The sequence below is a fragment of the Zootoca vivipara genome, chromosome 12 (genome assembly GCF_963506605.1).
Source record: "Zootoca vivipara chromosome 12, rZooViv1.1, whole genome shotgun sequence".
In the NCBI taxonomy this organism is placed as follows: domain Eukaryota; kingdom Metazoa; phylum Chordata; class Lepidosauria; order Squamata; family Lacertidae; genus Zootoca; species Zootoca vivipara.
In genome coordinates, this window is record NC_083287.1 from 5,975,794 (window position 1) to 6,474,922 (window position 499,129).

The 499,129-nt window shown below is 44.4% G+C and overlaps 5 protein-coding genes and 1 pseudogene across 10 annotated transcripts; 2 read left to right on the top strand and 4 right to left on the bottom strand.

Annotated features, from left to right (window-relative positions):
• Positions 1-1,466: 1,466 nt before the first annotated feature.
• On the bottom strand, positions 1,467-32,841 carry NME8 (NME/NM23 family member 8). The gene is made up of 15 exons (XM_060281050.1): positions 32,809-32,841; positions 32,663-32,720; positions 30,240-30,346; positions 28,913-28,984; positions 26,754-26,870; positions 18,869-18,935; positions 16,162-16,238; positions 15,341-15,433; positions 13,147-13,255; positions 10,921-11,079; positions 10,397-10,541; positions 9,479-9,586; positions 8,504-8,655; positions 4,616-4,760; positions 1,467-1,716 (listed from the first exon to the last, which is right to left on the bottom strand). The coding sequence occupies exons 1-15, from the start codon at positions 32,839-32,841 to the stop codon at positions 1,467-1,469; spliced, it is 1,692 nt and encodes a 563-aa protein (XP_060137033.1).
• A 7,978-nt stretch (positions 32,842-40,819) lies between these two features.
• GPR141 (G protein-coupled receptor 141) lies at positions 40,820-48,957 on the bottom strand. 2 transcript variants are annotated; one of them, XM_035129731.2, is made up of 3 exons: positions 48,856-48,957; positions 47,811-47,964; positions 40,820-42,321 (listed from the first exon to the last, which is right to left on the bottom strand). In XM_035129731.2, exon 3 carries the CDS (start codon positions 42,292-42,294, stop codon positions 41,377-41,379), a length of 918 nt encoding a protein of 305 aa, XP_034985622.1. In that variant the 5' UTR covers positions 42,295-42,321; positions 47,811-47,964; positions 48,856-48,957; the 3' UTR covers positions 40,820-41,376. The 2 variants fall into 2 exon arrangements, with proteins under 2 accessions (XP_034985622.1, XP_034985621.1); XM_035129730.2 differs by lacking the exon at positions 47,811-47,964 and having other exon boundaries at positions 48,856-48,953.
• Positions 48,958-67,190: 18,233 nt separating this feature from the next.
• On the top strand, positions 67,191-74,309 carry LOC118092160 (uncharacterized). The gene is made up of 5 exons (XM_035129946.1): positions 67,191-67,265; positions 69,361-69,420; positions 71,136-71,200; positions 71,519-72,036; positions 72,211-74,309. The coding sequence occupies exons 1-5, from the start codon at positions 67,191-67,193 to the stop codon at positions 74,307-74,309; spliced, it is 2,817 nt and encodes a 938-aa protein (XP_034985837.1).
• A 46,631-nt stretch (positions 74,310-120,940) lies between these two features.
• On the bottom strand, positions 120,941-123,194 carry LOC132592843 (uncharacterized protein K02A2.6-like). The gene has a single exon (XM_060280572.1). It carries the CDS (start codon positions 122,807-122,809, stop codon positions 121,304-121,306), a length of 1,506 nt encoding a protein of 501 aa, XP_060136555.1. The 5' UTR covers positions 122,810-123,194; the 3' UTR covers positions 120,941-121,303.
• A 39,438-nt stretch (positions 123,195-162,632) lies between these two features.
• Positions 162,633-480,703, top strand: ELMO1 (engulfment and cell motility 1). Of its 5 annotated transcripts, none has more exons than XM_035129257.2 (22): positions 162,633-163,238; positions 226,296-226,449; positions 253,203-253,243; positions 255,870-255,942; positions 270,566-270,616; positions 281,076-281,245; positions 288,087-288,122; positions 296,831-296,930; positions 299,166-299,317; positions 300,685-300,763; positions 301,573-301,623; positions 303,449-303,571; positions 305,193-305,324; positions 321,062-321,166; positions 336,881-336,989; positions 379,486-379,622; positions 457,543-457,706; positions 460,347-460,459; positions 463,093-463,200; positions 468,600-468,679; positions 473,670-473,747; positions 479,481-480,703. In XM_035129257.2, exons 2-22 carry the CDS (start codon positions 226,372-226,374, stop codon positions 479,679-479,681), a joined length of 2,181 nt encoding a protein of 726 aa, XP_034985148.1. In that variant the 5' UTR covers positions 162,633-163,238; positions 226,296-226,371; the 3' UTR covers positions 479,682-480,703. The 5 variants fall into 5 exon arrangements, with proteins under 5 accessions (XP_034985148.1, XP_034985151.1, XP_034985149.1 ...); XM_035129260.2 differs by lacking the exon at positions 162,633-163,238 and adding an exon at positions 164,272-170,234; XM_035129258.2 differs by lacking the exon at positions 162,633-163,238 and adding an exon at positions 194,358-196,933.
• LOC118091817 (small ribosomal subunit protein eS24-like) lies at positions 464,536-465,039 on the bottom strand (annotated as a pseudogene).
• Positions 480,704-499,129: the final 18,426 nt, after the last annotated feature.

The following is a 499,129-nucleotide window of genomic DNA, read 5'->3' on the forward strand; positions in this document are numbered from 1 at the left end:
CCCATTCCGCCTTCCTGCAAAAAACAAAGGGAACTATGTTGGCCCATAAATGTGCGCCTGAGCCTGAAAATGGGCACCAATGAACAGGACAGCAGCAGCATAACGGCATCATGCCATGGATGGAGAATCCTATATAATAAAGTGCAAGTGTCTCTGCGTCCAGTATTCCCTGTGTCCCTGGGTTTGCGCTACTGCGCAGGTGCCCCACGGACACAGGGATTGGACGCACGCACACACGCACGCTCTCCCCACCCCCACCCCTCTGCCTACAGTTTACCTGCGGCCGCCAAATGCCACTCCCGGCTGCTACCCCCGGCGACCAGCAGCCAGCAGGCGTCGCGCACACGCGCGCACACTCTCCCCACCCCACCCCAGCCGCTCTGCTTTGACCTTTCGGTCTCCGAGGGCTTCCCCTCTGTTCCCGCCCGGCTAGCGCCCGTTTACTAAACGGGCTGAATGACACTAGTCCCTATATGTTATTGAGCAATGAGGAGTTGTCCAAGGACTGGCTTCTTGGTAGCAAACTTGTGTCTGTTATAAGCAACTAGTTCTGTGCCCTTGAGAGACAGAGTTTTTTTTTAAAGAATCAGATACCACTTTTGCTTAATTTTATATTACTGGACTAAGTTGTGGGGTAGAAAGCGCCAGACGTATTTCCCACCAACGCAGCCATATACAAACTGTCAGAAGTAATAGCTTCCTGAAAAATGTAATCATCAATAGGTCTAAAAGCTGTTAGTGGCATATTATGCAATTACTTTGCAATATTAACCACAGAAAGAACTACAAGCACAATGTTCAGTCACATGTTTGTATTATACAAACGATGTTTGATGGTGGTGAAATTCTTGTAGTTAACCCTTCCCATCCAAAGTGTCTGTATAGAATATCCCTCTGCTGGGATGTAATGTAGCCCCCGTCAGAGAATGCCATTTCCTCCTTGAAGCCAAAGCAAGATTTTCACTGCTATCAGTGTGGAACAGTTGCACATTGCAATATTGACCAGTAAAAAGGTAAAGGGACCCCTGACCATTAGGTCCAGTCGTGACCGACTCTGGGGTTGTGGTGCTCATCTCGCGTTATTGGCCGAGGGAGCCGGCGTACAGCTTCCAGGTCATGTGGCCAGCATGACAAAGCTGCTTCTGGCAAACCAGAGCAGCACATGGAAACGCCGTTTACCTTCCCACTGTAACGGTATCTATTTATCTACTTGCACTTTGACGTGCTTTCGAACTGCTAGGTTGGCAGGAGCTGGGACCGAACAACAGGAGCTCACCCCGTCGCAGGGATTCGAACCGCCTACCTTCTGATCAGCAAGCCCTAGGCTCAGTGGTTTAACCCACAGCACCACCTGGGTCCCAGTAACATAATGACCAGTTACATAATGCTAATCAGAAAAAGACAAGTCTAACTCATTTATTAGTTATGGCATATATTGCAAATAATAAATCACATTGAGAATTCTACTAAACATAGACATATTTGTGTTTTAGGTCCTCTAGATCAATATCTCCAAAGACAAAATTAATGCTCTGCTCAGCATGTTCTTCATTAGACGATCCATGAACAGCGTTGCGCAAAATATCTTTTGCAAATTTAGCCCGTAATGATTTGGGTTTGATTTCTTTTGCTTGTTCTGGATCCGTCGGTCCCATTAATTGCCGCCATTCTTCCACAGCGTTTTCTTTGGTTAGAATCATTACCATTGACGGGCCTCTGGAAAAAACCAAGGCATTCAAAGATTTATGTTACACTAACAATCTGAATTTGTAGCTGCTGGTGTTGACATAACTAGCAGGACCTTCTGCACAAGATGAGCAAGGCAAGTTCATATGAGAATGCTGCCTATGATAATATAACAGAGGTACTGTATATGTTTATCCTAAAGCAGCAGATTCCAAGGTATCCAAATTATGCATGGGATATAGGTGGGGCAGTTTTCACTCATTTTTTGCAATTATGTACCAGCAATCTACCCATTTTCCATTTGTCTAAAAGTTTTACATGAGATACCGGTACAGTGGTACCTTGGTTTACAACCATAATCCGTTCCAGAGGTCCGGTTGTATACCAAAACAGATTGTAACCCAAGGTGCGCTTTCGCCAATGGGGCTTCCCCCCCAAAAAAATGGGTTGGAATCCAAAAAAAGGGACACACACTTCCAGGTTTGACGTGGTTGTAATCCAAAGCGTTTGTAAACCAAGGTACCGCTGTAATTACACTACTCCGGATGCTGGAGGTAGAGGAACAACCTTCTCTGCTCTAACAAAAATAAAACCAAGGCCATTTTGCAACATGGTTGCACCACAGAACATCACGGTGTTGCACAGCGCACATTCTGAGCACTCTTTTTCTACGTGCAGCAGCTGAAATGCTACGGATGCAAAACTTTTTTTAAAACAGGGAGTTTCAATTTCACCAAATTACTATTTGCATGTGAGAAAAATTGTTTTGCAAACTGGATAAAGTTTCATCAGCCACATTATGTACTTCTGCCACTTTAGTTTTAATACTGCAAGGAACTTTCTTTTTAATCCTGCAAGGAACTGATAGTTCAGGCTTCTTATTGAATTTTTAACAGGTTGTTGTTTTTTTATCCTAAGACAAGGGTGGGGAACCTTTGGCCCTCCCTTGTTGCTGAACTATAACTCCCAAAGGTTCCCCACAGCTGCTCTAGGATGCATTTCCAAATATTTTTGTTGAGTCTTTTTGCCAGTTCAGGCTCAGATGAAATCAGACTGTGTACAGCATCCTGTAAATATCTTTGAATAACCTAGGTTTTTCCCCGGACCATAGAAATTTCACCAAATCTTTTCTCCAATTATTAAAACATTTGTCCCCACCTAATATCGATACCCCTGAAATAAAAACATCATTTTTGGTAATATATTAATCTTTATGGGTGAAATTTTCCTCAGTAATGAAAATTTAATTTTTCCCACATCTCGAAGTCCTTTTTAATTTCTTTCCATAATTTACCATAATTACCTTTAACTAAATCCATGTTAAAGGTAAAGGTAAAGGGACCCCTGACCATTAGGGGTCCGACTCTGGGGTTGTGGCGCTCATCTCACGTTATTGGCCGAGGGAGCCGGCGTACAGCTTCCAGGTCATGTGGCCAGCATGACAAAGCCGCTTCTGGCGAACCAGAGCAGCACACGGAAACGCCATTTACCTTCCCGCTGTAGCGGTTCCTATTTATCTACTTGCATTTTGACGTGCTTTCGAACTGCTAGGTTGGCAGGAGCTGGGACCGAGCAACGGGAGCTCACCCCATTGCGGGGATTCAAACCGCTGACCTTATAATCAGCAAGCCCTGGGCTCTATGGTTTAACCCACAGCGCCACCTGCGTCCCATATTATTTGTTGTTAAATTAATTCCAATATATTCTCTTTTCTTTTTGATTTCCAATCCTGTAATTTGTTGCAGCCTAATCTTATTCTCCTCATCCAAATTTTTAACTAATATATTTGTTTTCTTATAATTTAATTTGAATCCTGCCATCTTAATGCACTGGGTATGCCTTCAAGCGGATTTTCTGTTGTTATCATTACATCATCTGCAAATGCTCTAATCTTATAATTTTTCTCTCCTAGCACTATTCCTTTTATTGAATTATCCTGTCTGATTTTCTTTAATAGTACCTCTAGCACTATTATAAACAGCAATGGGGATAGCGAACAACCTCGTCTTGTTCTTTTATTTATACTGATTTTTTCGCCAATCTTTCCATTAATAATTAAATTTGCTTTCTGATTTTTATAAATTGCACTGATACCTCTAGAGAACCTTTCACCTACTTTCATCTTACTCAATAATTTTTCCATAAAATCCCATGAAACATTATCGAATGCTTTCTCTATTGATACCAATGCTGCTTGTTTATATTTGTAAATATTCCAAAATATCCACTATGTTTCTTATGTTATCTTTTATTTGACTCCCCTCTATAAATCCAGCCTGATTTTTATGTACTATATTTTTTATAACTTTTTTCAATCTATAAACCAATATTCCAGCAAAAATGCTATAAATTCCATTCCAAGTTTAGGATTAACCAATACTCTCTTATGTTTAACATTGACATGTGTTTCCTGTAAGCAAACTACGTCCCATTTCTGACTTTCCAAAATGCATCCTATCTTCTGTATTTTCTTTTTAACATCTACATGCAGCCGCTGGGAGAGATCATCAGGGGGTTTGGGCTGGGTGTTCATCAGTATGCGGATGATACCCAGCTCTACCTCTCTTTCAAATCAGAACCAGTCATTTTCTTTTGGCCAGGAAGACTTAGCAGCAAGCTCCCTCCTTTATATTCCTTATGTTGCTTTGTTTGCCACATCCATTGTCACCACCTTAGCAAACCCAGCGATGAAGTTCCAGAACACCATTTTGGAACTGCTGAGGTCTCACCCTCCATCCCTGAGCGAAGGAAGATGTCGTAATATGGGGTTGCTCTTTGATCTTTAGTCCGAAGTGGTCCAGGAAGAGTCTCCTCCCTAGGTGCAAAAAATACCTGACAGTACCAGAAGCTTTCTGCCTGCTTGCTGACTTCCAAGTTAGGCCTGCTATACTTCCTATGGATTTAATTAAAGCAAAAAACAGGCACTTACTCAGACATATAATTTATAAGCTGATCATAAAAGGGTTTTCCTTCTTGGTTTTTATAAAACTGTGCTGCCAACTCGGGGGATATGTTTGTTTCTTTCATTTCAGATATGATGAATCCAGCCTCTTTTACTTCTTGTATAATTTCATCTAAAAGGGGGGAAAGTTTGTTTAGAACTGAGAACTTCAAAAGTTCTTAAACTTTTAAAGACTAGTAAATTATATTCTTACCTTTGTTTATTATTTTAACGGCATAAGCTTGGAAACCAACTTTTTTCTCCCCCTTTTTATTCATTAAAATTTATTTTTAAAACTTGTATACTGCCCTTCATCTGCAGATCTCAGGGCAGTTCACCCCCCCCCAAAAAAAAAAAAACACCACCAAGATAAAAACACAAAATGCAAAATAAAAACAAGAAGAAAAAAACACAAACCAATAAACTCCTCTCCCCGCAAACCCCTGCCACAAACACATTTAAAAGGGTATAGAATATTTATCAGCCAAAGGCCTGGTTGAAAAGGAAGGTTTTTGCTGGGCGCTGAAAGGTGTAAAATGAAGGTGCCAGGTGAACTTTCCTGGGGAGAGCATTCCACAAGTGGGGAGCCACTGCAGAAAAAGCCTGTTCTTGGTGTTGCCACCTTCCAGACCTCTCCAGGAGGAGGCGTACAAAGAAGGGCCTTAGTTAGATTATGATGAGAGGGTCAGTTCATGTGGAGAGAGGTACTGCGGTCCTAAGCCATTTAAGGCTTTATAGTCAAAACCAGCACTTTGAATTGGGCCCAGAAGCTAATCGGCAGCCACTGCAGTCGGACCAGGATGGGTGTGATATGCCCAAACCGTTTTGCCCCATTGAGCAACCTGGCCCCCAAATTTTGCACTCACTGAAGTTTCCGGACCGTATTCAGAGGCAGCCCTACACAAAATGTGTTGCTGTAATCCATCCTAGAGCTTTTAAAACTTGTATACTGCCTTTCATCTGCAGATCTCAGGGCAGTTCACAAAAAAAAGATAAAAACACAAAATACAAAATAAAAACAAGAAGAAAAAACCACAAACCAATAAACTCCTCTCCCCGCAAACCCCTGCCACAAACACAGAGCATTGACAATGGAAGTTAGGCTATCCTTGTCCAGATACTTCTTCTTAGGCGATCACTCGTAGCCGAGTAAGATTGTCTTCCATAAATACGGTTTTAAAAGTCAGTCCATAAGTGATTATGGAGGCCAATTCTGGAACCACATGTCCTTCCACAGTGGGGACATAGGTTTCTGGGTGGGAGTTGATCACGGTGAGGGTTTGCCAAGGTGCCTTCCTCTTAGCACGTTTCTCCCTTGCGTCCTGAGTTCGAGTGTCTTCAAAGCCCATGACACCTTTGGTAAAGGCTGCTCTTCAGCTGGAGCGCTCACAGGCCAGTGTTTCCCAGTTTATACTACATATTTTTTATATTTTCCTTGAGAGAGACTTCAAACCTCTGTTGTTGACCACCAGCATTATGCTTACCATTTTTAAGTTCGGAATAGAGTAGTTGCTTTGGAAGACGATAACCAGGCATCCGTACAACATGACCAGACCAACGAAGTTGATGTTGAAGAATCATTGCTTCGATACTGGTGATTTTTGCTTCTTTCAGTACACTAGCATTAGTTCACCTGTCTTCCCAAGTGATGTGTAATATTTTTCAAAGATAACCGTTGATGGAATCTTTCAAGGAGTTGGAGATGGCGTTTATAAGTGGTCCATGTCTCACAAGCATATAGTAAGGTTGGTAGTACAATAGCTTTGTAAACAAGCAAATAGTTTTGGTTTCCCTGCGAATGTCCCGGTTCTCAAAGACTCTGCACTTCAATTGGGAGAAAGCTGCACTCGCAGAGCTCAGGCGATGCTGGATTTCAGCATCTGGGACACCAGCCGAAGCTGATGGAAGGCACTCTGTGCCACAGAAGTCACCTGAGCCTCAAGTGACAGCAAAGGATCCAGGAGGGCCCCCAAGCTACATGCCTCCTCCTTCATAGGGTGTGTAGCCCCATCCAGCTGCAGGGTGGTGTTGTTCACCTGCCTTCCCAATGCTACACATCACGATTTGTTCCTGAGAGGGAGCGGTGAAGGCATGGCAGGGTTGGCTCTGCTACTACACCTACAATACACCAAGCTTCCCACTGCCTGGCCAAGCCAAGGAAAGGAATTCCCAGGGCATTTGCTTGTGCGGTGCATTTAACCCCCATGACTGCAGCTCAATGGCAATCCCAACCCACAAGAGGGAGGTGTGAGCAAACTGGAAGTGTGGAGAGAGATTTGCCTATTGTGTTATTGAGCTAAATCTGATCATATAGTCTGCATTGTATAATTCTGAATATGGCTTAGCCACCCACCCCCCATTGTTTTCTTTGCCTCTCTGTGTGTGTCAAAGTGGAACAGCAAAAAGGAACAGGATGCCCAGCTTGCTATCAAGGACGAATAGCTGGCCTTGTTTGGAGGACAGAATGAGAGGCAGAGAGGGGCTTATTATCAGCGATGATGCACTTCCAGCCTGACGCTGAAAGTTGCTAGCTTGATGCGTAAACTGAAGGCTTACTGAAGGCTGAAGGCTTTGTTGAGTCAGCATGTGTTTATGCACAGGACTGGACACGGATCTTCCTTATATGTACTTGTGACCCCCTTTGTGTTTATGAGAAGGACCGGACAGAGTGCGTGCGCACTCTTACAGAGGAGGGGGAAGGAGCCCAAAGAAGTGTATAAGAATCTTTGCAAATATGTGTTTCTTTACTCTTGTCGTGGAGCTGACCACCAAGAGTCCCTTAAATTTAAGGATTAAATTCTTTCTCTGAATTCAACCCCCGGTGTCATTATTGGCCATCTCTGTCCTGCCTGGGCGCAACTTAAGGACCCTTAGTAGCTGATAAGGCTACAGAAGGTTTGCAAAATACCAAAAAAACAGATATGAGGGAAGCACAGGGGGAGATCCCAAAACTGTCCAAGAAGGTCTGCACACACTCAATGGGCAAGAAATGGGAATGCAGAGGAAGTGAGAACGGAATGGCATACTGTGTCCTGGAAAGGGGCATGGTGGCTGTAACTCGGAGCAGGAGCACTCGATGCTGCAACATTTGGCTGCAGGTTCCACTTGCCCTATGTAACCATTAAAGCAAAAGCCATGCGCACAGTCAATAAACAAATTAGCATTGCAGGCTGCAAATTGCCATTCCTGCTAGGCTAAAACTGAGCAATAAGCAACTTGCCCTCATTAGGATAGCAAATAAACACCGCCTGGCTGTTTTTCATGCCCAACAGCAATCAGTATTCCGTTGCTGTAAAGCAGCAGTTGCAAATTTTGAAGATTGCTATTTTTGTAATCTCCCAGGCCAAATTTGGCCCATCAGCAATTCAGTGCAGGCCTAGAATGCCACAATTTCCCCTCTTCTGCCATATTGCCTTACCACAGTGGGTTTTGAAAGGCAACTACCATAAATTCAGGCAGGATAATCACACAGACTTTCTAAATACTTGGAAATGGGTGGACGGGGGGGGGGGAAGCATTTTGTATGCTGTCCATCTGCCCCTTGGGACTGTCTCTTTCTTCTTAAGCCTGGACACATGACATCCTCACATGCTTACCAAGCACATGAGGGGCAGAGGAGTGGGATCACACTCAGTGGCCCTGCGCACAGATGTTGCCCACTTGCTGGCCACTTCCTCCGGGGTGAGAGAGCTTTTTGCACATAACGCACTCTCTCTCACCAACACTGTACACATGATCACCTTGTTTGGCACGACTGGGAGAGACATCAGCATCATGCGGGGGGGGGGGGAGGGTTGAAGGTACCATCCTGCTTCTTCCTGAAATGCCTAACGAATGTCTAAGAGCGGGTGGGTGTACTATCCTCCGGCTGTTTACCTTTGTGCTCCTCAAAAGCAGTGGGTTTAATGACAGCAAAAGTATTTTGCACAGGGAAGAAGAATTCCAGTTCCTTTGCAGCTTGTTCAGAAGTTGTGCTTCCATGCAGTTGATTAATGGGTGCATTGTCGATTGCAAATTCGGCGCGTAAACTAGAGACCACAAAATCAGGAAATTAGATCTAGGACACAGAAGCTTTATGTTTCCAAGTTTAAAAGGGTAAAGGAACTCTGGCAGTTAAGTCCAGTCGCAAACGACTCTGAGGTTGCAGCACTCATCTTGCTCTATAGGCCGAGGGAGCCGGCGTTTGTCTGCAAACAGTTTTTCAGGGTCATGTGGCCAGCATGACAAAGCTGCTTCTGGCAAAACCAGAGCAGCGCACGGAAACACCATTTACCTTCCCGCCGGAGCGGTACCTATTTATCTACATGCACTTTGACGTGCTTTCGAAACTGCTAGATTGGTAGGAGCTGGGACTGAGCAACGGGAGCTCACCCTGTTGCGGGGATTCGAACCACTGACCTTCCGATTGGCAAGCCCTAGGCTCAGTGGTTTAGACCACGGTGCCACCCACGTCCCATTTCCAAGTTATCCCCCTACAAAAGGATGTAGTTGGGGTTCAGCCTGGGGAAACAGTCCCCCCTCCCCCATGTTACTGAGAGGTTAGGGCACAGGGAATCTGCATTATTCAGAGATGCAATTTTTTCACCTTTGTCTAACCAGGGCATTGACAAAACAATGCAATCGTTTTTATAACACACTAACCACTAAAATATGGGTTCAATGGCACAAGAAAAAATGTAGCAGAAGAAAATATGCAACACTGTCCAGAGGATGGCAATGTTGTCAAACAAGTTACAACATGGCTTTAATTTTATTTATGCTCTAGGCTCCTAGCACAGCCGTCTTCATTTATCAGAATGCAATGTATTAGTAAGGTACTGTTATGTGTTGTTGTTTTTTTAAAAAAAATACCTTGTTGGACATTGTTCCTTTGCTTCCTCTACTATCTTTGGGCCCAGTAAACTTCTCCATTTCTGTATTGCATTTTCTCGTACCAAAGCGAGTGCAAGAGTTGGTCCACTGTCCGGTGCAAATACAGTAGAAGGTTTTTAAAAAGATCTGTTATAAACTCATGATTAGCTCTCTCTTTTTTTGCATTTATAAAACTATTAACAAATTCCATGTGAATCACTCATACCAAAGTGATTCTAAGTGCTCTGCTATTAAATGAAATACGTAGCTAAGTCAGGGTTGCCAATAAAGCAAGAAATTTATTAAACAAACTAGACAGAAAAAAGGGGCAAATACTTGGTTAAATGCAGCCTCCCCACTAGTTTGAGAAATATGTTATGCACAATATTCCTAGCATTTTAAATAAATTTATTCGTAAAAAAGTGGATACACAGGAGCCTAGGTTATTATTATTTTTTCTGTTGGTCTGTTTCACTTATGGGATCCGTGCACATAACTTTATCTTAATATAGGACCAAATAGATAGCATTCCCTGCTTGTCTGGAAGTAATCTCAACTTTGCCCGGCATTCTCCCCAAAATTGATCATAATCTGATTGTCTATTTTACCAGAAAACCTGGAACTCTAGTGCTGGCGCCAGTCCCATCACTGGGAAGGGCTAAATTAAATGACAGATTCCCCATGGAGTTGAACAGTAGACAATAATATGATTCACTGTTCAGTTTGGGATCCCATGGGGGCAGCTTAAATCAGAGCCTGTGTATGCAATACATTCTGTACCTTCGACTTTGTCTTGTTCACTTTATACATCCCTGATTAGTATTTGATTCTCACCCTTCCAACCAAGTTTCAGAGTTGTGGTGTGTAAAATGAATTTATTTCCCTGCATTTAAAGGTCTTCCTTCTCAAGTGGCGCACCTGGTCATTTGTTCCAGGAGAGCTGGGAAATAATCTTGACCTTCATGCTCTTTGTAAAACTCACGAGCTTGCTCTTCTGTTAGGACGATTTCTCTTTGCATTGCTATCTGAAAGCCATCCTCCTCAATCCTTTTCAGAATAGAATCTGCATGCAAAAGATGATTAACAGTTGACACATGTAGGCACCCCACCCCACGGTTACTCTGTGGATACAGCAAGACTGGGGAGGCGGCTGTTGCCAAAAAGTGTGGATGTTCTCACCCACCCAGCCAGGCTACTGCCATCACATCCATTGGAAATGGCTGCCTCTCGAGTTTTTTGTTAGGCCACGCCCCTCATGGCAGGCATGTTGTGCAATGCAGCTTTTAACATCAAAACCCATTGTGTTGGGTATTGTATGATACTGCGCTGCACATAGCAGTCCCTGGTACAGAGTCAATGCAAGAACGGCTTCTGCGGCCACATTTCTGGACCCAGCAACATGTCAAGAATACGGAGAGAATTGCGTATTGATGTTCACTAACCTCTCCTTTCCCTCAAGAGAGAAGGTCTAATCAAGGCCACTGTTTTTTCAAGAGCTGGGCCTTTTTTCGGCTTGGAAAAATCAGGAAAAAAGAAGGCCAGTTCCCGGCTTGCTTCTTCCACTCTGTCATGAACGTCACATAAATCTGATATAGCTTGGCCTTCCAAGAACCCTTTCAAGCTAATAAAGGGTAAAATAATATAAATGTAACCACTGTTAAACATTTTACGAAGTACAAAATGAGCACTTAATGCATCACAATAGCTGTGAGGTGAAATTTATAGACTTGGCTGTGAAACACTAATCTTGCTGCAATAGACAGACATAATTAAAAGATGCCTGCTTCTTGGGAGAAAAGCAACGACAAACCTAGACAGCAACTTAAAAAGCAGAGACATCACCTTGCCGACAAAGGTCCGTATAGCTAAAGCTATGGTTTTCCCAGTAGTGATGCATGGAAGTGAGAGCTGGACCATAACAAAGGCTGCTCGCCAAAGAATTGATGCTTTTGAATTATGGTGCTGGAGGAGACTCTTGAGAGTCCCATGGGCTGCAAGAAGATCAAACCTATCCATTCTGAAGGAAATCAGCCCCGAGTGCTCACTGGAAGGACAGATCCTGAAGCTGAGGCTCCAATACTTTGGCCACCTCATGAGAAGAGAAGACTCCCTGGAAAAGACCCTGATGTTGGGAAAGATGGAGGGCACAAGGAGAAGGGGACGAGATGGTTGGACAGTGTTCTCGAAACTACCAACATGAGTTTGACCAAACTGCGGGAGGTAGTGGAAGACAGAATTGCCTGGCATGCTGTGGTCCATGGGGTCATAAAGAGTCAGACACGACAAAACGACTAAACAACAAAAATTCAAAACATAATTTCAGAGGCAAGAGAGAGAGAGGCTCGTGTGTACAAGGGCAGGCTTTGGTAAACTTTTGTAATATGGCGCCCTGGGTGAGGCCAAAATTTGGTGCCCCCAAATGGATCTTCCCAACTTTGGATCTTCTCAGTTTTGCATCCCCACAGCTCGGTGCCCTGTGCTTTGTAACTGCCCAGACTGCCTCACATAATTGATCACAAGGTGCAGTCCACATACCCCATTTGAATGGCAATGCTCATGAACTTTGGGGGGCGACGAAGGGACCCCCTAGGAGTTGGTGCCTGTGCCACTGCTCCTACTGGTGTACATCAGTGCATATTAAAAAGGGTTAAACCAGAACTCAAAAAGAAAACGTGAGTAACTATAAGGAAAAGGAAATCTGGGACAGAAACCTGCGGTTCTGCACACGCCCATTCAAAAATTAATTCTAGCTGGTCTTCAAGTTAAGCCAAAAGGTTGTCTGAATTGAAGGCAAGTCAGAGCGAACCCCTTCCCACCCTGAAGAATAAAATAACAATGGCTTTCCAGAGGGGCAGTCATGCAATTATTTTGCAGCAGCAGCAGCAGCAGATGGCACATAAGCTTTCATGGACTATAGTCTTCTTCCATCAGATGCATGAAGTCCTATCCTGAGTTAGAGGTGTATGGGAGGAGATTGCAAATTGTGAGGTCGGAAGAAAATTAGATGCAGAGTTAATTTCCAAAAGGCCGTGTCATGCTTATGATAATATTTTATTCTCTCGTTCATTATGCTGTTTTAAACGTGCATTTTATATTCGACTTCGCTTATCATTCTTTTTAAATGTTTAAGATTTTTTGTTAACTTTGTGTTAAATATATATTCTATAGCTGACCTCCTTTGTTGTTTTATTTTGAAATCTTTAAGATAATATTTTAGTTTTCTGTTAATTGTGTTGCTTTGACTGTACCATATACAGTACTCTATATTTGACTTTCTTCAGAAATGTTTGATTCTGGATTGTTTTACTATTGTTTTAATATGCTGTTAAAATATAAAGTGATACAGAAATAAATTAATAATAAATAAATAAATAAATTATTGAGTGAAGTAGATCCGATATTGCCTAGCATGAAGACACACTTGAAATACCATGGCGGATTTGAAAAATCCTGCACATGGTATCCAATCCGCAAGCTATATTACTGTCAATCACGTATTGGGTGGGAGGAATCATATCCACCTGCACACCCGTATACTCACACACTCCATGTTGGAATCTACCTGGCTGGCGCTTCACTTTGAGGTTTCCTATACCCTTCCTCTTCCTCCTCTTCCTCTTCCTCCTCCTCTTCTTCTTCTTCCTCCTCCTCCTCTCCCTCTCCAAGACCCAATTCTTGTAAATAAGGCATAACCTCGTGTGTTTGCTTTCCTTCAGAAACGATCAGTACATGGCATGGTCCAGACAGCATAAACGAAACAAACTCTTCAAAGTCAAGCTGGGGTGGGGGGGGAAGTATTTTTGTCATTAAGTGCCAGGAAAGAAGACTCACCGTGAATTGATTTAGCACTACATTTCTCCCTGTTATTACTGAGATCCTAAAATATTTCAAATATAGAAGTTTATGTTCTATCCAGTAGCAGTGCCAGGGTGGGCTGCTGCATCTCACCTGACCATACCTGCCAAGTTGCTGTCAGAGAAATAAGGGACCGGGTGGAAATAGCAGGCCAGAAGTCGCACTGCAGCCATTTTGGAACTGGGCAAAGCAGCATCAAAAGTTGCTTCTGAGCATGCTCTGCCCAGTTCCAAAATGGCCACCATGCCAGAATAAACCGGGGAAAAACAAAAAAATCCATTTTTTCAGCTAGGAACATCTGGAAAATGGGGATTTCCCGGGGGAAACAGGAGACTTGGCAGCTATGCACCTGACCTCTGGTTGGCTGCATCGAGGCTGCTCACTGGAAGGCAGAGGGCGGGGACCAGGCAGCGTTGAGAATGATACACACAAATGCACTGGCAGAGCCAATCCAGTATTCCTGCTAGTGCATTTGTTGTTGTTGGTGTTGTTGTTGTTGTTTAAAAAATATTATTGATTTTTCAACAAAAATAACAAAACAAACAACAAACAACAAATGCAAACAAAGAAAAATATACAATAAAAGCAATATCAAAGCCATAAAATGGGATTCTCCAAATCCCGTGACTTCCCTCCCCCCACTTCTATGGTTCCTTAAATTTCTTTTTCAACTGCATATCATTTCTACTCCAAATTACTCTTTTTACCTCAAATTTCCTACACTAGTTCTAAAATTACAAGCGTTCTTAAAATCCTGCCAATGTATTAACCTGTTTACGATACTTTTCGAAGTACATGATAGATAAACACGTCCCATTCTTTTTTAAATTTCTTATCATCTTTATTTCTGAGCTTTCCAGTTAGTTTTGCCATTTCAGCATAGTCTATTAACTTGGTTTGCCAGTCTGCTTTCGTTGGGACAGCTTCCTCTTTCCACCTTTGAGCTAACAGTATCCGGGCGGCCATCGTAGCATACATAAACAATTTTCTCTGTTCTTTTGGAATCTCCGCTCCTAAAATACCCAATAAAAAGGCTTCTGGTTTTTTAACAAAGGTTACTGTTATGTACTGAGCTGAATCCTAGAACAATAGGATCCAGAATGCAGCAGTCTGATTGGTCTGCAGGAGCCACCCAATCCAGCTCCAGGTGGAAGTGAATCAGCGACATGATTGGCCTGCAGGAGCAGCCAATCAGGCTTCTGGAGGAAGTGAATCCACAACCTGATTGGCCTACAGGAGCAGCCCAGAATTAGCCAATCACGCGGGGCCCATTGTGTAAATCAGGGGTCAGCAAATTTTTTCAGCAGGGGGCCGGTCAACTGTCCCTCAGACCTTGTAGGGGGCCAGACTATATTTTGGAAAAAAATAATGAACAAATTCCTATGCCCCACAAAAAACCCAGAGATGCATTTAAATAAAAGGGCACATTCTACTCATGTAAAAACATGCTGATTCCCGGACCGTCCGTGGGACGGATTGAGAAGGCGATTGGGCCGCATCTGGCCCCCGGGGCTTAGTTTGGGAATCCCTGGTGTAAATAATGTATATATAGCAGACATTTTGGGGAAAGTCTCATTCACTGTTTTACAAGCTGCATTAAAGAGCATGAAATCACTACAGGACTCTCGAGTATATTTCAGTTACTCTAATTCCCCCCCCCCATTTCATTATAAATCATTTCTCAAAAGACTGCTGCTAGTGCATTTGCACCATGCGGACCTTGGTCCTGCCTTGCTCCTCTGCCTCCCACTAAGCAGGAGTGATGTGACTAACTGGAAGCTAACTCTGGTGGGAATTCCATTGCTGTTGACCGGTATGGAGACCTGAAATGGGGGGAAAGAGGGATGATGCAGAGGCACAGCAAGGCCAGCATTGTTTTTCTGTGAGTTAAAATAGTAACTAGGTTATTTCCCCACAGCTATGCTAACATGCAATTCACGTACAGTAATCAGTCATTTTGATTAGCTACATCAATGACTATTTCCCACATTTATCTGTTCTTCTTACCTCTTCTGATTTGTCTAGATAAAAATCCCTAACTTGCTCATCTGTTAATGTCCTCAGGGCTTCTGCAAGAATGTTAAAGCCTGCTTCTGTAATCTTCAGTTACCGGAGCACATTTTAGAAGAAAAAGGTTGGGTTATTAGGCTGTGTTTAAGCAGTGCAAACAATCAAAGAACTTTTAACTCATCGGTTATCTGATCTGAACAAAGGAACAAATGAAAATTAAATAAATTCATGTATCACCATGATCTTAATGTAAAAACTTTAAACAAACAGGGAGGTGCAACATACAATTTAATAAAACAATGTGACAGACCAATCAGTCTTAGGATGGAAAGCCATCTTTGATACCCCTTTTTCATTCTCTGTTACAGCAGACAAAATTGCCTGATCATCTAAGCATTGTTAGAAGATTAGGGCTGAGCTATTGGTTAAATGTACAGATAGGATTGTGCTGAAAATCTTGTATCCAGTAATTTGATTTTGCACAAAAGTATTTAACTGATCCTGAAATATTATATATAAAGCAGTGACTTCTTGCAAGTATGATGTTCTAAATTCACGCAAGCAAGGCTTGTGAATCTCTTCACCATGAAATTAATATGTTGTGGAAAACACAGGGCATACTGCCTTTAAGTTTTGAGCCTGTTAAAAAAAGTTCTCAGTTGCTACAGCCACTGTTGCTTAGTAACCTAGAGGAGGGGAAATAAGCATCTAATGCAAAAGCTGCATCTAATGCGCATCTGGCTTAGCAAATTCCTGCCATCCTAGTTTTCAAATGAATCAGTATTGCTTCATATTTTTCAGCAAAAAGTTTTCTTTACCGTTTGTTTAATTTCTTCAACTTTTCCTGCTTCAACCGCATCAGGTTTTATGATCACAACAGTGTATTTTTCCTCCTCTAAAAGAGAAGCGGGAGTGTATATAACATTCAGCATATAGGAACAAGACTACGTACTAAGCAACTTCCTAGGTCAAGTGCTTGTGATGCTTTAACAAGTGCTAACATGCATGCCTCCCCTGTGTGAGATCCATTTACAATGGCACCTCGGTTTTCGAACGTAATAATGGTTTTTGGTTCAACTTCCAAAAAGTTTGAAAACTGAGGCACAAAGGGAGGTTTGCCAATTCAATTGAGAAAATTGTGAAAAACAGATACACGCAGCGGAAGCCGTTCGACTTCCAAGGCGTGTTTGAAAACGGAAGCATTTACTTCAGGGTTTTCGGTGTTTGAAAACTGAAATGTTTGGCAACGGAGACATCCGAAAATAGAGGTGCCACTGTATTTACATGCAAATCCTTAGGCATCTGACCACATCTGACCATCAAAAACAGCACTACACCACAATTTTATATCTGTGTCTTCAGGAAGGAGATTCCAAATGACATTATCATACAGGTACCCTGTTTCCCAGAAAATAAGACATACCTATAAAATAAGCCATAGCAGGAATTCTAAGCATTTGCGCAATATAAGCCATACCCCGAAAATAAGACATAGTGATAGGCACAGTTCTGGAGGGCGCCAAGGAAGCGGCGAGGCTGGACATGTAATGAAAATAAGCCATAGTGTGTCTTTTTGAGGAAAAATTATTTTCGGGGAAACACGGTAGATAAGTATGAGAAATGTGATCAGGACAAACAAAACTATATTTAAAAGACACTGGTAGTATAGCTGACTGAAAATCAGTTACAGTAAGTCCACCTTATCCAATTTGTATTTTTCTAGCTACAAAAAACCTCCCTGTTTGTCTAGTTAGTAGAACAGAAGACTAAAAATTGATCCCAATAAAACCCATGCCGATTTTTACCCCCAGTAGCATAAAACATTTGCCTCTTTTGTCTGCCCAAGATGAGTAAAAGATGAGTAAAAGGAAAATGACAAATGGGTGTTTTCAGATATCAGAAAAATTGGTCTGAAATGTTGGCAGATTGGCATCTTTTTGTACTGTGGGCATCAGAAAAAAAAACACTAGAATGGGAAACTCTTCCTTGAATTTGCTTTTAAGTGGCTGCAGGTGCAGACATTTCCCTTTCAAAAGTCTTGCTGCCTCATTGTCATCCTTCGAAGACAGAGGTCCTCTGGCTAGGTCGGGGCGACATGGGGTTGGGGGGCCAACTCCCACCTTTTGCAGGGGCTCAATTGGTACCAGCGCCTTCTGTCAAGAGTTTGGGTGTAACCTTTGAAGCCTCCCTTTCCATGGAGGCGCAGGTTGCATCCACAGCAAAGGTGGCATTTTTCCATCTCCGCCGCATCAAGCAGTTGGTCCCTTACCTCTCTCGCCCCGACCTGGCCACAGTGATCCATGCGACGATCACCTCCAGGCTTGACTATTGTAACTCGCTCTACGCAGGGTTGCCCTTAAAGCTGACCCAGAAACTCCAGCGGGTGCAGAATGCCGTGGCGAGGCTCCTTACAGGGTCCCGGCCGCGGGATCACATTCATCCAGTGCTTTACCAGCTGCACTGGCTCCCGGTGGAGTACAGGATCAGGTTTAAGGTGCTGGTTTTGACCTTTAAAGCCCTATGCGACTTGGGACCCTCCTACCTACAGGACCGCCTCTCCTGGTATGCCCCGCGGAGGACCTTAAGGTCCACAAATAATAATATTCTGGAGATCCCGAGTCATAAGATGGCTAGATTGGCCTCTACTAGAGCCAGGGCCTTTTCAGTACTGGCCCCAACCTGGTGGAACGCTCTTTCCCAGGAGACCAGGGCCCTGCGGGATTTGTCATCTTTCCGCAGGGCCTGCAAGACAGAGCTGTTCCGCCTGGCCTTTGGGTTAGACTCAGCCTGACCCCTGTGTTTTTCTCCCTCATGGCTTGGATTTATGGCCTACTTGAAATGAGGCTGCACTTTAAATTTTAATACTGTATTTTAATCTGTATTTTAATTAATTGTTTTTATGTTTTATTGTGGTTCTGTTGGTGTCAGCCGCCCTGAGCCCGGTTTTTGACTGGGGAGGGCGGGGTATAAATTAAATTTATTATTATTATTATTATTATTATTATTATTATTATTATTATTATTCAGATACCAATTCCTGCCTTCATGTCTTGCCCACTTCACAGGGCAGCCTGAAGCAGGTCACTCTACCCTGTTGTATGGCAGGCGTGCCATGGCCATAATGTGGTGCTGGCCTTGGAGTCCGCAGCGGACAGTGTGGCCGGGCAGTGGCACTCCCAACCCTCTGGCTGGTTGCGTTGCTGCTTATAAGGAGGAAGACGGGGAGGGGGTGGCAGTGAAGAGGATGGCACACTAGCCACCTGAGTGTTTGCACTGCACCAACCTCACCGCTGCCTTTCCCCTCCACCTCTAACGCCTGGTAAGCGGCAAGTCACAGTTCTATGGACTTTGAGGCAGGGTGGTGGGAAAGAGCATGCTTAACTCCTCCCCATTGGAGCTGTGCGGGCATCTGTCTCCTGTTAAGACATTCCTACCAATAAACGTTGTGTTCATTAACCATAACAACAATCACACCACTGATTTGCTACCTATCTAAAAATCGAAAAATCTATCAGGAAAACTTGCCGATAGCTTCTTCTTCTACAAGTTCTTCATCGGATTCTTTCTCCTCCACAAACAGAAGTTCTGGCAACTAAAAATGTTGTCACTGTTACATTATGGTCAGACCAGCTTTTCGAAATAATATTTGGTAAGGGTGCAATCGTGAGACAGTTATTTCGAAAGTTTCCAAACGGTATAGAAATGAAACATCACCAATATAGATTCTCCATAGGCAGATGGATGGATGGATGGATGGATGGATGGATGGATGGATGGAAAGAAAGCATCAATGGATAGATACGGTACCATCAGTTGCAAGATAAGGCAGCTTTGATTGGATAAATGTCAGTGGTGGGGAGAAGAGCACTGCTTCAGGATTGCAGTTCGGAGGGAAGGGGATAATCTTGCCTGCTGTTGTGTTTCCTCAATATGCCACCCCATCCCCAATACTAGATCTATGAAGGAAAAAAGGTGGGCATTGGAACTGTCTTCCTGTGACGAACCTCGCTTCTCTATTACCAACAGTGTGCTGAAGGAAAATAAACAAATTCCTTCAGTAGCACCTTAAAGACCAACTAAGTTTATATTTTGGTATGAGCTTTCGTGTGCATGCACACTTCTTCAGATACCATGCACACGAAAGCTCATACCAAAATATAAACTTAGTTAGTCTTTAAGGTGCTACTGAAGGAATTTTTTTATTTTGCTTCGACTCAGACCAACACGGATACCTACCTGTAACTAGTGTGCTGAAGGAATTCAGTTATTGTTCAAGCAACCCACTATTCCTTCTTTCTCCCAAATAAACTCCCTGTTTATATATGGGTTTGCTAGTACATAGAGTACAATTCCAGCTTTCCAAATAACGTGGCTCTGTATCCTTAAAAACTCCAGGCAAATTTTGCAGGAACAATCTTGTGCCCTCAGTAAGGTTTCCCTCTCAACTCAGGTTCACCTCAGCACTTTAGCCACTGCAAGGCACTCTTTCCCTTCACTTGCCTCCTCTGTGTGTGACTTTGAGATACTGTAGCGGGGGCCCAAAGGGCCCCAATTAAGGTGATAATGGACTCCTAACTCCTCTTGTCTCTGAGTTTTATTGGTCCATGTTATGTACTGAGCTGAATCCTAGAACAATAGGATTCAGAATCAGCGGGAGCTACCCAATCCAACTCCAGGTGGAAGTGAATCCGCAACCTGATTGGCCTGCTGGAGCAGCCAATCAGGCGGCTGGCAGAAGTGAATCTGCTACCTGATTGGCCTGTAGGAGCAGCCAATCAGGCTGCAGGCAGAAGTCAATCCACAATATAATTGGCCCACAGGTGTAGCCCTGAAGTAGCCAATCACGCAAGGCCCATTGTGTAAATAATGTATATAAGCAGATGGTTTTGGGAAAAGAGCCATTCGTCTTCTCTTCTCCTCCTTGATGACTATGAGCTGAATAAAGAGCATGAAATTCACTCTTGACTCCGAGTATATTTCACTGGCGACGAAGGTGGGATCCTGCTGAGCTGACCGCCACCACGCACTGCACCGCAGCACCGCCACCTGCTGCACCGCTGCATCGCACCGTGCATCCAGGCTTCAGCTCCAGGACCCAAGGAACCCAGAATGGCAACCGACAGCAGCTTCTCGCCATTCAAACCAGCATCAGGAGACTGGGAAGGGTACGCCGCCCGTTTCAACTTCCTCCTGCAAGCGAAAGAAGTCACCAACGATGCCATGAAGAGGGCGACATTCTTCAGCGTCTGTGGAGAGGAGACGTTTGAAATCGCCCGGGCTCTCCTTGCACCTAGAGATGTCGCTACCGTCTCTTACAAAACAATAATGGAACGGCTGAAGGAGCACTTCTCACCACAGCCCTCGGTGGTAGCTTGCCGAAATGCCTTCTACGCAAAGCGGCAAGCCCCGGGGGAAACCATAACTGGGTTTGTGACCTCCCTTCGCCAAGCCGCCCGGTTATGCAACTTCTCAGAATTGGAGAACATGCTTCGTGACCGCCTCGTCGGTGGCCTGAGGGACGAGATGTTGCAACGACGCCTCTACGCCAAAAAAGACCTCACGTTCCAGATTGCTCTGGAGGAAGCCCTGGCAACCGAAGCCGCCGAGAGGTCAACGCAAGAGGCACGACCGGCCCCGCCATCCCAACCGAGGGTCTACCACGAAGACCTCACCGACGAATCCGAATCTGACAGGGAGGAAGTACACCGAGTACAGCGGCGCACTCAAGCAGCACACACACCACAGCAGCCTCGACGAGAAGGAGGGAACTGTGCAAGCTGCGGGGAGAACCACGAGAGGAGGACCTGTCGTTTCCGCAACGCAGAGTGCAGGCAGTGCAGAAAATTGGGACACATCGCCCGGGTGTGTCGGGCTCGACTCACCCGTCGACAAGCATCAGATGACCGACCCAGGAGCCCCAGGTCACACGGCACCATGCACCAAGGCAACTCGACGGAGATCACGGACTACCAGGTATTCCAGTTGCCCCATCCCAGCACAGAGAAAATTTATATAGAGGTACAGATAGAGGGAGCCCCATGCCGCATGGAGCTGGACACGGGTTCAACTCTATCCATAATCTCGGCCCGAACATTAAGGGAACTGTGCCCTAATGGGGGTCCCAAACTAAGGCCGGCCCCATTCACCCTCCGGGACTTCCAGAAACGTAAGGTCCCTACTATGGGGGTGGGGACCTTCAGGGTGCAATATCGAGGGCGAAAGCAACAATTGGACTTGCTGGTAGTTAAGGGCCCCTACGTTAGCTTACTGGGACTGGCATGGTTTGGACCTCTGGGGCTAGCCGTTACCGGGGTGAACCGCACTAGCTTACAAGTGGACGTGGACGCCATATGCAAAGAGTTTCCAGGGGTTTTCGATGGGGCATTGGGACGATATACAGGACCCCCCATTGCCCTACAGCTAGACCCCGCTGTACGACCCATCAGGCACAAGGCCCGCCGGGTCCCGTTCGCCCTGAAACCCCGCATAGACGAGGAATTGGACCGGCTCGTGGAGCAAGGAGTGCTGGAGCCGGTGCCCAACGCCCCCTGGGAAACTCCAATTGTCACACCCGTCAAGCCTAACGGTTCGGTCCGCATCTGTGCAGACTACAAATGCACCATAAACAAGGCTCTCACGGCCCATGCATACCCAGTGCCAGTGGTCAGCCATGTCCTCGCCACCCTGGCTGGGTCAAAAATCTTTGGCAAACTGGACTTGGCCCAAGCGTATCAACAGTTGCCTGTGGACGAAGCCACAGCAGAGGCTCAGACGATTGTGACGCACAGAGGGGCATTCAGAGTAAAGCGGCTGCAATTTGGCGTTAGCGTGGCACCAGGCATATTCCAGAATCTAATGGACTCTCTCCTTAAAGGGATTCCTGGCGTCACCCCCTTCTTCGATGATGTACTGATCGCCGGGCCCACACCAGAGGAATTTGAGGACCGCCTCCGCTCCGTCCTGCACCGTTTCCAGACGGCGGGCCTCAAGGTGAAGCGGGAAAAGTGTTTACTGGGAGTGCCGCAGGTGGACTTTCTGGGATTTAAGGTGGACGCAGAAGGGGTCCATCCAACCGGTGACAAGGTACGGGCCATTTGTGAGGCCCCAGCGCCCAAGAGCAAGCCCGAACTTCAGTCATTCTTGGGACTATTGAACTTTTACCATGCCTTCCTTCCCCATAAGGCAGCGGTAGCGGAGCCCCTACACAGACTCCTAGATAAAAGGGCCCCTTGGGTGTGGGGCCAGCGACAAAGGGCCGCATTCCAGGCAGTCAAGGACTTGCTCGTCTCGAACTCGGTCTTAGCACACTTCGACGAGAGGCTGCCAGTGGTGCTGGCATGCGACGCCTCTCCCTATGGCATCGGCGCTGTCCTGGGACACCAACTCCCGGATGGAAGAGAGGTGCCGGTGGCATACTTCTCCCAGACGCTTGCTGCAGCCGAACGAAACTACTCACAGATTGACAAGGAGGGTCTGGCAATCGTGAAGGGCGTAAAAAAATTCCATGATTTCTTGTACGGGCGGCCCTTTACCATAGTGACTGACCACAAGCCGTTGCTTGGCCTGTTTGCCCCTGAGAAGCAGACCCCCCAAGTGTTGTCTCCACGTGTCCTCAGGTGGTCAATTTTCCTTGCCGGCTACCAGTATGCACTAATCCACCGCCCTGGGAAGGCGATGGGCCACGCAGACGCCCTCAGCAGGCTACCACTACCAGAAACAGGCCCCGACCCAGCGCCTGCGCAAGAGGTTATGACCCTGGAGCTGCTTCCCGACCGACCTATTCAGGCACAAGAAGTTGCGCACCATTCCACAAAAGATAGGGTCATCTCCCGGGTCCTGGACTGGGTGTGGCGAGGATGGCCCAGCAGCAGCCCCGGGCCAGAATTCGCTGGCTACACAAACCGCAAACATGAACTGTCGGCCCACAAGGGGTGCCTGTTATGGGGAAGCAGGGTTGTTGTTCCCCAGCCCCTCCGCAAAAGGGTCCTCACAGCCCTACACGAGACACACCCAGGGGTAGTGAGGATGAAGGCCCTTGCCAGGAGTTATGTGTGGTGGCCGGGGATTGACAGAGAGATAGAGGCCTGGGTCCAACACTGCCAGACCTGCCAAGAATCCCGCCCGGATCCCCCAAGGGCCCCAGTCCAGCCCTGGGAGTCCGCCCGACATCCATGGTCACGCTTGCACGTGGACTTCGCTGGCCCCTTCCAGGGAAAAACATTCTTCATAGTGGTGGATTCCTACACCAAATGGCTGGAGGTCGCACTGGTACCATCCACTTCTACGGCGGCAGCCATCCGGGTACTACGTAAGCTGTTTGCGACCCACGGGCTCCCTGACACCCTCGTCTCGGACAATGGAACCGCATTCACGTCAGAGGAGTTCCAGACCTTCACAGCGCAGAACGCCATCCGCCACATCCGCTCAGCACCATTCCACCCTGCCACCAATGGCCAAGCGGAGCGCATGGTGCGGACCACCAAGGACAGCCTCCGCCGCATGACACAAGGGGACTGGGAATACCGCCTTGCCGCATTTCTTCTAGCACAGCACAGCACCCCAAGCACAACGACGGGCCGGAGCCCAGCTGAATTACTAATGGGCCGGCGCCTTGCAACTAGACTGGACCGACTTCACCCCGACAGAGCTCAGGATGAGGTAGTGGTGGGGAAAGGCAGGAACCCCCAGACATTTGTGGCCCAGGACCCAGTGTATGCAAAGAATTTTGGGGCAGGCCCAGCATGGGTACCCGCCACAGTCACCAAGGTGACCGGTCCCGTGTCGTACGAGGTACTAACGGAAGGGGGGCAATGTTGGCGCCGCCACTGCGACCAGCTACGGCGACGATTCCCAGGAGGAACCCAGGAGGAGAGCGGGACAGAGGGGTCCCAAGGGGACAGCAGGGCAGTGAGGCTTGTAGAGCGAGAGGGGTGGGCAGGGGAAGCAGAAGCAGTAGGCACAGAGGGGCGCCCCGAGGCTGGAAGGACACCGGAACCAGAGCTACAACCTAGTGGTTCAGTGGCGCCAGACCAGACAGCCCCGGCACAGCCAGCAGCCTCGGAACACGAGCCAGAACCAGAACCCCTGACCAAGGAACACCCCAGGCCACAACGCACACGGAGGCGGCCAGCAGACCTTGGGGACTACGAATGCAACTTCCCGGGCAGGACTGGAACTTAGAGGGGAGGGGTGTTATGTACTGAGCTGAATCCTAGAACAATAGGATTCAGAATCAGCGGGAGCTACCCAATCCAACTCCAGGTGGAAGTGAATCCGCAACCTGATTGGCCTGTAGGAGCAGCCAATCAGGCTGCAGGCAGAAGTCAATCCACAATATAATTGGCCCACAGGTGTAGCCCTGAAGTAGCCAATCACGCAAGGCCCATTGTGTAAATAATGTATATAAGCAGATGGTTTTGGGAAAAGAGCCATTCGTCTTCTCTTCTCCTCCTTGATGACTATGAGCTGAATAAAGAGCATGAAATTCACTCTTGACTCCGAGTATATTTCAGTCCAACTCAGAAGATAAGCCATTTTTGGCTTACAACAATACAAACTATCCACTCCTCAGGCTTAGTTTTATCTCCCCTCTTCAGTCACCACCCTTTTGAGTTTAGATACGTTGCTGGAATAAGGAGCAACATCCAATTTGACACAACATAGATGAAAGGTTTATTTAACTGGAGAACATGTATATTTCTTTATGGTTGCATTTGTTTAAACTCTTAGTTCATAGTATTCGATTATTCCATAAAACTAGTACATTCGATTAATCCTAGTAACCAGCCAAACCTTCCACTTTCCCACTATATTTCTCTCACTCCCTCGTCCCTCTTCTTCCCTCTCAACTGTCATTAACTGCCATTCCCTCCTTTTAGGAGGTCCATAACCCCGCCCCCAAACTCATGTGCTGTCACTCAAGGTAGGAGATGTATTAACCCTTTTTTCATACAGGTGGAAACCAAAATATTTCCTACTAGGAAATAAGTTCGTCACACTTCCCCCCAATCCCTAGGCCTATTAGTAGTTTTAGGGCGTGTCTTCTGGATGGGCTGAAAAGGCTACTCTCCCACGCTCCCTATGCCCCAGCTGCGATCCTGACAGAATTCAGGGCCTCCCACTGCAGCTGTTAACTTGCCTGCTTTTCTACTTACAACTTTCCAGGGTGTGGCCCTCCCTGCCTTCCGGTTCCTTAGTCTCAGGGTCCCCCTTGTAGAACTCAGGAGAGGGAAGATGATGACAAAACTAGACTAAATGGGCTCTGCCTGTCATTGGCTCTGGTGCCACCTGCTTCCCCGCCGCCAGTCCCAAGGGGTACCAGCCACCCCTGCCTATAACCACTCACAGGCAGTGAGCCCCACTGAATTCGGTGAGGTGTGATTTGGAGTAGAATTGTTTATGACTGCACCGCTCAGCATGAATAGGGACTTCTGTGCTTAAACTGGCAACTTGGTATGCATGTTTCTGAGATTACGTTCCATTGAACATGGTAGGACTCTGTTGCAAAGAGTGGCCGTCGTAGAGCTGCAAGGGCACCCTCTTGACACGGGCATTGCCTGGGTGGGAGGTCCAGGCTGTGCGACGTACCAGTGGGAGTGCTGGACTGGCCTTGCCAGTGCATCTGTGCAACCCCAAATTTGCTGCAACCCTGCCCCACAACAAGACCCATTCAAGTAAGCAGCAGCAACGGAACATTCATACGTGTTCAATGGTGATACGTTTCCTAGAATTGTTCTGATTAACTTCAGCCTCCACCTGATATTGTCGTGTGCGAATGCCATAGATCTTAACCCAGGGTCCCCAAACTACAGTCCGCGGGCCAAATGCGGCCCAATTGGCCTCCCAATCCAGCCCGCAACGACCCCCACCACGCGCTGCTGCCGCCCTCTTATGGTGCACAGCGCGGCAGCACACTTCCAGGTCGGAAAAAAATCGCCAAAAATCGTTTGTGCGCATGCGTGTGGGCCTCTCCCGACCCAGAAGAGGTCATTTCCGGTGCACTTCCGGGTCGGGGGGAGGCCCATACGCATGTGCACAAACGATTTTCGGCGATTTTTCCGACCTGGAAGCGCGCCACCGCGCCAGTAAGTGTGTGTGCGCATGCACACGGGCACGCACTCCCCTGCCCTCTGGCCCGCTGTGCGCGCACTCCCCTGCCCTCCGGCCCAAAGCCGGGTAAGTCTGGGGACCCCTGTCATAACCCATTGTAGATCATCACCCACCTAGTTTACCCCTCACAATAGTTACACTTCCCAATTAGCCTTAAAAAAACTACAATGCCCAGAATTCTTTGAGGGTGGGGGGAATGTCGTAAAAATCGTATCAGCAATCAAGCAGAACACAGAACATTAGAAAGAGAAGGCAAATGTACTTAATAAAATATGCCAGTGATGAGTCAAGACAGAGTTACCTCTGGTCTTTGTTCTTCTCCTGCTACGATTCTTCTCTCTCGTTCTACCATCTCTATGACTTTTCTACACAGAAGAGGTCCATTCGCGCCTCTCACAATATCTACCATCTTGCCATCCTGCAAATAATTTTAGCCCAAATTAAACAGTGTGCAGCAACATCTCATAGTTGTGTGTGTGTGTGTGTGTGTGTGTGTGTGTGTGTGTGTGTGTGTAATATTTTCCAAACATCACATATCATTCTTTCACATCTTATACAATGTTTTGTTTTGGACTTCCATCAACCCCGCCTGATTTTCAATCTTCCTCTCTTAATCATACATTTTATTAATTTCACTATTACTTTTAACAGTCCATCACTAATTATCCTTTTCATATATTCTCCTTGTAATATTTCCATATAGTCCTCCTTACAAAACTTCTTGCAGTCCTACTAGCGTGATCTGTTGTTTACAATTGTTTTTCAAATATTTCAACATCTTTTTCATTTCATTATATATCATTTCCCAAAAGCTTTTTACTTTCTTACATTCCCACCACATATGGTAAAAAGATCCTTCTTTTTCCTTACATTTCCAACATTTATTACTTGTTTTATACATTTTAGCTAATTTCACTGGTGTAATATACCATCTGTACATCATTTTCATCATATTTTCTTTCAAGGCATTGCATGCTGTAAATTTTATTCCTACTTTCCACAATTTTCCCCAATCTTTCAACTCTATATTATACCCAAAATCCTTGGCCCAATGTATCATAACTGATTTTACCGCTTCATCTTTCAAATGCCATTCCAACAGCAATTTATACATTTTAGACAATATTTTATAATTATTATTCACTATTTCAATTTCATATTTTGATTTATTGTGATCAAATCCTTTTTCCTTTAGGTTCTCTTTAAACATTTCATTGATTTGGCGATAGTGCAACCAATCATTTACATATTCTTTTACCTCTTCAGTTTTGTTTTGTATGTTTTAATTGGTTTCCAACAACAAATATTCTCCAGGTGCAAACCTTTAGTTTTATGTGCTTTAAGCCTATGGCTGCAATCCTATCAGTGGTATCCAAGGCTAGTCACACGCAAACCTAAGTAACGTAAGTCCAATTATTTCAGTGGGTCTGTTCTGAGTATGACTAACTCTGGTTATCAACCTATACTTAGCTTTGCTTTAAAATTATTTTTTATATCCCACCTTTTGGGGAATAGCCACCCAAGTCTGCTCAAAATATCGCAAAAATACCATAAACACAATGATCTAAAATAATTAAAATTAACAAAAAACAGCAGCGTTGATCATTCTTTCAAATGCCTGTTATATTCACTTGACTGTGAGTGAGTCTCACTGAACTCATTTCTGAGGAGACCTGCACAAGATGGCACTGTAAGACCACAGTCCTATGTTCACCTACTTTGGAGTAAGTCCCAATGACTTCAGTGTGACTTACTTCTGAGTAAAAATGCATAGGGTTGCACTGAAGGTTAGTTAAGCTCCAGTTGAGCCTATTGGAATCAATGTACTGTAAAAAGTTACCATGACTTGCCCCAATGATTTCCATGAGAACTAGCATTGCATGAATCTACCTATACATTATAATTGTTTATTCCATTTGCATAAACAAACTGGAAGGGGGTCAGTGGGGGTCAGTGGTGTGGGAACACTGGGAGTCTTAGCTGTGGAAGGTGATGGAAGAAAATTGAGAAGTCCCTCATGATCACAACATTGCGACACTAATTCCCAGCTCTGCATCACCACACAGTTCCTAAAGACAGTTAAGTCCAGTCGCGAACGACTCTGGGATTGCGGCACGCATCTTGCTTTACTGGCCGAGGGAGCCGAGGTTTGTCCACAGACAGTTTTTCTGGGTCATGTGGCCAGCATGACTAAGCCGCTTCTGGTGAAACTAGAGCAGCGCACGGAAACGCTGTTTACCTTCCCGCCGGAGTGGTACCTATTTATCTACTTGCACTTTGATGTGCTTTCGAACTGCTAGGTTGGCAGGAGCTGGGACTGAGCAATGCGTGCTCACCCCGTTGCGGGGATTCAAACCGCCGACCTCCCAATCGGCAAGCCCTAGGCTCAGTGGTTTAGACCACAGCACCACCCACATCCCCCTGAGAAACAAAAACTAAAATCATTCACCGTATACTTACCACACAGAAGATAAAAGCGGGTTCACATTTATCTTTAAAGGGGAGCAGACTCGGAATGCTGTTAGCCTCTGCCTTAAATGAATACAGATAAGACACATAACCTACATTATTATTACTTTTCAAAACACCTGCAAGCCAAGGTATACTACCGGTATAGCAATTCCCATATAGATTCTCTGTAGAGTACTACTGACTGGCTCACGGAGAGTTTTGATTTGCAGTCTGCTGATGGCTTCCTGCCTTGTTACCAGATTAGATCCCATTCACAATAAATCTTTGCATGACTTCACCATTATTGCGACCATAGATGGTGCTACTGAAAAATGCAAATGTAAGGAAATAAATAGCATTCTTCTAGCCAAAGGTAAGCACTCTGAAATCCCATTAGTTTTAAAGGGAAAGCAAGAGGTAATGTGTACACATTACCAGGTTAAAAGTCAACTAGGTTGTTCTTTTCCCCCAATTCAGATCAAAGTGGGTTTCAGGTAAACACACCAGAACCTAGTATTTAATAAGAAATGGCATGATAGATGTGGATTGTGGTGTACACCACTCCCCAAACCAGCAGTTGGGAGCAGTATTTCAACATTTTGGAAAATCCAGAATCTTTAACATTGGTCTTTCGGGATGTAGAACACTCTCTGAAATTTAGTGAAGGTCTGTTAAACAATATTTTGTGTTCTAAAATTTGAGAGCAGAATACCCTCTCCTTCTGAAAGTTACATATTCCCAAGGCTTGATTTTTATTTCTCGCAATACTATTTGTAGATGAACTACAGCTGCACCAATGCTTGTATTTCTAGCTTAAAGGTGGCTAGGGTTCATATATTATAATTCTGTTACTCCTCCCCTCTTTCGTAACTAAGCAGTAACTTTTCATATGTGATGCGGTTGCCATCTTTCAAACAGTGAAAATCTGGGCAGAAAAGTAGTTGTTGAGCTTTTTTCTGGCAAATTTGCAACAACAAAAAAAGAAGACGTTTGGGGGCTATTTTTAAGGTTAATTGCCAAAAATGACCCTGCCAACATAGGTTGCCATATGTCTGAATTGTCCTGGACACTTTTTGCCCGGACACTGCTACCAAGTGCAGTATTCTGGATATGTCCAGGAAATTCCGAACGTATGTCAATCCTGATATGTGACAACAGGATTTCTCCAGCAGCTGAAATCAGTCTACCTAGCAATAAAATAACGCCAGTGCATTTGGAATGTATTCTTCAGTGTTTTGCTGAAACTGCAACAAACAAGGAAGTTAATCACAGAGCACAAAAAATAGACTTCTCCCAAAATGTTTGGCATTGGAAGGCTTCATATTTGGATCCTTACCACCGCAAAGTGCAGAAGATCATCTTCACCATATTCATTTTTTAGTTTTCTGAATAAGCTCAAGACAGCTTTGCAAGGTCCGCACCAAGCCTGATATACGTCTACTACTGGAAAACACACAACAAAGTGCCTAAATAAAATGGGTAACTTCAAATGGGTGATATCGTTTTTTCTGATTTGGGGGCTAGGACATGTCCCTCTATTGAAACCATGTTTTAACCAGGTTTTATGGGAAAGATCACAAATTAATAATAGGCATGATGTATCAGTAGTAGTGAGCAATCGTATTCCAGGAATTAACACGTTTTAAATTTCACTACATCTGTTACTACTATAAATTTATTTATACACCACTTGTATACCAAAATGGCTTCTAAGTTTACAAGCATAAAATCAATTATAAAATCCATACGTAATTAAAATACACAATGGAACAGTCTTATCAAAGCATTAAAACTCCTTTGATTAAAATATACACAAGCAAGTTAAAAGGCATAACAATTTAAACAGTTAAAAATAATTAAAAATAAGACCAGAAGGCCAAGTCTAGGCGTGTCCTCAAGAGCTGGCAGAATGCCAATACTTGTATTCAGCAGTATAGCCTGCCATATGTGGTAGAAGCAGGCCCAGCATAGGTGGACGCAGTGGCTGCCAGGTTGCCGCAGAGACCATATTATACCGGTCCTGAAAGACCTACATTGGCTCCCAGTGCGTTTCTGAGCACAATTCAAAGTGTTGGTGCTGACCTTTAGAGCCCTAAATGGCCTTGGTCCAGTATACCTGAAGGAGCGTCTCCTCCCCCATCGTTCTGCCTGGACACTGAGGTCCAGCGCCGAAGGCCTTCTGGCGGTTCCCTCGTTGCGAGAAGCCAAGTTGCAGGGTACCAGGCAGAGGGCCTTCTTGGTAGTGGCACCTGCCCTGTGGAACGCCCTCCCACCAGATGTCAAAGAGGAAAAACTACTACCAGATTTTTAGGAGACATCTGAAGGCAGCCCTGTTCAGGGAAGTTTTTAGTGTTCTGTTGGGAGCCGCCCAGAATGGCTGGGGAAACCCAGCCAGATGGGCGGGGTATGAAGAAGAAGAAGAAGAAGAAGAAGAAGAAGAAGAAGAAGAAGAAGAAGAAGAAGAAGAAGAAGAAGAAGAAGAAGAAGAAGAAGAAGAAGAAGAAGAAGAAGGGGGAGGAGGAGGAGGAGAAGGAGAAGGAGAAGGAGAAGGAGAAGGAGAAGGAGAAGGAGAAGGAGAAGGAGAAGAAGAAGAAGAAGAAGAAGAAGAAGAAGAAGAAGAAGAAGAAGAAGAAGAGAGGAGGAGGAGGAGGAGGAGGAGGAGGAGGAGGAGGAGGAGGAGGAGAAGAAGAAGAAGAAGAAGAAGAAGAAGAAGAAGAAGAAGAAGAAGAAGAAGAAGAAGAAGAAGAAGAAGAAGAAGAAGAAGAAGAAGAAGAAGGGGGAGGAGGAGGAGGAGGAGAAGGAGAAGAAGAAGAGGAGGAGGAGGAGGAAGAAGAAGAAGAAGGGGGAGGAGGAGGAGAAGGAGGAGAAGGAGAAGGAGAAGGAGAAGAAGAAGAAGAAGAAGAAGAAGAAGAAGAAGAAGAAGAAGAAGAAGAAGAAGATTTAACATATTTAATGAAAATCAGAAAACTCAAAAAAATGGATGCCTTTGCAGTCTGACAGTACAGATTTCAGGTGCCACTAGGGTTCAAATCACAAGCTCTGCAGCCTGCAAATCAGACCTTGGCTTTCTGTGCTACTAAGCCTGGTAGTCAGACTAGATGTGACAGTAAGTGTAACTTCTTGGCATTTAATGTGCCCATTTTAAAAAATTGCACCTAGAACCATTGGGAATATTTGTGGGATAAGCAGCCACTCTTAAGTTCCTACACCAGTGGTGGTGAACCTATGGCACTATGCCTGCCAGAGGGGGCACTCAGTCAGAGTCCTCTGATGGCACGAGCACCATAGCCCCAGTGGGGCCGTTGCTGGGGGTTGGCAAAGGGACAGCGTCAGGTTTGGATTTTTATTTTTTATTCTGGCGGGGAGCAGCAGCTCAGCTAGCCATCGATTAACAGAAAGGACTGTCTCTTACCCTTGAGGACAAACAGCACGCTCGGGCTTTGCACCTTTTTTTTCTTTTAATTTTTAAAAATGCTTTATTTTGGAAATTCCACAGTAATAAAACAAATAGTTACAATAATAAACATCGCTATTACATTTCATTAATTACATTCCATTTATAATTGACCTGCCTAACGACAAATAGTCACAATTACAGCAAATAAAGGCTTGACCTATCTTGCTTTGCAGGTCATGCATCTATCTCATATATTGGTTTCGCCTTTTAAGTTGCATTACTGAAATAAATGCACTTTTCGACGAGATTCTAATTTTCCGAGTTTCACCTGTATATAAGAGGAAAGGGGGGGGGAATTGTACCTATTAGACCTTTCTTCAGCAACATTTCTTCCCATTGTTCTTGAGTAAGTATTACTGTCTAAAGTAAAGCAAACGTAGAGTTTCGTTAGCTTTAAAGTGCTAGGTGTTCCAGCAAGAGTTGAACAGGGAAAAGACAAAATGTATACCTGTAGCTGAACTTCCTTCTTCTTGCTTGCCATCTTATTCCCTATAATTGTGTAAACGTAACAAACAGCCAATTGAGAAAGATATTGGATTATAACTAAATCCCACTCAGAGTAGCCCCACTGAACTTAATGATCCTCAGTTATTCATGTCCATTGATTCGAAGGATATTCTCTGGGTATGCCTAATGTTGTATGCAACCCGTTAACACACACACACAAAAATTTCAATATAAATTGCTGTTCATTATAATGTAGCTGAATTTTTTTTTAACAGCTCTATGGAGCAGCAAACCCAGACAATGTGATCATTTGGCCATTAATGATCAATTCCCCCAGTTTCCTCGGTTAGTGAAAATACAGCATTTCATTCCTTAGCTGTGTTCATATTTTAGGGCGTTTTCATTATTGTCCATAGAGTATGCCCCCACCCAGCTCTTGAAAAATAAAATTTTCAGATTTTTGCATTGACAAAAGTATTCCCCTATGGTAAGTTTTTCTCAGAGCAGACCCATTGAAATTAATGAACATGACTAAGAATCATTAATATACTCAGAGTAAAAATTGGTTGAGTACCACCCTGAGTGTTCATAACAGCTCCAATATCTGTCTCCAACCCTTGACTTTCATTAAAACATTGAGGGGGAAAGCAAAAAAGAACAAAGAATCTTGTAGCACCTTAAAGAAATTTATTGTGGCAAAAGATTTCATGGACTGCAGTCCTCTTCATTAGATATGTTATGTGAAGCAGTAAGCTACCTGACATTCTCTGTTTATCCTACTGCCTGTAACAGATTATTCACCATTAGTTCAACCTCCACAGAGTTAGCAACTACTCTAAACTTCCTAAACATTAGGTGGGCACCAAAGTTCTCCATATATTTATTTGAAAACATCTATTCTGCTGGGATCGATCTTTTCTATACCAGTAGAGTGGGTTAGATAGCATGAAAATAACTCTAGGAATTCCCACAATGAAATTTGGGGTCAACTGTATAACAAGGATTTGCTAGCATATTTCCACAAATTACTGATTTAAAAAATCTGAAGACACCTCACATATACCTCGTCATTTTTAAAGACCTGATTCAAACCAGCAATATAAATTAATCCCATTATTAAGCTCACATTATTTTCTCAGGGAAATGTTGTTGTTGATAGAACATTGTGTGACTTTCCACTTCTGCAACTGGCTTGCAGAACACAATGCACTCAGTGCCCACGGAACAACATTACTAATTCTGATACACACAGACAGACAAAAGCCAACACGTATTCATCCTAGACACAATAATATGAGTATATAACACACATCTTTATCAATGCCCATCATTTACAGTTTATTCATTCCAGTTCTGGAGGGTTGAGAAAATTTTGTTGGGCCTCAGTGAAGTGTTTTTGAGTGTCAAGCAGGTCAGATCTGGATAATAGCAAGGGCTAAAGCTCATCTGAGCTTCTTTGCCATGTTTATTTTAGAGATTAAGTGTCCCACTTCTTCGCCTCAACTCCCCAGGATTAATTTTAGGATTAAACGTCCCTGTTGTCCTATGCACCTCTGAAGCATCTTCTTGGGAATAGGTGGCTAATGGTTGGAACAAACTATCTCCTAACCTTGCCCTGCGACTGTGTCTCTCTTTGTCCTTCAGGTGGAGTAGGCCCAACACCACAGCAAGGTCATCCAGGCCGCACAAAATAACAATAAATGAAATTGCAACTATACACACACACACACACACACACACACACACACACACTGTCCGCTGTGTTAACATAAATCTCACTTCCATACACACAGACACCATGAGCATGCCATGTCTTAATACACACTGTGTTAACTGGTCCAGGGAAACCACTTCCATGGAGCGATATGAACCTTCAGGAAGGATGGGAGATGCAGGGGCAGGCGGTTATGGCTGTTGCTATGGTCACCAAAGAACATCCAGGTAGACGCCAACGGTCAGGAATGAGTCGGGGAGGAACCTGCACTCAGCCTTGGCTCAGTTGGCTGGTGGACATGCACCTCGGATGGACCTGGTACCTGAGAGGTGACTACGAAGGCTCTCGCCAAACCAAGGAGCCGTGAGAGAGCTGCTGGGCTGGCCAAAGACCTTTTAGCACCTGAGGCAAACCACAGAATGCCCCCCACCCCACAGGGAAGGTGGGCAGAGTGAAGATCTACTTCAGGAACAAGGGAGGGAATCAAATCAACCTTACCCAACAGTTGAACTGTAGCAGGGGCCCAAAGGGCCCCAATTAAGGTGATAATGCAAATCCCTATAAATCCTGGAATATGCTTATAATAGTGAATTATGGGAGCTTGTTACTTTAAGAAACTGATGATTTAGCAAGATGCCGTTCTTTTACCAGAACAGAAGGTCAGCTAACACGCAAATCACAAAGATGTAATTCATAAGCTAGAACACAAATTGTTACATGGTGCACGTAACACAGGTTCCCAACACGCATATTATCTCACAATGTAACATATTATTGAGAATCAAAGGCCTTGTTAGCAATCCTTGGCCTAGTTAGCAATGCTTATTGCGCATGGGTATTAGATTAGGTAATGACATACGTATTCAATATGAAATGAGATAATGATGAATATTAAAATATTAAATGATGTAATGCTTTATGTGATTGGTTAAATCAAAATCCTTTGTCTGAAATGTTATAAATTCCCGCCCGACCTTTGGGCGGGGTTGCAGTTTTGCGAAAAGATTAGATAAACACAATGGACTCCTAACTCCTCTTGTCTCTGAGTTTTATTGGCTAACTCAGAAGATAAGCCATTTTTTGGCTTACAACAGAACTGGGAATCAACGGATGTCCGTTTTCTTGTTTCTTGGTCTTGGCCAATCTCAAGGTTATTTCCCCATTGCTTCCTTCCAAGGCTATCTAAATTGCTTACCACACATTTCAAATGTTTGCCACTCCCAGTCAATCTTTTTCTCGGCCTTTTTTATGGAATGAACTTGATTATGGGGACGTTATGCCTATAAAAATGCACCCAGCATAACAGAAACGGGGGAAATGTTGTTGCCTTGGTGACTATATGGTGACCTTAAGAAAGAACACAACTGCTGTTTGAATAATAGCCTGGAGAGTAATCTAAATCAAATGATTTGCTGAGCTAAACTTAATGGCTTTTCTGTTAGGAGAAACTACACAAATGTGTGATTCAAGGATATAAAAGAGTGGCTTTTCTTCTGAACGATCACATTTAGCTATATTCCCTTGGCATTATGGAATTAGTGGAGACAATTTCTGCATCACAGAGAAGATAGTTCAGGCCTTTTCCTCCAGCAATAAATCTGTCTACAGAATAATGGTTTAACTTTTCATGGGAAGACCTTTAAAAGCCTCCTCCTAAGGTAGCGTTATGAGTTTGTGGGGGAGGAAGCAGGCAGCATGAGAGAGACCTTCTAACCACCCCTGGATCCAGCAAGTGATAAAATAAAAGCCAGGATAGCTTCCTGTTTTGAGATGATAGCCTGGGTGATGGGCCATTAAATGAAACAAAGGAAAGGGGCTCCGTGCGAGATGTCGAATGGTTGATGCCCCTCCCTCAATTCATAGATAGTTAGAAGGACAAAGCAGTGCAGGCCTTTTCCTCTGTTTGGGCTTCTTGAACACGCTTCTTGTGGCTTTCTGACTTGCCTCTTCCTTGCCCTCACTTATGTGGGGTGTCACCATCCTGTAACCTGTAAGTGCACGCAGGATAGCAGTCTACACGCCCATTTCCTCAAAAGTAAAGAGTCGCCAACCTCAGTGGGGCTTACTTCATTGCAAGTGGCTGGTTGGGCTTGTGGGCTGTTATGGTGACCTCACTGACGTGGGAGCAAGCCCCCTCTGAATCCATTGGCCCTTTACCTCAGAGTAAATGTGCATGGCTTGGAGCCCATGAGGTCTGGCATTTAGCCCTCCCGTTCCTCTTCTCCAGGAGGGGCCCGTCCCATTTCACTGCCTGAGACGAAACAGGAAGGAGCTGCCCCGCCATTGTTCCTCCACCGAACCCTCACTTACTGGAGTTGCGCAGCGGCAGCAGCTTCTGGCAAGATCTCACGAGACCTTGTGGAGCTCTCATGAGATCTTGCCAGAAGTTGCCACCAGGGCCTTTCTGGCAGTAGTGGAAAGGGTAGGTGGGTTATCCACAGAGGTCTTGCCCTTGCAGGATTCCACCGTTTGAGGTGGTTGGCCCAGTCCGTCCGCCTCATGGGCTGGACGGCCCTGCTCCTTTCTGCAGGACCAGGGCAGGTTCGATTCCAACCACTGAGAGTGGGGAAAGTGTTGTGTGCACTCTAGGTGTGTTTCCTGGCGGGGTTGAAGAGTGGAAAAGATAGAGGTGGGAAGGAGCTCAAGAGTGTTGAGTGGTGGGAGGGCCGTCCCTAACCTGGGCACTGGGGGCAAATCAGTCATCAGGGCAAAATGTCTCAGATGGAAGTAAAGCTGTCACAAGTTCTCTCTTATTTACAAGAAGTAGCTGGGTTTTTAGAGAAGTAGAAAGCTAGTTTTGTAACCCAGGAGTGTCAAAGGAAGGAGAATTCTGACAGGACTTGTTGCTGTTTCATGTAGGGGAGGTGGAGATTAATAGGACTTTAGCCTATATTTCAACTTAAGTATGAGAAATTGGCTCATATTGGGGCAGGAGAGTCCTTGAGATCGTGGGCTATGCCAGGGAGCAGAAATTTGTGATCTTTCCCATGTTGTTGGACACCAGTGCCCATCACCCCTGAGCATTGGCCATACTGGCTGGAGTTGATGGGAGATGGCGTCAAACAACATCTTGAAGTCCCCATGTTGTTTTGTTTCTGGGTAATAGAGAAAGTCTGATGGGAGCCTTCAGCCCATACCTACCAAGTTGCTGTCAGAGAAATAAGGGACCGGACCGGAAGTAGAAGACCGGAAGTAGCGCTGCCTCCATTTTGGAACTCGGCGGAGCATGCTCAGAAGCGACTTTTGATGCTGCTTTGCCCAGTTCCAAAATGGCTGCCGTGCCAGAAGTCGCACTGCAGCCATTTTGGAAGTGGGCAGAGCTGCATCAAAAGTCGCTTCTGAGCATGCTCCGCCCAGTTCCAAAATGGCCACCACGCCAGAATAAACCGGGGGGGGGGGAAATATCCGTTTTTTCAGCTGAGAACAGCTAGGAAAAACGGGGGTTTCCCAGGGAATACGGGAGACTTGGCAGCTATGCTTCAGCCTCAAAGGCTGAATTGAACCTCCAGCTACCATTTACTTACCTCTGTGGCAGGATAAACGTATCACATTCTCTTTGGATTGACAAGTGTTGCTTCTTGTCCCGATTCATTTCTTCTGACCCGCAGATCTGCCTGAGTTGATGTCACCGTGCCTCAGAATGAACAACAACGATGGTACAGACCCAGCCAAATCCGTTGAAAAATGAAAATGTTCATTCTTCTACTTGTCCTTGTGGCAACAGTGCAAGCCAGGAAGAATATGAGTGGAGAACCACAAGATGGTGTCCGACCAGGTGACAGCATGGTAGCCCTCCCGTGAAGCAGAGTGGGTGACCTGTCCCAAATGCCTTGCCATAGATACCCTCAAGCTAGCCTGCTTCCTTGGGTATGGCGGATGACGTAACTGAAATAGGATTCAACAGCCAGTCCAGTCAACCCAACTCCTGATGGGGGGGGGGAGTCACCATCTTGTCTCAGGAAGCAAAATGTCTTAGGCCGACTCTCCCCATGTCCCCTGAATTATAAACCATATTTCTTCTACACTCAGGGAAATCTTTGGAGACTCTTAATGCAAACGGAGGGAATGCCACTGTGTAGGAGCCAGAAATTCAAAGAGTATCACTTGTGAAAGTGGTCTTAAAAGTTACAGGATGAAATGCTTATCAACCGAGCACAGCTCTCCCTGTCAGGACCAGGCCAAGTCAGGGCCATGGACAGCAGGACCCATGGCTGTTCCTCACCCACCGGGGATCAGCTTGCCAAATGAAGTGGCAGCATTTTTAGGTGAGTTCCTTCCACTTATTTTTTTCCATTCTGATCCAATCTTGATGTTATGTTTTTTGGAATGTACACAGTGGTGATCTTCTGCCTGATCATGTGAACAAACTAATAAGCTGAAAAGATCCAGACTACCAGAGGCCCCAAAAGCACTGTGTTCAATGAGCTAATTATTGTTTTCTAATTTGATTTATTACCCGCCCCTCACCCTAAGGGTTACAGCCATTTAGAATATAACATTAAAAGCAGCTGAAAACCAATTACAATCACAAAAGGAGGATGGGTCTGACTTTTACAAAATTAAACAACAGGAACACAAGGAGGATGTAAATGCAGCTAACTTTAATTAAAAGTTTAATTACTCTTGGTCCCTTCCAACTTACAATTCTATGATCTGATGAAATAGGCATGATTCGGGAAACATTTGACATTGCCCCCCCCCCCCAAATAATATCAAAGATTATGAGTCCACACAGAAGAGTGAAGACTATACCTTTCGGTGCTCAAGCCCCCCAAAATTCAACCTCTCTAATTTTTGGTGAAACATTTGAGAACACAAGAGTCCGCTGGATCAGACCAGTGGCCTATCTAGCATCCTTCTCTCATAGTGGCCAACCAGATACTTTTGCTGGTAGGGGACATGAGCTGCAAACTGCAGGGCACCAGGCAGGCAAAAAAATACCGCTCTGTTGACTAGGGGAGGACAGGTGGCTAGGTGCTTGTCTAGTTAAAGGACAGGCAATGTGTTGCCCTCCAGATGTTGCTGAACTCCAACTCCCATTAGCCCCAGTGAACATGGTCAATGGCCAGACATGATAGGAGTTATAGTCTAGAAACATCTGGAGAACCATAGGCCCCCCTCCCTAGTTCACCACCCTGGTACCCTCTACCACAAGAGCATGCTGGGTGTGAGTTTTGGTCCAAAACTTCGGGAAGATGCCAGGTTCAGTGAGGCTGACTTAGAAACTTCAACTTGTTGGACAGTTCCAGGTGTTGATTTTGCACAGTGCTAATTCCGTTTTTGCTTACAGAAGACCCGACAACAGAGCAGCCACAATCCTGGGTAGCTCACTAAGCTAAGCCCCGGCCCCTGCCCATAAGTTCTTGGCATCGCCAGAGGTGTTTTTGATCAACAGGAATATAGGCAGATTAAACACCAGAGACTTAAAATGTTTTCATGTTGTTATTTTTCCGTCACTGATACATTTTTTATTTGCAATGAGGTTTTGTTCGTCTTAAATATAGGAATGGCTCTAAAATCTCTTGCTGTAATGCAGTTGCCACAACTGTTGTGCAAGATCCATTTAATGTAGTTAGATGCACATTTAGAGTTCTCCACAGTTTCTCCTTCATAGACTTCACAGCTTTGAAGGTAGCTTGTGCAACTAATCTTTCCTTCCACCTTCTGCCCCACCCCCCAAAAATGCCTCCAGAGTGTTGGGAAGGGGTCTTGAATAGCGTTGGAGGAGAAATTTGATTCAATGTGTATTTTTAAAAATCACTTTTTCCAAAACAATATGCAAACTGAAACACAGACCCCCTTTGAAATTCATACTTATCAGAATTTTGTGGTGCAGTTCTGCAACCAATCTTTACAAAAATGCATATATTAGGGGGAGGTTTGCATAGAGATGTAGATATTAGTGAAAACAGCATTTTTAAAAGCACCACATTTGGGGAAATTACTCGCAACAATGTGTACATTAATCAAAACCTCACCTAAATATATGTTTGGGGAAAATCTACAGTAAAATGCTTGTGAAATTTCATGAGAATCTAAAAAGACCAAACACAAGTCATTTCAAAATGTGAAGAACTGAATTAAGGATGGGTAAAATGAGAAAGGGACCCAGGTGGCGCTGTGGTTAAACCACTGAGCCTAGGGCTTGCTGATCAGAAGGTTGGCGGTTCGAATCCCTGTGACGGGGTGAGCTCCCGTTGCTCGGTCCCAGCTCCTGCCAACCTAGCAGTTCGAAAGCACGTCAAAATGCAAGTAGATAAATAGGAACTGCTACAGCGGGAAGGTAAACGGCGTTTCCATGTGCTGCTCTGGTTTGCCAGAAGCAGCTTTGTCATGCTGGCCACATGACCTGGAAGCTATACGCCGGCTCCCTCGGCCAATAACGCGAGATGAGCGCGCAACCCCAGAGTCGGTCACGACTGGACCTAATGGTCAGGGGTCCCTTTACCTTTTAAAATGAGAAACAGAGAGAACCAAAATGGACAGATCCTTCCTTTCCCAGTCCTGAGCAGAATGGACTCTCACACAAAACTGCAGTGGACCGAGAGAAGGAAACCTTGCATCAATACAGCTTGACACCATGCAGGTCCCCATTACTCAATTCTGCATGAGTGTGACACTGTTAAGGGATTCTGTGACTCTCTGGAGAGACTTCGCAGGGATACAGGGAGCATTAGGGAGCCAGGCTGGTGGTTGGCAGGCTAGACTGGGTTTACAATCTGCCTTCTGCTTACATAGCCGTTAGATGCAACCCAGGATGTATAAATTTTTATCCTGAGAATCTTTAAGTCATATATCTCTCACCTACCCAGCTGACCTTGTCGCCAAGACTTTCTTACATAAGAATGCAAAGTTTCAGCAGCATGAAAGTCCACTGATTTTTTGCCTTAGGGTTTTACATCCAGTTACCACGAACAAAAACAAATCGAGGCAGCTGATGGCAGTTACGCTCAAGCAGATTTCATTGACAGAATTCAGTCGCTTGTCATCTGCATGCTGAATGAAATAAATCCGGAAAAAGTGACTAGGGAGGAAGCAAAACATTAAGATCCCTATGAAGAACAAGCTTTTCAGCTGCGCCTGAAACTCTTGATGTAACCAAAGGGACCCTGAAAGGGTTTTCACCACCTTTCGAATCATGAACACTTGTAAGCCCAAGACGGTGCAAATTATTGCAACCATTACGGCAATTATAATGTAGTTGACTGCTTTCACTGGGTCACTGTGGAACTCCTGGTGAAATTCAAAACACGTTACATTTGCATAAACCCCCGTTTTCCCATACCAGCACAACATTACTGGCACCACAATAACAATGGCCAGAATCCACACAGCTATGCTGGTTGCCACAGCATGCAAATTCCTATAGAATTCCACTTTGTCTTTCCACTGAAAGAAGATGAGGCACCTGATGACCAAGAAAATCATATAGAACAGGAAAGTGAGGTACATGTGGAAGTGTATCATTCCGCTCACAACTTTGCAAAAGGGTGTGCCAAAGATCCATTCTTGGGTGGCGTAGTAATACAGGCGAAACGGCACAGTCACAAGGAAGAGGCTGTGGATTACCACTAAGTTTATGATTGCTGTTGTAGTCACGGATAATGCATTCATTTTCAGTAGCAAAAAGGACATTTTGATGACTCCACACACACCTCCGATAAACACCGTCGTGTATATTGTGATCAAGGCGATGTGAGCGGAATCTATTGAGTTGAAGCTCAGTTGAGGCTCTGGCGTTGAGCTTGGAAGGAACTCTTTCCGTCGATCCATGCTTCTAGAATCTTCTATTATCACAGCCTGTTTGGGAGTGGGGAAACAGAAGGAGAGAAAGAAACCAATTTCATTAAAGTTTCCAAGGCACATGTTGGAACTAGAATCTTTTGGACAAAGTACTAGAGATAACACTTTATGCTACCTGAGGTATGGTTGAACATGAAAGCAACCAGAACACAAACTGTGATCTTTTGACACTCACATGAAAAAAAGAATAATCCCTTTCTTCTGTTTAAATGCAGGCTTACTTGAGATAAGTCATGAAGAAATTTATCTCTATGCATGCTTCCTCATGGAAAGAACATCCCTCTGTGAGATGAAATTTTTGCATGACACTGATTCAATAAAATAAAGAGACCTCATCATGGGCATCAATGAATACATGAAGTTTTCAAAATGGGCAATTATTATTTTATGAATAGAGCTCACCCCATTACACACTCTGCTTAAGCTAGAATTTTGAAAGTTTTACCCTAAACACAGGGACGCGGGTGGCGCTGTGGGTTAAACCACAGAGCCTAGGGCTTGCCAATCAGAAGGTTGGCGGTTCGAATCCCCGTGACGGGGTGAGCTCCCATTGCTCGGTCCCTGCTCCTGCCAACCTAGCAGTTCGAAAGCACGTCAAAGTACAAGTAGATAAATAGGTACCGCTACAGCGGGAAGGTAAACGGCATTTCCGTGTGCTGCTCTGGTTCGCCAGAAGCGGCTTGTCATGCTGGCCACATGACCTGGAAGCTGTACGCCGGCCAATAATGCGAGATGAGCACCGCAACCCCAGAGTTGGCCAACCTTCTGATCAGCAAGCCCTATGCTCTGTGGTTTAACCCACATAAACCATTTATCCTAAAGACACCACAGCCTCTGCTGTGCCTCATTTCCAAAAGGAAATACAGACCCTGCGTGAGCGCCTAGAACCCATGGAATCTCGCACCTCTTGGAGATTGGGGTCGTGTACAACAATATCGTTCCAGACTAGGGTGCTCCCCCACCTTTGTTAAATAATAATCAGAACACCACAGGGCAGAAGCTGCCCACACCAGATGCCAGTGCAGATCAATGCTCTTTGGCAGTGCATCAGCAACTACCTAAGCAGCAAGAGATGTGATTTTTGTATTTAGCATCTCTGAATAGCACTGAAATAGTTACAGGTGCGTAGAAGGTGCTCAATTGTACTTATAGTTGGTTTATTAATAGCTTTGGGACTACCCCCCTTAATGGGGGTAGAAGAGTTAAGTGGTGCTTTAAAGCCTGCCAATGTATTTATCGAGAATAAAGCCTACTTTTTCAGACGCAAGCAGTGAAATCTCAGCTGGCAGGATATACATTAACTGTGCCTGCATTCAGGCGTTCCTCTTTAATCATGAGCTCCCAACAATTCTTTAAAATGAAAGCACAGATTTACAGGACTTTAATTGAATCAGAGAGGCCAGATCTTGCCCAACAATTCCTTGATAGTTACTAAGGTGAAAGTGATTGAAATGAACAGTGTGCTTCCCCCCCCCCTACAAAGGAAGTTAACAAGACTCTTGGCAGTGTGAGCACACATGCATTTTGGAGGCCTGTCACCATCCTGCCCTTTCGTATAAACTGGCATTCTAAATTGACACGGAGCCTTGACCGCAGAGACCCAGGGCAGACTGGATCATCTGTGCTTAATGCCAGCTCACATGATCTGGGGTTTTTTTTTTTGATAATTTCAGAAGGGAGGTTTATTTTTAACAGCTGCACATTTCTAACTAGTTGTCACGAGCCTAATATTATCTCTTCTGATTTTTGCTGGCTCATATCTATCAAATATTATTAGATTCTCACCAGACAATGCTTTTCATCAAGCATCTGGTTACAGCAGTTGGTGTTATCATGCTCTTATATATATAAGATTCTGATCTGATCATAATGACACAATCATTCAGGAAAGTGTGAATGGCAGGTATAAAAATTTGCTGTTGCTAAGGATACCATTAGAACACTTGCGGGGAACTAAGCAAGTCTGACTTTGCTTGCTCTTCCTTGACTATAAACCGTGTGTGTGTGTGTGTGTGTGTGTGTGTGTGTGTGTGTGAGAGAGAGAGAGAGAGAGAGAGAGAGAGAGAGAGAGAGAGAGAGAGAGAGAGAGAGAGGTGGGGTTCGCTGTGTACACATGACTAGTTTAATTCAATGCAGTTTATGGCTCTTTATCTCAATTTGGATGAAAGCTGGGGGGGGGACGCATCAAAACAATATTTTATAAGAAACAAAAGGATAGATATTAAAATATAGATATGAATTGTGGCTAATGCCTTGTGTGCACTGCTTCTCAAATCAATGGTGGGAACACACTGAATGCGGAGTCAAAGGGAGCATCTGAACAGCCAGAGAGAGTGTAGGACTATCCTTCCATTGGGTTGAATCCAGTCTTAGTTTGTTGAAATAAGTTCAAATTTAAATAAATGGGACTTTACTCATGACTAATGTTCTACATTAATTCCCACAGACCCTCCAAGTGTCCCTATTTTCCAGGGACGTGCCTAATTTAGAGAAGGCATCCTGATTTCTGATTTGATCTCGGAATGTCCCACTTTTCCGTAGGATGTCCCTTTTTTTCATTGGGGAAATGTTGGAGGGCATGGAGTTATCCGACCCCTGAGCCATCTGAAGGCAATCCTGTATAGGGAAGCTTTTTTAAAATGTTTAATGTTTTATTATGTTTTTTTATATGTTGGAAACCACCCAGTGTGGGGTACAAATAGTAAAATTATCATTATGGAATGAGATGTCCCCAGTGCTTTTTTCTGGTGGTGGTGGGGAACGCAGGGATATGCATACCCCTAAACATTTTGTGAATCTAAGTTTGGCCTCATTGAGGGGCAGTATTTCAATATGAGTATGGAAATGAGAGTACCCCTAAACATTTTTTAAGAAAAAAAAGCACTAGGCACAACACTGGTAAGCCATGATGTAATCTGCATCTTAATATTACTGTTTCAATTATACTTCATAAAAGGTAAAGGTACCCCTGACCATTAGGTCCAGTCATGGATGACTCTGGGGTTGCGGCGTTCATCTCACTCTATAGGCCGAGGGAGCCAGTGTTTGTCCGCAGACAGTTTCTGGGTCATGTTGCCAGCATGACTAAGCCGCTTCTGGTGAACCAGAGCAGCGCATGGAAACGCCGTTTACCTTCCCGCTGGAGTGGTACCTATTTATCTATTTGCACTTTGACGTGCTTTTGAACTGCTAGGTTGGCAGGAGCTGAGACTGAACAACGGGAGCTTGTTCCTGTTTCAATTATACTTCATAGTCAAATGCAAAATGTTCTCATTTTTTATTCTGTTGTATACTGGACACTCTTATTCTTTTGAACTGAAAGTGAAATACCATACAGAAATGGTTGAAAAATTCTTAGTGCAATCTTACACTGCTGAACTGGATTCAGTTTCAAGATACTAATTTAGCAAAGACTAGAGAAGTGACTAGAGACTAGCGACTAGCAAAGACTAGAGAAGAACGGGACCCAGGTGGCGCTGTGGGTTAAACCACTGAGCCTAGGGTTTGCTGATCAGAAGGTCGGCGGTTTGAATCCCTGTGACGGGGTGAGCTCCCGTTGCTTGGTCCCAGCTCCTGCCAACCTAGCAGTTCGAAAGCACGTCAAAATGCAAGTAGATAAATAGGAACCGCTACAGCGGGAAGGTAAACGGTGTTTCCATGTGCTGCTCTGGTTTGCCAGAAGCGGCTTTGTCATGCTGGCCACATGACCTGGAAGCTGTACGCTGGCTCCCTTGGCCAATAATGCGAGATGAGCGCGTAACCCCAGAGTCGGTCACGACTGGACCTATTGGTCAGGGGTCCCTTTACCTTTACCTTTAGAGAAGTCTTTATTTTCATCAGAGAAATGTTGGGTATGTTCCCATGGTATCTTAGACTGGACTCAACCCTGAAGAAGGAGTTTTGTTCTGAAAAACATGGAGACAACAATTATCTTCCTTAGAAAAGCACCAGAGCTTGCCTCCTCCTTGTCTGACTCATGGTGGTGCTTCTTCTCCTCTCCCTGCGCACAGACCCTCCCACTAGGCCACAAGGCGCTCTCGGTGGGACATGCACCTTCTCGCCTTACGGACTGTGCTCCTCAACTGGCATGCCCCAACACTGTGGCAGTTCTGCCGCTTGCCTGCATCATTTGCCAAGTGTTTTTTTTTGTACTTCTGCTGCTCTTAGGGCTCCCCTGGACAATGCTAATACATCTCTCTTGTTCTCGGTGGTGCTGTTTTAGCCACAATCCTGCTAGCGCTCACCACCTGAGTTCGCTAATAGGAGGAGGATTGTAAAACGTAAGGGGGTGGAAGGATTGCAGAACAGCAATTGCATTCTTTCTTTTTTATGGGCAAAAGTATTTAATTCTGGGGGGGGGGGAGGGCACAGCACTGAACAAGCACATCCAAGATCACTCCACTGACTTCTGAATCTTGAGACAATAGGATGTTTATGGCTAGGCTCGAGTATTTCCTGCATTCTGAAGCTGATTTTGTCAACAAGGGTGTGTATGGATGGGGAAAAAATCTGTATCTCTCTCAGTTCCCCTTTTTAGTAAAGCATTCTCAGCCCAGAATTCTCAGTGCATGCTATCTGCTGAACAGGAAGGGAGGTTTAAGTCCCGTTACCCTAGATAAAAGTCTGTGTTTGTGGGTTGGGTGAAGTCAAGGAAAATACCATTTATCTGTTAGATTACCCTACATAATCAATACAGCAGGTATGTAATATCCTTCACACAACCACCTGCCTGTTATTACAAGGATGGCAAAACTGGAAGCAAAAAAAAAAAGTTTATAAAAGTTAATGGGATGCCATGCATACTGTTTTATATCAAATATTCTTCTTAAACTGTGGTGCCCAGAATTGGACACAGTATGGTCTGGCTAAGGCAGAATAGAGTGGTACTATTACTTCCCTTGATCTGGACACTATACTTCTGTTGATGCAGCCTAGAAGAGCATTAGCTTTTTTTTTTTACTCATGTTGGTCCACCAAGACCGATAGATCCTTTTCACATGTGCTGCTAGTAAGCCAGGTGTCCCCATCCTATATTTGTGCATCTGGTTCTTCCTGCCTAAGTGCAGAACCTCTCATTTGTCCCTATTGAAATTCATTTTGTTGGCTTGCGCCCAGTTCTCCAATCTGTTGAGGCCATTTTGAATACTGATTCTGTCTTCTCCAGCATTAGCTACTCAAAGAGTACTCAATAATGAGTACTCTTTGGGTTCGGTCAACCACCTACAAATCCACCTAACCATTACCTCATTCAACCCACATTTTACCAGCTTCCTTGCGAGAATATCATGGGGGACTTTGGCAAAAGCCTTGCTGAAATCAAGATATACTATGTCCACAGCATTTCCCTGATCCACAAGTTTGTAATTCTATAAAAAGAAAGAAGAAATCAGATTGGTCTGACATGACTTATTTTTGAGAAACCCATGCTGGGTCTTAGTAATCACAATATCCTTTTCTAAATGCTCACAGACTGACTGTTGAATTACCTGTTCTAGGAACTTCCCTGGTATCAATGTCAAGCTCACTGGTTGGTTTTCTTTTTTCCCCTTTTGAAGATGGGGAAGACAACATTTGCTTGCCTCCAGTCCGTAGGGACCTCAGCTGTTCTCCAACAAATCTCAAAGATAATAGACAAAGGCTCTGAAATTACATCCACAAGCTCCTTTAGTACCCTTGGGTGCAGCTCATCAGGCCCTGGAGATCTGAATACATTTAAAATAGCTAGGTGTTCCCTTACTACCTCTTTTCCTATCTTGGGCTGCAGCTCCCTCCTTGCATCATTTATTCTGTTATCACCAGGTTGGGCATCGCTTTCCTTTTGGGTGAAGACAGAGGCAAAATAGGTGTTGAGAAGACCTGCCTTTTCAATGTCACCCAATAGCATTTCTCTCTGTTCCCCACGCAGAGGTCCTACCACTTGCTTGTTTTTCCTCTTACTTTGGACATAGTCGAAGAAACCTTTATTATTATTTCTAACCTCTCTTGCAAGCCTGAGCTCATTCTGAGCTTTAGCCAGCCTGACTTTCCCCCTGCAACTGTTGGCTACTTGTGTATTTTCCTCCTCTGTGATTTCCCCTTTCTTCCATTTCTTATACATGCCTTTCTTAACTCTCAGCTCATCTGCAACCTCCTTATGCAGCCACACCGGTTTCCTTAGATGCCTCCCGCTTTTCTTTCTTGTTGTATTGTCTGCATTTGGGCCTTCAATATTTCTCCTTTTAGAAACTCCCATCTTGGACTCCCTTCACATTGAGTATTTCTGACCATAGGAACGTACCCAGTAGCTCCTTCAGCTTTTTGAAATTGGCCTTCTTAAAGTCCAGAGTGCAGGTCCTGCTACACTCAGTTTTCCCTTGCCTCTGTATTCTGAAACCAAGGAGAACATGATCACTTCCTCCTAAGTTTCTGAGCACTTCTTGCACATTTTATGCTGAAACAAACATACTACCCCCCCCCGGCCCCCGGTTGTTGTTTTTATATCTGAGAAAGCAAGCTACACTGTCCTTGTTTAATATATTTGCAAGTGCTTACCTGGTTCTCATAATTCTGAAAAAATCCGGCTTTGTTAAGGAAAGTGAAAAATTATCCGGCAAATGAAAGCTCAAGTGCTGTGACCAAGTGCTCTTGTTGCTGCTGTATCTAAACTGTTAGAAGAACCACAAAACCACAAAGCGCTTACGCCCACAGTGTGGGTCTGATCTTACAGTCTGTTGATAAAAATGTCCACTTGAATGTTTCATATTTGCAAAAACACTCCAAGACACCACCAAAACCCAGGTGACCTGGACAAACACTGTGCATTCAGAGTGCCTATAGTCTTATAAGACTAGCAAGCAGGGATGTTCAGCAAATATTATATTATTATGCATTACTTTTATTTATTTTGTATTTATACCCCACCTTTTCTTCAAAGGAGAAAAAGGTGCACGTTTCTCCCCCTCCTCATGTAATCATAGCTGCCAAGTCTCCCGTATTCCCCGGGAAACCCCCGTTTTTTCCAGCTGTCCCCAGCCGAAAAAAAGGGATTTTTTTGTTTTTCCCCGGTTTATTCTGGCGCGGCGGCCATTTTGGAACTGGGCGGAGCATGCTCAGAAGCGACTTTTGATGCTGCTCTGCCCAGTTCCAAAATGGCTGCAGCGCGACTTCTGGTGCGGTGGCCATATTGGAACTGGGCACAGCAGCATCCAAAGTCACTTCTGAGCATGCTCCGCCCAGTTCCAAAATGGCGGCAGCGCTACTTCCGGTATGCTACTTCCGGTCCGGTCCCTTATTTTTCAGAGAGGAACTTGGCACGTATGTGTAATCCCTGCAACAACCCTGTGAGGTAGGATAGGCTAAGAGACAACCCAGTGAGCTTCCTGGCTGAGTGGGGTTTTGCACCCTGCTTGCTCAGGCCCTCGTCTCACACTAACCCAGTCATACCCACTGGCTGAATAATATTACAATATTGCATCAAGGGCTTGTCTGCACCAGAGCAAAATCTGGACCCTCATCCCAATATTGTCCAGGACCTTCCCCCTTTAAATGCATTTTTTTAAAAATTAAAAAAGTTCCTGACTGTTTCACTTTCCAAAGATTAAAAAAAACACCTCACATTTAAAGGGGAGAAAGATGCAGGCCAGCACTGAGATGGGGAGGACATTCTATTGACACCCATTCATTGGTGGGGACACAAGCCAGGGCAAATCCACATTTTGCTCCAGCATGGACAAGCCCATAGACTGCTTCTCTACATTTCAGCTCTCTGTTGGTGTTCCCAAGAAATACATCCTTCCATACATGTTGGTGATGTCACCATTCCACAGCCTCTCCATGGAAGTTATTTGCAGGCCTGGCAGAAGACTCAAGGGACCATCCTTTATCACGCACAAAAAGGGTCGGGTACCCCACCCATTTTTCACTTCAAGTAGCACCCCTTTTATCAGAAGTCCCACCCTTCCATATAAATTTTATATCAAGATAGATAGATAGATAGATAGATAGATAGATAGATAGATAGATAGATAGAGTGGTACCTCTACTTATGAATTTAATGCGTTCCGAACACACATTTGTAAGTCGAAAAAATTTGTAAGTCGAATCCCATAGGAATGCATTGGGAGAAAAAAATTGTAAGTCGAAGCAACCCTATCTAAAAATTCGTAAGTAGAAAAAATCCTATCTAAACCGCATCCAAGATGGTGGACTGAGCTCCATTTGTAAGTAGAAAAATTCGTAAGTAGAGTTATTTGTAAGTAGAGGTACCACTGTAGATAGATAGATAGATAGATAGATAGATAGATAGATAGATAGATAGATAGATAGATAGATAGTGTTAGTTACAGGTAGGTAGCCGTGTTGGTCTGCCGTCGAGAGAAAATAAAAATAATATAGAAAAATTGCTTCCAGTAGCACCTTAGAGGCCAACTAAGTTTGTCATTGGTATGAGCTTTCATGTGCATGCACACTTCTTCAGATACCAAGAAGAAGTATATGAAGTATCTGAAGAAGTGTGCATGCACACGGAAGCTCATACCAACGACAATAGAATTTTTCTATTTTATTTTTATAGATAGATAGAGTTTGTTTAAGGGTATTGTGTCACATATGTATGTGACTGTCTCATTGCTCTCAGTCTGAGGGTGTAGGTTTCTAGCCTATGGTGTGGGCACAAATCCTAAACATTGTTCCTCTTTATATCTCACCCCTTGGGTGTATGGAGGGCTCTGCTGCAGGTGTAGCCTAGTGTTTGAAACTATCCACTGCGCCTGGGCATTTTGAAGCTCTCCGCCAGTAGAAATAATATTGTGGATGGCCCACCACCCACACCCAAAGGCACGAAGGACACCTTGACCAATAGGAGCAAACATGGAGGGGTCTTCCCCACCCACCCACCAACTCAATGAGCTTATTGGAAGATAGGCATGCTGCCTCTGAGCCAGGGCACATGAGAGCATCCATGGTCACTTGTCTTAAGCTGCTGACTATGGTATCCTGTACTGACTCTAAGCCTATGCAGGTTTTGGATACTGTTCCTCCAGATGGTGCCCTAGTTCCTGCAGCATCAGAAGAGGAGTGCACTGCTGAAGACCTACAAGAAATCTATTTAGGTGTATGTGCCGTATTTCTTCTGACAAATTCAGGTTCTTCTACCCAATGATGTTAGACCCCTTGCTGCAAATTGGATTGCTCCTGGTATGTTCAATAAATCTTGGGGTTCATCCGTGCAGAAACCCCAAATGACTTTTGTTCCAATTCAGCAGTAAAGAACAGATTTTCCCATGGAAAACAGCAGGACAAAAAAAAACTTCTCAGACCTGTGCCAAGAAATCATGGGGCAAACAGAAGTGTAAATGAGCCCTACACTAACCCTGAGAGAATCTGTGCACTCTCTGAGTACAGGCCTCCAAACAGCCCAGTTTCTAGTTCTGTAGATAGTGTTGCAGAAACAGGTTCCTCAGTGAGGAAGGAGAAGTATTTCATGAGCCAGTGACCCTGATATCTGAGGAAGAGCCTGTCGGTGAAGAAATGTCCCCAGAGATGTCCCAAGGACAGTATCGCAATCGATGTCCACAGAGTGATGACCTAAGGGGGACGTTTGGGGCAGAAGGAAGCTGACTCTGCGGCTTCAGATTACTGTCTTGCCTGCCTATGTTTGATGCCATCCAAACAGAAGACAACAGTATTTAATTCCCAATAAAATCTCAAATTATAATGTTATTTCTTTATTAGTGTTATGGCTTCCTTACCGAAAAAGATATAACCAGGGGCGGGGCCCTGCTTAGTTAGCAAAACTAACTAAAAACCAACGGTGAAATCTACACGGGTCGGTTATAAAAATGTGACACCTGAGATGAACCACAAAATGGTGTTTACCTCCCCACCAGAGAAGACAGGGTGAGTGGAGATCTAGATCAGGAACGATGGCAGGGGAATAAAAATCTGCACCAGGATCTGCCGCTCATGTGGATGCTGCCGCCTGAGGCAGCCGCCTCAACTTGCCTAATGGGTGGGCCATCTCAGATGCTTATTGTTAATATTTTCTACATCCCTGAAGGTTCCTTGCATAAGCAGAAGCTTTCCTCCCATCTGTGGGTGGCCTCATTTCTCTGCTTTGTGGGTTAGCACCAAGCTGTTGCAGAAAATGGCAATTATTAGTGCAGACACCTAATGTTGCCAGCCTCAAGACTACGGGTTTTTTGGGGGGTGGCTTTTGTTTTTGTTTTACTTGTCCCACAAGTGCCTGGCCTAGGTGGGTTGATGTGGGTTGAGGTCAGTCGACCAGAAGGAAGGTGAAAATGCAGACTATTCCACACTATTCCCATTTGCTTTCTCTCTTTCCACCTCCCCTCAGGTGAAGGCCAGCTGTTCAGTATGAAATTATGGCGCCTAGCAGGATTTAGCCCTGAGCAAATAACCAATGTCCTCAAATTTTTCAGTTGTGATAAAAGAGATAATCAATGCCTGACAGAAAAGGGGTATTTTTAATACTGCTCAGAGCCTGGCAAGCGGTTGTCATGGTTTCTGAGCCTAGCACACAGAAAAGATCTTTTAAAATAATTCAAATAATGACCCTGAACTACACAATGGAGTAGAAGAGTTTTTAGTTAAAATGTACGGTACACAAAACATCGGGGGTAGTGGGCCTTGCGAACAATATTCTAGAGGCAGATTATATCACAAACATTTCTCCACCCCAGTGCTAAGAGAGAATGGAGAAGAAGAATAGTCGAAGCCACCAGGTTCTCGGCTGTGTGCCATTCCGTAAGTTGCCATTGCAGCCCTTATCATTATAGCGCACCTGAGTTAAAAGAGAAAGTGATAAAGAATGAGGGTACCAGTGACCTTAAGTCCATATCTGTCTTGTGTGTGTGTGTGTGTGAGTGATAAGGAAGCAAAATACTGTAATAGACAACCGCAACCCAACCCACAATGCTAGAGAGCCTCCTGTCTTCGGTTCACATGAATTGCAAACGACAGCTGCATACACTCAGCATTTTATTCAAGAATCAGTGGAGACAGAGTACTGGTTTTCTTTCCCCACATAACCAACAAACAATCTAATCTTTTGCAAATTTTGTTGCCCTGAAAAGCACTATTTGAGAGGGGGGGAAACCCCAGTTTCTCTCCAAAAAATAAATGCTCATTAAAGATTGATTCTGCATTACCCATTTGAAAACAGATCAAAACAGTTGTAGGTGGTCCCAGCAATAGGGGGAAGGTATATCCACCCTTGGCCAAGGACATTGTGGGTAAGCGTATATCAAAATCGCAACCACCACTTCCTTCTTCATTCGCCTGGGGAATGTGCAGGGAAGAAAAAATGTGGATGATCTAATCAAGAGGAGGCTTTTCAAATGTGTATCGATTAGCCACCCCCACCCTTGTGGGTGGCAGGATCTAGAATCAATCTAGATTGAAAGCAGCATCTTGAGGATGAGCACAAATGATTCCAGGTCGATAGAAACTGCATTTTTGTGCGGGTTATTGTGTACATAACCAAAGTCCCTCCTGCACATACAAACCACCATAAAGGTAGCTAGTAAAGGGAAAGGGACCCCTGACATTAAGTCCAGTCGCAAACGACTCTGGGGTTACGGCGCTCATCTCGCTTTACTGGCCGAGGGAGCCGGCGTTTGTCCGCAGACAGTTTTTCTGAGTCATGTGGCCAGCAGGACTAAGCCGCTTCTGGCGAAACCAGAGCAGCGCCCAGAAACGCCGTTTACCTTCCCGCCAGAGCAGTACCTATTTATCTACTTGCACTTTGACATGCTTTTGAACTGCTAGGTAGGCAGGAGGTAGGACCGAGCAACAGGAGCTCACCCCGTCGCGGGGATTCGAACCGCCGACCTTCTGATCAGCAAGCCCAAGAGGCTCAGTGGTATAAACCACAGTGCCACCCGCGTCCCAAAGGTAGAGCTAGTAGGTAGCTAGTATCAGATTTTTTAAAATAAATGGTTCTAGATATCTTAATTCACAAAGATGAGTACATTCTGGCACTGCACAAACATCCAGGGCTCTTTAGTTTAACAAAATAACCTTCCCAAGTAGGGAAAAGAGCTTCCCCAAATGTAAAAGACAAATCTTTCAAAATAAAAGAGCTATTAGGTTTGGGGAAGGCCGTCAACTTCTGCCAGGTCAAGGTAAAGGAGAAGGTTTGTGGTCACATCTGAAGGGAAGGTTAGGAACCTTCTGCTATTCCACTGAAGTCATGGGAATAACAGGTCCTAGTGGTTTAAATGCTCAGTGTTGAAATGCTGGGGGGGGGGTGAAATCTCACTTGATGTTTGCTAATATTATTTACACAGTTGTGATCTCACGCTACCTCACAAACAAGGCAAGTGCCAGGGCTGGTTAGAGAGCAGCTTGTTGGGGTTGCTAACAGTTTGACTCTACACCTGGGAGCTGGCAGCTCAGTGAGGGCCTTGTTCTTCCTCCGCATCCCAGAGTATATTTCGCTTCCGGAAATTATTCTGGGTTAGTGTACCTTTTAGAATATGCCTAGATGAGATAAAGCAGCTCTTTGTAGTATTCAGCTTTTGGCAAAAAGTAAAGGCAATTTTGAATGCCCAGGGTCAGCAAATCATCCTGTCCTTTGAAACACCCATATTCTCTTATTTATACATCATTTCATAGAATGGTACAGTTGGAAGGGACCATGAGGGTCATCTAGTCCAGCCCTGTACGATGCAGGAATATTTTGACCAACATGGAACTTGAACCCACAACCCTGAGATTAAGAGACTCATGCTCTACCAACTGAGTATCCCTGATTCATCTTTTCACTTTTCTTGTTAACAACAGCAGTAATATTGTTAAGATGGATATGCTGTTGGTGTGTGGTTTGCAGTTTGCTGAAACTAGTGTTTAGCAGGCAGGGCAGGCCCAAGACATTTTGGCATCTGAGGCGAAGCCCAAAATGGCACCTCCCTGCCAGGGCCAAGAGGCCAGCAGCATGGTAGGGGTCTGGCTGAGGAGAAGGCAGCTCAAACCTCCAAGGAGGCGATGCTTTCCTTGAAGGCCAGATCTGCTGCCCCTGTGGATCCTGCCACCCGAGGTGGTGCCCTATCTTGCCTCATGGGTGGGCCGGCCCTGTTAGCAGGGATCTAAAACAGTAAACTGAGGACTCCTGTCCTGCCTGATATTTCATAAGTAGGGGATTCCAAAGCATTTATTTGTCAAATGTCACTTTGTCGAACACTTAACCGTGTTTAATAATAGCTACAGTGGTACCTCTACTTACGAATAACTCTACTTACGAATGTTTCTACTTACGAATGGAGCTCTGTCCGCCATCTTGGATGCGGTTTAGATAGGATTTTTTCTACTTACGAATTTTTAGATAGGGTTGCTTCGACTTACGAATTTTTTCTCCCAATGCATTCCTATGGGATTCGACTTACAATTTTTTTTGACTTACAAATGTGCGTTCAGAACGCATTAAATTCGTAAGTAGAGGTACCACTGTATTAATGATAAATTAACACAGGCTATTAAGGTAAGGCGGGGAATATGCAGACGAAATGATTTTGAGGAGTTATGGAAGGTCTTTGTAGAATTTGTACTGTTAAAACAGAAAAGGGTCAAACCATCTCAAGAGGTGTGGAAATTTTGGGAGGTTGGATAGTTACAATGGATTGGTCTCAGGGGTGGGGTGCACGGTTTTATTCTTATTTCTTTATTATTATTACTTTGTCAAAAAATATTTAAAAATACCCACTTAACAGTATAGTGGTCTAAACACGGGCGATTTAATGCAGGTCAATGATTCCATTTAATGCAGGTCAGTGTTGAGTATCACTACACGGAGGGGGGGGGCAGCTGCTCCCCCCAATCAATAAAATCAATAAAAATTCATAGAAAACTGAGGTTCTGACCCCCCAACAAAAATCCTGGCTATGTATGCCCATGTCACCACGTCATTCCTTAACACTATTAATGTTAGGGGTGGGTTCTAGCATTATGAAGAGTCTCTTGTAAGCAGAGGCAGGATTGACCATTAAGATGCAGTGGTGAACTTGGTTCAGATCCCATCAAGAGACGCTGAACATTGAGTTTTGGTTTAAGAACCCCCCCCCCATCTGTCCAAAAAGAAATGATAGTAGCTTATCAAACTGGATTAATAAAAATGGATTAGATATACACAGGAAACCTATACCATTTGTGCTGTGTAAATTTTGATTGTAAATTATAATAACACGTGGCGATGTATTTTGAAGCTTTTTTTATTTAAAAAATCACATCTGTCGGGATTGATCTTGTTCTGGTCCTGGTATAGAAAGATGATGTTTGCAGATCTGCTTCTGGCCACAGAAAGGCTCAAAAGCGAGAAGAGATTCCTTAGCAACATGATTATCAAACTCGTTGGGGAGAACCAACAGCTCTTGAAAGAAAACAAGCATTTTAGACAAGAGATGAGGAGGTAAGAGATATTTTAGGTGTTTTTTTTCCATCTGTTTAGCTCCCTCTACAGGAGATGCATTATGAGCCCTGTTGCCTTCTCTGGGATTAGCAAAAGCTGGCAGCTCCTGTCCTCCCTTTCCACCCCCATCTTGAAGCCTCTGAATCAGGCCAGGTGCTGCTCTCTGAAAACCCCCACCTTCAAGACTCCGGCCATACAATTAATGGAGGAAGCAAAAGTGAGCCACACTGTATTTAGTATTTTCTCCACTTAGAGCATAGGAAGTTCTTCTGTGACGGGATCCTTGGGCTGCAAATAGCTACTAAAACTGACAAATATCTAGACAACGGGAGCTCACGGCCAAACAACATGTGTGACATAGAAAATCTGTTATTGGATGCCAGTACCTTTTCCCTTGATTAATAGTTATTGCCTAGTGGAGGTAATTTAGGAAGGGAATGACCCTTACTGCCTGTCCTGTGCTGTCTTAAAATAAAATAACCCCTGAAGCTGCTATTAGCTCTGAAGATGGGAATGCAAATTCAGGTGGGAATTGAAGTTTGGGAAGTAGCACAGGCAAAGGATTGAACCCCCTTTTGCCAGGGTCACAGGCCCAGTGCAAATTCCACCTCTCAGAAACTTTAAGTGATAAAGAAAAAAACCCAGTGATCTCACTATACAAATCCATATTTAAATTATTATTAAGGATTTTTGTGTTACAAATATTTGGAAGGGTAATTGCTGACATTTCCAGGAGAACTGTATTTAATTTGTTCTATATGCTTTTATTTTGTTGTTGTGTACCACCAGGAACCCAGGTGGCGCTGTGGGTTAAACCACTGAGCCTAGGGCTTGCTGATCAGAAGGTCGGCAGTTTGAATCCCTGTGACGGGGTGAGCTCCCCTTGCTTGGTCCCAGCTCCTGCCAACCTAGCAGTTCGAAAGCACGTCAAAATGCAAGTAGATAAACAGGAACCGCTACAGCGGGAAGGTAAACGGCGTTTCCATGTGCTGCTCTGGTTTGCCAGAAGTGGCTTTGTCATGCTGGCCACATGACCTGGAAGCTATACGCCGGCTCCCTCGGCCAATAATGCGAGATGAGCGCGCAACCCCAGAGTCGGTCACGACTGGATCTAATGGTCAGGGGTCCCCTTTACCTTTACCACCACAATATTCTCTAAATGCTTTTGCAGTTCATAGGTAAAGGGACCCCTGACCATTAGGTCCAGTTGTGACCGACTCTTGGGTTGCAGCGCTCATCTCACGTTATTGGCCGAGGAAGCTGGCGTACAGCTTCCGGGTCATGTGGCCAGCATGACTAAGCCGCTTCTGGTGAACTACAACAGCACACGGAAACGCCGTTTGCCTTCCCGCTGTAGTGGTACTGATTTATCTACTTGCACTTTGACGTGCTTTCGAATGGCTAGGTTGGCAGGAGCTGGGACTGAGCAACGGGAGCTCACCCCATCATGGGGATTCGAACCGCCAACCTTCTGATCGGCAAGCCCTAGGCTCTGTGGTTTAGCCCGCAGCGCCACCCGCGTCCCTTTGCAGTTCATAGAGATATCCAATTACCAGTGTACTTCTGATAAGTACAATGGCGCTTTTATAAAACCCTTTCAGCGCTCCTTTCTCCCAGCCTGCAGTGTTCTAGCCTATTATTATGTCTTGCAGCCTGCAGTATCCACAGCGTTACATAAAAAGAACCTGGGAGGAGATAGAGGTGGAAGACGGAATCAAGATCAAGAAGCCAAAGGCTATAAAGCATCAGCAGGAAGAGGTTAGAGAGAGAAATCTGATTGTTTGAAGACTAGGCAGAATGCCGTTGTCCCCTATTCAGTCATTCCCCACTCCTACATGATTCCCCTCTCCTGAGGGGGAAAGTGAAGTGCTATGCTCCTGCTGTCCCGCCCTGACCCACCCACCCCCATGTTGGCAGCTGAATGGCAGCTATGGGAACAATGCTGTACTTGAGTAGGCATCTCGTGTAATTTGGATGAGAGCTTACTCAAGGAGATCCCCTACAGATGTCCAGCACACAAAATGTGTGGTGCTATAGCATGCCCTCCAACATTCCTCAGATGAAAAGAGGGACATTTCTCACTCCCTGCAACTGACCCTCTCCTTGATCCCTCCCCCATTTTTGACCCCCACTCACAGAGCATTTCCACCAGCACTACACTAATGGAACAAAGCATACACACCCTCCACTGTCCTGAGAAATTCTATTCTATTCTATTCTTACGAATTACAAACACACACCAATAAATAAATTTTAGAAAGGGGCAAGATTAGACTTGGATACACAAAGCATTTATTCCCCCCAAATCAAGACTCGCTGTACAGTGGTGCCTCGCTAGACGAATTTAATTCGTTCCACAGGTCTTTTCTTATAACGAAAAATTCGTCTAGCGAATCCCATAGGAATGCATTGAAATTTTATTTATTTATTTTTTTGCCCATAGGAACACATTAATTGAATTTCAATGCATTCCTATGGGAAACCGCTATTCGCTAGACGAATTTTTCATAAAACGAATTCGTCTAGCGAGGCAACCTCCGCTCGAAAAATCCTTTCGTTAAGCGGAAATTTCGTTAAGCAGGGCATTCGTTAAGCGAGGCACCACTGTATTCCATTGTGCTCCCCTTTTCTTTCCACCCAGGGCAGTCCTGCCCTCTGCCTGCCCTTCAGAGCCGGCGTGTTACATGGGGCTGGGTCTTGGCAAAAGCAGCTTCTCTTCCTCCTCACCTGCCCTCCAGCAGCTGCTACAAGCTGCCCAAGGGAGGAGGCCGGCAGCAGAGGCCATGGAGAGGCGGCGAGGTGCTCCCTCACAGCTGCCACCGCTGCCACCACCATTCAGGACAAGCGCCAGCTCATCTACCTCTCCAAACTTGGTGGTGGCACTAGAGGGGGAAATAGGGACATTCCGGGATCATATAAGAAACTGGGGTGGCTTTCATAATTCCGAGACTGATGTACATTTTATGAAGCCATCAGAACAGTAATATTTCCTGCACAACACTTAGCAAACAATTTAAAACAAATAACATCTACAAGAGGCATTTCTGCACAGGTGTAAAGCAGCAGAGTCAGCTATGCACATATCAGTGGGGCAAATCTCCTCCACATTGTTGTATATAATAATATTAATATAATAATAATAATTTATTATTTATACCCCACCCATCCGGCCGGGTCCCCCCAGCCACTCTGGGCGGCTTCCAACAGAAACATTAAAATACACTAATTTCTTAAACATTAAAAGCCTCCCTAAACAGGGCTGCCTTCAGATGTCTTCTAAAAATCTGGTAGCTGTTTTTCTCTTTGACATCTGATGGGAGGGCATTCTATAGGGCGGGCGCCACTACCGAGAAGGCCCTCTGCCTGGTTCCCTGCAACTTGGCTTCTCGCAATGAGGGAACCGCAAGAAGGCCCTCGGTGCTGGACCTCAGTGTCCGGGCAGAACGATGGGGGTGGAGACGCTCCTTTAGGTATACTGGACCGAGGCTGTTTAGGGCTTTAAAGGTCAGCACCAACACTTTGAACTGTGCTCGGAAATGTACTGGGAGCCAATGTAGATCTTTCAAGACTGGTGTTATGTTGTCTCGGCGGCCGCTCCCAGTCACCAGTCTAGCTGCCGCATTCTGGATTAGTTGTAGTTTCCGGGTCACCTTCAAAGGTAGCCCCACGTAGAGTGCATTGCAGTAGTCCAAGCAGGAGATAACTAGAGCATGCACCATTCTGGCGAGACAGTATGGCGGGCAGGTAGGGTCTCAGCCTGCGTACCAGGTGGAGCTGATAGACACAGCTGATTCTGGACACAGAATTGACCTGTGCCTCCATGGACAGGTGTGAGTCCAGAATGACTCCCAGGCTGCGCACCTGGTCCTTCAGGGGCACAGTTACCCCATTCAGGACCAGGGAGTCCTCCACACCTGCCCGCCTCCTGTCCCCCACAAACAGTACTTCTGTCTTGTCAGGATTCAACCTCAATATGTTAGCTGCCATCCATCCTCCAACCACCTCCAGGAACTCACAACAACCCTGCTACAACAACCCTGCAATCCTGGAGGTTGGAGCAAGGTTGCTACCGGGCACAAAATATGTCCAGTCCATTCTTCTGCTTCCTGCCATACTGGAATAGTGGGAATGAATGGGGCAGATATGGGGTCCGAGAATTATCTGAAGGTGCTTGATGCAGTTCCATCTGTGAAGCTAAGTAGATGTCATCTGAATCACTCTGAGCTCCTTTAAAGCATAGCTGCCAAGTCTCCCGTATTCCCCGGGAAATCCCCATTTTTCCAGCTGTTCCTAGCTGAAAAAAATGGATTTTTTTGTTCCCCCCCCCCCGGTTTATTCTGCCGCGGCGGCCATTTTGGAACTGGGCGGAGCATGCTCAGAAGCGACTTTTGATGCTGCTCTGCCCAGTTCCAAAATGGCTGCAGTGTGACTTCTGGCGCGACGGCCATTTTGGAACTGGGCAAAGCAGCATCAAAAGTCACTTCTGAGCATGCTCCACCCAGTTCCAAAATGGCAGCAGCGCTACTTCCGGTCTACTACTTCCGCCCGGTCCCTTATTTCTCCGACACCAACTTGGCAGGTATGCTTTAAAGAAGGATGGGGAAGCCATGTTTTCTACCAGGAAAGTGGTAGCATTGCCTGGTGTGACCTTGAACATATACTGAACAGAGAAAGAAGAACCATTTCTTTGACAGAAGTGTACACATTCTGCTTCAGTATATTGTTTAAAAATATAGATGTATAATTATTTTTGCTTTAAGTGGTCTAGATGGTGTGACTGCCAGCTTGCCAGGCATCAAGAACACCAAAGGAAAAGTATGGCTCACCATAGAATGGCCAGCTGTGATTCTTCTCTCGTCTCCGATTCTTCTATCCGGCGTCACCATCTTTTAAGCAATGTGGAAGCTTGGCAACCCTTGGAACATGACGTTGCGAAGGTATACCAGTTTTCACCATCTGAATTCTTTTAGCAGGGCACCAACTTTGGGGAAGTTCTCCTGCACAACACTTGCACACTTTCTCGTCCTTGCTTGGTTTGGTTAGCGTTATGTGCGAAGGAGTCCATAGTAAAGTCCTCTGCCCTGTTAAAATACTATATAAATGAATAGTAATGTTTTATTAATTGGGGGGGCACAAAGGCTGCAATGCTAAACCCATGTATAAATTCCCTTTGAACTCAATTGTAACTGCTGGCAGGATTCTGCACCAAGTTTGCTGTTCAGACCAACATTTTCTTTCCAAAAATCAAATCTATAAAGAGCAGCAAAATGCCATCCAAGCTAGTATACAGATATTATTTGTTTGGCAATCTCAAGAGTCCTTTGTTGAAAGAGTTATATTGTTGAAAGAACCCAGTACCACCCATATCTAATTTTATTTAATGAAGCATTGTGAGGCTATACCCTTCAAACTTTGAGCAAAGCAATTCTATATTCATCGAGGTGCCACAGTCATTTAGCACCTCAGCAACTCAACGCTCCATTACACAGTTTGGGATGCAATTTTACATTTCCAACGTAGTCAATGAAATAAAATCACCTAAGGGACCAGTGTCTCCACTTCCCATAGCGGCGGGAAATTATAGGGCAATTTCCTCATGAGGAGAGCGAGTGAGCTCTGGAATCTTAGGGCATTTTTGCAATACCCATTTATGTGCAGATAGACAATTTGAGGATGGTGGCAAGTGGGCAGGTTGGCAATACAGTGGTACCTCGGTTTAAGTACACAATTGGTCCCGGAAGTCTGTACTTAACCTGAAGCATAGAATCATAGAATCATAGAGTTGGAAGAGACCACAAGGGCCATCCAGTCCAACCCCCTGCCACGCAGGAAACACCATCAAAGCATTCTTGACAGATGGCTGTCAAGCCTCTGCTTAAAGACCTCCAAAGAAGGAGACTCCACCACACTTCTTGGCAGCAAATTCCACTGTCGAAGAGCTCTTACTGTCAGGAAGTTCTTCCTAATGTTTAGGTGGAAGCTTCTTTCTTGTAGTTTGAATCCATTGCTCCGTGTTTGCATACTTAATCTGTACTTAATCTGTACTTAATCTGAAGCATACTTAACCTGAAGCGAACTTTCCAATTGAAAGTAATGGAAAGTGGATTAATTCGTTCCAGACGGGTCCACGGAGTACTAAAACTGAAAGTACTCAAACCGAAGCATACTTAAACCGAGGTATGACTGTACTAGTCTTTAGAGCAGTGTCAGTCTCATCCAGACACCAGCGTGTCCTTGTAGACCCTTCTCACTTCAACCCCCCAAAGCTGCTTCTACAGTCCGGCTTCTTTTACCTCCTCTGCCCAAAACACAAATCTCAGGTCTCACTTCAGACAGGTAAGGTGTGACGTAAGTCTGCTTACCTTTAATGGTCAGGGAGTGCTGTAGCCTGGTCATGGCCATGTCCGTGATCTGGCAGCCGGCCGGGGAGGATTGCAGCCTGCCTGTGCACTGGCCAAATGCTTAGGTGGGGGGATTCCCCAGGGGGCAGGCCCAACCAGCCAAAAGGTGCAGCTTGGCTCCCCTCCAGGGGGAATAATTGGGGCCTGCCCAGCCCTTCTCCCCAGCCTCCTTCTTGGACCTCCCATCCTCCCTCCCTTTTTGATATGTTTTGCTTTCCTACTTTGGTCTTTGTCCATTTCATAGCAATCACCACAACTTTGTGAGGTTGGGCGTTGAGTAAGCCTTAGTCTTGGCTGGAGGGAAGGTTGTAGCGACAACTGCCTGCCCCTCTTTGGTTAAGGGCAGTGCCATTTATCTAGAAAAAGTGGTGCTGGAACCTCACAAAAAGAGGTGCTGGAACTTGTTCTCTTATAATGGCAATAGTGCCCACTTGAGAGGCACTGGGACTGAGTTCCAATGAGTTCTGGCTGAAAAAAAAGCCCTGGTTAAGTGTATCCTCTTGAAGGGATCCATGAGGACTTGCTTCTGTCCAGACGCCCAAGTGAGGGCTAAGGTCATAGTCAGTGCTTTTTTTCCTTTAAAAAAATGTTTAGGGGTACTCCCATTTTCCTACTCATATTGAAATACTGCCCCTCAATGAGGCCAAACTTAAATTCACAAAATGTTTAGGTTGTATGTGTACCCCTGCATCCCCCCAGAAAAAAGCACTGGTCATAGCTCTCTTCTAACAGGGACCCTTCAGGAGGTACCCCTATTTGATGTAGGTCTTAGCCCCACCCCCTTTCAAGATGTGGTTTATGTTTAGATGCACTTCCAGCAGACAGGCTGGAATGGAATAAATGGCTTTACCCAATGCCTATACCAAACTATTCACACCTGAAATCAATAAAGTTGTGGCCTGTTTGAACCCTAACTGTATGTTGCTGTCTTAGGGAGCAACAGGGCCATGCAGCCTTAGCACACAAATTCTGGTCTCTTAGAGCAGGCTTCCTCAACCTCGGGATACCTGCCAAGTTGCTGTCCGAGAAATAAGGGACCGGGCCGGAAATAGCAGACCGGAAGTAGCGCTGCCGCCATTTTGGAACTGGGCGGAGCATGCTCAGAAGTGACTTTTGATGCTGCTTTGCCCAGTTCCAAAATGGCCACCGTGCCAGAAGTCGCACTGCAGCCATTATGGAACTGGGCAGAGCAGCATCAAAAGTCGCTTCTGAGCATGCTCTGCCCAGTTCCAAAATGGCTGCCGCGCCAGAATAAACCGGGGGGAAACATGTGTTTTTTCAGCTAGGAACAGCTGGGAGAACGGGGATTTCCCGGGGAAAACGGGAGACTTGGCAGCTATGAACCTCGGCCCTCCAGATGTTTTGAGACTGCAATTCTCATCATCCCTGACCACTGGTCTTGCTAGCTAGGGATCATGGGAGTTGTAGGTCAAAAACATATGGAGGGTTGAGGTTGAGGAAGCCTGGCTTAGAGTAACCCTCAGTATACTGCTAGTCAGCCAGAGAACTAGGAATACAAATTTGATGTAGCACTGTCTTCACTCTATTGCTCTATTGCTTCACAGCCAGGGTATCATATTGAATCCTGTCTTCTGTAGGCTGTGTAATATAGTTTGAGAGAGAGAGAGAGAGAGAGAGAGAGAGAGAGAGAGAGAGAGAGAGAGAGAGAGAGAGAGAGAGAAGCTGGGGAATTTTAACTCTGTAAGTGTTAAACTACAGTGCCCAGAATTCTTTGAGAAAAATAATGTGTTTCGAACGTGCTTTAAAGGGCCAGTGTGCACACAACTAGTTTAAATCTGCTCAGTATATTTTGATAATGATCATATTGTTGCAGGCATGCTCTTGTGATGGAAGCAGTCGGCTTGGCTTGTGTTTCCCTGTCTTGAGGAAAGGGGGCATATAATTTTGCAGCAGCATTTACCCTTAACAAAATGGAAGAGCATTATCAGTTTTCTTGACATTTAGAAACAAACATCCCCCCTATTAATATCCTATTCTGGGTGACAGTAAACAGTGATTTTGTGGTCACTGGTGCCATCATGAATAATTAGATGTTACTTCAATCCGCCCTTCCTCCCGCCAAACCACTTTGATCATTTCCATTACAAAAATGTGCTAATGCAACGTTCCTTTCTCGCTCACCGCAAGGCATTGCCGCTCTGCTTCTGTTGCCGCATTTGTCGGCATTCAGTATTTATAAACCATCTCACTTATCGTCCACCCTCCAAGTTCATGTGGCTGCCAGGCTGTTGGCTGACCTCATGGTTCAACCTAGAAATGGATAGAAGCTTTAGAACTGATTGTCTGAAAACATATTAATTTTGAGGGCATCCACTGCATGTCTGAAATCAATCTGTTTTAAAAATCAGATCAGTTTACAAATGGGTCGGGCTTCCTGTTGTCAGCTGTGGGGAAGGAGGGGAAGGTCTTATCCAGGCCAGGAGGGGTGGAGATTTCAGGACCGCTCCTGAGCATGTGCAGTCAGTGGAAGCCAGTCCATTAGAGTGCACAGGGAACTGCCACCTGCCTGCCTTCTTACTTACAAGCAGCCATGGGGTGGCTCTCCCTACTGTTGGTCTTCCTGCCTTTCCCCCTACCAGTCCCAATGGGCACTAACCAGCACTGCGTACAGGCTGGACCTACTCCATCAGCTCGGTGCCCGAAGCATCCAATAAGCAAGCCTTGCACAAATGGAAAAGGCCAACCAAACCCTTCTCCCAACCACCCGTCTCCAGTCACTAGGCAGCTTGAGCCAGAGAAAAGTAAAGTCCATCGTTTGCCCAAATATTGCAATAACGCGTCCCAGGAATAACTTCCAGAGGGAAAGCTGACAGTGGGCTTCTCCACCTCTATTTCCCTCCGGGGAAAACCATTCTTTAGCACTCTATCAGAGCAAATGGCAATTTGGTTTTTCTGTGAATTGCTGTGGCCCCTTAAAGATGAACAAATTTATTATGGCATCAGCTTTCATGGGCCCACTTCATCTGGACTATGATCTAAAGCACAAAAGCTCCTGCCATAGTGTCAGAGTTGTTACGGCTACTCCCAAGTAACGACTTTCCACATGCTTGTCTTTCAAAAGTCTTTATTAGTGCACCTTATTTACAGTGTGATGAGCGGATGGTTTCATGTCTCCTTATTCCGAATCAGAACCCGGCACTGCCCCTTTTCGCGACTTTGACCAGCATAAAAGCCTCGGGACAGTGAATCTCCTCCCCTTTCTCCTCCTTCTCAATAACACCTCCCCGATGTTGGGGGGAAGGGTCTACTGTCTGCCTTCTGCCTGTCCACCCTTCCCGCCTCTCTCTCTTCCTGCCTGTGGAGCAGGGGCTCTCCAATGCTGCCAGAGCCCTGGCACTCCTTCGCCGTCTCCTGACTCACCCCTTCAGACCCCGTGCTTTCATGACTGCTTGGAGACGGGCTGCTTCTGATGAGAGGGGGGGGGGGTTCTCTGTAATCTCTCCCCCTTACATCCAGTAAACAAGTTAGTCTTTAAGATGCCACCAGTACTTCACTGCTTTAAGCAGACACGAGGCTTTCATCCCCTCTGGATGTCCATAAATGCATCTAGCTCTTTAACCACCTGTAGGAAGCAAGTAGAATTTTCCCATTCCATAGTACCTTCAGTGAGTTGGGTGGGGTGTCACACATCCATTTTAAATGTCGTTTGTGCTGCTTAATTGTTTTATTGTGTTGAAGATTGGTATTTTATCTTTGTTTCGTTATCATTTTTCATTGTGTTTTGCTGCTGCTGTAAAATTTGGCCTCTGGGCTGATCAGTGGGGGAAACACACAAATAATAGGTGTAGGGAGATCCCGTACATTGTTTGTCATTACCCTAAGGAAGGTTTCCGCGTATACATCACTTGATTATTCAAGACATGATGACTTTTAGCTGACTCCATTGAAAAGTGTTGCATTTGTGGCTAACAGGAAAGCTCTGCTTGCGAAGGCACTTTTAGTGGTTGCTGCAACCGTTAAGTATGGAATATAGCTTCCCCCAAAGGGTGCAAGACTTATAAAATCTGTTCTCTCTCTCTCTCTCTCTCCTCCGTCAATGATAAATGTTGTCCTTTTATAAGAAGACACTGCAATGTTGGGAAAAGAAGATGGAAGAAAAAAAAGGAGATCTTTTCAAGGTACTGGAAAATATATATACAGTAGCTACGGTATAATGGAATACCCCCCCCCCCCGGAGAATAAGAAAGCAGGTTTAATTTGCAGTTAAGCTGATGGCAGAATGACTTTATTTGTCTCTAAAGAGATTCAAAAGTGTTAAAATCCCTGCTATGCTAGCGGTATCTCACCACCATATGATCCTGTAACAGCATTTTGAAATCTGTTTAGATAAAACCAGAATATAAACATAGTCACTCTGATCTGGAGACCTATGTGGATTCAGCTCTTACTCTCGTGTCAATGAAGTGAACAGGGAAGACAGTAGAGCACACATAACCTGACACAGATGTTTTTATAGTGAATCTCTTCAATGTGTGAGTAGTTCAAAAATATGGCAACCGGCTCAGCAGCAGGATCCTATAGGATTGGCCACATTTTGCTGGTGCTTAAGAAGCTTCATTGACTCCTTGACCCCTAGTTTATTTCTGAAGGCAGTTCTGTGTGCTGGTTTTAAGCTGGATTGATCTGGGGCTGCCTGCTTTTCCACAGCCTGTCCAGGAATGGAGAACCTTTGGACTGTTGGGTTTTGGTTTGGTTAAAAGTAAAGAAAAATAGAAGAATAATTCTCTGGACATCTGGATCCAGGTTTGGGGCAAGTACTCTTTGGTGAGAGAACCCCGGCAGCAATTTTAAATAATAAGATATGCAGCAAAGCAAAGTGTGGGAAAATATCCCCCTTTCTAAGCTGCTTCTAAAATTCCCCACTTCCCTTAGCATAGAATGAGACCACACATATGGCTAGTTAAAAATGGTTTACTTACAAACCCTTCCAAGGTCTGAATCATGTGCTTTTCCATACAGCGGCAAGAAAAGGCAGGTGGTATAACTTAGGTTTCAATATGGTAAAGGTTTGTGAATTATTTGTACATAAACACAAATATGGTTCCCTTAAGCAATGCAGTCTAAGCTTGGAGTGTTCAGCTTAGACCTTCTTGGTGGTAGGGTTCACATGGTGGAAGTGAGAGGACAAAGAGTTTGGTAACCCTTCCTCCCAAGGTGAGGAGTGACCTAGCTAAGCCTGGCAGGACAGCTTACTCTATGGTCTTAACCCCTTTCATGCATTAATTAGACGTAAGCATGTTGGTTACAGGAGGCTGATTCATTCCACATGGGCTTCTTGATGTTGTTCTACTATAGCTCCCAGCATCCCTGACTATTGCCAAGGCTGTCTAGGAGTCCAACAGAACCTGCAGAGGGCCACAGATTCCTCTTCCCTGGCCTGCAGAGACTGTGCTACGGCTGCCCCCGCCCTCAGATGGGTGGTTGCCAAGAACACAGCTTTCTCCATTGCAAACTCCCAGGGACCTGCTTTGTTGGTGTTTCAATTAAAGACCTTTCTGTTCTACCAGGCTTTGGACAAGCTGTGAGTTTTTGCAATTGAACTATGTTCAGCAGGATTACTCCATGTTAAACATGCATAGGACGGCAGGGTAAAGGGTGTTTTCGTCATCTTCTGTTGTTTTCATTCAAGTCTCGTTGTTTTCTTGCTTTATATTATTGATTAGATAGATAGATAGATAGATAGATAGATAGATAGATAGATAATTCAAGTCCAAGCTGCCTTTGTATAAAAGGGGCAGAAAGGCAGTGTAATACACACACACACACACACACACACACACACACACACACACACACACACTGTATATATAACACATATGTACATACAGTGGTGCCTCGCAAGACGAATTTAATTGGTTCCGCAAGTCAATTCATTTTGTGAAAAATTCATCTTGCGAATCGCGGTTTCCCATAGAAATGCATTGAAATTCCTTTTTTCCCCCATTGGAGCGCATTAATTAAATTTCAATGCATTCCTATGGGAAACCGCGATTCGCAAGACGACTTTTTTGCAAAATGAATTCGTCATGCGAGTCACCATCAGATCGCAAGACGCATTCGTCTTGCGAGGTACCACTGTACAGATGAAAAATAATCACACATTAATTATATAAGAAGTATTTTGATAACAAAAAATGAAACCATTACATTTGTGTAATGGAAATTATGGGTTTCACTCTTTCTTTAAAATGTTGCATTTCATTTGCGCTACAGGAACAAGTACTTATGGTTGAAACAAGAGCAGCTCTGATTGAACAAGGAAAACATATTGAGGTACATCAAGTATATTTGTATTCAGTAATATAGTTCTTTCCTCTTGAAGTCAGCATGACTATTTCTGATTAAATAGTGTTGAGAATGACTGTGACATAACCTCATTAGCAAATCAAAAGGGAGTTCAGCCATGACATTTTAAAATGGAAATACTACTTATGTAAAATGTCCAGGCCTAAATATATATGCCTGGTGGAGAGGAGATCAGATGGGAGTTTTTATGAGATGTGTGGTTTTTAATGGTTTTTAAAATAAAAGCCAAGGATCATTCTTTACTCCCATAAACATGCTCTGCAAATGTGAGAAACCATTTTGACCTGTGTACCCATAAACACACCACACACACACACATATGCTGGCAGAGCATTTTAACCCGGATCCTAATCCAGTTTGCGGAATCTCCTTCCCCGGTACCTCTTAAATAGCCTACTAGATTGGAAACAGTTAAACAGGGATAGAGATAAAGCCCTTTTGAAGACCCTCCATGTGTCCCTATTTTCCAGGGACGTCGCTGATTTAGAGAAGGTGTCCTGGTTTCTGATTTGATCCTGGAATGTCCCACTTTCCCTTAGGACGTCCCTATTTTCATTGGAGAAATGTTGGAGGGTATGGAGTTATCCGACCCCCAAGGCGCCTGATGGCAATCCTGTATAGGGAAGTTTTTTAAAGCATTAATTGTGTTTTTATATATGTTGGAAACTGCCCAGAGTGGCTGGGGCAACCCAGTAAAGTTGTGTGGGATATATATAGTAAAATTATCATTAAGGAATGGGATGTCCCTATTTTCATCGGAGAAATGTTGGAGGGTATGCTCAGCTTCCTAAACACACTATTTCTGGATGCCGGTGCCCAGTTCTTCAGCCCTTGCAGCAGTTTCATGGCCTAAACCAGAGCTCTTCTGGACAACTCTTTCCTTCTTCTACCTCCCGCCTCATATGAAGCGGGCAGTGGGACCATTTAGTGGCGTGCAGATAACTTTTTAGGGCCAGAAGCACCAGCTTGTGAGGGCGATTGCGGGGTGGGGGTGATGTCACACGTGTGACGTCTTGACGTGCTGATGTTGCCATCACCCCTCTCTCCCTAAGCTGGGCAGAAACTTCCCAGGCTTTGGGAGGAGGCACCAGGAATTAGCCCAGTCCCCGAAGTACACACACCGCTGGGGAGAGCGTATTTTTGATCTAACCATCACAGCAGAGACTGCATCCTTCAGACCCCGGGGCACAGTGATGCTGCCATTACCACAGCTCAGGATCTAAGGGTCCTATCCAGACAGGATCCAAAGTACCGATTATTTCCATAGTGGTCTGTTGGGTGGGAAGTGTGTGTGTGTGTGTGTGTGTGCGCGCGCGCGCTGTCAACCAACAAACGCACACATTCAGTGGATCAGTGATTATTTTGCATGAGGGCTGTGGACTATTACTAATCTGGGGTACACAATGAAGAAAAGAGCCAGCCATCTCCATTAACATTTTTGAAGTTGCTGAGGAGACTCCTCCTTCACTGTTTGCACCACAGAGAAATGGTCTTGTGAAAGTGCTCCCTGCATTGTTAGACCACAAGTTTTCCCCTTCTGAAAGATATTTCTTTTCACAATAACAAGATCTGCAGAATCCCAAAATGTGTGTGCGAGAGAGACAGAGACAAAGTGAGTGTGATTGAGAGATAAGTGTGTTTTGTTATTCACCTGTAAACATATGTGTGTTTTGATTGTTAAGAGTCTTCAGATGAAAATAAATTGCCTGCAGGAGGAACTCAAGGACTCTGAGCTACAAGCTACATTGTAAGTGTTTGCAGCCAATCAAAATATTTGGGTTGAGAGATGCTTTGGAACAACATAGGTGGGTTTTGTCATAGTTTCATTTTCTGAAATTCTGTAAAAATATTCCAAAACTGGAGAGAATTTTTTTTTAGCTCCTGTGATAAGATATAGACATGTTGCTCCTAGCAGTAAATTTTCAAATATAATGTGCAACCCATTTCACTTAATTAAATTTGCTTTTGGATTGAGAAGCCACTGATTTAGTGCTGGAAGGAAGTTAATGTTAATTTAGATTATTTTGTTCAAGCAGTCTCTAATAAATTTCTTATTTTTTTATAGACCGGCAGAGGCACTGAGTAAAGACCATTATGCACCATGTTTGTATGAAGTAGGCATGGAACATTTAGAATCACAAATGAGTGGAGCAGGAAAAAGAAGCTGCGTTTATGTATGGCAAACAAGCACACAAGCTAAAAAACCTGACGATGAAGAAAAGCGAGAGGCTGAAAAGCAAGAGGCTGAAAAGCAAGAGGCTGAAAAGATGACACAGAAAAGCGAGAGCCTGCCTCCTGCAGTTCCTCAATTGTCTAGATATAACCTAAACAAGAAATGGCTTGAAGAATCTATAGAGGGAATCCAAGGGAAAGGAGATCCCAAGGTATCCAAGAAGAAAGTACTAAGGTGGCTTCAGGCATCCATGGAAAACCTTACAGAGGAAGTTTCAGAAGCACCCAAACCAGCTATTGAAGAATGGCTTAAAGAATCCCGTAAATACATTGAGCAGAAATGTCCTGAAGAAGCCAGACAGGATGTGAAAGAATGGCTTGACATATCCATAAGTAATCTCCAAGAGGAAGGTCCTGAAACGTCCCACCTAGGTGTTCAGGAATGGCATGAAGAATCCATTAAGCGCCTCCAGGGCCTTCAAGAGTCTGAAGCAAAGCCTCAGTTGCTCGGGGATAACATTGAAGAGCAAGGTCCTGAAGCATCTAGAAAGGATGTGAGCAAATGGAGTAACCTCCAAGAGGGAGGGCCTGAAACAGACCACCTAAGTGTGCCAGAGTGGGCTGAAGCATCCAGGAAAGGCATCCAGGAAATCCAAGAGCAAAGTCACAAAGCAACAAAACCAAATGCTCAGCAGCAGATGCTTGTAGTGCCAGAACTGCTTCAAGCACCCATGGAAAAACCTCCAGAAGCACCCAGACAGGAAGGTCCTGAAACGACCCAGCTAGTTGTTCCGGGACGGCCTCAAGCATTGAAAGGCCTGCAAAATGAAGACGCATTGAAAGGTCTGCAAAATGAAGAAGCAAAAGAGAAAATGAAGCAAAAGGTCAAAGAATCCATGAGAGGTGTCCTACAGGACGGCAATAAAGCATCTAGAGAAAAAATGCAAAAATGGCTTGCAGCATCCATTAAGGACTTCATGGAAAGGGGTCCTGAAGATGCCAGTGAGGGTCTGGAGGAATGGCTTGAGTCATCCATGAAAAAAATTGACGAGCTATATCCTGAAGAATCAAATCACGATATGAAGGAGTGGTTTAAAGCATCCATAAGAAACCTCCAAGATCTAGGGCCTGCAGCGTCCCATCTAGGTATACAAGAATGGCTTGAAGCATCCATGAGAAACATCCAAGAAATTCCTGAAGCACCCGTGAAGGATATCCAGAAGAAAAGTCCTGAAGCAAACACGGAAAGCATACAGGAGAAAGGTCCTGAGGCATCCGGTAAGAAGGTGCCTAAACCATTCACAGAAAACCATCAGAAGTCCATGCTGAATGTGGGGAAGTGGCTTCAGTCAAACTTGATAAGCCGCATACAAGAAAGTTCTGAAACATCCATAGAGAACGTGCAGGACTGGATTGAAGAATCCTTAAGAAACGTTGAAGATGAGTTGCCTGAAGCATCCAGGCAGGATGTGAAAGAGTGGCTTGAAGAAACCAGAAAGGGGCTCCAAGAGGGAAGTCCTGAAGCACCCAAGCAGAACCTCAACGAATTCCTAAAAGCATCCATTCTGAACCTCGAAGAGGACATTCCTCCACCAACTGCCAAAAGTGTGCATCAGTGGCTTGATGAATCGATAGCAAATGTCCAAAGGGGAGCCTCCAGACTAGGTGTTCAAAAGTGGCTTGAACAATCCCTGAAAACCATGGAAGAGGAAGGGCCTGATATGCCCAGACAGAACCTACAGCAATGGTTTGAAAAGTCCATAGAAAACCTGGGTGAAACATGTCCTGAAGCAATAAGACGTGATGTGAAAGGATGGCTTGAGGAATCCATGGTGAACGTTCAAGAGCAAGGTCCCGAAGCACCTAAGTTGAATGCGTACAATTGGCTTGCAGAATCTGTGCAGAATTTTAAAGAGGGAACTTCTGAAGAAAGTATAGTAAATGTGGAGGGGTGGGCGGAATCAGCGATACAGAGTCTCAAAGAGGAAGCCTCCAATCTGAATGCTCAAGAATGGCTTGCAGAGTCCCTAGCATACCTCAAAGAAGACCCAGAAGCATCACGGCAAAATATCAAGCAATGGCTCGACGAATCCAAAACACACCTCAATGAGGTATGTGCTGAAGAAGCTAGAGTGGATGTGGAAAAATGGCTTAGAGAAGTCACAGAGAGCTTCCAGGAGGAAGGACCCGAAGCATTCAGAGGGAACCTGCAGGGATTCATAAGATCGTCGATGTCAAACCTCAAACAGGAAAGTATTGCAGCAGCTAGAGCGAGCAACAGGGATTGGGCTGGCATAACCAGATATACTCCAAACACCAAGGATTCTGTTCCAAAAATAAAACGCAACGTATCCAGAATGAAAAGGTATTCTATGCCAATTAAGTTAAGCAAATCAGTGCTAGGTCAAATAGTTGAGGAAAGCGAAGGAAGCAAATCGACCGTCGAAGAGGACAGAACAAGTTGGAAGGGAGCAAGAAACTTGGATAGAGAAACACCCCAGGAGGGAGAAACTATCCGGGAGGGAGAAACAATCCGGGAGGGAGAAACAAGCTTTGAGGAAGAAGAAACGAGCTTTGAGGAAGAAGAAACGAGCTTTGAGGATGAATATCCAGAAGTGCCTGAAGGAATTATTTCGCGAGGAAAACAGGTATATGAAAAAAGTCAAATCAAACACAGAGATTAGTGAATTCTGCAACTATTCTGTAGAATGGAAGGCAAGAGGCCGGGAGGGGGGGCACTGCTGAAATTTGAGTCCAGTTTCCCAGTCTGGTCCTCCCGGATTGGCTGCTACTGGTGCATCAGAGGAGGAGGCAGCAGCAGGGAAGCAGCCTGGGTTTGGAGGCCCTCTTGCTGAGTGAAGCCCTGGACTACAGCTCTCCAGGGATTCAGATTGGTATTAGGAGGCCGTAGATCAGGCATCCCCAAACTTCGGCCCTCCAGATGTTTTGGACTACAATTCCCATCATTCCTGACCACTGGTCCTGTTAGCTAGGGATCATGGGAGTTGTAGGCCAAAACATCTGGAGGGCCGCAGTTTGGGGATGCCTGCCATAGATCATGGGTAGGCAAACTAAGGCCCAGGGGGCGGATGCAGCCCAATCGCCTTCTAAATCTGGCCTGCATAAGTAGAATGCGCCCTTTTATTTAAAATGCATCTCTGGCCCCCTGCTGAAAATGTTTGCTGGCCCCTGCCCTAGATGCTGGAGATTGATTCTGGGACCATTAACATGCAAAACATGGTTGACCACTAAGCTACAGTTGTTCCTTTCGAACCGAGCTCCCCCCCCCCATGTTTCACTTCTAAAACCTGCATCATAGGAGCCAATGACTCCTGTAATTTGGGAGCCCTGAACTTAACCTCAAGGATTCCAATAAATTATGGATCTTTTTGATTTTGCACCCCCTTGGCTTGGTGCCCTCTGTGGGGGAACATTGCCCTAAATCCAGCACTGGGAACTCTTTTTTCCCATGTGCACCTTCCCAAATACTGAGATGACCCCCGCGGTGCGCTCCAACTCTACAATTCTATGATTCTATAGATTTATTTATACACCTTTTCCTCTGATGGGACTCAATGTGGCTCACAGATAACAATAAGAACCACTAAAAGCATGGGGGGGGGGGTCCTAAAAAAAACATTAAACAAAGTATTTTATGAAAAGTTAACAGGATGAAAGCCTGAGAGATTAAAGCCCAAAAGGAGGGTTTGCAACAAGCAAAATGAGAAGTTTGTTGTTGTTGTTTAGTCGTTTAGTCGTGTCCGACTCTTCGTGACCCCATGGACCATAGCACGCCAGGCACTCCTGTCTTCCACTGCCTTCCGCAGTTTGGTCAGACTCATGTTTGTAGCTTCGAGAACACTGTCCAACCATCTCAACCTCTGTCATCCCCTTCTCCTAGTGCCCTCCATCTTTCCCAACATCAGGGTCTTTTCCAGGGATTCTTCTCTTCTCATGAGGTGGCCAAAGTATTGGAGCCTCAGCTTCAGGATCTGTCCTTCCAGTGAGCACTCAGGGCTGATTTCCTTCAGAATGGATAGGTTTGATCTTCTTGAGAAGTTACAGAGGATGAAATCAGAGTTTCAGCTATAATGGAAGAAATTGGGGAGATTAGGAAGGGGAAAGGGCCAAACTTCAGTGGACATCTTTTGTATGCAAAAGGCCTCAAGTTAAGTTTCTAGCACTTGCAAGTACAGTAGGACTGAAATCCTGAAGAGCTTTTGCCAGTCAGTGGAGACTGATCTAACTGACTTGATGTACAGCGGCTTTATTCGTTCCTCTCTTGGTCTAAATGTGTCCTCCTTAATTTTTTTAGTCTAAATAGCGGCTGCTGTGGGAGCCCAATGCTCTTGAGGAGGGGCAGAGCAACTCCCTGCTGAAAACGGGAGCTTCCTTTCTACAGTGTATAGCAGCAGGGAAGCATTCCCTTGGGGACGTAGCAGGGGAGGAAAGGATCAGTCCCTCCCTGTACACAGTCCCTTCCATAGCTGCCAAGTCTCCCGTTTTCCCCGGGAAATCCCCGTTTTTCCAGCTGTTCCTAGCTGAAAAAACGGGTTTTTTTGGTTTTTCCCCGGTTTATTCTGGCGTGGTGGCCATTTTGGAACTGGGCGGAGCATGCTCAGAAGCGACTTTTGATGCTGCTCTGCCCAGTTCCAAAATGGCTGCAGTGTGACTTCTGGCGTGGTGGCCATTTTGGAACTGGGCAAAGCAGCATCAAAAGTCACTTCTGAGCATGCTCTGCCCAGTTCCAAAATGGCGGCAGCGCTACTTCCGGTCTGCTATTTCCGGCCCGGTCCCTTATTTCTCTGACAGCAACTTGGCAGGTATGGTCCCTCCCTGCACCTGGTCACAACAACTCCACAGTGGCTACTTAGAGTAAAAAGGAGAAAGAGGCACAACACAACCAAGAGTGGTGTGTTTACCTTTGGGCTCTTAGGGTGAAAGCAGGCGGGATCTAAGTAAGGGACACAGAATCTGCTTGGGGTTTGTAGAAGCTGCATCTATAACAATGCCAAATGAGTTTGGAATTTTACTTGCAAATTGTCCCGCGAGACCCTAGGCCTGCTTTTGGAACTCAACCACCCATGAATCAGTGCTACATCTTCACAGTTTGTGCATGTGGATACAGGAAGCCTATCTGCGTTTCTGTAAAATAAATGCCATTTTATTAAAAGAAAGGAAAAGAAAACCCCAAGGTTGTGTGTTTTGGGAAGAGGTTGCGTGGTGATATCAAAGAATTAACCACTGTTAAATTAATCTATTATTATTTATTTATTTATTTATTTATTTATACCCCGCCCATCTGGCCGGGTTCCCCCAGCCACTCTGGGCGGCTTCCAACAAAACATTAAAATACAGAAATCAAACATTAAAAGCTTCCCTAAACAGGGCTGCCTTGAGATGCCTTCTAAAGGTCTGGTAATTGTTGTTCTCTTTGACCTCTAGTGGGAGGGCATTCCACAGGGTGGGTGCCACTACCGAGAAGGCCCTCTGCCTGGTTCCCTGTAGCTTGGCTTCTCGTAGCGAGGGAACCGCCAGAAGACCCTCGGCGCTGGACCTCAGTGTCCGGGCAGAACGATGGGGGTGGAGACGCTCCTTCAGGTATACTGGACCGAGGCCATTTAGGGCTTTAAAGGTCAACACCAACACTTTGAATTGTGCTCGGAAACGTACTGGGAGCCAATGTAGGTCTTTCTTGCTGAAATCCGATAATTTATTGCAATAGCTGCTAAATGCCACTCCACAGCCTTTTGGGGTATTAACACCCTCCTCTTTTCTTACCCTTTCTCATTTACTTGTAGTTTTTAATGACCATACTATGCAACATCATCTGCTGGTACAGGTACGTTAAGTCTTTCTGAGATATCCATATTGTAGCTAGCATTGATTTCAGGTCAGGTTATGTTATGTAGGAGCTCCCTAATGTTTCACCACAAAGTGTACAATGTCAAAAGGAGCTCATACTGGTTGAAAGTAAAATCAAATCAAGGCATGAATTAAAAGATTAAAGAAAGATTAAGATTTGGGGTGGTGGTGGTGTGGGAGAACCTCGCCACACTGCCTTACTGTATGATCTTGGAGAACCTCAGTAAAGTTCTGCTCAGGGGTGTTTGTGTTTCTAGAAATAATGCTAACTTTCTGTGCGCTTTTTTAAAAAAAACTGGTGAAGCTTCTTTTTGAAAATAGGGAAGAAATGAGGAAAGGGAACACTTTGGGACCATCCTAGATGTCCTTTTTATTGTGCATTCATTATGATTATTTGTGCTTAAGGAGGTATGGAGATGGGATTACAGTGGTACCTCTACTTACGAATGTTTCTACTTACGAATGGAGCGCCGTCCGCCATCTTGGATGCGGTTTAGATAGGATTTTTTCTACTTACGAATTTTTAGATAGGGTTGCTTCTACTTACGAATTTTTTCTCCCAATGCATTCCTATGGGATTCGACTTACAATTTTTTTCGACTTACGAATGTGTGTTCGGAACGCATTAAATTCGTAAGTAGAGGTACCACTGTATATCAGTGTTTCCCACCCATTGGGGGGGGCCGCCGGAATAATCCGGGGGGCAGTAGTAGCCTCAGGTGCAATTGGGGGGCATTGAATAAAAATAAGGGGGTGGTGGAAGCATAAAGAAAGAAGAGAATAAGCTTTTGAAAAACCATTTGTACATGTTTCATCTGTTGTGTCATGGCGCTTATCAATGTAACATACGAGTTAAAATGGTAACGCTTTCTTTATTTTTCAAACAAAATGCAAGTTATAACTGATCAGAGATCAAGTCCACTTATGCAAATTTGTCACTGAATCTTTCTGTTTGTTCGCTTAAAGAAGGTAGATTTCCAGCTGAGTAATTCCCCCTCCCCCAGAAAAGGGGCCCCTTATTGATTCACTTGTGCTCCAAAAAGCATCGCAACTGTACGCTAAGACTTTACCCTTAAATTGAGAACCATATAAGCCAGGGCTGGCCCACCCATTAGACTTGCTGAGATAGTCACCTCAGGCGGCAGGCGGCGGACAGCTGCAAGGCGTGGCAGATACAGAGAGGGAAATCCTCATGTGCCTTTACCACTCCTCCTTTATCTATGGACTAGCTGGCCCTGCCACGCGTTGCTGTGGCTAATCCCTGTGAGTGCCCTCACACTGTCCCGACTCATGACGTATCACGCCCCCTCTCCCCCCCCAGCTCCTCCCTGTGACTGATCTCACCATGTCCTGACCTATCCCGTCCCCTCCCCCCCACCCACCCAGGTGAGTCAGTACCTCCATTCGGCCTAGTCTGTAAAGGCTTTGGCCTAATATGTAAACGGGATCTGAGGTGCTGTTGAGAGGGAAGGTTTTATAGGTGCAGTACCAGTGTAGAGGGCATTGGTTTGCAACCTGGTTCTTTTCCCAGCATGCATTTTCGTCTGAGTGGTGTGTTTTGAAACACAGGGTTTTACCTGGCAGAGGTGTGACATCTGTCTGAGCAAACTTTCCTATAGCCTTCGGACATGCACATGGGATGTCAAAATTTCATCTCAATCGGTCAGGCGGTTTTGGTGAAACGTGGAAACACACCCACATGTCCAGTTTACATTTATATATATATATAGATTATTGTTTGTTTAAGGCATAGAGGTTAGTGATGGCGGCGAAGCAAAGCAGTGAAGAGTCTGACGGGGCAGCAGGAGCCGGAGAGTTTGTGTTGCCACACAGGCGCCGCCCCCAGTACCAGCTGGGGCAGGAACACCACTGTGTGAAGGGTTTACTTCTTTGCCTTTTCTTCTCCCAAAGATGTCCTGCAAGGCAGCAGAGGTTAGGATCAGAGTTTTCCTTCTCTGAGGCGGACTACCTTCCCAGGTTGACAAGCCCCACCTCCCCCTCACTTCCCTCTACAGCATGTGGAGAAACCACCGTTTTGACTGCTGGACCCACTGCAGTATTGGTCTCATACACTCAACCCACTCAAGAGCCTGTCTTCACATGCAAGGGAAGTCCCTAACTCACTGAGGGTTTGAGATCCATTGGCGACCCTCCCCTGGTTTAGCCAGCCAGTCAAAGCCATTTTTCTAGGGTGTGGCTGCTGTTGCATGTCGATATCTTCTAGGAGCCACAGGTGAGAGCTGAGTTCAGGGTGGAGACCAAAGCTGGACAAATTACACCCCAAAGGAGCATGATTTGCCCCCGACCAGATGTACTACCCCTCCCCTAACATCCCATACGTATTAATTTATAATAGTATTATTTCAACAATGTGGTTTGCCTGACGCAAAATATTAGCCAAGCTTCCTGGAGGGAATTTAGTCTACATCCCTGACCAAATGGGTATGTACAACTATGCATTCCTCATACTAAAACGCAACATTGTCTGTAAAAGTCCTAAAGAAACATTTTGTAGATGAGCTAAAGAAAAGGCAATGTATTTCCTAACTGGTTGTATTTTTCCTTCTTTCTTTCTTTCTTTCTTTCTTTCTTTCTTTCTTTCTTTCTTTCTTTCTTTCTTTCTTTCTAGAGAACACCCAGGAATATTGTCCAAGATCATCCCTGGCACCATCATAGCATTTATTATCTTTCTCTATATGCACTTCAAATATTACTGTGTAATGACCAACATTAAACCTGTCTAAGTACCAGCATAGTAAGGCTCCAGGCTGCATTATGAGAATGCAGGTAGCTTGTTGTTATTATATTTTAATCTGCAAATGCAATAGTGGAAAATAAACAATATCCCTAAACAGTTTCTCATATGTGGCAGTTAGGTGGTGATGTTGTTTTACCAATGACCTGCCCAGATTTTGCCAGAATTCAAGACCATTGCCTCAGTCAGCAGCTGGATAGAATCTCCAAGCAGACCTCTGCTGAAGATGCTTCCAGAAGTTGGTGGCTTCAGTATCAGCAAATGGGCAACCAAGCAGTGTACCAGGAGATACCGGATGAAGCAGATTCCTCCTGTTATGGGTTTTCTAAATTACTTATGCTGTTTTGGTTTGAGGATGGCTCTTCCATTTGGACTATTGGTGATATTGCTTTGTATATGACTACAGTGGCGCTGTGGGTTAAACCACAGAAGTCTAGGGCTTGCTGATCAGAAGGCCGACGGTTCGAATCCCTGCATTGGGGTGAGCTCCTGTTGCTCGGTCCCAGCTCCTGCCCACCTAGCAGTTCGAAAGCACATCAAAGTGCAAGTAGATAAATAGGGACCAGCGGGAAGGCAAATGGCGTTTCCGTGCGCTGCTCTGGTTCGCCAGAAGCAGCTTTGTCATGCTGGCCACATGACCCGGAAGCTGTCTGCGGACAAACGCTGGCTCCCTCGGCCTATAGAGCGAGATGAGCGCCGCAACCCCAGAGTCGGACACGACTGGACCTGATGGTCGGGGGCCCCTTTACCTTTACCCTTTATGACTACAGTGGTACCTCTACTCACGAATGTTTCTACTTACGAACGGAGCTCCGTCCGCATCTTGGATGCAGTTTAGATAGGATTTTTTCTACTTACGAATTTTTAGATAGGATTTTTAGATAGGATTTTTAGATAGGATTAGATAGGATTATGAATTTTTTTCTCCCAATGCATTCCTATGGGATTCGACTTACAATTTTTTTCGACTTACGAATGTGCGTTCGGAACGCATTAAATTCGTAAGTAACGGTACCACTGTATTTATTTATTTTGTAAAAAAAATTACTGCTTGATTGTAAGAAACCTCAAAGCAGTTTGCAAAAAGGTAAAACAATAAAATCAAGGAAAATATACAACCGTACTTTCAAACATGCAAAGGTTAAAATGCTAAAAGAGATTAAAATTTCCTTAACTTTTAAATATCTGGGTAGGCTTGTCTAAGCAAGAATGTTTTTAGCAGGCACCGAAGAGTACAGTGAAGGTGCTTCCTTGATCTTAAGAGGCGGGGAGTTCCAAAGTGCACGTTCTGCCACACTAAGCAGCCGAGTTCTTACAAATACCATATGTAATAAGTATTGTGTGGCAACTGTAGTAGGGCCAATTCTGCCGATCGCAGCAGTCGAGTGGGCACAAGTGGGCGGTCTTTTAAGTAAACTGGTCCCAGTTTGTTAAGGGCTTTCTATGCCAATAGTGACGCAGGTGGCGCTGTGGGTTAAACCACAGAGCCTAGGGCTTGCTGATCAGAAGGTCGGCGGTTCGAATCCCTGTGACAGGGTGAGCTCCCGTTGCTTGGTCCCAGCTCCTGCCAACCTAGCAGTTCGAAAGCACGTCAAAATGCAAGTAGATAAATAGGAAGGTAAACGGTGTTTCCATGTGCTGCTCTGGTTTGCCAGAAGCGGCTTTGTCATGCTGGCCACATGACCTGGAAGCTATACGCCGGCTCCCTCAGCCAATAATGCGAGATGAGCACGCAACCCCAGAGTCGGTCATGACCATAGCTGCCAAGTTGTCCCTTTTTTAAGGGATTTTCCCTTATGCTGAATAGGCTTCCTCGCGAGAAAAGGGAAAACTTGGCAGCTATGGTCATGACTGGACCTAATGGTCAGAGGTCCCTTTACCTTTACCTTTTTACAGCGGGAAGGTAAACAGCATTTCCGTGTGCTGCTCTGGTTTGCCAGAAGTGGCTTTGTCATGCTGGCCACATGACCTGGAAGCTGTACGCCGGCTCCCTCAGCCAGTAACGCGAGATGAGCGCTGCAACCCCAGAGTCGGTTACGACTGGACCTAATGGTCAGGGGTCCCTTTACCTTTTATGCCAATAGTGACACCTTGAACTTTGCTCGGTAAAAAATAGGCACAGGAGTGCTATGTTGGCAAGGCCTCACTCCTGTCAGCAATTGTGCTGCAGCATTCTGCCCCAACTGCAGCTTCTGGACCAGGCGTGAGGGAAGCCCCACACAGAGCGCTTTGCAGCAATTCAGTCCTGAGGTAACCGGTCATGAACTGCTGTGGTCAGGCTCTTCTGGTCCAGGAATGGCTGTAGCTGTCGAACCAGCCAGTTTGCAAAAGCCACTCAGCCTCCAGTGACAGAGCTGGATGCAGAAGCAGCCCTAAACAGCAAACCTCCTCCTTCAGGGGGAGTGGTACTCTGTCCAGGTTTGGCAGGTGAGCAATTTCTTGGCCTCTGTCTTGCCAGAACCCGAGCTCAGGTTTTTCTCCATCATCCACTGTGTTCCAGCAGTGGCCCAGTGGCCTGCACAGCATCCCTAGGAAGAGAGCAGTGGATATTGAAATGGACCGTACCAGGAAACCACAGAGCCATGTGCAAGGTTAGGAGCGCTCCTAGCCAACTATCTGTGGCTGAAGTGTGTTTGCTGATCTGAGCATTAGCTGACAAGTTGAATCAGATCAAGGAGCACTGCCCAGAAATCTCCAGAGGTGTTTGTTGGCTGCCTCAAAAGCTGCAAAGAGTTTTGTGGCACTTTAAGGTGCCACAAAACCCTTTGTTGTTTTGTCCAGAAATCACACGTAGTTTTCTATTTATTCTTTTTGCTAGATACACACTACTTTTTCGTGATCTTACCAAGTTCCAAACTGACTCTGGTAGCTATATATATATATATATATATATATATTACAAGTGAGTGGGCACAATCCAGTGGGAATGTATCCTGTGAACTGCAAGCGCTAACCTATGAAACAGGATCTCTCTGGTTTGAATCTTACCTGTTGACACAAACTCAGCTGGTGCGCTCAAGCAAGCTATGCTCACTTCAAACCTACATGGGGGTAATAATGCTGTCTTACCTTACAAAGTTGTTGCTGCACGGGTGTTAAGTGAATATGTGTGTAAAGTGGTTTGAACACTAGATAAGTATTGTTATTGTTGTTGTCTTTTTCATTACTATTATTAAATGCTTTATTTTCCATACTTGCATCCATACATCAAAAACATCTTCCTTATTTTACATAAATAAATTATTTCAAAAACAATCCGACAATAGAACATAGGTCTTCCTACTATACATTTGATACAGGAAATAAGCAGCTATCCTAGTTTTAAAAGACATCTGAAGGCAGCCCTGTTTAGGGAAGTTTTTAATATTTATTGCTGTATTGTTTTAATATTTGATTGGAAGCCGCCCAGAGTGGCTGGGGAGACAAATAATAAATTATTATTATTACATAAACTTGACTTCCCATCCTTTCCCAATTTGTTTTTCACTCTAATAAACCTATTGCTTCAACTTAACCATATATTGCTAATAAAATATTTACATTCATATTTATATTTTCCTATTTTAATTTAGATTATTCACAGAGATTACTCAGAGGCTACTACCATATTCAAGTTGCAACTAAAGGTTCCCAGTTTGAAATGAACTCCTACTTTGACTTATCTTTAATCCTTTCCGAGAGACTGTCTAATTCTGCATATTCTACCAGTTTTAATAACCATTCTGATTTCGTGGGAACTTTGTCACTCTTCCAATGCTGTGCTATGAGTACCCTTGTGGCAGTGGTAGCGTACAAAAAAAAATTTTTATTCCTAACAATATCTGGACCTGTAATACCCAATAAAAATGATTCTGTTTCCCCCCAAAAAAGTTACATTTAACATTGTTTTAAGCTCTCTCCATCTATCATTCTAAAAGGTTTTAATCTTCTTACATACCCACCACATATGAAAAAGAGTTCCATCTGATTCTCCACATTTCCAGCATATATTGGGAACACTTTTATACATTTTGGAGAGTTTAAGGTAAAGTTAAAGGGACCCTTGACCGCTAAGTCGAGTCGCAGACGACTCTGGGGTTGCGGCGCTCATCTCGCTTTACTGGCCGGTCATGTGGCCAGCATGACAAAGCCACTTCTGGCGAACCAGAGCAGCGCACAGATACACCGTTTACCTTCCTGCTGTAGCGGTCCCTATTTATCTACTTGCACTTTGATGTGCTTTCGAACTGCTAGGTTGGCAGGAGCAGGGACCGAGAAACGGGAGCTCACCCCGTTGCAGGGTTTGGAGAGTTTATTGGGAGTTAAAAACCATCGTCATAGCATATTTTGGAGGTTCTCCTTTAATGTAACCCATGCTGTGAATTTCCAGTTAACTTTCCATAGGTGTTCCCATTGACTCATCTCTATATTATGGCCAATGTCTTTTTTCATTTCAGCTACGTTTTTAAAAAAATCCCACTGTTTATATTACTGGGTTTGCTCCATGCAAGGCAAGCTGTGCTTCCTACAAACTCAACTACTGTATGTATTTCCTGGTATTAAAGGTGAAAGTTAAAGTTGTTGTGTGTGTTTAACAAATTCTTTAAGAGGCAAGTCAAAAGAGAAATTTATGAAAAACTGGGGAAGATACAAATTATATGTGCAAACGTATAGTAAAGGTACGTTGTCTGTGCAAGCATTTGCATAATCGTGGAGAAGAAACCAATTATGTTAGAATTTTTGTCGTAACCGAGATGCATTAAGAGAAAATAATGTATTAGACACTGAATAAAGAGAATCTTATTGTGTTGTCTACATTTGTGTTAAAATATAGGTTATATATCAGGAGTTGACAGGAAGTCCAATGGGGAGGGAGGGGAAGTAGGGAAAGGGAAAGGGGGGGATGGTGGTATTTTCTTTTATTTCTTTTCTTTTGTTTTATTATCCTGTGTCTCATCGTAAAATGTGAATTACTGCTGTAGTGGAACATTGTGGAAAATATGTAAATTTTGTTGTGTTTTGTTACGTTTTGAATTAAATAAAAAAAAATTCTTTTTAAAAAAGTTGTTGTGTGTGTTTTTCAATAACCCTGCAGACCTGTTGTCATAAGAACATCTATGTATGTGCAAAAATAAATAAATAACTAGAATTCCTCCTCTTTAAAAGCTTTCTTCAGGTTAAGATGCCATTCCCTAGCAACCACCAGGAGAGTGAGATGAGGCTCGTTCTCACTTTGACTGCAGAAGCCAGGTTAAAATCCACAAAAGGAAAATGAAGAAGCTTGTGTTGCATCGGGATAATGTAGTTCCATCCACAAAGGCCTCTCATTTGCCCCCTTCATAGCAATGTTCCTCAGCAGCCCCTTTCTCTTGCAGCTGCACCCGACTACCAGATTTGTGGCCAAACTATGCTTCATTCAACTCCTGGGGTCAGGCTATATATCATACCGCTACAGAGGTCATTTTCTATTAAGAAATATTCAGTTGGCATCATCTTGTTTAGTTAGTTGGGTGGGTGGGTGTTGGTTGTTGTTTTATTTACAGTTGCAATCAAAATTATTCATCTCCCATTGCAAATCAGGCTTCTTATCAAAATTTACAGACTTTCAACTGTTTGCAATGAGCAAATCAAACAAAAGCAATTGAAATAGCTCAACACACAAGATGCTTCAAGTGGTCCCCCCAAATTCAGTTGAAGCTGCAACTTATGCTGGCTTCTGTATATGGAGAAAGTTATCTCAATGGTTCGAGTACTTCAGCTACGCAAAGAATCTCAGCACTAGCATCCAGGGCATATAACTGCAATTTATATTTCTACCAATTTTAATTCCTTCAATTTGTGTGTCTGATCTTCCCATATTTGCATGTGGTTAATTAAAGGTTAATAAAGGAGAGAACAAACGTGCATAATTCCTGCTTTTTTAAATCCAGAGTATCAGATAACATGCCATTAATTATAAACCATGATTTAGGGTGCTTGATCCATTTCATATATAAAGGAAGAAAATCAAATGGCTGCAGACCAAGAAATGTGGTATTTAAAATCTGTGCAATCAAATATCTTATCAACATCTAGTGCTAATTCACTTCTTGGTTCATGCGGCTGCAAGCAAATTGATGAAGCATCAGCTAAGATCCAGATTGGTCAGATCCATACTGCCATGGAGCCGAGCAACCCGCCCTGCTCTCTCCAACCGATTCCAAAATAATCTGTTTTAAATGGTCTGCCAGTATTGTAGGCAGGGTTTTGGATCTCAGTAAGAAACAGGACTATAACATACAGACAGCTGGGGCTTTATCATGTTTAAACCAGAATTCATGCATTGAATTAGCAGCATTCCTTCTTTCAGTGCTTCGTTATGTGTTCTTAACTGCCCAGGTACAAAGTGGTTGGAGTTTTTACCATTCAACTGGACATACCTGCCTGGTCCTTGTTCTTTGCCTAATTGCATGTTGTGAATTGCAATGTCATTTCCTCTTCCCTTATTTACTCTGAAAATATTGAACATAGGTGGGAGGGGAAATATGACCCATATATGTGGGGTGAATAACACAAGAATCGGCTGGGTGCCTAGATTCGAAATACGGGACTAAACTCACTTTCTAGGAGGAGAGCCCCCCCAGTAGCAGAGTTTTAAAACTCACAAAAGTCAAGCAGCAGCAACCTGGGAATATAGGTTGTTAGACGCTTTTATTCTGTTATGTCTGCTTGCAAATGACACACCTCTCTTTCTACCTTTCTTGCAATGAACAAACAACACACTGTGAAGTAAGGTTAAAATATTTTACTTACTGTACAAAACATCCCAACGATCAGATGGACCAGTAGCAAGAAGTACACTCGCAGAAAACTCTTGGGTAGAAAATACAGAAAGATAACTTCAAGCACATGCTCTAAGCTTGCAGCTTGCTTAGACAAGTCTTCCTTAATGTGGAGGGGGAGAGAGAGAGCAGAAAGAGAAGGCTTTACTTCCTCTTTTATAGGAGAAGGTGGGACGTGACCTGGCTGGGTCTAGGAATCCAGCTCTATTGTCTTAACCCCTTCATGCACTAACTAGCACTCATGTACAGTACAGTTATTTTTGACAGCAATCTCCCACAAAACATTTATTGTCATTCAATATAAGCAGAGAACATTTCTGCAAAGATTAATTCTGTTATCGTCAACTTGTCCCTTGTTCTTATATACACACATCACTATCTTCACAGTTCTGAAAGAATACTCCTTTTGTAGTATTACTCTGTGGTACCTATATTTGAAGGGGAAACCCCTTTTAGGTTACTTTTTGGGAAACTAAAATTATAAAGAATCAAGTTGTGGCACCTTAGAGACTAACAAATTTATTACATCTTATTAAGCTTTCATGGACTGGAGTCAGATTCATTATATTACAACAGTAGGATTGGGTTTTTTTTTCATGTTCTCTTGATCTAATCTATGAGGCTGTTGTGCAGAGTTCCAGCCTACTGCTGTTTTGGACTGTTAGAGGATCTCAAGTGGATCATTGCATTAAAAATCAATATACCTTTGGAAAGTATTCATTCCCTGGAGGACTATGGAAAACATTAAATGAAAATTAGTCCGATTATTTCAAGGCCACAGTTATAACAGCTTACTAGTACCACTTCTTTTGCAATGTATTTTTTTAACTTCCCCTGGAGGAATACAAACAGCTTACTAATCAGCCCATATGTAAAATCATGAGCTGCCTTGATGCAGAATTAAGGAGATGGGAAAATCTGTTCTTGAACATCTAAAGTGATTATAGAGAGTCGACATATGATAAAAGTCTGAGAATTTCCACGTAATCCGAATTACCCAGAGAGACATAAGACTGAAGGAGTTAATGCAAGTGATTTACATTTCAAAGGGTCCCAAGATTAAATACTAAGGCGACTGTCCAGCAGAATCTTTGTTATTGGAGTTGTAGAGATCAGACAGAGTAACAGTTTAAGCACCTTTAATCAAGTGTTGGTCATTGTTAAGCCAGGGTGATAGCTCCTGAATGAACCCTAAAAACAGATTTTTGAAAACAGTCTGCATTGGAACAAGCCTGAAAAGGTCAGGGATGCCAAGGAGCCAGGGAATTTGACCATTTCAACAAAGCAACATTTCACAATAACTGCAGCAAGCATTTTTTAAGCTCTCTGTTTTGGGATAATATAATCTGTCTACCTACACAAAGCACACTTTGAAGGCTAAATAATACCATCTGGCCTTTGCCCATCCAATCTCTTTAAGCATATGATCAGTGACAGCAGATCGCAAGTGTCCTCTGTCTCCAACTCCCTAACCGCATTGCCTTGCCCCCCCCCTTAATGCTGAATGAATGCACATCACCACTTATGTCTTCCCAAATGCTTTCGATTTAGATTCTAAGCCATTCTGAATTTCATTTGGCCAGAAAGACAGAAATGCTGATCCTGCTCTGTTGGGATAATACATTGCCACGTGCAGTGAAATAAATTGGTCCAAAAGAATAATCTTCGGGTCACTATGTTTTGAGCTTCCCTCGATCCTTTTCAATGTGCAACATCCATCGTCCAAATCAGCTTTAAAACAGCCAGAAAAGACACAGCGATTTGCTAAAAGCTAGTGTTGGAAAGAGGGCAAGAAGGACAGCAGTGAATCACAAATGAATTCACTGTGAATTCTCTTGGTGACCTGAGTCAGGCAAGCCCCACATCTCAGTCTCAGGCATAGCTGTCAAGTTTTCTTGCGAGGAAGCCTATTCAGCATGAGGGAATTTCCCTTAAAAAAAAAAAGGGAGAACTTAACAACTATGGTCTCAGGCCTCTTTCACCCCATTGGTAATAAGGGGAGAAAAACATTGGCCAACCTGAAAATATTATCTTATCGAGGGCGGTATTGTTTATGGAGTTCCCTCACCCCCAAAGGTATGGTATATATAACGTCCCATGTGCTCCATACAGTTAAAGCAATATCATGCTACTTTAAAGAGCCACAGCTCTCATCGAAGCCTCCTGGGAATTGTAGTTTGTTTGGGGTGTTGAGAGTTGTCAGCAGATACTTATTCCCTCACAGAGCTACCATTTCCAGAGGTCCCTGCTAAGAGCAATAGATTGTTATACCATTAGGAGAATTGTAGCTCCGTAAGCAGAATAGAGGTATCCTAACTACGCTCAGCAGTCAACACTCTTAGCAAACTACACTTCCCAGGATCCTTTTGGAGAAGTGATGACTGTTTAAAGTGGCTTGACACTGTTTCAAATGAGAAATGCTGTGTGTGGACCAGTTTGTAAGGCAGAAGGACGTTACCTTGCTGCACTCAGTCATAAACTTTCCCCTCCCCCAACACTTATTTGCAACACCTGGGTGTGTTTCGAACCATTTCTCAGAGTTGTTGAGCTGGTCCTCCTTCATCCTTATTCTGGCTTGAGCTCCCTCGGCAGAATCTGGTGTCAAACATCTGTTCTGCAGAGGTTCTCATGCACACTTGAATGCAGCAAGCCAGGGTCTATGGACTGGGAACGTAATCTAAAGCTGGCCCTAAGGAAAGTAATTGCACATACAGGGAGTCACCATTTAAACAAAGCAGTCACTTTTCTAGTTCCCCCCAAATCATATTGGAATGACGGGGCAGGGCAGATACAATTGCCCTTCACAGATCCACTGTAAATTAGTAAGGGCAGCAGTGTAGCTAGCTGCTCGGGTGCCCAGTGCATCGCACGCATCCTGTGTGGGATGGAAAACTGCTGTCAAGTACAACATTCCAACAGTGGACATGTTAGGGGATGTTTTGTACCACTCAGAAGACTTCCTGCTTCCTCCTGAGTTGGGACAGACTTCCACTACATGTGACTTGAAGAGGGCGTTTTCTGTTGTACAGTACTAGCATGGAGGAGCACACGGCCTCCATGTTCTGACTTCTGATCAGTGTGTCTTCTCCATTTTGTATGTTGCTGTGTGTTTGGATAAGTGGATGCTTAGCCACAGTCACTTGGGACTAACTTCTTTATGGAATAGTTCTAGCTGTTATGTAACCTAAGCCTGCTGTGACGAAAGTCCTCTACTTTCCGTCTTTATTGTACAACCTACTTCTCAGATTGTGCAAGGCTTTAATGGGGATGTCCTGAGGTAAAGTTCACCTCCCACTATCCCAGTTATTCTCCTTATAAACCCCCTCACAATGCTTGGAGTTTAAAGGTAAAATGAAAGTGCTCTTCCAGCCCAAAACGTGGCACGGTTTCTTTTAAGCTCTGAGAGGAAATATGAGACTATTCTTAATGTACACAACAGTAAGGGGTTCTCCTCACTCGAGCTTTCCCCCACTTGAAGCTTTCCTCCCACCTGAGGAAACTTTGTGCCACCCTCGAACCAGTCTCCCTCTTCCTCCTCCTCTCGGTGCACTCAAGGGACAACAAACTATCCTTTCTGCCTTAGAAAAGGGGTTTTGTCCTTCGAATGAGTATCCCCACCAGATAAGCAATAGATACCTCTGCTGGAAAGATCACACAGACGATGGTACTTTAATTTAACATTTAATGTCTCATGAACTTAACGGTTGCATTCAAGGTTCATGTGTACAAGCATGTGGTTTAAGTGGAACTGTTCTTGTTAAACATATAACTTCAAACCTCACCAATTCCTCACCCAACACTACTCTATAAACCTATTCCACCCTCACCCAAGCTCACACTCCCCTGCTTCATCTCCCTCTCTCTCCCCAACTGTCAACTGTCACTAACTGCCGTTTTCTCCTCCTAGAATGTTCGTAACCCCGCCCCCACAAGCATGTGATGTAACTCAGGGTAGGAGATGCATTAACCCTTATACATCCAGGCTGTGACCAAATATATCATCCTAGGGTTACTTCGTTACACCTGCCTTCAGGGATAGGTCTGTGAACCTGAATGAATCTGTAAGTAAACTAATTTTATATTAACGTTAATCAGATTCTTGTGTTTATTCTTTTTAAGAGGGATTAGAAGGGATTTTACCAGGAAGGAATCTTTAATAGTAAGACTCAGGTGAGTCAGCAACAAGCTGATTGCTACATAATTTTTAAAAAGGGGATGTTTGGAACTCTGCTAGAATATGGAACTTGCTAGTGCAAGTTAGGAAGGGTATCATTAAATAATATATCCTCTCCTACCTCCCTAATCATCCCCACATCCTTGCAGCCGGGGGCAGGGCGGGGGGCACTGCGTGGAGCCTCTCTGCAGCCTCCCCCTCAGCTGTAGGTAGGGTTGCCAGACTCAATAGAGGACAGGACTTCTGTGCCTTTAATTGCCCTGCTCTCTTTTGAGTCTGGAAACCTTAAAGAGAAACCAGCAGATCCTTTCTTTAATTTCCAAGCAAAGGGTCTGCTGGTTTCTCTTTAAGGTTTCCAGACTCAAAAGAGAGCAGGGCAATTAAAGGCACAGAAGTCCTGTCCTCTATTGAGTCTGGCAACCCTAGCTGTAGGGCAGCTGAGGGAGAGGCGGTGGGCAGACGTAAGCCCCACGCTGTAGTTTCAGTCAGTGCAGAGCCTGCAGGCGCTCAAGCCACCACATCACTCCCAGGAGAGATGCATGGCTTGGGCGCACTGCAGGCTCTGCAGCAAGTGGCAGCCCCCGCGGTGTGGCGCCCAGTGCCAGCCGCATTTCGTTGAGTTTGTTGACTGAACTAAAAAGTTTCGTGAGCCCAATTGTATTATTATTAACTCATATTTTTGTCATTTTGTCACTCCCCCTCAGTGATGACACCCAGGGGGGTCCGCACCCACCGCACCCCCTTCCTCCGCCATTGGGTAAGAGCCAACTGCTGTGTTCATTCAGCTCACTATTTTTGGCCTGTGGTGGAAGGAAAGCTACCTGCTTTGGGATCCTAGTTGATTCAGGAACTCTCAGTTAAGAGGCACTGCTCTAAGCTAAAAGCATCCCCCTCCCCCCGGCTGCCATTTTACGGGCTTCATCTCCCTTGTCTTCAGAAAACACATGCCTTCGTGTTTCAGCTGGGTGCAGTGTGAAATTAAAGGTGTGCACATTCTCCATCCTGCCAGCAAGATAGTTCATTATGACTCGCCTCCAATCCCTCTTTCCAAAAAGCCCCTTTAATACGCTCCGTGCCCAATTACTGGGATACTGTAATCAGCTTGATTGGTTGTCATCTCGCCAAGAGAGCGTGTTTCATTTAGCCTTGTTAAAATTCAGCCCTTTTGCCAATTTCATTTGCCACTTCCTTCCTCAACAATGCCACAGCTCCTACGCAGGTTTTCTTGCAAGTTGGGATATGTTTGGAGTAGACTATTAAATGGAGAGGAGTGGGGGGGCTGTGAGTAAGAAAAACAAAATCAGCAAACAAGATAGCTAACCAAATCTTACAGCAAAATTATAGGCTGCATTCAGAAAATACTTTATTCTGTTTCCCTAATGTTTCCTTACCCAATAATTTCTATGTTTTATGTGATCTTTCACGCAATGCATTCCACCGAATGGAATCTAGTGGAAATTTAGCAATCCCCACCACTAACTCTGAGGTGGCAAGAGCCATGTTGACTTGCATCTCAAATATGCATAGCTGCCAAGTTTTCCCTTTTCTCGTGAGGAAGCCTATTCAGCATAAGGGAAAATCCCTTAAAATAAGGGATAACTTGGCAGCTATGAATATGAGAAAGGGAGATGGGTTGAGAACACTATGACAATTATGGGTTCTTATTTATAGAGAACTGTGTGCACAGCAGGCAGTAATATCATAGGTGTTATTAAAACTTAATATCTACCGGAATGCAGTATTGTATGACCTTCTGAGAAATTGAACGAGGGGAAATATCCTATGTAAATAACAATTAAACTAAGTAAGACAAGGAGCTCTTTGGAGTAAGATCCAAAAATGGGAGTTAGGAAATGGGAGTTTAGTAGCTTCAATACATCAGTCTTATGTTTTCTTGCACCTATTCATGAAACTTTATTTTATTTATTATTTCACTTACTGAATTTATTATAAATATAGTAGATATATTTACTATAGAATGCCTTTCCTCCCAAAGGAGCCCAGGGTGGGAAATAAAGTGTAGACCTCATTACAGTTCTGCACAGCCACTTGTTGTTTTGTTGGCTTGAAAGAAAATAACAACACGTGGGACGTGATATCCTTGTGTTGGCATTTGTTGGCATCAGAATGGGCAAGTATTAAAGTCATGGATTGGGTGTGGAGGCCAGAACTTTGGGAATGTTCCCCCCCCCCATCATCTCTTGAGACAGATGGTCGCCAACAAAAAACATTTGTTGTCGTTTAGTTGTGTCCAACTCTTCGTGACCCCATAGACCAGAGCACGCCAGGCACTCCTGTCTTGCACTGCCTCCCACAGTTTGGTCAGACTCATGTTGGTGGCTTCGGGAACACTGTCCAACCATCTCCTCCTCTGTTGTCCCCTTCTCCTTGTGCCCTCAATCTTTCCCAGTATCAGGGTCTTTTCCAGGGAGTCTTCTCTTCTCATCAGGTGGCCAAAGTATTGGAGCCTCAGCTTCAGAATCTGTCCTTCCAGGGAGCACTCAGGGCTGATTTCCTTCAGAATGGATAGGTTTGATCTTCTTGCAGTCCATGGGACTCTCAAGAGTCTCCTCCAGCACCATAATTCAAAAGCATCAATTCTTTGGCAATCACAGCCTTCTTTATGGTCCAGCTCTCACTTCCATACATCACTACTGGGAAAACCATAGCTTTAACTATATGGAGTGGACCTTTGTCGGCAAGGTGAAGTCTCTGCTTTTTAAGATGCTGTCTAGGTTTGTCATTGCTTTTCTCCCAAGAAGCAGGTACTAAATCCAATAATTGCAGAATTTGCGCCCTAGAAGGTTATCTCATTTGTGGTGCTTCTGCACTTGATTTCTGTCCTGTATGGAAATATGTGAAGTATTTATTTCAATCTGATTGACAGCAGCTGATGGACATCCATCTTTTGAGCCTTCGCCTACTTCCCATAATCCCAAAAGACGCTTCCCCTGTAGCTATCCTGAGCTGGCAGCTTGCCTACTGCAGTTCTGACTCTGTGGTTGTGTCTGAGCTTTGTCTCCTATATTGTGCAGCAGAGGCTGCTGTTCAACCTGTGTGCTGTGCACTGACATCTGGCGATCACACTTCAAGTGTGAAGAGGGAAAACCCATGCCAGTAATCACACAGTGGGGCAAGTGATAAATGCAGAATGGGAAACCACAACTGGTCTCAAGTCCCCTGACGCATGCCTTCTGTATGTCTATAGGGGGATGCTTCCCTTTCATATTTTACAGCGATGTTGCAAAATGCAGTATTGTTCATGGTGACAAATGCTTCTGCTAAGTAAAGGGTGACTCAGCTCTTGGATATTCTTGCACTCCCCCCCCCCAGTCAAAATATTAATAATTATGAATAGTGTAAACAATCTGGTTATTTTTAATGCAATATAAATAAATGTTGTAGAGGAAATTAGATCTTATATGTGTGTTGTATTTTTTATTTCTATGATGTTCTGTACTGTTAAATGTAATTATTAAGATGCATATTGGACCTTTTTTAAAAAAGAGAGAGAAAGAAATCAAAATGATAGCACCTCAGAGACACAAAGAGAGACATGCCCATTCTGGTTATAGTTTATTATTTAAATATCGTCATACCTCGGTTTAAGTACGCTTCGGTATGAGTACTTTCAGTTGAAGTACTCCGCGGACCCGTGTGGAACATATTGATCCACTTTCCATTACTTTCAATGGGAAAGTTCGCTTCAGGTTAAGTACAGACTTCCGGAACCAATTGTGTACTTAAACCAAGGTACCACTGTATATACAGAAAGAGGGAGATGGAGGCGAGAAAATTATAACCCCAGCTCGTCTAGAATTTGCCACTGAAAGCAGAGCAGCTATATGGCCAGCAATAGCCCAGCCTTGCCTTTCCTCATGACCTGCTATCCTCTGGGCAAGAATAACAACCAAGAACTACACTTAGGTCTAAATGTTTGGCTTCACCTCCTGCAAGTTAGTCATAGACCTGGTTCAAGGACTGTTTACACTGGGGGGGGAGTATCCCATGTGACATTGGTTGGAGACAGTAATGCTTTGTATGTTGTAATCTTATGTCATTTCTGGTACGATAAAAGATTGTAAAATATGTGCTTCTGGAGGGTTAGCTGTTGCAAGAAAAACAAAGACCCTTATAACACCCAAAAGACTCATGAAGTGGCAAGCTACACTTGTGAGGCAGAAGAGGATGCTTAGTGTGGCCGGAAGATTCAAGGACAATCAAAGAAACATTTAAATGTTTAACCACTTAGACATTTCAGTATAGTATAGTATAGTATAGTATAGGATAGTATAGTATAGTATAGTATAGTATAGTATAGTATAGTATAGTATAGTATAGTTGTTGTTGTTTAGTCGTTTAGTCGTGTCCAACTCTTCGTGACCCCATGGACCAGAGCACGCCAGGCACTCCTGTCTTCCACTGCCTCCCGCAGTTTGGTCAAACTCATGTCCGTAGCTTCGGGAACACTGTCCAACCATCTCGTCCTCTGATGCCCCCTTCTCCTAGTGCCCTCCATCAGGGTCTTTTCCAGGGAGTCTTCTCTTCTCATGAGGTGGCCAAAGTATTGGAGCCTCAGCTTCAGGATCTGTCCTTCCAGTGAGCACTCAGGGCTGATTTCCTTCAGAATGGATAGGTTTGATCTTCTTGCAGTCCATGGGACTCTCAAGAGTCTCCTCCAGCACCATAATTCAAAAGCATCAATTCTTCAGCGATCAGTCTTCTTTATGGTCCAGCTCTCACTTCCATACATCACTACTGGGAAAACCATAGCTTTAACTATACGGACCTTTGTCGGCAAGGTGATGTCTCTGTTTTTTAGTATAGTATAAAAAGGTAAAGGGGCCCTTGACCATCAGGTCCAGTCGTGTCTGACTCTGGGGTTGCGGCGCTCATCTCGCTCTCTAGGCCAAGGGAGCCGGCGTTTGTCTGCAGACAGCTTCCGGGTCATGTGGCCAGCATGACAAAGCTGCTTCTGGCGAACCAGAGCAGCACACGGAAACGCCGTTTACCTTCCCGCTGGAGCGGTCCCTATTTATCTACTTGCACTTTGATGTGCTTTCGAACTGCTAGGTGGGCAGGAGCTGGGACCGAACAACAGGAGCTCACCCTGTTGCAGGGATTCAAACCGCCGACCTTCTGATCAGCAAGCCCTAGACACTGTGGTTTAACCCACAGCGCCATAGTATAGGGTTTTTTTAAGGTATACAACCAGAAACTGTATCCATGCCTCTCTTCGAGAGCCTTGCCTATTCTTCTACAGTTCTCCATGACATGTTATTGAGAATAGGGATTTTCGATTCTGACAAATACAACAGATCAGAAAAGAGAAAGGCATCTTTGAGCTGATGAGGAAATGAGAGTTAGTTTGTCTTAAATTAGACCTAATATATATGGGACTGGCCAGCAAAAGCAAGCTCACACCGCTCATTGGGTTTGTCTAGATACTTAAGATACATATGTTATAGGGGTGACCTATATCACATGTGGTGGACATGTGAGAAAATAAAAAGATTTTGGGGACTAATTTACGAGGAAATAAAAAAAATGCTAGGAATAGCATTCCAAAAAAGACCAGAGATGCTATTACTAAGCATAATAGGGAAAGACATACCTAATTCATCAAAGGAACTATTTCTATACGCAACTGCAGCGGCCAGGATTCTGGTCGCCAAAAGTTGGAAAGAAACAGACCTCCCCACAATTTGGGACTGGCAGTGTAAACTACAGGAGTTGGCGGAGATGGCTATTTTGACTAACAATATACGAGGCAAATCAAAACAAAACCTAGCTGCAAAGTGGGATAAATATAGGATATATGTGGAAAAATATTGTAAAGGATTATCACCTGTATTAATATTGGATTGAAATCTAAAAAGGGCGGGAAGAAAAACAAATTTCAGATACCGGTAGTAAATTATTGGTGCACTAAGAAATAAGAACGAATTGGATACTTGATATAGATAAGTGTACTGTGTTGCGTACGTTCAAAGTTAAGACGATTAAATGCACAGGGGAAAGGCAGGAAGTTCAAGGAATATAACAAAATTAAATATAAGAGGTAGTTATCAGGCCCACCTTCCCATCCCACTCCTTACTTAACAAGGACATCGAGAAAGAAGAGAATATAAACTTTAATGATAAATAAGGACAAAATGATTTGACTAAAAGATAATTTTATTAAAGTGAATGACATTCAAACAGTAAAGATTACGGAATAACAGATACGACAGGGAAATATGGATGAATTAGGTGAGGGAGGGAATGGTGGACGGGTGGGGAGGGGGGAGGGAAAACGAGGGTTGGGAGTAATGAATATTTTTTATTGAATTGTAATTGATATTTTGTATTTTGAATGTGAGTATCTCCATTTTCCTTTCTTTCTTTTTTTTCTCCTTGTTAATTTCTTTTTTTTTTCATCATTTTTTTTCCCTTCAAAAAAAAAAAAAAGATACATATGTTAGAGGCTCATTGATAATTATATTTTGGGAGTGTTTCATGTGCTTATGTAGCTGCATTGTTTTATATTTCCTGGATGTCCCATAAACGTATTAGGAAGTAGTTGTGTTCTATATTATAAATCAAGCACTGCTAGGATTTGTGTTGCATGAGGAATTTTTTATTCTGAAAGTGTGGCCCAGAGGGTGGAGGGGAAAGTTTGAGAACCACTGGACTAACACAATTACTATGGCATAGGCAGGTGTAGAGAAAAACAGTAAACTGTGGGGTTAGGTAACAACAAAATACAAAAAAGTACAGTCCCTGACAATTCAATTAAGAGTCTATTTGCAGCAGCAGTAATTGGTGATAACATTGAGGATAACAATGAGAGTCTGTGCTGGAAATGAAAATAGATGTCAGAAGCAGACATGACACTTTATACTGTTGTGAACTATTATGTTTCTCGTCAGAGGAAAAGCACTCTGACAGTGTCCTCCTGACCTTTCATATGTTATTTTTAACCTATATTTTTAGTTCTTCGGAGAGATGGCAAATCATGTTGCTCTCATCTTAGGAGAGCCACTCCTCCTGGATCAACATGGTTCAAGAGTGATTGGAAATACAATCTTTGGATTTTGTAGGTTCACTCAAGCAGACAAGGCCAGCAGTGCGGAAAGAAGAAGTGGGCTTTCTGAACACTCCAAATATAAACAAGGAAATACATGCAGAAACAAGGCTTTCATGAGGGAAAATGTCCTTGGGTGAAAGCAGTGGACCAGATGTTCACTACTGGGGAAAAAAGTCTTCCAAACTATAATTGACCATTTGCTGTCAGAGACGAATTTCATGGACTCTTGCATTTTACAAGCAACTAAAAATCTCCACTTTGATTATTGTACTAGACCTGGACATGAGAGCCTCATAAAAAGCTTCAGAATGACGCCAAAGCAAATAGACAAACTTCAGAGGTATCTGGACCACTTGGGAAGCCATAGTGCGCTGGGTGCAAAGTGAAATGGGCTGGGCCCTAGGCTTCAGAACCTCCTCAAAAATTCAAAATGGTGCTTTTACTTTTGGCCATTTTGAGCCTCCATAAAAAGGGAAAACACCAGCAGAGAGGAGCGATGAGGCAGAGGAGGGGAGTGTAATTTGGTGACGGATAGCTGTAGTTTCCAACACCAAACCAGGGCACTCCTTGGTACCTCCAATCACAGTGATTTTGAGGAAGGACATAAAAGGAACATTTCAGAAGCTGTTTTAAATGTATCTACTGCTGATTCAGTCTCTTAGGAGCAGCGAAAAGAGCGTAGAACTGGATATTGGTTATATGCGTAGTACTTTGCTGTCTTCTCTTTCTTCCTCCTTTATTCCATTGCATCCTTTCTTAAAATCCATTCCATTTCCTTCTCTCCCAGTTTTGTTTTTTTAATTTAATTAGAGACCAACTAAGTTTGTCATAGGTATGAGCTTTCGTGTGCATGCACACTTCTTCAGATACACTGAAACAGAAGTCACCAGACCCTTATGTATAGTCAGAGGGTGTGGGGGGGGGTTGATGGGAATGGGTGATGGGCTGATAGGAGTGGTAAACCTGTTGATGATTGTTAACGACTGTTAATGACTGCAATTGGTCCTGCAGGAAAAAGCAAGGGTTGAGGTGCTAAAGAAAGCTTGATCATGTATAATGAGATAAGAATCCTATGTCTCTGTTCACACCACGTCTCTCCATGGTTTTAAGCTTGGTAATGAGTTGCAATTCAGCAACTTCTCTTTCTAGTCTGTTTCTGAAATTTTTCTGTAATAAAACAGCTACTTTGAGATCTTGTATAGAATGTCCTGGGAGATTGAAGTGTTCTCCTACTGGTTTCTCTGTCTTGTGATTCCTGATGTCAGATTTATGTCCATTTATCCTTTGGCGTAGGGTTTGGCCTGTTTGTCCAATATAGAGAGCTGAAGGGCACTGTTGGCATTTGATGGCACACACAATGTTAGAAGATGAGCAATTAAATAGTCCTGAGATGGTATGTTGGATGTTGTTGGGGCCAGGGATGGTGTTGTCCGGGTGTATGTGGCAGCAAAGTTGGCATCTGGGTTTATTGCAGGCTCTGGTACCAGTGTCCATGTTAAGTCTGGTGGTGGTATTATTGTGGGTGAGGAATTGTTTAAGATTGGGTGGCTGTCTGTAGGCAATGAAAGGTCTTCCTCCCAGAGCTTGAGAAAGAGAACTGTCATTGTCTAGGAGAGGTTGTAGATCTCTGATGATGCGCTGTACTGTTTTAGCTTGGGAGCTGTATGTGATTACTAGTGATGTTCTGTTATTTTCTCTTTGGGGTCTGTCTTGCAGCAAGTTGTCTCTGGGTATCAGTCTGGCTCTGTTGATCTGTTGTTTAACTTCATCGGGTGGATATTTTAGTTCTAAAAAGGTTTGCTGTAGATCTCTTAGGTGAGAGTCTCTGACTGTAGAGTTGGAACAGATGCGGCTGTAACGTAGGGCCTGGCTGTATACAATGGATTGTTTGGTATGTTTGGGATGGTAGCTAGAAGCATGTAGATATGTTTGCCGGTCAGTTGGTTTTCGGTTTAGGGTGGTGCCTATACGACCTTCCTGTATTTTTATAGTAGTGTCCAAAAAGTGTACTTCTTGCATAGATTGGTTCATTGTTAGGTTGATGGTGGGGTGAAATTCACTGAAACTTCTAAACTACAAGCCCCACTTGCCGAGGAACAAGGTCCCTGATTGTTCTCACACAGTCTCGCCCTTACCTGCCCCACACCTGGGGGAAACAGCCTCTTGGAATAAAGTAGGACCTCTCCTGCCAGCCTTAATCAGCCTGTGGGCTGGAGGTTCCTTACCACTGCCCTACAATATTCCCCAGAGTGTGGCGTCCGTAAGTGAGTCTTTAAGATGGAGTGGATAACCTGTGACCCTCAAGGTGTTGCCAGGCTGTGGCTGATTGGTCCTGGAATCCAACATCACCTGCAGAGCCGCAGGTTGGTCACCCCTGCTGTATGCTCTGGCTTGTGTAAAGTCTTTCTGACCTTTGGCTCCTATTCTTCTGATTTTAGAGGGGCTCTATTGCTGAGTGCCTCCCTCTTCTTCAGCCTCATCTTCCTTTGTGTTCTTCAAAGGCTTTCCATTAAAGAGACTTCAAGCAGAGTTACAAGTAAAAGCACAGGATCCCGGGTTCCCACTAGATTCAATGACATCAAGAGAGGCTGCACCTTTTCCAAATGCCTAAGTCATGTCTAAATTTCATCTTAAATGTTGCCGGCGCAGAACCGAAAGCAAGTCCACATACACAACATGAGTGCATTTCCAGCTAAGAAAACAAGAAAGGGGTAATAATGTTGGCTTTGAAATTCTAATTCCAGCCTTTGTGCTCGTGTCATAGGCAGGCATTCAGCTGCCTTCACAAGGAGAGCTTCCACCCTCTTTTCCCTTTGTTGAAGGGCTGCGGTGCTGTTTTTCTATGAGCTGGAAAACTTAAATCTGGAGAGAGAATGTACCTATTAACAGCAGGGAGATCTTTCAAAGCAAAAGTGGCAGAGTAGTGAGGAAAGATACTGGCTAACTTATCTCTGCCCCCCACCCACCCTGCCTCGGTCTTCATCTCTGTGAGCTGCCCATCTGCTTTCTGCAGTACTTTTATGTAGTTACCAGGCCCGGCTCGCCCATTGACTCTAGTGGCGCAATGCACCACGGCGCCTGGGCGATCAGGGGGCGCTGAGGGGTGCCCCAGCAAGTGGGGGAGCTTCGCGGCGGCCTCCCTTTTCCCTTCACCAGCCGCGCCGCGAGAGCAGGGAGGGAAGCGAGCGGAACAGGGGCACTAGGACCCTGTTCCGCTCTGCAGCGCCAGGGTCATCCCTCACCCCGGCGCTGCGTTTCATTGGTAGAGGTGACGCCACATGGCAGCACCTCTACCAATGAAACGCAGCGCCCTGTTGGCGGGAAGGAACCCGGCGTGGCCCGGCCTGCCCAGGCACCCCGCTCCGCAGGGAGAAGGGAGGAAGGCCGCGCGGAGCAGCGGTGCCCCCTCCCCCACTCAATCCGGCAGCATTGGACAGGCGCGGCCCTGCTGTGAGGTGTGGGGGCCGCCATGAGGCTCCTGCCGCTCGGCACGCCAGGTAAGTGTTTTCCTTTTTTTTAAAGAGTGGGGGGGCGCCCGAGGGATCCCTGCACCAGGGCGCCCGGTGACCTTAAGACGGCCCTGGTAGTTACAGCAGAACACTTAGAGTCAAACTAAACAACAACAACGTGTCTTGCCTAGGTAATGGACTGGATGAGAGCCAACAAACTGAAACTCAATCCAGATAAGACTGAGGCACTATTAGTGGGTGGTTCCCTAGACCAGATGGGTGGGAGATCACCTGCTCTTGATGGGTTTACACTTCCTGGGCTTCCGGTTCAGCGCCAGCGCCGTCCGGCGGGGTTTGCCTCAAGCTCCGAGGCAACCCGTCTTCGCGAGGGGGGGGCGAGCAGCGAGAGCGACACTGCGCCCCAAAAGAGCCCTGGGTAGAGCGTCCCAGGGACGAATTTGCCCAGCAGAGCCCCAATTCGGACTCCCCAACTCTCCGGTAAGCTCTAATAAGAGCCCCGGAGCGAGAAGGGTTGTAGTCGCGGGGGCCATTTTGGAGCGTCATTGTTACCCTCGCAAAGAGAAGCTCCGTGCCGGAGGCGGAGAGCGCTGAATACTTCCAAAGAAGGATTGAGAACTGAAGAGACCGTGAGTAAAAAGACTTAAATGTTTAATTGGACTGAAAGAATTGGAACGGGGTTGAGGTTTAAAGAACGGAAGCCAACCTCTCCCTAATGATTGAAGAAGGAAGCAGTTAAAGGATATACCCGATGCTAAGATAATTCTGGATTTGCTATGTTATGTATCTACAAGAACTGTATTGACCCCCTTTGGTGGCAGGGCTAAGGGGAGACTGTGTTATTTATTAAAATCCCTGCGATTTGGATAAGAGAGGAGAATCTCTTCCTACCGCTGGAATCAGCAGCCCTGACAGTTTCAGCAAGATCTGTGAATGGAGGGAGAGTTGAAGTGATGTTGACACACTGAATTGAAAGAACTACCCACGAAAATCCCCTTTGGATAAACAAATTGGAAATAAGCAACTGATTTTTTTTTGTACTCAATTTGTGGATACATTGTAACCAGTTCGGGGAAAATGGCGATGGAAGGAAGAAATGTAACCACGGAAGGGGGAGCACAAACTACGTTTGGATTTTTGATTTCCCATAGGGGACAAAGAAGATGGGAGGAGATTAACTTCATTGAATGGAACATTCAAATAAGAAAAGGGCAACAGGGAGGGAATGGAAAATCTGGGCATGTAAAATATTGCAGAAAGGGAGTGGGGTAAATGGAAGGATTTATGTTTAAAGGTTGGTTAAAATGGTGTTTGAAACTGGTTATGGACTCTGGAATTTGCTGAATCGAGAAGGGATGTGCTGTGAACAGGGGGGGAAGAGTTCAAATTAGAAAGAAAGATATAAAATGGAATAAGAAAATAAGATATAGAATCTATAAAATTATGAAAGTTCTTGCAGAAAAATTTAGGCAAGGGAGGGAAAGTAGATTAGTGAAGTGAAGTGGTTTTTTTTTTAGATTAGAAAGGAGATTATTAGTATAGCTGGTAAAAAAAAGTGAATTGGAAGGGATAGCTGGGTGCTCTAGCCCTCTCCTGTGGTCGTCTCCGTTCTGGGGTCCCTTGGTGGCAGGGGGGGACTGCCGGAGTGGGGGGGACAGGGGGAGGGGGGATCCAGCTGGAAAAGAACCATCCCCTGCTTGTCTTTCGTGCCCTGAAGGCTCTCAGTGGCAGGGAGAGTTCTGGGGTGCGGGGGGAAGGGGGGAATGGAAGGAGATATATAAATATAAAAGTTTATAGACAAGCTGAGTAAATGGCTAATTAGATAAGTATAAATTAAATGAGATTAAAATGGTTTGTAAAAAATGAGAACTGTAAAGGTGGATTTGGCAAATGAAAATCAAAAAAGGGGGAGGTTTGGGGAAGCCCAAGGGACAATGTTTAGGAAAATAGACAAGGTTTAAATTTTTGATGTTATTTGTTTTGTTTTTGTTTTTATTTTTTGGTGTGTGTTTTTTTTGATACATAAAGTTGGATCAATAGGTGGGTGGATACCTGCCTGACTCTCTCCTTGGTATCCTGGAGTTTCTCAGTGGCAGGGGGAGACTCTGGGGGGAGGAGGGAGGGGGGAGAAACCCAACTATAAAAGGAACCGTCTTCGGCTGCTCACTTCTCAGGGGATTCTCTTGTGGGAGGAGAGGGCTCTTGGGGGGAGGGCAGGAGGAGAAGGAAAAAATGATATGTATGTGTATGTTTTTTTTGTATTATGTAAAATCAATAAAATATATTATAAAAATGATGGGTTTACACTTCCTCTGAAGGAGCAGGTGTGTAGCTTGGGGGTCCTCCTGGATCCTTTGCTGTCACTCGAGGCTCAGGTGGCTTCAGTGGCCCGGAGTGCCTTCCATCAGCTTCGGCTGGTAGCCCAGCTATGCCCCTATCTGGACAGGGATAGCCTAACTACTGTTATCTATGGTCTGGAAACTTCAAGGTTAGATTACTGCAATGCATTATTTGTAGGGCTGCCTCTGAAGACGGTTTGGAAACTTCAGCTGGTGCAGAATTCAGCGGCCAGGTTGCTCACTGGAGCAAGACACGTTGAGCATATTACACTATTCCTACCAATTAGTTTCCATGCCCAATTCAAAGTGCTGGTTTTGACCTATAAAGCCTTAAATGGCTCAGACCACAGTACCTCAAGGACCGCCTCTTTCCATATGAACCTACCTGGACCCTGAGATCATATTCTGAGGCCCTCCTTTGTGTGCCTCCTCCTTGAGAGGTCTGGAGGGAGGCAACACAAGCAGTGGCTCCCCGTCTGTGGAATGCTTTTGATTATGTATTTTGTGGTTTATATTTTGATTTTATTCTGTGAACTGCCCTGAGACCTCTAAGTATAGGGCAGTATATAAATTTAAATAATAATAATAATAATAACCAAACATTTTTTTTATTTATACTCCACCTACCTAGCTGAGAAACACAGTCATAACACATAGCCTTAAATGGAAATTCTGGACTTTGAAGTCATTTTATTTTATTGTTTATTGTTCTGTACTGTATTGTGCTTATTAGTATTTTAATTCATGTGGAGTGCCTTAATTGAGTTGATACAGCAACTGAGAAATTTCATTGTTCTTGCAAGGGAACAAGGACAGTAAAGATTTATTCTGTTCTATTCTGTTCTGTTCTGTTCTATCATAGCCATATCTCTAGTTTATCCCAATGTTCTGGGTGTCCACCAGGCCATTCCAGCAAAAATGCATCTATACCATTCATGGTCCTTCGGCTAACACTAATGCAGAACTAATGTACATCACCTGAGTCTATACATATCATGTTTTTAAACTTGGCAGCTCAAAGGGTTAGCATGAAGTAAATATTTCTCTCTCTCTCTCTCTTTCTCTCTATAAGCATTCATCCCCTACAATGTTAAGGTGCTACAGAGGTCTATCTCTTTCCAGAATTAGGATCTGAAACTGCTTGACCAATGGGCATTAACAAGGTGTTATTCAAAAACTCTTCTTGTACCCTTTCGCTTAGCGTAAACTTACCCAGAATGCAGCTGAGCCTCCTCAGAACACAGAATACATTTCTCCCTCCCCTCCCCATTGTTCCAAAGCAGACAGTTGTGTGGTCCAACAAGTCTCTATGACATCACAGACTGTGACAGTGGAGTAGCTAAGGCCAATGGCAGCAAAAAGGTGTGACATAGCTTGACTTGCTTGCAAGACCAATGTAATTTCAGATAGATGACAGCAAGACTGAAATGAATTTAAACAGAGGGCTCTCATTGCAAAAATAAACAAGGTAAGCAAACTGAAGCAGAGTGGGAGAAAGATTCAGTGACAGTTGCGGCAGATCCGTAGTGGTACTTTAATTTTCAAACGTTATACTTCATGTGTCCCTTGAGTATATAAAAGTCACTACATTTGGGGGAGGGGGGCCTGGTTTTGCTCCAGAATTGATCAGAGCTTTAGTCATTGAGGGAATCATTATAGGATTGAGTTTTACAGTGGAGCCCCTGGGAGTCTTCTGAATTATATCAGTATGGCCATGAAAGATTCCCTCCCATGAGGATTCTAAGGCTCGCCATAACCTTATAAGATAAGGAGCTCTGCTGAAACAGGCGAAGTCCCTATCAGATCCAGCATCTCATTTCAACCCACCACCATCCAGGTCCCTCAGCCCAGACAATTCTGCCAGTGAGATAGGTGGATGCTAATGTGATCCCAGGCGGGGATGTCTAAAAGCTAGAAGAGAACTAACATTTTAGTCTCACCAAGACTCAATCAGGTGGTGGCAGAGAAGGCTGATTTTTTTAAAAAAAAACACACCATCTGCCAATCTTGTTGCTAAGGAGGTTAGATGAAATGAAGCAGGACACATGACCAACTTAAAATAATCCACCAGATGTTATTGGCCCAGAGATGGAAAGAAGATAAAAGTCCCAACCAGAGAAGAATGGCAGTTTAAGTTAATGGATTATGCCAAAATGGCAAAAATGACCGGAAGAATCAGAAATCGGGAAGACCAAAATATTAATAAAGAATGGGGGGGGGGGAATCATAATTTATCTTAAAAACAATTGTAAACTGTTAAAATTGTTAGTAGGATTGGAATCACTTGTAGTTTTGTGGTGAATTTTGGATATAATGATGTAAAAGATTTGGATTATTATAAAAGATGCAGGAGGAAATGATTAACAATAGGACCCACAAAGGGGAGGAGGGAAGTCCAGGAGATTCTATGGAATTTTGCCTTTATGTTATATGTTGGTTTCTTGTAATTCACGGCCAGCTGTTCTCTCTGGCAGTTTCCTGAAAACGCTCTCATCAGTCTTTTTAGGCCTACTTTTGTTTGGGATAGAAGAACCGTATCATCTGCATAGAATAGTATTGAGATGGGTTTTGTGGCCAATTTAGGGGCATGATATTCTGGAGATGTTAGACACTGGACAATATCATTGTCCAGTGACTCCTTTTGTGGTTGGTACAGATCCTGTAAGTTGTCCATTTGTAGAGCAGCACACTTTCAACACAGTATCTTTATATAAGCATTTGATCAAGTACAGTAGTCTTTTGTCTATACTTGAGGAGTTCAGCTTATCCCAGAGTCTTCCTCACGAAACTTGAGTCAAATGCAGCTTTCAAATTGATGAAAGCTGCGTAAAGCACACCATGTGGTTTCTTAGCATACTTGTTAATGAGATGTGCTAGAACAAAGCAATGATCTAGGGTGAATCTGCCTTGCCTAAATCTTGCTTGCTCTTCAGCGAGAATAGCCTCATCATCTATCCAGTTGGCTAGTTTGTTACAGAGGTGCTTTGCATATACCTGTAGTTTACTTGTTGTTTAGTCGTTTAGTCGTGTCTGACTCTTCGTGACCCCATGGACCAGAGCATGCCAGGCACTCCTGTCTTCCACTGCATACCTGCCAAGTTGCTGTCAGAAAAATAAGGGACCGGGCCGGAAATAGCAGACCGGAAGTAGCGCTGCCGCCATTTTGGAACTGGGCGGAGCATGCTCAGAAGTGACTTTTGATGCTGCTTTGCCCAGTTCCAAAATGGCCACCGTGCCAGAAGTCGCACTGCCGCCATTTTGGAACTGGGCAGAGCAGCATCAAAAGTCACTTCTGAGCATGCTCCGCCCAGTTCCAAAATGGCCGTCGCGCCAGAATAAACCGGGGAAAAACAAAAAAATCTGTTTTTTCAGCTAGGAACAGCTGGGAAAACAGGGATTTCCCAGGGAAAATGGGAGACTTGGCAGCTATGTTCCACTGCCTCCCGCAGTTTGGTCAAACTCATGTTTACTAGTTATAGGTAACAAACCGATTGGTCTGTAGCTAGCCGGATCAGATGTGAGGTCCTTTTTGAATATAGGGATGACTACCGCTGTGGCCCAAGTGTCAGGGAGTAGACCAGATGAATCAATAAGTGAGAATATTTCTTCAAGCAGGGGTGTCCACCAATTTCAGGAGTTCCAGAGGCAAGTGATTGCTGCCTGGTGCTTTGTTGTGTTTTAGCTGCATAATGAGGTTTTTGACCTCAGTTGTAGTTACTGGAGGCCAGACTGGTAAATTTTCTGGGGATACTGTTAAGTTTTTTCAAGAAACTATAGGGCCCATAGATGGCGCGTGGACAACCAGCTAACTGAACAGGTCAGTTTTCAAATATCTTGGCCTTATTTCCCAGTCTGCGGGGTCATGGGGAGCACACCAGAAATGTGCAAAAGAAAAAGCGTCTGTGAGAAGTCCCTTACGTGGACTTGCAATCAGACAAGGAGACACCGAAGTAAGGCTTACCACTTCCTCTTTATTGTAACGCGTTTGCAAAGGCGGGCTCCACGACCTGAGTGGCGAAGAGCCAAGAGCAATGTACAGACATAAGCTTTATATCCATCCCTACTGCTGCCGCCCCTCCTTTAGAGGCTTGGCTTACAATCTACCTGAGTAAGACACATTTCTATACATTAACCAATCTACGCTCGCTATTTTAAAGTTTAACCTTATTAGGAAGCAGGAGCTATACTTCCTTATCTCTACCCTAACTTAGCTGACATAGCACCCTCTATTTTAACTTAGCTGACAGGCATCCTGTCCTAGTATCCTGTCCTATTCTAACTTAGCTGACAGGCATCCTGTCCTAGCATCCTGTCCTATTCTACTGAGTTCGAGACACATCCTGTTTTATCACTCACTCTCACAATCCCTCCTCTTTTTGTATCTCGTCTCGAACTCACACAGTAGTTCGTGGCCTAGTCCACTTTCCTCATCTCCCTCTAGACCTCCTTCTGGTGCACCTGTTGGGAGGGGCTTATAAGCCTGCATTAACATCATTATGCGAGGGGGAACTGTCCTATCCATCATTCTTTCCATCATTGACTGTAAGCATTGTAGCAAGCAGGGCATACAAAAGCAGAAAAGGATTAAAGGGTTGCACTTCCCCGTCGAACAATCGGTGGATGCTGCTCCTCTAGTCAAATTTATCCCCTCAGGTCCCTTATAGGTGGGCTGTGTGTGGACTCCCTCCGTATACCAATAATGATAGGAGCCACCACCACCACCCCCACATTGCTGCCCTGGATGTGCTTGAACAGATATTTCCGTTCCTGCAGATAGGACTGTTCCCGTCCATGATTCCCACACCAAACTCCAGCTCTCCCGTTAGGTCCCTGGCCCTTATCTATGGCAGCACAGGCATCAAAGCAAACCACAACCTTGCCCTCTCCCCTCATTGTGTTATGCGCTATATATCCTTGTCGATTCTGGGCTATTTTGAACATGTTACTCCTCTCACTGGCTTTATTGGCGGTCCCGCCCTTGTATCCATATATATATATATATATACTGGAAGTTATGGGTCCCACAGCCAGGGGCTCATAACACTCTGTCTTATTCCCTTTTACTTTACACCTATGCATCTATAATACTGTGTCTTATTGTGCACACAAGGGTCCAACTGTTGAATACAGTCTGGGGCTACATTATAATACCTCAAGGTCTGTGTGACCTTACTGCCTGTTCGGGTTGCTTGAATGCATTCAGTGCACTGGGGTTCTGATTGAGCGGGGATGGTCGGAAGGAGCAGACAGAACAAAGCCAACATGCCTGGTGGTATTAGGACGCCCCTTCTCCTTCCACATATTCGATCCCTTTCATGCCAACAAAAATAAGTTATCATCCATGTCAACAATCCCATACATACCACCCCCATCCACCAATACCAATGATTCCAGGGTTCTTCCCACATCCTATTCCCTCTTACTCAGAAAGAATGGGGCCCTTTCGGGGGACAGATACTCCAATGCCTGCCGCACTGTTGGACTCTCTGCCAGCTCACACTGGACCTTTCCTCCTAATGCTATCTTACAATGTTGAAGGATGATGTCTTCTATGAAAACAATGTTACACTTTTCTGTACAATGCACACACAACACACACCCCTCACAATGTGCACAGCAACAGCATTCGAAAAAGCACACACAAGTACAGAACAAACACATTTGCTTTACAGTCTCAGTGTGTCCTGCTGGATCCTGGTTCCTGATTTTGTAAGAGTCACTCTTAGCGGGTTATCTGGACTGGCCGTTGCCGTCCAACTCTCCGGCGGGGCTTTCTTCACCCGGTGGTAGTGGGTCCATCCATGCTCTCTGGTCCGTACTGCTGACTCAGTGGTGAGTAGGACTTGGTATGGGCCCTCCCAACTCGGGGTGAGTTTCTCCGACCGCCACGCTTTTATCAGGACCAGGTCTCCAGGTTGGAAGCTGTGCTGTTGCTCCAAGAGTGGGGGTCTCTGTGCTAGTACGCCTTGCCTGTGAAAGGATAGCAGAGACTGGGACAGTGACTGCAAATATTTCCGGGTGAACTGATCCCTAAATTCAATCTGAGGGTTTCCTAGGGGAGCTAGATAGGGGTGGCCCATCATCATTTCAAATGGGGACAGTCCAGTGTCCTTCCGGGGAGCCACCCTCATTCTTAATAAGGCCAGGGGGAGATTCTTTGTCCAGGGCAACCCATTCTCTAGATACAGCTTGGTCAAGTGTTTCTTGATTTCTCCATTTGCCCGTTCCACTTTCCCACTACTCTCAGGATGCCAGGGGGTGTGAAAGTTCCACGTGATTCCCACCGCCCTCATCACCTCTTGCATTGCCAATTGGGTGAAATGGGTCCCCCTATCTGAGTCTATTGCTTCCGTTATCCCATAGCGAGGAAGAATGTGCTCCAGAATGGCTTTTCCAACCACTTGAGCCGTGGCCCTGCGGCTGGGAAAGGCCTCAACCCATCCTGTGAGATGATCCTTAAACACCAACAAATACTTTTGCCCTCCTCTTTCTGGCAACTCAGTAAAATCTACTTGTATCCTTTGGAATGGCCACACCGCTAACAGCCGCCCGCCCCTTTTTAGCTGCTGCACCACACTGCTGACCCATGTCAAGTCTATGGTCCTAAAACTTCATTTTGCTCCTTTCTCTTTCTCTTCAAGCTGACATAGCCTCTGTGCATGTACAGAGTTCATATTTCAGCAAATCTATTGTACCATTTAAAATGCTCTTGGCTAAATCATTATTTGAATAAAGGAAAGGAAAGGTGAGGAATAGATTTTAAAAATAGGGTTAGATTTCAAACAAAAAAAACAAAAACCTAGCAAAAAATTTCCAAAGCCAGTTTAAATCCATTTTCCTAGTTTGGAGTCCTAATATAATTTGCTACACTATTTCTTGTTTCTTGCACCAAACAGACATATACACCAGGCAAAGGAAATTGGGATTTATTTTGCCTCCTTTTTCTACAAGTTTTGGGGTACAGATTTCTATTCCAAAATTACACAAATGTGGATTATTATTATTTGTGTGCTCTATTTCTGGTCATTAACAGAAAATCATTCACTCCCTTATGTACAAGTGAAATGACCAGAATTCATATATTTAATAATTACAGCCATGGGCAGACTAAATTCTCTGCCTCCCTTATGCCAAAGCCTAATTATGAATTCGTGTGTGCCTAAACTTTGCAGCTCACAAAAATTGCTGACAACATGGTGAAAACTCTTTGGATACTCATCTCAATGCATGATATACCAACTCCACTTCTTTCTAAACACCATTTCTTAAATTCCATTCCAAACTCTGAAAACCAATGCTTGACCAGATTCAGCCCATTATACTACACCACCAGAATTTAAACTCACTTTTCCTTGCTTGCAGACACATTCTCTCTTTCTCCTTCTACCTACCTAGCACCTTCACTGCACATCCAACATACAATCCACCATTTAACTCCCCTACTCAGCAAGAGATTTGTAGGCTTGCAGACACGTTGCCTTCCACCTAGCCATAAACTAACAGAATTGGAAGGGACCTAAGGTCATCCAATCTGACCCTCTAAAACAATGGTTCCCAATCAGGGGTCCGGGGACCCCTGGGGGTCCACGGAGTACACCCAGGTGGTACACGGCCCCATCCCTTGGCTCCCCCCAACTAATTTTTTGTCATTTTTGCATGGTAATAGTACAAATTTTATGGTCTGTTATATCGCTGTGTGGTTTTTCAATAGATTGGCCAGAATCAGTTTTGAAATCTATCGCATCAAAAAAAAACAATTTTTTTTTTCTTTTGACCTGCCAATACATAGCAATGTTTCACTCCTCAGGCTGAGGGAAAACAGGGCAGCCAATTGCGAAACCCTGCCTTCCCCTCACACTGACAGATCATCCTCACTTCAAGGCACCATGGCACTACCTTCCCTTCTCACTGAGGCAAAGCAGCCTTTCTTAATCAGCAAGAAAGCAGCAGCAGCCACAGTGGGCATGCATCTTCACTGGCTGCCACCGCCCGCTGCCCTGCTGATGGTGGCTTGAAGTACCGGTACCCCCTCATCCCCTTCCACTCAAACCATGCGGTGGAAGTGACTCTGCTTTCCTCCCCCCCTCATCCGACCTCTGTGGCTGCTCCTTCCCTCAACCCCACTAGGCCTGGCTGATACATTGCCCAGGACCAGCATGAGGGACAGACTGCAACTACGGCTTCACTCAGCGGTGTATCATGGGTGAAACTGCTGCCTCCCGAGTCCCTCTGCACGCAAGCCGGTGTGGGATTGCGGCTGCTCAGCTGGGGAAATGCAAGCTCTGTCCCAGTTCTCCATTGAGAGGCATGCAGTTGCATTCCCCTCAAGTGGGAAGTTTAACCCCCACCTTGCCTCCAGCATGAGCCAGAGGGGGGGGTGAGGTCTCTGTTAGACTTCCCCCCACCCTCTACCACCGCCTGGTCCATATTTGGGGGGAGCACACATCATGGTTTATCAGGATATCATGATGCTAAGCTGCTGATATACCATGATGTTGAAAACCAGCTATCACCCAGCCCTAGTCTGTTTTTTTTTTTTTAGTATCCCTAAAATCCATTGCTTATTAGGAGCTACCCCACATTTTGTTCAAAAACTTGCTTTGCAGAGGTAACTACCATAGAGTTATCAAAAATTTCAAAAGTAGGGGGTCCTCAGTAATTAGCTAATTGGGAACCACTGCTCTAAAATACAGGGTTCACAGCAAGATTTGTGCTACCAGAGAGACACATACATTTAAATACAGACATAAAACTGGGAAAGGAATCCCAGGCTATGCCCTATCATGCAAGCACACAAGTGTACTAGAAAAAAAAGAAGGGGAAGATAAAAATACCAATATTTATATAGAAGCCTTTAACAACCCTTAAGATAAACAGTTCAAGACAGAAGTTACTTCCTTAAACTAAAAAGTCTAAGGAATGCTTATAACACATAAGATACCCAAGTTGGGTGAATTTTCTAGAGAAGAATCATCCTCATTTGCATGGTACGCCTAACGCAAAGGATAGGAGTAACTAAGGGTTAAATAAGCACATACAGAAACTGAGAAGGGGTGAGTACTTTTCACACCAAATGGAGTTCCTAGCAATACTTTCCCCCCTCCCTTTCAGCTTTCCCATGAAAGGAAGCTTACTTGGGAGTAAGTTTACTTATTAGTAAATCCTGGCTGCTCTCACAGAAACTGTAGGAGCCCTTCTGCCCAACTGAACCAAAGCTAAAACTGAACTCAGGTAGACAATTGCTGGCTATGGAGCCTCTACCTTTAATAATATTTTCCTAGAAGGCACGCCGTATTAAAAACATTAGGCTAAATTCACAGCACATTTCAAAGTAGAATAGAACATGACAGTAAATTAGCTCTCTCATAAACTCAATTCCAACTAAACATTCCCCATAAGCTCCAAATCTATTTCCTCTTTAATTGCAAGGGGGGCAATCCCCCTCTCAGAACACAATTTAACACGTACAGGAATTCTTTCCTTTCCTTTCTACCACTTAGAGGAAAACTCTATTTTGGAGCCCTTCTTTTGACAAAACATTTGCACACCTCATTCTTACATTTCCATGTTTAAGATTGATCAGGTCCAACATGGCTTCTTTAAACTAAAATTTTTTAGAGCAAGCTTGCAATTATAACTATTTATGAATATTTATGGATATGCCAAATTTAAACAAATCCCTTGAACATTTTCAGTCTTGAGTACAGCTCTTATTTACTTCAAGAAAAACAGAGATCTCTAACATACAGACTCTCAGGCTGGATTTTTCTCTAATTATTTATGGGTTTCTGTCTGGCCTTTTGACAGAGACACAAAGAATAGACTCACATATACTTAACAAACACACATAACAGACAACATGTAACATATAACCATATATATATATTTTCTTCATTTTAAGTATTCACTGCACTCACACACTCGCACCTGGGTTTCGTGGCCTGGGTGGTCGCCCACGCGCAGGAAACGCACTACTGCCCAGTCCGGTCTCTGCCAAGGCAGAGACCCACACTCAGTTTTGGGTTTCCTCTACGGTCCCCCACTCTTTCACACTCCATGCATATAGGCGCCTCACACAAACAGCCTCCCAACCTAACCTGGTTCCCTTTTACCTTCCCATTTTTATTTTATTTTATTTTATTATTTTATTTTATTTTTACCTTACGCGTTTTACCTTTACCCTATGGAAGGATGGTTCGGTCACATCTTACCTCTACTGCGTGCCTACTAGACCACTTCCACGAGGCTGATCAGGCCTCTTGCCCCTACCTCTGCTGCGGGGTCCCTTACTCACCCGTCCTGCGGGGTTGAGACAGTCTCTTTCCTTCAGCCGGCTCCATTCCTTGTCACTCCGCTCATCCGCGAAAACAGGCCAACACCTTATTTCCTTAACTACAAAAACACATGTACTCCAAATGCAATACACCCTTCTCCCTTATCTTTCCCTTCTCAGGAAATCACACAATACTCACCCCTTTCAGTCCAGTGCCTCCTTCTCGGTGACTGGTGAACTGGCAGGCGTCCCTGCAGGGCAAAGCAGTCCCTGACTGCAACGGTCCCTGACCGCTTCCTTTCTCTTATTTCCCTTAGACACACTTAAATCGGTTCTCCGTCGTTCAGCCCTCGGGATCTGTCACCACGGGGTCCGGACAGTGGGTCTCTCCGAAAAGAACGGAGTGCCGGCCGACCCTCTTCCGAGATTCCCCGCCGCGCAGACCGTCGAGGGCCCCACGTTGGGCGCCAAAATTGTGAGAAGTCCCTTACGTGGACTTGCAATCAGACAAGGAGACACCGAAGTAAGGCTTACCACTTCCTCTTTATTGTAACGCGTTTGCAAAGGCGGGCTCCACGACCTGAGTGGCGAAGAGCCAAGAGCAATGTACAGGCATAAGCTTTATATCCATCCCTACTGCTGCCGCCCCTCCTTTAGAGGCTTGGCTTACAATCTACCTGAGTAAGACACATTTCTATACATTAACCAATCTACGCTCGCTATTTTAAAGTTTAACCTTATTAGGAAGCAGGAGCTATACTTCCTTATCTCTACCCTAACTTAGCTGACATAGCACCCTCTATTTTAACTTAGCTGACAGGCATCCTGTCCTAGTATCCTGTCCTATTCTAACTTAGCTGACAGGCATCCTGTCCTAGCATCCTGTCCTATTCTACTGAGTTCGAGACACATCCTGTTTTATCATTCACTCTCACACGTCCCAAAGCGCTTTTTCTACACAAAAGGTGGTAAACATATACCATCAGCCCTGGAAGTGTACCAAGCTAAACCACTAGCAAAGTTATTATATGGGGCTCAGATTTGGACAGGCACTCACTTTGGATCTACGGAAGCTGTCCAATCAAAGTTTTCTTAAGGCAAATTTTCTCTGTAGCACCCTGTGCCCCAAACGCATCATTGTGCCTTGAGGTTAATCTTCTCTTGGTAGAATTATGGATCTGGCGTAGGACATTGAACTATTGGCTTGGCCTAAACTCAAATCCCCCTGGTCTAATATCCCTAGTGCTGCAAGATTGTCACAAGAGCACCTGGGCTAAAATTGTCTATCAAAAACTTCACTCTTGTGACAGGTAGGTAGCCGTGTTGGTCTGAGTCGAAGCAAAAATTAAAAAAAATCCTTCAGTAGCACCTTAAAGACCAACTAAGTTTTTATTTTGGTATGAGCTTTCGTGTGCATGCACACTTCTTCAGATACACTTGAAACAGAAGCGTCAGACCCTTATGTATATACAGAGGGTGGGGTGGGTGGGGGGGAATGTGTGATGGGCTGATGGGAGTGGTAAACCTGTAGATGGCTGTTAACGACTGCTGATGGCTGCAATTGGTTTATCACCACAACAGCTACTCACTTTGGGTTTTAGTAAAGCAAACAGTCTAATTTGTCAGCGTCTAAAATAAATGATATCGAGCGTCAGAACAACTTGGCCACAATAAGGAAATTCTTCCCATGGTATGACAATTTTCCACCTAGCCATTTCGACTCTCTGGCACCCGATCTGCATAACCTAACAATTCTAAAATATAGACGCGCTTTTACTATCGCAAGATTGAATGTATTGCCCTGGGCTGTACTTGAGGGACGATTCCAACAGATTCCACACGAAAGACGCTTATCTCCCTGTGGAGATGGCAGTAACGAATCGGCACATTCCCTTCTCAGTTGCACTCTTTATAAAGACTTGAGGAATGAGGTTATCGCCCCTCTTTTATTGTCCATTCCGGGTCGCCCATCCACTGCCACAATGTCCCTTCTCTTCGCAGATCAAGATGAGCAGATGACAGCAAAGGTTGCAAGGTTTTTAGCTGGGGCAATTAGAATAAGATCCACTATTTGACTACTGACTCAAAACCCTAAAATGCATTTTATATAATTGACTTTTTATTTCTATTCTTTGTATATCGTATAGTTGTTTTATTGCTATGGCCGATGGCTGACGCAAATAAAGATTCAATCATTCATGTTGTAGGTTGGATATGTGATTGTAAAAATGTAATTTGAAAAACCAAATAAATAATTTAAAAAATAAAATAATAAAATATCCACCAGCAGTAAAGAAGAATTGACAACAAAGTGAGTTTATACTGGAAATACTTTGCTATAAAGCAGGCTTCCTCACCCTCAGCCCTCCAGCTGTTTTTGGCCTACAACTCCCATGATCCCTAGCTAGCAGGACCAGTGGTCAGGGATGATGGGAATTGTAGTCTCAAAACATCTGGAGGGCCAAGGTTGAGGAAACCTGCTATAAAGATTAAGGTTATAACCAGGTACCTTATAACGTTAAGACCCTTAATAATAATGCTTAAAGCCAAATATTCTGAAAACCCATAAGGCGCTGCACTGGTGATAATTTGCTGGCATCCTCTCAATGCTTCTGGCAATATATTTGGGGGAAATGTATTGCCTACAAGGGGGTAGTTGTGCAGGGTTTGATGAGCCATGCTGATGAGTAAATTGACCATTTATGAACATTTATGCAAAGAGATAAACCAAATATAAGTCTCCCTGCTTGAACAACAGTGATCCTTTTTATCTTATCTCATTTTGGAATGCTACTGGACCTAGGGAGAGTGTCTGATGAGAAGAATGATCAAAAGTGCAGTAGTTTTGTTAATGAGGTGTTATTCTCATGGAATAAAACTATTTTGGCAGTAGTTTGGCAGCAGTAAAATGTTAATTTAAAAACAATAAAAGAAAGGAGCGGCCCCTCTCACCCCAAAGGAGGTCCAGACATCTGGTACATCAAATATCAGCTAGCAGAATGATGAACACCCAGCTTACCAACGACAAGCTAGCAATTCCCCTATTGTGTCTCTCACCTTTCCATTTTATTAAAAGGAAATCTGCAAAGCTCTAAAATGAAGCAACCACGTGAACCAATGGAATGTAAACAACAAGAAAAATTAACTGCCTTAGTTCATAGTGTGGACATGGGTGGCACTGTAGTCTAAACCACTGAGCCTAGGGCTTGCCGATCAGAAGGTCGGCGGCTCGAATCCCCGTGACGGAGTGAGCTCATGTTTCTCTGTCCCAGCTCCTGCCAACCTAGCAGTTCAAAAGCACATCAAAGTGCAAGTAGATAAATAGGTACCGCTCCGGCGGGAAGGTAAAAGGCGTTTCCGTGCACTGCTCTGGTTCGCCAGAAGCGGCCTTGTCATGCTGGCCGCATGACCCGGAAGCTGTCTGTGGACAAACGCTGGCTCCCTTGGCCTATAGAGCAAGATGAGCGCCGCAACCCCAGAGTTGTCAGGGGTGCCTCTACCTTTACTTTAGTTCCTAGTAATCCATACAGGCCAGAAACATGTCGGATCTAGACATCAAAAAAAAACAGCAGGAAGGAAAGGAGGAAGGCAAATATTCTAGGCAGGAAATTCTGCAATGTTGGTAGTACCACAGTTTTAAAAGGGCATATCCTGCTTGGCCAGCCACTGTATTTCAGAAAGAGTGAGCAAGGCCTGTGAGGATTACTTTAATTTGCAAGTAGGCTCATATGATAGTGGGTGGTCCTTCAACATACCCTTCAACATTTCTCCAATGAAAATAGGGATGTCCTATTCCATGATAGTAATTGTACTATTTATACCCCGCCCATCTGACTGGGTTGCCCCAGACACTCTGGACAGCTTCCAACATATATAAAAACAGGGTGGGGAGAAACTTCCCTATACAAGGCTGCCTTCAAGTGGCTTCAGAGGCAGAGCAAGGGGGGTGCGCTGTGCTCCGGGTGCCATCCTGATGGGGGTGCCATCCCCCCCATGATTTCCAAGCCTACAGTGAGCTGGGGAAAGGGGGGAGCTGCAAAGCGGCATGCAAGGCAAGCCTACCCGCTGGATGCTGGCTGCGCGCGGCTTTGCAGCTCCAGCTCTTTCAGAGCTACAGCTGCGAGCAGAGGATCCCACCACCATCCATACGCATGTGCTGCCAGGTGGTTTGCCCCATCCCCCGACACCAGGTGCCGGTTAGCCTTCCTTCGCCCCTGGGTGGCTTGGGAGTCACATATCTCCATACCCTCCACCATTTCTCCAATGAAAATAGGGACATCCTAAGGAAAAGACTATGAAGGACCATAAAGAAGGCTAAACAAAATAAAAAAAATCCTTCCAGCAGCACCTTAAAGACCAACTGATGCTGGTCTTTAAGGTGCTGCTGGAAGGAATTTTGTTTATTTTGTTTCGACTACGTCAGACCAACACTGCTACCTACCTGTAACATAAAGAAGGCTGATTGCCAAAGAATTGATGCTTTTGAATGATAGTGCTGGAGGATACTCTTGAGAGTCCCATGGACTGCAAGAAGATCAAACCTATCCATTCTGAAGGAAATCAGCCCTGAGTGCTCACTGGAAGGACAGATTGTGAAGCTGAGGCTCCAATACTTTGGCCACCTCATGAGAAGAGAAGACTCCCTGGAAAAGACCCTGATGTTGGGAAAGATTGAGGGCACTAGGAGAACGGGACGACTGAGGATGAGATGGCTGGACAGTGTTCTCGAAGCTACCAACGTGAGTCTGACCAAACGGCGGGAGGCAGTGGAAGACAGGAGTGCTCTGGTCCATGGGGTCACGAAGAGTTGGAAATGACTAAACGACTAAACAACAACAAAGGGAAAGCAGGAGATTCTAGGATCAAATCAGAAAGCGGGGTGGCTTCTGTAAATCTGGGACTGTCCCTGGAAAATAGGAGCATTTGCAGGGTCTGCTTTAACAGTATGAGCAACCATGACCATAGAGCCTTGCTTGGACTTGGAAGCCAAGCAAGAGCCAGGGTAGTTCTTGTAAAATTGGTGCAATATGTTCCTGCAGCCAAATCTGGTCAGCTGCTTGGTGGGATGTATTCTGTACCAACTGAAACCCCGAAATGCTTTTCATGTTATAGGAATCCAGTCTGGATGTGATGAAGGCATAAATTACTGTGGTATGCACATCAACAATGCAATGTAGGCATGGTTTTAGAATAGTTCAATGCAGAGGAGATTGTAGCATCTTATGACTCCAACTTCCATTGGTTCTTTAGTTAGCAAGTTATGCAATGGAACTGTAAACACTACTTTGTAATGCAGAGTGGTCTTCTTCAGCTTTAAATTGCTGTGTCACATCTAAAATACCAACTGCGACATGAATCCAATCAAGCAAAACTGGGACAGAGCAAAGATGAAAAACAAATGCAACACATATGGCTTTATTTTCCCAATGAATCATGTTCAATTTAAGCCATAATGATTTGTCTAAAAGCCCATTTAACTTCAATTTAGTTTTCTGCAGCTGAACAGATGGGGGAAATCCACCGAGCTGCACTGTTCCACATAAATAATACAGTCAATTGTATTTTTAGATGCGCAGATGCCCACCCCATCCTTCTCCAAAAGGAAGTTTTCCTTTTTTTAAACGAACACTGCAATCTTGAAGATGCTTCCTTGGGAACAAGCCTCTCTGAACTGAACGAGAATTCTTAGTAAAAATGCATAGGATTGGGCTGCATAGAACTTAATTGTCTGCTTGTGATGTCAATTATTTGGAAAGAAGTCCCATTGATTTCAGTGGAACTTATTTCCAAGTAAGAGTGGATGGGATGTGGAGACACTTGCCTGACTTCACAGCATGTGAATCGCTACCACTTAATAAGAGGGGAAGGGGTGAGGCAGCAGGGAGGGGTGGTGGGGGGCAAACATACCATTGGTTTTAAATAGGCTTTCTTGCTGGTCCATTTGCATCATGCCACCCACACAGCCACCTCACCTTCTGGTAGGTAGCAGCAACTCACTTGCCGGGAGGTTAGGTAAACACCTACACCACACTGCGCCAATCGCTGCCATTTCTAAGTCTGCTTGTGAATGCAGCCGGGCAGCCCGATTTCAATGAAACTTACTTTCAAATAAGCATGCATTGCACCAAAGTGTAAAGTTACAATTATGTGAACATGTCAGATCATTGATTTCAATATAGGCTCATTTAACTCTACATAGGATAGGGCTGCAAACTAGCATCCAATATCAATAAAAAAATAAAAAGTTGTCCAGTAGCACCTTAGAGACCGACTACCATAAGTTTGTTCTGGGTATAAGCTTCCGTGTGCATTCCTGTCGTCAACAGGTTTACCATACCCATTGAATCAACCACCCATCTCCTACTACCCTCCTGAGAAAAACTCCACCCCACCCTCCCACTATATATAAGGGTCTGGTGACTTCTTTTTCAGTGTACAGTGGTACCTCGGGTTACAGACGCTTCAGGTTACAGATGCTTCAGGTTACAGACTCCGCTAAGAACCTTGCTTCAGGATGAGAACAGAAATCGCACGGCGGCGGCGGGAGCCCTGAAATATACTCGGAGTCGAGAGTGAATTTCATGCTCTTTATTCAGCTCATAGTCATCAAGGAGGAGAAGAGAAGACGAATGGCTCTTTTCCCAAAACCATCTGCTTATATACATTATTTACACAATGGGCCTTGCGTGATTGGCTACTTCAGGGCTACACCTGTGGGCCAATTATATTGTGGATTGACTTCTGCCTGCAGCCTGATTGGCTGCTCCTACAGGCCAATCAGGTAGCAGATTCACTTCTGCCAGCCGCCTGATTGGCTGCTCCAGCAGGCCAATCAGGTTGCGGATTCACTTCCACCTGGAGTTGGATTGGGTAGCTCCCGCTGATTCTGAATCCTATTGTTCTAGGATTCAGCTCAGTACATAACACCCCTCCCCTCTAAGTTCCAGTCCTGCCCGGGAAGTTGCATTCGTAGTCCCCAAGGTCTGCTGGCCGCCTCCGTGTGCGTTGTGGCCTGGGGTGTTCCTTGGTCAGGGGTTCTGGTTCTGGCTCGTGTTCCGAGGCTGCTGGCTGTGCCGGGGCTGTCTGGTCTGGCGCCACTGAACCACTAGGTTGTAGCTCTGGTTCCGGTGTCCTTCCAGCCTCGGGGCGCCCCTCTGTGCCTACTGCTTCTGCTTCCCCTGCCCACCCCTCTCGCTCTACAGGCCTCACTGCCCTGCTGTCCCCTTGGGACCCCTCTGTCCCGCTCTCCTCCCGGGTTCCTCCTGGGAATCGTCGCCGTAGCTGGTCGCAGTGGCGGCGCCAACATTGCCCCCCTTCCGTTAGTACCTCGTACGACACGGGACCGGTCACCTTGGTGACTGTGGCGGGTACCCATGCTGGGCCTGCCCCAAAATTCTTTGCATACACTGGGTCCTGGGCCACAAATGTCCGGGGGTTCCTGCCTTTCCCCACCACTACCTCATCCTGAGCTCTGTCGGGGTGAAGTCGGTCCAGTCTAGTTGCAAGGCGCCGGCCCATTAGTAATTCAGCTGGGCTCCGGCCCGTCGTTGTGCTTGGGGTGCTGTGCTGTGCTAGAAGAAATGCGGCAAGGCGGTATTCCCAGTCCCCTTGTGTCATGCGGCGGAGGCTGTCCTTGGTGGTCCGCACCATGCGCTCCGCTTGGCCATTGGTGGCAGGGTGGAATGGTGCTGAGCGGATGTGGCGGATGGCGTTCTGCGCTGTGAAGGTCTGGAACTCCTCTGACGTGAATGCGGTTCCATTGTCCGAGACGAGGGTGTCAGGGAGCCCGTGGGTCGCAAACAGCTTACGTAGTACCCGGATGGCTGCCGCCGTAGAAGTGGATGGTACCAGTGCGACCTCCAGCCATTTGGTGTAGGAATCCACCACTATGAAGAATGTTTTTCCCTGGAAGGGGCCAGCGAAGTCCACGTGCAAGCGTGACCATGGATGTCGGGCGGACTCCCAGGGCTGGACTGGGGCCCTTGGGGGATCCGGGCGGGATTCTTGGCAGGTCTGGCAGTGTTGGACCCAGGCCTCTATCTCTCTGTCAATCCCCGGCCACCACACATAACTCCTGGCAAGGGCCTTCATCCTCACTACCCCTGGGTGTGTCTCGTGTAGGGCTGTGAGGACCCTTTTGCGGAGGGGCTGGGGAACAACAACCCTGCTTCCCCATAACAGGCACCCCTTGTGGGCCGACAGTTCATGTTTGCGGTTTGTGTAGCCAGCGAATTCTGGCCCGGGGCTGCTGCTGGGCCATCCTCGCCACACCCAGTCCAGGACCCGGGAGATGACCCTATCTTTTGTGGAATGGTGCGCAACTTCTTGTGCCTGAATGGGTCGGTCGGGAAGCAGCTCCAGGGTCATAACCTCTTGTGCAGGCGCTGGGTCGGGGCCTGTTTCTGGTAGTGGTAGCCTGCTGAGGGCGTCTGCGTGGCCCATCGCCTTCCCAGGGCGGTGGATTAGTGCATACTGGTAGCCGGCAAGGAAAATTGACCACCTGAGGACACGTGGAGACAACACTTGGGGGGTCTGCTTCTCAGGGGCAAACAGGCCAAGCAACGGCTTGTGGTCAGTCACTATGGTAAAGGGCCGCCCGTACAAGAAATCATGGAATTTTTTTACGCCCTTCACGATTGCCAGACCCTCCTTGTCAATCTGTGAGTAGTTTCGTTCGGCTGCAGCAAGCGTCTGGGAGAAGTATGCCACCGGCACCTCTCTTCCATCCGGGAGTTGGTGTCCCAGGACAGCGCCGATGCCATAGGGAGAGGCGTCGCATGCCAGCACCACTGGCAGCCTCTCGTCGAAGTGTGCTAAGACCGAGTTCGAGACGAGCAAGTCCTTGACTGCTTGGAATGCGGCCCTTTGTCGCTGGCCCCACACCCAAGGGGCCCTTTTATCTAGGAGTCTGTGTAGGGGCTCCGCTACCGCTGCCTTATGGGGAAGGAAGGCATGGTAAAAGTTCAATAGTCCCAAGAATGACTGAAGTTCGGGCTTGCTCTTGGGCGCTGGGGCCTCACAAATGGCCCGTACCTTGTCACCGGTTGGATGGACCCCTTCTGCGTCCACCTTAAATCCCAGAAAGTCCACCTGCGGCACTCCCAGTAAACACTTTTCCCGCTTCACCTTGAGGCCCGCCGTCTGGAAACGGTGCAGGACGGAGCGGAGGCGGTCCTCAAATTCCTCTGGTGTGGGCCCGGCGATCAGTACATCATCGAAGAAGGGGGTGACGCCAGGAATCCCTTTAAGGAGAGAGTCCATTAGATTCTGGAATATGCCTGGTGCCACGCTAACGCCAAATTGCAGCCGATTTACTCTGAATGCCCCTCTGTGCGTCACAATCGTCTGAGCCTCTGCTGTGGCTTTGTCCACAGGCAACTGTTGATACGCTTGGGCCAAGTCCAGTTTGCCAAAGATTTTTGACCCAGCCAGGGTGGCGAGGACATGGCTGACCACTGGCACTGGGTATGCATGGGCCGTGAGAGCCTTGTTTATGGTGCATTTGTAGTCTGCACAGATGCGGACCGAACCGTTAGGCTTGACGGGTGTGACAATTGGAGTTTCCCAGGGGGCGTTGGGCACCGGCTCCAGCACTCCTTGCTCCACGAGCCGGTCCAATTCCTCGTCTATGCGGGGTTTCAGGGCGAACGGGACCCGGCGGGCCTTGTGCCTGATGGGTCGTACAGCGGGGTCTAGCTGTAGGGCAATGGGGGGTCCTGTATATCGTCCCAATGCCCCATCGAAAACCCCTGGAAACTCTTTGCATATGGCGTCCACGTCCACTTGTAAGCTAGTGCGGTTCACCCCGGTAACGGCTAGCCCCAGAGGTCCAAACCATGCCAGTCCCAGTAAGCTAACGTAGGGGCCCTTAACTACCAGCAAGTCCAATTGTTGCTTTCGCCCTCGATATTGCACCCTGAAGGTCCCCACCCCCATAGTAGGGACCTTACGTTTCTGGAAGTCCCGGAGGGTGAATGGGGCCGGCCTTAGTTTGGGACCCCCATTAGGGCACAGTTCCCTTAATGTTCGGGCCGAGATTATGGATAGAGTTGAACCCGTGTCCAGCTCCATGCGGCATGGGGCTCCCTCTATCTGTACCTCTATATAAATTTTCTCTGTGCTGGGATGGGGCAACTGGAATACCTGGTAGTCCGTGATCTCCGTTGAGTTGCCTTGGTGCATGGTGCCGTGTGACCTGGGGCTCCTGGGTCGGTCATCTGATGCTTGTCGACGGGTGAGTCGAGCCCGACACACCCGGGCGATGTGTCCCAATTTTCTGCACTGCCTGCACTCTGCGTTGCGGAAACGACAGGTCCTCCTCTCGTGGTTCTCCCCGCAGCTTGCACAGTTCCCTCCTTCTCGTCGAGGCTGCTGTGGTGTGTGTGCTGCTTGAGTGCGCCGCTGTACTCGGTGTACTTCCTCCGTCAGATTCGGATTCGTCGGTGAGGTCTTCGTGGTAGACCCTCGGTTGGGATGGCGGGGCCGGTCGTGCCTCTTGCGTTGACCTCTCGGCGGCTTCGGTTGCCAGGGCTTCCTCCAGAGCAATCTGGAACGTGAGGTCTTTTTTGGCGTAGAGGCGTCGTTGCAACATCTCGTCCCTCAGGCCACCGACGAGGCGGTCACGAAGCATGTTCTCCAATTCTGAGAAGTTGCATAACCGGGCGGCTTGGCGGAGGGAGGTCACAAACCCAGTTATGGTTTCCCCCGGGGCTTGCCGCTTTGCGTAGAAGGCATTTCGGCAAGCTACCACCGAGGGCTGTGGTGAGAAGTGCTCCTTCAGCCGTTCCATTATTGTTTTGTAAGAGACGGTAGCGACATCTCTAGGTGCAAGGAGAGCCCGGGCGATTTCAAACGTCTCCTCTCCACAGACGCTGAAGAATGTCGCCCTCTTCATGGCATCGTTGGTGACTTCTTTCGCTTGCAGGAGGAAGTTGAAACGGGCGGCGTACCCTTCCCAGTCTCCTGATGCTGGTTTGAATGGCGAGAAGCTGCTGTCGGTTGCCATTCTGGGTTCCTTGGGTCCTGGAGCTGAAGCCTGGATGCACGGTGCGATGCAGCGGTGCAGCAGGTGGCGGTGCTGCGGTGCAGTGCGTGGTGGCGGTCAGCTCAGAAGAATCCCACCTTCGTCGCCAGTGAAATATACTCGGAGTCGAGAGTGAATTTCATGCTCTTTATTCAGCTCATAGTCATCAAGGAGGAGAAGAGAAGACGAATGGCTCTTTTCCCAAAACCATCTGCTTATATACATTATTTACACAATGGGCCTTGCGTGATTGGCTACTTCAGGGCTACACCTGTGGGCCAATTATATTGTGGATTGACTTCTGCCTGCAGCCTGATTGGCTGCTCCTACAGGCCAATCAGGTAGCAGATTCACTTCTGCCAGCCGCCTGATTGGCTGCTCCAGCAGGCCAATCAGGTTGCGGATTCACTTCCACCTGGAGTTGGATTGGGTAGCTCCCGCTGATTCTGAATCCTATTGTTCTAGGATTCAGCTCAGTACATAACAAGCCCCCATTAGCTAAAGTGGTACCTCAGGTTAAGAACAGTTTCAGGTTAAGAATGGACCTCCAGAATGAATTAAGTTCTTAACCCGAGGTACCACTGTATCTGAAGAAGTTGTGCATGCACGCGAAAGCTTATACCCAGAACAAACTTAGTTGGTCTCTAACGTGCTACTGGACAACTTCTTTGTTATATAGAAGAGGGTAAAAGGTTGTTTTCTGCTGCTGCAGAGAAGCGGACACGGAGCAATGGATTCAAGCTACAAGAAAGAAGATTTCACCTAAACATTAGGAAGAACTTCCTGACAGTAAGAGCTGTTCAGCAGTGGAATTTGCTGCCAAGGAGTGTGGTGGAGTCTCCTTCTTTGGAGGTCTTTAAGCAGAGGCTTGACAGCCATCTGTCAGGAATGCTTTGATGGTGTTTCCTGCATGGCAGGGGGTTAGACTGGATGGCCCTTGTGGTCTCTTCCAACTCTACGATTCTATGATTCTTTTATTTATTTCGACTGCGTCAGACCAACACGGCTACCTAGCATCCAATATATGTTTCATTTGGAAATGGTCCCTGAAGAGTCCCTTGCTTCCCACGAAGCAAGACACAATAATAACAGCAAGAGCCTTTATTGAACTAACAGAACTGAGCAACTGGGGCAAAGCAACTGCTTATAAAGATTTCTGAAGGCCTGGGCCACTCCCACTCTCAATGTGATTGGCTATCTAAATGTCCAAGCTGCGAATCATAACTCAGAGTTTATGGGCCAATGGCAGTAGCCCAAATCCTGATACCACATACTGAATCAGAACACGGGCTCAGAATCATTAGTCCAGACTTAAGCTCAGGCAAACACAGACCGCTGAATACATAACAGTCCCGTTGAACTCTACATGTCTTGCTTATGAGTAAACATGAATGAGATAGTGTTGCAAGGCACAGAATTTCTGTTCTTCTCTAAATATCATTTTTGAACAGATCTACAGTGAAGACAATAACAGCATTATCATGTTTCTTCCAGGGCTTTGCATAGATTTCTGAAGAGAACACCAAGACTCACAAAGGCATAACATATATTTCCACAGCTGTGCTGGAAAAATTGCAAATACTAGGCCTTAAACAAGAGTAGGAAAACTTTAGCTTTTAAAAGCTGTTTAAGTTCCTTATGAAGATGCAACAAAATATTTCTGCGTCTGAAAAACAATCTGGAATTGTGTGTATATGTTTATAGCTGAGGACTGCGGAAGAACTGTATTACAATATGATAATTTGGAATTAGTTCATGGGCAACATGTTTTGATATTCCTCTTACTCACTGTTTTGGCCCCAGACCACAATGATGCTGAGAAGTGTGTGTCATTTCTTATGTAGCCAAAATGGTACCACCCACACAAAAGAGGGAGGTGTCAACAATGTTGGAAGAACCCCAAGGTCTGAAGAAGTACAAAACATCTTTAGGAGGGAACCCAAGCCAGGGTGGGTTGACACCCAAAACAAGTCAGTGAAGATTAGGGATGCGGGTCAAATTCAATTCAATTTGCACTTAAAGCCAAAATGATCAAATTTGCACTTTCTGAAAAAATATGGGACCTGAAACACAGACATCCACCCGAATTTTGTGATGCAGTTGTCCAACCAAACAATGCATATATTGGAAAAATGCAAAAGTTGAGGGAAATGTGCAAAAAATAAATCTGAGAGAGAAAATAACATTCAAAATTGCATATTAGGAAAAGAAAATGCTTGCGAAAGTGTTTACATTAGCTAAAACCAAATACACAAAATGAGCTTGTTGGGGCGGGGGGGGGGGTCAATCTAAAATGCTGAAGAATTTTCATAAGGATAACATGTCTGAAAGATAGTCTTAGGGATGCCATATTTTGAAGAGCAAAAAAAAGGACGCTATGATGCTACCGTATGACGGCCATTCAAAGCACATAAATGCGACTTGTCTCAAATTTTAACCTTGAAAATGAGGACATGTCCTGGGAAAAGAGGACACATGGCAACCGTTCTTCATTAAATGTAAATGCACCAAGGAACAAAATGAGTTCTAGTCTAATAATAATAATAATAATAATAATAATAATAATAATAATAATTTATTATTTATACCCCGCCCATCTGGCTGGGTTTCCCCAGCCACTCTGGGCGGCTTCCAACCGAATATTAAAACAGTACAGCATTAAACATTAAGAACTTCCCTAAACAGGGCCGCCTTCAGTTGTCTTCTAAAAGTAAAATAGTTACTTATTGCCTTGACATCTGCTGGGAGGGCGTTCCACAGGACGGGTGCCACTACCGAGAAGGCCCTCTGTCTGGTTCCCTGTAACCTCACTTCTCGCAATGAGGGAACCGCCAGAAGGCCCTCGGTGCAGGATCTTGGTGTCTGGGCTGAATGGTGGGGGTGGAGATGCTCCTTCAGGTATACTGGACCGAGGCCGTTTAGGGCTTTAAAGGTCAGTACCAACACTTTGAATTGTGCTCGGAAACGTACTGGGAGCCAGTGTAGATCTCTCAGGACCAGTGTAATGTGGTCCCGGCGGCCACTCCCAGTCACTAGTCTAGCTGCCGCATTCTGGATTAATTGCAGTTTCCGGGTCACCTTCAAAGGTAGCCCTTTAGCCATTTGGACGTGTAAAAAACAGAATTTCTAAGGATCTGAAGGTGCTTATCATATGTAGAACATCTGTACCATTTCTGACTTCAAAGGCTATATCAAATATGTTCCAAATCTGACTTTGCCTCTGAAGACGTGAGGTTAAATTGGTGGCAATAAAAATCTATGAGACGTTTGCTTAACCCCGACATCTGTGAACCAGGCCTTGCCATGCAGGCAAAAGTCCTGTGAATCAACAGGGTGAAGTCCAGTTGCTAACTGCTTTAAACGTTTTCACTCATTGTCTCAGTTACTTTTTATAATCTTTTGGTAAATATGAAATTAGATCCTTAGAAGGTCAGACCTTTTGCAGAAGGGCAGAGTATAAATTATTTCAATAACTAATGTGTAAAGAGGAAAACTTTTTTTTTCAAATACATGTATCAGTGGCATTTAACACCTTGCGGGTGTAATTTAGAAAACTAAGATAAGATGCTGGAGATGCAAAGCAGGTAAAGTTGTATACCTTTTCTAGTTATGTGTCAGAATAAAACATTTCTGGAGCAATGTTTTGCAAAACACAGAAGAAATCATAGGACACGGATGATCAAGAAATCCCAAAACTTTTTTGGGGGGGCATGTAATCCATACAGAAGTAGAAAAAGTGGACATACATTTATGTAGTCAGATGCCTTCTAATATGCACAAGGCTATGCCTTGGTCTCCAATGGAAAAACTATTTCCTATTTCAGTATGTTTAAGGGAAATACGGGGGAACGGCCGTGTTATTTGAATTAAGTTAACAAATGCCAGCTGGAATAAACCCTCAAAAACTCAATTTTATGGAAAGATGAACATGGTTTCTAAGTTTCTGGAATGAAAAAAAAAAATCAAAGCCAACACAATACTTTATAAGCAGGGCTTTTTGTGATCATAGTTACTGATATGACGTACCAGCACCTCTTTTTTAGCTGCCCATGGCAGCCATTTTGTGGTGGAACCCAGAGCTCATATAAGTAATGAGTATTGTATAAGTAATGGCACCTCGTTTTTTAACAACTATATCACCGTTTATAACTATTTTCTGTGGCTGTAAAGCATGAAAAACTATCTTAAACTACTTTCTAACCGTGGTTGGGTTGGGGAGGGGATATACAAGACATAGCCATAAAATAAGCCGTAGCGGGATTTTTAAGTATTCAAGGAATATAAGCCGTACCCCGAAAATAGTAATAGGCGCAGCAGCAAGAGAAGGAGGGAAAAAATAAGACATCTCCTGAAAATAAGCCATAGTGGGGGGGGGGGTTGAGGAAAAATAAATATAAGACGGTGTCTTATTTTCGGAGAAACACGGTATAATGTGTGATACCTTTTCTTTTCTTCCTATATATTTATTTATTAAAAACTCTATTTTGCTGGCAGGCAATAATGTATTTATTACTGCACTGGTTGCAAAATTTGAGGGAGTGTGAGATGTAGAGTGCTTAACTTAGGCAAGAGTGATTTTTTTAATACATTTTTTTGTATGTTAGCTTTGCTGTTGCTGTTGTTCAGTTTTAAATCAAGTATTTTTATCCTACGCATTGTGACCCATTGTGACGGCTCATAGCTTTTAGCACTAAAGATTTGTTCATATTTATGAAAATAAATAAATAAGACGTAGATTTGCATAGGGTCCGAACATTTTTGGCCAAACATTTGCCTCTGGCTTTTGAGAGGTCTCTTGTGACTGTGCACAGTTGTGGCTGGTTCTGTGTAAATCTCCGTGTGGCGGTAGAAAGGCATTTGTTAACCTGGAAAACAATTTTTGAACATTTGGCTGGAACTGTTTTATAGAGTGAAGCAACACTTTGAGACTCCGGCTGGCCCAGTGAACGGCAAAGCAAATTCCATCGTCCATAAGTCACCCTAGGTTCCCATCACAAATTACCTCAGCTTTGAAGGAGGCAAGCTTGCCAACAGCATCTCTCAATGAACTCGCTCAGGCGGCTGGCACAGCAACCGGGATCTGCCGCATTCTTCACCAAAATGGAAAAGCTATGAAAACAAGCTGGGAGAGAGAGAATAATTCAGAAGCAGCAGCAAAGGAAGGAAGGAAAATAGACGCTAGCAAGTCATAGGAAGAGCTGAGAGGCAGTAGCAGAATGACTGAACTATAGTGCTAGTCAACTAATTAAATAATTAAAATGAGTAATTAGCTGCCCTGTAAATAATTAACAGGTGTAATGGTAACCACACTTGCGTTGCATCCAAGTTTTGATATTTTTAAGTATGTGAAATAATTATTATTATTATTATAATTTATAATTTATACCCCGCCCATGTGGTTGGGTTTTCCCAGCCACTCTGGGCAGCTTCCAACAAAATATTAAAATACAATAGTCCTTCAGAGAAAAACGGACTCCTGTGCGGCTCGGATAATCCTTTTAAACCACGATTTATGTTTTAGGATGTAATTAGGTGATATCATCATTGATGTCTTTTATTAATTTATGAGCAGAGGGTGATGTTTATGTTGCAAATTTATTGTATTGTATGTTGTTGGTCTTTTGTTTTTTTGTTTGTTTGTAAGTTTTTGGCTGTTTTAAATTTGGAGCAAAATAAAAAAATTCCTTCAGTAGCACCTTAAAGACCAACTAAGTTTTTATTTTGGTATGAACTTTCGTGTGCATGCACACTTCGTCAGATACATACAATTTTTTTATTTTGCTTCGACTCAGACCAACACGGCTACCTACCTGTAACTTAAATTTGGAGGTTTAAGTACATATATGTTGGTATGGGAATTGTTGTATGATGGGCCAATGGCCGTAATAAATATCAATCAATCAATAGTCCTTCAGATATTAAAAAGCTTCCCTAAGCAAGGCTAACTTTAATACACCAGACACCAATTGTGAGATGAAAAGGTCGTGCTTTATTTTTCATTCCCTCATATACTCACAAACCATTTAAAAATGACGAGGGAAAGACCTGCTAACCAGCATTGTGTCTTAATAATGTGTTTTTATGCTGTACCACACTCTGGGGTCATTTAAATGAAGAAAATAACCTTTAACAAAACCTATTAATGGTACAATGTTATTGTCCAAAAACACTGCCTTTGTAATTCCCAGAGATATATATTTATGAAAACTAGGGATTGGGATTCTTGAGTGCTATTCTCAACTGAGGGACTTAATTCGTGGATTCTGCTTATGCCATCTCTGCATTGCTAAAATAGGGTTGCCATATTTCAAAAAGTGAAAATCCAGACACAAAATCTCCTTAAAAATGGAAGCTATTGAGCTATTTTTTAGAAATTCGGCAAAAAATCAACCCTTGCCATACACCTGGGTTTTCAATTATTTTCAGAAATTCCACCCGGACGTTTTTCCCAGATATGTATGTCCAGGAAATTCGGGATGTATGGCAGCCCTATAAGGATTCTGGTTGGTTCTTTGATCCCAGATACCGTCCGTGTGAGTATATTATCTCAAATGATAAATCCTCCAGAATAGGGGAGGCCATAGTTCGGTGGAAGAGCATCTGCTTTGCATGCAGAAGGTCCCAGGTTCAATCCTTGGTGTTTCCAGGTAAGGCTTGGAATACTCCATTAAATCCTGGAGTACACAACACTGACCAAGATCAACCAGTTTTCCTGGGGAGAAGTGGCAAGACAAAACAAAACAAAAACCTCTCAGACCTGGGACTAGAAATCACAGGGTGAACAAAAGTGTGGCTGGGTCCTTCGTATAAGGTGGCTTCCTATGCTCCCGAAGGAAAGTTTGCGCCACGCTGCCTACAACCCTGCAAGACTGTATTGACGTCCAGTGTTAACTACTTTTCCTTCAAGTACTATGGCAATCCCTGGAGCACTTTGGGAACATGTGCAAAACCTGCAAGAGAAAAATTGTTGGAGAAGTTAAAGGCACCCCAGTCTCTGAGCAGTGCAAGATTCCAGGGGCTCCAGGCATTTACCCAGGGTCTGTGTTTCCTTTTGGAAATGAGGTGAGGTGGAGACTGTGGTATTTTTATGATACAGTGGAACCTCGGTTTATGAACACCTCGGTTTACGAATTTTCGGTTTATGAATGCCGCGGACCCATCTGGAACGGATTAATCCACTTTCCATTACTTTCAATGGGAAAGTTCGCTTCAGTTTATGAACGCTTCAGTTTATGAACAGATTTCCGGATCCAATTGTGTTCATAAACCGAGGTACCACTGTATTTGGATTATTTACACGTACTGTATGCAACCTGACGTGGGTGGTGCTGTGGTCTAAACCACAGAGCCTAGAGCTTGCTGATCGGAAGCTGGCGGTTCAAATCCCCGTGACGGGGTGAGCTCCCATTGTTCAGTCCCAGCTCCTGCCCACCTAGCAGTTCGAAAGCAGTGGAAGTCTCAAATGTTTTACAATGTTATTCTGTAATGTATTTTTTCTTCCTTATTCCTTACTTCTATCTCCAGCCTTACCTTTCCCTTTCTTCTTTCTCTTCTTTTCTTTTTTTCCCATTCCCATTATGGGCTAACCTTTCTTCTTCTTCTTCTTCTTCTTCTTCTTCTTCTTCTTCTTCTTCTTCTTCTTCTTCTTCTTCTCTTTTTTTATGAAAATTGATGTATTGTAACTCTACGAATAATTTTCTATTGCATATCTTGTTGGTATGTACTTTTAGTTGAATATGAGGGCACAAGGAGAAGGGGACGACAGAGGACGAGATGGTTGGACAGTGTTCTCGAAGCTACAAACATGAGTTTGACCAAACTGCGGAAGGCAGTGGAAGACAGGAGTGCCTGGCGTGCTATGGTCCATGGGGTCATGAAGAGTCGGACACGACTAAACGACTAAACAACAACAACAGTATGTATTTAGTTGAATATGTATGTATTTTTAGTTGAATTACTTTTAAATATTAAAAAAAGAAGAAGTAGATAAATAGGTACCGCTCCAGCGGGAAGGTAAACGGCGTTTCTGTGTGATGCTCTGGTTTCGCCAGAAGTGGCTTAGTCATGCTGGCCACATGACCCGGAAGCTGTCTGCAGACAAACGGCGGCTCCCTCGGCCATTAAAGCGAGATGAGCGCCGCAACCCCAGTCATCCGTGACTGGACCTACGGTAATGGTCAGGGGTACCTTTACCTTTTAAACTGAGCATGCGATTGAGGGGTTCACAACATTAACACCCCAAAATGGTCTTGTTTCTTCCATAGTCGCAGAGTTGGAGTCAAACAGAGATTAAAAAAAAATCCCTGTGACTCTCTCTCAGCTTGCTGCTTTACTTGTAGTCTACATCACAGCCCCCAAACTCTGGCTTTTGTCCTTCTCAATATCTGCAAGATGAGGGAGGGCCCTACCCATTTGCCATCTTGCACAGAGCCGCCTTTCCTTTGTTCTCTTAATAGCCTGAGAACCAGGCGATTACCTCATCGGGAAGCTCACCAGGATTATATTTTAACACTTGCTGAATCTAGGCATTAGAGGGGTCTGGTTCTGGTACCCACAAACGCATCACAATACGTTAATTCCACAGATTTGTGGCTCATGCAAAACCTGCGTCGGCTAGAAGCAACATTCAAAAATAAAAATGGCTCACTTTCTGCCCTATGTTAAACATGCACGCAAATAGCACAGAAGAGAGGTGTGCTTACAGGGCTCTGTATGAAAATTAGTTCAACTGGAGAGGGGAAATGAAATGGAACTCCATTATATTTAAAGAAGTGTATATTTGTGAGTTGTCTTTGTCACCTTGCCTACAAAGGTCCGTATAGTTAAAGCTATGGTTTTCCCAGTAGTGATGTATGGAAGTGAGAGCTGGATCATAAAGAAGGCTGATCGCCGAAGAATTGATGCTTTTGAATTATGGTGCTGGAGGAGACTCTTGAGAGTCCCATGGACTGCAAGAAGATCAAACCTATCCATTCTGAAGGAAATCAGCCCTGAGTGCTCACTGGAAGGACAGATCCTGAAGCTGAGGCTCCAATACTTTGGCCACCTCATGAGAAGAGAAGATTCCCTGGAAAAGACCCTGATGTTGGGAAAGATTGAGGGCACTAGGAGAAGGGGATGACAGAGGACAAGATGGTTGGACAGTGTTCTTGAAGCTATGAACATGAGTTTGACCAAACTGCGGGAGGCAGTGGAAGACAGGAGTGCGTGGCGTGCTATGGTCCATGGGGTCACGAAGAGTCGGACACGACTAAACGACTAAACAACAACAACAACAACAACAAGAAATATTTGTGAGTAAAGGTCAAGCAAGAGGCTGCCCTGCTTTGCCTAACTGTGTGTATTATATGCTGCTGGGTGTTTAAAGATCACTTGCTGGGTCAAGGCTGGGGGCAGAATCGCCAGAGCATGTGCTGCCAGATGAGGTTGCCAGATTCAGACTCAGACCTCTGAGACGTATCCAGGAAGAGCTTTTGCCTTTGGAGGAATGTTTCCCTCCTTTAAGGGTCCAGGAACCTCCTCTGGATCTGGTTCTGGTGCTGGCTGCCCTCCTTTCAGCAGCTGGGGGGAAAGGCCTCCAGCTTCTGCGGCCGCTCAGTATTCCAGCTGTTTGTTACGCTTGTGTGGGATGGAACTGGAATCTCCTTTTCTGACCAATGCTTGCTCTTTGGTGCTGCTGGGATGGGGGAATTTGCCTTCTCAAATCCGCCATTCTAATCGCATACCAGGGGTCACCGAGTTAAACTGTAGGAAATAAAGAATCGGCTTCTGGCTCAGCCGCCTTCTGTTTCCCTCACAGGGCACTTTAGCTGTATTGACTGACTATCAGTATTCATAATCTGTCCGGAAACAAGTGTATCGGGAATTGTGTGCGTGTGGCTCTGACTCAGATAATTCATATGGTCACTGTCCTTGCCCACATCCAGGGCTGGCGCGTCCATTGAGGTGAACTAGGCAGCTGCCTAGGGCGCCAAAATGGAGGGGGTGCTGGCCAGCCTGCCCGCCGCCGGTGCTGTGGGCGAGGCCGCCCCAGGCTCGCACTCTGGAGAGGCGCAGTGGAGGCAGCCCCAGGCTCACGCTCCTCGCTCAAAGCTCCAGAGGCGCGCAGGGAGTGCGAGCCTGGGGCTGCCTCCTCCGTGCCTCTCAGCAGCTTCAGGCCGCTCTCTGGAGGCGCGCGGGGAGCGCGAGCCTGGGGCCACCAGGAGGCGACCCCAGGCCAGCGCTCCCTGCACGCCTCCAGAGAGCGGCCTGAAGCCACTGAGTTCCGCGCCCCTTCCGTGCCCCTGATGGCCAGGCGCCCGGGCCTACGGAAGCAGGGGAAGGCCGCGCCAGAAACAGGGAAGGCAACCAAGGAACTCTCTTTTTATTTTTTATTTCATTTTTATTTTTTCTACTTTCTACTTTTTTTCTATTTCTATTTTTTATTTTTCTATTTTTATTTATTTTATTTTTATCCCACTTTTATTTTTTCTAAAAAAGGTCAACAACTCTGGGAAATGGTGTGTGTGTGTTTGTGTGTGTGTGTGTGTGTGTGTGTGTGTGTGTGTGTGTGTGTGCTAGAAGGTGATCTCGCCTAGGGCGCAAAAAACCCTAGGACCGGCCCTGCCACATCTGCTTCTCCTTCCAGCTTTTCCCCTCAGTACCTTTACCTTCTGGTGCATCTGAAACGCCTTGTTTTAAAGAGACAGGATGCTTTTTTTTTTCTCCAGCAGAAAAGCCTGCTTCCCAACCTCTGCATTATTTACCTGTATTTATTTTGGTCCCCACACTTGTTTTCCCTGGGTTTTTCATCGCTAGGAGGTGATCTACTCAGAGAGTTTTATAAGATACCAAATGCTTTGTATACCATGTGGTACAAAGCCAGCACCCAGATTACATTATTACATGTACTTCAATTAACCTACACCGCTCCAGAGATCTATATCTGCAACGCCCTTTACTTCAGAGAAGCAAAAGATATATTTAAAGACCTGCTGCCAGATTGATTTCCTATATAAACGAGAAGGGAGCACGGACTCTGCACACCTGCTCTTTTTGCAAAGCAGTTAAAAGTCCAGTTTAGATGATACTTGAAAGTCACCTGGTCAAGCCCTTGGCAGTTTAAAATGAGGTGTGAGCACAGCAAGAAGGCAGTTTGGAAAGGGTGTGTTGCGTTTGCTTTTTGGTATAAGCTTGACTGCTGTACCCATCTCTGCTATTTCTCCTTGTAAAAACTGGTTCATTTAAAAAAACATCAAAAGCCCCTCAGTGTCTCTCCATCTCTGCTTTATTCAGACCTCTGCTGTTGTTTAAAACCAACGTTCTCCCCTCAATGTTTCCCCGCTGTCCGCTTTACTCAAACTTCTGCTGCTGTCTAGAACAGCCACTTCCCCCCTTTCAGAGTCTCTCCCTTCTCACTGTACTCAAATGCCTCCCTCTTTCATTCCTCAGCAGCCTCATGTAAAAGAGATAAAGGATGCAGAGCCTCAAATAGCCCGTGGTACTTTCACACAATGTATTTCGTTACTAGTTCCATGTGTTCTCTTCAATGTGAAGTTCCATATTCAACATAATAATTTGGAAGCGATAGCTCATTAACAAGCAAACCTCATATATGTACAATGCCCATCAACTAAACTCATCCTTCTCTTCTCCCCCCTTTTAATATTTTATTCATGATTTTCAGTTTTATACATTTCAATAATTTTACAATAATTTTAACATTTCAAAACCTGACTTCCTCCCCCCTCTTTCCGTGGTTCCTTAAATTTATTTTTAATATTTTCTGCATATAATAATAATACTAATAATAATAATAATTTATTTATACCCCGCCCATCTGGCTGGGTTTCCCCAGCCACTCTGGGCGGCTTCCAACAGAAAAATGAAATAAAATAATCAATTAAACATTAAAAGCCTCCCTAAACAGGGCTGCCTTCGGGTGTCTTCTAAAAATCTGGTAGCTGTTTTTCTCTTTGACATCTGATGGGAGGGCGTTCCACAGGGTGGGCGCCACCACCGAGAAGGCCCTCTGCCTGGTTCCCTGCAACTTGGCTTCTCGCAACGAGGGAACTGCCAGAAGGCCCTCGGTACTGGACCTCAGTGTCCGGGCAGAATGATGGAGGTGGAGACGCTTCTTCAGGTATACTGGACCGAGGCCATTTAGGGCTTTAAAAGTCAGCACCAACACTTTGACCTGTGCTCGGAAACGTACTGGGAGCCAATGTAATATCCAAATTAACTTAATTTGCTCATTTATTCATCTACTGTATTTTAAATATATACTCTTATAAAACTGCAGGTTATAATAACAATCCAGGCAATGTTCTTATCTGTTTACAGTTTGTTTGCACATATTCCATAAACCATTTACATTTTATAAAGTTTGTTATCTTGATTTCTTCTTTTTCCGGCAAGTTTTGCCATTTCTGCATATTCCACATGTTTTTGTATCCATTCTTCTTTTGCTGAGACTTCTTCTTTCAATTTTGGGGCAAGTAATATTCTTGCTGCTGTAGTCGCATACATGGATAAAGCTCTATACCAGGTATCCCCAACCTTCCGCCCTCCGGATGTTTTGGACTACAATTCCCATCATCCCTGACCACTGGTCCTGTTAGCTAGGAATCATGCGAGTTGTAGGCCAAAATATCTGGAGGGCTGCAGGCTGCAGATGCCTGTTCTATACAATCTGGGTAGTTCTATAATTCCCAAAAGGAAAGCTTCTGGTTTGGTTGTTTTTACAAACATTATTTTAAACACTTTTTCCAATTCATTATATATCATTTCCCAGTAAGCTTTAACCCAGGCATCCCCAAACTGCGGTCCTCCAGATGTTTTGGCCTACAACTTCCATGATCCCTAGCTAACAGGACCAGCGGTCAAGGATGATGGGGATTGTAGTCCAAAACATCTGGAGGGCGGAAGTTTGGGGGCGCCTGCTTTAACCTCTAACTGAACATAATAAGTGTCAGGTTTGCTCTTATGAGTCTATTCGTCTTAAAGATACAGTAACATACATAAGAATGGGGAGGATGTACACCAGGCATCCCCAAACTTCGGCAAATGAGCATCATGGTCACAAATCCAATACATTCAGGATTGGCACTGTTCATCAGGAGTCCAGTTGCAGCAGACTTAACTTAAACTTACAATCTATATATATATAAATGTAAACCGACCATGTTTGCGTGTCTCCACTTTTCACCGAAACCACTTGACCGATTGCGTTGAAATTTTGACACATCACATGCAAATACGTGAAGGATCTTATACAGTTTGCTTAGACAGATGTCACACCTGAGGCAGGTAAAAGCCAATTTTAAGGAACTCAACACAGCGCCATCTACTGGCCAACGACTATAATACATGACTCAGACCCTTTTTCAAGGGTGGGGGCCAAGGTATAGAGATACAGGGGGGAGGGGCCAACACTTTTTTAAAAGGGAAATTTCCTTATGTTGAATAGGCTTCCTCGTGAGAAAAGGGAAAACTTGACAGCTATGCTCCCCTGGGACAACAAAGGGAGGGGTATCCTACCGTCCTCCACTGGGGTATGGGCCACAGCAATGCGTGGCCGGGTCCCGCTAGTAACTTATAAGACTCAAACTTAACACTAAGCATACTATATACAGAACATCACACAGTTGGAAATAGACATAGAAAAGAGTGAAACCCAGGCTCCTCCTGCCTTACTCAGCATGACCTTGACAGAAAATGATAACAGAACCAGTTTAAACCAGCTGTACTCAACTTCTCTGAAGTACTAACCCAAACATCATGAACCTTCTGATGAGGAGACCAAAGATGCAATGATTAAATGGGCCATGGATGTGGGCCACAATATTGAAATAGACCTATGGTTAAAACTCTGGAACCAAAATCTGAAATTCACTGCTTGTACGATACTTAAGGATAACATCATGTAGATGATGTATCGTTGGTACTTGACCCCAGTCAAGCTGGCAAAAATCTATAAAATAAAAGACAAAAGGTGTTGGAAGTGTAAGGAGGAAATGGGCGATTTCTATCATATATGGTGGCAATGTAAAAAAGTGAGACCGTACTGGGAATCAATATATAACGAGATCAAAAAAATGTTACAATATACATTCCATAAAAAGCCAGAACTGTTTCTATTATGTTTAATAGGGAATGAAGTCAAAAAAGAAGATGTAAAAATATTTATGTATGCCACCACTGCGGCTAGAATCCTACTTGCACAAAGGTGGAAAACACCAGAAATACCATCAGTAGAGGAGTGGAGAGGAAAGATGACTGAATATATAGAACTAGCCAGGCTGTCTGGAAGGATAAGAGAACAAAAAGATCAAAAGACCTTTAAGGAGTGGAGCAAATTTTGGGAATATCTTAAAAGGCATTGTAATATGGGAAAATCACTTACAGGAACGACATAATATCTACAACTGTTAAAATATGCCCTGATTAGAAGACAGGATTATATACGATGATATAATGTGTAAAAAAGGTAAAAAAGCGGATATTTAAGATTTTGACCAAATAAAACCAAAACGATGTAAAGGGGAAGTCAAGTTCGGACTTATGGGGAATGTGTAACTAGTTGGTGTACTTATGGGATTGGTTTGTAATTTTGTGTTTGTATTGAGTTGACCTATATTGATGTAAGAAAAAAAAACAATAAAAATCAATTTAAAAACAAACAAACATCATGAACCTTCTGTTTCTTTCACACAGAGAAGCTTTGAGAACCCTCTTGAATTAATTAGAATGGGAAAGATCTCTACACGTCAGATCAACACTTTCTGTACCAAGAAATGCAAACTGACATTCACACGATCCATAGACTTTGGAGGAGATTCTGTTACCACAGGGTTCCCTTTTGTGGAAAGCTTGCGTTGAGCTTCTTGGCTGCTGTTGTATTGCAGGTGGTATTAATGTGTTACTCTTCACAAACCCCTAAAAGGAGTTAGGCTTTTCTGTGGATGGGCTACTTTTGGTGCATAAGCGGTGTGAGATGGAGCACTTAATTCTGGGAGAGGTCTCGTTGGCAAACTTTAGAAATGCCTCATCAAACTGGGAACGATATTCCCCTAAAGAAATTAAAAAGAAGGATCTCTTTGCAATCATTATCTTCATGGATTTTCAGCAGGTAGGGTAGTGAAAACAGGCCTATTCAGTATGTAAGATCCATCAGCAGAGAGCAGTAGAGAGCTAGAAAATATTCGGGAGCCAACTTTATGGACTCTTAGGCCTGATGCCCAAACCTTAGCTCCTTGGAAAGTGATTTGAGAGAACGCATTACGCTCACTATGGAAATAGACCTACAAAAAAAAAAAGAGCATACCTTTGAGTTTATTAGCCCTTTCTCTTCTTTCTGTCCTATGGCACATTAAGTATTTAAGCAGAGCCAAAACAGCTCATTTCCCCATTGCTGTTGTTTGTCCAGAAAAAAACATTACGGAATTTGCATAATTAACCTGTGCATGCATTATAACACGTTTAAAGCACATGGAACTGCAGTTGTTAAGGGTGATGGGAACTGTAGTACTGTGAGGCAGTTCCTTGGGGGGAAATCACATGCTTTAATGTTTTTTAAATGTATAGTGTGTATACAGTCTTGCCTATGAGTACCTCATAGCTCCAAAGAACTCCACAATGCTAAAAACGTCCAGGAGTGCCACTAGTGACACTGAAAGTAGATGGCTAATAGGTCAGAAAAACCCCTGTCTTCACCTGCAGAGAAGGCCCTAACTCATTGAGGGTTTGAGACCCAATGGCTACCCTCTCCTGGCTTAGCCTGCCAGTCAAAGGCATTCCTGGGGTGTGGCTGCTGTCCCGTGCTGACAGCTCAGATTCCTATGTATATTCTCTTTTATGTATGTAAGCTCAAAAACATACCTCACTGAGTTCAGTAGGGCTTACTGTGATACTGACAAGCTGGAACGTGTCCAGAGGAGGGCAACCAAAATGGTCAAAGGCCTGGAACGGCTTAGGGAGCTGGGTACGTCTAGCCTGGAGAAGAGAAGGTTAAGGGGTGATATGATAGCCATGTTCAAATATATAAAAGGATGTCATATAGAGGAGGGTGAAAAGTTGTTTTCTGCTGCTCCAGAGAAGCGGAAACGGAGCAATGGATTCAAACTACTAGAAAGAAGATTCCACCTAAACATTAGGAATAACTTCCTGACAGTAAGAGCTGTTCAGCAGTGGAATTTGCTACCAAGGAGTGTGGTGGAGTCTCCTTCTTTGGAGGTCTTTAAGCAGAGGCTTGACAGCCATCTGTCAGGAATGCTTTGATGGTGTTTCCTGCTTGGCAGGGGGTTGGACTGGATGGCCCTTGTGGTCTCTTCCAACTCTACGATTCTATGATTCTATGTGTGCACAGGATTGCATCCTTACAGTCCGGCCCTATACAGTATATGCTTACTCAGAAGGAACTGCTGTCTGTTTCATTAGGGCTCTACTTCTAGCAAGTGCACATCAGAACATATTTCGTGTTCAGAAGGACAGGTACAGATTTTGTTTGACGCGGTATTTATTGATACCCTCTGGATCCAGCGTGACATTTTTTTAAGCCTGAATATTTATTGTTCAATTGCTCCCTGGAATGAGAGCAGCGAGTTCTTTAATACACTTCCCATTTGGTCTTCATTTCACTCCAGCTTCACAAATATGTGGTATCATTCTTTATTTTAAAAACTTGCTACACAAGACGTGTTTATACCCTTTCAATGCAGAAGAAGTGGGAGAATGATATTACTGAAACTGTCTTTTAAGATGGGTGGGAAACCTCATGCCTAGCAGCTCAATGCATATCTCCAGGCCTCCCTGTTTGGTCCTTAGGCTCCTCACTAGACCTGCCCAACACCTTCTCCTTGTTGTTGTTGGCATCTGTCTGCCTTGAGAGACGATGGAGTGGGCCTCCGGAGATGAAGTCAAACTGCCGCAGTGACCTCTCCAAGGCGCAAGCCTCAACAGTGTGTGTGGAGGTCCTGGACGGCCCAGACAACAAGACTCTCCTCTTGGGCTCGCTGGTCCAAAGAAAAGCAGAGCAAGACTTCTGACACCAGCTTGGCTGCAGGAATTGCTGAAGAAGGCATACCAGGCGCTATCCAACTGCCTTAGGGACTCCATTCCGGATTTGGATAGGGTTTACTTCTTAGCCTTTTCTCTTCCCAAAGAATTCTGGCAATGCAAGGTAAATATATTTATTTATACCCCCTTTTTGCCCTGACAAGGACTCAAGGGAGCTTACAGACAAGTTTTTGTCTGCCTCGGGTGTCTTTTTGAACAACAATAGTGCCTCTTGCTTTTCCGGATGGAAATGTATGTAGGTACAAATCTCTGACCTTTACATTGCTGGGATATAATTTGCCATAGAAAGGCAAGAGTCTTCCCTGTTGCTCTGTGTTGTCTCTAGCCCTGCCCATCCCAGCAGGTGTTTGATGGCAGCTGAAGTCTAACAACATCTGGAGAGCCAGATGTTTCCCATCCCTGATGTCTGGGTAGGACTTGGAGCAAACCAGCCACAGGTGAGAACTTGTAAGTGGGACTGTAGGAGAGCTTGCTCATGTTTTCATGCTGGTTAGTTGTTCATTCTTCACTGTTGTTTGGCAATGGTGAAGGGTGACGTTAAGGGCATCTTAATTTTAATTAAACACTCCAGAGTGCCTGTGTTTTCAGATGAAAACCGGCACACAGCTTGTTTCCAGAACCTGATGTACAGAGATATTATCTGGTTCAGGCAAGGTTGTATTGAGAAGGTAAAGGTAAAGGGACCCCTGACCATTAGGTCCAGCCGTGACCGACTCTGGGGTTGCAGCGCTCATCTCACGTTATTGGCTGAGGGAGCCGGCGTATAGCTTCCGGGTCATGTGGCCAGCATGACAAAGCCGCTTCTGGCGAACCAGAGCAGCACACGGAAATGCCGTTTACCTTCCCGCTGTAGCGGTACCTATTTATTTTATTCGCACTTTGATGTGCTTTCGAACTGCTAGGTTGGCAGGAGCTAGGACTGAGCAATGGGAGCTTACCCCGTCGCAGGGATTCGAACCACCAACCTTCTGATCGGCAAGCCTTAGGCTCTGTGGTTTAACCACAGCGCCATCTGTATTGAGAAACAACCCTACAAATTTGGATTGGCTATATCAAGACCATGAAGCAAAATACTGCCTTTATTTATCTGGAATTATTAAGGCACAACCGGGAAGAGGGGAGTGGGGGGAAGCGTAGGACTCATTTCTGAAAAGTTTAATTCCAGGTCTCACTTCAATAACCAATCCTGATACCTCTCCCTTGGTTCTGTTTGATTTTGGAGATAAGCTATTTTTATTAGCACAAAATGCAGAACCAGTCAGATACAATTTGGACTGTGCCCTTTCACATCCTCCAATCATGAGGTCATGGGGTGGCACAAAGTTATTTCAGTACCTGTTTCCACAGCATCACTTTCCCCTTGAACAAAGTTTAATCGAAAGCAGACAAAGGTCACAGACAGAGCATGGCAGACTGCTAAGGAAGCAAAAGGTGAGACCGAGAGCATGGTGTTCAGACAGCTGCGGCCTGTATATGGGCGGTGGTTTGCCTCGCACCCAGAGGTCAAGCCTTGGCTTATCTGCGGGCGGTGGTGTGCCTCGCGCCCGTGGCCGATTCCTACAGTACCTACTTATCTACTTGCACTTTGACGTGCTTTCAAACTGCTAGGTAGGCAGGAGCTGGGACCGAGCAACAAGAGCTCACCCCGTTGTGCGGATTCGAACAGCCAACCTTCTGACTGGCAAGCCCAAGAGGCTCAGTGGTTCAGACCACAGTGACACCCGCATCCCCAAAGAATTCCCTGACCAGGAATTGAACCCAGGGCACAGTGTTGAAAGCGTCGAATCCTAACCATTAGACCACCAGGGAATATGCACCAGACCCCATCTCCAAGCCTTGAATCTACCTCCCAGGGATGATGCACAGGTGAAATGGGGGAACTAGTTACTATTGAACGACTTGGCCAAAGGGCAGGTTGCAAATGTGACAAAGAGGTAGACTGACTAATATGCAGTAGACGAGAGAGGGTTGGATGTGCATCAAGTGTGAAAATCTAAAAAAACAAAAACAAACAACCACCTTGGTTGGGTATGCTTAGTTCCGTCTCCTGGGATCAGCTCACACAAACCACTTTGCCTACATTGGAGCCACCCCAAGCTTTTTTTTTTCTTAGGCATGTGAAAAATTGCTAGGATGAGATGATGAGACAGCACCTTTCCTGCAGGCTGTGATCACAAGGAAATGCAGCTGGGTATATATAGTCACAATTGCTTTGATCAAAAGGGACATTATCCATGCAAGTGCACACCTGGGGGGAACGTTAGGCCTGCCCTTGTGTGGCAAACGTAGACCCACCGTACATCCTGTTTGAATCAGGCTTTAGCCTGCGCTGCTCTTTGACCACCCTCTTTAACATCAGGATTTAGCACCTCAGCATTCCTATTAGCACATCGGATGCTTTTGATCTTTACAATAAGGCTTTCCACTGTTCTGTTCCTTTTGTTACTTGTCTGCAGCAGCCTGTGTTGCCACTGAACTGTCTAAGGGGAAGAAGGTAGCTCCCTGGTAGAGCATCTCCTCACAAGTCCTCCGGTTCAGTTCCTGGCACCTCCTAAGTAGGGGTGAGAATGTCCCCATCTGAAACTGCCCCTCACTGTCCACAGTGGTGTGCCTGATAATAGGCTGACTTTGTGTTAGGCAGCTGCCTGTATTATTTTATCATCACTGTCTATATACAGTGCAGAACCAAGACATTTGGGCACCTGAGACAGACCCCAAAATGGCGTCCTGCTTCCCACCAGGGAAGAAAGGATGAGGGAACAGCTACATCAGGAACAAGGGAGGAAGCAAGATCAACATTGGGATCTGCTGCCCCAGTAGATCCTGCTACCTAAGGCAGTCACCTCATCTTGCCTCATTGTTGGGCTGGCCCTGTCTATATACAGTGGTGCCTCGCTAGACAAATTTAACTCGTTCCAGGACTCAATTCGTCCTACGAAAAATTCACCTAGCGAGTCCCGGTTTCCTATAGGAATGCATTGAAACTTAATCAATGCATTCCTATGGGCTCCGGGGGACTGGCGGCGGCATGGGATGGGGCTTTGGAGAAGGTCTCCGAAGCCCCGTCCGATGCTGGCTGTGTGCGAGGCGGCGCCGCCACCTCGCCTGCCTTCCCCAGCATGAGACATGGCTTCGGAGACCTCCGAAGCTGCGTCCCATGCTGGCTGTGTGCGGCGGGGGGGGGACAAGCGCTTCTCCCCCACCGTCGTCTCGCCTGCTTTCCCCCCACCCTGCCTGTCACACAGCGGGGATCGGACAGGCGGCGGGGGGAAAAGCGGAGGAAGGAATGGATCCGTTCCTCTGCTACTCCCCCCTTCTTCCCGCGCTAGTGTTCCGCTGATCTCTGCCGGTTGCCCCTCACTGCTCGCGGCAACCGGCAGAGACCAGCGGAACACAAAGGGGAACCAGCTGCAGCGCGGAAAGAAGGCAAAGGAAGATCAGCTGAGAGGCGCTGACAGCTGCCAGTGCCTCCCAGCTGATCTTCCTTTGCCTTCTTCTCGCGCTGCAGCTGGTTCCCCTTTCGCTAGAGAAATGCCTTTTGCAAATAGGTTTTGTGATCGGAGGTTTTTATGGCCACGCTTCGCAAGACGAAGCGGCGGCCATAGAAAACCTCGTCGTCTTGCGAGGCAACCTCCAATCGCAAAACCTATTCGTATAGCGAAAAATTCATCTGACAGGGCATTCGTCTAGCGAGGCACCGCTGTAGTATCGTAGAAGTGTAGAATTGGAAGGGACCCTGAGGGTCATCTAGGTTTACATAAAAGCCTCAGGACCGCAATACCTCAAGGGCTGCCTATCCCCATATAAACTGACCTGGACTCTGCAATCATCACCCAAGGTCCTTCTTTGTGTGGCCCCTCCTTAAGTGGTTCAGAGGGTGGCAACATGAGAACGGGCCTTTTCTGAGTTGGTTCTCTACTTCTGCGATGCTCTCCCCAGGAATGCTTGCCTGGCACCTTTGTTACATATATTTAGGTGTCAGGCAAAAATATTTCTCTTCTCCCAGGCCTTTGGCTAATTAAACAATCTATGCCTTTTAAAACTGTGTTGGGTGGGGAGGGTACTGTTTCTTTGTTATTGTGGTATGTATTTTTGTGTTTTTATATTGTAAACCACGTTGTGATCCTCAGATGAGAGTCAGTATAGAAATTGGACAAATAAAATTAATTCTACTGGAATTAAGTATCACACTCAAGTAGACATGTACGGTACAGGATTGCAGCCTTTATGGATGATGTTTCACGTTTCACTTGCAAAGGATTAGGCCATGAAGATCTACAGAGACTGCTATGAAAAGCAAGGGTTGCAAACCTTGGAAGGGAAAAAAAACCACCTGCCCCTTTCTGTGCTTTAACAGCATATTGATCTTCAGACATTTGCTGGTGATAATTCTTACTTCACCTGTGGTTTTTCCCTAGATTATGCTACTGTGAAAGTTAACTCCACTTTCAGGCCCTCGGATTCCTTCCCCTCCCACACCCACAAGGCAAGAGATTAGAAGCCAGTTATTTTGGTGCACTCGCCCTGCTATTTCTGCTCCTGCTGAACTTCAGGAAGGCAATCGTGACATCATATTAAAACAGCTGCATAATGCATTTAAACCTCAGGCATGATGTTTGCTTGAAACATACATTCAAAGGAAGGGAGATTTATTTACCAAGTCAGAATCTCACTTAGGCGCAGCTTTCTCTGAGTGCACACGGAGTAATTTTTGACAATCCACTAAAGGAGTTTAAAATATGACTCCTCAAAGAGGGGTCAAAGAGGCTTCTTGGGGTCATCGGTCACCGAGGGTTAATTCGCATGTTCACTTTATGAACCAAAGTTCACTTTCCTTTTACACCACACATCCGGAGGCACATGCCGAGGGATGCGTTAACAGTTATTTATGGAAATGTGCCCGGAGACCATGTGATCCAAAAGCAGCTGTGAATCTTCCCTTGTATTGTGAAAATTAACATTTTATGTAACTTCACCGGTGTCAGTTGCTCCGTATGGCACTTAGCAATGACGCAGCACACTGGATCTCGTCCTGTTTTTCTAGTGTGCCGTGTGGCTCACACATGTTTATTTGGCAATATATTCCATTGAGTTCAGCAGGACTTCGCCCCAAATAGGCATGGATAGCGCCACAGCCAGGCAGCACAATCCTATGCATGTGAATTAAATTGTGCTTGTGTTCAATGGCACCAGGGTCTCGGGTTTAGGATTGCAGTCTTAATATGGCCACTATGTGAGGTGTGTCTCTCTCCCCCCCAATTTGCTCATATATAGTATTGAAACACAGCATTGTCTTTTGGCCAATATTTGCAAGCTCACACAGCGCAGAAGCCTCACTTATCATTCTGCTCAACAGCCAATTGTTGTAACAGATTTATTATTGTCTGAGGTTTGTAGGGAGAGTGTCTGACAACAAAGGTTGAGCAGGGACAGAGTGCTTCGTTCCACCGAGGCATAAATACACAGAAAACAAGGAGCATAAAGGTACATAGCCTGCCACACTGTTTTCGGATCAGAATATTCACATTCCACGCCCTTAACCAAGCATTCATGAAATTTCTCCTGGGTATGTGCTGTTGTGGTGCAACACAGTGTTAGTAGAAATAAGAATTGCCACTATTATTGGATGGAGTCTTGGGCTGCCATGTTAAAAGCTGGGTAAAGTCACATATTTTTCACAGGCAGTGTGTGTGTGTGTGTGTGTGTGTGTGTGTGTGTGTGTATGAACAGTTTGACCCTGAGATATTATTACTGAAGCCCTCAATCACCCCCTTATGGACTGAATCACACAGCCCCAAATTAGCTTATTCCTCCATGCAGTTCACTACACGAGAATGGGATTCAGCAGCGAAACAAACTGTTGGTTTTTTTTACATGCACAAACCAGCTCTAATATTCCTGGAAAGGCCGGGATGGAATATGAAGACTGGTTCTCATGAACAAGACCATGGCGGTTTGGTGGTTTACATCAGAGAATGTGAACTATTTTTGACTGGAAAGTTTTGAGGCAGTGAAAGGTTGTGGAAGGTTTCCTTGTGGCATTGGCTCTGTGGTGGTCGATTAACCCACATGCATCCACAGTTCATGCTGCAGTCCTCAAATGGTGGACATTGCTGGGCAAAGCTGTTCTGAAGTGCTATTCTGTACACTGTCTAACTATTCACTGAAGAACCACCTGCCCATATTTAGTAGCATGCCCATATTACCTGGCAGCAAACCTGGGCTTGGCAACAAGTGTATACTCAACAAGGAACCACAGTTCACCCAGCCTCCCAGATGAGCACACTCATCTAGCTCATATAGCTGCCAAGTCTCCCGTATTCCCCGGGAAATCCCCGTTTTTCCAGCTGTTCCTAGTTGAAAAAACGGATTTCTTTGTTTTTCCCCAGTTTATTCTGGCGCGGCAGCCATTTTGGAACTGGGCGGAGCATGCTCAGAAGCGACTTTTGATGCTGCTCTGCCCAGTTCCAAAATGGCTGCAGTGCGACTTCTGGCGCGGCGGCCATTTTGGAACTGGGCAAAGCAGCATCAAAAGTCACTTCTGAGCATGCTCCGCCCAGTTCCAAAATGGCGGCAGCGCTACCTCCGGTCTGCTACTTCCGCCCGGTCCCTTATTTCTCCGACAGCAACTTGGCAGGTATGCTCACGGGTCACATTCACACTTCACAGCAGCCATGAGGACCTTCCAGCCTGCAGGCCAGATTAAGCCTGAGAGGAGTCCTAATTTGGCCTGTGATATCATTTTTCTTCCACACTTGATACCATATGATGTCAGGTGTGGGGCAAGCAAAATGACCACCAGCAGCCTTGAAAGTGCACTCCCATCTATAAATACCTAAAATAACAAACTATCTTTAAAAGGGAGGTAACATTTCCTACATCACACTGGACACTGAGCAAGCACACAGGTATACCTGTCCTTTGGCTGCCTTTTCCTACTCTTTATCCTATCCCAGGCATAGGCAAACTCGGCCCTCCAGATGTTTTGGGACTACAGTTCCCATCATCCTGGACCACTGTTCCTGTTAGCTAGGAATGCAGGGAGCTGTAGTCCCAAAACATCTGGAGGGCCAAGTTTGCCTATGCCTGTCCTGGCCTATAATGCTAGTTCTGCCTTTTAAAAGTTCTTTCCTTCTCCTTCTAGTCATGAGAGGGATCCTTCTCTCTAAGGCTGCTCCCAGGGGGGTGTTTATTGTGGGATCAGGGCATGCAAATACTGTGCAGCAACCACACCATAAACATTGAAATTCCAGTCCATATTCAGATTTACCCTTTTTGTGGGAAATCATTACAGTAAGTGTGTGTGTGGGTTTTTTGGGGAGGGTTTTTTTTGCAGGGTCTGAATGACCCATTTGTAGTATTATGGCCCTGGTCTGGAAGTTCCTTAAGAGCCCAGGAGTGTTGTGGATTGCCAGTTTGCGATATCCAAACAGCCTGTTTGTGATTGTAAGCCCCTGTCTGGAAGCACCATCAATAGTCTATGAATATACGGTAGTGTTTGCATTATTACATGCAGCCCGTACGTGGATGTACAGCTTTAAGAGAAACATTTCAAAAGGAATCCGTCCTAAATTATGACCACTTTGCAAAAAATACACAAAAATGCTCTTGAGCGGTGTTTGGTAAAGAAGGGAAATTGGCAGTCATTTTGTGGATACGGCTGTGTGGGCACCATTAGAATACTGGCATTCTGAAAATGCATTTATAATAAACAGCTGCAAAAGCGAGATCGTCTCAGCCACAGATTGTACTTTGGGTTACATAGCGATCTCTATCATTCTTTTCATGCTGAGGAACAGCCAGAGAGAAAGCTGAAGCTGTTTATTTAGTCAAAAGATTCTGGTTTGGAAGAAGGATGTTGAGTTTTGTAATCACCTGCAAATGTTTTCCTTATATTTATTTGCATTTTCTGGTATGGCCTTTCCACATCATTTTATGTCTTAGTGTTGCCGTGAGCATGCTCCAATTTAAATAGAAATAGATGCAGTTTAAAAAATGGATTACCATACTTCAAGGATGCATCCAATTATTTGCAAAGTCATTGGCATCAGATACATCAGGAATCAGTGTTTGTTTTTACCCAGTGCTTTTTTTTCTAGAAATTGTGTCCTCCCTTAAAGAGGGCACGCGTTGCAGTGAGACCTGGCAACCAAACCCTTGTGTTGTGGGTGGGAAGGATTGGACAGCCACCCAACACCCTATTGGTAGGTCCCTTGATGCTGGGTTCAATCTGACCAATGGGCGCTAGCCAAAGTGGATCAAGGGACCTAGCAATGCCAATGCACGTGACCCTGAGCTTTCTTTCTTGGTCAGTGCATTGGAACACCCGCCCACCTCTCCCTATAGTTAGGGCTGCACGCTTGACCTTGCTATGCTGCCGTGTGTTGTCTGTTGTTCGGACAGTGGCACGGCAGGAATTTTCCCCACTTGGCTGATTGGCTGGTGCCATTTGGGTTTTGCGTAGCAAATCACCACAATTTGTAAGGTTGCGGATAGGCTCTAGTACAGGTGATAGGGATGGGGGAATGCTCTCGCCATCCCTATGTGAAGGGTATTCTGTTAAAGGAATCCAGGGACTCAATAACAACAACAACAACAACAACAACAACAACAACAACAACAACAACAATTTATTATTTATACCCCGCCCATCTGGCCGGGTTCCCCCAGCCACTCTGGGCGGCTTCCAACAAAATATTTAAATACAGAAATCCATCAAACATTAAAAGCTTCCCTAAACAGGGCTGCCTTCAGATGCCTTCTAAAGGTCTTGTAGTTGTTGTTCTCTTTGACCTCTGGTGGGAGGGCATTCCACAGGGTGGGTGCCACTACCGAGAAGGCCCTCTGCCTGGTTCCCTGTAACTTGGCTTCTCATAGCGAGGGAACCGCCAGAAGGCCCTCGGCGCTGGACCTCAGTGTCCGGGCAGAACGATGGGGGAGGAGACGCTCCTTCAGGTATACTGGACCGAGGCCGTTTAGGGCTTTAAAGGTCAGCACCAACACTTTGAATTGTGCTCGGAAACGTACTGGGAGCCAATGTAGGTCTTTCGGGACCGGTGTTATGGTTTGGTCAACCTGTGAGGGGTTGTGCCCGTGCCTGAGTCCAGGGGGACATCTGGGTGGCGGACATAGCATGTCCCCGGCTTTCCGCCTATCCGGGTGCTCACCCTTGGCTGACCTATGCTGGAACCCTGGGTCAGCGCTACCTGCAATGGTGCAGGGAGCTAGTCGAACCAGAGCCTATGCAACCACTCACTTGCTGTAATCAATAAAGTTGTGGCCTGAATTATGCCCAAAACCAAACCAAAATTATGAGTCTTGGGTGAATTCATTTAGGGAGGGGGAGGTTTAAAGGTCTGAACACGCAAGAAAAGCACTGGTTAAAAATGTGGCACTTGATGTAACAACTTCATGGTGAGCACAGGCACATTTGTTTTCTAGAAGAAAAGCTTAAATGTTTCTTTGATCATCCTTGAATCTTCTTGCCAAAAAACCCTAATTGTGAAACGTTTAAAATTTGACTGTCTAGCTTCTGCTGGCCCCTTCCATCTCTGGAGGGACAAAGGCAACAAACAGCAGCCATATTTTCTGTACCATTCACTCCATGTTAATTACAACACAGCTGGCATCTTTCAGGTTCAAAGGCAATCTGTAGAATGCGGTGCTTCAAGCCACTTAGCAGGAATGACTAGAAACAGTTTCTTCCTACCATCTGCAAAAATCTCGTGTTTATTCACGCACAGTTGGGGTTCCATCTTTTTTTCAGATTTTGTTAAATGCATCAGACATATCTGTTTCTTTTTTTAAAAGCTATCGCAAATTTCTGCTTTCTCAGTTTGCAACTTTCTCTGACAGCTCCAAAATGGCTTGTTTTGAATTCATTTCACTCTGCACTGAACTATCCTCCTTAGAGCAGGCAGGTCAAACCTGCGGCCCTCCAGATGTTTTGGCCTACAACTCCCATGATCCCTAGCTAGCAGGACCAGTGGTTGGGGAAGATGGGAATTGTAGTCCAAAACATCTGGAGGGCCGCAGGTTTGACATGCCTGCCTTAGAGGCTCATAGAGCTGGGAAGTAAACACGCAAATCTTTCTCCTAGGGTTAGACGCCCTGTTTTCTGGCCCCTCTTGGGGCAAACCCTGTTGGGTGAGTTTGTATGACTATAAATCTTGGACTACATAGACATGCACCTGCATGATTGTGGTCTGATCCTGCAACTACAGGCAACTTTAAAATGGCTAAACTATCAGAGTCATTGTACATGGACACTACGGAATTTATGTTAATTGCCTGGTGACTGGCGGACATTTTCAGCGCTACGTATTTCATCTGTTTACGACACTTGTTGTTGTTTAGTCGTGTCCGACTCTTCGTGACCCCATGGACCAGAGCACGCCAGGCACTCCTGTCTTCCACTGCCTCCCGCAGTTTGGTCAAACTCATATTCGTAGCTTCGAGAACACTGTCCAACCATCTCGTCCTCTGCCGTCCCCTTCTCCTAGTGCCCTCAATCTTTCCCAACATCAGGGTCTTTTCCAGGGAGTATTCTCTTCTTATGAGGTGGCCAAAGTATTGGAGCCTCAGCTTCACAATCTGTCCTTCCAGTGAGCACCCAGGGCTGATTTCCTGAAGAATGGATAGGTTTGATCTTCTTGCAGTCCATGGGACTCTCAAGAGTCTCCTCCAGCACCATAATTCAAAAGCATCAATTCTTTGGCGATCAGCCTTCTTTATGGTCCAGCTCTCACTTCCATACATCACTACTGGGAAAACCATAGCTTTAACTATACGGACCTTTGTTGGCAAGGTGATGTCTCTGCTTTTTAAGATGCTGTCTAGGTTTGTCATTGCTTTTCTTCCAAGAAGCAGGCGTCTTTTAATTTCATGACTGCTGTCACCATCTGCAGTGATCAAGGAGCCCAAGAAAGTAAAATCTCTCACTACGACACTTATATCCAACATTTCTTCTTCCATGCAATTCAAGGTGGAATACATCGTTCTCTCCCTCCCATCACCACTTTAACCTCATGACAACCCTCTAAGGTGGGTCAGGCTGAGAGGATGACTAGCCCAGGGTCACCGCACAGGCTTCCTTCCTGAGTTGCGATTTGAACCTTTACCTCCCCAGTCCTTCTCCACCAATTTAACACTGTATTGCATACCTATAGGATATTCCTGAATCTCATGCAAGGTGGCATTGCAAAATACCTCCATGATGATAGGTTTTGGAGATGCTTTATCTGCCCCAGAGAACAAATTATCTTTATTTCCTCCATCATTCGCAATTCAACAAAATAAAATAAAAATGTTAACATGCCGAATGGACTAAATATTGTGCATGTTCCTCTGCCAACGTGCCTGGATTGTCTCTGAAGTCCAAGTGGCAGACAGACTGATTGGCTGAAATCCCATCTGTGAGGGAAGACACTTGTTGCCATAGCCAAATGGCACCATGCGGTGTTCAACACAATGGAACACGATGCTCACATTGAGGACACAGGGCGAGAATATATATTTCATCAGCCATTGGATGAATAAGTCATTGGGATTCTTCAGAATGAGTGGACCATTTCAGAAAAGCTGCCCGGAGGTGTTTCCAAAACAAAGGCTTCCTTGAACTAATTCTATGGAAAACCAGCCCTCCCATAATAGTGATGGGGCAGGTATCTGGTTATTTCATACCTGCCAAGTCTCCCGCTGAAAAATGCGGGATCAGCAGCGGCGCAGCAGCGGAAGTTGTGTAGAAGCAACTTCTGGGGCCGCTCTTCCCATGTGTGGGCACGGGAAATAGGGCAGAGCGGCATTGGAAGTCGCTTCTACGCATGCCTGGCGGCCATCTTGGTGCTAGCCACATGGCGACGGCCATCTTGGTGACAGCCGCCATGCGGCCACCACTAAGATGGCCGCCGGGCATGCGTAGAAGCAACTTCCGGTGCCGCTCTGCCCAATTTCCCATGCCCACACATGGGAAGAGCGGCACCCAAAATGGAGGCTCCCTGGCAGGTAGGAAATCCGTGCAATTTCTGGGATTTTTCTCCATTCGGGAGAACAGCGGGAAACAGATTAAAATCGGGGGGTTTCCCGCGAAAAGCGGGATACTTGGCAGCTAAGGCCAAGTATTAATGGCCACCTCTTGATTTCGCACAAGACTTGCCCACTTCGGGCCCTCTGTTCAGCAGAAGAAAACGTGCTTTGACAAAGTGGACTAACCAGCTGCTACAGCGAAATACTTTTGGGGCGATTGCATAACATCAGTTAGCACATGGCATTTCAGATTACAGACTGAAAATACTAGGGTAGGGCATGTTAGAGCGGGTGACGTTCACGCGGATTAAAGTCACGGTCTTGCTTCATGTCTACTTAAAATTAGGAGCCTTCATGCTGGGTCAGTGTCGGTCAAGATAGCCAACACGATCCCTTGCCCACCAGTTGTTTTGCACTACAGCTCCTATCAGCCCTGGCCTAGATGGCCAATGCTGAGGGATGATGGGAATCATAAAAAGGTAAAGGACCTCTGACGGTTAAGTCCAGTTGTGCAAGACTCTGGGGTTGCGGTGCTCATCTCGCTTTACAGGCTGAGGGAGCCGGCGTTTGTCCGCTGGGTCATGTGACCAGCATGACTAAGCCGCTTCTGGCGAAACCAGAGCTGCGCACGGAAACGTCGTTTACCTTCTCGCTGTAGTGGTACCTATTTATCTACTTGTACTTTTGGGTGTGCTTTCAAACTGCTAGGTTGGCAGGAGCTGGGACCAAGCAACGGCCATTTTGTCATCTGCCACGGAATGGTTTGATGAGAGCTCTTCCTCATAAACACATAATAATACATGTTCATTAGGACATTGTTTTGATTAAAGCTCTGAGGGGAATAATCACTTCATCTTTGAGACAATTTATTTTTCTTCAGAAAACTAGACTAGGAGTATTATCTGGTTTTTAACTAGAAACTAGTGTTACCTTTCAGTAGGAAACACAAATCTTTCATGAATTCCCATTGGGGAAAACTCTGTTTAATTTGGTCTCATCATTTCCTCTGAAATACCTGTTCTTCAAGTCAGACAACAGTGCATACTCTTTTAGGCTAACAGAGCCATTATTGTGGAATCAGATTTTCAAAAGGATATGCCCCCCCCTTTTTTATTTAAAACAACCAGGTGCCAAGGCAGGCAGCCCCCAGACCCAAGGCTTTTAAAGTGTCCCAAAGAGGGAATTTTGGCAAGCCCAGCTTTTCTCACCTCTGTGTCATGAGCCACACTGCCAAAATCCTCAGTTTTGACCCAATTCACAAAACTGATTTTATGCTCAGGAATTCCTTGAAACACGAGAGCGCAGTGTTGGACATATAAATCATTGGCCATTACACGATGCTTTTACTAAAGCCTCTGGCAGCTTCCGCAGACATATTCTAAACCTATCAGTTATTGGCTATTCACGTTGCCATGACGTATGCTAAACTAGGCAGGCAACGGCAAAGCATGTATATTTAAAGGTCCAAACAAAAGATGCGTTCCATCAGGCAAGGAGAGTAGATGCGGGGCAGATAATGATGACCATTTATTTACAGGAGGGGCCTGCCTGCCCATCATCTCTGTGCTGCAAACTACTGTTTGACATAGCTGCCAAGTTATCCCTTTTTTAAGGGATTTTCCCTTATGCTGAATAGGCTTCCTCAAGAGAAAAGGGAAAACTTGGCAGCTATGCTGTTTGATAACCACATTTTCACAGCCTTAGGCAGACCATAAAAACAGGGTAGTTTTTTGAAGCCTCGATGGGATGCCACACATAGCTAGTGAGCTATTTTGGGGTGGCTGGTGGTCCAGAGTTGCACAAGTCGACTACAGTAGATGCACTGAGACATCAACTTGAAGAGACATTTACACCTGTTAAAAGAGGGGATCCAGATGCTAGCTGACATTTTCGTTGCCATTTATAACTGGCATTGCTCCTTTGCCTTTAAGAGACAAAATGTAAGCGGGTGAATCTTCTCCTGGAGTGTTGACACCAAGTGGTGATGGCAGGGACGATTCACCTGCTTACTTTCGGGTTGTCTAGCTGTGGTTAGAAATGCCAGAGTGCCAGGAAGTCAGTTTGGACCACAACCTGCAGAAAAAAAACGCAACTCAGCTGGGCAACAAGCACCCTTGGAAAGGGTGAGGGGACGATAGGGTGCTGCTCAGATTAAACCTTGGCTTATGATCTGTGGCCACATTGTCTACGCTTCTAAATTCTCTTTGAAAGATGTGTGGGCGACTCAATTTTGGCACAGAGCTTGCCCTCCAGCCAGCTCCCCAGCCTTGAACACTTCTTTGGCGAGGGCGGTATTTTCCAGCCACGAACATAATCTTCCCCTACGAAATATGCAAAATACAACATGACCGGAAGACAAAATGTTGCACGGGGGGACACGCCATCTTATATGCTACGGCAGAAGGAAGGGAAGGACCAGTACTGGTATAAATAGAGCAACATCTGGGGCCTCATTGAAGTGGTAAACATCCTTTGTCTCACTTCAAACCACAAGAGGCTCTCATAGTGGAGTGTTCATACCTAAAAGGTGGGGTGGGGTGGGGGGTAATAACATAGAAAGCAATTTTCAATCAAACCCACTTTCCTGGATTTGCTCCATTTAATTCGAGAGGACTTACTTCTGAGTAGACATTAAAAGAGTTGCACTGAAAGTGTAAAGGACCAAGGCTTCCTAGCTGTGTTCCAAGAAAGAATGGGGAGGCTTGGAGCAGGGAGGGAAATGGTGCCAGTTTTGGAGCCGCTTGGCAGGAAGGAGCCTTGCGCATCTGCAAGGGCAGGCGGTTGCATTTGGGAATTGAGTACATATCTGTGCTGCAAGCAAACAACCTGACTCTGACTCCAAGAGACTGCAGCTCTGCCACATGGAGCTAAGAGCAATTTATTTATTTATTAGGAATATTTATAACTTGACTTTCCAATTCAAAACTCAAGGCAGCTAGCATTCATAAGAAATGCAAAGCTAGAATCGTAAGTTAACCAATGAGGGACGCATAAAATTATTATTATTAATGATGATAATAATAATAATAATAATAATAATAATTTCATTTATAAATCACTTCCCATGATGCATCCCAAAGTGATCATCAACCCTCCCGACACTCCCCCCACAGTACACCCCCCCCCCGAGTTTCCTCTTCCCAACCATGCAACTACAAAGCTCTTCCAAGCCCATTTCTGAAGCCACTTCCCTCTGCTCCAGCCCTGCTCTGCATCCCTCTTATTCAGGCCTTCCTGTTCCATTATGCAACCCATTCCCACTTCCTCTCCATTACTTTTTCCAACTCTTCCTTGCACACAGATCACCCCTCTCCATGCCTTCCTCTCTCTCATATTCTGCAGCCCCCTTTGCACAAAAACCCTATGCTGATATATGCTACCATATCTTTGAGATGAATAGAATCACCAAGAGCAAGCCTGTCAGCTGGCTTATTCAATTAGAGAACATCCTCTTCTGTTTAAATCTGCCATTCTCCTCCATCTCCCCAGCCTTCTTTATTCAAATCCCTGCTGTTGTTTAAAAGTGCCATTTTTTCTCAGTCTCCCTCCCATCTCACTCACTGCCTTCTCTTTTGTTCCCCTACCCAACCCCAATTGAATGCAAATCTGGGATTGTGATGAGGCACTATAAATCCTGCGATGAAGGCTGCATGACGACAGCCTTATATTTCTATGCCTATAGGAAGACAGGTCTGTATAAAAAACTCAAACAACTCCATATATAAAAACAAGACAAAACAACAGAACATATATAAAATGCGTTCAGATCCAATGCAGATACCAATTAGGAGAAAGATCTCCATTTAGAAAGCAAAATTAACCAAGAGGATGCAGGTCAGAAATCTGTCCAGATAAATTTTCAGGAGATGGCATATGGATCCGCTGAGGCAAGGTGGGTGTCACAAATGGAAAAGTCCTTTCACATGTTTGTGCCAATCACACCTTAGCTGAGACGTGTAAGAGGTCCTCTCCCCATAAGGCCCTTAGTAGCTGGGCAGGAACATATGGCAGCAAATGGTCCTTTAACTATTGTCTCTCCACTCCACTCCCCCCATTTTTTAAATAGTTCTTCGTTGGTTTTTTCCTTAATACAGAAAATAGGCTATCACTCCCAATTTCAGTGCCTCAAACGTAGAAAAGAAAAAGTAAATCGTTCTATAAATACAGAAATCTTATAGCAAAGTTGGATAGCCCCTAACATAAAGGATAACAGTTGTTGGTTGTAACAGAATCTCCGTTAATTTGACAGCGACACGCATCCTTCCAAATATATGAGTCTTATTGTAGCTATATATTCCAGAATGCTGCAGAAGGGATTGTTCATTTGTAAGGGATATTTGTCTACATTAGAAACACTCCACAGTCAGCTGAAAATGTATATTTCTTTTTTCTTTTTTTTACCTCTAGCAGTATGGAGACGTTGAGTCAATTTTTGAGTGCAATTTCCCATACCTTATTAAACCATTTCTGGAAGTTTATGCTGCAAAGAGTTTTCTAAAACCTGGTTATCAAAGTGGAGCTGCTGTCAACAGAAAACCGATGAGAGTCTTTCATTGCAGGTCTCTCTCCCCCCCCCCCCCTAATGAAAAGATTCAATCCACTGGTGTTTCTGTTGCTTGTGCCCACACTAGTTTAGAGATCTCATTAAATATATAGTCCCAGAAAGTCAGAAACTTTAATACATTCATTCCCACACACGTATGTAGAATAGAGACAGAGCTACCCCATATCCCCTCTAATGGAAAGATGTGTGTGTGTGTGTGATATTCTGACTGGAGTAAAATACAATTTCTGTATGAACCGACTGCACAGCCTAACATTTAGTTTCCAGGCCCAACTCAAAGCGCTGGTTTTGACCTATAAAGCCCCAAAAGGCTTTGGATCACAATATCTCAAGGACTGCTTTCCCCCCCATCTGTGATGATCTTCTAAGGCCCTTCTTTGTGTGCCTCTTCCACGAGACGTCGGAGGCTGGCAACATGAGAATGGGACTTTTCCGTGGTGACTCCCCTCTTGTGCAATGCTCTCCCCAGGGAGGCTCGCCTAGTGCCAGCATTAGGTATCTTTAGCCGCCAGGTGAAAACATTTATCTTTCTATGGCCTTTTAAATGTGTTTATGGTAAGGGGTTTGGGCGATGGGGAATTATTGGTCTGTTTTTGTTTTATTATGTATTTTGTGTTCTCATTTTGTATTTTTATTTTGTGAACCGCCTTGTGACCCTTGGATGAAGGGTGGTATACAAATAATAATAATAATTGTCAGGGTTTTTGCGACTACTCTTGAGTAACGACCCTCCACATGTCTTTCAGGAACTGTTATTGGTGCACATTATTTACAGTGAATTGAGCTGCTGGTTTCATGTCTCATCGGTCTGATTCAGAATCCGGCACTGCCCCTTTTCGCGACCTTGACCAACATAAGAGTCGCGGGACAGCGGACCTCCCCCCCTTTCTCCTCCTCCTTAATTCCGGTGTCGGGGTGGGGGGGTGGGGAAAGGTCTCCGGTCCATCTGAGTTCCATCCTCTCTTTCCCCCTCCCTCTCTTCCTGCATGAGGAGCAGTGGCTCTTGGATGTTGCCAGAGCTCCGGCACTCCCTCTCCGTCTCCTGACTTTCCCCTTCCGACCCTTCGCTTTCATTACTGCTGGGAGATGGGCTGCTCCTGATGAGGGGGGGGGACTGTTGCCTATAAGCCCCCCCCTTACAATGATAATAGGATGGAAATTTTGGTATTTTTTTTGGTGAAAATCTTTCAGTCTTTCAGATAAAATTCTGGATGACCCTCAAGAGGAATCAATGGGAATACAGTATACTAGGCACCAGCATTTATTTTCTGAATTTCCAGATTTTTAATCAGTTGGATAGTGTTTTGGTTTTACAGGCTACTTCTCTGTTGTTGTTGTTGTTGTTGTTGTTGTTGTTGTTGTTGTTGTTGTTGTTGTTGTTGTTGTTGTTGTTTTAAATACACTGATACAATAAAAGTCTTCTTATTTGTACCCAGTGTTTCATTAATGTAAGAAAATAGGTGCCTGAGTTGATAGGCCTCTTCCTATAATTTTCACTGTGGGATTTTGGTCCTTTTAACTATTCTGATCCCAAACTGTTTTAGGGCTTTAAATGTGGCAACTTGTACTTTGACTAGTGCCTGAAAACAGATTGGCTCTGTCACATGCTCGACAAAACCGTCCCAGTCAGTCGCTTATCTGCACTAGCAGTGATCAAGACTGAAACGATGTCTTTAAACTAATAATTCATGACCCATAATAATTTAAGAGGGCCCCTGCTGGGTCCATTTAGTCCGGCATCATTTCCCCATCACTGGCCAACCAGATGCTGCCGCGGGACAGGCAGGCAAGGCCTCCGCAGTTGGTCTGCAGTGGCACATTGCCTCTCAACAGGGATGGTCTATTTAGCCATCAGACCTTAATAGCAGCCGATAGATGGATGCACCCTCCCTTTTAAAGACATCAGCCAGCACAGCACTTTTGTGGCAGTGAATGTTATAAATTAATGAGTGAATGAGTGAATAAGTACTTTGGTTTGGGTCTCCTGCTTCTATTGCCAACCCATTTTGCTGGGTGACCCCCTGTGGGCTGGCATCACTGGGCCCCTGCCAAGGTCTACACCCAAACAGGGGGTTGAGCACTGGGCCCTCAGACCCCCCCCTTGTTGCTGTCGCCCTCTCTGACCATGCTGGCAGGGGACAAGCGTGAGAAGGAGCATTCTCCTCCATCTGTGTCTTGTGCATTAAGGCCAGAGGGAGAGGAAACACAAATGGGAACAGGTCTTTTTTTTACTAGTAAGTCACTGTCTTTCAGACCCTGTCAGGTGGCCTCCAGGATGTATGGGACAGGATAATGTAGAATCTCTGTGCAAACAAATCCGGATGAATGTTCACCGTTGTGTAACCTCCCCGGAAACAAATGAGAACAAACACACAATAGAGCGGGCATCGTAAAACCGCCGTGCAACCTTTGTGCATGTGAGCCAGGATTAATGCTCAAAACACAGATCCCACGGACTTAAAAAAGGACCAAAGAGTAGGCAAATGTTCAACACAATTTTAAAATCACTTAACTCCAGAACCTGACTACTTTATAGCCTATTCACTAACAGCACAGTATTTCTGGTCTACTTGTGAGTACCCTGGTCTCAGTGTCCTCATTGCAGGACTCAGCAGGGAGGAAGGGGCCAAAACTAGGATTATCTGGTTCTGGCTCCGATTGTTGGCCTCCCTGCCTTCTGCTCTATCAACCCCAGTGGGCACCAGTAGCCAGGTCTTGGTGAAGTCTAGGTCTGTTCAGTGCCTGGACATGCCTTCTTTTCAGGATTTACAGTACTCCATTCCATTCCACAGCAATGGAGTATTCAGAGTTCTGTCCTTAGGGCTCTTTCCTGCAAAGTTCGGGTTCCCTGCAATCCTGCTAACGCCTCTGGTGTGTGGATGGTGGTCTTTGGGTCACGAAAATAATTCACACCTAGAGAATAAGCTTCCTTAGTATACCATAGATGTGTTTGGGAGGTATGTGCGTTCACCCGACTTAATTTCATTTATTTCACTGAGAAATCTCTATGGCATCTATGCAGTGGCTTACTCTCGCCTTCCACACTCTGTCTCATGTATGTGTGAACTATGGAGTTCCTGAAAATTGAAAACTGAACTGGAGCTGCCTCAAAAAGAAATGGCCAGAGCTCTGCTTGCGCCTTTCAAGAACAGCTTAAAAAAGTGTAGTAAAACAGCAGCTGGCGCTTTTCACAGCATGGAGATAAACACCCATCACTTGCTAAGAGAGGCAAAGCACGCCTTGCAAGGCTCAACTACAGCATAGCTGCCAAGTTTTCCCTTTTCTCACGAGGAAGCCTATTCAGCATAAGGGGAAATCCCTTAAAAAAAGGGATAACTTGGCAGCTATGAACTACAGCGAAGGCTGTTTGCAAACAAATTTGAAATTGGAGGTATAATATCCATAACCCTCCGAGGTCCCTTCCAAGTCCATAATTCTATGTATGCTACATAATGTGCTCACTGCCGCCCTCGCTTGCTAAGGATCCGCGCTGCTGCTAAGCTGCGCTTGCAAGCTCCTCCAAAAAGCAAGTGTTATCTTGGGTCAATCCCACGTACCGTATGAGCAGCGAGTGTTTTGGCCAGTCGTTCCCCGCAAATCCCCCAGCCACCCTCTAATGGGAAGCTGCCCCTGCCTTCGCGACACTCTTCCGGCTTGCAGAAGCATTTCCCAGCAAAACACACTCAGAAGGGCTCGTTGCTTTATTTTTATTTTTTAAGGTGCCTAACGAACGCCGAGACAAGAAGAGAGCCAACCCGAACCGTTACGCGCCGCTATCTTCTCGCCCAAGGCCTGGCAAGTTTGAAGGGTCCCCGATCCCCGAGAACCGCGTCGTTGCGCAAAGCCTGCAAACCCCTCGGCCAGCCCCACCGAGCCCCGCGGTATTTCGAATGAACATGCCTTTAGGATTGCGCCGGATCAGCGATTTAATCCGCGAAGACCGAAGGCTGATGCATGGCGAAAATCAGCAGCAGCAACAACTCCCCGTCTCCAAAGAAACGACGAGTTTTTAAGAGCTCATCTTCTTGGGGGGGGGGAGGCTTCTTTGCAGATGCAAATCGCGTCTCCGGCCAGCAGGAGGAAGGAAGAGGAAGTGAGAGCGGCAGCGGCGAGGCTTCTGTGCGGGGTGTGCGCGCGTTGGAGTCTGACGATGGGATAGAAAGAGAAAGAGAGAGTCGGAAAGAGAAGCACCCAAACAAGCCGCGGTAAGAGGCCAACTTCCATGGGGCAGGAGGCGCTGGCTGGCGGAGCCACCGGGAAGCGCGGCGCCCTCCAGCCTCTGCGGCAGCGCAGCCAACTTCCTTCTCCGCTCCGGCCGCTTTGGGATCCCGGGGCTGCGGGCTGCTTGCTCGGCTTCATGGATAGGATGGCGGGCAGGGGGAGGGAGGGGGGCTCGCAAGATTGCATGCGCTCCTTTGGGGACGGCAGCTTGCCCGAGGGTGCGGGCTGCTGCTGCTGTTGCCCTGGACGGGGAGGTGCAGCTGCGGGTTTCTTTTGCGGGGAGGGTGGGTGGGTGCCGTCCGCTTGGGAGCAAGTCCCGCGGAGTTGGTTGGGGGCGAGGGGGGAGTCTGGGCTCGCCATGGGGACCTGACGCGCTCTACCTGCGCTGCAGGGGCTGGGGAAGGGGCGCGTGGGAAATGCGGCCCCTTTGCAGGGACTCGCGGGGGGGGGGTCAGGGGAGCTGATCCTGTAAAGAAGTGAGCGGGGTGAGTGCGGGGGTGAGTGCGGGTGGCCGTAGGGAAGACTTAAAGAGGAGAGGAAGAGGGCATCCGGAGTGCTGTAGAGTTGCGCGTGCTGGCCGGGGTGGGGAGTGGGTGGGTGGGTGCGGTGGCGGTTCCTCTCCCCGGGATGGGTGGCCGCAGGTGGCCTCCCCTTCCTTGTTTCTGGCCGCGAGCGACGCACCGCCTTGGGCTGGGGTGGGCGGGCGAGGGAGGCTGCTCCGGAGGTGCCGTTTGTCCCCGGGGAGGGCGATGGAGGCGTCCGCGCAGCAGCCAAAAAGGGGAGGGGGGAAAAGGTGCGTGCTGTTTGGGGTGGGGGGATCTGTTCTGTCTGTGCAGCGCCTGAAGACAAGCGCCCGAGGGCTCGGAAGGAGGGGGGGGGAGGAAGGAGGACATTGCTGCAGTTGGGGAGGAAGCGCGCGCCTCTCCCCACCCCCGTGCTCGCTCGCTCGGCAGCCGCTGCCCGCGCGTGGGGTGTTTGCTGGGGTCGGGGGTGGGTGGGTGGGTGGGCGCGCAATGGGAGGAAGGCGCAGCGCGCGCCTCCGGGGGGCGGTGTTGCCCTAGATAAGCGGCCTCGGGGCTCTCTCGCCTCTCTGTGCCCCCTTCTCACGATCTCTTCTTCCTCTTCTTCACCCTCCCACCAGCCAGTCGCTCCAGGTGCGTTCCCTTTTTGCCGCGCCTCTGCACCTGGCTTCCCTGGCCCGCGCGTGTGAAACGACCCGAGCCTGATGCGGGTCAAGACAAAAACCGCGCTACCAGGCTAGCTAGAAACGGGAGAGGGGAATGCCGCTAAGTTGTGGGGTTAGGAAATAGCTCAGGGGCAGACTCTTGTAATATGGCACCCTATGCGAAGACAAAATTCTGGGGTCCCCCACTATTTTTTTTATTTTATTTTGACATACATTCCTTTTGGTACAGTTGCTTTTTCAATTGATCTTCTCAGTAGGTTCCTGCATTAAATAGATGATGATGATGATGAAATTTTGCACCCCCCTTGGCTTGGCACCCTGTGTGTGTGTGGGGGGGGGGACTACTAGTACTGTCTTAAATCTGATGCTGGCACCTCACCTGCCCCCACAAAGTAGGGATATTTTATAAAGCAGACAATTTATTTAACAGAAAGGTAGTCAAAGACTAAGGCAGAATCGCAAGCTGGTGGATAAGGAGCTGAGCACTTGACCCCTCTGTTACCTTACAGTATTTCTTGTCACCTGAGTCTTGCCCATGCCTCCTTACAAGTAAGCCTAGCCCTGTATATAAACGTTGGTGGTGCTTGATTTTTATGCCGCTTACAGGCCAGAATGGGTTCCAAGTGGCTTGCAAGCATGACATCAGTTATAAAATCCATACATGTTTAAAATTAACGCACAAAACAATTTCAGCAAAATGTTTAAAACACCCAGGTTTAAAATAAACAGTAACACACACACACACACACACACACACACACACACACGAGAGAGAGGGGGGGTGCAGTCATAGACGTTCTTACTTGGAAGCAAGCCCCATTGAACTCAGTGGAATTTACACTGCAACCATCAATGGCAGCAAGCATCATGCGTTGATTCCTCTGTATCATTAGTTAAAAGCTTCCCGCTCCACCTTCTGAAAATCTCCTGCTCCTTCAAAAGGCTCTTTTGCTGCTTTGTATGCTTTCAATAGCCTTCCAAAACACTTGCATGGTGCCAACTTCTGTTTTCTTCAAGGCCCACCTTTCCTGTGAAGCTTTTGGGCCAGTCCCCTTGTACCCATCCATTCTTCCCCTGCCCCTATTATTTGAATTTCACTGCTAGCTGCTTGGCCCAGGGCCCTGCCCTTTGGTACGCTCTAAAGTGTACTGTACTCTGCACACCATATAAAAAATCTCCAGTTTACAATATATATACACAGTACTGTATCTTGATTATGATGGAAAGTTCAATAAGTTCGTGAACTGCATGTGACACCCATCTTTCAGCGAATAAAGAGAAATGTCACTTACTCAATCACAACAAAAATTTGCAAATAATAATATAGTTTTATTCTGCTGCAGCTCGGCTCTGTTTAGAATTGAGTGACTGGGCAGCGAGAGGCAGGTGAAAGGTACCAGAATAACTTCATGCAAGAGCTGGCATTGAAAACAAAAATCAGTTGCATTCATCTAGTTGAGTTTACAGTACCAGCAATTACTTGCGATATTTCTGACTAAAAAGCTAAACTTTCATTCCAGGGCGTGACTAGAGTTTTGATAACCACAGTTTTTACCAGTTATAGGGTTTTGTGCTATATATTTTTACTTAAGTTGCTTCTGCACTTTTATGGTTTTTTTTTGGTGTGCATTTAAAACATCTGAAGTATGCAATTTAAAGGTATAGTCTGGGTAAAGTTAAACACCTCATCCCCCATTTTTTTAGTGGGAGAGATTAAAGGATATGCTTAACTCATACATTGAACTCTTTGGCTGGATATTGTCCTGTGAGTGTATCAGTACTTCACCCACAATTGTAATTATTTTTCATTATTTCTTTTCCACTACTGTAAGGGGGAGGGGGGGAGCCCAAAACATCACTTGTATTTTCTAGTGCTATCTACTGAAACCATTTGAATTTCTCTTCTTCCATTTATGTGTTTTTTTTGTAATCGGCAAGTTCTGACTAGGCCATATTGTTGGGGAATGGCCCGTTCAACTAAGATGGCAAGGGATCTTTTGGACTGATTTGTGCATTTTAAAATATCGAATGGACTGACTCAGCAGCTGTGTGGGTGGGCTCTGTAAATGTATAGAAAATAATTTGGTTTTTCTTCACTTGGTATCTGTAAGTATTTTTCTATTTCGACATGCTATATGTGCACACGTCGCTTTATCACCTAGGGCGAATCCATACTAATAATTAGCTGTTTCTTACACATATTAAGATATTCTCCTTCCATAGGATAATGATGTTTGACTTTTAAGTTGGTACTCATAAATTATTTCATGGCAACTAATTAGGGCAGCGAGATCTTTGAACCTTCCAGGAGCAGCAGCCCCCCCGTGCTGTCTAGCAACACAACACAGCATCAAGCAGAGCGAAGAGTGAGGTTTGTCACAGACAGAGAGATTTCTGCCCCTTCCACTTGCATGATATCATGCTAAGCAAGAAAAATGTGCTCAGAGACTCGCTTTTCAGTTCTATAAAATCCACAGAACAACCTACAGAAAGCAGATATTGCAGACAGCTTTGTGTCATTTTACAGCCTCTTTATTCCGAGGGATTTCTGTTCCAGTCAATAAAACTGCCCTGGAGCATGGGGCTCGCGCACTCTCTCGCCTGTGATGCATCCATTCCTTCTGGTGGCGCATGTAATGTGCCTCTTTCATCGTAAGGGAGGCATTTCTGGCCTCCTCCTCCTCGGTTTATTAGTGCGCACATTTTCTCCTGGGTGTCTGTCTAGTGGGAGATGGAAACATCTAGACGGTTGGTTTCTTCTTGAGACAAGTGTGCATGTAATAGCACTTCCTCACGGGTCTCTTTCTGTGGCAAACTTCTGTGTGGTATACCGCTCCACCCTTCCTTCCGCCCTTTGTTTGCCGAAATCTCTTGGATTTTGTACAGTTTGAGCTCTTGCCGTGAGGGCTCCGGCTATTTTCCTTTGCTTTTAGGATGTGATCTCATGCTTTCCATGCCGACAATCAAGTGATCCACTCTCCCCCCCCCACCCTTTGCCCTGGCATTCTCAAAGGAATCCGTGAGCAACGGTTAGGTCTGCATTTGAAGAGCGAAGGCCGTACTAGGCCACTGCACACTTACCTGAGAGTAGGTCCCATTGAACTCGGTGGGACTTCTTTCAGGGAAGCTGGGTGTAGGAGATTTTATTGCAGAGGGACATGTTGTTCCGGCACTGCTTTGAAAACCAGGATGTCTTTTGTGTTTGGTGGGCCTTTGAAGTCACTGAATGAGAGAAAGACTGCTAAAATAAAGGAACATCTGGAGGCCCAGCTTTGGGTAATTAAGACCATTCCGCCAAGACCTTCTAAAATATCCCTTCGCTAATAGGCTGTGCATGTTGCTATTCCTTTGATAAGACGTTTCGGAGCAGCCTGCCCGGCTATGCTCAAAGCTGGTTTGCGTTTCGAAGTAAATGTATTCCTGAACTTGCTGATGCCAAAGAGTTTGAGGTAAATAACAGCATGTGGAACAAACATGATGGATAGTTTGTGGTCCGCAAAGCACTTGCAGTCTATAAAGGCCATTATAGATGAATGAAAGTGATTGAACATCTTGGGGAGAACCATGTGCTTGGCTGCAGAGACGGATCGTCTCCAGATCAACTAGTGGTGCTTTGCGAATGTCACCTTGCAGGTTGGAACATAATAAGACTACTTCCTTACACCAGGAGAGGACCGTTGCCCCAAGTCGCCCAGTATTGTCTCCACTGGAAATCCCTCGACATTTTTGGACCCCAGGCCAGCCTTTAGCTGAAGGGCACTGTCAGGGTTGTTCAGACTACTCCTGAGTAACGAGATTCCACATACTTGTCTTTCAAAAGTCTTTATTGGTGCACGTTATTTACAGTGTAGTGAGCTGTCATTTCATGTCTTCTCATTCCGTTTCAGAATCCGGCGGTGCCCCTTTTCGCGACTTTGACCAACATAAAAGCCTCGGGACAGTGAATCTCCTCCCCTTTCTCCTCCTCCTTTATTCCGGTGGAAGGGGAAGGGTCTACGATCTGCTTTCTCCCTGTCTACCCTTCCCGCCTCTCTCGCTTCCTGCCTGTGGAGCAGGGGCTCTCCCATACTGCCGGAGACCTGGCACTCCTTCTCCGTCTCCTGACTAGCCCCTTCAGACCCCACACTTTCATGACTGCTTGGAGACGGACTGCTCCTGATGAGAGGGGGGGGTTTCTATAATCCCTCCCCGTTACAGGCACATTTGGGGACTGACCTTTTTGTTTGTTACCATATCTTTGTATGGCGATTGTATTGCTGCTACAACTCCCTGTAGGTCGAGATAGGCCATTAATCACAGTGGTTCTCAAACTTGTGTCTCTGGCTGTTGTTCGACTGCAAATCCCATCATCCCTGACCACTGGTCCTGTTAGCTAGGGATGATGGGAGTTGTAGTCCAACAACGGCCAGAGACTCAAGTTTGAGAACCAACCCACCACTTGGAGACCAGTGGCCTTTTCGAGATCTTGTGTCACAAGTAGAGGTCTTCCCCGGCCCTGTTAGGCAATATCTTTCAGTTGCAAATGCTGAGGTTTAACATAGGAACTCTATGTGCACTGAGCTATGGGGTTCCCTTTGCTACAAAGTATTTTAAAAAGAATTGCCGTATTTTTCGCTCCATAGGACACACCTAGTTTTTAGAGGAGGAAAACAAGATTTATTTATTTTTTGCTTTCTTGAATTGTCCAAGCATTGCAGCCAACTCCTAGAGGCCTAGGTGCCTTTGCCCCCCCCATTAAATATTTGAGGAAGCTTCTTTTGCAAAGGGGGAAAGCTCCATTTTTTTAAGGATCAGCTCAAAGTTGTGCAGCTTTTTTTAAAGGGGGAAAGCTCCATTTTTGAGGATGAGCTCAAAGTTGCTGAGTTTCCTTGCAAAGGGAAAAATCCTTTTTTTTATGGGGTTCAACTCACAGTTCTGCAGCTTCTCTAGGAAAAGGACCCATTTCTACAGTTTCCAGACAGATAATCTAATCAGCCAGTCACATGTCTCCCTCTGCAGATAACAATTGAGGCCTAGGCAAGGGGCCTGGAGGAGCCGGGAAGGGAGCTAGCTCCCTTATCTCCCTCCCCGATCTCTTGCAATCAGCTGCTGAGCGGGTTCCTTTCAACTGGCTCATTCCCTCTTGTTAGCCTTTAGCACTTTTTTTTTTAAAAAAAGCACGATCTGCCTTTAGCCTCTGGGCAATTCGGCTCCAGGAACCATGCATTTGCTTCATAAGATGCACAGACATTTCCTCTTCCCTTTTAGGAGGAAAAATGGAACAAAAAATACAGTATCTGGTCTTGTAATTGTTGCATGCCGTGAAAGGTTTTGTTTTCAACCGCTTTGCATAAAACTGAAGTAACAATCATTAAACCGTTATTGCCTTTTTGGTATTACTGTACCTTCCATTTTAGTTGCTTAAAAACTGTAAAACACTTTTATACTTTTCCGGTTGTCTTTTTTCTTTTCGTTTTAAAGAACTCTTTTCCTACGTGACCTGTTTATTATGGCTGTAACCCGTTTATTAGGACCAGTTCATAGAATCAGCAGAGCCTGAAGTCACATAAAGGAGCACCCGTAACGCAGCTAAGTGGGTCTGGAGCTGGTCTGTACCTGGATTGGGAGATTGGCACACAAGGCTAGGAACCCCAGCTTGGAGCAGGAGAGGAGATAGACAGCTTATGGGCAGAGCACGTGTTTTGTGCGCAGAAAATCAATTCCTGTCTTTTCCAGTTAAAGAATCAGCCAATTTGAACTACCTCTTCCTGAGACCCTGGAGAACGCCTGCTGGAAAAAAAAAAGCATTATGCAGGTATGGGACCATTTCCTATGAGGGTAATTTGGTCTGGGCGATGTCGCAGTATGCTTTGAAGACCCTCTGAAGCTTTCCGTGACATTGGAGACAAGGCCCCAGTCTGCAGGAAGAACCAGGTCTTATCTGTGGTGACCATTCAAAATCTATGAATCCCTGAGTTGATTTTCCACAACAAACTCCTTGAAGAAAAACAGCATGCCTTAGAAAGGGGCTAGGAAAAGCCCTTTTCTGACACAGTTTTCTGCACCCTAGGAGTGTTTCCTGTCCCCATGTACTGGTAATGGGTGAGCATTCAGACTTGCAACCCCTTACTTTCAGCATTAGGGACCCAGATGGCGCTGTGGGTTAAACCACTGAGCCTAGGGCTTGCTGATCAGAAGGTCGGCGGTTCGAATCCCTGCGACGGGGTGAGCTCCCGTTGCTTGGTCCCAGCTCCTGCCAACCTAGCAGTTCGAAAGCACATCAAAATGTAAGTAGATAAATAGGTACCGCTACATCGGGAAGGTAAACGGCGTTTCCGTGTGCTGCTCTGGTTCGCCAGAAGCGGCTTTGTCATGCTGGCCACATGACCTGGAAGCTATACACCGGCTCCCTCGGCCAATAATGCGAGATGAGCGCGCAACCCCAGAGTTGGTCACGACTGGACCTAATGGTCAAGGGTCCCTTTACCTTACTTTCAGCATTGAGTGGTGCAGTTCAGGAATAACGATGTAATGATGCTCTTTACATAAACCAGCTCCAATCATTGTCTGTTGCCTTCAATTGAGAGTGTTTGGAGCAGATTGGCTAACGGTGGCCCACTTTCTCCCAAAGCCTCTTACCAAATGGTTGCAAGTTTCTGCTGTCTTTGAACCCTTCTGTCCTTTGCTCTCAAAACAAGCAATTCCATGTTTCTTTTATTTGGGCCTGGAACCTTTTCATTCCTTCCCTGATCTGACCCTATTGTTTGACGTTGCTTGTTGAGGAGCAAGTTGCTGTAAACTGGCACGGTTGAAGAAAATCGATAAGTTTGTGACCTTTTAAGTAGAAAAAAAAGAAAGTCAATTATAAGATAGTATTTTCCTAAATCCTGGTTGTATGACAGCAGGTTACAGGAAATCTCACTTCCACCTTGGGAGGCCATTCACCAGTTCACATGTAGAATGCGCAGCAAAGGAACAAAAAGTTCAGTAGGAATCGGGAACCATGCCTAGAGGACAAGACATTTTGCATCTCTCATCCTATTTTTGTTACTTTTTTATGAGAGCTGATTAATTAATGTTGTGCCCAGACCTTTAAGAGCAAAAATGCAGCACTTCGATTACAATAGATTTAGATTTGTGTAGCTATAAGAACATTTCCTGTACTGAATATGCTTTTAAAAAAGAAGACTAATTTGTGGCAAAAAGGGAAACTTTAAGCGTGCACTATTAAAGTACTAAAGACTTCTGTTTAGCTTCCCCTTTACTTTCTGCTTCTGGAAGTCGCCCCCCCCCCCGCCTTCCTGGCCATTTTAAGTCAGCTGAGCAATAAACTTTTAAGACCTGGAATATTGGTAGGAATCAAATGCAATATACTGCAATACTATGTATTGCACCGCCACATGAGGATACCAACTCTGTTCCTATCACAACTCTGGGTTTAAAAGGCAAGCGAATTTACTGCAAAGGCTGTAACTTTATCCTCTATTTAGTTCTCTGCGCTGGCTTGCTACCAGGGTGCCGCTATATTTGTAAAGTCCATTTTGAAAGTGTTAAAAGTGTGATTGATTGATATGCTGGCATCTTTAAAGTTGAACCACCATGCTTTTGAATAGGAAGTGAAACAGGAAAAGAGATGCACTGCGGAAGCAGTTTCCAAATATTTTGTTCTGCTTTCTATTAATAAAATTTATTTTGTGCCTGTTTGCTAGTTTGAGACACAATTTCTACTTCTTTTTTCATTTTTATGCTGTAAACCTCACTGGGATCAATGAATAAAGAGTGGTGTAAAAATTTAATACAGCTTGGTGAAAAACCTTCTCTTTAAAAGTTCATTACAAGCTAGAACTGGATCTTTATCTTTTACTAGCTGGCCCTGCATGTGTTGCTGTGTGTTACTCTGTGAGATGGAGGGTAATAGCCCCCCTTCAGATCCCCCTGAGTCGAGGCGAGATACTGTGGAGAGGGCAGGTTTCATCCCTGTGTCTCCCCCACCCTGTTATGACCCATTACCTATCACTGTCCTCTATTCGGGCCCCCATCCCCCCCAGGCAGGGCCCTACCTCCACTTGGCAATGTTGGGCCTTGTTGCTGCAAAAGGCCTGTTTTCAGTTGGTTTGGCTTTCATGGATGTATGTGAGTGGTGGATCTCGTGGCGGAGGCGGGGTTTGTGGGTGTGGTGTAGATTTCACATGAAGGGAGGGGTGTAGGAGGAGGAGCTGAGGGAATAACACCACTTTAGGGCGCTGTTTTAGTTTGTGGAAAAGCAGGTCTGTACCTGCGCAGGTATGCGATGTCAGCAATCCGAGGTTGTGTGAACACTCGGGAAGTGGCATGGATCGTTGTGTCCAAATTTCAGGTCAAGCGGTTTCAGAGAAAAGTGGAGCCCACAGTTTCACCATTTTTACATTTTTATATATAGAGATTTGAGATGCCTTCATGTCTCCTACCACATTCTTTCAAATGTGAAATAAGGCTGCAATCTCATATATGCTTACAGTGAACTGGCTCCCCCTGAACTCAGTGGGTTACTTCATACCTGTAAGCAGAGAATTATTTTTGTTTAAGCTGGGTTAGGGAACCTGTGACTCCAGATATTCCGGAGAGTCTGGTCTCCGTCTTCTGTTGTCCCCAGCCAGTGAAGCCAATGGTTACAGATAATGGACAGCATTACAAACTCAGCCATAGAATCTCATCACCAAACAGCACCTTAAACTCAGGTTATGGTCGCCACAAAAAGGTGCCCTTTTGTGATGGAGTTCTATTATTAATAATATTATTATATTTGCAGTATTAATTTCATTTCTGTACCTCTTTAGATGTTAAAGAACAAATCTTAAAGTAGTTTGCAACACATTAATACGTGGAATAAAACAACCCAGAATAAAACAAATGGCAATATTTCGGATCCTTCTCTAAGTGACATTTGGCTTTCCCCAGTCGCCAACCTGGCATCCAGAGATCTCCACTTGGTCGCACTTGGCGCCTGGCTAATTTCTAACACTGAATGGGGGTATAGTTCCTACGGGACCGCCTCTCCTGGTATGCCCCTCAGAGGACATTAAGGTCCACAAATAATAACATACTGGAGATCCCGAGTCACAAGCTGGTTAGGTTGGCCTCGACCAGGATCAGGGCCTTCTCAGTACTGGCCCCCAAAGGCCTCAGTTCATCCCAAAAGGCCTCAGTACTGGCCCCTTCTCAGTACTGGTGGAACGCTCTGTCTCAGGAAACTAGGGCCCTGCGGGATTTGTCATCTTTTCATAGGGCCTGCAAGACAGAGCTGTTCCGCTTAGCCTTCGGACTGACGCAGTCTGACCCCGGAGTTACCCTCCCCTATGGTTTTATCTTATAATGGTTTTATCTTACTTGTAGATTTTTAATTTTAAAATGGAATTTTAACATTGTATTAATCTGCATTTTAATTGAATTGTTTCTTTTATACCTGCGTTGATATTTTTGTTGTTAGCCGCCCTGAGCCCGGTCTTGACTGGGAAGGGCGGGGTATAAATAATATTATTATTATTATTATTATTATTATTATTATTATTATTAGTTCCGATGGCACCTAGAGGGCTATGGGTTCCCTATCCTTGGTTTAGTGCATTCCTGTCATTAATGCAGCCTTCACTGGTCTGGACACCCTCCAGATAACTCGGACTACAATCCCAGCCAGTGAGTACTACTTTACAATGTATTGCTCTATAATTTTTATATCACTCTGGGATCCATGGTATTCAGTAAATACAGTAGAAGCTAGTTTTGAATCCCAGTTGAGCTGCAGAGCTTACAATCAAAGCTTATAAAACACTTTAAAATCATTATTAATACTGCTTCTGGGACTGCTGGGACAGTCAGTGGAGCATGAGACTCTTAATCTCAGGGCTGTGGGTTCGAGTCACACATTGGGCAAAATATTCCTTCATTGCAGGGGGTTGGACTAGATGACCCACATGGTCCCTTCCAGTTCTAGGATTTTATGATTCTTTTTAAAAGAGGCGTGGGGAGACATACTTCACACAGATCAAATGCCTTCCTCCTGCTTCCTGCTTCCACTCTCCCTCTGCCACACAGGGTAATAGTAGTAGTAGTAGTAATAATAATAATAATTTTACCTGTTGTTCCTCTGCCACACAGTGAGCTCCTGTTCTCCCACAGAAGCTGGCCTCTTCAGGAAAAAAGCTCTGGGCTGTGCAGTCGGGGAGGCAAACCCAGCATGTTTACCAGGCACTGATAACTAATTCCAGCTTCTTTACTGGAAAAATGAAGGAAAAGAAGCCTGGTGGGGACTTAACTAACTTAATGCAAATAGTTCATTTTGGCACGAATGTGTAGGATGCTGTGTTCTAGCTATTGCATCATTGCTCGACTATATTTTGTCTCTCGATTGCAATGCGTAGGAGTCCCCTTGCGTACTCGCAAATAAGACAGCAATTTAAAAATACAATTTTTGTGTGGCGTGAACTGCACAGCCCTTAAAATATGACAAAGCCCCCGTCCGAAAGCCTTGCCATCTAAATATTGTCAAAATAACACAGAAGTGGAAGGAGGACAGAAAAAAAGATGTATGGAAAGTAAATAAAACGTGCAACCTATATGAAGCATGTTGGAAGTCACCTTTAAGGCAATTTTCTAAAGAAAAGATAAGATGGGATATAAATATTTTAACAGAAATAATTTTTTGGGAAGTAAAAATAAACCAAAGCTGGGGAGCACATCGGAGGAAAACACACAAAAAATGATAAATTGTGAAGGAATGTTAAATAGACAGTGGTACGCAGCGCTTGTTGTTGTTCAGCCAGAATTCACCGGACCCCCAACTCTGGCACCTTTCAGGTGGAGACCCCAAGGAGGTCCCGAGCCGCAGCCTCGGATTCTAGCAGAAATCTGGGCAGGCTCCCTCTCTCTGCTCTGTGTTTTTGTCTTTCTGTCTAGTAGACAATTGAGGGAAGAAAGCTCACCCATTTCCTCTCTGGCACAGAGCCACTTCCTTTGTTCCCTTGTTGTTGTTTAGTCGTTTAGTCGTGTCCGACTCTTCGTGACCCCATGGACCATAGCACGCCAGGCACTCCTGTCTTGCACTGCCTCCCGCAGTTTGGTCACACTCATGTTCGTAGCTTCGAGAACACTGTCCAACCATCTCGTCCTCTGTCGTCCCCTTCTCCTTGTGCCCTCAATCTTTCCCAACATCAGGGTCTTTTCCAGGGAGTCTTCTCTTCTCATGAGGTGGCCAAAGTATTGGAGCCTCAGCTGCAGGATCTGTCCTTCCAGTGAGCACTCAGGGCTGATTCCTTCAGAATGGATAGGTTTGATCTTCTTGCAGTCCATGGGACTCTCAAGAGTCTCCTCCAGCACCAGAATTCAAAAGCATTCTTTATGGTCCAGCCTTCTTTATGGTCCAGCACTCACTTCCATACACCACTACTGGGAAAACCATAGCTTTAACTATACGGACCTTTGTAGGCAAGGTGATGTCTCTGCTTTTTAAGATGCTGCCTAGGTTTGTCATTGCTTTTCTCCCAAGAAGCAGGCATCTTTTAATTTCTTGACTGCTGTCACCATCTGCAGTGATCAAGGAGCCCAAGAAAGTAAAATCTCTCACTGCCTCCATTTCTTCCCCTTTCTTGTTCCCTTAGCGACCCTTACTTTGTGGGCCATTACCAGGCCGGCCTAGCTATTCCAGCAATTGAATCCATGCCGGATCTGGAAATTAGAAAGGGGGGCTCAGGCGTACAGCCCACCCACACCTCAAACACATAACAGTTATTTAGTTAATGCACAGATGTCTAATATATTCTGAAATAAGCGGCTGCCTTTAGAGCAGCCCATGTGAGAAGCATGGATTTGATGTACCTGCTTCTCGCTTGAGTGGATGAGCTGAAAGGTGCGTCGCTCTGAGCACTGTCGAAAGCATGCGGCGCATGCTCATGGCGTCCTTTCACGGTTGTTACCAAGAACGGACAACCTGTGCATCCCTTTTTTCATAGCAACAGCCATGATTTCAGATGGCAACTGAAGCCTAATAAAAGCTTAACTGCTGAAACAGTTCATCCCAAAAGGCCTCCTTTTTTCTTTTTTTATTAATGAGCTCGCAGCCCCAAACATAAAACCGTTTAGCCTCATTATTCTAAAGATGGGATTTAGCATAGACCCAGATAACCAGTGTGTGAGTTGGGCCTGGGATACGGCAACGTAATCCTCATCTCCTGTTAGTACATAAACCACACAGAGGGTATTTTGTGTTGTTGTTGTTTTTGCAGTTAAGCAGTAGATAAATATTATTAAATAAAGGAATACATAACTCACTTGGTTTTACCCAGCTGGACTCTCGTTTAGACAGCAGAGTGAAGTCTTAATAGGTGATCTTTCAATGGATCTTGGATCTCTGTGCTTGCTTGTTTTCCAGTTTTGATTTTTGATTTAATGTGCAAAGGCCACTTGTAACGAATGTGCCAAAAGTATTAAAGATTAAAATGCAAAAGGCATAATTGAAGCAAACCCTTACGGTTACGTAATGTGGGCAGCAGTCAGAATTCAGCATGAAGTCCCTCAATCTTGGTGCACTTAACTTTGTTGGGTTGCCTAGATTCTAGAACTTAAACTAAAAGGAAATGGCATTCCTCTTCCCCCAACCCCCCCCCCCCCAAGTTCTGCCCTCTGTTTAGCCATAAATCTGTCATTATTCCTCTTGTCCCTCCCTTCATCTTGGCTTGTTCTGATTCTGAGTATTCCTCCGCCATAACCATGTACACGTAGAAGAATGGGTGGGCATGATTCAAGCTTGTGGGATCAGTGCCCCCCCCGTAGAATCCTGAGGTTTAGCGCTTGCTCCAAGTGCGCCTGGCAGTTAACCAGAAGGTTGGTGGTTCAAGCCCATCCAGGGACGGCTGTGGGCAGGATTCCTGCATTGCAGGGGGTTGGACTAGATGACCCTCGGGGGTCCCTTCCAACTCTACAATTCTTTGTGTCGATGAGAACAGAGTTTGCAGTAAAATGCATGTATGGGTCTTCTCAACTTTGTGTTAGCAGCCTAGTCGTTGGGTTGGGGGGGGGCAGTTGCTGTTGTTGCTACACCATTGGTGATCAGCCACAGATCTTTGGTGATCAGCCACAGATCTCCTCAATCTCCTTGTGAACCCGCCGGCAAACCCATACACCTACAGTAAACAGTTGCCCAATGCTTCCTGTTACGTTGAGTTCAGCTTGCATTCGCTTCGAGTTGTGGCCAACTTTAACCACTCGAGGTGATGGATGGAGCAGAAGAAGGAAGTCAAGGCAGATAAGTTAGAATTCGGGGTGGGGGTGGGTGGGAGTCTGGAGTGCAACAGGGCTGTCTGGTTGCAGGACAAGGAGCTATAGGGCATGGAAGGGAAAGTCAGAAATGAGTTTGCAAGGACTGATAGTAGGAAGAGCAGCGACACATTAGCAAAAGCATTGCTACAAGATGTGTGAGGTTCTGGCATTAGCTCTGACCATTGATACAATATGGGTTTTCAGGCTACAAACAGGGAAGAATCAACAGGCAGAAATGCCATTTCAGGTTTCTAACACTGTACAGTCATACCTCGGTTTAAGTACGCCTCAGTTTGAGTATTTTCAGTTGAAGTACTCCGCGGACCCGTCTGGAATGGATTAATCCACTTTCCATTACTTTCAGTGGGAAACCTCGCTTCAGGTTAAGTACGCTTCAGGTTGAGTACTCCGCGGACCCGTCTGGAACGGATTAATCCACTTTCCATTACTTTCAGTGGGAAACCTCGCTTCAGGTTAAGTACACTTCAGTTTAAGTACAGACTTCCGGAACCCATTGTGTTTGTAAACCGAGGTACCACTGTATTTCCTTGGCCCTGGGTACGAAAAGCCAAATTTGCAAAACGCTTACGCCATTTATCTCTGGTTGGGGAGGGGGGGGTTCAAATCCAAGCTCAAATCTTTAAATAGCAAAAAGCACAAATAATAATTAGGAGCCTCTCATCTTCCCACCCCTGCAAGGTTAATTATGATATCTGTCTGCAATGTTTTGTTGGCATCTGTCTGTCTCGAGAGACAAGCGAGGAGTGCAGCTTTGGGGGTGAAGTCAAAATGTAGGCATTGTGAAAACTAAATATCTCCTGTGCTCTTCTGCGGATTGGTGCATGTCTACTCAGAAGTAAGCCCTGTTGGGTCTGAAGGGATTTACTGCCGGGCAATTTTGTGTTGGATCCACAATGGAAGCCTTCATTTGAGAGAGCTAGTGAGCAGGAAAAATGAGGGGTGGAGACAAAGCTGTTTTTGAAATAAATTGCAAATTGCCCTCTTGAAGGAATGGTGTTTTTTCTTGAGGGCTTTGGAAGCATTTTCAATCCTATCTATCTACAGAAGAGCTTTCCAAACTTTTCGTGTTGTTGACACACTTTTTAGACATGCATCATTTTGCGCCGTGGTAACTCATTTCTGCATCATTTCGCAACACAGTTATTCAGTTTTACAGTCATACCTTTGTTTAAGTACGCCTCGGTTTGAGTATTTTCAGTTTAAGTACTCCGTGGACCTATCTGGAATGGATTAATCCATTTTCCATTACTTTCAATGGGAAAGTTCGCTTCTGGTTAAGTACGCTTCAGGTTAAGTACAGACTTCCAGAACCAATTGTGTTTGTAAACTGAGGTACCACTGTACTAGCAAACTGCAGGTTAAACTAACCCCTTTCCAAGCCCTGGGATCGCAGGGAGCGTTTGTGCGATGTCCCTACACACTGCAGTCAACACACGAATGTGTCATGACACAGAGTTTGGAAAGCTCTGATATACAGGGGCAGCAAGGAACATGTTAAAATAATGAATTCACTGAAATGAGAACTGTTTCCTCTAGTCCAGGGGCCAACAAACTTTTTCAGCAGAGGGCCGGTCCACTGTCCCTCAGACCTTGTGGGGGGCCGGACTATATTTTGGAAAGAAAGAAAAAAGGAACGAATTTCTATGCCCTACAAATAACCCAGAGATGCATTTTAAATAAAATGATACATTCTACTCATGTTAAAACACGCTGGTCCACGGGCCAGATTTAGAAGGCGATTGGGTCAGATCCGGCCCCCGGGCCTTAGTTTGCCTACCCGTGCTCTAGTCCTTCTGGAATGCTTTATATGATATTCTTTTTTGAAAAAATAATCGCTGGGCAGTATTAGTGACCCAGATCACCAAGTTGCTTTGAAGATCTGAATATATAGGGCTTTTTTCTGCGGGTACTCTAGGGTACGCAGTACTGGGCCTTTTCTCTCTCCAAATGTTAAAAGTGTGGCACTTCATAGTGAGTACCGGTCCTTTTTAATCCTTAAACTCATTCTCACATGGAGAATTTTAAGGGAGGGGCCTGCATGACAGCAATGGGTCAACATTTGGCCCCTGGGTGCAAGATTCCCCACCCCTGAACTACCGCAGCTGGAATAACGGCAAAAAGTGTTTCAAACAAGTCACAGTCTCTCCATCTGACCTGCCCCACAGGGTGCCTGTGAAGATAAAAGTGGGGGAAAATGAATAGGCTGCCCTGAGGACTTTGGAGGAAAGTCAGAATAAGAACATGATAAATAGAAACTAGGTCGGTCCTTGAATCCGGGACAAGCTGCTCCTGACTCTTGTGTTTTCTTAACTTTAATTCTGTCCATTGCTTGATGTTTCGAGAAGCAGAAATTTCTTCCTTTGCATTGATTCCCCTGTAACTTAACTCACTGCATAACTTGACATGGGTTTTGAATTCTAGTGTAATACTTTTCACAGATATTCATGAATATTTCCTATGCACCCTGCAGCATAGCTGCCAAGTCTCCCGTATTCCCCGGGAAACCCCGTTTTTCCGGCTGTCCCCAGCATAGCTGCCAAGTTATCCCTTTTTTAAAGGGATTTTCCCTTATGCTGAATAGGCTTCCTCGCGAGAAAAGGGAAAACTTGGCAGCTATGGTCCCCAGCCAAAAAAGGGGATTTTTTTGTTTTTCCCTGGTTTATTCTGGCGCGGCGGCCATTTTGGAACTGGGCGGAGCATGCTCAGAAGCGACTTTTGATGCTGCTCTGCCCAGTTCCAAAATGGCTGCAGCGCGACTACTGGTGTGGCGGCCATTTTGGAACTGGGCACAGCAGCATCAAAAGTCACTTCTGAGCATGCTCCGCCCAGTTCCAAAACGGCGGCAGCGCTACTTCTGGTACGCTACTTCCAGTCCGGTCCCTTAGTTTTCAGAGAGGAACTTGACAGGTATGCCCTGCAGCTAAATGGACAGTTGAGGAGGCAGAGAAGAGAGCTTGACTAGAGAAATGACAAAGGGATAAGGGATAACTGGCAGTGGAAAGTGAAGGAAAATGTGAGAATTGTAGTTCAGTGAAGAGACAAAACTCTGTAGCTGGGGCACAATTAGTGCTATTGTCTGTGGCAAGCTGTTTTCTCTGATGCTGGTTAAGCAGCTAAGTGTGTTAACCTTATTCTCTCTTTTTATCCCTGATTTTGATTTCTGGATTGTAAGCCCCTAGGGGCGGGGATCTCTCCTCTTACTCTTTACAAATAAATATCAATAATATTGTACGTGTTGATGAACCACTTAAATTTGCATTGAGGAAAGGAATTCGGCTTCGGTGAGGAAGCATATTCTTGAATTGTTAACCACTGCTAAGAGGTTTTGTTAACCAAATTGCTGATAATGCATTATCTTGGCCCTTTAAGTATTTGCTCAGGCTGCCATTGAAAACAAGGTGCATTAGTCTGATTAATATGATGTTCAAGAGAAATTAATACTGTTCGGCAAGCAGATTTTGAACCACTTGCTACTGAAGTAACAATATTATGCAGGGATATGCAGCCTTCTTTTCTTATTACTGAAATGTTTGCATAATACAAGATGCTTTTCAGTAGTCTTGACAAAAACACTCATTATCTCTTTGCTGCTGACAGTGGCTTTTGTTGCATTACTATCTGAAGGCATACAGGATTATGCTGTGAATGAAACATGAGCAGCTCTAAGCATTGGCCCAAAGTATTGTTTAATGAGTGATAGTTACAGGAGAAATGCTGGCTTCTCTAGCTCTGAAAGTTGCACACGAGCGGACTTAAATGTACCAGGGAAGCAGCAGGTATTAATGGCTGGTTTAGAGCCAGTAAAGTCCCGGCATGAATTTTGCTGCTGCCGCAATTTTAAGTTTTAGAAGTCCGCTTCCGATGTTTCCGACATGAAAATCCATCACTTTGCTTAAAAGGTGTTTCAGGCTATGAAGCAGATTAAGTGGAACGGTAGTCCGTTCTTCTTGGAAGAAGCCAAAAGGAAACCAGATGTGCAGGACGGGGATCCCGGCTGGAGAACCAAGTGTTGTGACTTTTCAGGTGATTGACCAATCTGGCTTTTGTAGCCACAGGCAGGAGAAGCCAGAGGTTTACTGAACCCCTGGAAGGCTGCTTTCAGTCAGTGGGTTCCTCCTTGTGTAGGCTTGTGGTAGCAGCTAGAGGAAGGTGGGGCGGGTGAAATTGGTTAGATTCTGCATCTGCCGGGGGAACACTGAAGCAGTTTCTCTAGAGATCATTCTTGCTAAGGTGCTCCGTAACAGTTTCCTGCGCTTTGAGCTGAGTCATGCGGACTTTGTCGAGGATTCCAGAGCCAACCTGCCATTCAAGCATCACAATGGCTCTTCACAACAGGGACTCTGTTTAGGTACCTGAAGGTCTGTGTTGTCAGAGTAGAACTATGCTGCAAGCTTAGCACACGGACCGCACAACAGGGTCATTGGGGCATTTGATGGGACTCCAGCTGCGACCACTTGGAGATCTCTGAGTGCCAGGCTGGTGACTGACATCGCCATCTGGCTGGCACCTCCAGGTAAGCAGAAGGGCATATTTATTGCATTTATACCCCCCCCCCCCGGAGTACATGGTTACCCTCCCCCCCATCAATCCCTACAACAACCCTGTGAGGTAGGTTAAGAGGCTGTGACTGGCTCAAGGTTTATGATTCTATAGCTAGATTGGACTGATCCAACTGGACTCTTCTTAATGTAAATTACCATATTTTTCCGTGTACTGGACGGGACTTTTTGACTAAAATTTGTGTCAAAAAACTGAGGTTATCCAATACATGGATAGTAGCATGGCGAGGGTGGGGGGAGAGAAGCACCGCTGGCCATTCGGTTGGCGGGAGCGCGGCTTCCTCAGATGCTGCAGCGAGCGGGGAGCGATCCGGGGGGTGTTTCCTGCCTGCAGCATTGGGGGGGGGGGAGAAGCTGCGCGCTGCTCGCCAGCTCATTGGCGGGAGCGCAAATTCACCTGATGCCACTGCATGGGGGAAATGATCTAGGGAGTGTGGGGGAAGAGGCTCAACAACTGGGCCCTCATTTTCTTAAAATTTATTCCCCCAAAGGGGGGGGTCTTATGCAAGGGGGCATCTTATAGACGGAAAAGTACGGTAACCCCAGTTTTATCACTGTTTTGCTCCCCCACCTCCCAACTCCCCCAAATCAAGCCAATGTTGCTTGTGTGTGAGAGTGGCCTTATAGTGAACGTTAGCGCACAGACGGTTTTATGTGAAAGCGCAGTAACAAAACAGAATGCAGCGCATAGTCTCGTTTTTAGAACCGCTAGAGGCGGTTCATGTAGTGGTGCAGGGCACATGGCAGCGGAGCGTGCAGAATTGCTCCGAATCGGTGCTGGAGCTTCTTACAAGAAATACATGTAGGTTTTGAAGGGGTAGGAGATTTGTGAAACCTTGGTTCTCGAGCGGCTTAGTTGACGAACAAATCGGCTCCCGAACGCCGAAATCCCGGAAGCTAGTGTTCCGTTTTTTAAACATTTTTCAGAAGCCGAATGTCCTATGCGGCTGTTGGCTATTGTTTCCAGGGGGTCTGCGCCAATCAGAAGCCCCGCCTTGGTTTTCGAATGTTTTGGAAGTAGAATGGACTCCCGGAATGGATTACATTCGAGAACCAAGGTACCATTGTACATGACTCATCATATCCCTATAACTCTCTGAGCCAACGAAACAACAGAGATCCAGCTTACCTTCCAAGTCCCGGACTGCAGAATCCGGGACCGGCAACCGTGTGACACCGGAAGTTGCGTCGACGTAACTTCCGGTGTCGCTTTGCCCTTCTATGGGCACAAAAAATGGCCGCCGCCGGCTTCGAAAGTCGCTTGTACGCATGTCAGGAAGTGTGTCAGCGCAACTTCCGGTGTCGCTCCGCCCATCTATGGGCACCAAAAATGGCCGCCGCTGACACCGGAAGTCGCGTCTATGCACTTCCGGACATGCGTAGATGCGACTTTTGAAGCCGGCGGTGGCCATTTTTTGTGCCCATAGAAGGGCAAATCGGAAAGAAAAAAAATGGCAACTGGCAGGAGAAAATAACAGAGAAAAACGGGAGATGAAGTGATACGGGGGACCACCGGGAAAAGGTAAGTAAAAACGGGGGTTTCCTGGGGAAAACAGGGTACTTGGCAGCTATGGAGATCTAGTGTATTGTAGCAGGTAAGAAAATCCCTGGTTCAAGCATAACCTTGGCCATGAAGGCCAGGGCTGGGCGATACATCGATATATCATCCCAAACTGATTTGAAGTCCATATCATGATATTGGTTTCATAATTTTTGACCTGGCAATATATTGTGGATCGTGTGTGCTATGCAAAAATCACAATGTGGGGAAAACTGTGAAGCCAGCCAATGCCTCTACATAGCTCCATCCTTAATTCAGACATCGTGATATATCAATATATCACAATGTTTAGCTGGTGACATATCATGATGTTGGAAATCAGCCCCAATGAAGGCTGCAGGCAGCTTCGGGCAAGTTGCTATTGCTTAGCCAGCCGTCTGTAATATGTGAATAAGAGTGACCCGTCTTATTGGATTGTTGAAAGGGTTACTGAGAGCATGAATCTGAAGCAGTTTGAACACTAAAGCAATATACAAATGCTAAGCGTTATGAAATTCTTTAATGAATTGTGCGTACAAAGGGCAAAGGTGGATTTCTGTCTTTTAAATAATGGGGTGTGAAGGAGAGGCTATAAGCACCTTTTTATGCTTATGAGAAAGAAATTGGATTAATAAGCTTTTTGACACTTCATTTCATATTGCTTTACCTGAAAAATAATTACAGAGATTGCTGATAAATTGAGATAATGGAAATTTCTGTATGCAGTCTGCTGTTTCCCCAGCATCACGGTCTATAAAATATCAGGAACTTAATAATAACTGACTAAGCATCTCTATTAAACACCTGCTTAAGCCATTCCAACTCATTAAAACATTAAATTAATTGCCAGCATATTGGACTGCAGTGAATAAAATTCAACAAAAACTTGCAATTTAGCTCCTTTACATCCCAGCTCTCTTGTGCTCATCTCAAAGTATAATAACTTTGGGAACATATTTTCAGATATCCATGCTGTAGTTACCTCCAGATTAAATTCTTGCAATGTTGTCTTCATGGGGCTGCTTTTCAAAAAAGCCCAGAAATTTTAGTTGATCCAAAATGCAATGATGAGGCTTTTGTCTCGTGCTTGCCTATCAGTACATAACTTGGGGCTTAAATCAGCTTCTTTGGTCAGATGTTTTTTTCCCCATGCCCAGTTTGAAGTTCTGGTGTTAATCTGGAACCAGGTTGCGTTAAGGATCTCTTGAGCAGTCTTTGAAGCTTGGAAAGTGTGCATGAGAGAGAGGGCCTTTTTAGTTGTGGCACCACAGCTCTGAAAACCTATTCAATCTTAACTGTCAGGCCTATTACCTAATCTCCTTTCAAGAAACATGGGAAAGCATACCTCTTTGAAAAGCTTCAACAAGCTTTTAATGATTGTTTGGGTAATTCCTCCATTAATTCTCCCCTAGTTTTAGCCTTAGTCGCATAAGACTTTTTGAATGATTGTTATTCATTGTATTTTTATCACTGTAGTTCTAGGTAGAAGAACAGGTATTAGTAACATATTTATATTATTTAAATACGTGAACAACAACTGAATCCAGAGATCAGACCAAACCAGTTTAGTTTTTAAACAATACAACTATACATACAACTATACTCTCAAATGGCCTGGAAACGATGCCTTATGAGGAACGGCTTAGGGAGCTGGGTATGTTTAGCCTGGAGAAGAGAAGGTTAAGGGGTGATATGATAGCCATGTTCAAATATATAAAAGGATGTCATACAGAGGAGGGAGAAAGGTTGTTTTCTGCTGCTCCAGAGAAGCGGACACGGAGCAATGGATTCAAACTGCAAGAAAGAAGATTCCACCTAAACATTAGGAAGAACTTCCTGACGGTAAGAGCTGTTCGACAGTGGAATTTGCTGCCAAGGAGTGTGGTGGAGTCTTCTTCTTTGGAGGTCTTTAAGCAGAGGCTTGACAGCCATCTGTCAGGAATGCTTTGATGGGGTTTCCTGCTTGGCAGGGGGTTGGACTGGATGGCCCTTGTGGTCTCTTCCAACTCTATGATTCTATGAAATGTCTGCATATTGGTGCTTTTAAATAGTGTGTTGCCTGTGCTTTTTGTTTCTACCCATTTGGAAAGCGCTAGATGGCTGACTTCCCTTCTTTCTCTGGCCTTGTTTTCACACATGCAGCAGGGGAGGTGCTAAAAATTTGCTCCTGGGCACATTTGAAAAACTTCCTGCATTCTACCAGAATTTTAGCTAGATTTTTTTCTTGCTTGGATTTTATTTTCTCTGTGTAGGGCAGGGGTGTCAAACTCAAATTCATCGGGGGCCGCATCAGCAGTTTGGTCACCCTGAAAGGGCCGGTTGTATCTGTAGGACTATGTGTCCACTCTTTATTATCATAAATTATTGTCACTGCATTCAATTATTACTGTTTTTTGTAATAATGTAAGTAATAACTAGCTCTGAAAGCAGAAACATAGTCAGAATAATGGCAAGTAGATATTCAAATGTACAATTATTGTACAATTTATTGAAAAATGATTTTTGGTAACTGCACTGGGTGGTGGAGGCTCGCTAGGGTTTCATGCAGGACCTTTGCAGAGCTACTAGTACCTGGAGATGCTGGGGTCCTTCTGCATGCAGGACAGATGTTCTGCCAGTGAGCCACCACCCTTCACCAAAGGGACTGGCTGAGGTTGACTCACTGGAGCTGCTCTCCTGGTTCCAGGGTTTAAGGGCCAGAAGTATAAAGCAGCATCCTATGTTTCTGAGGAGAGGGAGAGGGAGAGGGAGGGGAGGGGAGGGGAGGGAGGGAGGAAGGAAGGAAGGAAGGAAGGAAGGAAGAAAAGAGGGAGTGGGAGGGAGAGAGGAAGGAAGGAAAGAGGGGAGAGAAAGAAGAGTAGGAAATAAGGAAGGGAATAAAGAAGGAAAGAAAAAGAAAGAAAGAGGGAGAGAAGACGGAAAGGGAGAAAGAAGGAAGGAAGTAGAGGGAAAGAAAGAATAAGAATGAGGGAGAGGAAGATAGATGGGAAGGATGGAAGTAAGTAAGTAAGGAAGGAAGGAAGAAAGAAAGAAAGAAAAGAGGGAGCAGGAGGGAGAGAGGAAGGAAAGAGGTGAGAGAAAGAAGAGTAGGAAAGAAGGAATAAAGAAGGAAATAAAAAGAAAGAGGGAGAGAAGACAGAGATAAAGAAGGAAGGAAAGAGAGGGAAAGAAAGAATAAGAACGAGAGAGAGGAAGAAAGAAAGGGAAGGGGGGGTTGCTGCCTTGATTCAGCGCCAGAAAAGAGCACGAAGGGACCCAGGGGCAAAAAGCATTTCCTGTGCAGCGTGAGGCAGCGGGTGTCCGTTTTAGGAGAAGTGCGTAAAGCCTCAGAGTTGCACATTCGTGAGGCTGAGCCGCTGCTGAGCTCACGTTCATGAGGCTGAGCCGCGGCAGGAGGAGGAGGAGGTGAGGCAAGAGGAGGCAGAGGCGGCGGCTTGCTGGGTCGGTGCCCGGCAGCGCCGTGCGGAGAGTCCCGAGCCTCTGGGACGCAGCAGTGCTCTGTAGCACTTTGAATCCTCCTCCTCCTCCACACGGCGCTGCTGGGTGCTTTGTCTGTGCTTCAGCAGCAGCAGCAGCAGCAGCCGTTTCCAAGCGCCGAGCCGTGGCAGGAGGAGGAGGATTCAAAGTGCTACAGAGCACTGCTGCGTCACAGAGGCTCGGGACTCTCCGTGCGGCGCTGCTGGGTGCTGACCCAGCAAGCTGCCTCCTCCTTCTCCTGCTGTGGCTCGGGGCGCTCCACGCAGCGCTGCTCCGGCCGCCTTTCTACCCCCTCGGCCCCAGCTGTTTGTCGGCGCTTTGTCGGCACGGCGCTTCAGCAGCAAGGTCCCGCTGCTGGGTCCCGCTGGCTGGGGCGCTCGGCGGGCCACATGACGAGGTCTGGCGGGCCGGATTTGGCCCCCGGGCCTTGTGTTTGACACCCGTGGTGTAGGGTTTTGCTTTATTTTAATAGGATAGCATTCAATTCCACAGTGTCCACCTGCCGTCTGAAATGGGCCAGCCCAGGAACAGTTTCACTGCCTCATACATTTCCATAAACTAGAAGTGGAGTGTAACTATCAATTTTAGATCAGAGTATTTCTGTTCTAACTGTTGACTTCTTGAATGGAGAAGGTTCTGTTGCAGGTCAAACTGAGTGCTATGAAAAATATTGGTGTTTCCTGTAGCAAGTTTGTTCTACCAAGTTAATACCCTAGTTCTGTTCTTCCCAAGTAGAAAACAAGATGTGTATCCACACCATGGGATAATCACTAGATATATTATTTTAGTTTTGATGACTTTAATGAATGATGGGCTTCTAGACCTAGAGCAGGGGTCTGCAACCTGCAGCTCCAGAGCCGCATGTGGCTCTTTTACACCTTTGCTGCGGCTCCGGAGTGGATACAAGGGGAGGAGGCGTCCAAGCCATGCGCCGCCTGAGCCATGCGGCGGCGCCCGCCACGCCCGCCAGACACTCGCGCGGTGCCTGCCGCCGCCGCCGCACACTGCTGCTGCGGCGCGCTGTGCTCCTGCGCCCCGCATGGCGCCCGCCGGAGTCCACAACTCCGCTGTGCGCGTGCGCTGTGCAAAAAGGACACAAGGTGACGTTAGCAGCCCAGGGAGCGTGGTCGGCCCCCTCCCTGCATCAGCCCCTCCCCGCCGCATTTCTGCAGCCAATAGGCTCACGGGGGTGGGGGCGGAGTTATATATTTTTTTAAACGGGCGCGCTTCTTCCCGCCCAGCAGCAGAAAAGGCTTGCGGGCTCGGAGCGCGTGTTTGCTGCTGCTGCTCCTGCCTGCGGCCTGCCTGTGGCCTCCTGCCGGCCTGGTCAGGAGATTGAGGTAGATGTATTAATCAATGGGTTGATTCAATATGAGGAAATTTTATAAGTTCACTTGATGGGAGCAACACACATGAAACCATACAGGTGTCCTAATAAGGGAGTCAGAGTTTTGCCCATTCCCAGTAATCAAGGCAGCCCAAACTCAAAGTTATTTTTATAGTGACGAGGATGACATTGGGCCCTCATTATTAATTATTATTTACATCAGGCACTGATTATGATTTATGGTACACTGGGGCCCTGATTAATTTTCTATGGCATTTGGGGGCATTGATTATTGGGCATAGCAAATTTTGCTATGGGGCCCTCTGATTTCTAATTACGTTCCTGATTTGTGGCTCCCAGTTTATTTTTTTTCTTCGGAAACGGGTCCAAGTGGCTCTTTTTGTCTTAAAGGTTGCAGACCCCTGACCTAGAGTAACTGAAGCCAAAAGCAAATTTTCCCTGTTTTGATTTAAACAGAGTTGGAGTGATCACTAACTTCAGTATCTTTTAACTACAATTCATCTTCCAAAAACATGTGTGCAGAGTTCTGGACTGTGGGTAGCACATCTTGCTAGAACCTCTCTGTCGCTTTATGTTTGTGAATCAGAGGAAATTGTTGTCTAGCATTGCAGGCAAAATCAGCAGCCGCATCTCTTGAAACTACAGAAGCCGCAAGCTGCAAGTACTCTAGTATAATTGAGAATTCTTTTGCTGCGTGTTGTCTAGAGAGGCGGCTTCTGTTGCCTGACATAAGAAGCCCCTGCTGGGTTAACCGTCCTGAACAGGACCAGCTGTCAATCTCCTCCGAGTTGTAACTGTGGGGCTCCCAGTACAGCTATTTTGTCTGCTTTTGTTGCTGGTGCTGGATTTTCAAGAAAAGGTTGGCTTCCAAACCTTGCTCTTCAACTCAGAGTGAAAAATGAAAAGATTAAGGTGGAAGTGTATGAAGCCTGTGGTCTAGCATTTCTACCTTCCCTAAAGAAAATAAGGGTCCCAGCCCTCCTTTAAGAATAATGAAGAAACTAAACGGCTGCTGTTTGGTCATGGTAAATAGAACATTGTTAGTGGGAAATCAGCAATAACTACCATCAGAATAGAGGCATTTTCACCAATCTTCTATCTGTGATGCTTAATTCCAGTGAGAGATTTTACTTTCTTGGGCTCCTTGATCACTGCAGATGGTGACAGCAGTCACGAAATTAAAAGACGCCTGCTTCTTGGGAGAAAAGCAATGACAAACCTAGACAACATCTTAAAAAGCAGAGACATCACCTTGCCTACAAAAGTCCGTATAGTTAAAGCTATGGTTTTCCCAGTAGTGATGTATGGAAGTGAGAGCTGGACCGTAAAGAAGGCTGATCGCCGAAGAATTGATGCTTTTGAATTCTGGTGCTGGAGGAGACTCTTGAGAGTCCCATGGACTGCAAGAAGATCAAACCTATCCATTCTGAAGGAAATCAGCCCTGAGTGCTCACTGGAAGGACAGATCCTGAAGCAGTGAGGCTCCAATACTTTGGCCACCTCATGAGAAGAGAAGACTCACTGGAAAAGACCCTGATGTTGGGAAAGATTGAGGGCACTAGGAGAAGGGGACGACAGAGGACGAGATGTTTGGACAGTGTTCTCGAAGCTACGAATATGAGTTTGCCCAAACTGCGGGAGGCAGTGGAAGACAGGAGTGCCTGGCGTGCTATGGTCCATGGGGTCACGAAGAGTCGGACACGACTAAACGACTAAACAACAACAACAATTCCTTTTTTGGTTGTGAGTGTGCATCTTAGCATAGCCTGCAACCCTATATATCCTCACATAAGAGTAATGAGAAATTGGGAGAAGTTATTAGGGGTGAAACAAGGGTGTACAACCTCAGCTCCAGGGTCTGGATGCAACCCCCCAAGCCTCTCTGTCCAGCCCGTGAACCTCTTCCCCAGGCCCAGCTCCACCCTCAGGCCATTTACATTCTGCCCAGGCCACACTTTTCACCTGGCACAGCTTCATGCCACCCTCAAGTGCTTTTGCCTACCTGGCATGTCTCTTTGAACCATGAGAATGTCTCTCGTTTGCCTGGATGAGGGATGCAGAAGTGTGTGGGAGGGATGGGCGATACCTGATTTTCATCATTGTGATAATCACCAGCTAGACATCACGATACACTGATGTTTCCCGGTGTCTGAAATAAGGATGGAATTATGTAGAGTCATGTGGGGTGGCAGAGCGGGGCTGTATTTGGCCCTTGCCATTGCTTATGTTCCCCATTATCCACATTTGAGGAGGGACTTTGGTTGCCCTACACGTTCCTGGGTTTGGATGATGGGCTTAGCCAGGTGTGAGGAGCCTTTGGCCCTCCAGGTGTTGCTGCACCACAACTCCCATCCCTGAAATGGCTGGCTGGGGCTTATGGGAGTTGGGAGTCCAGCAACATCTGCTTTTCCGGCCCTGTGCGAAACCAAACCTTGGCTGAGCTGCCAGGCCACACTAAACAGCCCAGGAAGGTGCAAAGTGGGTGTGATTTCCTCCTCACCAGCCAACTGTTCCTGCTAAATTAGTAAGTTTGGTTGAAGTGTGATGTGTGAACGTGGCCATTATATCAACGATTTGAAAATTTGTCTTTTCTCAGGAATCCGCTGGGAATGCCAAACAGTGGGATGAAATGCTCTTGTTTGGTGATGTAAAGGTGGGCAGGCTTGTTGATTGGAGTTATCACTCCTGAGCGAGCGGCAGTATCTACCTATAGCAGCTATAGACTGATCCGATAAGATGTCCTTGTGGCCAAGAGTGGGCAAGAACCTGTGTATCTTGAGGCATATCTTCTTGAATTTATGATCATGTGATAGAGGTTTTCTTCCCTAAGCTTTTCCTTGTATCTCTTTTCAAAGTTCCCAAAGTTAAGAAGGTGAGATTTTGGGCCCAAAAGATTCCTGTTCACAAGTGGCTTTCCTCATCAGATGCGTGCATTGCTGTGACCTATCATGAAATCTGATCATTTCTCTTTTTTTATGCATCCCCGTTGGAGTTACCATAAACCCAGAGAAATACTTTGGCGTGCTCTGCACTGAAAGAGCCGTGCTTGGCTATTGGGGCAGGTTGAACCTATAGACAGAAGGGACTCTTGCTTGTTTAGTTTTGTGTGGACAATAATCTCTTCAAAAGTACAGGAACGCCTTATTAATTGTATGCCCGGGTGTAATTCTACACTCCTCTGTCGTTTTCAAAATAGAGAGGGCAGTACTTCTGAGATTGCTTATAGGAAGCAGTCATGCTGAATTGTTGTGTAAGAGGCGCTTTGTCTCTTGTGGTGTGTGGGGCGTCCTTTGTTCCTTTCCCTTAGAACGCTGCCAATCATAAGACGGTTGGGATGGGGGAGGAAAACAAATGCTTTCTGTTCTTTACATTTAAAATGATAATGAATGAAGAAAGAGAGAGAGAGAGAGAGAGAAGGAAAGAAAGAAACACATTTGTGCGAGGTTGGTGGAAACAACAGCTTAACTTCAGGGTGTGTGTGTGTGGTTTTTTTATTATTATTATTAAATAAAAAAGCTGTCTATTAAAGCCATCTGCGCTAGCTTTGCATTTAAACATGCCAGCGTGGCAACTGCCTGATTTTAGTTTTATGGGCAAATGTGTTTTGGTTTTGTTGAATGTTAGGGTTATTGAAGGGTGCAAAAGTCAACAGTAAAAAGTTGTGTTGGGTCAAATCTCTACCCATTTCCCCCCACCTCCCCAGAGAAAGAAGTGCAACTTTCTAATTTAATTTAGTTCACTCTTCTCGCAGAGCTACCATGTCCAAACATCTCTGAAGTACTTGGCAAAAGTGGAATGTTGCTCTTCGGTATTTGAGGGCCTAAGTGCACGCTATAGAGCAGCCCTCGTCTCCGCTGCCACTGTTGGAAACCTGTGCTTACTCATCAACACTGTTCTGTAACCCTGTGGGAAATTCAGGGGGGAAAGTGTTTGCAAAGGGGAGAATTAAGCATCCCCTTCCCCCTTTGTTTTTCCATTGCAGGAGCTGGGAATTGAAGCTGCAAAGTCTTGTCTGGAGTCGGAGTCAGTGAATACACCCATTGCTTAGGACTAGGCAAATTCCCTTTTTAATTTCTCAGAGTTTGGGGATAGTCTCACTGCATGGCCTCAGTCCCTCTTTGAATATCCATTTGTAAAGAACAAAACAGTTTGGTGCACTGAAGCTTCCTTGGCCAACTTCTACTTCTTCTTCTCTCTCTCTCTCTCTCTCCCCCCCCCCCCAGTATCAGGTGTGTGCATTTGCTGTGGGTGACACAAGGTCAGCATGCTAATTCAGATGCATCTTCTCTTTCGGTGGGAAACCTTTGGCAGACATGCTGCTAGGGGTGGCACAAAACCGTAAATCCCACTAAAGCTACTTTTCCTCTCTGGTGCCAACGTTGTCTCTGGAGGTATTGTACCTCATTTAGGTAAAAATTGCTGATCCAGAGACTCTAAATCAAGGGTGACTAACCTGTGGTTCTCCTGATGTTACGGGACTACAACTTCCATAATTCCTGACCATTTACCCCAATGAGATGTTTAAATGTTCCCTTGATGGTCCTTGAATCTTCCTGCCACACTTGCCACCCTCTCTGGCCGCACACTCCTTGAGGACCACAGCTTTCGTGTCTTTAAAATCTCCTTCCAATACGTCCCCCACCTCTTGGGCTTCTCTGCTTCCTAGTCACCTTTACTCAGCTTTTTGGGAGTTTTTGGTGCTGGCATCTGTTCAGTCCAAAGGTAATGGCACATCTAGGGAGAGCAGGTGAGCAAGCGAGGAGACTCTAGGCAGGCTGAGGGCGGGTTTTGGGGACAAGCTGGCACATAGAATGTTCATCATTGTAAAGCCCTATTGAGTGCTATATCACATCCCAGGTGGCGCTGTGGGTTAAACTACAGAGTCTAGGGCTTGCTGATCAGAAGGTTGGCAGTTCGAATCCCTGCGACGGGGTGAGCTCCCGTTGCCCGGTCCCTTCTCCTGCCCACCTAGCAATTTGAAAGCACATCAAGTGCAAGTAGATAAATAGGAACCGCTCCGGCGGGAAGGTAAATGGTGTTTCCGTGCGCTGCTCTGGTTCTCCAGAAGCAGCTTTGTCATGCTGGCCACACGACCCGGAAGCTGTCTGCGGACAAACGCCGGCTCCCTTGGCCTATAGAGCGAGATGAGCGCCACAACCCCGGAGTCGGACACGACTGGACCTGATGGTCAGGGCCCCCTTTACCTTTACCTTTATCACATCCCATAATGGGTAACTTGCCGAGGAGTCAGCCAGCAGCTGTGGAGGAAGAATGATGTATAAACATAGGGATTTGACAGCCCGCTGCTATAAAACGAGGAAAACTGACTTTGAGTTATTTGCTGCTGATTTGGCTTTAGCGATTTGCCTTTTTAAAAAATAGGAACACTGTGCCTTTGTGTCAAAGAGAGCTTCTGCAATGGAATCCCATTGTTCTTTCCTGTCCTCGAAGTAAAAACCCCTGTGTAGACATGTAGCTCCTGAACCCATCTTGAATTAATGTACTGGGGTGCTTTAGCACAGAAAATCTTATCCATGGGTAGCCAAACTAAGGCCCGGGTGCTGGATCTGGCCCAATTGCCTTCTAAATCCGGCCCGCGGACGGTCTGGGAATCAGTGGGTTTTTTTACATAGTAGAATGTGTGCTTTTGCTTAAAATGCATCTCTGGGTTATTTGTGGGGCACATGAATTCGTTCACCCCCCCCAATAGTCCGGCCCCCCACAAGGTCTGAGGGACAGTGGACTGGCCCCCTGCTGAAAGAGTTTGCTGACCCCTGATCTTATCAGTTGGCAGGGTATTATCCTTTCGGTGGAAAGGTCCCAGCGGTGTTTGAAAAAGGAGGAATTTAAAGTCCCGCCCAGCCCAGCTATTCATTTTCCGGGGTGATGGACCTTCCACCAGGCGCATAATGAGATGGTGGCACTCTGTCTGGAATCCCGACTTGTGTGACTGTCACCTCTCAAAGATGGGGGACATTATTGGTACCGGGCCTCTGTGTGTGTTTTGGAGGGTGGCATCCTGCCTGTTCGTGTAGGGATTTCCCATCTAAGACTGCAGGGGGGGGGAATAGGTATAACTACTACATATGTTTCTTTACTTTCATTGAATATAAGTGGAAATGAAAGGCTTCTCTAGTGTTTTTTCATGAACTTGCTCCAATTTAGCTTTTAATGTCTCTTTTCGTTCCCGTTCGGTTTATCTTGAGACTTTGAGAATTGATGTCTTTGGTGAATTCAAAGCACACTTTTGTCCATTCATAGTTTTTTGCTTTTAATACACCCTCAATTGTGTTCCCAATAGATCTCTGTTCTCCACACTACATTTTCATATATTTGAAATGTGTTTCTTTGCCTAATGGTCCTGCTAGCAGGTCAAACTACAGTACCAGAGAGATTAGCCCTTTAGCCTTGGTAAAACCGCCTTTCTGTGCGGTTAATGTAATTGCCAGGTGTTTGTTCAAATGCAACACAGGACTGAGTCTGGGTCAGGCGTCAATAAATCACTCCAAAGTGAGCCCAGGGAATGCAGTCCAGCGGAGGAAGTAGCATCTGATCTGGCGCATCCATGGAGGCAGTTGCTGTTTATTTGGGATATTAGAAAAATAGGAGGATTCCTAGTTCAGACCGATGCTTTATCTAGACGTCCCCGAGAAACGAATCTCAAGCATTATACAAAGGCAACAGGTTCCTATCCACTTGCTGAACCCTAATTTCAGCAGAATATCCTAAATGCTGGGGAGAGAGCGAGCAATTTACATCATTGTTCCCTTGATACTTTCAAGAGCCACAGCTGTTGTATGTGTGTGTGTGTGTGTGTGTGTGTGTGTGTGTGTGTGTATGTGTATGTATGTAGTGTTTGTGGCATCCCAGTCTTTTATGAGTAGCTGCCTTCAAACCTGACCTGCTGTCAGTCAGAAATGTGGGCTGTAAATATTTTTTAAAAATAAATGATTATTATATATTTAAGATTCTCCTGTAGGGGAGAATTGGGATCCCCGATGTGGGTTTGTCTGTGCCCATCTCACCACTGGCAGGCAGTTAAGATTTTAAAGAATACACCAAGGAGCAACTTTTCAGGGGAGAGACCCCCCCCCCCGCTCCATTTCCACCACCCCCCATAGCTGCCAAGTTATCCCTTATTTTAAGGGATTTTCCCTTATGCTGAATAGGCTTCCTCGCGAGAAAAGGGAAAACTTGGCAGCTATGATTCCCCCCCCCCCTTTAGGGTTGCTAGACTCAATAGAGGACAGGACTTCTGTGCCTTTAATTGCCCTGCTCTCTTTTGAGTCTGGAAACCTTAAAGAGAAACCAGCAGACCCTTTGCTTAATTTCCAAGCAAAATATTTTCTATAGCCTGATCTTATTGCAAGCGTCAATGAAGTTAAATGAGGAAATCCATCAGCTTCTGTAACATTTTGCTGCTCCAGTGTTGTTGCATGTATGGCGTTTAAAATCCCTTTGTGGAGTGCAGCTGCCTTCTGTGCAGAACTACTAGCTAAGGGGATGTGAGGATAACTCATTTATTTTTGCCTCTCTAATAACGTAATCTTTTTCTGGCTTACAGAGGAGGAGGCTTCCGAATCTGGCCTTGCCGGCCCACGGCCTCTTCCAAGACGGTTCAGGAGGTAGATTAAAAATAGTGCCTTGGCCACGAAGCTAGTCAGCATCAGGCAGACTGTTAAAAGACTGGATTAAGGTTCTGCGCAAGGGCTATTGTTGACGAGAGGCTTTCATGCCAATCACAATGCTTAAAGTGTTTGTTTGGGAAAGAAGGTGACCTTTCATTCCTGAGCTTGTTGTGTGAGGGCTAGTCTCTGCCTGGAAGCATCTTCTAGCTCCCTCCAGTCAAGGCTGCAGCCTTTTGACCCAGAGACAGGGCACGTGGGTGGTTGTTTTCCTTTAATACTTTATGCATTAGTTTCGAAGATTTGTGATTTTCTCATAGAGAAGGTTTCCAATGGAATAGCACAAATAAGCAATCTAAATAGATAATCTGGAACTATCATATGTTTCTGTTGGTGCTTCTTTTTAACGTCACTCCTGCCACACAGCTTTGTTTGCTTTTGTAATAGGGACCAATCCGTTCTTTGGCACACTGATTGATTGATTGAATTTATGGGTCTTCTTTCAGGATGATTGTTGATGTATGCCTGCTTTCCCACATGACCCTGAGGAAAAACAAAAACCAAGTACTGTACTACTTCCTCTCTTCTCTATTACAAATGTGCAAGCGGTTTCCTCCCTCCTTCCTTCTCTGAAGTGCTCCAGAGGTCCCACAGGTGCATTGGGTGGGGGGCATGTGTGTATCTCATTCCCTCTCTTGTCATTCTGTGAGGATGCAGACATGTACCTGCTAGCAGTGTTAGAAAATCAGATGTATAAGCTTAGGCGCCAAATTGCTCCTTAAACCAAGGTTGCAGTCGCCAAAATGTAATGTCTGGTTGCCATTTTTGGGCAAGACAACTGATGGACCGACTGTGATTGATGATCTGTGAAACATCTGGCTAGTTCAGATTGACAACCTTGAGCTAGGTTAAGAACTTTATCCAGAAACAGTCTATGTATCATAGCTGCCAAGTCTCCCGTATTCCCCAGGAAACCCCCGTTTTTCCAGCTGTCCCCAGCCAAAAAATACAGATTTTTTTGTTTCCCCCCGGTTTATTCTGGCGCGACGGCCATTTTGGAACTGGGCAGAGCATGCTCAGAAGCGACTTTTGATGCTGCCTTGCCCAGTTCCAAAATGGCTGCAGCGCGACTTCTGGTGCGGCGGCCATTTTGGAACAGGACAGAGCGGTATCAAAAGTCGCTTCTGAGCATGCTCCGCCCAGTTCCAAAATGCCGGCAGCGCTACTTCCGGTCCAGTCCCTTATTTCTCAGGCCGGAACTTGGCAGGTATGCTATGTATATTGGCCTATTCCTACCTCTCTACCTCTGCTTCTTAATGGTGACATGGACCATTCATAATGTGAGAATATTCTTCACAACTGTGAGCAGGGCAGTGGGGTGGGGGCTACAACAATTAGCTGTAACATAGTTCACTGCTCCTCCTCAGGCTGCACAGAAAAAGCATTTTGGTTCCTGAAATTGATAGAATCACAGAATCATTCTGATTGGGCAGATAAACTATTACTGATTGAATTCTACAGGATGTGGTATTAATGTGTGAAAACAGTCAAGATCCAATGATCCTCAGGCATGCGCCTCCAGATGGTGAAGACGTCAGGTGCCATCCTGGCACCCAGGCATCTTCACTTGGTTGCAAGTGGCCAATAGCCAGGTGCAAAATGTACCTGGCTCCTGGCTATTTTCAAACACTGCCTCCTAGTGAGGAAGCAGACCCTCTTAAGGTAAGGTGGACAATTTCTGGCCTCTAGAGATGGTGTTTGACACCAACTCTATCAACCTCAGCCAACATAGCGAAATGGTCAGGGGTGATGGGAGTTACAGTGCAACAATATCTGTAGGGCTGCAAGTTCATCATCTCTGCTCTCTAAGGCCTGACCTCCGTTTCCTAGGAGAGGCTCCTGAGACTGCAATAATGTGCAGGACTCAGATACTGACAGCACCAGCTTTTTTTCTGTCTCGTCTGCAGCCTTCTAGAGCTTGACGCTTGAATTTCTGAAAAGAAAAGCCTTCATCCCTGGTGGAGTTGTGGTTGAAGATCAGTCTGCAATGATATAAGAAAATCGTGAAGCCTGGGTTAATCTTTGATCCATAGTTTAACATAAATGAATTAAAATCTACATGCCACATTTAATACAGGCAACTCCCCATTTATGTGGGGGTGGGGGTGGTTACGTTCTGAGGCACCACACATTTAAGTTAAATTGAATATTGGGAACACCATTGAAAAAGCCTGCAAGCACCATCTAAACCTCTTGAAAAGCTTTAAAAACAAAACTTCACCAAACTCTACCACAATTGCTACCGCCAAACTTCCTTGTTGAAACTCTCAACTCTCCACAGACCGCAAAGGTTGTGCTAGACACTATTTTCACAGTTTTCACACTCTTTTAGGGTCGTTTTTGGCCCTTTTGGGGGCCACCTCCAGGTTCATATGTGTGTGCCTGGAATGCACATACAGTGGTACCTCGACTTACAAACAACTCGACAACCGAATTTTTCAACTTACGAAGGTGCCTTCGGAACGGATTAAATTCGTAAGTCGAGGCACCATTCGAGACTTACGAATGGGGCAAATTTCTCTTACGAATTTCTCTTACGAATTTCTCGACATCCGAACGGAAACCGCGGTGGTTTTAGATAGGGTTTTTTCGAATTTATGAATTTTTAGATGGGTTTGTTTTGACTTACGAATTTTTCCATTTCCAATGCATTCCTATGGGAAATCGCGTTTCCAATGGCGCTTTTCGACTTACGGATTTTTCGACCTACGAAGATGCCTTCAGAACGGATTAAATTCGTACGTCGAGGCACCACTGTAAATGTTTTCTGCTTTCCCACTTTGCAGCTACTTTCTCCATGTTGTTTGCAGGAAGGTCTTCCCTCTCTGCTGAAAGCAAACTTTGAAAGAAAGGGTGGGCGAAAGGTGTTTCTGAAATCCTCTACAGATCTCGAGCCTTTGTCAAGTAAGAAGCTATGCAAATCCAAAAAGAGGGCTTCCCCCCTTTTTAGCCTCTAATAACTACCATAGAAATATGTGAATATATAGTTGTGTAAACATTTTTGTGATCTAATAACTTTTCAGGACTTGTTTGCAAAATACCATGCACTACATGCTACTGTTTCCTACACTACAGCCTTTTCTCGAATAAAATCTGATTAGAATAGAATAGAATAGAATAGAAATTTATTCGCCAAGTACTTACATACTTGGAATTTGCTTTGGCTAATTTTACAGTGTAAACGTAAAATTGTCTCCTGAGCAATCTCTATGTGGGACAAGAAGCTACAGTTAGAACTGGATATGGAACAACTGATTGGTTCAAAATTGGGAAAGGAATACGACAAGGTTGTATATTGTCTCCCTGCTTATTTAACTTATATGCAGAATTCATCATGCGAAAGGCTGGACTAGATGAATCCCAAGCCGGAATTAAGATTGCCGGAAGAAATATCAACAACCTCAGATATGCTGATGACACGACCTTGATGGCAGAAAGTGAGGAGGAATTAAAGAAACTTTTAATGAGGGTGAAAGAGGAGAGCGCAAAATATGGTCTGAAGCTCAACATCAAAAAAACCAAGATCATGGCCACTGGTTCCATCACCTCCTGGCAAATAGAAGGGGAAGAAATGGAGGCAGTGAGAGATTTTACTTTCTTGGGCTCCTTGATCACTGCAGATGGTGACAGCAGTCACGAAATTAAAAGACGCCTGCTTCTTGGGAGAAAAGCATTGACAAACCTAGACAGCATCTTAAAAAGCAGAGACATCACCTTGCCTACAGAGGTCCGTATAGTTAAAGCTATGGTTTTCCCAGTAGTGATGTATGGAAGTGAGAGCTGGACCATAAAGAAGGCTGATCGCCGAAGAATTGATGCTTTTGAATTATGGTGCTGGAGGAGACTCTTGAGAGTCCCATGGACTGCAAGAAGATCAAACCTATCCATTCTGAAGGAAATCAGCCCTGAGTGCTCACTGGAAGGACAGATCGTGAAGCAGTGAGGCTCCAATACTTTGGCCACCTCATGAGAAGAGAAGAATCCTTGGAAAAGACCTTGATGTTGGGAAAGATGGAGGGCACAAGGAGAAGGGGGCGACAGAGGACGAGATGGTTGGACAGTGTTCTCGAAGCTACGAACATGAGTTTGACCAAACTGCGGGAGGCAGTGGAAGACAGGAGTGCCTGGCGTGCTATGGTCCATGGGGTCACGAAGAGTCGGACACGACTAAACGACTAAACAACAACAACAGTGTAAACGTACTTTATACAAAATATCTGTTAAATATCTGTGTGAGGATCTGAGTGGCAGAACACTATTTCAAGCAAAGAGGAGCCACTCCGACTGCGCCTGCAGCTTTTGCCTTCTGTCCCTGTAGTGACTTCAGAACAGGTTGAGGTGGTTGTTGGTGCCTCTGGAGCCGAGTGAATTGCTAGTTGATAATGCTTGACTTTGCTATAAAACTGATTCAGGTCGTTTGCCAATTTTTGACTCTCCAGAGCAGAAGAATATGTTCTCTTATATTCAGTAAAAGAAGATGTTCTCTCATATTCAGAAATGTTCTGTAAATTCTTCCCAAGAGTAGCCGAGACATGTTTGAGGATTGAGTCCGAATGATAGGTTCGTTTTGCCACTATAATCTCCTTCGTCAGTGCGCTCCTAGCTTGGTTGTACAAATCTCTGTCTCCTTTCCTCGCACCCTCCTCTTTAGCATATCGGAGTTTCCTTGAGTTTCCTTGATTAATAAGGTGCAGATCATCCATTTTATTGTCAAGTGTGTGAAGATTTGAGAGGTACAGTGGAACCTCGGTTTATGAACACCTCGGTTTATGAACAGACCATCAATGGGAAAGTTCGCTTCAGTTTATGAACGCTTCAGTTTATGAACAGACTTCCGGAACCAATTGTGTTCATAAACCGAGGTACCACTGTATATAGATGGTAAAGCCGATCTCATTCCTTGCCTTTGTAGCTTGATCAAAGCACTAGCACTTTTTTGACATCGTATCCAGATCCTGCAAGGAGCTACAACTCCTTCATCCAAAACGTCTTGACAATTTTCCTCAAGATTGGAGCGTAAGTACACGAAAAGGCTGCTCTGATGTTTAAAATCTCCACCCTGGAAAATGTAATCCGGGGTGGTTAGCCAGAAGCCATAAGGAGTGATAATAATAGTAAAAAACCCTTTCACTCTAACAATTCCGTTAGGCAGTGGCCTTTTTACTGGCCACATCTTCTATTACACATGGAAAGCGAAGCTGCTCTTAACAATGTTAGACGTCAAAGCTCTGCTCTGGAAGCTTCTGTTAACCTCTGCTAAGCTGATAATAGCTGCTAGGCCATATCCTGTTATCCTGCATTGATCATTTGAATCCAGTTCTGCAGCTGAGAGAGTGGCAGAGACCATTTGTAGAAATAAAATATGGCAACTGTTGCTAGCATAAAAAGGGAAGCAGTTTAGAATTATTATTATTTATCTCTATGGATAAGAAAGAAGAAGAAGAAAGGGATTCTTCATTTTGTAGACTTTCTGATTAATGGTTTCCGATGAAAATTTACCAGAGTAGGCAGTTTGGTTGTGTAATGTGAACAAGACAAAGAACGATGTTTGGTAATAAATGCAATCTTAGCTACTCCCACCTTCACCTTTTAAAAATCCAAACATGCTGAGCTTCAAGAAATATGCCAAACATGCATTTAAATGATTCGCCTTGTGATATTTGCATATAGCTGGTGACTTGCAGCATAATGGCATGTTGTTGTCTGGAATTGGTAGAATTAGAATCTGCTTATTCTTATGAGGGACAAAATATTTCCCGGTAAACAAAACAAGAGGGAAAGCCCTCAAATTTTACTGGGTTGTTGCCTTTGGGAATTACAAAAGATGTTAGATTCAGATGTTTACATCAGAGTAAATGAACATAGAGGAAAATGAAAAAGAGGCTAATAAAAATAGCTTCCACATGGCTGAGGCACCACACAGTTGTGGTAACCTATAAAAGCGTAACCAGAGTCCTGATAGATCAGGTCTGTGTAGACTAGCCTACTGTTTCCAACACTGGCCAGACAGATGCCTTGAGGAAGCCCACAAACATGCTCTACTTTTCGCTTTGAGTCGCAGCTGAATCATGTGGGAAGGGCATTGCGTGAGTATCATGTGATACATGCACACCAAAATCTCATGGGAGAAGGATGCTAACAATTTCTGTCAAGAGTCAGGCCAGAAGTGTGGAAGTCTTGCTGCTACTGGATTGAGCTGATGTTCAAGCTTTAAACCGATAATTGTACTATAACCACGTACAACCAGTTTCCCCGTGGTATCTTGGTATTTCAGGAAGATATCACTGCAGTGTATAGTACATGTTTCCTGTCCCTCGTGAAAGGAGATTAATTGGCCCAAACTTGGAGCTGAACCATAGCTGCCAAGTTTTCCCTTTTCTCGCGAGGAAGCCTATTCAGCATAAGGGAAAATCCCTTAAAAAAAGGGATAACTTGGCAGCTATGAGCTGAACGTGAACTATAAAATTTTATCCCGGTGCTGGAATGAAATTTGCATTTTGCAAATTCCTTTCCAAATTCCTGTCTGCTAGTGGAAGTGTCTCCTCCAAATGTCAGTGTGATTCTAGTGTGTGAAGAGGCAACTCCTCTCCAGTTGGTTCAGCGTCGGTGCTAAAGCATACACTAGCTGGAATTCCGAGGTACCTTAAAAGTCTTAAATGTGTTCCATTTTCAGCCATTTCCATTCATATGTAGTTCCTGTGAAGGGGTCTATGGCAGCTAGGCTGTGTTGCTGGCGCTGTGTCCAGTGTTGCCACAGACGGAGCACAGGTTGAGCAGTGGGGAAGCCTAGGCTTCCTTGCCATAGGGGCCACATTCAGTGGGTGGCATTCAACTAGGCCTACTCTGAGTAAGGCTTAGTTGAGTACCACCCAATGTACGGACATCAGGGGTGGAATTGAGATGCCATCTCTTTGCACAATTAACCTATGAAGGGGGCTAGCGCGGCTTGGGAATTATGTGTACCAAATCTTGCCTTTCTAGGTGGTCTAGAAACACTTCAGGCATTGGGCAGTGTGTGCTTCATTCCCCCCATTTCTACATAAACGTCCCTGCTAGGACTTACTTGCAATCAGGGTGTCATGGTCTACCATGTATAGCAGATGTTAGCTCTTGGTGGTATGGAGACGCCTCAACTATTTCAGGGATCCCTTTGAATTTCCTGTCACAATTCCATATGTTTCTGATCATCGGGGTGTGTTGGATTGGGTTCGTACGAAGAAATTTCAGCTTTCTAAGCAAAGTGGAAGTTATCCTGATCATTTTTATACCCAAATAAAGTAGCTTGTGAGACTGAGGTGTTATTCCTGAGACTCCCTAAGGCTTTCTTTCCTGAAGGGGCTTGAGGCCCCTAAATTTTTACATCCTGTTGTGATTTTAGCAAAATATATTTTCACCACCACCCCATCAATCTGCTTTATAGAAATAAGCCCTACTTTTGTTCCTACTTCCTCAAAAGTTTTCTCCTTGTGCTTCTTTACATAGTAGTTGTTTAGTTGATTAGTCGTGTCCGACTCTTTGTGACCCCATGGACCAGGCACTCCTGTGTTCCACTGTCTCCCGGAGTTGCGTCAGACTTATGTTGGTCACTTCTATAACACTGTGCAACCATCTTGTCCTCTGACGTCCCCTTCTCCTAGTGCCCTCCATCTTTCCCAACATCAGGGTCTTTTCCAAGGATTCTTCTCTTCTCATGAGGTGGCCAAAGTATTGGAGCCTCAGCTTCACGATCTGTCCTTCCAGGGAGCACTCAGGGCTGATTTCCTTAAGAATGGATAGGTTTGATCTTCTTGCAGTCCATGGGACTCTCAAGAGTCTCCTCCAGCACCATAATTCAAAAGCATCAATTCTTCGGCGATCAGCCTTCTTTATGGTCCAGCTCTCACTTCCATACATCACTACTGGGAAAACCATAGCTTTAACTATACGGACCTTTGTAGGCAAGGTGATGTCTCTGCTTTTTAAGATGCTGTCTAGGTTTGTCATTGCTTTTCTCCCAAGAAGCAGGCGTCTTTTAATTTCGTGACTGCTGTCACCATCTGCAGTGATCATGGAGCTCAAGAAAGTAAAATCTCTCACTGCCTCCATTTCTTACCCTTCTCTTTGCCAGGAGGTGATGGGACCAGTGGCCATGATCTTAGTTTTTTTTGATGTTGATCTTCAGACCATATTTTGCATTCTCCTCTTTCACCCTCATTAAGAGGTTCTTTAATCCCCCCTCACTTTCTGCCATCAAAGTTGTATTATCTGCATATCTGAGGTTGTTGATATTTCTTCCGGCAATCTTAATACCAGCTTGGGAAAGGAATATGACAAGGCTGCATATTATCTTTACATAGGGAGAGGAGTACAAATAGTAACTGCAAAATAAAGTAAAAACTAGCCTTCGGAACCAAATCTGATTCTCTGTTGAATCGTCAGAGTTATGCTTGCACTTGAATTTACAGGGGTTTAGATCCCTGGTCACAAAACACACATTTTCATTAGCCTTCGGCGTGATGCTTCACATGTCTATTAAAAGCACATGCCTTCTCATTATAGTTTGAAACAAAGCACTACGATCATAATTCAAGAAAAGACCATTATGAATGTGTCCTTTAGGGAAAAAGGGATCACTAATTAGCTCAGTTCAGCAAGCACATTTAGCCTTCTGAGACACAGTTAGCTTTCAAAGGTGGTTTTTTGCAGAAAATGGCACATGAGAAATAAGTTAAAAGGGATGTACGGGGTTTGCAATACTGGCCAACCCCCCCCCCCCAACCCAAACCATACAAAGCATTTTCACTTCTAAACTGTTTCGTTTGAGAAGGCGAAGGAATTGGATTTATGAATAAACCAACGTTCTGTAACAGTAAGGCATTGAAAAAGCATTAACTTTAGGCAGGAAGAATTTAACAGTGAAGGTTGAGTCGGTGACCTACTTAGGAGCTCATGGAAAAATGTCTTGAGATTAAAGGTATGCTGTCTTGAAGAAAAGTACTTCTGCAAATATTCAACAAAACATGAAAGATGTTGCTCCACCCCCACCTTTCCATTAATAATGAGAGAACAAGACACTCACCACCCTGAATGAATGGAATCCCATGCCATATGATTCTGCCCCTCGCTTCTTATTTTCAGGTTTGGGGAGGCATTCGTTTGATTGATCAGCTTATTAAAATGTTTTAATAAGAGCAACAAGAAAGGAAAATCATGTAGAGCAATCTGTATTCCTTACATTGTTAGGGAAATTGAGCCATTATCTGAAATGTGATTTATTAAAATTTCTAAGTGCAAATCTAGACTCCACCCCACCCCCCCACCCCCGGCAGACTGTTAAATAAATACTCACATAAGAGCTGTTCTGCATGTAATACCGGAATATAGTTTCAGACTGGAGCTTTGCTAAGTCTTTCCTCTCTTGTCGGAGAATCATAGAATTGTAGAGTTGGAAGGGAGCCCTGAGGGTCATCTAGCTCAACCCTCTGCAATGCTGCAATCTCAAACATCCATGTGCTAGTCTTATTTCTTGTGGGAGGCTTTTTTTGTGTGTGTGGATTCTCCTATGTACTGTTTTAAGCGATATAAAACAAAATTCATGGTTATTTGCATGCCGGTGTGTCCCTGAAATAAACAATGGACAACAGACTGACTTCACATACATACATGGGCTGGGGAATCGTTTTTGTGAATGTGGTGGCAAGTAACATCTTGAAAGGGAGTGTGGTGGCGGTGTTAAAAAGTCATTGTATCCCAGCAGCTGCTTTGGTTGAAAATGTCTTAGACAAATATTTTGCCTTTGAAGTAAAAAATGTACAGTACGTAGTGTTCTTCTTTGTTGCATCTGTTGTATTGTGTGATGAGAGAGGGTACAGTTGAATGCCATTTCCCATTAGATATACACACATATCTAAGAATAAAATGTGTAATTACCATGCATTGTGATAATGTACACAAATCTAGGTGCGATATTGCGTGTGAAGCTTGGCTAGCAACGTAGCAGAGCGTTCTGTTCTTGCCTAACATGAATCAGAATCTCTTGACCAAATCCAGTAAAAAGAAACCCCATAACTGTTCTCAAGGGTAAATTCAGGTTATTAAAGGTTTCCTTTTCAGTCTGAAAGCTAAGATGTATGCTGTCTTTCTTTTGAATTAAGCTAATTTTTGAATATTCAACTCTTCCACTAAATAACTATTTCTGCAGCTTTTAGTGCAGCTTAATTTTTTTTTAATGCAACTGTTTCAATTCTGTGTTTAATAATTTGAAAGTAAGTGTGCTATTTGAATCAACGCATATTATTCAATCAAAAGCTATTTCCCCACACAGTTAGTGTAACTTATAAATGGTGTGCTTAAACACTCACAGTTGGATTACTGCAATGCGGGGGGGGGCTACCTTTGGGGTTGGTCCAGAGATTGCTTCAGGTGATCCCTTATATACCCAGTAGATCATTGCATTCTGCGGGAAAGTTTGTCCTGCAAATTCCAAAGATCTCAGAAGCTCGCTTTGCAGTAACTCGGAGCAGGGCTTTTAGTGTGGCTGCCCCTGTTCTGTGGAATAGTATTCTTGTCTTTGTGGAAACAATTGAAGACGCTTTTGTTCCAAGAGGCTTTGTCAGCTGGATAAATGGGTCTTTACCTTGAGTGTCCATTTGTTAGGGTTTTAGTCTTGTTTTAATCACACCTGTGGCTTTTGTGTTTAACTATTTTATATAGTAAACTAGCTGGCCCTGCCACGCGTTGCAGTGGCTCATCCCTGTGGTTTTCCCCACCCTGTGCCGATCCATGACGTATCCATAGCTGCCAAGTTTTCCCTTTTCTCGTGAGGAAGCCTATTCAGCATAAGGGAAAATCCCTTTAAAAAAGGGATAACTTGGCAGCTATGGACGTATCCCTCCCCCTCCCTCCCACCTTATCCCTGTGATCTTCTTGCAGTCCACGGGACTCTCTAGAGTCTCCTCCAGCACCATAATTCAAAAGCATCAATTCTTCGGCGATCAGCCTTCTTTATGGTCCAGCTCTCATTGAGCACTAGTCTACTGCCGAAGAATGGATGCTTTTGAATTAGGGTGCTGGAGGAGACTCTTGAGAGTCCCATGGACTGCAAGAATATCAAACCTATCCATTCTGAAGGAAATCAGCCCTGAGTGCTCACTGGAAGGACAGATCGTGAAGCTGAGGCCACCTCATGAGAAGAGAAGACTCCCTGGAAAAGACCCTGATGTTGGGAAAGATGGAGGGCACAAGGAGAGGGGGCGACAGAGGACGAGATAGTTGGACAGTGTTCTTGAAGCCACCAGCATGAGTCTGACCAAACTGTGGGAGCCAGTGGAAGACAGGCGTGCTCTGGTCCATGGGGTCACGAAGAGTCGGTCACGACTAAACGATTAAACAACAACAAGTCTACTGCACTCTCCCACCAAAATGGGATAGTTTCTCCTGCTTAAAAATGGCACAAAACTTTGGGTGTGGCTATTTTTTGTTTTAATTTTAGTATTCCTGCTCTTAGATTTTTCTAAAAACATGCTATATGCCATGTCAAAGGAACACATAATTGCTGTTCTGGCTTGTAAAAGTTTGTCACTGTAATTCTGCAGAGCACAGAACTCTATAATTCTACAAAGCACAGATAACAGGGCACAGTTGTGGTTGCAAATTAGGCTGCTTTAATTATCTGCTGTGAAAGTATTTCTTGGTTTTGCAGTGTAAGTGCTACTCCACGATGGCAGTGTTTATATTAAAATAGAGCAAAGGGTAGAAACGCCACAAAATATATTATGCTGAGCGCATTTGATTGGGAGAATAACTTTGGTTTGTTTTTTAAAAGAAAAGTATAGGCATTTTTATGTCTATGTGATTTGTGCTCATTAAAAGACTACATTTTCTGTTGGGGCAACTTTCTGAATGGAGAATAAAACTGATATTTAAGTTCTATAGCTCAGTTGAGTGAAACAACACATTCAGCAATGGCATGCATTGGTTCTCTATATGCAAGGCTTTGGAGCATATGAATGACCCTTAGGTTTGTGTGAACTGTAACAGGAGTTGGAGTCTACATTTACAGACCTGGTTTTCACTCCATTCATACATATGGTGGGAAAGAACGAGTTTACTTGGGACATGTACAAAGTGGTCCTGTTTTCAGTAGTCTGATGAAACTTTCTGATTTGCTGAAGAAGTCTGTGTAACTTGAAAGCTCGAATACTTCTACCTTAACAGTCCAAACTGTACATTTCATATACAGTGGTACCTCAACTTACAAACGACTCGACAACCGAATTTTTTGACATCCGAACAGAAACCGTGGCAGTTTTAGATAGGGTTTTTTCGAATTAAGAATTTTTAAATGGGGTTGCTTTGACTTATGAATTTTCCCATTTCCAATGCATTCCTATGGGAAATCGCGTTTCCAATGGCGCTTTTCGACTTAACGAATTTTTCGACCTACGAAGGTGCCTTCGGAACGGATTAAATTCGTAAGTCGAGGCACCACTGTATGTATATTCAGTGTTGCCCCATTGTATGCCTGTCAAATAGACTTTCTGTTAATGTTTGGGAATAGGAGATCTGTATCCTGTCTGTTTCTATTATAGGTGCTTTAAAGCAAGAAACTGGTCACTAAAACTGCTTCTGTTAATGACGTGGAAGGAAAATGAGTCACCCATGGCTAACATTATCTAGCTGTTTGCAAAGAAGCAGGACTTTCCAGAGACTTTCTATTCTAGGCTTAATTTAAGGCTTGTTTATAATCTATCGAAACTTTTAGCTTTTCACATTCTTGCTGTCCATTTTCCAGGGACTTGTAAGTCCCTTTCCCCCCTGTCCCGTCCAGGCTGCAGATGTTGGTGGATAATTTTGAGTTGGCCTGATTTAGTTGCACTGAATCTGCATTGCAATGTGGCGATTAAGTCATGACTTAGTCACCTGTTCGCACCAGGTTTCCAACAGACTTGACTGGGCCCCTCTGACCCACTTACCAAAGAGGACAAAACATACTAAATATCTTAGCCTCTTGAATTTCTGCCTGTAGCTATGCTCCCCCCCAGTGCAATTCGTAAACCAAAGCCTAGGCTGCAATCCTGCCTGAGAGTAAAGGTACCCCTGACCGTGAGGTCCAACGACTCTGGGGTTGCGGCGCTCATCTCGCTCTATAGGCCAAGGGAGCCGGCAGACAGCTTCCGGGTCATGTGGCCAGCATGACTAAGCTGCTTCTGGTGAACCAGAGCAGCGCACGGAAACGCCATTTACCTCCCCACCAGAGCGGTACCTATTTATCTACTTGCACTTTGAGGTGCTTTCGAACTGCTAGGTTGGCAGGAGCAGGGACCGAGCAACGGGAGCTCACCCCATTGCAGGGATTCGAACCACTGACCTTCTGATCGGCAAGCCCTAGGCTCAGTGGTTTAGACCACAGTCCCATTAAACACAAAGAAACATTTCTGAGTGCTGAACTACTCAGCTGCTGCTAAAAAGCTTCTTTGATGGCAAAGCCTGCTACACCCCCCCCTTTATTTCTCAAAAGTCTCTGAGAAGCTAGAAGACTTAAAGTGTAGTAGTGCATTTAGACTTTAGTTCCCAAGCACTTTTTCCTCATGGACCATTTGGAAATTTCCGAATGTCTTGGCGGACTCCTCAGTTATTTTTCTTCCTGTTGCAGCAATTGTAATGTGCTGTGATAGACATTCCATGATTTTTCATTGGATTTTTTTTTAATATCTCGTACACATTGCACTGCAAATTGAATTCTCGTGGAATTCAAACTACAATACAACAAAATGCAACGGGAGAGATAAAAGAAGGAATAAAAATACAATTAAAATTTATAAGAATATTTAATGCTATGGATGTGCCATTCCCTCTCTTCATCTTCCACAGATGTGAATGAAACTCATGTGGCCCTTGGTGGTACATAGATGGCAATTTGACAACACCTGCACTGAGATATACAACAGTTTTCATACATTTCCTTCTTCCAATGAGCACAGCCAAGAAAGAGCAAACTCCAACATACAGAGTTAGTAGGAAAATTACTACAGTAAGAATTGCAAATTCATGGCACCGTAAAAGTCCCTGAAAATTTCCCCACCCTCAAGGAAAATTCATCAAAACTTCCCATATAGGTATGTCATTTTGTTCAGTCACTTATTATAAAGTCATATGCTGAACGCAAATCTATATATATATATAAATGTAGGCATTGCACGTGCAGAGGTCACAGCCTTTCTCCGTAACTGCTGAACCGCATTGCAACAAATTTGGGCACAACGTACCTTGCCCATCAGGGAGGGATCGAACATTTAAAAAAATTATCAAAAAACCACACCTTTCACACCTAAAATAATGATTAAACGCAAAAAAGTGGCGCACAAATTAGACATCACCAGCAGAAGCTCTGAAGACTCTCCAGCAGCATCCAATACAAAGGCAGGTCGCACGCTGCTGCCTCCAAAGCCGCACCACCAAAAAAAAAAAAAACCCACATCCCATCCTACATTCCCAAAAATTACACCAAAAATAAAAAACCAAAAAACAACCACCCACACCAAAAACATACACTACACACCAAAATATATGACAACCCCAACTAGAGAAATAAAACATCGCAAACATCACAATAAAAAAATCCGAAACCACATTCGACATTCAAAACACCACCTCCAAATTTTAAAAACCCAAACAAACAAAAAACAAACAAACCACAAAACACACAACAACGCCCAAATCATACAATACCCACCAAAATAAAATTAAACAATAATAACTTCTGCTTCTCATGTTCTTTTTTCAATTTTTAAAAATCTAAATACAGTACATAAAAATGTTCATGATGCGTGCGCGGGCCGGGGCCAATGTATGGAGATACAGGGGGGAGGGAGCAACACTCCATGGGGACAACAGAGGGCTCAGACAAAAGTGCATGCTGGGAAACAGAACCCAGAAACTGACAGTTCCTTCTCCAAGGGTGGGGGCCAAGGTATGGAGATACAGGGGGGAGGGGCCAACACTCCCCAGGGACAACAGAGGGCTCAGACGGGGTGGGGGGGAGGAGGGGGCTCGATAGCTCATGAGTCAGGACAGGGTGGGGCCAGTCACAGGGATGTGTCGGAGGGGTGGGGGGGGAGAAGGGGACTCGATAGCTCATGGGTCGGGACAGAGTGGGGCCAATCACGTGGATGTGCCGCGGGGGTGGAAGGGAAAAGGGGGCTCGATAGCTCATGGGTGGAGACAGGGTAGGGACAGTCACGGGGATGAACCAGGGTGGTGGTGGGAGGATGGGGCAGGATAAGTCATGTGTCCGGGCAGAGTGGGGGAAATCACAGGAAAGAACCGCAGCAACGCGTGGCCGGGCCAGCTAGTTAATTATAATATACCAAGCCCGTTTCTACCCTCAAGTCTTTATCAGCAGCTATTAATAGAACGACACAGATCTTGAAAACACCCCAAATCTTAAATAATGCTAGAAGCTCCTTCAGAACAGTGGGGCAGCTGTTGTTCGTTCAGTCAGATTGTTAATCTTCATTTCCACAATACTGTTTATCTCCATATGTTAACACTTTTCTATTTTGCTACGGTAAAAGTCTTAGCTCACCACAATAAAGCCTTTGCATATAAATGTGACCAATGACTAGGTTGAGCAGACAGGTACAAATGTGCCCTGCTGTGCAGCCTGGGGAAACTAATACAAAGTCACAGGAATCGTGAGCTCTTCCAGTGCCCCGTGAGTGAGTGAGTCTGCATGTTGTTCATGCCCTAAACTAGGCATCCCCAAACTGCGGCCCTCCAGATGTTTTGGCCTACAACTCCCATGTTCCCTAGCTAAGAGGACCAGTGGTCAGGGATGATGGGAATTGTAGTCCAAAACATCTGGAGGGCCGAAGTTTGGGGATGCCTGCCCTAAACCCTTGCTCATCTTAACATAGTTGATGGAGACAAACCAGCTTTGTAAACTATGGTTTGAGGTTTACATGTTTTGACTAACTATAGTTAAGGATAACCATGGCTCTTGTTGTTATGTGTTTGTACAGTGTGATGGTAGAACGAGACTGTGCTTGCTGATTTCCTGAATTCTTGTTGGGTAGACATCACAGAAACCCAGTGCAGACCCTCCTGCTTGAAGATCTGTATAGAATGGTGGTACCTAAAAATAAAATCTGTATTTGAAGCTGGGCGGTTCAGAACTACTTCCGTTTCAAACTCTACTTTTTAATCTTGAAATACACCATTTCCAATATTCATTAAAAAATTCCTTCAGTAGCACCTTAAAGACCAACTAAGTTTTTATTTTGGTATGAGCTTTCATGTGCATGCACACTTCTTCAGATACATTTGAAACAGAAGTGTCAGACCCTTATGTATATACAGAGGGTGGTGGGGGTGGGTGGGAATGGGTGATGGGCTGATGGGAGTGGTAAACCTGTAGATGGCTGTTAACGACTGCTGATGACTGCAATTAGTCCTGGGGGGGGGGAGCAAGGGCTGAGGCGCTAAAGAAAGCTTGATCATGTATAATGAGATAAGAATCCGATGTCTTTATTCATCCCAGGTGGCTCCATGGTTTTAAGCTTGGTAATGAGTTCCAATACAGCAACATCTCTTTCCAGTCTGTTCCTGAAATTTCTCTGTAATAAAACAGCTGCTTTGAGATCTTGTATAGAATGTCCTGAGAGATTGAAGTGTTCTCCTACTGGTTTCTCTGTCTTATGGTTCCTGATGTCAGATTTATGTCCATTTATCCTTTGGCGTAGGGTTTGGCCTGTTTGTCCAATATAGAGAGCTGAAGGGCACCGTTGGCATTTGATGGCATACACAATGTTAGAAGATGAGCAATTAAATAGTCCTGAGATGGTATGTTGGATGTTGTTGGGGCCAGTAATGGTGTTTTCCGGGTGTATGTGGCAGCAAAGTTGGCATCTGGGTTTATTGCAGGCTCTGGTACCAGTGTCCATGTTAAGTCTGGTGGTGGTATTATTGTGGGTGAGGAGTTGTTTAAGATTGGGTGGCTGTCTGTAGGCAATGAAAGGTCTTCCTCCCAGAGCTTGAGAAAGGGAGCTGTCATTGTCCAGGAGAGGCTGTAGACCTCTGATGATGCGTTGTACTGTTTTAACTTGAGAGCTGTATGTGATGACTAGTGGTGTTCTGTTATTTTCTTTTTTGGGTCTGTCTTGCAGCAGGTTCTCTCTAGGTATCAGTCTGGCTCTGTTGATCTGTTGTTTAACTTCATCAGGTGGATATTTTAGTTCTAAAAAGGTTTGCTTTTTAAAAAATTTTTATTTTGCTTCGACTCAGACCAACATGGCTACCTACCTGTATCCAATATTCATGTTGCATTAGATGTCTGAGGATGCAAACTGAGGCAGACTTTTCCCATGTGCAACACATGCTTGCCTCTGTGAGGGGAGTTTTAAGGAGTTTTGATGTCTGAACAGGAACTCATCTGCCTGGTAAGATACCTGGGGCCATGCATCCCATTATTGCCTAATTGTATGGACTGTTCTGCTGGTGTTCAAGCGGTTGGCATCTGTTTGTCTCCGGAGACAATGGAGGTGTGCACATTTGAAGGTGAAGTCAACAGTGCCTGCTGTGGCTATAGAGACCGATACAGGAGAGACATGTTTTGTTGCAGCTGGGGCAAGTGAAGGCATCTGGTTGAGCCTTCCTCTCTCTGCATTCTTCCCAGTGGCCATTCCTCCTCTGGTTACTGCTCTGGAAGTATGAACTGACTGTTTCTGCAAATGCAGATAAAAAACACCCTCCAGACTTTCCCTGCTCAACCCAACTAGGTCAGAGAAATAGTAGTTGGGGGCTGGTGCACATGGAGACCTTAAGGGCAGGGGGGCATTGCCCTCTACCACCTGCATGGCTATAAACGTGCTGTTCAGACATTCTGCATCATCTTGAGCCTGATTTGAATTGCAGAGAGAAAGGGGCTCAGCTGGGGAAGCCATTTAGAAAACAAAAGCTTGCATTTTAAAGAGCACAGTTGGCCCTTGAATTAGGAATGTTTTTTATTCAAAATTGAGCACTTTAGCCTTGAACTTCTAACCTTTTAAAAAGGAAAGCTACCTGCTTTTTCCCCAAACCGCTCCATAGCTCAATTGCCATTGTAATTGAGCAACATTCAGCCCTCTCAATCTATATGCAGCAGCAGGGGCTATTTTTTAAAGGTAATGCTCCACAATGTGCTAAGATATCAATTTTTTTTAAAAAAAATGGAATACATATTTTGAATATTCCAAAGTGTTTTCTTTTTTTGGCCAGTGGTGATGTGCATTGTTGTTTGGCTACGTAAGACTCGGGAATTGGAAGACAAACTGTTTTTCACTGAAGCTCCCCTGTAAGTGTTGTGATCTCAAATAAATAAAAACACAAATAAATCAAGGTGTGTTGGAAATCAGTGGCTTTATTTTAATAAGGGATGAAATCTAAATTTTACTGTGTTCTCCTTGTTCACCACTTGTTCTCTGGGGTATATGAATCACTCCATTTATTGGTAGAGCTTAAGCATTTCCAGTTGGAAATGTATAGTCATATACAGCATAAAACTGAAATGTTTGGTTCTCCCAGGAACATGCATCTTTATATGAGGAATATTTTTAGACCTTTTTTTTTTAGTATTTGCGTGTGCATGATTTTGGTGAGTAGTTTTTATCTATTAAAAAATCGGGGTCCTGTTAACTTAGACTTCACACATTCTCTGTTCCAATGAGAACATCCAAGAATTCCCCTGTTCCCCCAAAGGATTGTTGAAAATGGGCATATTTTTTTGGTCCAGTATAGTGGTAGGGAACTGTTAGTAGGCAATTCTCAAAAAATGAAGGATCAGTGGGACTTTCATCATGATCTGTTCTATCACATGTTTGTGTTCAGTAGCAAGGCATATTTATTGAAAGGAAAATATCTTTGATCTTTGGAGCATTCTGATTGGTTGGTGAACAGAGAGTTGAAAGCAAAAAGTCATTAAGGCAGCAATCCTATATATCTGAGAGCGACTCCCATTGAATTCAGTGGGACTTGCTTCTGAGTAGACATGTATAGGATCTGTGTTTGCATCTTTTTCTTGACTTTCCTTGCAAGAAGTTGCAGTTGGCTGTGAGTTGGTAGTTTTCAGTAAATTGGAGTTCAGTAAACTGTCCTGGCTGGGACCCAGGTGGCGCTGTGGGTTAAACCACAGAGTCTAGGGCTTGCTGATCAGAAGGTCGGCGGTTCGAATCCCTGTGACGGGGTGAGCTCCCATTGCTCGGTCCCAGCTCCTGCCAACCTAGCAGTTTGAAAGCACGTCAAAGTGCAAGTAGATAAATAGGAACCGCTACAGCGGGAAGGTAAACGGCATTTCCATGTGCTGCTCTGGTTTGCCAGAAGCGGCTTTGTCATGCTGGCCACATGACCTGGAAGCTATACGCTGGCTCCCTCGGCCAATAATGCGAGATGAGCGCGCAACCCCAGAGTCGGTCACGACTGGACCTAATGGTCAGGGGTCCCTTTACCTTTAAACTGTCCTTGGGAAAAGAATTGTGTTAGAGCAGGACATCCAGATAATTTATAGCTATATGTGCTTTACCTGGTTGGGAAGAAACCATGGGATATATTCCCAGAGGTAGATGGTGAAGTGATCTTTGTGTCTGATAGCACATCCCCCACTGATGTATGCTTGGCAACATGGATTCTCATTGTAAATTCTGAGTTTGTCTCTGTTTTCTGGAGTAATCGGGGTCACAAAAAGCCAATAGAAAGCTTCCAGTGAGTTACTAGAAATCTGGATGAGCAGATTACAATAACTGAAAAGCATGACATGAAATTAACATAAAAACCTATTATTAAACCAATGTTGTGCATGAAATAAATCCTAAAATAATGATCAAGAACAAAATAACTATCCCCAGATAACTAAGGAACATAACTTTAACTATTTAGATTATTGGTAGGTTTCATTTGTGGGGTGTGCAAATATTTTTCTAAACTTCGGCGCCAGATAGATTGCAGCATTCCTAACCTTTGTGGAAACGCAAGTGCTACTTGGTAGGCCTAATTGGCGGCCCCTGTGCATTTTGAACACTTGGAGTTGTGTACTCATAATCCTGGAGACATTTTACTTCAATAACCCCCCCCCCCCCATACAAGTGATAGACAGTTTATGCACCTACCCTCCCTCTGTGGGAAGTGGTAACTCTAGGATGGCCTTAGGATCAAGACCAGTTGGTTACCATCCTGCTTATAAGTACAGTGGTTGAAAGCTAAACAACATATTCCTTGTTTGTAGCAGTTGAGCTCTCCTGGTGTAAAAATCAGTTTTGAAATGTGAGGGAAGAACTTCAGAATTGATCACCTTTCCCCTCACAGCGCAACAAAATTTCTTGCAAAATTATAGCACTTGAAGGAAGGTTTTTTTCCCCCTGGAAGGCGTCAAACCCCCTAGGAAGCTCTGAATTGCCTACTTCAGTTGAAAACTTTATTTTGAAATGTTCCGTGCTGGGAGAGCCTTTGTGGAGCTGCATTAAGCAAACAGTGATTTCTCCTGAGCACAGCAGCAAAACACAGTTGTTTGTGGAGAAAGCTTAAAAAGCGAAAACAAGGGTGATTAAGAGGCTCTTAAGAACGGGCTGCCTTTCAGGATGCTGGCCATTCCCCTTAACACATTCCATTAGATTTCCTCCAACAACCACTATGTCATGTATGTGGACAATTAGACACCGCAATGATGAGTACACAAGGGGTTATAGAAACACTTGGGTGGCGGATGGGGAGAATCCTCTGAAAGGCCCTCCTTTATAGTTACCAAAAAGATTCATGCTTTGGCAATGTTGCAATGTCTTCCGAAGGTGGAATTTCATTTGGAACAGAATACTGAATCTGTATGCAAAGCCGCTGAGTTGACTAGGCTCCCCTTAAGTTTGGATTGATTGTATTCCATGAGTGAATACAGTTTAGGAATGTCAAAAGTAGGTTCTAATTGTGGTTACTAATTGTGGTTACAGTGGTGCCTCGGAAGGCGAATTTAATTCGTTTCACGAGTCAATTCGTTTTGCGAAAAATTCGTCTTGCGATTCACGGTTTCCCATAGGAATGCATTGAAATTTCTTTTTTTTTTTGCCCATAGGAACGCATTAATTGAATTTCAATGCATTCCTATGGGAAACCGCGATTCGCAAGACGAATTCTTCGCAAAATGAATTTGTCTTGTGAGTCACCATCAGATCGCAAAACACATTCGTCTTGTGAAAAATTTGTCTTGCAGGGCATTCGTCTTGCGAGGTACTACTGTATATTGATTTTTTACATATTGACTGTGATGTGTAAACTTACAAACCTTAATTGGTGATGCTTTTCTTGCTTGGTATAACCATAGAACTTTCATGCACCATTGTCTCTATCCTGGATAGGAACCAGTAATGACCATCACCATGTTTATAGGATCTGAGAGGTGATGTTCTGAAAAGGGGAACCGTGAAGATGGAAACATGTGGTACAGAAATGCCTACCCCCCACTGCTGGGATTAGAGCATCTTCCTTAAAAGCAAATGTAAATGCAATTGTAACTTCCCTTTTTAGGAAAAACATTAAGGGTGAACATAATAAAGGGCATGAGCTTATGGTGGCTGTTATTAAGAGTTAATGGAGGAATGTTTAGAGGAATGTTTTTAGCAGGCACAGTGAAGGCACCTGCTTGGTCTCAAAAGGCAGGGAGTTCCAACTGTATGTGCTGCCTCACTAAGTGATCCATGTCCTTACAAATGCAGAGCGGGTATCGTGTGGTTAGTTTGTTGTATTCGGTAGCTTTCTGTTATTTGGATTTTTATAATGCAACCAGTGCTCAAAGGCTATGCACATGTGTGCTGGATACATTCTGTGGGCTGTAGTGCCATTAAATTATGAACAAAACTGCCGTTCTGATGGAGAGTTCTGGAATGGCAACGTAACCAGGTTCCGAATAGGCAGGACCTTACAGACCAGATTCCGCCATCTGAATTATACGTAGACATTAGAGCCAAGGGAGATTGCAAATCATAGGGGCACGTCGATGCTGAGGATGTTACTATGGCAATAGCTTGGAAGCTTATACCAGGTACCGACTGCTATTTTCTCTTGTGTTATGTATCATGATCTAGTTAAACCAGATAAGGGTGGAATAAGATGTTTAAACAGTCATGGAGAACTCCTGATGTTGCTGGGTGTCCCCTTGCCCCTGACCATGGGCCACGCTGCCTGTGGCTGACGGGAGGGCTATAACTTGCCCACGCTGTTGCAGCATATGGTTTCACTCTCAGTTGGCTCATTGTGCTCAGATCGGAGGTGATAACAGCTGAACATTTGGCAGATTAAAGAATGCCGCAAGGAAGCTTCTCTGCATATCTGCAGTGTGAATCCATGCGGTGGCTTTCCAGCAGACAGAATTTACAACTCCTTTAGAGTTGGCTGTTCATCCATGCTATTTAAATGCAAAAATAGCTCTCTTGGGGGTAAAATAAAAAAAATCCTTCAGTAGCACCTTAAAGACCAACTAAGTTTTTATTTTGGTATGAGCTTTCTTGTGCATGCACACTTCTTCAGATATCTCTTTGGGGTATTAATTTAGTATGTATTATCTTTCTAAATTTGTTCATCAGACTTGCTCTCAGAAGGCCCTTTCTGTTAAATTTGCTGCTTCAGGTTTTTGTAAGCCTAGGCCAGTGATGGCGAACCTATGACACGTGTGTCAGATGTGACACGCAGAGCCCTCACTGCTGGCACGCCCCCCATTGGCCCATTCGCGCTGTTGGTGGTGGGTTTTTTCCCCCATTTGTTCTCCCGCTTGTCTCCACTAGAGCTTGTCTCCGCTACAGCTTGTCTCCGCTGTTAAAACCCAGATCCTTTGTTGTTGTTGTTGCTGGTAGCCAGAGATTGGTCTTTTAATCCTTTCTGTGCTGTTTTTTCTGGTGCTTTGGCAGACTATGATTGGGTGTAACAGCGTTCGTTTTTTAACCTGTTCTGTTTTGGGTTTTTTGGCACTTTGGCAGACTATGTCAGTGCTGCGTGTTAGTTCCAGCGAAGGTATTATTCATCATTTATTTCTGTTCTCTTTGCACCCCCCAAAAAACCTCCAAAACGTTGGTCAGCAGCTCCCCCCAAAAAGCTCAACAACTCTGGGCACTTTGTGATAAATAAGGGGTTTTTGGTTTGGTTAAATAATTTATTAAATACAGTTATATATTACAATTATACATTTTTTTAATTTAAACTATAAATATCACAAAATTATGGGGGTTTTCTCGAAGTGACACACCACCTGAGTTATGCTCGGTTTTTTGGCAAATTTTGACACACCAAGCTCAAAAGGTTGCCCATCACTGGCCTAGGCCATTAGACTTGAATACAAGCGGTTTGTGTGTGTGCTCACAAACACACAGGAGTGTTGTAATAATTGTGCTTACCGTAGCAACACGTGGCTATGCAACACCACCCCACCACCCTTCACAGTGTCCCTTTTGTGCTCACTTGTGTAGGAAGTAATGTTTTTTGCAATACTGGAAGTTGATTTTGTTTTCCCCCCCCTATGCTTTATAAGTGAATCTTCACATGGGGTGTATTAAGAGTCTATTGCAACTGATCGTTAGAGATCACTGATGTTCTTAAATACTTTTACTACGAGAAATGGTGCAACATCCATTTAGTGTTTTGTGAAACATGAAACGAGAATTTCAAGCCTCTGGTTTTCTTGTTCCAAAAGTAACTTGTGTCTGTAGTAGCAAAAGAGCAGTAAGGCTGCTATTACTATCTGCACTTACTTGGAATTAAGTGAACAAAGTGAGACTTATTGCTGTGTAAACATACATAGGATTAAGCTGCTGTTTCTAAGGCCTAATGAATCTCATGAATAAAACTGGTTTTGTGACCCACGTGCTGGATTGAAAGTCAGGAAGTTTCCCCAGTTTCGAAACATTCCCCCAGATGTTTATGCAGAAATAGGTTTATTAGGGTCACATGCATGCACCTTTTTAAAAAAAGCTGGGTTAGAAGATTATTCTTTTTATTAACATTTACCGTACTACTTTTAAGCAGAGGGACGTGGGTGGTGCTGTGATCTAAACCACAGAGCCTAGGGCTTGCCGATCAGAAGGTCGGCAGTTCAAATCCCCGCAACGGGGTGAGCTCTTGTTCGGTCCCAAGCTCCTGCCCACCTAGCAGTTTGAAAGCATGTCAAAGTGCAAGTAGATAAATAGGTACCATTCTGGCGGGAAGGTAAATGGTGTTTCTGTGTGCTGCTCTGGTTTGCCAGAAGCAGCTTAGTCATGATGGGCACATGACCCGGAAGCTGTGTGCGGACAAACGCCGGCTCCCTCAGCCTATAGAGCGAGATGAGCCTGCAACCCCAGAGTCGTCCATGACTGGACCTAACGGTTTACCTTTACCTTTTAAGCAATTTTCCTGCTTTGCATCCCCTCTCTTGAGCAGCAAGAATTTCAATTTATTCCAGTCTCTGTGCCCTCAGAGAAGGGTGTTTTAATATCCCTGGTGGATTTTGCAGTTGTTACTCACCCTTTGAGATGGAGTGAGCTATAAATGTGAATAAAGACTCAAAGTGAAAGGGGTGGATATGGATGAAGTGGCAGGCCATTTCACAAGACTAGGCCCACTTGTAAAAAAAAACCCCCAGTGTGCTAAAAGTCAGTGACTGCTAGTCACGATTGCTGCGTACTTCTTCCAGGATGAGAAGTAGCATCCCTCAGAGTATTGCCAGGGGGTGGCTATTGTAATGCCCTGCTTGTGAGCTTCCCATAGGTACCTGTTTGCCCACTGAATGCTTCCCTGATCCACCAGGGCTGCTCTAACCTTCTTTAAAGGCAGTTGTCTTTAAGTGTTCCAGACCCAGAACCCACTTTTGCCCAGTGTTAGAAACAGATATATAAACTAGGCGCCCAAGGCTCCTTAAACCAAGGTTGTCGTCTCCAAAGCGGAATGCCTAGTTGCCATTTTGGGCAAGACTTCTCTAAAGTCTTATTTTTCAAACGATGGACTGACTGTGATTGATTCTCATCTGGTTAGTTCACATGACAACCTTGATCTGGGTTAAGAGATTTGAGAACTTAAAGAAAAAAAAGTCACTCGATCCGGGGACAATCCACATACATATTGGCCTACTCCGACCTCTTTTTCTTAATGGTGACTGCTCCTGCTCAGGCTGCACAGAAAAAGCAATTTGATTCCAGAAACTCATTCTGATTGTGCAGATAAAATATAATTCTCCAGGATGGGGTATTAGTGTGTGAAAACAGTCCTGATCCAATGATCCCCAGATGATGATGTCAGGAGCCATCCTTTTGTCCAAGCATGTTTTTTGGTACCCACTTCTTAGTGTCCCCCCCTCCCCAATATGTCTTGCATGGTGATAGTACTGTTGTATCCTCCATAGGTCTGGCTGTAATCAAGTAATTGGTCACATGTTAACCAAGCTGCAGGTGCCTATTCAGACAAATCTGACAGCTTGTCTACTACAGGTGGCCTTGGGATTTATAGTTAAAGATGTCTTTGATGGGACCCTGCTCCCAGTGCTTGCATGCTAACATATGGGCAGCTAACCGAGGAAATATCTCGAAATAGCCTTGGGTCGTGTGTATCCTTGGCAACACAGCCACTCAGGGTCAAACTACACACTCCCTTCATGCACACTGTAAACTTTTATTTACAGACGAAATAATATTACAACAAAAACAAAATTCAGGGGAGTATACAGGTATACCGCCCCTCCAGCTCAAAACCTGACACTCTAAAAAATTATATGTGAACAATGCTTGCCTATATCAGCTCAGGTATTGAATTAAATCTCCCAGAGCCTTGTTGGCAAATTGAGAACTAATGCATTTCCTATTAATGACTTGCACCAGGGATGTTCCCAACCCTTTCAGCTTATGAGTTAATTACTGCAGCGCAGCAGGGTATCCCGGCCCTTACAAAAAGCTGCAATGTGCTTGATATTACCGTACTTTTCTGAAGGAATACACAATGTACTATCATTAAGTCCCAGAGCTAGGACTTTAATGGTGTAATTTATATTTTGGTTTTAAAAAGTGCTCCTGGCACCTAAATTTCTAATTTTTGCCAAACTTTGGGGTGATGTGTAATGCATTCTTCTGCAGTTGCCTAAGCCTCGTCCAAAATGACGAATGCAGCATATCTTGGTTAGCTGTCAGAAGGACACATGCTGAATGTCAGACTTTTTACCTTCTCCAATCTTTTAAAATTTAAACTAAGCAGAACTGTGACTATTGCTTTCGAAAATGAGGTCCATGGAAAGAGAGCATGCTTACCAAAAGGGGGGGGGGGAGACACCTAAATTCTTAGCTCTGTAAAGACCCCCATGCTGATGTAATTGTCTTTATGCCTGAGCATGTTGCTCAGACGCATGCCTACTTTTTTTTTACTCTGATCCCCGCAGAGGAAGCCAGCAGGGTGTGAACACAATTCTATTCTCGTCTGTATTCATAAGAGAAATGCGGAGGAGAGTGAGAGACGGGGATGTGGATGGTAACTCTTTATATCATCCCTACCCCTCCTCACTCCTGATGGTATGGATTCTTTATGGTGGAAAGGAAGGAAGGAAAGATGACTGTTGTGCGAATATTAGAACTCAAACAAGTTGATTTAAGGCAGGGGTCACCAAACTTTTTCAGCAGGGGGCCGGTCCACTGTCCCTCAGACCTTGTGGGGGGGCAGACTATATTTTGAAAAAAAAATATGAATGAATTCCTATGCCCCACAAATAACCCAGAGATGCATTTTAAATAAAAGGACACATTCCACTCATGTAAAAACATGCTGATTTCCGGACTATCCGCGGGCCGGATTGAAAAGGCAATTGGGCCGCATCCGGCCCCCGGGCCTTAGTTTGGGGACCCCTGATTTAAGGTCTGAGAAAAGACTCAGTTCTAGTTTATATGCCATCCTAAATGCATAGGGACGCGGGTGGCAAAGTGGGCTAAACCACAGAGCCTAGGGCTTGCCGATCGGAAGGTCGGTGGTTCGAATCCCCGCAACGGGGTGAGCTCCCGTTACTCAGCACGTCAAAGTGCAAGTAGATAAATAGGCTCCCTCGGCCAGTAAAGCAAGATGAGCGCCGCAACTCCAGAGTCATCTGCGACCGGACCTAACGGCCAGGGGTCCCTTTAAATGCATAGGAGGGTGCAATCCCAGAGGGTCCCCCCCACCAGTGGCAGCATCAAAAAACAAAACAAAAATGGAGGGGGGGGGGACAGAAGCTTTGTCCCACATTTTAGACTTGAAAGTGAAATAATGGTGTCTTTCACATCGTTGCCCCCATCCTATTTTCTCTGCAGTAAGTTCTGTGGATTTTGACAGCATTAACTTGCCAAGTAAGCATGCTTAGGGCTGCAGCCTTATTTTTATTTCCGGTTTCTGATTTGGTAACAATTTGCATGTGAAGAGCAATGACAGTGGGGAGAAGGAGGAGGAAAGGAGTGGGCAGGGGGAGTGAGTTACTTGTTAGGGAGAGTAGCTTCCTTAGTCTTGTTGTGGTCCCACTGATCCAAGGCGCCAGAGAGGCTGGCCATCTCTGCGCCATGGAGAGCTCCCAATGAGTCACTTTGTCCAACAAGAGTAGGATGTGAACTAAAATTCCAACCTCCAGCCCACCTCTCCCTCGCCCCACCAAAAAATGTGGAGAATTGGTGTCTCTTAAAGAGCCAACCTCTGGCCTTGTGCTCCATCGCATCTGACCTGATGCACTTACCACTGTTGGACTGGAGAGGTGTTTGGATCCTCAGGTTCAGGAGAAGGTGCCTTTGAGTGTCCCGGCTCCGATTCTGCAGACCCTGGTGCTGTGAGCTCTGGTTCAGTGGGCTCCCACTCTCTTGCATCAGGCTTGGAGATAGGACTTGTAGTCTGGTTCCTTAGAATGGTAACACAACCACCTCTTGAGTCATTGCCCTGGTGGACATTGCTGGGCTCTGGAATCCTGACAGCTCTCCTTTGGAGTTCTCGAGTTCATAGTGCTTTGGCAGGTGTAACCAAGCACATATATTGTGTTATATGAACATGGTGGATTACAAAGCCCTTGTTGGAGTCAGGCAGGCAGTGGTGGACCTATCAGGTCTGGTAAGTAGGTCTGGCTTGTATGACCAAGACTAAGGCTTTGGAAAAATGATCCTATGTATGATTTTATTGGTGCCCCTCCCTTTGTGCCCCACAGTCTTCAAAGTCTGGAGCCTCTGGTAGTTGTGCTTGGTTCATTATTTCCCAAGCTATCTTTCACTTACTCCTTGGCCTTTATGCCATTACGGTGAGAAAGTCCTAGCATCTCATCAAATTGATATCTGAACCGAAGTTCATGATTCATACTTTTAAATTACGAGTCTTACAGCAGGGACATCTAAATACAGTCATACCTCGGTTTAAGTACGCTTCGGTTTGAGTACTTTCACTTTAAGTACTCCGTGGACCCGTCTGGAACGGATTAATCCACTTTCCATTACTTTCAATGGGAAAGTTCGCTTCAGGTTAAGTACGCTTCAGGTTAAGTACAGACTTCCGGAACCAATTGTGTACTTAAACCGAGGTACCACTGTATCTATTTTTCACACTCACTGTTCTTTTCTTTCAAGCTTCCATCTTTATGACTAGAAACTTGTTTTTAATGGAATATTGCTCCAGTTCTAAGTGGAGCTTGTATGTTGTCCAGCTCTGGATCCTGCCCACAGTATCAGTTGGTTTGCATGGTAGTGTAACTATATGAAGCTATTTTAGATCATGAAGGCAGAGGTAGTTAAAGGATGAGTCCCATATATTCCAAATCAGAAGCAGGGGCGTAGCAAGGGGGTGATGGGGGTGCGGCACCCTGGGTTCCACTCTGGGGAGGGTGACACTTGGTGCAACCCCCCACGAGCGAGCACCCAGCCGCCGCCCGGTAAAAGTCTCGCTCGGCGGCTGGCTGCTCGCTCACTTGCTCTGCGCGCGTTTTGCTTATTCCTGCTGGGGCGGAGGCAAGGAGCGGGCCAGGTAGGGGCATCAGTGGAGGCCACTAACGCCCCTCCCTGGCCTGCCCCTCGCCCAGGAACAAGCAAAGCGCGCTCTGAGCCAGTGAGCGAGCAAGCTGCAGAGCGAGGCTTTTTAAAAAACCTTGCTCCGTGGCTTGCTCACAGCTTGCCGGTGATGCCGCTCTAGCACTCTCACGCCGGGATCCTCTGCTCGCGACTCCGCATCCCAGATCATCCCAGGCGGCAGCATCCCTATACTGGATGGCGCTTGGGCGGTTTGCCGGCGGCTCCGCTGCATAGCGCGTATGTGCGGAGCCGCTGCATATGGTGCATGCGTCGTGCGTGGCAATGTCACGCATGCATGCTGCACGGCGATGCCCTGCCCCCGGGTGCACACCCACAGTGCTGCCCCGGGCGCTGGAATGCCTTTGTCCGCCCCTGATCAGAAGTGCTTTATATATCTGATGAGTTAAATGTGTTTCTCTCTCTCTAAGTGATGTCGCTGCATTGTCTGGTGCTGTTCTATTTTGCCTTCCTCCTGACATCCTGGTTGCTATAGTGCAATGATCTATTTGTGAACATACAAAGGATCATTGCCGTAATTAAAGGGGAAATGTTTTCTGGTCATCTTCATGGGTAATGCTTTTTGAAAGGTGATGGACTAGAATATTTAACAGGTTATTTTGGATCTTCAAAACTCTGGAATGCAATGCTCAATCTTTTTTTCAGCCTTTCTCTAGCAATATAGTTCAGATAATTTCTATGTTTTTTTTTAAATTCTATCTGTTGCATGGCTGCTGTTCACAGTACATTTTAGTGCTTCAGCCATCTTTTGAGCAGATTGTCTAGTTACATGCTGTGCAATATAGTACTGAATAATTTCAAACTTTTAGTGTGTGAATATGTGTAATCTTTCAGAAACATACACACCTTTTGTGTACCTGCCAAATGATGCAAATAGACACATTTGTGCTTGAATCTGTTTTAAACAGTACTCTCTCCTCTTTCTCTTTCTCCAGCTGTGAATGAAACAGAGACACTCTGCAGCATTCAGTGCTCAGTTTCACTAGCTTTGAAGAACGGTGACAACTAAAAATGCCGCCTCCCGCAGATATTGTGAAAGTGGCTATAGAATGGCCTGGTGCCTTCCCCAAATTGATGGAAATTGATCAAGTAAGTGGCTGATTCTGTGTATTCCTACATATCCATGAAATTTTGCATAGGCAGTTTTTAATACTCATTATGCCCTCCAGATAACAACGTATATAAGATTATGGAACTACCACCTACTTTTTGCCTAAACTGAACATTTGCTGCATTTGGGGTGTCTTCTTCTTCAGTTGTAATTTTCTATAGATTGATGATTTATACAATTCACGAATCCTTCATAAATGAAGGGTGGATTAGAATTTGTATGGATAATACGTTGGAGTTAAAAGTATTACTTTCCTTGTTGGCTGTGTGTCTTAAGACATCTAGTTGGCACTCAGCTTAACGAATTACAGAATGCCTTTAACTGTTAAAGTGAAGTACTCCAAGGGGCTGGACTAGACTTGCCCTTCCAAGCTGGTTCTTGGTTTCTTCTGTTCAGAAGGGTCTACAAAAGGCTTTCTGGTGCATTTGTGCTTCTGTGAATTTTCCTGAGCTCTGACTATCTGGCTAAACTTGGGAGTGCAGTGTATGGCTCAGCCTTGATATGACTGTTAGATGCAGAGAAATCTGTCCAGTGCAAAACAGTGCTTCATTGTAGTTGCATAGCCTCACTTTTGCTGCAGTTATAGCCCCTGGCAGCTACATACCGGTATGTGTGGTGGAGATAGCTCTGTTCTACTTGCTGTTTCATTCAAGTAGAAATCGCCCACTGCAGCTCCTTTCTGGCCTAGGGAATAACCTCAGAATGAGTGGAGTGACACTGCTAAAATTATCCGGGCCTCTTTGCAAAGACAGAATCCAAGGCCCTTCACTTAAGGCACAGCAAGAACAAACAGCCCAATTCCTGTTACAGGTAGGTAGCCGTGTTGGTCTGAGTCGAAGCAAAATAAAAAAATTCCTTCAGTAGCACCTTAAAGACCAACTCAGTTTTTATTTTGGTATGAGCTTTCGTGTGCAGAAGTGTGCATGCACATGAAAGCTCATACCAGAATAAAAACTTAGTTGGTCTTTAAGGTGCTACTGAAGGATTTTTTTTTTATTTTAGTCCAATTCCTGAAATTTCTGAAATTTCACACCAACAAAAAGTTGGAACACTTTATCTCATCTTTTCTACAATCTCGCCACACCTTGCTGTTCTAGTATAGGTAACACAGGAAAGCTGTTCATGCAGCCACTCCACGTGAGCCTGTATTTATTTGTTTGTCCTCCCTCCCTCCACCCCTGGCTTGCCTCTAGCAGATCATTTGAACTGTTTGTTGCATGCAGGTTTTGTTTGTTTGGTTTTTTTTTGGTAGTGCAATTCAACTCACTTTAGGAAGCTTTGCAGTGGCATTTGATACTGTCGTTTTTGCTTATGACAAATCATGAACTGCACAGAATGCATTCTAGGCTGGGGAATAAAGTAGGCATGTGGAATTGGACTGTAGCCTACAGTTTTCCAGTTTTCTGAACAAAATCAGAAGCAGCCTCTTCAATGTTTGGAATGTATACGGTTGGTTAAAGTTGCTATCTTGGCCAGTGAATCCCAGAACACGTATCCCGACACCCTGGTATATCCCAAGAGGAGCTGAAATGTGCTTTGAAAATTAACCCAGCACGCTGCAGACATCTGCCACACTCTGCCCCATGAAGCAGGGAGGGTATTTGTAGCATCGGTTTCCCCTTTTGCCTGCCAATATATGGATAATGATATTTACACACAGGAGGGAAAAAGGATTCGTTGGGATTTCTGATACAGCCTGCAGTATATCATGAATCTTAGAAGCGTTTCCATTGCCCAGAAAGTGTGATTCTCTTGATGAGCATTGTCCAGCGAACAAAGGGGAGGAGAGGATGCCAAAAGTTAATGTCATTATCTTCACATATTAGATAGACACCTACACATTCTTATGGACGTTGATTAAGAACATGATAAATATGTGTACGTTTTGTAAGAAACCAAAAAGCGTGCCTTCTGTTTTAATCTAACCTCCTCTGTCTCCTCCCCCAACCCATGTCCTAGTTATCAAAAGTTTGGAAATCTTACATCTGGGCAAAGCTATGGAATTATAAAAATTGAATTCTTTTGTGGCTTTGGAGCATAGACTCACCATACCGGTAGAATGTGTTGGAGTTGCCTAGACAACACTATTCAGTGCAGCCCAAATAAGGATGTTGGAGTTCTTTTGAGCTCCTTTCGCCACACCGGGTCATTAATGTCAATGGAAATGGATGCAATGATGTCCTTAAGGATGTAGTATGGCAGCAGCCCTCCCCCACCCCCCATTTTTTAGCATTGTGTTGCTGCACTTAACAAAATTCCTCTTAACGCTCTTGCCTGTGCTGTTATTACTCGTACTGGTGCATCTCAGAACTACTTTACATTTATATTAATACAATTAAAAATCCGAATAAAAGGCATGTACTTATTAATCTCCCCTTCAAAAGCTGCTGCTGCTGCTACCAGAAGCCTTCAGGAAGGGCAATGATAGTTTTCTTACCACCACTTTGAGACAAACTGTGCACTGCAGGGACCCCCGTGTAGGACTTTATGCGAAGCCTTTCCTTAAGCGTTGGCTTCCTAAGCCTAGTCACTAGTCCAAAAGACCTGCACTTGCTTGTATCAGTTACCTTTGAACATGGAGAGTCCTAGAGAGTCATGTGGCTTGCTGTCCAAGAAATTCTTTTCTTAATGGTTTGCTGTTTACAGACATTTGCCTTTACCAATCTGGCTACAACTGTAGGTGCTGTTATTAGATTGCGTTCTGAGTAAAAGAACTACTGGAGGAAATACGTATTTTCTTAATTATTTTATTTATTCGTTGCGTATCTCTTTCTTCAAGAAGCTCAGAACGTGTGAGCTATTTGTATCCTCACAAAAGTTACACTGGCTAGCCCCTGAGTTACGTGGTTGCAGCGGGTTTCTGCCATGTATTAAAGGTAAAGGGACCCCTGGCCATTAGGTCCAGTCGTGACCAACTCTGGGGTTGCGCGCTCATCTCGCATTATTGGCCGAGGGAGCCAGCGTATAGCTTCCAGGTCATGTGGCCAGCATGACAAAGCCGCTTCTGGCAAACCAGAGCAGCACATGGAAACGCCGTTTACCTTCCCGCTATAGCGGTTCCTATTTATCTACTTGCATTTTGACGTGCTTTCGAACTGCTAGGTTGGCAGGAGCTGGGACCAAGCAACGGGAGCTCACCCCGTCACAGGGATTCAAACCGCCGACCTTCTGATCAGCAAGCCCTAGGCTCAGTGGTTTAGCCCACAGCGCCACTAGGCCAGACCATTGGCCCATCTAGCCCAGTATTGTTCACTCTAGATACTCAGGCAGAGAGAGGTCTTTCCCATCACCTGCTACTGAAGATTACTGGATTAAACTGATATCTGATGCAGGCAATGCATGTGCTCCACCTCTGAGTTTATAGTCCTTCCTCAAGGGAGCAAGGATTCAAATTGGAGTACCCCTGATCCAAGCTCAGCACTGACAGCTATTCATCTGTGCCTTTTAGTTGCTGGATTGAAAGGGGATTTGAGATAGGTGCAACTTACCTCCCCACGGCAGCTTTGTGAGGGGTAACACTTGGTGTGCCCAACTTTTTGTGTCATACTGAATTTCGGTTCAGTCTAGGATTCCACCTGAAGCAACCAGATGATGTTGTTCTGTTCGGGATATGGCACTATATTTTCAACTTAGTTCTTCTCCTAGATGTCGTGTGAAGAAGTCCTGTACCCTGAAATTTCTCTTGTCAAACATTGTGACCTAGCAACCCTATGGATAGACACATGTGCAAATACCTTCATGTGTAATGCGGGCAGTCAGCTATTTTGTGTGTGCCAAATTTTTATTAAACTTTAAAATCTTCACATGTAAATTCCAAATTTCAAAATTATTATGCACTTCTCTTTAAACTTTGACTTCCCACCTTTCCCTCCATGTCGTTCTTAATCTCATTGTAATCCCATTTACATAGTGCCTTCTAATAAATGTTTCACCTAGAACATGTTATTCAATTTTATATATTATCAGGCAGTCTCCTCTAAAGAGGATTAAAATAGAGAACAAAGAGCATCCAAGCGATAGTTCACTTAAACTTAGGTGGTCACGAATTAACTGTGGGAAAGCAGATACTGCTTTGTGGTTGGATGCAGGATTTCAAATATGGGTGAAACAGATCCTAGCTACATCCTACCAGGACCAAAAAAGGGTATGTTAATATAAAAAGGGACCCAGGTGGCGCTGTGGGTTAAACCACAGAGCCTAGGGCTTGCTGATCAGAAGGTCGGTGGTTCGAATCCCTGCAACGGGGTGAGCTCCGGTTGTTCGGTCCCAGCTCCTGCCAACCTAGCAGTTCAAAAGCACATCAAAGTGCAAGTAGATAAATAGGGAAGGTAAAAGTGCAAGTAGATAAATAGGGAAGGTAAACGGCGTTTCCGTGCGCTGCTCTGGTTCGCAAGAAGCAGCTTTGTCATGCTGGCCACATGACCCAGAAGCTGTCTGCGGACAAACACCGGCTCCCTTGGCCTATAGAGCGAGATGAGTCGGACACAACTGGACCTGATGGTCAGGGGCCCTTTACTTTACCTTTAATATAGTATTGGACAATGCAATGACAATTAATTACTGTGAAAAGTTTTTGTGAGGGAGGGAAGTTGGTTTCTCTCTGCCAGTATTCTGTTTTACATTGCAGTTGTATGTACCTGATGATTGTCCTTATGTTGAATCACTGTTGAATTTCAATTAATGAGCAGAGGACAGCAGTGGTTACTTCTGAACAGTTGCCAACATGGAGCCATTGGGCAACGCACAGTATGCCATATACTCTGCCCTGCCAGGGGCTTGAAAAAGCCCATGTTTGTATCTTGCCCAGCTGTGAAAATAGCACCAAGCACCTGGTAGTGTATGGTTTCCCTAGAATTATGCTTTTTATTTTTTGATTTCTGCCCTATGCTTCTTTGGGAGGAAGCGCTGGATATAACAGAAAGACAGAAATGCATATATTGGTTGTTGCTTTGCATAGTGCAACCTTCTTGAAGCCAAGTAGGGGTTGCGGCGCTCATCTCGCTTTACTGGCCAAGGGAGCGTACAGCTTCCGGGTCATGTGGCCAGAATGACTAAGCCGCTTCTGGCCAACCAGAGCAGTGCACGGAAACGCCGTTTACCTTCCCGCTGGAGTGGTACCTATTTATCTACGTGCACTTTGACGTGCTTTCGAACTGCTAGGTTGGCAGGAGCAGGGGCCGAGCAACGGGAGCTCACCTTGTTGCGGGGATTCGAACCGCTGACCTTCCGATCAGCAAGCCCTAGGCTCTGTGGTTTTTTAGACCACAGTGCCACCCATGTCCATGATCAGCTATACCCAATCCCTAAAAAATTCCCAAAAGAAAACTTTCTTGGCTCAAGGCAGTTTGCACCCAACATTATATCTGAATTTCTGGCAACTTGTTCTCTGTCCATATGGTCTTACAGGAGAGGATACATTTATCAAAAGAAACACTTCCTAGGTGTTTTGAACCATAGACAAAAGAATGCCTCTACTTTGTTAAAACATGCATGCATACTTCAAACTTCCACACACCCATTATTCTCCATGTGTTTAGGGCCATTTTGGGGGTAAAAATTGACACGATAACTAGAGCTTTGTATGATTTTAATTAATTGCAAATTAACTTTTTGCATTTTAGCAAGTAGAACATCTGTATTGCTTATACTTCAATTGTTACCTCCAGAAATGTATTCATCCTACAGAAACAAACAAGTGAGCAAAGCTTCAGAAATGTTTGTTTTAATAAATTCTTGCAGGTTCTCCCATGTTGAAGAACATGCTAAATTACGGTACTTACACAACAGCTCAGAAAAAGTAATCTTCAGCTTCATGCCGTGCCTCTTACGAAATGAGTTCATAAGTTCATTGCACAGTAGCAAAAATGGTTGTATCCTGCCTAGCCATGGCTTTCATAGGAAGATTATGCTCCTTGGATGTTTGAGCAGCGATGCATTTTTGATGACCCAAAGTACTTTTTGGATTTAACTTACCCCAAGTTTCTGTGTTTTATTAGGCGAAGGTACGTGATCAGCATTGGATCAGAGCTCTGCATGCCATCAGTTCTAAAGCAGGTCTAAGTTCTAAGACCTTCAATAACAAGTGTTCATAAACTCGCCTCTGTCCTTGAAGCATTTTAACTGGCTCTCAGTGGCACTGCCAAATTGAAATCGAGGTGTGTGTGTGTGTGTGTGTGTGTGTGTGTGTGTGTGTGTGTTTGAGGGGGATACTCAGTTTCACTTGTAAGTAAAGAAGCAGTGAGTATCTGTGTGTATTTCTCATCAATTGAGATTTCATGCGCAATCTGGAAAGGGTCACTGGCAATCTGCCTCTTGAGGGTAGCTTTCAGGAAGCACGTTCATTTATCAGCCCCTCCTTCCCCCGGATTACTCCTCTACCCTCTGATCGGTGACCACAAACCATCCAAGCTATTTCGTGCACTTTATTTCTGAAGCCCTTGCTACTACCCCATGGCAACTTCATTGTAGGCCTTGGTTCAGATGGGGAAAAGCTCTCCCCCCCCCCCAGTTTAATCTCGCCCTAACCATAACAGTGGTGAATTCAGAAACAAAATAAGTGATTTGATAACCCATCCTAAACCTAGACAGCATCTTAAAAAGCAGAGACATCACCTTGCCGACAAAGGTCCGTATAGTTAAAGCTATGGTTTTCCCAGTAGTGATGTATGGAAGTGAGAGCTGGACCATAAAGAAGGCTGATCGCCGAAGAATTGATGCTTTTGAATTATGGTGCTGGAGGAGACTCTTGAGAGTCCCATGGACTGCAAGAAGATCAAACCTCTCCATTCTGAAGGAAATCAGCCCTGAGTGCTCACTGGAAGGACAGATCGTGAAGCTGAGGCTTCCAATACTTTGGCCACCTCATGAGAAGAGAAGACTCCCTGGAAAAGACCCTGATGTTGGGAAAGATTGAGGGCACAAGGAGAAGGGGGCGACAGAGGACGAGATAGTTGGACAGTGTTCTCGAAGCTACCAACATGAGTCTGACCAAACTGCGGGAGGCAATGGAAGACAGGAGTGCCTGGCGTGCTATGGTCCATGGGGTCACGAAGAGTCGGACATGACTAAACAACAACAACAACAACAACCCATCCTAAAATTGCTTTCTATAACTCTTATAGAGGCCTGCATGGTTAGTGATGACTTGCCTAGCCCAGTGTTTCCCAACCTTGTGCCTCCAGCTGTTTTGTGACTACAACTCCCATCATCCCTAGCTAGCAAGACCAGTGGTCAGGAATGATGGGAATTGTAGTCCAAAAACAGCTGGAGGCACAAGGTTGGGAAACACTGGCCTAGCCAACAAAGCAGCTCATGTGGGTGTTTGAGAATCTTGCTGGCATTGCTGTGTGCCTGGGATTGCTAAATGCAGCTTCTGTGTTTCAAAGAAATTAGCATATCTGGACAGCTATATATTTTGTTATTCAATCTTGGGTGACTTTGGAGTGTAAGAAGAGATCGGTACGTTATAGTGCATAATCAAAAGGGGGGAGAGAAGATGAGAGACGAGTTGAGTTCTCTGCCGTGTGCAGTCAGAAGAAGTGAATAGCCCAGTGGAAAGTCTGGGCACATTAAATGTTGTAAACAAGCCCAGCAGATGCAGGCTGGACCAGTGCCTGGGTGGGAGACCACTGAGAGCTTCATGTAAGCTATTCTGAGCTTTCCAAAAGAAGACAGCATATACTTTTAGTACAAAAAAACATTACATGGTTGAAATGCAATCAGTACGCAGAAGTCAGAAGTACTGGCAGAAGACATATCAGTCACAGACGCTTGCTACCAAGGAGAGAAGTGCTCCGTCTAGTTAGCAGAATTCCTATATTTGCCTTGTCCTTATGTTTCCCTGCTGAAGCTTTAAAGTGAGTGCATGCATGCAAGTGCCCACATTTAACCCCCTGCAAACAATTGTTCTAATAAATAATACCATATAAACTTGGAAGGAAATACAAAATTAAATGCAGCAGCGTGAGAAACATTAGACTGGAGCAGGGGACCCCAAACTAAGGCCCGGGGCCTGGATGCGGCCCAATCACCTTCTAAATCCGGCCCGCGGACGGTCCGGGAATCAGCATGATTTACATGAGTAGAATGTGTCCTTTTATTTAAAATGTATCTTTGGGTTATTTGTGGGGCCTGCCTGATGTTTTTAGATGAGTAGAATGTGTCCTTTTATTTAAAATGCATCTCTGGGGCATAGGAATTCGTTCATATATTTTTTTCCAAAATATAGTCCAGCCCCCCACAAGGTCTGAGGGACAGTGGACCGGCCCCCTGCTGAAAAAGTTTCCTGACCCCTGGACTGGAGGAACGCACCTCATCTCTATTTTACAGATAATAATCTGTAATATTAGTATAGTGGTGACTTCTTCACGGGGTCGTTGTGGGGATTAGTCAGAAGGAGATGGCATGTACTAGTAGTGCTACAGATCTTTTCAAATAGTAAAAGCAGTTTGTTATCAAGTACATATTGTTGTAAAAATTTACAGAGCTACACGGTCCTAGAATTAAGTGGATCCTTGACCCAGGAAGAGTCCAGGTATCCTGGCAGGCAGACGAAGTTTGAGCGTCTCCTGCCTACCAAATAACAGAGGCCAAACCAGGACGTACGAAGCAAGGTACTTTATTTATTAAATAATAAAGCTATTGCAATAGCGATCCGTCCACACAAGCAAGTTGAAGTGAAGGGACCCCGAACAAAGGAAGCTTCACAAATTTATAGGTTTCATTTCCAATAGTACAGAATTGCATAAAAGGTGGGGAAATGGGTTCTGGGAGGGGGTAATCGCGAGAGGACAAAGGGGTTGATGGAATTCTTGATGTAAGATATCATGGTGATAGTCCAGGTAATGATTATGCATGTCTCCTTATTGTTTGACAGGAAGACTCTGCGGATGTGGGAAGATTGTTGATAACACCTGTTTATCAAATAAAATTGTTGTTCTCACTGAAAGTGTGTATTTGAGTCGTGCTCTTTTAGACTGGCTAGGTGGCAGTGTGGTATCAAGAAACAGTGGAAACAGTCCGTAAAATATGTTGTGCCACAGAGGTGCCTATTAACTTGCAACAAAGTTTATACAAATATTCAACGTTTGCAATAGAGAGAAAGGACTACACTTAAAGTTAAAGAAGAAGAAGATATTATACAGTAACTAATAATACACAGAGAGGATACAATTCTAACAGCGGTAAAACGTTCACAGTTCAGAGCGATGTTTGACAGCTTATAACATTTTATCAAGGACAACGAACTAAAAGCTTAGAAGGGTGCATAAGTGGAAACCTTTGCAAATAGTAGAGTCAAACAATTAATTCTTCAGGATGGCAGGATTTTTTAAACAGGTACAATTTGATAGAAAGGTTCAAGGTATCAGTGCAAGGTTATATTATTGCGGTTTCGTAAATAGATACAGTTTCATACAGAGTAGAGAATAGGGAGATGCATCGGGTAACATGATAGAGGACACCATAACATTACTAAAGGAACAACGGAATAGTTTATTAGGGATAAATATATATATCTTAAAAAGGTCCATGGTTCAGCTGAATCTGGGTCATGAAAAGTACAAGGGAGGGCACCTCAGGCGGGGATTTGGGAGGGTGGAAGTTCCGAGAATGGGTGATCGTTATCGTTTTTGGTTATCTAGCTGGAGGTGCGATTATGCAAGTTTCCATGTGGGTGTGAGACAGGATTTAGCGATGGCTTATGTAAAAGGGTGCGTGTGTTTTCCAAGAGGTCTGGAGGAACTGTCTGGGTCAGCAGGGGATTAATTTACCTTGATACGGCAGAATAGGCTTCTCTTGACTTTTGAACCATGAAGTCAAGAAAATGGCTTCTCTCTGGCTAAACTGTCCCCTCTCTGTACATTGGTAGTCTCGTAATGCATGGGGGCAAATTCCTCTTACCCTGCCCCTTATAACATTTCCCCTCTCTGCGGATTAATTTTTAAGTAATTAAAAATTATTTCCGCACACCGGGGTAATGTACTCCCCACTCCCAAGGTGGAACATCGGTACTATCTCGGGGAACTCAGGGGAAGGACATAACGGAGCTTGAAAGGAGGTTGGGGAGGGCTTTTGTCTGCGGGGAGTTAACATAGCCGGGAAACATTGGAGGCAACAGCAAAGGGAGGTAAGGAGGAGGATCAAAGATAGAGCTAGAAAAAGGGTGCCTTTCACGATTTCCCTGAGCCAGGAGGCATTGGGAAGCCACGACCAGATATCCCAGTCTGAGACCCCTTCATTCTGCACCTCGTGGAGATCTTTTGTTAGGGAATCGATGGCTCGGAGGTGTGCTGTTATATTCAGGGTCTGATCGGATACATACATACAGCACTCCGCCCCGATGAGCTTACAGGTCCCGCCCTGCGCTGACAGGAGGAGATCAAGAGCCAAGCGGTTCTGAATAGAGAGGGATCGGACCTGAGTGAGTTCTGTTAACACTGCTAGCGTGGCGGCCTCAGATTCATTGATGAACCGCAACAAAATATCCGTTAGTTTTAAGATGTCCATATGGTTCGAGAAAGCCCCATAGGCTGGGAACACTGCGCGGAGCCAGGTCTCTGCCTTTGCCTTAGGTTTTAACGGGGTAGTCGGGGACCTCCTGTTTCTCAAGCGGCCGGTAGGTAAGTCCTGGGTTACCCGGAACCCTGGGTGTATGTGGCCGAGGAAGCAGGATCCTCTCATGTGAATACTGACCCACGTATAACCTCGGGAGGAACAGAGCCAGAATAGCCCGCTGAGGGGTTTCCCAATTCGTCCGGTGCTAAAGGCTTCTATGAGACCGTCAATGGGTGATTCTTGAATGAACGGGAACAAGACGGCTGTCAGGGCAGACTTGAGATCAGGGTAAGAACGGGAATGCGTGTGATTCCTGACTAAGGTGAGGTCCTCTCCGGGGTTTATTAAGATCGTAACGGGGCATTTGCTAGAACCCACATGGCTTCCAGTTCCTGTAAATTCTCTACAAATGGGTCCTTGGGACTCACCACTCAGGTATATATACTGTGAAGTGGGCTTTAAGAAAGTAAGGTTCCGGTTCAGGAGGTAGGTACTCTTATACTGTTGGAGGGTTAGGGGGTTTGCAACGAAAGGCACTCCCTGCTCTATGTGGGATGGGATATGGGTGCAGATCCAGCAGTCAGTTAAATTCGTGGCATGGGCGGCCCGCTGAAGGAGCTGGACGTACGTATTACTTTGCCATGCAGAGATATCGGAAATGCGCGGGGGCAAGGGAAGTCCTGTAAGGTTGACGTTTCTAGGGGCAGTGCCGAGGGGCTGTAAAGGGTCCTGTCGGTGGAGTAAGTGTAGGTCAGTTGAGACTCCCCCGCATCTCTGGGGTCCTACATGGTCCCATTCCGTACTAGCCCCACCTCCAACTGAGTGTAACCATCCCTCGACATACCTATTTCCTTCCCAGGTTGATGCCGTCCCTATGTCCCATATACAACAAAATTTTCGAACGCAGATACCTTGAATGGTCGTAGCAGTGGATGGATTGGTACACATGAATCCATAAGTCCAAAAGTCATAATGCATAGAGTCCGTGTATTCCCCCCAAAGTCCTTGTCCTTGTTCTGCAGGGTCAAAAGTCTTAATAGTGGTGCCCCATTGGGTCTGATGAGAAGTTCCATTGTGGCAAGTTAACCGGTTCCAGGAATGGTCAAGGGTAAAGAAAGCACGTCCCAATATAGAGAAGGAGGCAGACCTTATAAGTAATTCCCAGGTTTGGGTGCCTCGCAGTTGGGGTCGAAAGGCATGTGGTAGCCACCTCTTAGTTCCGGGAAGGCAGAATTTGAAGTCTCCAAGGTTGTTCAAGGAAGTAGGGTCAGAGGAGTCGACGGTCCGATGATCCAGGAAGAAGAACTCAGAAGGAATTTCTCCACAATTGAGCTGCTGGGCTGCGACGTAGGTGATGAAGGCGAGACAGTATCCCAGGAGCAGGGTCCGGTCCATCTCACGGGTTGGCAGAGGCGAAAATCTGTATAAAAATAAAGAAAGAAACTCGACAGACACGATACAGTTAGGGAAGGGAGGGGGTGGTGGTTTTTGGGTTTGAGAAAGATAAGGGAGGAGGGTGGGAAAACTGGGTTGGGTTTTGGGAAGGTGGTATGAGAAAGGGAAGGTAAAACAAAAACTGGGGTTTCAGGTCCCGCTCCCGGTGTCGTGGCATTTCTGTTTCCGGAACTGCATTCGTATGGGTGGATGATCTGGGTCGTCTGGTTCAGGTACTACAAGGATCTTTGACATCCACTTCTCCAGGTCTCCTTGGTCACCTTCCTTGGCCGTTATTGGGATCGAGGTGGGTTCCTCGGGAGGGTCTTGGGGGGATTCGATGGCTGGCGCGGGATTGTCGAGTGGGACGGTGTCTTCGGTGGAGTTGATGGAAGATGGGGAGGTCCTTGCAACGTCACCCAGGTCGTTGGGGTTTGGTGCGGACTTACAGAAGGTGTGATGAATCCAGGCAGAACGTTCAGAGACCTTGATTGCAGTTGGGGTCGTCAGGAGAATCTGGTAGGGTCCTTCCCACTGGGGTTGTAAGGTGGCTCGCCTGTAAGTTTTAACCCAAATCCACTGTCCAGGCGTGAAGGAGTGAGCATCGACATCAAGGGGAACATTCTGACAGGTCGCTGCATAATGGTGTAGTTTCTTTAGTTGTCGTTGTAATTGTGTAACATATACAGTCAGTTCGTTTTCCCCAGTCTCTAGCTCAGAGACGGGGAGTTGGGTGGTATGAGTCGGGGAGGGTCTGGCGAACAGGAGTTCATAGGGAGATAGTTTCAAGAGTCCTCTCGGCTGGCTACGAATATTATGTAGGACTAACGGAAGAGCATTTATCCATTTTAGCCCGGTAGCCTTACAGATTTTTCCCAATTGGGTTTTTATAAGTCCATTCATCCGCTCCGTCTGACCTGAAGAGGCCGGATGGTACGGGGTGTGGAGTTCCCATTTAATTCCAAATGCCTTGGTGACAGACTGAACTACCTCTGCAGCGAAATGTGTCCCACGGTCAGAGTCTAATCGACGTGGAACTCCGTATCTGGGAATTATTTCCTGCATGAGGATTTTGGCAACGGTTTGAGCATTTGCTCGTTTGCATGGAAAAGCTTCTGGCCAACCTGAAAGTCGGTCTGTTATGACAAGTAATTGTTTAAACCCCATACAGTTCGGGAGTTCTGCAAAATCTAGTTGTAGGCTTTCAAAGGGTATATATGCCCAAGGTCTAGACCCTGGTGGTTTGCGTGGTTCTTGTTTTGGGTTGAATCCGGCGCAGATGGTGCAATTTTTGGATACTGCCTTCGCAAATTGGTGTGCACCTGGGGCATACCAATGCCTAAGGATGCTGTCTGCTAGGCGGTTTGCTCCCCAGTGTGTGAAATTGTGTAAAACCCGGAGGTGGCGGGGTACCCAGGCTTTAGGCATTGCTAGACGTCCGTCCGGCAAAACCCACGCATTGTCCCTTTGGTGTGCCCCCAGTTGTTGCCATGAGCTTATTTCTTCTACACTAGCGGTGCGATACATTCGATTGAAGTCTACATCGGCTGGAACTAAGATGGCTTGAAATTCATTTTCATACATTTCCCCTCTCATGGCCGCTGCCTTCTGGGCAGCGGCGTCCGCAATACTATTCCCTAAGGAGACAAAGTCCGTGCCATTTGTGTGTGCTTTGCAGTGTATTACTGAGATGGCCTTCGGGAAATGTATGGAGTCCATTAGTCTTTTCACTAGCGGTGCGTGAGAGATTTGTGTTCCTGCAGCTGTTAGGAATCCCCTCTGTTTCCAGAGGGTACCCGTAGCGTGTACCAGTCCGAAACAATATTTGGAATCAGTATAGATATTTACGCGCTTGCCTTCACTCAATTCGCAAGCTCTGATAAGGGCAATAAGCTCAGCTGCCTGCGCACTGTAGCGCGGGTTTATAGGTGCAGCTTCTAGGATGGTGTCGTGTGTTACCACAGCGTACCCAGTTTGTCTTGTTCCAGCCACGACCTTGGAACTTCCATCTGTAAAGATTGAGATATCTGGGTTTTCCAAGGGAAGGTGGTCTAAATCTTCCCGTGGCCTTTCGGCCAAGCGGACTGCTAAGGTGCAATCGTGATGGGGGGTCCCGTCGTCGGGCAGAGGCAGTAGGGTGGCTGGATTTAGGGTATTGACTCTTTTAATGCGCACGTTGGATGGTGTGAGCAGGGCAGCTTCGTACTGATTTAGTCGTTCGTTACTAAAATGTTGACAGTTTCGTAAGTTTAACAAGGTGGCTACAGCATGTGGTACATTTAGGATTAGTTCTTGATTTTGAACGATTTCTAGGGCTCTGTCCACTAATTCCGCAGCGGCAGCAATCGCCCTGAGGCAACCTACAGTCCCCTTAGCTACCGGGTCTAATTGAATACTGTAGTAGGCGACAGGACGTTCCTGGCCTCTGAAGGTTTGTGTCAGAACTCCGGAGGCTACCCCTTTCTGTTCATGCACGAACAGCGAAAAGGGGAGACGGTAGTCTGGCAATCCTAAGGCTGGAGCGGACCTCGGTTCCCTTTTGATAGTTTCAAAATTTTGTAGGCTTTCTTTGGACCATTCAAGGGGTTCTGGTTCGTCCTTATTAGTCATCTTTACAAGGGGTTTGGTTAATTCTCCATACCCTGGGATCCATGACCTGCAAAATCCGCTCATTCCTAGAAACCCGCGGAGCTGTTTCTTGGTCTTTGGCAGGGGAACCTTAGCTATAGCATCTACTCTTTCAGTTGTCAAAGCTCTTGTTCCGTGGCCAATTATGTGGCCCAAGTATTTTACTTCAGTTTGGCAATATTGTAGTTTTTTTGGTGAGACCTTGTGGCCCTTGTCGGCAAGGGCGGTTAGTAGATGGACGGTGTCCATGTGGCAATTAGTTGCGGAGGTGGAGCAAATTATCAAGTCATCTACATATATTAAAAGGGAGGAGCCAGCAGGAAAGGAGAGGTCTTGTAGGTCCCTATGCACTGCACAAGCAAAAATTGTTGGGCTCTCTACATATCCCTGTGGGAGTCTAGTCCAAGTCAGCTGTCCTTTTTCCCACGTAAAGGCGAACAGAAATTGGCTTTTCTCATGCACTCTTATGGAAAAGAAGGCGGAGCATAAATCAATGACACTGAAATATGTACTATCTGGTGGGATTCCGGTCAAAATTGTATTAGGGTTGGCGGTGATGGCGTGGCGGGGTATCACAAAGTTGTTGATAATTCTGAGGTCTTGGACAAGCCTGTATTTAACTGGGGCACCCGGGGGTGATGGCTTGCGTACCGGCAGGAGTGGACTATTGCATGGGCTGACGCAGGGAACAAGGATGCCTTGATCCATAAAATCCTGTATCATTGGCCTCAATCCTTCTATTGCCTCCTGCGGCAAGGGGTACTGTTTGATGGAGGGGTATGGGACATCGGTGCGGTATTTAATAACAACGGGATCTGCCGATTTTAAGAGTCCCACAGAGGTATTAGTATTTCCCCATAGGTGAACTGGTACCTTGTCAATCAGAGGGGTTGGTATTTCTAAATCAGTCAGGTTTTCTTCCTTTAAAATGCCTTGAAAGGAGACTGCCGCCTCTTCTGGCATGTGGAGGTAGATACCCTCAGTGCTGCAAGTTATAGTTGCCTGTAATTTACATAGTAGGTCTCGCCCTAGTAGGTTGACAGGGCTCGGGGTCAGTAGAAATGAGTGCTCAGCAGTCAGGGGCCCTATCGTTACTTTCGCTGGCTCTGAAAGAGCGCATGTCCTGGGGATCCCATCAATGCCCATTATACGTTGTTTTTGCTGACTGGACCTCAGATGACTGTCGTTTAAAGTTGAGAAAGTTGCCCCAGTATCTAGTAAACACTGATACTCATGGCCATCTATGGTGATTGTGCATATGGGGTCATGGGCTGATAATGCAATTGTCGGGCATACCAGGGCAAGGTTCAAAGGATCCCCGTTTAATTGTCATTGGTTAGTCTCTGAATTAAGAGTGGGTTGCATTTGCTCCTGGTTAAATTCTAGCGGTAGTTGGAATGGGCGCTGATTCTGGAAAGGGTTTGGCGCTATCGGGTTTGGGTTTTGCGCTGCATTGGATCCCATCCCTAGAGCTGGTTTTGGTGCCACGGTATTTAAGAATAATGGACAATTTCGCTTGAAATGCCCTATTTGATTGCAGAAAAAGCATTGAGAGGTGGTCTCTCGATGCTGGACATTGTTAGCCCTTTGGTAAGGAGAGGCTTGTCGATTTGCATGTGCGTTCATCCCTCTAGGTTGTGTGGGAGCCTTTGAATTTCTGAAGGGGTAACTAGGTTGGGGGTTATATGCGGTACTGGCTGCACTCAAAGCCAAGGCGAGGACTCTAGCATCGTCCTCCTTTTCCTTCCTTGCCTCCTTTTTCTTTTTCTCATCTTTTCCATCATAAATGGTTTTCGCAAGCCCGAGGATCTCACTCATGGGTTTCCCTTCATAGGCTACTTGGAGGGAGAGGAATTTTCTGATGTCCGGGCAAGCTTGATCTTTAAAGAAGCTTTTTACCACTACTTGGTTATCTGGGGTATCGGGATCTATTCCCCCCCATGTCCGGAAAGCGGTTATTAGCCTGGTATAGAAAGCGGTGGGAGTTTCATCAGGTTCCTGGGTGACCTCCCTGATTTTAGTCCAATTTGTTGATTTTTTTCCTGCAAGCCTTATCCCATGTAAAATGGCTTTGCGAAACGCCTTCAGATACCAAATCCCGGAGGAGGTGTTATAGTCCCATTCTGGTTCGGTTCTAAGTTGGGCTGCAGTGAGTGGCTCAATCCCTACAGGTTTGTTGAGCTGGACATCGGGCAATTTTAGTGCTTCTGTTGCTTTTTCCAATATTTCCTCCCTTTCAGGTTCATTAAAGAGGCCATTTAAAAGCATATGCACATCCGCCCAGGAGGGGTTATGAGTAGAGAAAATAATGGCGATTTTACGATAGCACATGTCAGGATTATCTTTCAAGGTTGACATTTGCTGAGCCCAATTCAATAAGTCCGAAGTTAGGAAGGGAATATGGGAGTAGACAAAGCTTGTCCCATCTGAAACTGGGACTGATCTTAGAGGATATTGTCCCGGGGCCTTTTCGGCTGTCTCTGGTTCCTTCTCTGCGGGGTCCTTTATTTCGGCGGACGGTCCTTTTAACTCTGCCAATACTGTTACTAGTTGTTTTACTAGATTAATTTCAGGATCGTGACTGCGAGTCCTATTAGCGACGGGACTGAGCTGGGGTGGCATTTCAGCAGGGCTTTGAACTTCAAGGTCCTCGTGGGGTGCTGGACTTAGGTTAGGCATGGCGGGGGTCGCAGACCTGCCCTCCGCTGCATTTAAGGGGTTTTGGACCTCCGCCCCCCGACGTTCATTTGGATTTCGAGGTGGCGGTGCCGAGGCTTCGGCAGGGCTGCAGAGCTGGTCTACCGGTTCCTCTATTATTGTTTCCTGATAAGGTGGGGGCTTCGGGTTTCTTTCCATTATCACTGGCATTTGTGGGGCAGTCGGACCTTCAGTCTTTTTAAGAAGGATTTTTGCCTTTTCAAATAAGTTTAGGTATCGAATTTGCAAGGGGTATTGGTCTTCCAGTGTTATTCTTAGTGCAGAGATTCGCTGGGCATTAAGGGAACCTCTCGGGATCCATTTTTCCCCCTCTGGATGGTCCGCAGTGACGCGGATCCAGTCTTTCTGACAGAGTCTTTTTAGCCGATTTTTGTCAAGTTTTTCCACCCCAGGTAATTCATGCCAATGTTCGAATATGAATTGTAATGGGCTTTCATCCTCAGAGTCCCCACTTTGGCGAAGCTTCCATTGAGCTTTGCCACGGCTGGGAGTCTGGGACAGGAATTCCTTTGAATTATGCGCACCCATGTTTATTCTGGCTCTTTATACTGCAGTTCTGGGTCCCCGACCCTGTTCCTGGACACTCTTAACTTCCCGAGTCTATGACTCACCCCCACGTCCTTGTGGTGTTCCTGCCTGCCGTTCGCGTGCACTAACTACTAGGCGGCCTGGTGCAGCTAGATACCTAAGGACCCCCTTCTGGTCATCAATTGCCTAGGGTCCTGCAGCAACTTTCCTGCCTCTTACAATCTAATAGAAAGACTACCTGCCCTGGACGCTTGCCCACGCAATGCCGGGTGGTTAGCCTTGGAAGGAAGGTTTTTTTTGAAAAGAACGGGTGACCTTGCGATCTAGAACAACCCCGTCACTTCCCGGTGGGGATCGGGGGTGTCTAGGGGCGGCTTCACCCGAAGATTAAGAGCAGAGGAATACGGAAAAAAGGTTGGGTAGATTGCTCAGAACTCCTGCGCCGATTGGCAGGAGCGAGCTGGGTCCGTCCTTCTGGGTATTTCGTTTAACGAAAGGACGGATCCCAAAGGCTCTAATTCTTCTTTATCCCTTATGCCTTTACAGCTTAGCTGCAACTAGAGCCCAAGATAAGAAACAGAAAAGGAGAGAACAGTGAAGAGTGAAGTTTTAGAATTTTAGTTGCTGCAGTAATCAGCCCACCGCGTGTCCCCTTTTAATACTCACGACCGATCCTTTCAGTCGAATCCCGTTGTCTCCAGCTTCCCACTGGTTCCTGAAGAAAAAACAGCCTTGTCCCTTTAAACGTTGCTTCGTCCTGGGGGTCCCGCTTGGACTCTCAATTACTACCAAGCGCCTCGGGTCCTGAGGTTGGTTTACCCCCCTGCAAAAGAGGCAAGGGCGCGCTGGGCTCCCCTTCCTCAGTGAACCCGGAGCTCAAGGCAAAACTGGGTCCCCGAAGTGGTCGCCAAACTGTTGTAAAAATTTACAGAGCTACACGGTCCTAGAATTAAGTGGATCCTTGACCCAGGAAGAGTCCAGGTATCCTGGCAGGCAGACGAAGTTTGAGCGTCTCCTGCCTACCAAATAACAGAGGCCAAACCAGGACGTACGAAGCAAGGTACTTTATTTATTAAATAATAAAGCTATTGCAATAGCGATCCGTCCACACAAGCAAGTTGAAGTGAAGGGACCCCGAACAAAGGAAGCTTCACAAATTTATAGGTTTCATTTCCAATAGTACAGAATTGCATAAAAGGTGGGGAAATGGGTTCTGGGAGGGGGTAATCGCGAGAGGACAAAGGGGTTGATGGAATTCTTGATGTAAGATATCATGGTGATAGTCCAGGTAATGATTATGCATGTCTCCTTATTGTTTGACAGGAAGACTCTGCGGATGTGGGAAGATTGTTGATAACACCTGTTTATCAAATAAAATTGTTGTTCTCACTGAAAGTGTGTATTTGAGTCGTGCTCTTTTAGACTGGCTAGGTGGCAGTGTGGTATCAAGAAACAGTGGAAACAGTCCGTAAAATATGTTGTGCCACAGAGGTGCCTATTAACTTGCAACAAAGTTTATACAAATATTCAACGTTTGCAATAGAGAGAAAGGACTACACTTAAAGTTAAAGAAGAAGAAGATATTATACAGTAACTAATAATACACAGAGAGGATACAATTCTAACAGCGGTAAAACGTTCACAGTTCAGAGCGATGTTTGACAGCTTATAACATTTTATCAAGGACAACGAACTAAAAGCTTAGAAGGGTGCATAAGTGGAAACCTTTGCAAATAGTAGAGTCAAACAATTAATTCTTCAGGATGGCAGGATTTTTTAAACAGGTACAATTTGATAGAAAGGTTCAAGGTATCAGTGCAAGGTTATATTATTGCGGTTTCGTAAATAGATACAGTTTCATACAGAGTAGAGAATAGGGAGATGCATCGGGTAACATGATAGAGGACACCATAACATTACTAAAGGAACAACGGAATAGTTTATTAGGGATAAATATATATATCTTAAAAAGGTCCATGGTTCAGCTGAATCTGGGTCATGAAAAGTACAAGGGAGGGCACCTCAGGCGGGGATTTGGGAGGGTGGAAGTTCCGAGAATGGGTGATCGTTATCGTTTTTGGTTATCTAGCTGGAGGTGCGATTATGCAAGTTTCCATGTGGGTGTGAGACAGGATTTAGCGATGGCTTATGTAAAAGGGTGCGTGTGTTTTCCAAGAGGTCTGGAGGAACTGTCTGGGTCAGCAGGGGATTAATTTACCTTGATACGGCAGAATAGGCTTCTCTTGACTTTTGAACCATGAAGTCAAGAAAATGGCTTCTCTCTGGCTAAACTGTCCCCTCTCTGTACATTGGTAGTCTCGTAATGCATGGGGGCAAATTCCTCTTACCCTGCCCCTTATAACAATATTTTTTTTCTTCAGGCGTTAAAACTGGCATCCTATTAATGTTCACTGAATTCTTCTAAAAGACTTAACTTCCTCGATATAATGACTTGCCACATTGACAAACATTGTTTCCCAGCAACACTTAACATTCTGTTTGCTTTATGGACCATCATGCAAGTGTGATGCCAGCCAGAGGAAATGAAATTACCATTCCATTGTCAGAATGAAAGAAGAGAGGGAGCTATGGTTTATGCAGAAATGTTGCGAGAAAAGCATCAGTCTGAACTGAGAAGTTGGTTGTACATAACTCTCAAATCTAGCTAGCCTGGGATAGTAGTACCAGAAAGGATTGTTGGGTTTTGCAAATTGTGGCAGTTGTGGTTAGGGACTCCGTGAAAATATGTGCTGGTTGTATCTGCAACCTGGTGGTATCCTGTCCCCCTAGACCTGTGATGGATGGGGACATCAGCACATGTTCCCTAGGCCTTAATATGCACCCAGTCCATGAATTGTGGCTTCAGACCAAGAAATGTGTTTCATTTAAGAAGTGCTGATGCAGAATTGTTTTGTAAAATGCATTTGTTAGCAAAAAATCATTGTTGAACTGGCCGAGGGATTAACAAAATGAAAAATGACCACCCGTCCTTCTCCTTGAAGCCAGGCAAATATTTACAACTGGGCAAGAAAAAAAATCCAGCATTTGGAAATAGTTTGAGGAATGGGGATAGTGTTGTGTTTGGAGAGAAGGAAAAACACACACAAGGAGAGGCCTTAATATTATCATTAAAAGGGGCTCGTTGTTTGGCTTCCTTTTTCTATTAAATTGTACAGTTCTGAAACGTATACTCTTATGTTTTTGTTACATTTTGGGGGGAAAGTTCCACACCAGGCGATAACAGAAAGAAGTGCTCCGAAAAGACTGGATACACAGTTCTTTCCAGAGGGAGAGATAGCAGCTTACCCGGCTTACAAACCCAGTTGTCCCTTTCACAGACAGCGACTCTTTTGTTTGCTTGGTGTGGTGGTGGGGATGTTGCATGTGTGGCATGTTGTAGCAATACTTGTGTTACACTTTTGATCTTTCTCGCTTGCCAAAGTTTGCTCTGTAGCCACGAGTTACGTAATGCTGCACGGAAGGGGCGTGGAAGCCTTCCTGGAGTGCTCCAAGCGCATCTTGCTTGCAGCTGTTAGTGTTTTAATGCTGGAGACAAATTGTGTGCTGTAAGAAAGAAAAGAGGAAAAAGAAGAAGCATTTTTATCATATGGGAAGTATGGCTCGTGAGGGGGAATGCAGAGACAGATTAGGGGTGATCTCATTACTTTCTTGATATTACGTTTTTATTAACTTCCTAGAGCCCTTTCATTCCAGGGATAAAGTGTGCTAAGTTGCCTCTGAAATAGAAGAGCAAATTCTGAGTCCCTGCAAAGCCATGCCTTGCTATTTCTAATTCTGTTTGTTCCTGGTATAAGCTTTCGTGTGCATGCACACTTCTTCAGATACACTGAAACAGAAGTCGACTTCTCTTTCAATGTATCTGAAGAAGTGTGACATGCACACGAAAGCTTATACCAAGAACAAACTTAGTTGGTCTCTAAGGTGCTGCTGGACAGTTTAATACACACACACACACACACACACACACACACACACACACAGTCGAACCTCGGGTTACGAACACCTCGGTTTGCGAACAGTTCGGGTTACGAACTGTGCAAACCCGGAAGTGTTTTCGCTGTGCGTGCGCAGAACGCGGAAATCGCGCTTTGCGCATGCGCGAAATGGCGCTGCCCATCGCGTTCGGTTTACGAACTATTCGGGTTACGAACTGCAATCCGGAACGGATCGCGTTCGTAACCCGAGGTATTACTGTATACTGCGTCAAACCAACACAGCTACCTACCTGAATCTATTTCTAATTCTGGTAGCTAAAATAATGATGACTGGTCCGTCAATACTGAAATACATAGATGTCAAGTTCTCCTTTTTTTTTTTAAGGGAAATTCCCTTATGCTGAATAGGCTTCCTTGTGAGAAAAGGGAAAACTTGACAGCTATGGAAATACCTTTTTTTTTTTTTGACAGCACCTTTGTCTTTTTGAATATACGATTGCATGCGTGAAAGCTCAACCTTGTTGTCAGGATGTTCATAGACAGGGGCAGGGGTGAAACTAGGCCTTATTTCACCTGGGTCAAAGACCCAGTTTGGTACCCTCCATGTCCATTTGACCGGCTGGGAGCCTCAGTGGTGCCCCTCTCGAGGCTTCACCTGGGCCAAAAAAACCTGGCTAGTCTTCCTGTAGCTACGGCTCTGTACAGGGGAGCAAGAAACCCAGACCATTTCTTAGCCTGTCTCCACACCTCTGCACTTTGGGCGTGCACCTTCTCTTCTTCCTCCCATCCTCCCCAAATGCTCCTCTCAGCTCTGTGGACCGAGAGATGCTCACTTACAGGAAGGAAGCTTCATGACAAGTGTGAACTGTAGCACAAAGGAGGAGGATCTCATTAAATGACAAAGGGCATAGGTTTTCCTTGCTGCAGGACAGGATGGTCGTGAGGGGGTCCCTGGGCAATCGGAGTTTGCAGCCAGGTGACTGCATTGTACTTTGTAACATTCACAGAGAATGTATGTTTAGGATTAACCCAATTACTGGTTGAAGATGCTTGTTGCAGTATGCATTTTTTACTTTCCTAGGGTAAATTAATAACTGATTAAAGGTGTCTATTTGCATTTGATATGGGAAAGGTTCCGAGACTTAATTAGGCTTTTGTACTTAAGTTATTCAGAGGCTCATTATGCACATCTATTATTGTGCAGAAATTCCCAGAATAGTCACTACTATGGAGAGGATATTTGGCAGGAACCTCTAGGACTTTCCTTGATAGACGATACTTAGCTTAAACTATTATAGCGATCTCAAATTTCTTTTGTTGCTCAGAGCAAAGCCGAGGTGAACACATACCTGTAATTGCATTGGTAGTTAGTGCCGAATGCTGCGGTGTGATTGCTGAAAGGAGTGAGGCATATAACACCTGTGCTCAGAGATCTGCTACCGGGCCAGGTTCAAGGTGTTACTATTAGTATATAAAGCCCCTAACATCATGGGATCTGCTCATCTGCGAGACTGCCTAATCCCACATGCGCCCACTTGACCACTTTGTGGGTGGAACTGGTGCTTTTATAGGTGCCACATAATAACCATTCTGGAGTTGTAAGAACTCCGTCATTCCAGATTCTGGAAGCAGCCACATTCCAACTTGCTAACTCAGAGGTTTAAGGAAATGTGGCAAATGGGGTAAACCATGAGCCCAAGTCTGGAGACAATGCTAAACCAAACCACGGCTTAGCTCGCAACAGCAGCAGGACCAGCGCAGTTGCAAAGAGGCCATGTCCTTCTCTCTCATAACCCGCACACTTGTTCATTCGCACTAAGCCATGTGTTGGCTTAGTGTTGTGTGTAAACTAGGCCACTCTTTGCAAAACAAAACTGACTAGATGTGTTTATTTCCTGGTGACTGCTTTAATCAGTCTACGTCATCTTTGTGACAATCACTTATTCATCCAAATGGCTCTTGGTTTTTTGCTTTGGTTTTTCTTCCTAGGCACACAAGCGCTTATGTTTGCAGCAGTGTTCAGAATGTTGTGACATCTCCAGACCAGACAGTGTTCTTTCTATTTTGGGGACCTTGAAACTAAAGTAACTTTAGCCAGACGGCACAGCACAGCAGAAAGAGCTATACTGGAATTCATACTGCTGGTTTAGTGGATAATTTTAGCAGATTATTTAGTGTTTAATGGGTGTTGATTGCATTTATTGAATTCGCTATAGTGAATCGGGAGAAAGCAGTTCTGTATAACGTAGAGCTAGTTTTGCCCAACTCAGTACAGTATTGCAAATAGGTTGCAGGTTTGATTCCCACTGGGGGAAACTGCATATTCCTATATTGCAGCAGTTTGGATCAGAGGTCCCCAGACTACAGCCTGCAGGCCGGATACAGCCCGATGGACCAATTTTTCCGGCCTGCGGTGACGCCTGCCGCAGCCGCCCGCCCTTAGCGGCGTGGCGGCGCGGCCCACTTCCAGATCGCCGGAGCACCGAAAATGGTTTGTGTGCATGCGCACACGTCATTTCCGGCACACTTCCGGGTTGGAGGAGGCCCATGCGCATGCGCGCAAGCCATTTTTGGCGACCCGGAAGTACGCCGGAAATAGCGCCTGCGCATGGGGGAGCGCTCCTGCATGCTCCCCCGCCCTCTGACCCGCCACGGGATCGGCGCTTTGGGCATTGGCCCGAAGCGCAGTAAGTCCTGGGACCTCTGGACTAGATGATCCTACTCTATACTTCCATGAATCTATGAAATACACTTTAGTTATGACACTTATTTGTTCACCTAGATGCAAGAAAGGCAACTTTTTAAAAAAGTTGTTTGTGAATTGCTCTGCGTATCAGTTAAAACAATGTTTGCAGTGGGATCTTAAGTCTTTTCTTTCTTTGTAGGAGATGCTAATGAGCATAGGAAATAACACCAAGCCCTTTATACCCAGGACCTAATTACATTTAACATTACTGTAATGATCATCACTTCTGCCTCTCCAAAAAGGGGTTCAATGACCAGAGAATTAGGGGAAATCTCAAGTATGTCAGATTAGTCCCTGCCCCTCCCCCCTTTGGTAATTTTAACAGATTTGCTCCATAGCTCTGTTGTTTGAAGACCAAATTAGATGTGATAGCAGCAGCCCAGACTATTTTAACCCTACCTCCACCCCACTTGCATAGTAAGTGGAGTGGGGTGGGCTTAATCTTTAAAGCAAAAGGGGAATGTGGACTGTCGTCATCCCTAGTGTTTTTCTTCCCAATATAGTTTATGGATCTTACTGTAAGTGATTGTTGCTGAGAAAGGGGGCTCATTGTAGCCACTGATTAGTGAGCCCCACTGAAGCATTTAGCTCAGGGGTCAGCAAACTTTTTCACCACTGCCCCTCAGACCTTGTGGGGGCCTGGACTGTATTTTGAAGGGGGGGGAGAACGAATTCCTATGCCCCACAAGTAACCCAGAGATGCATTTTAAATAAAAGGGCACATTCTACGGTACTTATGTAAAAACACATTGGTTCCTGGACCAGCTGCAGGCTGGGTTTAGAAGTTGATTGGGCCAGATCCGGCCCCCTGGCCTTAGTTTGCCTACCCATTCTTTGGCTTGCCTGCATTGTTTGCATCCAAACTGTACCTGCACAAGGACTTTAGAGGAAGGTGTGTTGGACTCAGTGGAGGCCAAGAGGTATCTCCTCCTGCCTTCACTTCCACAAAGTATGCTTGACAATAAGCGCACAGTTTTGTTCAATTGTTTACCTTCAGAGTCCTCCTCCTCTTGTGTTCTAGCAGTCTTCCAATACGCTGCAATGCCCATAGCTCTGAATCACCTGGAACTGAAATCTTCAGACTCGATGAGAGTGGACCATTCTAATAGCCCCTCCAGACCTTTGCAGAGAAGCAAATCTTAAATCTTAACAGGAGGTGATCTAACCATGACAATGGGTAGGTGGCAAGATCTCCTACCTTCAGATCACTCTCTTCTTGCCCTACTGAGAAAGCCAGATTCAGGGTGTCATCAGCCACACATGCATTGTGGGAATGCTGTGATGGTACTATTCCATGGTTCTTACGGAAGCCATGATGTCCTGAGCCAGCCCTGAATCAGTAGCCTTAATATTAATGTTACAATTCCACAGATTTGACCTCCATTTTTCATTTGACCTTGTTGTTTCATTCATACTCCAGAAATTCTTGCTCATTTTTACAGTGGTTTGTTAAAGCGAGCCAACTTCCAAGCCATGGTTATTTTGACTAACCATAGTTTAATGTTGTGTTTCAACTCTGTGCTGGGGCTCATCATGCCTATGGTTTATTGAAGGAAGCCAGCTTGATAACCCATGCTTTTAAAGTTGCCTTGTTTCAGAGCAATGCTAGTTAAAATTAACCACAGATGAAATAGCAATTTGCCATTAATCAGAAATGGAAATAAGTACTAGGAGTGTTCCAATACATTTCCCTCAATAATTCAGAACACAGTTCTTCCTTATTTTGCCGGTAGGCTGCTGAGAAATAATGTTTTGTTGTAGGGCAGGGATGGGCGAACCAGGACCCTTCCAGGTGTTGTTGGACTCCAATTCCCATCAGCCTTAGCCAGCATGCTTAATGGTCAAGGATGATGAGAATTGTATCCGGCAATGTATTATTATTATTATTATTATTATTATTATTATTATTATTATTATTATTAGAATTTAAATACCACCCTATACCCAAAGAACTGCAGTTTCTCTGTCCCTGCTTTGGGGCTACCTAATGAGTTTATAATAATTTTCCAGACCATTTTGGTTGTTTTACATAGATATATAAGTTTTCAACAAACATTTGCACACTAAAGAGAAATAGGCCCAAGTTTTCTTTTGGTATTGCAAATATCTACTGAAGGCTATGCTGTGATGTTCTCACACAATGCATTTTCCTCTTTTTTGTCCTCAGAAAAAGCCATTGTCAGCAATCATAAAGGAAGTCTGTGATGGGTGAGTTTTACTTGTTGCTGTGCTTTCTTTCAACTCTCAAAATAAACAGTTCTCAGATATATTTTCTCCCTCTTGCGAGTTAATTCAAATACCTCCTAGGAGCCTTGTTTTACACACACACACACACACACACACACACACACACATTGTACTGGTCTCTAAGGTGTGGGCTTCAATTTTCTTTCATCCATTTTGAAGATAGAACAAAGGGAAAGACAATTTTATTTATTACATTTATATGTACAAATGTGTACATTACACAAACATGTAATGAACAAATATATATATTTGTTCCAAGAGGTTCAGTGTGACTTACATAGTTGTTGCCTCGACTTTAAACACAACCTTGTGAGGTGGGTTAGGCTGAGAGTTTCTTATCCCAAAGTCACCCAAAGTCTCCCCAGTTGTAATTGGACATTTTAACTGTGACAAAACACATAACTCTCTCTAGTATGCTTAAGCAAACTTTGGTGTTTGCATGGAGTTTGCCATGAATAAAAATAAATAAATCTTGCATTTGTCTTTTATTTTTTTATTTTTTTTAGTTCAAGGGAATCATAATTGCTTAGGGACTTGACTGAAATTATTCCAGCATGGTTAAAAGAAATATACATTTTCCTTAAATAGGCTCCTTAAACCCTTCTCTAGATCAGGCATGAGGAACTGGATCCAGCTGGCAAACCAGTTCCTTTCTCTCCCATTCTCCATAGGCCAGGTTTGACAGTGGGTGGGCATGCCCACCTGTCAATCACATGACATCACATATATATATTTTGCCCATGTGGCATCAGGCGACCCATTTTTGCATATGCAGGCAAGGTACTGTGCTTTGCCAAGCCCTGACAATTAGCTGGTTGTAATAATAATAATAATAATAATAATAATAATAATAATAATAATAATAATTTATTTATACCCCGCCCATCTGGCTGAGTTTCCCCAGCCACTCTGGGTGGCTTCCAACAGAACAGAAGATTAAAATGCAATAAGCTATTAAACATTAAAAGCTTCCCTAAACAGGGCTGCCTTCAGATGTCTTCTAAAAGTCTGGTAGTTGTTTTTCTCTCTGACATCTGGTGGCAGGGCGTTCCACAGGGCGGGTGCCACCACCGAGAAGGCCCTCTGCCTGGTTCCCTGTAACTTGGCTTCTCGTAGTGAGGGAACCGCCAGAAGGCCCTCGGCACTGGACCTCAGTGTCTGGGCAGAACGGTGGGGGTGGAGATGCTCCTTCAGGTATACTGGACTGAGTCTGTTTAGGGTTTTAAAGGTCAGCACCAACACTTTGAATTGTGCTCAGAAACGTACTGGGAGCCAATGTAGGTCTTTCAAGACTTGTGTTATGTGGTCTCGGCGGCCACTCCCAGTCAGTTCCCCAAGTCTAGCTGCCGCATTCTGGATTAGTTCTAGTTTCCGAGTCACCTTCAAAGGTAGCCCCACGTAGAGCGCATTGCAGTAGTCCAAGCGAGAGATAACTAGAGCATGCACCACTCTTGCTAGACAGTCTGCAGGCAGGTAGGGTCTCAGCCTGCGTACCAGATGGAGCTGATAGACAGCTGCCCTGGACACAGAATTGACCTGTTTCTCCATGGACAGGTGTGAGTACAAAATGACTCCCAGGCTGTGCACCTGGTCCTTCAGGGGCACAGTTACCCCATTCCGGACCAGGGAGTCCTCCACACCAGCCCGCCTCCTGTCCCCCACAAACAGTACTTCTGTATTGTCAGGATTCAACCTCAATCTGTTAGCCGCCATCCATCATCCAACTGTCTCCAGACACTCACACACGACCTTCACCACCTTCACTGGTTCTGATTTGAAAGAGAGGTAGAGCTGGGTATCATCTGCATACTGATGAACACCTAGCCCAAACCCCCTGATGATCTCTGCCAGCGGCCGCATGTAGGTGTTAAAAAGCATGGGGGAGAGGACAGAACCCTGAGGCACCCCACAAGTGAGAGCCCGGGGGTCTGAACACTCATCCCCCACCACCACTTTCTGAACACGGCCCAGGAGGAAGGAGCGGAACCACTGCATGACAGTGCCCCTAGCTCCCAACCCCTCTAGACGGTCCAGAAGGATGTTATGGTTGATGGTGTCAAAGGCCGCTGAGAGATCCAGCAGGACTAGGAAACAGCTCTCACCTTTGTCCCTAGCCTGCTGGAGATCTTTGACCAGTGTGACCAAGGCAGTTTCAGTCCCATGATGAGGCCTGAATCCCAACTGGAAGGGATCCAAATGGTCCGCTTCTTCCAGGCGTGCCTGGAGTTGTTCAGCAACCACTCGCTCAATCACCTTGCCCAAGAATGGAAGATTTGAGACTGGTAGTCAGGGTTTGCAAAGGATTTTGCTGAAGGGCTGTTTTTTGGACTCAGCTGCATCTTTACCTGCTGTAAAGATCACACCTGATGTGATACATATATGATGTCAGATATAGGGCAGGTAGGTGTGCCTTTCGGTCAAACAGCTCCTGATTAGACCCATGGACTGCAGGTTCACCACTATGGTTCTAGATTTACCTAAGTGTTCTGTACTCAGACATGTAACTAAAAAGTGAAAAGCTAAAAATTGTTCTTGGCTTCTGTCATCCGTGTGCATTTTCCTAATAAAATTGTTTGTACCTTTTAAGGTGGTCTCTTACAAATCACGAATATTATGCACTGCAACATGCTGATAGCACCAATTTCTACATCACCGAAAAGGTAAGAAAATACCCCTGGACATCTCTTGTGCTCTTTTCTTTTCTTTCTTCTTGTTTAAAAAATGCTCTTCATGCTGACAATTCAGTTTCAGAGCTAATGTTGAGGAAAATTGCATTATTACCTTGGTTTTTACAGAACGTAGACCCAAGTTGATTATAATGGGATCACTGTGCCGCATCCTATTGGTCTGAACTCTTTGTCTCCTGGTAATGTAGCAGTTCAGTTTTTGTGGGTAGAAAAATAATTGGTGTATTGGAGGGCTTTCTGGACAAGATTTTAATTGGGTAAGCATTATCCGCATGCTGACAATGATTGCTTCTTATTAAAGCAACTTGTATCAGAATTAATTGTGGAAAGTTTTTTGTGCCAGCTCTTCCAGTGCTGCTGGTATGTCACTGGGTCTAGAGAAGGATCTTGAACTTGGAGCACTTGATTCGGAATAAATATTAATTAATTGTAAGGGCTGTTTTGTTTTTTTAAACCGCCTGCTTAGAAGAATGTCCTTTCTTCATAATGCCAACATTTACTTTGAAACTGCTCTCCTAAAATGCATGTTTAGTTATTTTTCCACCACTAATCATTTCAAGTGATGAAGTGGAGGGTGGCATTGTCCGCTTTCAAGAATTCAACTCTTTGGTTCTGAAATGGTGAGGAAGGCTCCATAAAGTTGACTCTCGGGTTTTTGTGGACATGTTAATACTTTTCTTAAGGATTTATCTGTGCAAACAGCAGTTTTTGAACTCTGCCACTTAAGAGACCAGGTGAGTGGTGGCCGGTTGAAAGACTTGCCCACCAAAAATAAAGCCCCACACACAGAAAATTAGCATGCAAGGGGAAGAATCCTTTTCTCCGGAAATAAAACTATGCATGGCAGAGCATTCAGGCACATAGCAACATCCTCTCTGTACCCTGGAGTGATGCAAGCAAGCAGTTTCCTTGCGTGATGCTCAGTTGTGTTGTAAGGCTGTGGGCAGAGGAGGGCAAAATTAAATCCATTTCTACCAAAACCACTTTGCTAGCTCTGTAGACTGCCGTGTCCAAACCTCTTTAGAAAGTATAGTTTAGCTGGCACTTCTTCCTAATCGGAGGACTGTCGAGAAGCAGCAGACAGGAAGCCCAAACGAGACATACCCATAGCTGGTTGTTAGGTAAACAAAGTGTTGTTGCCACCACTTCCCTTTTTTTTCTCCCCTAAATGGTCTCTTAATAGAAATTAGATTCAAGACTTGCATAACACTTGCCATCTCCATGAGAGAGGTGCCCTAATTGTTGCCTTGCTGTGCATTTATACTGGATCAAAGCAGTGCTTTTCCTGGGCTGGCACCCATGGCACTTTTATCAAGATATGAGAAGTAGCATCTCGTTTTTTCCTTCTAAACAAAACAAAACAAAACAAAAACAAAACACTGGATTAAATTGTGCCTTGGAGTGTTTTCTCATTTTGTGCTGGGAGGAGGTTTGCTAAGCGGTGCATGAGATTTGGCCAAGCCCCACAGTCTGGATGCTGCTCTTGGGCTGTGGGCTACTAGCAGTCCATTGCAGTTTTTGTTTTATTACAAAAACTAAGCAGGCAAGTCATCCTAATGCATAGAATCATAGAATCATAGAGTTGGAAGAGACCACAAGGGCCATCCAGTCCAACCCCCGGCCAAGCAGGAAACACCATCAAAGCATTCCTGACAGATGGCTGTCAAGCCTCTGCTTAAAGACCTCCAAAGAAGAAGACTCCACCACACTCCTTGGCAGCAAATTCCACTGTCGAACAGCTCTTACCGTCAGGAAGTTCTTCCTAATGTTTAGGTGGAATCTTCTTTCTTGCAGTTTGAATCCATTGCTCCGTGTCCGCTTTTCTGGAGCAGCAGAAAACAACCTTTCTCCCTCCTCTGTATGACATCCTTTTATATATTTGAACATGGCTATCATACATATTGCAAAAGTGTGTTGCACCTCAATTTCTCTCAACACAAAGCTTGTGAAATACGGTAAATCAATTGTTCCAGCTGACAGTTTTCAGCCACTCGAGTTCTGAAGCACAAGCTAAACTGAAGTTCACCCTTTGAAATACGTCATACTGTATTAGTTGAAAGTGCCTAAGAATTAAACTGCAAACAATTTGCAGTTCTTCGTGGTAAGCTGGGTGCTGCATTTGGGCTTGGCTGGGTAAGAGAGCTTATTCTAGCAAATTTTAATACTAAACATTTCATGTTTCAGGAGCCAAAGTGCTAATTTAGTTAGTGCCAAAATATGCAGGAATGAAATGTGAACGAAACTGTGTAAGATGTAACTGATAGTGCTGAGGCAACATAATACGCTCAACGTAATTCCTTTTCACAAGATTTAACCACTTCCACTGGGGCAGGCCTGTGTTAAATGCTGCATTTTAGCTGTGAAGTATCTCTTGGCCTCTCCAGATGAAAAGTTATTTGGCTCGTCAGAATTTACGCATTTTGCTGGCTGAATTATGCATGGTGCATGTGATAACACTTGATGACGTGCAGTTCGGCCCGTCATGTGAACTGCTTCTGCCAAAGATCCACATGCTTGAGCTGATACAAAAATGTAATCAGTGATGGCTTTCACATCATGCAGGATGTTACTTGAAGTTTTAGTAACCGAGAATGATGTGTGAACTCCCCTAGAGAGTTGCTTTGCACATGACACTCTTGAGTGGTTGGGGGGTGGAATAGGAAGCACAAGGCCCCAAAAAAGTTGTACAGTGGAACCTCGGTTTATGAACACCTCGGTTTACGAATTTTCGGTTTACGAACGCTGCGGACCCATCTGGAACGGATTAATTCACTTTCCATTACTTCCAATGGGAAAGTTCGCTTCAGTTTATGAACGCTTCAGTTTATGAACAGACTTCCGGAACCAATTACACCCATGCTTTGGGTTAAGTACACTTCAGGTTGAGTACTCCGCGGACCCGTCTGGAACGGATTAATCCACTTTCCATTACTTTCAATGGGAAAGTTTGCTTCAGTTTATGAACGCTTCAGTTTAAGTACTCCGCAGGCCGTCTGGAACAGATTAAACCACTTTCCATTACTTTCAATGGGAAAGATCGCTTCAGTTTATGAACGCTTCAGTTTATGAACAGACTTCCGGAACCAATTGTGTCCATAAACCGAGGTACCACTGTACAGTAAATAGTAAAATTTTGCCCCAGCTGCCTCCTTCCTCCCAACCCTACCCCAGGTGTTCTTCCTGGAGGAAATGAGACCTTCTGGGAGAATCTGGCATGTGCTCTCTGTTGCTGCTACTGTTGGGGGTATGTGTGCATTTTCACTAGAAGAGTACAGATTTTTATAATGCCATTAATCTGCGCTCAAGACAGACAGGGACTGTATATTTGTGCTGCAAGGAGGGTTTTTATTCTGCTTATAGGCTGTCTTGAGTCAGATAGAAAGTAAATATGGGCAAGAATTAAATGCCATTGGTATTACTCAGATGCCCGCGTCTACTGCTACAGTTTTGACTGTTTACCGGTTGAGTGGGGGAGAAATACCAAAGGTCATGGTGACTGTTTCATGGACTTTGCAGACTTGTGAATAGATGGCTTCAACAAGTGGGCATTTTGACCTTTCACATGCCGGGATTCGGACTGCCTTTCCCAGGCCTCTGAGGAGCGGCAAGCATAGCATGTTCTCAGAGTAGCAGAAAGGAATGTTTCAGTGCTTTTTAACTACTTTAACCTGTGGGCCATTGCTTATAATTCTTTGTGCGTGCTGATTGGAAGGATTTTTTTGGTGTCTATGTCAGGGGTCCCCCAAACTAAGGCCCGGGGGCCGGATGTGGCCCAATCGCCTTCTAAATCCGTCCCATGGACGGTCCGGGAATCAGCATGTTTTTACATGAGTAGAACGTGTCCTTTTATTTAAAATGCATCTCTGGGTTATTTGTGGGGCATAGGAATTCATTTATTTTCCCCCCTCCAAAATACTGTATAGTCCGGCCCCCCACAAGGTCTGAGGGACAGTGGCTGAAAACGTTTGCTGACCCCTGGTCTATGTGATCATTTGTTGCTACCGGTAGTACAGTGGTACCTCGGTTTATGAACACAATTGGTTTCGGAGGTCTGTTCATAAACTGAAGCGTTCATAAACTGAAGCAAACTTTCTCATTGAAAGTAATGGAAAGTGAATTAATCCGTTCCAGATGGGTCTGCGGCGTTCGTAAACCGAAAATTCGTAAACCGAGGTGTTCATAAACCGAGGTTCCACTGTACTATCATATTAGTCAGAACAATTTTCCAGGGCCGTCTTAAGGGTATTCAGCGCCGTGGTGCAAAAATCCCTCCGGCACCCCCCCCATTTCCCTCCGGCCTGAACTCACCTCCAGGAAGGATCACCTGCTGTACCCTGGCCGCAACGAGGGAGGGAGGGCGGCAAGCATTTATTTATTTTTAATAAACATTTATTTATTTTTAAATAAATGAAAGTAATAAAGTAAAAAAAAATAGTAGTAATAATAATAATGATAAAAAAGGTGGCAATAGCAGTGGCAGCAGCAGGGGTGGCAAGACTGAGGCTCCTCGCCTCACAGGGTCCCTCTCCCCTTCTCCCCGTCCAGGGAGGGGACGGCAGTGGCAGCGGCCACGAGGCCGGGGCTCTCCTTCTTCCCCTCCGGAGCACCAGTGCTCCGCAGGCCGGGCTAACCCAGGCCTCGGAGCTCCGCCCGGTCAATGGCTGGGCGCCCTCGGCTCCGGCCTGGCATGATTGCTGGGGGAGGCAGCGGCTCCCCGGCCGGTCCACCAGGTTTCCCCGGAACCCGCGGAGCGGTGGCGCCGGTCTTGGTGGCTGCTGGGCGGCAACAAATTTAATAGCGTCGCATGAGGAGCTGTCGGGTGGCGCAGCAGCGTCCCTGGTGGCCAGGTGCCCTGGCGCATTGCGCCGCCCAGGCCTAGAGATGGCCCTGCAATTTTCCTTAATCCAGAAATAGACTATTTATTCCGAATTCTAAAGATACTTTTGCTACTTAAATAAATATGGGGAACGCAAAATGTCACTTAGAGGAGAATCTGAAATATTTTCCTTGAAGCTTGAATATGTTCTCTATTGTTTTAATGAGTTGTAAACCATGTTGAGATTTTTTCATTAAAATATGAAGTGGTTGGTATAGAATTTAATAATAATAATAATAATAATAATAATAATAATAATAAGCAGCTCCAGACCACACAATCACAATCTAATGCAGCTTTTCTCAGCCTCAGGTCCTCAGACGTTGTTGGACTACAACTCCCATCATTCCTAGCTAGCAGGACCAGTGGTCAGAGACGATGGGATTTGTAGTCCAACAACAGCAGGGGACCCGAAGTTGAGAAAGGCTGATCTAATGGACACAAAAGGAATGAGGGAAGACTAAAACAAGCTTTGGAAGGATTGCTGCTTATCTGTCAGGGTGCCCATATCGTGCCATTATGTTCTTCCTAGGAGGCAAAAGGTATAGCCTTCCAGTGGCGCTAAATTTCCTGGCTGATGGCAGAAGCCAAAGTGTGCTTTCCTTTAGCCCTGTTTGGTTGCAGCCATTGCTACATATACTAAATCAATGTTTGAACTTCTGAGCCAAGATTCAAGCACTTTTGTATTGTCTAACTTGGGGGCCAGCAACCTTTTCCAGCTGTGGGCCGGTCCACCGTCCCTCAGACCATGTGGTAGGCTGTACTATATGTGGTTTTTTTTTGGGGGGGGGGAATGAACGAATTCCTAGAAGACAACAGAAGAAGACAACTGAAGGCGGCCCTGTTTAGGGAAGTTTTTAATGTTTGATGCTGTACTGTTTTTAATATTTGGTTGGAAGCCGCCCAGATTGGCTGGGGAAACCCAGCCAGATGGGCGGGGTATAAATAATAAATAATTATTATTATTATGCCCCACAAATACCCCAGAGATGCATTTTCAATAAAAGAAGACATTCTACTCATGTAAAAACACACTGATTCCTGGACCATCCATGGGCCGGATTGAGAAGGCGATTGGGCCGCATCCGGCCCCCAGCCTTTGGTTGCCTACCCCTGGTCTAACTGAAACACTCAACGATAGGAACAAGAGCACCATTTTGATGATGTCACCATCCTCCCAGCCCCCAATGTATTTTCTTCTTCATTCCCCTTTGTTTCAATCTGCATCTATACCTATGATGTCACTAGAGAACAACGAGGAGTCTTGTCTTCTGTTGGTTTGTCTTCTCTTCTCTGTGTTTGTGTGGATAAATGAAACTGTGGCCACCTGGTTTCCCCTCCAGATTCAGTGTTGATCAACCTCCTTTTTCTTTTTTGAGCCCTAGCTGCAGTAGTTAAATTGTTCTGTGCAAAAAGTTATGGTTTCTTGTGAATAAATCCTGTACAGTGGTACCTCTACTTACGAATTTAATGCGTTCCGAACGCACATTCGTAAGTAGAAAAAATGTGTAAGTTGAATCCCATAGGAATGCATTGGGAGAAAAAAATTGTAAGTGGAAGCAACCCTATCTAAAAATTCATAAGTAGAAAAAATCCTATCTAAACCGCATCCAAGATGGCGGACGTAGCTCCATTTGTGAGTAGAAACATTCGTAAGTAGAGTTATTCGTAAGTAGAGGTACCACTGTAATTGCTAGGAAAACTCTTGCCTTATAAAAGCAGGGAGGTTGCACAAATAAATAAACAACAATGAACTAGTATTTCTGTTGCTTCTATTCTTCACTTCAGTCAGCAAATATTAAAAGAGGTGCTCTGATTTTATACCTGACCTGCCTTTTCAGTATATGCTAATGGAATGGAAGGTCATTTTTGCATATAGGAAAAATTATATACCCTGTCATGTATATACAAAAGGCACAGCAGCAAAATAAACTACAGCTTGAATTTCAAGATAAATTAATGTAAGGAAGTCCAACCTCCTTCAATGCAGGAATCTCGGCAAAAGCATCCACGACAGATGGCCATCCAACCTCTGCTTAAAAATCTCCGAGGAAGGAGGTCGCTGACATTTAATTGTTTCTAGGAGGGGCGTATGTGGGGTGCTGGAGGGGAAGGAGAATGGGCAATTTATTGATCAATACATTTAAATTTAGCATATGGGTTTGTTTGCTGTTTTCAACCAGGGTTGAACAGAACAATTGCAAACATGGTGAATCTTACATACCAAGTTGCCAGGAATCTAACCTATCAATCCCAAGATGTTTTAAAGCTTTGAAAATGAAAAGTTAACTTGTTTATTAGAATACAGTATTTTTGAATACTGTGGTCAGTATGAAGCAGATTTATTTATACAGTCCACAACTTAACCAAACGTTCTTGTTATCACTGGTATTAAGTAGTCACAGAACAGCTCTGTGTATCCACTGAAATTAGCTGACATGTTGAACACGGTTTCATTCAGGTTAATGTAGAATATCCCTTTGGTTTAATTGTGCACTGTTTCCTTGCAGGCGCTTAAGTAATAGTTTGGGAATGCAGAAACAAAATTGGATTTTTAATTGGAGAGCAGAGATTTCCACTTAGGTTTTGTCTGGCCTGCTGCATTACAAAGCAGATGTTTATGGATGCATTCCAGTGGGATACATAAGAAGTACTTCATAAACTCCTGTCTACCCGTGGCATCTTCAGAGTTTTTCTTGTGATGGCTCTGGTTAGAGGTGAACCACAAACTATGCCATTGCAGGCTGATACCTGATATCCCTGTGGTGGTGGTAGTAATAGTACGTAGCATTTTTGCAGCTCTTTTGAGCAGAGGTAGTCAACATGGTGCCCTCCAGCTGATGGTTGAATCCCATCAGCCCCAGCCAGCCTGGCCCAATGGTCAAGGGGTGATGGGGCTTGTTTGTTTGTTTTCACAAAATACTTGCATACTGCAATCCTATATAATAATATGCAAATGTCTCTGCGTCCAGTCTCTGTGTCCGTGGGATTGCGCTACTGCGCATGTGCCCCACGGACAGCCGTTGGGACTTGGAGTGCAGAGACTTCGGACGGGATAAACCAGGACCGTGAGAGAGATTACATGCTTGCATATACACAACCATACAAAAAAAAAAAAACAACCAGTGCGCGGCTTCCCCTTGCCTGCTGCAATACGGAAGGATCTCTCTCTTTCCTCCTGGTTTCTTCTCTGTTAGAGGGGAAGTAGAGGAGCCAGGCGTGTGCCGGCGAAAGGGAAAGGGAGGGTAGGTGGGTGTGGATAAAGAGAGAGCGCGAGAGCCGCGAGTGATGCGGCTGCTGGGCTGAAGGATCGTTTAGCCGTTACTGAGGGGCGAAAGCAGGAGAGCAGGCGGGCGGGCGCACCCGTGGGGGAAGGGGGAATTAGTCCCTGGAAGTGTTTGTGGATTTTTTGGGGTGGTGGTGGAAGTGCTGCTGCAACTGGGACCAACGAGGGGGGGGGAGAGAGAGAGAGAGAGAGAAGAGGAGTAGAAAAAAGAGGGTGGGAAATGGGGAGGGAGAGAGGAAGCTGAGGAGGCAGCTGGCTGGGGCAGGGAAGGGACTGAGTGAGGGGCTGAGGTGGTGGCAGTGGGTGAGTCACCGGGGGGGGGGGGAACCCCACTAATTAATTCTAGCACCCGTTAATTTAACGGGCTTCATGATACTAGTTTTATGATGAAATGTTAAAGTGGTTTACAACAGTTTTACACACACACACCACAGACCACCAACTATTATAGAAAATGTTTATCATAATTATCTTTATAAGCCTAGCAGCAATGGAAAAAACAGCAAACTTTTAAACATTTAAAGAAGATGCCTAAAGGTAAAGGGACCCCTGACTGTTAGGTCCAGTCACAGACGACTCTGGGGTTGTGCACTCATCTCACTCTATAGGCTGAGGGAGCCAGTGTTTGTCCGCAGCCAGTTTTTCCGGGTCATGTGGCCAGCATGACTAAGCCGCTTCTGGCAAACCAGAGCAGCAGATGGAAACACCGTTTACCTTCCCGCCGGAGTGGTACCTATTTATCTACTTGCACTTTAACGTGCTTTTGAACTGCTAGGTGGGCAGGAGCAGGGACCGAGTAACGGGGACTTACTCTGTCCCGGGGATTCGAACTGCCGACCTTCCAGTAGGAAGACGCCTACTAAATCCCTATTGGAAGAACATTCCACAGGGCTCAATGGCTCTAATGGCTTGGATTTGTGTTGATGTTAAATGAGCCTCACCAGCTCTGGGGACAACCAGCAATGCTCCTACAGATTATCTCAGTGATCAAGCTAGGATATATGGTTCATCAGGAAGTAGCTGCTCCCTCTGAAACCCTGGTCCCCAACAGGAGAAGACTTTAAGCGTTCAGACAGTCCCTAGCTTGTATTTCCGCAACTTCTGGAGGGCACCATAATGGTTACTCCTGCTTTAGTGTGTTTAAACCATATTACCCTGGTTGAATTCACATGGTTTAGCATGATGAGAATGAGCCGCAGTGATATTTGGACCTGCATGCCTCATGTACACCTTCTCTCCTCTACTCCACCATTTCCATTTCAGACTAACCATACTTTCTTGTGACACCTGAACATAGACAAACGACAGTTGGTCTTACCCATGCTTAGTGGAAACAAGGCAATTCCAAATTATGGATTATGAAGCTGGCTTGTATTCATAGCCTAGGGCTGGATTGTAACATTAAAATGTAGTTAAACTAAAAACAGAAGTCGGACCTTCTCATCTCTTCACAGTTGTGCTGGAATGGGAGAATGTGCAAGCTTAAAATCTTGGTTTAGTATTAATGTGCATGCTGGGCCAGAGGTCATTTTAGTAATCAAGCCCATTGAGAGAAGCTGAGAGTAGATTATCTATGGTCACCTAATGGTGTTTGTGACAGGTGAGGCCTAAACCAAGTCCTTCCTGGTTCACATCTCATTCTCTGTTAGTTGCTACTGTCCATCAACGCTCCATTTAAAAAGGACTCTGTTTGTTAAAGATAAATGAAGCTTACAAGTGCGGGAGACTTTGGTCCAGTGCTTTCAAATCAAGGTTCAGGTTGATGAACGGGATGGAGCATAGGAATCAATAGTCACCTTCAGTGTTCGCTGCAGTTCATTTCAACATTTCTTTTTTACTTACAGCCTACTTCAGTCTGCCTTGGCTCCTGTTGTTAGCTCCTGTATTAAGACACAATCGACGATAATTTCATAATATAAATACCACAAGCTGGTTCAAGTGAATTGTAATAGTGTTTATCGATTCATGCGGTGCAGTGAATTTATACGCAGCTTTATAGTTAGTTGTTTGGAGTTGAATAGGAGGCCATATAGTCTTCTTCCTCTGAGGGCAGTGTTTCAACATTTTCTTTGGTTGAATTGCTATTGTAATTTTTATCTTCTCGGTGTAATTGTTTACCTTTAAAAGAATCCAGATCGTAAGTAAAAAGTAACTCCCCTTCATTCTTCTTGCCTTTCAACCTCCTCTCCTTTCATTCACCGCTATTGTAAAGCATAGTAAGTTAAGCTACAAAATAACTTTGTCATTAAAACACAGGAGTGTCCCAAAGATTGGCAGCTGTGAACCTCAGACACAGTAGATTTTTATTGTTACCCGTGTGAATGCAGAACAAAACTGCAGAAAACTGACTACACCAATGTTATGTTACTGCTTGTCAGTTGCCTCGTGGCAGTTCTTACCACTGGCTATGAGAATAGTCCTTACATAGGCACTCAATACGAGATATATTCAAGCAAACAATTGGCCAATAATGCAACAAAATCTTGCACTATGGAGTGCTCCTGTTCAGGGTTCCAGCCAGTCAATGAGGCCCATTCTGTTCCTCTTCATATTCCCATGCCCCAGGTTTCTGTAGTTCCCTTCCCCTGCATTCTGTGACAACTCAGTCTTCATTAACCTATTTGGGTCACCCACCCTTTTTGGATTCTCCCCCCCCCCCCAAAGAAAATCTGTACTTCTGCAAACTTTGGGGTTTCCTCAAACATGCTAATATCTCCCTCCTGTGGAAGATCTGAATTCTAGCAATTGTCTTGGGTGTTTCATGTAAAGCTCTTTGCTTCTCGTAATGTAGACAAAATGCAGCTACATTTCCAGGTCTGCCTGTTTAGGTGACCAGGGCAATTGCTAGTATACACTGCCTGGATACCCAGTTGATAAAGAGTGGTTTACAATTCTTTTAACTAATAAAATAACAAGTAGTGTAGCATAGGGCCATGAATCAGGAAATCACAATTCAGATTTCACAGCTACCTTAAGCCTGTTTGGTGACCGTAGGCAAGCAATTATCTCCCAGCCACAGGCTCCCATCTGCAATATTGCATTTAATATTACAGATCTGTTTTGCAGGGTTGATGCAAGGATGCAAAATAATGTGAGATACTGTACAACATAATCATACCTACCAAGTTGCTGTGGGAGGAATAAGGGACCGGATCGGAAGTAGAAGACTGGAAGTAGCGCTGCAGCCATTTTGGAACTGGGCAGAGCTGCATCAAAAGTCGCTTCTGAGCATGCTCCGCCCAGTTCCAAAATGGCCGCTGTGCCAGAATAAACCAGGAAAAAACAAAAAAAAATCTGTTTTTTTCAGCTGAGAACAGCTAGAAAAACGGGGGTTTCCCGGGGAATACGGGAGACTTGGCAACTATGCAACATAGTGAGATAACAGATGCAACATATTTTGAATGCTCTGTAGTGAAGTATAAAATAATTGTGATTGGTACTAGTACCAGATGACTGCTAACTACAAATTTTTGTGACTAAATTTGGCTGAGTCAGAGGAGAGAGTTGTCCCCATGTCTCAAAAGGGCCTGCATTTTGATGGAATTACCTTGTATGAGATTCTCAAAAAAAAAGAGAAAACCAGTCAATGTTTTCCCTCCTGCTCTCGGTGTGAAATAACATTCTTGGCTGTTTTAAGAAGGAAAGGCTCTTCAATGTCCACATATTTTCAAGTATATATATTGGCATTCGTGCTTTGTGTCTGAGGGAATGTAAAGCTGTGGTGTCAGATCTCTGTGGCTCGTTCCAGTGGTTTTCAGATTGCACATTGCAGTTATGGAAAGCAGAGCACTGGAGGAATAACATTGCAGTGCTGCAGATGTTTAATGATGGGTTTCAACTGACCCACAAGCTCCTTGATTATATGGCATCAATTTGGTGTCACATTTCATAGTGCAATTTATTTTGGCTTTTACAGAAAATGAGGACTTCAGACTGCTCCTTGGTAGCTGGCAGCGGCCACAAAACTGGGAGATGCAATACATGAACTCATGTTACTGGGTAGAAATTAAGTTCCTCTTGTTTTGCTTCCTTTTCAGGAAGCAGAGGAATATCAGAACATGCCTTTTTTCTTTTAAGGGGGTGAGCACTGATGTCTTTGGTAAATTCTATTTGTACACTTACGGGTAGAGAATGAACGAATGAAACACCCTTGGTGCTAGTTTCCAAGCAGAATCAGTGCAAACCAGAATCCATCAGGGTATAAACAGTACCGTATATACACTTAGGGCACTCACAGTAGTCTCTATCTTCCCAGCACATGGAGGGGAAAGTTCTTTCTTAAGTTTCCCTCTTTGCTCTGGTAAGCTTTCTGCACTGCCATTTTCTGCATGTGGCTCATATACGCAGAGAGCAGCTCCAGTTTTGCTTTGGGGTAAAATAACACCCATGGGCACTGAAAAGGTCCACTAGCAGCAAACAACAATTCCATGCCACAAATTGCAGCCTTTATGCGCAATTACATCTGCAGAGGAAAGGTTGTAGCCTTGTAATCTGGAGTCAAACTGCTTTTGAATATAAAGCATCAACCAGTGGCCCTGCTCCTCATTGGAAGCTGTTGTATACTGAGTTCAACCATTAGTTCATCTAACTCAGGCATCCCCAAACTGCGGCCCTCCAGATGTTTTGGCCTACAACTCTCATGATCCCTAGCTAACAGGACCAGTGGTCAGGGATGATGGGAATTGTAGTCCAAAACATCTGGAGGGCCGAAGTTTGGGGATGCCTGATCTAACTCAACTACTGACTACTCATTTGCTGCAGGGGTGAGAAACTTCAGGCTCAGGAGGCTGGATGTGAGCATGTGGCCCTCCAAACCTCTCTTACCTGGCCCTTGAGAGTTTTTGCCTGGCTGGAACTCTTGCTTACCTGGAGGGAGGATTGAGAGGAGTGTATGAGTGTTTGTGGAAAATAGGCAACTGTAGAAAGATAATGAAGGGACGCGGGTGGCGCTGTGGGTTAAACCACAGAGCGTAGGGCTTGCCGATCAGAAGGTCGGCGGTTCGAATCCCCGCAACGGGGTGAGCTCCTGTTGCTCAGTCCCAGCTCCTGCCAACCTAGCAATTCAAAAGCACGTCAAAGTGCAAGTAGATAAATAGGTACCGCTCCGGCGGGAAGGTAAACGGTGTTTCCGTGCGCTGCTCTCGTTCGCCAGAAGCGGCTTTGTCATGCTGACCACATGACCTGGAAGCTGTACGCTGGCTCCCTCGGCCAATAACGTGAGATGAGCTCCGCAACCCCAGAGTTGGTCACAACTGGACCTAATAGTCAGGGGTCCCTTTACCTTAGAAAGATAATATTGCCGTTCACTGCACACTTTTCCTCTGGCCTTTCCTCTGGCATCCGGACCCTGGAAAATTGCATAGAAGGGAATGCAGCTCCCGAGGCTTAAAAATGTTTACAACCCCACAAATGGCAAGGGGAAAGAAAGAAAAAGCCTCAGACCAAGTTCATGGCAGAATGGTACAGCTTATAAGCAGAATAAAAATTGTCCTTGCAGCACAAATATACAGTCCCTGTCTGTCTTGAGCACAGATTAATGGCATTGTAAAAATCCGTGTTCTTCTACTGAAAATGCACACATACGAACAAGACAGAGAACAGGGGATTTTGTACAACGTATAAAATCTTTTGGCTAGTTTGATTCCTGATGTTGTGCTATTTTTCCTTCCTTGTGTTGGATAATCTGGCAGTAACTAAGAGGAGAAGGTTTCTTTTGTTGTATAAATGTTGTTGTTTAACCTGCTAGAAGAAAAGCAAGTACGTTAACAGAGAAAGGTTTCCTAAGCCCCGAAAATCAATCCGTTTTCTTCTTTATAAGATGGTGGACTTAAATTGCCTCTTGGCAGATATCCATGTTCCTCCCCATCTTCTGGTCCATTTGATGCATGTGCAGATTAGAAACCCAAACAATTGTTGGGAAACCACTGTGGCAGAGTTGACTAAACAAGATTCACAGGGAGAGACTTTATGTATGAGTTAGTCATGCCCATGGAGTCTTGAACCTCCAGTGTAGCTTGGATACAACCTTTTTGGAATGGCCTTGACTTTAAGTGCTCCCATTAATCAAGGGGTTCCGCCCTAAATGTAGAGTCATAGGGAAGGCATCCCAATACAGTACACTTAGGTAAAGCAAGTCTTTTATTGAGAGTATAATTTCTTCTAGCTACTGATTTAGATACAAACTAAATTAGTTGAAATTAATCCATCGAAATACCGGTAATTGATTACTCATTGATTTCAGTAGGAGCCAAGTGCAACCAGCTTACTTTGGATCCAACTTTGGTAACTTCACACAACAGCACTGTACACATAAATTCTCATGTACAGTAGGAAGCACCTGACGATTGCTGTAAATTCAGTTTTTTCTTTCATGATTTATACACGTCGAAGAGCCTCAATTATGGATGTCTGACATTTGGAATTTTCTTTTCCAGAACCGTAATGAAATTAAAAATGGAGCAATACTTCGATTAACTACATCACCAGTAAGTTACTGATACATTCGCATTCCTTTGATTTTCTTGTTTTCCCCAATACTATATGTTTCCTTTGATTTGATTTTATGTTTTATTCATAGAAAGGGGCCCTTATCAGTGATCCTATACCATTAATTCAGAAGAGGGAAATCACATATTTTTAAAAAAAGTATCTCACAATATATTATTATTATTATTATTATTATTATTATTATTATTATTATTATATTTTATATGTAGAAAGTGGTGGTTTTTTTTTAATGTGGAGGCAATGTGGAGAGTTTCTGATTCTCAGTCAGCTCTCTTGGAAGCAATGCTTAGGCCACAATGACACTCCTCTTCATTCTCTTTCATTTATGTGCTCATCTCAGCACGGCAGTTAGGTTCATAGCATAGCCACCATATTCCCTTGTTCATTGAAATATCACACCAGCATAAGATTCCCATTGCAGTCCTATACATCAATCAGAACCAAGTCCTATTTAGTTCAGTGGGTCTTGCTTCTAGCTGCGTGCGTGTTAGATTGCCGCCTCAAAATATGTCCATAAACGGGATTGACTGACATAATACTGTTGAGCTTTCCCCTGCCTTCATTCTAATACGTCTGAAGACAACATCATTACAAAATTACCACTTGCTTTTTAAACGGTTGGCAGAATTGCAGTTTTGCGAGTCTGCACCATTACACATGCAACTTGTTCATTTGGTTCATTTGCTCTATTTGCAAATTTCATGTAATTATTTATTATACTAGGGTCCCCCTCCTTTCAGAAACCTGCAGGCAAACTCAGTTTCCTAGGTTACAGCAACTACTGGCTGAATTTTCTCATTTTCTTTACTCTTTCTGTTCTTCCTCTGATTCATTCCTCTTTAATACCTCAAAAGCTATCTTCCTCCATTCCCCCCCCCTATAAATTTGTAGGGTTTAAAAAAAAAAAGGCTATTTCATATTTGTACATTCCAGCCCTATACCCCTGTACAGGCACCTGCCTTTGTTTGCACGGGGCTTCCGTTTCCGACTCTTGCACGTGTGCACCCTGTTATGCCTCACCCCTGTTCTGCTCTCAACTGGGTCGGTGTGTCGGTGATCGTGTGTCAATTGGACGAGCCTAAAATTGTCACTGCCTGTAATCACAAACTTCTTGTGGAGAGCTCCATGTGGAGCCTTTGCGTGTGGAGGTCCCCAAACCACCCCCCAAATAACTCACCACATAGACAGGATTTAAGTTTAATGGTTTTTGGCATGAATTTGGCCACAACTTTATTTAATACAAAACATGTGAGTGGTTGCGTAGGCATTGGTTCTCAACTGTCATGTAAGGACAGAAATGGTAATAATAACTTGCCTTGTCAACATGGGGAAATCCTACAGGGAGAGGCGGGGACCCGGGTGCAATGAACTCTCCCCTCTCCCTTCAGGCTCCCAGGGGCCTCAATACGCCGTCCTGGCCCCCTACCTTGGGGTTACGGACACAGCATAGAGCCCCTGTATTCCTGACCGGGATTTCCCCAACCACGCAGGCATAAACTTGGGGCCAACTTAATCAATAAGACCCTTTAATACAACCAAAATAACCAATGCCTAACCGCCAACCTCACAAGTTGTGACTATTTGCTATGCAGTAGGCAAAAAACCAGATGGCACCAGCCAATCAGCCAAATGGAAAAAAATTCCTGCCAGGCCCCTGAATACAGGCGACCCCTGGAGAGGCACAGCAATGTCAACACAGAGGCCTAAAAACAGCGGAGGGAGGGTGGGGATCAGAAACGCAGCCAAAGAGAAAGAGAAGAGAAACCAAGCATTTAGCCATTTATACCCCAGGGGTTGGACTTACCACTTGCAACATGCTATTTTGCCCAACAACAGCCCAGGTCCAATCGGGCGGTGGCCACTCATGCCCCCACCTTTGACCAGGGGCGTAGCCAGGATGAAAATCAGGGGGGCAAGGGGCGGGCCAAGGGGCGGGGGAGGGGCCACAGCGGGGCAAGGAAAGTTCCCTTCTCCCTTGCCAACTTTCTCTCCTCCTGCCCCAGCGATCGCGGAGGGGGAGGAGGGGATCGGAGCAGCCCGATTTCGGGCTGATCCTGGCACCCCCTCGCCCCTGCCGAAGGCCCTGCTTCTAGGAGGGGGCAATTGCCCCCTCCTGCCCCCTGCCTACGCCCATGCCTTTGACTCAGGAGTGGTTTGCTAGCCCCCACCGCAAATCGTGCTCTCTATGATAGAGAACCTGCATTGTCCTTAGTTTAGGGCAGGGGTCAGCAAACTTTTTCAGCTGTGGGCCGGTCCACCACCCCTCAAACCATGTGGGGGCCCCGGACTATATTTTTTTGGGGGAAATGAATGAATTCCTATGCCCCACAAATAACCCAGAGATGCATTTTAAATAAAAGCACACGTTCCACTCATGTAAAAACACCAGGCAGGCCCCACAAATAACCCAGAGATGTATTCTAAATAAAATGACACATTCTACTCATGTAAAAACATCCTGATTCCCGGACCGTCCGCGGGCCGGATTGAGAAGGCGAATGGGCTGCATCTGCCCCACGGGCCTTAGGTTGCCTACCCCTGCTTTAGGGGTTTCTTTGCCTCTTCCACAGAGTTGACCTTGCATGGAAAAGTAGAAAGCTACGCTCCAAAACCTCGTATCTCTTCTACCTCAGCAACATTGCTCACCCCAAATCAATTTATTTTACAACATTAAAATGATTAAGCTGAAGGCCATGGCTTACAGCAAAAAGATTTCTGTTGTAAAAAAAAAAATCAGTGGAGAAAAAAAAATCAATGTAGCATTTTTTTTAAAGAAGCCATTTCAGTGGGTTCTTCAGTTGCGTGGTGAATATGGTATTACAGAAACCCCACAATATTTGGATTTCCCCCACTCTCATCCTACAAAGGGTGTTGAGAAATGAAGCATCACAAACATTGCAACATGCCCATCCAATATATGTGAATTGTTTCTAAATGCCAGGTATCATTTTGCTCCTCCTGACATGTATCATCCAGGCTGTCTGACTTTTCTTTTCTCTCTTTCTCTTTCTCTCTCTCTCTCTTTTTAAAAAAAGAAATTCGCAGTTTTAAAACTGTTCCAAAACTACGAGGGGCGTAGAGGATTTGTTGATGGGTCACAGGTCCTAGCCACTGGCTGCTCATTACAGCTGGCTTTTTCCTGGCTGAACTTGATTGAAAAACCTACAGTAAAAAGCTACATTTTTTTTTTTCAAAACTTGCCCCATGGCAGACAAGATGTGCATGCAATTGAGGGCAGTGACAGAGTGCTATCAAACCTCTCTTTTAAAAGAGACGTTTGATAGATGACATGATGTTCAATCATCACATTTAACTCACAGAAAGAATCCCTCACGTCCTTCCTTGTCTTACATACAAGTACCGGTGCAAATTAGCTGGTTCTTTCAAGTTGCAGGATAACTCAGCCTGCTAAAAGATGTCAAATCCACTTGTTTGGTGAATTGCCAACATATTTCATGCTAACGACCCAACCATTTGGTATTTGGCTCTAATTGTACGAAAAGGAAGTTTAGAAATAAAAGCTGCGGCAGATGTTGACCCACTAAAAATACTATTTTAACCTACTTTATGACCTTGGACAAATCTGTTACTCTGTCCTTCAGTTAATTCCTAATTATTTGGAAACATTTACCACTGAGGTTTCAGTGACTATATTTGTTCAGTGCTTTGGGCATGCAAAACCCAATTGCAGAGGTTTATTATATAAGCCCTAACCAATTTTGCTAATGCCTGAGCAGAAAGGCCAAAAAACTTAAGTACATTTCAACACATAATGTACTTACTTGTTTCCAGTAATCCAGCGCTTTAAGAAAGTGTAAGCTTCTCAGCGAGTGAAATGGAGTTGTTTTGGACAAAATGACAGCATGAAACATTACTTTTCATTGGTTCGTTAAGTGTAAAGTGTGATGAATTAGGCTGTTCATTGTTGCTTGCCTTTTTGGCTACAGGAGATCAGCCATGCGGCAGCAGCCCATATATATAGCAAGGATGTGACTAATTTATCTGCATAACATGACAGGAGATAACACTGTTGTATTTCATTAGCTTCTGTCACAAGACCATATTGGAGGCACGCTGTTAGAGCAGTACCGTTTTCCCTTTTAAATGGATATATTAACCCTCCCCATTTTTTGGTCAGTTTTTGTTTAAATGATATATTAGGGCAAGAGTCACCAATATTTTGGAGGCCCACAGGCACATTTGGGAACTAGAGAAACACTACAACAAAGCACATAAAAAGCCTTAGTTTTTAATGGGTGATATTTTAATGTATTTTAAATTTTTGTTGGAAGCCGCCCAGAGTGGCTGGGGAAACCCAGCCAGATGGGTGGGGTACAAATAAATTATTATTATTATTATTATTATTATTATTATTATTATTATTATTATTATTTAGTTGGTGGCATCTCCCAGATTTTGGAACTCCTTCCTTTGTCCTTCCACTGGCAGGAGAAGACCACCTTATTCCAACAGGTTTTTGGGAAGCTGGCTGCTTTTAATGAAAGGGATAGGGCCATGTTGTTTTTATTGTAATTATTGGCATGGTTTTAATAGATTTTATATATGTATATAGTTTTAATTTTATCAGTATTTAGGATTTTTTGATAGTTTGTTTTTCTCTACTTTTAGTTGTTCTTATTTTATCTGTAAGCCACCTTGAGTCCCGTCAGAGGAGAAGGTGGGGTGTAAACAAACAAACAAACAAACAAACAAACAAACAAACAAACATTAAATGAATTAAAAGTCCAAACTTCCTAACTAGCAAATCAATACACCACACAATTCCATATGAATTCTACCTCAGTTCACTTCTTTTGTTTCTTGAACTTTTTTGTGAGTGATCTGATACACTTCCTTTTTAAAGGTAAAGGTAAAGAGGCCCCTGACCATCAGGTCCAGTCGTGTCCGACTCTGGGGTTGCGGCGCTCATCTCGCTCTATAGGCCGAGAGAGCCAGCGTTTGTCTGCAGACAGCTTCCGGGTCATGTGGCCAGCATGACAAAGCTGCTTCTGGCGAACCAGAGCAGCGCACGGAAACGCTGTTTACCTTCCCCGCCGGAGCGGTCCCTATTTATCTACTTGCACTTTGATGTGCTTTCGAACTGCTAGGTGGGCAGGAGCTGGGACCGAGCAACGGGAGCTCACCCCGTTGCAGGGATTCGAACCGCCGACCTTCTGATCAGCAAGCCCTAGGCTCTGTGGTTTAACCCACAGCGCCACCTGGGTCCCCATACTTCCTTTTTAATTTGGCTTTTAATTGATTTTATCTGTGTGCATTTTAATTTACGACATTGCTTAAGGTTTAAAACAACTTGGCAAATGCAACACAGAGTAATAATTTACGCGAGCAACGTTCACAGTTTCAAACTGGAATGGGGTCCCTCGGCTCGCTCTGCCCCCCAACGCTATGTCGCTGCTCCTATTCCAGTCTTCACACAGTTGTCTTGAAGGGAACCAGTATGCATGAATAAACTGCACCTAAACTGGGACACCCAGTTGTTTGGTGCTCCTAAACAGGAGCATCTGCTTGTGGGTAGCTGTTCTTTTGCAGACAACTGTGTACAACAGGAGGCTGCGTTCGCACCATGATGTGGCACCGGGGTGGGTGGCCTGAGAAGCATCGCCCTGCTCCATCTTGAAACTGGGTGCCCTGTGTGAGAGTAATGCACAAGCAGAGCTGTATCCTTTAATCGACTAAAGATTTCTATGCTAAGATTCATGCTGCTTTGGCCCTGAAAGCTCGCTCACTGTCTTCTTTAAGCTAACAAACTTGTCCGTCTTGCCTTGCTCTCTTAAAAGTGTTGCAGCAGAAAGGACAGCAAAATCCGGCCAAGCCAGAGATACATTTAAGGCATCATAGAGGCCTTTTGAGAAGGGATGTTGTGCCCATTTCCTCCCCCCCTGTCTAATCAGGATAGTATAATTCATTCCAAACATCAGCACCCCTTTGCACTTATCTCATAACAAAAAGTGCTTCCATAAGATGACAATTTTCTTGTAGGGTTAAAAAAAAAAAGTAGGGTTGACTTCTTGGTAACCAGAATTATCACGGCCTAATGAGCTAGTACTCCCTGCAGTCCTGGCATTTATGGACCAGAAATTGCAGAGAGTTCTTTGGAAACTGCTCATAGCACATGTCCTGTAGGTGTCATTTCTAATAACACAATGAGAGAGGGAGGGAGGGAGAATTGGGGAAGAACCACCGTATTCCATATGAGTACATATAAAGCACTATGGCAACAAGTGAAGGCGCCACGCTGAGTAAAGCCTTTTCCCCCATCCATCAGTCGTGATAGCAGGCACTGTCACCTCGGCTAGTTGCCATGTGAGACAACTGACAGCATTTTTGTGAAAAGAAACTATTTGTTTAATCTGTGATCACGATAAATCTGCTCTGTCTTTATTGAGGCTTGCTACACTAAAGTTAGGGGTGTATGAGATCCCACTGCCTGCAGATGTCTGCGGAGTGTTTCAAATTTCAAAACAGTGTTTGTTCGTTTCCCCCCCCATTTGCATCCCATGTTTCTATAAAAGTACTCAAGGTGGCATGCAGTAAATAAATTAAAACAAGACACAGTAATAAAAGCACAGTGCAACCATCTTAAAATGCTACGATTAAAAAAGAGAGGCAGTTTCAGCATAAAACAGTTTAAAGACCATAGTCTACAAAAAGTGGCTGAAATAATGCCCTCTCTGCTCACCATATAAAGCCCAGCAGTGAAGGAGGCAGGTGGACTTTCCTTTGAAGGTGTCCTAGATCAGAGGTTGCCACAAATGAAAAGCCATGTTTCGTAGCTACATGCCATATTTTTGATGGTGTGGGGAGCCAAAGCAGGACTGGACATGATGATGAGTGAAAGTGCTCCAGGAAGGCTTATTTGGGGGAAGGGGATTCTTAAGGTATTTTGGCCCCAGGTATCTTTATGGCTTTAAAGATCAAAAGCAGCACCTTGAGTTGGTACCAGAAACGATTTGGCAACCAGTGCAGCTGGTACAAGATCTTTCAAATTTGATCCGATCGATGGAACTCTGGCCAGAAGTCTTGCAGCTGCGTTAGAAAGTTGGAGCCTCCGAACTCTTCTCAAGGGCAGCCCAGGCACATGGAGCTCATTATAGTATTCTAATGTGTAGGGGACTGAAGCATGAAATAACGGATGAAGAGTCTGATATCTTCCTTCCAAATAATTCACAGTTGGCGTATAAGATAGTGATGGTAGGAACTTCAGCATCCTGAAGCATTTCCAAATCAAGGAATATTCTGGGAATCATAGTAGCATGATACGAAAGTTTAAGTTGGAAGCATAGTTGCTATTCATTTGGTGCTTTTTACTAAGTGCTCAAAGTGCTTTGCACACATCCCTTACAACTGCATTGTAAGGTAGGTGATGGCTGGATCCGAGATCCAGTGCAGGCTCCTTCTGGCGGGTGGGAGGGAGAGCCAGTTATTGCAGATAGCTTCCTTCCCCCTGCAGTCCCCTTGACAGTCCCAGGGGGCACAAAGGTTTGGGGGGGATGAAGAATTGGCAAAAGCTACTTTCCCCATGAACATCCCCGCAGTGGAAGCTTAGTTAGAAGCCAAGGCATTCATTCCACAGTATTAGCTTTAAGGTAGTTAATGAGGCAAAAGAAAAAGTATTTTTATCAAGGAGTGACCATGTAGGAAAACAGGGCTGTTGTTTTTAATACGTAGTGGCATTTAAATTAATGTTAATAATAACTGCTTTGAAAAGGGCTTCTGTGCCCACATACAATGTTTTTTTTCTAAAGCATAACTTTGTTCTTGGAGAAATAGGAAATAGATTGTTACCAGATTGTTTAGGGAAGCTTTTAATCTTTAAGAAATTAGTGTATTTTAATATTTCTGTTGAAAGCCGCCCAGAGTGGCTAGGGAAACCCAGCCAGATGGGTGGGGTATAAATAAATTATTATTATTATTATTATTATTATTATTATTATTATTATAGCTTCCCTCTCTCTCGTTCTCCACTGCATGGTCTTAGGCAGCTCACTAGTTTATAACAAAAAGGCTTAAAAAGAGATGCCACTGCGAAGTTGCTGAGCTGGAATTCATTTACAGATCCGACACTATCTGACTTCTGCTCAGTCTGGGTTGGGAGGAAGAGCTCAGCTAGAAAATAATTTTCCATTGTCAAGTGTTCGTGCGCATTATTAATTTTGCTTTGCCAGTTCATAGCGATCACACCCACTCTGATTGAATTGTTCATCCTTTTCCGTGGACCTTGTTTACGCTGAACTCGGCACAGTCATGCGCCACACCTATCCCTTGCATTGATGGACTTTCTGGCCTCAGTTTGTCATAACATCCCCAACTCTCCTGCCTGTACCTTTGTACCCTATATAATAAAATGTAAGAAGGTCACCACAGGGTCCTCATCGGAGGATATGCAGTGCCTCAACCTTTATTTGCATGAAGTCAGGGCAGGGTAGGGAAGGAAAAGTGATTGAGGCTGCAGACAAGGGAGTTAGAAGGGAGTGAAACCAAGAGGGGAAAGTTTAAAACAAGGGCAGAAGTTTGAGAGAAGCAGGGATGGACAGATCCTTAGAGGGGGGAAGTGGTCATTTTAAACAACAGCAGAGATTTGAATAAAGCAAGAATCTGGATACACTGCGGGGGAAAGTGATTATTTTAAACAATGGTAATGACTTTAGTAGAGTAAGTAGGGACTGACACTGAGTGGGGGAGAGAGGCAATTTTTAATAAGGTTTGAATACAGTGAGAAGGCAGTTTGGAAAGGCTACGTTGTGTTATCTTTTTGGTGTTAGCTTTAGTGTGTACCTATCTCTTATTTTTTTATATAAATAATTTTTATTGCATATTTTCCAACTTAAAACATCCATCATAGCCTCATAACACATTTTTTTATCTTACATAGAGCACACAAATAAAAAAAACATTGCTTAAAAAAAGCAACACAAGAAACAAGAGACAAAAGAAAAAAGGGAAAAAAAGATAATTTCAATCTTATCTAAGCATTCTTCTTCCATCATCGACTTCCCCGTCCCTCCCTTCCCGAGTCCATTTTAGTCCCAACTTCAGCAATCTTCTCCATTTAGCAAATTCCTCTATTATTACTATCTTAATCATCACGTAATCAACTAATTTTTATATCCTATAAAATTCCCTTAAGAAATTATTCTACCTATAGAAACCCCTTAGCCTGTAAATTCCCTAAAAATATTCCCATTTTTTACATCTAATAACCTCAATCTTTATCTCTTACACATAATTTTTTTTATTGTTTACCCCCCTCCCTCCCCTGATTGGCAATCCCCTGTAAACCCTGACCAGCTCCTTGTGACAATCCATTTTCAAACCATTTAATCCATCCCTTATTAATAAATCTGTGTATCATTCACCCCACACTATCTCTTACCCACTCTAAAACAACCCACACTCTCCCCCTCTCCTTCAGTTGTTCCCATCTCTGTCCCCAATTTCTTTTTCCATCTTTCTTCTTCTTGCCCCCCAAAGCCCAGTCTTGTTTAAATCTTTTATCTTTGCCTGATTGTCCTTGACCAGAATCTGGTCTCCCTCTCCCACTGAGAGACCAGGATCCTGAGTCTTTTCTTGAGCTGGAGCCTGCTGAATAAAACCAGTTTCCTTTGCAGCTTCTCTCACAAGTTGCTCAGGATTCAACTTATTTCTCCTTTGTTAAAACTATTTTTAAAAGAAAAACCACCAGTGTTTCTCTGCTCTTACATTACTCTGCTGTTGTTTAAATTAGCCCCTTCTTTTTCCTTTAAGCATTTCTCCCTTCTCGCTGTACTCAAACCTCTCCCTTTCCCATTCCTTAGCTGCCCCCTGTGAAAAAGATAAAGGATGCAGAGCCCCCCAATTTCCCATAGTACAGTGGTACCTCTACTTACGAATAACTCTACTTACAAATGTTTCTACTTACGAACGGAGCTCCGTCCGCCATCTTGGATGCGGTTTAGATAGGATTTTTTCTACTTACGAATTTTTAGATAGGGTTGCTTCTACTATGAATTTTTTCTCCCAATGCATTCCTATGGGATTCGACTTACAATTTTTTTCTACTTACAAATGTGCGTTTGGAACGCATTAAATTCGTAAGTAGAGGTACCACTGTACCTTCACGCAATGTATATCACTCTTGGCACCATGCCCTCTTCAGGTTCAGTGTAGCGATTGAGAACATGAATCTTCCTCAACCGACCACCAAATAGGAAAGAGGATGAAGCATGGAAAAATGGGAGCGATCTGTCTGCAAGAGAGAGTTGAAAAAAGTAAGGAGGGTGGAAAGGAAAAGGAAGTGAAGGTGAAAATATGATGATATTCAAACTTAACTAATGTTTTTTCTTCGGGATTCTTCATTTATTAGTAACACTTGAAATTAAGGTCTGTTTCCCCCCTCTCTCCCCCCCTCCATTTATTCAATGTTCTGTCTTTGGTGAGGCCCAAACCTCTCTTCAGCTCCACGAGAGGATCCAGTCTTCTAGCATGGATGCCAAGTTGGAAGCACTGAAAGACCTCGCTAGTTATTCACGTGATATAACGTTTGCCCAAGAATTTATCAATCTCGACGGCATTTCGCTCCTGACGCAGATGGTGGAAAGTGGCACCGAGTGAGTATTTTAACACACACACACTTTCTTACTTGTTGCTTGGTTTAATCCCTTTGCTTGGATTAAAATTCTATTCGCTGTTCATTTCAAAGCAAGTCATGTTAGAAGCCACCATTTCTGCTCTTGTTCCTTGGAAAGGAGTGCGTGTTTCATGAGAGGCGAGTTAGAGAGAAGTAGTTCTCTGAAGGAGGAATGTTTGTATGTGTTACCTGCCACAAGAAGTTCTGAGACCTATTCATCGCCTGATGCCCGTTCTTAAATAGTTACTGCATGATGTTTTAAAAGTATAGACAATTTGGGGAATGTTAGAAAACCCTTGGAAATCCTGCAAGCTTTATAGTAAAAATGTATGGTTGGGTAGCGGAGGGTGGTGGAGAATATGCAGGCACAATTCTGTGATTCTACAAACTTCCAGCAGCTAAACCATGCTTCTTGCCCGAATAACAGTTGGAGTCACAATGCAGTCTTGCACCCAAAAGTTTTGCTTTTACTAGGTGTAGGACTAGGGATGATGTGCCTTCCGGTAAGATCCAGCCCTTGTGCTTGCTTGCATGATTTACACATGTGGATCCTGACTGAAAAAGGCAAACACAGAGCTGTGAGCTAGGCAGCGGTTCAGTGAGGAACCTCTACTTAAAGCAGATAATTCCACTTTCTTTGGAGCAGTTCAGTATCTTAGTCAGTCTGATTTAGAGATGCAGCAGAATTACCTGCCCCTGGAAGAGTCTGATTTGAAGCAAGGAAGGTCAGAGCACCAAATCACTTAGAGAGGAAATGTGTCGACTCCTTTGTGGATAGATGTACACATTGTTAAACCTCAGTCTTTTCAATGAGCCCGATTGTGGGAGGGATACCCACCTTGCGAGAATGAAAGACCACATTTAGTATTGCGTCAAATTTAAAAAGTTGTGGCTATATAAATAGCGTAGCATTCCAGAGTGTCTTAACGAAATCTGAATGTGTGCTTCGTCACTGTTGAAAAGACAGGTTTAAAAATGCATTTTTGACATTGATTTCAACTGAGCATTGTCAGCTTCAGTCGCTTGTTGTAAGAGAAAGGAAGGAGAGTTTCTCTTCCAGAGTCATTATATGCACTTGCTATCTCCTTTATGTGAAAGTCTCACTGTGGTTTCCATGTGCCCAGTGCAAATGGCAAGACCCGCGTCAGTAGCAGTAATTCATGGGGGTGTGTGTTTGTGTGTGTTTGTGCATGCACATGTCTTAACACACACAAAGCATGTGTTACCGAACAGCCATTTACTGTAGCTGCTGTAATAAATGTGCATGTGAGACCCATCCCACTTGTGTTGGAATCCCATGGAAAGGGAGCAGACTCCCTCCTAGGAGGGCCAACACAGATCTGGAAAGGTTCGCAGAGACTAGCTGATTTGCAGCTTCCTGCCTTTAGGGATGGGAAACGGCGGTCCCCCAGATGTTATTGGACCCCAGCACTCATCAGCCCCAGCCAGTATGGCCAGTGGTCAGGGGTGATGGGAGCTGTGGTCCAACATTTGGTGGTTAGGGGGGGGGGCTACAGGTTCCCAGCAGCTCTTCCATGTGTGGAGTTACAGAACTACCTTCTTCCTGCTGTTACGAGAATTCCCCTCCCCACTTATGTAGGTCACAATACCCTTGGTAGCAGACAAGGGAGAAGTGTGCTGCACCTTCAGTTTGGAGATGCATGTGCCTCTTCTTCATGTGTTTGAAGGAAATTGTTCATGAACTTGAATGAAATGACTTGCACCAAGAGCGTTTCAGATAAATAATTCCTTGTCCCGCAGCTTGTTTTAATTCTGCTAAGGACATTGCTGCAGTGGTTGTAAGGCTAAATAACAGGAGTCTGTCTGTCTGTCTGTCTGTCTGTCTGTCTGTCTGTCTGTCTCTCTCTCTCTCTCTCTCTCTCTCTGTGTCTGTGTGTGTACTGTATATGGAGCCATCATTATTGTGTTTTATGTGGTACAGTGGTGCCTCACTTAACAAATGCCCTGCTTAACGAAATTTCCGCTTAACGAAAGGATTTTTCGAGCGGAGCTTGCCTCGCTAGACGAATGCGTTTTACGGAAAATTCGTCTAGCGAATAGCGGTTTCCCATAGGAATGCATTGAAATTCAATTAATGCGTTCCTATGGGCAAAAAAAAAAATTTCAAAAAAATTTCAATGCATTCCTATGGGATTCGCTAGACGAATTTCTTCGCTATAAGAATAGACCCGTGGAACAAATTAATTTCGCCTAGCGTACTCTTTCCTTTCATGCAGGCCCTAGTTTCTGCATCCCCCTCTCCCCTGTCTGCCACTGCCTTGACCCCCTGCGGCCCTCTTCCAATTCAAAACTTGCCAGAATATCCCAAGTTTGGGGAAATGGCAATCTTGCAGCCCCTGCACATTGTCACGGTGTTCTCTGCTTCCGCAGATTTAGCTGGGGGTTTCCTTGGGGGCAGATTTAGGTTCTTCCTTACAAAAACAGGTCCAGCCGAGCCCTGAGCCACAGACAATCATTCTCTGTTCCCCCTAAGACATCCTAACTGAACTTGAAAGCAAAGGGGCCTTCTTGATCTATGACCAGAGGCTTTGCCAAATAAGCCACAAAGGAGTTGGTCTCGTCAGAGCTGGCAAAATTTGTCTCAGCTGGAAGTGGCTCCTGGCAGATAGCAAGGGGAGCACATTCAGCAAGTATGAAGCCTTTTGTGGCTTGAGGAATTCCAAAAGGAGCTGCTGTCCTTCTGGTAGAGAGCCAGCAGTGTAATTCCGAGTCCCTTCGAGGACAAACAGTGAGCATATTGTGGTAGGCAAATGTCTAAGCAAGTATCCTTTCACTGTTATTCTATAACATTATATTGCCACCCTGTTTCAGATTTTCTTCTTCTGTTAAAATTAATATGAACAAAAGTATGTGGCTCATTTGGACTCTTTGAGTTACACAGAGTCCTTTAAAAGGCATTCCATTTTCTCACAGACCACTATGAGTTATTGGGATCCTTCTGGCCCACTAATTTTAGACCATCATTGTTCAGCGCATTATTGTTCATATAACCCCCAAAAGGCAAATATTGTGACTTCAGCCTTCAGAAATAACATCATGCAGAATCGAGTCATGCCCAGCCTGGTTAACCTCACAGCAGCTTCGCTGACAAGCAAGATCATTTGAATTCCCTTTGTTTCCCTATATGTTATGTTTAGGAAGTTCCAGGGGGAACCATCAAATTAGAGCACCAATTCCTTCCCCTTCCGACTTGATGTAACAGGAGAAATGTATTAAAATCACAGATTTGGATACCTGTATTTTAGCTAGAGCGAAAATTTGAAGAGCAACCAAGGGTTAAATTGGTTTCATTGCACAATCTTGTAATTTCTGCCACATATAAGTATTTTGAAAGGGGCACCATTACCTGCAAAAGGTTATGCCTCAAATGCCAAGGATTATTATTATTATTATTTGCAGATGATGAAAAGAGCCACCAAACTCCTGTTCACATATGTGATGCTTTTGACTCAACACTTTATGTTCTGTTTGAAATTTACACCTCAGGTGCTCTGATTCAGGGTATAGCTGGCCCCAAACCTGTCCTTCACAACCAGTATATCGCACAACTCCCATTAGTTGCCATAGGGCCTATCCTGAAGGTGTTAATAAGAGGATTATGTCCATAGATTCCATCTTGAGGGGATGGGCATTTAAAAACTCCCTACTGTATTAATATATGGCTTGAATTGAGCAAAACAGTTGTACACGCAATGCTTATACAAATTGTGTGTCTGTTCTGTGCAGCCTGCTTATTTCAGTGGTTGGTATGACTAACTTTCATAACTAGTGCTCAAGTTCTGTAAATAAGCTCACAAAAGTTCCTAGCCTGAATAAGGTTTTAGTAGTGTTTCCTGTTCCTGTGGTTACCAGGCTAGTGCTTTCCGTGCAAGTGAAACATTCACCTTTTTAAACACACTTGTACATTGTCACATTTATAGTGATTTGTAGTGGTTAGCAATGGAGCTTCTTGATATTTTTGAATTAGGTCAGACAATGCCGTGGGATTTGGTGCAAACATTGTGAAGCACAAGAAGTCAGGTGGCCACGGAAAGCAATTCTTTGCTGCCACAGGCAGAGTTCTTAGGAGTAGCAGAAGCTGGCGAAGTACCAGATTTGTGTATAAGCTAAACAAGCTATAGCTTAGGGAGCCACTCTCTTGGGGGGGGGGGTGCGCAAAAAAATTAAAGAAAAGAAAACAATGTACATTTCCAAAATATAAGATAAAAACAAATAAAATAAAACCTACATACAACAACAGTTACATCCCATGATGTAAGTCAGGCATCCCCAAACTTCGGCCCTCCAGATGTTTTGGCCTACAACTCCCATGATCCCTAGCTAACAGGACCAGTGGTCAGGGGTGATGGGAATTGTAGTCCAAAACATCTGGAGGGCTGAAGTTTGAGGATGCCTGATGTAAGTAATGGGCCCTGCCTGCTAGCCTGTTTCCAAAAATATCACTAATTTGCTCATTTCTATATATAGGGTGCCTACATTCTGCATGGACTGGTTGCAAATTACCATATAGCATATACAGTATTCAACACAAAAAACAGCGGCAATTTGTTGTTGACAAAGGACAGCTGGATATGTAAAGGACCCATTACCTTCAGTAGCTTAGGGCATCATCAAACCTAAATCCGGCCCTGAGCTGGACCCATAGTGTGCTAACTGGACAGTGGTGAATTGTAGAGTTTTAAATGCTCATAGAGCATGTGTTTGTGGGGGACTTGAGGGCTGTATGTACACAGATATACCAGTATATATATATAACATTATAAAGAAAAGCTATAAAGAACTCCCAAGGCAGTCTGCCATTGACTGTGGATTCTGCTCCACAGCACCACCTGGTGTCACATTTCATAACACATTCTAAATGTTATAAATTGGCCTGTGTAGCCAAGTCCATCATATTATGGTTATGATTCTGTGGGGTTTTTTGGGGGGGGGAGTGGCCAGTTGTAGGATTACACCCCACCTTTTCCCTAAGGCTGCTCACACAAACATTTGTCCTTTTATATCCTAAAAATCAATCAGTCAATCATAATTTATTTCAGCTTTAAGCTCATATACACATGAAAATAGGCACGACGAGACATAATTGCTTTACAAACAATAAAAATGAATATAGAGCTAAAAATATAATAATTACAGATAATATAAAATTAGGAAAAACAATATAGTAAGAGCTTTATATCCTAAAAAGAGAGAGGGGGCAAAACAGAACTTTCTACAATTAAAAAAATGTTTTTATTTATCTGAACAGTATACACTTTACTAGCATACAAGAATAAAGAAGTAAAGGAAAACAGAACAGTTTAAATTAAACAAATTCACACACAAAAGTATAAATTTGGGTCATTTCATTCATATTATTGTGAAAAGATTACTGTTATTGGTGTGGTGGGAACATATTTTTTTTAAGATTTGTTTTATTTGTAAATATCATGATACAGTCTTCAAGGTCTTATGATAACTCTCCCTTAAAAGTTACTAAGAATTACAAACAGTAGCTTATTTCATAGTAGATGAAAACCAGTCTTTTTTTGCTTTTCATCTAGTAGTATACCTCAGTTTTTGAATTAATTTTTCAGCAATAGCTATGGCCCAGATTCGACTATACCATAAATCCCTTTAAATATTTCCTTGTGATCACCATCCTGGCAGCTAGCAATAACTGTGTAATTGTTGCTAGCTGCCAGGATGGTTATCGCAAGAATTGCCCCAAATAGCCTTCATTTTGGCCATCCTATGCTCTCGGGACATGGGTGGTGCTATGGGTTAAACCACTGAGCCTAGGGCTTGCCAATCAGAAGGTCGACAATTCGAATCTCCGCGACAGGGTGAGCTCCCATTGTTCGGTCCCTGCTCCTGCCCACCTAGCAGTTCGAAAGCACATCAAAGTGCAAGTAGATAAATAGGTACCCCTACAGCGGGAAGGTAAACGGCATTTCCGTGTGCTGCTCTGGTTCGCCAGAAGTGGCTTTGTCATGCTGGCCATATGACCTGGAAGCTGTACGCTGGCTCCCTCGGCCAATAATGCGAGATGAGCGCGCAACCCCAGAGTCGGTCACGACTGGACCTAATGGTCAGGGGTCCCTTTACCCTTTTCCTATGCCCCCAGGAGCGTTGGTATCAGTTATTGTTTTTTTGATGATTCATTGATTGATTTCTAGGGGCACCGTCCCTAAATATTCCATTGGTGCTTCTCCAAAACACCAAATTGTCCATTGGAAGCTGATAACAGACTCCTTGGCGGTTGTGATGGAGACAACTGCTACTTGAGCCAGCAAACTCCCAGGTCTGGTACCTGGCTGGAGGGTGGAGCTCAGAGGTCCATGACTCCAGCAGCTATTTTGTTTCTTACGGCTGATGTCTGGGCCCGCATGACCCTTCAGCTTGCTTCTTCTTCAAGTTTGAGAGACAGATAAAAAGGATTGTATGCCCCCAGAAACTTCCGGCCTTTGGCCAATAGGGCATGTCATACTGCTGCCTCCTGTGTTGGTGAGGTCCTGATATACAGGCAACGTTCTTAAGCGTTCCTTAGAATAATAAGCAATCTCTCTCCCTCTGCCACCCTCCCCTTCTCTGTGAGATTTTGTTGTTGAATTAAAAGGTATATTGGGTTGCTTTGCATTATTTTCTTCCGAAGAGCATTAAAGCGTGTTATTGCCATTTCAAGTCTGCTTCAGTTGAATTATCTCCAACTATAGTTCCTCTGGTGGTGTTCAAATGGCCTTGTAAAACTCAAATGCGGATTAGCAGGAAAATGTCTTAACAATGTTTCTCCTTATCTGAAAGTTTTTAAATTTTTGCAGACGATATCAGAAATTGCAGAAGATAATGAAGCCCTGGTAAGAATCTGATTGGCTCATGACCCTGCAAACTTTCTCCTCTTTGCATGATTAAATTCCAGGCCTTCCTGCTGATTTTATTTATTTGAATACCTGTGCATATTTTGATCAAGCAAATCTGCTTCTTTTTCCTGCTCTTTAATGCCACATGCCACTGATTTATTATGGAGCTTTCAGTTACTTATTTTTATTTTTATTTTATTTTTGCAATGCTTGTGGAATGTATGCTTTGTTTTCCTATACCTCCTGTAGCTATTTGCTGGTGCTATCTCCTTTTGGCTTTTCTTTTTTGCTTTGAGCTACCAACCCTCTTACATGAATATCCTATGTTCCTTCCTGTTAAATCTGGGAAGCTGATGGGTTATTAATAAACTTGAGAGTCACAGTCATTTTAACTTCTAGCACCAGGTAAAATGGTTTTGGAACAATAGATAAATTGCAGTGTCATATATTTTCTGAATAAGCATGCTTTTGATTAGCCGTATGCTGACTCAAATTTATCTTAAACCTACTGATAGTACAGGAGTTCAGTTCAAGGGGAAAAGGTTTCACTTCCAACCAGCTAACTTATTTCTGAATGCTGAGGTAGTAATGGTAATAGCTTAGTTTCTGGGGGAAATAAGGACCAGATAAAAGCATTCGAATCTCAAGGGACATAATTTGTTCTAGCCCCTGCTGGTGCATGATTCTTATTCATGCTGGTTCTTGACATTTCTCAGTTTTGTGAGCATGAAAGCTTCTGAGTTTGCTGGTGGCTACAGTTGAGTTTCCTGTGTCTTATTCTCCCTTTTCAAGACTGGTCTACAGTAGGCCTGAAGAAGTTTTGGCATAACATTTCTTGTTCCTAAGTTTGTATATGCAGTGCCAATGCATCGCCAATGACTACACCGGGTTTCCTAAATTTAGAGTAATTCTATGAAAGTGCCATTTCTCTGAATAAAAGGAAAGACTTCTGTGTTCTGCTAAAGTAGGACTTTCATACTGAGTAAGTGTATATTCTGGGGATTCTTGCATGCTAACTATTTTCATATGAGCAGTTTTCTGCAAATGCCTCTCCTAAGTGGAAGAAATTGGTATCTGTTTGAAGTTACACTAGAATAACTCCTAGATGTGATACTAGAACTTGCTACATGCACCATTAAATTAAGCGTGGCGCTCTGTTGGCTGCTGCCGTTGCCATTAGACACACTAGCTCAAATGTGTAAGATCAGGATGTAATGCTGTTACAAACAATGCTAGAAATTGTTCTTTTAAAAAACGGTGTTGTCATGCGCTAATAGGCTTTGTAGCAAGGTTAGCCTGGAGGGAATCTTGGGCTGAGCGGTGGGTTCAGAAGGCACTCAGGGTGCCATTGTCTAAGCTACACTAGCTCCTTCATCTGATTAACTGCTCTGATGAGGAAGGTAAAGGGGCACAGGAAAGAATCGGAAACAAAGTAAATATCCAGGAAAAGTGGAGACAGGAAGTCAAATAGGTAGCAGCCCAAGGGAAGGAAGAGGCCTATGCCAGGGTTGGAAGAGTGAATGGTCAAGAGGAGAAATCCTGTGGGAAGGATGTGCTTGGAGACAGAATGGCCAGAGAAAATGGGTGCTTGTGACCATGTAGTGCAGTGCAAAGGATAGTCACATGTTGCTTTGAAATAGTTTGCACTCCAAAGCATTGGGCTCATAAGCTCCCCCTCTCTTTTCCCATGTGACTGGCGCTTATTTCATTTCCTAGAATTCTTGGTTTGTCCTTGCATATGAACCAAAGAATATAGTTTAAAACAGGCATCCCCAAACTGCGGCCCTCCAGATGTTTTGGCCTACAACTCCCATGATCCCTAGCTAACAAGACCAGTGGTCAGGGATGATGGGAATTGTAGTCCAAAACATCTGGAGGGCCGAAGTTTGGGGATGCCTGGTTTAAAACTAACTGGTCAGTCTCAAAACAAGACAGCTTTAAAGAACGCTCCCTGGTTTGTACATAACAACAAGTCAGGAATCGTGGGAAATGGACCCATGGAAATGGGTGGAGTCCTCCTCTCAACTGCTTAAGGAAGAGCACTTAACACATAGTGAATTAAATTAATGGGCCCTAAAGCATCAACAGGGACGCGGCGGGGGGGCACTGTGGTCTAAACCACTGAGCCTAGGGCTTGCCAATCGGAAGGTCAGCAGTTTGAATCCCCATGACGGGGTGAGCTCCCGTTGCTCAGTCCCTGCTCCTGCCAACCTAGCAGTTCAAAAGCACGAAGTGCAAGTAGATAAATAGGTACCGCTCCAGCGGGAAGGTAAACGGCGTTTCCGTGCGCTGCTCTGGTTTTGCCAGAAGCGGCTTAGTCATGCCACCCACATGACCCAGAAAAACTCTGCGGACAAACGCCGGCTCCCTCGGCCTGTAAAGCGAGGTGAGCGCTGCAAACCCAGAGTCGTGCACGACTGGACTTAACTGTCAGGGGTCCTTTACCTTTACCGTTAAAGCATCAACACTTGCACTGAATGGTACATCTGACTACTGAAAGATGAACTTCATGTGACAGTGGATCGTAAGCTCTGTGTTGATTGCACAGCGCAAATCGGAACCAGGCTCCAGTTTCTAATTCTTCTGCACATGGATGGCATGCTTGGGAAACTCCAAGAATTAACCTCACACTGAAGCAGAGAACAAGAAGTCACATGAACTGCTGAGTCCTGCAGAGCCGCTTGGTTGGCATTATCATGCAGCAGTCCCTGAAACTGATTTGAACAATTTTAGATGAACTTGGTAGTAAGATAGAAATGATTTTAGCTTTCCATTCTGATCTGGTGAGCTGCCCTTTGGCCACAGCTTTTCAAATAACATTGTTGTGCTCTAGTTTTTCCGTGCTCACATATGATGTAGCAATTGCAACACGCACAATACGTCCAGGTAGGAAATTGCAGGTATTCCACCACACGTGACTAATTCGGACTTTTCTGTCTTCCTGTATGCTCATGCTCGGAGAATCGCCTGAAGAAGGCACGTCATACCATTCTGCTGTTGACGCTAAGCAGGTTTGGCTTTGTAAGCAGCCTGGATTTCAGACTGCCTGGGAACTATATATAAGCTCCTCTGAGCCGGCAGCTAGATATGTGCAATGCATGCCTGGGAAACATGCCTTCAGTGGAGGCAGTGTGTGTTTGGCATGTATATACATTTCCTGCACAAAATGGGAAATCGTTTTCATTTTTCAATGTCTCCTTTGGAAGGAGCTGTGGTTCAGTGGCAGAGCACGTGCCTGGCTTGCAGAAGGTCCCATGGCCCTCTGCTTAAAAGGACCACTGTATAGCAGGTGATAGGAAAAACCTTTGCTTCCTGAGACCCCGGAGAGCTGCTGCCAGTCAGAGTAGCTAACACTGGGCTAGATGGACAAATAGTCTAACTTGGTAAAAGGCAGCTGGCTAGCCATAAGGCTCTGTGTAGGAAATACTATCTAAGTTGTACTGTGGTTTTAGTTGTTTCTCTTGCTTGCTGAGGTATTTTAATAGTTTTATTGTTGTGTATTTTATGACTTCATTTAGAATCGTAGAATCATAGAGTTGGAAGAGACCACAAGGGCCATCCAGTCCAACCCCCTGCCAAGCAGGAAACACCATCAAAGCATTCTTGACATATGCCTGTCAAGCCTCTGCTTAAAGACCTCCAAAGAAGGAGACTCCACCACACTCCTTGGCAGCAAATTCCACTGCCGAACAGCTCTTACTGTCAGGAAGTTCTTCCTAATGTTTAGGTGGAATCTTCTTTCTTGTAGTTTGAATCCATTGCTCCGTGTCCGCTTCTCTGGAGCAGCAGAAAACAACCTTTCTCCCTCCTCTATATGACATCCTTTTATATATTTGAACATGGCTATCATATCACCCCTTAACCTTCTCTTCTCCAGGCTAAACATTTAAACTGTTGTGCCCTGCCGAAAGGTAGGCTATAGATATTTTTTAATAAATAGGAATAGATATGTGAAGCAAATGAAAGAGAATCGAGCTCACAAAACACACACACATATATACATCACTTCCAAGTTGTTGTATGCCAGAAGCAGAATAGATTTAATGTACTTTTCAAGAAGTCCTTTGTATGTTAGATCTCCGAGGAAGACTACAGTAATTCATGGTCAAAGCCGTTCTCACCTGTGGCTACCAAAAACGTCTTGTAAGCTTGAAAGGTGCACATTTAATTGCTTATATTTCTGATAACTTCAACCCAACATGGCATTTTAAAAAGCCATATGTGAAGCTACCCTGCGTCTCTCTTTGGTCTTGTGGTGACAAGCACCGTTAACCGGGAATAAGCCGAGCCTAGAGACGGCTTCTGCTTTGCCAGCAGTGGCTAGTTTTCTCTCCGCTTCCAAGCTTGTTCCCCTGTGGCCTTCCCCTGCAGTACTAACCTCACAACTGTGGCCTTAACTTAACATTTCCACTCTGGGCACTTGTTTGTACAAAGCAGATGCCAAAGGAATGTCACTGACTCGAGACGGTTCTGGGCTGCAGTGTGCAAGAGAAGTTCATCGTTCCAGCTGCAGTCCCCAAGTGCCACAGATGCGGCTGCAGCAAGGAGCCTCCATGAATCCCTCACTCTTTCGGCAGAAACAGGGAGAGGAAAGCAGCCTTTCTTTCCTTGCCCCACAAACATCTCATTGTGCTGTGCCATTTGGATTCATATTTAATAATGAGCTAAGTTTGCAGCATTTGCCTGCCTGTTAACGAGGACAGGGTGTGGTTCATACGACACTGGGTTTTGTTTTAATCATGTGCACATTTATTTAAGTTGGATTTGAATATATGCCATATAAATTGGATTGTGGCGTATTCACTTAGATGTAAGTCCCACTGCGTAAAATTGGGTTTATTCCCAGGTCAATATGCACAGGATTGCAGCATCGATACTTGAATCTTCTCTTCCGAAGTCTTAACTTTGGCCTGGAATAATTCTGTCTCTTCGGTATTTTGAGTGTTTTTTTCTGCACTTGCCTTCCCGGGAAGATTTTCTGGTACTGTGATGACACCTTGTGGGGAAAGCATTTAATTTTATAATGGAACATGTAGAAACCACAAGTGAAGCTAGATGTGATGATGGTTATCTGTCTTTGACACACAACTAATATCAGATTTCGTAATATCAGAGAGGGCAATTTTCAGGTCAGAGAAAGAAACCGTAGGGGAACGGTTTTCACACAGACCTCACCGATGCACACTGCCCTGATCCAAAGCATACCCTTACCATCACTTCGTTGGGGGATCTATTTAAAAACATGTTTGGAGATTTGGTTGCCTGTCCCTCACTTCCCATGTAGTTTGATGCTCTTTTTAAAGGTTCCACTCATTGTGCCCCTCAGTGGATATAAGCAGCCAGTTGTTTTTTTCTCCCTCCTTTGTATATGCTTAAAAAATACACCCTGATCCAGTTAAGACCAAGTGCATCACTAGAACAGCTTTCATTGAGTTGCCATTGCTAATAGCCATCGAATCCTTTTTAAAGCCATTTAAGCCCATGGTCATCACCATATATTGTGGTCAGAGATTTCATGTATTAAGTGTGGCATGAAGCAGTACTTTCCTCCTCTTTCTCATTCCTTTTTTCACCTGGTTCCATCCCTTACATAGGACTCCTTTGGATGTGCAATGGTAATAGATGACCCAAGCGGCCCTTCGTGGTATTTCCTGTGCAAAGCTTCTCTCAGAATTGGCATCTCTCCCCGCATCGCTTCCTTTGTTCATGGCTAAGTTCAGACATGGTCCCAATCCAGGAGGGGAATTGGAGCATACTTGGGGGGGGGGGGCGAGAGAGAAGCATGTGCACCAGGAAATATTACATGACCTAACTCTTTCCAGTGGACTTCAGAACAAAATTTTGGAAGGTGTCATATTTGCTGCTGCATGAGAGGAAGAGCAAATGCATTCATTTCTCTCTCTCTCTCTCTCTCTCTCTCTCTCTCTCTCTCTCTCTCTCTCTCTCTCTCTCTCTCTCTCTGTGTGTGTGTGTGTGTGTGTGTGTGTGTGTGTGTGTGTGTGTGTGTGTGTGTGTACACACACACACACACACACACAGTTGTGGTGGTGAGCTGCATGCTATACTAGCTCCCTTGTATATTTATCTCAGGCATCCCCACACTGCGGCCTCTCCAGATGTTTTGGCCTACAACTCCCATGATCCCTAGCTAACAGGACCAGTGGTCGGGGAAGATGGGAATTGTAGTCCAAAACATCTGGAGGGCCGAAGTCTGGGGATGCCTGATTTATCTGGTGTAACGTGAGTCCGTTGCATGTGCATAGTAAATGCAGTATGTTTAGCAGTTCTCAGTATTGCAGAATGCCTTCATTTCTTCCACTAGGTGTCATTGTACAACAGGCAGTTGCGTGAGCTGGCTGTGCTCTCACACCATGGTCAGACTCAGTGTGCTACTGAATACCAGTTGCTAAAAGCCACAGGGTAGGATAATGCTCTTGTGCTCAGGCCCTGCTCACAGATTTCCCACAAGCATCTGGTTAGCTGCTGTGAGACCAGGACGCTGGACTCGATGGGCCATTGGTCCGATCCAGCAGGCTCTCCTTACATTCTTGTTATGATGTCCTCTGGCGTTTCAAAAGCAGATAAGGTTCGTGCCAGGTTTGATTCTGTGCAAACTGACACCGTAAAGTCCACCACTGAATTTGTTTGGTTGCTAAGGAACTGGAATTTGCTCATCACTGGAAATTCCAGCCAAGATGATGACATAAATCAAGGTTGCCATGGAGACAACTGTTCTGTACTGATCCTGTGGTGGAGCCCACGGAGCAAGGAAAGTGGGCAACTTCGCTCTGACAAGTGTTGGAAGTGAAATGAGGCCTTTCAAGCCTCTTACTCCAGGGCAGCTGACCTAAGCTCTGTCCCTCTGGGGAGAACTAGATTCTCTTTAAAGCATCTGCCCTCTGGCCAGAAAATGGGCAGTTCTCCCGCGCTTCATAGTCTGTGCCGTTGGAGTGGCAAGGTGGCGCGAAAGGCATTTGGTTCTTCTGGCACAGGGGAAGGTACTTGTGAATGTCTCGGCTCCTATCCAAATCCTATCCCATCCTATCCCCATTATTGCGGAAGTGGCTCAGTGAGCTCTTTCCTGCCAACTTTGGGTTCCACGATCCCCTGATCAGCAACATCAGGCTTGGGAGTCAGGACCCCAGTTTGGCTCCTTAGCCAGCGACGCTGTAGCTTTCAATTCAGTGTGCTGGACTCCAGAGTTACAAATGTAAGTGTCTCTCTCTGTATGTTCCCCCCCTGACTGAGCTTAAGGGCTTATTGCTTTCTAGGTAGTCTTCCTGGGTTGAATTACCACGAGCTATGTATTAAAGAGAAGCCTAGAGGTTTCTAGCTAGTTTTTTTTTTAATGGTGTGGAACAATTAGGAAGAAGATAGTTTTGCAGCAGAGTTCCATTTGCGTAAGAATATGTCCTGATTTATATTAGATCTGCTAACAAAAAGAACACTTTTCTTTTTACAAATGATGATAAAAAAACCCTATGCATATTCATAGTGTATTCCGCCCCGTCCCCCCAAAACCTGGAGGCTGTTCCTATAGGGTTTAGCTAGTGGTTTTCACAGGGACCCAGGTGGCGCTGTGGGTTAAACCACAGAGCCAAGGGCTTGCTGATCAGAAGGTCGGCGGTTCGAATCCCTGTGACGGGGTGAGCTCCCGTTGCTCGGTCCCAGCTCCTGCCAACCTAGCAGTTCGAAAGCACATCAAAGTGCAAGTAGATAAATAGGGACCGCTCCGGCGGGAAGGTAAACAGCGTTTCCGTGCTGGCCACATGACCTGGAAGCTGTCTGTGGACAAACGCCGGCTCCCTTGGCCTATAGAGCGAGATGAGCGCCGCAACCCCAGAGTCGGACACGACTGGACACCCCTTTACCTTTACCTAGTGGTTTTCACATTGGGGTGGGTGTGAATTTGTCAGGTTGAGGTTCTGTAGATGTGCGCCTCATTCCTTAACTATAGTTGAGAGCTCACATGTGCCCTCCCGTATCCATTCTGAATCCAAACACACCAACCCTGGCTGGCCATACGAGTGGTGCAACAATAAAACTGCTAGTATATTTGCAAAGCTAAGCAGGGTCCTGTATAGCATCAAATTGGATGGGGGGCTGCGTGTAGAAATTCCTGTGTTGCAGGGGGTTGGACTAAATGACCCTCAGGGTCCCACCCAACTCTCTAATTCTATTATTCTGTGTTAGCACTGGCAATAAACAGAGTGTTTTGTTTGCTATGCTTTGGAAATCTGAATTTAAAGCTCATTTCCAAACTGATTAATAGCAGAGGTGCTGATGAAAGCTTTAATCTGGTAGAGAAGGAGGGAAGAACATGATCCCATGGCCTATTTTTGTGTTGGCTGGTGTTTGTCCAAAAGTGGGAAACTGTTTAAACAGCAATTGATCTATTATTGGGAAGAGAAGCAAGTCTTTTGTGGGTGCCCTGTCTTTGAATGGGCAGGCTGACACCTGCAAGGTTATTGTTCTTGGGCAGAATGCAGAAACATCCTCACACGCTTCCTTCCGGTTGACGCTGCTTTGGGATCCATGTGGACATCACTTAATGCTTCTTTGCTGCACGGCCTTCATTTTATTCTGCTCCTGCCCCTTCTTGCGCATCTTTGCTTTGTTTCCCCCTTTTGCCCAAAGGTTCCCCACTGCTTTTTACATGGTTCTCCCCCCCCACACACTTCTGCTTTGGCTCCTGTCTCTTCCAGCTTTGGAGACATGTTATCCTTCACTCTGACGGCTTTCGTTGAACTGATGGATCATGGAATTGTATCCTGGGACACATTCTCTGTGGCTTTCATTAAAAAGGTACAGTATGTTCAGTATGTTTAAGGGTCAGAGGAGATGTATTTATGCATGCACATCTGTTCTGTTCATTTACAAAATGGGGGTGGGGGGTTGAGGCCTGCCAGTATCAGCCTATTCTTCGTAGTTGCCTGGAAACACTGTGTGTCGGACACCAGAATGACTTCTTCTTCTTCTTCTTCTTCTTCTTCTTCTTCTTCTTCTTCTTCTTCTTCTTCTTCATTGAATTTATATACCGCCCTATACCGGGAGGTCTCAGACAGTTCACAGAACAAAATCAAAATATAAAACCACAAAATATATAACCAAAATAAAAACAACAACCCAATAACCCCCCACCCCAGAAGACAAACCTCATTTTAAAAGGGTGGCACTGTGGGTTAAACCACAGAGCCTTAGGCTTGCTGATCAGAAGGTCGGCGGTTCGAATCCCTGCGACGGGGTGAGCTCCCGTTGCTTGGTCCCAGCTCCTGCCAACCTAGCAGTTTGAAAGCACATCAAAATGCAAGTAGATAAATAGGTACCGCTACAGCGGGAAGGTAAACGGTGTTTCCATGTGCTGCTCTGGTTTTCCAGAGAGGCAATTTCTAGCTGTCTTGGGGTTATGTTTCTGAAGCATTCTCTGATGTATACTCAAGAACCAGTTTGGTAGTGTTTTCTAGAAAGGTCTGGGAAGATCTAAGTTCTAATAACTTTCATGGTCTGATATCATGCTTGTTGGATATTGTATGCAGGGTGCTGTGAAAATCACGGCATCTCAGCCTATCTTCATCAGTTTGTTGTGAGGATAAAACGAGAACTCATAAGCCGCGCTGATCTTAGAGAAAGGGCATGACAAGCCACAAAGCATTTTTAATTGATATACTACTCACAATCCAGCACAATTTCACTACCAAACGAGAGCAACAATGGGGTTTAATTGCTGCTAAAGTTGACAGAATTTAGCCACAGCTCACTTCTTCCTAGGTTGTGCCGATGGTGTTCAAATTTGAGAGAATTTCTGTAATTTTATTAACTTACTTATACGTTAATGCTGTAATGACATGGGATGAACAATATTTGTAAGGCAAATTATGAACGATGCTGCAACAGCACTGAGACTTTTTTGTATGCGCTTGACCTATTTTGGAGCAAGTAGATTCTGGAAAGAGGCCAGAGAAGGCACAGAAGAGAGAACAGAATTCACATTACCTTATAATATCATTATGTAAGCATGTTAAGGAAACATTTCCCAAGAGGAACTCTTAAGTTAATTATAAACATGCTTGCCTTGGGTTTGCAAGAGAAAATGGAACTCCATAGCATAGTCTGCCAAAGAGAATTGTTGGGTGAATAGCTGTTAACCGCATGCAGGCGTGTAAATATAAAGCCTCTCTTTATATCTCTGAATATTTTGTGTGGGGCGTATGGCAGGGACAGGAGCAATATTCAGTGACCCTTAACAGTGGTTTCAGAAGTGAAGTGAAGTGAAGTGTTTTGTGCTTCCACACAGGCTATTGATTTGCACAAGATTTGGTTGGCACCCCACAATTTCTAGTGCAATTATCACGTCATAGAATCATAGAGTTGGAAGAGACCACAAGGGCCATCCAGTCCAACCCCCTGCCAAGCAGGAAACACCATCAAAGCATGCTTGACATATGTCTGTCAAGCCTCTGCTTAAAGACCTCCAAAGAAGGAGACTCCACCACACTTCTAGGCAGCAAATTCCACTGTTGAACAGCTCTTACTGTCAGGAAGTTCTTCCTAATGTTTAGGTGGAATCTTCTTTCTTGTAGTTTGAATCCATTGCTCCGTGTCCGCTTCTCTGGAGCAGCAGAAAACAACCTTTCACCCTCCTCTATATGAAAAATGTCGTTTTTCTAACTGCAAAAAGCCGACAAGAAAAGTGATGGAAAATTCCACTGGGAAGAGTGAGACAAGAACCCAATGCTGGCAATGTTGTATGACTGCCATATGCATGTGTCCAGGTGAAGGACTCAGTAAATGGATGATCAATAAGCACCTGGTCAAGAAACCCCCTTGGTTCCACGGAGATTGACCCTGGCACCCTAAACCACCCATAAGCGTGGCATATGCACTGGCATTAACCATGATTAAGACAAACCAGCGGGTGCTATTATTATCCCAGGATTTGACACCCAGGGTTTATTGCTTTGGCCAAATACTATTTATTTTGCTGGAACATTTCCTTCTATCCAGCCACAGCCTCTTACAAGAAACCTGATTTATTTATAGATAGCAAGTTACGTGAGCAAGTTTCCCACTGACATTGCTATACTGCAACGATCACTAGCCATCCTGGAGTCAATGGTCTTGAACAGCCATGATCTGTACCAGAAGGTGGCGCAGGAGATTACAATTGGCCAGTTAATCCCACACCTTCAAGGGTGAGTAGCTTTCTATTACTTTGGTCTGGGAATAATGTTGAAAGTTACAGCGGATGACCTTGAAAGCAGCCTTAAAATTGATAAGATCTCATTAAGGATTTGGAGTATTAGCCAGGATTAAAGTTCTTACCCAAGTCTGGTCATGATCAGGCCCGGTGCGTCCATTTAGGCGGACTAGGCCATTGCCTAGGGCGTGAAAATGGAGGGGGTGCTGCTGAGCCTGCCCTGCAAAACCCCTGTGCCACCGCCGCTCTCCCAAGGCGAGCGCTCATGCTCCTCCCGCCTATGGAGGGGACGGCGAGAGCTCCCGGCGGCAGCAGCGAGCGGCGGCGGTAGTGGCGGCAAGCGCCCGAAGCCTTCAGCTATGGGCGCCGCCGTTCGCTCGTCGAGGAGCTCCCTGCGTCCCCTCCGTGGGCGGGAGGAGCACGAGCCAAAAGGAGAGCTCAGCGCCCTCCCGCCCATGGAGGGACGCTGTGAGCTCCCCAGCGGTTGCAGCGAGCAAGCGGCGGCAGCGCCCGCAGCCGAAGCCTTCAGCTATGGGCGCTGCTGCCGCTGCCGCTCACTCGCTGCTGCAGCCGCCGCCACTGAGGAGCTCAAAGCGTCCCCTCCACAGGCGGGAGGGCGCCGAGCTCCCCCCTTGGCCCGCGCTCCTCCCGCCAATGGAGGGGACGCAGGGGCATCAGCAGTATGTGTGCGTGTGTGCGGCACGAAGGTGTTTTGCTTGGGGCGTAAAAAGCCCTGGTCATGATCCTGCATTTCCATATGGGTGCAGTGAGAAGGGAAGAAGATAGGCCAGGCATCCCCAAACTGCGGCCCTCCAGATGTTTTGGCCTACAACTCCCATCATCCCTAGCTAACAGGACCAGTGGTCGGGGAAGATGGGAATTGTAGTCCAAAACATCTGGAGGGCCGGAGCTAATGCCACCTTCTCCATCCTGGAGCGACTCACCTCCCCAGTTCTGCATGGCTTTCTGGCTGTATTCAGTCCAGAGATGCTCCTTTCCTGCTACATATGTTCAGCCAAATGAAGCTTGCTGGAGCTTCTAGCAAGTCTCTTGCCTGCCGTTTTAAACTATTCCACAGATAAGAACCAGACTTACGTATGCTCATCATGACCTTGAAAGAAGAGCGAGATACAAATATATAGATTTAACACAGTTTCAGCTGACAACTGACTTGCTGCAATTAAGAAGCTGTGCATTAATTTAGAATATAATCATTTTTAAAGGTTTGTAGGGTTCCTCTCCCACACTCTAGCACCTTGTGACTGTACTTTATTGTCCTATTCTGTAAACCGCAGCAACAACGAAAATCATCATCTAAAGCTTGACTTTTGTATACCTGCTTTATATTATACTCTGATACAGGGCAGATCAAGAAATACAAACCTACACCATTGCCGTAATAAATGCACTTTTCCTCAAAGCGCCTGACGACAGGAGGCAGGTGAGTTGTTGTGTTAAAATATTAGGTGGGTCACTTTGTGGTAGTACCTGTCGAAAACACAGCTGCTTTGGACTTCAGGGGCCAAAACTGTGCCATAAATGCAATTCTTAGTTATACTTGTCGGACAATTATAGCTTGAAAGCTAGCGATGGCAGAGTTGAGATGTGCTACCCTTCTCTAAGAAGTAAACTTTTTTTTTTCTGGCAAGATACATACAATAGGGAGTCCTGGTTAATTTTGTCACTCTGTTCAGATACCTTTAAATGCAATTGGCAGCTGTATTGTTAAATCAAGTTGGAGGTTGTGTCCCTTCGGGAGATGCTTATAAGTGGTTTTCTTACCAATTCACAGAAACAGATTTAGTGTAGTGGTGGCCAAACTTTTTTCAAAGAGGGTCAGATTTGATGAAGTGAAGGGCCGTGATGGCCGACCAAAGTTCTTGCCTTTTTTTTAGGATTGAAGTTGTTTGAGCTTTTTTTATATATTTTACCCCAAAGTTGTTGAGCTTGCTTTTTTTTTTTAGGATTGAAGTTGTTGAGGTTTAGGATTTTACCCCAGGAAATAAACTGCCACAGGGGCCGGATTAGGCCCCCAAAACAAACTTTGGACGTTCCTGGACTGTAGTCAAGTTTCCCTCCATGTTTTATCATGCAAGTGAGCAACAGGGCGGTAGTTTCCTTGTTCTGACGAATAGATTATAGATTCCCCTAATAATCAATCAAGGCATTGTACAAATGTTGCCATAATGAGCTGTATACTTTTTTCAAACTTAATTGTTACTGCTTTTTTTTTCTTTTTTTCAAAATTAGGAAATGGCAAATATTTTAGCACAGAAACAACTTCGGGCAATCATCTTACAAGTGAGTGCTTTGTCTTCAGTTCATATTTCTGTGCTCATTTTTTTGATAAAGTAACAGTTGTTAAAGAAAATTCTGGGTTGAGAGACTATTCAACAGCCCAGCTTGGCGGGGTACAAGTCCCCCGGGGGTCCACGTGATCCGTAAAAGAAGGAAATTCCAGCCAAGTAATTTGGAGCAAAACAGCAGCCAGTAGACTTAGATCCTTTATTGTTGTGCAACAGATTCAAACAGCAGTAAGAACCCCGAGCGTAGGGTTGCCAGACTCAATAGAGGACAGGACTTCTGTGCCTTTAATTGCCCTGCTCTCCTTTGAGTCTGGAAACCTCAAAAGAGAGCAGGGCAATTAAAGACACAGAAGTCCTGTCCTCTATTGAGTCTGGCAACCCTACCCGAGCATGGGGCAACATTGGCTTTTTAAAACTTTCCCACCATATCCCAGAATACAGTTCGTACAGCATCATTTGCTACATCATTGACATGTCACAAATGGGACGGGGTAGACAGGGGTTACACTAGTTCAACCTTGGCAAACTTGTCCAGACAAGTCCTTGGTACAAGATTAGCATAAGCGGACATGTCAGGGTATAAGATTAGCATAGGCAAACACCTCTGAAGTCCCACCACCCAAAGTACAATAGAACAGGCATCCCCAAACTTCGGCCCTCCAGATGTTTTGGACTACAATTCCCATCTTCCCCGACTACTGGTCCTGTTAGCTAGGGATCATGGGAGTTGTAGGCCAAAACATCTGGAGGGCCGAAGTTTGGGGATGCGTGCAATAGAACTTCCTTTGCATGTCTGGACCCCTAGGCAAGTCTGGTGATGGGATTTGGCTTTCCTTGGCCAACAATCAGCTCTGCAATTGTCACCTCTGAGCCACTTCCTGGGGTAGGAGGTGTGCATACATGTCCTCACGCTTGGGGAGGTGGCAGGGAAAAGAGCTGTTTTCTCCAAGGGCAAAAGAGCTTGAAATGGAGGAAACTGGCAAAGGAGTTGATTTTATATTATTTATAAAGGTAGGTATCTTCCCTGGGCTGTCAAGTCGAAAGGATACATTCAGGCAATGGCGTAGGAAGCCGCTCGGGCTCTCGGAGGTTGCTACGTAGTGCGCATGTGCAGTGTCGCTACGCACGGCGCATGCGTCGCTACATACGACGTACGCGTTGCTATGTACGGCGCATGTGTCGCTACATTGCGAAGCTGCACATGCGCGCTATGTTGCAGGGTGTCGGCGGCACCGCTACTTGCGCTACCCCCAAAAGACGGAGCTAGGAGCGGGCTGCCCCCTCCGCTCCCCCCTTGCTACACCCCTGCATTCAGGCATAATATTTGTAACATTTAACAACTTTAAAGATGTGGCCCTGCCCCCTGTACTTTCCGTAACACGGTTAAAATGCTGAATCATGTTTCTCTACTCGCATATTTTAAAGGAACTGTGAATGTATTGATTGCATTGTTAGCAGGGGTTTGGGCTGGTGTGTGCCTATGCAGTTTGTGACTTCTTAAACTAAACTCATATTACTAATTGTGTGCTTTGACCAGCCAGGTGCTTGACAGACTTCTTTGTTTTTGCTGTCTCAGGCTGGCAGCAAAAAGAGGCCATTTACTGATCTTGTGGGCATCTACAAAAATAACTAGTGTGCTTCGTTTGGTTGGTGGCCCTGTCCTAGAGAATGGAGAGGGTGGAAGGGGATGAAGAGAAGAGCAAAACAATTAAGCTAAATATAATTATATCTCCAATGGTGAAGCTTATTTCTGGACTCCCTTGGCTGCTGTAACTTTACGTAAGCTTGCCTGGTGATTTTGCTCTTGCTCCTATTTTCAGTATGTTATCAGAGCTCAGAGGGCCATCAATAATGAAATGGCACATCAGCTTTACGTCCTTCAAGTGCTCACCTTTAACTTACTGGAAGACAGGATGATGACCAAAATGGACCCCCAAGATCAGGTAAGCAAAACAGTATTGTTGAACTGCTACATTTATTCTGTAGAGATAGGGAAACCACTTCAGTTAAATGGAAAAGCTTTGTCATGCGTGAATGATGAGCAGCGTGCATTATTTTAGAGGCCACAAAGGAAAAAATAACATGCAGTTCCTGTACAGTGGAACCTCTACTCACGACCACAATCCGTTCCAGAGACCTGCCCAGAAGTTGAAACAGATCGCTGGGAGAGGCGCCGTTGTGCGCAGACGCGGGCGGCGATTGCCCACATCTGCGCATGTGCAAACGGCGGCAAACCCGCTGGTTACTTCCGGGTTTGCCGTGGACGTTGGGCGAAATGGACGCGTAAGAAGAGGTTTGACTGCATACCTCTCAAGAAAGTTAGGCACCATTTATTGTGTTCTGAAGGCACCTAGTATAGTTCAGCTGCAGAAAAGGTAAAGGTAGAGGGACCCCTGACCATTAGGTCCAGTCGTGACCGACTCTGGGGTTGCGCGCTCATCTCGCATTATTGGCCGAGGGAGCCGGCGTATATTCCAGGTCATGTGGCCAGCATGACAAAGCCGCTTCTGGCAAACCAGAGCAGCACATGGAAATGCCGTTTACCTTCCCGCTGTAGCGGTTCCTATTTATGTACTTGCATTTTGACGTGATTTCGAACTGCTAGGTTGGCAGGAGCTGGGACCAAGCACCTACTATAGTTCAGCTGCAGAATCTTAAGGCAAATCTAAAGCAGGGCCTTGGTGGGAGACCATATAGGAATATAAAGCACAAGAGAGGAATCAGGATATGTAGAACTAAATTACAACAAAAAAAAATTAAGGCAGTTAGTAGCCCTACTTCTTAAATATGCACAAATATGCTTGGGGTAATATTTTTTAAAAAAGTTTGAAGGAGTCATTCCAATGACATTTTAAACTCCAGAGGACAGGCGAGAGAATTAGTAAATATGCCATGTCACACCATACTCATTTCTTCACAAAGGGTACAATTCTATGATCCCTTGAACCACTGGATCTTTTAGATCTCCCTCTGTGTGTGCGCGCGCGCACACACACACACACACAGAGAGGGGGGGGGAAGGGAGAGAGGGAGAGAGATCTGCCCTCATCACCTACCTGCAGCAGTTATGAGCTCCAACCTGGTTTGTTTTTCCAGCACTGCAACTCTGACATTGGAGAGGATACCTGGGGGTATACCAGCAGAGTCTGTGGATCCAGTTTAATATTTTTATCCAAGCCAAAGTTCTATGTTTAGCATAATTCAGTTACCTTTTTTTTACTGTTTAGTTATAGAATTATTGTAGTTCCTAATAACAAAAGTTATCCGAGTGGTTTACACTACAGCAACAACAAAGTATTTTTTTAAAATGATAAAACCAAAGCATAAAATCTAATACATAGTAAAACCAACAAGATTTAAAACAAGGTTTAAAACTAGTAGTTGGGGAAACAAGAGTACATTGTCCTACAATTTAAAATAGAAATTTTAAGGCCAGAAAACTTGGGAGAATGAAAATGTAGTGGTAAGGACATGTTCTGGCATTACTTTTAATATTCAAGGTTGACTGTATGGTTTTCCTTTTTTTTAAAAAAAATGGCAATGTGTTTTTTACAACCCCATCAGGCCCAAAGGGATATCATATTTGAACTCCGAAGAATTGCTTTCGATGCAGAGTCTGAACCGAACAACAGTGGCGGCAATGTTGAGAAACGCAAATCTATGTACACACGGGATTACAAAAAACTTGGGTTTATTGTGAGTATTCCCCCTTAATCTTAGTATCTGTCTAAAGGCTTTGTTCATTGTTACAGTGGTCTGGTTTGCATTAGAAGCGGTGCAACCCCCCTTCACCTCAAACTGATTCAGGGCCCGGTTCAGATCAGCCACGGCAACCTGGCCCTGGATCCGGATTGTTCAGTTCAGGCTTACATTGCAAAACTTACCTTCCAAGTCCCGGACTGCAGAATCCGGGACCGGCAACCGTGTGACACCGGAAGTTGTGTTGACGCAACTTTGCCCTTCTATGGGCACCAAAATGGCCGTCGCCGGCTTCAAAAGTAGCTTCTACGCATGACCGGAAGTGCGTTGACACAACTTCCGGTATTGCCCTGCCCATCTATGGGCACAAAATGGCCGCCACCGGAAGTCGCATCTACGTACTTCCAGTCATGCGTAGAAGCTACTTTAGAAGCCGACGACGGCCATTTTGGTGCCCATAGAAGGGTAAATCAGAAAGAAGAAGAAATGTCCGTCGGCAGGAGAAAATAACGGAGAACAACGGGAGACGAAGTGATACGGGGGACCACCGGGAAAAGGTAAGTAAAAACGGGGGGTTCCCAGGGAAAACGGGGTACTTGGCAGCTATGATTGCAAAATAGTGTCCAGGTATCTTGCTCTAACCCTGAGACATATATGGCTTTAACAATCAGAACCAGCACTTCGAACTGGTCCGGGAGTACTTGGGTGTCCATTGGAGTTGCGTTGCAGGTTCCCAGAGAGTAGGCGGCTGAATTGGGAGGAGTAAATGCAGAGAGAGGCACCAGCTAGGAAATTCGGTTAAGCTATGTCCTCTAGTTTTGAATCAGTTGGTTATGGCCATACCCAGAACATAATGAGTGTCTACAGTTATGAGCTGTCTTTAGTCCTTTGCTACCCAGTTCTAGCCAGCTATGTTAGGCTCAAGATACTGGATGTGGCCCATCCTGGGTTTTCCCCCAGCCGAGATCTTATTGCCCAGCACTCTGGGCACCTGTAGCGCAGGCGTATGGAACCTTCGACTTGCATGCCTAACGAGCCCTGACAAGAGGACCTTATTTGACCTGCAAGACCATTTCCCCCAAACCACGCCCAACTATCCTACCTCTGATGTAGTGTGTGAGACAGGAAAAGGTGTGACTGCTGTGACGATCCTCCCTTCTCTATTACTAACAGTGTGCTGAAGGAATTCAGTTATTGTTCAAACAACCCACTATTCCTTCTTTCTCCCAAATAAACTCCCTGTTTATATATGGGTTTGCTAGTACATAGAGTACAGTTCCAGCTTTCCAAATAACGTGGCTCTGTATCCTTAAAAACTCCAGGCAAATGTTTCAGGAACAATCTCGTGCCCTCAGTAAGGTTTCCCTCTCAACTCAGGTTCACCTCAGCAGCTGTTGCCTCAGCACTTTAGCCACTGCAAGGCACTCTTTCCCCTCCACTTGCCTCCTCTGTGCGTGACTTTGAGATGCAAACTATCTACCTGCTCCTCAGGCTTAGTTTTATCTCCCCTCTTCAGTCACCACCCTTTTGAGTTTAGATACGTTGCTGGAATAAGGAGGGACATCCAATTTGACACAACATAGATGAAAGCTTTATTTAACTGGAGAACATGTATATTTCTTTATGGTTTCATTTGTTTAAACTCTTAGTTCATCATCTTCTTTTCATATAACACAGACTTGTTAATACAGCTCCTGCATCCCTCTCTAACACTCTACTCCCCACAACTGCCGACTGCCATTTAGAATGCCCTCTAGCTCCGCCTCCCAGGGAAGACCTGCCTATAATGGGAGTGATAGATTAACCCATGATGAACTGGAATCATCATCAGGCACTATTCCGTCACAACTGCCATCACTTTGAAGTCCGTGGGCAAGTGATTTGTATGGAAACCACTCGCAGATGGACTTAAAAGTGATGTCTCTTGGGTGCAGGTCAGCTGATGAGTGCTTAGAGACATTGCCTTTGAAGTCTGTTTGCAAGTAGGTTTCAGTAAAAATTGCTGTTGTTGTTGTTTATTGAATTTATATACCGCCCTATACCCGGAGGTCTCAGGGCAGCTCACAGAATAAAAAACTATAAAATACATCCTGGTGATCAAAATATAAACAACCCAATAACTCCCCACGGCCAAAATGCATTTTTAAAAGGGCATAGGATTCCCACAACATTTAAAATAAGACAAGTAACGAACCTGGACAAGAGTCACTTGTTGGAGAGACTAACCACTTTGAAATAGACTTCATAGGCAAGCTCCTTTCAAATTATCCGTTCATGTCATAATGATATCAGGTAATGAGCTGGTGGGCAACCTCACCTACTTGTCTGGAATGAGCTCTCCATCCCTACTGTAGCAGTAAGATGGCCAACTCGCTCCACCAGAAATACCCTAGATTGCTAAAGGGCTGCATTTCATTTAGGTTTGCAACGATGAGGGCTGTCTTTCAGATTTGAAAACCGCCTTCCACTTGCAGTAAAAATGCTTAGGAGGCTCTTTGCGTGCTCCAGTGTCAAAATTAATAAAACACCCACAGAGTCAAAATGTTGTCTATTTTCATTGAAAGAACGTTACTCGCTTTTAATGCACTGGAATGTAGCCGTTCTGCTTCTTTTACAATGAACATTTAGCCGTCGCTGTTCAACTGTATCTACAGTAATAGGAAGCCTCATGAAAAAGATTCAAAGTGATTTGTAAGGAAGCCAGACTATTTGTATGGAGCAGATTAGTTGCAGTTAATTAAGCAGTAAATTGGGGACAGGCTTTAAAGAGGAGAATTTCAGCAAGATATGTGGGGCAGTCACTGTGCCTGGCAGGAGTCTTTAATCAGGAGCTGTATTCTGTATCCCCTGTCTAAAATCATTAATTTAAACAAGGTTTCTACGGCCCCTCAGGCCCTCTATTTTGGACATCTGGTGTGACTAATAACAGGTGTTCGTTGAAAAAATGTTGAGATTTCCTGGCCAGAACAGTAGAAATAAACTAGTGGTTTATGAATATGGGGAAATCAGCTCTTCATTATTGATCAGTTAATAGTCTACAAAGGTGGAGTCTCCTTCTTTGGAGGTTTTTAAGCAGAGGCTTGACAGCCATCTGTCAGGAATGCTTTGATGGTGTTTCCTGCTTGGCAGGGGGTTGGACTGGATGGCTCTTGTGGTCTCTTCCAATTCTATGATTATGACCTTTGATAATTTGAATATCAAATTATGAGCATAGGAATGTGAGGGTTTAAAAAGTCAAAACAAAGCAGTAATTCAGTACCAGTGGATTTGCCGAGGGCTGCACCTTGCTGCTTCATATTGCCGATTTGGCTAGTAAGAAGGAGGAACATTTGACTTGCTCTCCCATTTCTGCCAGCCGGCTGACGTGTGACGATGGGGTGCAGCTTCGGAGTACAGTAGGTGCATTATAGAGCTAAGCCATTAGTTGGAAATTGGCCCCTCCTGCATTTGGGCTCTTCACCAGAGGGGGTATTTTAGACCCTTCCCCTAAGATGAGATGTGCATATCTTATTACAGAGAAGATTTGAATGTTCCTGTTTCGACATTGTAAATACATGTAGCCAGCTGAAAGCAGGTATTACATCACAGTATAGGTAGCTGCTGCTGGGTTTTCATTTTTGTTTTAATTGCCTGACACCATGTTTCATCTATATATATATATATATATGAAAATGTAAAAATCATGAAAGTGTGGGCTCGACTTTTCTCCGTAACCACTTGACCGATCGTCCTGAAATTTTGACACAACGATCCAGGCCACTCCCCGAGCGTTGTTAGAAAAAAAATGCCTCAAATCTCACACCTCCGCAGGTACAAACCTCTTTTTCAACAAAGTAAAACAGCGCCCTCAAGTGGATTTCCTCCCACAGTACACCCCCTCCCTTCCTGTGAAATTTACACCACACCCACAAACCCCGTCTCCACCACGAGATCCACCACTCACATACATACATCCGGCAGAGGTGTTGAAGACCAAACCAACTGAAAACAGGCCTTTTGCAGCAACAAGGCCCAACATTTCTAAGTGGAGGTAGGGGCCTGCCGGTGGTGGATGGGGGGGCCAGATAGGGGGCAGGGATACGTAATGGGTCAGAACAGGGTGGGGGGAGACACAGGGATGAAACCTGCCCTCTCCGCAGTATCTCACCTCCACTCAGGGGGACTCTGAGGCTCAGGGGGATCTGAAGGGGGGCTATTACCCTCCATTTCACAGACTAACGCACAGCAATGCGTGCAGGGCCAGCTAGTAGAATAATAAAAATCTTAGAATCCTAGAGTTGGAAGAGACTCCAGAATAATCTAGTCCGACCCCCTGCAATGCAGGAATCTCAGCTAAAGCATCCATGACAGATGGCCACCCAACCTCTGCGTTTTCTTGAATGGCTTAGTACAGTAGTCTTTATTTTTCAGTATTGAATTCATACTGAAACATGTAATTTCAGTGCTTGAAAATACATACAGTACACCCTCACTTATGATCCTAAGGACATGAGATCGTGGAGTTTAAAAGAAAACAGTAGGAAGAATGGTGCATGTTCTTTTGGTAACTCAGTGGTGTGTTTAAGTTTATGAGTTTCAAAATGGTGTTGAATAAATTCAGGAGGATCTGATTATCCGGACACCTGGAAATGCATGGCTCTCTCACTGCCTGTGTTTAGGAAGGCAGTTCGGACTTTTCTCTTTACTCAGGCTTTGGAGGCCTCCCAGGAATGCTGTGCTTGTAGAGAGTAGGATATATATAAGGAATAAAAAGAGCAGAGATGGTGTAAGATTTTTGTAGAATTTATTGTAGTACAGATCCCTTGCTCAGTGCATTTAAAACATGAAACTTATGTCAGAATGCTGAGCTTGACTGCACGATCTTTTCTGAGCTGGCTGGTTTCCTATGGTAAACTTCAAAGCAAATTAGAATAAATTTTAGCTAGTCTCCATGGTGACAAAACTCAAATGTAGCAGGGTACAGAACTATTTGGAGAACTGCCCACTCTGTGACCATATATAATTGCCTTCACCTCCAGCTGGCATGAGTTGAAGGGAGTTGTAAGTCCAAAAATTCTTGAGAGCGCCGGGTTGGGGAAGGCTGACCTATGACCTGCTCTGAATTCCTTAGAGGAAGAGCAGGGTATAAAGGAAATAAATAAAAGGGGGGAAGTTTTCAGTGGCAAGTGGGGAAGTCTGAAAACAGGACACAGCACCTATGCTCAGGGTTTTTGACATTTCATATGACATCATAATCCTTGGTTTGCAGGGGCCGGGGAGGAGATTTCCAGCAGTAGCCAGTAAAATATCTCTCTGCAGCCCTCTGATCTGCTCCGGGATGCCTTGCTATTCCTCTTGTGCCAGATCACTACCATGGTGATCTGGCACAGGAAGAGCAATGTACGGTAGCCAGAAGAACATCAAATGGCTGCAAAGATGGGGAGGCTTATTGGTGGCGGCTAGTAAAAATTCTTTTAAAGTTTTTTTTAAACAAACAAACTACCCCATCTGTAAGGCCAACTCCCTCACCAAGAATCTTAAAATTTCACCCACCCCGTCCCAATTCCGGGCAACATTTCCTCCCTCCCCTCCAGAAATTGCCGGATTAATTTAGCCAAAACATTTTGACTGACTTGCGTGAAAAGTAAGCATTTGGTTTATTCTTAGTATGTGCCTCTAGAGGTCACCATCTCCCCAGCAGAGCTTAAGGGGGTCTGCATGCTCAAATAGCCGCTCCTGCGTAGAATGTCACAGAGTCTCATGGTGGCAGTTGTCTGATGTGGAAAATACCTTTATATAAAATGAAATGTAATGACGGTCTTCCTGTGTTCTGCATAGGAAGCGAAAAACAGCATAGTGGAATTCCGGACGCTTCTTAGTCTCTGTTGCCTGATTCTTTTTTCTCCCTTGTTAAGCATTTTAGTTAAAAGTACTAAATCAATCTCTTGCCACCAGCATCTTCCATCAAGGTGCCTTTTCCACCTGACAAATGCATTTGCTGTGTGTTCTCCGCTGAATTGCGATCCCTGAGGGACGGTCCGTATTGGCATCGCATTTGATAAACTGAGCTTGGCTAGAGAAACATACCTGGTGAGAGGGGGAGCAAGGAGATAAGCAACTTATCTGCAGGGTCATATTGGGAAACGGGTCCTCCTGGATCCGTTTTTTTCTCACTGGAAACTCCGGTAGCCTCAGTGCGTAGGGTACCAAGCACCGGCTGCAACGGATGTGCTAGTGATGGCCTTTCTTGGGCGGGGATAGCTTGGCCCCAGTGATTCCCGCATTGGTCATCACAAGAGGTGATAGTTGCCTTGCACAATATTTAAATCTTTTCATCTTATTTAAGCCTTACTATACCTTGCCCTCCTCCACATTTTACAATTGCAGCAACCTTTCTGCACCTTGGTCATGCTGAGAGAGTGTCACCAGCCCCAATAGCACTCAGTGAGTTTCGCTCCTGAGAAATTTAAGTCTGGGTCTTTGTGGTCTCACTCCATCAATCTAACCTTTGCACCATATTATCAATTTAATCTCCCAGATATATGTTGGCGGTAATGAGCTTAATGCTCTGCTCTTCAAGAAGTGACATTTAAAGGCCTAAGAATTATGTGAAACGTTGCCAGGCCATTGCACTTAAGCATTAATAGAAGGGCAGCTGACACATGAATGATGGAGACAGAACGGCCACCTTCATTGTCGACAGGTGTAGCAGAGTTGTGTGTTTTCTGGGCTGGGACACGAACTACTGCCCAAGTTCTTTCCCAAGAAATGGTGAGACCTGCCTAAACTAAGCAAATTGGTGTGTGAGAGAGGCAAGGAGTTTTTTTGTTTACCCCGCATCCATCAATGGAATCAGCCACCTCTTCGACTTCAGAGATTTCCAGAGATATTGCACACATGCAAATCTCCATACAGTAGTCTTAATGGCTAGAAGCTTGCTTATATTTTTATATTCTGCGCCCAACAGTAAATTCCTGAAAAATTGCAGGATACACACAGGCCAAAGTTTAGTGATAAGCACCTTTTTGAAACATTTAAAAAAGAGGTTTGTTTTGAGGGGTGTAGTCTACTCTCTGAGGTTTCTTATCTCTTCCGAAAGTTATCAGGGAATTATTTCTATGGAGCCACTTTTACCAGTCTGCTGTTTGCCATTCTGAATCTGTCTTGCGGGTAATGACGGCCCTTCAATATGATTTACTGGTACTGCATCAAGTTTTGCAGAGTTCATTTTTGAGCCCCGTCATCATGGGAAGAGTGGTTTGCCACTCAAACAGCCCTGTTGGCCGTATCCAGTAATCACATTCAGCAGCTTATGTCTAAACCACTGCTCTCTGCCTCTTCCGAGCAGCATTGTGGAGCCTGCCAAATTTGCTTGGCAGACGACACTGAACAAATAACAGTGTGCGACGCAAATTGTTAAAATAAACAAACCCCCCTTTTAGCTCGCCAGTTATTTCCTTGCTAGATTTCAACCTGGCAAAGGGGAATGGATTGCTTCATTTTACAGCCTCCCTGTAATTTCCCTTTGGCTGGGAAGATACGCTCCGTCCCTCTATGAACTGATGGCATTGGATTTGGAGATGCTGTCGACCTGTGGCAGCATCAGAGTCTTGATTGCATTTGGAACAATAACTCAGAGCAGTAGTTCTTCTTTTTACGGGGCGGTGAAGAGCTGGATCTGATTAGTCTATTTTTAAAACTAGATTTTTTTGAGCATGGTCCAGCTAGAGTTAAAGAACTATTAAAGAGCAGTTTGATATAAGTCTGCTCAAGTCAGCCCCACTGAATTCGGTGCGAGTGACTTCAAGGTATGTGTGTATAGCATTGTAGCCTAAATCTCCAATGACTCCAATGTTTCTTCGCCCTACTGTCAAGTGATTTGATTCGATTTCATTTAATAGTCTTTTGTGAGCTAGTCGGGTAGGTTCAAGCCACTGAGATGGATGGGACATTGTAGTGTTGAGCCACTGGAAATGTGCAATGCAGTTATTTTTAATATGTTGTGCAGCATGTAGTCATGCAGATCTTGCCATTCTCCTATTTCTTATCTTCTCTCTCTCTCTCTCTCTCTCTCTCTCTCTCTCTCTCTCTCTCTCTCTCTCACACACACACACACACACACACACACACACACTTTGGTGGAGGAACGTTTTGTCCCTTTGTGTAGGGGGATAGATCTGTGTGACAAGCACCGAACACAAAGCGTTTGCACACAGAGTGAGTTTCCAGAAGTGCTTAGGGCAAACTCATGGAGAGAGAAGGTGTTGTGAACTTTGAGTCTTTGCTACTGAAACCTAACCCTTGCAGGTTAACACAAGGAGCTGAAAAATGGGACCTTATTGTACCAACAGCGGTGCTGCTCTACCCTTGGGACATAGTTTCTGTCCGTGCATAGCATTTAAACTTGGTTGCTTGGTGTCAGAAAATCTTAACAGCTGCTGCCTGTGTCTCCTAGGCAGCTGGTAACATTCAAATGGCTGATTTGTTTTGAGAGGCTGACTTCTCTCTCTGGATTTTTGCTTGACCGTGACACAGTTTGGCTTCTATGTACAAAGCAATGCACCATGGGCTCGCTTCGACAGAGACATTTTCAGAAATGCCCCCTAAACGCTAGACTTCAACTCTTCTGCATAGATCAGGAGATCTACTAGTCATTTTGGGATATCTGGTTTCTCGATCAGGAATAGCTACCATGGATTTCTGCCAGTTACTCTGCCTTTGGAAGCCAGGCCTATTCAGCTGCGACAACTTGAGATATAGGAAAACATACCTTGTGTTTCTTTCAAGACATCAGGGCGCTGTCCATGAGTTTGGTCACGTCAAGCTTCTGGTGTCTTCTAGGGAGTACACTTGTGGGTTGGAATCCCTGTGTGGCAAAGATACAGTTCTCTGCTAACCAAAGTAGGACCCCAGTTTCCTCTGTTCACCTGTCTTGGATCCCCAGAAATAGGTAAAGGTAAAGGGACCCCTGACCATTAGCCAGTCATGAACAACTCTGGGGTTGCAGCGCTCATCTCACTTTACTGGCCAAGGGAGCTGGCATACAGCTTCCGGGTCATGTGGCCAGCATGACTAAGCCGTTTCTGGCAAACCAGAGCAGCGCATGGAAATGCTGTTTACCTTCCCGCCAGAGTGGTCCCTATTTATCTACTTGCACTTTGAAGTGCTTTCAAACTGCTAGGTTGGCAGGAGCTGGGATCAAGCAACGGGAGCTCACCCCGTTGCGGGGATTCGAACCGCCAGCCTTCTGATCGGCAAGCCCTAGGCTCAGTGGTTTAACCCACAGCACCTGCCAAAGCAGCGTAGCCCAGGCTGTTTGGCCCTGCTTACTTATGTGTACATAAGCCAGGTGTGAAAGGCACTAGATGCTGAAAAATTCAAAGGAGAGAAGAACACAAACCAGGGGTGGCGAGCCTGTGGCTATTCAGGTGCTATTTGAACTGGATTGGTTAATGGTTAGGGATGTTGTAGCTGGAGCACCACATTTTTTTTATATTCTGTTGGAAGCTGCCCAGAGTGACTGGGGCAACTCAGTGAGATGAGTGGGGTATAAGCATTATATTATTATTATTATTATTATTATTATTATTATTATTACCAAACCTGACATAAATTATCCTCCATCTCTTCATGCCTTGCAGTGATGCATTGCCTAAGGAAGGTCCATATTCTTCCTTCATCCTTACTGCTAGGTTGGCAAGAGCTGGGACCGAGCAACGGGAGCTCACCCTGTTGCGGGGATTCGAACCACCGACCTTCCGATCGGCAAGCCCTAGGCACTGTGGTTTAACCCACAGCGCCACCCACGTCCCGCTGTACATGATTCTTACTCTGATATTTTCCCTGGCTCCTTTTGAATGAAGTACAGTACCTAGCACATGATTGGCACACAACAGTGTTTCATAGTAGCTGTACATAGTTGGAAAACAGTCTGAGTATTGCACTATTGTGAGTTGCCAATGAGAAACAGCAACTTCTTTGGTGCCTTTCCAAAGCAGATGGTAATGATATAAAGTAGCTTAGGAGAGGAAATGAAGGCTGCTTTCTCTAGCTGTGACTACAAGAGAATATTAGGTAGGTGGAATGTAATTTCCCAAACTGGAATCTGTCCAGGGAAGCTCTAATCTGCCAAAAACATGCCATGAGCTGCTTAATGGCCACAAGTAATCACAGTTTTGGATTTACATTTCATCAAAGTGATGGCATCTTAGGCAGCACAGTGTTCACTTAAGCTTGTCTAAAGTTCACAGAGGTTTTTTAATCTTCATGTAGCTCCAGTTGCTATGCGTTTTTCACATACAGAAAGATGGCAGTGAATATAGTTGACTATGAAATGCGTAAATAGATTTTGGCTTCTTTAGACATAGAAATCAAGATCCGCAGTTGTGTGCCCATCTACTAGACTCCCATTGATTTCAGAGGGAATTAATTAACATAACTAGGTGCAGGATTTCAACACAACTATTTATTCATCTCAATATTTATAGGCTGCCTTTCAGAGATTAACCTTCCAAAGATGGCTCATTATATCATATAAAATCCATCAAACCAATTAAAACTAGAAATCTCAGTTGTTTTCTAGATGGTAAATATATCACACCATCAATAGTTAAGCTAAAGAAGCAAAGAAACAATAAAAAAATAAGTATATTAAAAAAGCTGCCAGCAAAGCATAAAACAGCAGCACTTAAATATAAGACAGCTAGAATTTCAGTTAAAATTCTGACAAAATGACTGACAAAATTCCATGGAGCTCTTTTAACTGTTCCCCACGTTGCCTGACTGACCTCAGCTAGAAGTTGGGTATTTAGTATTTTCAGTCCCAAGCTGTGGAACACACTCCCAGCTGAGATTAAACAGGTATCTTCACTTCAGGGCAGTTCTTGAAGTCAAGAACCCGTTTATGCTGACAGGCAGCTGTTTAATTTTTGTCTTGATTCTCTGCTTACCTTAATGATTATCTTATTTTTATTCTTGTTCTATGTTTTAACATTGTAAACCGCTCGCCCTGATATTGCATGATACAGTCGTATATAAATAACTTCTATTCGCCTATACATAAAAATGTAAGGTTGCCATCATGCTGCCTGGATTGGAAGATTTATAGTGCTGCATCACAATCCTGGATTTGCATGAAGTCAGGGCAGGAGGAGCAAAAGAGAAGACAGCTTGCACAACAACAGGGACCTTGGCATGGGAGAGAGAAGGGAGAGACACTGAGCTGGGGGGGGAATGGTGATTTAAAACAATGGGAGAGGTTTAAGTAAAGTAGGTATGGATGACTAAAGGTAAAGCAGGCACCCCCAAACTGCAGCCCTCCAGATGTTTTGGCCTACAACTCCCATGATCCCCAGCTAACAGGACCAGTGGTTGGGGAAGATGGGAATTTTAGTCTAAAACATCTGGGGGGCCGAGGTTTGGGGATGCCTGAGGTAAAGGGACCCCTGACCCTTTCAGGGTGACCGACTCTGGGGTTGCGGTGCTCATCTCACGTTACTAGGGAGCCGGCGTACAGCTTCCGGGTCATGTGGCCAGCATGACAAAGCCGCTTCTGGCGAACGAGAGCAGCACATGGAAACGCCGTTTATCTTCCCACCGGAGCGGTACCTATTTATCTACTTGCACTTTGACGTGCTTTCGAACTGCTAGGTTGGCAGGAGTTGGGACCGAGCAACGGGAGCTTACCCCGTCGGGGGGATTCGAAGCGCCAACCTTCTGATTGGCAAGCCCTAGACTCAGTGGTTTAACCCACAGCGCCACCGCGCGTAAAACATGGTCATTTTAGTCAATGACAGTGTGAATAAAGCAGAGGTGGAGGGACATTGAGGAGGAAGTAGCAGTTTCAAACAGCAGCGGATGTTTGGGTATTTGATTTGAGCACTCTGATGCTTTGCCTCTCTCGCATGAGGCAGCTAGGTCAACGTGTCTATGTTCAGACATCGTTGTATAGGACATTTCTCGGCTCCCACCAAATATACCTAACTGCTGCTAGCCAAGGGAGCTGGGAATTTCATTATGTTCTGATGTTAGGACACAGGTTAATTGCTCCGTCTAGACAGTTACACCCAGGTGCTGCTGGCTGTAGCTGCTGCACATTTCAGGTAAGATGTAATTCTGCCCTTTGATTTACCAACCTACTGTCAGCTTGAGTCCAAATATTATAGTTCAGTAGGTATTCTAATGGACTTGATAATTTCTGGTTATTAGTCATCTCTCTCTATTTTTATGTAGCCCTCTTCGCGGTTTTTACAACTAAGTTCCATTAAATGAAATAACTGCATTTGTTTATTGCTCATCTTTCTTTGCCCCACCTATGCTTTCCCCTTACGTTGAATAAGCTTCCTACTTCTTAGTTCTCAGAATAGTTTTGAATTGTGAAGGGGAGCTCTTGGTTATCTACCCAAATGTGATTTGCCTACTGATAATCAGGCCCGGCTCCAGGGGTAGTATCGGTGGCGCAGGGCGCCAGGCCGGCAGGTGGCCGTGAGACGGCCCTGCTGATAATTTCACTCCAAAGGTCTGGGGGTCTAGAAATTGGTAGGCTGGAGGTACTGCACATTAGTATGCGGCTTCTGGAAGCCCACCTCATCTGGAGAAAGTCCCATAGTTCCCTCCCTCTGACGGACGCAAAACACACATGGCGTAATGAGCATGGAAAGATTCATAGGTGTTAAAAGCCATATTATGTCTTGAGGGTCAGCTGTCCTTGCGTAAGAACAGGAAACCAACTGATGCTTGTTCCATCTGTGAAGCACTTCATTTTTATATTTTAGTATACTAACTTAACAAGATTTGTACTCTGATCCCAATGCACACTGTTGACAGATTTAAATATAGCTGTCATTCACTTCCTGACAAGAGATTTCATAGCACTGAATTAAATTAGCATCTTACTGCTCTATTAGCCTTGGAACTTGGACAGGTGCTCTTTAAAACGCCCTTTAAAAAATTTCCCCAGTAGGAATAAAGTGGACCAGACTTGCCAGGGAATGAATAGGTAGCATAAGAAAGCTCTGCCATTGTTACAGAGTCACTTCACTCCTTACAAAGGTTTTTCTTGGACACTCTCTCCCATCTGGGTCTTATGCAATGCAATAAAAAAAAAAGCTAAGGAAATCTCTGCACATTGGAATGCAAAAGCGGAGACAAAGAAGCCCCAAACCAGCCCTTGACAGGAGCGTGCGTCAGGAAAGATAAGAGGTTCAGATGGATCAGTACCCCGGGGTTTCAACTCTAGTAGCAGTAACCGACTGTGCTATTTATAACAGCCATTGAAAGCTGCTGCTTGGAATGATGCAACATTTTAACACACAAACTAGGAAACCATATAATGATTGTGTGAGTGTGCCTTTTCATTTTTGTCGAGGTCCTCTTGGATTAATATTTCAAATTTTAGCCCATTTCGCCAAAACCATCCTGTCAGGGGATTGTTGTGGCTACTCTCGAGTAAAGACGCGCCACTCTGCTCTGTCTTTAAGAGCTTTATTGTGCATACTATTGACAGTGCAGAGACATCAGAAAACATGACTGCCTAGTCTGATTGAGGACCCGGCAATGGCGCTTGTCTGCTCTTGCGCCAGCATAATAGTCTGGGGACCCCAAAACGCCGTCCCCTTGCCCTACGTCTGGGGGCATGACCCAACAAGGGGCTGCGTTCCTTCTCCTGTCCTTTGGCTGGAATGTTGCTGAGGCTCCGACACCTCGCTGTGCTGTCCTTCCTCCTCTTGCCAGCTGGGTCGGTGCCAAGGCTCTGATACGTCTTGGAGCCCCCTCTCCATTCCGCTCCGTTCCTCATTCCCTCCTCCTGACCCGCTGCTTGCGCTGTCGCTGGGCGAAGTGCTGGTCAGGATGACTGGGGGAGGGTCCCTGTAGGGGGTCCCCCTGACACATCCACTTTCCAATCTCAATTGTGCGAAGTGCCTACCATGCAGGAAGTGTGTTCTGATGCTATAGATTCATATAGCCAGTGGGATTTCAGAGGATCTGGGAGAACTATTTGGGCTTAGGTTGGAGGAAGATCACAGCAATGTTCAAAAGCCCATTTCTGGATACTGTATAGAAGAATAAGCAAGTGCAAGATCAACTGTGTGCACTAAGCATTTGTTGTAGTTGCATGCAGTGCTATTTTTCTAGAAAAAGATGTCACCATGAACACCTCCCTCATTCTCTTAGAATGGCAATGGCACCCACCTGAGAGGTGCTGGAACTGAGTTCTGTTGAGTTCCTGTTAGGGAAAAAAAACCCGGTTGCATGTTACACATCACACACAACAAACCCATTAAGAGCAACTTCATGGGAGTAACCTTGCCCTTTAAAAGTGGAGAGTTTGAGCCTTTAGCATGCATGCACGACGACTAGGACCACCTTATTGTTTATAATCATATTGTCTCAGTGTGTGGGACACAGATAGAAGGGCTCATGATAAAGAAGCATGTGTTGTCTGAAGTGTGTGTGTGTGGGGGGGGATCTGCTCTTTGCCATCCTGAAATGGCATCATTAAGTTCCTCATGCCACCTGGAAAACCCAACTTCTCAAATTTGCAAGAAGCTTTGTGCTCGTCCCCCAAAGTACATGGTCTTCTTTGAGCATTGAAGTTGAATCCTTGAAAAAACTTTGAGTGGGTTGTTTGCATGTTCAGCTTGATGCTTGAAGGGCGCAGCGCCGGCCCACTTTGTCCTGCTACTCCCTAGGACAAAATAGTACTCCAGTGGGGGAAGAGAGAGTGTGGAAGGCCCTCCTGGCTGGTAGAAAGTGATGTTCTGAGTGTGCCCTCTCCCAGAGGGGTGTAGAGCTTTATTATAAGACCTGTTGCCTCCAAGCATCTTGTCCCATAGGCCTCCCCGGCCACCATACCTGCCAAGTTGCTGTTAGAGAAATAAGGGACCGGACTGGAAATAGCAGACCGGAAGTAGCGCTGCCGCCATTTTGGAACTGGGCGGAGCATGCTCAGAAGTGACTTTTGATGCTGCTTTGCCCAGTTCCAAAATGGCCGCCGCACCAGAAGTCGCACTGCAGCCATTTTGGAACTGGGCAGAGCAGCATCAAAAGTCGCTTCTGAGCATGCTCCGCCCAGTTCCAAAATGGCCGCTGCACCAGAATAAACCGGGGAAAAACAAAAAAAAAAGTTTTTTTCAGCTAGGAACAGCTGGGAAAATGGGGATTTCCCGGGAAAAACGGGAGACTTGGCAGCTGTGCCGACTACTGCTGGATCCTTCCTCTCTGCTATCCATTCTCCCTTCCCCAAAGTGAGTCTTTTTCATCCTTGGGGGAAAGAGAGCAGGTAGCAGGCATAGCAGCAGCAGGTGGGTGAGCACAGCTGAGGCAAGTGGCCTGCTGATGTTGGGCTGTAGTGTACATGCCTTGATTTTGCTCATAGCCATTCAGGCAGGGGTACTTGCGCTTCTGAACACCCGTGTCTCGAATGCTTGCCCTGTCCCGTATTAGGCTGACGGACCTGGGGAGGACATTTTGCAGATTGTGTACCACCACAGAAAAGACCTGATTCCTGATTCCCACCCAGGCAACCTCTGCACAGGTGGAGGAATCTAGAGAAGGGCCTTTCCAGGTGATCTCAAAGCATCGTCAAGATAATATTGGAGAAGGCAGTCTTTCAGAGAGGAGAATGTTGGGAGCTCCAGGGAAGTTTTTTGTATTTTGTATTTCTTGCTTGTGTGTTTTGTTTGACCCGCAAGGCAGTTAGTCCAATTATTCCTGTGATTGCATATCTAATGCTAACACTTACTGCCTTTTCACAGAATCATGTGAACCCAGCAATGGATTTTACGCAGACTCCTCCAGGAATGCTAGCTCTCGACAACATGCTGTACTTTGCCAAACATCAACAGGATGCTTATATCCGGGTAAGAGCTCGCTTTTGTTGCAGGCAAACATTAAGGGTATTTTTATCTTTCTTTCTTTTTTTTGTCCACCGTTCTAGGAAAGCAGATGGGCTCATGGCATTGCAAATAGCAATTAATTGCTCAAAGGCAATGCCAAGAGGCCAAAGCAAACCATGATTTTTCTGTGTAAGCTCTGACAAATGCTGAGCAGTGACCCCCAAATTTATTTTCAAACTGATATAAATGCCACCCTTTGATAGATGACTTGAAGACCTAAAAACCTCTTTTGCATGTTTTGACTCCCAAGAGGAAGGAATCTGTTATGATTGATTTCACTTAGACATGTGGGATAAAGGAGGGCTGATTCATTCTCCTACTTTACTTCTCTCATTTCCTACCCACTTCTTGCCCACACAACTTATTTGAAAGGTAGCAGTGAATTATATTTTGTTTCTTTTGCATTTTCTTTCTGACATTTTAGAAGTGTGTGCCTGAGTAAGTTTCATAAACTTTCCTAACCTACATGAAAGCAGAGGAGTGGAGAAGTTCTGAATGGCAGAGTACATACAATATTCCAAAATCTTGGCTGTCTTAAGTCACTGGAAATTGAGAAATAGCCTTAGGCATTAGAAAAACTTTTTTAAAAAATATAAGTATATACGTATAAAAATTACAAGTATAAAATGTTGTGGTTAAAAAACGAACTTGAAGTTACATCAGTTAATCTAAAACTTTTATTCAAATAGGCATAAAACCAAAGCCTCAGAGTTTTGTAAAGGGCACTTTGACATCTAATACAGAGAGCGGAAGAGACTCCTTAATAAAATGTCACCAGGTTAAAAGACATTCGGGGACAGTGGCTTTTCAGATTTGGTCTTTCAAAGACTTCTCCCCCTCCCCCAATTTCCCATGGCCATTAAAGTAGACAATGGTTGAATGGAGCATAGTGAAGATTGAATCCATCATAAAATAAGGTCTGGACAGTGCAATCATATGTATGTCTACTCAGAAATCAGTTCCATTGAATTCAATGAGACTTACTTCCTGGTAAGTATATATAGGAGTTTATACATTAGAAAGTCATTTTAAAGAGAGCTACAACAATGAGTGTGTTCGTTACAGGTACAGGTGTTGGTCTGAGTCAAAGCAAAATAAAAAGATTCCTTCAGTAGCACCTTAAAGACCAACTAAGTTTTTATTTTGGTATGAGCTTTCGTGTGCATGCACACTTCTTCGGATACACTGGAAACAGAAGTGTCAGACCCTTATATATATACAGAGGGTGGTGGGGGTGGGTGGGAATGGGTGATGGGCTGATGGGAGTGGTAAACCTGTTGATGGCTGTTAACGACTGCTGATGACTGCAATTTGTCCTGCGGGGGGAAAGCAAGGGCTGAGGCGCTAAAGAAAGCTTGATCATGCATACTGAGATAAGAATCCTATGTCTTTGTTCATCCCAGGTGGCTCCATGGTTTTAAGCTTGGTAATGAGTTCCAATTCAGAAACTTCTCTTTCCAGTCTGTTCCTGAAATTTTTCTGTAATAAAACAGCTGCTTTGAGATCTTGTATAGAATGTCCTGGGAGATTGAAGTGTTCTCCTACTGGTTTCTCTGTCTTGTGGTTCCTGATGTCAGATTTATGTCCATTTATCCTTTGGCGTAGGGTTTGGCCTGTTTGTCCAATATAGAGAGCTGTGTGCGTGTGTGTGTGTGTAATAAATCCCCCCCCCAAGAACCACCGTCTCCTCTGTTGTTCTTTAAAATGAATGTACTCAAGAACAGTTAATTATATATTGAGCAGCTCATAAAGGCTGTTTCAATTGTTCCGTCCTTTACTGGACTAATGGGTTTTTCTTCGCATTGCCTTACGATTTTCTAATTCTATGAAAAGAGCATAATTACTAGCCACATGTTGTAGGCACTTCTTCCATTAGCTCACGTAAAACTGCTATTTATTTTTTGAATTCTTTGTCCAGTTTATAGCCACCGTTACATATGGATTTTTATCACCCATTAGCTTTGCCTTCTTGGAGGTTGTTATTGCTGAAATCGTTCCAGGTATTTACAGTGACAGATAATTGACACTTAATGCTGGTCTAGTTGATGGCAGCTGAAAGATTCATAGTTGTTATATAAATCCCATAGACTGTTTTAAAGGAGATGAATACTTTTTAAAAATAGTTCTTATATCGTTTATCATTTCATATGTGATGCTTTGAGTCTGAAAGCAAATGGATGAGCTGTTTCCCTCGCTGGTTTTTTCCCCTGAAAACAAAGATTGTTTTATTTCCTGTTGTGTGAGTGCTAACAAAATTAGAATTTATGAAGTTACAGTTCTGCTTTCCAAGGCGCTCTGCCTCATATCACTTTCATTGTTCTAAGGCAGGGGTTGGCAAACTAAGGCCCGCGGGCCGGATCAGGCCCAATCGCCTTCAGGATCCAGCCCACGGAATGTCCGTGGATCGGCATGGGGATTCTGTTCGTTCGGGCTGTGCCATTTTTTTCCTGCGCCATTCCATCCCCCCCCCCCTCCCACACACTGCGGCGGCACCTCCTCCCTCCCTCCTCCTGGCTTCTCCTCGCCCTGCCTAGAGGAGGAAGGGGGCTGGGCTGAGCTGGCTAAGAGCCATTTTAAGCAGCCCCGCTCCGGAGCCAGCCCTTTCACGCCGCTCATCTTCCTGCCATCACCGCCACCGTGGTGCTCCTGTGGGCCAGAGAGTGGAGCGGATGAGCTCCCTCTGCCTACCCACGAGAAGCAGCGGCGGTGGCAGTGGCATTGGTGGTGGCAGCAGCAGCCCCAGGGAAGGTAAGCACAGCGGCTGGGGGGGGAGGAAAGGAGGACTACTTGCCCCCCTCGCCTCTTCTTCCAGCTCCCCCCCCCCCCGGTGCCGCTTCTCCAGCCCGCCACAAGGTCCGAGGGATAGTGGACCGACCCGCGGCTAAAGAATTTTGCCAACCCCTGTTCTAAGGGTCAAAAACCTTCTTTGGGGCTGAGGGCTCCAATAGTTGTATGGAAAGCTGCTGTGGGGGAAGGGGCACCACACTTTTGTACTGGATGGAACCAGACCCACACACAACCACAGATCCTTAAAACACAAAGAAAGAAAGAACTATTTTCCATGGAAACAGACATACAGTGGTACCTCGACTTACAAAGGCGATCCGTTCCGTAAGTCGAAACCTTCGGTTGTCTAAGCGTCTATTTTGCGCATGCGCGTAGCTCGATTTTGCGCTTCTGTGCATGTGCAGAACGCGCGCGGCGAAAAGACTTCCGGGTTTGCCGACTTCGGAAGTCGAGGCATTCGGATGTCGAGGTACCACTGTATCAGTGTCTCCTTATCTTAACAGTGCAAACGGCAAAAAGAACTTGGTATTCCCAGCAGAATGCGAATAGTTTGCAGCTATTAAGGGACTCAAACTTTATGCAATTGCATCAGAACTACTGCATGCATGCAGCTGCAAATACATGGACTTCTTTTTGCATATGTGTGGGAAACACAAGTCTGCTACAAACACACACTTTGCAGAGCATCAAAGCCATTTTCTCTCTCTGCTGTACAGCTGTAGGAGGGGATTGAAAGGGCCAGATGCAGTCTTGCTGTGAGCGAGAGCTGGTTTGTGGGTTCAGGATTCCCCACCCCCCTGTTCTAGCGTGTTCTGTTCTGTTTTTCTCTTTTACATACTGATCAAATTCAGTCCTGTGTTCAAGTGGAGATGAGAGGGGTCATGGAGGAACTGGGAGGAGATTCACAGGATTATTTCTAATAATTGGATGGATGAACAGTGTCAATTCCAGACAAAATGACTGGTGTGGATTCGGCCAGAGTCTGGCAAACTTGCTAGTGTTTTATGTTGAGAAAGCTGTTCTATCCAAATTGCTCTCCTTGCAACCTCTGAAGAGATTATAGCAAGCCTGAGTGGCATGCCTTGGACTTCGGAAGTCCCTGTTTGCTTTTGCACATAGTCCTGGTGGGTTGTGGGTTAAACCACAGAGTCTAGGGCTTGCTGATCAGAAGGTCAGCGGTTCGAATCCCTGCAACGGGGTGAGCTCCCGTCGTTCGGTCCCAGCTCCTGCCCACCTAGCAGTTCGAAAGCACATCAAAGTGCAAGTAGATAAATAGGGACCGCTCCGGCGGGAAGGTAAACGGCGTTTCCTTGGGCTGCTCTGGTTCGCCAGAAGCGGCTTTGTCATGCTGGCCACCGGAAGCTGTCTGTGGACAAACGCCGGCTCCCTTGGTCTATAGAGCGAGATGAGCGCCGCAACCCCAGAGTCGGACACGACTGGACCTGGTGGTCAGGGGCCCCTTTACCTTTACCTTACCTGGTGGGTTGATATTGGCTTTTGAAAATGCATTATTTGAAAGCGATAATCCCACACATTTACTACCGGTATCTATGCACAACACGGCAGTATGTTCTATAGCCTTTGAAACAAATTCACCAAATTTCTGAAGAGCATTAGAAAAATCAAATCCTTAAAAAAACAAAAAACCCAATCCTGGCCTTGATCACTTGTAGCCACCGAGTGATGAAGCATTTGCACAATTTGGATTCTCACTTTCTGACAGGCGGTTTAAATCAGTTGCTACTTGCCTTTTTAAGACATCAGAAATCTTGATGGAGGAGGAGGTTTGCTTCAGAAGCCACAAAGGTGCAGACAAATGCAGCCATTCTCTGTAGACCATTCAAGATGTAATTAGGTTGAGTCAGTCAGCTTGGGCGCTGCCTACTTCATAACCTCTGCATTTGTTGTATAGAAGGCAGCCTACACATCCTTCCGGAGGCTCCAGAAAAAGCCTTCTGCCCACTCACGTTATCTTCTTCAAAAATGAGTTGTTAGATATTTTGTGTGATCGTTTCTGAAGTGAAATTTTAACATGGTGCTTATTCAGAAATATGCGGGTAGGAACGCAGTTACCTTTGGGGAAAGGCTAAGGCTGTGATTCTTTTACTTCCCACAAAAGCAGAAAAGAAAATTACTCTTTACTAATTACTTTCTATTAAGTTACTCCTCCTAATGCATCACATTCAGAACATTGCTTGAGAGGCTGTTATGTTCCCAATCTGTTGTGCGATCGCATCTCCACTGTGTGTATTTTCTCTCTGGCTTCTCTTCATCTGTTCTTCCTCTCTTCCTTCTCCTCTGAAGTCCCTTTTTGTGTTTGCTGCCATTTGTTTTATGCAATGTTTTGTTTCTTTAAAAAAATGTTTAGGGGCACTCTCATTTTCCTACTCATATTGAAATACTGCCCCTCAATGAGGCCAAACTTAGATTCACAAAATGTTTAGAGGGATGCGTACCCCTGCGCCCCCCAGAAAAAAGCACTGGTTTTATAGCCTCTAGAGGTATTCCCCCTTCCTTGTTTTTCATGCTGGTTTTTTAAGTGCAGAACTGGCCAATGATATTTTGGCCCTGAGGCAGAGCAGCAAATTGTAGCCCCTTCCCAACCAAGATGTCTAGCACCCATCCCCGTTGTCATCCAGGGCATAGCTGCCAAGTCTCCCGTATTCCCCGGGAAACCCCCGTTTTTCCAGCTGTTCCCAGCTGAAAAAATTGATTTTTTTTGTTTTTTCCGGGTTTATTCTGGCACGGCGGCCATTTTGGAACTGAGCGGAGCATGCTCAGAAACGACTTTTGATGCTGCTCTGCCCAGTTCCAAAATGGCTGCAGCGCGATTTCCGGTCTGCTACTTCTGGTCCGATCCCTTATTTTTCCGGCAGGAACTTGGCAGGTTTGATCCAGGGCAGGCAATTTCACAAGTGCCTCTCCCCACAAAGCAGTCAGAGGCAGCAGCACTGTATGTGTCTGAATGCTTGTCATTGGGAACGATGAACAAAATCTTGTGACAGCAACATCCTTAGTTTAACCATGTACTGTGTGTAGAAATACTTCGTAGTTTTCCGCTTCATTGCATGGCCACAGCTTCTAGTGCTGGGGGGGGGGGGAGAGGACCTCTCTGCCCACTGTCTCCACACTCTGTAATTTTATATACAGTGGTACCTTGGTTTGCATATGTCTTGGTTTGCATACGTTTTATATTACAAACAGGTCAAACCTGGAAGTGCATGTCCCAGTTTGCAACCTTTTTTTGGATTACAACCCATTTTTTTTAGATTACGAACAATTTTTGGGGGGAGGCCCCATTGGCAAAAGCACGCCTTGGGTTACATACAACCTGTTCTGGTTTATGAACGGATCTCTGGAACCGATTATGGTTGTAAACCAAGGTACCACTGTATCTCTGCCATGTCACTGAACTTGCCTTTTTTTTCCTAAACCTAAAAGCTCCACATGTACTTTTGACCTGAGTGTGGTCATTTGTAATCCATTTAAGCTTTTGCCTAGGTTTAGTCAGATTGAATAATTTGGCTCTTCTGTTTTCTTCTTTTAGTGTATTCATTCTTATTAATGGCACGTTGTATTCAAAATAAAATCTGTGAACTGCTTTGGGAGGCTGAAAAGTGCTATATATAAAATACACAGAACAAAACAAAATAATGATTATAAAAAGGGATAATAGGGCTGCATTGCCCATGTAAGTTAAAAAAAATTATGCTGTGTTGAAAAAAACTGGGCAGGTGCAAGCCAGTGGTAAGTGATGATCCAATAAGAAGCCTTGCCTACAGCTCATGCTTTGTCTAGCGTAAGGCAAACCATGAGTCTTAGTTCAGATGCAATGACTAGTCCATGGCTTAGTTCCTTGAAGTGCAGCAGTAGGCAGTGGCGTTCCTATCCCAGCTGGTACCGGGGGTGGCGCCTGCGCGGCGCCCGTGCAGAATCACACACGTGCGCACTCCACACGGGATGGGGCACATGTGGAGTCTGCACGGCACCCCGTACGGAGGGGCTGCTCGCAAGAGGCGCACTGCTCTGCCCAACTCAGGGAGGGAGGGGAGAGCGAGGCAGCGGCCCGTCACCTCCCCAGCCAGCAAGCTCTGTGATCTCTTTGGAGGAGGGCAGGAGTGAGGAGGGACAAAGACAGGCATCCCCAAACTTTGGCCCTCCAGATGTTTTGGACTACAATTCCCATCATCCCTGACCACTGGTCCTGTTGTGTGGCGATACCCCGAGTTCTCCCCGAGAGAAATAAAGACACATTGCATAAGGTTAATGGGCATAGAAGGCCACAACTTTATTGATTACGGATGTAGAGGGGTATTGGCATAGGTATTGGATCTAACCGACTATATCTGACTCCAGCCCGCTCTGCTGGCAGTCTGTGAACGGTTAACCACCATTGCATGAGTCCTGCGATGCACATCAACTAGGAACTCATCCTGGGGCCACCACTAGGGGGCGTGCCCTCTGGTCCTCACCTACCACGGCTTCGGACTTGGCAACGCCCCAGACTCCTTAAGGGAGTGCCCTTCCGCATTTCGGGGAGGTGATGGCAGCAACCTCCCCCCCGCACCTGTACCTTCACGAGATAATCCAATGCCTACCACCAATCGAGCCCCAAAGAGGGGCTCGCCGCCAATACCCTTACAGCCGCAACCAATACCTAATAGCACCTAGAATGTCAGCAGGAGCCGGTTCCGAAAGAGCGAGGAGGATTCCCCACCGCGCGCTCACTTAAATGTGCGAGCCACACACCCCGGGACATCCAGATTGGATGCGCCGAGGGCACACCGCGGCGGGGAATCGACCAATGGGCTGGGGGGGAATGCTAACCATTCCCCCCCCCACGTGAAGGACTTGTGGGCCCACAACATCTCCTCTCCCTCAGGAGGGAAGAGATTTTAGCTAGGGATCATGTGAGTTGTAGGCCAAAACATCTGGAGGGCTGCAGTTTGGGGATGCCTGGACTAAGGAGAGAGGGGGGGGCAGAAGCGTTGCCAGCTCCTTCCTTCACATCTCCCCCCATTGCGCTTCGGCAGAACTGCAGTTCATTTCCCGGCAGGGATGCCGAGAGAGCCCGCGGCAGTTTGCTGGAGTGAAGCAAGCAAAGCTCTTACCTTGGGGCCTCTCTGGGGTCTGCATACGCAGCTCAGGAGAGAGCTGAGCGCGTCTTCTCCCCTCAGCTCTTATCCCACGGAGGAGGTGAAAGGTGGGTTCGGGACCTGTGAGAAGCCAGCAGGTGCCTGCTGCAAACTTTGGCTTGTCCAAGTTTCTCGCTCCCTCCTTTTTTTCTTATCCCCTCAGCGCGGCCACTTCCCTGCTTCTCCCGTGCTCTGGCTACGTGGTGGGCTCCCGCCTCCCCCCCCTCAATGGTACGGACGGAGCACGGTCTCCCGCCTCCAAGTGGCAGCCGCTGCTGAGCCCCTTGGAGGAGCTGAGGTGCTGCTCTCTTTCGCCTCCTTGGCCACTACCCGCCCTTTATCCCGAGCTCAGAGGGTGCCCACACACACCAGGACATGCCTGCCCTGCTGGTTCACTGCGCCCACCTGCCCGCTGGCCAGAGCCACCTCCGGCCTCACCCCGTTTTGGGTAACTGGATGCCGCAGCAGCCCATGTCAGGCGCGTGCGGAGCTTGCTAGGCTGGGGAGAGCGAGGCAGTGGCCTGTCACCTCTCCAGCCCAGCAAGCTCCGCCTCTGCGCATGGCCCCACCATAGCTGCCAAGTCTCCCGTATTCCCCGGGAAACCCCCGTTTTCTAGCTGTTCTCAGCTGAAAAAACGGATTTTTTTGTTTTTCCCCGGTTTATTCTGGTGCGACAGCCATTTTGGAACTGGGCAAAGCAGCATCAAAAGTCGCTTCTGAGCATGCTCCGCCCAGTTCAAAAATGGCGGCAGCGCTACTTCCGGTCTTCTACTTCCGGTCCGGTCCCTTATTTCTCCCACAGCAACTTGGTAGGCATGGGCCCCGCCCCACCCCGCCGGCCACTGTTGAGTGGCGGATGGCAGCCAGCAGCATCAGGGGCGGCCTCTCCGCGATGGCGGCTGTTGTCGGTAGAGGTGCAGAGAGGCTAGGGGGCATGACCACGAGAGGAGAGGAGCTGCAGTGATTTTTCCTCTGAGTGCCTGCGCACTCGTGTGTTTTTGTGTAGCCATGGTTGCCTGTGTGATTTGCAGTAGATTGGCAAGGATTTCTGATTCCCATTTGTTTAACAGAGGCAGCAATGAACTGAGGCCTTGTCTCAGTTATACTGCTGAAATGAAGAAAGCCGGGCGATTTAACAGGAGTGGATTTTTGCGTGGAAGGACTATGTGCTCTATTCAGTTCTGCTACTTAAAATAAATCCCCGGAGTCATACTTATTTAATCTGAAAGTTGCTTCTCTTGCACCAGGCCACCAGATTCCAGGCTCCTAGGAAAAAACAAAGTAGGACCCACAAGCCTGAAGTCTGCCCATAGAGCACTGATACTGTTATATAAGCGTATTTAGTTTCAGCAGTGGAAGGGAAATTGTGCCTAAACCCTACTATTTTTCCTAGCTTAGCCTGTTTTGCTCTGCTTAATATTTCTCTACCAGCACTTTCTCCGGTCTCACCCAATTCATGTGGTTCCCCCACAGTCTTCTGGGATGTTTCTTAACTAGTATGGAGGAATATTCAAACAGCAGAGCCACATTGCAAGCAATCATGTTTGGTAACATGAGGTGCCTTAATTAACAAAGCTGTGGGAGTTCGCTGGTGGAGACTGAAACTACCAGAAACATAAATGCATTTTTCTTTATGTGGCTAAATATTCATTTCCATGCTCCTTTAATAACTTTTTATATAAAAAAATGATAATGAAGAACAATTAAAAGTTTGTACGAAAATGGAAAATATGATGTACGGCTTCACCTAGAGTAGATCATGCACATCTAATCAGATAATTTTTCAGCAAGTTAACTCACACAGGTCTTTTGTTTTGAATACGAGTACTGTAAATGTAATGATTTGGCCACACTATAGTCCAGCACACATTTTGACAGAGGGCAACATAGGAAATATCTGTTTGGGATGCTTCTGATCATTGTTGCAATTTTGACTCCTAGGAGCTCAGATGTGCCAGATCAAGCAATGCCATCCATACAGGACAAAGCACCTTCATATGCTCATTTACAGATCTGGCCCGATGTGGTCTAAGTTGATATGCAAGGTGCCAAGAGGAGGTCTTCAACAATCCTCCTTGCTGAGACCCTTTAACTCAGGCATCTCCAAACTGCAGCCCTCCAGATGTTTTGGCCTACAACTCCCATGATCCCCAGCTAACAGGACCAGTGGTCAGGGAAAATGGAAATTGTAGTCCAAAACATCTGGAGGGCCGACGTTTGGGGGTGCCTGCTTTAACTGATCATGCAGGGATTTATCAGTTTTCTCTTGAGCTGTTGTGGTAGGCATATTGCATTTTCTGCGTTGTCATAACAGTCTACTGTAACTGCAAAATCTAGTACAATGGCTTATTTCCTAATGTTCCTTACCATAGTCTGGATTCTGATAGCAAAAATAAAAAATAGATTTGGTGGGAGCAGTTAGCAGTACCACTGTTCTTATACCACTGATCTCCCTATCATTTTTTCTTAAACACAAAATAACACTATTTAAATCCACCAGTTCTATTTAAGACCAGTCTTTCTTTCTTTCTTTCTTTCTTTCTTTCTTTCTTTCTTTCTTTCTTTCTTTCTTTCTTTCTTTCTTGTTTTTGTATACTCACACTTGCAGACATTAACTAGGGGGGGAGTGGATAATTTGGAATGGCACATCCACTGACGCTGCGTGCAGATACACAACTACCTAGAATATTTGTTTTAATCAAGGATAGCCAACATGGTCCCCTCTAGATGAGGTTTCAGTGCAATTCCCATCTTCCCGACAATTGGTCATGTTGGCTGGGGCTGAAAGGGAGTCAAACAACTTCTAGAGGGCTTCACCTTGGTCCCCCTGCTTTTAGTTGCGTTTTCAAAATGGAGCGGAAAACAAAAGGCAGTTTTGCAGGCATTGACACCAGTGAACGAAAGGTCTTGAACTAGCTCAGAACTGTGAGCCTTAATGAAGGGACGAAATATACTCAGGCACAGCTACAAAGGAACAACTCACTTAAACCATTTTAACACAGGAGATGTGGACTTGAAGGCAGCCAATAATCTTGATTGAAATCTACTCTTTTCCATATAAGCTTCTGCTGATGGTATCACTCAACTCTGGTGTTTTGAAGCATCGTCAATCATTTGTTGCAATAGAGCATGAAAAATATTCCAGTATAATGGCAGATTACCAATATGGTCATTGCTTTAAATATCTATTGCTAAACTTGGTAATATGGTTTTCCCCGTGGTTATTTATACTGGCCAGCTTCCCATGGCATTATAATAAAAGTGAGGGTGTACTTTTTTTGCCAGTACATCGGAATTGCTAGCTGTGCTCCTCAGAATGAGGAGCCTTTCCTTAGTGGTAAATATGGACAGATGTTGAAAGCTGTTTTGCATATCAATTACTCAAAGTGCCGTTTTATTTGCCATATAAATTACGCCAAAGTTTCTCAGCTGGTTCTCAGATCGTCTTATGGATTGCTGTAACCCTGCCTTATGAGACATGCAGACTCACTGCCACCATTAAATATTTTATCCACTCATGAAAACTTAATATGCTGGACTAATGTGAGAACTAGCAAATGGAATTGCGAGAACCAAGACATTACAGAGTCCGTTGCCTTATTCTCTTCTCTATCCTTTCATTTTACTTTGTCTCGTCATTTATTTTTATTACCCATTTCTATTATCAGTATCTAAATTGCCAACCAAATAGCACCTTCTGTTATGTAGGGTTTAATTTTTGTTACGAGAGAGTAGCAGGCATGAGGGATGGAGGGATCTAATATCAGTAGTGATAGGTACCATGCCTGCGTTTTTTTGGCTCAGCCTTTTTATCATCTCTGCCATACTTGAGAACTGTTAGTTTTCCGCTGTGAAAGACTCTAAAGCAGAAGGAGTGAGTCATTCAATATGTACTATGTTCCTGAAGGGAATCTGCAGAAGTGTAAAAGCAAGAAATTGCAGAAGCGTTTCTTAGGTTACCTGCAGTTCTTTACCCGTAGCATTTTGCAACTAGGTGTAGTTTAAACCTTTATTTTTGCAGCAGGGAGAAAAGAATGCTTTGAGAAACCAAGGGTGTTGATTTCTCAGCCACCAAGTGTCCGCATGGGCTGCTGAGTTTCTGCCACTTTCTCCATCATCAAAGACTAGGAGCCAGAGATATTTGGCAAGTCTACCGTGTTTCTGTTTAGTCGCCAGTTTGTCCTGTGCTGAAATTCTTGATGTTTGGCACGTTTATGAGATGAGAGCACAGAGGCTTTACTTCACCCCCTGCACAATGTCCCCATATTAAGATGCTATTATATGGGAAAGGAGTGAATTTTAAGGGGAGGGGTTCTTCAGAAACTATTTTTATTTTTTATTTATGTCATTTACATCTGTTCTTCCTTGAAGAATCTCATAGCAGCTGCAGAGCCTCTCACAGCCATGAGATGTAGGTTAGGCTAAGAGTGGCTTTTCCAAGACAACCAAGATCATAGCGAGCATGGGTATGACTCATGGTTTTTCATACTGAAGCCTGACACCATGATCTAAGCAAGTTATAACCCCAGGGAGCATGGTGTTGTTGTTGTTGTTGTTGTTGTTTAGTCGTGTCCGACTCTTCGTGACCCCATGGATCATAGCACGCCAGGCACTCCTGTCTTTCACTGCCTCCCGCAGTTTGGTCAAACTCATGTTCGTAGCTTCGAGAACACTGTCCAACCATCTCATCCTCTGTCGCCCCCTTCTCCTTGTGCCCTCAATCTTTCCCAACATCAGGGTCTTTTCCAGGGAGTCTTCTCTTCTCATGAGGTGGCCAAAGTATTGGAGCCTCAGCTTCAGGATCTGTCCTTCCAGTGAGCACTCAGGGCTGATTTCCTTCAGAATGGATAGGTTTGATCTTCTTGCAGTCCATGGGACTCTCAAGAGTCTCCTCCAGCACCATAATTCAAAAGCATCAGTTCTTCGGCGATCAGCCTTCTTTATGGTCCATCTCTCTTTCATACTAAAGCCTGACACCATGACCTAAGCAAGTTATAACCCCAGCGAGCATGGTATTGCTCAAGTATAACCCCTGCCCCAGCAAACATGGAGGACTCGTCTGCCCTCTTTAGGCCATGGAAGCCTTTTTCATCCTGGTGTCCTTCAGATGTTCTGGCAATGATCAGAAGCGCTTCTCTAGAACATTCAGAGACCCACTGTCCAAATGGCTGCACACTTTGGAGGAAAAAGTCACTTGCCTTGAGTGACCTTGACTCTGGAGTTGTTGCAGTTCTAGATGAAGTACCCAATGCCAGAGGTGTGGGATCAGTTTCCGCAGCTGGCTGATATCGACATATATGCTCAGAGATTTGCACTCGTTTACAATTTTCTACCAAGACCCAAGTTCAAGGCGTTGCTATTAGCAATCCAAAGCAGTACGCAGTCCGGCTGGGAATTGTGTTCCAATCTGCAACCCAAGTGCAGGACAGTTGTATGTGAAATGCTCCATCTCTAAAGGCCACAGTTGTACTTCTCTGCACTTTATCCACATTATTTACTCTTGTTGGAGAGAAGTGGGGTGGAGAAATACATGACATTACACCAGGTTGCATATTTGCAGAAATACATGTTATTGCAGAGGGAACTTGTTGAGGAGAGGGCAGAAATTATGAGGGCAAAGAACAGTGGGATGGAGAGAGGATGTCATAGGGAGTACTTCATTTTTGTGAGTAAACTTGGGGGGTGGGGAAGCCTGACCACTGAAATTGTAATCTGGATATTTTCTTTCTTTCTTTCTTTCTTTCTTTCTTTCTTTCTTTCTTTCTTTCTTTCTTTCTTTCTTCTTTCTTTCTAGTAGAAACATTGATTGGGTTGTTTCCCAACAATTATCAAAGGCTAGAAACTTGTGGTTTTGCTTTTTTAATGAAAGGTGAGGTTCTCAGGATCCAACTCAAACCCACCATCCAGTTAGATGTGATGTTAGCAGCAGCATTTTTGTGTTTTATAGTGCAATTGCAACCATTTCCCCTCTGGTTTTGGGCCAAGGCTTAAAAAGACAAAAGTTGTCTTATGCTCAGCTGTAGGCAGAGCTATATCAGGCGAAAATGTTTCACTCCTCAGCTATGTTGAAAGTACTGCTTGGTGCATAAACCAAACGTTTCTATCTCCAGTGCTCTAGACAATCCTTTTTCTCCCAGATATCAACTCGAGGTGAAATTAATTGCTCTGCAGATAGCTCTCACAAAGCCAACATATCACTTTAGTTTCTAAAAATGCTAATTTGGGAACTAAGGTGGGATTTAGTGCAGGAGTGTAGTTTAGCCTTAATTTTCGTATTTATAATATCTAAAGATTGCATAATGACTATAACATTTGGTGTATATCACTCTACCCTATTTATAGTCTTTTGTGCACATTAGTATGGTGGTTTTCAAAGCGTGTTCTTAGGCAACCCTGGGTTCCTTGGAAGATTATCAGGAAATTCCCTGAAAAATTGTACTATCTATTTTCTCTGGCAATGCACAGCTGCAGAGGGGGGTTGTGTACCTTCTAGAGCACAGATCTTCCAAGCAAATATGATGGTGCTCAACATGCCTGGGTGATAGTGGGCACTAACTCTGAGAATAATGTCCTGGGCTTCTCTGCTATGAGTACGGTGTTTGTTTGTTTGTTTGCAAAAGATGTATAAGGCTTCATCAACAAACAAACTAGTATGTAAATGGTTGCATGAACTAAAGGATATAAGTTGGAAAACCACTGCAGTAAGGGAATAAAAGTATTAACATGTTATAGTGGCATAGCTGCCAAGTCTCCCGTTTTCCCCGGGAAATCCCTGTTTTTCCAGCTGTTCCTAGCTGAAAAAATGGAATTTTTTTTGTAACCCCCCCCCCCGGTTTATTCTGGCGCGGTGGCCATTTTGGAACTGGGCAGAGCATGCTCAGAAGTGACTTTTGATGCTGCTCTGCCCAGTTCCAAAATGGCTGCAGTGCGACTTCTGGTGCGGTGGCCATTTTGGAACTGGGCAAAGCAGCATCAAAAGTCACTTCTGAGCATGCTCCGCCCAGTTCCAAAATGGCGGCAGCGCTACTTCCGGTCTGCTATTTCCGGCCCGGTCCCTTATTTCTCTGACAGCAACTTGGCAGGTATGTATAGTGGCCTGATTTCCACTTAATGCAAAGCCATGGTTTAGTCCAGTGTTTCTCAACCAGTGTGCCTCCAGATGTTTTGGGACTACAACTCCCATCATTCCTGACCACTGGTCTTGCTAGCTAGGGATGATGGGAGTTGTAGTCCCAAAACATCTGGAGGCACACTGGTTGGGAAACACTGGTTTAGTCTATCTTTACCATAGTCTATTGGCTGCTAACCAATGACTTTCATAAGCCATTGGTTGGTTTATAAGCCTTGGTTAACCATGGCTTGGCATTACATGCGAACCCACTCCTCATCCTTGTGCCAGAAGCAGATGTAGAGGTTGCTCTCACCATACAGCTGTTCTGAGTGTTGCTTTGCCTAAAGCAAGCTAGGAACATAGCCCCCCCCCCCCCCTCAAAGTTAACTCATATGAATTTAACCATTGTTAGAAGGGGAACAAAAATAATTTATCCTGTTTGAAGCTCATCTGACATTGACCCTCCTGCTTACTTTATTTATGTGTACCTTATTCATCAATTGGTTTGTGAACTTCCTTGAGAAGGCTCTTTGCCTTGAAAGGTAGCATACGAATATTTAAATAAGTTGAACTCTGTTTATGATGCTTACTGAGAAGACAAGGCTATTCCTGTTGTAAACGATCAGTTCTTTCTTCCTGTTTCAGATTGTATTAGAAAACAGCAGCCGTGAAGACAAGCATGAATGTCCTTTTGGTCGAAGTAGTATCGAATTAACCAAGATGCTGTGTGATATCCTGAAAGTAGGAGAGTTGCGTAAGTATGATCTGTGCATTGTAAGCAGGCATTTTGTAGTGTACTGAGAGTAGTCTGGTGAACTCCATCACAACATTTCCTACAGACTCCACCCACCCACCCACCCTGTGTTCAAAATTAGCAGGATGCCAGGCGCATTTTGCACCTAAAGATTTTCCTTTTGCGAGCACCTCAAAAAGTCTGGGTGCCATTTTTTTGCGCCTCAAGGATTACTGAAATGCATTTGCTTTGAAGCCTCAAAGTAACAATAGGCAATATGTTAAGGAGTTGAACAATAAAGAGTAGAGTGTTTTGAAAACAGCCCCCCCCCCGGACTGGATTTTCAATGAATTTTAATGACTCTTCCGCCCCGCCCCCCCCTCAATGCTGCAATGCCATACATACTCAACTTGTGCATTGCCAAATATCATAGCTTTGGGTGTTATTTTCAGTTTTTGCTTTTTAAAAACTTATTAAAATACTTAATTGCCACCTGTGATGCGGGCATCTCAAAGCAACATACAGCAAATCATAAAATACAATTAAAAATTCAGTTAAAACAATCAGAAACAATTAATGACAATCAAGCGGCTCCAAAAAGAATTCTCCAGTGGTGGACATCAGTAGGCAGCAATTATTCTGTATTCTGTTATTCTGTATTGCTGGCTTTTGCTGTAATAAAAACTGAGTCCTGAGTAGGCAGCAATAAACGGTGGGTTTTGCAGCTTCTGGTTTCTCCGGTGGGGCTCTCTCTATACTTCTCCCTGCTTCCACTGCTGCCACCATGCTGGGAAACGAGCCAGGGTTTGGCTCGCTGTGACATCTGAACCCAGGCTCGTGGTTTGTTTTCCCCAAAACACCAAGTCCCAAACAAACCTTGGTTACCACTCACAAGCTGGGATATCACAGCAAACTAGACCGGGAAACAACAGGAGAGAAGCAGGGTGAAAACCTTTCCGCAGTGGGAGCCAGCATGTTCACTGTCAGCCGGAGTGGGGGGGGGGGCTACATTCTTCAGCCCAAGGGTTGCAACTGCTCATGAGGAATCTTGCAGGAGTTATATGCCAGTGGCAAAAGTGGGTTGGGCCAGAAATAGAAATGGGGAGAATGACAGGCGTGGTTCTTATTTCTGTGCAATCTGCTGAATTCCAGCCATAGCTACACCTGGGCAAACACAGGACGTTGCCTCTGTTCAAAGCACTGCCGGAGGGTCAGAGTAGGGCTCACGGGAGGTCCTGGGGGCCAAATAGAGAGGGCCAGAGGGCAGTTCCCGAGCCCTGCGTTAAACCATTGTCTGTTTTTAGACAGCAACTATGGTGTGTGAACCAGGTCACGGTATCTGCTCAGTCCTATGGTTTAATGTGGTCATTTTATCTGCTCACTTGATGTCATGTTGAAGGTGCTAAGATACCGTGTCAAATTTTCCTGTAGTTTTAGGAATGCTATGCATATCGGTGTGAGTAAAAGGACAAGGCAAAGGAATTCAGGAGCCCAAGGCTTTCTCTTGCTGCTGCTCCTTTGACTTGCTAGGCAGAATGGTCAACTTTCTGTAGGCCCATAAAAGTTTGTTGTTGTTTTTTGGCTAGTGCTCTAAAGAATGTGGAAACCATTTGGAAATTGGATGAATTCTATTCCTGAGCATTTTCCAGAACTGCAGTAAATGCCACACATTCGAACTGTTTTCATTTATGGCCCAATTCAAGCAACTTAGGGGATAGCATTGCCATCTTTAATGGACAATACTTTACGATCTAGTTTTTCTGTTTAGAACTTTGTTTGGCGTTAACAGGGAGTGTGTTGCATAGAATAACCACAGCATAGAAGTATTTACAAGCAAACTATATTTCTTCCAAAGAAAATATGTAGTTTTGATGTATCAGGTGCTCTGTGTTCCGCAAACACATACATCTGATTTGTTATGCTGAGCTGTGAGAACTGTCACTTTTAGGAGAGCTTACAGAATGATTCCTTCTATTGACAATAAAGGCTGTATTGCTCAATAAAATCTGCAGTCCTGCAGTAATCTGTCACAGTCTAGGACAAAGGTATATCTGACAGTTTAAATGCTTAATATTTCAAAATATGTATTTATGCCACAATTGCTCCTCCTGAAGAAATTCATAGCTTGCTGGCGTTGCACAGGAATGCACTTTTAAAAATAACTTCTGAAATCCATAATTTAAAAGGCACTATGAGTTCCTTCCGTCTTGTGGAATAGTTAATGATCAAAACTTTGTTAAAGTGCGAAGTTGGTGATTCAGCCTTCAAAAAATACTATACAATCTAGTGCTTGCCATAAAAACATAATTAAAACTGTTAGAATTGTATTTAAATGATGTAAGACACCAAGAGCCATATCAGGTTTTTTTTTACTGTCCACACCAATATGTATTTAAAAGTGCAAAGATTGTTGCAATACTTCATTACATTATTTGAAAGGTACCTAGACCATTCAGCTTATTTCCTACACTTTGCAAACTGCAACTGCATATATACTGTAAGATCAGCGACAGGTACCATGGATAGTGGCGCTCAACCACCTTACTAAATGTTGTGGGTTCAAGACCCGGCTGGCAGCTTCCGAGATGATTTTTGCAAAGTGAGCTCACGGTTGGGTGCATTGAGGCCGCCCGGGTGGTGTCAATAGCTTTGGGGGGAAGGGGATTAGACACTGAAGATATTGGTTGGCTGTGCTGCTGGTCAGATCAGTACTTTATGTGAATGAAACTCTTGTGGTTTTATCACATGGCTTGCTAGGAATTGAACGGATATACCAAACTTCTGATCGAATTTGTGACATACTGATCTTAGCGTGTAGCCACATGCCTACACCTGAATTGAAAGGCCTAACTGTATGTTACCTTTAAATGCATGGTTGCCACTATTTTCTCCTCCCATCTCTTGGCAACCTTTAGTTACATCAGACATGTATTATGACATCATAATGCTCAGCATTTCCTTGCTCACCTGCAGCCAGTTAAGTGGGACCTAAGAAACAAGGAGAGCTGTGTTGGTGATTTAAGGTAATTTAAGCTTGGCATTTAAGGTAATACAGTACGTAGTTCGGCTCTGACAGACTATCACAGTGATGGCGAACCTATGACACACGTGGTTGCCCATCACTGGACTATCAGAAACAATTACCCTGCAGCATTTGCAGTGGAATACTTAAACTGGAAGTGGCAGAGCAGCGGGTGGCGCTGTGGTCTAAACCACAGAGCCTAGGGCTTGCCGGTCAGAAGGTCGGCGGTTCGAATCTCCATGACGGTGTGAGCTCCTGTTGCTCGGTCCCTGCTCCTGCCAACATATCAGTTCGAAAGCACATCATGTGCAAGTAGATAAATAGGTTTTGTCCGGCGGAAAGATAAACAGCATTTCCGTGCGCTGCTCTGGTTCGCCAGAAGTGGCTTTGTCATGCTGGCCACATGACCCGGAAGCTGTACACCAGCTCCCTTGGCCAGTAAAGCGAGATGAGCACCGCAAGCCCAGAGTCGTCCGCGACTGGACCTAACGGTAAGGGGTCCCTTTACCTTTACATAAGCTTGGTGTTTAAGGTGATACGTAGTTCGGCCCTGACAGACTATCAGAAACAATTCCCCTGCAGCATTTGCAGTGGGATACTTAAACCAGAAGGGCAGAGCAGCCTTTGGCGGAGCTGCTGCGCCACATTCACTCTTGGTCAAAAAGGCCCTGTGAATTTGCTGTCTGTGTTTGGGCTCCCAGCTGGACTATTGTCACGCAGTCTTTGGCTCTTTGCTATTGTTGTTAATCATTTTGTGCAAGTTAAAGTTCCTCTGCCTGTGATTCTATGATATCTGCAGCCTGGTGTTTGCAGGCTAATCTGCGGAACCATCAAGGGTAAGTCAAGATTGGCAGCTGGAGGTCCCTTGAATTGTGGAATAATTATTGTAATAGCTGCTTTCCCTAGCACAGCCTTAACATTCGGGTGACAGGAGCTGCTTTGTAGCTAAGGGCATGCCAGAGTATAGTTTTTGAGTATGTTGAAATAAGACAGATGTTCAGCTCTGAAAGATTCCCCCATTGGTAGCATTTAGCCCTTTAAAAAGATCTGTATTTAACTTTTATTACGAGCCATGCAGGGTTATGTGACTCATGTTGTTCATAATCTTTAAGGAGGCCTTTTTTGTGTGTGAGCAAACATATTTTAGCATTTGCTTCTGCTTTTAATGTGGAGGGATTACATTCTGATAGGCATTCATTGTTAGCCTTGTTAAGCATTTCAGCTCTGATTATTGACAAAGCAGCTTTTACAGGCGAGGATATTGTGATAGCCAAGAAGGAAATGTGGAAGCATTTGTGTTTGTTTTAGATTAACCACAGAAAGCCAGGTTATTTGAGCCTAGAAAACTGTGGTTAGTATTACAGTCAAACCTTGGTTTGCGACCACCTCAGTTTGCGACTGCTTCGGTTTCCGACCACCGCAGACCTGGAAGTGTTTACATCCGGGTTCCACGGCGCTCGGATGTGCAGAAATAATTTGCGCAGCGCGCGCATGCGCAGAAACAATCTGTGCAGCGTGCACAGAAGCGCTCTATCGCCGTTTTGCGCACGCGCAGAAGCATACCTTCGGGGAGCGACCGATTCGGGGAGCAACCGGCTCCGCGGAACGGATTGCAGTCGCAAACCGAGGTACCACTGTACTTACTGTTAATTTCAAGCCAGCTAATGTCAAACCATTGTTACTGAAGCGGACTTGTTTATACTAACTACAGTGGTACCCCGCAAGACAAATGCCTCTTGCAATGAAAAACTCGCAAGATGAAAGCGTTTTGCGTTGCACGAGGCGTCTCACAAGATGAAGTTTCCTATGGCCGCGCTTCGCAAGACAAATAGGAACGCATTAATTAAATGTGTAAACCGGGTAAGCCAGCTAAATGGTAAACCGTGCTTCGCAAGATGAAATTTTCGCTATATGAAGCGACTCGCAGAACGAATTAATTTCGTCTTGCGAGGTACCACTGTATATAAATAAAAATGTAATTGTCTGTTTGTTACCAATCTATGCTCTCCAAAAGTACTTGACCGATTGCTTTGAAATTTTGACACAATGTTGCATTCAAATATGGGAGTGTTTTTATATACCTAGATTACATAGATGTCTCACCCGTGACCTTCTTTTTTAGAAAAACCTTCTTCCAAAGTTAGTTGTATTACCATCTGCTGGATGTCAAAGCAGCACAGCTGAGGATGTCTCAGCTGCTGCCATTGGCTACAGAGTATCTATGACATCACAATAACATGGCATTGCCCAGCCAGGGGAACTGGCCAGGCCCTTCCCAAGATGCACATGGGGTGTGCGGATGGAAGAGAGAGAGGGGTTGGGGTGACGGGCTCCATCACACAGGAGGAAGATGACGTCTCACAGTGTTGGGACCAGAGAGAGAGGTGTCATGACATCTGGAGTGAGAAACTGGGGTGCTGAGTAGGGGAGGGCTGTGCCATTGGGGAGGATGAATGGGGTGGGGTGGGGTGGATGTAACAGAACAAACCTGTTTGGAGGGGAGATGATTGCCACAGCAACACGTGGCCGGGAACAGCTAGTAGTTAATAACAATTAACCACACTTCTGAGTCCAGAGAACACAACAAACTCTGGTTAATCTAAAGCTGAAGCGAAAATCCCACAATGCGGCTGCTTTGTATTCATGTGGAAAACACAATCCTATCTCTTACCAAGTAATGTTTCTTTTTGGATTTTTAATGCAAATTGTAGGCAGACCTTTCTTAGTACAACTGGTATTGATTCTCTTGGAAGTACCCAAGGAGGTACTTCAGATGTGGCCAAAGACTTGAGCAAATTCAGGGTGTCCCCCCCCCCCCTTTGTTGCTTTAGTGATATTGTCATCACCAATGCTCAGTTTCAAAGCGGTTTGTTATAAAGTTGAAAGTTGGACACACCAAATAAATTGTGCTGTTCTGTGGATCCCAACTGAAAACCGCATTTCAGCCCAGACACTGAGGTACAGCTCCGAGAGCCTTCTGGCAGTCCCCTCCCTACGAGAAGTGAGGTTACAGGGAACCAGGCAGAGGGCGTCCTCCCATCAGATGTCAAAGAAATAAACAACCATCTGACTATTAGAAGACATCTGAAGGCAGCCCTGTTTAGGGAAATTTTTAATGTCTGATGTTTTATCGTGTTTTCAATATTCTGTTGTGAGCCGCCCAGAGTGGCTGGGGAAACCCAGCCAGATGGGCAGGGTATAAATATTATTATTATTATTATTATTATTATTATTATTATTATTATTATTATTTATTATAACAAAATAGCTGAAATAGTTATACAAGCAGATGAAGTCTTTGAAAGAATCTTCAAGAAAACTTGCCATTTTCCTTCCTTGCATTTATCAGTAGTCCATTTGGCAACAGCGCTTAGCTTTGAAGTATCAGGAAATTAACAGGGCATATATTGCTAGTTCCTTGCCAACAGATCCCTTTGCCCATAAAAACTAATGTAAATGAGTAACTGCACAGTGAAACCAGCTCTGCAATTAGGGCAGGATACTTAACTGTGGGCCACTGGTGTTCTAGTCCACTTTGAAGTTTCATCTATCACTTTTTCTCTGCCTAAAACGTTCTTGCTAATGAAAGGCTTAAGAAAATTAGCTTCTAACCATTAAACTTTGCTTGCCCTTCTCAGAGATCCGTAGATCAGTTTAAGCCATGACCAGGAAAAGCTGCAAGCCCCCAGGCTTTTGCAGGCTTTTAAAAGAAGTCAGCTGAACTTTCAGTACTGCTGGCTCAGTAAAACAGAGGTCAGTGTGGCATTTTGGAACTGTATTATGGTTTGGCTCTAATTATAATGGGAAGAGACCTGGAGGGCCATCTATTTTTGGTATTTAAGCCGTATATTGTATTCCCTGCACAGGTAGGAGGATTGTTGCAGGTATTGCAGGAACTGCAAAACTGGAAATGATTATTTTTGAGAGCATAAATTGCGTGAAGGTTAGGAAGGAATATGTAGGCAAGTAGTATCATGCCCTGCATTCAGTATATGCACTTAGATTTTGTTTTGTTTTGCAAAGGTAACGTGAAGATCCCAGGCTAAAAACAGAACAAGATAATTGCCTTTAGATTGCACTTAGTCAGGACTAATGTTTCACATTGATTTCAATGGAACCTGAGTATAACTAAACCCTACATGCCTTCCTAATTTTATTCATCTACTCCATTCCACAAACCACTGGGTTTTGCCTTGATCTAGGTCTCAAGGTTTAAACGCAAGTTCAAGTAGTTTGACAGAGAAACTAGGTCACTCGGTAGAGCACAAGACTCTTAATTTCAGAGTCATGGGTTCAAGCCCCACATTCAGCAAAAGATTCCTGCATTGCCGGGGGTTGGACTAGATGACTGTTGTGGTCCCTTCCAGCTCTATTAACAATTTTATGATTCTGTGATTTCACTCTGGGAGTTGGACAAGATTTGTTTGGTGCCTGCATTGGATGCAGACTGATCATGATATTTGCGTGGAGAAAGAATTCTAGCCAAGCTCACATTGTCGAGTAATCCTGTTTCAGCACCCCCAGCCCCACCCAGGTTGCATGCTATGTGATTTGGCACTCTTTGATTCATCTAAATCTATTTGCTCTACCTTCACGTTTTGTGCGGCGTACCTACTGTCTGATTGTGATGTGCTGTGGTCTGGATAATCGGTGGCCTTTTGGTCCCCTTAGTGGAAAGATTCTGTCGTAATACTCATAGTATTAGATGGTTCCATCTGTCAAAGTACCCTTCTTCCCCAATCAAGTAGCCATCTTGGTGGAACTCGAGCAACTAGCCACTGTACTAAGCTTGAGCAACTCTTGTCCATCTTTTACTTTTCTTCCTAATCTCTTGCACAGACAGCCGACACCTCTGTAATATATCCTGGACTGTTGAGATGAGAGAGGGAGGGAAGAAACAGTAACACAAAGCCCTCACTTCCTATTCTCCCATGAAAGTTACTGTTTTAGTGGAAAGACCAAGAAACAAATCAGGAGAGTTGTACTACCCCTGCATTTTTTGAGAGCTATGCCTGATTGGCCAGGCATTGGTCATCACCCAAATACAGTAGTAATGTTCAGTTGAAAATAGGATGTGCCAGGCAAACTGCACCTTGGTTCATATGCTCCAGGCAGTGACCTTCGTGGGATGGAGCAATGAGCAGTGGAATCCCTGGTTCATGCATTGTTTGATGTTTGTGGGCAAGAGGAAAGTATCAGCATGCTCTTTCTCCACGCAAAGGCCACCAGAGGCATGGAGGAAGGAGCAGGTATGCTCTGGAAGAACAAAAGCCCCATGGTTAGCCTGGCAACAGTGTCATCTGTCGAGGCAGCTACCACCTGGCATGGAGGAAGGAACAGATTGTGGAAAGGGCAACCAGGGGACATACACTGAATATGAAGGCAGCTACTTACCTGACAGGTCACCTGTATGGGAACATAACTGATCAACCCACTTCGTTGTTGTTGTTTAGTCGTTTCCGACTCTTCGTGACCCCATGGACCAGAGCACGCCAGGCACTCCTGTCTTCAACTGCCTCCTGCAATTTGGTCATACTCATGTTAGTAGCTTCGAGAGCACTGTCCAACCATCTCATCCTCTGTCGTCCCCTTCTCCTAGTGCCCTCCATCTTTCCCAACATCAGGGTCTTTTCCAGGGAGTCTTCTCTTCTCATGAGGTGGCCAAAGTATTGGAGCCTCAGCTTCACGATCTGTCCTTCCAGTGAGCACTCAGGGCTGATTTCCTTCAGAATGGATAGGTTTGATCTTCTTGCAGTCCATGGGACTCTCAAGAGTCTCCTCCAGCACCATAATTCAAAAGCATCAATTCTTCGGCGCTCAGCCTTCTTCATGGTCCAGCTCTCACTTCCATACATCACTACTGGGAAAACCATAGCTTTAACTATATGGACCTTTGTCGGCAAGGTGATGTCTCTGCTTTTTAAGATGCTGTCTAGGTTTGTCACTGCTTTTCTCCCAAGAAGCAGGCGTCTTTTAATTTCGTGACTGCTGTCACCATCTGCAGTGATCATAGAGCCACAAACAGGCTACCCTAACGAAATAGAAGAGATTTAATTTGAGCTCAAGCTCCCCAATCCTGGCACTAGAACAATTCCATATTTTCCATATACTGTTTTTTGCTGTGTCAAAAAAATATGGGGGGGGGGGGACATCGCCGCCAATTGCTATACAACCTGCCCACCACTGCAAATCACACGCATTGACACGGCCACCAATCGTCTGCACGCTCGCCGCCAAAAGCCCAACTGACCACTCGACGCAACCACAGCCGATTGCATGCACGCCTCAAGGCTGCCACATCCAATCGTCGCAGCCAATCGTCAGCAGGCCTTGCCGCACCAACCAATCACACACCCAATCGCCTCTGACAATCACCTGCTGGCTGTTGCCACCAATCTCCCGTCCCCCCTGCGCTATCTGCGATTTTTGCCTATTATTTCTAAAAAAAACCTTTCGTCGTACACGGAAAAAATACGGTAATGTATTAGCTAAGACCATAGGTTTTCCTTGTTTTCCTTAAACATGTGAAAATTGCCTGCAGAAATGTGTGCTTCTGTGCATGTCTGAAATGCTTACCCATCAGTTGTCTACCACTTGTCAGCTTGAATCTAAAAACAGAGGAAGGCTAGTCCTTCTGATTCGTTGGAGGTAGCTTCCAAAATATGGTTTAGTGCCTACATGTTTGCAAAATCACTACAGACAGAGGATTTATTTCACATTCCCAGCTTCTGGCTGAACGGGAGGGGGAATGCTCTGCTAGTAAACTGGAAAGGCAGCAAAAGGCTTTCAACCCTGAGTGCTAAAACAAAATGCTCCTTCGCTCCATGCTGTTGCCTCAACATTATTCAGCCAGCCTTTATATTTGTAGAGGAGGAGTTACGTTTAATGACCGAAGTCAAAGATGAAAATATTTCTAATATAAAAATATTTTTACGCTCAAGCTTAATGAGAGTTCTCTTGAAAATGAAGGTCTGCTACCAGCCATGAATCTAGTGGAAATTCTTTTCTCACTCGGTAGCAGTGGAGGAGGACTGAATAATAACATGGGCGTTTTATTAGCAGGACAATCTTCTCCCTTAAAAAAAAAACATTTTCAGTTTTTCAAAAGCTAGATGAGATAGTTTTCTCTCTCCCCCTCTCCTCTCTCTCTCTCTCTCTCTCTCTCTCTCTCTCTCTCTCTCTCTCTCTCTCTCTCTCTCAACTTTCAGAAAAAGTTGCCTTGGGGTGGCAATAAGAAGAATTAAATTGAAATTGGAAGGGGGAAATAGTCGTTTATCTCTTGTATGAAGGCAATGGAAGCAGCGACAGAGCAGGGTCGAGATGAAAAGGGACACGAAATCCCATTTCTCTACAGATCAGGCAGGGGGTAGGCAATTGTAGTATGAGGTTTGGGGGATTGTAACAACTTTCTGAGCCCTTATTGTCCGTCTCCAGAGCAGTTATTCATTTGATCAAAATGTGCCTGAATGTGTTCCATGGAGAGCTTGAGCAATCGTAGAAAAGGTGGACCCCAAAAAATGGACAAAAGGACTCCAGCCTAGTTTTGACACAGTCTTCCCAGTCACACATTCTAGGAACATGTAAATCGTCTGTTGGAATTGTGTCTTTGCCCAGAAAATATAGTGAGGTTCCGGTGTTGAAACTAAGCAGCACTGTTCTAGAAAGCAGCTTCCTGAGTGGAAGCTTCGGCCTATTTGAAATAAAAACGGGATATAATTGTGATAAATAAATATATGTGCATCTGCTTTCAGTACACAGGTGACCACCGTGCAGTAGAGGAGACAGTCATGGGGTTTGTTTGGGGGATGCCAGGACTTACCTACTCAATCAGATACGTGGTTCACGAGCTTGTCATGTAACCTGCCTTGAGTCCTGGGGATAAAGCAGTCAGGGTCAAAATATGATGCAAACATTGATACCGTTGTGGAGTTGTGGTTGTGGCACCTAGCAAATGTCACCGTGTTGGGAGGGGAAGATGGGAGAATAATGTATATCATCAAACTGAGCTCTTTGGAGTCAAGGTGGCATATCTGAATGGAGCAAAATGCATAGTTCTGTATGAAGAAGCTGTTCTTCAAATAGATATATGACTAGTACTGATTCCAACAGTGATAGCATCCCAGGTATGCAGAGAAACGCAATATCGTCCACTCCTATTTTCTTTCTATCCTGACTCATCCTCTTCCTTCACCTTGCAAAACACAATGGCACACACAACAGAATGCTAATTTGTTTGTGTTTCTGGGCGGTTGTTAAGTATGCTGCCCTCACTTTGTTTTCTCCAGGGATTTTTAGGGTTCGTTTTAGCTCTGCTTCCAATCTTCAGTCTAATATTTGCATATTAATAGGCAATTGAAAAACATTATGTAATTTTTTACAGTGAGGAATATATTATAAAATCAAATTGCCTTTAGGTGTAATTATGCCAAGGTATATAATCCAGAGAGAAAAACCATCACTGGTGTTTAATATTTCACATAAAGTTAGGTATGAAGCCTTCTGCATTTATATAGGTTCTGCTACAGCCGACGGAATGATTTAATTTTAGAGCAGCGTAATGAATTAAATGCTTTAGACGTATATGTATGCATTAAAAGTGATGTAGCTTCAGTATTTTAAATAGTAAGAAGGTGTGCCAGGCAGCAATATTTTCTGCTATTAGGATAAGACTTTTCTATGTGGCCCCCAATTCATTTGAAAACTTTATCCAATATTTAGGTTAGAAAAATAGAGGCTTTTAGATTTTTCAAACCTGTGTCAAGCCAATTTACGTGTTGTTCCTTCCACTATAACAATTAATTGCAATCTTGAGGAAAGCATACGTTGGGTGAAGTTTGAAACAGGGATGCTTTTGCCCCTAAATGATTGATAAGCTAAAACACATAAAGATTGACCTCTGACATTAAAACTTTTTTTATTATGCTTCTCTTTTAAGTGTCTTCCCCCACCCCCACCCCCACCCCTCTGAAGCAGGTGAACTGATTTGGGGCGCTATCTCCTGAAACTGCCACCTCCCTCTATAAAATTGTGCATGCCTTCTCCAGAGGGCAGACCCTAGAACTGGACTAAAGTGAAACCCTAGCCATGGTTTGTTGCTGTAACCCTGGTTTCAAGACACCAAATTTACAGTGAAAGTATGATCTAGCTTGCAGAGCTACACTCTTCCCTTAGAGGTAGAGAGACACTAGCAAGACCTGTGTGGCTCCTTGTCAGCACAGTTGTTGAAAAATGCCTAAGTCATGGTTTGGTTACTTCCAGGACTGCAGTGTTGTCTGCTTCATAACTTTGTTCTGTTGCTCTAGTTATGCGCCAGCCATTCCCAACCTTGGCTCCCCAGTTGCTGCTGTATTTGCAGATCCCACCATCCTCAATCAGCAGCCCCCAACATAGCTGCCAAGTCTCCCGTTTTCCCCGGGAAACCCCCGTTTTTACTTACCTTTTCCCGGTGGTCCCCCATATCACTTTGTCTCCCATTTTTCTCCGTTATTTTCTCCTGCCGGCGGCCATTTTTTTTCCTTTCTGATTTGCCCTTCTATGGGCACAAAAAATGGCCGCCGCCAGCTTCAAAAGTCGCATCTACGCATGACCGGAAGTGCGTAGATGCGACTTCCAGTGTCGGCGACGGCCATTTTGGTGCCCATAGAAGGGCAAAGCGACACCGGAAGTTATGTCGACACAACTTCCGGTGTCACACGGCTGCCGGTCCCGGATTCTGCAGTCCGGGACTTGGAAGGTAAGGTCACCAATAGTCATGGATGATGCAGAATGAAGTTCAGCAACATCTGGGCACCCAAAGTTGGAAAAGATTGCACTAGGGCTTCCTAACAGTGCTTTGAACGTAAGTGATATGCAAGCATGATCATTTATTGTTGTTGTTGACCTAAAAAGTTGGTTCCCCCCCCTTCTTCATTTGGATCAAGTCATGCTCTCAAATATTAGTAAATTTGTGCTGGGGATTGCAATGGGACACCTGTTACCAAGAAAATTGGAGTTCAGTGACATTCTATATACAATAGTAGCTGTGCTTTGTTCAGTTGTAGGAAAAAATGCTTCCTTGTAATACCGAGGGACAAAATAGATTGCCACCCCTCCCAGTCCCTTGCCTTCCATTCCTGTATCCGACCACACATATAAATCAAGCATTGTAAGAGTTTCATTCGTACCATATTGCTATGAAATCTCATAGAGCTGATTTGGCCTATGCTTTATGGATTTCCAGTAACAAGGTAGCAGAACCCTCTCCTTTTACCACCTTTTACTGTGCTTGCAGCTCAGTAATGGATTTTTATTAGAGTCTCCTCTGACTTCTCACAAGCTCGATCTACTCTGGGCAGATTTATTGCTGTTTACATTCTGGGTGATGTGGTTTAAGGGCTATGTATTTAATTTTGAGAAAGTGCCAGCCTATTTCAGATACGGGAGAATCAATTCTGTGTGCCAATAAATTTAAATATTGATGTAGGGAGCATCCTGCTTATCATTCAGAATGATGTGGTATCTTTTTAATTATAGCCTCTTTGCTTTGTCAGTGCCAAAATTAGCATGTGTAAGGTCAAGCCGAGAAGATGTGCCAGTTAAGCTCGATTTTCCTTGTTTTTTTTTCTTTTTCTTTCGTCTCTGTTGTACAAAGTGTAATCCACCCTCTTGGAGAACTGCTAGAAAATCAGAAGTTCATTTTTTGGGAGGGGGATCCAAAATGCTTTGCAGCTGCTTATCCAGAACAAAAGTTGACTTTGCATGTGTCTTTCCTTTAAAAATACATGTACTGTATCAAAAATAAAGGTATATTTGTGCATAAGGCCACATTTCTGTAAACTAAAATACATTAATAATAGGCCTAATATTACCCCATATACGGGGTTTAACCATTCCAACTGGGGCATGTGCTTTTCTTATACAAGCATACAGACATTGCCATATAGCAAACATCTTTTGAAAGTCGAAGGACTTCCAAAAGCACTTTGGGATGCTGATGTTCAATGAAGATACCCTTTAAGAAATCATTCTGGGCATGCCTAAGCTTCAGATAGCATCATGGTATGGTCAGAAGGCTTTATAAGACCACCATCTCGCTACAGCTAAGCAGGTCTCTGTGTGGTCAGTGCCTAGGTGGGTGACCTCCCAAAAGACACAGAGAGGCTACCTTGGGTTCCATGATGGAATAATGTCAGGATATAAATGTGGGAAAATAAATAAAATCGAAAAAGTTGCTCTGGATCCTGGCCTTTATATTTGTCAGATACATTAGATCAGGCATACACAAACTTAGGCCCTCCAGATGTTTTGGACTACAATTCCCATCTTCTCCGACCACTGGTCCTGTTAGCTAGGGATCATGGGAGTCGTAGGCTAAAACATCTGGAGGGCCGCAGTTTGGGGATGCCTGCATTAGATCAATATATTTCAGCTTCTTTAGACCCAGGAATAATGTCTTGCTATGGTGGTGTTTCTGACACTACACTGCATTTCATCACCCACCAACCCCAGTTGAGGGTTCCTGGCAGTCATTGTGACTTGTCGGATTGCAGCGAGATAGGAATGCCATTTATACACAGTAGAATAGAATTTAGGTAAAGGGTAAAGGGACCCCTGACCATTAGGTCCAGTCGTGACCGACTCTGGGGTTGCGGCGCTCATCTCGCTTTATTGGCCGAGCAAGCCGGCGTACAGCTTCCAGGTCATGTGGCCAAAGCAGCTTCTGGTGAACCAGAGCAGCACACGGAAACGCCATTTACCTCCCCACTGTAGCGGTACCTATTTATCTACTTGCACTTTGATGTGCTTTCGAACTGCTAGGTTGGCAGGAGCAGGGACCGAGCAGCGAGAGCTCACCCCGTCGCAGGGATTCAAATTGCCGACCTTCTGATCGGCAAGCCCTAGGCTCTGTGGTTTAACCCACAGCGCCACCCGCATCCCAGAATAGAATTTACTGGCCCATAAAGGACCAGGCACATAGCCTGGGAGTCATTTTGGATGTACATCTTTCCATGGATGCGCAAGTCAATTCTGTGTCCAGGGCAGCTGTCTACCAACGCCACCTGGTACGCTGGCTGAGACCCTACCTGCTTGCGCCCTGTCTTGCCAGAGTGGTACATTCTCTGGTTATCTCCTGCCTAGACTACTGTGATGTGCTCTACATGGGGCTACCTTTGGAGGTGACTTGGAAACGACAACTAATGTGGCAGCTAGACTGGTGACTGGGAGTGGCTGGCAGGACCGTTTCACACCAGTCTTAAAGGATCTACACTGGTTCCCAGTACAGTTTCCAAGCACAATTTGAAGGTTTGGTGCTGACCTTTAAAGCCCTAAATGGCCTTAGCCCTTTATACCTGAAGGAGCATCTCCACCTCCTTTGTTCAGCCCAGACGCTGAGGTCCACCTCTGAGGGCCTTTTGGTGGTTCCCTCACTGTGATAGGTGAGGTTACAGGGAACCAGGCAAAGGGCCTTCTCAGTGGTGGCTCCCAACCTGTGGAACGTCCTCCCAGCAGATGTCAAGGAAATAACTATCTGACTTTTAGGAGACATCTAAAGTCAGCCCTGGTTAGGGAAGTTTTTAATGTTCACTGTTTTACTGTGCTCAATGCTTTCATTTGTTGGAAGCCCCCCCAGAGTGGCTGGGGCAACCCAGTCAGATGGGTGTTGTTGTTGTTGTTGTTGTTGTTGTTGTTGTTGTTGTTGTTGTTGTTGTTAATTCATGTGTTCTTTCCAAATGGCATAGTTCTTCAATGGAAGTCCAGAAGTTTGATACTATTCTTATTTTTGGAACCATTTGTTAACCACCTAATTTGTTTCTTTTCTAGAAGGCAGTCAGTAACAACAACTCTCATGTGTTATCCATTCATTCCATCTTTCCCCTTTTATAAATTAGATTTACCAATTTTCAAATGACTAAAGAAAGCATATAATTGACAGGGGGAATGTTAAGAGAAGTCTGCAGTTGTAGAAAATCGTCAATGCTTTGAGGGGGCTCAAAAAAATTAGGCAGAGTTCCCCCCATTGTGCTGTGGGGAAAGTGCCAAAAGACAACATGAAAGCACAGCAGCAGCAGCATTTATACATTTTGGCCTTAAGACATACAGGTTTCTAGATATTTAGGAAGAATTTAGGAAGAAGAGAGGAGTTTATTAAAAACTGATGGAGTTGATTCTTTTGGAGTCAAAGTAGCTGAGTTGTACCAAATTGAAATTCTAGAGCTAAGGCATCACTTTTGTGACAGTATGAACCTATCAGTATATCATTTCATCTTGACTGGTGAAATGTTCAGTAATCCTATCATTCAGGAAAGCTGCTTCTAAAATATGTGGAAATGTTTCAAGCAGCCTCAGTCATTTGAAGAGTAACATTCCACATGCTTTATCATTGATGAAGGAAATTTACAGAAGGCTGAGAAGCTTAATCCTATGCTGAAAGCTTTATTGATTTTTCATAGAAAAATACTGTTGCCTTTCCTTCCTTCAGCTGTATTTTCTCTCTCCCAGCTTTTCTGCAAAATGCCTTACAAAGAGGCTTGCGAGCCTATTTTGTCTTGAAATCATGGTTAGGCTGTTGGCTTGGGGCGTTGATTTCTCTGCACCCCATCCTAGCTTTGCAAGGAATCAAAGTGGATTTGAGAAGGTATTCCAGATTGATGGAAAGGAAAGGGGAAGAGGCTTTTGATAGAAGTACAAATTTGATTAACCTGTGCTGTTACAGAAATCAGTCATGTGAAAAAGTCAGAGCTGGAATGCTAAATCACATACCGGTACTCTGCAAACAGGGAACTAGAAGAACAATCCCTGCTTCTCCCCCAAATGAACTGTTATTTTCTTGATGCCAGGTTCTTGCAGAGTAAAGCAAGTTTATAGGACAAATCTGTTTTTATCCCTCCCAGCTTGAGCTATGAATTCCGTCCTATTAATGAGGTAGTAACTCTGTATTTTGGGGACCCAGGTGGCGCTGTGGTTAAACCACGGAGCCTAGGGCTTGCTGATCAGAAGGTTGGTGGTTTGAATCCCTGTGACGGGGTGAGCTCCCGTTGCTTGGTCCCAGCTCCTGCCAACCTAGCAGTTCGAAAGCACGTCAAAATGCAAGTAGATAAATAGGAACCGCTACAGCGGGAAGGTAAACGGTGTTTCCATGTGCTGCTCTGGTTTGCCAGAAGCAGCTTTGTCATGCTGGCCACATGACCGGAAGCTATATGCCGGCTCCCTCGGCCAATAATGCGAGATGAGCGCGCAACCCCAGAGTCGGTCACGACTGGACCTAATGGTCAGGGGTTCCTTTACCTTTTTAACTCTGTATTTCACCTATACCAGAGAAGACTAAATAGCTCTCCTAATCCAGGATACTTCCTCTTTCAAGGGGGAAAGGATTAAATAGTCCCTCTCAGCTAGTACACTGCATCTGTTAAAAAAAAAATAGTTGTACTTGAGTGAGGCTGTCTTGAATAATTTACTTCAATTTGTATCTTTGATATAAGCACAACAAGAGCTGTTGCATTTAGTAACTATTTATGGTGACACGGAGGGCAAAGGTATTGAAATGCAGGACTTTGCATAAAGACTGCCTTAACCATCTTTGTTGTAATAATGTACTAATTTAGTGACTCCCCACATTGTTAACCTTTATCACTCTTTAATACATGTAAAGAGTGTCGCTTTATTGGTGCTTCCTTTTTAAAAAATTATGTACATTGCATAGACATTCTGAATATTAAGTGGTATATGAATACCTGAAATAAGCAAATAATGGGTAACTACTATTTTTGCACTTCGAAGGTAAGAGAGTTTTTTTTTATTAAAATATGCAGTTTTTAATGTAGCTATGGAGGCAGAGGGTTGTGTATGTTCTGAAACCATGCTGTGGTTGAATGAGGGATGGCTTGGAAGAGATGGGAACTCGAGCGGCAAGGGCATGGAGATGGCAGAGAGAGAAGCTTGCCAAATGGGAAATCACATGGGGGGGGGGGAAAGTCAAGCAAAAAGAGGGAAATATTCCTGTTGACACAATGTACCAAACCAGTGGTTTTCAGCCTGAGGATGGGTACCTAAATTCTCCAAGGCCAGTTTCCCCACCCCAAAGTCAGGTATGGATGGATTACAACTCCCATCATTCCTGGCTATGGTGTTTGGGGCTGAGTTGAGTTTGAATCTGACAATATCTGAGGGGCACAGCTTCCTCCCCCCTCTCACTTTTTAGCTGCAGAGGGGAAAGCTTGGTTCACAATTTACAGGAAGGTGGGCATATGCAGCTGTGAATTGGCATAGGAGACCATACTTCTCAGGACACTTCCATCACCTTGCCCCTCGCGTGTCCCCCTGGATTTTCACCTGGGTTAATTCATTTTCTATGCCTACATTTTTGCTATAACAGCAGTGTACTGGCAATGTAGGTTTACCTAGGTATACATATTTTTGTGTTTTTATAACATGCTGTAACAGCAAGGACAATCAAAGTACAATACGCTGAGTCTTCACGAGTGTACTGTTTAGGTTACCTAGCTGAATCAGCCAAAATAATATTAACTTAGAGGTTGAATGTGTAATATTAATTGAGTGTTTTTAACAGAAGTGAAATAGTGAAGCACTATTGAAATTCATGCTTGCTTTTATTTTTTTAATCGGAAACTAGTGGCTGCCAAAACCTGTTTACCTTTGCTAACTTGTTGTTTAAACTGGCTTGCATATTTATAAAATAAAATGAATGTGAAGATTTTTGCAGCAGTAGCTCATTGTAAATAGCAAATAGCAAATGTTTTAATATGCTTTGCTTGTTTTGACATACCTAAATATCCTGCAGATTGTTGCATTGGATAAAACAGGTTAGTACACAAAAGCTTAGTTCTGTTACATTGTTGTTATGTCTTGTTCAGTGTTTGCTTTCAGAAAGCAACACTACAAGACTTAGGCAGTCCATTCTGTTGACAAATAGTTATTCTTCAGAGTACAGTACCAAAAAACGTGTTTCTTTTTTTACTGTGTCCAATTAGTTGAAATCTCTTTCAAAAACATGTTCTCATTAGGTTGGTTCAGTCATTTTATGACTTCTGTAAATTGAATGTGTAATATTAATTGAGTGTTTTTAACAGAAGTGAAAATTAAGAATTGAGTCCACAGCATTTGTGAACACAACTTGACTATTCACGCAAGACTGGCTTGCATTTTAATACGTAAATAATGTGTGCTGCAAGCACATCCTTCTCAGTATTTTTGCAAATCTAAAATATCACCACAGCTGGACCCTAGCGGGCCAGAATCAATTCTGAACAAAGTAGGACTGCCTATCTTTGTCTTGTTAATCCAGCCCAAGAAGACACTTCCAGCAGCAGCATCACATTGCATGATGGGAGCCAAGTGGTTGCAAACTAAAGCCATCTTCTCATCTCTCTCACATCTACTGCTACAGAATGTGTGGTATGACATTATTATGGGGGTAGAAAATAGATATAGGTCTCCCATGTGGGTAATTAATAAAAGATTTGAAGCACAGGGCTAAGATCCTAGATCCAAAACGCAGGGCTAAACATTCTAGCAAGGGAGAACCCCAGCAGAGTTTAAAATCAGAAAATCATGCAGCTCAATGAAACATGGGAATAATAGGCTGTTAGACCTTTAAAACACCCCATTCTAGTCCACTTACAGCTTCTCTCTACATCCTTTGCAATTGACCAGACCACACGTATTTTAAATGTTTTACTTACTAATTCCAAAGGTTGCATTCATGCGTTAGTCTGTGCAGCAGGAATGAGCAAATGAACTCAGGCACATCCTATCTTGGTGAGTTCATATGGTGAAAGATAGCGAGCAAAGGAGGAAACTTAAGTTCCTTCCAGGTGAGGAGTATGACTTAGCTGAGTCTAGGAATACAGTTTATGTGGTCTTAACTCCTTCATACGCCCTAAGTTTACTAGTTATATTTGACTGCAGTTTCCCATAACCATTACATCGAAAGTTTCCTCACCCCTACAAGTAGCTGCCAATGAGGTAAACCAAGGAAGCTCACAACACAGTGAATAATGTCACACTTTTATATTTTGCAATGTCAGGAAGAGCAGGAGATGGAGAGCAAAAACCAGGCCGCTCCTGTAATGCCAGGTTTTGACCATACATTTTGTCTCACTGTTATCTCTACTTCTTCCTTAGTGACTGTCAGATTTGCCAGGTTAGGAGTGACAGGTCTCAAAGACATAATGCTGCTGCTGCTGCTGTTGTTCAGTCGTGTCCAACTCTTCGTGACCCCATGGACCATAGCACGCCAGGCACTCCTGTCTTCCACTGCCTCCCGCAGTTTGGTCAAACTCATGTTGGTAGCTTTGAGAACACTGTCTCGTCCTCTGTCCACCATCTCATCCTCTGTCATCCCCTTCTCCTTGTGCCCTCAATCTTTTCCAGCATCAGGGTCTTTTTCCAGGAAGTCTTCTCTTCTCATGAGGTGGCCAAAGTATTGGAGCCTCAGCTTCAGAATCTGTCCTTCCAGTGAGCACTCGGGGCTGATTTCCTTCAGAATGGTTAGGTTTGATCTTCTTGCAGTCCATGGGACTCTCAAGAGTCTCCTCCAGCACCATAATTCAAAAGCATCAATTCTTCGGCGATCAGCCTTCTTGATGGTCCAGCTCTCACTTCCATACATCACTACTGGGAAAACCATAGCTTTAACTATACGGACCTTTGTAGGCAAGGTGATGTCTCTGCTTTTTAAGATGCTGTCTAGGTTTGTCATTGCTTTTCTCCCAAGAAGCAGGCGTCTTTTAATTTTGTGACTGCTGTCACCATCTGCAGTGATCATGGAACCCAAGAAAGTAAAATCTCTCACTGCCTCCATTTCTTCCCCTTCTATTTGCCAGGAGGTGACAGGACCAGTGCTACTGAGAGATGCCCTATATTTTTTTCCTTTTTCCCTTTTCCAAAGCACAAACAAGTGTCCTGAAATTATTTATATGTATAGCACTTCGCAGGTTAAAGTTAGTTGCAGGTATCTGTTTTCAAGGAGCGCACAGTCAGTTACGCAGTAGGGGGAAGAGCAATGTGGGGGAACCTCCAACTTCCCAGTGTTAGCAAGAAAAGGCCAGTTGTAAACAAGCAATCTCAAAACTGACCGGCTCTTTTGAGTTGACTTCCAGCATGGAGGACAGTGGTTGAATCTATACACATAGTATTATTATTATTATTATTATTATTATTATTATTATTATTATTATTATTATTTTAAAAAACCCCGCTATGAAAATGCTTTTAAAAAAAATCTTGAAAAATATATTGAATTTGCCATAGTTCACTGTCACCATCTAACATCACATTTGTATATTGCGCATTAGAACTAACATAAAACGTTTTATTTGCAGCTGTATAGCTGAGTCAAGTGTTTCTTTGGCATAGCTATTCCTGGTAACATTTAAAGGCAGCATACTAGAACATCAGCATCACCGGCTGCAGCACATGGCAAATATGATTTTAATGCCACCACCTTGTTGCCTCTTCCATATGATCCACCTCAACCATTACTGGGAGACTCCCATGTTGGCTATTTTTGTTTCTTCTCTCTCTCTTTCTTATATAGACCCAGTTCAGTTTATTATCTGACATTAGGCCAGAGTTTCCTATTTGAGACATGATAGGGAACTGCGACTTAGTGCAAACCAGAAACTAAGCCCCAAAGCGGTGGCAGGGTTGTGAAGTCTCATTGGGGGCCAGGCACACTCATATCTTTGGAGCTTAGTTTCTGGCTAGTATTAAGTCAAATCCCTCCTGTGTCTGAACCAGAGAACTTTTGCTTTGTCATTTACTATGCCAGGACCTTGAGAACATTCTAATTTAGGTTTGAATGTTACTGTAAGGGGAAGGGAATACAGAGAGATCCCCCTCCCATTATCAAGAGCAGCTCCTCCAATAGCAGCAATGCCAGCGGGGAGGGCGAGGGGTCCAGTGAGGAAGGAGGAAGAGGGATGCAGGGCTCCGGCAACACAGAAGAGCACCTGCTACACGTGAGGGAGGAAGAAAGAGAGGGGGAAAGGGGGGAGAAGGAAAACATGGAGCGCAGGCCCCTCTTCCCTCCGGTTCCGGAATTACGCAGGAGAAGGCAGGGAAGTAGGTTTGGCGTCCTGAGACTCTTATGCTGGAAGAAAACGAGGGGCGCGCCATTCCCGGGTTCTGGCTCGGACTAAGCAGACATGTTTCTGCACCCCCATTTCACTGTAAATAGATTGCACTAAATAAAACTGTCTAAAGACAAGAATGTGGAGCGTCGTTACTCTAGAGTAGTCGCAACAACAGCCTCTGACAGTTACAAAACCTCTAGAATCCATCGTTGGGTATTTTTTTAATAACTCACTCAAGTGGCAGAAAGAAATCTTGCCTGTTGTTAAGTAATATCTCTATGTTAATGCAGTTGAAGCCTCTGAATTATACAAAAGCAGTGTTTCATAGTGCTAAATATATTTCTTCCTGTTTGGTTTTGCATGTTATTTTCCCCCAGTTATTTCTTCTGGGATTACCAGCTCGCTGCTTGCTCTTAAATTTGCTGGATGCATCTTATTATGTCTGAAGGAACAACAGGCATGCAGGGAGTCTCTTGTTGATCTATTAAAAGCATGCCTGGAGTTACTAAATCAGGACAGACCTGAAATATGCAGAACCTTTGCTGTATTTTCAGTGGAATACATATTTAACCGGTTTAGTCTTGACAATTTTTATCTTAAATTGCAACATGCTGCTTGGTGTTAGATTCTGGGGATGGCATTTAAGAAAAAAGCAGAAGGAATGAAAGTAAAAAAGGATGTAATACCCATACTACTTGGTTTACATAATTGTCTGCACCAGACAAGAAGCTGTACAATTATATAACAATGTTTGCTCTGAAAACAGAAAATGCACCAGAGGTTTGTAGTCAAAAGATTTGGCAGGTTGCTTCTAATCAATATGTGAAATTCAGCCCCCTAACAGCATGCAGCAGTGTTTATGCCTAAGCTTTGCATGATCTCAGTTCCCCTTCCTCTTCGCTCACAACACCTGCACTTGAGTGCCAGGCTAGATATTATAAGAGCTCATAAATGTAAAACCCATGTGGGAACGGTTCGGGGGCACTTGCAGTATTCAAGGAGAGTATTTTTAACCATTGCTTGCCGTTATGAAGCAATAAGTGAATGGAAAAGGCAGAATTGTGGGGGCCATTTGTAAGGGGGAGCCCTGGTAGCACAGCCAGGAGTGTGTGTGTGTGTGTGTAGGTTGTATGCTGTGTAGGTTGTATGCTGTGTAAGAGAGTAAAGATGGAGTGGCATACCCACCTTGACCCCATCCACTTATATTTTGGGCATGACCAATGCTGGCATACAGCCCTTGGACAGATGACCAACAGCAAATGTAGCCTGAGGACCAAAAAGGTTAGCCGCTCCTGCCTTAAACAAATTTTGTGAACCCTAACATTGGTGGACCCAGGTGGCGCTGTGGCTAAACCTCTGAGCCTAGGGCTTGCCGATCACAAGGTCGGCGGTTCGAATCCCTGTGACGGGGTGAGCTCCCGTTGCTCGATCCCAGCTCCTGCCAACCTAGCAGTTCGAAAGCACGTCAAAATGCAAGTAGATAAATAGGAACCGCTACAGCGGGAAGGTAAACAGAGTTTCCATGTGCTGCTCTGGTTTGCCAGAAGCGGCTTCCACATGACCTGGAAGCTATACGCTGGCTCCCTCGGCCAACAATGCAAGATGAGCGCGCAACCCCAGAGTTGGTCACGACTGGACCTAATGGTCAGGGGTCCCTTTACCTTTTTAACATTGGTGGCAGAGTCTTTATTTTTCGTTCTTTTCAGTATTTGCGGCCGAATAGTTTAACAGTGGTGAAATACTAACTGGTGGCTTTCATTTTGCGATACTTATATTTGTATTAAGCTATGCATTTATTGGGAAATAGTAAGAGTCCATCAGATTTGGATCCAAAAGTATTCCTCCTGTGAATGAGAGGAGCTCTTCTTTCAGAGAAGGGACTTTGATGATCCCATGGAGGTTTTTCCAAATGGAAGTGATGTTGATGTTTGCCATGCCACCACCCACACTATTCCAGAAGGGTCTCCTAACACCCCCCCCCCCAAGCAGATTTTTGGGTGGCGTTGGAGAACCCAAGAGCCAAAACCACCCCAGACTCCAGTCTTTACATAGTGCTTAGTGCAGAATGCTGCCTGGTTGTGGTCTAAAGGAAGGAAATGTCTCCCCCAGCTTCCACAACTTCTTACATTGGGGGGTGATCATATATGATGGACGAGAGGGCAAGCCTTTTCCATTCTCTAAAAGAGGAAATCCTCCTTTCAGGAAAATGTCTTAAAAAGATGAACTTGACATACACATCTGAAGGCTGAAATCACCTGGGTGTAATGGTGTTTTAATGTAGAATACATCCCCCCCCCAATCCTCTTGGCAAAGTTTTCCTCTTGATAAATGAGGTCTCCACAAACCTCGAGCTGCACATATTGACAAATTACCCCCATTAGTGCTTGTATTTTTTCTTTCTCAAGACCTTGTATAAGCGCAATCAAGGTCGCAGAACTTTTCCCAGATCTTCTTTCTGCGTTTTGTTCACTCGCTTCCTTTTGACACCAAACTCCCACACCTTAACCAAATGGCGATGGTGATAAGTAATTAATAACGATGATGATGATGATGATAATCCAAATTTACATATGTGCATGTAAATTACCTTTAAGTGGATTCCTTGTGTTTGTTTGTGTTATGCACAGAAAGTGTTGACTTTAAAATTGTGAACAGCCTGTCGGTGACATGCAGGTGACAGAATTGGGACTGATTTAAATTAGGCATCCCCAGACTGCGGCCCTCCAGATGTTTTGGACTACAATTCCCATCATCCCTGATCACTGGTCCTCTTAGCTAGGGATCATGGGAGTTATAGGCCAAAACATCTGGAGGGCCGCAGTTTGGGGATGCCTGATTTAAATAGTGCAGGAAATATGAGGAATCCACCCAAAAACATTTTTTTTGCACAGTGGCAGATGTGATGTTTGAAATCCCTGTACTGATCCTAATGTTGTGTGCCAGCACTTTATATCCTCTTAGGGCTTTCACCGTACTTTGAATGCTGCATGTGATTAGGACAGACCTATTCACTGTAAACACCCAGTTGCTAAAGCACTTTTCAGGCACCTAAACATAGAGACAGAGTAGCATTTAAATCATGTTTCTGGAAGCAGTTACTAATTTTTGCTGGAAGTGCTCCTCGATTTGTTTAACCAGTTCCCTGCTCTGAACTTGGCCTCGATTCAGGGTGACAGTGTTGATCTACAACAGTGTTTCTCAACCTTTTTTGGGCCACGGCACACTTGTTCCGTGAAAAAAATCACGAGGCACACCACCATTAAAAAAGTTAAAAAATTTAACTCTGTGCCGCCCTATATTATAATTATGACTGTAAGAAACACTTGCCAAATATTGCTTTCCGACGGGTTAGTGCTGTGTATTGGCGGCCGCCAGGCTCGTTTGCACTGAGCCTTGGGAAAGAGGAGGAGAAATATTGCTTTCCGGCGGGTCAGTGCTGCTTATTGGCGGCCGCCAGGCACATGACAATGCAAATCGCCCTTCTCGTCGTTGCCACACGTCGCGGCACACCAGCCAGCGTCTCGCGGCACACTAGTGTGCCGCGGAACAGCAGTTGAGAAACGCTGATCTACAAACTTTATTGAGGTTCCTGGTTTCTGTTGGCTGGCTGACCTCTTTTTAAGACTGCTTGAATCGTTGGGAGCAGGTCATGGATGAAAGAATTTGCTTGCATTTACAATAAGAGCAGTGTGTGGCACAATATGGGCCGCGCTGCCACTCTGCAAAAAACTTCAGTGTACCTGAGTACATTGATTTATTGATAAGTAGAAGCAATAAAGCAGATGGATCTGTGCCAGAATGACATTACAAAATTAATAGATAAATCCATAAAAGAAGAAGGGAAAGGCAAGAGGAAAGCAAGCAAATGAAGGTATAAGTTGTATAAATGACCTGCTGGGAATGGCCACAATTCAGGGCTCATCCACACTTATATTTTGCCCCATGTTTTCTAGGCACAGGTCCACGCTCTCCCAGTCCATGTCTGAGCCCTTTGGTTTTTGCTTCGCCACTTTCCCCAGGAAAACCCGCTCTTTAATGCTGAATCGGAACAAATGGCAATTAGGGTTTTCCATGGATTGCTGGGACCATTTAAGAGCTTCTTCTTCTTCTTCTTCTTCTTCTTCTTCTTCTTCTTCTTCTTCTTCTTCTTCTTCTTCTTCTTCTTCTTCTTGCGCTCAGACACGGACCAGGAAAGCACACACCTGTGACTGGAAAGTGCAGATGAAGATGAGTGTGGGTGAGCCATAAGGCAGCTATGGGAGGGAAAAAGCCATGGCCATTTGCACCATCAAGGCCACTAGAGATGGATTCAGTGCCTCACCTGTCCCTCTGATGCCTACCTGGAAACTAACCAGAGAAACTAAGGCACAATTGAGTGCCATTAAAATTGTGCACAGGGTGTTTTCGTTCTATGAAATGGTTTCCTGGCAATATTCTTATGTCTGTCCTGACAAAGTGTAGTCCAGAGCTCATACCTCCAATTTTCTTGAACAAATCTCTGGTTTTTCCCATTCTGTTGTTTTCCTCTATTTCTTTGCATTGCTCATTTAAGAAGGCCCTCTTGTCTCTCCTTGCTATATTTTTTGGAAATCTGCATTCAAATTCCTGTTTTGATTATTTGAAGCATTGAATGGAAGGTTGGAGGCCAAGTGGAAAAGTACAGGCTAAGCTTCCTTTCAAGGGCCTCACCTGCGATGGAGGCATTAACATAACAAAATGTGCTGGTGGCCCCTTTAAATTGAATCTTGGACCTGGGCAGACAGAGGGTGCCATGGTGATGGGGGAGGTGTTTGAGGGACAGGAAAAGAAAGTCTTTAGAGCAAGTTGTACTGGGAAGGAGGGAAGAGGAAGCCACATACCCACGAGTGCCTACACTCCACGGCCACACATCCCTTTTGCTTTTAAAACCAGACTCCTACTTATGTAGTTGGTGTAGGTCTGTGTTTAAATATCCTTTAGCAAAGGTGTCATGGGCTTTGAAGAAACTCGATCTCAGGACGCAAGGGAGAAATATGCTAAGAGGAAGGCACGCTTGGCAAATCCACACCGTGATCAACTCCTTCCTGGAAACCAATGCCTCCACTGTGGAAGGATGTGTGGATCCAGAATTGGCCTCCACAGTCACTTAGGGACCCATTGTTAAAATCATGTTTATGGAAGACAATCTTACTCGGCTACGAGTGATCGCAGAAGAAGAAGAAGAAGAAGAAGAAGAAGAAGAAGAAGAAGAAGAAGAAGAAGAAGAAGAAGAAGAAGAAGAAGAAGAAGAAGAAGAAGAGTTTAAACATATGAAAGAGCAGAATAGCCTCCCTCATCCTTAGTTGGGGTGTGATCTTCTGTTAGAGAAGAAAGCACACACCTTTCTTTTCTGGAAGACCGACTCACTGATGAATGATTCATCAGCAACACAAAAATCATGCCCAGAAAAATATATCCTAATGGAATGTTCTATAGTGACTCATACGAAGCAGGGATCAGTTAATAGGCTTTCTAAAGGCTAGAATCCTCTTGGTACAAATGATGGTGATCCATCACTTTGACTGTAGCTTACAAATTCCCATTATACGCGAATCTTCCACAATAAAGCAAAAAGATTAGTCTCCAAAAATATATTGGTGTACGTTGCTGTTGCTCTCAAGTCATGGGAATAGTTAAAATTCGTTTGTTCTCCATAATTATTTTGCTATGCAAATATTAGTCTTCAGCAGCTGTTCTCCTAATGCAAAAATAAAATCAAGTAACTCTGTAATTATGGGTTATTTAGGTATTGGCTTTGATATGTTTGGGAAGTTTCCCCACCTTTGGATCTGACATCATTCAGATAATGATGCATGATATTAAGGCCACCAAGATTCTTGAATGTAAGCCGTCACCATCCAAATATTTGACATGAATGAATGAATCATAGAATCATAGAGTTGGAAGAGACCACAAGGGCCATCCAGTCCAACCCCCTGCCAAGCAGGAAACACCATGAAAGCATTCCTGACATATGCCTGTCAAGCCTCCGCTTAAAGACCTCCAAAGGTCTTTGAAATGTTGCCAAACTTCCTGAAAGGGGGGTGTTTCATATACAGTGGTACCTCTACTTACGAATTTAATGTGTTCCGAACTCACATTCGTAAGTCGAAAAAAATTGTAAGTTGAATCCCATAGGAATGCATTGGGAGAAAAAATTTGTAAGTCAAAGCAACCCTATCTAAAAATTTGTAAGTAGAAAAAATCCTATCTAAACTGCATCCAAGATGGCGGACGGAGCTCCATTCGTAAGTAGAAACATTCGTAAGTAGAGTTATTCGTAAGTAGAGGTACCACTGTAAAGTGAAAACCCACTCGAACTAATAATAATAATAATAATTATAGTCTGTGATGCTGATGCTGCTAATCAGAGCCAGCCCGAGATGTTTTGTTGCGTGAGATGAAGGACTGGGTGGGTCCCCCCCCACACACACACCTTTCATGTACAGAACCCAGACAGGCATATTTCTTCAATCCGGGCAGTGGGATAGTACATTTCAAGGACAGTAGGCTCCCTTAGGCAATACTGGGCAGGGCACATGGTACACACAGCTGTGTCTTTGAAACTTCACTGTTGTGCCCCACCAGCAGCATTGGCTGTCTGAGGTGGGGCTTCACTCTGCTTGAAGTTAGGGCAAGTCCCATGACGAGCTATTGAACAAGTTTCATAACTTAAAACGTATCATCAAGGAGAGGAAACCCAAGGCAGGCACAGAAAGAAGAGGGGGAGTTCTCATAACAAAGGATAACTCTATACACCATGTGTACTTCTTTACATGTGTGCAAGTGTCTGGGTACAATGCACATCAGTGAGGTTTAAGCATTTTGAATCCAGCGTGGCGTTTCCTTCTTGCAACTACAAATGGTTGACCAATGCCTGTTCTGCATGGCAGGTAATATGGGGATTTGTTTTCCCATTACAAATATTTCTGTTTTGCTGTAAAAGTCTTCTGAAGCAGAAATAACCATCTTTATGCAATCGAGAAAAATGGCATACTGGCCAAAAAAAGGGGGGGAGGGTGCCATAAAAGTTAACAACACAGGATATTTGTAATATGATTTTTTTTGTTTTGTTTTAGGCAGCAACAGAACTCAGCTGTTCTGAATTCCAGTTATTTGCCCTTCTAGTATGACCCATCCTTCTTCATTCATGAATGATGAATGAGGGCATTTAAAAGGAAGTGCTTTCTGTCACAATGTACAGTAGTTGCATTGCAGGGCAGTTGCGAGTTTCTTGGAATACTGATGAGGCCTTTGCAATGTTCAGCTGGGACGCTTCGTCTTAAAAAAGCACTATATAGCCTTCCAGTATATTTTAATCTTTCAACTATATGTGATTTCCTTGATTGCTGTATGGAGAGCAAAGTGAAGTTGGAGAGGAGACAAATGAACAGCTTCTGGGAACAGTTGATTTTTGTTACCAAACCAATTGTTTTCCACAATTTGTCTTGTGGCAATGTTTCTGTGCCAAACGGACGCTGCATTCACTGTGAAACATACCGTATATCACAGTCACATTTGCAGTAGGCTGAATCTTTGGTCATTCACCAAAGACCAGTGAACAGTGCCTTTTATTAAGTGAAACAACAGACAATATCATTACCTGCTACACACATACCTTGAAAAGGAACCTTTCTTAAATACCAGGGTAGTGAAAAAATATGTAGTTATGGCCAGTTGAATTGATTCATTATTAATTTTTTTCCAGACTAGTTATCCTGAGTTGCCTCATCTATTAGGAAAATAAAGATCGGATACTTATTGAAGACAGTTAATTCTATTTTCTTTTATCCGTGGCTGAAGATGTGATTTTCAGCTGCTGCTTCACTTGAGCACTAAGCTAGCCCAACTGGTTTCATCTATGTTGTCTTAAAATTGTTGTCGGTTCCCACTACATTAAACATTCAGAACAGGAATGGCAATGGGATCCTTCAAGGAATACAGTTTTGACTTAAGGTATCCGCAGTGCAGGAAACAATACTATTACAGTGGAGCACACTATAGCTATTGTGGTGTAATAGGTAAGTTCACATCAGAGAGCCAGTCTCCATCACCAAGTGATGAAGTCGGCACAGATAGTTCTTTCAACAGTGACCTTCAGCTCTCTATATTGGACAAACAGGCCAAACCCTACGCCAAAGGATAAATGGACACAAATCTGACATCAGGAACCACAAGACAGAGAAACCAGTAGGAGAACACTTCAATCTCCCAGGACATTCTATACAAGATCTCAAAGCAGCTGTTTTATTACAGAAAAATTTCAGAAACAGACTGGAAAGAGAAATTGCTGAACTGCAACTCATTACCAAGCTTAAAACCATGGAGAGACCTGGCCTGAATAAGGACACTGCATTCTTATCTCATTATACATTATCAAGCTTTCTTTAGCACCTCAGCCCTTGCTTTTTCCTGCAAGACCAATTGCAGTCGTTAACAGTCATCAACAGGTTTACCACTCCTACCAGCCAATCGCCCATTCCCACCACCCTTCTGAGTAATACCCCTCCCCACCCTCTGACTATACATAAGGGTCTGGTGACTTCTGTTTCAGTGTATCTGAAGAAGTGTGCATGCACACGAAAGCTCATACCAAAATAAAAACTTAGTTGGTCTTTAAGGTGCTACTGAAGGAATTTTTTGTATTTTGTTTCGACTCAGACCAACACGGCTACCTACCTGTAACTTCTTTCTTATTGTTTGCCTCCTGACTGAGAAATTAGCCGCACCTGCACACCTTCAGTGTCTGAAAATGTTAATGAAAACTACCTCCCTCTTTCAGCTCAGCTTTCGTAGTAATTAGAGTTAATGGTTGCATATGTTCGTATTATGAAGGTTTGGCACACTTCAAGTTGATCAGCTATAGATTGAAATTGGTCAACAAACCAGAATCAGAAAACATGGTTTGAAATAGATTTGCCAGCTCTGGTTTGTACTAGCCGTTGTTTAATGCAAATGGTATCAAAATAAAAAAATTCCTTCAGTAGCACCTTAAAGACCAACTAAGTTTTTATTTTGATATGAGCTTTCGTGTGCATGCACACTTCTTCAGAAGCTCATACCAAAATAAAAACTTAGTTGGTCTTTAAGGTGCTACTGAAGGATTTTTTTTTATTTTGCTTCGACTCAGACCAACAGGCTACCTACCTGTAACTAGCAAATGGTATCTGTGATTGTATGACCCTTGCTAGACCCACTGCATGTGAGTACTGAAAAGTCAAAAAGCAGAAGCAGACTTGTAGCACAAAACTCTATTTTGCTGATTGGAAGTGCAACCCATGTCTCCGAAACAACAGATCTGGGAGCAAGTTTACATGTGCTTTGAGGTTTCAAACAAAGCTGAAACTTTCAGAAAAGGTATTGCCTTTACCAAAACCCAAAACCCTAATCTACAAAGTTCCCTTGCAGCATTGAAGGGCCCTGAACTGAATTGCATGTATCATTTGTTAATTCAAAGGCTCAGATTCTTTGATTGGGATATTTGAGGGGGAGGGAGGTTTGTTGTGGTATTCTGAGATAGCAAGTAAAAGCAATATGGCAATCTAGCTAATATAATTCTTTTGTAAGCGTGACACTGATTTCATCTGAATTGTACTAATTAGTGGCAGAAAGAGATATAAAACTCTAAACGTGTGAAGCTCAACAAAGGCATCGGCAAAGATGTTTGTACACTGAGAATGCCCTTAAGGAATCTGTAATTTAAAAGCTGTTTTGGCACTTCAGCCTTTGCCTGTTTGGTTAATTTGATGTGATGAGTTAAAATAATTTATCCTCCAATGCTTAACTAATTGTTTGCAGACTTTGTTGAAGGTGTAAACTTTAGTGTGCTGAGCATTCTAAATTCTGAAATTAAAAGACGCCTGCTTCTTGGGAGAAAAGCAATGACAAACCTAGACAGCATCTTAAAAAGCAGAGATATCACCTTGCCTACAAAGGTCCGTATAGTTAAAGCTATGGTTTTCCCAGTAGTGATGTATGGAAGTGAGAGCTGGACCATCAAGAAGGCTGATCGCCGAAGAATTGATGCTTTTGAATTATGGTGCTGGAGGAGACTCTTGAGAGTCCCATGGACTGCAAGAAGATCAAACCTATCCATTCTGAAGGAAATCAGCCCTGAGTGCTCACTGGAAGGACAGATCCTGAAGCTGAGGCTCCAATACTTTGGCCACCTCATGAGAAGAGAAGACTCCCTGGAAAAGACCCTGATGTTGGGAAAGATGGAGGGCACAAGGAGAAGGGGACAACAGAGGACGAGATGGCTGGACAGTGTTCTCGAAGCTACGAACATGAGTTTGACCAAACTGCGGGAGGCAGTGCAAGACAGGAGTGCCTGGCGTGCTATGGTCCATGGGGTCACGAAGAGTCGGACACGACTAAACAACAACAGAGCAGAGGTGAGGGAACTTGGACTCCAACTCCCATCAGCCACAGCCAGCATGACCAGTCATCAAGGAGGATGGGAGTTGTAGTCCAGCAACATCTGAAGAGCATCAAGTTTCCCACTCTGTGATCGGGAAGATCACAGGATGGCAGGCAAACAGTATGGAGGATTAGGTTATAAGTCATTTGATCATATGGGTATTTCCCAACTGTTCTCCTTTATGAGTACTGTTAATAGCAGATTAAATACTCTTTGTAGGAAACAATAGTAATTTTCAAAGAGCAGTTTTCTCCTGTGTTTTTCAGTTGATTGCATTTATGAGGAACTATTTAATAAATGTATATATTAATAGGTGTATATTTTTGTCTGCTGTTAGGCTTTCCTTAAAAGCATGGAATCTGGTCTCTCTTGTGGAATTTACGGTAGTTAACCTTGAGCATCTCAGCTCTCAAACAAAAGACAAACAAACAAAATATGTTTATTCGGCTTTTACGCCCATCATAAAACACAACACAACAAAATAAATCAAATAAAACAGCGTACTCGTACAAGCCACAAATAATATAACACAATTCACAGCTCACAAGGACAAATATTAACAATTCAAAAAGAAAAGTTTAAGATTATGATTAAAAATTTAGGCACTACGCTAAAATCAATATCTGATGTCATTATAGAAAATTCTTATAACTATAAATAATCAGCTAACATTCCATTCCGTCTCTTGTACGAGAGGACGGCTGTTAGGAATTTAGCAACCTGTAGAGTTATATAAGGATCCACATCTTGAGATCTCTGCTCTCATTTTGAAGATACCATGTTCCTAGACATTATGGGATGGCAGAAAACACTGCACGATGGAGTGGAAACAAAAGCACTGGGGCATTCATAAGGTCTATAGCGTCTCTCAGTGTGCTCCATGTCCATTTTGGGGGCTTATGATATTGTTTCAGTCATCATGGTACTGGAGGAACCAAAATATCTCCAGTGACACAAAGGCATCAAGAGACAAAGAAGAAGCAAATGGAATCCAGGCCAATTCTTTTCTAGCATTACACCTGTAGATCTTATGCAATATGACCAACATAAAGTAATCCTTATATTAGCAAAGCGGGAGGCTTGTTTTAGATAACACTATTTGTACAGAATGAATATATAAGAATTTTTATGTTTCTGCTCAAGGGCAGTTATCAGGCTCTCAGTGTGTTATGAAACCTGCAATGCTCAGCCTATTCTGCATTTAATCTTTTTTTCCATTTGACAATAATGTGAAGCAGAATATATACAACATGTAAGAACCTTTTTACAATTTAGCAAAAGAGGATGGCAAGAACACTTGGAATCTAGCTAAAACCAACTTCCTGCCATTGTGCTGATAATATAATATATGTGATAGACCTATATGTACTTCTGAAACATCTCACAATATCAGAGGAATTTTCTGCATTGTGATTCAGTTTCCTCATGAATGCAGCTTGGAGAGTCATCCTTAATAACATAACTAGGTTGTCAGATTTTTAGAATTAAACGTGTGGTGGATTTCCCCAAGCCAAACTCAGTATCATTTGCCATGTGGGCTTTTAATTATGCCTACACACTTCTCATGTCCTTGTCAAGGAAATAATTATTTAGATTATATCAAGAGGTAGTTCAGTTAATTCTGCCAGTTCATGTGCAGTGTGGATATATCATCGAAAATGAAGTTCAGTTGTGTTCTCAGGGAATTTGCCCTTGGGCAAGATATTTTGTACAGCTAACCCTCTCTTAGCAGTCTCCTAGGCAAGAACAGGTTTATAGTAACAGCTAGACGATAGTTGATAGCCGAGTGCCTTAAGGACATGTTGATTTAATGAGTCCCCTGGGCAATCTTGGGCAACCCTTTCCTCAGGCATCTGTTTTGGAAGCTATGAGGACCAGCGGATGAGCTGGGCTGCAGAATTACTGCAGATGTTCCAGCACAATAATGACTTGGTGCCTGAGCAAACGGTAGACTTGCTTTTGGACCATCTCTGACTTTTCGACATCGTTTCACATAGTACTTCTCTCAGGTAAATATGTAGTTAAAGAACAAGGTTGTACAAGTCCAGCCCACACCTGAGTCTCTCCACTGTTTGCTTGTGAGATGGTCAGATTTTCATACAAGCCTCCAGGTAGTCTTGGTCCCACAAAATCAAAGTGTTCAAAGTTCGGACTCACCCAATTAGGCTCAATATGCTTAGGTCCCAATGCAAAGGCTTTTGACCTTCCAAGCCACACACAGCTCAATAGTCATATAATGTCGCCTACTAGATTCTTAACAATCCTTCTGTTTTAGTCGTCACAAGCATTAGCAAAAACAGCTGATTTATCAAGGCCCTAACAGTCTGGTGGCATTGGGCTGATAGGCTGTATTCTTTTGTTTAGTGGATAAAGAATTGTGCAGGCCTAATATGTAACTTTTTTGTTGACATGAGCTTTACATCCTGTTTATTGATGTCTAAGCAAATATCTCTCTTGAGTAGCAAAACGTTGGTCTTCAAGCAAGTTTCACTCTTCAGATATTCCTCAGGCATTTGGGAAGACACCCAAGTGCTCTCTCAGGACTGAAGATGATGTAAAATTGGCATGCACATAGCAACTCAGAAGAGGCTTTTAAGACACCAGGCATAAGATCTGTGACAATAACACATGGAGATGCCACCAGGACAATTTTACATCACAAAATCATCTCATGTTCTTTGCCTCATACCCATTCCATCCCCATGAATGAGATTTACAGTGAGTGATGTCAGTTGAATACAGTGGGGCTGCAGGGTAATAAGATCCCAGCTAACTTCAGGTGAATTTTTGGCACCTGGCAATACTCGTTTGTAATAAATTCCCTTTTAGATCATAACCTTGAATAATTCAAGACAGCATATGTGCCTTAGAACTGTCTCCTCCTTGGCTTGGTTTGCTGCCTCCTCCATCTGCTCCTTTGTTTTTCCTTCTTTCAGTCTTCTCGCTACTGCTCACTTGCAAAATCGTTCTTGTCGATTACTGTCATTTCTGCTGGGTATTTGAAAGAATGGTCAGATATAGATGCTACTACCATCAGATGTTTGTGGGGACTATTAACATTTTATCACCTGAGGGCAAACTAATGTAGATCCCACCGGAATTGCTTCCCTGTGGCTGTGTACAGAACCAGCCATGGGTCTCAAGTGTTCAGAAGGCAGTAGGCAAACTCAGTTTCCTGCCCGTAACAATATGGAAATGAGATAACAGAACCGAACAGCATTTGGCCATTTGCTTCCAAGCAATTGGCTTGGGGAGGTCACAAGCAGTTGCAGGCCTGCTCTAGATTTGCTTGCACCCTACATTGTGTAGAACCAGAGGGGTTTCAGATGTTTTCCTCCCGCACCATTTTCCTCCTCCCCTGCCAGTGATTAATTCAGGCAGAAAGAGGGGCTGAGCCTCATCACTATGAGCCTTTGCACACTTTGACCTTGCTTTTTCATATTACTGTTATTTTGGCAATCTCCTTCAAAGAGGTGTATGATTGAAGATTATGTTTTGACAAAATACCTTGGACACTTGGGAAGTGGTTAGCCTCAGTCTGGACCTATTTACTAATTCATCTCAAAACTTTTTTTAAAAAAAAACACTTGGGTGTTGTGTGTGGTGACCCACAAGGAGAATGTTTGCCTCACAGTTCTTGGGTTCCCAGTTCAAGATTTGCTCTGGATTAGAGTTCTGGATACTATGCCATGCCTGAATCCAGATGGCCATTCCCCATGACTAACTATGCTTGCACAATACATTTAGAGGGGCTCCGGGCTCACTGGTAGAGCAGCTGTTTGCGTGCAAGAATCTGAGGTTCAATTTCTGGCATCACCAGGTGTCAGGCTGGGAAAGACTCCTGCCTGAAACACCCGAGAGCGCCCGCCAGATCAGGGTAGGCTGAACAAACACAAACCCCTGTACAAAAATCTACAATCTACAAAAATGCAGACACAACACGCTGGCTAATAACTGTTAGTGAATATACAATCGGTTAAGATGTCGTTCAAAATATACGAATAAGCCAATTCAAAATGATGTATATATCATACAACACGTCTAACAAAATATACAAGTAACTACAAGTTGTTATAGGTATCAGAGTCAGACAAAGACTCAAACAAATAAATGAATAGCGAGGAATGGCAAGCCATCTCTCAAAGGAAGACGTCTCATATAAGTCTCAAAGGAAGACGTCTCTCCGAAGTCTCAAATATCCGGAATAGTTACAGTCTTCATCAGTGAATAATTATCAATGAAATATTCATGCTAGTGGGGTTCATGCTAGTGCAGGCACCCCCAAACTCGGCCCTCCAGATGTTTTGGAACTACAACTCCCATCATCCCTAGCTAATAGGACCAGTGGTCAGGGATGATGGGAATTGTAGTCCCAAAACATCTGGAGGGCCGAATTTGGGGATGCCTGTGCCAGTGGATCAGTGCTCACTGGATAGTGTAGCGCTATGCAAGATGGACCATTAGTCTGACTTGGTCTAGGCCAGCCTGTATTGTCTTAGGCCAAATACCATATGGGTAATAATGGCAAAATATTGGGAACAACAACCTGGTTCATTTCCCCAATGGCCTTTTTCTGCATGTCTCCTCCTGTCTTTACTAAACCAAGCGTGCAGATGAGCTGGCAGGGATTGGCTGGGCTTTTGCTGCTGTCACAATCATTACTGTGACTTGAGTGAAACCATGACAACGCCAGTTGCTGGCTTGCTAGGCAGTTGGGTCAATATGAAGGTCATGTAAAAGAGGTTGATCTCCAGCGACAGTGTGAATGGATCAGACAGTGGGAGGACAGGTGAAGGCTACAGTGGTACTTCTGGTTAAGAACTTAATTCATTCCGGAGGTCTGTTCTTAACCTGAAACTGTTCTTAACCTGAGGCACCACTTTAGCTAATGGGGCCTCCCGCTGCCGCCGCTGCGCAATTTCTGTTCTCATCCTGAAGCAAAGTTCTTAAACCGAGGTACTATTTCTGCTTTAGCAGAGTCTGTAACCTGAAGCATCTGTAACCCGAGGTACCACTGTATGTGTGTAGAGTGGAATTGTAGTTTCTGTGAACCACTCGGGATAATGTTTTAGGCTACTTTGCACCTTTTCGAATTTCATTGAGACCTCGCTGGCAATTGTCACTTCTCTGATATGATATGAGAGAGCGAGCAAGCCTAGACTTTTGTTCCTTGCTTAGTCTTGAAACTAGATGGTGTCCCCCCCCCTTAAAGAAATCAAGGTACCCCTAGGAAACAAGCCACATGTGTGAAGAGTTGACTCCTGCTTTATATGGGAAGCACCCACAGTAGGGTGCTTCTAAAGACTGTTAAGAACAAATATTGTTAGCTCAGATTTTACCCAACTACCGTAGCTTGTTGGCCTATTTTAGGTATTGTGTATGTCGCTAATTGTTTGTTTGCAGTTGATTTTGATTTTGTATATATTTCAATACTTGATTTTTCATGTTTATAACATTTTAGTGTTGTAATTATTTTCTCTCTAAACCACTTCAGGACCCTTGGTTGGGAAGCAGTCTATAAATAGTTTTAATAAGTGAAGTTGGGATGGAGCAAGTGCTGGAGGAAACACAAAAATTACTTTTTCTGGTACCAGCCAGATCCTCTACTTTTTCCTTCATAAAATGCTCAAAATCTCTCAATGAATTACTTATTCTTCATTCACGACTAACAAAAAAGCTTTTTACGAATAAAGTTTGTTCAGTATGCTTCTAGCTCACATGTTCTTATCAAAGTTAAAAGAGCTGTTGACTTTTATTTTAAGTTAACTTTTTGTTCCAGTGTAACAAAAATGACCACATTAAAAACTCAGGTTATAACAATGCCCCAGTGACCATTTCTGGCTTCAAACAATGTCTTTTTGAAGTATGTGGGAAATCTGTCTTTGTAGGTTGACAATAGCATCCACTTCCACTAAATTCAGCAAGATTTTAATAAATCTAAAAGCTGCATAAAAGCAATTGTAGTAGTAAGAATTTTTATAGTGTTTCATGCCACTCTCGCTTTCCTTGCCATTGCTTCAGACCTCCTTCTGTTAATGCTTAAAATTCCTCAGGGTTCCTTTTGTTATATTTTTATCCTACCAAGATTTGCTTTGCATATTATTTCTGCTGAAGCCCAAGACTTCATAGACTCCTTATGACATCAGTGAAATGCGAGACAATAGCAGTTTTTACACTTTGGTACCAATTATAATGATATACTGCGACACCAGAAGGCTTCTTGTATGCCTCAACCGCATTGAAATAGTTTCCCTCGATTTCTGCACAGCCTTAGGGTCTACCATACTGAAATCTGCCCATGGCTGAAGGCTATAGACTTCTCTAACTCAGGAACCAAAAGAAATACATGCTTTGAAATACTGTATGAATAACAAGCTGATTTGATAGGAAACTATTGCTGACTATTCTTAGGAAATTCCACAGAGCATCCTAATTAGGGTTCCCCCCCCCCTTAGCTATGAAGTGGCTTAAGGCAAAGCATGAAAAAAATAACACAAGAAAATTAAAAGCAGAGGTAGTCAGGTTGCCTCATAAGAAATCTCAGAAAGCTCATCAGAAGGGCTACTTTTGTAAGGCCAACCAAAATATCACAACATGGTGAGCAAGGTTTTGAGAAAGCAAGGGGGGGGGAGAAAAAAAGAAAATACGGCTTCATGTTAAAGCCATACTTTCTGCCTTGGTCTCAGTTTCAAGGAGGAGAATGGGAACAGGTTTAATAGACTGGTCACTCCTGGTTGCTATGTAGGTTTCATGTTACACCTAGGGGTGCTGGGATGAAAAACTATTTTGAAAATATGCAATCTAGCAGTTTTGCTTACTTTTTTTTTTTTAAAAAAAAAGATTTCTAGCTTTTCTCATGCCAAGAGGGTGGGGTGGAAGGCAGTTGTTGTTTTCCAAAGCATGCCCACTAATACAAGTGCTATGTCAAAAGTCTTCTGAATATGTTCAGTCTGAGATTTAGTGTGCACCTACAGAAGGTCATCTGGTACAATTATCCTAGCTTGTACCATTTCATAGTATTAGATGCTAAATTCCATATTTGAATGCTCTTCTCCCTAACATCTAGTTTTCTACGATGCTGTCTGGAAATTGATGTTGGTGTTGAATTGTACTTAGGCTCTGGCTAGTATGCTGTGGAAAGATGTTCTACAATTTCTGCCTGCATTTATATAAAGTTATTCACACATGGCAGACAAGGGCACCTGTTTGTTCCTCTCCATTTACCAACCTCCAGTCCCGCCGCTGTATCAAATGTCTACCATTTCTGAACATGGCGAGACATTATTTTAAGGTACCTCAATCCCACTTTTCCAGTTGTCAGTTCTATGATGTAAATAAGAATCAATTTCTGAGCAAAAGTATCTTGAGCTGATCACCTAAGGATTCATTAGCAAAATACGTCCTCCCCAATTTAGTTTTGGTACTGGAATCTGAAAATCGTTTGTTTGTTTTTTAAGCTGGTCCATAAATTATTTGCTTTCCGAGGGTGAATGTTTATTATGTAAGCCATATGCATTTCGGCTCAACTGAGCCTTCCTGAGGGGCTTATCCTGCTCCCTTCCTTATAAACTGCTCAAAGCTGTGCCCTGTTGTTGTTGTTTAGTCGTTTAGTCGTGTCCGACTCTTCGTGACCCCATGGACCATACCACACCAGGCACTCCTGTCTTCCACTGCCTCCCGCAGTTTGGTCAAACTCATGTTCGTAGCTTCGAGAACACTGTCCAACCATCTCGTCCTCTGTCGTCCCCTTCTCCTAGTGCCCTCAATCTTTCCCAACATCAGGGTCTTTTCCAAGGATTCTTCTCTTCTCAAGAGGTGGCCAAAGTATTGGAGCCTCAGCTTCACGATCTGTCCTTCCAGTGAGCGCTCAGGGCTGATTTCCTTCAGAATGGATAGGTTTGATCTTCTTGCAGTCCATGGGACTCTCAAGAGTCTCCTCCAGCACCAGAATTCAAAAGCATCAATTCTTCGGCGATCAGCCTTCTTGATGGTCCAGCTCTCACTTCCATACATCACTACTGGGAAAACCATAGCTTTAACTATACGGACCTTTGTCGGCAAGGTAATGTCTCTGCTTTTTAAGATGCTGTCTAGGTTTGTCATTGCTTTTTTCCCAAGAAGCAGGCGTCTTTTAATTTCGTGACTGCTGTCACCCTGTAAGGTCCCTTAAAATGGATGGTATTTGAGCATCTTATAAGAGGTGAAATAAGCCACTGAGCATCTTATAACAGGTGAAATAAGCCACTGAGGAAGACTCATTTGAGCCATAAAACTTTGGATGATGATGATGATTATTATTATTATTCCTTTCCAGTATCTGATATATACTTCCCTCACTTTTTGTTTTTATTTGTTTTCATTTGCATTTGTGAGATGCAAAACTGAGCTGCTGAGGATGTGAGAAATTTAATTTTTAAAAGACCTTGATATATCTCAAGGCCATTGCCTTGTTTCATTGCCTTGCCATGTTTGCAGCAGTGAGGCCTTTTATTTCTGCTCGTTCTTAATAGTGTTGATGACAACTACACATGTCCCTTGGGCTTTGCTACTGTTGTGTTCAATTACAGGCGGAAGGTCTGATTATCAGAAATGCTGTTCAGTCACAGCTGCGGCAAGGATGAATGGAAATTGAAGGTGCCATGCTCCCCTGAAAATGAGGCCCCTGACACCACTCATTTATTTTAATGACTCAGGCCTAACTTGTAGATTTGAATACAATGACTTTCATCACTCCCCTTGAGAGTCCAGTCATGAAAAATAATGAAATGTTATTGGGCCCAGACTATTAAATTAACTTGCACCCTAACCACACCTCTAGGAGAAATTGATTGGATTTCAATCCATCTGACGTTATAATTAAAACTTGCATTTATAATTTAACTTTGTACTTGGAACATGGCACTGTTAGAAAGGTTTTGGGCCTCTGTTCCATGTGGGCATCCCGGTGATTAAAGTCACAGATTGTAAAATGGTTTAGTAACAGCTGTGGGAGGGGTAAGGTTCAAACACCAACCATAAGCAAGAATAGCAACTATATCTGAAAGAGCATGCCATTTCCAAGTCCAGTTGCACCACTGACCGATCCAACTGACCATCACTATGCCAAATGCCCCTCCAAAATAATTTGTGTGAACCTTGTCCTCCCCCCAAAAAGATGGGCAATAAATCTAGTTTCTAATCTGTACCTTTTTGGAATGTGAGTTGGGGGTACACATGCCTGAATAATACTTTTTTAAAATCCCCGAACAAAGAATAGTAGAATGTCAAGGAGAAGACTAGGGTTGGTCCCTCCTCTCTAACATCTGGTTTTCTGTGTACAGGGATTTTATCGTGTGAACTGAGAGTATTCAGTCATGTGAACCCCTTCCTGTGGTCTGAAGAGGTACATAGCCTGGAAGCAGATGGCTATTGCACCCTCACTGCTTGTGAGAATTAGGCGATGGTTCAGGATGCCACCACATTGGCCATCTCTGCCCTAGTTTAGTTAGATGGAAGAACTATCAGGTGACCCTTCATCCTGTAGTAGAGCCTACCAAGAAGGATCTTTGGACTTGTATCTGGTTCCATAAATTTTGAGAGGCCTCAAAAGAGGAATAAACTTGGGATAAGGTGAAATGTACAATTGTAGTTCAAGAAATGACACTTTAAAGGGTGTATATTTTTAGAACCCACCCTATTTTTTGCAAATTTTGTAATTCTAAGGTTTTTTTGTTTTAAAAAAACCTTTTAATGTTGTATTTTATATTGTTATAACCTTCCCTAGGAATTTAGGGTGAAGAACGGGTTAATAAATTAAAACAACCACCACTTTTTTTTTTCAGAAGAGGTGGTGCCATTTGTCTAGTAATTCTCAATTTGCTCTGACCTGTTCACTCACTGCTTATTACCTCAAGCCAGTTAGTTATATTGTTGCTGTATATTATTTTAGGAGGATCTCATCAATCACATATTAATACTTTTTTGTTTTAATTTATTCATATTTAGCAAGTGAGACCTGCAATGATTTCCACCCAATGTTCTTCACGCACGACAGGTCATTTGAAGAGTTCTTCTGCATTTGCATCCAGCTGCTGAATAAGACATGGAAAGAGATGAGAGCAACTTCTGAAGACTTCAACAAGGCAAGAAATTTTTTGGGAAGGGTAGCATTTGGAAGCAAAGCCCCTTTTTTTCTTAGTTTCTACCTAATATGATTCCATATGCATCTCTGGACTAGTTTTGAAGGTGATTGAAATGTAAAAGGCAAAAAATTTATACGATCTGAAGAGAAACCAGAGTTTTGAATCCGCTTTTAGTACCCATAGACCAAATTCATCTTAAAAAATAAGAATAAGGCCTAATTTAACCCCAGTTTGTAGGAGGTGTGATAAAACATTTGTGAGGGGAAACAAGATTTCATAATTGAAACTGTTTCCACCTTTAAAATACAGTGGTACCTCTACTTACGAATTTAATGCATTCCGAACGCACATTCGTAAGTCAAAAAAATTTGTAAGTCGAATCCCATAGGAATGCATTGGGAGAAAAAATTCGTAAGTAGAAGCAACCCTATCTAAAAATTCGTAAGTAGAAAAAATCCTATCTAAACCGCATCCAAGATGGCGGACGGAGCTCCATTCGTAAGTAGAAACATTCATAAGTAGAGTTATTCGTAAGTAGAGGTACCACTGTACTAAATAATTGTGGGGAAATAGCTGAGGCTCCAATACTTTGGCCACCTCATGAGAAGAGAAGACTCCCTGGAAAAGACCCTGATGTTGGGAAAGATGGAGGGCACAAGGAGAAGGGGACGACAGAGGACGAGATGGTTGGACAGTGTTCTCGAAGCTACCAACATGAGTCTGACCAAACTGCGGGAGGCAGTGCAAGACAGGAGTGCCTGGTGTGCTATGGTCCATGGGGTCACGAAGAGTCGGACACGATTGTGACAATAGTCTTTTATGTGGCATTTTATTCTAATGTGTTAAAACATTGACAGAATTATGCTTCATTTAAGCATATGGATGAGCTCAGCAGCTGAAATGTTCAGTAATGCATTACACAGTTTTAGCATTACAGTGGTATCTCGTGTTACAGACAGGATCCGTTCCAGAGGCCCCCGCCCACCCGCTTCTTCATTTCTACTTCGTTCTCTTCATGTCCCCTCCTCCCTGTTGTCTGGGGAAGGGGAAAGTGTGGGGGCAACTGGATTCTGCCCCGATTGCTGGGCAGGCACAGGAGGAACCCACAAGGCGACAGGGCCAGGAGCTTGCGTTTCCCACCCTTTTCTTTTAAAAGGGAGCTTTTATGCAACCAATGTCTCTTTTCAAAGCAAAGGAAAATTGGAAAAGGAAATTTCTAATTTGAATGCCATAATTGGTACACTACCCAAAAAAAAGGAGGCAACACGTCGACCAATTCCACGGGCGAAATATATCTGTTTTTATCTTTGCAAAATATAATGACATGCGAGACAGTGATCCAAGGTAATCATACTGTTTCGGTTTGGTCTTCTTCAGTTTTTTAACTACAAAAAATAAATCAAATAAATATATATCATTAATTGTGTCATACATCATATTAAGGCCAATGGCCAGCATGAACACGAGTCTATACAGTCCATAATATTTTAACATTGAAAAAATACAGGAAAATACAAAAATAAAACATACCTTAGCGTTTGTATGCAATCTGCGGAACAGGGGTCATACACATATGTAACTCCTGCTGCCTGAAGCAGGAAATGAAAAGCTTAATATACAGTTCCACCACAGGTAACACCCTAGTTAATCAAGGCTATTGGAATTTTTAAAGTTACATGCAACCTCAAGATCCTGAAAGTAATATAATTAGATGAAACAATTCAAATCTAACTCAGAGTTCAATCCTTCTGGATGGAGCATTTTGAACATAAAAATAAATTGTGATTCTTTTTGTCTTAATAATTTTACATAATCACGTTTAGCGTTCCCCTTCCTCCTGTTAATCCACAATACGGTGTACAGCAAGTCCGAGTCTGAATGACTGTTAGCTAAAAAATGCTCAACCAGGGGTGCTTCCCGAACCGCATTCCTAATGCGGGATCGGTGTTCACTGATTCGTGTTCCCACAGACCGGATAGTTGACCCTATATCAAATAAATTACATGGGCATCTAATTAAATATACCACCTCTTTTGTTTGGCATGTACTGAAATGGTTGATAACAAACTTGAATTTGGTCTTTTCGTTACAAATCACCTTGGTTTGCAAGGCCAGAGGGCAAGCGGGACACCTGCCACATCTAAAATGTCCCACAGGACCCCCAGGGATACGGGTGCAAGATGGTCTGTTTAACGTCAGTATGTACTAATAAGTTCTTAAGACAATTAATCCGTTTAAGTCCTATCAAAGGAAACTCCGAGCAACCTGGCACATTCTTAATGATTTTGTCAGTATAAGGTGAATATTCTAATGAAGCTGTAACTCTGCCAAAAGTCTCGGGTGGGGCAGGCCGGTGTAAAAGAGTGGAGTGTTGTTTAGCACCAGATTTTATTCTAGCCTTCTCCATCACGTCAGGTGGATAGCCTCTAGCCTGTAATGAGGTAGCTAATGACTCAGCATTACTGGAAAAGTCCTCATGGCATGAGGAATTCCTCTTAAGCCGTAAGAATAACCCATAAGGTAAATTGTCTTTAAGACGTTTAGGGTGAAATGAGGAGTAGTGCAGAAGTGAATTACAGTCTGTAGGTTCCCCCGCCGCCGCGTCTTGCCGCACACAGCCGGCATGGAGCGCGGTTTCGGACACCTCCGAAGCCGCGCTCCATGTCGGGGGAGGCAGGCAAGACGCGGCGGCGGGGGAACGTCTTCCCCTGCCACCGCTTCTTGCCGCGCACAGCCGGCATGGGGCTTGGCAGAGGTGGGGGAAAGGCGCAGGATCGTTCCTTCGCCTTTCCCCCACCCCGCCCGACAGAGCCAGATCCGACGAAGCTTCTGAAGCTTCATCCGATCCAGCTCTGTCGTTGGCAGCAGCGGCGCTTGCTCTCTTGGCTCGGGAAAGCGCCTGCCTGCCTTCCCCGAGCCAAGAGAACAAGCGCCGCCGCCGCCACCAGTTCCCCCCGGAGCCCATAGGAACGCATTAATTGACTTTTAATGCATTCCTATGGGAAACGATGCCTCGCTAGACGAAATTTTCGTAGGACGAATTGAGTCCTGGAACGAATTAATTTCGTCTAGCGAGGCACCACTGTATTTAGCAGTGGGTTCCAATACTGACCCCGTACCCGAAACAATAGGTCTCCTGGGAGGGGAGAGGATATTTTTATGTATTTTAGGCAAACAATAAAAAATAGGAATCCGGGGATTGGGGGGTACTAAATATTCAAAAACTTGTTTATTTATGTAGCTCATACTATATGCTTGTAGTGCAATGGTTTCTTATATCATGGATGTTGGCTCATATGATGGAGGGATGATCTGTATTGTTTTGTTGGTACTGTTCCTGCGGGTTTGTTGTGGCCATTGGCTGGAACAGCTAACTTACATTGAATTGAATAAAATGTCTATGCAGCTACTTCACAAAGAGGTAGATTTTTCAAGTCGATCTATTCTGGGTGGCTGAGAAGAAAACTTGACTTTCATGATTGTGCCCTGTTTGGGAAGAGTAGAAAACACGATCTAGGGTTTGGATCTAACCACAAGTGAAGCTTCATGGCTACTCATTCATTGCAAGCCCAAATTGTAACAGATTAGCCCTGGTATGGAAGATTTATTACACCCTGGATTAGAAAGGGTTAATCCATTTCCAACTTAACGGACAGCGCATTTCTTGGAGGCGGGGCGGTTCCCGGTTCAAAAGAGGAGGGGATAGCCGTTTGGAGAGGGAGAGGGGAGTGTGGGGACAAAGGAGGGAAGGAGAAGGGTGTGAAGTGAGGTTAGTGGTGGTTTAGGTTAGGCTTAGATTAAATTGGGGTTAAAGTTTGACAGAGTTAGTGTACAACTGTAACTAAGTTTGTAACCTTGTGAATCGTTAAGAAGAAAAAGAAAAACTATGTTCTCAAGAAAATAAAATTCATCTTTGTTGTGCCAAGGAGAATCGTCTCAGTTGTTCCAGCAGCGTATCAAAACCCACAGAGGTGGAGACTCAGAAGAGGGCAAAACTTACCTCAGGGAAAAGGGGGATAGTTTGTGTCCTAGAGTCACACAAAAGGGGCAATCGGGTGAAAACCTAGAGTGCCACAAATTTGCCAAGTTGAAAAGGCAAACTGATACAGTGGGGATCCTAGCGGGGGGGGGGGGACCCTTTACTGTAGGCAAGAGGTTGTCCATTTAAGTAGCCCTGAGTTTTTATGAGATCAGGCCACGGAAGCTGGAATTAGACTCTCATTACTAAGAAGCCCAGAAGTAGTAAGGAGTTTATTTTAAGGCGAAAGGAGTTGAGTGGGGGATTGCTCCACCCCCTGGACCCCTCCGTCTCATAGTTTATTGACAGCATCGGAGTTTCGTTGCACAGGCATCCCCAAACTTCGGCCCTCCAGATGTTTTGGACTACAATTCCCATCATCCCCGACCACTGGTTCTGTTAGCTAGGGATCATGGGAGTTGCAGGCCAAAACATCTGGAGGGCCGCAGTTTGGGGATGCCCGTGTTAACCGCATCTTACCATAATGTATAAACTAGGCAATTGTTAGCATTGGTTTCTTGTTTTGATTCTTCTCATCCTTAAGATCAGTTTTTCATTTCAGCAACCTTACTGTATATATTTAACTGCCAGTTGCATATATTTTATTATTCCTGTGTGGTGTGTGTGTGTGTGTGTGTGTGTGTGTGTGTGTGTGTGAGAGAGAGAGAGAGAGAGAGAGAGAGAGAGAGAATGTTAATCTGATGTGAGATTGTATAGCAATTACAGTGAATTGGATTTTAGCTCCTGGGATCCAAATATCTTCCTGAAAGCTACTCAGCCAGCTTTCATCTTTAATCATAACTGAAGAAGGAAGACCTCTTTCATTTAATTTTTCATTAATGAAAGTAAATTGTATATTCTAATCTAGAGGTAGCAGGAGTTTTTCAGCTGGCTGGAGCTGCTGTACACATTGAGGGCTTTCTCTGCTGGAGGACATTATGGTTCTTCCATAGTTTGACTGTCAACTTCTCCACTAGGTCAACTTTTTATTTTTATTTTATTCCCAATGCTGTAATAAATGGAAGAAATCTCAGTTGAATTTTTTTCTAAATAAACTGTACAGTCTGAACCACTTTATGTGTAATAAGGAATATTAACATTGCGGAGAGGTTCATTAAATTTTCCAGCTTTTAAATAGACATTTTAAATCCCCCTTCACCAAGTTTGTTATTTTCTTTATCCTGGTTGGTGCTATTACAGTAATATGAACTAGAAAGAGGCACATAACTTCGCTCCCTATTAGGATCTCCCGTTTTTACTGAGCGTTCAGTATGCTCGTGATGTTATTGAGGTGATCAGTGCTGTTTTTATAGAAAAAGAGGTGCCAGAACTCACCATGAACACCTCCCTCGTTCTCTTAGAATGGCAATGGCACCCACCTGAGTGGTGGTGGAACTGAGTTCCTGTGAGTTCCCCCTGAAAAAGCCGTGGAGGCGATTATACATGATCACACTTTTAAGACCAGGCCTCCCCAAACTTCGGCCCTCCAGATGTTTTGGACTACAATTCCCATCTTCCCCGACCACTGGTCCTGTTAGCTAGGGATCATGGGAGTTGTAGGCCAAAACATCTGGAGGGCCGCAGTTTGGGGGTGCCTGTTCAAGACCATTTGCACCGGCAAATATTTTGAGGTGCACGTACTGAATTATTTGCAATACATACATGCCTGTAGTTTCCTGCTAACTTTCCATGCCACAAATGTTCTGCAAAGAGTGTCCCTCCAGAGAGCAATAATATGGTAACAGTGGCATGTTAGAAATAAAACCCCAGCCTGGAAGGGCCCTTGGAGGTAAGATCATGTTCTTGCTTAACCTATGCTTTTGCTATACTGTAGTTCTCTTCACTGGTTCTGTTTTATTTTGGCATACCTGGTTGCATGAATTATTCGTACCATTTGGGTATTATAGGAAAACAAAAATGCAGCTGGTTGTCTGCAACCATTAAACTTTTGTTTTGTTTTGTAAAGAAAGTTGTAAAAGATTTTCCATGCATATTGAATGTGCCCTAAGAGATTATTTTACCATCCCAGTTTTACAGAAGGTGGTATGTCTGTGGATTTCACAAACACAGTATTTCCAATCACTGAAGTTTGCGGTTGGCGTGTGTAGACATTTTTCTTTCCTAATTTTGGCTAGGAGGTTGCATCTGTCCTGAACCAGCTGATAAAGAAATAGTGCAGAATTGTTCAGCTGTCTAAAGTGGGAGAATATTTTACCTGTTTGGCCTCAGGGAAGTGAATTAGTGTAGCTAAAATTAAAAGGTTTTCAGGGTATCTTTTTTCAAAATACATTGGTGCCTCACTAGACGAATTTAATTCGTTCCACGGGTCTATTCTTATAACGAAAAATTTGTCTAGCGAATCCCATAGGAATGCATTGAATTTTTTTTTAAAAAAAATTGCCCATAGGAACGCATTAATTGAATTTCAATGCATTCCTATGGGAAACCGTGATTTGCTAGACGAATTTTTCGTAAAACGAATTTGTCTAGCGAGGCAACCTCCGCTAGAAAAATCCTTTCTTTAAGCGAAAATTTTGTCTTACGGGGCGTTTGTTAAGCGAGGCACCACTGTATTTTAAAATTAGAATGGTTGGGAGAAAGCAAGCTAATTCTTTTTAAGTGTCGCCTCTCATTAACATTGAGAATAATCCATCAATATTTTAATTTTTAATTTGTTTTTATTGATACAATACACATGCAAAAAACCTAGAGACTACAGCAGACCCTCCCCCCAGTTGTTAGCCCCTCACCCCAATAGTGGTATCAAGCTATAATTCTCATAATTGTTCTCCATACAGGATAAAGAGTTGTGTGCATGGAGAGAGAGAGACTTAATGCTCAGAAGGCCAGTTGAACCCACAGGAAACGGGTTATATGAACGATTTCAACCACATAAGACATCAAGTGTCTAGATCAGGAGGTTATAATATCCTAATCTGCAAGGATGATTTTGGCAGTTTGCCCTTAAGTCCTTAAGTTTGCCCTTAAGTTTCATTGATATATGAAATAAATAGCCAGCAAATGACAAGAAATCACTTTAGTTTCTCTTTAAACAAGATACTGATTGCATAATGTAGGTATCTGTGCTTTTTTATTTCGTTTTTTTAGTCTTTGCCCAATGTATCCAGTTATTCGCTTTAACTATAGATACTGCAAATTCATGGCTTTGAAAAATATTTCTACTGTTACGGTACGTAAATCCTTAGCCAAGCCTATGTACATGAAGTTTAAGCAGCTATATTAGGCATCCCCAAACTGCGGCCCTCCAGATGTTTTGGCCTACAACTCCCATGATCCCTAGCTACCAGGACCAGTGGTCGGGGAAGATGGGAATTGTAGTCCAAAACATCTGGAGGGCCGAAGTTTGGGGATGCCTGAGCTATATCATGCGTAGGCAAACTAATGCCCAGGGGCTGGATCTGGCCCAATCGCCTTCTCAATCCGGCCCGCAGACGGTCCGGGAATCAGTGTGTTTTTACATGAGTAGAATGTGTTCTTTTATTTAAAATGCATCTCTGGGCTATTTGTGGGGCCGGCCTGCTGAAAAAGTTTGCTGACCCCTGAGCTATATCTTTCCCAATATGCTACTGAAATTCAAAGGCAAAGCGAATGCTGAGATATTTGAAAAGAGGGGGTTATTGCTTGCATTATGAATTTCCTGACAAGTTAACGGGCTTGCAACAAGTCAGGACATAAATATGAAAAGGGTTCCTTTTCGGCTTGATGAAGACTTGTTCTGCTGACTCTTCCCAGTGACTTCTGATGGTAGCATAGTTAAGGAATTGTTCACAGCAAATGACTGATTGCCCCAAAGTAGGCTTTAAACATGAAAAATGCTTTATGCTACTTCCTCTGTAGAACAATGTCCAATAGTATATCAACAATTGTGATAAAAAAGAGAGTATCTTAGGCTGTTGGATATCATATGCCAAGGATGACTGCCTTTACCTGGCAATTGCTTGGAAATATGTACTGTAAGTTCTCTAACTTGAACAGTCCTATCTGGTGTCTGCTATTCCTACCTTCAGGAGCATAACATGAGCTAACGAGGATTTCTGAAGGCAGCTGCTCTAAGCTTAAATAGCAAATCCAAATGTAAGGAGGACAAAATTATCTAGTGCTCCTTGCAGAATACATTCCCGACCCACTGGAGAGCCAGCGTGGTGTAGTGGTTAAGAGCGGTAGACTCGTAATCTAGGGAACCGGGTTCGCGTCTCCGCTCCTCCACATGCAGCTGCTGGGTGACCTTGGGATAGTCACACTTCTTTGAAGTCTCTCAGCCCCACCCACCTCACAGGGTGTCTGTTGTGGGGGAGGAGGGGAAAGGAGATTATTAGCCGCTTTGAGACTCCTTCGGGTAGTGATAAAGCGGGATATCAAATCCAAACTCTTCTTCTTCTTCAAAATGCATTATTCAGAGAGGGGAGCATAGCTGCCAAGTTTTCCCTTTTCTCGCGAGGAAGCCTATTCAGCATAATGGAATTTCCCTTTAAAAAAGGGAGAACTTGGCAGCTATGGAGGGGAGCAAGGCTTGTTTGCCCAGTTGGATAACCTGGTTAACTCAAAGTTCTTCAGTAGCAAGTTGGTTTACACATTCATTGGGGCGACTCAACAGCTGGAATAGAAATAAGAAATAAAATCAGGGCGTGCGCCTCTCAGTGGCAATTTAAACAGCAGCAGGATTGATGTTTGATATGCATAGGTAAATATTTAAATCTTTGCAGACGCAGTGACCCATGAGCAATCCAATGGAGTGAGCGTGGCTGAAAAACTCTGCAACAGCTTGTATGCACATAGAACCGTGTTCACTGTTCAAACCTCCCTGTTGGCTGGTAGAGCCAGAACTATTTGAGGTTGAGGCAGGTGACAGTAGCAGTGACTGACCTCTACTGAAGATAGGAAATTTAGAGCCTTTACGGGGAAGAGTGGGATAGAAATTTAATAATAATAATAATAATAATAATAATAATAATAATAATAATAATAAAGAATCTGCCTGAAAGTTTCCATCCGGAGTGGCTGGTGGAGTGAAGCCATGGAACTGGGAATTCCTTTGACGAAGACAGGTTTAGCAGACTGAGAGGTAATACAAAATAAAGCAATTTTTGAGTAAATTTTACCTTTCCAGCTCTTGGGATTAGTGCATATTAAATTCTACATATTGCTGCTGAGGTCATAAGCCCTTTATGACCTTTATAGTTTTGCAAGCAGATGATTCCTTTCAATACATCCTATCCATTAGGCATTCTGGGCACATAACTAAAACATTTTCATTCGTCATTCTAACTTGTTTCACTGCAACCTGCTGCACATTTTTTTTATAAAATGAGAGTGGTTTCTAATTGAAAAAAAAGTCATCGAGTTATAGTGAAAACCTGTTAGGAGACAATAATTGGGTGCACTGAGGGTTATCGGCTCTCCTTCATTAGAATCCATTTATTTGAAGGGACTTTGGAACTTAATGCTATTTGGCATCTTTTGCAGGGATTGTATTAATTTAAGAAACATCTCGTATTTTATCTTTCATATAAATACCCTCTTTTTAGTTTGTTGGAAATGTAGCAAGTGGGTTGTTGCAGTTTTTCTCTATATAAAATGTTTCTTACATTTGGCTAGTCTGCATTCATAGCTTTGGACCTAGAATGGATATATCCAACAAGCATAAAACTGTAGAGTTGGAAGGGACCCAGTAGATCATCTAGTCCAACCCCTGCAATGCAGCTGACGTGTTCAGTTGTTACTTCCCAAGAAGAAAATTCAACCTAGAAGGAGGTTTCTGTACATGCATCTGACTCACTGGGGTGGGGAGGATGTAGGCAAAAATGAAGTTTCCTGTGTCACCTTTATTTGAACACAGTATTTCCCAGACTGCTACATGTTTTATTGGGTAGAATTGGGTCTGTGGGTCAATTGCATTCAAACAAATACAATACAACCTAGTTCGGCTGATTACTTGTCCCTGTGATAGGGGAGGGTGTTCATATGCCCAAGAGTGCAATCCTAAGTTTGTCTACTCAAAGCTAAATCCCACTTAGTTTAATTGATTACAGTGTGAGATTCACTTCAGTGAGAGATTCACTTATTGACAGAAAGTAATGAGTGAATAGTCTCTTTGAATTAATAGATATATCTTGCTGCTTTGGAAAACCTGCCCATCGGATCAGATTTTTTCTGAAGGCAAGAACAGTATTAAAAAGGAGCAGTCAGCCACAGCCAATAGGGGACCTTTACCACTAATGAAACTTTTACTTAAGAGAGAACATCTTTATATTGCAAATAATCACACATTTGGTGCAGGTATTCCCTCTGGTACATGTCAAAAGACCTGTTGCCCAATAGGAGGAAGGTGTTGGCACAAAGATTTAGTAAAGCTATCCCAGATCTCCCAAGGCTCAAGTCAATGATGAATTGACAACCTTAACTCGCACACAAAGTAATTTTCCTTACATAGATACTGGAAGCCCTGTTTAGGGAGGGTGATTTATGGGGGTCAGAAAACGCTGTCTTGAACATGCTGCATCTTCAACAGAACATTTAAATTAAATAGTCATTTACTACACTTGCCAGACAATAGGAAGACTGCAGAAGGGGAAAGGGCTGAAGCAAACAGGGTAGCAAGTGATAAAAGTGAATAAATCCAACTCCAGGCACTTCGTCTTCAGTATGGTTAGTGATCAGGGCTGGAAGGAGGAAGGCAAGGGCTACGGAAAAGTGGTTGTGTTTATAGGGATCTGACTATATATTTATTTATTTCAGCAATTCATATTACTGCCGAGTACCTTAGTGTACAGCGTGGGTAGCACTGTGGTCTAAACCACTGAGCCTAGGGCTTGCTGATCAGAAGGTCGGCGGTTCAAATCCCCGCAACGGGATGAGCTCCTGTGGCTCGGTCCCAGCTCCTGCCAACCTAGCAGTTCGAAAGCACGCCAAAAAGTGCAAGTAGATAAATAGGTACCTGCTCCGGTGGGAAGGTAAACGGTGTTTCCGTGTGCTGCTCTGGTTTCAGTGTTCCATTGCGCCAGAAGCGGCTTAGTCATGCTGGCCACATGACCCGGAAAAACTGTCTGCGGACAAACGCCGGCTCCCTCAGCCTGTAAAGTGAGATGAGCGCCACAACCCCAGAATTGTCTGCGACTGGACTTAACTGCCAGGAATCCTTTACCTTTTTACCTTAGTCTGAAAGCAGCATTAGGACTCAGGCTGGCAACAACTTTATGAAAAGCTGTCGGAGCAATCATGAGAAAAGTTTTTTGTTGTTCACTCAGTTTCCAGTTACTAGAAAAACAAGGGGGAACTACATTTTTTAAAAAAGCTGCATCGCATGTATCAGGGATGGGGAACTGTGGCCCTCTAGAAGTTGTTGGACTCAACTCCCATCATCCCTAAACATTGGTCATGCTTTCTGGGGCTACTAGGGAATTATAGTACAGCAGCATCTGGGGGGCCGTAGGTTCCCCATACCTGCCCTACATGTATGCACTGGGCTCTACTTGCACCTGCAAAGATGGGCTCTGCTCTTGAAGTCAGTAAAAAAAATCCATGCCCTGACTCTATTCTCATATTTTCAGTGGGCTACTGCTTCCCCACTGAGGCCAGAGAGCTCCATCAACTGAGCCTGAGCAGATACCAGGTTTCTTGATTTCAAGAGATGCTTAGCATAAAACAGAAAGTTGGCACAGTATGTGTGTGGGGGGAGGTAGACACCAAGCGTTTGTAGTGTGGAATTAATGGTGCATTATTCTGTAAGCAAAATAAGCCATACCCCAGTGAAACATTAATTTTGCATGAAAGCATAATGGGCACAGCCAAAGAAGAGATGGATGCCCTAGAGCAAAAAGAAGACGGTGCCGTGAGTCAATAAGTAAATTGTTTGCAATAAGTCACTGAAAATCTAGAGCAACTATGTAGGCTCTGCCTTTGATGTTAGAGTTATTAGTCTCTGTCTTTGATTTTGTTCATTCAAATCAAATCGAATACTTTATTACGGCCATAGGCCCATATTTAGATTTTGTTCATTGGTATTGTGATTTTAAAAAAACACAACTGCCTAATAAATGCAAATGTTGAGAGACTCTAGGCCAGGCATCCCCAAACTTTGGCCCTCCAGATGTTTTGGCCTACAACTCCCATGATCCCTAGCTAACAGGACCAGTGATCAGGGATGATGGGAATTGTAGTCCAAAACATCTGGAGGGCCGAAGTTTGGGGGTGCCTGCTCTAGGCATCTCTGGTGGATCTTCTTTGCTGATGTCACATTGCAGCTGGACTATATTTTTTTGGGGGGGGGGATGAATGAATTCTTATGCCCCACAAATAACCCAGAGATGCATTTTAAATAAAAGGGCACATTCTACTCACATAAAAACACGCTGATTCCCGGACTGTCCGCAGGCTGGGTTTAGAAGACGATTGGTCCGGATCCAGCCCCTGGGCCTTAGTTTGCCTACCCATTGGTTAGTTCATTATATATGGGATTTGCTCTATGAGCCTTCCAGTGTACTATGAACATGTGCAGAGCCCCAGGTGTCAATATTTGTACATACGGTACATACAATTCAAGCTACTGCAGTTACGACATTCCAAAGCATTCTTTTATTATTATTTATTTTTATCTGGCCTTGTTCAACTATTCCTGGACAAGAATTCAAGTAAGCATTGACTGCATACTACACAATAGAAAGGGCCCCTCTTTTCTTCCTCCTGAAACATCTCTGTACATGTTGAACAAATTCCGTTCTGGAAGTCCATTCGACTTCCAAAACGTTCGTAAACCAAGGTGCGGCTTCTGATTGGCTGCAGGAAGCTCCTGCAGCCAATCGGAAGCCGTGGAAGCTGCATCGGACGTTTGGGTTCCAAAGAATGTTCAAAAACCGGAACAGTCATGTCCAGTTTTCAGTCGTTCAGGAGCCAAAACGTTCGTTCCCCAAGGCATTTGAAAACCAAGGTACGACTGTATAGTGGGGTCCAACCTCCTGGCACAAATCCCCTCAACCCTATTCCCACCTTCTTCCCACCTTCTTCCCTCACCCCCTTGTTTCATTCACACCTCTAAAAAGACACCTCAACATTCCGTATATCCTGTAAAAACACAGGCACTGCCAGGCCATTGGGTTTGCTTTTTAAAAAAAACACTTTTAACTTACAAACAGTTATATTTATTTATAACTAAGGAATACCGTGAGTTTGTAGAACCAGGGCTTTTTTTCAGCCAAAACTCACCAGAACGCAGTTTTGGCACCTGGTGGACGCCATGGTGCACGCCGTTGCCCTTATAAGAGAACAAGGGAGGCTTTCAGGGTGAATTCCTGCACCTCATTTTCTATAAAGAATAGCACTGTGGAGAACCATTAATTTCTTGTGGGGTGACTCACTTCCTAACGAATAGATACTGATCACCTGAGTTTTCTGTTAATAGGGATCACATCAAAGCCCATATCGCTATTCCAAGAGATCTTTAGCAGTGCTAAATTGGGATTCAGATTACGACTTCACTACAATCCACATTTAATCTGGGCTGATAAAAAAAAGTGGTAGAAAATGACCCCCAACATTGGCCATATGTGTCATCTCCCATGGATAACAAGCTAGCTGACGAAGTGTGCATGCACACGAAAGCTCATACCAAAATAAAAACTTAGTTGGTCTTTAAGGTGCTACTGAAGGAATTTTTTTATAAGCTAGCTGAAAGTCGGTAGAAGAAAATATTAGGTTTCGGCTGTTCAAGCAGGCACAAATACAAAAATAGGTTGAAGCAGGGTTGGTTTATCAGCAAGTGAAGTGATAGCTTCTAACTCGAGCTGTCATTGCAACTTGCATAATTTATTGCACTGAAAGGGTCGGTCATTGCCTGCTTAAAGCGTTGATGGAGATAATATCTTCATAGTGTGTTTTGTTTCATATTTTAGCTAAATTAGCAATGCATGGCATATTGTTTTTTGCTGCATGAATCCCCGCTGATGTAAATGTCAGTAAGCATATAATACCAGGGTTTCATTTTGCGAGTGACAATGCATAGAATTCAGCCTGAAAGCTCCCTAGACTACAGGCCTCATTATAGATGAATAGACTGGGGTATAATGTTCCAGAGGTTTTGTTTCAGTTGAAATACGGTTATCACAGTGAATGTTGCTGTTGACAATGAGATTTTTATAGCTCCTCTTAACCAAAGAACTATTATGGCTTCCAGTGCAACCACTGCTGTTTCACTTTTAAGTTAGTATAATCTGATAGCATGGCAGCTTCTGCGGGTGAAGGGAGGGTCCTTTAGATAATCTCTTGTTTTAATGCAGAATTCTCTGTCCTATGAAACTTGCCCCCCTCTCTTTCTCTCAGCTTCAACAGATGTAATTAACTGCTGATGAAATGCAGTTTTTATGGAATCGTAGAGCTGTAAAGGGACCAAGTGGCCACAGAATTCAACTTCACGCCCAAGGGCAAAACAGTCTACCACCCAAACCCCAAATATTATATTTATGCTGCCCAAGCAATGGTTGTAACTCTTGTGCATGGATCCTTTCATCCTCTCTCATTTTTTGTTGGGAGAGGAAGGTCGTGCTCCATACGTGTAATTGCACAACCATTCTCAGTGCACACCTAACAATGGCTTTGCCCTCCCAAGACCTAATTTGCCTTTACCTTTAATTATTTGGAAAGGGAAAATAGTTCAAAGAGAGGTGGAAATCAAATCATGTGCAGGGCCATTGTTATTTTGACGTGGTGGCAAAGTTTGGAGGGAGGCCTGGCTTGAAACAACAAGGTCAGTAATAAACAGTGCTGTTTTTCCAGAAAAAAAGGGTGCCAGAACTCACCCTCGTTCTTAGAATGGCAATGGCACCCACTTGAGAGGTGCTGGAACTGAGTTCCGGCTGAAAAAGCCCTAGTAATAAAAGTAACTGAGCATAACAACATAACAAAGCAGGAAACATCATAACATTGAAGCCATCAGTTTATTTATTACCCACATCTCTGTGAAACAGAAAACCCTTAACTACTGAAAAGGCAGATTACATGGATCTGGCAGTTTCTCAGACAAGAGTTCTACATTGTGAGCCACCACCAAGAAGACTCTCTTCCTCGTAAATGACAGCTTTGCTTCTGACAATGGATGAATCCATAACAGAGACTTTGAACCAGATCCCAATTCATGGACTGGGATAACAGAGGTGTGGGCGTTCCCTCAAATACCCCAGACCTGGGCTATTTACAGCTTTAAAAGTTGAGGTCATTACTTTGAATTTAACCCAGAAACTAATTGGAAGCTGTTAGTGGAAGCTGCACACAGTCTGTAACAAAATCTAACGAATGCCAGGCAGTCTCACACAAAGTACATTCAAATAACCAAGTTAAAATGTCACTATACTAGAGTGGCAAGTTCATTGTTTTCCAGATAATTGACCTACTAGCCAGCCCAAGCTGTTGGAACGCACTCGTAGTCTTCTTCTTTTTTTAAGAATAATTTTCATTAATTTTTTCAATTAAACAAAATAAACTACATTCAAACATATATTCATACATTCCATCCATGCGCTCTGCCGAGCTTGTGATTTCCCTCCCCCCTGCCGTTCGGCTTTGTAGCTCAATCTGAGTTTTGCAGTTCCTTGTTTTATTTTAAGTCCATAGGATTTATTTCAGTCCTGCAAGTGTCTTCAAACTTCTACAGTTAATATTGATATAGTCTATAAATTTACTCCATTCTTTTTGGAACTTTGTCTCGTTCTGGTTTCCGATCCCACAGGTCAGCTTTGCCAGTTCAGCATAGTCCATCATCTTCGTTTGCCACTCCACAATCATCGGTAACTCCTGTAATTTCCATTTTTGGGCTAGTAAAGTCCTCGCCGCGGTCATTGCATACATAAACAGTCTCTGATCTACCTTAGCAACTTCCTCCCCCATCAAACCCAGCAAAAATGCCTCTGGCTTTTTAGGGAAGGTATATTTCAACATATTTTTCAACTAATTGTAGATCATTTCCAAAAATCCTTTTACCTTCTCGCATGTCCATCACATATGAAAAAATTCACCATCTTTTTCTTTACATTTCCAGCATAATCTATTACTCATTCTGAACATTTTAGCTAGTTTCACCGGTGTTAAGTACCATCTATACATCATTTTCATTACATTCTCTTTCAAGGCGGTACATGCTGTAAATTTCAATGTTTCATTCCACAATTTCAGCCATGCGTCATACTGAGTATTATAACCCAAATCCTTTGCCCATTTTATCATCACTTCTTTTGTCAATTCATCTTTTGTAAACCATTCCAATAATAAATTGCACATTTTTGATAGCAATTTACTTCTGCCCTCCAACAATTCTGTTTGAAATTCAGACCTTTTGCTTTCAAAACCTACTTTTCTGTCTTTCAGCAATACATCATTCACTTGGTGATATTGTAACCATCCAGTCAATACGTCTTCTATGTCATTGTATGGTTTTAATTTCCAACCTCTATCCAATTTCACTAAAATTTCTCCATATCTGGCCCACCTCCCTTCCATATTCATTTTTTTAACTGTCAATGTCTCTATAAGTGAGATCCACCATGGTGTTTTCCTTTCCAGCAAACTCTTATTTATTTCCCAAACTTCATACAGTGATCTTCGGAAAGCACTCCTAGTCATATATACTACCTAGAACTACATTGGGTCCGGCCTAATCCTTCAGGGAAAAAGTGTGGGTGTTGGAGAGGCATATCCGTAACCTCCTAGTTAGCCTAGCTTTCCGCTAGATGCAATTCTGCACAATTTGGGTTGAGCTTAAGTTGGTTCACTCTCAGCCAGTATATTAGTGACGTCAGATTGGCACTTACAGCTATGCATCAATCCGGTGAAATGGAGAAATGAAGCTGAGTGGTGAGAGCATGGTCTGAGCATTGAGTCATCCAATGGTCTGACTCAAAATAAGGCAGCTTTGTGTGTTCCTCTTATTCCAACCTTTTGGAACTTTCCTGCCAGTAGGAGAAGAGATACAGCAAAGCATTGTAACCAAATTCCTGCAGCAGATTGGAAGGATACCATGATCAATGGTATCAAGATGGTATCAAGAGTGATGCAGCAGCTAAAAAAGCCAATGCAATTCTGGGCTGCATCAATAGGTGTAAGAGAGAGGGCTTGCAGAGAGCAGCCCACTCTGCTTACTTCCATCAGATGGGAGAGCAGCAGCAAGTCTGGGAGGGAAAACCAGGAACAGGAAGAGTTAAGAAGGGTTCAGGGCTCTGCAGAGTCCTGGAGGCTCAGCTCCAGGCTGAGAGAAGGGAAGCTGGGGAGGAGCTAGCTTCAGCAGGGGCTGGAAAGGAGGGAGTAAGTAAAACGGCACCTCAGGAACCTGGTTTCGGACCACGGAGGACCCGTAGGGAAAGGAGGAGGGGCATTTGGATGCCCAGTCTTAAAAGAGGGGTCAGAGCCCACGAGACGCCATTGTGGGCTTCTGCCCCATGCAGAGCAGACATGATTTGAGACATCTCACCACTGTATATAGCATGCACAATAAAACTCTGAAAAATCCAGAGGATGTGTGGAGTACTTACTCGGGAGTAGCCAACACCCATCTGTGACAATAGGAGTATAGCATCTAGATCAAGGGAAGTAATAGTACCACTGTATTCTGCTCTGGTCAGACCTCACCTGGAGTACTGTGTCCAGTTCTGGGCACCACAGTTCAAGAAGGATACTGACAAGCTGGAACCTGTCCAGAAGAGGGCAACCAAAATGGTCAAAGGCCTGGAAACGATGCCTTATGAGGAACGGCTTAGGGAGCTGGGTATGTGTAGCCTGGAGAAGAGAAGGTTAAGGGGTGATATGATAGCCATGTTCAAATATATAAAAGGATGTCATATAGAGGAGGGAGAAAGGTTGTTTTCTGCTGCTCCAGAGAAGCGGACATGGAGCAATGGATTCAAACTACAAGAAAGAAGATTCCACCTCAACATTAGGAAGAACTTCCTGACAGTAAGTGCTGTTCGGCACTGGAATTTGCTACCAAGGAGTGTGGTTGAGTCTCCTTCTTTGGAGGTCTTTAAGCAGAGGCTTGACAGGCATATGTCAAGAATGCTTTGATGGTGTTTCCTGCTTGGCAGGAGGTTGGACTGGATAGCCCTTGTGGTCTCTTCCAACTCTATGATTCTAAGAGCTGCTGAGAGGTCAGGAAAAATAGACATGGCTGTACACCACCTATGTCTCTTTCAGAGGCGAGCGTCCACCAGCTTTAAAGCAGTGCTAAAACCTAGTCAAAAGTCAGGTTGAAAGGGATATATAAACTGCTAGATAACAGGTCTTTTTTCAAAGTGAATAAAAGCAAAACACTCTGAGGCTGATTTCCTCATACTGATTTGATAGGCCTTTGATTTAATGTTTGGGTTACAGTGCTGGTTAACACAAGCTTCAAGTTTAAAAAACCAACGTAGTTTTGAGCAAGCTGTTTCATGAAAATGGATCATGTTATAAGAAACTGAATTTAAATGGGGTTTTTTTTTTGCATTGGTTTCTAAATTTGCAGGTAACCAAAAGGTAGTAATTTTAGCTGCCTTCTTTTGGATTGTACTGAATTTCAGAAGTGTTGACAAAGATTCTTCCCAAAAATGTTCCATGGAGCAAGTGGACTGAAATGTTACATAGCTGTCATTCAAAGGGGTGGTTCTTGTACATTTCACTCAACAATCCTTTTACCGAGAGGTTATGAAGGAAATGGAAGCCCAGGAGAACAAAATTCCATGATGGATTGTTACTGAGATGTTGGTCATAGCAACAGCTACAGAGTACATGGCCACCTGTAGCATGGGGGGTGGCTATGAGAGACATGGGCAGCACTCAGGAGAGAAATTCATGGGAGACTTATTAAATGAGAGGAAGCACTGAACAGATGCAAAAGTCTTAGGAATTAAGAGTGAGAAAGAAGACAGAATCGGACCTGGTGTGTGGGCTGAATCTGAAATAGGTTTGTTGGAGAAGGAGGTTCAGAGAGTGCTTTTCAACAGCCGGTCTTCCCTGCTAGAAAGAACAGAATCAACAGTCACTTGTCATTTTTTGAACATTACACAGAGAAAAGTTGGCAATAAAAAGGGGGGTGGCGGCAAAAAAGGCAACAACCACATCACTTGTCTACTTAGTGTTATGCTCCAGGGGGGTGACTTTGGGTCGCAGTTACAGAAACAAGCTTCCACCAAAGTCCTCACCAGCGAGCACAGAGTTGCAGATACAGCCCAATCCATACAAACTAAGCTTGAGCAGAGTGAATCAGTCTGTTTCTCAAGGTCTTTTACCTGTGGGGTGTCCAGCTCATGCTTCGAGGACTCCATCCCTGGCGTCAAGTAAGGGCTAAGCATAATACTTTGTTAGTGGGGGCAATTGTTGTCGTCATGGTTAATTTCTATACTGCCTTTCACCCGAGGATCACAGGATGGTTTACAATATAAAAACACAAAAATACACAATGCAGTAACGAGTAAAAACAGTAACACACAAACACACTTTAAAAGGTCACAGATTGTTTAATTGCTTCCACCTATAGCTCCTCTGCCCCATACCATTTTCCATTTGCTAAGTTTATTATATGTTTCAGGGCCATTGGGGGCGGGTATAAACGGATCTTTAAATAAAAACACCTTGATAAGGGCTGAAGAGCAAGCCAGAGTGTCAGGATTTATTTATTTTTTATGTGCAATGTCTCGCTCTCTCTTTTTTTCCCCAAGTAACATTTTTTACAGATCAGTTTTGTTTGTTGAGACATTAGGAAGAAAAGGGGGAGGGGGAGAGGTGAGTGGGGGTGGGGTCGGGTGGTGATGTTTCTATTTGACTTAATATATGTGGGGTTTTGTGTCAGCGTCGCTTGTACAGGTTCTTTGCTATTCGCTTGTGTTCCTTTGGTGGTGAGAGAGGTTGGGGCTGGCCTAGGGCATGCATAGGCAACCTTGGCTCTCCAGATGTTTTTGGAACTACAACTCCCATGATCCCTAGCTAAAAGGGCCAGTGGTCAGGGATCATGGGAGTTGTAGTTCCAAAACATCTCGGAGAGCCAAGGTTGCCTATGCCTGGCCTAGGGTGTGGTGTTTCATTTGTGATTGGCTGTGGTGATCTTTGTTTTCATGTGTGAGTGGGGTGGGTGGGTGTTTTGGGTCAGGTTAGCCATATTGATTTGTATGCTGTTGGTGGATTTTTGTCATTGTCTTGTTGGGCTGTGTATGTGATGAAGGGGAGCCATACCGGGGTGAAGGCATCTTCTATTTGTCCCCGTGTCAGTTTTAGTTTATTGGTTAATTTTTCAAGTAAGGCTGTTTCCCATACTATTTGGTACCATTGGTCCATGCTTACTCCTGACAAGTCTCTCCAGTGTCTGGGGCTGCTGAAAGTAGGTGGGTTATGAGTTCTTTGTGGTATAGATGGGCATTATTGTCTTGGAAGATGTTTAGTAGGGCCAGTTCTGGGGTGATTTCTAATACTTGCTTAGTTATTTTACATATTTCTCGTACAGCTGTTGTCCAGAATAGTTGGGTTCTGGGGCACTCCCACCACATGTGAAGGTATGTGCCTGTGGAGGCGCACCCTCTCCAGCATTTTGGTGAGGTTCCTGGGCGTATTAGCGCTAGTTTTCTTGGTGTTAGGTACCACCTGTAGGTGATTTTCAGAGTGAGTTATTTTCTTTTCGTTGATATGGATTTAAAGGGGGGTTTAGACCACATTCTGGTCCATTGAGTGGGGTTAATCCCATAGCCTATGTCATCCTCCCATTGTTTTTTTATTACGTCTAGGGGGTTCATGGGATTTTGGAGTAGTATTTTGTATATTGCAGATACCATTCCTTTACCGTGTCCGTTTGTTATTAGGAGGAGGTTTTCGAAAGTTGTCAAGGGAGCCAGTGTGGTGTAGTGGTTAAGAGTGGTAGACTCGCAATCTGGGGAACGAGATTCGCGTCTCTGCTCCTCCACATGCAGCTGCTGGGTGATCTTGGGCTAGTCACACTTCTCTGAAGTCTCTCAGCCCCACCTACCTCACAGAGTGTCTGTTGTGGGGGGAGGAAGGGAAAGGAGATTGTTAGCCGCTTTGAGATTCCTTAGGGTAGTGATAAAGCGGGATATCAAATCCAAACTCTTCTTCTTCTTCTTCTTCTTCTTCTTCTTCTTCTTCTTCTTCTTCTTCTTCTTCAAGGGCCTAGTTGCTGCTGATTTTACTGCTGGGTTGTTTAAGAGGGCATGTAATTGGTGGTGTGCTAACCCAGAGTGTCAGGATTGAACGACAAGCCAGGAGGCAGGATCAGGGCGTGAACCAGAGGACAGGACCAAAGGAGACAGGAGCACAGTACACGTCACTGAAGGCCTCCATACTCAAGCAAGGCTTAGATGATGCATGAAGCCCTTAGAGTCTTTCCTGCCCAGGAACAGTCAACAGCCAGCTTAGATAAAGTCATTCTAGTGCCAGAAGGTTCTTCACTCAGAAGGCTGCCTCCTGGCAATTCATTGATACTTCACAGAGATCCAGCAGAAAGATACACTTATAAAGGCCAGTGGAGTCTCGGAACTATTTTCCATGTGCTGCGCCAGGGATAACTCTCGTGTGACAATATGTAACAGGACCCAGAATGCTGAAGACGAGAGCGGCAGTCGTTCTAGAGATCTGCTGTTGTGGAAAAGCTTCACCTGTAACCCTGGACATTCTTTGTCATATTATATGCTCCCCATATGAGTTCATCCTGGGGAGCCAGAACACAATGCATTTAAATCTGAAAGTGACAACAGACCTTCTGGGACATAGCATTAGTTCCAAGTCATTTCTTTTTTAAATGGGACTTTAACATTCTTACTTTTTTCCCCTAGGAATTACATCACCTGATGAAGAAACTCAATTTACCCTCACGTTTGTCTTGATTATGTGAGCATTCCTGGGTTAATAAAGCTCTACCATCCACTCAGTTGCCATACTCCAGGTGGGCAATTTCATATAATCATAGAACAGGTAGAGTTGAAAGGGATGAAACTGCTCACCCGGAGAATGGTAACTGATTGTACCCTCAATGGTCATCTAGTCCAACCCCCTGCTATGCAGGAATCTCAGTCAGGTCATACATGACAGGTGGCCATGCAACTTCCAAGGAGGGAGAGTACATCACCTTCTGAGGGAGTCCGTTCCACTGTTGAGCAGCTCTTACTGTTGTAAAGTTTTTCCGGATGTTTAGTCGGAATCTCCTTTCTTGTAACTTGAATCCATGGGTTCGAGTCCTACTCTCTGGAGCAGCAGAAAGCAAGCTTGCTCCATCTTCCACGTGACAGCCATTTAGATATTTGCACACAGTATTTCATGTGTGGTCTGTCCAATGCAGAATAGAAGGTTGAATAAAGCAGAGAGTGAGAGAGTCCAATGGCAGTTTTGAACAGCCGAGATTTGAATAGAGCAGGGATGGGGGAACACAAAGAAAGATGGTGGTTTTAAACAACAGCAGAGATTTGTATAAAGCTGGGTTGGAGAGAAACAGAGAAGGGGAATGGTTGTGCAGTCCCCTCCTTGAATTAGATTGCCTTCTTTTTTATGTGAGATCTGCTTTATTGACGTACAAAGTTGTGCTCTACAACCCAACACACCTGTTAGGGTAGGTGAATCATTCCGATTTATAGAGGATAGTGCTCAGGAAACACAACTCAACTTGAACACAAAACACAACACTGCAACAGGTGCACAAGCAACTCCTAGCAGCTTGAGATGTGGAGAGTGCATCAGGTGAAAAAAATTTGACTGCACTGTTCAGCCCTTTAAAGTTCCATACACGAAATCTACCATTTTTAGGTACCTGAAGCAATCTGTACCTGGGTAGACTCTGGGTGCAAAAGAACCCTGTAGACCCTCATTTCCATTGCTATCCTCCAGATGTGCTGGCAATAAGATACAGCTACAGCAGCAAGTTTTTTAAAACCAGATTTTTCTGGAACTTCAAGGAACAAGCATGTGATGTTTTCTGTCACAACCTATTGGAGTGTACTATTAGATATCCAAGGGACCCAGGTGGCTCTGTGGGTTAAACCACTGAACCTAGGGCTTGCTGATCAGAAGGTCGGCGGTTCGAATCCCCGCGACGGGGTGAGCTCCCGTTGTTTGGTCCCAGCTCCTGCCCACCTAGCAGTTCGAAAGCATGTCAAGTGCAAGTAGATAAATAGGAACCGCTACAGCGGGAAGGTAAACTGTGTCTCCGTGTGCTGCTCTGGTTTGCCAGAAGTGGCTTTGTCATGCTGGCCACATGACCTGGAAGCTGTATGCCGGCTCCCTCGGCCAATAACGCGAGATGAGCGCGCAACCCCAGAGTCGGTCACGACTGGACCTGATGGTCAGGGGTCCCTTTACCTTTATTAGATATCCAAGTGATCAGTGTTGTAGAGTTTCGGTTACAGTGTACCAAAAACCCCTGTATACCCATAGGGACACAGCAAGACTAGAGATGCTACAGAAAGGAGAACTATGGCAGTCTTTGTAGCGTCCGAATGAAGATCGGGCGGGGCATGGGAATATCCACAGGTGAAGACGAGGTTCCTAGGTTATATACCTTGTTTCGCCACAGTTGGCTTCTTCAGTAAGCATGTAGCTATGTATCATAAAGGAATATCAAGTCAGTCTTTTACCAGACAAAAAACCAGTAATAAACTTCTCAATGTAAGTACATACCTTTCAAAGACGGTGTACTAACTAGAGACTCCAGATGTAACACCAGATAATGCTCCTATTGTTGAAATAATGACATCTAATTGGATATAACACTGAGAGGCTGGCTTAGGCTTGTCCTAGAGCATAAACAGAGTGCAAAAACAAGAATATATCAGCTACATTAAGTACATTTCCCCAGGTTACCTTGGGGGGGGGTGCATTTTACCACACTTTAATGTTCTTATATTGTCAGGTAGTCCTGGATAGAGTGGGGAAGAATACACACACACACACACACACACACACACCACCCGCTTTCTTTGTGCCCTAAACCTAAGTGAATATTGCTTCCATTTATATGAACTTGTGATGACTTGTTTTTTTAGAGGCTTCCGATACATTTCAAATGAAGACTTTTAATATGTCGTATGCAGGAGTATTTAACCATATGATTTTTCTTCTTCTGATAAGAAATGGTAAATAAAAGCTGCACCCTGTTACTGTTCTGATTCTGCATTTCCAATCTTCTTCAATAGATCTACAGTTACAGGAGGGACCTGCAACAAAATGCTGCAGTATACCCTCACCTTCTAACAGGAGTGATCAGTCACTCAACCCCCCATGCCATTTTCTAGGATTCTCTTGTTTTGTTCCTCCCATTTCCCTTTTCTAAATGAAATTCAAAAATCCATGGCTACTGAGCATGCTCAGTCCTTACTGGGCTGTTTTTTACTCCTGTGGTTTTCCATAATGTTTTGTACTTCTACGTATCTCATGATTCACCGGAGCGTGCTGATATTGTCCTCTTGTTTCTCAGTGACCCCGTTTGGGCTACAGCCTTGTTGGCATTTGCTACCTGAGTTTGCTGTCAGAGAGAATGATAAATGTGGGTGTGATATAATGCAAAAGCCCAAATCAGCTGACATTAGAAATTATTCATATATAATACTAAAGCTTCGCAATTCACCGTGGCAACCATACAGTGAGCTCCCCGTGCCTCTATTTTAAGGGCTTTCCTAGCGTTTATTATAAATGTACTGTTGTTACCCATCTGTTGTTTACAGCTTCATCCATGTGCATGAGTATTTAGCAGGATGTACGAGTGTGTCCTTAGCTGCAGATGTATGTGCCTGTGTGTTCTCTCTCTCTCTCTCTCTCTCACACACACACACACACATTCATGTTTTAGCTGTCATAGCATGCATATAAAGTAAACTCCCGATCAGATAAGCAGTGGGGTGGAAGATGAGATTGCATTTGATTATGAGCCTGGCAGCAGATGTTCTACACAAATCCAGCTCACTGCATCCAGTCAGTTTCCATGGTGATGGAATCAGTAATTGTTGAGCTCAGGCTCTCTCTCTCCCTCTTTCGCCTGTAAGGTGGGTGCTGGGAATGAATCTGAACCCTCCCTAGGCAATTCCTCAGCCCTAAAAACATAGCAGGAAGGGCTAATGGGGCGAGGGATATAGAGAGAGGAAAGGCACTGTTATTTTCCCCGTTAAAGATGCTGGAAGCAAGTCTATCCACCTAGGAAATATGTCCTCCGAAGATGCTAAATAAATGGGCAGGAGTTTCCCTGGAAAAAAGCAGGCACGCTGATTGGCTGCCGTTTGCTAGGTGCTTGCCAATCAGAGCACAACTGGGCTTCAGCACTCTAAACATAAGCAAAGCTACATGCTTATTCTTTTTGACTTGAGCTGTACGCCAAGCCAAGGTGTGCAGAAAGGGGCTCTGTTTTCCTATGGCGAACTGAAAACGGATCTCATTAAACAGCACCGGAGGCCATCTGCTGTTCGAGAATATTGTTCCTTCTGCAGGAAAAGCCTTAAGTCATCCTCTTGCTGTAGCACCAAAGGGAAATTGGTTGCCGTGCATGATGGAGCCACTGGATTTCTGTAAGTGAGCATCTTTGAATTATTTAACCTGCTACTTCACAGTAGAAGCAGGGAGGGTTAGCACCAGTAGCTAGCAACCTTTATTGAGAATTTTATTTTTTAAATGTAGCATGATTGCACTTTGTTTAATGGCTCCAAATATGCAAACATAAAATAAATGTAGCTGTTACCACTGCCTTGATTTGCCCCGTTGCTCATGATTAGTGATATGGATGCTTTGCTTTTTAAAATTCCATCAGTTCCAAACATTTTACAAATGTACACAAGTTAATATTTCATTCCAAACCACATGAAATTTAAATGGGGGTGGAGAAGAAGCTGCCACAGGGTGGTTTCTAATGTTTGAATCATTAAGGCATGCAGGATTTACTATGGCTGGGGTTTTTTTTTGGTTGCTTGCTTTTAAAGTTCATTCAGGTTTATTTACTGATCTCTGTTCTCAGCACCATGGTTCCATTCTCTTTTCTAACTACTTTTTTTAAAAAATTGGAATTCAGAATTAGGATTAAAAATAATAATAATTCTAGCCCAAATAGATATACTACATGTTTCTACACTAGACAGGTCAGCACAGTGGAAATTCAGATAATTTTTTGTTTTTGACTTCTTTGGGTTGGATACTGGATTATAACGCTCCTTGCCTTGTCAGCTTAGCCTCCTAAAGCAGATACTCTCAGAAGCCCCATATGACATGTGTGTGTGAAAATCTGTTGAGTTCCACCCAAGAATGAAACTGTTTGCATTCAGCCAAAACAATGTTATTGGTCTCAGACCAAGAGTGGTTCAAACACTCTGTGGTTCAAACACCACAGAGTCAGGAAGAGCATGAAACTGAGAAATTGTATGAGTCAGGAAAAGTTTATGTTTCACTTTTCAGACTCCATCAAGATAGAGACTTTGGAATCCTCAGTGAAGACATCAGATACAGAAATCTTTGTGAACCATGTAGTTTCTAGAAATTGGATTCTTAGTGTTGTGATGTGTTGAGCTTTCGGCTCTGAAATTATGCATATGTAAGTTGCCATCCTCTGCATCTTTTAAGTCCTTCACTTGGGGTTGGTTTTCCCACCATTGTTCTTAATGCACTTTGGGGGTCCTTAATATTTTCCATGTAGATATATGAGCTGTTTGAATGGAGTCTGATCACTGATGAGCTGTTGAATATTTACATGAAGTGTTTTACTCCACTGAGGTTCTCTGTATACGAAAGTGAAATAGGAGCTGTAATAGAGATGGCGCATGAATTAACGTGTTCATGGATGTTCCCGAGTGAATTTTCGAAGAGATTGGTAGTGTTTGTGTATGTCATTGACCAATATTCATTCAATTTGCTAGTAAGTTCTAGGTGTTCTTCGTTCAGGTTTTATCCAGCTGTGCATATCCGATGCATTGTAATTTAATGGGAGCAAGTCATTTTGTGGTTATTGGGAGAATTAAGATGATCCATCTCTGATGGAAATGATGGAAATTCTAGCCTTGAGATGTTGTTTGTTCAATACAATTATTTATCAGAACCCTTTCCACTGAATATTCTATTACAAAGAGTATTTTTGAGTAGAGTCACAACACACCTCCTGAACTTCAGACTCCTAGTGGTGAAATGTATAAGGAAGCTTTTGAGTGGCATTTGTTACTGCTACATTATGTTTGGATAGTAAGGAACACAGCCTTCAGAACTGTAAAATAAAGCGCTGCTCTCAAACACTGACTTTCTACCTCATGCCGTTCATCCTTGAAAGAAATCTATTTCATAGTGCAAAAACTTCCTTTCAGTTCTTGCTAACACTTTGGGGATGTAATTCAAACAGAATATAAATCTGTCAGCTTCAATTACTATTGACGACTAAATACTGTTTGACTGCTAGGATCCGAGCATCTCACATAACCTTGTTTGAAGGGATTTGTTTACTTCTCTCTCTCTCTCTGCATTAACAGCTGAACAGCAAAGAGATTGAGGGGGCAGGCTTTTAACTGCTAAGCTTTGGATCGGGGATTCTGACTATCTTGCGGGTTTTCAGCCATGGCAATGGCAGAGTTAGAAGAATCAGCACCGCAGTTTAAGCCACCTATAAATTACAGTTCGGGGCTGAATGCTTTATTTGCTGCCAGTACAGGACTGTTGTGTATTAGACTTCAGCTTCGTCAACTACAAGGCTTTGAGCAAGCCAGTCAACTCCTGCGACTGTGAAAGCTTGGGAAAAGCAATTAGGATACACTATAGTCCTTGTGTGTATTTGTGTGTGTGTTTGTGCAATTTCAAAGTGTCTTCCATTGGCCTGCATTGTTGTGGAAATCGATTTACTTGATGGACTAACCCCTTCAAAATTTAAGACCGGATTCAAACAGAGATTCATATGCATTCTAGTTTTCCTTCGGATACCCCCATAGCAAGGAATTTTAGTTTTATCTTCCCTGAAGCAAAATCTGCATGGTTAGTAAAGGCACACACAGGACAACGTGGTAGGTAGCACACAGTAGATTTCTTCCAACTGTTGCCTTGACTCAGCTGGTTGTAACCTCTGTACATTTCTTTCCTTCAGCCATTTATTTATCTCTCCTCTGTTTTGACTAGTTCTTTAAAGAGTCATTTGCATACATAAAATTCTAAAATGTTAATTACCTTAGCAAGCCAGGCTTATAGATGCGGGGCAGTGCTCTGAATGTCATTCAAGCAATTTGTCTGTGACATGGATTTCTGTACCCCTGCTTTTAAAAGTGTGATTGCTGGTCAATGGCATAAAGTCTGTATGCCTGGTTAGTATCTTGCATCTACACTCCTTGCATGCCATTGTTGTTCTCTTAGAGTTGTATGGTAAGGTATCATTCTGAGAGTGCAGATAGCTTCCATTCCTGCATGATCTAAGTCTTCTTATATTTATTGTGTGTAAGCCTCTCTTCCTGGCGCATGCTTTCACCTTTCTCCATACCAATTTCCGAGAGTCTTGCTGCTTCTTTAATTTTTCATATTTAGATAAACAGGAATGGGTTTTTCAGTTGGGTTTGCATACATGAGATTAGATGGATTTGGGGGAAGGGCAAGATGAATTTTGTTGTACCCAATTTTCTCCTAGGAATCAATCTTTTTCTACTACAGTGATAACATGATCTTATTCTCAGGACATTCCTTCATGTCAAGAAATTCTTGATGTTATACTATGAACCAAATGGTTGATGTACTACTGTGAAATACGAAAATCTCACTGACCTTGATAAATTCTGCCATTTATATTCTCTGTGAGAAGCTGGGATGTGTATTCAGCTGACAAACTGAATAATATAATTGGCTGAAGGGTGTAAACCCCATACACATATGATAATGTTCATTAATGAAAGATACTTTGCTGCTCAGAAGGTCAGCGGTTCGAATCCCTGCGACGGGGGTGAGCTCCCATTGCTCGGTCCCAGCTCCTGCCAACCTGGCAGTTCGAAAGCACGTCAAAGTGCAAGTACTGTAGATAAATAGGTACCGCTCCAGCAGAAAGGTAAACAGCGTTTCCATGCGCTGCTCTGGTTCGCCAGAAGCGACTTAATCATACTGGCCACATGACCTGGAAGCTGTATGCCGGCTCCCTCGGCCAGTAAAGCGAGATGAGCGCCGCAACCCCAGAGTCGTCCGCGACTGGACCTAATGGTCAGGGGTCCCTTTAACTTTACCTTTTACTTAGATGCCAGATTCATCACTGAAAGTTCACATTGACTGATAGGCTTTAAATTACTTATGATGGATTCACTCTTACATTTTGGGGAGGAAATAATTATATCATCTGCCACTCTAGACCTTTACATAACAACATAACTACAAGTTGCTAGTTACTTTGTTTTCTCCCTTCCATTTTTTACTGGGGTCTTAGGGCTGGATGGGTCCCAAGATGATGCAATTCAAAGCTTATTTGCCCAGGGCAGCAGCATCTGCAATTAAGGCACATGCCCACCACAAAGTTCTTGAGTTATAGAATGCCACAAGCATAGAGCATGACTGAAATAGTTGTCTTGCACTGGATAACTAGTTCGCTAAAGAAGTGAGAGAAGCTACTTGTCCCCAGAGATTGCTAGTGGTTTGACCAGCCCCAAACACAGCAAATCCTGAATGTTATTTATTGAATATGAAATGTGCCTCCAAAGGATCTCCAAAATTTCACCAGCTTCTGAACACAACCAAGGACCACCCAATATTTCGTTCCGTCTCATAACTCTTGAAAAATTGTATGTTCATTCTCTAGAGTTATACCTTGTCTTTTAATTGAATGGTTTTCGAGGCGGCTAGCATCAGTTTGTAATGGCACAGAACATGAATACATAGAATCCCCCGGGCAATGGATGGGGTTATAGTGGGAATCCCTTCAGTTCTGAAGTCCCAGGGCAAATGGCAGTTGGGGCAAAAATGTTCTTTCTGGCAGCTGCTCCTGCTGTTGGTATCCGTTTGTCTCTGGATACAATGGAAGATTTCACCTGCAGGGGTGAAGTCAAACCATTGGAGAGTTACAGCGCCTGCTGTGGCTGTAGAGACAGATATGGGAGAGACATGTTTTGTTCCAGGTGAGGCAGATGAAGGCCTCCATGTGTATTCCTTCTCTTTCCACTCCTCTGAAGTCATTCCCCCTCTGGTCACTCCTGTGGATACATGACCCGTCTGTCTCCAGGCATTGCAATCCTTTGCTTGCTTGATGAAGCATGCACCTGCCGCTGAAAATAGCAGTCCCAAGTTGCCTTCTCTGGATCACACCTAGTAAAGCACAAGGCATGACATGGCATCATTATGTTCTGAGTTTTCATGCCCCCCAAGAAGCAGCCAATAAAGTTGAGTAATAGACTGCAATCCACAAAAGCGCTATGCTGTTTTAATTAGTCTTTAAGGTGCAATAAGACTGCCCCCCTCCCCCGCAACTGACTGTCACAGTTACCCCTCTGGAAAGTGTGATGAAATCAGATCACACAATGCTTTAGTTTTTTGTGATTTTTAAAAATAATGTTACTGTACTGCGATCTTGATTTCAATTAGCAGTGATGTGTTTTTTGATTTAAGTCTAGGTCCACCCTCATGTTTTAGAGGAAGGTAAATGGATGGGTTGAAGGCCATTGTTGCAGTAACTTTGCTGTCGTCAAGCAGGACTGAGTCTGGTCAGTGCGTAGATGGGAGACCATGCGAGAATCTTGTGTTACACTGACTTGAGTTGCATGACAGAAGGATCTAAATGTGATAAATGCTTGCTTGGCATAAGGAAGAAACCTTTCAACCCGCTACGTCCACTTAGAAAAAAGGAAGAGAGTGTGTCTCCAAAGGAGTACGGCCCTTTCAGTGGCAGGAACATTTTTACAGTGGCATTTCTAGGTGTAGGCTCAATGAGTTCAGGTGTATTTTCAGAGCAAGACTTAAGTCACCCAAGTGATAAATTCAGCTTCATAAGCATTACTTCGTTTCCCAGGTTTGGAAAACTTGGCATTCTGCTTACCTGTTAGTGTTGGGCGTTGAATGTGGATAACAAAAACCCCTTTGCCGTGTTCATTTTTATTAAGCCAAACATTAATTTACAGTTAGTGTACATAAGGTACGGTAGATTTTACTGGGAAATAGAAGATCCTTTTTATGTCCAATGCTGTTGTTTTTAAATTGAAATGTAGCCGCAGACTCTTCTTCCCATCCATCTATTCTTTCCATTTTCTTCTGCCAAAAATGTGGGCAGAAACCGATAACACTAAATTAAGATGAAATAGGTGAGAGCAAGGTAGATGGGACCATGGAAGTACTGTACTCTGATTATGCCAGCGCTTACTTTTGTTCTGTGATCTCCCCCCCCCCCCCGAGTGTTAATACGAAAACTTTCTTCACTCCACTGAAGTTTCATGAACAATAAGAACTGTCAGCTGTGACAGTTTTTACATCCCCACAATTGTTCTTGCATTGTCTTGGCATTCTATGTAGCATGCAAAGTAGAAATTTCTTTTGGCAGCTGCTCAGGAATAGTCTAGTCGCAAAGAGTCACTATTACCTCTGTGCTGTTGTCACAAGTAGAATGCAGACTCCAGGAGCACATTGTAACTGTGACATTATCAGGATTCTTGCCTTTAATGCGCTTGATTCTACCCATTTCTGGTGGCTGCTTAACATAAAAGAGCATCAGCAGAAGATCACCTTCTCTGAAACGTGGCCATAATCCCAGATCCCACATGAGCAGGTTTAGATGCATTCAAAGTTGAGATACATTTCCCAAGTTTACTACAAGGGGGGGGGGAATTGGGGGAGAGAAAATGTTGGCACCCCTTTCATGGCAACAGCTTGTGTGAGTGACTAAATTGCTTTTTAACACCTGGTTAATCTTTCTCAAGACAGGATTATCACTTGAGGGTTATTGAAAGTGATTTGCTAGATTGTGCAAGCAAATCATGGTGGAAGGTGATCGCAAAACTTTTCTGTCCTCCTTTTCCCCGAAGATTGGTCAAAACCCCAGTTTGCCTGCATAGATCCTGCATGCTGACTCCATGAGCACAGCTAGCATAGCAACAGTATAGTAAGATGCACGACTTAATCCCACTGCAGAGTTTGCAGTGTGGCCTTAATACAAATTCAGTAATTGTTTTACTGAAGTAAACCCTACTGTGTATGAAATACATGCAGTGCAATACAAGAGGGAACTTTGAGCTTGCGAATCTTTCCCCACTGCGTGTAGTGTAGAATCTATAATGTTGAACATGCGTAAATATTTGTGTAAATACCTGTGCAAATAGGCCTTGTTTGCCCACTCACAGTGTGTAGAGCCTAGTTAGGGAGTAGGTTCACATTACGGGTTCTAAATGTTTTCAAGGGCAGCCCCATGCAGAGCAATATTGTAATAGTCTAATTTGGAGGTTAGCACTGCGTTGAATTATGGTGCTGGAGGAGACTCTTGAGAGTCCCATGGACTGCAAGAAGATCAAACCTATCCATTCTGAAGGAAATCAGCCCTGAGTGCTCACTGGAAGGACAGATCATGAAGCTGAGGCTCCAATACTTTGGCCACCTCATGAGAAGAGAAGATTCCCTGGAAAAGACCCTGATGTTGGAAAAGATTGAGGGCACAAGGAGAAGGGGACGACAGAGGACGAGATGGCTGGACAGTGTTCTCGAAGCCACCAACATGAGTCTGACCAAACTGTGGGAGGCAGTGGAAGACAGGAGTGCTTGGCGTGCTCTGGTCCATGGGGTCACAAAGAGTCGAAGATGACTAAACAACAACTACTGCGTGGAATACAGTGCCCAAGTCATCTCTGTTCAAAAGCAGCCATTGCCAGCTAGATTTGGAAACAAGCACTCCTAGCTACTAAAACTACCCGAGCTTCCAGTGATGATCTTGGATCCAGGAATGCCCCAAGCTACATGCTTGCTGCTTCTTGGCGAGAGCACTTCACCCTGGAGCAGACCCAAGAACTCAGAACATGTAACACCATCATCTTGTCTAGATTCAGTTTGTTTTTTATCTGTACCCAGCCCACAAGCACCTCCAGGTTCTAACATAGCACCTGATATAATTGTCTATATAAAGTGGCCCAATAATTCGTGACAATATATAGGTATTTGTTTCCTTTTTAAAACCTATTTTTGTCCCAGACATTTGTGACTCAAAAGTGTGGGCAGTGTCTGTTGCAGAAACAAGAGTGATCCTAGATGGAGCATTTCAAATATCTTGGTTTTATCTTGATTCCTCTGGGGAAATTTCAAATGAATTTCCTAACCCCCAAAATTTTGACACACCCCCCCAAGCCAAGAAAACCCCACATAAACCCAGAAAAAAACGCTCTCTGATTTGTCTGATTGCTCCCCCTCCTTCCCTCCATTCCTCAGCAAACCAGAAAAAGGCAAACAAGAAAACATCTGAATCTGTGGGGTGTATAGCGAGGGTTGGGTACCAATTCCTCATCGTCGGATAAATTGTATTTTTGCATACTAAATGTAAAGTGGGACTTTTGTGTGTGGTGATAAGGGACTGTGGTGTCAATAGGAGTATAGAATCATGGAATCGTGGAGTTGGAAGGGAGCTCAAGGCTCATCGAGTCCAATAACCTGTTATGCATCCATGACAGAAGACCATCCAACCTCTGCTTAAAAACCTCCAAGGAATAAGAGTCCATCGCCTCTCACAAGAGTCTGTTCCACTGTCAAGCTGCTCTTTCTTTATTCTTTCCTTGTAACTTGAAGCTGTTGGTTTGGGTCCCAAACCCCGGGGCAGTAGAAAACAAACTTGCTCTATCATCCATGAGACAGCCCTTTAGATATTTGAAGATGGGTATCGTAACTCCCCTCATTCTCCTCTTTACTGGGCTAAAGATATCCAACTCCCTCAATCGTTCCTCATATGGATTGGTCTCCATCGTCTGCATACATTCCAGCTTGTCAGTAGCCTTCTTAAATTGTGGTACCCAGAATGGGACACAATACTTTAGGCGTGATCTTATCAAGGCAAAATAGAGTGGTACTATTACTTCCCTTGATTGTAACACTATGCTTCAGTTTCATAGAAGAAACCAGATGCCCTTGTAGATATTTGAGAGAATAACACATTACCTTTCTAGTAAGTTGCTGTACATTAAAACTGTCTTTCCAATACACAGACTAACTCACTATATTTCACAAAGTAGGAGAATCCATTCCAATAGCCTATGAAGTGATAGCAAGGCTGCTTCAGTGACCCTTAAACCTGCTGGAGTGGATTTTCTAGCCGTAGCTGACAAATGCATGTATATATTCACAGCAATCTGTTGGAGACAACTGAGATTAATTTGAACTAGGACTCAGCCAAATAATCAATTTCTGATTCTGGGCACTGTCTTTCAACATGTAAAGTAATGAAAGAGAGCCTTGGAGTGTGCCCAGAGTGCAATTTCCTCTTTTATGAATGACCCTAGTACATTCCTACTCATCTTTAAGAGGCTCACGATGTTCAAGGACCAAAGGTGAGTCCCTTTCAGTGCTGGTTTCATTGCCACCACTGTTCTTGCTGGAACATGCCACTGAGATTTAGACTGTCGAAAAACAGGCAACATGGCACCAACAGCAATCCTGTTTGTATTTTATTAATTTATTATAATATTTGTAACCCGCTGCATACCAGTTGGTCTCAGAGCAGGGGAAACATAACTTATTTAAAAGAGCAATTCATTATAGAAAATAGCACATATAAAACAATAATTGTCACTATCCTTAAAACAAATGAGCAGATTGGTGTATTTAATAACGCACATATAAATGCCAAATAAATAAAATACACTCCAAGATTTTCAGTAAAAGTCAGGAGACAAAAACAAGTTGGCCTTAAAAATATAACTCAGATAGACATAACATCATCAGTTCAAAATATACATTATTTTTAAAGGGGAAATTGCCTCTTAAAATGCATGTCAATCTAATTTTTTAAAAATCTGTTTTTAACATTTGTATACTCCTTCATTGTCAAAACCTTTAAGCAGTTCTGATGGGAATAACTTGCCATAATAAAATCGCAAACATTTGTCATGCTATATAGCAAAATTTCATTTGGTTACTCTTAAGATCACACCACATTTTCCCACAAGTGTTGGGCGGTCTCCTTCCACAGTCTGAATGATTTATATATTCAATAAACCTTTGCCATACATTATAAAATGAATAGGGGTCATTCTTGCCCTTTGCTGCTCTGAACTGACAAGTTAGTTTTCAGCCAATGCTATTGACCATACCAAGAATCAAAGGTGATCACATGCTGAGATCTGCCTACCTAAAACAATAAGTTCTATGTTGCACTGGAATATTCAGAGTTGGAAGGTACCACCAAAAGTCATGTATTCCAACGCCCTGCGATACAGGAAAACAGATAAACTCCGTAAAGCAAGCTGTATTATTTCCCCCATACTGCATTGCAGATACAGAGGGGCGGGGGGAGCATGGAGGCTGAAAGAATAGTGGCCCGATGTGGTTGAACATGGGCTGGATCTAGGCACATCAAATAAGTGTTTCAGCTACAAGTGTTGTAAATTTAAACAGAGAAATCCAGTAGGGAAACACAGGGCCCCACAGTGCCATCTGGTGGCACAGTGTTATATCATATATACAATGCATATAAAATTGCTTTTTCTTTACCAATCTAGCCGAGTATGTGGAGGAGCAAAAACAGTAAGATGGGCAGGCAACCTCTCTGTTTTCCACACCAAGATGCAAGTGTGGAAGCTGTGGACACAAAACTGCCATCTCTCAACAACTGCCCTTCAGCAATGGAGCTCATGCAGGGACTGCAGTGCTTCTGCGATCCTTCTGCAGGTCACTTTTGGTTATGCTAATAGGTTGAGGGATGTTGCTGAGGCCTCTGGGCCTTGGGAGCTGGTGACAGGCACCTTTGGGGAGCTGTCAGAAATGTGTCGCCTCTAAAGGGTGGAACCTCTGGCACATGGGTGGCTGGGGCATTGGCCACTAGCCCTAATGCCTTTGGATGTCCATAATAGCTCCTGCAACACTTTTCTGGGCCTTTGATTAGACAGGCCACAGAACAGCAAACATTCAGTAGACAGAAGATTTCTGCGCCAAGAGCCTAGAGGACATCTATCAACATTTATCTCCCTATCCTATTTGTGTATTTTTTAATTTTATTTTTAAGGCTGCCTCCCCAAATGCACACAGGTTTGCAGGACCCCATATTTCTGCACAAAAACACACATGCACAAATAATGAAATATATGATTAGTTTCAAAAGTGTAACAGAATTTTGCTGCTAATTAAATTGCCACTCCATTTCCATGAAATAATCTGGTTAAAGGCTAAGCCAAAACGGTCTCAATTTCTGTGTTCGTCAAGGTTTCTGTACAGCCACATGGGCTCGGTAGCTGCACAGAGCCTTATTCGGGAAACTTCTCAAGCTGGAATCATCCCTTTCTGCTCATTTCTCTTTTGACTGCCACATTGGTAGCTTCCAGGCAGCTTGTTAAGAGCGGTAGCAGTAGACTCACCGGGTTCGCGTCTCCGCTCCTCCACATGCAGCTGCTGCGTGACCTTGGGCTAGTCACCCTTCTTTGAAGTCTCTCATCCCCACTCACCTCACAGAGTGTCTGTTGTGGAGGAGGAAGGGAAAAGAGAATGTTAGCCGTTTTGAGACTCCTTAGGGTAGTGATAAAGCGGGATATCAAATCCAAACTCCTACTCCTACTCCTACTCCTACTCCTCTTCCTCCTCTTCTTCTTCTATTCCTTGTTTTTAAATTTTTATTCTTCTTGGGCCATCTTCATTTTCAGTGGTCACCCTCTTGACTGTGGTTTTTCTTTCCCACCTGTTTGAGCTATTGCAAGGATCTCTCTTGCAGCGATTGATTTCTCCCCATACGGATGGCCGTATTCTTTACTATAGAGTAGACGTTTGTCAGTACTGCTAAGCCTCTACTGGGCAGGCATGGAAGAATCATGGCGGCAAGTGCTTCTTTAGGGGAAGAAGGTTCTTCCAGCTGCTGAGCAAGCCCATCCGAAGATACGAAAGTCTTTGAAGATCTGTTTGCAGCGTGCTCCACCATCAGTTTTTCTGATGGATTTTCCATCAGCTTTTCTATTCCAGATGCCAACGTCAGGGAGATGCAGTTCCTCTTTGGGGGCCTGCATTACCTTGGCAGATCCCGCTGTCCAGGGGCTGCCTTCTGTGTCACTAGTAGCTGGCTCCCTAGAGCAGGCACCCCCAAACTGCGGCCCTCCAGATGTTTTGGCCTACAACTCCCATGATCCCTAGCTAACAGGACCAGTGGTCGGGGAAGATGGGAATTGTAGTTCAAAACATCTGGAGGGCCGAAGTTTGGGGATGCCTGCCCTAGAGAATTCACTGGTCCTTCGGCCTCGAAACTGAAGGAACAGAGTTGGGGCAGGACCCCCGACAAAATTCTAGCCTAGCATAGGAAGTTTTCCAAACCAGGCTTTACACTGGTGCAGAACCCGTGCCTGTACTTTCTTTCATAATTATTAGGAAAAGAAACGTATATTGCATAACAACTATTATCTGGTATGGATTGTACAATTTAGTGTAACAATAGATATTACTTCGACCTTTGTATATAATAGACTGAATAAACCATTTTGGTCACTGCATATTAAACCAGTTGTTAATTTAATCTCTCACTTTCGTAAGTTGACCAAATTGCCTTTTCCTGAAACATTAAGGGAGATAACGAGAAGCAGCTCATAATAGATTCAAAGCCCCAAAGAGAGCACAGCATCAGTTTTAAATATAGCTTATTAAAACTTGAACTACATGTTTCATATGCTTGGCTGAGACACGATTTAAAAGATTCATTGAACCAAAACTCCCAGAGGTTTCTGCTACTGTTTGATACAGGCTGCAAATATCAAGAGATTATCACAGCACACAGTTTCCTCTGATCATCAGGATTCATTCTCCTCTCCTTTTGGAGCTATTATGATTATGATTATTATTTATTCCTGACACTCTGAATGCCTTTAAAGCCTGCGCTTTAAAGTGCATATGCCGAATTATTATTGTGTGGACAAAAGCAAACGCACCTATCTTTCATGTATTTTTTTAACAACATTAATCCCGCTCTCAGGCCATCTTCATATATTTGCTTCTCCTCCCATGAACGTGCAATTCTACAGGTGCAGGAATCAGCTGCTTGATTTGCAGACAGTTCTGCAACTATCCTTTGAAAGTATGCTATTGGGGAGCATATGGAAATGACAGGAATTTACTGGTTTGCATATTTCATATTTTTGTGCTGGCGGGACGCAGCACAATTACAAACTTTTGCATGGAAAGTGAACGTCAGAATTGCTTTCAGAGGGATCTGCCCTCAACTAAAACCACACACAGGATAAAGCTGTATCCAAACTTTGCCCTCAGGAATACAAAGGGTATTCAAGGAGGAAAAGGTTAAGATTGTGTATATATTTTTAAAAATATATATATATTAAAGATTTTCACACATACAAAAATACAAAACACACTAAACACAAAATATACAAAAATACACAAAAATACAAAAACCAAAATTCTTACTTATAAACCTTCTTTCTAATCTATTGACTTCCTCTCCGACCTCCTGCTGCGCTTCTTTACATTTCATATTTAGTAAATTCTAAATCTTATACAAACTCTAAATTTGCTTCAATATTACCATTTCACTATATCTATTATATCTATATTTTAAACACTCAATCTATATCTTACTTTTTAATTAAAATATCCTTATCTTCTAACAATACTTATTTTCAAACCCTTGTATAATCTACAACTTCCTTGTATCTCCCTCCCTACCATTAAATCAATCTATTACATGCTTATTTTTCAAGTAAATTTTAAATTTCTTCCAATCTTCTTCCGCTGCTTCTTCACTCCGGTCCCGGAGTCTCCCCATCAACTCAGACAGTTCCATATATTCTATCATCTTCTTCTGCCATTCATCCACAGTTGTAGATTGTGTATATTTTAATAGAGTTTCTGTTCCTGGTCCAGTGGAATAGAACTGTTGATCTGTTGAGTTACAGCCATTGAGCCTCAGAACCACACATGAAGTTCCATTGATCCAGAGGAGGTCTGGGCTTGTGCTTCTCAAATGCCCCCATGTAGCAAATGTCTTTTGACATGGAAGGGAGAAATATATTTCATGTGCTTTGAGGAGAAACACGTTTTGTATACTTGGTCCCCATTTCTTGTACATGTCAATCATCCAGGGATACATTTGGGTGAAGTGAACCTCTTCCTTGGTTATCCCTGAATGGAAAACGGAAACTCACAAAGTAATAATGACTCTCATATCCTGCAATGCTTGTTTGTACAGTTGATGTTGTGTTGAATTTCTTAATTTTTCAAAATAAGGGGAAGGAGGAAAGCTCTACTGAACATATTCAAGGCCTTTGTTGTGACTAAAATAGCACTTTGAATTTGGGCTGTGCGGTAGAAGATTCCCCCCTATCAAAAAGGGGGGGGGGAGGAATCAGAATATTTTGCACGCAAATGTAGTTGAGAAGCAAGAGGAGCTTTAATTAAAGGTAAAGAAAATGCTATTACTAATCCATTAACTCTGCAGATTTTTTATTATGTCCCGCAGCGTAGGAAACCTGTTTACTAATGTGAGCCATTATCATGGGGAAGTGCAAGACTTCTTTCAAAATGCATAGATCTAGATCTCACTTTTCCCTTCCAGCTCTCTTTGTACCCCAGTTAACAAGGATAATATTTTGTGGCTTTTTAAGAAGCTGTTTTTAAAATACCTAATTTGAAGGACTCAATACAGGATGCTGAAAGGCAAGGGTCCACGGAGCAAGGATCAAGAGGCCAGATGCAACCAGGCAGGGGTAGCGTTGCTGTGGCAAAGAGCTGAAGGGAAATGCTGGGCTTTTATCCCTCCCAGCTCCTGCCACCAGGTGCAGTGAGATAACAAGTGGCCTCACCTGAGAGACTACTCCTTGCCTCTCCAGCACAAGCTGAGGTCTTCACCTGTGTGGCCACACCTTGCTACTCCAGCACAAGCTGAGGCAGACCCCAGTCCTGCAAAGCACTACAGGCCCCAGAGCCTGACTCCTGCCCATACTCCTGACAACCTCTAGGAGGAAGAGTGCATTACTGAGGGGTAACAACGCAGCCTGTTGACTGAGAGTGGAAACTACAACCCTCAACAAAGGCCTCCATTTGCCCGCCGCTGCCACCTTAGCCGCCTGCTTTTCATAGTTCCCCCCCTTGAGCCATGGTTACTTGCTTGCTCTCCCAGCCTTCCATTGACCTTATTGCAAGATCTGGAAGAAAATGGTGCCAGCACTGTGTACTCTTGAATACTGCCAGAAAAAAAACCATGCTGGGCCATATTGTCACTTGATCAAATATTTTCTTTTCGCTTTGACATGGTTTAGCTCAGGGGTCCCCAAACTACAGCCCGGGGGCCGGATGAGGCCCAATTGGCCTCCCAATCCGGCCAGCGACGACCCCCGCTGCTGCCGCCACCCGCTCTTACGGCGCGCAGCGCAGCGGCGCTCTTCCGGGTCGGAAAAAAGCGCCGAAAATCCTTTGTGCACATGCGTATGGGCCTCTCCCGACCCAGAAGAGGTCATTTCTGGTGCACTTCCGGGTCCGGGGAGGCCCATACGCATGCACACAAACTATTTCCGGCGCTTTTTCCGGCCTGGAAGCGCGCCGCCGCGCCAGTAAGCACCCGTGCGCATGCGCACGGGCGTGCACTCCCCCGCCCGCCGGCCCGTCGCACGATCGGCGCGGTGGGAACCGGCCCAAAGCCCGGTAAGTCTGGGGACCTCTGGTTTAGCTCTTAATAATGAATGCTAATTAATGGAAAACTCAAGACAATAGATCACCTCGGTTATTTGAATAGCAAACTTATAGTCATGCAGGTTGGGACAACTGGATTGACAGATCAGACCTAGAACGAAAGCAGTATTATTTGACTTATTCAAGTCAAAGTAGTTCTCATATTTTGGAGCTGAACCCTGAGTTCTGCTACTTTGGAAGCAATAGCGTTTGGGGATTAGCAATGCCTTTGTGTGTACCTCCTAGATATCGGTAGTTATAGTTCTCTTGAAAAACAACACACAGGCATGCATGCATGTTTTACAGTCTGTTTCAGGAGCCTATAAAGCTGCCCAAAAGCATTCCAACTCTCAGGCGCCTACCTCTTTTGCCTGGGTATTGTTTCCTTTTAAAAATAAATAAATAAATTTGTGCTGTACACGTTCTTTCTCTCTGGGTTAGAAACATATGCCAAAATACTGCAATTTGAGCTAAAATTCTACTTCCATTAAAATCACCAGCAACTCCACTTTAACTCAATTTAAATACATAAGGAGGGTTTCCATTAGCGCAGTGTTTCACAATATTAATATGGAAAATATTTCCTCCTTAATTTTTTTCTTAGCAGTTACTGTTTTCTCACCAACAACAAATTCCCATTTATGGATGTTGGACACTTCAGCTCAGATTGCTTCATCTCTCCTTTTTTTGTGTTATTTGCAGCCACCTTGTGTATTTAGATGTGCTTTCCCATGTTCTCCTCTATGAACAAAAAGTACTGTGGGGGGAATGGAGATTTTATATATTGTAAAAATGTAGTTTCTCCCTCCAGCACTTATTTTGTGCATAACCTCATCCCCTCATCTCCTCACAGTCTTTTTTTTTTTAATATTCACAGTAACAGTAGGTAAAGTAATGGGATTCTGTGTGCTGAATGTTGCATTTAGAATACGGCAGCTATATATTTCTGAAACACAAATACAGAGCAATGGACATTGGCAGTCAGCACATGTAACGATACAGCATAAAGGGAGGTTCATTAAAATGCTTAGCATTTTCTTCTGGAATACATTTTTAGGATTGGCCTAAAGCAGACTGTGGGCCTTCAAATAAGGTTTGCTTGCAGCTTTTAGCAACAGTGACATCTCCCTGCCCCTATGGAGTAGGGGAAGAAATCATTCTGGCGCGGGTGGCGCTGTGGTCTAAACCACAGAGCCTAGGGCTTGCCGATCAGAAGGTCGGCGGTTCGAATCCCCGCAACAGGGTGAGCTCCCGTTGCTCGATCCCAGCTCATGCTCACCTAGCAGTTCGAAAGCACGTCAAAGTGCAAGTAGATAAATAGGTGCCGCTACAGCGGGAAGGTAAACGGCATTTCTGTGTGCTGCTCTGATTCGCCAGAAGCGGCTTAGTCATGCTGGCCACATGACCCAGAAGCTGTACGCCGGCTCCCTCGGCCAGTAAAACGAGATGAGCGCCGCAACCCCAGAGTTGTCCTCGACTGGACCTAACAGTCCGGTTACCTTACCTTTACCTTACCTGGTTTGTTGTAGAGATATTAAAAGGATTAGTGAGATAAGTTTGGGAAACGTTTTGTAAAAGCCAGAATGAAACCATGTTTTTCAGTGGAGTTTCTGAGCCATTATTTGGGCTGGTGTGCATGTAATGCTGAGGAGCGAAGAGAAGGAGGAAATCTCTCTAAAGAGAGTCAACATTGAGTCCTCGAGACAGAAGTGGGGCACATCCCACTGGAGAGTTACACTAGAGTTGATGCTCAGCCAACATTTATTAAAGCACCACCACTGCCGAGTACATTTACAGTATTTGCAATATGGAACCATTTAAAGCATCTGTGGTCTTTGAGAAATACTGTGGGGAATAAGCAAATTTAATTCACGTTTTACTCATCCACTGCTCCATGAGACTGTTTCTGAATTGCTTTGGTTTTATATAGTGACAGAAGGCTATGATTATTCTGTTCCTGTGGCAGTTTCTAGGTTTAGAGGCCAGCAGATTATAAACAGCTTGTTCAAGGCCGATCCCTCTTTTCCTAACCTATTATCAAAATTGGATTGATTTAAAGGTGTTGTTTGTTTAGTGGAATCAAGTCGTAAATTGGGTTCTTACATTTTTACAAGGATTGCTTGTTACAAAAATAGCATCTGGTAATTTGGTAATAGTAATTTGGTTCACACTAATAGAAGATCAATGTCTAGGTTTTTTCCATTTAAAGAATTTATGGTCCAGTCATTGAAGCTTGCTCCTGAGGCATACTTACCTAATTCACACTTCGCAAACTGAAACACAGATATCCTTTGAAATCCACACTTCTCCCAAGTTTGTGAAGCATTTCCCCAACCAAATAATGTGTACAAAAATGCATTATGGAAGCATGCACACAATGATTCATGTATCGGTGAAAGTAACACATTAAATGCACTGTATTAGGGGAAACAGCACAGAAATGTGCATATCAAGAGAATGCACAGAAAAATGCAAAATGAGTTTTCGTGCAGACTTTTAAACATACTTTTTTAAACTGATGCAGAATTGGGGCAAATGGAATTTAAGAGTGGAAGAATAACAGAGAGAAACTGAAATTCGCAGATCCATCCCTAGAGTGCTTGAGTGTTGCTTGTGTTATTAAATACGTTTTAATTCAACCTCTTGGCCACTCCCCCTCCTCAGAAAAGAGAAAACCTAACACTCTTTATTCAGTTTTTATATTGAGCTACTTCTCAAGAGGCTCTCCCTAATGTTTGAACTGCAGCCATTTATATATCTCTTTTAAGTGTGGAAATAGCTTTGTTGTGGCTTTGACATCCTTAAAAGCAATGGGAAAAGCAATTTTAAACCATGTTACATAAGTGGATTTTTCTTGTGCCTTACCAGGGGAAATGCATGTATTGATGATGGGGAAATAGCATTATGTTGGCCCGTTTTACCAAATGGAGTTTATCATGGAAGGAAAACAAAAACTTAGCTGAAAAATAGCATCCAATATGTGTATCTGTGGAATGCCCTGCTTGTTCCTTTACTTTCCCCAACCCTGAATAGGTAAATTAAGTTAACTGAGCACCAAGTCATCTCTCTTATTTGGAAGTATTTTGGCTATACTTTGCTAAGCATACTAAACTGAAAAGGAAGCAGATAAGCAACAAAAATTGAAGTGCATAGTGTAAGCTAAAAGAGTGTGTGTGTGTGTAGAGAGATGATTATTTCAGAGAAGATGACTAGAGAAGAATCATAGACTCATAGAACTGTAGAGTTGGAAGGGACCCTGAGGGGCACCTAGTCTATCCCCCTGCAATGCAGGAATCTCAACTAAAGCATCAAGGGAGTCCTTTCCACTGTTGAACAGTTCTTCCTGATGTTTAGTTGGAATGTCCTTTCTCGTAACTTGAAGCCATTGGTTTGGTTCCTAGCCATTGGAGTGGGAGAAAACAAGCTTGCTCCATCTTCCCTGTGACAACCCTTTAAATATTTGAAGATGGTTATGATATCACCTCTCGGACTAAACATACCCAATTCCTCAACTGCTCCTCATATGGCTTGGTTTCCTGATCCTTGATCAACTGGACACAGTACTTCAGGTGTGGTCTGACTAAGGCAGAATAGAGCGGGACTATTCTTTCGCTTGATTGGAACCCTATGCTTCTGTTCATGGAGCCTAAAATAGTCCCCTAGATTCTGTTCACATGTACTACTGGCAAGCCAGGTGTCCCCAGTTTTATATTTGTGCAGCTGGTTCTTCCTGCCTAAATGTAGAACCTTACATTTGTCCCTGTGAAAATTCGTTGTGATAGTTTGGGTCCAGTTCTCCAGTCTGCTAAGGTCATGTTGAATCCCGATTCCGTTTTCAGCTGCATTAGCTACCATCCACCCAGTTTGGTGCCGCCTGCAATTTTAATGACAATAAAATCAGGCATTGGTCAGGACAACTGTTGGTGTGGGGTCAAAACCTCAACCAAACAATGGAGCCACTGGTGTCAGTGGCAAGGGACAAATTTTGGTTCCTAACTCAACTGTCTTCCATGGTTCAGTACTCCAGTCTCTGCGCTCCAAGTCCCAACAGCTGTCCGTGGGGCACATGCGCAGTAGCGCAATCCCACGGACACAGGGACTGGACACAGAGACACTTGCACTTTATTATATAGGATGGGAAGAGCTAAAGATAAAGGTGGCTGGTCTTCAGATGCATCTGCTGCTTCCATCTCAAGGCAATGGGTTGTTGTTTTTGTTTTTTTGCTTCTGTCAAGCTTCCCTTTCCCCCCTTATTAGGACAAGTTCCAGTATGAACAAACATTTCAGCCACATATTGGAGAGAAGTTTTTCAATATTAAGTATTCATATGCATGGCACAAATTGACAAAGACCACTGCACAGTTTCTGTAACTGCAAGTCTTACACAAATTTGGAGTGGAGTCCCTAAGACGGTTGCATGGAGTCGTGTATGCCTCCTTCCAGCAACTCCTGTAGCTAAACAGGTGCCCAACACATTGCTAAGCTTTCCTTTGGACCATATCAGGGAAGCCACGAGGGGGGTTTTGTCATCTGGGCAGCCTAGGACCTCCATACACACTGCCCAGGCTTGCACCCTGGAGAGATCACGTCGGTGCCACTAACACAGCAAAAACAATGCAGGAGGCAGCAGTTATGAGTTGCCCGTCTCGGCAGCCACAACAGGTGCTGTGATACTCCAGTGTTTTGACTTCATCCCCAGAGGCGCGCTCCATTGTCTCTTGAGACAGACTGATGCCAACACACACAAAAAGTCTTTTTTGAAAACTTAAATTACAGTTAAGTAACATAGGTTCATATTCTTTTCTGTTGCAAGGGAATCACATTTAAGTTCCCTTCATCTCTAGAATTCTGTTCTTTTCCCATACACTGCCATAATTTAGCACATTCTGATATGTTGATATTTTAATCCATTTTACGAGACAATAATTCTGTGAATTGGAAAACATCAGCTCCTAAAATCACTAGGCACCGACAATAAATAGGATGTATTGGCTGGTTTATTTATGATGGAGTCTTGTCATCCTATCTCAACGTATGGCTTTTCTTCCTTTGCCTTTCGGTTTGGTGCTTTAGAGATCTTAACAAAACTTTTGAGAGAAAGCTCCCCCACAAGCAAAACATTGTACCTCACATTGAAAGTCTAGCCTACACCAGCCCTTCAATTACAATTTGTACCCATCTGGAGTGCAAAGAAGCTGGGGGGACCATGAAAATCTGTGGAGAAAAAGGATGGTGGTTTGCAATGATTGGATGGGCTAAGGGGTCAGCAAACATTTTCAGCAGGGGGCCGGTCCACTGTCCCTCAGACCTTGTGGGGGGCCGGACTATATTTGGGGGGGGTGGCTGCAAGAGCACCACGAGCCCCGGTGGCTGCTTACCTGTGTCTTGAGAGCGGCAGGTGCTGGTGGTGGCGACAGGACGATGAGCAGTGCACGAAAGGGCTCCGGAGAGGGGCTGCTTAAAATGGCGGCCACTTGAGTGCTGCTGCTGCGGCACCAACAAAGCCCAGCCCCCTTCCTCCTCTAGGCAGTGTGTGGAGAAGCCAGGAGGGGGGGAGGGAGAGGGAGGGAAAGAACGCACTGCCGATCCACACAGTGATTCCCGGACCGTCCGTGGGCCGGATCCAGAAGGCAGTTGGGCCTGATCCGGTCCACAAGATTTGGTTTGCCTACCCATGGGCTAGATGTTCCAAAGAAATATTCGGCAAGACTCAAAACCTCAGCCTGCATTTTATAATGCATTTTTGGTTGAGGGCCGCAGCAGCAAGTTTTTTACTTGCATGTGTGGGAAAAGCCACCAAATTCCACAGACTGAGCAGACGGGGGTTTCATAACAGCTCAAATATTATAGTGGGAGGCAGTTTACACATTCAGCTGTGAGGCATCAAGTGTTCAAGAATCTAATGGCCTCACAGTTCTTCCATTTTGCTCAGTTTTGTCTACACCGACAAAAGACAGAAGTCTTTTCCAGACCTACCTGGAGATGTCGAGGATTGGACCTAAGACCACCCATGTGCAAGGCATGTGCTCTGCCACTGAGCTACAGCTCTTGCCATTGTAGCTACCAGGTCATGCTAGCATCTCTGTGTGTAGTTATCTCCCAGTTTTTATGGTGCAGTGGCTAGAGGACTAGACAGATATTTGGCCCATGATATTCTCCGTATTGGTTTACCAGAAACCCATGAATCTTGTGAGCCTGGGCAGCAGTGCTGTAGTACAACAATGCCAGTTGTTTAAAGGGTGCAGAGCACCGAGTGAATTTCAGAAATGGGTGCAGGGTATTTTCTCTAGGAAAATTCTGCTATTTGGTATGAAACGTAGCTGGGGAGAGTGGATTGCTAAGGACAAAGATGAATGGCAAAATTTGACAGAGCCGACAGGTAAATATTGGCTTTGCAGAAGCAAGTTTCTATAAATAACTTGTCTGCTCCAGAAACTCCACAGATGGCAGCGAGGCTGCCAGGGTATTGATTTAGCCAGAGTGCTCAGTGCTAAGAAGCACATCTGTCAGCTTTGCTGGTCTTGTTCTGAGGGATACTGCTGCTCCTGCTGAGAGCTGTTTTACCATTTTTCTCAGGCAAGTAGAAAAGCTGATGGAAATCAGGAGCGAACCTTGAATGGGGAATAGTAGAAAAATGAGCCAACAGAAAAGATAAATTATAAGAAACATTGTTAGCCTCCCACAGGCTCACGCCCTTTCTGTATTGACTAATCTATCTGAGATAATTCAAATCATTGTGTTGCCCCAGAAGGAGACCCTTTTCAGCTACAGACATAATCAAAGCAGCAATACAGTCAAAGGAAATTCAAACTAGGAAGGCAAATGTCTTTCCTTTCTCTCCCTCCTCTGCAACAAGTGCAGAGCCAGGATCACTCTTAAGTCAATAAACTGTGTCCTCAACAGCAGGTCTTTGAGTGCTGCAGAGGTCTCTCCCTCCACACTGAGTAACTTCCAGGCCATCTGAAACAAATTTCGCCAGCCGACTATTGCGTGCCGAGGCACCAAGAGGACCCCCCAATAACTCACACAGACACCATAATTTTTGTTAAGGTTTTTGGCATTAAAATTTGGCCACAACTTTTTAATTAAAATACAACCAATTAAATGTGAGTGGTTGCTTAGTCATTGGTTCCTAGCCATCTGTCTCCCGCCTGGGACAGATCTGACTCCCTCTAGCCTAGTAGGGGAGTCAGTAAGTAAGCACCCCCTGAGAGAGGACGGGGCAGGGGGCACAAGCCCTTCTTTGTCCTCTCCCCAGATGCTCCCCGAGGCTCATGGGTGGTCCTGACCCCTAGCGGGGATAAACAGACAAACATGTGGAGCCCGGGATTCCTTTAGCGGAATACTTCTATATGGCCGCAGCAATCACATGAGGGTCAGGCCCAGCCAAAATCCGTACCCCTCGACAATTATTTGAACCAATGACTAACCGCAACCTTACAAGTTGTGACTAGTTGCAGTATGGTAAGCAAAAACCACCTGACACTAGCCAATCAGTCAAGTGGAAAAATTCCTACCAGGCCCCTGAATACAGGCAACCACCTAGACAGGCACTGCAAGGTCAAGCAAAGGGGCCTAAATGAAGCGGAGGGTGGGCGGGAGATTCGAAGCGAGCAGCAAAGAGGTAGCACAAACTGCTCCTTCGGCTTAAACCAAGCAAGGGCTGTCAATCAACAAATTGCAACAAGAAAAAATCCCCAGCAACAATTAAACCACCAATCAAAGCCAAAAATCAGACCCACCCCCAAGGCCCTGGGTCGTCTTGTTAGCCCTGCCGCAACCCATGCTCTCTCCTATGGAGAGAACCTGCTTTAGAGGACACAATGCAAGCTGCAAAATGAGCCTTTTTCGCAGCCTGCACTGTCACGTGATAGGCATCATTATGTGTTCTGACCAGTGTCCAGTCGTCTCAAAGCAAGACTTGCACCACTTGCGCTCCAATCTTCATCCAGCTGGCTTCATAGCCCCAGACTCCACAGAGAGGATGCTTGGGGTCAATGGTGATTCTCCTCTATTGAGTATGATTAATGAGGCCGCAGGCTCTCTATTTCCCAGATATGTATGTTATATGGTGCTCTCCCATTCTGCCGCCACCCAAAACACCCCACCCAAGAGAGGGCCATATACCCAGATGGAACAACATCTGTATTTTTGGGCCAAGCACACTATTCTATACTTGCAAACATCTCAGTTTGACCCTTCAGCTTTCTCACTCACATTTGTACTGTAACCCAAATAATGATGAGCTATCCCTGAAATCAAATGTCTGTTTTCTTTAGAAATCTCACTTTTCATGTTATCATCTTCCCCAGAGAAACTAACAAGCAGCCCGATCTCTCCAGAGAGAGAGAGAAAGTGTGTGTGTGTGTGTGTGTGTGTGTGTGTGTGTGTGTGTGAGAGAGAGAGAGAGAGAGAGAGAGAGAGAGAGAGAGAGAGAGAGAGAGAGAGAAAATTACATACTAGCTTCATACTAATGAGGGGCTTGTTGTCTGATGTTTCTAGCAAGTTGAAATAATACTTTCAATTTAAAGCAATACTTGTTTTAACTTGGCTAGTTTTACTGTTGTTGCCATTTCCCATCCTTCAGATAAAATATTTTCAGAAGACTGCCAGAATCCTATCCGGGTGACAACCCAAATGGGGTAGATAGGACCACCCAGAGCAGTTTTTCAGTCCAACATTTTGTTCTCGGTTGCAAAGAAATTAAAAGGCCCGGAAGAGGCTGTTTTATTTGCCTGTATGTTTTCCTTATGAGAGCCTGAACTCATAATAATTCAGGCGGTAGGGAAGGTCTTGAATAGGGGTAAGAGAATCGCAGGTACACAGTGGGATGGGGGCAAACCGTATAATAGGAGCCCAGATAGAATGAAGCAAAAGTAAACCCCTTCCTCCCAGTACATGAGCATTCAGAGAAACCACTATGCCCCTCAGTAGTATCCAATATTGGCCTCACAACATGTCACCATCTGAGCTGTTCATTGGACTCCAAACCCCACTGAGCTATCATAACACCTTTTTCCCTGCTTGCACTTTGTGTGTAATAAAGTAATCTGATAAGTGCACAAAGGATCTTGTCTCCTGCAAATATAATTATGTAATACAGCAACCATTACTAATATTCCCATTAGGAAATTAATTGTAGGTTCAGTATTGCTAGAAACTGGTGGACAAAGCTGCTTTCGATTAGTTTTCCTCTGCGTGCACATTTTCTCCTAAGATTGTTTTTCCGTGCTTACATTCTTACATGTAATTAGGCTAATTCTTCTCTCTTCGCAGTAAATTGCTCAGTAGCACATTAGTCTACCTACTATGTTAGACTGTTGAATCTCTGCTCCTAGGCTTCTTTTCTCTAGAAGCTGTTAAGGGACTGATTGGCTAAGTCCATATTCATGAACTAGAGCTGATCCCAGGAGTATACAGTAGTTGCTCATTCGAAGGGCATGCGTCTCACGCTTAAAGCGATTCAGATGTTGTGCTCTGTGTCTCTTCAGAATCTGGGCTTGGACGAAGCAAATGTCCCTTTTCCGGTCCAAACGAGTAGCTGGACCAGACTGTACAGGTGTTAAAATAAATATATCCAACGGGGCAGGCTGGAATGGAATTGGAGTGCAAATCATGATTACAGCATTGCAGTACTTTTATTAGGCTACCAAAATGTCACCAAATAGCATGCAAGCTTTTTAAGTTCTGCAGACCTTTTCATCAGGTTAGATGGTGAACAACAACAAAGTGGGAAGAAGGCAGAGGTGGAAAGGTTTGGTTGGTGGTGAAGTCTGGTATTATGTAATAAATTATTATTATTATTATTATTATTATTATTATTATTATTATTATTATTACTGTATTATTATTACAGTGCAAGAACTAGGCTCTGACAGTAATGTGTGACTCTTTGGAATTGTTTGCCTACTAGTTCAAATTCACCTGACTTTCTGTCATTTTGTTTTCTTTATAAGCATAAAGGTAAAGGGACCCCTGACCATTAGGTCCAGTCATGACTGACTCTGGGGTTGCGGTGCTCATCTCGCGTTATTGGCCGAGGGAGCCGGCGTACAGCTTCCAGGTCATGTGGCCAGCATGACAAAGCTGCTTCTGGCGAACCAGAGCAGCACATGGAAACGCCGTTTACCTTCCCACTGTAGCACTACCTATTTATCTACTTGCACTTTGATGTGCTTTTGAACTGCTAGGTTGGCAGGAGCTGGGACCGAGCAACGGGAGCTCACCCCGTTGCGGGGATTCGAACCGCTGACCTTCTGATCAGCAAGCCCTAGGCTCTGTGGTTTAACCCACAGCGCCACCCGCTGTCCCAAGTAGTGACTCATAACTCCTGTAATCAGCTTCTTAGCTAGAAAATGTTTTGCCATCGTAAACAAGATACCTGATATAAAGGTTTCCCCCATATCTGCATATTAATTGCTAAGAAACACAGGGGTAGCTGCCTCTACAGATTCTTCTCGCCCTCTCCCCCTCCCCTTGAGAGTGAGTTAAGAGTGTGACGGGGAATCATCCAAACCCCCTGAGTTTCATTATGAGTTTAATTTGCCTTGGTCTCTGCTAGAGTGCTGCTAGCTATTATTTATTTAAGTAGATCTTAAAGGCTTTAAGATGAATTTAAGAATCCAAAAGCCTGGAGCAAGAAGTGAAGAGATGCTCTCAAGTATTGCTCATGCCAAGTGAAGGTTTAATACTGGACGAGCATGAGGGAGAGCAATGCATGTGACGTCCATCAATCCTAATGGTTATAGATTAGTGAGAAAATAGAATGCTTTGGGCTTTTCTGCCATAGGAGGCATTGTTCAACAGTACATCCCCCCTCCCCCCCCAGCACTCACTAGTCATAAAATTGATGTTTGTGACTTCCTTGTTTTTCTGTGTTGCGTAATTGTGATTGTTCCAAGTTCCCTCTGTGAAGACATTCGCAGGCTTTCATAAAACAAACAGTGAATCTTTCAGCAGAGATCAGTTATGCAATTCAAGTGCTGCATTCAAGTCCTGTTGCTTTAAAATAATATAATACCGTTCATCCCCTTTAAAATATGATGGCAGATAAAGCTAGGCTTTTAAAATCCAAGTTGCAGGCTCTGAAAGCGCCTCAAGATTTTACTTAAATGACCAAGGTAGCAAAAATAACAATTTTCCCCTTTAAAAATAAGATCTCTGCTCTTCCTGACTATGGGGGAAATGACGCCAGTGGAACCACAAAAGCAGTGCACAACAGCACACTGCGTGGAAGCCCTAAGGTGTTATTGGGCAGTAAGAGCACGTCAGAAACCAGACAAACAGAATTGTCCAATGTGGTCATAAGAATTTATAGAGTTGGAAGGGACCACGACAGTCATCTAGCCCAACCCCCTGCAAAGCCAAAGCAGGGATCATTTGCCGAATGTGGGGCTTGCACCCATGACCCCGATTAATCAAGAGATTAAGAGGCTCAGGCTCTACCCACTGAACTAAGAAGAGTAATGACTGATTGCATTTGGAAAAAAATGGAAGGGTGGGTTCAGAGAACCAGTATTCAGTCCCATAAAATGCCAACAAGATTTATGAAGGCATAAGTGAAGCTGTGGACTGAGAACATGTGGAGTTGGAAGATGCAGAGGAGAGATAAGGAAAATGTCAACAAGATATTGAGGGCCACAGGTCTCTCATCCCTGAAGTGAAATACATGGATTTAAGCAAGGGAGGATCACTTGGTGTGATAACAGGAAAGGCCTTTAGTCCAAAAAATGATGGCTCCATGATGGCACTGCACATATTGTTTATTTTTAAAGCACTCCTAGGTCCATAGATATTTTACAAGCAAGCTTCATCCCTCCTCCCCTATAAAAAAATCATTCAATTTTTAAAATGTCAGTCCAGCAAGGAGGAGACATTTTTTCACATACAGTAGTCCCAATCCATTTAGGAGATTATAAATAATAACTAGCACTTTGAAATTGTACTGGAAATCAAAGGGGACAATGAAAAAGAATGGCTATGACATTATTATGATTAACCTGTCCTGATAAGATAAGCAAACACCAGAAACCACTCCAGTCACTGTATTCTGCCCAGGTTTCCTAAATGCTCTTCAAGGGGAGCCCCACATGGAGCGCATTGCAGTACCCCAATCTGCCTGACACAAGCAGCAGTAGCCAGATCTGCCACAGCATTAATTATGTGCCTTGCATGCTGTCAGTGTTTCCTGCCTCCTCGGTGCATTTATAGTGAACCACATACTCCAGTTTGTATGCATCCCATTTCAAACGTGTGTCTTTGCCACAAAATGTGCACTCTGCCGTTTTCACAAATGACAGTGTTTCCTCGTCGCCCCGTGGAAATGATCTCATTTAGGAACAATGGCACGTGAGAAGCATTGAAGGAAAAGGAAACAGTGGTGCTAACTCCAAATCTCTCAAAGTGAGGCAAATCTCAGTTGGTACTAAGGCGTCTATTTATTGAGGGACTCCAGAAAATTTATTGTGCCTGACACATTCTGGGCATAAAATAACTCTTCATCAGTTGATTTCCGCTGTAAGAATGCAGCTTGATCAGGGGTCCCCAAACTACGGCCCCCGGGCCGGATGCGGCCCAATCGGCCTTCCAATCCGGCCCGCGACGACCCCCGCCGCCCGCTGCCGCCGCCCGCTCTCACGGCGCGCGGCGCAGCGGCGATCTGAAAAATCGGCAAAAAATCGCCGAAAATCCTTTGTGCGCATGCGTACGGGCCTCTCCCGACCCGGAAGAGGTCATTTCTGGTGCACTTCCGGGTCGGGGGAGGCCCATACGCATGCGCACAAGCGATTTTCGCCGATTTTTTTTCCGCCCGTGTGCGTGTGCGCATGCGCACGGGCGCGCACTCCCCCGCCCTCCGGCCCGCTGCGCGCGCACTCCCCTGCAGTCCGGCCCACCGCGCGGTCGGCGCGGCGGGCACCGGCCCGCCGCTCGGTAAGTCTGGGGACCCCTGAGCTTGATAATGGAGAAGACTAGACAAATGTGGCAAATGTTCTTCCACTGTGTGTTTGCCCGTCAGATTTCTGTGCATCCACAAACCCTATTCTGTCTAATGGTCTTTGGAGATGGACCTTGGACTCTTCTGCACGCATGACGGGCATTCTGCCACTGAGCAAAAGCTTTTCTTGTGCCTGTGCATAAACTAGACTCTTGTCCCATGCAGACTTCCTCTTGATTGCGCCCAGCACCATAGGTCTCTCAGGTGTGCCACGGAGGCCCTGCTTCTCAGCCTTTCCCAATGAGATGTTACACTGTGGATTTGAACCTGAAAACTACGTATTTCATGTTTGACCTCGGCTGTCCCTCCACCTTAGGACTCTGTAGATGATTACTGATCTCCTCACATTCATCCTTATACTTCTGGTTTAAATCATAACAGGAACTCAAAAAGAGTTCTTAAAAAAACTTTTTTAATGCTCTTTAATATTTGTGTCATGGCACCTTGCTGTACCTGTGGTAGGTGCCATAGAAATATTTTGTAACATCAATATTCTTATGCAGGCTCCAGATGCAGCAACACTTAACAGATTACAACCTCATTTCAGCTGAGCCTGAAGCCTTTCAGCTATGGAAAATAACAGTACTTATTCAAGTCCCCAGGCAAAGATAATTCCCTCCCCCCAACAACACGCCCTTTCCTTCTGCTGTGGAAGGCCTGCTTAAAGGTGTCATTTTCCACGGTTCAACTAGTTGTACCGAAAAAGCCTACTGCCTGCTTCTCTTAAAGACATTTCAACAAGGTACAGAAACCAATTGCTCACTGAACCCATTAACCACATGGGTAGGCACCAAGAGGTAGATGCTTCAACTTGACGCCAATCTCGAAATATGCCTGTGTAGTATATTTATTTTTATATACAGGTAGGTAGCCGTGTTGGTCTGCCGTAGTCGAAACAAAATAAAAAAAATCCTTCCAGTGGCACCTTAGAAACAAACTAAGTTTGTCATTGGTATGAGCTTTCGTGTGCATGCATCTGAAGATATCTGAAGAAGTGTGCATGCACACGAAAGCTCATACCAATGACAAACTAAGTTGGTCTCTAAGGTGCTACTGGAAGGAATTTTTATTTTTTATTTTTATAGCCATCTTGACTGAAATTATGCACTGCACCATTGTACTGGAAAAACACTCCTATAAATTCTTCCTACTTTGGCTGCTTTGCACACTAAGTTTTGACTAAGATTTAATGGTGCTCCTTGTTGCAGCTATCCCAATTGGACTTGTGTGCTGGCCTTAGTTTTCTTGCAAGTGGTATAGTGCCACTTACTCAGGGTACTTTGTAGTACTGTGCCTTAGTTACACCGTCATAATAGGTGAGAGCTGGACCATAAAGAAGGCTGATCGTCGAAGAATTGATGCTTTTGAATTATGGTGCTGGAGGAGACTCTTGAGAGTCCCATGGAGTCACTGCAAGAAGATCAAACCTATCCATTCTGAAGGAAATCAGCCCTGAGTGCTCACTGGAAGGACAGATCCTGAAGCTGAGGCTCCAATACTTTGGCCACCCCATGAGAAGAGAAGACTCCCTGGAAAAGACCCTGATGTTAGGAAAGATTGAGGGCACCAGGAGAAGGGGACGACAGAGGATGAGATGGTTGGACAGTGTTCTCGAAGCTACGAACATGAGTTTGACCAAACTGCGGGAGGCAGTGGAAGACAGGAGTGCCTGGCGTACTCTGGTCCATGGGGTCACGAAGAGTCAGACACGGCTAAACAGCAACAATAGGTGGATCATGCCTACCTAATGCACAAGCAGTCTTGTTATGGTAGATCTGGTGCTACTTTGGCTGGTGCTGTTTCACATATTCATCAAAATATTTATAAACCACATCTGTGGGAAGTACATGCATATATGTTCATGGCCATGTTGTGCAGATGCCCGATGATCATCTTCCAAAGCAACTGTTGTTGTTTAGTCGTTTAGTCGTACTCCACGGACCCGTCTGGAACGGTTTAATCCACTTTCCATTACTTTCAATGGGAAAGTTTGCTTCAGGTTAAGTACGCTTCAGGTTAAGTACAGACTTCCAGAACCAATTGTGTTTGTAAACCGAGGTACCACTGTACTGCAGTTCTTTGTTTTGCCAAGGCAGCCTCTCCCTTAGTGGCTGTTATTTATTTATTAAATTTGTGTACCGCCCTGTATGCGTAGATCTATGAAGCCACCGAATAAAAGCAATTTCCAGAGTGGTAGCTGTTGCAGCCATTTTAAAAAATGTGTGAACGTTGTCACAAGACTCTTCATTGTTTTTAGGTAAGAGAAGAGGGGAGAAGGCCAGCTTCAAAATGCTTATATACTCCTCAGGCAGTTGGAGAAAAGCTCACTGATAAGAGCTGGTCTTTGACCGTAATAAAAGTATTCTATTCTAAAGCTCACTGATAATTTCAGTGAATAAAAATTGGATTTTAAACTACGCAATAGTATTTAGCAATGAAACCGAAGGGCTTGCTTGTAAGTTACTGGTAAATTGTTTTTGGTTTTATCCCTAGTATTCAGCATTTTTACCCTCAGAAGCAATATGCATAGTAGTAGAAAATGTGATTGCTGGGGTGATCCACAGGATTAGATTTCCATCTCATCAGATAATGACTGTGTTTTTCCTTGGTCTCATTTCCCTGTCTTGGGGGATAGGACGGTTATTTTGCCTTCTCCTTTTGCAACTGTTCAGTGTTTCAATGCATTCTGTTCATTTGCCATGGAGATGTTTCTGGCCATCTTCCAGTGTGAGTTTCTGCATCTGCCCTTAAATCTGTGTTTGATTTCTCCAACAATTTCCTAGGTGAATTTCCTAGGAGAAGCACAATTGCACAGACTTAGCATGCCAGAGGAAAACAAATGTGGCTGATAAGCATGTGTGCAGGCCTCTCCAAACTCAAAATGTAGCCTAGAATCAAGATTTAAAGAAAATTAATGGTGTGAATCATAGGCAAACTAAGGCCTGGGGCCCGGATCTGGCCCAATTCCCTTCTCAATCCGGCCTACGGACGGTCCAGGAATCAGCATGTTTTTACATGAGTAGAATGTGTTCTTTTATTTAAAATGCATCTCTGGGCTATTTGTGGGGCCTGTCTGGTGTATTTACATAAATAGAATGTGTGCTTTTATTTAAAATGCATCTCTGGGTATTTGTGAGGCATAGGAACTCGTTCATTTCCCCCACACACACAAACACACAAAATAGTCCACCCTGGACGGAGTTGAGGGAATCACAGGGATCAGGGGGGAATCACAGGGATAAGCCGGGGGGTGAGGGGAGGAGTGGGGGAATAACAGGGATATGTCATGGATCAGCACAGGGTAGGCGAAATTACACAAATAACCCACAGCAACGCGTGGCAAGGCCAGCTACTATGTTATAAAACGAATAGCAAACTTCTATGTTCAAGTGGGTGTTTACAGCAGAATGTCCACATTAGGTAAAGGGTAAAGGGACCTCTGACCATTAGGTCCAGTTACGCACTCATCTCGATCTATAGGCCAAGGGAGCCGGTGTACAGCTTCCGGGTCATGTGGCCAGCATGACTAAGCCGCTTCTGGCGAACCACAGCAGCACACGGAAACGCTGTTTATCTTCCCGCCACAGTGGTACCTATTTATCTACTTGCACTTTGACGTGCTTTCGAACTGCTAGGTTGGCAGGAGCTGGGACCGAGCAATGGGAGCTCACCCCGTCACGGGGATTCGAACCGTTGACCTTCCAGTCGGCAAACCCTAGGCTCTGGTTTAACCCACAGCGCCACCCGCTGTGTCCACATTATGTCCACATTAGTACCCATTAATTGCATAAAGCAGCTGTGCAAGCCTTGATAGTAATTATGCTAATTTATTTTGCTTGAGAAGAAAGAGATATATAGCTGCACTAAGGCAGTACTGCAGGAGGTAAGGAGTGGAAGCTGCAGAAGGAAACTCTGTAGGAAGAGAAAATGATTAAAAGAAGATTGATTGATTGGTCGGGACTAAAGTGTTCATTTGTATTCCATTCTCTGCTGTGGCTGCAGAGAAGAGGAGAAATAGCGACTCCTGGCATTCTGGAATAGCAAAGAGGGGAGGGGAGGGGAGGATAATATCTATCAGAGGCAACAAGAGCATTTAATTTTCCAAAGACTATGATTAAACAAATGTTTCTGCTGCCTGGAAGCCTTTGCAGACATTTGTTGGGACAAAATTAGAGGAGGCAATTTGTCTGCGGTAATAGGCGCGCATAGGATGGCCCAGCGATGCATATTCATAGCATTGGTTTGTTTTTTCCCCATCTCTGTCTGTTGCCTGATAGCAAATGCATTTCCAAGGAAGTGGAGCTCACCCCCCTCAGATCCCTGAGAAGTTTGTTGGCGGGAATGTCAACATACTCCCACTGCTTGAAACTCCTGAGCCTAGAAAAACCAACAGCTGTAAGGAAGGTCAGTTGCAGCAATTAGGAAGTGGAGCCTTTTGCCTGTGAATACTTAGTCCAGGCTATATACCTCTTCCAGTTGCTCCAGAACAACTGCTGAGATAACTTGCATATTCTACCTCACCTGCAGGATTGCTAATTGTGGCCCTGAAACACATACCTAGGATGCTTTCCAAGGTGCTGATCCTGTTTTGCCTTGCCTTCCCCCCATGGCCTACAGCTCTCCCCCTTGCTTGGGCCATCACTTATCTATGATAGTGGGCATCCCCATTGATCAGGACCCCTCAAAAATGTTCTTGTAAAGTAAAATAAAGAGTTTTTAATTAAAAAAATTAATGCTGTATCCCTACTAAAAATGAGTGAACTGGACCCCACTTTCTCCATTCAAATGGGACCATGAAATTGGGATAAGCATTTGCATTCATGCTTAGAAGCACATTCCTTGAAACATCCCTGTGTGCATGTTCAGTGTCACCATAAATCCCTGATAATCCGGTGGCAAAAATGCTGCTGTAGTTGTATGAAATGTCTCCAGTGCTTTCTGGCAATCCTGTGTTTGGAGTCCTTCAAAGTCTGGGCTGCCATTCGCAACATTGCTGAGTAGCAAGATGTTTGTCTAAACCATGTTCTGTCTATACCAGCTTGGGATATGGCTCAGGGCACACTAAGGTCAGCTGGTGCCATCTGCATCTCATCCTGGTTGATGCGGCTGAGCAGGGGATCCATTTCCAGGCTTTCTTCAGGTGAAGTCGGGACCTCCTTAAAGATATACTAGGTTTTCCTCAGTGTCTTTGTTCAGACATTGTAGAAAACACCTAGATGACCCTTGTGCGCCTTTCCAACTTTACAATGATAAGAATCTACCATTCCTTCACCATTTTTCTTAAATGATAAGCTGACACCTAGCTGTGCATAATTGTCTATAGAAAGAGTCACATTCAGGCGCGGTGCTAGGGCTTTTTGCGCCCTAAGCAAAACACTTTCTGGCGCCCCTGGGCGCATGCGTCATGACGGAGCTTTGCGCACCTGCGGAGCTTTGCGTGGGGAGTGGGAGGCTGAGGCCGCCTCAACTGAACAGCTGAGAGGTGCAGCGAGGTGGCCCCAGGCTCACGCTCCCCCTGCGTGCCTCCGGAGCTTTGCACCCGGAGCACAAGCTTGGGGCCGCCTCGCCACGCCTCTCAGCTGTTCAGTTGAGGCGGCCCCAGGCTGCCGCTCCCTGCGCGAAGCTCCGGAGGTGTGCGGGGATCGCTGGGAGCGTGAGCCTGGGGGCGGGGCTGCCTCCTCCCGCTCTCTGCTCCGCTGCAGCCTGCAAGACCCTGCTGATCATGCTGGCTGGCGGGCCCCGCTCGCCCTTCTGCCGCTGCCGCTCCTCTGCCGCTCCCCACGCACCTCCGGAACTTCTCGCCGGGAGCGAGTTCAGAGGAGGCAGCCCCAGCCCCGTGCTCCCCGCGTGCCTCCGGATAGCGGCCTGAAGCGGTGGGCGTCGGGCAGCCTGGTCAGCGCCCCCTCCATTTTGGCGCCCTAGGCCGTGGCCTAGTTCACCTTAATGGAAGCGCCGGGGCTGGTCACATTTCATATCAATGTTAGAAGGGCTTGAACATGTACATTGTTCAGATTTATCCTTTTTTCTCATTTGTTCACCCATAGTTGTGTGTGTGTGTGTGTGTGTGTGTGTGTGTGAGAGAGAGAGAGAGAGAGAGAGAGAGAGAGAGAGAGAGAGAGAGAGAGAGAGAGAGAGAGACCCACAAAGAGATAGCGATGAAAGGGAGAGGGGCAGATCAAAATAACGAGAAATTAACTGCAAAAAAGTCTTTGTAAAGCAGGCATTCCCAAAGCAATTCACACATGGAGAGCCTGCCTTCACACCCTACAGTAGGATGTCTGAAGGAAGTATCATGAGATTGAAAAGAAGTCCCGTTTCTAGAGAAATTTTGAAATGTGCTGATAAGCAAAGGCAGGTTTACATGAGACCAGGCTTGTTGCCTGATTGTAGCCCGATTGTATAGTAAGAAAGCCGATTCATAAACTGCAGCTTTCCAGTCACGCCTTGGGGTGTCATGATTTGTGGGCCAGTTCGTCTTTAGCATTGGCAGTTGCTGTGGCCATGGTAGCTTAAACAGCATTAATCGAGTTTACTACTTTTAACTTTTGAGGGACTCCTTTTCCATGACCAGGTAATTTCACCCGAGATAATTTATTTAGGGGTATAAATTCAGCAACTGCCCTAGAGATCGTTTTGATGGGCTGAGATTAGTCCATTGTAGTAACAATCTGCGTTGGTGCAACGGGCGCAGGTTACAAATGCCTTTTATTATCCCAGTGTGTCAGTTTTGAATGTGGTTAATTCAGTATAGAAGACCCAAGAGATCAATCTTTTAAACGGAATGTATGCTCTGATCGACGTGGGGGTTTCATGACACTGTTAAGCTCAAATGGTAGTTCTTAGGCTGCAATCCTAGCCCCTGGAAGGCGCGTCAAAATTGAACTGTATTCACAGCTTACTGCCTGTGTTTAGCAAGGCCAGAAGGTGAGAAGGAGGGGGGAAATGCCCTTTCATTGTGCCAGCTCCCAGACTGGTACAGTGAAGAGGCCCAAATTAGGCCTTTTTCCATCACATGATGGCAGCAAGGCTTGCTCAGGATTCAACAGAACCTGCGCTGCCCCCCACCCCTCCTGAAGTGCCACAGGTCGAGGGTTTCTGCTGCCTATTGCTGGTAGGGATGTTGCTGCCTGTAGCTTGGGCGGGCAGTTTTGGGCACTGCTTGTCGGAACCGAGGGATGGAAAGCCAGCTGGCTGGCCCCAGCAGGAGCGTCTCCCTTCTCAGCCTTGCCGCTGCGGAGATCCATCAGTCATCCTCCTCCGATGTGTGTCCGCGACTCACGCTGCTGTACCAAGAGCACCCATTACTCGGCAGAGTAAACACACAGCAGATCAGGCTCAAGGCGTGGATACTATACTAAACTACGTGTTTATTTTACATAAATCAGGACAAAGAAAAACATGGCCTCTCTCCTTGTCGTTCTTCTCGGAGAGAGAGAAAACAAAAGCAATACAGAGCGCATGTTCCGTTCACAGGACTCCAGCAATCTGTGCTGGAATGTAAACAGACATGTGACATGTAACAATCCCACATACCTGCAGCAAAGGGTAGAATGGAATTCCCAACACTGCTCTCCAAGGCTTCCCTGCCAATGGCAGAGGCCCCCATCCCACCCTCAGTGGCAGAGATTGACACCTCTGCTGCAGCCAAACCTCCTCCACTGCAGCAGATCAGGGGTTGGGATATCTCTTTTAGTCTTCCTGGTGTGAAAGATGGTGACTCTACAGTACCTCTGCTCCTGTACTTCCTTTACCATGCAGCTAGGCTCTCAGGTCCTCTGTTGTAGTGCCTCCGCTCTCTCCTTTAGAAAGTCTGCATGCATAAAACTTAAAAGGTAAAGGGACCCCTGACCATTAGGTCCAGTCGTGACCGACTCTGGGGTTGCGCCCTCATCTTGCATTATTGGCCGAGGGAGCCGGCGTACAGCTTCCAGGTCATGTGGCCAGCATGACAAAGCCACTTCTGGCAAACCAGAGCAGCACACGGAAACGCTGTTTACCTTCCCGCTGTAGCAGTTCCTATTTATCTACTTGCACTTGACATGCTTTCGAACTGCTAGGTTGGCAGGAGCTGGGACCAAGCAACGGGAGCTCACCCCGTCACAGGGATTCGAACCGCCAACCTTCTGATCAGCAAGTCCTAGGCTCTGTGGTTTAACCCACAGCGCCACCCACGTCCCTTAGCCATAAAACTTAGCTGCTCCTTAACATTAGGAATGCACTCTCATACCTCTGGACATCAGTGTCAACCCATCAATCTCCATCTTCAGAAATCATTTAAAAACTCAGCTCTTTGCTCCCTTCCTTTTTCTGTTTGTCTGTTTCCTTGAGGACTCCGTCTTGTATACTTCTATGATTGGCAGTGTTATGAAATAAAGAGATTATTCCCACCCCTAAGAACAATTACCACCAGCCAATGCTATGGGAATTGCATCTCTGAAAATACTGGCATTATCCAGAGAGGCAGTACTAGAACTCTCATCTCCTGGGTTCCATCGAACCACAATACAGTTCTGTTGCATATACTCATGCATTGATGAGTTAATATGGTTCTGTAGCACTTTTGTCTATCAGCACTATTTGTGGAATTGAGAAAGCACCCACATATAAATTGTACGTGGCAAGTGCACATGTGTGTGCTTTGCATTGCATGACAATATGCATATGGTTCCTGTGAATAATGTTTGAGGTTATCCGTTCTCACATCAGCAACATCCTTTTCGTGCACAGATTTTTTTTGCTAATGAAAGCCGAATTCTCTTTCCCCAAAGAGGAACAAAATAGTCAAGTCCCTTGCAGACTTTTTCAGGATTAGGATATTGGGACTTTAACAGACATGCAAGACAGAAGTGAGGTTGTATTCACAGACTTCAACTCTCCACCCACTCATCCATCCATCTCTCTCCTTCCCCCTCCCCTTGACTTTCTTTATTCTTCCTTTTAATTGCCACCAACTGGACTAAGATATTATGCTGGGCTTTTTTTTTTAAGAGAAAGATTAATGTGCTGAGTGAGGTAGAAATGTTGTCACTTCTTCTTGCAGGATTAATAAATGAAAAACCATGAATCAGCTGTGGATGGATTTTTTTGTGGTGCACTGTTTATTCCACGCTTAAAAACTTTAAAGCACCCATCTTCTCTTACAAGGTTCTGAAGCCTTTGAAGCTTTTACTTTATTTTATTTATATAACAATCTCCATCCGATCCTTCTAGTTTACTCAGGGCCCATGCACCCATTTTGAGTTTTATCCTGTTCTCCAAGGATAAACCACCTTGGGTTTCTGGAAGGTTGATAGACTTATTGGAGGCAATCTTGCGAGACCCTGTGATTGATGTGCTGATGGCTGTTGCCCTTGAGCGATATTTTCTACTGCTACCAGAGGCTACAGTCAATTTATCCAAAGCAGAGCAGCTATGACTATTAGAGATGCCTGCTCCCACTCGGACATCTGCGTTCCTCTATTCCAGGGGTTAGCAACCTTTTTCAGCCATGGGCTGGTCCACTGTCCCTCAGACCGTGTGGTGGGCCGGACTATATTTGGGCTGTGTGTGTGTGAACAAATTCCTATGCCCCACAAATAACCCAGAGATGCATTTTAAATAAAAGCACACATTCTATTCATGTAAAAACACAAGGCAGGCCCCACAAATAACCCAGAGATGCGTTTTAAATAAAAGGACACATTCTACTCATGTAAAAACATGCTGATTCCCGGACCGTCCACGGGCCGGATTTAGAAGGCGATTGGGCCGGATCCAGCCCCTGGGCCTTAGATTGCCTTCCCTTGCTCTATTTCTTCCTCTGCCCAGTCTTCTTGGCTTGCTCCTATAAGGGAGAAGAAGTCACTTCTTATTTGAATCCTCTTACCTTGGTTGTCTCATTTGGACTTTGCTGCCAATTCACAGATTCTAGCTGCCGGTTATTCATCCTCTTTTACTTCAGGCAATATATTCCTGCACTTAAAAGGGTTGCTTCTCTCTATCTCTTTCTTGAAATTCAATCTAAAGTGTGTCTATAGCATTGTGAGATTTGATATGCTCTTCATATTTTCGGGGGGGGGGGGGGGAGGAGAAAGGAAGGCAGCACTACGAAACTGTGGCAGTAACAGCAATAAAATACACAAATCTAGACCCAGAAGGGGGCCATGTTTGGAACTGCCACATACAGGATGCAAGCTGTCCTTATTAATAACAGCATATTCCCCAAATAGGATTGTAAAATGTGAGTAGAGGAGACATGCTAAGAGGTGTATAAGATTAGGCATGGGGTAGAGAAAGTAGATTGAGAGAACCTCCCCCCCCCCCCCACTCCCCTTGCATAATACTAGAACCTGGGGCCATTCAATGAAACTGAAAGTCAGAAAATTCTAAACAGACAGACAAGAAAATGACTTGTTCACACAGTGCACTGCTAAGGTATGGAATTTATTTCTGTCAGGGGTCCTTAATACAATAATCTGTTAAACATTAAAAGCTTCCCTAAACAGGGCTGCCTTCAGATGTCTTTTAAAAGTCAGATAGTTGTTTATTTCCTTGACATCTGTTGGGAGGACATTCCACAGGGCGGGTGCCCTCTGCCTAGTTCCCTATAACTTGGCTTCTTGCAACGAGGGAACTGCCAGAAGGCCCTCAGCGCTGGACCTCCATGTCCGGGCAGAAGAAAGATTATGTGTCCAGATTCTCAAGATCTGTTTCACATTCCATGTGCTGCATCATATGCATTGTGCAAGCTTATTGCACAGTGATGGGGGTTGTATCAGTATTTATCAAGGTATTTGCACCTTATAAAATGGAGGTGCACAAGTTGGTTTTCAGAAAAACCTTTAGGAAAATTAATAGCAAACAGCAATTTTAAAGTTTTAAAATCCATACAAAAAACCGCAAAGCTTCGGTTTAATATAACATTGAGAAAAATCAAAGTGAAGCTAAAAAAAATTATTACACAATATTTAAGCTAAAAGCTTCTGGAAATTAAAACTTCTTGAAGGGCAGTTGGACATGACCAGGTGGAATCTCAGGTAGGGAGTTCTGCATTCTGGGGGCCACAATAGAAGTCCATATATCAGGAAAGTGCAGAGACACACAGGAGGGTTCCATTAGATAACATGAAATGGCATCTGGATTCCCATGGGGAAGGTGGCTCCTTAAGCCTCCTTACCCATTAAGAGTTTTAGAGTTACACAGTCAACACCAGGGTACGTAAAGGAGCTGCAAGACTGATGCTGCAAGCACATTCAGCATCAGGTGCAATAGCAAGAATGAATAGATTACCTTTAAGCCCTGATTCTCTTCTACCTAAAAACATTAAATATAAACTGTTTAAATGCTGACTATGGCATAGCTGCCAAGTACCCCGTTTTTCCCGGGAAACCCCTGTTTTTACTTACCTTTTCCCGGTGGTCCCCCGTATCACTTCGTCTTCCGTTTTTCTCCGTTATTTTCTCCTGCCGGCGGCCATTTTTTTCTTTCTGATTTGCCCTTCTATGGACACCAAAAATGGCCGCCGCCAGCTTCAAAATCGCATCTACGCATGTCCAGAAGTGCATAGGCGCGACTTCCGGTGTCCGCGGCAGCCATTTTTGGTGCCCATAGATGGGCAGAGCGACACCGGAAGTTGCATTGACGCACTTCCTGACATGCGTAGAAGCGACTTTCGAAGCCGGTGGCGGCCATTTTTGGTGCCCATAGAAGGGCAAAACGACACCGGAAGTTACATTGACGCAACTTCCGGTGTCACAGGGCTGCCGGTCCCGGATTCTGCAGTCCCGGACTTGGAAGGTAAGGCTATGGTGTTGTTATAAGAACCAGTTCCTAACACGAGTGGACCCAATACTTAAAGCTGCATAGAACCTCTTATTTCCAGTTCTAGTTAATTTGCAGCCTGGTTATGGTTATTCTTTGGTGAAGTGGATGTACTTTGTACGTTTCCTGCAGCATTTACTTCCTGTTGCTAGGCAGAGGTGTGCTATACTTGCTTCATTCTTTCTCCACTTTGCAGGGCTGAGATGAGGAAAGTGGAATAGCTTTTGGAGGTACCGTAGTTGGTCCCACGAGCTGTTAGTCAAATTAAACTGTGAATACCTGCTTGTGAACAAAACAACAGAAGTGTCAAGACAGAAGATTATGCCCATTTTGTTTATGTTACAATGGAATTGAGTAGTCTTGGTCATTGGATGAAACATTTTACTTTTATCAGCTGACCCCCAGCCAACAGGAAGCGGCATTGTAGCAAGGGTCTTGTGAAGACCCTTACATGGTAGCTGCTGCTTTGTCTGCAGAACTTTGAGGCAAACCTAGCTTTTCCTGCCTACCTTGACATGTAAGCAACAAGGATGGGGTGATTGCAAGCCTCTGTCAACTTCTTTACTTTAGAATTTTGCCCCTGAGCTATGCTGACCATGGAGGAAGGCAGGGCGACAGATGAAACATTACTGGAAAGATTCCTGGGTAATAAACCGCCCAGCCGGCATTGCCGATGTTTTCTTTTGATCATAGCTGGAACAGACATGGAGTGGGGGAAGGAATAACATCTCCAACCAACTGATCTAGACTTCAATTAAGTAATGAACAGTTTCACAAAAGCAGCGATTTCCAGCTGTCACATCCTTTTACTTGGTCAGATAAACCATTGCATGCTGCAGTCATTACATGCCTACCCTGCCCCTAGGATACATAATGGGATATAAATAGTTGTTAAGGACATTTGTTTTGTGTGTGTGTGTGTCCCCTTCCTAATTCCCACTGTAAGGTGCGGCTCAGATAATGCACATCTTGTGATTGAGGTCAAACACAGGTGAGCACGCAAACCTAGCTATTTTCTAAAGCCATATGAGTACCAGAAACACCATTTATCTCTACCATAAGATGAGTATTCACATAACATGTTATTCATGACGCACTTGATTATGGTGCTTGTAAAAGGTTCTTCTTTCTGATGCATTTGCCCTTCAATATTTCAGATCCAAATTTCAAAACCTATTGCGTTCATGTTATTATGAACTCATACATTTTCCACTTCTCCTTTCTCACCCTTTTCTGATGAGGTCTCTGCTTCTTCATCTTCCCTCTTTGTCCCATGTGACCGTCCCTTGACATTTGAGGCATATCCGCACAGCTCAGATTTAGTCCTGTTATTTATTTCACTGCCCCAATATGTAGGAGGTTGATGTGGTCACTATATGACTTACAGTGACTTGCATGAGCTATGTATTCTGCATGGTGTTCTTTCCACACTCAGTAGACAGTAGAGTGACCGAATCCTACAGGGGTGCTAGAAATAGATAGATAGATAGATAGATGATAGATAGATAGATAGATAGATAGATAGATAGATAGATGATAGATAGATAGATAGATAGATAGATAGATAGATAGATAGATAGATAGATAGATAGATATGCCAGTCCATTAATATCTACCACCTGCTTCTCTTTGATACTTCTGCAGATTATCCAGGGACTGAACCAAAAGTATCAGAGCCTTTTGAATTGTATCTCTGCACCCTCAGAATTTCTGTAAGAGCCAAAGGGCAAAATGCCTACAGAAATCTTTAAGTGTCAGGGTAGACGAGATGTATCATGCTTGCCTGTGGGCCTATCTGGTTTGTTCTTCTCTTACTGCCTCCGAGAGCCATTAAACCGAGTCATGTGCTGATGTTCCATTCCCAGAAGACCCAATTTCCTTGTCTGTAGATCTATAGCAATTCAAGAAGCTAATGTGCTTATTGCAGCAATTAATGATCCATTTCCTCTGAACAGTATTTACAGAAAACATGCGCTCATCGGTGATGGCAAAACAGTTTTCAGAATCTCAGTGGGATCATTCTACTTCTGCCATGAAAGCTGAGGAAAGCTTCGCTCCCTTTTGGGCTCGGTCATTTATCAGCTGCCCAGCAACCACCTTGGCTCCCCCCTGCTAGCCTTAAAAACTAGAATTGAGCCAAAGGTTTCTACAAATCATTTTTTCTAAGAAAATTTCTGAGATGTTTCTCTCCCCCCCCCCTCATTCCATTAGAAAAGGGCCACTTTGCACAATTATCTCAGATACACGCCCACGTGTACACTGTCTCGGAATGGCGCTAGGTCTGGACCATTGTGGATGATGCAGAACGGTAGCTAGGCTGCCAGTTGTAGTTCCTTTCTCTCTCTTTTTGTCAGGGGCAGGGGAGGGTAGAAGAGTCGGGTCTCAGTGGTAGAGCATCTACTGCACAGCTGGAGAGAACACAGCCTGAAGCCCCGAAGAGATACTGCCAGCCTGTGTAGGCTATACTGAGATGTTGTTGTTGTTTAGTCGTTTAGTCGTGTCCGACTCTTCGTGACCCCATGGACCATAGCACGCCAGGCACTCCTGTCTTGCACTGCCTCCCACAGTTTGGTCAAACTCATGTTCGTGGTTTCAAGAACACTGTCCAACCATCTCGTCCTCTGTCGTTCCCTTCTCCTTGTGCCCTCCATCTTTCCCAACATCAGGGTCTTTTCCAGGAAATCTTCTCTTCTCATGAGGTGGCCAAAGTATTGGAGCCTCAGTTTCAGAATCTGTCCTTCCAGTGAGCACTCGGGGCTGATTTCCTTCAAAATGGATAGGTTTGATCTTCTTGCAGTCCATGGGACTCTCAAGAGTCTCCTCCAGCACCATAATTCAAAAGCATCAATTCTTCGGCGATCAGCCTTCTTTATGGTCCAGCTCTCACTTCCATACATCACTACTGGGAAAACCATAGCTTTAACTATACGGACCTTTGTCGGCAAGGTGATGTCTCTGCTTTTTAAGATGCTGTCTAGGTTTGTCATTGCTTTTCTCCCAAGAAGCAGGCGTCTTTTAATTTCGTGACTGCTGTCACCATCTGCAGTGATCAAGGAGCCCAAGAAAGTAAAATCTCTCACTGCCTCCATTTCTTCCCCTTCTATTTGCCAGGAGGTGATGGGACCAGTGGCCATGATCTTGGTTTTTTCGATGTTGAGCTTCAGACCATATTTTGTGCTCTCCTCTTTCACCCTCATTAAAAGGTTCTTTAATTCCTCCTCACTTTCTGCCATCAAGGTTGTGTCATCTGCATATCTGAGGTTGTTGATATTTCTTCCGGCAATCTTAATTCCGGCTTGGGATTCATAGATAGACCAATAGTCTGGCTCAGAAGGAGACAACGTCCTGTGGTCCTGCAGCTGTCAGTTGCAGTGGCTGAGGAAAAGCACACCCTACTGCAGGTAGAAAAGGCAGATGTTGTGCTACTGTTGCTGCTGATGGTCTGTCCATCCTGTTGGAAAATTTCTCCTCCCTCTGGAGAAATTCAGTGAGATGGTCCTCGCAATTCCTCTGCCCACAAATAGGCTGGAGAATGAGGGGCCATTTGCGTGCAGCTTTATGCAAACAACAAACAACATAATCTTAACTTTTAGCTGGAAGCCCCCTTCAAGACCTGATTGTTAAATAGCATTCTTTGAATGAGATCTCTTTCTACATGATTGAATGGTGTGCACACTTTCTCTCTGGCATATGAAATTTTTCAACTTTACCTAAGACACATTCAAAGAACAATATATAAGACTCAGCATCAAATAAGCATGTCTTCCTCTTTTGAATATTTAATAGAAAAATACTATTTTATAATGCAATATTTGAACTCACATTTAGAGTACTTCAGTGTTTCAAACATTCAATTACTTTGAATCAAAGTCACTGGTTATATCGCTTGATCCCTTAGCTTGTAATTTGTGATTAGAACTGCGATTCCCAGGGCTTTTTGAAGGCGAGCAATGAAGCTTAAGTGATTTTAATAACAGTATAAAATATTGTACATGTTTAAAATGGAGCAGCCTAATTAGTAGCGTATGTTCTAGCCGAAAAAAAATTGCAGAGAAAGACTACTGCAATGCGCTCTACGTGGGGCTACCTTTGAAGGTGACCCGGAAACTACAACTAATCCAGAATGCGGCACCTAGACTGGTGACTGGGAGCAGCCGCCGAGACCACATAACGCCAGTCTTGAAAGATCTACATTGGCTCCCAGTACGTTTCCGAGCACAATTCAAAGTGTTGGTGCTGACCTTTAAAGCCCTAAACGGCCTCGGTCCAGTATACCTGAAGGAGCGCCTCCACCACCATCGTTCTGCCCGGACACTGAGATCCAGCGCCGAGGGCCTTCTGGCGGTTCCCTCGTTGCGAGAAGCCAAGTTACAGGGAACCAGGCAGAGGGCCTTTTCGGTAGTGGCACCCGCCCTGTGGAACGCCCTCCCATCAGATGTCAAAGAGAAAAACAGCTACCAGATTTTTAGAAGACAACTGAAGCCAGCCCTTTTTAGGGAGGCTTTTAATGTTTAATCGATTATTTTATTTTATTTTTCTGTTGGAAGCCGCCCAGAGTGGCTGGGGAAACCCAGCCAGATGGACGGGGTATAAATAAAATATTATTTCATAGGCAAAACGCCCTCAGCTGCATATAAACCTTCCCCTTTGACTGCAACCCAAGCTTTTGTGGCACAGGTGTGGTCTGTTAGATCAAGACAGGTAGGGATGGACTTTCTAATTAATCTGTGCAGTTAATATGATTAGCCCTAATTGTCGATTTAAAATGATCAATTATTCTGGTTATCAGTCCAGTGCTCAAATATTAGAGAAGTGTCTAGAAACACTATTCTAGAATAGTTTTTAGTTCTATCACCTGCTAAAACTTTTCTCTCATGAGCGACTCGTTTGACTGTCACTTAATTTGCCTACCAGGCACACCAGAAGCATATCAAGAAGTCTTATCTTCCTTCTAGGAAACAGCATTCATTATTTTTGCATAGAAGTAAATCCTTGCAGGGTGAGATAAGAGAGTGAGAATGAGGAGAGAAGTGGGATGAGATAAAGGGTGATGGTGGAGGAAGCTTTCAAAAGGTGACAAGACGGAGATGAGGTCAATGCGATTAAAATGATACACAGTTAATTTGACATAGGGGCATGTGGCTTGAAAACGCTGTTGGCTGGAGGTTAGGATAGACAAATGGCAGAAGCCCCCTTCCTTGACACCTGGACTCAGCTTACTTTATCTGCACATTTGCGACATTTGTTCCGCTGTGTACATGCGCATGTGCACATTTTGTTGATTTGAAGAGACCCACAGTGCACTGTGCACAACCGTTTTGTCAAATGTGCTTGATGTAAAGTTCCGTGCTGTATTTGCGGTGTGAGTCAACTAGTCTTAGCTGCTTTCCCTTCTCTGAACACAATTGCAGGGTGCACATTCCATTAAATGTGTTAATCTGTTTCTCGGGAACTTCAAAGGCTAATTTATTGTGGCATGAGTTTTCCTCGGCAAGAACCAATTTCATCCGGTGTGTTAAATGGACTGAGAGCTACTTCGTATGTAAAAACAACAACAGCTACCGGTATATATACTGTTCTTTTTAAATTATTGATTTCCCCACCCGCTTAGGTGTGGAAATGAATCACAATTATGAGAGGTTGTCAGCATTTAGATTAATCCAAGTGGTTGTCGGGGGGGGGGGAATGAGTCTTAACTGGAAAAGCTGGACTTCACTGAAATCCCTTTCATCAGTGATTGTTGTTGTTGTTAGTCGTTTAGTCGTGTCCGACTCTTCGTGACCCCATGGACCAGAGCACGCCAGGCACTCCTGTCTTCCACTGCCTCCCGCAGTTTGGTCAAACTCATGTTGGTAGCTTCAAGAACACTGTCTAACCATCTCATCCTCTGTCGTCCCCTTCTCCTAGTGCCCTCCATCTTTCCCAACATCAAGGTCTTTTCCAAGGATTCTTCTCTTCTCATGAGGTGGCCAACGTATTGGAGCCTCAGCTTCACAATCTGTCCTTCCAGGGAGCACTCAGGGCTGATTTCCTTCAGAATGGATAGGTTTGATCTTCTTGCAGTCCATGGGACTCTCAAGAGTCTCCTCCAGCACCATAGTTCAAAAGCATCAATTCTTCGCAGTATCAGTGATACTGTAGAATTATCACCCCCCAAAAAGCAGAAACAGAAAGGTGGCAGCTGGAGAGTTCTAAAAAAAATAAATCTGGTCTGACTAGCCTTGGCTCCTAAATAAGTGATAAGCAACACAATTTTATTCCCAGGATTCTCAGGAGTCTTTGGGGGTTTATATTTTAAACGTTTTTAGTATCGCATCCAAAGCAGTAATAAATCCAGTGGACACTTTTCAATTCCTTTTCATCCAGCATTGTTTCCGGCCATTAGTGTTAGAATGACGCTGCAATTTTTGTTTTAGAGTAAGACAGGAATGGCAGGAAAAGGAGTGAAATCACAGTGCTTTTAGTTCTTTGACAAGGATGTTAATAAGAAGCACTCTTCTTTCTAAATTAGCAATCGGGATTGCAGAATTCATTCTCGAAATGGGCTCTTAATGTAGTCTCCTGCCAGGAAGATAGCTTTACGGTTGTTTTAAAGGGTTTCTCTTCTTTAAAGGATAGATCTTATTCCAGACATTCACGAGCCCACATAATGTAATGTGTGCCCTTTACTGAGGACACCGTAGTAGTATACAAATAAGAATAAGAAATCTAGAATAAGAAGTGTGGATCTCAGCTCACATATTTTGTAAACAAGTAAGAAACTTTGGCTGCGCACCACAAATAGCTTGTAATCAGCCTGGTTCATGCACACCACTAAGACAAACTATGCCTGAGAACACACAAGTATTTGCAGGAAAACATGTGGCCGCTTCTCTCTTCTCCTGGTCATTCTGCTGCCTCTACCTAGAGCTAAGCCAGGCATCCCCAAACTTTGGCCCTCCAGATGTTTTGGACTACAATTCCCATCTTCCCCGACCACTGGTCCTGTTAGCTAGGGATCATGGGAGTTGTAGGCCAAAACATCTGGAGGGCCGCAGTTTGGGGATGCCTGAGCTTAAGCCCTTGTTTTCACGTAACATTATGTCTGAGTCTAGGCTCAAAAAAGTTTTCCAAACCGCAAGCCTAAAGCCACAGGGGAGACAAACTATGAGCCTGCCTTGAGTGGGTGCACTGACACTAGAAGGGCAGGATATAAATGTGCCAATAAATAAATATTCCAGAATGCTGCCCCCACTTCACCCGGTAGTTTCCCATTTTCAATTAGCAGAATGAATTGTTTGGCACACTGTAAAGAAACAGTGGACTGCAAGGAAAGTGGTTCTGTCTCATAAATAAATGGAAACTTCACCGTGGGTGGCATAGCTGCCAAATTCCGGCCTGAGAAATAAGGGTTTGGACCGGAAGTAGTGCTGCTGCCATTTTGGAACTGGGCGGAGCATGCTCAGAAGCTACTTTTGATGCTGCTCTGCCCTGTTCCAAAATGGTCGCCGCACCAGAAGTCACGCTGCAGCCATTTTGGAACTGGGCAAAGCAGCATCAAAAGTCGCTTCTGAGCATGCTCCGCCCAGTTCCAAAATGGCCGCCGCGCCAGAATAAACCAGGGGAAAACAAAAAAATGTTTTTTTGGCTGGTGACAGTTGGAAAAACGAGGGTTTCCCAGGGAATACGGGAGACTTGGCAGCTATGGTGGGTGGGCCTGAACTGTGACTGTCACTTCTAGGTTTGGCTTATGAGTTGTGGAGTGGCTCAAGACAAGTGGTCGCCCAAGAGAAGTGTTGTTGAGGTTCTCCATTGCCACACTTGTCATGGCCAACTTTGCACACTTCCTACCATGGACCCAATTCACTGGGGATTTGATCTTATGCAAGCAAGTCCGTTTCTTTTGTACCCACCATCTTCTCACAGCTTGGATTATATTTGTGAAGAAAATCTCCAAAAATTATGCTTAGAGCTGCATCCTGTTGGTTCATTTGTGCAATGACCCTGGGTGCTGAGCAAGTCACTAGTCCTTCCTTAGCCTGCCATGGCAAAAGCTAGCTTTGATCTTGAGCTTCCATATTTCTTTCTTGATTTTTTTAGTGATCAATTTGTGTGCTTGAAAATACATTCCTATCTCACACTAGCTGGCCCTGCACGCGTTGCTGTGCGTTAGTCTGTGAGATGGAGGGTAATAGCCCCCCTTCAGGTCCCCCTGAGCCGAGGCGAGATACTGTGGAGAGGGCAGGTTTCATCCCTGTGTCTCCCCCCACCCTGTTCTGACCCATTACCTGTCCCTGCCCTCTATTCGGGCCCCCATCCCCCCCAGGCAGGGCCCTACCTCCACTTGGCAATGTTGGGCCTTGTTGCTGCAAAAGGCCTGTTTTCAGTTGGTTTGGCCTTCATGGATGTATGTGAGTGGTGGATCTCGTGGTGGAGGCGGGGTTTGTGGGTGTGGTGTAGATTTCACAGGAAGGGAGGGGTGTAGGAGGAGGAACTGAGGGAATAACGCCATGTGAGGGCGCTGTTTTAGTTTGTGGAAAAGTAGGTCTGTACCTGCGCAGGTATGCGATGTCAGCAATCCGAGGTTGTGCGAACACTCGGGAAGTGGCATGGATCGTTGTGTCCAAATTTCAGGTCAAGCGGTTTCAGAGAAAAGTGGAGCCCACAGTTTCACCATTTTTACATTTTTATATATAGAGAGATAATAGTTGGAGGTTACAGGCAGATAAATACTTTGAGGCATGCAATTTCATCAAGCCTGAGAGCAAGCCAAAATAATGTGATTTTGACTCTCTCTCTCTCTCTCTCTCCCCTGCCTCCCTTCATGTTAATGAACTGCATCTCTCTGGAGTTTTCTTCTGGTTAAATAATTAATATGCAGATGCCTGGCTCTGGCTTTGCTGTTTGTCATTCCACTTCTCTAGTTTGCATTCTTCATGGTTCTCTTTCAGAATCTCTCTTGATTTTGCTCTTGTTTTTAAAAGCTCTGCATTTCAAATATGCAACAGTTAATAAACGGGTTTTGCACGCATGCTTTTGTTGAGCTCCAGAGCCAAACCGTGATTGATTAGAGGCGAATTAACCCCAGCATGCATAAGAGGACACAGCCAAATTAAATCTCGGGGGGGGGGGAACAGCTGAAGACAAGGGAAGAATGAAGCCACAAATGGTGCAGTTGGCCCTTTGTGTCTCACTGAAGAGTAACTTCAGGTGTTCCTTTTCTGTGCTAAGCCAAGCAACCTGCATCTGACTTTGCTCCTGCCCTTTTCTTCTGCACTGACGCAAGGGAGCAAGAGACTAAACGACAGACAAGGCTAGTGTTCATGGTACAGCTATAAGCACCATTTGGTTAAGAAATCTCCTGCACACCTTGCACTGCTGGGGCCGGAGGTGTAATGAGCAAAGTGCAATGAAATGAACCGGGACAGCTCTGTTGTGCATACCTGCCAAGTTGCTGTCAGAGAAATAAGGGACCGGGCCGGAAATAGCAGACTGGAAGTAGCGCTGCCGCTATTTTGGAACTGGGCGGAGCATGCTCAGAAGTGACTTTTGATGCTGCTTTGCCCAGTTCCAAAATGGCCACCGTGCCAGAAGTCGTACTGCAGCCATTTTGGAACTGGGCAGAGCAGCATCAAAAGTCGCTTCTGAGCATGCTCCGCCCAGTTCCAAAATGGCCGCCGCGCCAGAATAAACCGGGGAAAAACAAATCAGTTTTTTCCAGCTAGGAACAGCTGGAAAAACGGGGATTTCCCAGGGAAAACGGAAGACTTGGGAGCTATGCTGCTGTGCGAGGACTTGCACTCCCCACTGGCAGAGGAAGGCCTGCCTTTTCCCTTCCCATAACATTACCAGTTCCCTGTTGCATGGGAGGTAATGCTGCAAGTATCTTATGGAATGAGTTGAGGGATGGCTTTGCATTAGGAGTATCTGCCCTGCCATCAATTAACATCTGAAGGCAGCCCTGTTTAGGGAAGTTTTTAATGTTTGAAGTTTTATTCTGTTTTTAATGTTCTGTTGAAAGCCACCCAGAGTGGCTGGGGAAACCCAGCCAGATGGGCGGGGTAGAAATAAGAGTTATTCGTAAGTAGAGGTACCACTGTATTACAAATTATTATTATTATAGTGCCCGGTGGAGTGGGTTTCTGAAATGGCCAGGTGTGCCAGGGCACTCTTAGGCTATGTACACCCTCCCATTTACTGTGCATGCACGTGGCATTGGCCACAATCCATCTTTGTCTTGTATCCATCCTGCCGCTTCCTATGAAATGCTGTGTTTCAATGTGTTTTCCTGCAAAGCAGCTTAGATCTCAGTTGAGAAAAAGAGCAACTTTTGGGTGATGCTTAAATCAGTAAGACTAGGGGTTGCCAAACCTTTTCAGCCCATGGCATGTTCGAAAAGTGGTGGAACAGTTGTGGGCTCCCTGCAGCCAAGCATGTGTTGAAATGTTGACTGGAATCAAATGCTGCTTTCCAGTTTAATCTCCGTGGGGCTGAGGGCGCTGGAGAAGGCATATGTTCATCCATGGCGACTGCTGATAAGACCAACAGAGCTGAGCAAAATAATGGGGAAACTTCTACTGTACAGTGGTACCTTGGTTCTCAATTCTTTGGTTCTCAAATGCTTTGGCTCTCAAACTCCGAAAACCCGGAAGTAAGTGTTCCAGTTTTCGAATGTTTTTCGGAAGCCGAACATCCGATGCAGCTGTCATCTATTGTTTCTGGGGCACCTGCACCAATCAGAAGCTGTGCCTTGGTTTTTAAGCAGTTTGGAAGTCAAATGGACTTCCAGAAACAGATTAAATTTGGTGCTTTTGTTTTTGCTATTCATTTTGTGTTTTTGTTTTTGAAGCTTTTTTATTAATTTGTTTTTGTGACTGTGTGGAACCCAGTTCAGCTACTGATTTATTGATTGTGTGACTGAGGAAATGTATAAAAGCAAACAATGACTATCATCAGTGCAAATAAGAAAAAAAAATAATTTTAATTTTTATCATCTACAATACTGTCTTGTTTATTTTATAGCACAGTACATTGATTATTGCTTTCATTTTATGGCTCAATGGTCTCATTAGATAGGAAAATTCATGTTAAATTGCTGTTTTAGGGGTTGTTTTTAAAAGTTTGGAATGGATTAATTTGTTTTGCATTACTTTCTATGGGAAAGTGCACCTTGGTTTTGGAACGCTTTGGTTTTGGAATGGACTTCCGTAATGGATTAAGTTTGAGAACCAAGGTACCACTGTACTTAAATCCAGTCCGTGTGGGATAGAGCTAGAAATGAGAAGACCGTTTTGCTTGGGGTGGGAAGTAGCTTGTGCTGCTACTGTAGCCCTTATAAAAAGGAGAGTTAGAGTTGTGCCCAAAACTGGAGGTATAAAAACATTAGAAAGCAGTACCTTCCTCATTTCCTGCAGTAAAAAGGGAGCTTTATCCGTTTCATTTCAGGGAGCAAAACAAGGGGAAGTTAAATTGGTATCTTCAGAACCTGACAGAAAATAAGTTGAAATTCATCAATTCGCTTCCCTTGTTGGACTCAGAAGCAACCCAGATTAAAAGTGGTAACTCCATGTGTAGAATCTCCATCAAGTGTTTTGCATGTCAGTAGTGGTGCATTTGACTTAGGACTGTGAGACCAGGAGACCTCCATGCTATTTTCTGGTTTAAAAGTGCATACTGATTGTCAGAGGATTGTTGCGGCTACTCCCGAATAAAGACGCTCCAGTCCACTCTGTCTTTAAGAGCTTTATTGTGCATACTATTGACAGTGCAGAGACATCAGAAAACATGACTGCCTAGTCGCTCTCAGAATCCAGCAATACCGCCTTCCGGTTTCTGGTCCAACATAAGAGCTTTGGGGACCCCAAAACGCCTCCCCTTCTCCCTGTGTCTGGACGCGCGCCTCAAATCGGGCATCGGAAGGGGCTGCGTCCCATCTCCCCTTTGTTGGCTGGGACGTTGCTGTGACTCCGCTGCGTCGCTTAGCCTTCCTTCCTCTACTGGCCGTCTGAGTCGGTGCAAGGGCTCAGCAGCATCTTGGAGCCCTCCCTCCATACCGCTCCCTCCTGATCCGCTGCTGATGTTATCAGTGGGCAAAGTGCTGGTCAGGATGAATGGGAGAGGCTCCCTGTAAGGAGTCCCCCTGACACTAATGAACCACAGGAAAGGCACCTACCAGAGTAATTGGGTCATATTGTAGATTATCAGTGTCTTTTACCTCCTGCTGCGGGGAGGTGAGACTGGGGATGACCTGATCTAATACAGCAAAATTGTAGCATTTCAGCGTTTTGAGGAGCAGATCCTTTTTGGTAAGTGCTATGTATACCCGAGGAGGCTACTCACGGAGACCCTTTTGTTTTCATCCACAGGTAATGCAAGTGGTGAAGGAGCAAATAATGAGAGCACTGACCACGAAGCCTAGTTCTCTGGATCAATTCAAAAGTAAACTTCAAAACCTAAGCTACGCAGAAATACTGAAAATTCGCCAGTCCGAGAGGATGAACCAAGAAGATTTCCAATCTCGCCCAATTTTGTAGGTGTTCTCCTGTAGAATTCTTGCTTCCCCCCTCCCCACCTCCTGTTTGGGAGGTCTAACAAATGTGAATGAATGACATTTATGAACCCTTCAGGAATTGCTCTGTAATAAAACTGTTCAGGGGCAGCATTTCAAAGCAGGGCAGTCACATCAGCGTGGAATGCGCTCGCTTCCACCTGCAGAAATAAAAACATGCCTCTTTGTATTCACCTAAAGTGGGTTCTTCTAATCCCTGTAGGGCTCAGAGTAGTTTATTTGCAGCAAATGATGCTTTGACATTTTCACCCTTTGTGTGCGTGTGTGTGCTTTCCCCCTCCTCTATGAATTTCCCTTTCTTGCCCAGTTCCTCGCCGAAAAGAAAATGTCACCATCAGTGAACCAGGCAAAATGAAGCCTGGAGCGGAAGCACACAAAGTCACGAGGACCCCACAAAAGCAGACTGAATTTCTTTACTGTCTGGTGCTGGGGGGGGGGGGTTTATCTAAAGGATCTCCTGTATGCCTATGTTAATGGATATTAATTGGTATTCCTTTTGCATCACTTTGTGCTCTTGGACCTGGAGGCAGATTGTCAACTTGTTTTTAAGCCTCTCTTGGGCCCATTTCACATTTTCACTGGAGCGACGACACGCTTGCCACTTCATCATGGCAGATCTCAGCCCATTTTTAGCAGTAAAACAAAATGGAGCTGGTGGGCCTTATCCATTATGCAACAGCATTTTTTTTTTGACTTACAGTCAAGTTTATTTGGAAACTTAATCTTCATTTTTCGTCTTAAGGGGAGCTAAGCACGGCTGTAGACTAACCGGTCACGCCATCCAACAATGCATCCTGTGACAGAATGTAAAATCAGCTTTAAATGCTTGGAAAATGCTTGCATTTTCTGCCTGCAGGTCTTCATACCCAGCTGATTTTTAAAGACTCGGGAGACATTGACTCAGTTTTTTGAGGATGTATAATGTGAATTCTCAATGCACTCTTAAGATTTCTGACTTCAGCTTATTGGCTGAATGAGTTTGATCCAAAGAAAATAGTTATTCAGCACGATATTATGGCAGAGCCTGGCATCCCAGAGCTTTTTCAAAAGCAGGCAAAACGGAGTCCGTGCAGAATCCCCATTGAGATGCTTGCACAGAGAAGCAGGCATCTGCCCGAGTTCTGGCACTGCTTGTGGCCAACACGACAAGTGCAGCTTATCTGTCCCCATTGGGGGGAAAGCAAAGCCAGGAAACAATAAAAAAAAACCCTTACTTGGAATCCAGGACTTGAAGTTCCAAGCCAGCAGCAGACATTTCATGCTAATACTGTTTCTTCGCTCTCCCCATTGAAAGCAACAAGCTCTAGGAGTGAGCTGCCACCCCTGGCTGCCTCGGCCTGGACAGCCCAAGTTCCAGGCATGCAGCCCTGCCTGCTTTTGAAGCAGTAATCCCTTCTCTGCTCAGGGAGATGCAAGTGAGGGTGAAGTTACTGGTGTCCCTGCCAGGAGAGGAGACAAAAAGAAGGCAGAACGAACGGTGTGAGGCAGATTTATTGAAAGGATAATATCCAAGTTCCCCAAGGCATTTTGAACATAGACCTTCTTAAGTCATTATATGAATTTAACGTTACTACAATGTAGGCAGGTGTGCTTTCTCCACCGTTTCCTTAACAGAACACAGTGGTACCTCGCAAGACGAATGCCCTGCAAGACGAATTTTTCACAAGACGACTGCATCTTGCGATCTGATGGTGACTTGCAAGACGAATTCGTTTTGCGAAAAATTCGTCTTGCGAATCGCGGTTTCCCATAGGAATGCGTTAAAATTTAATTAATGCGTTCCTATGGGCAAAAAAAAAAGAAATTTCAATGCATTCTTATGGGAAACCGCGATTCACAAGATGAATTTTTCGCAAAACGAATTGACTCGCGGAACGAATTGAATTCGTCTTGCGAGGCACCACTGTAAATGAGCAACTTCACTGCTTATGTGGTTCTGGGTTCCGGAGTGTAAAGAGAGCTGGTTTCTCAAATGGTAAAAGATGGCTTCATTCCCCTTGGAGATTTGGGAGTGGGGAGCAGGGAGCTATACCTCCACCTGTCTGTCTGTCTGTCTGTCTGTCTGTCTGTCTGTCTGTCTGTCTGTCTGTCTGTCTGTCTGTCTGGTGCATCCCCCTCCTCTGGCTGCAGTACTGCTGGAAGAAGTCCTAGTGTGCACACCAAAGGCCCACTCCCCCTCGTTGCTCACATGGCGCAACCCGATCCATCCTCAAATATGCTATGTTTGGAGCAAAGCTCCAATAGCACAAGTGAAACAGAATATATACAGCTTCTCACGGACCAGAGGTCCATAGTAGTTTGGGGCATTTGACTGTAAAGAATAAAGAAGAGCACCTTGTACCTGGTTTGCCAATTGATTGCTAAGTTGAAACAGCCTTCTTATCTTGCAAACAACTGCCAGCATTGCAGAGGAGGCTTAACCTAAAGCACGGGCAGGAGAAAAGATTGCCCAAAGTGGAAATGTATTGCAGAGTGAAAACTCCAGTTGAGACTCAAAACCTGCGTGGAAAGTATCTGTGTGTAGTGTGAGTTTTTCTAGTTAGATGTGACTAAGTCTCTGTCTGTTTGCTTGTGTTCTCCCTTCACCCCACTCCTTCCCAGGGAGCTAAAAGAGAAGATTCAGCCCGAAATTTTAGAGTTGATCAAGCAGCAGCGTCTTAATCGTCTTGTTGAGGGAACCTGCTTTAGGAAACTCAACAGTCGGCGCCGGCAAGGTACTAACCAAATTTCTTTTTCCTGCCTCTTTCTCCTTTGCTCCTTTGTTTTCATTGACCACTATAAAAAAAAAATCTTTATTGTTTTGTTAGGGAGCTTTCAGACATGGTGGAAAGAGTGCCTTTAAAACATCACTTCTGTGTGTGGTCAATGCAGCATAAAATTGGGGGAGAGCCATTGATCCACTGAGGGTGGACCTATATTATGGCAGATGCAAAGGGAGGCCTTTTGGAAACAGCAGTTCCATCTTTGTTCATTCCAACAAGTGGCAGCCTGTAAGATGGCGTGATTGTATAGGAAATTCTGTGCTATGATGAAATCATAACACAGGTTTAAAAGGTAAAGGTAAAGGGGCCCCTGACCATCAGGTCCAGTTGTGTCCGACTCTGGGGTGGCGGCGCTCATCTCGCTCTAAAGGCCGAAGGAGCCGGCATTTGTCCGCAGACAGCTTCCGGGTCATGTGGCCAGCATGACGAAGCTGCTTCTGGCGAACCAGAGCAGTGCACGGAAACGCCGTTTACCTTCCCGCCGTAGCGGTACCTATTTATCTACTTGCACTTTGACGTGCTTTCGAACTGCTAGGTGGGCAGGAGCTGGGACCGAGCAACAGGAGCTCACCCCGTTGCAGGGATTTGAACTGCCGACCTTCTGATCAGCAAGCCCTAGGCTCTGTGGTTTAACCCACAGCGCCACCTGGGTCCCTAACACAGGTTTAAATATCTCTAAATTGGTGGGGATTTTCTGAGGCCTGGCAGGGCTTCTAATTCAGCCCACAAGGCTGCTTTCCCAAACACCTCCCCGCAGCTGTTGTCATGTGTGAGATAAAGATGTCAGAATGGGCTACACTAGGGAATTTTCCTTGGATTCAGATCCTGAGCATCCATTTTCAGTTTCTAAAGACCAAGTTCCATGTTATCTCCTCAACTTTTTAGGAAAAAGTGAGGTGCCCATTTTTTCCTCCTAGTTTCCCTATCAGACAAGTAATTTTTTTAAAAAAAAAAAAGCTCAAGCCCGTACTGTTAAAAGTGTCTTAGCTTAAAACTATATAAGGCATGCTTACTTAAAGCAAATATTTCCGTTGAGATGGTCTGGTGGTTTTTTTTTTTACAGGAATTTGGGGCAGGTATTAAGTCCTGCTTTAGATCCTTCTGTCATTCTGCCTAGAATTATTTCACCCTTTCTCACTGTCTGCCTTCGGTGTCACAATCCATTAAGATCATGTGCACATTTCCTGCTTATTCTGAAACGAAGGAAACTGCCACTCAGTCTGCCTGACATAAAAAGCCTCCTTAGATTTCTGGCACATTTGCCCACTTATGAATAAGTGTTTCCTCTTTCTTGTGCTAATCACATGAGGGCCATTTCATGTGAAGGCTTTAACATAGCCATATTCTGGGTTTTTTTTTATCACGCATCATATATTTCAAGTGTTATGGACGCTGAACAAAATATGCAGCATAGTAAAAAATCTTAGCAAATCAATATGTGAAGCTGGTAGTTGCCACAAGCAGTGGGAAGCAAACCATCTAAAAATACTGTACTCTTAAGATAAATAAGAGGTAAAGTTACGTTACTGGATATCTTATTTGTTTCGCTCTGGTTATCAGAGCCAAAGGGAAACACCTCAAAATATCCAACCTTTTTCTCCGGGGAATAGGTTTGGTTTCATTCAAACCATCAGACAGCCTGTGCAGTTGGAATCACTGTTGTCTGATCTTGTTTTAGCTGGCTAGGAGCAAAACTGCATTAAAAAAATATCCACTTAGAACCATAGAATTGTAGAGTTGGAAGGGATCCTAAGGGTCATCTAGTCCAACCCCCTACAACGTAGGAACATTCTTTTATAATAAACATTAAATAAACATTTATAGGTAAAGGTAAAGGGATCCCTGACCATTAGGTCCAGTCGTGACCGACTCTGGGGTTGCACGCTCATCTCGCATTATTGGCCGAGGGAGCTGGCGTATAGCTTCCAGGTCATGTGGCCAGCATGACAAAGCCGCTTCTGGCAAACCAGAGCAGCACACGGAAACGCCGTTTACCTTCCCGCTATAGCGGTTCCTATTTATCTACTTGCATTTTGATGTGCTTTCGAACTGCTAGGTGGGCAGGAGCTGGGACCAAGCAACGGGAGCTCACCCCGTCACAGGGATTTGAACCGCCGACCTTCTGATCAGCAAGCCCTAGGCTCAGTTGTTTAGCCCACAGCGCCACCTGGGTCCCTATAAATAAACATTTTATATGTTTATTAAATAGTGGTGTTCTAGGTAAGAAGCCCTGCTAGGAGGGAATTGTCTGGCATTGACCTCATAAACTCATGACTGTGGCAGCCTGAACCTGCCAACAAATAGTATTACCAGAAGCAACTCTTGACAAACACCTTTAAGAAGAATTATAGAGGGAGAAGATGAAGCTGGTAAGAGATGCAAATTCATGTGGCATCTTAATAAAAGGTTGCAGTGCAAAATAGGGATCTAAGAGTCATAGTTGCAGGTGGAAAAGGTCCCTCTAGATATTGGTTGGCAAATCTTACTCCTTGCAATGCTGCAGTAATGTGTTTTATTTCTGGATTACATTCTCTGGTGTGCCATGATACAGATTAATGATCCTTACCGAAACTTTATTTCCTCAGATAAATTTTGGTATTGTCGCCTTTCGCCAAACCACAAAGTCCTACATTATGGAGATTTGGAAGAGAGTCCCCAGGGAGAAGTTCCACACGATTCATTGCAGGATAAGTGTAAGTAATTGAAATGTAGCAACTCCTGTGTTTGTTTCTTTTTTCATTGCTTTGTGATGTAAAATGAGAAGATGTAAGAGGAAAGGTGCAAAGAAGGGTTTGGCAGTTGATTGGATCCTTAGATCTTTTTTTGCTTTCTCCCCTAAAACCCCAAACCCTTTTTCAGCTAGACAGTTGTTGAATGTTACAGCACTTAATTCCTTCTCCTCTGCTAGCTTCCAATTAGGATCCTTCCTTTAGGGCAGTGATGGCGAACCTATGACACACATGTCAGACATGACACGCAGAGCCCTCACTGCTGGAATGTGCCCCATCAGCCCATTCACACGTCCGTCCCAGTCCCCCCCATTTGTTCTCCTGCTCCTCCTCACACTACAGCTTATCTCCGCTGTTAAAACCAGGATCCTTTTTTTGTTGTTGCTGCTGCTGGTAACCAGAGATGTGTTTTTTAACCCTTTCTGTGCTGTTTTTTTCTGGCGCTTTGGCAGACGATGAATGGGTGTAACAGCCTTTGTTTTTTAACCCTTTCTGTGCTGGTTTTTTTGGCGCTTTGGCAGACTATGTCAGTGCTGCGTGTTAGTTCCAGCGAAGGTATTATTCGTCATTTATTTCTGTTCTCTTCCCCCCCGCAAAAGCGTAGCAGCTTTGGGGCATCTCCCCCCAAAAAGCAAAGCAACTTTTGCACACACACACCCAAAAAACACCTCCAAAACTTTGGTCAGCAGCTCCCCCCAAAAAGCTCAACAACTCTGGGCACTTTGTGATAAAATAAGGGTTTTTTGGTTTGGTTTGGTTAAATAATTAGTTTTTGGTTTATTAAATACATTATTATGTGTCATAGGTTCACCATCACTGCCCTAAAGGAAGGATCCTAATTAGAAGCTAGCAGAGGAGAAGAATATATTACAATTATAAATTTTTGTTATTTAAATTATGGTTTTTTTCTCGAAGTGACACACCACCCGAGTTATGCTCGGTTTTTTGGCGAATTTTGACACACCAGATTCAAAAGGTTGCCCATCACTGCTTTAGGGACTTCTCTCCACCCTCTTACTACAGGCTGGGCCTGTTTCATCAGGTTCATTAGCCGAGAAGTTGACTCATGGCAGCTTTGCACAATAGCACCAAACGAGGAAGGTATGAAGAAAGCCACACTTCCTGTTCCTCTGCATTAAATATTAGGGGAAGTCGTCTTTAAAATGAAGACAAAACAATTTATTTGCAATCCCTGCACTGAACACTGAAAGCATAAATGCTATTATAAAGTTTTGCTGTACTTTATATTTTCCTCTTCCACAAGCAAGGATTTTTCTTCAATAATTAGTTTTTGTGGGCTTTTTTTTAGTTTTCACAGAATTTATTTAACCGGAATGCAACACAACAGTACAATCTCCATATATTTTCTGCCAGGATAACTTAATTTCTCTTAAAAATCCACTGCTGGCTCACTTCTTGCCAGCCCCAACGTTTGTTTTAGCTGTTCTTCTGACTTTCTCCATTCTGTTCTTATGTTCTTTACGGTGTTTCCTAGAAGTCTTTTTCTTTTCATGCAAACCATGCCTGGCTAGTCTGTGCTTCAGTTCATTTTTTTCTTTGCATAGTTGAGGGAATCATAGATCATGCCAAAGCCTTTCGTCTTCCCACCTCCAAAATGAGTCCTGAAGCCAAAGACGAAAATGACATCTGGGGTTGTCTTGTACATTTTGGCCAACTTTTCACTGATTTCAGCTTTGGGAACAGAGTAGCCTTTCCAGGATGAAGAACATTTATCACCATTTGCTTACGCTGAAGTAGCCTGTTGGTCATGAACTTCCTTGTTCGGATGGTGACCCGTGTCATTCATCTTGGCAGCGTCTCCCATGATTAGTATTTTTTAAAATAGAATTTGATAGTTCTCTGATAGCTAAACCCTAGCATGCAATTCTAAGCACTACTTATTGGGAAGGGTTAATTTTTTTAAAAAAACAACACTCAAACAGAGCATCCAGTGACTATATAAATGTCAGAGGTAATAAGGTTGAAATGTGTTTGTCCCCTGAGGAAAATGCCTGGGGTTTCCTTCACACCAGTTGGCTGAAAGATACAGAGATAAGGACCTCAGCAGAGTTTCTTAACAGCACCAGTTTATAGTCAGACTCGCTTATTTTCATTGCTTCACAGATTGGCCTCACGGCTGTTCCAGGCTTTTTATTGCAATCCTTCATCAGAATCTAGGACAAGGTTTCTTACCACTTCACTAAAGCTCCGGCATCAAGAGGAGCTGCTTGCTTCTCCTTGTGCTCAGAGAAATGATACCGAATGCTAGAGTGGAATGAAAGATGATGATGAGGCAGTCAGTCTTGAATAACTTTGAAATGTGTCTTTGATAGCTGAATTCACTCATCCAGCCCAGACTTCTATTAACTGTGAAAGCATGCTGTGCTAATGTAAGTCCATGCTGAATTTTTTTTTAAATGCCTAGCCCAGATTGCTACTGACATTCCACTTCTAGGTAGAGCTATAGTCAATTCAAAGCAGGACTTCTGCCCATAAAGGGTGATATGCCATGGAATCCACCTCTCTTATTGTTGGCATCTGTCTGTCTCAAGAGACAATGGAGTGTGCCTCTGGGGGAGAAGTCAAGCCGCTACTTTAGCAACCCCAAAGTGACCTCATTGGCGTGCAAGCCTGGGCAGTGTGTATGGAGGGCCTGGGCTGCCCAGGCGACAAGACCCCCCTCTTGGCCTCAGTGACGTGGTCCAAAGGAAAGCAGGAGCAATACATTGGCACCAGCTTGACTGCAGGAGTTATTCATATACCGTATATGCCATTGTTTGAGTACAGTGAGAAGGGAAACACACTAAAAGGAAAGCAATTGCCCGTTTTAAACCTCTCAGCTGCCTTGTGTGAGAGAGATAAAAGATGCAAAGCCCTCAAATATCCAGTGGTTACCGTCCTACAATCTTGTACTTCACTCTTGGTATCCTGCATTGTCTTCAACGTGACTAACGTTCCAGATTCAGTGCTGTAATTTAGAAGATGTGTAGCACACATCAACTGAACTTAGCATTCACTAGCTGAGCAAGCTAACTGACCGGCTTCTCTTCATCTTAAAAATACAGTAAACATAGCTCTGTGTGAAGTGTGCATACAAAGGGGACTGCAGAATAGGACAGAGGAGGAGGCATGGGGATGGAAGCGATCTGTGTGCAATGGAAAGTTTAAGAAAGCAAGGAGAAAAGTGGATGGGGAAAGGCGGTGAAGGTGAAAACGGGGGTTGCGAAAAAGAAGGGATTAGGAGGCATGGGAATGGGGTTGAAGATGAAAGGTTCTGCAGAACAGGAGAGAATGGTGGCTTCACAGGTGACAAGGGTGCTTGGTAGTTACAATGGGTCGGAGGAAGAAGATGCTGGAGGCTCCCATAGGTGGGCAGGGGGGTGCACAAAAGGAGGGAGGTGAGGTTTGGACATCAAGGTGACGGTGAAAGCAAATATAAAGCAGCAACAGAAGAGACATGGCTTTGGAAATGGGGCTTTGAAGATGAATCACAAGCTTAGTAGTAGCAGGGGGTGGGAAGAGGAGCTCTCTGGGGCTGGTGTGGGGGGGACTGGCAGGAGGGTTGGGATGAGCAGGGACCCAGCCAATAGTAGAATATTTTCTGGGTTGTTCATTATTATGTATTTTTAAGGGCATTAAGTTTGCTAGATGTACCGTGCAGAACCAGCTTTGGCCCCAGTGGTCAAGAGGGATTTGTTCCTTTAATTAGAATCGTTCTTTATTTAATGCATACAGAACTCCGCTCCATAGCTTAGAAGGCAATTCTCTAGTCTTTGTTCTTCCGTAAGCTTTGTATGGCGGAGCTGCGCAGTGAGTTGTGCCCCTGGTGTTTTCACTGGCCACTTTTCTGGACAAACAGCGACGTGTCTGGCCTTAGGTGTGGTCCTCTTTATTAGAAGAGCGCCTTCTGCCATGAAAGAATGCAGAAAGGGGGGAAAGTTTGCAGAAAGGAAAACAGAAAAGACGGGAGATTTTTAAAAGAAAAGTCTTGACTTTAAGGCCCCGTGAATAAGTTTTGTGTGCTGAAGGCTGCTATACAAAGAAATGCCATTAATAATCCCTTTAACCTTTGTCATTTCAAACAAGATATAACAGCTTGTTGCCTGGACAGAGAACTGACAAAATAAAATATGTCTGTCTGCTGAGTCTTGCTCAAACAGAAGAGGGGATAGATGCTTACCTTGCACCATATGAAGTCTTTCCAAATAAAATTCATAAGATTGCAAGGGAGTTTTTCGCAGCCTTTCCACATCATACTGAGAAACACATAGGCAGTTCTTTTGGATCCATTTCAATCAGGTATTTGGTCTGGTTTGGGCACTGAGAAGAACACCTTAGTTCCCCTGTGTGGAAGCCTGTGTCAGGAGGAAAGTGTCTCCTGTTGTCACTCCTTGATCTCTCAACAGCTTTTGATACCATCAGTCATTATATCTTTCTAGAGCAGCTTTCTGAGTTGGGAGCAGGAGCCCTGGGCAAGATAAAGTAAATAATAATAATAATATGATACGAGGGGCGTTCATGAAAGATTTCCCGTGACGTACTTTCCGTGGACCGAGACAAACGAAACTGGGCACAGTTATTATTCCTTCTCTACATAGCTACCAGCAAGAGTCAAACAGTTCTCCCACCACTTAATGCAGCTGGTGGACAACTCGTCTGTAGAAGTGGGCAGGTTGCGTCAGAAGCCATGACTTGACCTCAGGAATCAGCATTTCATTGCCCTCCAAAAATAACTTCATTTTAATGTTTTGTTTTGTTTTGTTTTTAAAAAGTTGTCAATCATACGTTATCCTTGTAAATCACTTCAGGATTTCTTTTATGTGAAATGATACATAAATTGAATAAATATAACCTCATCTTTCTGGCTCCTTTCTCACAGCGGGTGCTGGAAGATGGTACAAGGTGTCAGGAGTGAGCCAGAGGTTTCGGGTTTCCCAGAGGGAGGGGGAGACGCAGCGATGGAGGGGCGGGGAGGAAGAAAGAGTGTTGAAGTCAGCCAAGAGGAGCAGCAAGGGTTAAGTTCCAGCTCAGACTGGAGGGGGGGGTGAGAGGTTTAAGCCGCCTGGAGAAAAGGAGGGGCAAACGACCAATTCCATGGGTGGAAACAGAGCTCAGAGATCTGAACTGAGTGACTCTGATGAATGATCATTATGTGCTAATGACTGCTTGTAAATACTGTAAATAAAGACTAAAAAAATGTCGGGAGCCTCTCATGGTGATTGTGTGAAGAGAGGAAGCCCATCACCCCTGACACAAGAGATGCCACTTCTGACATAGCACTTTTGTCTTGCCTCTTGTTTCATGCCACAATTTTTTCACACCTTGGAATATCTCTCTCACCCCCTCTTTTTCTTTTGCTACAGTGCCTGTGGCAGACATAAAAGCAGTTGTGACAGGGAAGGACTGCCCTCACATGAAGGAAAAAGGAGCAAAGCAAAACAAGGTATCGTTTTAAATAAAATGCGACGACTTCTTAGTTAGGAAACTTTGCATTTGACAGAATATAGCACATTTGTTAATTCTACTTCAGAGAATTTGTGAAATTCGTTTGAGGTTTTTATTTTTAACTTGTTCCATGACAGAGGTTTGAAGCAGGTAGCTGTACTTAAAAAAAAACACAACCCTATGAATCCAACAGAATAACATCTTTACATAAGTAGAAAACACAGTATTATTAAAACCATTCCATGAATGCCCAGTTTAAGCCAAGTGAAATGGAAGAGCCATTTAGCAGTCCCTGAAGCTCAGCTTTTAACAAGCCCCCAGAAGGAGAGCAATTCCATAGCTGTGAGACAGTTCCTGGACAGACGGTGTTTTAAGTGCCCTGGATGCTAAACTGGAATTGTCAAGAGAACGCTGGTCTGGGAAACTCTCTCTCCTCCCCTGCCAGCCACCATGTTTTCCTATTCTGGGCCTACACACAGATATACATTCAAAGCATGCAAGAGCTCAAGAGCAGCTTTCACAATGGGCAAACGGAAGGGTTGGCCTTCTAGGTGATGGGGAGAAGGAAAACCCAGATGTAACAAAAATAAGGGCTGGCATTTTGAGGATGACAGCATAAAAGCTGTGTGCGCAAGCTTCTGAGATTGCACAATAAACCCGTGTCTAGAAACACCTTGAGCAGGCACCCCCAAACTTCGGCCCTCCAGATGTTTTGGACTACAATTCCCATCATCCCTGACCACTGGCCCTGTTAGCTAGGGATCATGGGAGTTGTAGGCCAAAACATCTGGAGGGCCGCAGTTTGGGGATGCCTGACCTTGAGTATGTAGGGGATGCCTGACCTTCAGTATGTAGGGGAGCTGGTTCCCTCCATGGGTGTGAATGGCGGAGCCGTTCCAGTTGCAAGTTGCCCTGGGAAGAGGTGGCTGGATGGAGTGACAGGCTCTTCTTCCCATGTGCAAAGTACTTGGGTTCACATTCCCCCCAAGTTTCACAACGGATTAGAACTTCCAAAGGATATTTTCATCCTTCTGCCCTTCATTATGCATAGCAACTGCTCTGGTGTTTATGCATTGGCAGAGCAGAAGTGACAGAATGCTGTTGCCGCAAGCAAAGAATAGATTTGGCAGAATGTCCTTACCGGTGGCTTCATCATCTCTCCCTTAGCCAGCATACAGCTTCCATGCTTCCAGAGGGATCACTTAGCAATAAATAAGCGCAATGTTGTTTGGGTACTCGATGTCAGGGCAGCTGGAATAGCTTGATGGGACACAATCTAATTCACTCATTTTTCTGTCTGCCAGTCTTCGAAATTGGCTTTAATTCTAAGTGGTCCCACTGTAAATGTCATTTTCATTATTTTCTTGTATTATCTGAATACGTTGTATGCAAAAAAACAAAAAAAAAACCCACAGAACAAAAAACAACCCTGGTATTGCTTTGTTTTGTTGTTGTTTAATCATTTGGTCGTGTCCAACTCTTCGTGACCCCATGGACCAGAGCACGCCAGGCACTCCTGTCTTCCACTGCCTCCCGCAGTTTGGTCAAACTCATGTTGGTAGCTTCGAGAACACTGTCCAACCATCTCGTCCTCTGTTGTCCCCTTCTCCTTGTGCCCTCAATCTTTCCCAACATCAGGGTCTTTTCCAGGGAGTCTTCTCATGAGGTGGCCAAAGTATTGGAGCCTCAGCTTCAGGATCAGTCCTTCCAGTGAGCACTCAGGGTTGATTTCCTTCAGAATGGATAGGTTTGATCTTCTTGCAGTCCATGGGACTCTCAAGAGTATTTATTTAAGCCTTTAAATCAAGAATGTCCAAGGGAATCTTTACTACAGGAAATAATAATAATAATAATAATAATAATAATAATAATAATAATAATAATAATAATAATTCTGTCCTGCCTCTTTCCCTGACAGGGATTCAAGGCAGATTATATCTAAAATAGAAGCAGCTGAAAACATAGGTGGGGTGGAATATATCCTTCATATTGAACATTTTTATTATGTACCGATTTTATAGTTGATTTGGTACATGTACTTTGCTTGGAAGTCTTTTTGACATGCTGGTGGTATATAAAACACAGCAGCATTTTGAACTCAGGCTGATATTGTATGTATTTTGCATAATAACCTTTCCTATAAAAATGTGATTACAGCAAATGGGATAGGAAAGTAACAGGTGACTCTCAACTTATGCTGGGCTTACGATCCAGGGATAGCACATAAAGCCAAAATTGTGTCTAGGCAAAATACATTGGGTTCAATAGCGGGTGGGCTTGCCAAAGTCTTTTTTCCCAGACACCTGCCCCTATTTATTTATTTATTTATTTATTTATTTATTTATTTGTGTCAGGCAACACACTAGTTGCTAGTTACCCATACTGAAAAAGTAGCGGCTTAACATCCCCCTATAGTTTTGGTCCTGGTATTTTACCAAATGCACTATAATTTCCAGAATTAGAGGCGTCTCCCCTGGTTAAGTACTACCGTGGATGCCTCTAATCTTCAGGTGTTAGCTGTTCTACATGTTTTAAGCAGCTTTTTCTGATCATTAAGCTACAGATGACTCAGGTTTTCTACTTCTTGTTTTGAACTTCATATTGATCACATGTTATAACAAAGCATTAACTAAAACGCCAAGTTATAACCTATGGGAATAATTGTGCTCTTGTAGGCAGTCAACTACAAAAGCACTTACTTAATCCTATAATCTTGTAGACAGAATGGTTTTCCTGTGATGAGCACTAAGTTTTCAGGAACACTTTGAATTTTAAAACTTTTTCTGTAATGATGCACAAAAAGCTCATTTTACTTTTAGTTTACTTTTCATCTGTGAGAGGAGAGCTCACCTTTTCCTTAGCTCTGGGCAGGTTGATAATGGAGCGCATCTAGAAATGCTCTCGAAATATGACAACCTCACAACAAAACAGTTGTCTTTTCTCTCAGGATTTTGCCAGGACTCGCAAGGCTATGTGTCTCCATCCACTTACATCTGCTATGCACCAAGTATTTAAGAAACTGCTGTTTGTTGTCTTTTAATTCCCCTGATTTATCAGAGGTCAAGTAGAAAAGTAAATTAGCCCCTTTTTATTCAAATGAATATTGTAAGGTCGTATAATTTCCTGCAGGATTGCATAGCAGCAAGCAGGGCAACATTGCAGATAAGACTATGAACATCCTTGTGGAAACATTAAGACTAACAGATTTATTGGAGCATAAGCTTTCATGGACTGGAATCGGCCGAGATGAATCTGATAAAGGGCACTGTAGTCTGTGAAAAGGGACCCAGGTGGCGCTGTGGGTTAAACCACTGAGCCTAGGGGCTTGCTGATCAGAAGGTCGGCGGTTCGAATCCCTGTGACGGGGTGAGCTCCGGTTGCTTGGTCCCAGCTCCTGCTAACCTAGCAGTTCGAAAGCACGTCAAAATGCAAGTAGATAAATAGGAACTGCTACAGTGGGAAGGTTAACGGCGTTTCCATGTGCTGCTCTGGTTTGCCAGAAGCGGCTTTGTCATGCTGACCACATGACCTGGAAGCTGTACGCCGGCTCCCTCGGCCAATAATACGAGATGAGCGCGCAACCCCAGAGTCGGTCACAACTGGACCTAATGGTCAGGGGTTCCTTTACCTTTTACCTAGTCTGTGAAAAATCATCTTCTTATATCCCTATATACATGAAAATACAATGCTATCATCAGAGGCAGCTGAGGAATAGAAGAAGGAGAGGTTTGAGTCCAGCGAGAAGGGAGAGCCACTGAAAGGGGATGAAGTGGGTGTTTTAAAAAGCAGCAGAAGTTTTAGTAAAGCAGGCAGGCAAGGGCACAGAGGGAGATTGTGGTTTTAAACAACAGGTTTGAATAAAAAGCAGGGATGGAAAGAAACCTATCAGGAAAAATGGCAAAGCAATGCAAAAATGGGGAAACAATATTAAAATGGGGAGCAGGAGCAAGAGCAGGGGAAAGCAGCCAGTGGCCTTTGTGAGAGTGTTTGGGTACGGAAGAGGGGATTGGAAGAGGCCATGGAGATGTTCAGAGGGGCTTGGAGAGGCATCACAGGAGGTAGGAATGTGAAAGAGGCAGTTGGGATAGGGTGGTCCCTCACCAGTAATTTCAGCCATTTAAAAAAATGTGTGTTTTCATGGTTTTCCAGGGTGTGCCCTGGCTTTACGCAAGTTTGCTTATATGTGTGATGGCCGGGATCATAACCCACGTGTAATTTGTGAGTTACCTGTACGTCCAGCTGCCTCGCCACAGCCAAATGGGGGTGAGGTGGCCCCAAGCCCAAGGCTTCCTGCTTCTCATTCACATGGTGCTGCGCTCAGTAATTCGCCGTGCAGTGGGACAGACGCCTTTACCCCAGTGCTGCTTCAGCATACTGGGGAAGGGCAGCCTAAGGAGGGTGGTGAGCATAGCTGCCAAGTCTCCCGTTTCCCCCGGGAAATCCCCGTTTTTCCAGCTGTTCCTAGCTGAAAAAACAGTTGTTGTTTTTCCCGGTTTATTCTGGTGCGGCAGCCTTTTTGGAACTGGGCGGAGCATGCTCAGAAGCGACTTTTGATGCTGCTCTGCCCAGTTCCAAAATGGCTGCACTGCGACTTCTAGCGTGGCAGCCATTTTGGAACTGGGCAAAGCAGCATCAAAAGTCACTTCTGAGCATGCTCCGCCCAGTTCCAAAATGGCGGCAGTGCTACTTCCGGTCTGCTATTTCCGGCCCGGTCCCTTATTTCTCTGACAGCAACTTGGCAGGTATGGTGGTGAGGTCAGTGGTTAATGGATGCACTGGGGGGAGCGCCTGATGGGTTCTGCCGGTGCCTTGAACCTCTCTGACACCCTGTGCCACCCCAGCCTTGTCCAGACAGGCTGCTGTGTCCAACTAAAAGAACCATTACTGGTTATACTATGAATTATCACAGTGTGTGAACCAAGCCTAGGAAACTTGTTAAAATCATATTAGGCCCCTTTTCAGGTAAATATTTCATTGTCTCTTTTCAGGAGGTCCTTGAGCTGGCTTTCTCCATCTTGTACGATTCCAACGGGCAACTAAATTTCATTGCTCCTGACAAGCATGAGGTAAATCGTGTGCGATTTCTATTTGTGTATTAAAAAGAAAAAGGAGGATTACCTTGTTGAATTACTTTGGTCAGCGCTGAACAGTTTCAAGAATTCCTGAAGAACCAGCTAAGACTATATTGTGGTTTTTTCCACAGATCTCCAAGATGCTCTCCAGCTGATCATGGGTACTTTGGTTATAGCTAATCCTTGTATGTTCTAAGACAAACTTGTTCCAAGCAAAAATGTTCCAAAAAGGTCCACAAAGCAGCTGTGAGCTTCTCTCTGGCAGCCTGTGCATTCACACTAAACCGTGATTTGCGCAAACCAGGCGCTGTCTACCTTCCTAAAGGCAGGTTGATAATAATAATAATAATAATAATAATAATAATAATAATAATAATAATAATAATTTATTATTTATACCCCGCCCATCTGGCCGGGTCTCCCCAGCCACTCTGGGCGGCTTCCAACAGAAGAATAAAACACAACAATCTATTAAACCTTTAACAGCCTCCCTGAACAGGGCTGCCTTCAGATGTCTTCTAAAAGTCTGGTAGTTGTTTTCCTTTTTGACATCTGTTGGCAGGGTGTTCCACAGGGCAGGCGCCACCACCGAGAAGGCCCTCTGCCTAGTTCCCTGCAACTTGGCTTCTCGCAACGAGGGAACCGCCAGAAGGCCCTCGGTGCTGGACCTCAGTGTCCAGGCAGAATGATGGAGGTGGAGACGCTCCTTCAGGTATACTGGACTGAGGCCATTTAGGGCTTCAAAGAGATTGAGGGCTCACTTTCTCTCACCAACATGCTCTGCTCACGTCCAGCCTCACTTACCATCTTGGCTGCCACCGAGTCACCTGATTTTACTATTTCCATTCCTCGGTTTGGTCCCAGACTTGGCTAAAGAAAGAGAAGATACAGTGGTAGCACCTGGTCAGTTTGAACTGCTATTTGTTTGATATAGCACTTTTTGAGATCCTCTGCTTAGAAAATGTAAATATAACAGCGGAAGCCACGTTCAGGGACGTGCAGAGGCGAAATCAAAGAGGTCTTCCTCTATTGGGCTATCCTTTGTTGAGGTGGATTCCACAATCCTTCATCCGCAGCACCTCTGTTTATTTGGCTCCTTCCCCCCACGCTATTTACAGTGAATTCCAGCCAAAGACTTTCAAGAGCTCTTCTTTAACTACAGTGTGGATGATTTCTTCTAAAATAATGTGCATAGAGCATATTCTGCTAGGCTTTGTCCTCTTTCATCCCTTGTCAGGTTCATATAACGATTTTTTCATCCCCCACCCACCCACCCTGGAGCTGCACGCAGTGAGCACTAGCTATTTTTAAACTCAGCCTTATTTTGTAACACACGGTCAGCTAAATTTAAAATTCATCTTTCGGCATGGAATCTAAGAGAATCCTTTATATGATAAGAACACTGCTATGGCTCATTTAATTCCCCACTTGTAAACTAGGACAGAGGCCAGTATGATTGAAATCTTTATTTGTAGACAGCTCCATTCAAGCACTTCACAGTTGCATACTGTAAACGGTTTTTAGTATGAAATTTGAGTGGCTGATGGAATAGGATTTGATGGTTGTTCATGAAATCCCCTAGGACTGGTGCTGATTTAGAACAGTTGTTTAGCCCATGTCTATCTGGAACTGTCAGCTTCAGGGTGATGCTGAAGTTTTCCATTATTATTTTTAAAGGAGGGGAAATGTTTGTTTCGTATTCACAGCTGAACCCAGCATCCAGTGTGTAGCTTTTAAATGTCCAGCAACACTGACGTAATTCTGATTCTTTCAATGGTTAGGGCAATGCAAGACCTCACAATTCCCAAAACAGAGCCAATGACATAATTTACAGACTTTATATTGGTATCATGTATTACTAATTATACGGTTTTGCATCTACTTTCCATTTGCGTTCAGCATTTTTCAGCATTTTTCATAATATGGATGGATAAATACACACACACACCCAAATGAAGAAACAGTGCACGGGTTTTGATGCGGTTTTGACTCTCAGAAGGTCGGCAGTTTGAATCCCTGCAACGGGGTGAGCTCCCATTACTCAGTCCCTGCTCCTGCCAACCTACCAGTTCGAAAGCACATCAAAGTGCAAATAGATAAATAGGTACCACTCTGGCGGGAAGGTAAACAGCATTTCCATGCGCTGCTCTGGTTTTGCCAGAAGCAGCTTAGTCATGCTGGCCACATGACCCGGAAAAACTGTGCGGACAAACACCGGTTCCCTCGGCCAGTAAAGCGAGATGAGCACCGCAGCCCCAGAGTCATTCGCAACTGGACCTAATGGTCAGGGGTCCCTTTACCTTTTTTTTTTTAAATGAAGTAGCATATAAGACTTCTGCTTAAATATGATGAGCCCTCCCAGGTTAGTTGCCCCAGATTTGTTTTGATGAACGAGTGAAGCTAGTTCTGCAATAAGAAAAGAGGCTTTGGATAATAATAATAATAATAATAATAATAATAATAATAATAATAATAATAAATGTGAAGTCAATTCTTCCAGAAAAGAAAGGAAGTGCCCAACGTGGGATCGCTAGACCACAGCATGTCTTCCCTTCCAGAGGTTGAATACAGAGGGTTTTTTGCATCTTCCCTACAAGAAGTTACCCTGTTTCTCATATTTTAAGACATACCCATAAAATAAGCCATAGCAGGATTTTTAAGCATTCGAGGAATATAAGCCATACCCCGAAAATAAGACATAGTGATAGGTGCAGCAGCAATGCCGGCCGCGGCAGGAGGAGGAGGAAAAAAATAAGACATCCCTTGAAAATAAGCCATAGTGTGTTTTTTTGAGGAAAAAATAAATATAAGACATGTCTTATAATATGAGAAACACGGTAGTCCCAGGAGGTGACTTAACATCCCCAGAATTATTTCACTGCCGTTCTGATCCATTGAGAGCTTTGGACGTTTCCCAGTTGTGGACCTTCCACTATCATGTCTTTGATGGCAAGTGACGCATTTCCCCCATTTTGAGAATGATGTATGAGCTCCAGAGAGAAATAGCATTCACATGCATCGGTGCCACAGCTGAAATGTGTGAGGTGCTGTCTTAGACATTTACCCTAGAAACACAAGTCACCTCTCCCTTCTTCCCTACTTTGGTGTAACATCTGAAGCTGCCTTGAGAAAAGTAACTTGGCTGTATAATAACCTAAGATAGTATTTTTTTCTTAGGTGGCATTGGGAGATGAGTGTTCGGACCCCTGGACACTAACTTGTGGGGTGCCTTAGGGTTCTGTCCTCTCACCCATGCTTTTTAACACCTAAATGAAGCCACTGGGAGAGATCGTCAGGGGGTTTGGGCTGGGTGTTCACCCGTATGCAAATGATACCCAGCTCTTGCTTAAACCGGAACCAGTGAGGGAGGTAACATCCTTGTGTGAGTGTCTGGAGACGGTTGGAGGATGGATTGTGCCTAATGTATTGAGGCTGAATCCTGACATGACAGAAGTACTGGTTTTTTGGGGGGGGCAGTGTTGGATTTTTTTGAATAGTCAAGTTACTTTAGAGCCGGTCTAATGTAAATACTGTCTGTTTAAGAGAAACAGGTGCCAGTGTTTCTGTTAATTGCCCACAAGCGTGGGCTCTGCTCCTTGTATATAAGGCTCTGCCAGAAAGCCTTCTGTATCTCTTGGTTATCTCTTGGTTAGATCTTTCAGTTTGATTCATCTCTAAGTAGAGAACAACTCTCTCAGTTGTTCTCAGTTTAAGAGATTCCCAGTTGAATCTTAGTATGAGAGTTGCTTAGTTATAAAGCTAGTTTGCTGTTAATTCTCGGGTATTTTAATGGGAGTTTTGTGGGAGGTTTGGAATGGTTTGAAGGATGGAATGTGGGTAAAGTTGCTAAGAGAGAAAGCATTTATCTTTAGTTTAAAGTCTCTTTAGATTCAGTTTGTTTTTCAGTTAAAGAAACCCAACCGTTTGTATTTTCATCTGCATACTTTTACAAGTGTGCAGCTAGTAAGGGGTTTCATATAAGGGAGATAATACCCTACGCTCTTGGTGGTGTTTTCTTAGCCAGGTCAACTTCTGACTGCGTATACGCTGCGTGAAGCGTACTTTAAAGGGCCACTGTAAAACTGGGATATATGATTTAGGTTAAGCAGGTTTCAATATCCAGTTTTCGCCAATATTATTCTTATCATATATATATATTATTCTCCAATAGGCAGGAGGTGGTAAGGGACTCCCTGGTCCTGAATGGCATAATTGTGCCCCTAAAGGGCCAGGTGTGCAGCCCGGGAGTCATTTTGGACTCACTGCTGTCCATGGAGGCACAGGTCAATTCTATGTCCAGGGGAGCTGTCTTCCAGCTGTATCTGGTACCCCAGCCGAGACCTTGCCTGTGCACTGTTTCAACAGAGCGGGACTGAGACATGCTCCGATTATCTCCTGCTTGGACTACTGCAATGCGCTCTACGTGGCGCTACCTTTGAAGGCAACTCAGAAACTACAACTAATCCAGAACGTAGCCACCAGCCTGGTGACTGGGACTGACTGCCAGGACCCTATAACACTTGTCCTAAAAGATCTACATTGGCTCCCAGTATGTTTCCGAGCACAATTCAGTAAGGAACTTTAAAACCCAAAACAGTTGTGGCCCTGTATACGAGGTCCAGCTCCGAGGGCCTTCTGGCAGTTCCCTCTCTGCAAGAAGTGAAGTTTCAGGAAACCAGGCAGAGGGCCTTCTCAGTAGTGGTGCCTGCCTTGTGGAATGCCCTCCCATCCTATGTCAAGGTGGTAAACAACTGCACAACTTTCTGAAGACAACTGAAGGCAGCCTTGTATTGGGAAGTTTTTTATGTTTTGCTGTGTTTTTATTGTGTTGGAAGCTACCCAGAGTGGCTGGGGCAACCCAGTCAGATGGCAATGGTATAAGTAATTAGAATCATAGAGTTGGAAGATACCACAAGGGCCATCCAGTCCAACCCCCTGCTGAGCAGGAAACACCATCAAAGCATTCTTGACATATGCCTGTCAAGCCTCTGCTTAAATACCTCCAAAGAAGGAGACTCCACCACACTCCTGGGTAGCAAATTCCACTGCCGAATAGCTCTTACTGTCAGGAAGTTCTTCCTAATGTTTAGGTGGAATCTTCTTTCTTGTAGTTTGAATCCATTGCTCCGTGTCCGCTTCTCTGGAGCCGCAGAAAACAACCTTTCTCCCTCCTCTATATGACATCCTTTTATATATTTGAACATGGCTATCATATCACCCCTTAACCTTCTCTTCTCCAGGCTAAACATGCCCTAAGCCGTTCCTCATAAGGCATCGTTTCCAGGCCTTTTGACCATTTTGGTTGCCCTCTTCTGGACACGTTCCAGCTTGTCAGTATCCTTCTTGAACTGTGGTGCCCAGAACTGGAGACAGTACTCCAGGTGAGGTCTGACCAGAGCAGAATACAGTGGTACTATCTAGATGCTATACTCCTATTGATGCAGCCCAAAATTGCATTGGCTTTTTTAGCTGCTGCATCACACTGCTGACTCATGTCAAGTTTATTATTAATAATAATAATTATTATCATCATTGCCGTTGTCGTCATCATCATCATCCTTTCTCTTATAGGCCCAGACTGCCAAAATGTTTGCAACACATTGCTTCTGCTGTTTATTTATACATTCTGACTGCAATGGATACAGCATGCTTTTGCAGACTGATGCACTTTTATGCAAGGCAGAATAATGCAGCTCTTCCATCCCTTTCTTCCCCCTTCCCTTCTAGTACTGTGTGTGGACAGATGGCCTAAATGCCCTTCTTGGAAAGGATATGATGAGTGAACTGACACGTAATGACTTGGACACTCTGCTCAGTATGGAGATAAAGCTACGCCTCCTGGACCTGGAAAACATACAGATCCCAGATGCTCCGCCTCCCATTCCAAAGGAACCAAGCAACTATGACTTTGTATATGACTGCAACTAAAGCTGCTCACACTGCTGAGACTTGCCATTTAAACTGGAAGTGCTATAACTGGAGAGTTGTTTGGTTTTTCTAAAGAAGAGAACAAGATATGCACAATGGACTTCATTTGGGGGTGGTGCGTGCGCGCAAAACATTTATTTCCCCTTGCTTTCTACCCTTCCCTTTGGCACCGTCCTCCCCGCTGCTAATGAAAAATACTGCTTGCATTAACTTCTCCTCACCACTGGGCAAGATCTGATGAACATTCCAACTTGGAAGGCGAACCAAGAGGAACTTCCTTGTGTTTTTTTGAAATGCTGGGATACGCATTCCAAACAAAAGGACGGTGTGGCCAAAACGCACAACCCCCCCAGAACTACAGCCGGCATTGCAGATGCTTTAACTGGAAGCAGAGAAGAGGAAAGCCTTCTGCAAGGGGAAGATGGCAAGAGGTCTCTTTTCATGGAATCAGCTAAAGAGCTGAGCCCAATGAAAACGAAGGTGGTTCACTGCTTTCAGCTTCTACACCATTTGTCATGTCCCACCCTTAACACCAGCACCCACCCCATTTGTGCTACATCACGTAACTGTTTCTTAAGACGATGAGTCTACAGGTCTTTCTAACCTCCCAATATCTTCCCCACATGATTTCCACACTTTCAATGAAGCCACTTGCTGTTCTATGTCCCTATTGTGTACTTACTATATCACAAAAAATGTGGTGGGGGTCTTTTGTCCAGAGCGGGATTGTGGTTATTTTGTGTGCAAATGCGGGAGACGCCATAGATTCCGAAAAGCGCTATGTATTCAGGTTTCCGTATAGACGTGATTTCCAAGGGATTTGGTTTTGTACAAAACATCAGAACAGTTGTTTTTGCCAAATATATATTTAACTAAGAACAAAATAGTATTGTGTGTACTTTTTTCAAAAATTACCTGTGTGTTAATTTCCATTTGGTACCTGGAACATTTGCCCTTGGAGATAAAATATACACCAACATTCCCATCAGAATTGCTGTTGAATAAAATTGGACTTGTGCTGATTCTTGGAATTCTGTCTTTATTCTAAGGTCTTTGTACATGTGGTGTAGTGTAGTGGTTAAGAGCGGTAGACTTGTAATCTGGGGAACCGGGTTCGTGTCTCCGCTCCTCCACATGCAGCTGCTGGGTGACCTTGGGCTAGTCACACTTCTCTGAAGTCTCTCAGCCCCACTCACCTCACAGAGTTCTTGTTGTGGGGGAGGAAGGGAAAGGAGAATGTTAGCCGCTTTGAGACTCCTTCAGGTAGTGATAAAGCGGGATATCAAATCCAAACTCTTCTTCTTCATTCTAATTTCTGACTATTCTGCTCCTTATGGGTCGAAGGCAGGACAAGTGTGAGTTTGGTAGAAAAGCATCCTGCTGTTACAACTGGCTTGAAAGAAATAGCTATAGTCTCCACGACCGTTTGGCTTCAGAATAATTGAGCCGGAAAGGGACCATCGAGACACCCAGACCTCAAAACTGGACCATATAGCTGCCACAGAGGAACCTATGTAATCCAGACAACCAAACCAGATGTCCCATGTGGTGCTAGCAGGTCTATAGCTATAGACAACTATGACAGTAACCCAAGGCTGAAGAACCGTTTTTTAATGTGAAAAGGCTGCATTCCCTCAATCGTGGTTTCTTGGGGAGGGGGGTACCCCTGAGTCACTCCATTTCTGTCTCCGCCACTACCTTCTGTCTTCACCCATTGGCGCAATTAGGCTTTGGGAGGAAGCTCCCATTGTCACCAATAGGAGGGTTTCTTAAAAGCCCAATTGCTGCGCACGGTGGGGGTGTTTCATTGAAATTGCAGCATGCTGGGAAAGGAAGGATTAACCATGCACACACACAGCAATAAGACTTGGAAAAAAGCTCTCGTTGTCACCTAAGAAAAGGAGTCATTCAGGTATGCCCAAGCATAAAGGTGAGTTGAGAAATACACGCACCTGTATGTTCAGAAAACTAGAAAGCAGTAACACATTCCTGTTGCACAGTCCATTTTTAACTTTCAGAGCGTTATCTTTCATACTTGAATAGGCACATCTGATAACAAATGAGCATCAAAGCCTGCTGTAAGTAATCCGGGACTAGCTTAGCAGTTCTTAGGCGTTAGTGTACCAGGTTCGGCATGTGTGCTAGATGACAACACTTCTCACCGACCTTTGTCAAGCGAATGTCAATCATAGCTGCCAAGTCTCCCGTTTTCCCCGGGAAATCCCCGTTTTTCCAGCTGTTCCTAGCTGGAAAAAAACAGATTTTTTGTTCCCCCCCCCCCCCGGCCATTTTGGAACTGGGCAAAGCAGCATCAAAAGTCACTTCTGAGCATGCTCCTCCCAGTTCCAAAATGGCGGCAGCGCTACTTCTGGTCTGCTATTTCCGGCCCGGTCCCTTATTTCTCTGACAGCAACTTGGCAGGTATGATGTCAATGTGCAGAGATTCTCTTCTCCTGTCCTGACAAGTGCTCCTTGCATGTAAGTCAGGCTATGTGTGTTGCCTTGTGTTTTAAGAGGACAGAGAGCTGGACTTTGGTTTAGCCACAGTGTCCGATTGTACCAGATTTAATCTTTTGACATACAGACTTCTTTTAGCCTACATGGGGTGAGGTGAGCTAAGATGCATTTTTGCTTCCAAAAGCTTCAGGGGTTGGAAGCAGAGCTGTGTACATCCCTCCATGGGCTGGATTCAGTAGCTGAGATGAATCGTTCTAGCAAACGAATACGGAATTGCATTCTGAAATTTTAATGCGGCTAATACATTTTTTTTCTCCCTTGGAGGCGATTGGTATGCCCTACAGAATGATCAAACAGATGTGGAAGAGCACAATGAATGGAAATGAATGATTCATGGCAGATTTCTGGATATTAAGTGACTACCACATCACGAAATTGAATGTTTTCTGTGGCATGTCACCTGCCTACTGAGAGGGGGGACTGAAGGCTTCTCTGTTCCCGTACGTCACCTGATGAGCAATCAGGTTGTGTTATGTGTAATATTGCACTAGGAACAAAGATTTATATATAAAATTGGCACTGCAACTTTTTATTCGTCGTTATATTATCTCTAGGGAATACCAGGAACTAAACAATAGAATGCTCTACTGCTTTTAACCCTCTGCGATGCATTTATATTGACCATGGCAGTTGACAAGTCCAGGTAGGTGACGCTATGCGCGTGCCCGAAACTCTCTGCAAAAAAGGGATCATTTCACAAGCAAGCCCAGCAGTCACTGTCACAACTGAGATGGTCACGAGGCGCCATTCCTGCATGCCATCCTAGAAGCAGGACCAAGAAGGCCCTAAAGTCGGAGACCAATAAACTACAAATATCTGGATGCAGGTAAGAAAGAGGCTGGACTGAAAACCAAACCACATGAGTCTGTCTAAGGCAGGACAGATAGAAGTCTAGCTACCTGCTTCTGTATGATTCTAATTGAAATTCAGTCTCCTTCAGGCTATGCTTAGCACCCCACAGGCCTTCAACCTGGCTGGGTTAGGACAGGCTGTTAAGACTCTGGGAAGCTAGAAAAACCTTTTGTGAGATTACAATGTGCTAAAAAGCCTTGAAAATGCCAGAAGTTCTGTATGTGCATCGTTGCTGGGAAGCCACAGCACTGTCAGGATCCTGACCAAGAGGAGAAAGGATTGGAAGGGAAGCCACCAGGATGCTTTCTCATGGTACCCAGAACCCCATATCACAGTTCCACAATTAATTTTCAAGTTCTTTGTATGTAATCGGGGCTTTATGCAAAGCGTGGGAGGGGATCATAGATCACACACACACACATTTGTGCAAGAATCAAACAAGATCCGCTTGTGTTTTCCCCTCACTTACCCATGGAATAAATGCATAAGATCCCTCTTCTCATTAAATCCAGACATGCGTAGAGATTGCACACAAGTAATCTTCTTTCACCATTTTCAGTCGAATAATTTAACAATTTTTTAAAAAATCTTATTTAAAAATCCCATGGCCAGTCCAGGGCATTTTGCCACCCGAGGCAAAAGAGGATGTCCACAATCCCATGTTTAATCTAACCAGACTGGCCCTTGACTCTTTCTTCAATGCTGGTGAGTGGACAACAAGCTCTCTATGGGACTTCTTCTTTGGCGATCACTCGTAGCCGAGTAAGATTGTCTTCCATGAACATGGTTTTAACAGTGAGTCTGTAAGTGACTGTGGAGGCCAATTCTGGATCCACACGTCCTTCCACAGTGGGGACATAGCATGTTTCTCCCTTTTGTCCTCAATTTGAGTGTCTTCAAAACTCATGACATCTTTGTTCTACAACTGGAGCGCTCGCAGGCCAGTGTTTCCCAGTTGTCAGTTTTATACCACTTTATATAGATAGATAGGGACCCAGGTGGCGCTGTGGGTTAAACCACTGAGCCTAGGGCTTGCTGATCAGAAGGTCAGCGGTTCGAATCCCTGTGACGGGGTGAGCTCCCGTTGCTCGGTCCCAGCTCCTGCCGACCTAGCAGTTCGAAAGCACGTCAAAGTGCAAGTAGATAAATAGGAACCGCTACAGCGGGAAGGTAAACAGCATTTCCGTGCGCTGCTCTGGTTCGCCAGAAGCGGCATTGTCATGCTGGCCACATGACCTGGAAGCTATACGCCGGCTCCCTCGGCCAATAATGCGAGATGAGCGCGCAACCCCAGAGTCGGTCACAACTGGACCTAATGGTCAGGGGTCCCTTTACCTTTAGATAGATAGATAGATAGATAGATAGATAGATAGATAGATAGATAGATTTGCTTTGAGAGAGTCTTTACACACCTCTTTGGGACATAGGGCAGCACTCAAAGCTCATGCAGCGCTATTCTCCAACACTGCCCTACCATTCCCTGCTTCCTGGCACCTGCTGCCAGATAAAAGCAGATTCTCCACTGCTGAGCTTTGGCCCTTCTCCAAAGCACCCTAGGGATTCATGATGAAGCTTACCACCTTGATGGAGGCCCACCTTGTAGTGAATTCTGATTTCATGGAGCCACCACTGAGAAAGCCCTTTTCTTCATGCTCTCCAATTTAAGTAAACTTGGTGCGGGCAAGTGAGAAAAGCCTCCCAAACTGATATTCGCGTGCAGGCAGGTTGGTACATCAGTGCAAGAATTAGGGGATCCCTTAAAGCAGCAGTGCCCACTTAGGGGTCCTGGGTATCCCTGAGGGTCCACGGCCCTATTCCTTGCCTCCCCTCCAACTAAATTTTTGTAACTTTTGCATGATACCGAGGTACCACTGTACCTAAAATCATTTGCTTATTAGAGGCTACCCCACTCCCCCCCCCAAAAAAAATTCTTTGCAGAGGTAACTACCATAGAGTTATCCAAATGTTTAGAAGTAGGGGGTCCATGGCTTTTGAAAAAGAGGGTGTCCTTGGCAATTAGCTAATTGGGAACAACTACCTTCAAGAAATCCTTTGGCTATAGCCTTTTAAACTGGGGCTGGTGTGTTGTTTCTGAGCTCCTCTGGTGAACAGCACTATAATAATGATAATAATAATAATAATAATAATAATAATAATAATAATAATAATAATGGTAAAGGTAAAGGGGCCCCTGACCATCAGGTCCAGTCGTGTCCGACTCTGGGGTTGCGGCGCTCATCTCGCTCTGTAGGCCGAGGGAGCCGGCGTTTGCCCGCAGACAGCTTCCGGGTCATGTGGCCAGCATGACAAAGCTGCTTCTGGCAAACCAGAGCAGCGCACGGAAACACTGTTTACCTTCCTGCCGGAGCGGTCCCTATTTATCTACTTGCACTTTGATGTGCTTTCAAACTGCTAGGTGGGCAGGAGCTGGGACCGAGCAACGGGAGCTCACCTCGTTGCAGGGATTCGAACCGCTGACCTTCTGATCAGCAAGTCCTAAACTCTGTGGTTTAACCCACAGCGCCACCTGGGTCCCAATAATAATAATAAAAATCTGTAAAACCCACTTTCTGACATGCCCTTACAAAAGGCAACGAGGTCAGGTGTCTTCTCATGCCCACCCCACCATACGGGCTTATAAAAAAAAGGATACTATGTAGAAATTGCAAGGAAAGATGTTTTAAATCAGGACAGCAGCAGCGACCGGGGGGGACCGAGGGACCCCGTCAGCTAATGAAGCATTCATTTAAAAGGAAATTGACTGAGCTTGTGGCCAATGCCACTCTTGTTCCCCACCCTTGACCTGCCTTATCTCCCCCTGTAGGGACCTGTCCAGGCCCCCTGGTGCCCCAGGAACAAGCCCCCCCCCCGGGCCTGTCTCCCTTCATGCTCGGCTAGCTTTTCTCCGAAGTCTTTTTCCTGCCTGCGGTGATTAAGTCGCCCTTGGAGTCACTGCCTGGTTCTGCCCAGGCAGACGCTGAGCTCTCTGAAAGGAAGTGAGAGAAGGCTTCTTTCTTGACCTACTTCTAGCGGAGAAAAGGAAAGCGGCGTGCCTTTCTGAAGTCCACTGGAAGGAATGAGTCAGGAAACGCCCTTGAAGGCGTCCCTGCCCATGTTGAATCGTAGAATCGAAGCCTCACATTTGTGTGACACAAAGCCCCGTTCTTCAATTCATTTCTGACACTGTGAGAAATGCTCGTTCTGTGGCTGGTGCCTGTGGAGGGGGCCTTGTGGGGAAATAGAAGTGGTAAATAATGTGGGGGGGGGGCAGCAGGAGAGGCAATAAACTAAATAAATATTTGTCTCCAATCCCAATAGACTCCACATTTGAGGGGGAATTACTGTACTCGGGAGCTTCATCCTGAGGTAAGTTATCTGAGCGGATCCCCCCCCCCAATTCTAAACAACTCTTGTAGTGGAGTCTCATGGCTACATTTTGAATCATAGAATTGTGGAGTTGGAAGGGACCCCAAGAGTCATCTAGACCAACCCGCTGCAATGCAGGAATCTCAGCTAAAGCACCCATGACAGGTGGCCATCCAACCTCTGCTTAGCCTTTTCCCTTCAGCGCAAGATGCATACAGTGGTACCTCGGTTTATGAACACAATTGGTTCCAGAAGTCTGTTCATAAACTGAAGTGTTCATAAACTGAAGCGAACTTTTCCCATTGAAAGTAATGGAAAGTGGATTAATTCGTTCCAGATGGGTCTGCGGCGTTCGTAAACCGAAAATTCATAAACCGAGGTGCTCATAAGCCGAGGTTCCACTGTATTTCCAAGCATGTCATGCGCATGGGTGTCTGCAGAAGTAATTTGGTGCAGGGAGGCCTATAGGTTGGTGACTTGACTCTCTGCAATCTTCGCACAGCTGAAGCCCCTGCGCCACCACACGGTGCTGAGGAAAAAGCAAAGAGAAATGCCGTGGTGTGCTGTGTGCTGTTGGTGATTCAGTGTACGGCAGGGGGTAGTACCTTTCAGAGCCGACTTGTAACAAATTGCTTCGTTTATCCCTTTGACAATAACAAAGCAAGGCAGTAGGAAGGCACGCAGCTTCCATTTGTCCATTGAACAGCAATACTGTAAGACTCTAAACCAAGTTGTTGTTTTAAACACCCTAAGGCTGAATTTCACACTTTTTACGCACAATCTGTCCTTGCTGTGGTGAATGCAAGGCGTAAGGTCTGAAACCAGCCAGGTGTTTTTGTTGTTCTTAACGATTGTCTGTCCATAACATAAAGGAAAATGTAACAGCAAGTGGAACATCCTTTAAACAAAAACTGGAGTCTTGGGCAAAATGGCCACTAACATATGTCCTTGGGTTAGGTCTGCAACTTTTGGAGATCTGTCCTCTCTGGAATATCTCTTTGGCAGTTGTTTCCCCTGGCTTTTTGCCTTGCCTTGCCTTGCCTTGCCTTGCCTTGCCTTGCCTTGCCTTGCCTTGCCGGAATATTCCACCAGCTTGGAGCAACCAACTTCAGAAGATTCCTGCCACAGCTTACAGATGATGAAGCACTAATGGGTCAAGTCTTCTTCCTCCTCCTCTTTCCCTTTAGCCCCTTCGCTGTTTCTTAGGGTGGAGCATAAGACGTGGGTGACAGATCACCTGGTGTGGTTCACTGAAGATCAGAATGTAAGGGGCAGGCTGCTGATTTCTACCAATAATTTCTGGTGCTGAGCGGTTGGGTTTTGGGGCGCGTGTTGTTCCCTTTCAACCAGTTGTCTCCTTGGGCTGGCCAGGAGGGACACTGTCCTTATGCTGTGTAACTGGGTTTCCTTCACCAGCATCTAGCAGGCACCAAGTTGGAGAAATCTGTGGAAGACCATTGGGCTGTGAGTAGCCCTCAAAAGGCCTGGCCCTGCTATATGAAATCCTTACACTTGCATTGCCAGGGACTGAACATGGAACCTGCAGCATACAAGCTCCATTGCTGAACCTTCCCTTGTTCAAGTCTAGCGCAAGATCCTCTATGGTCCTTCTGTGTTTTTGCATATGGTGAGGATTAGGAGCATACCTGCCAAGTTCTGGCCTGAGAAATAAGGGACTGGGCCGGAAGTAGCAGACCGGAAGTAGCGCTGCCGCCATTGTGGAACTGGGCGGAACATGCTCAGAAGCGACTTTTGATGCTGCTCTGCCCTGTTCCAAAATGGCCACCGCACTAGAAGTCACACTGCAGCCATTTTGGAACTGGGCAAAGCAGCATCCAAAGTCGCTTCTGAGCATGCTCCGGCCAGTTCCAAAATGGCCACCACGCCAGAATAAACCGGGGAAAAACAAAAAAAAATCCGTTTTTCCGGCTGGGAACAGCTGGAAAAACAGGGGTTTCCTAGGGAATACGGGAGACTTGGCAGCTATGATTGGGAGTCAGCAAACATGTTGGCTTACCTGCCATCTATATCAATCTTGTTATAGCTCCACTCTGGTAAAAATCCACAAAGAGGGGAGGAAGAGCACTCCATCCTTTTAATTAAATGCTCTAATTCCGAACCCAGGAGGAAGAACCACTTATTAACTAGATTAGAGTTAAATAACACGAGGATTGTAACAGCCAGGGTCTTTGCAGCTGGGAGCAGCTGGGAGTGCAGCAGCCAGGCTTGTTACAAAGTAACAGCCAGGTACTGACAGCCAGAAGTAGCAGCAAAGGATAGCACCGAGGCTTTTTTTACAAACGGTGGGCTTTCGTGAAGGACGACAGACAGCTGATAGAGTCAACCAGTTGTGGGACGAGAGCCCCGAGCTCTCTCGTGACCACATATTTATTAGATATGATAAATGCATATTCACAAGCCTCAAACCAATCATTACAATACACCTATATAGCAATAGCCAATAATATCAGCAGAACACTCTTATGCCCATATATGCTCAGACCCTATTGTTCTCCATAGTATGCATGTTTCTCATGGGAAATTGTGCTCCTGGGAAATGAATAACCAGAGATGGATGAAGATGTTCTCCATGACCAACATGACCTCAATAACTAAAGATGGATGGAGATGTTCATTATGGCTAACTCATGATGAATGTGCAGATGTTCCCCATGACCAGCATGACCTTTAATAACATGTGATAAATGGAAGATTTTCCTCCTGACCAGCTTCGCCTCTGGAGGTCACACATCATATGTGGTATGTGGGGAGTACAAGCTCTATGTCCCTGGCTCGTTACGCCTAGCCGATCATGTAATGGTGCCCGCATACCACTTGGAGAGTGGAGCACGGACGCACCATTTCATGGCTTTGGGAAATGGCTGTATTATTCCCACATGTCCACTGTTTTTGTTTTTTCAAGGCTAAAGGAACTGGTCTGAGAGGTACCTTCCCATGGATCGAGAGCCAGAAGGTCCCCCACTGGGGAGGGGGGTGGAGCGATGGGGGCAATGTGTTGCTGAGCAAGGAGAAGCATTACTTGGGCAGCTGCTTTGCGTTCCGCAATCAATGACAGGCTGTTGGTAATAGTTCTCATTATGATAGGTAACAAACAGGGAAGCAAAACACATCCAATAGCTATAAAACCAATGAGGGCCACAATGGCCTGTAACCCTGGGAGCTTTGGGAACCAGGATCCAAAAACATCATGCAAACTAAACCCTTTCCAAACTTGGTCTGGGTTGTATGTCAATTGGCGAAGCTCTGTAGTGTCTGTACCACCTTACCAACCGAATTGATTTGGAGACAACAGTTGGTAAGATTGAATTTTCCAGGGGATGGAGGCAGAGGAATTTAGGAAGGGGAGAAGGGACACATTGTAATGGGGAGGGGCACTCAAATTACCGGGGGAGGTCCATGAGGTATAAGTATCGTCCCATAGGCCCAAACAAATGAGGTCACCAACAGGGGTTGAGCCATTGCGGGTGAAGCAATTATGGCCGACCAGATTTGTTGTGAGGGACCAAATCAAGTCCTGATTGTTTATTAAAAATCCTGTGCTGTTTTTATCTTCTAATACAAGAACGTGTCACTCTGAATCTGAGTTGTGGCTTCAGATTCCTCTACCCCCCCCCCCCAAAAAAAGCAGACCTGTCATGGTGCATTCTGCTAAAAAAAAAAAAGTTAGCGGGGAAGATTTATGTTGTGCAGATGTGGTTCTGCAGCATGTCAAGTGCCTTAAACTGAAGTTGCAAGCAGCTTTAAAAGGATAGGAATCCTTGTCTTCTTACACAGGGAAAAAAAAATCTAAAATGCATTTAACTGCTAATTTAGTAGCTCTGCGTGAGTGCTGATTGGAAAGGGGAGAGGAAGACCTGGGGACCTTGTCTGAAATAATGGGTCTGTTTTGTGTTATCTATATTGTGGCCAGACTATATCAAAATTATAAAGATGCACAGTGGCCATAATCTGTATGGCATACAGTGGAACCTCGGTTTATGAACACCTCGGTTTACGAATTTTCGGTTTACGAATGCCACGGACCCATCTGGAACGGATTAATCCACTTTCCATTACTTTCAATGGGAAAGTTCGCTTCAGTTTATGAACGCTTCAGTTTATGAACAGACTTCCGGAACCAATTACACCCATGCTTCGGGTTAAGTACGCTTCAGGTTGAGTACTCCGCGGACCCGTCTGGAACGGATTAATCCACTTTCCATTACTTTCAACACTGTATTGTAAACCTGTTGTAAATAAGCCAGTGGGCTTTTCTCAGTAGATTAGATTGAGGGAGGTTAGCATGGAAAAGAGGAGACTGAGAGGAGGCAAATATCATAAGGCAGACTCGAGCTGTAGCTACAGGGGTCTAGCCAGGTTTTTTGCCCCATTAACAAACAACAGTTCCCAGGATTCTTTGGGGCAAACTTTGTGCTTTAGATGTACATTAAAGGTATGTTGTGGATGTGCCCTGACTCCTCTTATCACATGATTATAGCAGTGCAAGAAAGTCACTGCAGATGCTCAGAAAAATCACAAGTCTTCCTTTGATTGGGTTTTTGCCATCCCCAGTGGCCAGACTTGCTACCTAGATCTGGATGTAAAATAGGGGTGTCTTGTGACCCTCCAATCCCTTCTAGTGATGGTGATCTAGTTTTCTCTCTGAAGCTCTTTCTCGGCTATCTAACTCTTTGTCGGGGAATTGGCTTCTCTGAAGAAAATGTTGAATATATTTTCTTTTAAAAAAATAGCTGCTGATTCAATGTTTCCTCTCTCTTGTTTCTTCCATGGCAATTAAGCCTCTTTTTGCCCCCCACTGATAAGCTGTGGGCCAGGGACCCTTCAATCCATTTGGTTCCTTAGACAGAAGAAAGGCATTGGCAGAGTTCTGGGCCTGTGAGTAGAGATGGATTGTGGAGTGTTTTGGAACACTAGAGCCAAAAACAAAGCCATAGTCTGTAAACAAGAGGTGATGAATTTTGGATAAAAGTTACAGATTTCTTTAATCGCCAGGGACTTTGTATTTATATCTTCCAGTAATCAGAACTAACTGCTGTGTCTAGGATTAAAGAAACAGGCATGAATAATGAATTTTTCATCACAGTGGTAAGCTCGAAATGTTTTCCTGCGCTATTATGATATATCTCTGTCTGTGCATTTATGGCAAATGTTTTCTGCTTACAAACACAAGGAAGTAACCTTTTATTTAAACTAAGACTTCCTTGGCTTACCTTGCTTCCAGGTGTTTCTTAGCTTCGTCTTCAGTGTCGGGAGGGGAGAGAGAATTTCTGCTGTTCATCAGGCAAAGGCTTTTCCCACCTGCCTTGCCACACCCTCCAGCCCTGGGAGCCTGGCCCAGACATTGAGAACAGCACAAGCAGCAGGGAAGAGAGGAGTTCAGGGGTATTTTTAAAAAGCAATTTTATAAGCTTGTTTCTCCATTTGATCCCTTTGCATGGTTTTGTGTGTTTTTTGGTACTTTATGCATTGTGATTTGCTGTTATTTTTATTGTTTACAGATTAGGAATTATTCATAATTGATAAGTGTAAACTGTTTAATTATTATTTGCTGATGTTTAATTTTACTGTCTACTGTTGGATTCTAATGGATTATTCAATATTGCTTCATTTGATACAAGTTGTTTATTTAAAAGTTATCATTACTTTTCATATTGGATCAGATTGTTACTATTAATTTTTGGTGTTTTTTTATTATTATTATTATTATTGTCATTTGTGTTGGAAGCTGCCCAGAGTGGCCGGGGCAACCTAGCCAGATGGGCAGGGTAATAATAATAATAATAATAATAATAATAATAATAATAATAATAATAAATAAATAAATAAATACAAACCCCAACCCTCAGATTGCTAGTATGTAGAGACCCTAATTCTCTATGGGCCATTTATACAGTAGTCTCATTTTCAATATATTATCCCAGGTGGATAACCTGCAGCCCTTGGACTCACTTCCAAGGAGGAAGAAGGAAGCAGAGAGGGAGCTGAAACACAATGGAAGGAAGGCGGCTGGGAGAAAGCCATTTGCAAGAGGCCGGATCAGACCTCTGGCAAGAAGAATCTGTCCCTTCCCTGGCAGCAGGCAGGGCTGGATTTAAGTTTGATGAGGCCCTAAGCTACTGAAGGTAATGGGGCCCTTTATATGTCCAGCTGTCCTTTGTCAGCAACAAATTGTCGCTGTTTTTGTGTTGAATATCTGCTATATGGTAATGTTGCTATGCTATGTTGGTAACTGCTCTTGGTCATTGACATGCAGCTTGCAAGAATCAGCTTTGCAAAGTCCCTGCCTTGATGTGGTATAGGTAATTAATAGGTATCTAAGGCCATTTGCACATAACAAAATATGTATGTTATCAAAGTAATTGTTACAACCAGTCCATGCAGAAGGTAAAGGTAAAGGGACCCCTGACTATTAGGTCCAGTTGCGGACGACTCTGGGGTTGCGGCATCATCTCGCTTTATTGGCCGAGGGAGCCAGCGTGACTAAGCCGCTTCTGTCGAAACCAGAGCAGTGCATGGAAACACCATTTACCTTCCCGCCGGAGCGGTACCTATTTATCTACTTGCACTTTGACGTGCTTTCGAACTGCTAGGTTGGCAGGAGCTGGGACCGAGCAACGGGAGCTCACCCCGTTGCGGGGATTCAAACCCCTGATCTTCTGATCGGCAAGCCCTAGGCTCTGTGGTTTAACCCACAGTGCCACCAGCATCCAGTCTAGAATGTAGACACCCTATATATAGAAATGAGCAAACCAGTGATATTTTAGGGAGCAGGCTAGCAGGCCATTACTTACATCATAGGAGCCTACACGAAACAAAACACTGTTGCTGTATGTAGGTTTTATTTTATTTGTTTTTTTATCTTATATTTTGGAAATGTAAATCCAGTTGTTTTTTCCTTTAAATTTTGGGGGGGCACTCAAGAGAGTGGGGCCCTAAGCTGTAGCTTGTTTATCTTATATGTAAATGTGGCGCTGGCAGCAGGTGCGTGGGGAGCAAGCGAGAGAGGTAAGTGCGTGGGAGTGAAAGAGAAAGGGTAGCTCACCCACTTTTAGATCTGCCTCACATACTCCTGGGCCTGTTCCTGCCCACAGTAAGCATGCAACTCCCGACAGGAGGCAGCTCCTCCCCTTATAAATAAATAAGTCCCACTCTGTTTTGAAAGCACCAGTCATTGCAGAATCTAGGTATGGTTCCTAGGCAGATAGAGGTGGAATCTAGACACATATTAAAAGAAAACCACTGTGAAAATGCTTTTAAAAAATGTGTTTCGAAAAATACATTGAATTTGCCATTAGCTTGCCATTGCCATCTATTGTCACATTTGTATAATGCACTTAAAATGTTACATTTGCATCTGTGTAGCTGAGTCCAGGGAATCAGAATAATAACACTGACTGAGTTTTCTGAGCTTTCGTTTATTGTTGCTGCTGTTATTTCAGCGCTCCAGTTAAAAAGAACCTTTTCATTATGGCTCTCACGTACAAAGCGTTGTTTCTGTGCTAAAAGGAGGGCTTCCTTGTTAAAAGCACAGAGCACGTAAATGGGGATAGATCAATTGATTTAAAGCAGAGGGAGATGAGAGAATCTAAAATCGGCTAATGCAAGTTCCTATATCCTCCTCTCCTGCCGGCACACACACCTTAATGAACTTTGTGCCAAGAATACATATCGAGATGTGTGCGACAGAATGTAATTATTCACCGGACACTGTTAGAAGTGTTTTAAAGTGGGCCCAAATTGATAGAATTGTGTCTCAACAGGTATTATAACAAGATGTATACATTTGTCGGAAATGCTGTTTAATTGAATTGGCTAGTTAAATCCCCTGAAAAGGACCACGGGAAGGTCAGTAATGAGAATGCTAGCCAGTCAAGCAGGCAGCCATCCCACAGAGCACAAAGGCTGCAGCCTTGCGAGGCGCGATTTAATGATACTAGCAGGAGCTTGTAAAGCCAGAGACTTTGTGGAAACTTTTTACATTAAAGCAAGGAAGCTGCAAAGATTAATACCTTTCCAATCTCCCCTCTTCCTTGTTTACACCATCCTCCATCGATTTCCCTGCATTGACTTCTGCAGGGTAAATGAAAGAAAAATTGAGTTTGCTATCTCGGTGGGTTGCTTCGTAGGAGCTGTTTGTATACTTGGTTGGGGTTCCCAAGTCCAAAACTGTGTGCTGCTTCAGATCAGATGCGAATAGGATTGTCGAATATTTTAGTTGCCTCGCTCTTCTGCTTGTTCAAATACGAGCAGGCAATATCGCTTATCTCCATGCCATTCTAAGCTGGTTTTTGCAGATCAAGCTATTATTAAAGGAAAATGAACAGGATGTGTCAAGTTTTTACAGTCACTTGACAACTCCATATGGGAACTGAGCCCGGGTATTTCTCTCCCCAGCACCACTTCCTCATGTAGGGAACTGGGGGGAATTTCCATCAAGATACTGCATATTATTATTATTTTGTGTAGAATTAGATGCCAGATTATGTAAATCCCCAATACAGTGGAACCTCGGTTTATGAACACCTTGGTTTACGAATTTTCGGTTTACGAACGCTGCGGACCCATCTGGAACGGATTAATCCACTTTCCATTACTTTCAATGGGAAAGTTCGCTTCAGTTTATGAACACTTCAGTTTATGAACAGACTTCCGGAACCAATTGTGTTTATAAACCAAGGTACCACTGTATCATTATTCCCTCTAATAGTGAACAGTGGTTTAGTGTCTATCAGTTTGGAAATAGAGATATAAGGCATGGTTTCTACATACTTAGGATACCATACGGCTACTTTCCCTGTGCAGTTAGCAAACACGTATATACATATATTTGTAAAATGAAATAGAAATGGTGCTTTTGAAAACTGCAAGATGGCAAGGAAACACACAAGAATAGAGGCTTAAATGCCACTTTGAAAGCTTCTTGATTGAAAGAGCAGGACCCGGCAGCAGGAACATCTCACTCTTGGGTAGACTCAGTCACGATTGCTCATAAATGCTTATTCGTTCTTGAAGCAATTTTCCCGGGTCCCACGAGGCGGTTATGTCATCATAAAGGGAACATTGGCAAGGACCAGGTTTGGTCCATTTCCCTAATGCTGTACGCGGACATGAGGCTTTCAAACATGGGGAGTTGGTGTCAGGATGTGACCTAAACGCAGTTATAATAGATGTGAAAAAGGACAGAAATTGCACAGAAGGAAACAACTGGGGCGGAAGTTCACTTGGCTTATATTCTTTGTGAACCACTTGGAAGTAACTGGTATGTAAATCTTGTTAAATAAATAGGTGAGATTAAGAAACAAACAAAAAAATTGTTCTCCCTATGCTGTACAGGGATGTGTTGGGAAGGGAAGTAAACAGAGTCGCCTAATGCTTCTCTCCTCAAGTCACAATCATATTTTGCATTCCTTTGTCAAGACCAAAATGTACATTTGCCACCCAGTCAATACAAGAACAGCTGAAATTGCCAGTTTCAAATTGCCACTTCTTCTTTGACTACCTTCCTCTCCCCTCCGTCTCAAGATCACCATCAGAGTTTGATCAGGGCAATAGTATTCCTCCATACTTAGGTTACCAGTTTGGCCTGGCATTTCTATACATAGTGAATTTGTGGGCTGATTTAAGTTTTCATTTGGGGGAAGGAGCTGTAGGGTCTCTGACATACAGAGCAACCTTTCCTGCAACAAATATATATATATATATATAGAGAGAGAGAGAGAGAGAGAGAGAGAGAGACAGAGAGAGAGAGAGAGAGTGTGTTATCTGTGGATATATATATAGAATCATAGAATCGTAGAATTGGAAGAGACCACAAGGGCCATCCAGTCCAAACCCCTGCCCAGCAGGAAACACCATCAGAGCATTCTTGGCATATGCCTGTCAAGCCTCTGCTTAAAGACCTCCAAAGAAGGAGACTGCACCACACTCCTTGGTAGCAAATTCCACTGCCGAACAGCTCTTACTGTCAGGAAGGTCTTCCTAATGTTTAGGTGGAATATAGATAACAAGATCCCACCGAGTCATTCCTCTGTGTTCTGCTACTTCTGCTCACTTGCTCTCTCTATGCGCTCAGCCCCACGAACATCAGTTCCGCCATTGCTTTAAAACTTCTGCCATTAGTGCATGAACGCATTCCCATTGTTTCCTTCTCCCCGTGTCCTTTCCTTGTGTGTTTCCGTAGATGACCTTTGGATATCTTTAAATAATATATTCTGTATGCTCACTTACAAGTTCTACTATATCTCAGTTCAGATAACTTGAAACTTTTTGCCATCATCTCTTGGACGTAGCGAGTTATTGCAAGCCAGGGAGCCACCTTCTAACAGTGCTTCGGTCTTATCTGGATCGAGCTTCAGTTTATTGGCTCTCATCCAGCCCTTTACTGAGGCAAGACAACGGTCCGGCACACCCAATAATGGATTAGGGTGCTGTGCTTATTTTCCTCCAGGAGCCCTGTAATGTATTCTCTTTCCAATGCAGTTTGCACTCTGCAGTCACTTACGTAGCCATAGCAGCACAGGATGCCCCGCGGAGGACCTTAAGGTCCACAAATAACAATATTTTGGAGATCCCGAGCCATAAGGTGGCTAGATTGGCCTCTGCTAGGGCCAGGGCCTTTTCAGTATTGGCCCTGACTTGGTGGAATGCTCTCTCACAGGAGACCAGGGTCCTGCGCATAGCTGCCAAGTCTCCCGTTTTCCCCGGGAAACCCCTTTTTTACTTAGCCTTTCCCAGTGGTCCCCCGTATCACTTCGTCTCCCGTTTTTCTCCATTATTTTCTCCTGCCGGCGGCCATTTTTTTCCTTTCCAATTTGTCCTTCTATGGGCACCAAAAATGGCCGCCGCCAGCTTCAAAAGTCGCATCTACACATGTCCGGAAGTGCATAGACGTAACTTCTGGTGTTGGCGACGGCCATTTTTGGTGCCCATAGATGGGTGGAGCGACACCAGAAGTTGCGTCAGCGCACTTCCTGTCATGCGTACAAGCGACTTTCGAAGCCGGTGGCGGCCATTTTGGGTGCCCATAGAAGGGCAAAGCGACACCGGAAGTTACATCGACGCAACTTCCGGTGTCAAATGGCTGCCGGTCCCGGATTCTGCAGTCCGGAACTTGGAAGGTAAGGTCCTGCAGGATTTGACATCTTTCCGCAGGGCCTGCAAGACGGAGCTGTTCCAGCTGGCCTTTGGGTTTTGATTTGGGCTGCATTTTAAAACAATTTTTAAATCTAAATTTTATTTTAATCAATTGTTTTTCTTTCTTTTATGTTTTATTGTAATTTTATTGATGTCAGCCGCCCTGAGCCTGGCTCTCACTGGGGGGGCGGGGGGGCGGGATATAAATAAATAAAATTATTATTATTATTATTATTATTATTATTATTATTATTATTATTATTATTAGGATAGAGGTCTCAGTAGGCACGGGTTTAGCCTGAGGCTTGCAGAAGTGCGAAAACCTTTAGAAAACCCGTAGAAGGGAGATTTAGAGTGGGTTGGGGTAGCTAGAAAAGGGATACATAAATATAAAGCTGCCATCTCATTCAATCACTCTTGCTGTGGATATTTTCTTGTCTTAGAAGAGCTTTGAAGTCTCTCTCTCTCTCTCTCTCTCTCTCTCTCTCTCTCTCTCTCTCACACACACACACACACACACACACACAACCCAGCAAGATTTGAGTGTCTCTGTTTGTGATGTTCAGTGCATGAGAGCTGCTGGACAAAACAGCTCTAGCAGCGCACAAGAGGGAAATAGCAGCAGGTTGAGGGAACCAAAAGGTTTGCAGAACTATTAAAAACATTTATGGGGGGGGGGGACCTAAGTTGGGAGGACACCCCCCCCCCCGCATAAAAGAAGCCCACTGAGAACCAATTTGCATTCAATGACTACAGAAAGTCGGCTGAAAGTTGGAAGCAAGGGGAAGTGGAACCTGTTGGAAGTGGAATGGAAGGTTGTCTCCTGAGCAGTAGCAATCCACAATGCAACACTTTGTTGTACAGTATGTCATTATTTTCAAATGCTGAGGCTTAGAGAGTATCAGTTTACCTAAGGCAGTGATGGCGAACCTTGGCACTCCAGGTGTTTTGGGACTACAACTCCCATCATCCCTGACCACTGGCCCTGTTAGCTAGGGATGATGGGAGTTGTAGTCCCAAAACATCTGGAGTGCCAAGGTTCGCCATCACTGACCTAAGGCCACCTATAGAGTGAAGATCTGGGCCAGGGGCACACACAGCAACATCTGTTAAATGGATTATTGAATATTGCTTTGGCCAATTTAAGTTGATTATTTTTTCAACAGTCATATTTTTCCCCGTTCTAGGTAGGTAGCCGTGTTGGTCTGACGTAGTCGAAACAAAATTTTAAAAATAAAAAAATTAAAATAAAATAAAAATTAGAAATAAAAAGAATAATTTATTTTTAAAAATTAACAAAAAAATTGGAAATTTTTTTTTATATTTTTCCCATTATGGCTTATTTGTATGAGATGGTATTGTCATGGGGTGTGTGATCTTTGTTGCATGTTTTGTCGTTTTTATGGCTTGCAAACTCCGTCGCGTGCAGCAGTGTTGACAGGCAGCGAACAAATTAAAAATGAAACGGAAATGAACATCTCTCTCTCCTTCCTTGAATGGGTCAGGGACGGCTCACCGTTTAAGTGGTGGCATTAGGATGTGTTGTGTTCAGGAAAAAT

What these genes read in the sequence shown, in the direction of transcription:
- NME8 (XM_060281050.1), bottom strand. Translation starts at nt 32,841, where the DNA reads ATGGCAAGCAAGAAGAAGGAAGTTCAGCTACAG. An exon ending in GAGAAGAACAAAGACCAGAG is followed by an intron (nt 18,936 to 26,753) that starts GTAACTCTGTCT and finishes CAACATTTTTAG; the next exon opens with TTGCCAGAACTTCTGTTTGT. An exon ending in GCCTTATTTACAAGAATTGG is followed by an intron (nt 11,080 to 13,146) that starts GTCTTGGAGAGG and finishes GGTTCTTGGAAG; the next exon opens with GCCAAGCTATATCAGATTTA.
- GPR141 (XM_035129731.2), bottom strand. Translation starts at nt 42,294, where the DNA reads ATGGATCGACGGAAAGAGTTCCTTCCAAGCTCAACGCCAGAGCCTCAA.
- LOC118092160 (XM_035129946.1), top strand. Translation starts at nt 67,191, where the DNA reads ATGTTGTCCTTTTATAAGAAGACACTGCAATGTTGGGAAAAGAAGATG. An exon ending in AAAAAGGAGATCTTTTCAAG is followed by an intron (nt 67,266 to 69,360) that starts GTACTGGAAAAT and finishes TTTGCGCTACAG; the next exon opens with GAACAAGTACTTATGGTTGA. An exon ending in AACAAGGAAAACATATTGAG is followed by an intron (nt 69,421 to 71,135) that starts GTACATCAAGTA and finishes TTGATTGTTAAG; the next exon opens with AGTCTTCAGATGAAAATAAA.
- LOC132592843 (XM_060280572.1), bottom strand. Translation starts at nt 122,809, where the DNA reads ATGGGCCACGCAGACGCCCTCAGCAGGCTACCACTACCAGAAACAGGC.
- ELMO1 (XM_035129257.2), top strand. Translation starts at nt 226,372, where the DNA reads ATGCCGCCTCCCGCAGATATTGTGAAAGTGGCTATAGAATGGCCTGGT. An exon ending in CAGAAGATAATGAAGCCCTG is followed by an intron (nt 288,123 to 296,830) that starts GTAAGAATCTGA and finishes TGTCTCTTCCAG; the next exon opens with CTTTGGAGACATGTTATCCT. An exon ending in CTTCTGAAGACTTCAACAAG is followed by an intron (nt 379,623 to 457,542) that starts GCAAGAAATTTT and finishes TTTCATCCACAG; the next exon opens with GTAATGCAAGTGGTGAAGGA.